Below are 576,716 nucleotides of genomic sequence, written 5' to 3'. Positions count from 1 at the left end.
TATATGAACATTTGTGTAAGGTGCTTTTGTGTTACTTTAAATATGAAAGGTCATGTATAAATAATAGATGGTTTGTTTAATTATGTTAAGCAAAGCTTCAAGTTGCTTTCTAATCGGCTAATGTTTTATTAAAGCTTGGGTGTTCATAAAGTAGTGATTCCGATGCATTATGAATATGATTCTATATCAATTCTCATAGGTGAGGGAATTAAATAGTAGAAAAGAGTTTCTTTTCTTCCACGCTTTAATATCTTTAAACTGTGAACAGATTTATAGCAATCAATCTGCAATGTATCTTTTGGGGAGGGAAGAAAAATAAATGGTTGGATTACCATAGTGTATGTGTGTGTTTTTTTATTTTTATTTATCCACCTAACGGCCAAATCACAGCCCAAGAACCAAACACTTTATGTGACCTTACTAGGAGCAAAACTCCAGCCCAGTCAGCGCGCTTTTTTTTTCTTGTCTTTTTCCAAGAGGAATTGATGAGTGATTTCACTTATTTGGTGGGGAAAAGAGTTCTAGGAATTGAATGACTGGAAATCAGCTTTTAAAGAGAGCCTTTCTTTTTCTATTCCCATCTCTAGTTACTTTTCACATTACGATCATGGCTTCTGTAGCTTGGCTGAACTCTGTGTTGACCAGACTGTACAAATAAGGATTTTCATTTGAAAATATTGAATAGCGATATTTGGCAAAATGTTATTTTCACAAAAATGATTGTGTTCACCTTTCAGTCAGTCAAGATGGCTGAACCTGTTGTACCACAAGCATCTCGGTGGCCCATAACCATGAGTGTGATGTAATTCAAACTATTACATTTATTGTGGTACAGCGAAAAACAACTACAAGTGCTTCTTCCAAAGGGTCAGGTGGAGGAAAAGAGGATGTGAGCTGCCGTGGAGAAATAATTTTAGCAGATTGTATGTTAGACCAGCTTCTGTGTGTATCTAGAAGAAATAAGAACAAACTGAGATAGGTGTGCCCTTTTATGTACATACTGTATCTATATTGTACAATAAACATATGAAAACAAAATTAGTGTGACTTGTTCCTGCATTGCATTGTGGCTTTACACTATCATTATAATCACCACAAATTATTAAAACATTTTACAATCTCCAATTATATTAGTACTGTAGTATTAAAATAACAGTTAAAAATGAATTCATGTGAGTACATTAAATGGCAGGAATGGAAGGATGTCTTTAGGTAAGTCCGGCGTGAGTTGTAGATCATGCTCCATGAGATAATGGTAGTCTCATAAATGAAAATATTTTACTGCTCCCTAAGGAAAATATATGTGATTTGTGGTAACTGCCTTGCTGCTTTAATGACATCATTGGTTTTGGACAGTAAAATAAAAGAAAAGGGAAAAAATCATTTGTTGTCAATTCATTGCTAGATAGTTACATTATTAGATAGATTTTCATATACATTTTTTTAATGTTTGATATGATTTAGATTTTTTTGTTTTGCTCATCACTTTTATGTAACTTACTCTTACCAAGGTTGTCGGTTTATTAAAATCAACACCCTTTGTATAATCAGGTGCATGCATTCCGGAAATGTTATTCATAAATGCAAGCCAACTTTTCCGAAGAAATGTGGCAAGAAAAAATGTAAAAGTTTGAGATCAGTTTTGGTCTTGTTCAAAGTCTAAAGAAAGAAATAATCTTCTGAAGATGTATTGAAATAGGGCCTATTTGTGTGTGCGTTTGGAAAAAGTAAACATGTAAAAAAAAAAATCGATATGTACTACTCAGCAAGAGATCTCGGTGAAATGACCTAGTATCATATTTCACCCACTTCCTGTGGTTAAGGTAATAGCTTAATCCCACAGCCCCCCATGCTGTATCAGCCCTCTGCACACTGACCCGAACTGATTCAACCGTGCTTGGGAGACCTCAGCTGTTGAGCTGCCGTGTTAAATATGTGAAAGAATGTGTTTAAAGTGGTTCTTGCGTTTGGGTTGAGGCAAGGCCGGGCTCTGCACTTAAGATCCTCTCTTCTGGCTGGATGCCAGGTTCTGCCACAGTTAGTGGGTCCCATCTAAGGGCAACTATGCGTATGTATGTACGTCTGTGTGTGTTTGTGTGTGTGTACGAACAACTGTATAGAATGACCTTCGCTTGCGGCTCAATGTGGTGAGGATGGCTCTGACGTGATGTCTCTTGGAAAAAAAGTCGGTGGGCCTTCTGATGTGTTGAATATCACTAATTTCCAAAATAAACATGTATCTATGTTACATTAATGGATTTTTACTGCTTTATGCAACCTCATCACTCAATGTCCTTTCCAACAGAGATGGTAAATTTAAGGTTTCATGTCAGAGAGTAATAAAACTTGAGACTTGAATAAAAAGAAATGAGTGTCTCACAAATGTCTGATGACTTTGAGATGCTCTCATCTTGTTTGGATCTACAAGTGGGAAATAAATCCTCCTTTGCTTTTTTTTGTTGCGCTAAGGGATTCAGGAAGCGTGAGAGGAAGGGGATATTTCAATCCAAAGTGACACATTCCCTTCTGATAAAAACGCTTTACCACAGACAAAGACATTACCACAGACGCTTGTAGAATTAGATTTGACTGGGACTGGTGCCGATGGGAGCTTGGCTGGCTGCCTTGGAAAGCCACACATAAGAGCATTTAATTGCCAGACAGACTAAAATAATTCTTCCATAATCTGAATTTATACAGTCACTTGAGTGGGTGTTGGATATGGCGACAGAATAGCAGAGACGGCGGAGGCGCACAAGGAGACAGATGGATGAAGTGGCTATTGTTCACTTGAAGGGCCTCATCACTGTACTAGAAATTGTAAGAGGCATGAACAATCTCTCCTTCAGATCTGACAGACAACGTCAATGGGACGTCGAAATGTCCCTCAGCCTTGGACAGAGCATGCTTGTCTTTGGTTATCTTGCAAAATGCAGACATCCAAGGGCAAGACTCATTCATTCATTACACCCCCACCGTGATTTCTTTTTTTTTTTTTTTCACGTTTGGGCCTGTGTTTGTGCACCAAGATGGCATCATCTTCGCTGAGTGATGCATACCTCCACTAAGGTCAACACCCCCCTCCGCCAACCGTCCTTGTGTTTTCCCTTGACCCTTCCAAGAAGGTCGGCTTGCCTTGTTGCATCTGTCCCACTCTGGAGACACTCAAGGAGAGAGAGTGCTTTTTAAGAGGAAAGGAGGTGGGGGCAAGGCTGGGCTTCTTCTCCAGTGGCCATCATTCATGCATGCGTGCTTTTGCCCTTGAAGAGCCATGAAGGATTACCCTGTGTGGTCCCAATTTTGCTTGACTACATGTCAATCAATGCTACTATTTTAGCCATTCTTGGGTCTTTTCAGCTATGTAGTTGAATCCATTGGAGGGCCCATGACTTGTAGCTGAAACCAAACCTACCACATCTCGAGAAATACTTTGGTAGTTTGGAGATTTCATTGCAATCTGCACAGATTAAAACACCCCTGTGCTAAGAGGCAACAAAGCAGTCCCAGAAAATAACACAACATCCCCCATGGCTCACAGCAGTTATTTGTATTTTTGTTTCTGTAAACATAGAGCTGATGTGACTTGCCAAACAGTTCGGGTTTTGTCTCAGATGCTAAAAAGACACAAGGTTTGCGGCTTGTCAATATGCATTTTTTGCTAAATTCCAGTCTTGTCAGTTTCAAGTTATTTCAGTGGCCATTGTGAGTTTTTCCTTTCTTAGGGGTACCCGCAATTTTGTTAAACAAAATAAAAGGACTGTTGTAGAAAAAATAGGAGCGAATATACAGAACTACTACATTTAATAGTATACATGGAACTCATAAGTGGCTCCTAGCTGGTGGTGCTGCTTAATCATATTTTTCATGGGAATGATTTGTGCCACTTTACTTTGTTTGGCTTCCCTTGCGTGAGTTAATTTGCATGACATGAGTTTCTCATTTGTCATTGAATAGGGGTTGTTTACCCAATTGGAATTGATTTATCTACCAATTATGAAAAGTTTGCTTTAGAGCTTTTGGAAAGCATGGCCAAATGTAGTCATCTGGAAATAACATAGTAGAAGTCCATCTGCCATCTAGATCCAGTCCACGCACGGCTTTGATTTTTATCTTCCGGATAAGGCGGACGTGCTTTGTGTTTAGAGGCAATTTGATGATTTTTTTTTGGACATAGTAAATGCAATTTCTCCTTGACCATAGGCTATGTTCTCATCCATATCTCCTCTCCCTGGGTCGAAGGCTTCGACCCATGTGAGCAATAAGTCATTTATTTGCTGAAGCAAGCAGGCATGCAGATACCGTCCCCCACATGCAATTTTTGGTACTAATCTGTCCCTTGAGTATCAGTTCTAAACTGAGCTTGTTATGGAACCTGGCCCAGCTGTAGAAAAATCCTGTCCAGAAGCATTAATTGATGGTGTGTGACCACAAAGTGACACTGAAGTTCAGCCTTTCCAATAGAAATCCATTTAGCTCACCATCAGGCAATTACATCCAATGAAAGACCAGCTTGCCAGCTCAATAACAAACTCAATTGCACACTCTCCATTCTCACAACCCCCACAAAATGACATTCGGAATAGTGAACACACTAAATTAAACGTCGGACTTTTATTGTGGCTCGCCATGAAATTGCAAACTGTAAAAAAAAAGAAAAAAAAAAAAGAATTTTCCAGAGTTGTACATCTACATGATGGATGCTGCTGACACATACAATAGCTTTGCTCGTGGAAACTTGAGGCCTCACTTGTGGAGTGACGGGCTGGACGCTGCAGAGGAACCCCCTGCTTGGAAGTGTTTAGGTTAAAGAGAGATGTCCCCTAAATCATTTGTCGAGGCCTGCAAGAACAGAGAAATTGAGCTTTTCTCTTATTTATACTGAAATGGAGCTTCATTTCTATTCTTGGATACTGTACATAAAACAGACTTTTACTACATTGTGTCAGTCTAAAGCAGGGGGCACAAATCTGTGAGACTAATAACCTCTGTTTGCCGAATTAGGAAAGCAGAGACAAGCGACGACGACGTACAAAGCAAGAAGCAACATATAAAAAGTTGTTGGAATTTTTTAATCACAGTAATTTGGATGAGGAATTGCATGTGGCCAATGTACTGTGGCTGAAATGTATTGTACAAACTCGGCGCAAGGCTATCATTAGTGAATGTGTGGGAGGACTGTGACTGCGTAAGACTGACCTCACACTATAATCAAAAGGATCCATAGGTTAATATTCACTCGCTTTGCGCAATAGAGCGGAAAACATTTAATAGTTTTGTCGCAGCCCTAATGTGTCTTGTGCTTGCATTTAACATGGGTCGCCTGATCTTGGGCCGGACAAATAAATATTGGTGTCGGCAGCTCGAAGACGACATATGCGAGAAAGGGGAAGAGAGGTGGGGAGAGTTCAACAGCGAGGGAGGGCAAAGGGAGGGATGAAAGCAAGAGGCCCAGACAGGCCAGAACAAGACAGCAAAGAAAAATATCTAATTGGAATCAAGTGTCCTGACAGAGTGCGTGGGCTGACTGGATTCCACAAAACGTGCTGCTTTTCCACTTGCAAAAAACAAGCACATGAATACAAAAGAAGGATAAAAGAAATCCCCTCGCATTTGAGTACTCTCTCTTTGTCTCTCTTTCTCTCTCACTGAAGAAAAGACAAATGACTGAAGGGTGTGGAAGAGAAAAACAACATTTCCCTTTCAAATTGTTTGCTCCTAACTCTAATGCTGTGTCTGAACACACGCTACAGAATATATTTCAAACATTTGTTCCCATTCCTGGTGAAAAATATTCCCTCTTCACTCAATTGTTTACCAAGTCTCAGTCCAAATGAAAACTGTCAAATGCATGTCAAAACAAAAGTTGGTGCTCGGACCCAAAACACCAATACGCAAAATAACAATTGTATATGTTGTAACATCATATTTTAATTGAACACGAGCTTTACTAATAAACCAACCATACAATACAAGGCCAGTGAGCATCGCCTTTGTGCATGAATTAAATTTAGGACAAAACACGATTAAACATAAGAATTAGAAGAGAACCTGTGACATAGATTGATGAAGAGGAAATGCTTCTTGGCTATAATCTTAAACCACTTATTACATTTCCATTTTCCAATGAGTACCAATGTTTGCTTTGTACGTCTAGAAGTGTGCTCCTGTGACAGGATGGTGGTGGGGTTAAAGGGCATGGCCACCATTTAAGAGGTCAGTCGTGAGGGAGTCGTCTCTGTTTCAATGGTGCTCTGTTCATCTGGACTAATGGAAAAAAAAAAAAAATGGAAAGTGCTCACATGGTTATGCTCCATGGCTACTACATGAAAGTTGGCAGCTGTATTCAACATTTTCTGCAAGCCCTCCCAAATTTTAGAGGATCAACAAGTGAGTGAAGATAATGATTTAGCCAAATGGATGATTTCTTCTCTGTTGACGGCAGCTTGTCCAAGGTCATACCATTTGGCCTAACAATCGATCTCCACATCCCTGTCATCTCACCAGGAGCACAACATTTAGTTTTAAACTTGACTTTGCAAAGAGAACCAAGAATGTAAGCATATTAAGCAAGGTGACTAGAGCAGACCTCTTTTCTTGGAACCATCCACTTTTTGGAACTGAAAAGGGGGATTTTAAAATCATTAGGGATTTCATTACTTCAGTCCACATGCATTCTATGGCCATGCCATATAAAGTATTCTCACACTCCTTTTTACTGCTCTGTTTTCTTGCAGACCTTATTGATGGAGATACAGAAAACTCATACGGCATGGGCATAACGCATGCATCCATTGTATGCTATTTAGGGTCACTGGGAAGGGGAGTTCATCAGACAATTGCTTGTTTTGAAGAATTGGCCATTAGTTAATGTGCACTACTACTAGGACTATGTTGCAACACACATATCAACACACAAGTTGATATTTTAAAGAAACAAGTCAAGGCAGTTGCGGTCCAGGCACATCAACCTTCTTAAAGGCACAACTCTCCATGCAGCATGAATCTGCTCTAGTTGACGCTGACCTCAAATCAGAATGATTAGATAACAATTACCATAGTATAAAAAAATACATTGAACTGATATATTAGTTTTTGCCAACATTAATATAAGAACTCTAATTAACGTACTTAATATTATTACAATTTCTACAATCTTAGTTTTATCGCTTATAATGGCAATCTAAAAAGCTTTTCCTTCACACTATGTTCTCATCTTGCTGTGTGGGCCTCATCACACAATTCCCCAAAACACATCATGGAATGTATAGGAGTGTAACATGGAGAAAAATGTGGGTGGGGTTCTCTATGTATAATGCAGTATTGTGTACATACCCCAGCACCCCCCCCCCCCACCCACCTCCCACCCCAATGATGGTATGGGGCCACCCAGGCAAATGCCAAGCACGTCCAAAAAAAAAAAAAAAAGCCAAGCAGCTTTTTATTGAATTCCATAACATTCAAAAACATTTTCAAAAATTTTAAGATCACAGTAAAATGTGTGACATGCAATACTAACTGTATTCATGGGGTATGCTTCATGACAGTTAGTTATTTTTGATGAAGTGCTTTGCTTCTTTTGTGGTCCATAGAGCACAGACATTGTTAGTCTGGCGTCACATCTGTAACCAGATTACATTCCAAACAAATATGGCTTAGTTTTTTTCTGTCCTCTCTTGGTGCTTATATAGAACAAGGGATTTGCACTCCATCCCACCACCTGTGTTAAAGGGGGTTGGTTAGTTGAGAACCAATTGGAGGGTGTAATGAAAAACTTAGGGCTCACTTTGCAGTGGACACGGTATTTGAGAGTCACAGGCCAAGAGAGAAATTTGACACCGGTCATTGTTCATTGTGCGACCATAATCAAGGAAACACACTTTATCACCATAATGTTAAAGAGTTAAGATATACAATGACAAATACTCTGCAGATAAGATATATTATGCAGGAAGCTATTTGTAGCACAGAGCTATTTGTAGCAATATTAATCCACCTGCAAAACAAAGTGGACTCAAAATCTGATGTGTGCATTCTCTTTGGGCTCAGAGACTGGAGGACATTTTTCATAAGCCCTACTTGTTGTTGTTACATTGTTCAAAATCCATCTATACTTGACATTCAAATCTTGCCAAGGGGCAGAGTGCACCTTCCGTTTTTCCAAAGAATCAGAGTCTTGCATTCTTCCTGACACACCCCTCCAAGCATAAACATTAGGCCAAGCCAAGGTAATAGCCAGGCAGTCTCCGTATCCTTCACAGGTCAGTCATCCTGTTAAGCCAAAGGTCAAAGGAAAGCTTTTGGAAGCCGCTCATAGGCTGTTATTTTAGAAAAGGGTTGACTTTGAAGTGACTGAGGGTTAATGCATTTTCTGAACCAACAAACATTTGAATTGCTCACCTGTGATATTCTATGTATGGATGAATGTATTTATATTTAATTCATCAATAATTCCAAATTTGAATGTGTTCACTATTTTGTACATGAAATCCAGGAGCTAAATTGATTTCATGGTGAGTAGTTAAAGTGTTAAACAGAAAACATATTGACTGATGGTTTATATTTAATTGGGGCATGGTTTCAGACAGCGGAAACAATGCTTGTATTTTTTATAACTTTAAACTATTATGTTCTTGTTTGTCGTCTTGCTTAACTACTACTCATTTGTGATCAACCCAACAGTTAAAAAAAATCATTAATATCAATAATTCTGGATGCATTGCGAAGCAGCTGTATTGGCATGTGTAGGGGTTTGCAATCTTACAATTCATCTTGCCAAATCTTGAGATGATAAAATTCCTTGGGGAAAGACATCAACAGGTGTGGTTTAGATGTGCCAGAAGTAAGAAGTACTCCCTCTAATAAAGATTTGACCAGAAGCAGTTTTAAGGAACAGGATAACCTCTCTTCATGTTTTCACTCTTCAGTAATACACACAATGGAACTTTGTCAAACGGGAATGTACTGTTTCACCTTTTAGGCTTGTACTTTATCTGACGGTCACATTTCCACAACCACATTCCAAGTTGTTTTTTCACTGTGTGACTAAATCATTCCAAGATGTACTTGTAGGACAAATGATATTTTTATGTTATTTGGTCATCTTCATCATTAGCCACTTTCACACCGACTACGTTTCCATGCAGTCAATTCTTGTTTGTGTATACAGACTGGCGCACAACTAACACGAGCAGATGTAAACAATCATGGCTGAGCTTTGAGACCAAGCAGCAAAGCACACTTTTGGAGTGAGGGCGAAACAGACTGCTGAGTGACATGACGATTAGATAGAATTTTATTTATCCTACAGTGGGGAAATTTTCTTGTCACAGCACCTTACAAGAGTGCAGGAATACAAGAAAATAATAATAATGTGTTTTGTTGACAGTACAAAGTAAAAAGTGGAAATGAGGTCCATTTGCGCCTTGATGTCGATATGCGTCGCCGTTTCAGTCTAGAGTAACTTTGTCCGTTGAAGCATGTAAACAGGTTATTCCGATTGTTTGAGAAATACTAATTTTGACCTTAACTCGAATATTGACTGCATGTAAATGTACTCAATGCTATCGATGAAATGTCATAAGGTCTTTATTCGTCATTCATCATGACAGCGACAATTGCTTGTCTTCAGTATTAAACTTCCAAATCTCCTTATACACGCATGGATTCAACTCGCCTCTCTACATCGATATCTAAGACAGGCTGTAGATAAAAATGATTAATGTCTTTCAAAAGGGCTATTCGTTGATTTTTTTTTTTCAATGACGAGTTTATAACAAAAATTTTGTTTTTCCCATACCTTCTTGAAAGTGCTTAGTGAGCTGTGGTAATGGGGCAGTCACATAAAACAAAATCTTTCCTTTCATATTTCAGTTGGAAACTCATCGATGCATACTTCAGTATGATTGGCAGCATAGACACTGCCCCTAACCCAATCTAAATGCTCACTCATTCGGACCGGTCAAAAATTGTTCTTCATTGTGAGGACCAACCGCAGAAGAACAAATATGGTTAAATATGCTTTTCTTAACAATAAGCATAGTATATGGATGTTAAAAGCCACTTTGCCTTCCTTTGAAAAGTCTAATTTGAGAGTATAAAAGAGAGCTATGCTCTCAACGACGGTGATTTAAAACCATAATGGAAATGGAATCACTGAAGCGAGGATGATTATACACCGGTGACTACTAAATAACAGAATGTTGTCAAAGGAAAGGCACGTAAGGACCCCTCATTTTTTGCTTCTTTCAGGCATTCAAGAAGTCAGACTCAGCTTTAACGCAGGTGTTATGGTGATATGTGCCTCAAGCCGAAGTAATCTATTTTCAACACCGTACATGTCATGACATATTTTTAGTACATGGCTGGTTGGGTGCCTTTACAGGAGGGCAGTTCCAGGTGCGTGTATGTCTAGGTGTATTGTAATATATTATCGTAGGGAAGAGAAGGGTATAAAGCAGGATGAAATGAGAGAGGAAAGGTGAGAGCGCAACACGGTTCACTACAGATGTTTATTGTTTAGAAACTCAGGGTCATGATCTCATGCTGTGCTTGACTTTCTATCGGACAGATCCTGTAGGCTATGAATTAATCAAATGAAACACGAGTCTTAATATTCCAAATCCTCTACTATCAGATTACTGCTGTCGAATGAGTTCGATTACTTCAGCAATGGGCAGAGACACATCTGATTAAAGTTGTTGCCAAAAGCACTGTGAAAACCAGACCTGGCAAATTTTAGGGGAAGTAATCTTTCATACGCTGAAGGACATCTGCGAGCGGCCCACCTTACATCTGACAGAGGTAGGCTCCCTTTTCCTAGCTCTCTACTGTTTGTTCTGCTGTCAACCCAGAGGGACATCCTGTTGGCGCACGCTCGCTTTCTTCTTTCCTGGCCTCCTTAATCACTCCTAGCGTGTTGGTTGATGATAGATAATGCGCCAAAAGAGTTCCTTTGTTTCCATAAAATGACCCGCAAAAGCCTTTGATGGGTTGAAGTATTCCCGACTGTCAACCACCGCCTCACACCTCCCATCTCCTGTGTTTGTGTGATCCGAATGTGCATCAATGCAGCATTTAGGAGCAGTTTATCAGCGAGAGGACACAGCAGAGTTGTCTGCGGTCCAATGAGCCACAGAGGCCCCATTACTTTCCCTGCCTGTCAGGAAGGAGTTAACCTCGAGGAGGGGGAGGCCAAACATTAGGCTCAGTGGTAACCGAGTGTCTAATTAATTCTGCAATGTGTCCAGTCCCCAGGACCCCCCTCAACCTCGAGACCCTTTCTCAGACTCTGGAGGAGAGAGAGAGGTCAGCGCGGCGGAGAGAGGGCATCCGGGCCGCCCCCACCGCCCCCTTATGCCACTACATCTGTCCACTGAGGGGATAAAGTCTGTGATGGTGCCTTAGGGCGAATGACCCTTGGCAGCTATGAAGTTATGGGAGACAACAGATTAGTCTCCAATGACGGATGTGAGGAAGGGAAACTGTTTCATGGTCTCATGATTTACACGCACTCCTTCGTAAAGCTATTGACGTTTGGTTGAGATTTTAATAGCTTGACCACAACATAAGTGACTCGGCTGAATCACTTTGGTGACTGTTTTTTGTTAGTTTTATGAATTACTGTCAAAGACTTTCACATTCCGTTCGAAGCGTGTGAATTCATGCCAGTCTTTAACGATTTCTGATTCAGCATAGCCATTTAAGGACCAAATATTTTTTGAGAACCTTCCATTATGACAAATGGATCACATCAATAATTTGGCATGGTTATTTGATTTTTATCTGCCCATGGGAGCGGTATTATAATAATGGATGTTATGAACATTGCACCATTAATCACAGTTTGTGTTATTATTCTCCTTTTTTGTAAGCCAGCTAGATAACAAAAACACTTGGAGACTTGGCCATAGAACCAACAGGAAGTAAAAACACTGCTACATAATCTTTAAATCATCTGGGTAAGACTTTTGTACAAGATTTGGGTGAGAGGAATTTTGCATTGATTTGTTTCCAAGCATACATTTGCAGACCTTGCTTTGTTCATTGGGGCATAGTCATCAACTGAAAGAGGCCTTTGCCCAAAAGACATTTGAAAAGCAGAGAATAGTCCTAAACGTTCACATGAACATCCAAGAAAATTGCATTGAATTTGAATGTGCAGCCCCAGATTTATTGGGTCAACTTCTGAGGTGTGTCACAAAGCAAACAATGTTGTTCTACGACTTGTATGTGACTGACTTGGATATGTTTGGTCCTATTTTAGCTTGTTACGTTTTGCCAGTATTGTCAACTCTGAACCTTATAAGGGAGCGAGCTGAAAGCATTATTTGGCTTGTTAAGCTGCTAACTATTTTCTCAGTCCTATGACTTTGGCAGCAAGGAAGTAAGAAAATGAAATGTGTTTTATTTTTAAACAGGAATTTTGATTTATTGTTTTCCTCAGCGGCGACACAGTGGCGCACTAGTAAGAACACCCACCTCACAGTTCAGAGGTGCAGGGTTTGATTCTGGCTCCGGCCTTCTGTTGTGGAGTTTGAATGTTCTCTACATGCCTGTGTGGGTTTTTGGCGGGTGCTTCCGGTTTTCTTCCGATAATCCAAAAATGAACAACGGTCATCCAATCATATACACGATAGATAGCACGACTTCAGATTGGCTTGCAGATCAAATGCACAGAATAGTAGCACACATCCTCGTCACCGTAGTCACAAGCATAAAATAAATAACTGTCCCAGGCCATGCCGGTAACAAAACGATTGATGAGGGTTCTTGTTATATTAAAGCATCGCTAAATAAATTGAAGGGTCTGTCGATTGCAGCAATTTGCATCAGTCGTTGCACATTAAATGAGCCCTGTATGACTTTCGGTTTATTTAAGTTAATAAACCTGTAGTCCAAGGAACACTGAGCTTATCTCATATTTTACTTGGCATTGGACTGAAATTCCTAAACTTCCATGCTTTTTCTTTTAATTTCCAAATCCTCCTCGGTAGGCCAAGATAGTTTTATCTGAGTTAACTTTGGCCTTGCGGAGGCTGTTTTATTGTTATATAAATAAATATGCAAAGACATTCGCACAGTTATAATTTATCTGAGAAATGTTGCCGTCTGCTATGTCGTTCCATGTTTGTTTCGGATGCATCTATTTTCGTGCATATTTGTCCTTTAGTGAGATCTGTCAGCCCGTAAACAATAGTGTGATTGGTTGCTTTGTGAGCGTGGGGAGTAAACAAATACCACACTTCAGCAAGAGTCTTGCACCAGAAAGGAAGCTGGCATGGACAACCACGGCGTCATGTAGCTATCCACCAGGAATCCCGCTGACCAAAAGCCACCTAACTCCCTCGTCAATGGTGGTGAAAGCCACCGGGCCACATGTGAGCATTCCTGGGGCACCACGGCCTCACCGCGAGCTCGTATTTATCGTGTGTGCAGTTAAAATGCCACAGAGGAGCCCGTTTTCTCGTGTACACTCGCTCGGCATTGTCGCTCTTCTCTACTGCAGCCAGAAGCTGAAATATTGCCTATGTCAGCAGTAAGTTGGACTCCTCTAAAACAAGTCTGCTCCGGAGTCTGGCGCTCACAAAGTCATGCTTATAAGCAGCCAACCATCACTTTGCTTTCAGGGTGACCTACCAAACTGTAATTACTCAGTCTTTTGTATTCTAATTAACCCATAGTTAATGGATTTAATCACCAGCAGCAAAAAAAGAGGAGCTCTAACGACTGTCAGATCAGCTTTGTGTGACACACACACAGGCCATTAGTAGCTGGTGAGAGGTGCAGGGAGTCCTTCCTCTCGGGCTTTGAATGTGGACTGTCTTAGTAGTTTTAGTGCTGTTTGCCTATTATCATCCTCCAAGGTAACATAGGAAAGGGCTTTTATGTCTTCCCTGAACTTTGGACTCAGCTGGATATGTTTAGAACTTTTGTAATGTAACAGAGGTTCAAAAGATTTCACTACCTTCCATTTAGCTCTCCTGCTGACACTGTTGGGCCACTTTAATATGCTTCAGCGCTAAGTCTGGATCTCATCAAGGCCATATGAAGGAAGAGAGAAAGGTGGGTGGGTTGCCATGGGGATTGCTTTACATGGAGACTCACTGGGATAAAGTGTGGATCCATTAGCTGCAGTGGTGCTGAAGCCTGACAGTTGCGACCTGGCTTGTGGGCTGATGCAGAGAGTCATTATACATTGCAAACTTGGGCATCCACTGTGGTCCAAACCTTTATTTAGAGTGCACTTAAGCAGCTTAAATGGGCCAATAATTACTCAGACTTTCTAAACCACGGCGTCATTGCTGTATTGGACAGCGCTGTGGGACACTGTAAAACTTTTACTAAGGGAGGCACGGGGGTGTATCGCTTCTCCTTTAAACCCGTATCTCACTGAGCGGTGAAGGTTTGAGAGGGTTTGTTCAAGGTTGCAGAAGACTGAAACCTTTTGCATCTTTGAACAAACCCTGACGATAAAAACATTCCCTAAGTACTCTAACTCCTGCAAGCCTTTGCCGCTCAGGACGATACGGGGTTCAAGGTCTGGGCCAAAGTGTGACGACATTCAAGCATGCATAAATAAGTAACAGTTAAACCTGCACATCCCTAACAAAGTCCTTCACGTTACAATTGCCCAACAGTACCTTCCTTGAATTTTTAACCGTTACCCCTTCCACTTGAAAATAGATGCCTGTAATTTTTACTCCAAAATGTGGCAAGATAGGCTTGGTACTTTTTTCCAAATCAATGGACGACATTAAAAACACCCGAGTAGAGAGAAGTAAACTAATGAAAACAACAAGGACAGCAGTGACGCGAAGGAGCATGAACCGGGAAGCATTAATGACAATGACTCAACAGATTCGGAGAAGAAAGATATTTCCCATCTACGGCCTGATTTCAGAGAACAGTTTGATGGCACCCAAGAATGATTCATGGTGAATGTGTTGTGTCTTGTGCTAGCCCAAAAACCGCAAACGTCTAACTTTCAAAAATTCAAAATTTTCATTGTGCCAAAATATCCAAGTAGGTACTGCATACAGTATAAGACAGTAAGATTGAACACTGTCTGATTTTTTTTTTCAGTTTTACTTGAGAAAATGTGTCTTTCTACCTGAGTCTTCTTTACACAAGTACTTAAAATTCTTACAAAGTGTAAGCACTTTTGCCAATTCTTCAATCCTTGCATACTGGCAAAAATGACAAAAGGCTGTTTATATACAAACTAGGCCGAATACTGGATGCGTGTGGTTTTCGACTTTGAAACACACATTCTCATGCCCACTTCAAAATGCTGTTGTACAAATCGCTTGCCAAAACAACACTCTCTTAATTATTTTCAACACCAGTGGAAATCTGACGTGATGTTACAGACCCAATGAATAAGGCAGGCCTTTGCTCCATACTGAACAAGGAAACCGGGGTGTTTTCCTTCATTTTGTTTTACAGGCGAGGGTTAAGTCACCAACAAGTAGAGGGAAGGTCAGCGCACGAGCAGCCGTTTCCAATAATGTGAAATAAGTTGGCGAACCATAGTGATGTTCTCTATAGGTATGGGTGAGGGAACTGTTCTTCAGGTGGGACATTAATAGACTATTTCCTGCTCTTGGCAGCCTGAGCGTGTTGAAAATGTGATGTGTGTGTGTGGTTTGGAGGCCTGTATTAATTCGCTGGCAGTGTTGGCATACTGTACTTGGGGGGATGGGAGAGGCAGAACAGCAAGGCGGTGGCAAAAAACACAGGCTGACCTCATCAGAACCGATACAAACAGAGTTCTGCTTGAGGGCCATTACTGTCCAGAGGAGCAGTACCGCCCCGTCAGCCTCTTGAGGTAATGCAAAATGCATGGCACTACGTAGGAGAGGACAGTGCCAGCGAACATGTGACTGAGCTGCGGTTTAACGTGAGTCTTGTGAGACAGAACAGGATAAAGATTAAAGACAATGTTTAGCTATTGCGCATTGAGAGCCGAGCTGTGTGTTTACCCAGGTGTGTGATGTAGCTTGCCAGCTGCTCTGGTACAGTATTAAAAGCAGACGGAAAGCTTAGCTGTATGTACAAATGGGAGCGGGCCTTTAGAAGTGGTTTGGTTTATTTTTTTATTTTGAAGGCAAAACAAGGCAAAGCTCTCCACCCCTTTCACTGCCTTTGTGAGAAAATCCGTTATAAGACAAATCACGTCATGTTTTGTTGTAACTGACAGTGTTTTGTCATCAAAATCAGGAAAAAAAAAAAGTTCTGCATTAGTATGTTGTTTAAACTGGTCTATTTTCCAGTGCTGCTGAAGAGCTGCACTAAAGACAATTTTGTCCCCAAATACATATTGTAATCATTAGAAATGGCTTACATTTATAATGTATTACTAAAATAGACTAGCTTCAAGACAAAAAAAAAAGTCAGGACTGTTGGTGTTGATTTTATATGGCTGCATAATAGAAAACGTGTGTATACATAAAGTACTTTATTTGTTCCATTGCAAACAAAATAAATCTAATCAATTCAGTGAGGTATTTCCAACAAGGCCACTCCTTCTAATTACAGTAGACCATGCAGTCATCATCTATTTTCTCTTTCTTTATTTGCCCGCCATCGGCCTCATCTGGTTGCAATTTGCATTAATTCATAAGTGAACCACATTCGTGTTTTGCGGCCTTGAAACTTTAATCTCTTGCCCCATCACAACAGAAAGGTATGTTCCGGATATGTTTCAGAGTGCTCCCATCCCTGCCCTCTGGATATTAGGAATTAGCCATATTTTCACAAATTTACAGGATGCAGACACATATGCAAGCATTCTGCTTTCTTGCAGTAATTATAAGTCACTAGATGTTAGGATCTCTCAGGCTGAAGTGTGAAATGTGAGACGGTTTAACTAAACACAAAGCTGATACACTTGCAGGAAGCCATGACTTCTTCAGTTGTATGAATGGCAACAGGTGGATAACACAGGTTGCCATCTAATGGAAGCAGTTTTGACACCACAGTGACACTGCTGCTTTGTAAAACTCAGAAAACTGTTTAAAATTGTAATGACCACACTATATACTACTTGTTATATGACAACATCCTGCTAGAAACCTGTAAAAATCTGGTCATGTAGTTTTAAAGAAAATGGAGCCCATGTTTGAGGTTGCCAGGGTTTTGACAGCTGCACACATGGAAGGAAGCCATCTGCACTCCAAAGATCAATGTGAGTTACAAAGAAGGATTGCAAACAACATCTGTGTGATGATATTTTATAGTTGCGGATGTATGTCATATTTTTTTTTTTATGATGTAGATTTGGAATCATGATTCAGCCCTGTTGCACTCACTACAGTATATCAGCACCTGTGTCAAAGACAAATTCTATGACATGCATTTGTTTTGGCAAATATCTCTGTATGGTAAAAGTGGAGGTTTTTGTGCTGTCATGATTAGCAAGATTGTGGAAAAAATAAATTAATTATTGTCATTTTAAGGACTGATAAAAAAAAAAAAAGCATAAATTGTGGAGTCAATGTGGCGCTACATGCTGCAAATGTGACAAATTTGCTTGTGTAGACAGTGTGGTTTTCAGCAAAGCTGATCAGACATGACATTTGAGGGTATTCCTCCCTTGGCGGGGGCTGCGGCTTGATAATGACTGCCATATTACATCAACATGGTGCCATGCCAACTGCTTTAACAGATGACACATGCCGCGATGCAAAGCTTTAATGTGCTTCCCGTCAGAGGTTGTCAAATAGCTCTCTAAATTTATTTGTTGCGTTTGAACCGATGACAGCAAAGATTTATTCAGGAATATTTATTTTGTGATTATTGGATTAACAGCAGTGTATTGTTTATGTGAAGCGTTCATTGATGAACATGAAAAGAATCCTGCAAGAGTGCTGAATGTGAACGCTGTTTCAAATGTTATTTAAAATGAATAGATTTCTTATTCAAATAATAGTGTCTTAAACAGGCCCAATATATCACGAGCGCTCAGCTTGAACTACAAATAATTCCTCATTTGAGATGCTGAAATATCATTGCAATGTTATATTTATTCCTAAAACCAGGAATTTCAAAAGTCGCATTTTGCTTCAAAAGTGTGACTCAACACAAATAGAAGCGTCCATGCCACGAGTATTAAGAATCGCGGTAGTATGGTGATTTAAAATAAGAATTGAGCTGTTTCTGCTGTTCCTCCAAATGTGAGTAATAAGATAATGTTTGATTTTGAAGGTTGCTATTGCACTTCTGAATATGTGATGGCCATTTGCTTCAACATGTCAGGTAATTTAGAGATCAAGAGGAACAGCATTGAGGAACACAGGAGCAAAGTGATCCTTCCCTGTAACAGTAAACACATGTTCATCCCTTAGGCAAAAATGGAAGATTTTGGTTATTCTTGCTGTACATTTGGTCATTGACCACTACAGAGATGATTCAATTGTCTTGACCGCATTTACTGACATGATGGATTCTTTTATTCAGTATTTATTAACTCTTGTAAGGCTCAACATCTTTGATTGCTCAGTAACTCACACTCAAGATAATGAGGGAAGGTCTTGACTCTTTAATCTGTGTTCTCCTTGTGTATGTTTTTTTTATTGGACACAACACGGGATCGTCAGGTGTGTGTGGGCTTGGCTGCTTTTCAGACATTTTGCTTTGAGTCCCAGAGAAGATGGCTTCGCCAGTTAAATGTTGCAATGAGCCAAGGCAAGCTGGTGGTCTCCATTTCCACAAATCAAAGCAGACTGTTGCAAATTGTGATCATCACTTCCTTTCGTCATCCAAGAAAAGCATCTTGGACATTATTCAACCAGACGCCAGGGAAATGTATGTTGGCTCTACCTATCCACATGGAACACATTGCACAAGAAATGGCAGCAGCCTGGTCCGAGTACCACCATCAGAGCCTCGTTACAATTAAAACAGGTTGGAGAGTCACCGATATGGACGGATGTTAAATTAAAACTCGGAATATACACTCAATTGAAGAAAGTTATACACTGTGTTTATTTGATGGAGCTAAAGCACTATTCAGAGAATCCAAGACCACTTTGACATGATAGCTGTTCCCTGTAACTTGCAAGAAAATAAAATGGCAGATCGTTGGCTACCATTGGCGGTATTAGTTAGTTGTTTTAAAGAGAGTCACATCACCAATGACTGGCCTGGCATGCCATCTACAGAATCTTCTTTCAAAGAGACGCTTCCAAACTAACAATTTTGATAACATTGTTCTCTGTATGTTCTCTGTATGTCTTGTAAAGTTTTATAATTGCAGTATCAGTTAAAGAGTGACAGGGCAATACGGTTGCATAGGACAATTTTTTTTTTTTATCCTTGCTGTAACTGGCAGATTACGTGTCGAGTGCTCCTGGGAAGGGGCCATTCTGTGGTTAATTAACAGACAGTGATTTGGTCCCAAGAGGCCTCACCAGTGAGCTCACTTCCCTTCATCTTCACACATGCACGGCGGCTACCCAGCTATGACTCAGCCCATGAAGGGGGGCCGGGAGGTCAAGACGGAGAATGAGAAACAGGAAGTTGTTTTACCCGCATCGCTCATCCCATCATGATTACAGGCAAACTGATTAAAACAAAACATAGCCTGGTAACACACACACATGCATGGTAGAAGCAGGATGTTTGAGTAGGATCCTGAACGGGATCATTTTAGATTTTAATGGCATCTTGATGGAACACAGGTGCCTCCTAAGTCGCAGCCGTGGCAAACGTCTACACATAATGACTCAGTGCCCATGTTTTTGGTTCAATCATTTAACGACTATTATGTCTTTTGGCATTTCCTCATACTAAGGAGCTTCAGTGTGACCTTTTCCAGAACAATATCAAAGACTAGATAGCAGGATGATGAGAGCCCAAGTCTCCGTGGCAACCAAACAAACACAACTTTTAAAGGATTTCTCAGAGACTTCGGATGCAGGTGTTGCGCCAAGATCAAAGTGACAACAGGACCTCTTCGTTTCAGAACTCCAGACTGCCAGCTAATGATGTAGTATCCCTTTGGAATAGTCAAACCTGATGAGGCATCAGTGACTGTAAAAGAAACAACTCGCGAGAACACTGTATGCTGATTATTTGTCGTTTAATTGCTAAGGGCTGAGCACAGACAGGACACTGATGTGGGGTGTTAATCGAATAGCTTGAATTGTTGCCTTGCATTTTCTTCCAAATATACAGTGCATCATGAAACACATGGCTTTGATTATGGCTTATGTGGTACTCATGCATGGGTGCATTCCAGTGCCTATCGCAGTTATGTGCTCCAGGCTGGAGAATTTAGCTTTTTGGAAAGTAAAAGGAATGCACCCACTGAATGCAGAAATAACACATAGTGTCTGACCTTTTTTAAATTCATTTTGGTCTCCAGTGGCTTTGCCACATCAGTTACAGTGTGATGTTTTTAACATGTCATTTGAATGAACTGGAGTCTGAAGGATTGGGTCAGAACATGGACTTGATCCAAAACACAGTAACTTTTGCTGTTCGCTCATCAAATTCGCGGAACATGAGCTTAAATCCAGGCAGAAAAACCACGGAGGATCTAATAAACAAATGGGGGTTTCTCTGTTGTCCATTGCCATGGAAAAGGGGTGTGTCACTGTGGAAATTAATTGTAATGAAATATAATTAGGTTGGTTGATACAAGTGCCCTGTACCTCAGCAGTACAGGACAGGAAAGGGTTTTGGAAAGCCAACAGTTCTCTAAAATGAGAGCTATAAATGTTATGACATCAGTGGTAGTAATAAACTGTACAGTATGATACTTAGTGATATGTACAGAAAATATTAGTTATTGAAACTGATGTTGATATCTGTAATTGAAGTCAATTTAATTTGACTGCTTAATAAATGTGTCTGAAATGTACAGAAGAAAAAACACAAGGGTGGCGGGGGAAATTTGCATGCAACAATATGTTAAATCGAGAGATACATTCACATCGTCCTCTGTGTGCTTCTAAGATTTTGCTCACCTTTTGGACACATCCCAGTAGATTACAGAACAGTTCTATACCAGAGCAAACTACTTGCATACTATTTATCATACTATAAAGTCAATCAAAACACATTTTTATTGCTTGTGTGTCACCACAGCTCCCAAATGAGCCATTTAATACAATTCTTTTTGTTTGAATGTCATCACTATAGATACCTTTAAAATTAGAAACATACACTGTTTAATCAGTGGCATGTACAAACGCATATACAGAAGCACACCTTGTGCGTGGCCATGCACGCACAAGCACACGCACAAGCGCACACACACGCACGCATGCACGCACATTTACTTTCACCTGCGAGTTCTCCACCCATGCTATACTTCAGTCACTGTGCACATAAATCTGGATACACCCTCCTTGGAAGGCCTGCGTGGTACTGATAATGAAGCTGGAAAGATTCCAGAGTCTCTTCCCTTCCCACAATGTGAGACAGTGTACTCAGACAGGCAGCAGTATTGAGCAGGAGGATCACAGACCTAAATACTGTAAACATAAATGTGATCAGTCTCTACTGGATGACACACAACAAGTCATTACAGAACTTTAGGATCAGAGCTCTGGCTTTGTTCTCTTGTCAGTGTGTTTTATGACTAAAATCCTCAAGATGCTTTTAGATGAAGGCGCGTGACGATACCACACCGACCCGTATCATGTCAACATACCGCATTGAACGGTCATCTTAAACATGAGTGGCTTTTCCGCCTGGTTTATCCCCATTGCCGCTTCCTGAAATGGTTTGTGTGGCTGCTGAGTGGATGTTTTTGCATACATCCACTCTGAGAGTTGACACAGGAGGACACAAGAACAAGTTCACTGCAACTTGTATTCCAAGTAGAGGGCAAACCAGAGGTGAAATGAAACCAGAAGCAAAAGGAGCAAATAGGGAACACAAAACTGCAGCTTAGAGTGCAAATATTGAGCAGGGAGGAGGAGAGGAGGCTCTTAGGGATCTTTACTGGACTGAAATTCTTGTTTTGACTTGCACAAAGTGATACAGAAGCCATGAAGGGCAACAAAGGGTGCAAAGATTAAGCACCTCCTCGCTGTGTGGGTTCACCTGAGTACACAGTCATCAATCCTGTTCTGAGTACCAAGGTTTTGGGATGTGCTCAAAATAAAGAGTCCATGTGAAATGTGATTCATTTGCTTGTTTTTTTTCTCTATGGAGGTGAAAGATTTAAAGTCAGTATGTAGGACAGAGTGAAAGTGCACTGTTAACGATTATTTCTCAATACATACAAAATAGGACTCCTATGCGCAAATGAAATTTAATTAAATGTGTATATCTTATATCGTACTGAGCAGTAAGACACTTGGCTATATGGGTTAGTCTAAAAAATCATGTCCGAGGGACACCTCACCAGGGAGGCACCTGGGGGGCATTTGACCCACAGCAAGTGACCATAGATCAAGGTAGGAACACAAATCGAACCGTAAATCAAGAGCTTCTCCTTTCCTCTCAGCTCCTTCACCACGCCGGACCGATACAGAGTTCACATCACAAGTGCAGCAAGGTTATTATCATTGACAACAAACCAAATACCGAAAACTCAAATTTCAGGAAAACATTTTGGTTCACAAAATAAAATCAAAAGTGCTTTTTCATAAAACTAATTAATCTTATATAGAAAAAATATCCTGTCCTGCCAGCCTATCCATCATCTATCCTTCTTTTTATAATATTTTAATAATTTATTTTCACCATACAATGCTTACGATTATTTTTTTAAACAAGTTTAAAATCAAACAAACAAACAAACAAACAAACAAACAAACAAACAAACAAACGCCTACAAACATAATAACTAAGATAACTAAAATGAATAAAAACAAAATAAAAAAAAACTATAATGGACAATCCAAAACAATTATCAGCCTGCTCCAGTGAGGATCAAGAATCTTGATGGAACTCAGGTGATAGAGGTGAGAATGAGAGAGGAATAGCCCAAGGAGACATGGCGCTTGTCTGGCCTGCTTCCCGGCCTCCCGTGTTGGAGCATGAAAAGAAGCAGGTCGTTTACACCTCAGTGAAAAAAGCCACCACAGCAACAGCAGCACCTGGTTGCTATTTAGCCTAATGGACTTAGGGCTTCCTCAACCTGGGCGAGATTTTCGTCACGATTTGTGCTGCGACCTCCATTCTTCAACTACCACTATCCTCTCTGAGGCTTCCTCCCTGGTCTTATCGCTTCCCACCCTTGCCTTTCTTCCTCTTCTCTGTTTATTTTGTTTTGTGGAGAGCTATGTTATGACAAAGACTTCACTCCCCGGATGTATGGAGTCAGTGCTTGTGTCATGCCCTTATGAGGGCCCTCGCAGCTCCATGCCAGCCGCACCCAGGCTGCCCTTCCCAGTCAGGGAGTGCCTGGGAGGAGGGACTGGAGTAGGTTGGATGACTTTCATCCACACCCTGTCCTGTTCTGCCCGGCGTTGATGTAAATGTCACACGCGAGTAATATTACAGCAGTCACACAGCTTTTGATTTCACTGTCAAGTAGAAAATGCTGATGTGCTACTTCCCACCAAGTTGTCTTTCCTGCCTCATTGTGCCGACTTCATTCTTTTATGCTCATCCATCTGTCAAGGAGAACAGGGTTGTAAAACTGTGAACTGAACAGCATGAACTCTGATAGTCAAAAAGAACTGCCTGAAGCTTTGACGGTATTCTTATTATATCTCTTGATCATTGGCAAGCATTCAAGAATGTCTAAGTCACGAGCAACAATATCTATACCAGTGTACCCAATAGGTTTTAGATGACTTAAATTATATAATGCTCATTTGCTGATTAGTCCAGTGATGAGAAATTGTACACCAGGAGGTACAACTTTCTAAAGATGAAGTGTCCTGAAGAACACAACACATTTTTACCTTAGTTAAGACCTTGTTCAGTAAAGAAAGCATCTGTTCTTTTTTTATTTTCTTGGAGTGTACACACTTTGCAATCATGTTGAGTCCATCTTCCTCAGAGTGATGAGATTTATTTGATCTATTTGAAGTTTGATTCGCATATTCTCTCTGGTTTACTCCTACATCCCAAAAACAAGGTGACTTTGAGACTCCCTCATCGGTGTGAATGTGTTATAGCGGTTCAACCATTTTAAACAGCTCAAAAAAGCCATAAGCAAAATGCTACATTTGCTTATGTTTCCATTTGTTATTTTTCACCACACAGTCTGAAATGTTTTATGAGGTGCAACCTAATATTGCCTGAACTCCGAGACCTACCACAAAGATCTCGGGTAAATGGGAGGGAAGGAAGTGCACAGACAGGAGGACGGGCGTGGATGGAAAAGTGCGCAGTAACTTGGCTGCATCACATCCTTAAGTAACAACACATGGCAATGGAGGATTTCCACATTCAGGCTCTACATGGGCCACGAAGCTGCTGAAGGTCCTGGCTGCTGACGCCCAGTGGACACGAGGGTCCGAATGGGAAACTGATAAGGCTCTACCATACCTAATTCCTTTCCATGTTCTCATCCTGGGTAGACATCACAATGGGCATGATTCATGGGGGTAATTCCGCTAGCTACTGACTTGGCTCCTGCTTGCATTTGCAAAGAATGTGACCTCACAATACGCTTCTTTCAGCCCTGTCTGACTTGGAGCTGCCTCTCCTTGAAGCCCTCTTCTGTTTGAGACTGCAGCGTGAGGACAGGAGAATTCAACTGAAATGCAAGGGAGAGATGCAATGGGTGGGAAAACGGCTCCTCATGCCTCCTCCATCCTTTCTTTTCCTAAACGACTTCTCCGACCGTGATGTCGCTCCTTCCAATAAATATATGATGTTTAGGGAGGAGGAGATTTAACGTCAATATTAACCACTGTGGACACCGCAGAGACAAGCCCTGATTGCTCAGAGAGGAGTTGTAGGTGTGATGCCTATTTTGGCTTTCGGTACATGAGCCACATAGACGAGTCTCGACGGGGGAATGATTCAAGTGCGTACATCACAGTATTTTGTAATGCGAGTCTCAAACAAACTGCAATCATAGATGGTCATTATTGAGCTGAATTAGCCTATTTGAAGTCCAGTTAATCCCTGGTTACATTCCATCTGTCACAGACACAAAGACCCTCGTCTTTATCCGCAGTCAGCGCTGAAATATAAATTGGGCTTGTGGGCTAATTTTGGCCAATGTAGGTTCAAAATTGACGGTACATAAAATACAAGTAATCAACATCAGTGCCAACTGTAGGTTAAGCCAACATGAGGTCAACAAGGCCCTACAATAATAACTATCACATTTCATGACGAAAGGTGCCATCTAAAGTACAGATATTACGTGGTCTTTTATTTAACATTCCATTTTAGGAATAACTTGATTTCACGACAGAGGAAAATCACTTTACTTTTTTTTCCACTTACTTTTACTTTTCTATCAAACACAGAACACATGACCATAAACACTCACAATATAAAACAAGTCATGGCACACACACTAAGACACGTATTAATAGGGCGTTGACACGTTAGCAAGCAGAGGTGATTTCTTCCTTAACATTCTGCTTTTGAAGGAGAACAAATGATGATGTCATCACTGGCTCAGTGCTGGTGTCTGAAAGCTTTTCATGTAACGGCCTCAGTTGAATGAAAGGCAGACATTACGCCTGCCGAAGCCCGGAGACTAGACGGTCAACAAAGCTTTTTTTTTTTTTTTTTTAATTGTGGTGGGCCACTGACAAAACAAATAATACAAAAGATCCACAGGAAGTGAATTTCTCTGCCAATCACATATCCCTCCTGTCCCTAGCAGGAAGTGGCAGCAAGTGTAATCCACAAAGTTTGTCATTGCAGGGTTTTATTGGGTTTCTTGTCATCTTTAAATTGGAGCACATTGGAGTTTGTAGCTAATATCCTGACTGGTGTGTGGAAGGAAATATTTCTCAGCTTGCATGTCACAATATTTAAATGAATGATTAGAAAAGTAGTAGTGATTGCTTACTAATTTAAAGTTTCTTTGTGGTCTTTTTTCCCTCTTCAAACCCTTCTTTTATTTGCTTTAATTTAAACTTCCCGTGTGGCCTTTCCATTCAAGTATTGAGTCAGTGTACCCTGCAGGTATTCAAATGTAAATTAGACAGCAGCCTTATCGCAGCCATCCTTACTGCTATATCAACATTCCCAGTCTGTCTGACAGGTCAATTGAACTGTGAAGTCACAGGACGGAAGAGGCCTTGTTTCACTCATGAGAAAGTACAATGATCCTGTGGGCAGGATATAGCTGACAACACAGCTAAATCCATTCAGTATGTCTATTTTAGTACAATGTCTAGACTTGAAAACATTTTACTTGCCACCCCCGAAAAAACCCCAGATAAAAAAAAAAAAAAAGAAAAATCGACTGTCTTCTCCAAAGTTGCACAAGAGTCGACATCAACTGAGACAACTGCGTGAAGACACAATGTGATGATCTAGCATTAAACTGCATTGGATATCATGTGTTTACGCCCTATTTTGTGTTTGTTTATTGATGAATTTGGTAATGTCAGCACATTAAAAACTGTGCAGATTAAGCAGTTGTGTGACCATTTTTCCCTCCAAACTGACCTTTAAGGTCACTCAAACAAGGGTAGTGTTAGCTTAGGACTCGTGCACACTTCTAGGTGACTTGAGCCAGGTCAATATATCGCTGTAACCTTTCTACTTACTTCTACTTGGCCTTCCTCATCTATATATGGCACTCTTGGCACATATGCAAGTTGAGGGCTAGGCAAAGTCACCTAAGCACATATCATTTGCTGCTACATTTATTTTTATTTACATTTATTAACATGCATACTTGAGAGTATCAGTCTAATTTGAACTCTGTGTTAAAATCCCAAACGTTTGTGGACTTTTTGTATTCAAAGCCCCCAAACCCAAATAATAATAACTAGTTTTATAATGAATATGGTCAAACTGATTGATTGACTTAATACTGAAAGTTGTAAAATCACCAACATCAATATCATTCATATTCCTGTGGTTTAAGCCAAAATCACTGATTAGTTAACAGGCTCAGATTACAATCTTTAAAAAAATTCTTGAAAAAAAGCAATATCCTAACCACACTATGGGACGCTGTTGGGTTAGCCAAGATTAAACTTTAAGCACAAGCTTTAGTCAAAAACACAAAATGTTTCATGGTAACGGATACATAGAAATAGAAAACATGCTGCATACTTATGGATTCTCCTCAGACAGTGCGTGACTAAGAAGCAAATGTCCTGACTGATTTACAGCGCTGTCACATGTAAGTGGCACTTCCGCTGTTCCTTTAAAACCATGTTTTACTGTTAAATGGTTTTCCCTTTTAATTCTCTAAAATAAGCAGGCCCTCCCATTGTTGTCCGGAATGAGGACTTGGGAGCGGGGGTGAATGAAGAAAAATAACTCACTGTGTTCTTTGACTGATTTCTTTCCTTCAGTCGAAAGAATAGGTTTCGTTCTAATCTAGAGGAAACATATTGGTGTGAACACCCTAGTTCAGCCCAACGTTAATCACTGAGAGGCCAGTCTTGATTAAAAAAAAGACAAAATGAAGCTCAACTTTGATCCTGTTGGTGGGAACAAGAGCTGGAAGAAGGTGCCCCCCTTTTGAAGGATACATATTATTCCATCCATAGAGTGTTAATTGACCTTAGCCGATTTGGAACATTTGGCGTTTGGGGCACTGGCACTGGTCAAGTTAATAATATCTCAGTATAATTACGAAAGGAAGGTTTATCACTAAGCACTTCATTTAAGTAAATCCCTGACATTATTTACAGTTTCAAACGTTCACCTTGACAACATTCCTAGAACATCCATTACTGGTGAGCGATTTTTAGAAGAGACCTACGGGACCTCATGAGGTTTTTGGTGTGTACCTGGTGTCCACAGTTATCACGTTGGCGACCATTGCACTAAACCCTGAATTTCTACACTGTTTACACAACAAATGCCGAAAAATTAGGTTCAATCGGACAACGCAATAAAATCCAAGAAAAGACCTGCAGCTTCAAGCTACAAGTATATGCAAAATAATTCTGCTCAGTTTTGATTAACTTTATCAACATGACATTATTATAAGGATTTTTTTTTTTTTACTGGCTCATTGTGGCTGTGTGCTGTTGACAAATTGTGAGAGCCATTTTTTATCATTTAACGCACATCATTTATCATTATCATTACCATTTAACAATATCTACCAGGCAAACACACAGACATTATTTAGCTCATTTTATCATTTCTGTTAAGACTATTAGCTATTTACAGATGAGTTGAATGGAAGATAGAGCTTCCATTTTGGAGGGAATTAATGACAGAAAGGGTAATTGAAAAAAAAAAAAAAAGGCTTCACTTTTCTCATCGGAGCAAAAGGGCTGGTGCTGGAGCACCACAGGGGGTCTATTATATTATATTATTATATCTATCTGTGCACGTACCTAAATAAAAAATTATTATTTTGTAAAGCGAGATCAAGGCATCTATCACTTATATTAGATCTCCCAAATGAATATATTGTAACAGTAGTAGAGCTAGTAATAACAATAATATTAATAAATCCCATAGAATATGTTTACTTAACAAGTGCATTCTTGCAAGACTGTGATTTTATCATATATACAGTACATAATACTCAATGTATGCTGGATATAGATCATATGGTGGTTACCATGACGAGGAAATAGTAAATAGTTTGATTAAAATTTTCTCCACAAAATTCAATCTGGCGTAAGTAAGAGGTGACCCAGTTTGTCTCTCTTTGTTCTCCAAGCATACAGATGCGTGTCCATGTGTGTGTGTGTGTGTGTGTGTCCGTGTATGTGTGTGCGTGTGCCGGAGGGTGCCATTGCACTGAGGTCCATCTGGCCCTTGATAATCAGCTTTTAACAACAAATCTATAAACAAAACAAAAACACACATGTGCAAGACTAGTCACGCTGCCACAGTCAAAAGCATCCAGAGCATATTTTTGCAGAGATCCAACACACTTGACAACAAGGTGCCATGCTGAGATGACAACGGCTAACTTTGGATCATGCTGTTGTATTTCAAGAGCAGTGTGTCAGTGTGTTTGAATGCATGTGCATGTGGCCTGCATCTGGACTCTGTTAATTCTGTTTAATCCTTTCTCTGTCGGCCAGCCAGCTTTGTGTTCATGCCCATGCAGTGTGTCACTCATCTCCTAACAGAATGCACGCAAACTCATAATGTCTTGGTAACGTGGAATAATCATAAATGCTGCTCGTGTTAAGGTAAGATGACTTCTTTTTAAATGCTAGTCTCAGTACAAGCTCCAGATTTAGTAGTGTCAATGCAGGGAAAACAACACATAATGAAAGGACACAATAAGGCAGTGAAAGTTGTGAAACTGCAGCTATGTGTCTCCAATGGGCTGTTTAGAAAAACAGAATTTTTTGGAGATTTCCATCACCCGTTTGACATGCGTGAACTGAAGATGATTTCCACCACCATCCCAATAATTTCAGAGTGATTATGTGATAAGAGATTTTTTGGCTTCAGCGAGAGTTGCTCAAACTTAAAAATGGAGCCGAGGCACTAGGTTTTTGTTTTGCTGTTTTGGTGAAGTCTTGCATTGCCATGCTTGCTTACGCAATAAAGCTGCACGAAAGGATTTAGGTTACAGTCAGGCTCCCAGCGAACCTTTACGATCTATTACACACAGGCGGATACTTTTGCCAGGTTGTCTGTGCCAGCTGGCGAAAATAATGGAGCTAAAGATTGCTTGAGTGAGGATTTCTAAATTTCTCCTGTTCACTCTTGCTGAACACATACATGTTTTCTCATTATAAACCCTCCTTGTGGTCTTGTCTTTTGAAAATGCTCGATGGAATCAGGGCACATGAGCTGTGTGCAATATGTCTGCAAACAGCTCAGGCAGAGAGAATGTGCAGCGGTTAGATTTTGGGTGGAGACGGCAACATTTACTGTAGAACTACTGACAAATATGGGTGGACTCCACCCTCAGTGTGTGATCAACTCTGTCATCAGTCTTTATCACGCAGACACGCAGAGATTGATACCAAGGGTTCAAGTTCTTCTCAATTGCACTGGTGTTTTCGCCCCAAGTACTTTGTGTGGAAACATGACGTGGAAGTCGGCAAGCCTCCACGATCTGCGTCTCAAGCAGCATCCAGTTACACAAGTGGACTCTCCTTGACAGTTGTTTGTGCATGTCTTGTATTGCAAAACTGGATTATGAAATTGATGTCTCCTTCAGCCACCATGTAGTTAATTTGCCAAACCTTTCTCCTGAGCGCACTTCTGTTTGAGCTCCCTGTGGATGACTCATATTTCAGGGCCAATGTTTTTAATGGGTCAGGAAAGTCAAAGGAACTACAAAAGGCTCATAACCAAAGACTGAGAGATTGATTTCTTCTGCAATTGAAAGCAATAATGGCGTCAATTCATAATGTCTCATTTGTTTTTTCTTATTGCAGAGTAAACATGATCTGCCAGCATAGATTGAAACTCCTAACGAGGAATTCCAGGCTTTTATCAGATTACTGCACCAGTATGGCTGTTAACGCATGATATGGTTTTATCTAAGTAGACGTTATCTAGGTCGGAGGCTCTTTGAAAAAGTGTCACTTTCACTCCGGCAGAAGGCAAACCGTGCACCAAGAGGGGAGGTGGGTCACTGGCACTGAGCGGCGCTAATAGACGGGAAGAGAGGAAAGACAATGGTTCAAAGCATCGTCATTAGTATTTGATCCATTGTCCTCGCTGTCCTTTAGAGACCACCGCTAACAAGGCATCATCTTACCCAAATTGACTGGGTTTTGTGGAGCTAAGATCTCCTAGGAGATTAAATTCAGGTAGCCAAAGGGGATGAGATTAGGGAGGGGTGACTACTCCAAGCACTATGTTTTGTGGGGTGCAGAATTTGAAAAGAGTAGTGTTGATAATATTTGAGTAAGATTTGTAAAGGCTGCATTTACACGTATCCCAGCACCACCTCTCTTTGGCCGCGTTCCCGCAATCTCAGCATCTGTTCATAATGCTAATTGTTAAATTGAAAATCTCCAAGTTAGTATATATTTTTTTCCCTTCCCAAATAGACCTATGCAATAATAAGCAAACATAGAGTGATGCATGATTTTGTTTGTTGACTTTAGCTTACTTCTGCATTCTCAAGCATGAGCATTTACCGTTCGTTTGCCTACACAAAGTGAATGGACAGTATGAAAAAATGTCATGGAGGTCTCTTACCTGTCGAGATGCTTTTCACTTTACCCTCAGGATCCAGACAAAAATGAACAAGGGAAGTAGAATCTTTTTGTTGTATCATATTCAATATTGCGAGTCAGTCCACAGACGCTGGAATATTCGTAAACTTGATTTGTTGTTTACGATCAACAACAGACTTCTCTTCAGACACCTAAAGGAAGTGGAACAGCAACAACCTTAACATACAGTTTGTGCAGTTAAATCAGTATCAATCTTTCCAGGCAGTTAAACGTTTCAATTGTTAGCTTTGATTTTCCATCACAGAGAATTTACCCGTGGAGTTTTTAAAACGACCTTTTGAAAATTGGAGGGTTTGCGCCCATCTTTCGGTGGTGCAAATATTGATTTGCCCCAGGTACTGGCAAACAACGGTGTAATGTGCTATTGTCAGAATTTTAGGCATGCATGTATACTAGTGTTCTGGTTAAAATAATAGACTATTGGCAAAAAGCGTGCAATTCTTGTTTTATTAGGTAATGGAAATAAGATGGGTGATGTGTTAAAAAGAAACTGCCTGTACTTTTATGAGACCTTTTTCATAAATTATAACTACATCCCATTTTTATTTTTGAGGAGATTTATGCTCCCTTGTAATTACCATTTGTCTCCACTCTGTCAGAGAATTGATGGAATATGTTGAGAAAAATGCAAGTAAAAGCCAAGCAGGAACAAATCTCAGAGTGAAACCACAATGGATGAGACATTGAGGATGCTAATTAAAAAACAACATGATTTACAGTAACAAAAATATGCACTGATTCAACGCCAAAGGCTATGTTTCTTGGAAAATGTACCACTTGGTCAACACTCTTCCTTTTAGTTCTATTTGCAATAAGGGGAAATCCAGAGAAAAAAGAAGACAGTGCTACATGGTTGAATCAGTAAACCTCCACGTTGTGTTCACTAAATTCTTTTGAGTCAATGTTTTAGCCACTCTTCCTGATAACCATTAATCTGTGATGTTAAAAATCAAGCTCAAGATTCTCATCAACCTCATACAGCCTGTTGAATTCTGACCAGAACAGGGTTTGGGTTGCTTCGTGAATGGATGGGCCAAGAGATGTTATCTGGCCTTAGGGAGGATGTTTGGGGAGTGGGAGTGGAAGGGCTGTGAGGCTTCAGTGTGTTAATACAGCTAACAGCCAGGAAGGCAGAGTGTTGACTCTGCAGATTTAAACCCGCTACTGATGGCTACGGGGCTAAATACTGACCCCACGGACTAATAAAGAAAATCACCTCAGGCACGAGCCGTGGGGGTCAGAGGTAACAGCGTGGCTGGGAAAAACACAGGCCACGGATTTCCATCACTACACTGCCTAATTGGAATGACAGTCAAAGACCGATGAGGGTAACAGTGTTTATTTGCTTCTTTGTTACGCGGTGAGCAAGCACAAAGATATGCCTAGTCCGGCCAGGGGTGACATGGCTCCTGTATGCTGTCTGGCTCCGGGATCTCTGCACTAGTACAATAAGGACTTCCTGTCTGCCCTCAGATTCCGATACGTTCCATTCAAGCCAGGGATGAGGCAAGGGGGGTTGTGACGTGATTGTGTTAATAAGGGTTTGTGTGTACAAATCCTACTCACGCTAACAACATGGCTGTGTTCGCTTATTTTGCCATCAGTCCAAGTTGGAACCAGCTGGCCTACAGCGATCTGAATGAGCGACATTGGGAACAGTACCCCACTAGATTCAGCAATCTAAGCCATTTTCGTTTCCTTCCAAAAAATTTGATATTTTTTATTAGAGTAAGAGAGGGCTTTTATATCGTACCTAATATGCCATTCAAGCAGCATATGTTTAATAGGCATATAGTATTTTATTTATTGATTTTATTCTGCCTAGCAACAAGTGGCTGGGCAAACATGTTTTGTGACCAGGGAAAAGAATCAGAGCAACTCTGTTTAACGACATTGCTTTGTAAAGATTTTATTTGACTTGTGAAATTTTATAATGAATCACAAATGTTGTCTGTTCATTTATGACATTGCCTTGGCTTTGAAAGAGAATAAGGAACGATGAGATAAATTGCTGGAAAGATCAAGAAATGACTTTTGCATAGCCTCTGCAACAAATTCTGCTTCAAATATTGATCACTGCATTTTCTTAGTGTGTATACATACGTATATGTCTATGCACACACTTCATATGTATGTGTAGTGTATATAAGTATACAAAGCACAGCAAACAAAGCAACTTTTTTGAGCAGCAAGACTGCTTTCATAGGCGAGGGCTCTGTATGTGGAGGAAAAGAGCACTCATATTCCATCACAGATGACAAATAACATCATTTGTATGCGGTGTCACTCAACAAGCATGCCGCTTAAATGACTATACCACAAATTATATAAATTAGAACCCCAAAATGACACCAAAATGATTCATTTGTCCCCAAGCTTATTGGTCCAACACTAACACAAGCTTTTTCTGACTGGATTGCGAATTAGCCGTGCCAGATGTAATAGCTCTGCTCCCAAAGAAAATCCCATGCTCAAAACAAAAATAACATTGTGTTTTAGGATATTGTAAAATGTTTAAGTGTTATACATTTTAGGTGCCATAAAATTTGGTCAGTGCCTGCCAATAATTACAATTACAGAATATGATTTATGCCTTCCTAGTGCTGCCATATACAACCCTCCAACGTGTAGACATGAATTCATTCAGATACATAAGGATTTGCTGCAGTGGTTTTCAAACTTTTTAGACCAAATGCTCCCTAAAAAAATAAATAGGTACCACAATCATGACCTATATTAATATACAGTAGCATTGCCATTAAAAACATGGCACCGTCCGCCACTGATATTTCATGTTGAGAATAGAATGTTTTAAAAAAATGTGACTTTGAAATAGTTTTGAAAAAGAGAAAATAATCGGGTTGAACATGGCCAACAATGTAAGATAATTTAACTTTGGTAAAAAACATTGCTCTTGTGCTGTGTTAACACTTCAATGAAAACTCATGAGGCTACGGTAAATTTGTCTCAAAGAAAAGACGCCTCTGAACAGTGCTGATCTTGTTGAGGCCCGTGACCACTGTTGCCATCTGCTCACTGTTTCCTCTCCTCAAGATGATAATTGAAGTTGAAATCACTTTTCTTTCTTGCTTGAAGAGCGAGAGGGTCTTGTCACTGAAGTCTCCAGCATAATAGTTAAGTCCCGTGTTTGTATTCTTTATAGAGCTATTTGCGCTGCTTGAAACATCTGCACCCTAGATCAATATGGACCATCTAATCACCTGACACACTTGATTAAAATCTCCCGAACGGCATCAAAGGGCATGGTGCCTGAAATGGGGGATTGTAGATGAGCCGCCAGTGGTGGGCTTTGCGGGGCCTTGCATACAATAGAGGATGCTGAAAATCCTTCCTCATCTTTGGTGAAAATAGGTCACTGTTGGCAGCTGAGGCTAATGTGTCCCAGGTCTGGCCTGTTGTCAAGCGTGCTGCTCATCGAATTTAACACCCTTTGTGCCAGCGTCTCGGCACTAATCTGCCTTTTCACTGAGTGTTAAAATTAATTTGCAGTGATTTCTTTGAAAGCACGCGCATCTCTTCAGAGACCTCAAACGGACAAGATGCCACTTGGAAGCCTTTGTCCTTGATCTTGCCCATTCTAAACTTTCGTGACAGGAGCTTTGAGATGCCTGTCTGATGAGGCACTGCAGTGACCACCCCTGTCTGCCTGTGAAAAACATGCCATGACAAAACACCAACCTCGCCCCAACAAACAATACCACGCACTAAATTCCGAATTCTCCCGAGTTAGAGTCCGGCTAACGTTGCTTGGTGATGTGCAGTGTCGATAATCAGAGTTGGCTCAGAATTGACAGATAAAACATAATTTGATTTAACATTATCTTCTCACAACTAGTCTCAACAGAGCATATCCGGAAAGGGGAACATGAGCAAAGTGAGATAACTGTATCAAAGTGTTTGGCAGAGACACAAAATGGTGTTCCCATGGGAAAAGCGGAGGGAGACAAGTGTTTAGTGGCTCTCATAATACTATTGAGAGAAAAGTGAGCCGTGGAGCGCCCTGAGGGAAGTCGCATCTCACAAGGCAGGTTTCTGGCTGCCCATTGCGGATGTGTATAGTCCGAGCAAGTTCCTCCCCTCTTTGGATCACGCTCCTTGTCTTTTCATTCTTTCGGCCCCTTTTATCTTTCTTTATTTAATCTGTCCGTCTGTGTATATCTTGCTCACCCACTCAAACATAAACCATTTGCACTGTTTTGCCTCTGGCCATGAAACAAGAGCCCAGAAACGATGACATTTGTGATGGCTGATTGGTGACCGAGCCCTATAAAGGAGATAAACTTAGAAAAGTAATGGTGAGAGGCTACAAAATAAGAGATGGAAAACAGAGGGGGGGGGGAAGGTGAAAGATTAGAGAAAAGTAGTCGTCTGTGGGTGTGGTGTAAGAGTTCCTCTCATCCAATTAAACATCAGTCACTTAGATCCAAGCGAGACAATCAGCCAATCTAAAACAAGTGATTTTGTTGAGCTTTGTAATCACACTGACCGTGAGAACAGCTCTCATTCTCACAGACAGAAAAGCCCCTAAATGATTTGGCATTGGTTGTCCTGTCAGTAAATAACATTTGGCATCTGCTTATGTGTGTTCAGCTTACAGTAAGACGTGTTCTTTATTTTGTGTCGAATAAATACAACTGGGTAATTTAGCAGTTTGAGAAACTTCTTCTTAACCATCTTCCCCTAACCCCCGCTCCTGTGCCCCCTTCTCACACTTCAACCCCCCAAACCACGTCTGCCTCGCTCCCGCTAATCATTGGTGGTCTCCGGACTGCCAACAGTAATTGATTAGGGAGCGGCGTACTGGTGGGGGAATAAAGGGGAAAGTTCAAACCAAAAGTTCTCAAGGTCACTGCCCTCTTCTTCCCTCCACCAAACTCATTTTCTCATGCTATTAAATGTCAGCCACAAGGGAAGCGGCACATATCTGGCACACTCGGGAGGTTTGACTTCCACATATGTTTCAATAGTGGAAAACCGGAAGGTAGGCTCAAAGACAAGCAGGTGGTATGAATGGAAGTCAAAGTTCGGACTGTCTAAAAGAAGATCATGTTGGCTGTAGAAGTGTCCGCACTTTCCGGATTTTGATGGCGAACGATGGTTGACTATGACGGGAAGTGTCAAACATGTTTGTCATTGGCGCAACATGGTGAGAGGTGAAGGCGATCTCCATGGTAAGAGCCAACAGCCAGAGTGTTGATGTTGGCCTAATGATTTGTGTGTGTGTGTTTCCAGATCCACTCCAAGAAGACTCAGCCACTCTGGGATGTATGTGCTTAGCAATAACCATGACAAATCCAAGCAGAATCCAAGTAGAGAATCAAACAAATCCCGCTGAGGCTGAGTTAAACACAAATGATTGGAATTGTTTGAAATTTACATCGTCACTGTAGGAGTAGACACTAATGACTTTCTGCGTCTGTCTTACTCATGTCTCCGAGAAGTGGCCCCGGGCAATAGCAGCTGTGTTGCATTCATCTTTGTCTGCTGTGTCTGTCTCACACCTTTTGTCATTAGGATCTCAGATTTCATAAATGTGTCAGGTTGGTGGCTGATTGTCAGCTGATTTCAAACATTAGCAATAAAATGAGATTAGGGGACATCCATCTTACATACATCTCTAGTTTCCTTACCGCTTGGATTTATTAAAATAACGGTAAACAGATTATGACAAAACTTGATATATTTTCAAATAGTGGATCAAGATATCATGAAAGCTGTCTTTAAAGGACTGTGAATGAAAAGCACTTGTGTGGTTTAACTTTATCCAGACTTGTGAATACCAGAGGAGTTGGTTCTAAGAAGTGGTGAGCTCTGCTTTATGTTTATGTCCTGTCAGTGCAGTAAGGCTACTCTCTACTGCCCCCATTTGTTGAGCATGTGGTATTTATTGGGAATATCTCAAGGGAAGCTTCAATTAAGATTCCTTCATAGACGGTACAATTTATTTCTTACTGCCTCATATTTTGTTAAATCACTTTCATCTGTTTCCTGGTTGCAACATTACTCACAGCGCCAGTTGTTCTTTGAGTGCTGTGAAGATCTTACGCTTCTTTGCTTTGTTGTGGTATATTCTAATGTGAGGTAAACTGAACCCACATAGTTTCCCATAAGCCTCAGAGATGTTATGGGAGGAAAGCCACCCAGTCTCTGGACTAATGCTGGTATCGGCCTAAAAGTACAGACATGTGCTGCAATTAAAATAAACACAATTTACCCATCTCATACGTTAGAAAATGAGTCAATAGATATGTTATTATATTTTGGTACGCATAATATTTATAAAGATTTGTGATTTATGTTATTTTCAACCAATACTGAAAACAGTCATTTTAAAATGTTACCCTGTTTTAAATAATCAGTTCATAAGCAAGCCCCATAATGATCCAGATTATTGGTGTTGGAGGAGCAACCCATCTAAAACATGCAGGATAGTGACCCTCATAGACTGGATTTGAACCCCCCTCCCTGCAATATGCGGTTCCCAAATGGCTTTGGCCAAAAGGTGGACTACTTTCTGAACTGGTTGCCAGTCAGTCACAGTGCGAGGCACTACTGAAAGGAAGTATATTTAAACAGTTAATGTAATCAAACAGTTTTCCAAAGTAGGGCCAGGATTACATATTCAGTATACAAACTCTCAAATGATTTAAAATGCATGAATGGATGGATGTTTGGGATAACATTTTGGAGTGTACAAATCTGAATATTACAGGGTTCATTTTACAGTTACTTTTGGACAAACAAGCAATGGCATGTTTAAATGCATACAAGTAAATGGCAGGTAAAGAAGAGGAAGAGTCTTATGCTGTATTCCAATCCTTTGACTGTTACCATATGGGCGTGAGAAAAAAAAAAGAGCAAAACATAGATATCATCTCTTCACAGAAGCCTCCAATGAGGGTGGTGTGGTAAAATGGATTTGTGCTGTTGCTGGATGGCTTATCACACAGCAGACAACAGGACTGGGCGTGTGGAATCTGGAGCCATAGTGGTTACACAGCCAAGCATCTGCTGGCCCATGTTCTCACCTGTTTCGAAACGCACTGCTAAGCTGCCAATGATAACCCACAAAGAAAATGAGCGGTTCCTCTCACAAATCCGCACGAGATAACATTTTGTTCAAAAGGAACCAACCCTAAATGCAAATAGATTTGTAGAGGTTCCAAATTTACAGTGATTCAACAGCAGCTATTAGTTTGTAAAAATCGATTTAGTTTGTACATTTTGAAGATGATTCTTTTTTCTTTTCTTTTTGCATTGCACAGTTCTTTGAAATGGATACTGTCCTCATGGTGATGATGGTTAACATATCAAAGGACATTGATTAGACCCTCCATTCATTTCAAGTGCTCACCTGGCCAGCAGTGTATGAAATGTTTCTGTCCTTCCCTTGGCAACCCATGTTGCAAATGAGTGTTTGTGTTGCAGATGCATCATCTTCACAAACAGAATTTTATCCTGATATACAGGGCAGTGAATTTTCTCAGTGGTCTGTTAAACTGACAAGCAACCAGTGTAGCGTTCGTTAGCCAATGTCATGGAAAGCCCGGTTACGAATTCCAAGAAACGGCAGACTCGTTGGTTCCCTAAGAGAACTCGCTATCTTTCTCGTAGTTTTTTCTGTTTTTCATGCTTGCGAGGTGAAGAGGGGGATCAGTCGCAAGAACAGGTCGAGATAAATGGAGACCCTCTACCTGTGGATCAAAGGGAATCATGTGATAAGGAGACCATCCACATTACAGTGGAGGACCTGGGGATAGTTAATAGCAGTTTTGATGCGCTTGACGAAGAGCCTGGGACCCCCAAAAACAATGTGGGTCACTCATCTAGCTCCGTATCAGCATGCCCGAGGGCTCTAAAGAAGAAACGACTGCAGCACCTGTCTTCGCTGCCTCTTCAGCCTCAAGCAAGACAGGCTAGCATTCCTAACAGCTGGGAAGAAAATGAAGATGAAGATGAGGAGCACTTTCTCTTTGGAAGTGGCAACGACAGCACCCCCGCTTCTGGAAGCCTCTCGGTGCGCTGTGAGATCAATTTAATTCCTCCCACTCCATCTGATGTTATTGATGATGATCAGTTCTTCCATATGAATTCAGAAGCGAGTATGGTATACACCCCAGAAAGCGATGGTTGCTTTGCTGCTCGAGACTATGAGGAGAATGTCAAAACAGAAGAGAGAACGTTGGGATTGACAATGACTGAAAGTGAGATGATTGTTGCTGATTCTGAGGACAAACACCATCAGTTGGCACAACAGAGGGAGACGATAAAAAACGACGATGGGGATGAACAAAAAACAATCAGGTTGTCTCGTGTTTATCAGGTGGATCCCCTCCCTGTGCTTCCTCTGAAACGTGAGTTTAACTCTGTAAACAACTCTGACTTAAAGAGTAGAGAACATATTATTCAAGTTTAATGTATGTCTTTCAATGAGATGACACTGTGGCAGCATTTTTAGCCAAAACACATAACATGAACCTAAACAATGGTAGGTACACAGAACCTGCATCAAAGCTATAGTAGAAGGTTCCTCAATAACCTGCCATTGCATTTTACTCGTCTGAAAATGTGATTCATAGCTCCACCTGCACATTAGGATTGTCTTGGTTCTTTGAACAAGCAGTTTTAAAAGTGTAGCTAGCCAGTTTGATTTGACACTCCTTGATTTATGTCCAGCACTGTCATTCTTTTCAGTCATGCAGAACTGCAAATCATAGTGTAATATAGTTAATTACACCTTCAGCACCGAGGTTAGGGTTGTTGCTATGCAAGATTACACTTCTCCTGTAAAATTTGGCACTGTGGTAAGATAAAGGAAGAATCTAGTAGACAGTAGTATTTTGTTAACATGGTTGTTTGGGGGAATTTCTGGGTGAATAAAATGCATAAAATGAGTTTTACTGCCAGGATGTGCATCTATTGTATTCAATTTGGGGTTGTTCAATCAGACAGGAAGTCAGTATTCAAACCTTTGGACCAAATAAGTAATCTGCACATATGCTTGCTAAAAGAAATGAGAAATATGACAAGAGCAGCAGACTTAGCTTTTTTGTTCAGTCTACCAGGTTACAAGCAAAGCAGATGTCATGCAGCAGATGGCGGAAGGCTGAGGTTACAACCATTAGAGACTTGACTTGAAGATTGTCTCCAAAGAACACAACCAATGATAATATTACTAATAGTAGCAGCCTTGTTTCATTTGAAACAAGCTAAAATGTCTGTCATTTTTTTTTTGGTTTCAGGAAACTTCAACACCGGAATAAAACTTTTGCCTTTCACTGAGCTCAACTTGGGTGAGTTTTTCTTCAGACACATGTACTAAGTAAGTATTTGTATTCAAATTTAAAAGGTCTGTTTCCATTTGGAACAAGAGAGGCGAGGTAAACGGCACCAGATGATGGTCGACATCATCCAGCTGTTGAGCTATGTTCCCCATTCAGATGAAATTGCAGTCATTATGAGACATCGCTACAGTGCCTCCAACACCTCCTCTGGGAGTTGCAGAAGTTCCCCTTTGTTTGAATCCCATTTTAGCTATTGTGCGCATAGTCCTAGCGCTTGGCTCGACCAATGGTTCCCAGGTTTTGAGTTCCTGTGACTCAGCATGCTCTCCTCCCTTAGTTGTCACTCAATAAGCACTTTCCTTTCTCTCATATCAGCTGAGGGCAATAAGACTGAAAGAGAAGCATCACATATATCCACTAATTGAGATTCTCCGGAATCAGGATCTAAATAATTACGCTGCACCCACTGCTGGGAAATATAAAACATAAATCGCACATCATTCACACTACCTTGCAAATATATATAAAACATATATATATATTTAATTATGGTTTAAAAAATTAAGGCATAAGAGATAAAATAGTGTGACGGTAGCTCAGTGAAAAACACTACACCGATTTGGGAACCCCAAATGTTTATCGAATGTTTCCAACAATCAATAATTCATGCATTTCCACAAACACAAATGAATAAAAATAGACTTAGACAGGCTTCCAAATTCTGAATTCAGAATCAGAATTAGAACTGTGCACATTTTAGGGTGTGCTGGATATTGAGGACCTTCCTTTCAATGTTCTAATAATTTATGCATTGTCATCACCATGTGCTTGTTTAGCAAGATTACCGTATTTTCCGGATTATAAAGCACACCTACAAACCTAAAATTTTCTCCAAAGACGACAGTGCACCTTATAGTCCGGTGTGCCTTATACGTATATGGACCAAATTCCTAAATTTAAACTGGCCCGAAGCATTGTGTCATGAAATCAATCATAAGTGGCCCACTGAAGACTATGAATCATGAATCAAAAAGACTATGGATCACACACACTATCAATATTTCAACATAGGTTATATTTCCAACAGTATTTTCTCACTGAATGATTTATTTCACACACTTCAGGTACATACGTATATGAGGGAGTTATCTTGTACAATTTGGTTCTGGTCCATCAACTCGTTCAACCAAAGTACTGAGTGTCTTTGGTTGGCTGATATATCGCACAAGTGATTGCTCAATGAGCCCGTGTGTATTGGCAAGCTAAGACACAATGCTAAGCAGTTTCAGGAGTGAGAGTTCACTCAAGCTTTGACATGTCCTGACAGAGCCGGCTCAGGCTGGGAACACCGTCCATCTCTCCTTTGCCACTTATTTCACCCTATAAGGCAACAAAGAGCTCTGTCACTGAGCCTGCCCAAAAAGTTCTGTCCTCTTGTTTTCGTTGGACTCAGACAAGATAGAGACTGTGTGAAGTCTGTGCACCACTGTGGTAGGGCTGTGGGTGTGTAGATACCCTCCATTAGCTCTTTCTCCAGCTTGAGATCATTCGGCAATCCGTAGTGCAACAAAGTCATAGTGCAAGACGGAAAAGGGAATTTCGCAGAATTTTCATTCAGTCTGCTCTGAGATGACCCAAAACAGATGAGAAGGCATATTGTTCTCTTAGCTGTAGAATTGACATTTTGACCCTCCTTATAGACTGACAAGCCAGCCAGGTGATTAAGAGAGTGCCAGCTAAGCCCGCTTCCGCCCGTCTCTCCTGCACCCAGAGCAGATTCCTTCGCTGACACACATAAACCCATTAACTGTCTTATCTGATGCTAACTGCATCTGCATTCCTACCTAGTACGTCAAACTAACCTTTCAAAATCTGAAATGGAAAACATGTGCTCCATAAATTTGGCTGGATTATTTGTCACATCAACAATTCCAAAGGCTATTGTTCACGGAGTTGTAAATGTTGGACTTTATTTAGCCAGGCAAAAAAGTCATATCCGTCTAAATGTTTCGCTTTTTTTTTTTTATTATAATAATTTGCTCTGCTGCAACAATTTCCACAAAGGTATGCTTGCTAAAGTTTATTGTGAACGAAGTATCCCAACCCCATCCAATGCTTCATCTATGTATTGTGACACTATAAATGAAAATTATTCATCTTTTGGAATGTGTTTATCAAAAAGCCACAAAAGCCCTCCAAAGATTTATTTGCCTGAAAAATGGAGTTCAAGCTTCAAACTGTATACCCTCATAGGACATTAGATATTTTGTTTGGGTTTAATGTCATCCTGATGGTTGTTTAGATAGCAGACAAATATGGAACTTGCTCACTGACCATGTGATATTTGGAAAACGAACAAATATTAATTTCTCTGGGAAGGAATTTGAGATGTCAAAAACAAACGTCATCAGCTAAATGTTATTGTCTGACTTGCGGCCAAGCAATCCCGTCACTCCCTGTCTATCAGTGGCAATGAATTTTCTACAAACATCCACAGTGGCCTATAAAAAGAATGAAAAAAGACACAAATCCCAAAGAATGACGTACAAGCTGTTTTCCCATGCAGTTATTAACTGATATTGCATTAACCGGTATGTATTTATTAGTGACAATGTTGTAATTCCACATAGATGACTTGAGCAACAGTGATGAGAGCTGCTCAGACATGCTGAAGATTGCTACTGGCCTGCCTCCTCTCAGGGCTCCCACAATGGATGCATTTACTCACCAAAGGGTAGGAAGGCCAAGCGGTACATCTCTTTGCCCATAATGTCACATGTTATCTGTACTGACCCATACATGTGCCGCTAATGTATTTAAAGGTATCCACAGAGTCTGTACACATTCCTCTGAAACCTTTTCATTATCTGACTGAGGCTCTTATTGTGCATTGGTGTCCTAATGTTAAATATATTACTGGCCATAAATAAGGGTTGCATGACCTCAGATTTTTTAAAACTCTACCACTAATATGATGCAAGTTGAGTGGACGTTGACTAGTCGCAAATGACATCTGAAATTTTGGTACAGTATTATAATCGGTGCCTTATAAGAAACATAATACGATTCAAATCAATTAGGGTTCCCGACTAATTTTATTGCACTCACTCATTTGCTGCAAGTGGCTCTGTCTCCTCTAGCCAAAAGCACATGCTAGTGACTAGTCAATGTGACATCCTCAATGTCATTGTGGGATAGTAAAGTTGTCAACAACTTGACTAATCTGTACAACTTTAAGTGTTTAATTGACCACACTGGATTTTTGGTCTTTTCTATGAATGTTGTAGAGGCCAATCATTCGATCCTGCAGTGAAGGGGACACACAAACTGGGAGTGCCACTTTACACACATCAACACAGACCTCGGACCAGCAGCAGCAAGGGAATAAGTCACCACGGCAACGCCGTAAAACAGTTGGTGGGTCTTTCATGGTTTAATTAAGAACAAATGAAGTCATATGCCACCATAGTTAACTTTGAAACTATTTGTTCCTTCAGCATCTTGTGTTCCCAAATGTAAGGCCCAAAATGGAAACCTCCAGGAGAAGGTATTGTGTACCATCAAAGCAAACCCTTCAGGGTGGCATCAGCACACGACCCAGATCAAGTGCAATTACAGATAATGCTCTGTTTATATTTCCAAGCTCTCAAGACCTGTCAAAGGAATGGCTCTGAAACCTGGAGGAATGGCTGGATGGATGGATGGATGGATGGATGGATGGATGGATGGATGGATGGATGGATGGACAGGCGGGCGGCCAGACTGACTTATGATGGCGTGTTCTATCACAATGATTATTTAAATAATAAATAGCGCGCTCTGTTTCAGAGTCAGGTTGTGTCTGTAAAAACTACATTTATCCTAGATAAAGGTGTAAACAACAAACCACAATGTTGTTTATCTGAGTCATTTCACAAACATCTGGAATGTCCCGAAAAGAACCACTAGTCTACTAAATAACAGATGTCAAACTAGTATACAATGGCAAACAAGAGCGGTTTATAACACAAAACAATGTGAGAGTCGTAAATAAAGCTGCAAAACAATAAGTGACATCAGTAACAACCTCCAAAGGGCAGGAGTGTTTCTGTCACCATTGACAGCAGAAGATGGCATGAACAAAATCTAAACCAGAAGATGCAATTGGAAGACAAGTTGGATTCCCCCCCAAAAAAACTACAGACAAGCATTAAAATAATAATTAATTGTATGGATTGATGAAACAAAGACGAACATTTACCAGTGATGGGAAGCAAACACTTTCCTCAAGAAAGAATCTGCTCATGATCTAAAACATCAACAAACTAATGTGTGAAACTTGGTGGAACTAATTTAATGGCTTGGGCTGGCATTGCTTCTTCTAAGACTGGATCATAAATCTTCAGATTTAACACATGATGCCAGGAGCAAAACAAACATTTTGTCTGTCAAACAAGTGAGGGCGGTAGATCAATCATGCAACAGGACTTTAACCCAAAACACTGGGCCAAAACAGAAAAGAACTTTGACAGGAAAAAGAAAGGCATATATCCTATTAGTTAAAACAATTTTCAGGGGCTGCAGTTAGAGCCTGGAAAGGCATTGCAAAAGAATGTTTACTTGCAATGGATCAAATACAATAGTACGGAAGAGGATTAGGGCCAGTGAAGAAAAAAAAAAAGGGGGCGACAGGATTCTGACTTTTTTTTCCTCAGAGTTCTGACTTTGAAGTGAGGATTCCCACGTTAAAGTGAGAATCATGAGAATAAAGTGAGAATTCCCACTTTAAAGTGCGAATCATGAGAATAAAGTCAGAATTCCCACTTTAAAGACAGAATTATGAGAATAAAGTCAGAATTCTGACTGTAATGTCAGAAAGTGGGAATTCTCATTTTAAAGTCAGAATTCTGAGGAAAAAAAGTCAGGATCCTGTCACCCACCTTTTTTCTTCACTGGGCCTAATCCTCTTTCGTACAATGGTGCCCTGAGATATGACTTGCAAGCTTTTTTTTTTGCTTTGACTTATGAGTGCAAACTTGAGATACGAGCACTGTATGGTGGTGAGAACTCAATGCAGCTTGCCTTTGGCAGATGGTCAAAAAGAAGGCTTTTTAATGCCCCTCCCAATTGAAGTTTACTGACACCAAACATAAAACTAATAATTGTGTGTCTTAGCCTTTCGTGCATAACTGTAACACAAATGCAAACACATAGGAAATGCATATACGAATTGTTATGCGACTGATATCTTAACACAAATGATACAGCAACAAGTTTCAACGTTCACTCTAACAGGATTCAGAGTCGTATATTCTTTATCCTCTGCAAGGAGCGGATAAGAGTGGAAACATCTCAAGCAACCTATTCATTTTCATCTCTTCTAAGTGTCAGTTCCAATACTTATGATAAACTAAAAATAACAAAACAAATACTGTTATCTTCTAAGTCTTGCATCAGATCCAGATGCACATACCTGGAAATAAAGCCTGAACTGTTGATCTCGAATTTTATCACTCATCTTTTGTTGTGAAACCAAACTATTTTCAGTTAAGAGCAAAAGTTCCTGATACTTTTAGAGTGTAATGCTGATACATTTTTTTGTATTCATCAGACTACTACAGTTAAGCTCATGAAATCACAAAGTAAAAGGCCATTTAGTGGAATGACAAATATGCAGTCAATATAATTGTGTTGGACAGGGTTGGAAAGCACATTAGTCATGAGTCGCAGGTATGAACGCTCTCCTCTTCGCCCTCCAGACTATGAACAGGCAGGAGGCCAAAGCTCTGAGGGAGCGAAACACAAATGAGACGTGCCAGTGGTTCACTAGCATTGGATTGCAAAAATTTCTCCCTTTCATCCAAGGTAAGATGCATGCCTTGGCGGTCTGCCGCCCCTCCCTGCCCTGTGGCTGCAAAACAAAGCCAGACATTTTAATGTTGAACTCTACAATTTGTGTTTAATTTAACTATTCTAAATGACACCAAACATGTGTATAAAATAAGTGTTGAGATTAGCATATAATCAAAATATGACAAGCGTTTTTTGTTTTTTTTCAACGAAAAGCTCTGGTGTGGTAGATTTAGGACCAAATCTGATAGCCAAGACCTTGATAATCCATTAGATTTGTTCACGTTCATTTTCCTTCCAATTTGAACTGTGAGATCACAGTTTATAAAGTTAAGTTTGTTTCTATTGTACTAGGTTAAAATTAAAATCACCAATCAAGATAAATGGTTTGCATTTTAAACGTGAAGCACTGAATTAAATGATTAAAATGCAATGTAATGATTAGAAAAGAAAAAAGAAAATACCTGATTCTTGAAAAGAATCATTACTGCCCTTCTTAACTTTATGCTAACAAAACATCATAGATGGGCTAACATATATTGGTGTCACAGTTTTACATAACCCTTTAAGCAACAACACAACTGGTGTAGCAGCACATGTAGAGACAAAAACACTCAGGCGTATTTTCTTTAACCGTTGCAAAAAACAGCAACTATGACAGCAGGTTTCTACGCTTAGTGGTGACCGTCTAACATGTAGTAGTTCAGAAAATGAATGGATGGATGTATGGTATTGCCCACAGGGGGCCAAGAAAGGAGCCGTTTAGTTGAATGAATTAATCACAATGCACAAACCGGTTAAGTTTCCACATTAGACTGAATTATATTATCACAAAATGTTTTTTTTTTATACGGTGCAATATACTAACACAGTGTTATTTTGCTCATAAAAACACGGATTATGATGACAATTCATTATACGGAAATGTATTTAAAAATACTTTGGATTCCAGGCATTTAATCTGAAGCCTATTGTATTTCTTGCAGAGGCAAATTTATGTGGAGCAGACATAGCATCAATAGATGTCGACATGCTGGGGACCCTTCACATCAACACACTACAAGACAAGGAGCAACTTCTTTCTGCCATTTATAATGAGTTGCACCCACCCAGTACTTTTGGTACGCTTCCAATGCACATCGTTTAATGTTTCAACAGCTTTGAACTGTATTTAAGTTTTACTTCCTGGTAGGATCTTTGAGCAATCATGTAGAAACCTTCATGCCGATGATCAAATCCAAGTCCTCACCACAAGTGAACAGTTTAAGCATGAAGCGACAATCCCTTAAAATCAGGTAGAGTCTGCCCTCATTAACCCCAATTCATATTTGCATTGTCAACCTATTTCTATATATATATATATATTATTTTTTTTTTCCCCCAATCCCAGACAGAGCAACCAAAACTACATAGCACAGAGGAATTCAGGAACACAGTTGATCGAGGTCACTATTAATGGTGAGTAATGAATGGGGTTGGAGAAGTTCAGACAAGACATCCGGTATGAAAAATACTAATGTGAAGGGAGCTCCTGCAAATTTGAATAAGGAAGAAGAAAAAAAAAAATCTCTCAGCAGAACAGATATTGCAAGAAAAAAAAAAAAAAAATCAACCCTACATTGACTTTTAATGTTGTTCATTAACAACAAACAGAGTTGTTGTTAATGAGCAAATTATGCTCATCAGTAAGTATGTACTAATACTTCTGACAGTGTACATTAAATACTTTTGTAGCAGACATACAGAATTGTAATTTGGTGAGAGAAGACACTAAAAATGGCATTGTATTCATTGGGGTTGTGTGATTTGGGAGGACAATACTGTTTAGTTAAACTATGCAGCAATTATAGGGGGGAGTTTAGTGGTTAGCACGTTCACACCCCACATTGAGGTTTAGGGTTCAAATCTGGTTTCTGGGCTTCTTGTGTGGAGTGTGCATGCCCTTCCCTGTGCTTATGTGAGAGTTTTCAGAGTACACTGGCTTTCTTACACATTCGGAAAATATGTGTCAAGTTATTGGAATCATCCATAGATGTTAATGTGGTTTGGTGTATACTTGCCCTGCAATTGGCTGATGACCAATTCAGGGTGTAACTTCACCCATCTCTGTGCCAAAGACAAATGTATTGTGTGAAAATAAACTTGTGTGTTAAAGCATCAGAGCAAATAATTCACCTCAGAACGCCCAAAGAATCAACAGTGGGCAAAATTATGGACTCCTGTCTCCGAATGCTGGGAATGACAGATGACAGAAGCCATTTCTCACTGAGAAAGCAGAGAGGTAGGGAAAAAAAAAAAAAGCTCAGAACACATTGGAGTTTCATCACGACAGCATGAAGACATCATGTGCACATCTGCTTTTATTTCCAGATTCCACGGCTGAGCTCTCCCCGGATCAGCAGATTGGGAGTCTGCTGACATCCCTGTCTGACAGGCAGCTGGAGTTGCATTTGGGTAAAAGGGTATGGTTTGTTACTTGGTTGTTGTTTTTTTTAATTAACGTCAATTGTATGATGAGGGGAAAAAAAATCATGAATGCCTTTGCACTGTAGGAGAGGGCCACTCACAACAGCCCAGAAGCCAACAACTCTCCTGGAATACAAAAGGAGGAGAGAATCAAGAAGCTGAACTTGCAGGTGGAATCACTACAAAATGTCATCCTCCAGGTTAGGACTGCTTTCTAAATTGCATCTGTAGTCCTTAAAATATACTGCGCAAACTCTTCGAACTCTCTTGGCCTAAAGGTGCAGGAGCTCCACCTCGGCCTGGTAGCATTTTGCTCGGAGCTGAAGAACTCAGACGGAGATGGGAATTTAGAAACGCTTGGCTCAGCTGAGCTAGAGCAGAAACTGGAGCTGCTCCAAAGAAGACTGGGCGACAAGAAGCAAAGTCTTCAGACCCTCCGAGATCACATCAACAATCCTGCTGCTCACAGGAAGAAGTAAAATGTTTTCTATGATAATAATCTCATTACTTAAAATGACCAATTCATTTCAAGAGCAGTGTCAAAGAGTTCTACGTGTGAAGTTAGTCATTACTGTTGACTCCACAAACAATAATTGGGATATTGTTAAATTAATTGCACTCTGACAGTGGTATTCAAAATAGGGCTTTATTATTTTTATAAGTCCACAATTTAGCCATGTGTTGTACGTATGTGTGCATTTTTTGACTGTAAATGGATTTTACGGTTTGTCTGTCCAGACAGCTGGATGTTCGTCTTTTGGAGAAAATGAAACTCAATTGCCAGGTTTTTAAGGAGGAAATCTCCATGGTACATCTCAACCGACAGTTGGCACATCTCCAGAATGTTCTGCAGGAAAGTTATATTAAGGTACATGACTTACACTTTGAAAAAAGTCTGGCTATGTAGTCTGGACTGGCATAATGTTGACATTGAAACAAGTTTAGTAGACAGCTTGAGAAACTGTTAGTTGGTATGTGGGAAAACTGTTTTGTGTGGGAATAATGATGTTTTGATTGCTAAAAATGTACTGAGATTGATATCCAAAATCAACTCACAGTACATTTTTACCACCACCAAGAGAGAGGAGCATTCATATTTATTGTTGTGATCGAGCTTTAGTTAGATAGCGTGATTACGTGCCCAGTTCTAAAACAAATGTTGGAATGTAGTTTTACATTCTTGCCTTTTTAAGTCTGTGATATTTAATTCTATGGCCCAAAAAAATGTTTCCAACATAAGTTGTACCTAAACATTTTTGTTACAGTTCCTTAAATGGAGCCATTCAAAATGTTTAGAATTAATAATGGCTTGCCTGCTCATAGCTTCTTACATCATTCTGCTTGTACCAAGAATTAACGGGCTAACTATCAAACAACAGGACAAACATACATAAGCGCCTCATTTTTCAATGAGTTGACATCCATTTGAGTGTACCATTGTGGTGTCTTTTATTGTCCTTTAAGTAACAATAGACCAGGGTATAAATGACTTCCTGGTCTCAAGGTCAGTGACCCTTTTCTGGCCATCATCTTTGATCATATGACATCTGTTCTCCTCGGGGACAACACAATACCACATTAACTTCACTCCGCCGTGGGTTAAAGCTGGGAAGGGTGTCCCGTTTTGGGTCTGGGCACACACTAGCCAGGGAGTTCTGGATGGTCATGCATTTGGTCTGAAAATATGTTGTTTTAGCGTTGACACCCGAGAGCCTGTGACCATACCAACAATGGAATGTGCGCGACAAAAGGCGAGCGCAGTAGAGAAATGGGCCAGGATGTGTAAAACTATCTCCATCTATCCCCGGAGGAGCCCACTTCTTTTTTTTTAATGTGGGCCTTTTATCCCACTGGAGAAGGCCTAACGAGGTGCCATGAAAGGACACACGCGGCTTCGGCTTTGAATGGTGCCCCGTGTCACGTTGCTGCCCCAGGGCCACGCATTTTTAGGTGCCGAGCTTGTGGGAAAAGCAGCAGCGTTAATGTTTATCATATGACCTAATCAGAGTTAACACACAGGTCAGGACTGAGGAGCAGCCTGGGAACTGATGGAGCCACTGCTCTAATAAGGAGCAGACCGCCTTGTATTTGGTCTCGTAGGCTGCCCCGTATTGCAGACAATGAGGAAATATTTCATCATTGGCTGTCTAATCTCCAAGGATCTCTTCCAACTGGCGAGCGTCAATAAAGCAGCCGAGAGGGAAGGGAAAGAGAAACAGAGGGAAGAGTGCGAAGGGCGGAGGGGAAGCACAACAAATAGCGGAAATGATTTTAAATAAGCGTCTTAGCTTGGACAAAAACTTCTGACGGACTTTTGAAGAGGGGGAAATTGAAAGAATAACGCATTTGCTTGTCTCTGCTTACTCATGGACTTGTTGTTTGAAAAGAACCTGTGTGTACTTGCATGTGCATATCCTGTGGTTTGTATTTACACAATGACGGGCAAATTATAATACAGTGGAACTTCTCAAGTTGCAAACATATACTGGTGCCTCAAAAGTCAAACAATATCTTCAACACATTTTTTGACACGTCAACTCATTGGGCAGCTAAGATTGATGCACATTTGTTTGCCCAGAAATGTAATACATAGAAAAGTTAAATGAATGAATGAATGAATGAATGAATGAATGAATAAATGAATAAATAAAATTACATCCCAGAATCGGTTTTACCAATACGTGAATAGACTGCACTAACATAAAAGTGTCAATTGACCAGTGACTTGCATCGCAATGACCTTAAGAAAGAAATGTAACTCACACAATACATACTCACAAGGCAACCACAAATCTCAAACGGGGTTCTTGGGTGCTTGCTGATACAGGACAATAATTCAATACTAAATAAAAGTGTAACTTGGCGCTGCTCTGCCAACACTTGTTCTCTATCCGTTTGTTGTCTATGAATCTTGATTATTTTTTATCCTATAAAGCACATTAGCAAACCAATCTTTATACTTCAGTTCATGAAGACGTTATGATGGTGACACTTTAAAGCTCTTCACATGACATTTCCTATTACATTGTTTTGTAATTACATTTATTTTCTAATAATATTTGATGCTCATGGTTTTGTATTGTTTTACAGTGTATATGGTCCCTGTCTCTTATCTAGCCAGTATGAGTCTGTTACCTGGTGAGCACTTAACATCTGTCTTTATTGTTGTCTGCCCTGTTAAGAGATTTGTCACACTGGATCAAACTAAAACCTTTTTAATGGCAGAGGAAACATATTGCGCTTGTCCCCCCCCCCCAACTAGTTGTATAGTTTTTAAAAGTTTATTGAGCTAACCAAGTTGTGGTAATTTTTAAAAGGTCTATTTAACCAACGATTTCTCTTTTGTGATTTTCCTTTAGTAATATTTCACTCTCTTAGTTAAGTCTTTGTGGCCTGTGGCTGCCCTTACTGGGTTTAGGTTTGATAAAATCATCCGGATGAATATGAAAAAAAACAAAAAACATCTTTGGGTGTCTGTCCAACAGTGAGGGTAACAATGATGGGCATTAGCCAATACTTTCCAAGAAGCTTCAGATGCATTTCTGTGGCTATATCCTGTCTGGCTCTCTTGTCTGAGGCGAACGAAGCTTTTGTTTTGACCCCTGACCTCGGTGAAGCGACATCAATTGCTGTAAAACATTCACACGCCTAACAGAGAAAGGGCGGGGGGTAGGACGCTGAGAAGCTGGATAAGGGAGCTGAGGAATTCAGCGGTCAGGCTCACAAGTTATTTCTGATCCCCACAAGCTAGTTGTGGCGTGATGTCCTCAAACGCTAATCATCACGTCTTGGTGGTCTGCTCGCTTTGACGCACACTCAACTCTTATCTTCCGGACGACTCACCACAGCGGTATCTGTTATAGTCTGCCGCTTCAAAAAATAAGAGTTGCGTATATAGGGAAATTACATATATGTGAGATATAAATCACATCTTTTAACGATGTTTACATGTGATGATGTGATTTAAAGTATTGCAGTGTTTTTGCGTATGCCCTTATGTTTTGTAGGCGTGACCATATGGGTCCCATTGTCAGGCTAAAATGACACTTATACTTTGTTTACTGAAAAAAAAAGAAAAGAAAAGGCTGCAATGATTTATTTATATTACCTTACCGCAATATCAAGGGAAGTTGAATAGAAAAAAAAAAGTAAATAATGCAATTTACCTATGGAAAGTTTTTTTCCACAATCACACTACATTTATTGGGTAATCTGCAACCTTAGATAATAGTATACGTATTAATAATTTCAGTTCAGTGGTAGAAAATGACTACCGGTTTAAACTAAGGATGTAGCTGATCAACAGTGACCATCCTGAGGAGATATCTAACGAGAATTTTTTTTTTTTTAATCAAAATATGACTGAGTAGTGTTTTATTATCATTCTTATTATTATATTGCAGTTGTTTGTAACTGCAGCGCAGTGGACGAGTTGTTATTTTTGTGTGCGTATTCTATTGCATCTGATATTGTAGCCAAAGAGTGTGTACGTATCTGTCATTCATTGCATTTAAGCAAGTACATCTTCACTGTAAAGTGACAATATTTTCTGCATTCAGGAGAAAGCCCAGAGAAAGAATATGACCATTGGTAACCTGAGCCAGTTGGTGTCACCGGAGTCTCCCGCCATGCTGCTGGTTTTCCAGGAGCATTGCAGAGCGGACGGCTGCTATGGCTTTACATGCCGCTACACAGAAGAGAGTGGCTTAGTGGTGGTTGAGGTGGACAACTCGCAACTATGTGTGGATGACAGGTATCTCTCTTGGCATAAAACACCAGAACACTCCAAAACAGTCAGAGCATAAATAATTCTATGATATATCAATGTAAATCCCTCTTGTGGTGTTCATTTTTTTTTTATAGTAAATTTCAACAAGGGTTTCAATTAACAACTTAAAGCACATTCGGTCAGGGAGGGGAGAAGAACACGCATCACGCGCTTGCTTCAAGCAACCTGGTGTATTCAGTTTTGCATTCACAGTAAAGGAATTTGCAAACTCACACCGTGCCATTCGGGACATGAATTGTTTTTCTCAAAATGGAATATTTTTGTTAGTGCGAAGCCTAACATTAAACTCATGATTAAATTGGGATTAATTGCTCAGTGTCTAGACATCTGAACAGACAAGATAGCACACCACAGATCTTTCCTAAAAGTCATTTCTTGTCACGCCTCTCTTCAGCATATACACAAAACACTTATAGGATGAATTTGTGGAGAGAATCATTTACCAACGCGCTTAAACCCAACCGTACCTAACTCTTCTCTGCAGACTTGTGGAGGTGGATGGATCACCAGTAGTCAACTCAACAGAAGAAGAACTGAATGACCTTCTTTTGCAGCTCACCAGCGCTCAGATTATTGTGCTTCGCAAGCCCCCCGCGACCCTCACCTCACATCAGCCCCCTCTTATCCTGCAGCACATGGTTAACCATAATCCCCTGCAAGCAGAGAGAGATGTGATTGCCATGGAAACCCAATCACTACGCAGGCTAATGGCCATCTGATGACAATAGGAGTTTATGTTTGATATTATTTTATCTCCATCAGCATCTTCCTATCATGATGGCAAGGTTTTCATGAAGCGTCACAGCATTTGTCCTGCCAAAGTTTCATTTTATGACTTGTGATTATGTCTTGTACCTCCGTTTATTTTCGCTACCTTCACTTTATTTTGTGATTAATGATCTTTTGAAGTCAACCCGGCATTCGTTTCTACTTGTTTATAGCCACCAGACTCTTGTGGTTCTTCTGAGCTTTTATTTTCTTCTTCTTCTTTTCTCTTATTTATGTACACTGTTAACCAGTGCCCCTCGTGTTCAGTGTTCACACCACAAAACTGAGATTCCTTGTGTTACAGACTACAATGAAATGTGTAGCAAGACTTAGAAAAACATGCAGTTAGATCTTAAGTTATTACGTTTAAGTGTTACAATTGAGTAAACCTTTGCCGTGTTCAATAAAAGTTTGTGTTTTGAACAATAGTGGGTTAAAATAAAATACTTTTTTGAGTTCTTGCTATCAGTCGCTTCATTCCGATAGTAACACTAACATGCATTCACTATTAGATATGCTCTCTTGTTTCAAAAATTTACGACACCCAAGAGAGCTGTTAAGTAAGAATGAAAGAATACAAATCCTTAGTTTAGTAGATTGGTGAGGAGCATGATGTCCAGAGTATATTCCTAAGGGGAAAACAATGAATCCTTGACTCTACTCCTGGAAGTATCAGAAAACAAGTTACATGCATTCCTGAATGCCGAGCATCCTAAATTCTCTTTGAAGAACACACACATCTTCCTTTGGAAGTTGGCTTTTTTTGTACGTTGTAATGCAAACCATCGGGCTGTGGGAATAAACCCTTGGCTGCAGAAATGCCTCATTTCAGTTTTGTTCTCCCTCGTTAAGAGCCAATAGATCGTGCAAGCTTGACTGTGCAAACAGTACCAGCCACTAACCAAGGCTTCTGGGGGTCCAAAGAGCCCGAGGACAAGAAAGCAGTTTTTCTCATTAAATGATGAGAAAGGTCACAGGTCACTCACCAGTGGAATATAATTTGGCAATAAAAAGAAATGGAGCTCGATATAATGCGGATGGGAGATACTGAGAAAGAGGGAGAAATACAAGCGACTTTGGAGCAAACATGGGAAAATAAAGTTGACCAGGCCACAACATGTAAACTGACAAAGCTAGACCATCATGTCATACCTCAGGAAGTGTTAGCTCAGTTTAGTGAGAAGTCATCCAAAACCACAATATGCAATGCCAGGATGTAAGAAAAAGAGTGACAGTGATCATCATGCTTATGGTCAAAATGAGATGCAACAGGAATGCTCTTTCTGGCCTTGCAGTTCACAGAGATGGGTGAAGTTCAGCAAAATAGAGCAGCAAAGGAGACTATGTGTCATAGCTGTCTTTATGGAAACGGCATTAACACTGGGGGAAAATGAGACACGATCCTATAAACACTGCTGCTGGCAAAAGACAAAAGCCATGGTGACCAACACAAACCAGAAAACACAGTCAGGATGTAACACTTCTGCTACCATCCACTCCCCGCTGGCAGGCAAAACGGCCCAATAGGAAAGTGCAAGGCAGCAGGATGAGCCGTAAAACCTTGTACAGTACATATTAGTCAAAAACATCTGAAGCACATTTAAATGAACACCAGCTTTGTCTTATTCCACTGCCAAGGCACCTCTGGTTGACCCAGGCTGTACCTAACACGTAGTGGCACTGCACAACCTGTAACTACATCTGGTTCGTCTTAACGGCCTCAGCAGCAACATCCAACGCACACCGATAAGCTCGGAGGTGAGTCCGCTCTGGCAGCATTTCTCTCCTCACCCTATCAACCGCAGCTCCTCACTCCTGAGACCCCCCCCCCCCCCCCCCCCCCTGCCTTCCTTCACTTCTTGCACCACCTCAACTCTCATCCCGCCCCTCGACATTTCAGGGTGCTTCAGATTCGTTTGAAGTGGAAGAGGCGGCATTACTTTTGGTTTCCTGCTCAAATCCAACACAAGCCAACAAAATGCAGGTCTGATGTGAAGCAAGGGAATTCCTGTCCACTAAACACATAGTCTTAAATTAGAATGGATGGCTGGTTGAAGCAGACACTAGTGTTACTTCTCCAAAGATTTAGTCATCCCGAGCCTGTCAGTGAAAACATAAAAGTCTATCTACATGAGAGTGTGAATGATCCACAGTGTAGCTTTTTATCCCCATCAGCAATTGGGCTGGAGTCCACCTCAACTGCAACCATAAGTAGATAGAGGATGGGCTATTTTGATGACTCACAGATATAGGATACATTAGAAACGGTTAAAATTGTAGATGGGGAAAAGCAATACTGTCTCCTTTATATGACAAAGTCTAACTTAAATGGATTCTCTCACTATTCATCAAACCAATGAGGCTGTAATATAACCATATTAAAACAAAAAATTCATTTCAGTAATGGTTTTGTCCTGGAGGATGACGGGGGGACTGGGAGGGTCACTGTCAAATCCCGGGGGCTTTGGATTTCATTTTGCTGAGGTGGAAGTGGGGCTTCTGCCCTTTCCTCTGGTAAATCTCACTCTAAGTAGCTGCACTAGGCACTTAAGGAAGTCCCAGGAGATATTTATGCATTCACCCACTGTGACATACTGTGATATTTGACCTCTGCCCCTCCTGGATTATTCCCGCATATGTTGCAAATCCAAATAACCTGAGGATACACTGCCATCTACTGGCAGTATACACAGGCTGTCTGTCCAAAGGGGAAGGTGGGGGGACAGACAGACAGACAGACAGACAGGCACGCACGCACTTCTAACTATCGTAACGTCTTTTGGGCTTCATAATGAAGCCAAATACAAACAGGCTGCAAACTATCACCAACTTCACATACGTTGGCCTATTTGATTAGTCCCAGCAGTCAAATTAAGATGAACTAATTATGAAGCTAGTAATTGCATTGAAAAACTCAGCAAAGATCCCGGACTGGTATAAGCGAAAACTCAAACTATTATAAATTTCATTGTGGGACAGATGATCAAGCAGCAAGAGATCCTGGCATTATAGTTTGGTTCAGTGCATGAGAAGATGTGACAATTTTGACTAACAGCATGGACTACTCACAATAACACCCTGGCATATCCTGGCCGATATAGTCATGCTGTGCAAACTCCTTCTTGCACGTGTGATTGTGTTCCCTTATTTTCCAAGATCAATAGTTATCAAACAGACCAATTTTAAAGACATGGGTGAAATCAAAATGGGAACTGCAGAGAATCCTTCCACAAGGGTGTTAAAGTGTGGTGGAGAAGGCTGAAAACATAGGTTTGAAGGGGAAAATTTAGAGTTTGGAATAGAAATACATTTGACTTTTTACAATATAGTTTCAATATCATAACTACTGTTTATTAGGCAAGACCGTCTTTTAAAATATATACCAGAATCTTTCAAATGTACTAAATCACTTTGCATATTCTCATGACATGGCATTACAAGATAACTTAATATGCAAAAAAACTGACTGAATGAATGATGAGTTTACTGTGAGATTAAAAAGGTTTTAATCAACTTAAATGAATGAACATTATAGGGACTTGATCAAGCATAGAACCGCTTTACAGCAGCAGAGCTGCATTGTAACACTCAGTAACAATACTCAGTTTAAAGGCTAATGAAAAAGACATTTGGTTGAACTATATAGTGTGCTGTGCATGAGATAAATTTGTCGGCAACATTACTTCCACTTTCTTTCTGACAGGCAACAACAGAGACGTCCGCACAAGGTGTTATTCAATCTCCAGCAGTGGAGAACATAATGACCCGTGCCCGTGTCTATTTAATAGGTTTAATTAAAGCAAGATGAGAAATTGCCATAGCCAATACAAGAAGTACAAGAGAAGATAAAAATAGATGTGGTTTGGGTAATGAGTAAGGATTAGGGTAAGGGGCAGAAAGTATACATACTACAAATCCATCACAAGAAGTGAAGATCGAGATAATGAAAGATTATTGAACATTTTAGAAAGCATGATGTTCCTTGATGCGTTACAAACATTACCTTGATTTTTTTTCAAATGACTATTATAATAATAATAATTATTATTATAATAATTTAAAGCGAGCTCAAAGCATCTCAAGACATTTTTACTTGCAGCCTCTCATTCTCTCATTAGTTTTCTGCCATCATATGCCTAATTACACGCTAGGTGGCAGTAAAGGACTCTGAATGCTTACTTTCAGTGGCAGTTAAAAGCCCCTGAATCTCTAAGTTTTATTTTTTATACTCCCCTCTGTCCATTTGCTGCTTCATGGGAAACGATGACCCTTGGCCTTAAGTTGGGACCTGAGCAATTGATAATGAGTTTCTCTTAAAGGTGAAAATGTTTGCAATTGAAGAGACATTCTAAATACAAATCATTCCATTAATTTTCCTGATATGAAGCTTGGCCAGGAGTGTCACTAGGTTTTATGAATATTAACTCCCACAAGATCATATTTACAGATGTGCTTATTGTTCCTTTTTATTAGTATTACCAAACTAATTGTTTATATTGACCAGAATTGTTACACGACTGCACTGGGACTGCAATGTGGAACAGCTTAGATACAAAAGCTTGGGTATGATCCACACCTATGAACTACACACCAATCAAAGTGGCTTTATAAAAAATGGCTGGAGGCACTGTGACAAGGAAGAGATGGAAGAAGCAGACAGAGGGGACCGATGAGAGGAAATGGTGCACATGATAAGTGCTGAATGGTTGACCAGTGGGACAGACCCTGTCAGAGTGGCTGTTAAAGGGCTACAACGTTATGAGAGAGATGACTGCAGAGTACAAGAAGCCCAGACAGTGGTGGGGTAGGAGGGGGGACGTTACCTAGTGTCAAAATATTTATACCCATTTGACAACCAATGGATTTTCTCTCTTGCGTTTCAGCACTTTTTTTCCATAACTGCTGCGTATTCTGATGAGGATAATGGATAGATATTACGTTGAAGGGTTTAGATATGAGAAATAGGGTTAGCGGCATGTTTTATTCAGCTCGTATGTTTAATTTCATGTCATGTTTCACGTTCACTGACTCGTTAGTGTTTCTTTATTTTTTATTTTTTGCAGAGACCCAGAAATGTCTCGGTCTGATGCTGCTGGATCGTTTTCTGCTCGTCTTCAAGCTTTTCATCTGTAGAGTCTTGTGGAGAAACAATGATGACCCAGTTCTGAGTTTGCCTCTGTCTTACAGCCAGTTCTCTTCTGTCCTAATCACGGGTGTCCCTCAGCTCCGAGAGCTGCCGCATGCACTACCAAGACAAGACACGAGTGAGAGAGGCGTGGGAGCTCAGGGGGGGTTGGTAGAGATAAAAAGAGACAGAGAGGCGTGAGCAAAGTCGGCATGGGGAAGAGAAGAAAACGAAAGCTAATCTCAGCAGGAGAAAAAAAGAGGCGGGATGACAAAATATTAGGATGGATGGGTGGATGAAACGGAGGGAGAAAGAGGGAAGGTTGACGCATCGCATCTTCTCCGATTCATCCCCTAAGGAGAGCACATCTAAAGGCAGGATTGAGTCCGTGACAGGCGGTTGAAGAGGGGAAACGGAGGCTTGACGTTTCATGCATCTTCATGCGCGCAGATGTCCCTTGAGATAAAGGAAACCAGGTCATTCATCAGGTGTACCGATACAATTGCAATGAAGGAGACATACTGGCCTTATGTAATACACGTGACCCGCAGCATTCTTGAATCTCGTGCTTTGCTTTCATTTATTAGATTTAATGTTATTTAAAAGGACATTTAAAGAGTTGGCATAAGATTATAGGAGATTATTGTCAGCATCGAATGTGGGAGAACAGCGTGTGAGTTTGGGATAATCTGCTGGAAACGTTGACTACACATTAGTAATCCAGGATGACTGCAAGGAGATTTGATATTATAAAAAGGCCCAGCCTATGTACAAGAAAGCTAAACTTGATTTGATCTCAAATTAATGTAATTTAAAATTTGGTCAGGTTTCGCACATCATGTATCCCCTCTCAAAAATAGAAAACGATTTTGATTAAAAAAAAGACAAAAAAAATCTAAATATTTGAACAAATAGTGAATTAAATATAAGAACTAAAATTAGACATGGATTCCAACTTGCCCCGAAAAAGTATTTTGCTACAGCGGCTCCATGTTGATGTCACTCAGGTCAACTGCCAGTGATGCAAATGGACAGGAGTAAACGCTGGAGAAATTGTGCATCTAGCATGAAAACATCTCCAACTTGCAGGCACCCCTGTGACTGGGTTAGTGCCAGCTGGGGACTGTAGGGATGGATTTGACCTTGCCTTTTCATACCCATATCTGGCAAACCACCCATGCACAAGAGACATATTGCAAGATACGCTGATTTAATGGTCTTAAAAGATTTAACCAAGTGAGGATGCCGTTTCTTCTATCAACGCATCATTCCCAATAAGGGTGCTTAAAGATACTATGACCGTTGCATGAATGTGTCCAGTACAGCACGTCTGGGGGAGGGGAAGTGTGACTAAAACTGAGTTAACGGTCAAGGGTGTCAAAGCTGGCATGACACAGACTTGGCAACATACATGCAATAAGCCAGCACATGGGGAGGGGGGTCTTCCTTGCCAGGAAGGATGGGCTTGTCAGAGCTGAGGGAGCACATATCAATGACTTCTAAGCTCTCGGAATTATGCTAAGACATGTCTCCTTGAGGGAGCATGGTGTGGAGTTGAAAGTCATTCAAGGACGGAGATTTAACAGTGCCGCTTGAAGCCCCGCTTCTCTTTCTCTTTGGGTGTCTGAATAAATTGATATGAACAACAAATTGTCACTTCGTATTGCAAGTCTTTATGGATGAAGACACATAAGTACCTAAAATAAACACTGCATCTGTGCCACATTGAGATAAATTACACCATCAGCTCATGTTTCTTTCCCTCCTTTGCACAAGGTGACCTTGACTGCATTGTAATTTACAGCTTTATGACATGTTGCCTGCACAGCTGCATCAAGCACGCTCATGTCGTGACCTATTGCTGGAGAGATTTTGTACAATTTACAGATATCTTCCATCTGATTTGCTTACTCTATATGTAAACGGCATCTGAAACACCTCTGACATGATGTCATTTTGGTACAGTATCTCCCTGTTAGCCACAGCGCAACTCTGGAAAAAAACAAACAAACAAAAAACCAGATGCTGTCCACACTGATGACACCTGCTTTCTCATGTGGTCCAAATCACATGCGACATGCGCTATGGCTCCATGCTCCGCCAACCAGCCACTGATGATGTGAAATATTGATTTGCATGTCCACCCACATCAACACGCCTTGGCTTTGCTGTCAAGTTCATTTAGAAGAGGCCTTTTTTTATTGGGCCTTTGATGCCAAGCTTGCAGTAAGAAAGAGGCTACAAGACGTCCCCCGCAGGGTTGAGAGGACAATGCAAACGCAAGTCCAAAAAGGGGGGGTAACGCTGTTCTCATAAAATTCTCACCAGTTTTATAATTAGCAATACACAGGGAACATTGGTGCAAGTATATGCAAACAAACTGCATACGGGCCATAAACTGTAGTCAGTCATGTATTAGTAATATGTTGTCGGTGCCTCATATGAGATTGTACACTGTATTTCTCAATTAGCTATTTCAGCATGGATACACTCTTCTGCTTCACAAAAGCAGCCAGCAGCCTTGCCTCTACACACACACACGCACAAGAGGAAAGCTCAGCACAGTTATGTACACCCAGAGAGTAAGAGATGCTGCTTTATGAGTTGCATTGGACACAAGATGGCCTTTGCAGAAAACATGAAGTAAAAGGTTACTCTCATTCCATTGTGAGAGTTAGTCCATCTACGAACAAATTCTCAGGCTGAAAACTGATACCACGTGTGACCACGAGAGATAACAAGGTGACCTTTTCATATAAATGACCAAAATGATGAATTATGTAAATGACTTGATTCAAAACCGCTTTCACCCTCTCAGAGGTGGCTTTCGGCGTATGTTTTCTTCTCAGTAATTCTCCCCGCATGTTTGTTTTCCATTTTTTTTTTGCCTCTCGGTAAATCATGAAGGCAGGCTCAGTCAGACAACAACAGTCCATCATGCAGCAAGAGACACCTGTGGCCTTTATTCTCACTTCCATGGGCCCTGACATTGTGCGAATGGTAGAGGGGAGAAGTAATCCAGGGAGACAAGTCAGAGTGGCAGAGGAAATGAGCAAAAGCTTAGAAAAAGGGAGTGCGGCAGAATGGAAGAGGAAGGTCACATCATTATTAGCTATGACTCAGTAGAGTGTAGACCTGTGCCAAGGGTGAACTGTTACCAAAATGAAAAAAATAAAATAAAATCATGGAGCATATACTTATGTGTTTGTCTGTTCGTCCATGTATTAACAGCCAGAGGATGATTTAGGATGACAATACTGGCCAGGGCCATTTTTCGTTCTGGGCCAAGAGGAAATTATTCCATTGCATCTATCAATGGTTAAAAAGCACAAAAAGTAAAATAGAAAATACATGTGGAAACATTGTGGAGCGTGATATTTTTTATCTGCTTTATGACCTTTGTGAAGATAAATCGTTCCCAATAATATATGAATAAAAATCCTGTACAAGCTAATGAGGAATCAAATAAACTTCAATCTATGTTATATGATATTCTTATGCTGGTTTCAGCAGTTAAACTACGAAAGAGAAATATATAAACACATACACATCTGTTAAGGGCACAATATTCTTGGTGAGGGTACTGTAATAAGGACACAGTGCACCATAACATTATAGCATGCAAGGGGAGTCACTTTTTGTACTGCCCTGAGTGCAAATAGAGGTGAGTCACTGTATGCCAGCAAAATACTATAAAAGAGGCCAATTCCAACATAGCCACGAGGGGACAATGTTGTGTGAGACAGGTTGAAGGGAGGAGATGAGGTGAGGCTAAGTGAGACAGGACTGGGATAGGGATCCTGCTATTAGCTCTTCCTGTGTCCCACTTCTGAAGATTTGCATCATCCTTTATTTATTTATTTGCATGAAAAATATAGGTCAGACCATACATTTTTAATAGTTTTGCAGCTTTAATTCCAATGTCTGCGAGCAACCCCTGCGAGAAAATCTGCCTTTGACGCCGAGAATAAAATGAGAGGAAGACAACACACAATGAGCATCAGAGTGCGATGGTGCCCTGGTGAATAAGGCTGCGGCGTGATTAAATACATTATCTTTTCAAACTGTGCTATGCTATCTGAGGTGAAAAGAGGACAGAAAAAAAAATAAAGATGAATATCAGATCAGTAATAGTTGGTCTTGTAGAAAGGTTAAGCCCCTCCAAACAGTCCTTTGACTTCAAGTCATGATGCAAAGGTCCTCTTTCATATTGGAGGTTCATGGAAATACATTTCTCCCAAGACACAAGTGAAATCATACTTTGTATTGGAAATCTTGAAAAAAAAAACATTGCTGTCAATTTGACAAAAATACTGTAGATTGGCTACTGTCATCGCTATCACAAATATAGTGTCAGACTACGTATTGTAGGATTTAAGGAATACAACAAAATGGGATTCAAATTTTTTTACCGAGAAGAAAATCGGAAATGAAAATATGCACATTTTATGTAAAGATTCGTGTTACTTGTAAAAAATACAATGCAGTCAGCCTCTCGACAACTAATACGAGTCATTGGCCAAAAGCGCTTTAAATCCAAGCATGATGCACATTATGCACCTGGACCAAAACATGTCTGACAGGTACAATTTTGCATCATAAACGCATCTTCTCTTATTCATGGTTGGGCTGATATGTCAAGCTCTATTTCTAGGAGGCATGATGAGGCTCCAGGCTGTAACTGGCCTTTTCAACTTTATTAACATGAAAGAGAAAGAAAATGGCACTTCAGTACCACGGATGCACTGGGAGCTTTATTTTATTTCATTATATTTCTTAAACCACATGACACTGGTCTGGAGCAAAGATAAATGAATCCAATTTATCTGGTTCGGCACAAAACTAATGGGATTATTTTATTTGTATACTGGATGAGCTAATGGCACCACTGTGGCATATGAGATCATCCTCATTTCAAATACTCCATGCTAAAATACAAGGCAACCTGTGGAGATGCACCCTTCTTTCACCATGGCAGTATGAGCTATTCTATGACATTGCCCAGTTGTGTCATTCAAATGTAAATCTAATGTGCGAGAGTAGCTCTCAGTACGCATCAATATACAATACAGATATTGCCATCTTTTTTATATAAACCAGCACAATAAAATATATTCAGAATAAGAGGTACAAATAGGTGCCAATATTAAAGATATGTAAGAAAAGCTTGCTTGCCTCAAATAAAAGTATGAGAATGTTAAAATTCTTAAAATATACACAGACAGTATACACTGCATATTGATGAGGTCAAAAGTCAATTTAGTCTTAGTTAAAATAAATAATCGTATAATTCTAACATGACAGCAGTACTCTAGTAATTATGAGATCAAATTAAATGGCTGTGAAACTTTGATAAGAGGCTAACTCAAAACACTCAAACATCAGAAATAAAATGTGACACTTTCTTGTTCTGGGTTGACTTGTATTAAGACCAGATGTTTCTATATGAAGAATAATTCAATTTGGTATTAAAAATGGCCCTGTGGGTAAAGTATAAGAATGAACGACTGTAATAGAATGCTCATAATATTCATTTATAGCTACGATATAACGACGGGCATTCCGCTGGCTATCAAACACCAGCGGCATGAAAATCACTTGAGTGCTTACCAATGTGTGACAATAGCAGCACAAATAACTCATCTTGTCCTCAGATGAATAATTTTACGGGGATTTTAAGACACATTTTGTATTTGTGGAAATCTAACAGACCGTAGCCTGTGCCACATTGAAGGAACATTCTTTCACAACCATTGCTACAATTAAAATCCACCTTTTCAAACGTACTTCCCATTCTCAAGATATAACCAGAATGCATCTTTTTTTATCCACACAATTTGTGCCAAGAAGAAACTATGCTAGGAGAGCGAAATCGGATTTTGCCAGCTGGGCTCACATTTCACAGAAAAGCCATATAACAGATGTATTGTTATATAGTAAATTATTTGAGGTAGCTTGGGAGGGTGAAGAGAACACGCTCAAGATGTTCCACTTCCGCGAGCCACTGATTTGATGATGTACCCTCGTGTGCACAGGAACACAGTGTAATGCTTCAAGCGTCTTTCACTTTGGTGGGATAATAATACTGCTGTACCCTTGCAATGACAATGCTCAATCACAATCAATGTACATTTAGTGAAGCATATTTCCCCTAAAATCAGTCTGGAAGGATAATAATTTATTATTATAATTAATATAGCCAGTACTTCCCTCTGACTGACTTCCATATTTCATTTGCTGATTGTGCATGTGTGGGAGCATGCACAGTCAGCGTGTGACACTGTGTGGGCAAGTTTTCAAGCAGAGCGGACAAGCTCTACATTGGACCTGGGCGGCACGTCGGATGTGGTCATGCCCCCGTAATGCTGATTGCAGCCCACGAGCCCCTCGCAATGATAAATTCGTCTCACAGCACTCAGGGCTGGAATGCAGCTGCAAAGGAACACTCCCGGTTGACTGTACAAGAAACCTTGGTCAAATTGTGAATGCAGATGGTTGCTTTAAGATGTTTTGTGTGTATGAACAAAATATTTTGGGGAGTTACAAATGAATTGCAAAACATTTTACCATTCATCTATTTTTGTTAGTGCTTGTGCTCAGAGGTGAGGTACACCCTGAACTGGATGTTTCTCTATAATTTAGGAAATTACATGATGCTGTCTTTTCTTTGAGCATAAAACAATATTTTAGATCAATCACATATGCTTCATCTTCAGCCCAAAACTAAGAGAAAATGACAGGCTTAATAGAATTTGTGTTTAGTCACGTTGGGCTCCTCATTCAAAGGAAGTGAAGGTTAAATGTTTGAGTTGTGGGATTTGGTGGGATTACATTGATTGACAGCTGTCTTTCAGAGTGTGTGTGTTTTTTTTTTTCTTCTCCAAAACCTATTTCTGCATTAGGCTCATATACGGTACATATCACAAAAATATAAACATGACTTGTAATTTTGTTCCCATTTCATTTATGTTTGCATTGTGAGATGTAAATCTTATCAGCAAAATGAATATGTAAACACATTTGTCTGACTGAAATTGTACCAAATTGGAATTTTCTTAGGAGAGCAAACACACAGGGTAAGAATACTATTTTATTAAAAGACTATTTTTCAGTGTGTATAAGAGAGTCATGCACTCGTGACGCAAGGTAAACATGTGATACTTAATTTGCTCGATCATCCGTGCAAATGCCCCAAGTTGGAAGCTGACCCCAGTGTAAGGAACAGTTCTACGCCTACCTGCACTCAGCCATAAATAAAACAACTTCCACCGACAAGCTCATTTCTCCATCAGGGATTTTTATGCAAGAGTGGGCCCTGACGGTGCATTATAGAACACATCAGAACTCGCCTGGCAACACCGCCCCCCACACACACACACTCCTTGATTACATCATTGTCAGCTGACCGGACAGAGGTGCAAGACAGTTTGTCAACAGCAAATTTTAAGCAGATATGACTCAATGTCAATAAATGTAGTTTTGACAGTGCTTCGAAAACGGTCTATTTTTTTTTTCAGATGTTTGCGACATTCATTTTTCTCTTTAAATTTTGACCTTCACAATGGGGATTCTTCCATGCATTGTAAATCATAGCTATGAAGTTACAGAAAACATTCCATTTACATATATTATATATATATATATATATATATATATATATATATATATATATATATATATATATATATATATATATATATATATATAAGAAAAATAGTAAAGATTTGATGACCAGTGTTATTTGTGTAATTGACGGAGTGCTATAAGTCTGCAGGTAAAACCATTCAACTAGTCATTACGTCTCACTAGGTCATATAGAAATCCATTCTTCCTTGTTTGTATTGTTACACCAGCGATACACCAATCAGAGAAATGTTGTAGTGGCACAGAAACCAAAACGACTTCTCAACGGTTTCAGACCAGAGAAAGCAAACTTCAATTTACACCTTTAAGAGTCATAAGGAAAAGCGATACAAGAACATTTAGGACAGACCAGAACTAAAACTCAAAAACGTTTCTCATTCCCCCCGTTTCTTTAGCACTTATCCTGTCGAGTGTCACGAGGAACTGGAGACTATCCCAGCACATTACAATCACATCACCCAAACAGAAATACAGACCGACAAGGACAGACAACCAATCTCACGTCTCATTATTGTTATTTATGACGATAAATTGTAAAAGAATGACAAGCCTTTCATAGCAGCCAACACGTTACTGTGATTAGTGCCATTTTGTTTGGGTTAGATACAGTAATAGATTCAGAAAAGGTCACCCCCACCCCCATGGGACTGAGGCAATCAGGAAACATTAACCGTGAGAAGGTTAAGCCATCGGCTTTCATTGCAGCACAAGGTAATTAGTGAAAATGAATAAAAAGAGGTGTTGGTGACACATACTGGATTCAAATTGCTGTGAACATTTTTATGTTAACGCAGTGTCAGAGATTAGCCTGACGGCTGGAAAAGGATGGGGATGTGTGGCAGGGGTGGGGTGTTCTGGGGTACAAATGGATTAAGAATCGTCTTTGAACGGCTTCTCCCATGTGCTCCACAAAACCATATCTCACTTTTTAGCTTTTCCACAGCTTTCTGCCGGGACTGTTTACGCTCAGTTCAAAAAAAGGCAATCTCCCTCCTGACCTTCTGTTGCCCCGCGGTTTGTTGATTAACACGCACGCATGTACACACGCACATACACACACATACGCACACACACACAAAAAATTGAATTTCATGTTCCAATATAACACAGTGTGGTCAGCTGACAGCCTCCAAATTACAACAAGCCTCAGCATCAGGCCAATGTACTGAAGTGCCCTAACAGTAGTATGAAATAAATCCAGTCACGTAATCTTAAAAATCATTTGTTGTACGACAAATACTGTTTTTGAAGCCTTTTAATATGTGCTTAAATTGCATTGTTCTCTGCCAAACCCGCTCTGTGCCTCTGTTATGATGTCATTTATAACCGCTGGACAGCTGAGCCCATCATTGCCCATTGTTTTCTCCCGCTGCCACTTTTCCCTTGCTTTATTGGGATGATAAAATGTGTGCGTGTATGTTGATCTCCATCAGTTATTGTCTAGTCAGGATTTTCCTTTCTTTATGTCCAGTCAGGATTTTCCTTTCTTTATCTAATACCTCACAGTTGTGGAAGGAAGGTTCAAATCTATTCTTCCAGAGGATACAACTAGGATGGCAATAAGTGGTTGGCAAATGCAGGAAGTAAAGAATTGGTCATTCCACTTTATGACCAAGCCTCCTTGTATACAGCTGCATCTGCATTCCCATTCCCATATGAGCCGTATGGTCAGCTTTTTACAGCATCCATAGGAAAGTTGGCCAAAGACTCAAGAGCCTTATCAACACCTTACTCTCCATATTTTAGTGGGTCCAAGCAGCAGGTGTTCTAGTGTTGCTTAAACAGAAAGCAATGTGTGCAAAAGACAGCAGACATTTTTTAGCACACAAATTGACAATTTCTGTTTTTAGCTTGGCACTTAACATGCCTTAACGACTATTCAACTAATACCATGCATGTCACTGTATACAAACCCCGTGGACATTTAGAGGGACAATCAATAATATGAATAGTGTGTTCTAATTATTTCTTTTAATAGGAAGTAAGACAGACAGAGCACTCGGGAGTAGTACAGAGACAATGATTAATTGTAATGATTGGTGAAAAAAAAATGACTGCAGAGAGAATGAGATTGGTACAGACCAATTTAGTAACTTCAATAAGGACGTGGACAACAGTTACAAGATCTTCACTATGCTGCCATTACTTACCATGTCCACAAATAAAGGACACGAGTGCGGTATCCTGAAAAGTGCCCTTGTAGCACCCATTTTTATGCATTTAACCTAAAGTTTGTGGATCCCTAGAGGCTAAGTTTTTCTGAATAAGCAAGTGCAATTTCAACCATACATATTGTGACTATAGACCCACTGGTTTCGGGGGTAAAGAAATTAAATTATCATTGGTTAGAAGTTAAAAATCCTGATGGCGTTATCTATTTTAGTCTTATCTCAGGAGTAGGGAAATTCATACTTGGAACATCATCAGAAATGAGTGATACTTCAGTATCCTCCACAAGGATACTTTTAGCTACTGGGCGACTCTACCACTTGAGTACTGTGGCTCCTTGATGATGAAATTTGTGAACAAGGAGAAAACATCTAGAACTGTTCTAAAGGAACTTTAAGTCATGAGATTCGGGAAAATTGTCAGCGTAGATCCCTTTCTCCTGTCAGTCACCTATAATTATCATCTTTTTCTTCAATACAGATTCAATTTGTATTCCAAATGCAGTGGCAGCTGATGAATGTTTCTCCAGAGGGAAACAAAGACAGTTTTGAGTGTCAATTCAGAAGCACATAAAATCAAAATAAGTTTTTCTACAGACATAATGTAAACAAAATTTTTTCGAGGCACAAACACATTGAAAAAGGGGACCGGCAAGACTAATTTTGACACAATGAGTCGAGTGTTCTTAGGTTTGGTCAGTTCTTCGGGCTTCGTTCTCCACTTAACAGTCAAGAAGATATTTAGTGCCACTTGGTGGTAAAGTTCAGTCAGTTTTGTCATTGTGATTATTTTAGATATGTTTCAGTATGTATTCAAAACTCCACATACGGACAAGTTCACTGTTTAGGCAACACCTTCTGGCAGCTCGATACCACAGAAGGTACCATCATTTATTTTTTCAAAGTATTTCCACATTAACGACAGCAGAAGTGTGTGTTTCCTCACGCGCGTGTGCATCAGTGTGTGTAACTTTCTTCCAGGCCTGCATCGCAGTTCTTTTTTGTCTCATCCTTTCTCTGCCAAAACTCCCAGCAGGTGCCTCTATGCAGAAGAGCTCTTCCACAACTTGAGTTCTTATCTGAGCTCAAATTTATGACGGGCTGGCAGCCAACTCCACCACATATGAGATTGTTTTTTTTCAATCTACTTACTTATTGGCTGGAAAATCCTAAAAATTAAATTAATTAAATAATCAAAAATAAAGGGTATTACTAAGAACAACTTTGTTTGACTTTGTGAACGAGCCAAAAATTGGCATGTAGCCTCAAATGTTTTTTGTTTTTTTTGACAGAAGAGCACAAACCTGTCCTATTTTAAAAAAAGTGTGCTCACACAAGGTCCCCCATATGGTGGTTAAAGCAACATAATAAAATGTTGATCGAACAAATTTTACAATTTACATTCTAGTAATTATTTGAGCACAATTTGTGAAATTCTCAAAATAGTGCATTTGTTTATTTTCACACAACAACTCATCACGAGGACTGCATAACCGTGGAATGACACCATCACACTACTGTTGGGGGAAAATAAATACTACGGAACAATGACATTGTGTGAGACAAAAGTTGATAGTGTGCCTGTCGCTGTGCCATCATTATTCAACTTGCAACAATGCGCTTTCGGATGATGAGATAAAATGCAATCAAAAAAGCAGGAAGTCGTTTAGTATGACAGTGCTATACACAACCATTTGATTTATCATCAAACTGTTAGTTAAACAGTGTGTGGTATACAGCTTTTAAATCAAGAGGTATTCGCCTTGTCAAAGAAGAGGCTTCAGAATTAATTGCGTATTACTGCACCATAGTCAGTTGTTCTGTGTCCTAAATGTCTGTCCTGCTGAAGCGAGTAGATGTGGTTTCCAAGGTAACATCTCTAGTGGCCGGGCTTTTGAGAGCACCGTGCCCTGTAATGTTGGTCCCATGTTACCATAGCAAATGTCTCTGTTTTACATCGCACACTCTATAAGGGGGCTTTGTGGGCTAATGCTCCTCAGTGCACAAAACACTGAGACAGTTAATTGGGGATTATGAAAAAATCAATACTGGAGTTCAAAGAAGTGGATAAAAAAAATAATACACCTTTCCCACCGTGTCTTGGGGTTTGGGATTTTTGCTTTTGTTTTTGCAAATAACATGGCAACACAGCTCGGCAGTATCAACAACAGGGTTACTGCTTCTCAAAACTTTAAAGCAAGGTAAATATCGAATACTTTAATATTTCAATTGATGTGCAGTATAAATATTGCAATATCAGCATTTGATTCTTTGGTACCATCTCACACAAACATTTAAAACATTTTAACACTGCTCCTTTAAATAGAATCCCCACTGTGTAAAGTGCCAACTGCGCAAGAGGAGCAAAAGTGCATGCATTATACATTGGGCAAAAGTGCATTGCATTTATGGCTCAGTCCATTGCTCTGCAGAGAGGACTTCACAAGAACAATTCTTCTCAGTCTCGAATATATTGTGATTTTTTTGTTTATTCTGTCCCCCTACCCCAAAAGAAAATGTTGATTTAAGCAAGAATTCAATCATGAAAGCGGTAAAAGGCAAAGCTGTTGTTGTAAAATTAATCATGATTGCTATTTTAGTCATTTTTATTGGTGGTGCCAGTATTTTTTATAATTTCATAAAAAAATGTCCATATTATTCATAGTTTGTTTTCTACCACTTGTCCAAATTAGGGACGCAGGTGAGGTGCAGCCTTTCCCATCTGACTGACAAGAGAGAGGTGCGGAGCAACATTGACTGGCTGCCAGTCAACTTGCAGACACAAGTTAGACAGACCCAAAAAAATCTTCTTCAATATGAGCGATTGAGACTCACCCGCAAGTGAAAAATGAAAAGTATGTGCATGTGTCATGAATACAGAAAACTATTTTGAAGGGAATAGCAATGTAAGAAAAAGCATCAATTAACTAAAACTACATTATCATTGCCTTTTCAAACGACAGCCTGGATGTGACAGCTTCAGATAAGGCAAAAGAAAGTAGATTTGTATGAGAATAGATCATTCCCGTGGCAGATAACTGTCTCTTTAATTGAGACTTTGACAATTACATATTCAAGTATGGGCTGCATGAGCCAATCAAGAAAACTGTGCATTGCCATTGGCCGCATTATGAGGAGTTGTGTGTAATGCGAGGGTAGGGTGGTGTGTGTGTGGGGGGTGTAGAGGGGGCTGGAGCGCAGTCTCCTCCGTGCTCTCCCATTTAATCTCTCTAGTCAGCAGAATGTGCGGCGGGGCAGAGCAGCGCAGCGCAGCATCCACCAACAGCATCCAGGATGGCGACTGGGCTCATGGAGGAATCAAGCGAAGCAAGTGTTGAGGAGAACGTATAAGCGTTCCAAAGAGGGGAGAGTGAGCTGTAAAGAAAAACACAGCTTGGGAGATGAGCGGGACCGAGGCGTCGTTGCTGTCTGTCTGAGAACCACTGCAGCAGCATTAAATCTGAGGCTGTCAGACCAACCCTCAGCAGAGCGACAAGAGGGGGAAGAAGCTATTTCAAGAGCGAGTCTCATCACGCTGAACCAGAAATGGAATTCACAAGAGCAAATTTAAGTTCACCCCGAAGAAAAGTGGATGAAAAGTGTGGACTCTCCTCTTTGAAGAAATAAACAGACAAGCAAGTTTTGAAGTCTCCTAGTGGATTAGTGAGTGCTGCACTGCGTCCGAGGCGTGCAACCTTTGCTGTCATCTTCCCAGGTCCTCCCTCGCAGCTGTCTCCTCCTGGTGAATGTCCTTTCTGCGCTCTGTTCCACTGCTCAGCAGTTCACCACACTCATGGTCGATGCCAAGGGAAGGAACATGAAATGTCTGACTTTCTTCTTAATGCTGCCTGAGTCAGTGAAAAGCAAGTCAAGCAAAAGCTCCAAGAAGGGGAATGCCAGTGGCAGCCCCAAATTGCCCCCAGTCTGCTATGAGATTATCACTTTGAGGAACAAGAAGAAGAAGAAGATGGCAGCAGACATGTTTCCCACCAAAAAGCCGGCACCTGCCACCACTGTGCAACAGTACCAGCAGCAGAACCTCAACAATAATAACACCATACATAATTGTAACTGGCAAGGACTCTATTCTACCATCAGAGAAAGGTAGGCAACCTTACAAATCTTGATGGCTACTCAACAAGGAACACAGGATAAAAAATGAACGTCTATGTGTAGAAGCGCACCCAGCCCTCAATCGGCCGGGGAATATTCTCGTTGACACCACCTCTATGCGTGTCGACTTTGCCGCTCCAACAAAGGCTGGACAGGCATGAGGTGGACTTTATATGCACAACAGGGCCAGATTGTTCTTTTCTAAAGGCAAAATATTTACTTTGGCCGGAGAGCAAAAAAAATCGCAGCTGTCCAGTGCAAAACCGTGCTTTGTTGTCGTCTCTCTAGAACATTTTGTTTACCTACCACAGTGCTCCTCTGCTCAATAATACATGAACAGTTTCATTGTTGGGTCTTTTGGTAGACAGCTTTCACTTGTTCTGTCATTTATGGAGCGCTACACTTTATGCAATCTTAAACTTAAGAGTAAATGTTTGGGCAACTATACAGCTTGGTGGACTATACTGATTGATTGATTGAATATTTATTGATCCTCGGGGGTGGGGAAATTCAGGCCCCAGCAGTATTCATACCACCGGGCGGGTATATAAAAGACACACAGATGACAACTCACTAGGCTCCCATAAGGCTGCCACACAACGGCGCCAAAACGAAAGCCAGTAAGTGCGGAAGTTAAAAACCCTTGGAAACGAAGCAACAAGACAAAGGTAAAAAAAAAAAAGTAACAGCGGCCAACGAGCCCCCCTCAATACCCAAAACACACAAAATAGCCTCCACGGGGTCCATAAACAGGTGTAAGGGCAGTCAAGTTCAACGGTGTGGTTCAATGGAAAGCAGGTAACACAAATAATCTGGTGCTTTAAAAATGTTCACAATATTTAAACTGCCTAATTTGTATAACAAATAAGCCATACAAATACCTTTTGAAGTTATTTTCGTTCTTTTTGTGCTTGCAGAAACTCTGTAATGTACAACAATGAACTAATGGCAGATGTCCACTTTGTGGTGGGCCAGCCTGGAAGGACCAAGCGGTTGCCGGGACACAGGGTAAGGATTTTACCATCCAGTTAATTAAGTAGAAAACAACATCAGAACTTTATAAACTGTTTTAAAGACTTCATGGAACTCGAATCCTTTGTGCTCCTCTCTCACTTCGGCACCACATGTGCCTGTTCGAGACAGTCCTCAATTATTTATGTAAATGAGTCTGGATGTAAAAAGGGTGAGGGGTTTACTTCCTCCTTGCTCCACACAAGATCTTTGTGTCTTGATTTTTTGTTTTGGAAGGAGGGGGGGTGGCAATTACATTTTTCAACTGTCTTAGAACACTGCACAGCCACGAACAAGAGCGCAATGCATTCATGTGCATAATCAGAACTAATTCTGAATCTGCGGACAATGTATACGCAACAAAGAGCAATCGTTATTATAATCAAGTCTTTTTTCCTCCTCTATGCTTATTGAGAATGTTTTTCTTTTTACATCCGACATCTTTGTCTGATTTGCCCCTCTTTGTGCTCCAAGAAGTTACCATAAATGATTAATTAGACATTATGTCTGGACAAAGGGAATTGCTTAAAAGCATATCTATTTTATATGGATATATTTGAATATTCACTCCAAATCCAGATTATTTTGGTGCTGTCAAAAGCGCTCTGCTGACTACCCTCTATTTTCACCGTAGATTGAGTTCTGAGGATTTTGGGGTCTTCATACGAGACCTCGATGTATAATCTACAGATAACTTTGTGAGTGCTCTTTGAGAAGACAGTTATGGAAGGACATGTTGGATGACTTGACTGCACTTAAAGGCTGAAACATTATGCCAGTTGGGTTTAATGACGTTCAATGCAGCATTTTTTATTGTCTCCATTTGGCACTTATAGCCAAAAGCCAAGAGGTGCGACTAAGCACATCTTAAACTGGTCCACAATTGACCTCACTTTATGGAAAATAATCTTTAATATATGTGTATTCTTTTGTTGAAACAACGATTGGGTTCACTGTACCATTGCCCACTCATAATAAGAGTGGTCTGTGTCACATGTCCCAACCTACTCTCACTTAAACTGCAAAACCCCCTTTCCCCCCCACGCACAAGTTGAAAAATACAGTACATGAGTACGTAGCGCCATGAATGGATTTGCTCTCATTTCTAAAATTAGTGTTAGCATCGTGTTGCACCCGGTGCAGTCAAGCTGCGATTAGTCATTAATTTCAGGAAATTGAATTTTCACTATTCAATGGTGTGATTAGAAATTCATTTTATTCGATCAGATGCAATCTTATTTGTTAGAAACATGCCTCTTCATCCTGAGTGTAAATACCGCTCTATCTGGCTGAGCGTTGTTCATTATAAGAGAAACTGAGCAAACACAGCCTCCATTAATTACATCTGGGGAATGGTTCAATAGCTGTGCCTTAAATACACTGTTGCACATTCACACACTATTCAAATCAAATTACAACTAATCAACTTTTTCAGGTTAAAGCGTCGCTTGTTTGAATCAAACATGAGAACCAATTAATAGATGCCTTTTTTTCGCCCCATTTTTTTAACAGTATGTCTTGGCGGTGGGCAGCTCAGTGTTTCATGCCATGTTTTATGGTGAACTGGCTGAGCATGATGACGAGATTCATATTCCGGATGTGGAACCAGCTGCATTTCTGGCAATGTTGAAGTAAGGATATTCTTTTCTGTTTGGCTCAAACACTATTCTCATTGACCTTTTATGATATTGCCTTTATATTCATGGAAGGAGATACGAAACATTTCCTTCAGTCAACATCACTACTGGATTGGCTTTTCATATGGTTCATTTGTCACACTATCAAGGCTTTAGTGACAAAGCAAAACTGTTTTGCGTGCAGTGGGAACAGCACTGAATCTTACTGTGGTGGTTCAAATACTTTATTACTTAAATGATGTAGCTCAAAAGACATGTACCTTGACTAAGAGACCAGTTTACGAGCTTTTTGATGGATGTGCTGCTGCCAGGCATAAAAGGCAGTCAAGGCACCGCCGTTATGCTTCAGTCCTTGTTTTCCAAGTTGCTTGTTTTCCAGTATAAAATAAGTTCATCATAGCAAACTAGTGTACCCGCTTGTGTCAACAGGTACATCTACTGTGACGAGATTGACCTCAGTGCTGACACAGTCTTAGCCACTCTCTACGCTGCCAAAAAGTACATTGTCCCTCACCTGGCACGTGCCTGCGTGAACTTCCTGGAGACCAGCCTGAGCGCCAAGAACGCCTGTGTACTGCTCTCTCAGAGCTGCCTGTTCGAAGAGCCCGAGCTGACTCAACGCTGCTGGGAAGTGATCGACGCCCAGGCCGAGCTGGCTCTACGCTCCGAGGGTTTCTGCGACATCGACTGCGGGACCCTTAAGAGCATCCTTAAGCGAGAGACACTCAACGCTAAAGAGATTGTTGTCTTTGAGGCGGCGCTCAGCTGGGCTGAAGCTGAATGTCAGAGACAGGAGCTCACTTTGTCCACTGACAACAAGCGGAAGGTTTTGGGCAAAGCCATGTACCTGATACGCATCCCCACTATGGCTCTGGATGACTTTGCCAATGGAGCGGCCCAGTCGGGCGTGTTGACACTTAATGAGACGAACGACATCTTTCTTTGGTACACAGCTGCCAAGAAGCCCGAACTTCAATTTGTCAGCCAGCCGAGAAAGGGTCTGGCGCCCCAGCGCTGCCACCGCTTCCAGTCCTGTGCCTACCGAAGCAATCAGTGGCGTTATCGGGGCCGCTGCGACAGCATCCAGTTTGCTGTGGACAAACGGGTTTTCATCGCCGGTTTCGGACTTTACGGCTCCAGCTGTGGGTCAACAGAGTATAGCGCCAAGATCGAGCTCAAACGCCAGGGAGTGTTGATGGGACAAAACCTGAGCAAATACTTCTCGGATGGCTCCAGCAACACTTTCCCTGTGTGGTTTGAGTACCCGGTGCAGATCGAGCCTGATACCTTCTACACGGCCAGCGTGGTTCTTGATGGGAATGAACTGAGCTACTTTGGACAGGAAGGCATGACAGAGGTGCAGTGTGGAAAGGTGACATTTCAATTCCAGTGCTCATCAGACAGCACTAATGGCACAGGGGTGCAAGGAGGTCAGATTCCCGAGCTTATCTTCTATGCCTAACGTTTGCACTTGAGAAAATGTAAAAAAAAAAAAAAAAAAAAAAGATCACTCTGTGTAACGTGGCCTGGTATTTATTTTTTTTCCACTATTCTTGTGTACTGTTTGACTTCTGAAAAGAATCTTGAGCGTATTATGTGTGATTTAGGTGAATGGGTTCCTTGATGAGAACCCAATGTATTCAGATAATGATGTGTAGAAATATATAGACGAAAATACAAAGAAATCTATCTTTGCGCTTAATGTGCATGTACATATGAACATATGTAAATCGTTAAACGTATATGAGGGCATACTTATGACTGTCCTCGGAAAACCCTTTTATGATGAATCGATACTCTTCTTATTTCTACTATGTTTGCATAGAATGCACATATATATATAGCAGCAATACATCACATTCTTCTGTATTCTCTAATGAATATCTCATGCGATTAGTGGTCTGGATTGTCAGCATTATAACAAAGGGGAATATAAAGACTTACACTTATAGTCAAAGCACTGTGTTTAACACTCATCCGACATTTGTATTTGAGTGGTTGTGCTGCTTTTTGGTACTTTGGATCTACTAATGCTGAGAGTTCTTAGATTAGAGAGCACTTTGAGACACTATTTTCCCTCTGTAGCATGTTGCTCTGAACTTACAATCACCCTTTTCACGAAAACTTCATCGGTGTTGTTATGCGCACAGTAAACATCCATAAATGATCATTAAAAAGTGATGTTATCCCCTTTCATGCCTTGAGGGTTCTCTTTTTTTTTTTTCCTTCTCTGATTGCATTGCAGTTTAATGTGGACTGCTAATTGTTGTTGCACCTTAGGTTTGTTTTCACAGGGACAAGATCAATGGTGGACATGTGTGCGTGCGCGTGTGCGTGTGTGTGTGTGTGTGTGTGTGTGTGTGTGTGTGGTGAAGCAGACTAGAACTGCTTTTGTTGAAAAGATGCACACTTCAAGTGTGTGCACGGTGTGTTGCAAACTTGCACTGATGTTTTGTAATCAAAAGGTGTGTTTTTCAGTTGTTATTCATGATGTGAAATTTGTTTTGCTTGAAATTGAAGAAAATCCACAGTTTGGTCTGAGACGACAAAGGATGTTCAAGTCCTGTGTTTACATTCTGGGTGACTACTGAATGTGGATGATTGTTGAAGCAAATAAAGAACAACAAAAGGTACTCTTTACTTGTGATTGCCTTTCATAAACTAGAGATGATATTTTAATGAAACTTTATTCTTCCACAAGGCAAGTAAACAGAATGAAGTCTAATAGCGGTAAGTGTGAACGGAGGGTTCACATACTATATGAAGCAATTACATTTTATGAGGGATGGACAACATTAGACATATGCTCAGTTTCACTCTTGGAACAATGATTCAAGATTAATATTCTTAAACAAACATGATCGTGTTCTTTATCCATCTACAAGCTTTACAGTTAGCCAGCCAGCATATTAAATCATATGACCGACAGGAAGTAAGAATTGAACCAAGCCGCATTTCTTTTCTTGCACAGCAATAACATGGGGCTGTGTGCCTAAATGAAATCATAACAGTATAAACATGTCTTCATCTCTATCCAAACCTGTATTTTCTTTCATTGCACGCAATTTGAAAGTGAATCTTTCAGGAAGGAGCCTGGTGAAAAAAATGGTCGTAAAGCAGATAGTTGACTGTCAATAAAATCGGTTAGTACCTCTGACAGACCGAGGGATCATGAAGCCCATGATGAATTGAACTAAATTCAGTAAAGGAGCGAGACGTAGTTTCCAGTGTGGTTTCTCGTAATTGTGTAGCTAACATTGTGAATAAGGCCAATAATTGCACTGTGGAAAGCCTATGGAGACCGAGGCAAGCCCATTATTTGATTTAAGTGATGTAACTCCACTTCACCTTAACCCAAAAATAGCTGATTAATTGCAACAACTCAATTAATTCCCAAATATTACAATTGCACAATTGATGTCACTCTTTGTTTAAGCATCCATCATACACTAACTATGTGATTAGCCGTTCTTGGTCGAGAATAATCTTTTTTTAATGAGAGGTGACGATTATTACGGGGATCACTCAGTTGTGGTAGAAGGAAATGTAATTAAATCCCACAGGGATAAGAATAAAACACATGGTTAGGCATCTAAAAATAATTAGTTTGTCATTAAAGGCAAACCCAGAGTCACCACGTGTGTACTAATGAGGAAGACTATGCAGATTTTGCAGTGTTTTTCTACAAATATTTACATAACAAGGTAAAACTATCTCAAGGTTACGATAATAACCAATTTACAAACTGTTGCATCCTGTTTAAATTCGCCAATCACTTTACAGTCCAATATTTTTATTATTCATAAATTAAGAATTTGGTATTTATAGAACACAGTGCCACACTTTTAATAGAAAATTGAGACACCAGAAGGATATGAACAACAGAGTGAAAGTAGTTTGGTCTTTTTATTTTATGTCCATAATCAAAAACAAATTGCACTTGCTTCATGGCATGCTTTTCTTTTGCTTGTTGCAATTGTAAACATGAGACACAGAGTTGGAGTAGAATGGAAGGTGCACACTAATGGCACAGAGAAAAACTAATGTTGCAAATGAAAGGTGACAAAAGGTCACAAAGTTCAGCAAGGTGTTGCAGGGAGACCAAAATAGGGCTTCCTATTGCTCATTTGTTGTCAAACTGCAGCGCTAAAGAGATTGAAAATACGAGAGGTATTACTTGCAGTAATCTCCTATCTTGGAGCTGCTGCCAACCACATGGGATCGTGATGCGGTGCACAAGCAGCAGCCCTGTGATTGTGTGACTTGTTTATCTATTTATTTATTCATTTCTACCACCCTGCGCTAAAATGTTTCAACTGCCGAGCCATTCAGAGACCAGCTTTTATGTAAGATTAGCCTGTTCACAGTGATGTTGCTGAGCTTTGCACGCAACAATAGGGCTGTGATTTCTTGAGGCAAACGCTTTGTGTATGTTGAAGAACTCTTGCTGGGAAAAAAAGGGGAAATGCACTTTCCTGAAATTGAATAAAAAAAGTTGCACAGCTTATTCAAACCGGATGCAAATATATCCACCACACTGTAGCGGGCACCCAGAGGGTAGATTAATAAAAGTATCTTGCAGTGGTGCAGAGGTAAATACTCGTTTTCCATTCTAGCATGCCTTTCCAATGAGGTGTGACCTCTGCAGATATACAGTCGTTATACAGAACTCCATCCATCCATTTTTTACACCATTTGTCTTCATTCACGAGTGAGCTGGAGCCTATCCCAATTGAGAGGCGAGAGAGATTCAACACTATTTGCTTCTCAGCCAATAGCAGGGCACTTATGGACAAACAAGCCTACAAGTTCACATTTACACCTATGGGTATTTTTAGTCTTATGCCAACCTAACATGTATGTTTTCAGAATGAGAGAGGAAGCTGGAATAGGAAGGTTATATGAGAACCCTGACACACTAACCGCTTCAAATTCAGGGGAGAAAAAATGATGTCATTCTGAAGAAATTAATTTGTTGCTGTATTACAGTCCTTTCTTTAATTGTACAACTATGGTTATGTTTAGCTTTTGCCCACAAATAGCGCAATGAGGTTTGATCTTGAAAACTTGAATTATGACAGCTTCCTACAGCGAGAAGTGCTCAGGGCTGAACATGAGTTTTTGTGTGTACTCCAGAGCTGCTCCTCATGTTGTCTAAGGAAGCTTCATGGCTTTGATAGTATACACTAAAGCGAGAGGGCCCTTTTCTCCCCAGGGTCTGATATAATGAGTGAGGAGCTTACTAAACATGATCTGCAGCTCTCACAAATAGGCTACTTGAAACAGCTGGAGTCCGAGAAATAACAAGCAACGGTAATGTATTTGTAGGAATGCTATCTGACTCAATTTGGACCGTGTAATGTGTTTAAATATGATACAGGGGTAGAGACCAGAGTGGCATAAGATGCTGTCGGTGCTGATTGCGGACGTAAACATTGGAACAACCGTTTTCCAGTCTGTAGCATGCAGTGGCAGATTTCAAATGATTGCCTTCAAGGTTTGAGGCTGGGAACAAATGTGAATAGAATTGTACTGCACGGTCTACTAGAACCACCTCCCATGGTCGGGATTTATCTTGTGGAAAATCTTATCACTTGGTAGCATAGAGTCTGGGAACCAAAAGAAACATCTGAATTAAGGTATTTGTAAGAGTCAGCAGAAATTCTCATAACTACATGAATACATTGTGTTTCTTAACACCCATTAAAAAAGTACAAGTGAATTTGCTGAATGTTCACTTTTCTGCAGTGGCCATTGTGGCTATAAATTCCTATGAAAGACAACTGACCTCTAACTTTCCTAATTCCAAAAGCAGAGCATCTTCCTCAATTCCACGTATAGCCTGCTTATCACTGGAAGTCTGTCACCAAAATCAAACTACCGGCGGCATTCAAAAAGGCAAATCCAAGTAACGGTAGAAGCTGGCATCATTAAATCTTTGAAGAAGAGACTCGGCATTCAGTCAAGTAGGGATTGGGCGTAATGCACCTTTGCTTTCATAACAGCTTCACATTTCCATATTCCGTTGTGTGCATAAACATCGTCACAGCTGCGGCATCTTGGCCTATTTGTCAAGCCGATAATGAATCTGATGTTTACAAAGCAAAGACTCTCTTCTCATCCCACTATTAAGTCGGTAATTACGGCAGCTGCCTCTATTCTCACTCAATGACAAAGACTTTCAAAGATATAAACTCTTTAAAATCTGTTTATTTCTTTAGGTTAACAGAGTTGAAGGGAAACGGTAAAACACATTTCCGTTTCGATTACCACTCAAACATTCAATAGTTCGGAACTCTGGAGTTTAAAAATAAGCTTGCTCATCTTCATTAAAGAGTTTTGAAGTAGCTGCTGTCAGCGTTCATCCAAACTGACAAAAACTCTCTTGGCTCTCACCCTTTTCTGAGTCAATCCCCAACCCATTTTGCCACTAGTGCCCTCAATAATGGCCTCAGTTTAATCTCCAGCGTGCCTTACCTTTGCCGTCTTTTCATTTCCCTTTGAGATAGTAAAGCTCTCACTATGAGCTGCTGGAAACAATCACAGGACATGGAATGAATAAGAATGCTGTATTTTGAGGAGATTTGCCATGTGTGACTATTTTGTATTCTCCTGCAGCACATCCAGCTGTGACTAAACATATTATCATGTTTTTGTGCAAAAGAAAGCCATAGGACATCTCTTATAAATGCACGTTTACATACCCTATGTTGGACAAAGATAACGCAATTACATGTAAACGAAAGAGAGTGCACCAGCCTCTTACTGTATATTTCTACCAAATAGCCCTGCACTCATTTGCACTAAATTATACTGTATGTGTTCATCAGGCAGAAAATTGTCCACAAAGATGGGCATTAGGCATTCACTCAGCATGGCGTAAAGAAATGCATGCATGTTTATTTTTCATGGTTGAAAAGAAGGCTTTCTTCTGGAAGTCCAATAACTTCGAAATATCAACAGAAGCTTGCTATTGTCGTATCAAATTACTTTTTCATGGTAGTGATGGATGCAAAAGCCTACAAAAAGATTCAATATTACATTCGGGGCCCATTTTTATATTTGTGAAGGAACTATATTACAACTAAGATTCAAACAGGGGTGCAGATATGGTGCACATCGGCATTAAAAATAATAAAACTGCACTAGATTTAAGGGTGTCACTGCTCATTAAAAAACATTTTGCAGGAATTAAACGTGCGAGTACGCTATACACAGGCTACAGTATATACAGGAGATGATATAAATTGAAACTGGGTCAAGGTGGCTCTGTAAATGTAACCCCCCCAACTTGCAAATGTTCCAAAAATGTAATTACAACAGATAAACTACTGCATTATTCTATTTCCTCAAAGAAAGGTCTAAAGTTCTACTGTTCCAAGATAAATTATTCTGTGTATGGATTTATCTATGTATTTGTCTTATCATAATAAAACAATTTGCAGTGGTGCAGCAACTCGGTGACACAAGTGAAGAATGAAACACAAACAACTGTTTCGTCAAACGTGGCAAGGACAGTAATGATACTTTGGGCAACAAATCATGTGAAAAATTCACATCAACACTAGCTTGACTAAAAAGGTCCAATTTCTGTTCTCGTTTGTATTTACTCCCCCGCAGATTTCTCAATTTAGATAACCCTTGGAGCATCTCTCTACCAATGTCAAAGATCTATCAATGGCAAAAAAGAGGCACGTGAAATATCAAAAGGCCAAGCATCATACTCAACAAGATTGGAGTGCAGGTGGGTGGGGGTAGCTTACACCATTCTGAAATGCTGCACCTCCAGCGATCTTTCCGAAGAGGAGGGGCAGTTGGAATCCCATCTCTCTGTGATGAAATTCTTTTCATCGTTCCTCATTTGCATAACAAAGGTGCATAAATCGTATTATATATGGCAATGTGACACTGTAAACCTCTATAAGAAGAGTGTCGAACCAACACTCTCCTCTTTTTTTCCAGGAATCATTGCGGGTTTGTGTGCACACTGACTTGAAATGTTTCCCCGTCACAACCTTGCACCTTTCATTTCATGTCGTTAGAATGTTCATGTCATTTAAAAAGGCATTCAGCCATGCAACTGCAAGATATTATGAATGCAAATGACCTGCTATTCCCTGATGTCATACACCCTATTTAAATGCATCGTTTTAAACAGCAATACTATCGAAGTCTCGTGAACCACTGACTTCGTTCTCATGGACCCACTCAGAGTTCAGCGAAGCACAGAGACGAAGGTGTCGGTCCGTGATATTTCATCACAGGTCTATTAGGCTGACAAAAAAGGATGAGATGTGACGAAGGGCCATCACCCCTAAGGAGACTTGCCAGGTTGTGTGGTCTGTGGCAAAGTAGCTAACAACGTAGACATGCAGAGGTGATTATACAAAATTCTGTCGAGGGAGAATTTGTGGATAACCCAATCTATGCTGCCCTAGGCAATGAACAAATCAGCAAATGTCAGTCATGCCCAGTAAACGGCAGACTTGTGCAGCTCCGCAAGGATTTTGAGACAGGTTTACACAATAATCAATCAATCCAAATGTTTTATCATCACCATTAAAAAAATATGTCTGAAGAGCTCTTATGCCACTTCTGTTGAAATTTCAATTGTAAAAACATACTTAGTTTGAAAATAGATCGATTGTATGTGATTAAAGTGAGTTAAACTAATATAAATGTCATTCTCAAATCAAAATGGGTACATTTTAATCATGCGCAACCAAAAATCAAGTAATTTTTTCAATATCCATGTACATATCTACAGAATGTAGATAAATTATATCAAGTGATTTATCCATGTGTGGAAGTGTTACAGCCATAAACCAACTGCAGCATACCTGTAAAGTTAAAGACAAGGCTAATGCTGAGATGCACACTACATAAAGGACCTTCTGCTGACTCAGTAATTGCAAAGTTCTGAGCATTTTCAGGAATGAACATCAGCACAAAACTCCTTCATGGCATAGGTTTCAATGGCACAATGCCAAACGATGGCTAAAGTAGGAGTAATGCAAGCCGGCAATGAGCTCTGCAATAGTGCAAACGTGTTCTGTGAAGTGACAAATGTTTCTCTAGGTGTGCAAATCTGATGGCATGGTATAATAAATACCAGGAGAGAGATATAGCGCAGGGTATATATCGTCCTGATTGCTGGGGGTTTGCAAGGTGAAGTGAGGCAGGATCTTAAAATATTTATCTTAATGAGACAAAATTGCAATTGATAATAAACATACATATGTCCTGTTCCAGCATGATTGCCCCTTGGTGCACAGAGCAAATCCACAAAAGCACGGCTGAGTTTGGTGTGGATGAATTGGTCAGGCTGGACGCCAACCCATTCAAAACAACTAGGAAGGAGTTTGATTGTGACCCTCCGGATGAGTCGATAAAGATTCCTATAGACATTCCCATAAATCTCGTACCCCTACAGAGTTTGCTGGGAGAGATATTGAAATCCATCTATTTGGAATGAACGCCAGCTCCTGTCGGTAAAATATGGGAGCCCATATAGCGTAGAGGCTGAACTGTGCATGGATTAAGTGTGTTTACCCTTGAAAATGATAAGTGAAGCAATGGAGGTCTTATGTGCGCAGAACAAATAGAAGATAGAGTCTATGACAAACAAACAGGAGTGGGGGGAGGCAGAGCATATGTGGAGCCTTTGCGTGAGCTCTTGAAGAAAAGATATTTTAATTGCTGCCATAATTGATCTGTCAAAGGATGCCCTGCACTACTTGAGTAACCGATCGCATTAACGTCTAATACTGCAGTTGTTTATTGTACCCAGTTAGATGAAGCCAAAGACTAATAAGGTTACGACAGATGAGGGCCGCTCTGGGCACGCTCATCTTCAGATAAAGCAGCATCGGTTCAAACTTTCAGTGCTGTGGTGTGAGTGGTCACTGGAGTCATGTTTATCTTGATGGGATGCAGGCTGATTTTTATTGAAAAAACAGTAGAGGCTGGAATGAATCTGGACACAAGCAGATGGATTACAGAAATTACACTTTAGCAGTATCATGCAAGTCCTTCCAAAATTCAGAACAGCACTTGAGGACCTGAAGAAGATTTGCAGGATTAGAGGTTGTAAGCCAGGCCAGCTCGATATATAGATTGGCTCCACACTGAGAGCTGCATTCAATTTCCCAACAATTAGATGCACCCGAAGGTTAATATGGTAGTCGGTTAATCTGTGGTGCTTGTGTTATCCACCCCGATGATTCCCAAACAGAGTGCTGCGCACACTACTGTGCCGTGAGAAATTACCCAGTTTCACTTCAAATTCATTAGAATCATCAATAGAAGTGTAGAGATAGGCAGAACAATTAATTGCCCTTTTTTACATGCAAGGTGTGCAACCAACTGTAGACATTCAGTCAAAAAGAATGTCATGGGTTCCCGTAAGTACATATATCGACTTTTTGTTCCATTAAACGGGTCCAGGTTTCACACAGAGTAAGTCCATTTGCAGGGGCATCACTAGGGGTTGCCAGGGGTGACCATAGCCACCCCTGAATATTTATTGGCCACCTTACAACTAGTGCCCAAATAGATTGTATCAGGGTCATCTAGTAAATTACGGTCTTAAAAATGGTGGCTTGAAAATAACACAATTTGGGTTAAAAAAATAAAATGCACAAATTTATTATCATTTATTTGTACAAAACAAGCCAAATAATTTCAAAATAACCCAAAGTTGAATCAAATTGGACCGACCTCCAGGGTCAGTCCAATTTTTTTACCCACCGGTTTTCAGCATGTAGAATTTTATGATTTATTTGCGGGTTACACAATTTAACAATGTGGAACTCAAATTTTTAACTGCACTATTGGTCTGTGCACATGAGATCATTAGTAACCATAACGGACTAAACAAAAGTATATCGGGAGCCATTTTTCTGATAGTTTTCAACCAGCCAATTTCCGACAACAGTAATCGCAGGAGCATGCTGAGTATTAGAAATGTCGGGAAAAGCATTTTTTTTTTTTAGCAGTGGGTGGAAGTGAGGGTGTCTTTTGTACACTGGTGCCATATCTTTGAATGACAGACTCAAATCTTGGCAGGGCATCGATTCAGATATAATGAAGGTCATTGTGTATTTAATATTGCAAAGACAGTAAAGTATCAGCGAAATAGGCTTCCGCTCACCATGTGGAAAGTACTCTGGATCTTCTCTAGGCAACATTATAAAAAGAAAGTCCCCACTCTGACCTTGTTACGACACTAACTTTCCCCCATGACCGCAGTATGTTTTTAATAAGGGTGCTTTTCATGCCTAGTGGCAGTTTGCTTCCAATCCAATCCTCCTAGCTGATTTCATATTCTGAGGATGCTGTAGGTCTCCTGGCCATTTGAGAAAGAAATTTCTCTCCTGGGATGTGGGAAGATGTCTCTGGTGTGGCACACACTGAGCTTTGAGAAGCAGGGATGACAGGAACATTACATGGTTCAAATGAAACCTCACATTAGGCTATTTATATTCGTAAGGAGCCATTATGGGACCCTACTATTGTGTCTCAATGCAAAGCAGTGGGAATTAAAAAAAAAAAGTTATGAATCAGAAGTGCGAAAGGTGACGTCAACACAAAGTGCTAAAGTGCTCGCAGACTGTATTTATTCATTCTAATGTGTGTATATATAGTGACAGTGAATGAAGGAGCTGATACTGACCAACAAGGAAGGAGATTAGCTAACCAGAGTTTTTTTTTTTTTTGCTGCTGTCTGCTGTTTGCAAGGAAACTGAAAAAGGAAGACAATGACTCGGATGCCCTTCGTTCGTAGCTTTCATGAGAGATAATGTCTTACAGGGAGGGACAAAGTTGCTCGAACGTTTCCATCAAGGAACCCTTCAACATGAAAGTGGGTATTTTGGGCTGTCAGAAGTGGAGTGACAGTTCTTTTCAGACAAAATGAAAGTGTTTCTCACAGAAACAAGCAGTCACTTTCATTGCAAACTTCACAAGCAAAGAAGTACTGAGCTCATGTGTTATAAAGTCTGCCAATTAGTGAAAACCCCAAGTTTGTCAGTTCCAAGCTTATCTAAATCCTTCATTACTGAGGACATTCTTAACTCTCCACAGAGTCAATATTTTGAAACGTTTGCAAACCACAAAGGTGACACTACAACAATCAAGTACGCTTACTAAAACGCTCGTTACACAAAAGTGTGTCCTCCGCAAGAGTGACACTAATCTCCACTTCAATCAATTTGAAAAGGTTACACTGTAGTACTGTAAATCACATTCTGTGCTCGGTTTGCCTTGTTTTCACCTTCACTAAGCACTGTCGTCACCTCTACTATAGCTGATGCTGCACAACTGAGAGAAGATATTGGTCACTGTGTGCGTGTCACAATCATCGCTGATTGGTTTCTTGCATCATAGATACAAACCGAGTTGTTGCTAAAGGGCCGATACCCAAGTGGATATTTCAATAATATTGATTGGTATTTTGTCATTTATGTTGGCTTCAGATATAAATAATAGAAAGTCACGGAGTCCATAGAAGGTGCTACATCTTCTAGGAATCTTTTCTTAGTATCACCCCATCAAATACATTTTTTGGAAAAGCACTGATGTGCCTAAGGGTTACTTTGCAACAGAGGTGTGGCAATATATAATCCTGTCTGCAGTGATGCAGTAACTGTAACATCTAATCCTATCAACAATTATAATGCTGATAACCTGGACTTTCCATTTCTACTGTCTTCAGAACAACCGTTAATTTAAAGTGTTAATTTAAGACCATGCTGTTCTTCCATTTCCATTTTCTTATCCCCCCTGGTGGTGGTGGGAAAAGCGGTTGGGGGTAGTGCCTCTATAATTGGCGAAAGCTTCTGAAACATGCAGATGAAGCAGGGTGGGAAGGAAGAAATGAAAGCGTGATATGGGCCACATTTCTAATTATCATTCCCTTTTTTTCCAACTCATGCAGTCATACTGTACAGCAGAGATGCCCTCTTCGCCTCCTGGCCTCCACATAATTAGTGCTCAGTGTAGAGGGCTGAGGGTGGATTGACGCTTGCATAAGGCTTGAGTGAGGGGGCTTGGTGGCAGGGGGCTTACAAGCAAGCTGGGGCTTTGATGACAGGGTTAAGAGCACTGTCAGCATACTCACTCCTACATATGTTGCAATGAAATAAATTGTCAGATGACAGCCAAGCCCACCACTCTGCATGTGAAACATGGAAAATGACAAAGGCTGAAATAAAGAAAACAAGGCAAAATTTGGCAATAGTACAGTCATCATTTATATTAAAAGCTCATTTTAAGGAAGTGATGCTCATTTCTTGCTGAGTGGTGGGAGAAGGATGAACAAAAGGCAAGGAAGAGATCCTGCTCTAAGGAAAGGTAAGTGGATAGAACTTTGCCATTCTAGGGATCCAATTAAAGAAATGTACCAACCATTCTACATTTTTAAGATAATATAATTATGCACCATTCATTTACACATACTGGAATTTATAATGCATATTTCTGGACATACCGGAGGTTAGTTCTTAATATGATGAGGTGCCATCCTACACGATAAAGTAAAGGTACCACAATAATCTGATTTAGTTTCTTAAATCAATGCTTTCATCTTTTTCATTTTTAAAAGCAATCTAAGAACTTTATATGCACTGCACATATCCCCAACCCCTAACGGCTTAAAGTGAACAAAATATATCTCATTTATGTCACAATAAAGCTTTTGGGCAGTCTGCAGCATGTCAACAAAGTTTGGGTCCTGTGTGCACAGTATCAACACCAAACCATTAAATCCTCGACAAGGACTGGTTCAATTTAACCAGGGGGGGGGGGGGATCCAAAATCCTATTCTCTCTAAGATGAGTTGAAAAACAAGTCGCTTTGTAAAAAATTCTCAGGCAAGGAAAGTCACCTACCGCAGCAAAGGGAGGCTCAGCACTGCCTCTTTGCAGGGTGTCGGGCTGCTCTTATCGGCCCACCAAGGGGCCGTAGAGGGGTAATAGGATTGTGGCTCACACAGAAAGTGGCATGCTCACTAAGCTGTGGAAGGCTCGGGCACATGTGCGTTTGTCCAGCACCATGAAAGCATAGAAAAGCAAGCGGGTGGATGCTGAGTTCTGCTCACTCAATAAATAACCGTTAAATGGAAAACTTTGGAGGGTCAGTGGGACACTGTTCCACTAGTGTACGTCTGAAGACCTGCATATAACCTGTAATCCTGCAGCCAAGAAAATGAATAGCCAGCAGTTACACAGAAAATCATTTTCTGTAAAATGAAGGTTGGGAGAGAGGTAGCAAAGAGGATGCTAGTTTAGTGTCTTTCCTTGGCTGGCTAAGTCTTGGCAGCAGAGCACAGTATCCATTTTGCGTTTGGAAAGATGAAAGCAGCACTGGGCTGAATCAGAATGGGAGGGGGAGGTGCATGCACCTTGAGCTCTGCTGACTTAGGCACTGATGAATAATTATAGTCGGATTCTGTAAGGATGATGTGTTTTCATGAGAAGATAAATATAATACATTTAAAAGGTCAACATTTTAGTGATTATTGTCAGGTATTTACATTTGTCAAGTGAGTAAACTGACTGGTAAAGATGTGTTTTATTGCTCAATGATATGTCCACACTGTCTAATTTCAGGTTCAGGTTTCTATACCAGATGTAACTACATGTCTCGGGGTCACTGAGAGAAGATGGGAAAATCAATAAGCAACACATGTAGAACAAGGAAAACAACAGCTGTTGATGAAAGCTGCATTGAAAGATCCTCTCAAGAGACTTTAACCCTACAGAGAATGTATTTTACCTTACACTCAATGTATATGTGCAAATAGGAGTTTTTAAAGGACAGTTTTGATCAATGCGTAGTAGTTTTTCTTTCTGAAGAAAAGTAAGATGGTGAACCTTTGGGTTAGATTTGGGCTTATTAAGAGAGAGACATGGTGTACCTTTTCAAGATGAGTTAAGAGTCTCCATCATGTGCAATAAGCAAAAGTACATGGAGCACAAGTATACACAAACAATGCTGGATGCTTGTTTGTCGTGACTTTGTAGGCGATAAGGATGAGAAATAGAAGCGATGATAGCAAATTATTAGCAATTTAGTATGCATCCAAACACTGACAGAGGTCTAGTACGTTTGTAATTATACAGAAGTGCCCACTCATCTGCATACTGCAGAGCCTGTCTTATTGAGTTTGATGGATGCTTCTGTTTATCGGTCACACTCCTATCTCCCATCAGAACAGTTTCATTAATTTCACACATGCTGGATGATGACAGCCACGAGCTGATTCTGGAGAAGCTTAATTTCATGTGTGGATATTTCAATTCCCAACAACATTTGGTCATTCAGAGAAAATAGAACAAAGTTTATCATGTTGTGATGAAGAGTTCAACAGCACAGATGACCAGATGGACGCTATAATTGAGAACCATTCTGACAAGAGTATTGTGTTTGAATGAACACATTTTCTTCTGACTATACATACGTTATGTTACAGTGAAAGCGATGGCCCTAATAATCAATCAATTGATACCAAGAGCAAGAACATCTATTTTTCCACACCCAAGCTGTACATGGTGCTGTAATCAATCTCCAAATGCACCTAGCCATTAATGGTGACGTAAAATGGTAATGCCAATGTCATCCACGACATGTCACAAAGGACACCGCTTTTGTTTATGCTGCATTTTTTATGTTCCAATTTATATCCTGACAGACCTGATGAGATAACGTGACGAGCGCTACGAGATTGTTGTCAGCGTGAGATGGGGTCTTTCTTCCGGCTGTCGCTTGGCGGCTATCAGGGATTGTGATCTACAGAGAGCACCCTCCTTTCTCTGAGGGGCTCAATAGTGCGGACATTGACACAGGACATGGTTTTGTTTCGTGAGACACACCGGCACGTTGCACATATTGTTCCTGTTAAACAAATGTTTCTAAACTAATATGGCTTCCATATTGTAGACACAAAGAAGAGACACTCTGAGTAGTAGTAGAATAATCTCAATGTTTGTGTCGTAGATTTAAGCGGTTGTTGCTATTTATAGTACGGCATATAGAGTACATCCTAAAATAAAAGGGAATTCTTTTTTAGCTCAGAATATGTTAGTTGCACTTAGTTGTATGAATACATAAAGGCATCCAAAAGCGAAACACTATGACTATATTTGAAGATGTTCCATTGATGAAAGAGTAGCCCTTCAATCTTAATCCGACAACAGACACATTTCTTATCTATTTTATGCCTGTGAATAATGCCTGAAAGATATTCAGATCAGTCAGGTCGCAGCAGACTCCAAGAGTCTGTCAACGATGCAATTTTTGTTCTTTGTACTAATGTTTCTCACTCTCTTTACTCTGTCTTATATTCTCCTCTCATCATCAACTTCCTTGTTTTCTGTGTTGTCTCTCACTGCCTTTTCTTTCATGTGCATGAAGTCGACATACAGCACTTAGTCACAGGGTGAGCTTACGCTTCAAGTCATGCAATCCTGTTAGAAACTGGCACAACTTTGCCCATTTGATGCCAGTCAAAATATTACAGTCTGTTTGCGGATTTAATGAGCACTGGCCACATTGCATCCCATAATGAGCCTTGTTTATACATCTTAACGGTGAGGGAAATATTGGAGTGATTCCACCCAAATCTGTTCACTGTGTTTTACATCTTTCATGTGTGTGCTTGTGCTTTTATTTGAAGCACGGGAACAAGACATAGATGTCACAGTGACAAAGAAAGTTATTGGTTTTCCTAATATGAGCCAACAGCCTGATCAGGATTCAGCAGGTGTCTCATGTATTCGAGGCTGACGTCTGTTCAGGACCATCAATCAGAGCTAAATGGCAGATGGTCGGCTCCGCGGCCAGGCAGGAAGTGCTCTAACACAATCGCTGCAGCAACACAGCGAGCAGCCTACCTGCTGATAATCCATTTATGCACAGACAAAGCTACTTTAATCTGCACCCCCTCCCCCCTGCAAACAACAAGGCCAGCATCCAAGCTGAAGAATCACTGGTCCACTGCATACATCACACAGTGTGACAGGCCGCATTAGAGTAAATACTTAACCACATTTACATATGGCAGAAGGCTTATTTTAATGAATTAACATACAGTACTTGATTAAAATCACATGATTGCCTCCTTGCCGGTCATATGGTGACATTTTATGCAGTGGATGAATTACTCGATTATTCAATCAAAAAGTGAACAAAGATTGTAATTGTGTCTGTTTATTCAGAACCTGACACGGCCTTGGGAATGTCTATGCTGATGTTGGTATTATTGCAAAAATAATGATAGACTGTACATGAAGGCAAATTAGAATCTGCATGGTACTCTCAATGATGAAAATAGTGTCAAAATTCACACTTTGTCACCAAAGCCAACCAAAACAGTGCAACTATTTCTCTATAATTTGTCAAATATTTTTTTAGCGCAAAGTCTAAAGTTGACATTGGAACTGAGGATTTTAATGAGAAACGCTGGACGATGTGCCAAACTAAGAGGTGAATCAGGCCAAGACCTTGAGTTCCCACAGGGTGTCATTAGAAAAGATTGAGTTTGACTGAGCTCTGTTGCCAAGATGTTTCCGCTGATTAGGCTTCATCAAACAATAGAGACTTAGTAGAAGAGCAGTCTGTTCCAATGAAACTCTGCCCGGATTTGCTCCTGCTCATCAACACATCTGTTCAAGAGTTTGAATGACTCATCCTCTTTTCTCAAAGCATGGACATTGGCACTCTAGCGAGAGGAGGTGTCACAGCCCAACACCAAGGAATATACAATTAGTCTTGACTAGTGGAGCTGTTCCACCAACCCGAGGCAGCAGCGAGGGGGGGGGGGGGGCAGCCATGAAAGAGGCCAGGTGCAATATCACATCCTTCCTGTCAGAGCGCTTAAAAGGAGAGCAGAGGAAGAGCGTTTAGCTCCAAGGGACGCATGTGGAATGCTGACCACAGGTTAAAGAATCGACTATTCAGTGTGCGTCTCTTCCATGTGCCCTATCGTGTCTGGGAGGTATCTGCCAAGTCAAAATGTTGCCAACATCTTCTGAGGTGCTTGGAATACTGACAAGGAAAGTCAGGTCTAGAGGAGGAGCGCTGACCTTGATCACTGGTGAGAAGAGACCGGAAGTAGCATTTCATGGAAAAGATTCGTGGTTTTAAAAAAAAAAAAAAGATATTTTACTATATGATTTGGTTTATTTAAAACACCAGTATATAAACCACAGACACACTCAATAATCAGAAAATTTGGAAGTCTCTGTTTTTTTGTGGTTTTTTTAGACAGCCACACATGCTAATCTTTGTAGAAGCACAAAGAGTCCAATTATTGCTCATTAGGCTCTTTTAAAGACCTAAAACAAAGTTGATCTTTACTTGAGAAGTCTCTGGAGATTAGGCAACACATCTCTAATGATCTACATGAACCATAAAACCTGGTGCTGTCATTTGCTTTTGTCTAACCAAACATCACATGACGTCCTTGCTTGGTCCTTTCGGTTCCTGCTGAGAATTCCTGCTGTTTGTCCATCATTGATTAAGCGGCCAGTTAACAGCTTGCACTAACGTCTCAAATCTCTGCTGAGACAAGTGCCACGTTCAATAACCGCCGTCTACTCTCACAGACAGAGTGCCCTCTCTTGTTCATAAAGGCTGAGGATTTTCTTTTTGTTCTTCATTGATATTTCCCTTACAAAGTCAATATGAGCCATTTACTCATTCAACACAACACAAGGCTGGAGTCTAAAAAGAAGCAAAGTGCAGTGCTTCTGAGTGCTTTTGCACTTTATTTGCCGTTACCATTAAATGTATACTTGACGAGAATGAAAAGTCACCAGAAGTCATTTCATTACAAAGTTCCTGCACACAATCACAGTGATGGGGATGCCATTCAATAATGGGAAATGGTCTTTCACTTTAAGCTACCTTTAAGGTTCTCAATGTGTTTTAACAATGTCTCCTCCTTCACCTACTAATGAAGCAGCATGAGGTTAACCTTCAAGTTTGGAGATGACAACTCTACCACCTGAGCCATGCTTGACTAGACAGATAATAGAAGACAAAAAAGATAGGAGAGATAATACCAGATGGATGGACGAGACAAGCCACGCACAAAGCTTTCCTTGTCAAGTAACCCAACAGAAATGTGAAAGACAAGAAGGCAGAATGCCATGAGAGTTTATGAATTAACCTTAACTTTAATTAAAACTTAATACGTTAATGTTTTCTTTGTATTATTCAAAATCTGAAAAGGCACTGAATAATTTTTTGCTATTTTGTCCATTAATTTTTTCCAACGTCAACATTTTATGCAAATTAACACTCGATGATAACAATTGTGCAGAGCAATTAAAAAGGTACTCTGTTCTTTCTATTACAGTGACCTTTATGCAAATATTGGAATTACCATTCATGCAGATACAGAATTAATGCATATATATTCATATGGATGTTGACACTCCACTAACCGCAAATAGCAGTGCACATTTTTATGTAATTATTTTCTATTCATAGAAATGAGTGACAAGACCAAAGGTTTGGTATGGGAAGGGCTGTCCTTAGTGCACTTCCACTTACAGTTTAATAAAAGTGGACTCTTCTTAATAAGGAGGTGATGAACTGTAATCTACATTTAGTCTGGCAAGCAAACTCACTAATGGCCATATTGACTTGAGAGTTAAAAGAAAATCAAAGTCATTGTAAGTTGCTGAGGAAAAACCTTTGAGCGTACTAAAATGTCTGAGAGCTCAGGATGCAGTTTGTGTGTACAGCCCAATTATTCAGCCTTAGTGACCAAGAACAAATTGAGAGCGCTCCACACTCTGGAGTTGATAGATTTACTATTGCTGCGCACCCTTTTTCGTGTTTGATAATTATTGAGATCTTACGCGAATATGTGTTGACTCGGAAGCAAACCTGCACAGAAAATCAATCTGCACCCAAATATATCTATTTAATAGTTCCATTGTGAATGTCATGTCATTGAGTACTAGATTTAATGAGCAGGAGAGTAAAAGAGACCATTTTTCCAGCACCGCCTCATGTGAATGTTCTTGAGGGCACTCCAATGGATAAATGGTTGCCCAAATGTAGTCTGACTTGGAAACGGGCTGCTCCCCGACTCCCCTGCTAAAAGCACAAAGTGAGATTAATCACTGTTGCCAAGGGAGATGATATCCTTTGTTTCTTTAAATATGTGGCCTTTGTACAAGGAATAGCAGAGGAATAGGCATAGTTCTGTCCTACTAATGATAGGAGCGCACAGAAAGTGTAAATAGAAATGGCTAGGAAACCACTTAAAAGTACAGTTGGAGGGTATAAGCAAAGGTTCAAAGTATACTGTGACATCTCGTAGCCAGGGAGCAAGGCAGTGAAACTGCCTCCCCTTGAGGTTTTAAACAGAACTCATGAGATTTTTGAATATTTCATTAGAGCCATACCAAGGCAGACAGTGGTGCTGGCCACAGTAAGGCCGCTAGAATTCATAAAGATGATTTTGAGTTCCAACAGATAGTCACCATATTTTCATTTCATTATATCCTACCACACAAGGCTGATTTGTCACTACAGTGAAATTCAGTAAAGAGACCATCCATCCATTTTCAGCACACTGTTCAGAGTCACAGGCGCTGCTGGAGTATATCAAGCAAAAGGCAGACGACATCCTGAACTGGTCGCCAGCCAGTTGCACGGCACATATAGAGAGGGCCAAGTAGTCACACAGTAGTTTCCAAAAAATATACTATACATGGTGCTTCAACACATGCTTCATTTTTTTTTGTGGCATTGACAAAAACAAACATTTTAAAACTCACGCCTCGTGTAGCGCCTAACTTTCTTTCCTCGGTGCGCACATTGAAACTTTTGTATAACATTAAACTTACATTACTGAAATGTACCAGGACACAGCAGTAAATTTTTGGTCCGCCAATAATTTAACAGGGCAGCGTTCAATACCAACTGTGCTGCTGCAAGCTCCTTAGAGACAGCAAATCACAAAGACTTATAATAGAGGAGACAAATCAAGTGTGCTAGATCCCTCCAACCTCCAGCCCTACTTTCCCAAGGTTATTTTCAGAGATAGCTTATGGTTTGGTACAGTATGTGGGTTGGGTTTTAAGTAAGCCCTGTCACTAAAGATGTGGTGTAATCCTTTGCAAAAGAAGCACAGGATCTTGAGTGACCACTGAGAAAGAGGGGAATTGCTAATTGAAGCCCCTGGGAGGCCTTGATGGGTGCTGTTTTTGTCCCAACAGAAGAAAGTCAGCCCACTATAGCCCAGGCAACATCATACATTATATAGAAAAGCAACAGACCAGCACAAAAGATTTAAATCCCGATTTACTTAGATACCAAATAGCAGGCACTAAATTCTGTCTTCACTGTTTCGAGATTGCTCGTGCTGCTGTTTGGTGAGCGTGATCTAAGATTGCAACCTTTTGAGATCCTATATAGCAGGCGTTAAATTGCGTGTTGGACTCGCTGACAGATAGTGAGTGCTGTTGACAACAGATAACGGTAAAAATGGTGGCAACTGGTGTTTTTTACCATGAACAATTAGGGAGAAGTTTAATGTGATGGAATTGAAGTGTAAGTGAGAAATCTATTGCTACAATAAATCGTCTCAAGCACGTGCCAATTCTACATAAAACTCAAATCTCTCAGTATAATCCTTAAACAACGTCAGAATTGCCGACTGACTGTAAGGGAGGAAAAAGGTCCAAGTTTGGCCTGATTACTACCCGAGGTCTCAATCATATTATTATGCAATACCTGGAAAATCAATCTGGGAGAGGTCAGCACCATTTGTTACAGTGTGCTGAAAAGACCCAACACACAAATGCAGTGTTGCAAGGAGTTTTGTCACAGATGACTGGCTCCAAGTCAGCCCTCAGAAGCTCCAAAATTGTAACGCTGAATACATGATATGTCATGACAATTTTTATTGGCAATTCAAAAATGTTTACATAAGCAAAAAACTTTTTGCCACCACTTCTCATTTCGTTTGTGCTACGATGGCACTGTTGTGTATGCTGGTTTGTACCTGCCCTTGAGATGAGCTATTTAAAGATGCAAACTCAGTCAAGGCAATTTGTCATTGGTTTTATAAATCAAATTATATGGGATAAATTCATTTGTTTGCATATAATCCTCCCACGATGCACAAAATGAACTCTCCACCAATTCAACTCCATATCTGTAAAAAGTTGCTAACTGAAGCATATTGCAAAGTCAAAGCCCATCGTGTGCTCATTAAATAGTAACATTATCTAAAAATGCCCATCCTGTCATTGTCTAGGAGAGCTTGCTATGATCAAATTCATACAGCATAACCTCAATTTAATACAATAAATATGAAGTTCAATTGAAAACCTCAATTTTTCAGATTATATAGCTGAATGAGACTCGGATATATTTTATGCATTCTTTGATGAGCAATGCAAATGTTGAATATAAAGAAAAAAAAACTGTAAATAGAGACGATTGCTTCTAGATTAGAACAGCTATCATAAGGAAATTCCTTTACATAAGCTTGTCCTGCCAGAGGCAGAGATCAGGGAAGATCCAGATGGCCAATCTTTTCCTTTTTCTCTACTTTGAATTCATCTCCAATGTTATTTCAGGCTTCTGAGACAATTATTGTCAAAGAAAAGAAAAGTGAGTCAGTTTGTTATGGTCAGTCTACACAATTCATTTGTATTCCTTATTTTTTTATTAGTGTACGTGACACACGAAGCAATACGTTGACATTCTTCCACCAACAACATATGCATAGTGCATGTTTACGAGCCCCTGCAGCCAAAGTACAAACTGGCCTCCTCACGTGTACAGTTGTCACTAAACAGGATTAAGGAATCCTCATCCAGGCAGCTAATTGTCGGCTGCTTACATCGCCGTCGGCGTACCTCTCCTCCCCTGCTCCACACATCTGCAATCTTCATTACAGCCAGGAGCTTGGTGCTACACCGTGTTCGTCAAACTCTCCTCTCAAGCTGTTCACTTTGCAAACTGCAGAGACCTGATTCACATTACTCTGACTGTGAACGTATTCATGTTAAACATAACGGACGTTTTTTTTTTTTTTTCTGGGAAACTATTTGGGAAATGATTCATTTTCTGTTTTAGTAGATTAGTTTGATTGAATTCCAAGCAGGAAAGTTTAACTACATTAGAGTAGAGAAATACAACAAGGTGGAAGAACTGATAATGAACTGCAATGGAAAGCACAGGGGATGTTGAGGGAAGAGCATCCCTCACAGGAGGCTCACTAATGTGGCAGATGGAGAAACGTGTGAAAGAGGAGAAACAGAAAAGACATTGGCCTCAAGGATCCATTTGAAAACATTTGGATAGAAATGCGACAAAGACAGGACAAGAAGGCAATTAATGACAGCTAACAAAAGAACAAATTAAGACTTTAATATGGTGGTTTGATGAGACTTTTGAATGGTTTCATAGATAAAATTATGGGCACAGTAACCTTTCCATGAATTCATAATTTCAGGACAGAATACCTTAACATCCAATTGGATGTGGCAAACAGTTAATAACGGAATACTCAATTAAAGAGTGTGTGTGTGTGGGGGGGGGGCAGGGTATATCAATATGAATAAAAGAACTGGGTTGGAAAATTTCTATTTTACAAATTGCAATTTTATCTCAAGCTATGAGTGTGACCAAAACAATCGTATCTATGACAATACTGATTTACTACCCCAACATACTGAACAAAACTATAAAAGGGGCACTTTTGTTTCTGCTCCAATTTTTATGAGCTGAACTTAAATACTCTAAGACCCTTTCTGAGTAACACCAAAGGCCTATTTCTCACATATGCTCTCATTGAAATAATCCATCCACCATCAACATCCTGATTCGACAGCATGATCATTGCACAGGTGCGCTTGAGGCTGCTCACAAAATTGTGGCTGTAAAAGCACAAATGTGCTGTTTTACCACAAAGCTCATTGCCGGAGATGATGTAACAAGTTTTCAAAGCGCTTGTATATGCTCGCCTGTAGATTGAATGTCCATTTTAAGCTATCTCTAATACAAGTCTTAACTGACTACTTAGTACCTTGTAAAGAGTACATTTAGTTTTATTTGTAAATGCATTGGTCAATTGAAATTATCTTCAGTCATACAATATTATGGATCCGCCTCCATAAACTACTTTTTTGTGGCAACACACACATTCACAGTCAGTAAACATAGGCTATGTTTTATCACAATGGCAACAGTTTCCACAAAGCACTCACTTTTCGCCTGTCCTATCTCTCTAGATGTCTTTCCAATTAAATCATAATTATATGCAGCATACCCCTGGGAAATTATTTGACTCATGGCAGCGAAACGTCACCATAACAGATGACCTGCAAGGTGTGAGGTGACAGCAAAAAACCTTGCCAAGGACCACCTGCCTCAATCGTACATGGCTGTGTGTGTGTGTGTGTGTGTGTGTGTGTTTGCACGACATAAAACTAGTTGGTTTCATTGTTGCTCTGAGACTTGCTGTGTTTATATAGGCTTGCTGCTTGTCTGTTTTATTTTGTTCAGTGCTACCTTTAGAACATATCAACTCTACTGCCAACAATTTACAATTGAAGAACCACTGCAGGTGGCAATTGCTACATTGTTCCTAGGGACAAAGACCCATCAGCCTATGTAATGAAAACATTAACCTTCTATTAATGTTATATATTTCGGAATCATTTACAGTTATGCTCACAGCTCATTGCATTAGCTGTGGGGCATTGAGAAAGCTTTCACCAGGGTGCAAATTTTATTTTAAAGAACAGTAGAATCCTAATGTATTCTACTTAAACCACATTTTAAGGAAATTATTTTATAACATATTGTGTACCATAGTGGTACTTGAACTTATTTTCATGCAGCCAACACGTGATTAATTTTCATTTGATGTGGTCGGTTAGTTGTTTTGCGCGTTAGGTTAGGGTTAGTTCGTTTTTTATGACTAGTTGGTTGGGGTGTCGCTCAGTTTGTTTGATTAGTTGGCTGGTGTGGTTAATGAGTTGATTGGTTTAGTTGGTGGGTGCATCAAGTGGCATTGTTGATGTGTTGGTTGTTTGGTGGTGTTGTCTAGATGGCATAGCCATAGAGGCACAACTGTATTCAGGTCAACATCATCAAATACCTTAAGGATGAACTGGAATAGCGACAGTGACCCAGATCCTCTTGTCCAACATCAGTAACCTTTGACCCCACAAATGCTGAAATAAACACAAATCTCAATGACTTGAAAGTCATATTATAGCTGCAAAGGGATGAAAACTCTATAATTTCACTAACGCTTAAAGAAAAGTCCAGGTGTCTCAATATTTTGTCAATATTTCATATTTAGCTCTCTGTTATAAAGACGTACATTCTTATACAACACCGACCCCATCAACTCAATGTAACAATTTGGAGCACAGAACACACCAGTAGTTCTGTACTACTTCTATTGATTGGTAAGGAAAATTTGACCTCAGAACCTGAGCACAGCTATTACTCACCTTGATCACACCCCTCTTCCTTTTGCAGCTTTCCAATCACAGCTGGCTCCGAGCACCCAATTCCAAGTGAGCACACTTGGAGGTCATGGTACTGTGAAACGCTGGCTTGTGACAAATAGCTTCTGGAGGGTTGGCCTGCTGAGACAAGATGAGAAGATCTGTATGATGAAGAGACGACAGCACTGGCATTGCTGAAGCTGACAATAGAATACTGCAGTGAACGGAAAATACCAAAAAGGAAACTTTTAAGCACTGCTCAAGCTATTTTGCTTACATTCGTTTTTAATTTTATTTGGAGCATTTGGGCACTTTTGCCCATAAAACAATAGTGTGGATTGTGTTGAATCTTTTTTTTTTTTTTTTTTTTTTTAAAAGCTTTCGGATCTCTTTGATCATGAATGCAATGTATGCACACTGGAGAATTCTCTTGGGTGATTAGCATCTTTGTGCATGTCTTACCTTCAGTTCACCTCAAAACTTCCTGAGAACCATCTTGTACAGACTGAGTGGGAGAGAGCTGAGCACCCCAACAATGTTTAAAACATGAGGGGGATTTGTTGCCTATGTTTCGCTCTCAGCCATAATTAAATTCCTAATTAGGCAGCCCTCTGGAAAGAAAAAAAAACATGGAGAGAATTCAATTCCGCGCTCGAACCGGTTTGTCCAGTACTGAAGGTGAAGAGTCAGGGGGAGAAAATTTTATAGAGGAAAGTAGGAAAGCCCGGAGGCAATAGATGAGCACACTGTTTTCACTTTAATTTGCTGTTTAATGCTGCTCTTGCAAATACAGCTGTACCTCCTACAACCTGGTAAAACTCTCAAGAGGAAATTTGTATATTTATTGCCTCCATCCAAAATAGACTTGCTATGTTGTTGAGATGTACTCTGCTACCACGATTTACATGAGTATTAACTCGGGCTTTTGCCTGTAATTTGAGGAGGCGGGGTTTGCCAAGCCCTGAAAGAAAAAAAATTCTGAGAAAGAGCTGGACTTTAATTTATCACATCTAGCTTGTCTTTCAGAGTCTGTGATCCAGATCATCTCTCCTCAACCTCCAAGGTTAACCATTGCGTGAAGAGGCAGTTCTGCCCAAAGGCTGCCAAATTTACTTTAACTCATCGAAGTGGGAGATGGAGAATCCATTTTTTAATACGTCTACTCGAGGCTTTAGTCATGCCTGTCCTCTCCCTGTGCATGTTTGTCATGGCCGCTCCAGATTGCGGCAGTGTGAGGATCCAACTGGTGCTGCGGTCCTTTGATGTGTCATATGAGCAGTGCATAAGAGGCACACCTCAGTGCAATATTGGGGAAATGATGCAATGCCGATAGGTGAGGGTGGGTGAAGAGCTGCCAGAGGCTGATTGAATGTACATGGCCCTTCCTGCGCATGGCTCTTGCCTCCAGCTCCTTCATTTCCACCTTGAAATTGCAGATCTGCTGTGTGTGGGGTGGACAGCCGAGGCGTGTGCGTGTTGTTTATGCACAACTTTGACAACATGGTTAAAAAAAAAAAAAAGTTAGCGATATTGTGAGTGCGTTTTCTCTTTTTTCATTGTAAGTTGTTTTGTCCCATTATTTGGCCTTCGCCCTATTCGAAGCTCTCCAAAGAAGTTTGAATTTTACGCACGTTTGCTGTCTTGTCACTTTGCTTATTTACCACGGTATCATATTATCAAGACGAGATGTTTTTGACGTGTACATAAGCAGATTAACCTGATTTTAAAAGATTGAGGTCAGGACTCTCTGGTTCTTCCACAACAAGAAGATATGCTGTGCATGGGCACAGAAAATGGTCCAAAATTTCTTGGTAGGAAGGATTAAGCTTTAGGATTCAGTGGCAACTAAGCCCAACTCCTGATTTATCCATTGACCTACTCGCACTGTAGATGTGTCTCAAAACTTTAGAACATTTTGTGTATTTGTTCTCAAAACGGCTTGACTCCAGAGTTTATTTATAGTGAAGTGATTTTGAGACCGTGGGTCAAGTCCTCGGTGATCCAGAATACATGGAGGCAAGTTGACAAATTTACTCATGTTCTGACCTTCGTGGGGCATTGCGGCGCTCTGCTGAAGTGGAAGTAAGCGGCGAGCATCCTGGGAGAGCGGAGGCCTCATGGCCAGTGGACCAGAGCTGAGGGTACGGAGGATGATTGTGCAGTCAGATCAGCTCTGCGGAGGCGAGGGTTTAGAGGCTTTAACGTGTACGCGGCACGTGTAATCCCCAAGCCTCGGGGTAGGACTCGGTGCCAGTCGGATCCTCAGTATTGCTGACATTCTGTTGAGGAACAATAAAAAGATCTGTTATCTATCGTTGTCATTTAAATCTTCATATGCTGGGACACACAAACCTTCTGAACAAAGCCCAGAAGACTCGGTTCGCTGGGGTTTGTTTAGCTCCATTACAAAGTATCCCCATGGTGGGGGCACACTTGTGTGCTTACATTAAAAGACTTGTCTTTGTTTCATCAAGCTAAATCATCAGGTTGAATGGCTCAGTTTAGAAATCACATGATAATCATGAAACACGACAACCCAATCAGCAAATCAATGTATTAAACTGACTATTGGAAAGCAGGCATGGGATAAGAAAAGGCTTGTTGAAAGCTCTTTCCCGATGTGAAGTTTTTTTGCTCTCACTTATCTCTGCTTTTGCTTCTCTCTCAGACCTACATCCCACAGGGGAGGAAATTGGCACATCAGCACTTCTGGAGTGGACTGAAAAACACCATTTGCAGAGTACCCCTGTCGTTTTGTCAAAAGGGCAGAATCGTATTGAAAAAAAAATACCTGTTCTTATTATTAGCAGGATAATCATATGGAATTTAAGACAATCGTTAGCGGTACATGCAAATGAATGCAATATAAGTGCAAATGGAGATGCTCCAAAAATATACACTTTGAACTTAACAAATTTAGGACGGCATTTATCCTTAAGGACAAAGCCGATGTCATCATTGTGCCTAACAAGAAATTGAGAGGCTCTGATGCCTAATGCAACTGAGTGCGGTTTGAAATCCAATGAATTGGACTTTAATGAATCATTATACGCTGATGATAATTTCCTCTCATCGGCGCCTTTAACCATGCAAATCCCCATTAGATACCTTTGAATAGCTTCCCCTCGCTGACATTATGTCCACTTCGTAACATGCTGTGAGCATTTGAGCAACAGATGATCTAAGTAATCGTGCACGCAATGGGATTCATGCATGAGCAAAAAGCATCTTTTCGTGACAACTTATGTTCATTATTATTCTAAGTACAGTATTACAAGGTCCCCAAGGTCTGCAACACTAATTTGTGGCACTGATGAAAAATTGTGGCACCCTTTGGCATTTAAGTTCGCAATCCCTGATCGAGAGTGTATTTGTAAAAACTATAGAATAATGACAGACATAAATACTTTTTCATTAATCATTACATCCAAGAAGTAGATCTGCATTTCAAAATGTATACCTGACTTGTATTAGGGGAAATAACAGGCATATCCAATTGATGATCTCAGTTACCATTTTGCGCTGAAAGTAATTAAAATGTACACATAATTCTTGCTTTAATGTGCATTATGTGAAAACTCAAATTAAATTAGACTAATACGTTAAAAGAAAAGTGTGATCTTCTGCTCTAGTGAATATTCTCTCATGCAGTGTGATTGGTGCACACTCATTCAGCTGTTAAACCTAAACTCCAATTACATTTGTACAGTATTTTATCTCACATTATCTAAACACAAAGTGTATTCCTCTTTGGCATCTTCATTGTAATAGAGAAGGGAAATGCAAACCATGGTTAAAGGCAGTAAAGGTTCTCATCAAGTGAAACTAAATTTAACAATAGAAGAGGCTTCAGCTTCAGTGACTAAACTTGCCAGCCGCAAGACAAGCTTATTTTTTCCTTCACCTGTCTGCTACGTTCCTGAGAGTGCTTGCAGACTGTGCTGCTGGGCCGACATGCTGAAGGATGGCCTTGATATCTCTTTCTATTAGACACTTGACTTTAACATGGGGAGCAGCTCCACACAGGGCAAATTGAAGGGTCCCGTGGCATTTTAATGCCTTTATTTCCTTCGGGCGGAAGGGGGTTAATTATATCTAGGCCACTGTTTTTTGATGAGATCTACAACCAATACAAGTGAGAAAATAAGTCCTACAAACAAAAAGACAAAAATGTTTTCTGTGTGTGCGTGCACAATCCTTTGCATGCAGACATACCCAGACTGAACACTCAATTCAAAAACATTATTTTGAGATGCCTCCAGAGCAACTAATCTACTGGATAGATGTCACAAAACTGGGTCATTGAAAGACTTAAATGTAGTCTTTTTTTGGGAGAGTGCTTTAAATTCCAACTAATTCTTTTAATCTTCAGCATCTTACATTGGCATTCACATTTGTGTTGGAGGATGATACTGAATTGTAGTGAGGCTGTCCTACATTAGCCTCCACAGTTTGATGCCACATTCCCGCATTGACCACATTTATTCCCAGTTGTCAATAGTTCAGCAAAAATGCTTCTAAAACAAAAAGGGGCACCCTAGCCATAATTTGTCATTTGTAAATGGTCATTTTGCAATAAAGCATCCAAAATGCCTAATAGAGCGAGATAAAAAGTATACATAAGCATAGAATGAAATATTGTATTTGAATGTCACGTAAAGGTTACACTACTGTATATTCATGCAATGAATATAGAAGGGAGATGGAAGACTATCCTCCATCTTGTAGCGCTTATTATGTTAAAGTTCACCTGAAGCCTACATCCCTGGGTGGAATACACTCTGGATTGATCACCAGGTACACTGATTAATAAGATTCCACCTCTGATAATTTGGTATATTTCTATTGGAAGCTAATCTAACCTTCATGCTGATACTCTAATCAGACCTTACGGTGAAACGTGCTTTGGATCATCCAACTGGGGGAAATCAGGCGTGAATGTTAGACTTACTATAAATTTTTGTTTGTCTTGTGTTGAGATTGAACTGCCATAACAGTTATAGTGTTAGAATAAGGATATGTAAATATACTGGAGTTTTACAGTAAAAAATAAACCATTTTTTAATCTTTGATCATTCTTTTAAGTTTCATTATAGTGCATCTTAAGTTGTGACTGTATCTACATTTGCCAGACACTCCAGTCCCTGGAGTGTTATATTATCAGGCCACTACACTAATGTATTCTCACTGACACTGTAGATCAGTTTAAATGATGCCTTTTCATCTTATGGGGTGAATGGAATGATGCATGTTAACATGCTTTAATTGAGACGTTCAGCCCCTCCCAAGTGTCTCTCAATGACATTTCTGGGGCTCAGATGAAAAACACTACTTGCATATCAAACACTGCTAAAAATCATTCTCATAGGGGCGTCATTTTGTAATTATTCTCCTCTGTTGTTACTCTTGGTTTTTGTCATTAGAATTGGAATTAGATGATTAAAAAAGATACATATATATATGTTTACTATGCTAAGGGTGATTATAAACAGGTCACCGCTAAAATAATCTAGCTGCACATGGAAGGAAATGTTCTACAGCTCGTTGCCATAAAGGGCAAATGACACGGTAAACCTTTATAAAAAAAAAAAAAAAAAAAAAAGGCAAAAACTCAATCTTTCGAAATAAGAATGCCAGATGGAAACATCCCATCCCCAACCCTCGCCTTCATAAATAATTGAAGATTTAATCTGTGATATTTTCAAAGGTCAAACACACAACAAAGCAAGAGAAATACCACAACTTTTCTTATAAGCACGTTTGGTAATGATTCCATATTGTGCTCCTCCACTTTTAACTCAATGCTCAATAAGTAGGTGGAGATAAAAAGAGGTGACGAGGTCGCCAAACAACATGAATGATTCATACTTTTGTCTGGTTGTGGGCTGGAGGAGAACCGAGCAATTGTACTCGGTGACACCCCGGCGAGGAGAGTCCCCACTTAGCCCCGTCACAGGCTCAGAGCAAGAAGCCACACTCACTTTTCTGCATAAATGTCTACTTCATGCATTACATGAATGCGGTCCTGATGGATTTCCTCTGCTGATGTATTATCAATGAGATCAGCTCTCTGCATCACTGCCCCAGCACAGGCTCCATTTTCCTCCTCAGTGCCTCTCACTACCTAAAACCAATGGAATTTTAAAGGCACACCTCAAGTTGGTGTGGCTAAGCCTTTTAGACAGTACGTTATTTACATTTTTACATATGGGTTGATGCGTTATTGTTAAACTTGAAATCAAGAAATTTGGATTGGACTTTCTGACTTTACCTTTATGTGGGCACATTTGTGGGATGGGCAGAATAATCATGAGTTAAATAACTGATCAGTCAGATTGAGTCTGTCTGGTTGAATAAAATGTATTGTTGATTAATTATTGTTGAAAGAACATTCTAGTTCAGGTGCTTTCTGCCCAAAGTCCAGATCTGCTCCATCTTACCCATACCTTTCATGAAGCCAATTGATGTATATGGATGGGTAAAATAAAACATTTTCTGTAATATTCTTGTGCTGATTTACAAGCAAGTGAAAAGTTTTAACAAAATTTATATTCACTCATCATCCTGTCAGCCCAGTTGATGGTGCTGACTCGTCTAAACTTGTGTGCTTGTTCCCTTTTTCAGATGTTAACGTTTTGATGTATGAACTACGCATGGTGCCACTAAGTAAAATCCAGCACATTGCTGGTGCCGCAGTTTCCCGGCACTTCACGTCTACTGAAGGCAGCTCGAAGCTCTCTCCATCTGTGTCACCCTCGCGCTTCATCGTGACACACTTATTGCCTTTGTGCTGCCTCCTCATCAAGCCGGAGATGCGGAATGCTGGCAGACAGATATGAGAGCCTGATTGTTTTTACCTTACAAACAGAAGACTAAAAGACTTTGATGTGATGTTGTTTGTGACTTCACTTTCAAGCTGATACTGAGAAACTGATGTTTCCTTGCGCGGATTCAATGACTGTCTATGTCTGCCGTTTTTTTATTTATTTTTTTTTACTCCTGACAAGTTCACGTTGTAGTCGAACTTTCAGCGGTAATTAGCTGGCATACGTATATTATCGATCCCTCATACCCTGAACAAGTGAGCAGTATACCTGCAAAAATGGTGAATCTTTGTGGAGGATTATTTATAGCTCACGAAGGAAACCAATTTATAGTCAAGACAGTCGCTATCACCGTCATGATTAAGGTTTATTTTAGTTCATATTTAACTGTTCTCAGTGGATCAGAGAAGAATTTAATCATCACTGGTCTTTTCGTGTTCTCCCTGTTTTGAGCTACCACTTGAAGTGTGTTGGTTTTGGTAAAGCTGCAAAATCAGCTGCCTGCTTTAACATTAAATATTCATGAACAGCGGTGTACAGGGACTAATACAGAAAGGTCATTTAAGAATGGTCAGTCTGGCCACTCACAAACATACGGTGGATAGTGATAAAAAAATTGTAAGACCCTTGGACCTACATGTGGTTCTTTCTCAGTCATATTGAAAATTCCAGCAATGTGTATTGCCAACTCCTCTGAGACGCAATAAGTGTATACTTTGCATATTTCTGAACATTAGATCATTGAAGGGTTGGCCGTTGCACTTCACATTTTTTGCACAAGCGATAAGAAATGGTTTAAGCGGGAGGAAACCAAAGTGGAATTTCATGCCAAACCAACCAGAAATTTTCCATGATGCAGACTTATCTTCATTTATATAACTGCGCTAAATGATAAATGCACAGAAAAAAATAATGCATAAATTAACAATTACCTGAAAAATATATTACAACGCATTCATCCTTTGGGTTAAGAATGTGGATATTTTATTTCAAGCCATTGTCTTAAGTGCACTGTGGCATTGCCAGCGTGTAAAGAGAGACAGTTTAAATCGCTATATTTACTTTGTATTGAGCATTAACATAATCATTTCATCTTTTCCAGTTAAGGGTCTTTAAGTCATACAGGCATAAAGGCCATGTGAGAGTAATCGCACGGGGTATGATTCAATGGAATGGGAGTGGCTGCATGCAGGGCCGGCAAAACAAATCACATTACATCTCAATTAACACCGAGGAGGCCTCTGGAGTCCAGCCTGAAGTCTCAGCAATAAACCTCTCAGTCTTGCACACTACTACCTCGCAAGTATAGCTGCTACCTTTCTATCTATATACTGTACGATGAGTAAGAGACCACTCTCACAATAAAGGAATCTATTTCAGTGGGCAGAGAGAAGATCTGGCTGTGCATCAAGTGCTAGATGAAGTAGAATATTTGGAGAGCATCTGGGGTTGCATAAGATACAACCAATACAATCAGTTTGATTGAAAGACAAACATGTATGGACTGAACAGGTCAATATTAACATGTTACATTGCAATAGTATCAATAAAACAGAGGGTCCGTTTAAATGCACATTGAGTTCTTTTTTAAACGTTCGGTAGAACTAAACACAACCATGAAATTAGATATGACTTATTTCAATGAAATATCAATTTAGCTGGAGTGAAAACAGTCAAGAACTTGCAATCATCAAATGTCAAGCAATACAAGACCCCAATTGCCGGTTAGCTTGCGATTTTAATTAACAACTTGGAAATTGGAAAAGTAAGAACATACAAATGCTGGCATGACATTCTGTCATTTTTAATGAACAAGCTAACCCCAGCTCAGAGATCTTTGAACCAAAGGATTTCATACATCCTTGACATTGATAACCTCTCACTTGGGCGCTTCTTAGCAAAATATTAAGGAACCCTTACAAGGTCTCACAAATTCCCCTTCCAAACTCCTGCAGCACCCACATTGAGCCCTCATTGCACATTCCCATGCCACTGCGCCCTGGCTGCGAATCACTGATTAAACAATCTCAACAAACATTTGTCAAGCTATTGAGTATGCTCTGAGTGTTTGTTCAGTGGCTGCAGCTTTTAATTGCTTGTTTTGAAGTATTAGATGGTAACTGAAATAGAAGCAAGATGTTATTGTGCTTGGGTTTTTTTTTTGTGTGTGTTACTGTTTATGTTCACATGCATGATGATATTGTATGTCAGCAACCAAATTTGAATTGCTTTAACTGTCTCCCACTTACATTTGTTAAACAATTAGAATATCATTACACAATGAATTAAATAGACATTGACATACAAACAATTATGTCTGAGAGTGAATAAACACATTGTGAAAGTAGCCCAGCGGTTACTGATGTCACCACACATCCACCACTCAGCTGGTTACACTGCCCTCCCTGTTGCCCCTGCCTCAAAACATAATTAGCTTGATTGGAAACTGTAATTCGTCATAGGTGTGAATGCGAATGACGGAAAGGCAATGTGTCATCTCTGACTGGGTGTCAGTCTATTCAGAGAAGGGTCACATCAGCTTTTGTCTAGTGTCAGTTCTAAGTCACAATTTGGTGAAGAAGAAAAAAAAAATCAATAGACATGTCAAAAAATAAAAGGCTGGGTGAAAATACTTAGTTTTTGGGTATTCTGTCTGATCTTTTTATAATCGTTAAAATAATAGCATCAGTAACCTTTCTAGACGATTGTAACAGATAAAAGTCAACAGGTAAACCTGTAACACAAAAATAGATAGATTTGAAAAATCTGGTTCATTATTAGTCATTTTATTTTTATTCTCAGTACAATTATGAAATAAAAATATTGGAATACAGTCACTGTATGAAAGCACTCCACAGAACAGAAGACACAACCATGAGAAGGGAATTTAAATACTTTATTAATAAATTAATTAGTTATGTTACTGATTACTTGTTTTTCTGTATGATTATGATCAACATTATCGAATAAATTAATTTGTTAATAAATTATCCAATTAATGAAATTACCTAAATCTGAGCTTTGGTTTTCTTTGAGGGTGAGAATTTAAAAGAAAAGTTGAACCATTGAAGTCACACAGAGCAGCAATTGCTTTTCACAATACTGTACTTCTACAATGCTGAATTTTAAAACAAAATATAAAATCAATTTATGAGATACTATTTGCAAGTATCATGTAGTATACCAAGCGAAGGGTGAAAACAACACACAGGAAAATATTTGGTGTTAAAATGTCAACTTGAATAAGGCTGACTACTTGAGTGTCTCGTCATTCTCAAGGCTACATGCTTCATCTTGCATTTGTCTCGAAGCACATTAAATAAAGCTGATGATGAGTGACAGGGACTTTTACATATCGCCCCAATTAGCGACTCACCCTCGTGTCCATCCCCCTCAACATTTGCAACTGTAGGAGCATTTACACATGCCCATCAGTCACTCACCTTTTCATAACCCAATAATGAGCATGTCTCCCTCCACAAGCAACCCCAGCCTCCAGACTCACTTCGCCTGTTCCCACCATTGTCACAGCCGGCCAACATCATGAACATATCTTGTTTCTGTTCAAACCAGACTTGCATGATTAATTTACCATCACAGCAATCATGACTATTTGAAGCATTGATCTGCGGGAATGGTTGCAAATCAACAAATCAATTTGAGGATTGTTTCCATTGGTTTAATGCTCAAAACGCCGTTTTCTGCATTTCTTTACAATATTGGTGATCAGCACCCTTTGTGCAGCCTTGGTTGATAGCATGAGCAGCTCCACTGCAGGACTCCAATTCCTTAAGTCAGCACAAAATGGTACATTAAACATTGAAACGCTTGTAGCACTCCAGCTTGAAAAATAACACCCAGTAGCGTGATTTTTTTCCCCCCATTGTAGCTGTGAACACACCGACAGAGTCATAACGTTATCGATCAACGAGGGCTGAATGTGATGATCTTTCAATGGTTTGTCTGGGAATTGAATGTATTCAGGAAAACGTCAAAGTACTTGTTAACCCTATTTCTGTTTTCATCAAAAGAACAGCCCGGACGATTGAGAAATACTGCACTAAATGTGTTATATTGATCCTCACTCAGCTCCTCGGGTGAACATGAAACATTAGCTTCCAGTTCCTCTTTCTGTGAATTTCCTCTATCGACTCCAGAACACTTTCAAAGTTGGTGAGTGAAGTATGCTGGAGGCGTTGAAGCGGAATCTGCAAAGAATTTTATTTCATGCCTCGTGTTCAATGAAATATACAGCAGACTATCTGTGCTTTGCAGGGAAACACAGAACTTTGTTGATCGGTCATTACTGTAGCCTCACAGAGCTCGTTTGGCAGATAAGGTACTTTCTAGAGTACTAATAATTACTCAGTAGTCCCTAAACTTGCACTTTTAACTACCAACTACATTTTCTGTCAGTCTCTGGAAAATAAAAGGCACATTTGCCAGGCTGACGCCATTCCACAAACCAAGATAAAACCTGCAGCACAGTGACAAGGACTCAAAACCTTTGCGTGCCAAAATAAAACTTATTAAAATTCGACTCCTGCAGAAGTAGGAAGAATAACAAATATTGAATGTGACTTGCGACTACAGTAGGCGTGATATTACCCTTTAAGAATGAGCTAAGCATCGCCAATAACCAGACCCTGAGAGATAGTCTTATAATAACTGTGCTCCAAAAGAAAAAAAACAACAGTCCCTCCAGCTGTCTGTCTACGTTGATTTTTTTTTCTTTCAATTTCAGTCGCTGCACTAATGCAAATTTGATGGCATGGCAAACAAGCTCAAAGCACGATCAGTTACGCTTTTTTGTACGGGCTGACATGTTTCTTTTGCGTGTGAATGGCAGAGTAAAATGACTTTGGCTATACATTGTCAATGATTTATATTTTATGCAGATTGTGCCAAACGTCTCTTCTTTTGGTGTGACAAACTAAATTGCAGTGTAGCAAATGATTCTATACAGCGTGAGATCCTATTTTCATTTCAAATTATATTTTTGACTCAATAGTTCAAACTGAAGCGAGTGACAAATTACTCTCAGCATGCACACAAACTTCACATGAATGTAAATCGTATCTTAATATGAAATAATGTATGAAATATTTTTCACACACACACCAAGGTGCAACACAGTTGTCACTAACGCCTTTCTTCACATACAGCATCCCTTTTGTTGACAGCTCAGGCCTTATAAACACACCGCTTTGCAGGATGTGCCACTGTGATTCCCATCAGCCTTGTATCCACCAGACAATATTTTTTTTCCCTACACGATCCCGAACACGGCAGCCCGCCATCCATCCTCCTCGACACACTTGCCTGGTATGACAGTAACTCGAGATTGGCCCGGTGAAGGGCGGAGAGGCCATCCATTAAAATCAACCCGTGTTGGTCCATACATCAACCGCCCCGCAGGACTTCACGTCCAGGAGGTGGTGTCTCACACAAGAATGTCCAGCCACTGCCTGTATGACTGACTTAGGACATGCTGGAGTGGAGATATAATATTGGGTCTCAGTGGAGCTCCTCGGGATTCTGGATACGAGTAGATAGGAAACGGTAATTACAGCTAGGGGGGGTGCCTCACTGGGAGTCTCGAGCCTTGCAGAGAGTCGGTGTCGTAAGGCCAATTGATTTGTCAGGAGAACAAGTGGTTGGTTCGCTGGAAACATTGGAAAAGGCACTTTTGAGCACATTTGACTTCACAGAAGGGACATTTTTGTCTCCTTGGTGACATAATTCTCCCAAGAGGGAACTGAGCCTTTCCACTCACTTACCCACTCATTATTGAAAGTTCATTCGAGAAAATCACCTTGACCAACAGGGGTGATAAAAATCCTCAATTTATATAATTCATGCTTTTTAAAAGAAAATTAGAAGAAAAGTGACAGAATGATTCTGGTAAGACGTGCATATGAGAAAAGCAAAAGTAGAGCGAGGCGCATCCAACATCATGCCCCCTCCAGCTTCTGCGAGTCATTTTAATAAGAGCTGCAGAACTTAATTAAGGTCAACACAAACAGTAAAGCACATCCTCCATCTTCAATTGCTCTGCTTTTATTTTATTTTATTTTTTATTCTCCACCAGCTTCCCGCTTGTGGCTCGCAACAACTCTGTGTCATTCTCCCACAATGCCAGCCAGACCCTCCCTCTTGCTCCATAACCTTTCAAGCCGTCATCTCAGTAGTTGCTCCCACTCCCTCTATAAATATCTGTCGCAGAATCTGTCTTTTTCCCCTGCTTCCTTCCGACACGAACACTGTTCCGGATGTGAGCACTCAAAATTGGGACTACCGCAGTCACACAGGACATCATAGCCATCCAAATGCCTGTTTACAAATGGAGCAGCCGTAAGGCTTGCAAACATGTTTCAGTCTGTTCCTTCTCACTGAATACACACAAACACAATAAGATGTTTACACCCTGTTTAGCCAAGTAAAAAGTTCTGTGACCAAAAAAAAAAAAAAAGAGTCCGTCAAGGCTTCAACGTTTTCTCATTTCATCAATTCTCAGGGTGGTCTTAACAGACTTTGCATTACGCCAAAATCATTTTAAGGTGTCCCTCCTTGCAGCTTACAACAGAAGCAGCAGAGCACAACAAATGAAATCCCATTGCTGCCACTTTACCATCCAAATAAAAGCAGCCTTGTCTTACTTGCTTGTCGGTGTTTTTAGGATTATGCGATCAGCATGTCTGCAAAGGGGATTTCATGTAAATGTGAGATATGCACAAATACAAAAATTGAATCTTCTTTTGATGTTATTTCCCTTAATGCTGTATGATGAGAGTATTAAAATGAGGTCAGCCGGGCCTGACGAAGAAATTACATGATTTAATGGCACCCCAGGGGAAGTTTAAATATAGCTCTGCATTACGACTGGTCTCCAACAGCACAGCTTGACACCTATAAACATAAGAATCCAGCATAAGTCAGGCTGTGAATATTGTGTGCAAATACCACAAGCTTCAGCTTGTGCACGCAAAGGCTTAGTCAAATGCATGGAAGATTTGCCAAGAGGCAGGACTGCTGTTCCAGATACTGCCGCTGGGTGGCCAAATTCCCCATGCACACTCATACTTACAAAAGGTGATGAAATGTATAATATACTGCATTATTTATCTGGAACGGATATTACTACTAATGGTCACAAGAACATTAAACAAGAATTATACAGCAGCCAATTTTACATGACATTACCATTAAAGTGGTATTTGACTGTGACACCCCACTGAGCACTGTGGGTGGACTTCACCATTCATTTGTATTCAGGGCAATCTCTTTCGTGGTGACTTTTAATTAATTTCCCCATCTCATCTTAAAAAAGGGCATGCACATTTACTAGTCTTATGGTAACTACAGGAGGCAGGCAAACTGGTTCTTTGGGAAATAATACAATCAATCCTGTGTGAAAATTAAAACATCAATCAATAACAACCAGGATAGATTTCATGCTGGGGAAATTAAGTCCAATCTTCTACTGCACTGAGAAAATCAAGTGAGATGTTTTTTTAAATGGTACTTTCCATGCTGGGTATCGTTTTTGTTTTTTTTCTTCTTCTTGAAAGCCATTAGTTTACAGATGAATATACAGTCTGACTTGTGGTTAGGGGGTTGAGCACAACACAGTAACTAACTTACTAGAAACATATTAAGTTATAAATGTATTCATTTTATTGTATCTAATGCATGAGGGGAGATTCAGTTTCTCTTTTTAAATATATAAGCTAACGTAACGCACCAAGCAGAAATGGGTGCACGGAATAGGGGAGGAAAAAAATAAAATAAAATCGAAGTTAGAGTAAGAAAAAATTTTATCAGACGAGGAAACTGTCCATAAGCAATCTTTGTGGTTCTGTGCCTTGCTCGAGGAAACCTCGGCAATGTTCAGGAAGAGAACTGGCAGGTTTCCAACAATAAGACTTCATTTCAGTATTTTTGGTCCGTTAAAAGTCTTGACTATGGGCGGAATACTTTTCCTTTACTTAGATATGTTTTCACTGACACGGTCAAAGATATATTGCATATATTTATGCTTTCTTTTGTGGTGTGTTTTTACATTGGTGCGGAGATACAGTACATAGTATTACTACCATATGATACAAAGTATTAATTGAAGGTGAGGTGGGGTGGGGGGATGAAAGGAGATTTCTTGTTGTGCCTGTGACACTTTATGATTCCATTTTGTTCATAAAGAAATACATGACTTCACCTCTTTATAGTTGTCAAGATCCTTGCTTATTAACATTTCCTATCCATTCTTTTACTATCTGGATAACAAAGTCGGTGCCACAGCTTCACACGGTGCAAGTGGCAGAGAAATAAAGAATAAATTTCTTGCAATCCGGTAGAAGCACAAGCAAAACGTCTACATTCAAGACAGCAAGTGGAGGTAGGAGAATGGGAAGAATTAGATCCCTTAAATGTAGTGTGCCAAGACTGCGGTGGCCTCTTCTCATTTCATTTATTCTCTCTCTAACAGCTGGAATCCACCCAGCAGAAACGTTTCACAGCGCTGTATCTTCTTATTCTGTTTTTTCTCTTTAATCGCAAATTCCCCTGAACTACCAGCGGTCCTATACAGTCTTCATTCATGTGTCAAGCTGCGCCCCACCTCCCACGAGCTCCCTCCCTAACAAGGGAGCTAGTGCCCTGATCCGAATGACAGCAGATTTTATGCGTCATGCCACAGAGCATCCCTAACATCGGCCAGCGCAGTCTCAGAAGCAATTTGATTGGAATGAAGAAAACATTTCCAAGGAGACACAAAGTGGCAAATGTTGATTTGTGAAAGATAGTCTTGTAGCCCCAATAATAAACAATCCCCATTTCAAATATAGTAGACAGCAAAATTTCCCTTGCTGAAGGTTGTAGCTTAATGTAGTCAAGTGTGCACAGTACAAAGAAAGTGATAATACACGACATTGTAGCTCTTATGTTTAAGAGCGCTTACATTCGCCAAACATCTCTTTGAGTTCGATTAACCAAGCTGGACGTACTGTACATATACATAAAAATGTGTCAAGTAAAGAATTCAATTATAAATGACTGTGCATATCACACACGACTAAAACACAGACTTATTCCTCACAATCACTTTTTGTATGCTTCCAAATGGACCATTTGAAAGAAGCAGCTGCCCCAAAAGCCATGTTGCCAGTCCAGCCCTGGAAACAAGGTAAAGAGCCAACTTTTATTTTGACCTGACAGTAAAAAAAGTGCTTGTGAATTGTGTGTATCTGTGCATGCATTGGTGTCATTTTGATCATTCATTAACAAATGAGGTGTGCCATTGACTACAAATTATTAGATTACTGTTTATGTGCCTGACAAATCAATATCATTGAACTTGAATGAACGAACCACGGTAAAACTTTAAACATATGTTCTATGCGGTGCCACGAGTCTAAAAAGGGTATTTTGATTAATAATGCGTTTGTGCAGTATGAATTAGACAGAAAAATCCACTCGTTTTGATCCATCTCAGGGGAGCTGCCATTTAGCCCTGTTGCTCTGAATTGACTGAAATTGATTGAAATGTCGATTTCAGTTGACAGCAAGTATTCTCAAAAAGTCACTATATAAGGCAGGGGGGTCAAACTAACTTTTTTTTTAGGGCCGCATTGTAGTTATAGCTTCTTTCGGGGGGCCATTATGACTGTCAACCCAAATAAATGTATGAGCGCCTCATATTATATACAGTAAAATATACAAAACAAACTGACAAATAACTTGTTTTTCAAATCAGACGAGTAAAAACTGGTCAAATATTAAAAAAAAAGATATTAAAAGTGAAGACAATTTGCAATTTCTAGTAATGACACGAATTTGATGCACAATTTGTCTTCACGGGTCACATAAAATGATGTGGCGGGCCGTATCTGGCCCCGGGGCCTTGAGTTTGACACCTGTTATATAAGGCAAACGGCAGCAATTGCCTGGAAATCATAAATTATTAATTTTATTATTAATAAAGTCAGAAAAAGTAAAGTCTATCATGGTTGCTCTTTCCGAATGGAGTGAGTATGTACATTTTCATACTGTGCATGTGCAGACTTGATTAGTATGTACATTTTCATACTGTGCATGTGCAGACTTGATTCAGCAAGACAAAACAATTTGGTTGCATAGAAAAAGCAGCACGCAGTCCCTGCGTAACAAGATTACAAATTGTAACAACCGCATGCTTTTTCCTGACAGCAATAACAAACTAATGGGAGGCTGACCGTGACACGGCACAAAGAGGAAGTCAAGTTACCTAGATACCTGCACAAAGTTGACAGCCGGCACACTCGAGCGCGATGGTGCAGGGGGGAGTATGGTGCGACCGGCCCCTTATGGAGAGGTTGACCCACTCGGACCAAAACGGATTGAAACGCAAAGAGGTTTCACACACGACACAGGTATGAACTCTGCACGTAAATCTATTTTTTTAATCTGTGTTAAAAGTTTAGACGCTTAAGAACGCACGGTTAATTTTAGATAATTTTCACCTAACTTCTTCATGCAACTTCTTAAGAAAAAAAAAAAAAGAACAACTTGCGCGATCGTGTTAGGTATTTGCTCTGAAGTAAATTAGATTGTCCTAAAGTAAAAAAAAAACGCCCTTGTTACTTTGCCTGCAAACCAAAGCATGTTTTCTTTACCTCTGAGGTGTGGAAATGAGGAAGCACCTCTGCAACAAGGTTGCACCGATTGGCCGGATTCTCTTTGGGTTTTTATTTGGGGGGGGGGGGGGGGGGCGGTTCTGTCATTTTTACACGATTTATTTTTTGCAAGTTGGGTAGTGAGAAAATCAGTGACCAAATCCATTTTTATGAACCACACCCTAAAGTGTGTGATGTACTGTACAGTTACAATTATGATTCTGAATGCATCAATTAATCAGCACTTCATGAATGTTGAGCTTCCATATTCACTTGTCATCTAACAAAATATATATATTTTTATTGCACAATTTTTTTGGGATTATGCTTAAAATAATTGCTAAAAGTCGCAGCAACCAAAATGGGTCAGTTTAAAGGTGTCATGTGAGTGTCATTATCTAATGCTGTTCTTACACCTAATGATTTTCACAGTCTCAGCCTAAAAAGTGAGGAGGGAATCACTTCGGCCAAATTAATATACTACTTTCTAGAGATCCTGCCAATCATGAGCCCTAAATATTTTCATCCCATTTCTCCCCAAACAAATTCCCCTTGAAAGATGTCTAGATTTACATAGTCATTTTTGCAGAGTGTATAAAATGTAAATTCACGTAATGGATTATGATAATGGTATTGATGTTTTCTTGTCATTGCATTTAGCACTTCTTAGTCTGTGCTCACAATCACGTTTCACAAATTCCATTACTGCCCCTTGTTTAACTTATGTGGGCTTCTTGTTGTATAAAAAGGCCCGCTGCTGATTGCTTCCACCAGGCACCATGAACTAGAATCCTCTGAAAATGCGCCCATGCTCATGGTAATCCCGTTATACCTGCACTCACCCGGCGAAAAAAAAAAGAACAGTGTTCTATGGTATTTACCTCTCGTTTCTAGATCACAATATGCACATACTCATCTATGGTGTCTTGTATAGAATAATGCTCAGGATCCAGAAGTCACCTATGGCCAACACAAACAGGAAGTCTTTGAAAAGGCGCCTATGCACGTCGCTGTCATGACATACCTGGGCTTTGGCATCGTCACCCTCTTTGGCTACTTCAGAGACTTCCTCAGAGCTGTGGGCTTAGAGAAGCGCAATCTTGCACAGGAACGAGAGGAACAGAAGGTAACTTGCCGTCATTTCATCATATTGCCTGCATTCAACACATGATGTGGACCACACAGTTGATGCTACTACAGCCTGTGCGTGCCTTGAGTCTCAACACATTGTGTGTTGCCCCAATTAGCTTAAATGTTTACTCTTTAACGCTTTCTCCTTCGTGTATGTACAGTACATCTTGACACGAATGTTGCTAGGGGTGAGACGTACAGCACACCACTGGAAAAATCTGTTGGGAGACCTAATTAAATCTCAGAGGAGCAGAGATATCACTGCTTCTTTGCTTTAACATGTTAGACAAGACATTAAAATGCCATCCACACTGAGACTTGACATGAGAATTGAAGCTTAAAATTCCATATAAGTTATCTCGATGTGAACATACATCGACTGGTGTATGAAAGTGAAGGAGTAGAAACACACTTCCTAAAGCATGAACTTGGGCAAGACAGAGAAGTGAAAATACTCAGGACAACATTTTGAACATAACTGAAATCCAGTGTAGGTCTGGCAAAAAAAAAAGTTGGCAAAAGCTCAAAGTATGACACAATTTTCCAATAACTGAAATATATAACCTATAATATGAATATGACGCTCTCTACTTGCAGGATTTTGTACCACTTTATCAAGACTTTGAAAACTTCTATACTCGAAACCTGTATATGAGAGTACGAGACAATTGGAACCGGCCGCTATGCAGCCTGCCAGGACCCGTCTTTGACCTGATGGAGAGAGTTTCTGACGACTACAACTGGACATTTCGGTACTGACAGCTTTTGACAAACTTGCCCAATCTTTCAGCCTTAATTTCAGTAAAAGCCATTTGAAGGTTTTCCCACAGACCTCAGCAAGGACATAGAGCAATAAAAAAAGAAGTGAATGTGATTTACCAACTACAAAGGCACTTTACACTATGCACTAAAGATGCACATCTTAAGCGAAAGATATTTTGGACAAATTTATGGTTCCACCTTTGTGGGAAGCGAGCGTATATATTTTTGTGAGTGCAGTTGCAGTTTCTGTCACAATACTTGAGGTTTCCCAGAGCAAAAATGGTATGCCCTTCCTCAATTTTACTAACTTGGTGATACTTTTTGTGAATGAAACACAGCATTGTAATTATGTTCCTATCTGCTTCAGTTCGCAACTAGTTTATTTCATTACATATTGTACTTTTATTTATGAATGCATTATTATATGATTTGTTGTGAACGTGTTGTATGAATAGTTCCATACGGTACCTCACACTTGAGATGGTTCTGCTCATTCTAACGGCTCAAGAAAATTTTAAAATGAGCAGTAGCATGAGGAGAGGATATGATATTATCAGTCACAGAATTAGGGGTAATCGTGGATTAACAGGTTTCAATGAGAAGTTCAAAGGCTGATTCTGAAATGGGGCAGGGAGCCTTAATTAAAATATGAATATGTAAAGAAATTATCATTTTTGTTGGACTAAACTATTATGATTATAAATAAAGTTGAATACAAAGGTAGATTGTCCAATTAACCTGAATTAACTTTGTGTCCTTGAACTCGTGACTCACGTTGACATTTATTCACATTTGTGTTTGAAGTTAAAGTCTCAATCTCCAGTTTTAATACTAAATTGAGTTGGAAATTGTGTTCCTTCTTTAATGAACATTTGTTATTGCGCATCTCATGAATAAATCAGATCAGAAGTAATGAGTTTATATTGTAAACTTCTTTGTAATTGGACATTTATGTGCTTTTAATGCAGTGTAATGGAAGGGTTGTACGTGTTGGGGAAAAAACAAAAATACTAATGGATCCCCTAATGCTTAATTGCTTGCAGATTAACCGGCCGGACAATATACAACGTCATCAACATGGGCTCCTACAACTACCTCGGCTTTGCAGAGAACAATCCCGATTACCTTGAAACGGTGGCAGAGAAAGCACGCCAGTACGGGCTCGGCGTTTGTAGCACACGGCAGGAAATAGGTATGCATGTGGCCAGCGTCACTTTGGGGGGTGAGATGAATGAAAAATTATGAAAGTGAGCGCACCTCTTGTCTTCTTGAGCTAGTTTGAGCAAGGCCATTAATCCAGATGGCGGTGTCTCACATAGTTTCAGAAGACATCAGTGTGCATCTGCTTTACATCACTGACAGAGCACGAATATGCCCAGTCGCAAACGAGATATGAAACTCCATTTCCCTCATCACATATGCCATCATTTATTATCTTTCTGGTGATTTATACTGTCTGCAAGTTTAATTATCTTTCAGTAGCTGCAATGTTGTATGAATTATTCACCCTTTGTTAAATTATGTACCGCTCGGGCACAAGCTGAGATCATTATAAGTTCGTCCAATACGATGGGGAAATTACATCTTATAATGTTATGAAACACGATGGACATGAGGCGGGATGCAAAAAGAGCACATGTGAGAAGTGTTGGATCAAAGGGAGGCATATTGGGCTTCAGATGAATTCTGAAGAGCATGGGATTTTCTGAAAATCTTGTTTCTGATGACGTGACAGTGGCTTTGAGTTCTGGGTTATAGTCTTTTTGGATTTGAGTGTTACTGTGATGAAATCGGTGCCTGAATGACCATCATTTCAGCCTGCAGCTGAAATGTAAACATGGAACTAACTCGCCAAACAGGTTGCATTTCTGAAAAGTTTGAGAAAACTTCAATGTCACTCACCTTCTGTTAGCCGTTTACTTTATGATGGTGAAATGAAATCGCTGGATGTTCTATGAATAACAAAACATTTGCCTAAGAGTCTAATTGGCCTTTTTAACTTACTGTGACAATATAAGCAAAAAATACCAATGATGCTCGTTGAAAATTGTTCCTGTTTTGCCATGATTTTTTTTTCCCGTGTGAAATATGCCTTGGCTCAATAGAAGGTCGAGACAATCAAATGCTACTAGGCGAACGATAACAACAACAACAAGGAATCATAGTGGTTATGATTTATGATCTGTTTTAAAATCCTCAAATATGTTTTCCATAACTTTCAATTATTTATGCTCTCAAGACTGAAAGTGAAAGAAATAACAAATATTTCTTACATGAGACCTTAGTAAGCATCCATTTCTAAATACTGTCGTGTATCAGTAGGATGACAGTTTCTAGGCATGTCATATCTTTCAACGGAATCTCGCCAACATTTTTGGGAATCCTGTCATAACTTAAAGTATGTGGTAGATAGTCACAAGGTAAGGGCAAGGTATGTCTCAAACGATTGTTCCTGCGTCTTATTTTTGTTTTAAATTGTGACTATTGTTGTCCCAAAATGTGCTGGACAGGATCACAAAATCAAACTAGTCATCATCAAGTAAGGAAAATACAGAATGATACTAAAGTGACAAGGTCCCTCCTAACTTGATGAAAAGATAAGAAAACCGGTCAGGGAAGCTGCCAAGAGGCTCCTAGCGACACCTGAGACTACAGGAATTTCTGGCAAACACTGGCTGTTAAGTAACAACCATCTTTTGACTTCCTTATATGCTTTTTAATTTGAAGCTACACGACAGGAAGCATATAAAGATGAATACATAACAAACAAGGTTTACGACTAGCATTGCAAAACACTGGCTCCTGGTGATCCCCCCCACCCTCTCTTCCCTAAGTAACAGGGGTCATCACATGACCCATTTTGAAGACCTGAGCAACATCAAGTTAGCTGTGACAGCAGAAGGTGTGTCAGAGAAGGCTCGGAAAGTGCGTTAGGGGGTTGCATCTAAGGAAATAACTTCATAGTTAGGACCCCAAGTGTAGTCCTGGAATTTTCAGACATACAGTCCGTATTTTGCAACTTAGCAAGCCTAATGTTTGAAAAAGACAAACATGTTAAACATTTATGGAGTTGATGAATAACTCATGGTTTGACTTATCCCACAATCATCACTTAGGTATTGATAGATGAAAGGCTGACTATAAAGAAGTCTGTCAGTATAGCCAAAGAGCACATTTTATCAATGTGACCAAAACATGCTACTATAATAACGGCAGTTCTTTTATGGCCTACTGTGAATCAGGATTTTAGACGCAAATCATTAACTATTCTTTGGGACTCCTCATCCGCCCGTGACAACCTCATTCACATGCTTGAATGAAAGAAGGAAGTAAACAACCAGCAAAGACTGATATTTTTCTTCACTTCACTGTTCTGGATGTGACCTGTTGTAACCGCATAAAATAGTCTCTATTTACTACACAAACACATCTAATGAGATCTAATTCGGCGGCTTCAGCCACTCTGCTTTTACCGAGATATTAAGGCTCAGTTTTGATCATGAAGAGCATTATCAAGATTGTGAAGACAACGTGCGGCATTGATGAAAAATGGTGCACTCGGGCTTTCAGCCCTGTTGATGAAACTCATAAATCAATGTGACTGGGCACAATGCTCTATGGATTTGAACGTAATGAAAATCACCGTAAGGACACAGCTGCGTTGTCATGTTAGGTTTTTTAAGTCCATACTTTATATTGGCTTTAAAAATGTGCTGCTACACCATTTTGTAATATTGCTTATGTGAAGAAAAGTTTTTGCAACGCTCGTAAAGTGCAGTTTAAGTTCAGCTTTAATTAAACCAACTCTTATCCATCTTTTTTTTTTTTTTTTTTTTTTTTTTTTTAATAAAATTGATGTTTGCAAAAGGTCCATCCTTATGAGATCTTTTCCCACTTGCTTATCAGAATCGCTCTCCAGGTTATCAATTGCTAAGGCTGAACAGGATGAGCAGTATAGAAAATAAAAAGATGAGTTGATTGCAGTAAGAATGATGTTATGTTTGATTAATCCGTACAATTTCTGTCCTTTAGGTACCCTGGATATTCACATAGAACTTGAAAATCAAGTGGCCCGTTTCCTTGGAGTGGAGTCCTCCATGGTGTTTGGGATGGGCTTTGCCACAAACTCCATGAACATTCCTGCACTTGTTGGCAAGGTATAAATGCCACACGATAAAAGAAAATCCAAGAGAGATACTGAATACTGCAACAAATAAAGCGATTTGTGTTCTTAGCCGGTGCGCTCTTGCATATGGCCTAAATTAATAAATAACAGCCAACTTAACTCAGCTCGGAACAAATCCCGACTCACCCCATTAATTAAAATTGTCATAATTAAACAGAACAGTCGCCGGCAGGTTGAGGCTCGGGGTATACATAGTTGTCTTGAGATACACTGACAAGGAGGGGCACGTTTTTGTTAAGAGCACCTCTCAAGGGTATTATTAGCCATGCAACTTGCCTGTCGGCGCACCAGTCAAGCTCATACACAGACAGTCACGGGTTACCAGGGGCAACGCGCGCCACGGATATCTGATTGGACTGGACAGGACGAAGGGGACTGTTGAACTGATGAAAGTGTGGCAGCATTTATGCAGCTCAAGAGGTTGCAACCCCCTACTGTAACCCTGCGGGGGCAGGGAGGGTCAACCACGTTGCCAACTCTGACCTACGATGTGATGCCAAGACAGGGCAGGCCTTGCGTTAGAGTGACAGCAGCTGTTGGTCCAGGGACCGGGCCAGTTGGATCTGAGGCCCAAGGGAGGGTTTCTGTCAGTGAGATGGTGTCAGTACACCCTCAATAGGAATGCAATTTGAATATACAGTATGATGTCAAATGCTTATTAGTGTGTCAGTGTTGTGTATGAGAAAATAACAGAGAAGGCTTCACGGTATGTTCTGTCAATTTGCACACTATCACAGATTGTCCGTCGTGTCTTTACTGAATGATAAACATGCCTTTTCTCAAGGTGCCGTTTTCTACGGTTCATTTAACAGAACCTGTTTTATCAACGGGGTGCCAAATGTATAATTCAGTTTGATTTGGAAAAAAAATTGATAACCCCTGAGTTCATAGAAAGAGCTGACTGCGCAATTTGGATTTTGTGATTTACTCTTCTTCGTCATAAATAATTGAGTTTCAAACTGTTCTTTTTCCAAGGGCTGTTTGATCCTGAGTGATGAGCTCAACCACACTTCTCTCATCTTAGGGGCTCGATTGTCAGGAGCAACCATCAAGGTGTTCAAACACAATAGTGAGTAACAGCTCCCATGGTTGTTTGAGAAAATGCATGCGTGAATGATTGCCATGAACATAGTTTGATTGGATTCCATTTTCAAGCATTACGTTTAACAACAAAACCTTTTGTAACAAAGTCAATTCATTTTGATTATGCAAGGTTTGTAATAGCATGTCATTTATCAGTGCTCTCAACTGCAGGAAAGACTTGAATGATAAATTGATAGTAAAAAAAAGTGCTTAAAAAATGAGTTTCCTTGATCCGAGAAAGGTGCCTGTACGTATACAATATCTACTCTATTTATTAACATCTATCAATTCCAAACTATAAGTATTTGCCTCAGGAAAGACCTACTTAACATTCCATGTTTGGATCAGCAATTTACAGCCACGTGTTTACCCATCAGCAGAAAAGCTGAATGCCTATTTAAATGAAAACGTCAATCTTGCTGCAATTCACCCTGCTATTAGATTGTCAAAGCACGTGGAGTTTTTTTTTTTTCTTTTCTTTTCTTTTTTTTCAATAAAGATGTATTAAACATGAAAGATACATCATTCGCCGTGCTCAGATAAGGAACACCGGCCGCGCTTTCAGTAGGCAGGACAAACGAGACGGTCCACTAGTACTAAATGGATACTGACAGGTACAAGCCAAGTCAGTTATAGGTATTTCCAAGCAGCTCTCACAAGGCAAAAAGAGCCCGGAGGCACCTGAACAAATGACCTCTCGCTGCCTTTGAACCTCCTGGACTCAACTGTTGGAGCACTAAAGCAAGGCCCATATTTACAAAGAGGGCTAACAACAGCCCACTGTGCCACACCCGAGATTAATCATTCACATTCAGCAATAATACTTGGGTTGTATTGTAAGCACAAGCGCCCTATACAAAAAGTTGACAAACTAGTCTGTGCAGTGTCATCATATGTCTAAAGTTCAGTAGCATTTCAGCACAGCGAGTCCAAGAGAAACGATGGGACAATGAATGCACATGCCTGGAAGAATGAATGTCTGTTCAGTGTGACACATGAGGCTGTGGTTTATCTCAAATCAATACTAATTTACTTTTTTTTTTTCTTTTCCATGACAAGTCGAACTGATACCCAAGTGTGGTGACATTGATCAAATTAATAGTATTAATCTTTTCTTCCAGGAAGCAAAAATATCTGAAAAGCATCCATTTCCTCGAAAGTAGTGCTGCTAATGGTCTGTGATGGATTGTTAGGTGTGATGAGCCGGCATTAAAGTCAATACAGTTGTTAAATACTGCCATCTGCTGGGTTTTTAAAATAAGTAACATTCCAAGGGTCACCATCATGATAGGATGGGTTTGATTTTTACAATATCAAACCCATATAGATATTTTCTTATGTAATGTATTATTCAATCCATGTAATGTTCAAGTTCTAAAAATTGATTACTCATGTATAATCTGATGAGGGTATGAACAATGTTGGTCAGAATCAGTTAACTTTCTGTATTGTAAAATCTGTTCTGTGCGTTTTATGTGGAAGACATGGTCCATTTAGAGAAGCAGTTAAGAGACTCAATCTGCTCAGGGCAACCTCGAACCCACAGGCCCTGGAGGAAAATCCTGATTATGGTGGAAGGCATCTATAGGTCAGTTCCTATTACGCCATGCAGCTTCACACTGTACAATTGTCTCTCAGACAGCAATTGGTATAGCTTACTAAGTAAAGGGTTCCAGGTGGTCTTAACTGTGTGTCAATTTCAGTAGCGAGTTGAAAAGAACAGTGTGTCTCAGGCACTCCATCTGCTCATTAGCTCCAAATCAAGGCTAAATAGAGCTGCAAAGGTTGATTAGGCCAAACTCTGAGCTCCTTTGATTCATGGCTCTTTTTTCCTTTGCCTTTTGCATGAGCTGCTTAACCCCTTTGAATTGTAATACTTACTGCCCGCACGCACATAAACAGGTTTTGTAATTTATTCAGGTGTCGGTTTCGTGCGTGTTCACTTGATGTTGCAGCATTGGATGTTACAAAAGTAGGTATAAACTATCATTGCATTAAACCTTTTTTCGCCATTATCCCCCCATCCTTTGACATTAGCATGGAGGGCTCAGTGGTACGACTGCCTGAACTGATTGCACTGAAGAAGAAATATAAGGCATGTCTGTACCTGGATGAAGCCCACAGCATCGGTGCAGTGGGGCCAGGAGGAAGGGGCGTGACGGAACTGTTTGGGGTGAACCCAGCAGATGTGGACGTGATGATGGGCACCTTCACCAAGAGCTTTGGGGCTGCTGGAGGCTATATTGCAGGAAAAAAGGTGAGTGTACATTTTCTGCACATTCATTCACGTTTATGGTTTCTTTGCAAGTTGCAGGAAGAAAACAGACACGTTCAATATTAACAATATCAAAAAATAGACTGCCATACATGAATAACTCTAGTTCTCAACATCCTTTTCAATAGTCATGTTTATGGCGGTCGTTGAAAAGAAATGACATTGGCTATAAGCAGCTTGAATAAGTTAAGTCTTCAAGGTGGCTGTGACTCACTTTTTCTTGAGATTGTTCGTTACATACTGTAACATCATACATACAAGTCTTACAAGCCCCACTTAAGGAACAAAATTCTAAAGGTTCGACTTGAATTGGAATTAGTTGTTTGAGGGATGTTTGTCTGCTTCCTGACTAGTTTCAAGCAAGAAACTGTCTCAGCTGTACAACCAAAATATACAGCAGAGTGTAATATTAAGGTTTATAATTCATGTAATCAATTTGGAAAAGAAACATGGGTGATAATATTTGTAATAAAACGTGGAAAATAATGTATATTATTACAATGATAATGGATAGCTCTATGACACAACAACCATCATACTAGTAGAAAACTTTAAATTTACCTTGAGACCTACCTTCAATCTATCATCATGGAGGTGTGGAAATGGGAATGGTCACTTTAGATTAATCCATTTGTAGAATATAGCCAAGATTGAGCCATATTATTTTGCACTAGAGGCCAAACTAAAAGAACATCTAACAACCATAATGGGAGCCCTGAGAAGGTGATTAAATAAAAAATCTGAAAACTGTCGAGTACTCAAACAGACACAGGGGAACTGAAAGCACATGCACAAAAATGACTGAATAAGATTCAGGTGAGTTCAAGGAAGGAGCTGATAGGGCCAGCACATGAAGGAAATGACAATACGGACAAAATCAGCAGACGACAAAATAAAAGTTTGATCTTTGTTGAAATTCCCTATCAGGAGGCAGAATTTCGATATTGACATTCACAATTTGTATTAAATATTGATTTCTGAGTTTGTGATTTCTAAATATTGAGTTCTTTTGACAGTCTGTTTTTGATTAACTATACACAACTTGGCACAACTCACTCAAGGCTCACATACGTTCAACAAATGTTGCTCAGGTTTTTGTAATTTCGATTTACTCCATTAAGAAGTACACTTAAGTACATAACCACACAGGTTTTGTGGCACTTGATTAGAATGCCGGAGAGGAAGTCAACATGTTGTTTGAATTAGGCATTGGAAACGGAACCCTTCCTGTCCTTTCCTTATGTTGGCTCAGCCATAATAAGAAGGTACAGCTGGCAGATGGCCAGCCCCTTCTTGTGGCGGCCTCGGAACCGTGCTCCAGATTTAACAACGCACTTTTAACAGGCATGATCATGTTTGAAGTACCAACACTGTGCTTGGCTTGGCAGCTGGCTGCAGTAAAGTCCAGGATGAATCAAGTTAGATAGAACTTCTCGATATGTAGGTATTTGTTTGTTGGTGAGTTTCTGGGTTGACCAAAAAAAAACATCATATGGCTTCCGGGAAAGAGGCGTATTGTAGCATTTGATGAGGGTAGAAAATGTGGAAATGCCAATGGCTAGGCTGCTTTTAAGTTATTTTGTTTTTGCACCGCTCCTCTTTTTGTGGATGCACACTGCAACATTAGTAATTGTGTTTGTGTCTGCGGCTGAAGGAGACTCTCTTAAGCTGTCACTCCACACCCCAGACGTGGGATGGATGTTCTCTCTCTGACATGTTGGCCTTATTGGTGATCTTGGTCACACCAAAATCCTGTGGTAAAAATCCCAGTCTTAAAACAAAAACAGATGTAACGTCGGTCAGGGATTTGTATCCTGCGTTTGAGCATTTCCCCTCAAATCCCTTCCCCTCACATGTGCGCAAAGAAGCCGCAGCCGCCGCCCAGCGAGGACAGATGGCGAGAGTAGGAGCGGTGGCCAGGCATCATCACCAGAAATGTGTCATCACCCGGCACCCGTTGGCCGCTGCACATTCCACCATAGCTTTTAGTCTGCTCCAACCTGGGAGCGCTTTCCACTCTCTGAGGACACACCATCGGATAGATTTGCAGCAATCCTGCTTCTCACATCTTTCAAACCAGCGGCACAAGTCATTTCCCGCTGACTTGTGAGAATAATGAGTATGATGGGGCCCATTCCATTTCGGTGTTCCGCTCTGGCTCTCGGAGAGTATAGAGTGGAAGGTGTTCCAGAGCTCACTGATGTAGGTCATTAGGGTGACAGAGAGCCACTCTGCAGATTGATTTTCAGGTGTAGAGTGAACTTGGGCTTCCTCTAGTGGATTTTGCTCAGAAGTGCATTTCTTCTATTATCTTAGCCAGACAAATGTAGGGTATAGTGCATATTTTAAATATAGTGAGCCCCATATTGTGTAATATTCGTTGTTAGTAACTTACTAAGTTGTTCTTGTGATGCATATTTTAAATATAGTGAACCCCATATCTTCTAATATTCGTTGTTAGTAACTTACCAAGTTGTTTTTGTGATGATCTATTCGTGGCACACATCTTGTGGCAAGGAACTGAAATGAGATGATGAGATTCATTTTGACAAAAGTAGTGCTTTGCCACCATCATGAATTTAAACAACAGTGTATAGATGTATTTTAGGCCATTTTTTGGCATCTTGATACTAAGGAACTTAAAAGTGAGTTGAGTAGCTTCCATTAGATAAAAGTGTTTTGTCTCCATCTTGTGGCACCTATAAGCAAAAATAAACCTTTTATAAGTGGATTATAACTGCTGTCAAGGAACTTGTTAAAGTGAGTTAAGGAACTTATTTTAGACTAAAGTAGTGCTTTGCAGCCATGTTGAGGCACCTATAGATTTTAGGTGGGTGTTAATTACTTGTAGAATTTTACGATCTGCGTCAAGTTTCAGACCCTAGACTGCACATTATTTCTTTCAGTGATGGACATGTCGCCGGACTTTTATTGCAGGAGCTGGTTGACTACCTTCGTAGCCGGTCCCACAGTGCCATGTACACCTCAGGCATGTCTCCTCCTATCGCTGAGCAGGTCATACGGGCCATAAAGTGCATCACCGGACAAGATGGCAGCACAGAGGGTAAGTACCGACCCACTACTCGATCGCTTGGATTTGACAAATACTATCCGCCCATCTCTATGTAAATCTTTACACCTGCACATAATTTTTATGGAAACAAAAGCAATCTAAATCCGGAGGATTGTACCAATGTTAGCATTAGGAGTAAGTCCAGACCCGCAGGGGAAGACAAACAGCTGCTCGATCCGAAAATATGGGAGCAATTACAGGGGTCTGCAGTGGTAGAAAGGAGGGAAGGGTGGAGGGCGTGCAGTACCCCAGCACACGTGACCCTCACATAGAGGAAATCATTTTCATATGTGTTTTAAGGAACCGTAGACCTCTGAATAGTTTCTGCTTTAATGGCATCAGACAAGAGGGCAGGGAAGTAGTCATTAGTTGCAGTACCACCAAAAAAACAGAGCCCCTTCCACACTGTGTTGTCAAGACCAGTAGAAGAACTAGCCTAGCACAGTCCAATTTGCACCCCTGAATATCAACGCCAAGTGAAAAGGTCACCAGTATCCTTCAGGTCATTGAAAGTGTATCTAAAGTTCTGCAGCGCTTTAATCAATATGATGAAATGGACTCTGGAATATGCAATCATGTTGAAGATGTCTGGCTGTCAACCAAACAGGCCTTGCATCTAACGTAGCCAAAAGAAATAATCGCAGAAACTTGTCTTCAAGCAAACACTCGTTCACAAACAATGACGCCACTAATAAAGTCTTCATTTGTCTTTGCACGTACACCAGATTAGTTTCATCGTTCTTTTCTCTCTCCCTCTGTTGCCCTCCTTTTTTTCTCTTGAACGTAGAATTTCACACTTGAAAGCAAACTGGTCGCAAGAGCTCAAACACTGAGAAACTCAGACAAAGAGAATGTCCATGCAGTCTGACCCCGCTCCTGACAATAACTGTGTCTGGCATCGGGTGTTTGACCCCCTTGCCCTCCATTTTCCACCCTTCTTTCTCCCTTGCGCAAAAGAGGAACAATCTACAAAATGCGGCCTGTGCTTCTGGGCTGATGCCGGCATGTTTTGTGTTTTCCCCCATTTAAGATAAGGAAAGTTCCAAATGCTTTCTTCCATCCCTTCCAATCGCTCCCAGGTAATCAGAGGTAAACAAAACCATGCTCAAAGACACAGCTGGGCCAGCCACGTCGCAAGCTAGCTTGTTACGGAACACGGGTGGTGGAAGGGAGGGAGCGGCACCGCGGGCATGTTTGATTTGCCCGTGATACCTGAACTACACTTTGGCATCAAACGTGTGCGTTTGTGCATTTTGTATAAAATGCGTCGCAATCTGCAAGGACTCAATCTGGCAACGTGCGTGCAGGCACAGCATGCCCGTCCGTGGCCAAAACTGAACCATCTGCTGCTGCAGCTGAGTTGTAATCAGCAACTTCATAGGAGGAGGCTGCACGGGCCCAGATGGAGGTGCAGGCCTCACATCGTAAGATAGGAACTCATTAGTTACTTCTGACAGATGACTATTTCCGTGCTAGTGGAAGGCATGAGGAACACGTATTCAAACTGAAATAACCAAAGTTCAGACCTTCGCCAAGGCTGAATAATCCTAAACGTGAACCATCAGACTCCTTCCATACACTCATTTTCTGTAATGCACATTCTAAGTAGGGTGAGCTGATTCTTCCATGGTTCATACGCAGGTATCAGACGCATCCGGCAATTGGCTCAGAACACCAGATACTTCCGAGCCAAGGTGAAGAAATTGGGCTTCATCATCTACGGCAACGATGACTCCCCTGTGGTTCCCGTCCTGCTCTACATGCCAGGCAAAGTGGTGTAAGGATGCTCCAGTTGTATACGTAGGCCTCCGGTCTGTCCGCGCTACGCTTCTTGTCAGATGAACTGTGCGCGGTCCCATTTTGAAGCATTAAACGCAGTGTTGTTTGTTGTCACAAGTAATTTTCAGCCACATCAGCTCGTTTCATGTTGAAACGATTTGAACGGCTGCCACGGCCCACATTTAAAAGTTTCCATGAATCACTCGAGTGGACTGTTTGAGTTGACTCGTATCTGTGAGTACTGAAGAGAAAACATCAGGTAGCTATTATGCAGAGCCCACTCAGGTATAATATGTCTTCCAGTGCACGTTGAAATGCGTGAACATTACAATCCTTGAGATGGAGTTACTGCGTTGACACACGACAAGACAGGACGGGTTTCTTTTGAGAGACCAAGACCCAAATTAAAATGTAACTCGGAAGGCACTTGATAGCACGCAGCAGATTCGAAACCGAGTCAAAATTGTGAATTTTCCTTGACTGGCACGTAATCAATTGATCTTTTTATTTCTCTATCACTAACCAGAGCTTTTGCTCGAGAAATGCTTGCGAGGAAAATTGCCGTGGTCGTGGTTGGCTTCCCCGCTACGCCGCTAACCGAAGCCCGCGCTCGCTTCTGTATGTCTGCAGCACATACCAGAGACATGCTGGATGAGGTACGTACGTCGGAACAGTCTCGTTTAATCACAAGTCACAGCTATGAAGCCTTTGCTTTGTCCCTCAGGTGCTGCACCACATGGACGAGGTGGGAGACGCTCTGGGTTTGAAGTTCTCACGACGGAAATAATCCTCCTGTTCTGACCTCCTAATTGAAGATGACTTTGAGCCGGATGACTAAGGGGACTCTTGACCTCTTCACTTCACTGTGTCAAAACCTCACAAATCCACACAGACCACAGAAGCTTAGTCAGCACACTGAGTATCATTTGATCAATAGAAGGTGATTGTGTACACGGAAATTTGTAAATAAGGTCGTAATTTAATAATGTTTAGTATAGATTGATGACAGTGTCACAAATGTATTAAATGCTGACTTATCTAATATGGTCTCTCATCCTGTAAGGGAAAGTGAAAATACGAGCCAGAGATAAGTGGCAAAGGTATTTGGCCATCAGAATTAATGTGACTACAAGACGTGAACATGTATCATATTGAGGTACCTCACTTGGGACATGGCTAACATGCGAGGAGTGCAGACAGCTGTGTAGACTTAATACGAGTATGTGTTGCGTGAGACGTGAAAAAGGGTCCAGACTTGGAGGGTACCACCCACGTTCAGCTGCAAGACAGCCAAATATTGCCAAGCTGCTTCATTTTGTAAGTGTAAAATGTGTTTTGTTTTTTTATTCTTTGTAACAACTTTTAATATCAGCCAATCTGTGTAAAACATTGTCAGCTCAAGTTTAAGAAGGGTATTTTTTTTTTTATGTTCTAGATCAAGGTATGGATTGAAAATGTCATTCTATTTTGTATTAAACCACATTTTCCTTCCAAAGTAGTGTCATTGAGTTTTTGGGTTATTTTTACACGTAAATTACAATCAAACTACAAAGATAAGATTATACAGGTCTGAAAATGATCCTTTATATGACGTACCTACATAAACTCTCATTCAGCGTAAATGATAGCCTCTGTGTTGGCAATAGATAATTTGGCATTGTTTTTAATCCTTCCAAACCCTGAGGAGGATGCAGAGTGTTGGGGCTTGTTTTGTTGGAAAATGTCTCATATTTTTCACAGCTTTATTGTTGATGTGTTAAAGAGCAGCTTGTTTCCTTTGACGCACACAAACTACAACAGTTGCGAAGGTAAGCACGCGGGGTATGCAGCACCTGAGCCAACAGAAACCTAAACCGGCAATTAACGCAATGAGCTCCAAATTCTCCTGCAATGGGGTAATCAGTTGATTAACGCAGGAAGGATTGTGGATGGATGATAAATGTGTTTTTCACAATGTGTCAGATGGGCTCCAGTCGACACTTGTTTGCCCTCGGGTGTATCGCTGTCTTGGTGTTCTTTGACTCTGTGTAAACAATGTTGTGATCACATTTTTATAAATGGGAAGATTTCTTGTACGATAAGTATGATATGCATCTCCTTTCCAACAATGTTTTCTAACTATTATTGAGCCAGGGCACATATTTTACATTTGAAAAATAATACAGCACGAGCCAAACAACAAAAAAAAGTGCATTCACTTGAATAATGGGTACACACATTTAGTGGAAGACCATATAACTGCCTGGCCTGACATAGAAGACACATTATCAATAAATCTGAAATTTGTGACCAAATAAGTGAAATTTGATCATTTTCCATGCACAGCACTCATGTTAAACTCTCATTGCACAATGATTGCCCGCATGACACACTGGTTGAATATTACTCCGTTACATAAAAACGTAGTCCACAGAAGAAATATAGTTCAGATGAAATACGTACAGTATGTTCTTGTTGACAGAATGTGAAAGACAACCATGAACATATCTTTCATTAAAGAAAATACCGTACAGTAAAATGCATATCGCTGGAGTAAGGCCAAATCCTCATCACTTTTCAGGAGACCTCAAAAACGCTGTTTGTTCAGCCTTTAGCATCGCATCATCAAACAGAACAAGACATTTGAACAATTAAGCATAGCTTAAAAGGAAATAAACGGACTACTCAGCAGATACAATTAACTGACAACACTTCTCACATCTATGACGAGAAACAGTTAAATGATAATATACTAAGTACTAAATGTATACCCTTTACAAGATAATGAAACTATACTGTCTGCAACTTCACAAGACGTAATAAAACCAGATGCATTTTATCCATAATATAAAATGGTAAAATGTGCTTTACAGGATGAAGCAACATATCCTTTACCAGATGACATTGTACAGTATGAGTATCCATGTGAAAAACATGGAAGAAAACAGACATGGGATGAAAAGAAAGCCTACTTCCCCCAAAGGATCAAAATGTTCTATAGTGGATCACTTTGTTGTGTCAGTGAATATTCACATCTGGCTCCTATACAGGCCAGAAACAATACAAAACAGTCCCTTCACCACTGTGACGTTATGCCAATGTACTGTTTCATATAGATCAACAGGACATGGGGAAGGGGGGGGGGGGGGGGGGCTCATTAGTTCTCCTCATAACCGGCCTTGCTTTTTTTTTAAATGTGAACAGCGAAGGTGAGGGAGTAAAGACTGCAGGGACACTTAACAGATTTCTTCTGCAAAAAAAAAAAAGAAGAAAAAAAATGACTCCGCCGATCATCGCACACGTAGGGGTGTTCAAACAATAGTCCCTATTGTGATGATTCAGAAAGACAAACTCTGACATGCACAGACATAGCAGCTACATTTTTGCACATAGCACAGTGGGGGGAATGTGGATTTGTTTTGTAAGCTCCAGTTTAAATCTAACCATCTTTTGGCCATATATAGTCATAAAAGAAATCAAATCACATTCAATCACTTCTGCAGAGAACACACTATCTGATGGATGTTTCCATTGTAAAAATGTTAGTGCGACCAAAATGTAAACAATTTTAATCTCAAAACTCACCTCATAAGGCACACTGGCAAAACCTGATAAGATCCAGCACAAAAGCTCCATGAAAAATTTTGCTTTTGCATGTTACATTATCATAATGCTCCAATTTGATTTGGGCAGTCACAGAGGTATGGAGGTACTGTCCCGCCCCACCACAATTGATTGGGGTGTTCCCTACCTCTTGCTTAAAGTCACTTGGGGTAGGGTCCCACTCACCCATGATCCTAATGAGCATTATAAGTTACATAGAAAATTGATCTTCAAATCTCTGCAAACAGTTTTGCTGTTTATTTCATTCCAAGATGAAAAAAAACACTTCTTAGCATTCAAAAACACCTCTTTACAACCAGATTGGAGTTGGAATGAGATTATCATCAATAACATTCTGAAATATAGCCTTTCATCTTTAATTGGGAAAATTGGGAAAATAAGTATCTAAGCCAAACTGCTGCTAAGATGCAGGTGTAAAAGCTGAGGGGAAAAAGTCAAGGCTTAGAGTTGGAACCCTACGGTGAGTGGGGACCTCTGAGGCCTCTTACATCAAAGCTTAACGTCTACTCCTCAATCATATCTTGTTCAATTTGCATGCGTGTGTCGGTGTATGAAAGCCAAATCTTTGAAAAACAACTTTGACCCCACTGCATATTCAACACACAACAGCTTCTACTTGTAATTCCAATAATGTGTGTTGACTCAAAGGTGAGGTGTGTGCAGCCAGACTGGCCTGCAGTCACTTGTAAATGGCCTCAGCTTCAACCCAAGTGGCAAATGGTCTTGAGTGGCATTCAAAACATCTGTGCAGCCAGACGTCGTCTGGTGGCGAGGTCCAAGAGAGCAGCCTGCACCAGCCCTTGTTTGAACTGCACATCCAAATAGACTGCACTTATTGGAATGGCATGTAGCCGCTATTCTAAGGGGGATCCTCTGCCATGCTTTGATGTCCACCACTGTGTCCAAAGCAGCCAAAGTGTTCCTCTATGCGCTCTGTTTTTCATTTGGAGGGAGATCTTTCAATTGTGGCAAGTGATTTTTGAAGTGAAGCAGACAAAGGAGAGATTTACATGGCTTAGACAGCTCCGCTGCATCTGGCCCAAATAAGACAGCAACTCAAGTTTGCTGCAGGTTTGCGGGCAAAATCAAGAGTTTATTGTTGCCTGCTAAATAGTGAGCCCACCTTTAGCTTAATCGTTTGGGCAATACCTTTACTTGAGAATGACAGCATTTCATACTGACTGTTTGAAGAATATTAAAATTTTGAGCCAGCACTTTTTATAATTAGTTTAAATTTCATTTATATAAGGCATTCTGTGGAAGGCACAGATGTCAAACTCAAGGCCCGGGGGCCAGATATGGCCTCCTACATCGTTTTATGTGGCCCATGAAGACAAATTGTGCATCAAATTCGTGTGTCATTACTAGAATTGCAAATTGTCTTCACTTTTAATATCATTTTTTAATATTTGACCAGTTTTTACTTGTCTCATTTGAAAACGAGTTATTTATCCGTTTGTTTTGTAGATTTTACTTTATATAATATGAGGTGCTCATACATTTATTTGAGTTGACAGTCATAATGGCCCTCCGAAAGAAGCTATGACTACAATGCGGGCTGCGAAAAAAATGAGTTTGACACCCCTGGTGTAAAGTATTGAAACATCTCTTCCTGTGCCCACCCTGAATGCAAATGATCTGACTTCAAAGATCCCCAATTCTATGAGATCTGTCAACCCTCCAAGTGTCACGTGTGCCTGAGCAGAGGCACGGTGCAACAATATAACACAGGGGCCAGCCTTTGTAGGCGACAAAAGAAAAACTCTGTGAAAGGCTAATCACATTACTCACCATTTGTCTTCCTGAAGTGAAGTGTCACGGCATCCTCGGTGACACAAGGCTGGGAAGCCTTGTGCTGTGTGAGCGCTCAGACTTCCTGTGAGGCACCTCCGGGTGCCTTCCTCTGCACAATCATCCGACGCCCCGGACCACCAAGGTCTCACCAGGTTGCTTTACGGCAGACATCATTATGTCAAGATGGTGTCAAGAATTCATTTGCAACGGGACAACCATGCAAAAAACGAAATACATCTGAAAACATTATAAGGAAAAACCCAAGCCTAATAATGTCACTGCCAATACTTGTATCATGATTATTATTAATCATTTCCATATTATCAGTACTATTGCATATCCACCCATCCGTCCATTTTCTGTCACCTTTGGGCCCTCATTATGTTCAGAGCCTATTCCGGCTGACTGGACGGCGGATGGGGTCAACCCCGAACGGGTAGCCAGCCAGTCGTGAGGCACATAAACAAACAAGCATTCACGCTCTCATTCACACCTACGGGCAATTTAGTCTTTAGTGGACCAAAATGCAGGTTTGTGGAATGTGGGAGGAAACCGCAAGTAAACGGAGAAGATGCAAACTCTATACAGAGGGGCTGGTGCCTAGACTTGATCCCAGAACTTCCGAACTGTGAGGCAGATTCATTAACCACTCATTAGCCATGCTGACACTATTGTATATTTATATTGTATATATTAGAATTACTGTTATTGGTGGATGAATGGCAGGAGTGATTAATGGTTCGACCTGATGTTTCTTCTGAAAAACAAAATCATTAGGCACATCTCATGAGCTTGTATTACATTGCTTCTCCTGGGAAAAGGCTGAGTTTTGATTAACATTTTTCTCAATTTGCCTGTTTTTAAACTTAGAAAAAATTCATTATGGCAGTGAACACAGAAAAATGTATGATCATCTTGTATTTATCGCACATACAGTACACAAAGCTTTTGTTTAAACCTCAGACCTTTTGTTCAACAATTTTTGAATATTTATCAAAGGAGGGATTGTGAACAAAAACGTTTGCAATCATATTTGTGTTGTTAAAGGTGACGACAATGTGAAAGTCAACGTACATGGTTAAAGACACTTTGAAAGAAACAAAGTCAACGTACCTGATGTGCATTTGCAGGCCACATATATTGATGTGGTGGGCCGGATTTGGCCCCCAGGCCTCGCTTTTGACATGGACACTATTTGCTCTATATCGTGATTGTAGTTTGCAGTAGTGCAGAATTGTATTTTATTTTAAGTGTAATTTATTTTCCAACCATGAATCTTGCAATAAAGCGCACGGAAGTACACAAATATGGCACATTTGGTTTTTACATGACTACAAATCAGAGCACTAGTAATTAAATATCCAATAAAAAGTGCACATTGTCAGGCGGCACATGACTACCCTGCAATTACTATGCAGAAAGGAGCTGAAGCAACTACAAAAGAACAAGAAGACAAAAAGGGAAAAGAGGCACAAGAAGAAAAAAAAGTAAGTATAGGTGATTTCTAAATTCTGCTTCTGCAAAGTTCTGAGTTGAGTTTGGCCATGAAGGGGCTGAAAGAGTTAACAGGCGGAGGGCGCCCATTGGGAGGCGGTGGAGGAGGGTGGGGGGGGTGCATAGTATAAAAGTCACTCAAGAGCTCTTGAGACTTGAGTCAAACGTGCCATGGTAGTTTTCTTTGAGCCCCTTCATTCTGCCGGACACCTTGAGGCGAGAGACCCCCTTTCTCCTCGTCCCCCCCACCCTCCTCTTCCTCACCCCGACACCATTATGGAGGATTTTTTGAAGAGAGCGGAACACCCGAGCAAGGACTCAAGAGGTCGAATGCATCTTTAGGAAACTTGTTTGGTTCCGATCCAAACGGCTCTCGTTGCATGGGCAAGCCGTCACATCGCGCACGATGCAGACAAGTGTGGAAACATTTCTTAAGTCGCCTTGAGGACGAACAAGTGAGAATTAAGGAATTGATGCTGCAGCAGCCAGGCGATACGAACTGGATCCGAATCTGCAGATCCACACGTGTTTCACTCCAAGTGTAAACATAATTACTTTATTGAAGGAGAAGCCCGGCAGATCTGCATTAGTACTTTCTCTCCGAAGTAGATTTTGGAAGTTTGGGAGACTGCGACGATCCGTTTCCCATCACTTTTTGCATTTCTGATTCCCGAAGTGGCTCCGAAGTGGTGTTGCGGCTCCTCTTCCCCGGCGGATCCGGAGATCGGAGCCTCTGCACCGGGCGGAGGCGGAGCCGCGGCGACCTCCGAGGCTCCAAAGGGCGGCCGCGTCAAGAGGATGGTGCGGCTGGCTGCAGAGCTCTTGCTGCTCCTGGGACTTCTCCTCCTCACCTTGCACATCACCGTGCTCCGGAGCAGCCCGTTGCCGCCGGCAAACGTCAGCCTCAGCCTGGATCAGAACGAGGTGAGTGGGGGTCGTCGCAGATGGGACTGATCAAATATGAGAGTCTGTTGACACATGCACGGAAGCGAGGCTGTCCCGAGGGTGTCCCCCGGGGATGTCAGTCAGTCAGTCAGTGAGCACGCAGGGTCAGGGATCACCCCCTCCAACGCCAATGCAGACACACCCCCTGTTGTTGTATTGGGGGGTTAAATGCTTGCCACGGGCACTTCTCTGTCATCATGCACACATCACTGGCAACTTCTTGGGTGATGAGCTGCACCTCCTGAGTTTGGGATGGTGGCGCTGATGTTTTGTCCAAGGGCACCGCGAAAGAAGTCAGGAACTGTGTGTGTGGGGTGTGTGCATTGTTTTCTTATTAGGAGTTGAATACAGTTTCTCAATGACATGCACACCCCACACTCCATTAGGCGCCCCAACGGCACTGATTTTCTAATGGTTCATACAACTTTTTAATATACATTAATTTCCATGCATCCACCAGGTAGAATATATTGTTGTTTTAACAATCCTGTTTATTTGCTTTTTGTAACATTTTTGTAAATGGAAATACAAAAATAATGCCTATACTTGCCATGCATTGTAGAAACAAGGCAGGAGTGACCTGCTATATTATTATTATTATTATTATTATTATTATTAAAGTATGAAATGCTTGAGGAAAAAAATACAGGCAGATTTGGAAGCAGAGGAAATTAATATTTTCCAAAGTTTACTTGCACTTCTGATGGAAAAAAAAATCCTAAAAAGTTTGTTAATCAGTGTACTTAGACACACAGGGTAGGTTTTTGTTTGTTTTGCAGTTTAGAGCATAACGACATGACCACACCACATTTCACAAGAGGAACAATTGTCAACATATCACCTCCTAGGAGATGCTCTAATAGTTCAACTGCCTATTTTAACAGCAGTAAGCACACACACTACAAAAGAACCCCCAGTCCTGACCCAGAGGTTAAGACAGGTTTGGGATCAACAGGCTTTTTAGCGAGTGTTTTGCATCCTCCAGCTGCTTGTTGATATATATTTAGCCTCCAACCAAACAAATATTTTCTTCATGTCCCAGTGATGAATGGGTAACCTATAACCAACAGTGTGGTAACTGCTCCCACCATCACTCATAAAGGCGTGATTAGGAGTGAATGAATTAAAAAAGCGTTTCCTCTAACTTGTAGATGGTATTGGAACTTTACTTTACCGTACCATCACAGCAAGGCTATGTTCAGCTGGATGTGAAGACATGCAAAGCTGAGGAAATATTTCAAGAATGTGTGGAATATTTGACACACGGCCAACTGTTTGATTGGGCAGGCAGGGCAAGGACCTGAAGGGAGTACCCCCCACCTTGCAAAAAACTTTATAAATATAGAACACAATCTACTCAAATGCTTCTGAAATTGAATTTTCCCTAATTGTTCACACTAACATCCTCATTTTTAGCTGTGGGATATATGCTGTAGCTATATTTTAGGCCCCAGTACACCCCCCACTGTGTAGATATGCTCTAGTGGTCCACCACAGAGGGCAATGATGTAATCTTTAAATGAAGCTTGTCACAACCCAGGAGGTGCATTGTCATTCCAAGGTGTCAGATTTAAAATGCCATTCATAGACGCACGAATGACAGAATGTGGTTCCGTGCAACTGTAGCGATGCACTTTAAAATGAAGACCCACCTAGGGTAGAATTATTTCTCAGTTACTTCATTGGGTTACTCTCAAGGACAAGCCGAGTTATACTAAAGGGACAGGTTAAGAGAAAATAGCCCTGCTGTACGAGCAATGAAGTGAATTTTAACTAAACCTCAACAGACTAGGAGCTGTTGTCTCTCACAAGTCTTGGTCAAATCTCACGCTCTTGTGAGTCTAAACAAAGAACAGGTAACATGGCGGCGCCAGAGCAGCATGTCTTCAAGACGAATCGTTTGGTGACTTTTTGCAAGAACAGTGACAATATGGAGAGAGGGCTCAGGTGATTTGTTAAATATACTGTGTTGCTATAAAGTTCATCGATGCGGTAGCACAGGCTCATGCATACACAACTCCGGCAGTGCATCATGATGTGAATCTATTAGAATGAAACGCAAACTATTGTATCAGGAGTTTGTGTTGACTTTTTTGATTATTCATACACATGTACTTTGTAAACAAAGAATGACTCGTGTGACAGGCTGTTTTATTTTCCGCCGACGTGAGTGCAGTGTTGAGAAGCATCTGGCACAATGTGCAACTGCCTTCATTTCCTGCCAGCCTTTTGGGGGGAGGGAGGTGGATGGACCCCTGACTTGTTCCCAATTGAAAATGGAGTCATGCCCCTTTAAGCAGCCGTCACAAAAGTGAAAAAACGGGAAGCGGGAAAAGAACAGGAGCGAGAGTAAAGGGTTGTGCAGGGAGGGTGGCTTGTGTGTGCTTGTGTTCATTCAAGGCTTTTGAGAGGAGGGGGTGACACCATGGGGGGCCCAGATGAACTGAGGGACTGTGTGTCACTTTTGATCTCCAAATTAAAGTGCATAATTCATTGAGGACGATTGCACGGGAGTGATGGCAAGTGGAGCGCAGCCTGACTTTTTTTTTTAAATTTTTTTTACTGCTTTTAATATGCTTCTGACTCTGGACTATATTAAAAGTCAAATGAGAAAACAGCATGTTTTCCCCTCTCAATTTCCAGTGAGGCTCATATGGAAAAGAGAGGTGCTTATTTTGACACTATCAGGAAGTGATGGAGTTACTCAACTCAGACGTAATTCCTTTCTCATGACTAATTCTCTCATATTTTCCAACTATGGGTTTTTTGGCTGCTTATTTGCTGAAGTACTCAATGTGTATGTAATTTGAGCACAAAACAATCTGGTTGGACCTTCACACTGCATGCTGATATAGATCCCATTTGTGCTTGTAAATGAAAGTGTTTTGCAACATATATGTATAATGCAATAGAAACTAATAAACATTTCCATATTCACGAGCCTCTTTATTGTTTGAAATATTGAAGTATATACAAGATGTAAAACTTTAATACTACTACAAATAAAATAAATAAAAGTGTCAGAAGGTATTGCAGCCACACATATTCAATTCAATGGACATGGAATTATCCAAGCCAAGATTTACTGTTTTTATTGCTTAGTGTATACATAGATGCTTATGCTTCCAGTCCGACGGGTGAGTCTTTAGTTTATACCGTAGATGTGTAAGTTATTCAGGTTTTTACAAATTGCCTTAACAAGTTTGCCCAAATACCCTAGTTTACTGTTGGCAAAATAGTTGAGGAGCCATGCATAAATCAAATAGTATTAGGGTATTAAAGCTAAACAGTGAAACAACAAGATGGTTGCAATTGTGGAATATTTTAAAGTTTGATATGAGATCATCTAAATTGGAGTTGGGATTAGATCATCTGTATGCCACGTGTAGCACAGAATGTTCGTTTGGATCAGATTACACAGTTCATGAAGGCTTTACCCTACAAACACTCTTTACTCTTGAAATGTTCTATACTAAACAAACATAAAAATGAATGAAATATTTGTTAGAATTTTTATCCATTACTGACTATTTAAAATAAGATACTATGGTTTTGATGGACTTGTTTCCTTTGTCGCCTTTGCATTCACATTAAAGTTACATGTACATTTATAAATCGTCCATGTTGTGCAGCGGTACCTATCCACGCCCAGAGTGTATCTCGCTTGGACACAAACAGCTCCACTGGAGGCTATTGTAGAGACCACAATGTGGCTGAGCTGACACTTTGTCTGTGACTGGCCACCGCAACCGTACAGCACTGTCGCCATGTTCCATTGCCTCAAACCCAGCCACACAAACAGTGGTGTGGAAGAAATGGAGCGTGAACAAAGATAACACAACAAAGGATCAGCGGTGATTTCTTGGCAATATTTCATTCTTCCTTATCTATGACTGCTGACTTTGTCAGACTGTGTGAGTAATTGCCGTCCTTATGCGTTGATTTCAGTCGCATATATACACTCCCAGACACGACAGAAGAACCAAAATGAATGCTCCTTTGGCTCCAAGAAACCCAAAGTAATGATTTTGCGATGTTTGCTTTGGGTTGTCCGCGCAGACACTGCAATGGAAAACCATCAGTTGCACACAAGTTGGTCTTTCAGCCAGCATCGAAGCGTGCTATATATGTAAGCACTGCATATTACTGTGTTAAAATATCAACATTCGCTGTCTGTTAAAACTGGATACGCATTCGGTCCAAAAGACACTGAAAGCAGTTGTTAGACAGATGATTTAGGCAGATTATGTTTTGGCTAAAGCAGGAGACAGTTTCTGGCTCCACTGTTTGGAGCTCACACAGTTGAGAGAGATTTATGGCAGAGGTAATGTCCACATGAATGTCTTGTCAACATGGGAGATCATCCTAATATTGTTGAATGTGCACACGCCAAGTCACATACTCTGAAGTTGTTATTCTCATTCACACCTGACATTTAAAGGATTGTAAAACTGTCATGTATCAGGGTTTCACAAACCAACAATAAAATACTTTCCTTCCTCCCTTTTGGCAGAACATCATCCACGCAAAAAGCAGCTCGTTGGGCCAACTGACTCCCGAAGGCTCCTGGCGGACCGGTGCAGAGCGTCGTCGCTTTACCCATCGGTCCTCTGCCCTGCCGTGGTCGCAGGACGCTGGCAGTAATAACCACAAAGATGGCCCTGAAGCCTTCATCCTGGATCTGCAGAATTTCCCTGACCTCTCCAAAGCTGATATCAATGGGCAGAATCCCAACATACAGGTGACCATGTGTGACTGTGCACCTGCCCCGCTGCTTTCATGTTTTCACTGACTCGTAAGACATGGCTACTCAAGCAGTCAGGACAGGAAGAGCGAGCAGGAAGATGGAGAATAGTTTGGTGCACATCGCTAACCCCCCCTCTCTTTCATGCCCTCATCAGCCTCCTCCGCTATCCCATTTCCTGGGATGTAGCGAAGCTTAGGGTAGACTTTGAGGTCTCACGTCCATCATAATGACGACTGAAAGGCAGACATTTGCCAGCAATGCCCCACTGCTCAGCCTGATGCAGGAATACAGCTGGCGGCTTATGTAAATTTGTGGTGAGCCTTCATCCATAAGTTCCTCTGCACGCAGATGGCCGGCTAACCGCCGCTATGTTTAAATGATTCTCCTGTTTTAATCTAGCAAGGGGGTCCCTTCATTTCTGCGAGTATCGGCGCTAAATCCCAGGACGAACAAAGTGTATTAACATCTCAAGATGTGGGAAGAGAGAGGAGCCACCAATTGAGCAAGGGCGTGAGGCTGTGGGAGAAGAAGGGGAGGAGGCGGGGGTCTTTGATCCCGGGATTCATCTGGCTTTCATGGTCTGGAGGAGGCTGAGGAGCCCTTTGAACTTTGTGTTTAGGTGGAGAGAGCCAGTGAGGTGGGAGGGTGGCTGAGGGGCAGGGGTGCTGGTCCCGGCTCATCTGGGAGGCACATGTGTTTGTACAGAAAGGGGGGAGGGAGGGTTGGGGGTAGAGGACATGGCTATCAGGAGGTGTCACCTCTTTGCACCCAGTTGACCCGTTTGGTCGAAGAGAAGATATAATAAGATTGGCACCATGGGAAATTACACATGCTACAATCTCATAGGACAATCAGGGAGTGGTAGCGACAAGCCTTAATTAATGTTCATCCACCAATGTTCTTGAAACAGCATCTGTCGGACGCCAAGGCCAAATTTCTTACAGACTGAGCCTCTGTCACCCCCAATAAAACAAGTAGCCTGCGTGACTCTGAAACTGCCTTTCTTCTTTTTATGGAAGGTGACGATTGAGGTTGTGGATGGATTGGAGGCACATGAGCCAGAAAAAGGCCACCGCAAAGAGAATAAACCCAACTGGGCTTCTCCGAACTGGAGAAACTGGTGGCCTCGCACTTCCTCTGGCACTCATCAAGAGCAGGAGCAGGATCGCTCCTTCGGAAGCGACGGTGAGGACAGCAACTTCCTGAGGCCGCCGGTGGACTGGGACCGGAGAGGAGGCACAGGAGACAGAGGCAAAACGCAAACGGAATATGGTAAGCACAGCAGCGGCTCCGACTGAATATTTACAGTAGAAGTCATGGTCTAGCGTGTCCACATTTGTACACGGTTTGATGTAAGATCTATAATTTACAGATTTGCTGATTCAGGCTGTCACTATAACAAGTGCTGCTATCCCCAGACAGGCTTTTGGCAGCTCTTGCCCGAAACCTTTTAACACTATTTTATGAGACAGATTCCTCAATGGTGTCGAACTCGCTAGGTGACACAATTTAAATGCTTCTTAACATCAAAGTTGAGCAGCAGGAATGATTGCCAAAAGCACAGTTGGGCCGTCTCACCACTCTCACAGTACTCCAAGTGTAACCCCGCACATAAATCAGATGTGGAAGAATTTACACTCACTGTCGTACAGTGTGCGTGCAGTCCGAGTCGTAGCATGCCCAAACCAATGCGGTGGAACAGGAATGTGGCTGCTGTGGAAAATGTCACTTTATCCACTCTCACTTTTACTTAAGCGGTTAGCCGTGCGACTTTATAGTGTTTTCCTGTCAAACCCATGTCCATGTCTAATGTTTCGAGCTTATCACTGTGGTCGACTCTCATTTATCCTTTTCTTAGTGCTACACCAACAGGCATAGGGAACTGTCCGATCGTCTTTACTGTCTGGGATTTAAAGTCAGGAATCAGAATTAGGACGTCAGTAAAGATCGATTTCTGTGAATTGTGTCACACAACTAGGAGATTAATCAGGCACTGCTCCAGGATTTCTTTCTTTCCTGTTGCTAAAGGAGGGCTTGACTGATAAATCGGTGGAGCAGAGAAAGTAATTCAGACTTTAGAATATCAAATAAAATACTAGAGGGCCTTAACTGGGGCTATACAGATTTTGACGGCGTGTAGCAACACCTAGCCTCGGTGTATCGTCATCCATAAAGACGGTCTTGTCCTGTCAATCTTGTGTTTTGGTGTCTTGCTTGAGGGCCAATCAACAGCACTCTGGAACGAAATAGCATCCTTCTAGCAACATGTCGCTGGTTCTGAATTTGGGAGTTATTACATTCGTTTTAAAATGCAGTCTTGGGTCTCACTTGCTGTTTGGTTCGAATATATTCCATAGAATGGGAAAGGGAGCATTAGGTGTCTATCTGTTGATAATGAGTGACAGATGGCAAGGGGTGGGGGATGTAGTCTATAAGAGGGTTTGGACCTTGGCCAGAAATACTTCCATCCCAACATGCCCACATTAATTCTACTCATTGATGGAGCGCTGCTTTCCAGACAGGCTTGTCAGTGAGATCTGTGTTTGCATGCGGTTGTGCAGATGGGCTCAGGCAGTCGACGAGCCGAGTTTAACTATTTCCATGTATGCCCATTAGCGCCATGTGCGCAACTATAATTGGACTAAAAGAGGATTTCTTGCCAATTCACTTTCAATTTTCAATCGGATGAATTACGGATAGAGCAACTAAATGGTGTCCAGGGTTTGCCAGTACTAATATTTATAATATAATATTTGGAAGCGCAGAATTAAATGTCTTAAATCATTGGTGGAATTTGCTAAATGTATGGCCGTTCCTGTTACTTAGCGAACACACACACACACACACACACACACACACACACACACATACACACTGTTCAATGCCTTTGCATTATTTAAGAATTATCCATTGGATGGTATAAACCATGTGTCATCATCTTTTCTCTAATTCAGACTACATGGATGGAGAGGGGGACTGGAGTAACTGGTCATTGTGCAGTGTCACCTGTGGAAATGGAAACCAGAAAAGAACCAGGTCTTGTGGTTACGCCTGTACGGCTACGGAGTCCAGAACTTGTGATATGCCAAACTGCCCCGGTAAATACCTGATGTTGGCATCCTAGGACTGACTTATTAACATAACTTTAATATAACTTAGACTGAGTGGTGTTTGCTATAACTTAGATTGATGGCCATTGTTTTCCAAAGTAAAAGCAGATGTTTGCAAACGTCTTATTTTGATGAAACACAAAATATAAACCAGTCTGCTTTCATGAAGGACTAGAGAAATCAAAGAATTATTACTTTTGAGAGCACGGAATCAGAAGATTTGGACAAGCCGCAATTTAAAAATGGCTTTAAATGATTCCTGGATTATTAAAATGCGAGGCAATTCATTTAATAATTGGTCAGTTTTTGATGAATCATAATTCATCATAATTCATTTTGACAGCTCTACTTTGTTGGCCTCAAATTACAATTAATCTCTCAAAAGCGAGTACAGTACATTTTGAAATAAATTATTATTATTTAGCTCTTGTATTGACTATCTTTACATTGCACCTAATGCTGGAGTCAATAGAAAATCCATTCCACTCTTCTCTCAGGAATTGAGGATGCCTTCAAGACAGCAGCAACTGAAGTGAGCCTGCTTGCCGGAACAGATGATTTCAATGCGACAGAGCTCTTTGGTGTTGGTATGTTTCTCTTTACTTTTTTTTAGTACCCTACGCCATCATTCATTGAAATGTTCCCAGTCTGTCAAAAACACTTCATCAATCCACGGTTGCGGTCCTACACTGTAACATTATCTCTACTTATTGTTTTTATCTTCCAATGCTGGAATAAGATTTAGCATTTCAAAGTGTCTCCATATCTTGTAGACACAGACAGCTGTGAGCGATGGATGAATTGCAAGAGTGACTTCTTGAAGAAATACATGACTAAGGTGGCCAACGACCTTCCCAGCTGCCCTTGTTCGTACCCGACCGAGGTGGCGTACAGCACTGCCAATGTGCACGACGCTCCGTCACACAGAAATTTCCGCTGGAAAGATGCCAGCGGGCCAAAAGAGAAACTGGACATCTATAAGCCCACGGCCCGCTACTGCATCCGCTCCATGCTGACACTGGAGTCCACCACACTGGCCGCACAGCACTGTTGCTACGACGACAGCATGAAGCTCATCACACGAGGCAAAGGTGCCGGAACACCCAATCTTATCAGTACAGAGTTTTCGGCTGACCTGCACTACAAAGTGGACATTCTGCCCTGGATCATATGCAAAGGAGACTGGAGTCGCTATAACCAGGCCAGACCACCAAACAATGGGCAAAAATGTCATGACAACCCTCAGGAAGAGGATTACTACAAGCAGTTTGAAGAAGCAAGGGAATTCTAGCCTTGAATTTAGATAGAACTCCATTTTGGATTGTCTCACACATTGAGGCTCCTAGGAAAAGACTTACTGGTCCTCTGATGTAAGAAGCCCTACAATGCGTGAGAAAAGTTTATTTAAAACGTCGAATGATGTACCATGTTAAGATCTTTTTAAAATATACCTCTATAATAGTTGGGATACTTTCAATGTCCATTCCATTCTTCAGTAAAGGGAGTCTCTATTCTTAAAGGGAAAAATAATAGCTTAGATATGTAAACTGTTTGAAGGTTTGTCTAAAGATTGTGTATGTGTGCTATTTGTGATTGTACAAGGGAATCTTTCAGGACTGCATTGACTGAGTGCTCGGATGTGGTAAAAGACTTTTACCATTTTGTCACTGGTAATATCCAGGTTCTCATCTCATGTAAGCTTGTGAATATGTTTATGTAAGCATGCACATTGCAGCTATAATTTGTGACTGTGCCCCCTGTCTTTCCGAGGAAGACCTTCATTGTAAAAAGGATGCATTGTCTCTGTAAAGTATTTATTTTAGAAGTGGATTTCTGAATTGAGTCATCTATGACTACCACCAGTTCACAAATGGCTGAATGCTAATTTGAGACTCCTCTCGCTCTAATCTTGCCCAAGGTTCTGTCTTGAGTGTTGAAATAAACCACAATAGGGAGTCAAGAAAGTGTGTGAATGCGATATTATGATAAAATAATTGCCAGATTATAAATCTATAAATAAAACTATAAAATGTTGATGCTTGTCTTTTGTGTTTTTTAGTCACTGCTCCTGCAGTAACTGGTCTTAAAGTATTCATACCCCTTTTGCACATTATGCCTCCTTACAGAATAGATTCACGGACAACCACGAACCAGTGTAAAGTGACAGTGTGTTCTTTAACATTTATTTTATCAACACCCGATAATAAATTACATGCAAGGAATTTGGTGAGTTCTGAAGGGAGCTGATCGCACTGGATTTTATTTAGGGGTATTAGTACAGAAGGGCGGCGGCTCGGTGGAGCACTGGTTAGCACGTCCGCCTCACAGTTAGGAGGGTGCCGGTTCGATTCCACCTCCGACCCTGTGTGGAGTTTGCATGTTCTCCTCGTGTACGCATGGGCTTTCTCCGGGCACTCCGGTTTCCTCCCAAATCCTCAAAACATGCTTAGTAGGCCAATTGAGCACTCCAAATTGCCCCTAGGTGTGAGTGCGGATGGTTGTTCGTCTCTGTGTGCCCTCCGATTGGCTGGCAACCGGTTCAGGGTGTCCCCCGCCTACTGCCCGATGACCGCTGGGATAGGCTGCAGCACGCCCGCGACCCCCGTGGGGACAAGCGGTATAGAAAATGGATGGATTGATGGATGGAGTACAGAGGGCTGAATACAAATGCATAGCACACTTTTCACATTTATATTTGCTTAGAATTTTGAAAACCATGGATCAATTTTGTTCCACTTCACAATTATGTGCTACTGGGTATTGTGCTATCATATTATATCCCAATGAAATACATACAATTACAAAAAAAAAAAAAAAAACACACACACACACACATCAAGGGTCATGAATAATTTTTTAAGGCCAGACCAACTGAATTTCTGATTCCTTCTGCTCCCAGAAATTAACACAAGCTTTCATTTTGCAGCGAAAGGGCTCTATCGTCTCCACTTTGCCAAAAGGATCAAAACATTGCAAAGGGCTTTCATCTGTTTGATCCACTGCAACACACGAGTCCCTCCTTTTGATAGGATTTCTTTCAAGGCTTGACAACTGAAAGACTCTCTTGAATTATATTTGTCTTTGGAGTTTCGTCACATTCCAGTATAATTTTTGCAGCACGCATGCACACACAGTGCAGCCTGTCTATAATAGGGACCTCTGACCATCTGCAGCCATTGTCACACAGAGGAAGCCATTCATAGCATGCTCATTCCTCCACTTCACTGTACGCCACAGTTGGTCAAGTACACGGCTCGTGGTTTAGTACCGTGTCGTGCACTTGTACTGCTCCAAAACTCCTCAATGTGCACCACTTGACCACAGATATCTATCAGCAATGCATCTTTTCTAATTATAATTGAGATGTCATTTTCACGAGCTTCAAACTTTTTGGATTATCATCGAACTCAAAGCCTGAAAAGTATTCTTTTTATGTGTCCTGTCCTCCTCAGTTACCGGACCGTTTGAAGCTAAGATTACAGTACACTGCCTGGATTGTTATCTATAGCAGGCCATCTGCTGCACAGACCATTAAGCGCTAACATGTTTGTCTTTATTTAGAAATATACTCACTGGCCACAATATTAGGTGCAACTGTACAATCCAATACAAAAGATACTTTTTTAGAATAATGCACTTTGATTTACATTGTGAGAGTGCCAAATAAGTTAAAATTTGTAATAGTTGTTAAATTGTAAGTTAACTTCACTTATGCTGAGGTGTATTTTAATAGTTTCGGTTACCCCAAATCGATACACAAGAGCGTGCAAATATTAAACGACTCTTTCAAACATTTTTAGTAGCCGTTCTACATACACCACTCCAAAGTACGACCACAATAATAAACACTGTTAAATAAAACCCTCACTCACACTGGCATCAATTTGTGCATTGGATCTCAAATGTTATTTGGTGAAATAAAAAAAAGATTCCACTACAGAACCATTGGACTCACTTTAACATATTGTGTTAAACTGGTTATGTTACGAAACACTTTTATGATGATTTGTTTTATTGGACAGCCCCTTTGGGCCCCTGTAAATCCTCTCCAGACGGACACCACTCATATCAAAGAACGGCTATAACTCTGACATAACTTCAAAACCCCGCCAGTTCACCCCAAATGACATGGGGAAAAAAAATAACAATCATTTAAATGAACCATCGAACAACGAAAAGGGCATGGTTCACAACTACACATCAGTAGGCTATGTTAAAAACCAGAGAGGAAACTTGCTGCTCTGGGTTGTGGGGTCATTGAAGGCTCATTTCTGTGATACTATTTTGAGGATACTTCTCTCGACATTTCAAAGGATTCAAAGCACCATATTAGTGGTATAGTGTTAAGCATCTGAAAGGGCTCATTAAAAATACCAAGAAATGATTGTTAGTATTTTGCCCTCTATTTCTGTTGAGACTCAAAAGATGTCCAGCATTCTGTTTTTTCCCCTTTATTTTACGCAAGGGAAAACAAAATCAAAGCCAACATTTTCTACAGTTCATTTTGCAATTAGAAACTAGCTTTCAAGTGTCCCAGTGCTTTCTTTGTGCCTGGTTGAGTTCAACATTGGGGTTCTTGTAAACTAGGGTATGACTCAGAAAGCAACTAATTATGGAGCTGTGTCATTTTTATCCTCTCACACTCCCTTTGCTCTTTTGTGGATGCATCTGGACCACAAAAACTCCACCATAAATGAAAAGGTCTGTCTTCCAATCTGGGATATCTGATCAGGAACTTCCTGTATCCATTCTGACTGAGCAGCACAACATGGGTGGGGCCAGTTGCTTGGATAGAAGGTGAGAACAGCTGAATAAACAGGTCAGGCCATGGTGGTGTGAAAGAGCACAGTGACATGATCTGTCTTTCTCTTGATTGGCTCCGTCGCGCCATTTTCATAAGTACATTTTCGACTCAAATTTGTTGTTTTGGCCGTTCATTTAGATGACGGCAGCGTTTTTGGAGCCTTAAGGCACACCCACACTGCATTACTGAGACTTTCCCGAATTTGTGGCTTATTCAAAGTCATTTTGTTTATGTCTGTTGTATAAGGTAGTGGGTTCTCATTAATAACTGGCAGAAGGAATCATCATTGCATCGCGTTGTCTGTGCTTTTAATGCAAGGTCACCAAACCACTTCTGCATCCGGTGTTGTCGCATTAAGATAGAACTTTTGTCCCATGTCATTTATGGGCTACATCATCGGAAATTGCGTTGCGTTAAAAGGTTTGTGAAAGACCAACGATAGGCTGGACATCCATGTAACAGGACATTCAGTAATTTTGTCAGGTCTGGAGGAACAAGTGGATTGTTTTCACATCGTCAAAACATTTTTGTTTTTACGAGTCTGGCAAGACAGACCAATAGTGGTACACCATTGAGTCTGGCTTGCCAGGCTATGTTTTTACCCGGATGTTGGATGATATTGCAACATGCCTCTAAAATCTAGATATACATTCTCCACAATTAGGATATCAAGAAAAAATGGAAACATTTTTGGCACTCATCTCAGGAAGTGAAACCAACACGTTATATAGTGTAAACAGCGTACATTTCGCAGAGCAAAACATTTCAAGTCTTGCGACCTTGTAATTTACTAGTTGTACTGAAACGAACTGAAACATTTTGGTAGAGCGCTGTGTACAACTAGTATGGAGCAACAAATTCATCAATTGATCCATATATCAGGCGCTCAGGTGCATTATAAGGTGCACTGTGGGGTTAAGAGTAAATTTTAAGTTTTTAAGTGCGCCTTATAGTGCGGCAAAGACGGCAATTACTTTTAGATATACTGTACTTGAATCCGAATGCATTCCTTCTTAAGCAAAAAAAATCTAAAATCCAACATACTTTTAAATAATTTAAACCTTTTAGCCTACCATACAGACCTTTTTCAAGTCAATGTCACACCGTTTTTTTTTTTTTCCTCCTGTCATAGCAGATCCCTTTGCTGAGGTAATAACTTGACACTGGTTTTGTTAAGACCTGCCTTCTTCCTGAGGATCAATTTTGCCAGCCCGTACGACATGAATGTTGCCCATGTGTGTTGATGTGAGACAGTGACAAGGACGTTGGCATCCCTGAGGTGAGAGATTTTGGGCAGGGGTGAAGCAGCGTGAGCACGTAAGGCGAATGGGAGTGATTCATTGTGACAGTGGGGCTTGGCATGTGAGGACAGCAGCCTGGCCCGCTGCCTTTGATCTTTATTTGCTCCACCGTCTGTTTTGCATTTGAGAGCCTTGCCGAGCAGCAGGCATTGGATACACCTTGAATGGCTCAGGACTTTGTCCACTTTTTAAAGATCCAAGATCCCTTTTCAAAGCAAAAGGGGATTGAGGGCAGTGAAAGTTCATGCTTGAAGGGCAAGGTTTCCAAGATGAATTTGCTTGAGGGTCTCTCGGCAACGCAGATTAGCACTGATGAAAAGTGGGCGCTCTGTAATAGCCCATAATCAAGCTAATGGTGACTGGTGTAAGTGTGGGTGAGGGGCAAGGTAACAACCGTCTCTTAGATGGACTTGCAGGATCAAACCAGGGTCAGAAGGCTGGAGAGGAAAGACAAACACATTTCTGACACTTCTTCTGACCTGTCAGCTACATTTTGCATGTCAGTGATCTCACAGGAGTGAGAGTTCTTACACTTTCGAACCAAAGTGCCAGTGGATGAGGTAAATGTTATCATTCTCCTAATAGTAGAATGCAGAAAGTGAAATAAAAAAAATATATTTACAGCCAAAATCTCATCCAATTACACATTATAATAATTAACATTTTATTGAAAGCATGGATGCATCAATGCCGATACCAACACAGGTATCAGTACCATTATCGTATGTCGACAATACAGTATGGATACTGCAACACTTATTAAAATTCTTCAAAACTACAACACCAAGATGACCTAAAACTTTCAGTTGTGTGCTTGTGGAAATACTCAAAGGACATGGATGATGACACTTTTAGGCAATTGCAGATTATGCTCTAAAAACAACCTGGGTCGCAATTTAGTGTGCTGCCTACAAGAGCAAAGCTTTTTTTGAACATGGACGTGTCTTGATTTTGTAAATTAGGTTTTCATATTGTGTTTGTGTTTTGTATTTTACCTTATAATCCCATTTTTTTAAATTGAATGGCATTTATTCATTTTTGTTGTTGTCATGCAGTGCTGCGGGAAATGTACATTTACCTCCTTATGGTGCCCCCTAATGTGCAGACTGAGGCACCACGTAGCTGAAATGCCTTGTGTCACGAGATTTATTTTAAGAACATACAGTTGGATGTTAAAATGTCAGTAATGACAACTTCTTAGTCTTAAAAGTGTTGTATTTGAATGAAACGTACAACACATTCAAGAAAATATTGTAATTTTTGTTTTTGAACAATAATTAATAAGTCAAATTTTTATCAAATGTGAGACAATGATTTTCCCAAGTGGTACTTGGTATCGGTGACTACTCAAATGTTAAGCACTTTTAGTCATTCTGAAATCACTGGCACATTCAAAGCTGGCAACTAGACTGACGTATTGCCTGTAAAGCTGTTATCGAGTACTGGTTGAAAATTCCTTGAAAACCGTAAAAAACAGGGCAAAAATATATGTTTGGAACTTTGACCCCATCAAACTCATGGATCTTCAATCTGATATCCTTTGAAGTTTTAAATGTTTTGGCTTCGACACTTCACGATAAATCCTTAAAATTTGTAGGCTGGAAATTAGGACCAGGTAGAGAAGCAGCAGCCATTTCACACTTTTCCTCAGTAACTTAGAAAGTGTGTGGCGGATATCATTCAAATTGAGTAATAAGCAGTAATGAGTAATCTCCATGAAACAAAACAAACTAGAAGAATGTGTGAAAGAGTAGTTCCTCAACATATTTGTGCCATGAGGTTCAGCATACTGGCGACCATCTGTCGAGTTTGCTTTCCCAACCAGCATGCAATTTATTCCTAGACTATACATTTTTGACAGGAATAAAACACTGTCTCATATGGTAAAAAAAAAAAAAGCTCTCCAAATAGTAGCATGGCAGAATTGAAACACAAATTGTCTGAAGTTTCCCAAGACGGACACAGTTAACATGGTAACATAAAAGTTTATTTACTTCTGAATCACTGTGGAACGCTGCACACATATTAGAATTTTCTGTATTTTATAGTTGTACACTACATTTTCATGTGACAAGCCTTAGTCATATTGTCTTATGACTTGGAACATTTATTCATAGAGAAAAGTATCTTAACAGAAAGATCAATTTATACTTTTTCAAGTAAAACTTTCTAGCACCATTTGAATGCGCATTGAAATGCATAAATTGTAGTATATATATGAACCCTCTCCTTCATAAAAACAAAATACATGTCCTTTAATGTAGCATCTATATAGATATGTGTTATTCATGGTTTGCTAACAGTTGTTCTTGTTTGTAGCTCTAACTGAGTAGCTACCTGAGTGCTACATTATTCGCATAGCTCTGGTAGTGCATATATGTAGCTTTGACCTCTTGGTGAAGCGCATGCAGTTCTATGCATTCAATTTTTCATAAACTATATTGTAGTTATAAAGGCTGAAAGTGTCTCATTAACGACGATACATGTGATTTTTATTGTACAACATGGGCTTAATGATGTACGCGTGTGAGAAAACAGATGCTAAATATGTTTATCGGAGTCATAAGATCACAATTTTTCCTGTCAGATATAAAGACGCCATTTACAACAAGTTATTTTACGTGGGAGGAATTCTCCAATGTGCATATTTCATCTATTGTGCTTGATGTCTATCTTAGAATTTGAATTGAAATCCCTCAAAAATAGTTTCATTGATGAAGTAATACAAAATAACATCCACCCTGTTGACCTTATAATCGTAGCTTATCTACCATAAAAAGGAATAAATCAATACGTGGCACATCAAGGCAATAGTGCATCAAGTATAACCCCAAGTGCATATGGAAGTCCTGCAAGTGCACAGACCATACTCAAGCTTTTCATTTCCAGAATCATCCATCATAATACCTTGCGAGTATAATATTGCTTGAGAAGTCAACAAGGAAGGCGAATGGGACTCAATCTACCGTGTTCATCAGGCGACAAACACCTCCTTCGATGGCCAGCGATTGACCAGGAACTGTGCCAGGTGGTAATCTGGATATGTGTGTCTGGAAGGAGTGCAGAAGATGACAACATTAGATGGACACACGACTTGACATCAAATACAAAAATGCTACTAACAATCAAACATGGTAGTGATGGCACTGCAAAGAAGGAAGTTAAAATTTTGGTAAAGGCAACCAAGGTCCGTCCACCTGTCTGTCCATCCATTTATTATATTGCTCATTCGGTCAAGAAGGGACAGCAAGTCAAATTCATGAAGTGATGGGGAAATATGCTAGTCATCATAGTGACTGCAGCTGGATGACAGCTGGTCCACTGTAAAAGTACATCTTCACATCAGAGAATGATATGAAAAGCTAAAGTGGCAAAGCTGGAGAATTAATTACTTGCAGGTCAGTTTGTTGATCAAATGAGACCACTGTGAACATTTAGAGCATCACACTGTCAAAGTGACAGAATGCACAGTGTTTGATGTCTTGCGGTCTATAGACAGCTGCTGCACATCGGTCCAGACTCCAATCAACTTTGGTTTGATAAACACACTTTGACGTTGGCTGATGTTTTTGATGTTTCATCTCCATTTGTCTGTTTTGACTATTAAGTGACATGGACGAGGAGGCGAGGGGTGTTTGGGGGGGGGGGGGGGGTGGGTGTTAGTGTGTAATAAAATATTTGAAACAATGAGAGAATCAACAGGCCACTGAATTGGCCTGACATCACATCTCCAGTTGCAGGACCATCCATCTCTATAACATTCTTTGAGTCAAGTCCTAGACTATGGCCCCTGACATCCTGGGGGCAACTGTCATACACTGGAACATCACCCAGACAAGGCTACATACACACATGGCAACACTCTCGGGGGGTTATTATGCCTCCAATACAACCTTCTGTATTCATCTTATTCCCTTCATCTTTTGTGGATGGGTTTTGAGAACAGCCATTTTAAATCTGTTTCAAGTGAAGGTTCAAAGCTGAGTCATAATCAACTTAAGGTGCTTTCATGTCAGACGAGCCTTTTGAAGTCGTCGCAACTCCGAATAAATTGAATAGAAATCGAAACATATACTATTTAAAACCGATTTACTGGGTAGGAGCCATGCGTGATAAACATTAACAACACGCCAACATGTAAGCCGTCAATGGCCTTTTGAGACTTTCACTTTGGTGGCAACCTGACAATGACCATAATGAGCGGGCAGGCAAAAAAATCCAGACAAGTGAGCAAGCACACCACAACCCTGACAGTATGTTGCTCATCCCAAAATTCTGCTTGTGGTTCAGGGAGGATGGGTGCCTATTTATAGTCAGTAAATAACCATACTGTAGCCATGGCATGTGTAAACAACTAATGCGATGGATGCGCATGTCCATTACAAATCTATTTGGTCACGCTATGCTGTACTGACTACTATAACCCACTGTGGAGTAAAACACACATTGAAATGTTGCGTCATGGCCAATGGAATGCATGCTTATTCCATGATAATGACCTTTGGTGGGCTTGAAGAAAAGTCCAATTACAAGATCGCTATGCATAAGTAAACGGGAAAACGAGGATTTACAAACCAGCAGTGTGCTTGGTGTCAAGTTGACACCCAGTGAAGCGGCCATATGACAAGACAAAAGCCGGGTCAAAACATCACATCAAAGACATAGTTGATCGATCTGAATTTGCGAGTAACAAACAACTTATGAGTGCGAGGCAAGACAAGCCACATACTGACTCCAGAGAGAACGCCAAGTCACTTTTAGCACACTGCCTATGTCACTGTTTTGTTGTGGCTTTCACATTCTTTAAGTCATGTGCTATTTATTACCAAGACTAAATGGATAACAAAAACAAAATGTTCAAGAATGAAAGACACTTGTCACGTTAAAAAAAAAAGAAAAAAAATCAAAGGGACTTGCAATGCATGCAATAGGATTATCTCTGGCCTTAGTTTGCACAGCAAAAGCTTTATAGTGGTAATGATGTCCAGGAAGAGGCAACAGCGCCTAGGTAGGGGGGCAACATATTTTACATTTCTCTTTCATCTGCACAGTCATGATAAGTCATGTGAGGAAACAAGTTTCAGCAGTGTCGGAGCCTGTCGATGTCGCTCATGAATAAGGCTCTTACGTCTCCCATTTTCGTTGTCTACCTGTTGTACAATGATAATGTAGACATTCTATTCTATTCTATTCTATTCTATCTAGTCCGGAGTAATCATGCAAACATTTTAGGCTAATGTGACAATATTGAAAGGATCTCACGCTGCATACCATTTATACTTCACTTTGGCACACCAAAAAATGAAATTCTAAGGTCATTTTGTCTAATTTGAATGCAAAGCGTGCCAGGGCACAAGATATTTTGGGGATGAGCATTGATATGGATGTGTCGTATAATAAATGGAATCTTTCGTTCCACAATTTAGAAACTCAAAAGTGCCATCTTGCATAAAAGAAATACAACGACTTGATATAATCGACAAGATTGAAGTGATGTGACATGGATGAGTGCGTCACAATGTGATTGTGTGTCAACCCCACTGACTAGCAAAACAACTGAAACCCAGTAATAAATCACTTCAGCTGCATATTTGGGACAGATTGGTCAAAAGTGGTCTAGTCACGCATTAAAAAAGTATAGCGACCGCACTTATATATGCAACAAAAGCTTTTAATCGATGCCTTTTTTCTGCGACCTAAACAGACTGGAGAGAAAACAGATGCCCTTCACTTGGGCATTCATTTGGTGGAGAATGTGTTGGCAGCGTTTTGAGGCCCAACAGAGAAGCAAAGGCTCGAGTTTTGTTTTGCACCCACAATGTTGGCTTCGAGTACTGGACAGCCAGCTGCTTTGGCACGCAGAAGGTAAAAGGAACAGATGCACCATGTAAGGTTTGTTGCCTCACCCCTTCAACACGCCGCTTGATCCGTCTCTAAAGTAACACTGCAACGTTTGCTGTGGAAGCAACGCATGAGCTTGCTTAAGTCATTGCTGTAAATAGACACAGTGAACTATAGCAAACCTTGCATTCTTACATTCTGCAAATAACCAGAGAAATTAAGTTCTAATTTCTTCTACTAAATACACAACATGATATTTTTTCCATGGGGAGGCAGTGTACCAAGACAGATATACCACAAGACATGAGTAAAGTCAGGAGGGGTGGAACAGTGCTCTCAGCAGGACATAGCACCAATGCTTTGAAATCTGAGCCAACCTTGAAAAACAGTGGCCTCTCCTCATTCAGAGAGAGAGATTCATGGGCCAAACAAATCAATGTGATCAGTCCTCAAAGCCATGAAGCCACTGTATTAAAACGCTCTTGTTCAAGAACTACATTCAACCTTTGACTGTCTTTCTTAAAAATGTGACCGAAACACTGATGTCATTTTAATTAAAAGAAACAATGAGGACAACAATGAAGGAACCGAGATGACTTAATCAAACAAACATGCGGCAGAGGAGTAGAAATGGTTCAAGTTGGCCTTGACTGCATGTGCGTGCGCTGACCAGACACTGACAAAGTGTCACACATGCCTATCATTCATTGGGAGAGATGTCGCCCAAAATCCAAACAAGAAACTTTACCTTCATCTTCCTTCACATGCTTGCAGCGCAACAGGCTGCTCCCTTTTGTAGGCAAATATTTCCAGACATTAATCTTCAGTCCCAACCACCTGCTGCCATTGGAAGCCCTGTATATGCTTTTGGCAAGCCCAGAGTCCATTTCTGACGAGATCCATCCAAATTATGGATTTTAGCAGCAAGCTGACGGCATTATACGTCAAATCATTGAACCAATTCAAAAGAAAGAACCATGATCTGTCTTTCTTCTGCTGCTCTGTTTCATTTTTGCGACTCGGTCTCGCATGCTTCTTTGTGCTACGATAAAGTAACTTGGACAGCACATCTGGAAACTGGGATCGATCAGCTGCCAAATTTCTGCGAGGACTCACTGATGCTTGATGTTAAATTTGTATTTTGTTTCTATGGTTACTCTGCATGCTTTCATATCTTCCATGGCTAATTGCAACACCGTTTTATACTGCCCCATGTCCCAGAATTACAATGAGTTTACACACATACATAAATTACTTGTTGATAGAGATTACTGGGTGAGCTGCAGGAAATTATCCTATTTACTTGACTGGTCTGAAAATAACTTTATTTCCTCGAAATGATCTATCTTTGTTCGTTTATTAATCACATTGCTGGCATCAAGTGGAATCCACCTACCTGCAAAATCATCACTTTTCAGAAAATCCATTAACAGGAGTTTGTTTAACCATTAACTTTACATTGTCAAAGACAGCATGTTTTCAACACTTTAGATTGGTCAATAATTTGTCAAATCGACACATACACACGTGATGCCTGACCAATAGTATACATTTGTTGAAAAGACAAAATGGACATTTATCAAAATGTGACATGGGAGGCTCCTACTTATTAGCTGCAGCGACACAACAATTCAATGCTCTTCCAGGCACAAGAATTGACCTGTGTATGAACTTTTTGTGATTGTTTTTTTTGTGCTGCAGTTCCCATGGCCCAGTACAGATTGGGAAACACTGCTCTAGTCCAGATCAATTGAATGACAAACTAATGTCAATGGCAAAGTTTGAATGAAGAGGAACTAGAGTCAACACATTTGATTGAAACCGAATAGATGAAATTAGCTTGTGGCAGTGCAATAGAGCTCACCTTTGCTTTGCTATCTTGGGCGGACATGTAGCCTACACACATGCTTTCTGTGGTATGGCTCCAAAGAAACTCCACTGTGCAAAAATAGAGAAACAAATGAAAAAAAAATTATACAATATAGCATTTTTACCATAAAGAACAGGGGTGCCGAAATAATTATATTATAATTATAAATATAGGTAGAGAAATCAGATCTACCACCGCAATCAGCCACAAACTCAGGCATATTCAGAAGGCCTGCTTGTCTGAAGATTAGCATTTAATTCCATAGTGGGAGGTCTTCATGAGATCTGAGATGAAGGGTGTGAAACCAGAGACTGATTGTGCAAGTTGAAACGGACCACCCGCCAGGAAAGCCAGGGTGAAGAACCCCCCTCGTACTCACACAGACACACGGGCCTCCGCGACCACACCCCACTAACCCAACCCAACCCACCTCTCCCTTCAATCTAATTGTCCGAGGATAGATTTTGAAAGATTTGCAGCCACATTTTTTTGTGTGACCCTAGCTGAGGCACTGAATCCAAGTGTGACCAGCAATGAAATACCCCAAGTCTCACCTAGACTACCCTTAACATTTGTCGACGGCTGAGGTTCCACACATTTGCAGCACCGCAAGACGATTACGCCACCCAAAACTCGATCTTCGCTGGCCAGAAAGGGTGAGCCTTAATGTGAAAAGAGTGATATATTTTAGTGGCAGAGTTTTCTTATCATGTGACATTAAATAAATAACAGACCAAGTAAACCTACAATAATAATGATAATGAAATAAAATTAATGAATGCAAATGTTTTGTTATGATAAATTCATTTGCAGAACATATAAGAAAATGTCAAACACTTGCCTACAGGTTAAATACAAATTTACCCATAATTGAAGTATATTTATTGGACAACTTGAAAGGCTTACGCCTCTTCAAAGCATTTCAGCAAAGTACACTACGGTATACGTACTGTCTTCACGTTTAACAATGTTTAGCCATCAATTGCCATAAATAGTTGGATGTGTACGTTATTTGATCATGTCTTTGGGAGGTATGCCATGAAAACCCTTTCTACTTTAAACTGTAAGAGGCCTTTACATTATAGAAAACATTACTGAAGTGAGAGCAGGATTTATGGCACATTGTTTTTGGAGCAAATGCATTTACTTCAATTGGTTTCATACAAGTGTATCAGACTTAAGTGGTACAGACTCATGGTCACCGGCTGAAGCCAAATGTTTTATAATGGAACACTTCTGAGAATAAAGCAAATCTTCCAAAACATTCAATGGAAACATCTTCAAAATGATGTTTGACCATCAAACATGATATGTGGGACTTTTGGGGGACAAGATCAAACATTTAAAAGAAAACAAAGTGAATCACAAGACTTTTCTTTTGATTCTGGTCTTCCTGATGGGGGCTACCCAACATCTGTTTGTTACATCTGCCTGTTAATTCTGTTTGGAAATCATTGTTTTATCACAAACTCACTCGTCTGACTGCATATACAGTCGAGTTGGTGGGAAATGTTAATTAAAACTACAAATGTGAAACTCACTGATGAACTTGTTTTGCATAGCTTCCAGCAATGCCTGATGGGCGTCTTCCGACTGCATGGCAGTGGAGCATTCCCGTGCCAGCATGGTGCGAATCAGATGCTCTCCACAGCCTGCGGGAGATACCAAGGCCCAAGTGAGTATATTCAAACAACTTACCTTGCATTACTTCAGCAAGGAGTCTTTTGTTAACTGCATTCTAACTGGCAGCCTATGGAAACACTTACACATTTGGTCTCAGGACGATTCGTAGATCTCTTTAAATAGAAATTAATGGTACGTTGTATGTTTATGTGGCAAAAAATAATGTAGGGTAAACAAAACGGAAAAAATATTCTTATTGTTATTCTTATTATGGCACCATTGGTTGACAGTAGGGGGTCAAAATGAAACAGATGTTGGTGAGCATGAGCGACCGCCTGCCAAATGTAACACTAACAACTTTATCTATAAAGTCTAACACATTGTATATTTCCCTATTCTTAAATTCCAAGAAAACAAATCTGTGGGATACATGAGTGTGAACATGTTATTCTTGCCAAAGCACCGAATTGTTTTAAAGCTGTTCGCTCTTGTTGAATGCAGCTATGGTATCGTGTCCAAGGAATGAAACAGAAACAAGAGTGCAAATACTTTAAGCAAAGGATCTATAAAAGGCACGGGGCCACTGGCGTATGTGTTTGGAATTAAAATCTAAAGCTTTTAAGACAAAATATATCAGGTGTTTTTTGTGTGGTTTATCTGGGATAACATTGAATTTGAACATGAATACAATTGTCTCTAGGTTAACTCAAACATGACCATTTTTAATCCTGGCAACAAATCAGATCGTATGACCATAAAAAATGAGTGGGGTTGCTGGACCAAGTAAGAAGCCAAACCGTATCACTTTCATATGGAAAGGTAGTTGCACTTTACCTCATTGACTGGGTTGACATTCCCTTTTACACAGCACCATCTAGTGGATGCATATTACAACCCTAGTCAACCCCAGTTTGATGCAGTAGCTCCTATTCTATGCACCTTTTAATGCGCTGCACCCTATGTATGAAATAATTTTTAAAGTAAAACAATTCAATGAAGGGGCGCCTTATAATCCAGTGCACCTTATAGTGCAGAAAATACGGTAAATGCAGTTCTGCAACTGTGGAGAACAGATTCCTGAAGCAGTGCAAAGTGTATTCTTTTCTAATGAGAGCAGAATGTCAGATTGGCCAGGCACTTGGTCTTTTATACTGCGCGTCCTATTAAGCGCTCAAAGAGTAATCAGGGCAACACGAACACAGTTAAACTAGATCTCTCGCACCATCAGAATAAAATGCAGGCGAATTCATGAGGAGACTGTGACAGCCGGCAGCAGCAGCAAGAGTAAACAGTGACAAGCTGTTCTTTTAAGGTCCACAACAAAGTACTTGCGACACATTACAAATCAAAATACAATAGGGGGAAGGCGATGAGGGACCAAGTGAACGACGAAGGGTGAGGATCAAACGCCTCCTATGTCAGCATGAAAACTATTGTTTTTCTAGTTCTTTTGATGGAGCTGGCTTTCATGCAGGGAAATTAAAAACAGGTGATGTACTGGAACACACATTCTACTCTCCATCCCCTTAACATCCCCATAAAGATGTTTAGCCAACATCAGAGACTGGGCAACATTACAGGGAAAGAGAGGATGTAGTAGAAACACAGTAGTGCATCATAGTGAATCTACATTTCATCAGCTTTGGTAGTACATGAACAGAAACAAAATATTGCACTCTCTCATTTCATCTAAATTCAGTGTCGGTTAGAAAGTTTACATATAAAACGAGGGGTCTGGTGTGGGTGATTTTAGACATTTCTATATGGATGAATAAATACATTATTCATCCATTACTTACTTCAGTTGTCCGAAACCTTGGCATTCACAGCACAGTGGTGAATGAAATGGCAAGGGCCAAAGTGACAACGAGTACATATCGATAAGAATACGTTTAGGGAGACAGAAATAGAGAATCTATAATTGTACAAAAAATCTCAAAAAGAAATCTGCATTGTGCTACAATGCAGTGGCTATACAGCATTTTTATCTGTAGCAGGTGACCCTTGTTGAATGTCACAGTAAATTCAAAGTGTCTTGCAAGGCACCTGGCCCACAGATGACTAACAACGTGCCGCAAAACGATGACTCAATCATCAGAGGAAGTGACTGATGAAAATGACTCTCTAAGAATGGTCAGAGGTCATCGGAAAGAATTATCAAACCTTTTAAAGTTTGACTCATCGGGGGCTAAATAACAGGCTCAAAAATAATATCTGGTTCTGATTCATATTGACACAAAAAAAAATGTAGGTCTTGTGGTGAACGTTAAATGTGATAGCTGAGGAGGTGCAGACAAGTGTTATACCTGAGGTACTCACTGCTGTAGAGTAAGAGTTCATGTTGCATGCATTTTCAGCCCAACAGCCACATCCATAATGAGCAGCCTGAGAAAAAAAAGAACTGTTGATATCTCACACTTTTCTGCAAGTCAATGTTTCACACCTGCAAAATCTTCAGAAAAACAAAGGGTATAAAATAAAAATAGTTGCGTGTCATTTAGGTTGAAAGCATGAAAAGGGATCTGTGATACAATATACTTGAACAAAATCAAACATTGCCAGCATTTTTGAAGACATTTCAATATAAATAGATCAACTGAGAAGCAGATTTGAACATTAAAAAGAAATTGCAATAAAACCTACACAAAATTGAATATGCTACTGACATTTTGATGTAGCTTTTATTTTTCTATTCAGTAAAGTGTAATTAATTTCACTTGCCTGGGACATGTAGTTTCTCAGTATGCATATTTGAAAGGATGTCAATTATTTGGGAACACCATGTACTATTTTGCTCTTTTGATATCAATTGGCTCCGACATATCTGAGTTTATTGTCACTGATGGGGGGGGGGTTCTCATTGCAACAACAATAACAATCGTAAAAAGCATACATATAAACACCTGCAACCTCTCTTACCTGGCCAACCCTGCCTGGATGTTTCATGGCCAGACCTCCACTGGAAACCGCTGCAGCTACATTGCCTTGCATGTCAACCACAATGGCCCCGACGGTATCAAGGCACTCTGAACCATTTTCCTACACCACAAAAAAAAAAAAAGATTAATGGAGGCGAAGGGTTTGAAAATTGCAAAGTGCATCAATATGAAAGTTGATCCACCTTTAACAGATGGTAAGGTCACATGGAGCCTGTTCTTGTGAAACTTAACAGGAAGTACAATTAGTCCATGCAGATACTTAGACTAGTATGTATAAAGGAAGAATTTGGAGAGGCTGCTATTTTGCAAAATGCACAAGTACTGTGTCAGATAGATTACATAATGAATTTGGCAAGGATTGTATGAATCACTTTTTCATGCTCTTCAAATTTCATTTCTTATGACTTGAGTCCATGAGGATGCAAATCAAGCCATTAGAACAGCATGTGATGCACTTCTAAACCCAACCAGAAACTGAAATTGTCTTTTTCTTTTTTTTAAACTGACAGATGGGCCATTCGAAGCAGAGGTTAACAAGCGAGCACAGCTTGTCTTTTCATGGCATAATAGTAAACTCAGAATATTCTGCACCTCGCCAGTATTTCCGCGGACTGCTTTGATTTCCGCAGAGAGCTTTGAAATCTGCGGTTAATTCCACAATCGTAACTCATGCGTTAACATGACAAATCTAAATCAATCATTTCATTATAGATTACTCAAAGACAGCTAAGTCAACAACTAAACTGTTCCTCTCTATCGACCAGATGTCAGTAATATAATATCGATGGTCGCTCTAACAGAACTCAACGGAGAACCATGCATGTTAGAAAGAGGTACTATTAGGCAACATCTGGCAATAGAAGTTCACAATTGGTATTGAGTATTTCAAACAATTAATATTAAACTTAAGACACTCACTCTCCCGCGCTCTTCTGCGAGTGGGTAGCACCACTTGCGGGTTGGAAGCAAAATTTCTCTTCAACTCACCATATCAGTCTCCAGTTCTGGTGCTCAGTGCAATAAAATGCACTAATCACTGTCTACTCTAGAATCATTTTTCTGGAGAGGTCTATGTACAGTCTGCTAAATCCATTTCCTTTGTGAGGCAACGTGAGATCTTATATTGGAGAACACACCTCACTTATTGCATCAATAAATTTCTTCCCTTCCTCAAAGTTGACATTAAACGTGGTGGTGGTGGTTTGTCAGTATGTATGATTGATTTTTTGGAGGGGGATGTGCGAGCCACCTTAAAACATTATTTGTCATATTCTTTACTGGGATGTCATGAGTATTGCAGCAACTGTACGTTATGTGAAGGGGCCATTTTGCTCACTTATATCGACAAAATAAATAAAGTAACAAAACTCACATTTCTACTTGATTGTCGCCTTTTCTTTGTTTGATTATGTCCTGGGTCCATTTTCTCAGCCAGCTCCATCTTTCTTTTGTTCCGCTTGTATGCAGATAAACTGAATTCTATATATGATGTAAAAAAAAAAATACAATAATTGGATTTATCTCCAACTACACATCCATATTTACCTGTATGGAATTTATGCTAACTTTCAGCTCTTACAAGGATATCGCTTCGGAAGCAGTGGATAAATACTCACTAGTGGCCATTTTCTCTGCGGGGCAGGCTGGGACACCATGGCTAACAGCCCAGTCGTGTGCTCCTCGTCCCACTAAAAAGCTGGTGAAGAAATTGTTGATACTGATCAAGTACAAATAAAATGTAGTCAGAAAACTGAAAAAGTAACTGAAAATGATGATAATTACCAGGGGGGTATTCTGCCGGCTGAAAGCTTGCCTTTCTGCGCTTCATTCAACAGTCGATTCGCAACTAAGACGGGGTTCTTAATGCCTGAAAGGAAGTTACGGTACGAGTCTGTGTTATAGAAGGACAATCAAGTCAATGATTTTATAAAAATGTATCTCTCTCCCCATATGACAACAATGAATATAACCCATATACCCAAAATGAGTAATAGAGAGTGTAGAAACGTACCACTAATAGCACCCACAGCTCCGTAATGCAGTGACTTTCCATCCATGATACTGGCGTCACACTCTATTTGCCCTGACAAATTTATGTTGGAGCCCATACCTGCATTAGTAAAAGGAGAGTCCTGGGAGCACACAGAGCAAATTATATTTGGCCAGGATGCATTGACAATGGCTTAGCAAAGTAATCTCAAGGATCAGCGGCCACTTTGGCTTGCTCTTAGTTTATGACGTTCTTCACAGAATAAAAAAAGAGCACAAAATATGAGGATTTTTCCTCTGGTTTCCTTGAAGTATTGTTTTTTTCAATACATTTCTCCTTCATTTATTAATATGCATATTATGCCATGGTTGGAGTGAATACCTTTTTGAGTCTTCTGTAACCAACTTGAAATGAAGCACTTATGGAAAAGCAATTAGGTAAGTGTACCTTCTTGGAGCTGCTGAGAGCATTGAGATTTCCCCCACCCCCAATCCTTCCCTTGAGGAAAATGATCCCTTACATCATGCAAGAGGCAATACGCACAAGCATGGCAAATTAATTAACACATAGGCTATTCTAAAAAAAAAAAAACACATGCCACCTTGAATTTAGCAGTTATATGGATGGTATTTTCATTTATGGAGTGTTCATTTAGTATTAAATTGTTAGTCAATTGAAATAATCAGATCTAAATTATAAAAAAAAGCAACCTCAAGCTCAACCAATGCTGCAGCCACGGCTTCAACTGCAAGTGCTCCTGCTTTGAGCTGGTCCACAGCCTGAAAAATGATAGGACAGTTAAAACCACAGAATAATAAATATGTTAAAAACAGAGCGGTACAATCCTACAATTTTTTATCACCACCAATTGGTAGACTGCTGATTGTGCTAAAGTGTGTCATTAAACATCATGCATGTATTTTTCAATGAGAAATTAAGGGACAAGGTCAACAAAAGTGGAACGTGATGATGGAGATAGGTGTTTAAGTACAATTTTCTGTGCAGGAAATTGTGGTATTTATGTACAATTTTCTGTGCAGGAAATTGTGATAAGTAAGGATTCAAGCATTTTGTCAGAAAAAAACCCAACACTTACTTGTTGGCAAGCTCTTTTGCATACATGCTTGTACTCCTTGGCCTTGGATTCCGAATGGTAACCTGCACCTGAAAAGACATGGCAGCAATGATATAACCATTAATGAAAAAAACATTTACCTATTAACAGAACGACTGAAGAGCTTTAAAGATTCAACTCAATTTTGTCTCCCTTGAAAGAGCAGCATAAACCACCCAATCTAATATTTCAATTACTTTTGCCAAAACGTGAATGGAGTTCATGCAACTTACCTGCATGCACTAAAACAAATCCACCGACACTTGGTTTGTAGTTAGTTGTTTCCTGTTTGTTGGGCCATGGATTATCTTTGTAAAAGATGCATTGTTGCTCTTCAGCAGAGTTTTGTAGACTTTCCATAACCCCTGCACAACTTGACACGCCTATCGTGGCCCATCATCGTGTGAGGGAAACATTTTTGAAGGTATACCTACCTGTCAAGGCAAAAAGGAATACAAATAAGCCCAACTCCAATAAAATGTGGTCAATAAACCTACTGATACATCGATAATAAAATAGACTGTTCTAATAAATTATTATTGCATGTAATATTTTTTTCATCCGATTCTTGCATTATTTATATAACTAAACTGTGCAGGTTCTCTAGTTTTAAAACTACCAATGCAATTTTGCATCAGCGACGTGGCTCACTTTCAAAGTCAAGTGCATGACGCTTGATCATTTGGTCATAAGAATAATTCCCAATCGGATTTACGATGGCGCATCACAGCCAAAATAACTTACTATGGAAGCTTATCGCGATGGCGAGCTAACAACATACAGAACACAAATCAACGTCAACTTACAACTTATGCTCGTCCTCCAAGAGCAGAACACCAGTTAGCAATGTCATATAACATGCATACGTATAATCGCAACAGAACTACTCAACCCTGCAACTCGTGCATACTTCCCTGTCATTTGTCACATTAGTCGGTTAGCCAAAACGTCATAAAGTACTTCCGGGTCTTGCTATGCGTTGCTAAGGAAGTGATTATCACAACACCGTCCACGCGCTGGGTCACTTGACTCAAATAAGCGCTCCAATATAGCAATAACTGAATATTTTGATCGACTGAAACAGCATGACAACGATAGCGACACTATTTTTTATGGAGTATATAACTGTACTTGCACACCTTTTTTTTTTTTTTTTTGCACCGCATTGACAATAAATACGTTTGGAATCAATCATTGTCCACGGTGGGTAGATCATTTTATCATGTCTCTCAATATGAATAAAACAAACCCAATATGCTAAACCAAGATAAGTTTGTGAACCACTACTTTGGTATACGTACTAGTTGTATGTAATGTGACAGATGAGCGACACGAACGTATACTCACTGCAACAGTGCCATCTAGCGGTTTTGTTTCAACTGTGCACGGAGAATAGTGCAGCATCCGCTCAAAATGTGCACATTTCACGACAAATCATTTGGGCAGGAAATTCTAGTCGTGGTAGGTCTAACAACGACTCATCGTTTGCATTTAACATTTATGTCGTAGTCATTGTTTTAGATAAATTGTGATTACTAAATGGTAAAATTCCACTTGTCAGTGCCAGTTTAATTTGACCATGGGCATGTGGGACCTATCAAAGATCTATTAATTACTTTATAGTGAGTTACCAATGGAAAACCTTTGTGAGCATTGCCAAGTGGATTTCCGTTTGACAATCATGTGCACTGCAGTAAACATATTGTTAACATTGTGTGATTCATCATATTTTATTTAAACACAGATAAAAAATAATAAATAATTTGCAGCAATTGTTACATTCTTCGCCAGTAATATAGTTGGACTGACTTGAAATAGGCTTTGCAGGACTTCCCAAGCCCACTAGAAATGACGTATCAAACGTCTGGAGCACTTGATTGACTCACCAATTCAACCAACCACAAGCTCACTTTTCCGTTCTTGTCAACCATTCAGATGGTCTTGAATGGTACACACTATTTCACGCCGCAATCACGATAGGTTGAGCCGAATGAGCACCGTCGATATTTGACAGCTTCACAGGTGAGAGAAGCGGCTAAAGGCTGTCACACTTTGCATTTCTATTTTACCTCCCCCGGTGCATCGTTCACAGTGAGCCTGGGTTTGCCACAGTCAAAAATCAACCTCTCGAAGACCAATTACTCCGGCAGCATGAGCAAAAAGAAAAAGGATTGGAAGACTGAAAAAGGTAAGGATTGTGGAATTTTCTGCTCTTCATGGCTGACAGACAGCGTAGATTTTATTATGATCAAAAATGCACCAGCACTCTTATTGTTTCCCCTTGTGGCTCCAAACTACTTTCTATTTGCACGAATCACACTAAGTGCACGCATGTCATGCTGTGAGGATGCGCATGCTTGGCTGCTGCTATTGCGTGTGAATGCATTGAAAACAACACTGTCTACTCTCCCCAGGGCTACTTCGTATTTAGCTTGCATCCAGGGGACCGCTTTTGTTGTCATTCACCTGTCGGAGTAACGTCCGCTGCAAGAAACCGACGCGACGTGTGATGATCACTCACATGCACATGTGCTAAGGTTGCTTGAGACAAACATTACAGCGACTGCGAGACCACAAATGTTTTATAATTTACAAGATTGTGCATCATTGGTGCCTCGTGCTAAGAGTGAAAATATAAAATATTGATATATAATGCAGTTTCTTTGAACTTTCATGTTTGTCAAGTGCAGGTGAACCTGCAACTGGTTATCAAATCAGTGCTGCTTCAATCTACGGGTGCACCATTGTGCCAATGGATGCAACAAATTATACAAAGTTTCCTACCACCTACATCCATCAATTTTTACCATGAATTGTAGGTTTGTTCACAGTAGCATGGTGGGCCAGTTATTTTCATTAATGCTTAACAGTTCTGACGTTGGGAATTTGAATCTGGGCTCCTTGTGTGGAATTTGCATGCTCTGGTGAGTCTTGCGTCCTTTCACATTGTTCCAGCAGATTAATTGAAGATTTGATATCGCCCTAAATATGAGCGTGAATTGTCATTTACACGAGCAACAAGTCTCACCGTTAACGTTAATGAGGACACATGTGGATGGATAATGTACATGTGCTGCTCAAGGAATTTACTGAAGAGGACCTGACCAGGTGATGTCTTGTCTTTTGGTTGCATTTGGAAATATTTGATGATCATGACTTCACTGTTAAATATTTATATTGAATGTGGCTATTTTTAGGTGTATGTTTTATAACCCCTCCTTTCTGTCAAGGTAATTATAATTCTAGGGATCTCTACCTGGAGCAGGCAGCAGCGTAATAATCAAGACATTTCACATTTCATATTCTGAGCTCATCCATTACCTGTTCTACTTATAGGCTACTGGTGTATACTGAGATAAAGACCTTTAAAGCGTCAAAGAAGTTTCAGAAGTTCATTATAAATTTAATATGATGATAAAGAAACATCTGTTGAAAGGCTAAAGACATGATTTTATGCTTTGATCGTTTTAGACATACAGTCATACCAAAATAAACAAGTACAGTTCAGCCTCGGTTTTCGTACGCAATCCGTTCCAGAAGGCTGTTCGAGAAGTGAATCGTTCGAATTCCGAAACATATTTTGCCATTACAAATAATGAAAACAAAATCCGTTACATGCAAAAAGAAAAAAACGTCATTTTAACATTTGCGCATTTTGTCTGATCGCGCAACCGTAGCGCGTCGCCGACCGCGCTGGTCGCGTTATTGTGACAGAGTAGCCGCTGAAATTTAGAAAATATTTTTAAAGTCATGATGTACTTTATAAAATTTAAGTGGACCTCAGTGCGCAGGAAGTTTAATTTTGTCCGATCGCGCAACTGCAGCGCACCGCCGAACGCGCAACCGTAGTGAGTCACCGACTGCGCAACTGCACCGGGCTGGTCGCAACCGTAGTGAGTCACCGACTGCGCAACTGCACCGGGCTGGTCGCATTATTGTGACAGAGCCGTCGCTGAAATTTAGAAAATATTTTTCAAGTCCTGACGTACTTTACAAAATTTGAGTGGACCTCAGTGCGCAGGGAGCTTAATCTTGTCCGATCGCTCAACTGCAGCGCGCCGCCGAACGCGCAACCGTAGCACGCCGCCGACCGCGCAACTGCACGGCACTGGTCGCATTATTTTGACAGAGCGGCCGCTGAAATTTAGAAAATAATTTGAAAGTCCTGATGTACTTTGTAAAATTTAAGTGGAGCTCAGTGCACAGGAAGTTTAATTTTGTCCGATCGCGCAACTGCGAGATATATAGATATATATCTTGTCCTGTATATATTCTTAAACAAATTTCATCAATCACTGAAAAAAAAACAAAAAACGGGCAGCATGGTCACTTGGTGGTTAGAATGTTTGTCTCTCAGTTCTGGGTTCATAGGCCCATAAACTTTCCATACAGGTTTTGCATGTTCTGCCTATCTGTGTGGATTTTATTTAACTAGTCTGGTTTTTCCAAGATTCCAAAAACATCTTAGGTTACTAATTAAAAACTCTCAATTGTTTGTAGGTGTGATTGGGATTTCATATGGTTGTTTGTTTTACGTCCCCTGACCAATCCAGGGTGTACCTTACCTTTCGCCTAAAGTCATCTACTACTATAGGCTCCAGGTTACAGGTAAACTAAAGAAGACAAGCAGTGTTTAAAATGGAAGGATGATAAGCAGGGATATCACAAGATAGTATGTAGTCTTTAGAAGTTCCGCAGTGTTAGTCTGATTGTAATACTGTTTCTTTTCAACAGAGAGACTTCTCCGCATGGACCGTGATGAGAGACGTAAGGAGGGCTATCGTTGTCAAGATTATATAAGTCTGGACAAGATTCCAAGCTGGAGAGAAGAAAACTACTGTAAGAGAAAATACTAATGCTGCTCAAATTCCATCAACACACTTTGCATTAGAGTACTTGTCAATAAACAGGCGGTGAGGAGGACAATTAGACCAAACATACTATTACTTTTATGATTAATGACCACAGCGATGTGGATCACCCTTTATATACAGTCGGAGAACATTCAATTGTAGCTAAGTTAGTGTTCTAAAAAAAGGGGTTGAAAAAAAAAATCTACAAACAATTTAAACACATTTTACTCTGATTTTTTAAGTATAACACGCACCCAAATATTACAACGGCTTCAAAATGCCCGCTATGGAAAGTGGTAGCACATAGACACCCCCGAACTTGTCGAGTTCCTTCACTGCTTATTATCAATTGTGGTCAAATTGCACATTGTCCCGTGTGACAGTTTTTTCAAAGTCAATGTGACCAACAATACTTCATAGTAAATGCTACACAAAACTGTACACTTGATTTCATATTTAAAAACACACTGTATTGCATAATTGAAATTTGTGCATGCACCAGAAGTCATCCTAATATATCGTGGTGAGATGATTATGTCTATTTCCATGTAGCTGATAGAAAAGAAGATGGAAAACTTTTGACAGGCGGAGGCGGCCTGAATGACAAAGTATCTCTCTATCAAGGTGACATTACTATCCTGGAGGTGGATGCAATTGTCAATGCTGGTAAGTACTCTGACCTTTGACCCCGGTTGTTAGTGAGCTTCCATGCCTTAAGATGCATTATTTATCAACATGCTGCAGCTACCCTAAAAGTGTTGGACGCTAACATGTGACAAAGTGCAACTTTTGTCTAAGTTAAGAATTCTCAACTCATTTTTACATACCAATTCGCCTCGAGATAGTGGCGAAGAAGTAATATTATATTGACCTAAACACAACAGCGAGTAGGCGAGGTGCTTGACGAGGTATGTGGTAGTTTACTGCACTACTCAAAATTTGTTTGGATTTCAGGATAACCTAAAGTGCACAATAACTTTTAGAGGCAAATTAACTTTGACCTTGTTTAAGTATTCCAATGCACATGTCCAACTTTTCACAGTTTCGGTACTTTTTTCAATTCGTTCTTGTCTAGCAAATTCAATGGGAGAAATTCACAATAGGTGTTTGACTCATTAATTGATTATATTCCAAATTAAGAATAGGTCGGATACATTTTTCACAAATTTCATCTTGAAACGTTTATCACAAGGGCAATTGACTGTAAGTTTTTGTTTGTAGTGAATATAATTTAGCATACCTTTTCTTAGTACACCATACACCTTTAGCGTATGCCTTTGGCAGGATTTCTTCCTGTGAGAGAATGACCTTAGCAGTCAGAAGTTTGATAATGGCAAATAAGAAAAAAAAAAAAGCCCATTTCGAATTTGTTTTCAACTTAGAACTGGACTTGATGTTATGCAATGTTCTAAAGTTTGTCTGCTCACAACCTACATGATGTGTCCTGTGCTTTTTTCTATTTCTGTTTATTTTTTTTATATAAACACGTTGCTATGTAACAGCATTCAATATCTCCTGCATACAGCCTTATTTGAGATCCACTGAGTCATAGTATGATTTTAAAAGAGAATTGACAATAATTTGGTGTTTTATGTTTGTTTTAATTTAAAAGTGTTAAGGAAAAGGGTAACAAACTATCCACACACTTTCTGAACTGCTTATTCTGACAATTTGTTTACTAAAACAGACTCAAATTGATCATTTATTTATTTTTAGGAAACATTTCATGAAAGTGTTCTTTTAGTTTATCATCTACATGACTGATTGCACTGATTTCATATAGAGGCACACAACTGAGTCATTTTGAACAGAAAAATACATTCTTCCGCCTTGAACTTCAAGTAACTGTTGAAGATCCATGACATATTTATACTTAATTTTGTTGGCCATAATCATTCCTAAAACCTAATTTGACTCATCAATCGATCAGGTTTTTGTGTAATCAAAATTAAATAAAAACAGAATGAAACTAAATAATTTTAAAACTCCTTCCACTAGTAATTCCACCTGTAACATGTACAACTCCATCAAGGGAAAAAAATAATCAATGAGAGCAAATGTAAAAATATAGAGATGATTGCAGAGGTGTGCACACCCTCTTATAACTGGAGATTTGACCGTCTTTAGAAACAAGCACTAACATTCAAACTGCTGTCAAAAGGCAGTTGTCATGCCTGACCCCGTTTTAAGTGCCTCTGATCAACCCTGTATGAATTTCGTATGTTCTAGTAGAAGGCATTTTGTTATATTGAGTCTGAAGGTTTTGTGGTAGTCTTGGTATTTTTGGAACTGTTCATAATTACCTCCCACTTGATGAAGGCCCACGGTTTTTGGCTGAAAGAAAACAATGCTTCACTGTAGAAAAGATGCTCTTTTGTTCAGTAACATTGTGGTTTGTGTCAAACTTACCCTTGAAGATAAGGCTAAAAACATTCAACCCTGGTTATATTGTACCACAAACACCTTTTCACACTATTTGATTTTCTTGGTGTTCACCTCTGGACAAACTGCAGGGACGCAGCACGTTTTCCCATGTTTGGAAATTGGAGGAAGTAGCCCGCTGGTTTGGATTTGAAGTGCACCGTGGTAATATGGGTTTGGATTTATGTGATGGTGAGCTCCATCACACTGTTGTTCCGTATTTTTGCCACTTAAAGGGCCTTCAAGGTGTTCTCTGGTAAATGTAGAACTTGTTTTGTAACCTGACTGACTGATACCTTTGAACGATGAGATTTCATGACTTGTGCTGTCAGATGTGACGACAAAAATGTTTGGAAAACCTGACGAGAACGCGTGGATTTTTAATGACACTTTGAATGTTGACAGGCGTGATCTGATTTAATTTAGGTTTGAATGTAATTGGCAAATTCTGAACATATCCCCAATTTCAACAGTGTGCACGTTTGTGCAATGGAATTATCTCCTTATTTTAACTTCCCTTTTAAAATGCAGTGCATTTTTTTGCCTTTTTTTTTTTATTTCAGTTGAATACAGAACAGGTTACGCAACAGGTGCAATCAATGGGAAAATTCCTGTTTTTGCCATAAAAAACCTTTTTTATTATTTTTTTTAATTTTATTTATTTTTTTAATAAATGATGGTGTCCACACTTGTCTTTTCAACCCACTTCTTGCGTGATCACCTGACCTATGTAAATGTAGAAGCCTATTACATTAACCTTACATAGAGGCATTTTTTGAATAATATGATTATACCAAATCAAATTCCTTTAAGTGAAGATGTTGATGAATATTTAATTAGCTAATTTTGAAAAACACTCTTTTTGCTGGTTTGAGGTCCCTGTTGTAATAGTTTCTTAACCTCCTTATTCACTGTTTGCCAATGAGCCGCACACACACGCAGCCATTACGTTAAGTCGTGTTGATGTTGAATGAAATGAGTGGTGTATAATGTATGCTGAATTAATAGATGGAAATAGCAGACTGCTCTGTTGGCTGACTCTAATAAATGTAATCTTTTATGTAAATAGCTACCCTGAGGACTTGGTGGCATGGCATTCTGAATCATGGTCGTCTGTGTTGTGTACACAAAGATATGTATTTGTATGCTCAATAGGCCCTTGACAAATGCTTACATTTCCTTAACTTGGAGTAGATGCATGTGATTTGCTGCTGCTGGTTTTGTGGTGGAAATACTGACATTCCAAAAAAATAAATTATTGTTCAGCCAGATGGACTTTGCTTTGTGGAAAGTATACTGACCGTCATTTTTTTACCCTGATTCACGAATTAATTTAAATGCATTAATTAAACTATGCTATTTTTTGTTTTGTTTTCAGCAGGAAAAGTCAGTTTCTCTGAAACTCTTGACAAATATTCTGTAGTCATTTATATGTATTAAAGTTCTTAGTCAAAACAGCAGTGTAAAATGAATTACAAAGGTTAATCATTTTATGAGCCCTTGTGCTCCCACTTTTCTAGTGGTTGCCTACAGCTTTTAGAGGGTGTCAGTTTGCTTTATGTCCACTGTTAAAGTTTAATTATTGGAGCCATTGGGTTTTTAATGCTCCCTTAATTCTGTTGGGTTGACGGCTCTTCCGTAGCCACCTACATGGTGAAAGTCTTTGGACAATATTAGGCTGCAGTGTCTGTGGTCACACTATAGACTGATTCCACTGTCTAGAAATATGTTTTTCCTCCCCTTCTGTATTCTATAATTCTGGTGCATTACCGGAGGTGGAAAGAAGATGTCCTTATTGTACAGAAAGTCAACACAATTAAGGGACAGGGATTTTATTTTGCCTGCCTATTCAAGATGTAATTTGGACCAATACGTACAAGTGACACCTGAGTGTACGTCATAGGATCAGCCAAACTATACTCCCAAAAAGTATATATATATATATATATATATATATATATATATATATATTTTTTTTTTTTTTTTTTTTTTTTCAAGTCTAAATAAAATATTGGTTTTGTGTGATTAACTGGGAATTAGTAGTTGGTGTACAAGTGTTTTAATGTGGCTGTCACTGCAATTTCATGAAAGAAAATTCAAACTGTGTGAGTCATACATGAGGCTCCAAGTTGAGGCACCCCCCCCCCCCCCCCCGCACACACACAGATACACATTTTTGTCACACAATAATAGAAGGTCATGCCTCTGCCTTCACAAAACTTACTGCTCTGCTGAACAGTGAAATGACCCTGGTGGAGTGCTGCATCGGGTCCTGTTCTAGGTCCAGTTAATCGTGTCAGTGCTGAGAGATCACAACGCAGATACACTGTCCAATCAGGGCTTCCTCCTCTATCTACTTGGAAATGTGATCATGAGTAACACACCAGCTGCTGTTTTCTCCCCTTAAGAATTTAGCCAATAACGACCGGACCACGTTAAAAGATCATGCAGATTTTTTAATTTAAATTGCACAAGTTATGCTGAGGTAAAGTGTCTGACGTATCCAAACAAAACTGCCTCAGATCAATTTCAGATGTATGATAAGAGAATACAAATTCCACAGTAAAATAATGAAATGCCCTAACTTTGTGCCCCCCCCCCGCTCCCCGCCTTAATTCTTTTGCATACTCTGTAAAGTCTGCCATCTGCTATGTTTTGTAATCTTTGCAACTAGTATCTTGTTCTTCATTGCAATCTAAGCCGTTCACATCAGTCTTTATCTTCGGGAGGGATTCAGACACTCTTTGTTTGCCGTTGTGATGCGCACAGGAAAGAATACACTTTAATAGGCAACTGCTTCTTTTATAGATGCTCAATCAATGCTGTAGTAAAGATAATCACGATTGATGCAGTTTAGCAGAGACAAATTATATTATAGGGTAGGTTCGGGAGGAAAATGTCACATTTGTTAAAATTCATTATGGACTATCTTGACAGAAACTATTGAGAAAATGATTGGAGGAATTCATGACACGGAGGGAATCTTATGTACTGTCTATCACCAGATTTAATTTCCAGAGGTATTGTGACAGTACCCGTCTCTGCACCAGTCACAATGGTTGGCGATTGGCCTTGCAGTTTTTAGGCCGAACCCGGTGGGCAGAAAGTTCAAAGCCATTCAACACAATTTTTATTATGATACATGCATTATGCATGCACTGTTAGAAGGGGCTTGGTGGATGTGACCATCTGTGACCTGTACATCCCTCTAATTGTGCAGTAGCTGACTTGAAATGGTGTTCGCTCAGTTGCCTGAAGGGGTCACTGTGGTCCCAGCTTTCACTGACATAACACATAACCTGGTTTATCAAAGGATGGCTGAGATGGTTCTTAGGCACAGCTGTATCAATTCTCCTTTTCTTCTTTCTCTCGTTGTTCCTTTTAGAAGTGTTTTAGGCGGTAAATAGAAAATTGAAGATCTTTTAAAATGTCAGCTCCTGTTTGTTTAGCAGACTAAGAAATAGCCAATACTGAGATGGTGCATATTTTATTAAACCAACCTGAGAAGTAGTTCCAATTTTAGCTCCATACATCATTTTATACTAAATCTCTGAATAAAAAGTGACACCCTGGTAGCAACCCCATCATGCCGACATACCATTGCATAGATCTGTAGTTATGCAGATAAAATATTGCATTCTTGTCTGAGATGAGTATGGGGGCATGTTAGGTGAACTTATTGAAGCAAGAGTGAGGAAAAAGGTCTGATGTTTCTTATCGGACTGCCATCTCATTGTCTGGATATAATGTGTCGGAAATTATGTATAGTAGTGGGTTTATTTTTTTGGGGGGGATACCTCATTCGTTCTTGTGACTGAATCTGTCAAAAAAAGTATATTAAGTGCATTTTAAGGTGGTTGTAAATTGTAAAAAAGCTAATTGGCAAGTTTCTTCATGCATCAGAGTGTAATGATTATCTAATTGTCATTAAATAAAATAAATGCATCAGATTGCATCACTGTGTGGTTTCGAAATTAGAAGAATACATCCATGAATAGATTTGAGTAAAAGACATGCGCTGATTAATCAAAATTATTATATGATGCATCACTTAATGAGATATAAAAATAGGCCAGTGATAAAAAAAAAAATGTCATTTAAAAATTTCCAGTATTTTGTTTCTTTGTCCCTGTTACAGTGATGCAATATGTCCGTGCTGAGGTGACCTTTTAATTGAACATTCTCCATCTATTAATGAAACCCACCCCCTGCAAATGCAACGAAAGCCAATAATCACCAATAGCTCTCCGGGTCATATTGGCTGCACAGTTGTTGTCCTCATGGATGCTAAGCAGTGACTGGGCATCCTGATGAAATGGATTTTCCTCTGTTGACACAAGTGATTGTGTGGTTACTGTAGGGCTTAGGGAATGTGGAGTCATTATAGATAAAGTGCTTCCTTCTGTGGAATGAGAAACACGTCAATGTTTTCTCGGCTATGATGAACAGTGCCATGTCTGAGAAAGGTCCAGAAGATATGACTCTATTAGGTTTGATTGACTTAATTCTGAGTGATCTTCCTGCTAAGTCAGTATTTTTTAGTGACTAATGGCTACTAAAGAGCACTATCATTTACTCTTATGGAAAAATGATCTCAGTAACTGCATTGAGATGTTTTCTTTAAGCAGGTAATGCATGATTTGATTGCAAGTGGTGTTTACGTATTACTGGCATGACTGTGGCTTGCATGCTAAAAATTTATAGATACTGGGCATGATTGACAGCAGGAATAGGCATGTCACACTCTAAGTTGTGTCCTGATAATGAAAAAATATACTTATAAACATCCATTATCCAATATTGAATTTGCTTACAACTCTGGTAATTTTTTTTACTATTCAAACCCTTCGTTGTCGAAGGCTGGATCTTCTATACATTCATTGACGAATAAATTACAAAAAAAATATGAATATACTATGATATACATTGATTCAATAAAAAAAAATCACATTTAAAATTATATTTTTGTGTTAGGAAGTGTGTGGTCCTATGTGGGCCCCCCCTCAATAGCACTATAAATAAAAATTGTGGCCACCTCCATCATTTAAGTTACCCATCCTTGATTTACATTCTATAAAATTCCCCAGACAGCCAACCCAATTTTAGTTTGACAAGATGTCATTTGCATAACACATGACAGCCAGGAATTTTCAATAAGTCTAAAAGCATTTCAAAAATGCACTGGTTAATGCAAAAGGGTTCAAAGGTTTGCTTCAAGAGTAGCTATAGACAAGTTGATGATTTGTTGTCATGTACACACAGACAACAGTGATACTTGACTTGGAGATTGTGCTACCTCCAACAACCTACATTTTGTTTAACCTCACTCAACTGTGGCACCATAATGGGATGATGGCTTCTGCCATTAGCATGATTAAACTGACAAATAAGTGACTTAAGAGAAACCCACTCAACTCAGAGGTTGCAATTTGGTTGGCCTTTGATGCCTCAGCTGGCTATGGAAACAATTTAATCTCTCTCTAATAGAATCTCGGTCCCCGTCCATGAGCAAACAAAGTAGATTAAGGTTTCCAATAAGTCGAAGACTACACAGCCTTTGTGATGGATCAGAATTCCCAATGCGGTCAGTGAGGTTTAAATAAGCTGGAGAAAAAAAATAAAATAAAATCTCTCGGAACCATGAGAAGATGGATGGCGTAAAAGATGGCCTGAATAAAGTAACAAACTCAATTTACATTACTTAACTGCCCTTATGAACGTGTCAGAGTAATCTCAATGCAGCATACGTTTTAAGTTTTTTAAGTGTTCATACTTTGATTAAGAGTAATAAAATAAAAAATCTGATTTTACTCTGTACCTGAGTAAAATCAAGTAATCATTTGCAGGTCTACGTGTTGCTTTTACTTGAGTCGTATTATTCTAAAGTAACTTTATTCTTTGAGTGAAAAATTCAGCTTCTCTCCCCATCTCGGTTTAGCGGTGCAATCACTGTACTTTAAGCTGTATCTAGGTCACCGCTTTATGTTCTGGCTGATTGTGAAGCTAATTATATCTCAAGTGGCTAAAGTCTGTTGTTGTAAATAGTTAGTAGCTACCATTTTTTTATATGAGCCCTGGAGATACCATCCATCATTGTCTTACTGCCTGAAGCAGATGTCTGTCAGAATCTAATTTGGGGAACTTGACCAAGGACTGTTGTGATTGCAATCTTTTTTTTTTTTTTTTTTGTCATAGGCCAAATACAATGCAATGTCTGTTATATTTATAGGCATCCTCTGAAAGCTTCCAGGTGAGGAAGAGAAGATGAAGAGCTAGAGATTGGAGGAAGTTACGACAGGCAGGGGAGTCGGATGAGTGTGTTGTGTATCACCGAATGTAATTTCCCATGTTCCCCAGATAATCAGGCAGTAGTACATGTCTACCCTCAAGCCGCTGCAGTTACCCGGTGGCTGGGCAGTTTTGTTGATTTAAAAATACACTAGACTGCAGTGGATATCTAATCTTAGTTGCTTTTCTATTTTATAGACTGTGATACCCATAAAAATCTTCTCCAAAGAGCATTAGAGGTTCTTGATTCGTTCTCATCAGAAACAAACTGCTTCAGTCAACAATGTATTCAATCGCATGGCATCGTCAAAAATATCTATCACTAATCATCAATGCTTAATTTTCTTTTTTATTCTTTCATTATCTCCAGAAAACTGTTTTTCTATTATTATTTATTTTGTCAGAACTTCCCACAAAACCTGAACAATAAAATGTGAAAAACACCATTCAATGTCGAGCATCCGGACAGTAATGAAATGCTTTGTCATTGCTTTGTGTACAACGGAATAGACAGAAGGAAAATCAATTTACTGCAAGAGAAAATTTCACCAATTTCTTTCCCTCATTCACGACTGCAAAGTAGTGTGCTCCCCTGCCGAGACAGCAGCAAGAGGCCAGTCAGTGGAAAATGAACACCTGATAACGGAACTCCCTGGATATTTTGCTAAATGAGCAAACTGGCAGTTTATGGCTACCTCTCAGCGTAACCTGCATGTTTTATAGATGAGAAGAATCTCACTGAGAGAGAGAGAGTGAAAGCACCTCTCAGGATGACACACTAATAGCCTCTAAGTAAAATTAGACACATGTTTATGGGTGTTTATCATTGCACATTTCCCAACTTTCTTTCATGGCCCCAAAAGGATGCACATCAAAGTGGGAGAGAAACCTTAAAGCTTTTACTGTATATAATTAGCCAACACGTCAAAAAGCATGTGGAATGCTCTGGTGCTTCAATCGGACCAAAAAAAAAAAAAAAAGCCTTTTGGTTGTACCAACATTGTTACTAATATGAACACCGCTACACATTTATTTATAGAATAGTTGCTATTCCTAATGAGCTGAACAATTAAGCATTTCTCAAGATATGGCTTGCAGTAAAGTAATTTTCTTTTATAGCAATTCCATTTGCAATTCACACTCTAAAAGCAGTTTGGGTTAAAAAAACAACAAAACAAACAAGTCAAAATAAATACATATTAAATCAATAAATAACCCCAAAAGTAGTCAAATGAACAACAAAGTTTCTTGGATTCTTTTTTGACCTAATTTAGGTTATTTTTGAACACATTCTTGTTTACATACAAATTTCATAATATTATGCTGCTAGATTAGTATGACTATTTACCACCTATGGTCAATGCATGACATTTCTGTTTGTTGCACAGACAGGTGTAACAGGACAAGAAGTCATGTCACTTTGTTTTGAAGCAGGTCTCAGTTGGAGAAAGAAGAGACCACGTTATCCCCCCTGATCACCTTCTTTAAGGCCTCAGGCAATTAAGCAAATATGCAGTCCAACCGACCACATCATAGTAACTCTATAGCCCATTTGACATCATCCTTCAATTTCTCAACACCTCTATAGCAGTTAGCTTGTCAGGATTTTGACCCAGCGGTGCAGGTCACCACTCCAAGACAAAGAGGGAGGAGATTCTTATCAGCACAGTTTTACCCCCTTCAACCACCTGCACTACTAGTCCCACAAATGGTGAGCGATGACTTCTCTGAAACTCAATATCAGTGATATCATCAAGGTGCTTCTTCACTGCTCTCAGGCACGAGAGGGGTGTTGAGAAAAGAGGCGTTCGACACTTGGCTAACGGAGAGTGCCTCCGGGGAGTGTTGATCCGTTTGGTGCTATTAAGGGTGGTGTAATATAAGCAAGCAAGAAAGACAGGCCGGCAAAGACAGTGAAGGCATAATTGCAAAAGAGACTAATGCCACGTAATTTGGTTTGCACCAGTAACTCAGCAGCAGGGAACTATTGAAAGATGCTCTCCTGATATGTCCATTGTGTCTTTAAAACCTTTTTGTGTAATCCTTAACTTGTTCACATTTTTAAACATAAATTGTTGTAGGTTAATGCATGTCAGTTTATCCGAAAAGAAATGCCGGCGTTCTTCTCATTAAATGCAACTATTTGCACAGATTCATTTCCAAATATTTTACAGTGAAATCTCTCAATTCCCTGTGACATTTGAGGCATTTTGACATGTGCCACCACAATATATTATGATGGTAGTAATAGCAGTGGCTTTTTATGTACTGCAGCATGTGCATGGGTAAGGTGGCTAACAAGAATGGGGAACCAAAATGAGTTGTGCAAAGGAAAACAAAACCATTTGTACACAAGGGTACTATAAAGGCAAGTTTGCGTAAAGGGTGACAGTAAAAAGGAGCATTCTGATTATTTTTATCTGGTTGTTTCATTGCTCACAATTGTAATAGTTTGAAAACATACCTCTGGCACTGGCAGTATGATGTGAATAGGTCCTTTGTAACAGAGCATGTAAAAAATGAAGTGGGACTTGTAACTTTCACAGATGAGCATTTATATTTTCGACAATACATCAATAAATTATTCATACTGAAACGACTGTGGTTTGGGGATAACAGGCGAGTTGTTTACTTAGCCTGTGTTGACTTCTAATCAATCAATTTTCTGCCAAACATGTTGCACTAAATACATATTCTGATTGTTCCATAAATATCAAGATTTGCTCAAAGTTCTTGACTAGAAAGTTTCAGCGGGGTTCCTGCCACTGGTGAGGATGATCTTTTAACCCCCTTTTCAGAACATCTACGTGGGTTTTGAGACATATGGCGTACGTGAAGCCAAGCCTGGTGTTCGACATGCCTGATTCGTTTCCTGCTTGAGTGCTCTTGTTTGGTTTTTTTTCTTGTCGTCAAATACACCTAGACAGAGGGAGACAGTCAGAGGCTAAGCTCTCCAAAACAGATGGTTGAAATCAGTTTAACTCCCCGAGTTAAATAACCCTCTTTATTTTCCAAGGTACCCTAATTGGTATTGTGTTTACGAAAAGCTTGTGACTTTAAGGTCAAACTGAGATTGCTTGGGTGTTTGTAAATGCATTGCTCATTTAGGTTAAGCCTAGGAATTTGTTGCCACACACCCATTCCCCTTTATGACCACACACGGTGACTGAGAAGCTAATTCCAAGCTAAACAAAGCTTGGGATAGCCTGTAGCTGGATTTAAATGTGGTTATAAATAAAAAAAAAAGACCAAATCATGAAATTTGAGGCGAACATTTCAGCTCTGTGCATGCTCCAAAGAGTCGATTATGGATACCCTTTTATAAGAGGAAGTTACAGTGGGTGTAGATACTTTTGCGCTGCCTGGCTTTAAAGAAAAGAAGCGGGAGGATTTCAAAGAAGCTCTTCTACAATGAGCGCTTCAGTGCCTCTCACTGCATCTCCTTGTCACTCACACAGCCATGCAAGTGCGTAGACAGCTGGTCTTCGGCTGGCCTCTGAAAGCAGTTACGGTAATGCTTCACACAAGGATGAAAAGGAAAAACGAGCCCTAGAATGATGTTGTCTTAAATTCTACAGAGTTTCAAACGTTTGGGGTTGCTTATTATACTTAGCCCTGTGAATAGCATGGTGTCCAGGGTTTGGCGACTATGGTTGATGAGCTGTTGAGTGGTTGTTTGCTACTAGTTTTGCTGTGACACAAAAAAAAATCAATAAAACATGTAGATTATTGGAGTTTTGAGGAACAAAGTAGCAATACTATAATAGTGCCTATATTTAATTCCATATTTACGCATGCATAAAAAAAAAAAATCAAACCGTTTAGCATCTGGTTAATTAATTAGGTAAACCCTGCTAAAACCATTGAGCGGTAGGGTTAGGCAAACAATAGTGGGAAACCAGGTGTATCCTTTCATTTTGTGACAAAATGGTCAAGATGGTGTGTTCGAGTTGTTTGCTGTGACAAAGTGGCTGCAATTTTATTCAATCGGTCATGTTATCAAAGCATTTGAGCTTTAAGTGTATATGCATGCTTTAGTCACAATGAGTGACAATGTTTCCTGGAAGTGGGAATACAAACACTTAAACAGGTGATCAAAGCAATCTCAGGAGAAACGTGTGGAAGATGTAGGTGGATCATCTGTCATGGAATATACGGTACATCAGGTCCAATGCGGTCCCGATGAATTTCAAACTGGTAGCACTCGACTGAGAAAAGTAAATGGTTGTCAGGAAAGCTCCCTGCCTGGTGAATTAAATAAATCTTTCATGAATCTTAAACAGCTTGCTGTTTTTTTTTTTTTCTGCCTGCAGTTTTAAAAGACCAAAAGGTTTAGAGGGAAAAAAAAAGACTACAGGCTGACAGAAGGAATCTGAATATATTTGCATTCATTTTGTAACATTAATTTGTCTTCTCACTTAGAAGCACTTCTTTGTTTCCTCTCTTCAATTTTGCCCCATTGAAGGGGAAAATGAAAGACAATTCTACATATATTTTTACTGTACTCTCGTCTTGTACATGTTTTTAAAACAGTGATTGCCTTTTTAATCACTCACAATCTATTTTTTTCACTCGTACTATTAACATGACTTTTTTTTTTTTTTTTGTAACGTTTCCCACATCCTTTAAGAAAATTCTGATGGTGGCGCCCTGCAGTACAGAGGCTTCTTGAGCTCCCAGGATTAAGCCCCTTTATAATGACTTCAAAGTTGATTCTAGTGGCATGCTAATAATGCGTTCATTTATTTAACTTGCATATTCATCTGGTTGTCATGGAAATTCAGCATATTGCTTATTTCTCCTTGCAATGGAAAGTCCGTTTGATTTATCATTTCATTAAGTTTCATGCAGAGTAAAAATTGGGCGAAATGGGAACTCAATAGAGTTATCTTAGTGAGAATCTGACATTTCATTTCTGGCACTCTCCTTTCAAAAATCTCTCGTGTTTTTTAAAAGTAGACAATCCTAAATAGACCCCATAGACCTTTGTTCATGCAAAGGGCATTGGAGGAGGGTAAATGCATTTACAATTTGCGGAAGACTCTTCTTTTTTTCTTTCTCTGGCCATATACTGTTTATGTACAAAACAATCCTCTTTATTTCAATGTATGTTGTTGAACTTTCAACACTTTACATGTCTAATAAAAGTGAGCTAACGTGCTTTTCTGCCAGCCAACATTGAAGGTCCCGTCTGCTTTACTTCAAGTAAGCCTGCTTGTGAAGACGATCCGTCCATACAGCTTTGGTTTCAGCGCTTCGCTTGCTGACAAATGTAAATCAGCAGTAATAGATAAGGAGCCATAAAAGCACCTGCACATGTAATGTTAATGCTCTCCTTCACATAAGCTTGCATCTGAAAGGCTGAGTCTAAAGGCCATGAATAAATCACATGCTTTTCAGCAAAAAGATCCTTTGCTTTTTATATTTGCTGGGCTTTTTATTGCAGAGTTGTTTTGGTTGATGCAAACTCCTTCCTCCACGTTAAGCCGTAAAGTGAAGCCGCACTGTGTGGGTTGAGCTGGAACAGGTTACTCTTACCATCTGACATGAAAATGTTCCAAATCTGCCCTCAAGTTTTCCATAAGGGATGCTGCCAAACACCATCATATGAAAAACGCCCTTTGTTCAGTATATTGTAAGCATTTTGTTCAATATGTAGTCTTATTTAATGTCTCCAAACCAATGGCTTGGTATGATCTGAGATTCACATCTGCTGTATTTCTTGCCAGTGGTTCTAAAGACCGTTTGGCTCGTCTTTACCCATCGGGCCGATGTAGCTCCCGTTCCCTCCAGACGACATATTAACTCAGCCTTTCTGTTGGACTCAACTCAATTTCTTCCTCCACTGCTTCTAAACTGCATCATCAGAATAGGGTGCAGTAAAGCTCTCAATGTCCCCCATTGGGCACATTTGAATGGGTGCCACCGTACAAACCTCCACTCTATTCGAAACTCATTTTGGCGCGTGTGTTCCTGCTCTTTGCGTTACACTCAGCTCACACTTTTTTCAACGCTCTGCTTTTTTATTTACCACACTTATCTTATGGGAAGCATGTGTGTGCATGTGTGTATATAGTATGCACTTGCATGTATTGTGATTTTTATCTGAATCTATCCAATAATTAGATGACAATGCCTACTGTAACAGGAAGGAGACTGGCAAGCAACAGCAAAACAGGATGTCAAGCAACTCAGAAAAATGCTTTTGCAGGTGCCACTTTAGAGCCACAATGTTTCATTGGCATGATGCCTGGGAAAACCCTAATTAACATGCTTTGTTTGCCTCAAAATGGCTCAAGTTGACTGCACCTTGATGAAATGACATCATCGGACATGTCATCACGGGTTGTGGCCAAACCCAAAGAATGAATTGCTTTCTGCAAGCATAGATCAGGTTTTGTAAAAGAACTTGGGATAGATGTGGAGCATTGAAACACAAAGAGGTCACGTGACACCAGTTTAAACATGAAGAGTGAGCAGTAGTGTAAACATTACACACATACTGATCATTGCAATTTTAGTATGGCATCTCATTGCAAAGAACACTGAGAAGATGGAGGGGGGGGGGGGGGGGGGTAATGGTTGCTCCGCATAAAGATTGCCTAGTCTACAAAAATAAAATCCCAAGGCCCTCAAACTGAACTGCAGCACTGTCGCCAAGACCAAGCAGCAATTTAACAGGACAGTTTCACTTAAAAGAATTTGATGAATGCTGCTCAACGAAATCCACTGTATAACTGCAACCTTGCTCCATGATATCTATTAGTCTTACCCATGATTTGGCGGGTTACTCGACCTGCAAAACTTTTATTCAATGGCATCTGGGTGCAGGCAGGAAAAAATGGCAATAAGCCCAAAAGAGATTAAACTTAAATAGTTGATTTGATTGTTTCTCTTTTGCGGGTGAGCTTTTACAATAGGTCTGACCAGTCTGAATTAGCCTTAGCAGGAGGGAGAGAAGGGGCACTGAGAGGGGCCACAGCTAATCCCAGGATATTGAGTAGGATTCCGAGGATGAGGCTGCGCTCCTTTGCTTTCCCGAGTGTGACTGTGGGGATGGGGCACCCCCATGTGCAGGCAAGGAGGATGAAGGAGAGGGGTGGATTTGGTCTGCTTTTTTTCTCCCTGCTCAGTCCCTATTGTAATAAGACTTTTCACAGTTTAGGGACATGCTATCTGGGATTCTCTGCCCACTCAAGTGAGTCTTTTTTGGGGGTAGGTGGGTGAACAACCAGCCAGTGTTGGCCTCTGAGGATTAGGCCCGTTGGGATAATCAGGATCAGTTCACTGTGTCCTGGAAGGGGGTCTTAAAGTCTGTGTCCAGCAGAGAAGAAGCGGGGGCGTCGCTGCTTTAAGCTGAAGCGGACTTGTCCACACACCCCCATCGCCCTGAACACACCTGCCTTTGCCCCTTCTCCATGCATAACGCAGATGACACAGTGCAAGATCACATGTAAAATTAAATCTGGTTATTTTGAAACTCTTGTCGAACCAATTACGCTCTGTGCTAATGAATTAATTAGAATTCATGAAAATAAATTATCTAATTCAGCGGTGATTAAATTAAGTTTAGTCCCCTGAATAGTCAAAGAGTGTAAGGGATACCAGTTTTGGACTGTAGTCACATCTGCTTTTCCCATTATCCATACCCATTTCTATATTTTGCAACAAAACTTACCTAAACAAAAGCCCAGGAAATGGGTGGAACTGAAAGGCCGTGTACAATACAGAGACTTTGACGCAAACGGATACCCAGGTGGAGCAGCCGTTCTTCCTTAATTTAACTTGGACATTTTTTGTTCACACTGCAACCTTAATTCAGCTTCCTGTAAGTGTTTGCCATTCACGTCTTCATCCGTGAACTGGCAAGCTGTCCTTAAACATATTTACAGTAAGATTCTCCACAAAGGCTGCCTGCTTTTTGCTGTTACTATGACACCATCCGAACAACTGCAAGTATGTGTTTAGCTGGTGAGCAACTTCAGCATGTGCACCGAAAGAAATGGTCGCAGCACAAAGGGCAACAAATAGGGGCTTTCATATCTTAGCTCGCCCTCTTCTTTTGGATTGTGGAGGGGTTGAATGGAAAGCAGTGTGTGTGTGTGTGTGTGTGTGTGTGTGTCTGTGTGTGTCTGTGTGTGTGTGTGCATTAGCCAAGTAACATACCAAAAGCAGTGTTGGAGAAATATATTGGTGTGAATATTCTTCACAATGCATATGCGTTTTTGTGAACATTTGAAACCGTCTGCTGCATGTTGTTTAAATCTGTCGTAATCTCATTTTTATTGCAGATAAAGTCTATGTTGCTTTTAGTCACCCACACCCTGTAAATCCAGCTGCCACATGACTAAATCTCTTTTCAGATTCTTCCAAAAAATACTTCTTGCTTCATACGCAGTCCTTATACAGATTGTTAGACATAGCAAGAAAAGAAAAAAAACATTGTTTTATGCCATAACCGTAATTTGATTTGTAAAGCGCTGTTATGGCAAAAGTTGTTATGAAGGCACCACATAAAGATTTATTGTATTTTCCTCTCAAAATACAGCAAATACTGCCTTCCATAATTCTACTAAGAAACGAATCACATATTCATATTGTAGTACTTCAATACTGAGTACTGAATACACAGAAAACATGAAGTCACGGTATTGTGACACTATATTAATTGTATATTTTCAAGTATTCACACAATGTTTCTAAGCATAAGAATAACGTATGATGCACATCGCCCAGTCCAAATAATATTTGCTTATAATTTAGCATTGACTCAAATGTTATTCACAGTTGCACTCCTACCGGTGTGTTTGCCTGCAGCTTCATTAATCGTATTCTGGAGCTCATTGGAATGCCCAGATAACAAAACAATGCAGGGAATCCCACATTTTTCAGATGCTACAATTGATCACCAATTCAAGTGGTAACTGCTGAAAATTGAATTTATATCCCCGGTATTGTTCATGCACCACAGTGCCGATGAGATGGCCTTCCAGATTAACGATAATGTGGGGGGCTAAAATGGTTTTGGAGACGGTCCGTGTATTTGATTATCTCCAGACGGCTGACGAGACTAAGAGCAGCCAGTCAGACTCTTATGTGAAAGTACTTAATGAAAATCCTGCTTGAAAGGTAATTGGGAAATGTTTGTCCGGGTGCATGCTTCTCAGCTTACTGTATGGAGCCTTTAAGCATCTTTTCACTCTAGCCTACGCATTAACACGCACACTGCAACACATTAGGCTTTTGCATAGCTTTTAAATACATGTTATTGTAATGATAATCCCAAATGACGGTGATGCGGTAGAAATGTTCAAGTAATTTCCTCTTGACCACAGCACCTTTTCCAAAAAAAAATATGAAAACAAGTCTAAATATTTTTCTTTAACGTGTATTGGCAGCATTCCTCTGTGGTGAACAGTGGTCAACTCATGGCTCAGCACCTTAGGGTTCTTTACTATGATAAACAGAATTCTTCAATCAAACTCTCTTCTAAAATAAATTGGGTTGCGGCATCAAACTGAATCTTATAGGATCATGTGTCATGTATTTAAAAATGCTGTCGACGAGGCTGGGATGAACATAGACCAAAGAAATTGCATACCAACATTTCATGAAAGAAAACATTGTGCCCCGCCACCCACCCTCCACGGCCAAAGTAAAATAGATGGTGGTCGGGCATCCTTCGTTTTAGTTTGTTTCATTAATTGCAAATCAATTTACTCATTGAACATGAAGAGCTTTCATTAAGGGATTTTTTAAACTAAGTTATGTATTAATGTTTATAATAAAATCCAGTTAGTTGACACATCCACTGAACTTTTGCTTCTCTAGACTGTTGTGTTCATTGAGTCTCATTTGAAACCCTAATCCAAACAATGCAAAGGCACTTGGGGCTTTCTGCATTACAACTGCAATTGATGCAAAATACCACAGGCAGAGTAATTATATTGAGTTTGGCATGCCCAGAAGGTTCCCAAACAGCAATTGACCTGCTATGTAAAACACTATATAAATAACTTATGAAGTCACATTAAAGCTAAATCCACTGGTGCGCGTATAATTTCAAAACCTAAACGCTGAAAACTGTGATTTGGAAAGTTTGCACGCCGTGTTTGCCAAAAAGTCTGTTAAATTACTACGGTAATGGATAATAATTGTATTAAATGGGTTTCCAAACTGAAACTACTAAGCGCGTTTTAGATCTCTCGCTCGCCCTCTCTATCTTGCTGTCTCTCAAGGCCTAATAGCATTGTTGCAACTCAAAATAGACTCAATAATTTATGTGAGCCACTGCAAGCGGACTCCAAATACAGAACAATTGTTGCTTGTTCTACACAAATTGGATGACCTTCTTGGAACTAGGTTTCTTGAAAGAACGAGACTGGCCCGAGCACTTTCACTACACTCCATTTCCAAAACAAAGTCACATGGTTGCGTGCCACGGGCTCTGTGCTATCCTTGTCTTATATATATATAACACCCCCCTCCTTCCCCCGCACCTCTTGTTGGTGTTCCTATGGTCAGGCTATTTCTCTCTCCTCTTCTGCTTCAATCTGGCTCAAACACATTAACTTTATTTTGTATTTTTACCCTCCTCGAATGTTGTGCACTTTCTGAATTTGTTCATTGTCAAGTGTCGATTAATATGCCATCAGCTAATAAAGTCAGTGAATAACCCATGTTAATTAATATCAGAGGTTTATGATGTGTGGCCCCGTCTCTACATAGCTTGAAGCATTTGATAATCACTTGGCTGTGCCATGTCGTTTCGGAGGCCGAGCGCAATGGCGGTCGTCAACCAAAATAAGGTCCAAGTCTGAAATTGAATGGACTGGTGAAGTGCGGGACCACTCAGATATTTTTACCACCAGCTTTGTTGTTTTATCCAATATCCACATGATTGATAGTGTCTTGAATTTCTATAATCAATGTATAATATATTCAGTATAATCTAAAATCTCATGTCTCATATGTCAGTACAATTCCATCAATGGGACTTGATCACATTCACCTTCACGGTATTTGAGCTGCACTTGGGTAAGCATGAATAGGCAAACCCGCAATTAATGTTACTGCCAGCGTGTGTAATCACCCACCATGGCCCAGTTACGCCATGAAACAATGGTTAACACAAAGGTTTCAATTAATCATCTTCTTAGAAAATGTGCATTTGTCAAGGATTCCTTGATGGAGCAAATCTACATATGACCAACTTTACATTAAAAGAATGCATGCTTTGAATGTGTGAAGCAAAATGACAAATCTCTTAATGCAAGGAAACCAATTATGATAATATATCTTCTTCACTGTGTCAAATCCGCATTAAAGCTGATCATATTAACTATGACCAGAAATTGAAAAGCCCACCAATCCAAACCATTTTCTCTTTAATCTCTCTCTAAAATGCTAAAAAAAAAAAAATGTTTGGCCGTATTGTACACATTCCCAAAAAATTGTGGACGCCTTTCCTTTCTGGCCCTGTGTGGACTCGATTAGTAATGACAGACAGGGGCTTTGTGTGGTTTGGGAGTTAGTGACTGAGTGACCTCAGAAGGAGCACCTGTCCAAGAATGGACCTGCTGCTCGCTGCGTTGCGCCGGCGGGTGCGTTTGGCATTAACCTCACTGTTGTGTTTGTCGATCCTCACTAGCCCCTCCCCCCAGCCGTAAGACATGCATATCCTGCCAGATCCTATCTGTCATCTGGGGATTAATTAAAATGCTACACAGCAAAGGTACGGCATCCCTTTGGGACTGTGGTATATACATGAATGACATGCTCATGTGTAAGAGCCCCCGACAGAGAGCCATGTCTGACATAGCACGCTGTCGTTGTCACCTCAGGGGACATGCAACAAATGCATACATTCACAAATGGAGTGACAGCTCTCGCATCGTCGTTCTTTTTGTGCTGTAGTGTACAATAATTCATATGCCATATATATATATTAGTAGACATTTTGAGGAGGGTATTTTGCCCCCCATTCATGGCCATATGGCCCATAGTGCTGATTTACATTTGCATAGTGCTTCTTGCTGTGACAAAGCTGTCATCAAAGTTTCAAATTATCTCTCTTTGTTGAATGAAATCAATGCCTGTCTGAAAAGGCATGCATTCATTTGAAAGGACTTTAATAAATTGAGAGACAGGGTTACTCATTTAGCTCAGACCCTCCGATGCCCTGGCAGAGACAATAGCCGTGAGCAAGGGATGCTAAATGAATTCTCTTGTCCTGTGTGCTGTCCCTGGATATCAACATAATTTGATTAGTGACCTGGTAACATGAATGTGTAGGACCTCTCTTCATTCAAGTCCAATGGGGCTCCAGGGGTGAGAGTCCATGTTACAGAGCTCAGCCCCCTTCTATTGCAACCCTGCCCTTGTGTCATGTATACACCCAACCGGACGACTGTGTGATTAATGACTGAGCTTGTGGTGTCATTGACAACTTCTGGTGACTTTACACAAAAGGCACCCACCGTGTCACATGAACACTATTCTGGGAACATGTGGCTGTGTGATATTACCCTACAACCTGTATGGGAATGTGTAAGGCATAGGGTACATTTCTAGAATATATACTATAACGATATGTCGTAGCTCAGCTTTATTATTGTTCAGTATTTCATTGAAATCAATTTATTGTAAAGCTTTTTAGGTGGGCTCTGCATTAAATGCAACCAAAGCCCTCTAATAGTGGAATAATTTGGTCAATGTGTCTTTCCTGGCATCTCTAATGCAATAATAGAACATTATGTTCATGTTTATCTCTCTGTCAGTTAGATCTCATGCCAGTGTCTTCCATGAAAATGGAAAGTTTCTGCTTCTGGTTGAAATACATTTTTATCCAAATTGTGAAGCTTTGTGTCAGCGTTATCAGGGCTTTCATTTGTATCCGGTCTGTTCTGGTTGTCTAAGAGCAGCCAGAAATCTGATTGCCCTGAGAATGAAACTGCTTGGATAATGAATGTTCACAGGCATATCCAATTGCTTTCTTCAGCTGTACTTTCCTTATCAATCTGTCATCTAAGATTTGTGTCAAATTTAAATGATCAATCCCCTTGCTACCTTTTTCAACTTTTGTTTTTACACTTCATAAAAGAGATCACCTTTTGCTCATAATCAAAGTTAATGCATGACTTAAAGTGAGAAAAATCAGGGGAATTTTTCATATAAAAACATCCAAACGGCATAATAAACAAAGAAAATTCAAAGCAAAATGTAACCAGGAACAATAAACAGTAGTTACTATCTAACATTTTTTGACAATCCTTAGTCCAGGCTAAATGAATTTTTAGCCTCTGTTTTAGTTTTGATCATCAGGTGCATTCAAGACAAAACCGGACTTCTAAGATAAAAAAAAGAAAAACAACTACAACAAAAAGTCTCTTAACTTGTTATGTCCAACACCTAATTCCAATAAATACAGCCAAACTGACTTTAATTGCTTTGACCTGAGCCCAAAACTGTGATTGAGTTATAATAAATCACTGAGGTTGGTCCCAGAGAGAGAGAACATATCAGCTAGTCTAGAAATTTGTGAATGCTGAACAGCAAATATATTACATGTTCACAGTATATTGTTAGCAGGGAAAAAAAGGGGATTACTAAGGATCCTAAGAAAAAAGTGGATAGCTGGATGCAGGGACATTGCCAGATGTTAGTTTAAGCCGAGTGTTGTGTGCCATAGTATTTACAGACACACATCATTTTTACTTTTAAACTGCACAAGCTTAGGATTACGGTGGTTTAGATCATTTAACTCTTCAATGGGTCTAGCGCATCACTGGGTTGAAATGCATTCATTACACTCTTATTCAAAAGTTTAAGTATTCATTCTTCACCTCATTCCCCTTTCCTTCCTCTTTGGGTTCATGGCTTTGAGAAGTTGCCTTTCTCTGAAGACCCCATCCCATTTAGCTCCTCTCAATGGGAAAGGAAATGACTTGTGGGAGCAGATTCTTCTCACACAGCGAGCGTAATCGTGTGGCTGCGTCTCACAGGCACATCAGTGACTCTAGGTTTTAATTAATCCTACATGCCACTGCCATCGCCTCTAACCTTTTGTAATTGTTACAACCAATTTATTTATTCTTCTAAATTGACTTTTCAGACAGTGTTTTTTTTTTTTGTGCTATCTGTGTTTAGTTGTAGTTCTAAGGGACACAGTGACGCAAACTCCCGTGGGAAAAATAAAATGCACATTCCAACTCTGCCTCCATTTTAATTTATTGTGAATTGGCTATAGCAGACGTTCTATAAGCCAACGTGCGTGCGATGAGGCTGTTAACAGCTGGAAGTAATGAGCTATGGATGGAGCCACCTTGGTATGCGGATCCTGCATCAGCATTTAAACATGCTGAGAGGAAGAGATTGAAGAGTTGCCTTGGCCTCCCACTGCTGAAATGTAGATCTACCATGAAGTTGAACCCCTCAAACCTTTTGCAATGCAACAAATGTTCCACTCAATCAGAAATGGAGGCAGAATGAGACGCAGGGTCGATTAAGATGTGAGGGGGGGGGGGGGGGGTGCTGATCTCATAAAGGGCATCGGGAGATGTATGGCCTTTTACAGGATCATTTAAACCACTTAATGGGGGACAGGAATTAATGGCTTCCATTGAGTAGAGTCAATTATATGGATATTTTCATAAAATATTGTGTATACTTCATAGTGTAATAGAATACCCATCGAGTTCCTTGCCTTTCTTTTTGACAGTTAGCTTTAAATGAGAGGAGCGGCTGTTGTATTTCACAGTACGTTTGTCCTCCTTTATACAGTGTGTGGTCTTTTCTTCTTTGAGGGAGGCACAGTCTTCATTTTGACAGCTCTTGTTAATTAGTATTAATATCAAATAATTTACAGTTGCAATGAATGTATGTGCAGGCCTTGTGCTCTCAGGCATAAAATTGGATTCATTATGATGACGGAGGTTCTGCTTAGGTTTTTTTGGCCCTGTGGTTTCAGGTCACTGGGTAAAGTGATGGAGAGTCGTCTGACTTTAGGGAAGGGGCGGGGCAAGCTGGTCAGCGCCAGAGAAGAGAGGACAAGTCCTCAACACAGTAGCACATCACTCACTGGCATCTCTCTCAATGGCCACTCTGTTCTTTTACAGCTAGGTCTGGTGACTAGGCGTGACAAAGTCCAATTTCGATCTTGAGAGGAGGTAAAATGGTGGGAAGAGACATTATTTGTCTTAATTATGTCAAGAAATTGCATCTAGGAACAACAAATCGGCACTTTTTTTAAACAAACTATTTAAGTCACTCACTGATGCAAACAGTTCTGTTTGAGTTTTCATCTAAACTACCTACAATCTTCTCCTTATTCATCATTTTGTCAACTTAGCATGATCAGAGACTAGTTATTTTCATGTTGACCTTGTGGAAAAAAAATAGATGCACGCACCAAAGCATTGCAACAAGTTTTATTTCGAACACAAACAAATCTAAATAGGCTACCCTAGGCACTTGTTTCCCAAGTTAGAAATTGAAACAAAATATCCACAATGAATTTTTATGTTTGAAAGACGCAATGAAATGTGCTCAAAATGCACGAGACTATGTAATCAAAAGGTATGACGTGTTGCCCCAATTTCCTGTGACTTCACCCCAAACCACCTACATCTGCTGCATACTGGGGAGTTAATTTATACCCACAGTCATGAAAACAAATGGATCGTTTTTAGACACACGCACATGCACACACACACACACACACACACACACACACACACACACACACACACACACACACACACACACACACACACACACACACACACACAGATCTCTCAACTGTGTAATATTGCTGTTCTCTGGGCTTTCTTCTGCCATATTTTGTGTCTGACCTGATGTTTTGCTTTGCTGTCTTGTCTCTCTTTACGCTTTGTCCCTTTGTTATTTGTTGTTGTAGCACACATCAGATGGAAGAAGCTGAAAAATTATTGATACTCAGAAACAGCAATACGGTTTGAAATTTTATTGTAGTAAACCAAATCTGTCATTTTCAGTCAGCAGTTATATGATCACTTTTGTTGTTTACAAGATGCCTCCCCATCATCAAATGTCAGTTTACAGCAAAACTTTGATTATAACATGATTAAAAAAAAAAAAAACGTGACCAGTGTGTTGTACAGTACATTTACGTGTAATGTGCCACAGAGTTCCAAACTCGACAGTTTTGTCACATTTTTTTTACAGCACCATAACTCTACTGCATATAGTAGAATTTGTATTTTCCTGTCAGATCTTGACTGGTTGCCTTTATTTTTGTTGTTTTGGTCCTTTAACTGATTCACACTAGCCCTAACAGGCACACTTGTTATTAGTATACTAGCGGAGACTAACCGGTGCTCTTGGTCATGAAGGGGTCATGCAGTGATGCTTTGATACCAGCATCTATAGGAATGCAAATGTGACCGTCTGCCTGACCAGCTCCTTCCAAAATGAATAGTAGCAGCCAGGAGCAAACACTGCAGCTGCACCATTAGCTCTGATCATTCGGTTCATAAAAGCCAAACTGTTGTCTGGACACAAGGAGAAAAATGCACGTCACATTTTGTTTTGTCTCCAGCCTTGTCTGACCCCTCAGATGAGAGCATGAGAGTGATTAAGGAATTGTTTAAAGTGACTGATCAGATTAAGTCACCAATGATAAGTGAGGTCACGCAGGGTCGTCATCAGTCCGGTTCATCAATTTTGCTCCATATGTGTTCATGCAAGTGACGCAAAGCTGCTCTTTTGAAAGGGTTGCTTTCTGTGAAAGTCACAACAATGGAATTGTTCCTTTCACCGTTTGGCTTATTTGTTGTTTATCACAAAGTGGCAGGAATTTGTCCTAGTGGTTTGCTCGTTTTCAGAGCATTGAGGTAGCTGGCATACTTCAGTCAAGCCTATGTGAACTGTTTACTTTAACAAAGAGGCCATTAATAACAAATGGAAGACTGTTGTTCAAGCTAATGGGATAGTTGGTCTAAAGATGCTCTTCGAATGCTCTTTATTAGAAGATAGACTATTAAGTATGAGAGACCTGTTTGTTTTTTCAGTATTAGTTGAGACAAAATCATGTTTTAATATTCTTTTTTTTTGCAATATAGTTTAGGCCTACCTCTAAATTGCAGCAAAATTATTTCAGAGGTGTGTATCACATTGGTATCTCTTCACGCTACTCTGTCCCAAAGAAGTAGCTCTCTCCCTCAAAGAAGTTGGTGACCGCCGCTTTAGAGTGTGCACTGCATTAAGAGCAAATTTAAGTGTTTGTGTGCATGCATGAGTGAACACACACTTACTTAATACTGAAATATAAATATCAATGCTCAAAAAGTTACAGCATTGCAAATTGTAAGTGGTAAACAAATCAAAACATCATTCATGTGTCTATGCAACTTGATCTTTTAACATATCTGTTGTCTAAATACCCTTTTATTTTTACTGTTGCTACTATGTGTGCTAACTCAACCAAAATTGAGGTGAAGGTAATTATATGATGATTTGATTTCTAAAAGGTTTTCCCTGAATTTAAAATAAATATAAATTCAAAATATCAAGGTGAAGTGTAAATAATAAATACATTCATATTGTTTGTTCATATTTTTTTATTTTGTAATATGACCAATACTTTTCATATTCAAGTGTGTATGAAAAAAGTCACTGGTTCCTTAAAAAGCTAAATACAATAAGCATTGGATCAAGGCACATACAAGACTGGCCAAAGGGCATACAATGCACTTTGGTTTTTTTAAACATGAAGAACAGGTAATTTCAAATTGTGGCAACAAAAACGTGTTCACTTTGAAAATACAAAATAGTCGTTTTGTTCAGGAGCTGCTGACACTTTGAACATTTTAACAATCGTGTATTTTTGGCCTTTCGACTTGAATGGCGTATGGTACATGGTACTAAAGAATGCCGCCATTGTCATTTGGCCATTGTTGGCTTGTACAAATAAAGATCGTGTGGGGTCCTGTGTCAGCTTTTCCAGTCTTCTTGTTATGAGGAGCCAAGAGTTCCTTCAATGTTGATGTGCTTTATCTGCCCTGTGCTTTGGCCTACAATCCTATCAGAAAAAAAAGAAATAGACAAGAGTCCTGCTATGGTGGTTCTGCTGTTTTTTTAAACTTGGAAAAGGTACACACCTACGCAAGTAGAGAAATAAAGCATGGCACATCCATCTGAAATGATTTGTATCATAAAAACTAGAGCAATATTTTTTTGTCAGTAGTAAATGAGACAGCTCACTGCTGTTTTTTTTTGTAAGAGGGCACCGTGTCTGATTTGTTAATTTTATTGATCAACTGTACCTTGGTTTATGACAAGTTCTGCCTTTGTTTTTTCAGACAGCCACAAAGTGAAAACAACAACCTGTGCTTGTACAACAATGTTTTCTAAAGTCTGATTGTTCAACACAGCAATGAGAACCCACTTTCACAGTTGACAAGTCATCATATCTCAAAACACAGAATTTCTTTGTAGTTGGTCGATCAGTTTAAGCCAAGGAAGTACAGTACAAATTACTACAAATCGCTAAAATATAATTGCAGTACTACGCCCACTAATTCAGTGAGGGCCTGCAGGTGGAACGTTCTCAGTTTTCATAAATGTCCTTAAATATAAATTATATGCCAAATGTACATAACATTGCTCCCTTAGTCCTATCGATCCAGTGTTTTGTAAAAGTTTCGCCACTGTGTTTACAGCACATACGCATCATGAATGTCCATGTGCAATATCATGAATGGGAATAGTCTGAATCTGGTATTCCACTGTCTCTGTAGCTCCTGTTGTTAATACTGTTCTCGTTGTGTGGGCTCTTGTACAAACTCAGGCCATTAGGTGGAAAAATTGTGTGTATCACAAACTCCTCCTTGGACACAGGAAGCTGATTTATAGGTATCATTTGAAAAGAAGTCTCTCTTATTTCCAGAATTGAGTTGTCCTTCTTTGTGCCAGCTTCGGCATAGTCATCCTTTCTCCGACGGCCTTTATTGTAGGTGCAGTTCCTTGAGAAAAGTGATCCATTTCTGTGGACGTACCAGCAGACCAATGCCAACAGGATTATTGCCAAAAGTGCAACAGCCCCTCCAATGATAGCAGCCAAAGGCAGACTGGAATTTTTGTAAGGCTCTTTCTCTTGCTCTCTGTTCAAAGTTGTGGTTGGTTTGTAGGATTTATGAGAGCCAGTCTCCGTCTCTATGCAAACGGGGGTTTCGTCTGACAGGTAGATATTGCTGGTCTCCATGGGAACCATACATATCCTGTAGGAAGACTCTGGCTCCAGCGCAGTGAGCAGGTACTCCGTCCTCTCGCCTTGTACAATTGTTTCTGTGATGGAACCAAACGCAGGGCTGTGTCCCAGCTTCAGCCAGCTGAGTCGAAGGGCAGTCATGGGTTGCGACACCCTCCAGGATATGTGAACTGTATCTGCGCTACTTGACTTCACGCTGATTGTGATGATCTTTCTGCCTGATGAAATGGTGGTGCCGTGGTAATTCTTGCCCATATTTGGTCCCTTTACTCCAGGCCTTTTAGTCACAAATGAGGGCCACTGTGGCAGCGCGGGGCGCCGAGTGTTGGAGACTGTGCTTGTCTCGTATGTGGGACTAAATTCTGAATCTGTGCAGTCAAACATGTCTGTAGTTAAGTCTTTTAGGGCCATGCCTTTTACCTTATCAGGCCCCTGGCACATGAATCCACGTACGTTTACTTTTGTCGGCAATGACCGGAGCCAGTCGCGCACCCATTTCATCCTGCAAGTGCATTGCCAGGGGTTGTTGCGTAGCAAAAGCTGTGTGAGATTGTCCAGATCTTCAAATACCCCTTGTGGGAGACTGCTCAGGTTGTTGCCAGATAGGTCCAAGCGGTAAAGTTGCCTAAGGAAGGCGAAAGCCCCTGGTGGGACCCTATTAATGTGATTATCTTGTAACTGCAGCTTCTCCAAACTTGTGCCTGGCAGGTTAGCTGGCGGTGACGTCAGGGAGTTCCTCACTAGTGAAAGCTCAGTCAGGTTAATCAAATTGATGAAAGCCATCTCTCCGATTCCACGGTTATTGAGCAGATTTCCATCCAATATTAGTCGCTTCAGGTTGATCAGATCTTGCAGCGACTGTTCAGATATTGATGAAATTCGGTTGTCTTCAAAGCGCAACTCCTCAATGCTCATGGGTAGGCCCGAGGGGATGGTACTTAAGTGATTCCTGGAGAGGAAAAGCAACCTAAGGTGACTGCAGTCCCTAAAGGCGCCCTCTTCGATGCTGACCGCAGACACAGAGTTGTCGTCCAGGTGAAGTTCCTCAATATAAGGAATCTGGGCTAAAGTTGCATGCGTGATCATTCGAATGTTGTTCTCCTGAAGATGAAGCTCTTTCAGCCCAAGAGGAAGATTAGTGGGGAACTCATCTAGATTGTTGCAATATAGGTAGATCTTCTCCACATTCGAGAGCCTGCTGAGCTCTGCAGGAATTCCTGAGCTCTTTATGCGATTGTTTTGCAGGAATAGCACAGTTGCATCCAGGGGTAAACCAGTAGGAATGGAAGTCAGGCCACGGTCATTACAGTAGATGAAGGTTCCATCACAGCGGCAAGCAGAGGGACAAGAGGCAGAGGTAACCAGTGGGTTAGCAAGGCCCAGCAGCAGTCCAACCCTGATGAGGGACAGGATAAAGGCCTTGCACTGACGTACCATCTTGAAACGGAGTTGCCCGGCAGTCTAATCACTCAAGAGCCCCTGGGGAGAAGACACAAGAGTACATTTAATGCACAAGCCCTTTAAGATATGTCGGTCCAAATTCCTGTTCTCAGATTTGCTTGGTCTTTGAATCCTGCCCGAAGCATTTTATAAATTAAGTATAGGATCAGATTACATCATTCTTGCGTGAGAAGTGATACGGTTGTACCGAGACTTTGGTATTGAGCCTCGTTTATGTTTGGACACTATACACAAATAGGATTATTCGTAACTTCAATTACTAAGCTTTTGATATACTGAATCGCTTTACCATAGATCTGCTTTAATTGTGTGCAAAGAAGACATGTTTAATAGTGATTGTCTCACAGACTTCTAGATTTTAAAGCTGCCTTTCTTTGCTACATCCCAAAATGGAAAACAGTCATGCTTTGTTGCGTTACTATCCAAGTGCTGACATTCTCTTTTATGTATCTAGTCGTATTAGACATTGCACAGCAAATTAAGGCATTTTTTTCCTTTGTTCCTACACGTAATATCAACTGTGGTGCTACATTGTAGTGTGAAGCAAACCATTGTGTCGTTGAGCTTTTTTAATTTTTTATTTTTTATATCATACTATTTGATAAAACCTACTCTGTAACACAGACGCACACTTTCACCCTATGTGGTTTTGAATTCTTGTCGAGTCAGTGAAGTGGAAAGCTGCAAAGGCATACAAACGTTTCTATACCTGATTTATGAGAGGTGGTAAATCCTTTCTGATCACTGAAAAATCCAATCAAGGTTTTCTTCTTTTGATATCCTTTCTGAAAAGAAGAGTTTGTCGTAGGGCTTTTTGCCGATATCCCGGCTGGTCAGTGTTTGCAGAGTTGATCTTTGTTTGGACGATGACCTCCTCTGTTGTCAGAGGCTCATGCCTTCACTGCCTTTACCATGGCAGATAAGCCTGTTGAATAAGCATCCCCTCTCAGTAACAAAGCCTGCTCTTTCTCAGATAATATTAAAAATCCTAATGGGTGCTGAATTTGTCAAGATCGGTAGCCATAACCGTAGATTAGATTTTGTTTTTTTGCAGTTGCAGCAATCCTGCTGGCTTTAGTATCTGGTCCTTTCTGCAATCAGGCCCGGCATGCATGATGAGTTGACACAAAGCTGGTCTGAGCCATGCCAATCCCCCGTGCCACAGGCTCAATCAAGGCCTGTCCACTTGTGTACTCCAGCTCGTACAGGTAACCGGAATCCTCTTGTCTCTTGTCAAGCTTGTATATACATTAATCCTGGACTCCGGTTCCGGATGTGGCTGAAAATTTCTCCCTCCTAAGGAGAGTGGTGCCTCTAGTTTTAGGCCAAGCCTCCCTCATGAAACTGGCATTTGATTTATGCTGGCCACTTTTCACACCTCAAATGTTGCCCTGAAAATAAAAACACAAGAGACAAACATACTTAGTAACGTGTGATTTCTTAAAATGAAGCAATATGACTGTTTTAACAATAGTTTAAGGAATCAATGAAATATTCCGGACATAAATTCAACTACCTTTTGTCTACAAGTTTAGGTGATTCAAATCATTGCGTGAATGATTCTCAACATTTATTACTCAAATGACCTTTGATTATGACTCTTGACTTTTCACTATTTAAAATTAATTTCAGGACAAATAATCAGAAGATGCCGAACTTGGTTTTCGGATTCAGATGAAAGGGCGATCCAGTCAGTGCTCACATTGTTAGGAAGCCCATTTGAATTTCATTTGTAGAAAGGAAAGGCTGCTACATACATTCCTGTCACCCCCCCTACTTCTCTGTGACCCCAACTCCTCTTTAAAAGCCTTGAATACTCTTGTTTGTAAAAATAGAATTTCCTTTGCCGAGCAAAATTTTGTTTTTCCCATTTGAACGCATTAGCTGTCATTATAAGCGACCAACTGGCAGCTACCTTGTGCTGTAAAACACAAAGATAAATCAGGAAGCAGAGCCCCAGCCATTTTACAGTTGGGATGGTTGGGGATTTGTGAAGCTTGCAAACCCAATTGCGATTGATAGAATGCTGTCTAATACAAATTAATTTTGCTTTGAACATAGGTTCTTTTAAGGAGCAAAATTACTGCATGTAATTTCTTTCCACTTATAAATCAAGGTGGAGGAAACAAACTTGTAAAACCGAGGTGTAGAAAGATGGATGATAGTGGTTTGATCGGTTTGACTTTAAATGCAACACTATCGAGACATTTCAATTGGTGGGTTTCACCACGTATTGAAAAGTATACATTTCAGTCCGTAATATAACTCGGCAATACCTAGCAATACTTGAATCTGTCATGAATGCCGGCTGGCTGTTATTTCCCCATTTGATTTTTCTGCACTCTGGATTTCAGAAAAAAAAAAGCCCTGCCTCCATTATTTGCTATGAGACTTGGATGCTGTAGTTCAGCAAGAGCTTTCCGCACAAAACTACTACATCATGCAATTTGACAAACATCCATTAAAATTGCACATATTAATTTTCCCTGCAGGTTGTGTTAATACATATTTAATTGTTTTGAGGGCTACCCATCAAACATCTGTTGCAACAAACATCTTTACGCATCATTTTAATATGGACCAGTGGCTAGACAGGAGCTTTCAGCAAGCAGGCTGAGTGGCTTCTGCTTCATTAAGTCAGAACTGGTTATATTGAGCATTCATCGAAATGTGTTTTCAGTAGAAAGCATGTGATGTACTGTAACATGGATCACACAAAGCTGGATGTTGATACCCAATGCCAGTTTAACATACACAAATAGGGTAAATTTGTCGACAATAACAGCATGTCAGACTTTGTGCCCTCTGACAGACTCAAGGGAGCCATTTGAAAATAAAAAAGGAGAAGAGATCATAGAAGTGGAAAAGGCAAGCTAAATTATTTATATGATATTAATTTAATTTTGCTCCACAGTACCTATCTATTGGGGAATAAGTGTTTGTATATTTTGTTGTTAATTTTGAACCAATACAATATTGCATGGCGGATTTTACACCATCAACTGTTGTAGTTACTTTAGATTTTTGTCTGTAATCTGATTTATAGATACGGTAAATATTGTAGTCACTATAGAACATAGCTTCTGTATCCTGTGTCCTCAATTTCTGAGAACCAGAGGTGGGATTTAAATGATATTCTCTGAGAAAAAATATTTTAACGACAACAGTGACAACACCAATACAAAAAGGCTACAGCTTCCTGCAGAGATGGGCTGAACAGATGACACTTTTGGTGGCCCAGTAAGCGTGGAGAGGCCCGGGACTGTCGGGGGTTTCTCTTTTGTTCCATGCTGAAAGGAGAGCTCTGTAGCAGCTGCAATGATTTTTCCCCACATGGGGGTGGTAGGCACCACAAGATGTGTGTGCAAGTATATATGTGTGCTTGTGCGTGTCTGCCTGTGTGACAAGCTAAGCTGCAAAGAGGAGCACATCTTAGCCTACAGGCCAAGCGCCCACTTACAATATAGGGATTTGTCAACTACTCTCCTGGCCCTGCTACTTTCCTCAATCAAATTGCTTTGAGAGGTTATCTTGCTGCTTTCTTAGTCTTTGAATGCTCAGCTGTGTTTGTCACTGGTCTCAGAATAGATGGCAAATAGAATTTAGTGTTGAATGGATTCAATTTCATCTTTTTCCAAAGGTAGAGCTTTAGTGTTGCTTTTTGCAGATACATTCATGCATTATGTTAAGCAGACTGAGATTTTGGTCATGACCTGGATAGTGGTTAATCTAAAATGAAAGCAATTGGCTGGGAACTATAGCCCGAGGCAGTCATCAGTGAAGACAACTCATCTGCCCCCTGTCTTTATTGAACCCAATTTATTTTTATCAAATACACTGAACCGTGGCTTAATTGGATAATAACTAAAATTGAACTTGTGCACATTTCACAGTCATTCAAAAGCAATTTTCTGGTTGGTCATTTAGAACGTAGTCTCAAATACTACTATATCTGTTATTCGTTTAAACTAGAATGACCTTATTGTCTCATGAAGATAAAAGCTGAGTGAAATTGGATTAACAGCTGTCTCCGCAATGGTGTTTCCAGTAAGACGCACATACAAGAATGGAATGGACACTGAATTGCAGTGATGCGGCATTTAGGAGGAAATCTACTGTCAGATGAGAGCAATATTTTACAATAAATATCGATGGAAGTCCCCACCCCAAGCATCAAATATACATAAATGCGGTTGAGCATTTATAATATAAGTGTTTAAGACAATTTATTGCGACCTCCATACGTGTTGGTCAAAGTTTAGTGGGATGTCAGGACGTGTACGGAGCCGTCCCGACAGAGACGCATTTAGCGGAGTTTCTCCAGCTGGCTCTGGGTGCGCATCGCTGCGGGATGTGCGCTGCAATTTAACATGCTCCCGTCTTGACGAACCGTGGCGTCGGCTGGGTTCAGACCACACTGCCCCCCCCCCCCCTCTCCCCAATCCTATCAAGTTTGTGTATTCACTGATCAAAAGCTCAAACGGCCAGCGCAAAGATAACGCGTCTCCACCACAGTATTGGCATTGGCTGTCGTTAGAGACGCAAATGTTTATTATGCGGATTTTTGTCGCTGTATCCACGTCGTAGTGCAATAACATTGGTTTTTCACCCTGGAGTAAATAAAACCGTAAAATCCATCTTAAATTGAGTTTGACAATTCAGTGCTCATATAGACGAGCTTGATTTGGTTGATGAGAGATAAGTGCGCTCAGTATTTATTTATTTATTTATTTATTTATTTATTTATTGATTTATTATTAATTTCTTTACCCCGTCTCTTCCAGCGCCAAATCCTGCAGCCTGCTGTTAACTCCGTACCTCGTGTTTTCTATTAGATCGGGGTCGTAAATCCAAATAAATATAGACTGTAGATTATGTTTGTTTCAAAATGCAGACCCCTACCCTCCTCCTCAAAAAAAAAAGTAGTAATGCACTCCACCTGGACAGTACCAGTCAGAAACACTTACCTCAAAAGACAACCCCCAAAAGTTACAGGTATCCTCTGGGAAAGGGGGTTCAAAGCAGATTTGGGGTAAAAGTAATCCAATACGAGTTGTGCAAATTTAATACAGATCCCAAAACGGTTTCTCCCACTCACGGAACCAGAACTGGATTTAATTTGCGTGCAGCACCACTACAGTATTTACTGGTGCTCCCGTCACACAAAAACACACGCTGCAAGTTGGACATGCGCGCACGGATTGGTCCCAATAACAAATGTGGACTTATGTTTGCCTGTAGCCCTGCTCCAATAGAGCGGTGACGTCATTTGGAGGCGGGACCTTTCTCTCAGTCTGTGCGCGTCTCTCTCTCTCTCTCTCTCTCTCTCTCTCTCTCTCTCTCTCTCTCTCTCTCTCTCTCTCTCTCTCTCTCTCTCTCTCTCTCTCTCTCTCTCTCTCTCTCTCTCTCTCTCTCTCTCTCTCTCTCTCTCTCTCTCTTCTCTCTCTTTCTTTCTCTCTCTCTCTCTTTCTCTCTCTTTCTCTTTCTTTCTCTCTCTTTCTTTCTCTCTCTTTCTCTCTCTTTCTCTTTCTTTCTCTCTTTCTCTTTCTTTCTCTCTTTCTCTCTCTCTCTTTCTCTCTCTCTCTTTCTCTCTCTCTCTTTCTCTCTCTCTCTTTCTCTCTCTCTCTCTCTCTCTCTCTCTCTCTCTCTCTCTCTCTCTCTCTCTCTCTCTCTCTGCTATGGCTCCCCTGCAAAATACATCTTCGTCTTGCAGTACTCAGAGGCTCCACTAGGGAGAGTGGAGGAAAGGGAGAAAAATAACTAGGCAGATGTGAAGTGGAACTGGTAGGGACTGTTTAAGGAATCATCTTCTTCTTGAGCTAAAAAAGAAGAGGGAGAAGATAAAATACAGCAGAATTACACGTTGATGACCTTATATTGGTTTAATCAACTCTAGTAGAAACAGATGAAGTGTATTCTGTTATTCTGTGCAAAGCTATTAAAGGTGAATGCTCTCATATGCAAGACATTTATTGTTGAAGTTAGTTTGAGGTCTATGACACACCTGAACTCTACTGCCTCTTAGCCCTTATTTTTGACCCTGTTGGCTCCATTAAATGAAGCCAAACATGCCCCCCGTGGCTCAAAGCAGCAGTGAGTCACCCTTTGAGTAATAGGGTTGCCGACACTTTCAGCGTCATCTCCAGTTGCCCCCCCCCCTTTCAGGCTTCCCGACCGCACCGACACCATAGCCCTCAATAGGGCCGCTCTTTTTGCACCTTTTGATTGAAATCAGTAATCACATGTTTGCCACTGTATGTGTAATTGAAGAAACCACTTACTTAAATGTCCTTCACTACTACCAAAACTACTTTTAGTGATTACACCTTTCATCAACCTGTGGTTAAACTACATTTGCCAGAAGTCTTTGCCAACTTGAGTTTCATGTTTTGTTAATGGGTTAAGCGTGCATTTTAGTTCTCAACACATTTATGGACAGCTTTTACAGTGCACTTTCAAGTTTGTCCAGCACATGATTAAAATGCTATTTGTTATGGTTGCCGCTGCCTTAATGAAACGCAATACAAAAAAAAAAGTCAGTCAAGGCTAAGGCAAGATGTAAGATCTCAACATCCTACCTGATGTATATAACTTGTGACGTTAAACGTTTCATTTTGATGCTATTTTGCACTCTTTCTCTTTATAAAAGCCTAGGCACTCAAGTTTAATTTCCAATATGGTAAAAATGATTGTGTGTCTAAAGATAAAAAAAACACATGTGAAGACACCAACCACATGCATTTGTAAATGTTGTGCATCTATCTACTTGGCTGTGCCCTCTTTAAAGAGTTCAGATTCTGAGAAAACATCCGTTCAAGATCATGTTCGAGCATTTCATAGACTGGTTTGCCTGTAAACAAAGATTCTGCTGAGATCAACGAATGCAACGTGTTACTCTTACTGGTGTCGAGGGACAAATCTCCATTTGTAGATGTGCTAACAAATTCATTGTTAATATCACATGTCCAAGTTTAATGCCATTTTGATTTTGTTGTTGGAGTGAAGATTTGCAAACTGTGTGGCCGACATTTGGGAAATTTAGCTGAAAACCAAGTCATGAAAGTTGTAACAGATCACTCTAAAGGCAGTTGGGACAGCTCTACTGCTTGAGACACTTTGATCAAACATTCTGGGTTGTTATTTTTGACAACTGTTTTGAGAGTGAAACTTACATTTAATTAGCTACAGTATTTATAACTTACCTTTGTGAAAATATTTTAATTACTTTACTGCTGCTAATGTCACGAGTTACGGCTTTGCATCTATTAACATGGCCTGTGATTTTTTCCCACACTTAAGTCTGCAGTGAAAATGTGTTGCTTGGATGTTTTTGTGGATGGCCCTAAGACTGGTTGTTGCTAACACTACAGCACTCTGCTGTATTCCTGTGTAATCCAGTCTCATCGTAATTCAAAAGGATGTGCAGGTTTGCTTTAAACGGCACTGGTGAAATCAATTCCTTTAGTGTCATATCCATTATCGAATTGTTTATTGTTCTGTGGAGTCGCCATTTCTCGGTTTCATTAGCTTAATGATCTTAATTATGTTATCCTTTTGGACCAGGTGCTTGGTACAACAACGGGGAGAAAAAAAAATACAGGTGAGAAAAGGTCAATCTGTGACATCCTGACTTGGTCCTTGTCTTTTCTCTAAGGGGTGAGGCAGGGGAAAAACCTGTGACTGACCTCAGCTCAGCTTCCTCTCTAAAATCGACTGCAGACACATCTGTCAGCAACTGTTGATTGACCTGCACTCAGACATACAAAGAGCCCCATTGGAGGACGTGGGTGTTGGATTTCAGTTATCTTCAGACTAGGGAAAATCTATTGCCCTGTTTATCTTTTTGTTCAAGGGGATTGGTGCCCTTTTTTACCAAAGGTGCAATTTTATTCTGTCTGTCCAATTTCTCCAAGCTTGGATATCAGATGCCGTTTGAAATAAGGTTCTAAATAAAGCTTAACCTCACTACAATGTCCCTGGACTTTGGTGGCTACAAAGCAGCTGTTGAATTTCTGTTTTTGTTCCAGTATTATAATAGCAGATTATACATTGTCTAAATCATGGCAGACATCCTATGGTTTGCTCAAGCTGCGATCAGTAGGAAGACATGCCCTACTTTCTGGATAGTGTAGACCGTATATACGCAGTATAATGTAGTATATATTTATTTACTCTATTGATTGTGCACCCTTTATTTTCCATTCACATTTGCGTTTACATTTTATACAGGCAATTTCGGTCAGCCATTTGATCTCCTCAATATCACAAGAGTAAAGATTCACTCAAATGAATCTGAGGTATACCTCAATGGCAACATAGTGTTTAGAAAACACAGGGCCTTATTCCATTCTGATATCCTACCCATGTTATGTACGATGTTAGCCTTTTCTAATGCAGATTACAGATGTTGAGGGACAAGTTGACCCCTGAATCTCTGGGGAGTGGATGCAGCCATGAAAAAGGGAAAAAACAACAACAACAGACTGAAGGGGCCAACATCCTGCTGCCTCGGCAAGCCAAGGGGCCTTGGTCAGCAGTCATTTAGGTTGTGTTTGTGGAAGAATGACAAGCCATGCAAATAGCACAGTTGGCTGTTTTTACCCTTGTCTTTTGTTTTCTTTGGTTGTTCTTTGTGGTTGCAGTTGTGTTGTCTGCAGAGGAAGAGGCACACAGGGATGAGCTAATTCTTCAAAAAAGGTAGAGGGGGGGGTAGGAGCTTACTCGTCAGCCTTCGGACCTCCCATAGGTTAATGACCCTAAACACAATGCTCAGTGATCAGATTAGATAAAGCACTTTTCCCCAATGCACTCATCAGCACAATAAAGGAGATAAAAGAAATAATTATCATACAATGTTTTCATATCCTAAACGTAGACTACTAACGTAGCTAATTGAAGCTCCTTTTTGTAACCAGTTCACTCCTCTGACACTTATTCTGTAATTACCCAACTTTAGTTTCACTACTTCAATTAGTTAAGGAAAGGTATTTATTTATGTGGTTAACACTATTTGTTCAAAACCCCCGGCAGACATAACCACTTCACATTCCTCAGCCCAGGTGAATATATAGTGATAGTGTCTCCTTTAGTTTTAAAGATCTCGAGAGCGCCGTGAAAAGGTCATTTAGGGTTTATAGCTGTATGAGCAGGAAGCTACAACTAATGTTATCTCGCACAACAAACCAAGTCTTTGCTACTCTTGATAAGCCTAAAATAGATTATACAAAAACCCAAGGCCCTGTTGATTGGAGCAAATACAGGAAGTAAACATGTTAGACAACGGTATTTTGAGTTAACAGAAGTGGGAGAGGGAAAGAGGTCTCGTCACACAGAGGTGCGGAGATTGTGATCAAAGTCTTGACTTATCTGTGCCAAACAGTAACTCTGAATTTTTCCTCAGTCATCTGGATGACATCGCTTCCCCTTTTGACTCATTTTTTTTTTTTTTTTTTAACACAATAAACAACAAAGATAATAATACTGGAACATTTGTAGACGCGTTGGACCAAGCTTGGAATAGCACAAGTCTTTTGACGTCTCACAACCACACTAATCTACATTTTTATTTGGATCTTGTTCTTTATCTTATTTGTCTTTGTATTAGGTTGGCATTTTGTCACAGAGTTGCTAAGTAGTGTCTTCATTTCAAGGTGCAGAACCTGAGAAACTCGAATTGTATTTATCATTGTCTTTAGGTGTTTTTAGGCACCTTGAACCGTTACAACACCTCAGTGTTTTTACCTCAATGTCTGGAAACAGTGCTTTGGCACTGACTTCAGCTGCATATCGAATATCTGACTATTCTGCAGCCATTAGCCCTCTTCAAAGGGAGTCCCAAGGAATGGTGAAGGATTGAAAGGGCAAGTTGAGATGAGGTGCACTTATGACTATATCCTATATTGCCTGCTCACTTTTTGACACAAGGGTGTAAGGTGCTTGTGGCAGATTTGAAGCGAATGACATGTGAAGTGTAGGACGTTTGATGTAAAACCAGAGGGAACTGAAGTAAAACCCTCTTTATCCCAACCTGGGCTGTTTTTTTGCGTAGGTTAACACTGCAATAATGAACTTTCCGTATCCGTGTGTGTGTAGAGGGACTGTAAGAGCTGTGACATTTCACACTCAAGGAAGAACTCTTAAAACCACCTATCAAATACAACCACTAAGTGACATAGGCAGTTACGCATCATATCTGTAAAAGAAGAGCTCAGTGTATGTACAGTAATAGCCTTGAACTCCACAACAAATGGCAGAAATGTGGATTTATGATATTTGTAGTAATAGGAAATGCATTGACCAGCGACAATATTGACTGCTTGCGCAATCTAATGACGTCCAATACAGGGGCTGTATCAAACTGTCTTTGCCAAGATAATAGGCTTTCTGTTTGGACTCTCTTTGTCAATGACACATTTTACTGCAAAATTACTAAAGCAGTAGATTTTCTATGGTCTTCAAACAGTATCGGCAAATAGATAAATTCGGCGCATGCAATCTGATTTATACAACGTGAGACAAATTGCATTGGCTGACTTTGCATTTGAAAGGAAATTGCCTGATTAAGAGCCTGATTCAAAATCTGAGCCAAAGGCATTGACCGACGTAGGAATGAGCTAGCATTAGCCACCTAAAGCTGGGCTATCAATTAATTTAGCAATTATGTCACTTAATTTCTCCCCCCAAGTTCTCTCTAGACTCTTGCTGGTTGACTAAGTCACTGAGAAGTAGTTTTAGCCACACTTTCAAAAAATAAGGAACACCAAAATGTGCTCGCATGTTTCTACTCCAAAGTTTGAGAGTTGAGTCAACATTCTGCCAAATACACTGGAGTTCTATGTGCACTGCACCAGCAGCCACCCCCAACTCTCTCAGGATAGAGGAAGCCCAGAAGAGGCTCCATTTAACCCCTCAGGATTAGTGCTCATGCCTGCTTTAGCACTGGTAAAAGGGAAAGCGTCTCAGCACATTGAGTCAATAGGGATTCAGGCTTGACTGGCTTCCCACATAAAAAATGAACAAAGAGAAAACAGTGAAGCTTCACTTCAGTTTTGAACAGTAATAGATGTTTGTCCAGCCCACTTTTCTGTTTGACCTTCTGATCCCTTCACAGTACATTACCAGACCAAATATACTTGCACAGTAATAATGTCAGTGATGTATTCAAAGACAACTTTGATATCAATAAATTATGTAAAGACAACCCCTGGATGCTACTATAAACATTGTTACTTTATCAGTTGGCTAATTTAATCAGGGCAGATTTAGAAGTGAGTATAAGCAATGCTGACTGAAAAAACTAGTATGTACTGTATACTATGCTGTATTCTGGTTATTAGATGATTTAAAGATAAATACAAAGTATTTTCTCAAGGGATTAGGACAAATTGTAAAGTAGCTCCTGCAAGTGCAAGCAGTGCTTATCAGTGAGGATGTGTTTTGAACTCGGAATGCAGAAAAAAAAATAAAAATGTCCTGAAGAATATATTGATATTAACAAAATTGATGAATTCCCCCAGACATATTTAACAATGTTGTATTATTTTATCCACTGTATCATCTTGTTTACCACAGTCCCAAATTAGCATTTTCACTTTTGCCTTTGAGCAGCATGACGACTCCTTAGTCCGGTGCGATTTCGGAGGGCGTGGCCTCTGTCAGGGTTGCCTGACAGGCGAGGTTCTGTCTGTTGACTTTACTCCTCCGTTTACATTCCCTTGTGTTTGTCTAGGCTTTCATCACGGCACCGTTCAAACAAGCGCCAGCAACTGATAAAACACATGCTCCCACTAAATCTCTCACTCACACACATGCGCATACGCTATATGAGTTATATGTGGACAGACTTTGATTTTTTTTTTTTGGGGGGGGGGGGCTATGAAGCAGGTGCTATTCCTAAAATGTGATTGTCGCGAGATCGTATGTGTAGCAAATCATGCTAGAGTCTGTTGGTTGGTTGAAATAACAGTTGTATATTACATTGAATTCTCCACGTGCTAAAATGCAGAAGTCTTCCTCCATGGAAAGTTCACCGGCATGAAACACATGACTGGCCGTGTCTTGAATTCTCAATGAGGAAAAACAGCTGTGTTTTCACATTCAACTGTTTACATTTTTTTGTGTGAGCTGAGACTCTTGAGCCACCCAACAGGAGTTAATCTGCCAGTCAAGAAGGTAGAATATCCTCACCTTGTGTGGATTGCTGTCTGTCTGGTGTTGGCCGTCGCAGTTCGCCAAATTCCTCACCTGCTGTGGGGCCTGGGGGAATGGAGTAGGAGGAGCAGAACATTACGGGGGTGTCGGGACAGAGGAGGTGGGGGCTGAAAGTGATGTCACATCTGCAGTAGTGGCTGAGCATAATCTCCTCATTGGGATTGCAACAAGGAGACGTGAAGGTTTTTGCGAACCAGGTGCTATCCACACCTGCGTGTTTGTTCCACCTTGCTTCATTAGGGTTCAGCATCCTACTAATGAATATTGTCGCTCTTGTCCCTTCATAGTTAATGTGTGCGAGTGCTGTGTGTGGTTAGGGCGCCAAGGCTCAATTGGGAATTATGTCGCGTTCCCCTGGAGAACGCACGTCTCCCTACTCTCGCTTTAATCACAAGTGCATACTGTACTCTCGTTCAAGTGAGCTGTACGTACTCAGGCTGCGTCCCATTTATTTTTTAGATACCTTAAATTGGTTCCGTCAATATGGATGTGTTCCTGCAAGTACTCATTTTAGTAGGGCTAATTTTCTATGTGACACAAGATTTTTACAGCTACAGCCTAATATAAATTGAGTTACTATAAAATCTTCAGTTTCTTCCAAGATATTCTTTTTATCAAATGAAAATAACATGCAACACGTACCAATTTCTCTCCAGGCGACATGTCACATAGTGGTTTCTGCAGATCAGTTGTGCTGCTGCATTGATTGAGTCATGAGATGGTCCAAAGATTAAATTGTGCCCGAATCAGGCAATGCTGATAGACATAGCTTTATTTAAGTTACTTTTGTAACTCGATATTTCCAGTGCTGATGTTTTGTGAAATCCCAATCTGTTTTATATGTATTTAAAGCTACCAACATGTAACCTACAGGTTCAAAATGTTACTTTGACTAAATTGTTCAGTTGGAGTAAGATCCATTTTTGGTTTCATACAGATTTGTAATGGAATGTACATATGATAATATCAATAGTACATCTAATCAAGATTAAAGACCAAAACGGCAAAGCCCTTCATCTGAATAAAAAAAAAAACAACAACAATGTGTTATGGAAATTGAATGTTTTGACTGACTGGCTTGTGTCTGCTTCTCACATCTTAGTTTACCCGAGATGTTCTCTCTGTCTGTCTTTGTCAGCGTCAGATTTGTGACTGACATTGGTGATAACAATGTCAGCTATCAGTCTGTGCTCATGAAGTCCTTTAATCAGTGGAACGGCATTTTCTCACTGATGCTTCTGGTTTACAATCTGGATCATGTCAAAGAAGTATTCGTTGTCGACTGGCGCAACCCATGACACTGCCCTCCACTATATCACATGGCCAGCTGACCCTGCCCCTCAATGCTTAACAAACCCCCGGTCTTTGTTCATTCAACCATGTTTCCATGGTGACAAGGCTTAGTCACCACAAAACAGCATGGGCATACAGCTTCAGATGGCCCAGTTTAAAGAGCAGAAGACCACTGCAGAATTTCCGGACATGATTTTAATGCACTGAAGACAAAAGACTTCAAAGTCTTATCGCACCATCTGAAAATACAGAGCACTCTTTCGGATTGTGGGTTTGATTGCTGTGCCAAGATGCTCATATGCTTTGTAGCCAGAGAGAAAAAGCAAAATAGTGCGCCAATTTGTGTTTATGGTTCATGCAGTGAGCAATTTCCAATCTGTTAGCTTGTGTTTTCCAAGCGAGGCTTTCTTTGGTCATTTCACTGGTGCCCTGTGGAATGACACATGTTGCACTTATGAATTTCAATCCCCACAGGTACAACCATTTACCTATTACCACTGGGTTGTTTCAGTCGTAACGGAACACTCAGAAGTCTAGATTTCTCCTGCGGGGTGCTCGCAGTCCCAAATGAGGTGTTAGCGAAGACAAGCAAGTTCTGTCTGGGGAACATGCTGTCACTGCAAAGCCCTGACTATGCACCAAAGAAAACAAGAACACAGGCAGCTGCTGCATGCTTACTTCACTCTGTTCTACTTTGGGAGTAGGCATCGGTGGATGTATATTTACCCCCCCACACACACACACACACTTAGTATGTACATTTTGTGTGGTCCTTTCCAAACAAGACTAATATGACAGAATTCATATAGCACATAAGGCAATTGTGAGGTGAACCACTTGTTGATACAACATGGAGCTATGTGCACACATAAGCAAAATTGTTGGTTAATGAGGGACCAGTCTACACACATCCGCCACCCAACCCTAAGCTTCCTCCATGTTTGGCTGCAGTTCTTGTTCTTGTTTGAAGAAACCTGCACAATTGTGGAACTGCTGCTTTATTTGATTATTTTGAAATGCCATGCTTTATTTTGAAAATGTTACCTGGAAGACGCATGTTATAATTAGAAGTTGTGTGTTACAACATCCTGGTTATCTTCACACTGAAACGAACACTTTTCCGTTGCAGCATTCCCATGTGGTTTGGTATCATTTTATAGTCAGTGCTTTTATAGAAAACCTTTTTTGAAGTCTTTTTTTATTTTCATTTTCTCTGACTGTGCAGAATTTGCTGAAGAAAGACTGCCATTGGTTGAGAGCAGGCCAAAGTGTTCTACGGTGTTGGTATTGGTGGTTAATATCAAATCAATGGGGAACATACATTTTGTTGAATGTGTCCCTACGGTCAAATTGTTTTCAATCTTTTCTAGCGGCACCATCTTTTTCGTCCAGGTCTGCTTAATGAGTTCATTTTTTGAAATTATTCTGTTGAACCACAACTGAGCCACTCTTACTTCACATAAAACTAATAATGAAGACATTTCGTCTGGAATTCTTAATTTGTTTCCAGTTGCGAAACTCTGTGGTATAAAAATGGATTGGTAGATAAATAAATCCGCGTGGTCTGCACTCTATCCAAACATCATACATTCTGAATTTTGCCATTAACAGTAATGCATTATTCATTTATAATGCCTGCAAGGTTAACACAATCTTGCAAGTTAATAGTGGGGAAAACAAATGTAAGCTCACAAAAACAGAACTATTTGATGTAAGTAAAGTAACAGTAAAAAGTAACAACTTGCCAAAATAAAACTCGTTTTGAACAATGTTCTTTGTAAACCCCAACTATTCTGACAGGAAGTTTATCTCTGCAATTTTGTTCTTTAAATTGTTCTTCGGATTTAATTCCACCACATTTCCCAGAAAAATTGCAGCACAAACAATCAGTCCACCCCATTTCTCAAACTTTTAGTGGGATTTGTCCAGGTGTGTTTTTGGTTTTGCGGCGGCCATGGTGAGATTGGCTGTGGGAGTATAATGACTAATTTAGCTAAAGTGTCTCGGAAAATAAACAGAAACGCTAGAATAATTCAGGTATCACGCTTCCCAGCTGCCTGCAACTCTAATCTTGTCGGGTAATTTTCCTCAAACCCATTGATTCCATACACGTGATTGAATTTCAATGCATCACTGATGAGGGAGGGGGTTGGTTAACCTACCTGAGCACTCAAATAGATTGGAAAGCAGATGTTCATTCAGCACAAATTTCAAGTGAAATCTTTATGTCTTGTATATATATATATATCCTGTGTATTATCTATTACCAAAGGGCAAGTCATTTTGGGGCCTATCAAAATTGACTTATCTTTGGTAAAGTCAAGTCAGATTAGTGTTGATGCTTTTTAAACTCTGCAGTACCTAATGTCCGGCCAGTTAGCATAAGGGGAGTGGTACTGCTCAATGTAAAAATACAAAAACATGCCATAGCATACAGCCACGGAAAGTGAAGTAAAATGTAAACCAAAAAATCTAATTTTGTCTGTACAAAAGTACAAAACTTGTGAAATGTGAATGCATCCTTAGTTTAGTTTGAACTTTCTCACACCTTGATTTTTCCTCCCACCCAATAATTCCTTTTCTTTCTGACATTCTGACTTTAATAATGACCTATCAAGTTATGATTAAAGTTAATTACAAACATAGAAGATAAAAGAAAAATCCATCCGTTGTTGTAGAAGTGAATTTCTGTCGGTTGGCAGCTCTGATGCTGATGCTCTGCTTTAAGACGTGTCTTCTCTGTTTATTGTGTTTGCATGCACCTGTCTCCCCCAAATACCTTCAGTATCAGATGACATATTTGCATCGTGTTGCAAAATAAATCAAATAAAACAAAAATACTCATCTCATCGTGGACATTTTAATGTAGCACAGTTCTATTAGCTATGCCAATTATTACACTTGAACTGTGTCACATTATATAATGTGTCTGGTACTGTGCTTCACATCGTTACAATTTTTTTTTTCCATTCCACCAGCCTTACGTCACACAACAATTAGTACTGGAAAGTATAAATCAAGTGAGAATCATTGAGTTCGGCATCACAATGCATCTAAGAATATGGTTCCCGCCCCTAAATAAAGCTTATAAAACTAAGAATCTTTATCACACCATTCTTAAGTAATTCACCAAAGAATATACTATAATTTCACTCATTAATTATTTGATTCTTTCATGGTATATAACATTCACAAACCATAATCTCAATTTGTAAAAAAAACTGGTGTCTATGATATTTGACGAAATTGTCCTGCAAAGTGTATTGGAAAAAAAATCACATCAATCAATGATGCTATTCATGCACTATGAATGGCAATTATTTATTTTATCTACACTTTCACTACGCTTGTTGCACTGAAGTTTTTCAAACCCCTTTCATAGGGCTCGTTTGGTGCTACTTAATCACCTTTCTCATTGTATTGGCGTGACACCAGGCAGCTTTGCTGCACATGCACAGCAGCTCCAGATGCGTTGGACCTTATTAAATCTGTGTAAAATGTGAAGCCCCCCGAAATTGGAGTCCAGGGGAGAATCTCTGGGGGTGCTCTATAAGTATTGCCCTACATTGTCTCCAGGTCAGAGGGCATCAAAGAGATTTGCATGCGCTTCCACGCAAGAAGAAGTATTTAAGTCCAGCGTTTAATTTAAAGTGGCACAGAGGCAGTTGGAATTTAGCACAATATCTTTCCATTCCCCCCACGTAATGGCCTCAGCCACCTTAATTTATTTCTCCCCACACTTCATCTCACTGCACGTGTTTTTCATTTGTGTGGATCAGGAGCATTCTGTGCTTTCATCTGGAGACCTCCCACACCAATCATAACATTTTTCTGAAAGATGGGCAACTCTAGGCTCCATCTCTACATCTGCGATGGATGGCAATCAGTAAATTGACCTCTTAAGTGCAATGGAAATGCATTAGCAATGGGTTGTGATCACAACCAGAGCACTCTGGATCACAGTCACTAAGCCTATTGTCTCTCAGGACAAAGAAGGGTTTGAGCTGCCATGGGGGACTATTAAAACTTTCTTCGCAACTACCCACAAAGTTAAATTGTCTTCATCCATGGTCTAATCCTCATTCTTCCAGTTTGGCTGTCACTCACCCAGCCATCAGTTCTTATTTCCTGTGGTCGCACATGCTTGTATGGCATCATTAGCCGGGGCTCAGCCCTTTCCCGTATTTAGCCACATATGCATTCCCTGTCACTCTTTTTCGGAAGGGTGAACATTTTCAACACCCTGACAAGTCTTTGGGTGTTGGAGTTTAAAATCTAATACTGACCTCCTATTGATTTTCTAATCCTCTTGAACGAGAACTACTAGAACCATGGTGCTATGTCATAACTACTTATGGTGCTTCATACACTATATAGAAAGAAAAAAAAACTACTTATTTGAAAGTATATTATTTGAATATTAATTTAAAACATTCATTATATTAGGAAGCACTATTTTAGCTTTTGAGACTGAAAACTCTAACTAAGAACTTCTATTTGAAAGTTGTTGCACTCTCGTTACTTGAGTTGCCGTTGGATTTCTGGCTACCTGCTTCCTTGTACATCAAGCAAAACCCTGTTAGCATGTTGAGGAAGAAACTTTGACACTGAAATGTTAAAATATTGAAAGTTCAATCTTGATTTCTTTGTAACACATGTTCTCAGGTTTGTTGGATTCTGTTCATCTAATGAGACCTTACTTATCCTCAATTTAGTGATCTGTACTCTCAATCTAGTCATTTGTATCCTCAAATGAATTATAAAATAAATAAATGCAAGACTGACTTGCGAATAGCTCACAAACCAAAATAAAGTATTTGTAAAGTTTTCTGAAGAAGAAATGCTGAACTTCGAATTGTGTTTTAAAATGTCTTTTAAAAGTTACAAACAAAAATAATTATTGTGCAATACAACTGCTACTTGAAGTTTGCAATTATTCACCGTTGAGACCTGAAGCCTGCATATAACCAAAACAGATGCAGCTCTTTAAAGAGGCCTCTAACGTTTCCTGCAGGTAGTGCCCTCCTGTGAGGCCGACATTTACCGTTGTTCTGAGGCTACCATATTTCAGCTTTTAATTAGAATGCGAGCGATCCCAGATTACTGAAGTCAAGCAAGAGATACTCTGGCCCAACTGTGGGAAACCCTTTTCACTTTTGCCCTGGGCACCTGGCCTCCTGTTTAACAACCCACACATGTGGAGTGTGTTGGCCCGCAAAGACATGCCAACAAATGAGTATAGAGAGAAAAAAAAAAAGTTTATCCCATGGGCTTTTCCATTAGTTGTTTAGTATGCATGGACTTGTATAATCAATACAATGATCATATTTTTTGTATAGACTGGTAATCCGAATAAATTATAGTAGTGGTTTCTTGTGTTTGTGTGTGTGTGTGTGTGTGTGTGTGTGTGTGTGTGTGTGTGTGTGTGTGTGTGTGTGTGTGTGTGTGTGTGTGTGTGTGTGTGTGTGTGTGTGTGTGTGTGTGTGTGTGTGTGTATATATATATATATATACACACCTTGCAGCTGGAGAGATGCTGTCGATCTGTCCTTGAACAATACACGGACCTGGATCATGCGTGTATGCGTGTGGTCTGATTCATGGTAGTGTGCAAAAAAAAAAAAATCACAGCAGAATATAAAATGTAATTTTCCATTAGAGGTTTAAAATTAGTTCACTAGGTTTAAAAACAAAAACCACTTTTCGAGTACTGAAAAAGCATGTAATCACCCTCTGCATTCTTGATGAAAGAAAACATGTTAGCAGTCTCTCATATTCATTAATTCACCATTTCTGCTTGACTTTCACTGAAAATATCCACGACAAGTTATTTTCTTTCATGTAACCATATCAAAGACCAAATCTAAGCCAAACATGCTTGTCTTTCTGAACAGCAGTCATAGGGGACCATGCCGAGCATCGATTACATTTTATTTAATTGTGTTAAGCGCATTGTAATTTGGCACAGACATACGGTCTCTATTGTGTTGCTGTGTGAAACTTGGCATTCTTGCAATTTGTTGGACCAGCTTTAACATGATCCTGGTTCGTCTTGTCATCACATCTTATTTAAGATGAATGCAAAGATTAAACCATGTGCGGTGTGAACAGAACGTGTTTCCTTTTGGTCTTTCTTGTAAATGGGAGCCAGCTGTAGTAAACATGCTGCTTGTTTGCTGTGTCAGTTAAAAACTTTATTTCATCAGACTAAGACAGATGCTCTGGAAGTTATTGAAAGCAAACTATCCACTATTATTTTTCTTTCCTGAATACATCTGCCAAACACAATTGCAAATAAAACTTAATTGTATTTAAAGAGACACACAACATTAATGCACCTAACGATGCCGCTCTCCACTTTTGCCAAGAGATTTTTGTTTGGCATTCTACTCCCGTAATCTGAATTTTCACCTAAAACCATTCTGTCACCAATCATGAAGTAGTTGATCTCAGAGTGTGTAAGGGTTTGGTACCAGTTTTGCCAGACAGTGCTGCTGCAAAGGGTTCTGACGCTGTTTTCTTTATGGCCAGAGGAAAAAAAGAGGAGAGATAATCCAATTAAACGCTTTGCAGAGTAGAAGTTGCACTCCAGTTTTCTTAATGGCGAGCTTGAACTGGAACTTTACTGATGGTTTCCCATAATTAGAACTTCCATTAATGATTACAAAGTCCCCCTTCCTTCAAGGGGTGCCCTAATCCACACAGTGTCATTCTGCCAATGCTCAAAGAAGGCAGCCTGATACGTGAATTTAGCAATGTTATGGTTATTATGCCGTAAAAAATGCCTTCATCTTGGCAGCTTCAAAAAACCTTGATGGGATTATTGGAAGCTCAGCCAGATTCTTTCAAAGTTGATTAATATTTTGTGGATATTATTGGTAAAAAGACTTAATGTGTTTTTTGAAATCCATGCATAGCAATTTCCTTTTTTTCCTCCTCTATTCAGATTATTATTATTATTATTATTTTTATTATTCAGATGTTAAAAAGCTGGCAACAGACGTCTGGTAACACCTTGGCTAATGTATTCCACTTTGATGCGAGTCTGTCTTCCTGTATGGCTGCCAATTTCATTTCAGCCATTTATCCATCCTGTCTTTCTAACTGAACCATTTATACCGCATGCTTTTAGCCACCTGTAGCATCACTCAAGCTTTCCAAAGTGTTCATGCTGAAGTCACTGTTAGAAAGTACATTATTTACGATAGTTCAGATCGTCTTGAACTGCAGATCTATCTCTGTCCATGATAGAGGTCACAATAATCTATAACTCTCTTTTTTCTCATTTACAAAAACACATATTGTTTTTGTGATGTTGAACAGTTATATTGAATTTGACAAACACATGATTCGCTAACCTTTTTTCTCAAGCAATTTGTCATGTTTGCCCTTTTGGTTTAGAAGAAAGCAACCGTTTAAAAAAAAAAAAAAAAAAAAAAGGCTAAGCAAGACGTGCTCTGCAAACAGTAAAAACAAATACTTATTCCATTGTTACTTTAGGGCTTCAGTATGTTGTCACTGTGATAGTACTTTGAACAGTAGCGCTTTTGACACCTGGCTTTTACAGTTGGTTTAGAAGAAAGCAACCGTTGAAAATAAAATAAAATAAAGGCTAAGCAAGACGTGCTCTGCAAACAGTAAAAACAAATATTCCATTGTTACTTTAGAGCTCCAGTATGTTGTCATTGTGGTAGTACTTTGAACTGTACCACTTTTGACACCTGGCTTTTACAGCTTGGGAACATAGCTGTAGATTTTAAACCTGAAAAAAACATCCATAGTATTACATATTATTAGCCCAGAGGGGGGATAACTGCACCTTGTAACTTGAAGGATAAAAATGGACCCCTCCTGAACATCTGACTGTGTTTGCGGGTCTGAATGTAGAATCTGTTCTCACACTCACAGCAGAGACTAGCACAGGAAAGACCGGATTAATTCTGGGGGGGAAAGATACATCACTGTAGTGTGGCACCCGATGCATTTCAAATGACGTGTCCTTGGGATACAAGGGTGACTCCTAGGTCCTTGTCCGCTGGCAAGGTGTACTAGTGTGACTATGGCTATTATTGAAAGGGTCTGCCAATGAAAGATCTTGCCTACCCTCTGACATTGACATATTGTGGGAGTTGTTTTCCTGAGCTCAACCGGTTGAAGGGCTTCACTTCATTAAGGCTTTCACTTCAGTGCCTCATGTTCCTTTTTGTGGCACTCTCCGGAATGTGGATTTATTTGGAAGGCTTTTTGGCTGTCGCACTACAATTAAATATATCCCGTAACACTTGACTTTTACAGTTTAAATGCACATTTTCTTTTATTATCTGTTTTAGAAATGGGTGTCATAACATTTATTGCAATTTATATTGGAATTCATTATAACCATCTAATTATATTTTGGGGCATTCTATTTGTCAATAAACAATTGAGTTAAGTGCTGCTAATAATAATAATAATAAAAATTATAATACTACTAATAATGAATAATTACATATATAATTCACTTAAGATTTCAGAGAAGTTTCAAAGCGCTACAGTGGATTAGAAACAGATAACAATACAAATGTAAGAGTTTAAGATACAGTGTACCTTTGCAACAATCATAATAAAAAAAAAAGAGATTTAAAGGGAACAGTTTTCGAATATAACTGTTACATTTTTTTCTTAAGTCATTAAACATTTCTGGTAAATGTTAAATTTATAAACCATGATATTAAGATCGTTAGAATTCCATGTTAATGTTGTATTTTCAGATTTCAAAGGTTCTCATCGCTCGTACACAGTCCATAGACAACTCCATTGTTTGCTGAAAACAAATTAAAACACTCTGTCTGATAACATTTCCTTTTCAATACTTTATTGTCACCATTAACACCTGAGTGTTTCCGCCCCAGCAGTTGACACTTGAATTATTCAACTTTGTCACATATTAGTCTCCAGGGTAAGTGTAAAACCATATACGTTGGCTCCTCAGAAGTGAGAAACTCCTCACAGTATCTCTAGTTTGATGGTGTGATCCTTGTGTTTGCTTGGTGTTTTGGAGCAACCGAAGTGAAGCAAGTCACTAATTCTCACACAGGAACACCAAAGCTAACAACCTCGTGTAAAACCCTTCAGTCTGGCCTACCAAGCCCCGGGAACACTTTGCAGATCTTGCCCGCATTCACTTCCTGTCCACCTATGTCAGTGTGAACTTTAGAATAAGTGCTACTTGACAAAGACACATTGGAGTCACTTAATATGCCTTCCTGGGAAAGCCCTTGTCACCCTGACTTCAACCTTTCCACCTCTTCTCAAAAAGATTTTTATAAATATGCTGCGAATTCAGAAGTCAGGCAAGTGAAGTCATATTCGGATGACAGTCCATGCTCATCTTTTTTGTCAGTCAAGATCATTAAGATAGACCGGCATTGGAATAGCTACAGCGGCTGCATTTTGGGTTTAAAAAAAAAAAGCCTTGGAGGCTTGTCAATTAACATTTGCAATTATTCTCCACTGTAAAGTTCAGCGTGAGGGTGGCAAAATCATACACAGAATCAACCACTGTGAATGCATTTTCTAGTTAAGTTCCCCCAAGGTGACTGTTTCACCTCCGCAGCTTGCAACGTCTGTCATTTATTTTGTATGATGAATTGTTTTATTCTCTTGTCTTGTCTGCATGTGGGAGGATATTTTTTTATGAAGTGTCTTCTCAAATAAAATGTGTAGTCCTACTTCCTCTTTTCAGTCACATTTTTTTTCATCAGTGGCTCTATCGATACCAATACTTGAAATGGATATTTTCTTCAGTATGTTAATATATTAATATTCCTTCCTCTTTAAGGATTCTGAAGCTGGCTTTTTTACATTTTTTGTTGCTAATGAGAACTCACTGGAATCTGAAATGCACATCAAAACTGTTAATTTTTCGCAGACTATTTTTAATGCAGAAAAATAGCTATTTGTACGTTTATTGTACAAGTACGTATGCATCTGTTTGTGAGCATCTTCCTTGGATGTTAGAATTGTCCTCACCAGAGATGTCATTGTTTATGATCATTGAGTTATTGTGAGTCCTATTTCACCCCCCCCCCCTCCCCCCACCAACTTTATGATTACAAGGCGGAGAAGCGATAGCTAACACCTACTATTGGCAGCTAAAAGCCTGTTTTGTGGAGCTGAACTGTCTGCTGTAATTTTTCACCTGGGAAATGTGGCTTGTGAGACAGTCTGTAAAATAGAGCACAGAAAATAGAAAACATCATACCAGAAGCATTTTTGATGATTGTTCTAAACCTACAACTGCTGAATATATTTAGTTGGAGTAATATGTAGTGGGTATAAAACATATACACTCCTCTGCTCAATGTGTTTTGTAATATAAAAAATAAGACCAAGATGAATCATTGCAAAACTTTTTCCACCATGATTGTGACATGAGCACTGCTAAACTGAGAAAATTTCTGTGAGAATAAGGAAAAATAGATGACCTATGTAATGCATTTGCACAAATGTGCAACCCTCTTATAACCAGGGTTAGGGTTGTGGTCAGAATTAACACAATCTGGCATTTGAACGGAGTTTTGTAGACTTTTTTCCTGTACATTAAAATTATTCTGGGCCTGCTATACAGGCTAATTGAATTTCTGAACGATGCTCTAAGAATCTCGTCTTGTGCTTCAGTAGACTCAACTTACTATCTTCCTTTAGACTTGCACATCTAATTGAAGAACGGCTCTGATTGCATACATTTTGGGTTCTCTATGGGACAATCTGTAGCAATTGTACCCATTTCTGGTAATGGGTATATTTGGTTTAACCTTAATTAGAATTAAGCACCCCTCTAAAAAGAAGCTTTATTTAATGTAGCTTTCATTGCAATTTTCTGTCCAGGGAGTCTGTGACTTAAATTGGATCCGTCTGGAGCCGAAATGCACTTCACACGTAACCTCTATCCTGACACCGCTGTATACAAATTGATGCCAGGAAGACTGAAATGTCTGCTGAAATGCTATTTAACTGTGTTTTACTAAGCTAATGAAATTGTAATTTTCAGCACAGAAAGGACATATTTTCCTTTTGGCTTTTGCACATGAGCTGTACTGTCCTGACTATATACCAGCTGGCCTGCCTCGGGACAGGCATAGCCTCTTTTTCAAATAGCCGTTCCAGGCACATGATGTTCAGTGGCTGTTGTGTATATTGAATTGCAACGAAGCATTATGGCACGTGGTACAACACATTTGAGTGGGAAGTTATTAACTAAATAACTTCAGTTGTGGATTGTGAAAGCTCTGCGGAACCATGTGGATCTTTTCCAGTTCAACAGGCCTGGTAAAGCTGAATGACAAACATGCTTAAATGTTGATAAACCAGCAAGGCCCAGTGAAATATATCCATTTCTGGTTAAAGTAATAATGTCTCGCGTTAAGAATAAGTTTATCACATGCTAAGCGAAGCAAAACAATTTCCTATAGCTTTTAACTCTGCAGTGACAAAATGTACAGTAATCCCGTGATCTAATATGTTTATTATGTTTTATTGTAGTGGTTTGTTTCTACATGAATATATTGAACATTGTAATCCCCTTTATCGGATTATTTTGAAATAGTGGCAAAATGCTGCATTTAAATTCAAGAATTTGTCAACATATTTTGAGACATTATTCTAAAATTAGTACACTTTGTGTTTTTAATTTAAATACAGTGTTTAGGCATTAAAAAAATTCCCATTGTGAATTTACCAAAGATTGTCTTACTCTTGGGTAGCGTCTAAAATAATGGATACTGCTGAAGTAGCCACCTGCATTTTCACTTTCTTTCCACCTTCTAAAGTATTGGGGGGTTGGGTGGGTTGCAGGTAGATGTATATTTATGAGGGGGATGTGTATTTCTGGGAGAAATAGTGTTGTTAAAGGTGACCTTGTTAGATAAAAGGAGGGTTTGGAAGCCAAATGATGAAAGAGAATGGGATCATCACGGGCTCACTAATGTGGATTTGAAGGTCAGGTAATTATAACAATAGACGTGGGCTGTTTTTTGGCATCTGGTATTGTTGGTTTGTTATGAAGGTGACAAGCATGCAGAGGAAGGGGATTAATCACCGTGACACCACACTCTTGTCACTTTGATACATTCAGACATCATCATAGTCCTGCTGTATGCTTGTTGCTGCAAAACAACATCAGTAAAGCAAGTGACAAAAGAACTCTGTGGTACTAGCAGCATTTGTTTTCAGACGCAGCCCACACGTTGCTGATATTAGTGTTGAGGCATCCAAATAAGAAGGGAAAAACATTTTGAAAGAGTTTTCACAGCTTTGGAGCTAATTGTGATGTTTACATGTCATTGTTCTTTGCACACACATAACAGAGTTTATTTATGTAGCCCTTAATGATCTCAAGAGTTTGAGAGGGCTTCACAGGCCCAGAGTTCACAATAACCCTTGTTAAAACCCTCTGGCAAATGCTCCTTTTGAATCACAAAATATGATAATAGTTAAAGGCAATAGATTTTTAAGACTGTGCCTAACTTTTCTAACCTGTCAATTTCGATAATGAGAGAAAAAAAAACTTTGGTGACTACAAATTTAGTTTCCAGCACATTTTTGCTGTTAAACAAACAAAATAAACGTGTGCAACTACAGAGCCCGGCACAGTTTGCTGCTATAAAATATTCATGCAGTCATGCTCCTTCTAAATTGTCAACTACATCACTGTGACACTTTTGTACACGGCATTGCAATTTAGCATTGTACATGACTTGAGGTTCATATTATTGAGATCATGTCCTGATATTGTTTTGCACACCATGCACACTTTATGCCACCTTTGCATTATTTTCACAGCTGCAAATGTTTCTTGAGCCAGAATTGTTTGTCTCTGTCAGAACGTGTGCTGCTACTCCCAAGTTTGTCTGACTCTGTTGGGCTTCTCTGGGACTACTTGAAGCTGTAAAGAACAAAAACCTCTATAATCAGGCAAGGCAGCATGTGTGGTGTAGCATACATTTTTAATGCGCCACAAATAGCAAATACCACTGCTGCCTCTATTACTTCATTCCACACTTTGTGGATTTTCAAGTTTTATTTCTATTTGAAATGTTAATGAAGAAATAACCCATCATAGAGGGTTTGAATAGAGGCATTAGATGGACTGCTCTCGAAATCAAATCCTTGCTTGAACATTTCCAGTGGTGCTGCTTTGTGCTTCAGTGCATGCACATTAATGTGGGTATTGTGGATGCGATTGCGTGTGTGCATAGGCCTCTAGTAGTGGTGCTTGTTAGGAAGGTTGTTGAAGTGGAAAAAGTTTGTGTCTGTGTATTTTGCACGAAAATAAAATTTGACAAAAGTACTTCACTTGACTGACTCTCTAAACAATGATGTCTTAGAGTGACATTTTGGATGTCAAAACACACTGAGAAGAACATTTAATGACTGTCTCAATTGTTGGTCAAGTCTACAAGTGATTAAGTATTTTGGTCTCAGTGTCCATACATCTGTTTACAGTTGATTGTGTGAGTGTGATAAATGTCAAAACAAATTCAAGGCTGCATTTGCTGAGTAGACTTGTGTGTCTTGGATAGTAGACTGCTTGTTTATATTATTGTGTGAATCTGTTATCTTTACTTTGCCAGTGTGTTATAGTGCAAATTTGCCCTTGAACGCATTGTTGGTGTGTTGAGTGAGCCAGGTTGGGCGAGTAGGGAAGTTGCTCCAGCACAACAATGTACTTCCTGGCCAGAAAATGTTAGATACTCGGTGCATCATAAGCACATTGACATAGTGGAGAATCCACAGGGTGTCCTGCCGCAACTCCCACCTCCACTTGTGCACAAACCAACCAAAGAGCACATCATCAATTGGTAGACATTCTGGTTGATTCTTTCTCACAACAAAAAGAACAGCAATTTGGTCCTGGAACATATCTGACATGCCTCATAGTTGGTCAAATAGCCATCTGCTTTGAAATTAAAAAAAGCAAACTGAAGAATGCCTTTTTTACATTCTGTATCTGTATCATCTCTTTGAAGTGCACTTTTATCCACCAATGTGATGCAGAAACTAGTGAGAGGCTGAGAAAAATGACAGCATGTGAGGCTGCATTCGATTGAGTATAGTTTCAGGGCTCAGCTAAGGTGGCCAAGGAAGTAGATCCATTTACTATCTTGAGGTTTTGTGGTTATGCATCACTACGTTCCATTTAGCTGCATGATCAAGAGATGTGCCAATGATGGCAAACAAGCACCCCTGAACCAAACCTCAGCAGTGCAATGCATTGCATGGATGCTTTACAATTAAACACACACTGAGGCTGGAGGGTGGTGGTGGAGGGGAAGAATCTTGATGTGGTGCCACGATTCATAAGCTGAGGCTGTCATACCTTCTGGCTCTGTAATCAATATTTTCCTCGCTATGGAAATGTGCAGCAGTTTAACCCTCTTCGTTTCCATTGGCTGCGGGCTGTGTGGGGATGTTCTGGGGATTTGGAGTTCAAAAAGCGCACTAGAAATGGTGTTCCCACAGTGACAGTGAAGGCATGTGTTGGATGAGTTAGCCCAATGTTGTGGAGAAGGACTTCCTAATGACCTGTCATCTTCACGCAGCCCAGGGAGCCCATCCATTGAGATTTATGACCTGCGTCGTGGTTACCCCTGGAACAATTCACCTCTTGATACACGTCATAGCCTACACTTCTCTACTGTGCTTTCCTTAATTGCCTCATTTTGAACCTTCCACGCTGACTCAAACTGAGAGATACTATATTTTTTTCTGAAACATTTCAGGTTCAAAACTTTCCGTAACTTTGTCGAATGTCAATTGCTCTCATAGTTGTTCTAGAGGGGGATAAAGGGTCTATTCTGTCCTTGAATGATTGAGTTATCGTGGACTGAAATTGAAAAACACAACTTCAACAAATCATTTGATAGTGGTTTGTACTGAGGCCAATAGCTCTGTCATAGTGCCTTTTGTTATATTGATGGCCGGATGGTCCGGGACATTCCTATCCATGTTTGTTTTCTTAACACATAGTACATATATGCTTTAAAATATATATATTTTTTTTTTCACCACTCTTGACTTGTTTCGATATTGTTTTTTTTATTTTATACTGTATGTGCCCCGTGAGTACGGAAGAGGATTAGATCCAGTGAAAAAGAAAAAAAAAAAAGGAGAGTGGGTTGTGACAGGATTCTGACTTTATTTCTCTGAATTCTGACTATAAAGTGAACATTCCCACTTGAGAATTCTGACTTTAAAATCAGAATTCTTAATTTATTCTCAGAATTCCGACTTTAAAGTGGGAATTCTGACTTTATTCACAAAATGCTGAAAACTCTTGTCATTAATGCCCGCTATACTAACAGTAACTATTAGAACACTGTATATTCTTAGTTGAACAAATTTAATTTACTTTAATTGTGCAGACTCTTGGGCACATCTTATTAGATCATTTTTTATAACCATTTGCCTTAACAATCAAATCTCCGCCCGATTTGCACACACAAACCTTTGCATTCCTCTCGTCCAGCTGCCTGTTAAACTTGTCTTGTGGTCTTGTTGGCATTTTAGCATTTTCTTTACAAGTGTGGCTCTGGCTGCAGATGTTGTTACCATATACAGTACAGTGTGCTGACAGATAAACAGCCGGAATGTGTTTCATGACATTTTGACGATTAAAAACAAGATGATGGGGTAGACGGGAAATGAAAATGCATGCAGTGGCACTTTTACCTCCCCACCTTTCATATATATTCTACTAATAGCAGATGAGATGCTTGCCAAATGCTCTCTACGCTGCAAGATCAAGTCACGTGTATAGAAAAAAAAAAACATCCTTATAATGTATTCTCACAACTATGGCTGAGCCCCTCTCCGACACACACTTTCAGGATTTGTCAGACTGATTAGAAAACACATCTTCATTCTCTGATTAGGTGTGGAGTAAATGAAGCAGCCCCCCTCTGGTATGCATTTCCATAATGTCAAGTAATTAAACCCCAGTGTTTTAATAGATCAGGAATAAGAAGACTCCCCAGGTGACAAGACAATGATAGACTTTCAGAAAACTACCTTAATATCGGCTTTCTTTTAAATGAAAACTGAAACGTTGGCTTTCATTGAGTTTATATGTAGAGTTGTAACGTACAACAATAAAAATCACATGCCATCAAAATAGATTGTTCTCCAGTTTTATGCATAACTTGGGTAAAAACTAATTAGTTTGATGCAGTTTGTCATTTGCATGCTATAGCCTTTGAAAGCACACAGGCCTGCAAAATGAGCAGTTTTTAATGTGGCACTATTGTGATAGTAAATTGTAATTCATGACTCCAATGCCTGCCCACTTTGTGGTGGCTACTTGCCCACTGAATGTGCTGGAAAATCACGATGACCAACAGAGCCAATAGCTTGAATAAGGGTACCTTTTTTAATTGCCAACCAAAATCATCTTACAAATTTGACAGATGTTTTAAAAAATACATTGTGAAATGAGACCTCAAACTTAAGTATGTTATTAAGCATTTATCACTTAGACCTCCATTTCTGCTCTTCACAGTTGAAGTAGCTTCTAAATAAAATTGAGTTTTTTTTTTTTTACATAAACAATAATATGCATTTCTATTCTTTGAATGGCCAGTTGACAGTCCAAACTTAAAAAAAGGTTCATGTTAACATCTCCCTCCCCACACACACACTAAAAGAAAAGAAAAAAAAGCAGCATTGTAAACATGACAGGGGACTGTCAATGTATCATTGTTGGAGTTTTTTGTCTGTTATGTTATGCACCTACTGTATGTGCACACACCAAAAAAATAACAAAAGGCCTTTGATGAGCAAATTCTGCAGCGGGAAAGCTTTCCTTTGTCCCTGTTCCCACCCACACGTGCTGCTCAGTGACAACAACGCATAGCCATGATATTGTCACAGAAAGTTGTGGAAGCTCCACAAGTCCCCCCCATCACTGTCCTTTAAAAAAAAAAAAAAAAAAAAAATACATAAAGTCTGTGCAGGTTGTCCTGAAATCATATGTTCATTATCTGTTGCCTTTTAGTTTTCTTATGATTCATAACTGTTCAATGGCTTACTTTTAATGATTTAGCTGGAACACATGATCATTAGAGGAATATTTTGCAGTATGATTGTGACCAAGCCCATTGTCTGAACTTCACTTCAAACACAAACTTCCTACTTTCTGTAACACCCAAATTAACTCGTGTATTCTTAAGACCCTCTGCTTTTAATCTCTCTCCTTTTCATGTGGAACGGATCTTTCTGACAGAGCACAACCTAAATAGGGTAATTGTTATATGATATGCTCGCCGCTTCAATAACTCTGCCGTGCTCTGCCAACAAACTTTATGTACTGAAACATTTTACAAGCAGCACAAGCAATGCATTTGGTTTTTCCCAATGTTTTCCTTTTCCTGGAACCTGTCCATTTCCTCAACATGTTTCCATAACAACCCACAAATTCCTGTTGTCTGTGGTTTGCTGAGATGAACGCAACGTTTTTGCACCACAGGGCACTTTTAATTGCTTCAACTGGACGAAGGTTTTAAGGTAGCCTTGCCCTAAAGGATACATTTGCTAATTAGTATATTTAATGTGATACAACACAATTTGATTTTCTTTCATGAATGGTAAACATTATTTTGTGGATGAAAAATGCCAATTTTCCTGTGGCCCTTGTATAGTACAACTTTTATAACACAGATTAAAAATAATTCCATAAAAATAGCCTGAGCGTTATTATTTTTTTGGGGGACCTGTTCACATATGTGTTATAAGTTGAGCAATCATGATAGCCGTTTTGTGCAAGCTTTCTGACATTTGATTTCTCTTTTTTTCAGCAAATTCAAGTCTACTTGGAGGAGGGGGTGGTAAGTGAAAGTCTTTATATTCTACCTATTGGTTGCTGCTCTGTTACGAGATATATTAATTCCTGAACCAAGCCCTCAATATATTTCTATGGAACCACAGCAGATTTAAGTGTAGATGATGTTCATCAAGTGTCCATGATAAATGTGACTGAATGTAATGCTGAAAACATGAGCGTGAAGTGCAGCGCAACCTTGCACTGAGCCACACTGGAGAGATGGTCATTACTTTACTGGGCTGCCCAAGCACATTATCATCAAAGCAGTGAAAGAAATCTCAAGCAGCCAACTGTGGTGTTAGAATAATAGGGAAAGAGTTGGAATGCTAAAGCCCAAACCTCACTGTTCTTTTCTCAAATTTGACTTTGTCAGTGACATGATTGAAATAATCACCCCCCTCCCCACATAGTGTGATGAAAGCTTCTAGTTAGCTGTTGAATAAAAATTTTTTTTTGGTCTTCATAAGAAAGTTTGCATGGTACAGAAGATTGTTGCTCCAGTTGTAGCTATGTATTTTATTTCTACATTTGTTTGGAAATATATTTATATTTGTTCATCTAGCTTTCCAAAAGTCTTTAATATATACTGTTTTCATGGTCCATCTTTCTATAACAAAGTGACTCCACAATAAAGACACAGTTATTATCTCTGTAAAAATGTTTGTGTGTGCTTGAGATATCCGCAGTAAGAATGCATCATTAAGGTGGAATGGGCATTTACCCGTCGATCTGCATGTCTGTTTGGGTGCACGTCACGCTGATGAAATCTCATTGGCATGTAATCACACTGTCTGGTGTGGCTGTCATGATGTCTCATGGTTAAGACTGCAAATTTTTACACGTGTAAATGCTTAGCAGATTACCTTCTTTCTCTGCATGTGAGGGAAAGACGTTTTGTGATTGATATCAGAGGTCATGACGCAGCTCCATAAACCTGCCAAGTTCTCCAAATGTAATATGAACTCTTAGCCTGTTTTTTTTCAGTATACATTTGTTGCACACCAAAAACAAGCCATATATTGTATGCTATCAATCACTAAAGTTCAGTCTCCGAACATGCAGACTTGTTTGATCCAGTTTCCCGACTGTTGAAAATACAATATTTGCACCATTTCAACACAAGCCAAACAGAAATATTTTGTTATACAGCCATTTACACAATACATTTATTTTTAAACGGTCTTTATTTTGGGACAAAAGCTGAACGATTCAACAGTTAACAGTATAACCGACTTGAAAAAGAAATTATTTCAGTCAACGTCAGTTTACACCAATAATATTTTTTTTAATTCAGTGACCAGTTCATATTAGTCACTATTGGAAGTGACTTGTAAAATGTTTTAAGCTCAATGTATAATAACGTTTCACTTGGCTTCCAAGGAATTTCACGCTTGAATTCGGGCTAGCCCATGACCTAGAATCAGCCCCAGCCCAGGATTGGGAACCCCTGTTTTACATTTCATTGGTGTTCACTGAAAGTTACATCCAGTCACTGAAAATGTTGTCCTCTGTATGCACAACTATTAAGAAACACAGACAATATCATTTTAGTTGGGCTTTTTGACAACAACAGTGACAGCCATATTTATTAGTTCTAATTACTTTGAGTGCCTCTTATTATTATAAAACACATTTGTCCAATCATTTGAAGCTTTTGTGCTTAAAACAATTCAAGGTTAAAAAAAAAAAATAATCTGTGATAATGTTTTCATTTCTGTATGCCTTTTTTTTCTTAGAAAGGAAACAGAATTAGTGGTTCATATCAAGGACAGTTTTTCAACATTAAAAAGAGTGATGACAATCATTAACCAAACAACCTACCATGCCTGGCCTCATGGAAAGCCCAGAAGACTTTTTTTTGCTCTTGTGTCTTTATCACTCTGAGGTGGCTGCTGAAGTTGCAAACCTTTCTCACCCTGGCCCTCCCCATAGCTTTATCTGTGGTTTGGCGTGTGAATACCTTCTCCCCTGGTGGTGGAAAGGATCGATGTGAAGAGGGGACGTGCTCTCATACCTTCTTTATCTCCCAGCTGTCTTCTCAGGACTCTGCAGAGGGGTAGTTTCACAACAAGATGATTCATCATGTTTGGGCTCATGCACCAGAGCCTTATTCTGTTCCCATAGATTAGGAGACTGGCCTGCTAATACCACTACCACCTAACCAAAATTGACAAAACCAACTCAAACTTTACTTCATTTGTTGAATTATTTGATGACTGTTCACTCACTTTTTTTTTCTGTCAGGATAGACTTCACGCATATCTGCTTAACTGGATTGATCAGCAGATATTTTTGATTTTTTGCAGATTCTGTGATCAGATCTAACTCATAATTTGCAGATTGATCAATAGTATTATTAATACTGTCCACAAAACAAGCAGTGTTCTGAATGTTAATCAACACTTTTAGTTGGCATATGGCACCATGATCTAAATGGCATGTAGTAAAACAAAAACTATTTCCTTGTCCTGAAAAACATTGTTCGCACTCTGAGCGATAAATTATAGAGACAAAAAATAACAACATATACAATGAACACTGTTATGCTCCGGTGCTCTGTTTAATCCTATAAAATCACTAATGGGAATTCTCACTGGGCCTTATGTTTTCACTTTCATGTACACAATGGGGTTAGCCAAAATAGCACAGTTATCTGCATTAGACATAGTGGTCTCGCTGGGATTCTGAACATACATGGAAGGAAATAACAATGATCTCTGATAATAGCACACTAAATGAGGCCTTGGTGAATACAGAGTAATTATAAATGGTCCTGAAATGTTCTTGTAATGTGTGTCACAATGTGGCTGGATGCTGGCACCATCCCAAAAAGAATGTAAACATCCTACTGTCTGTCTCACCACCACTCTAATTTATCAAAGGCAACACAACTGCATATTCACAGCCTTCTAATGATACCACAAAGCACGGTGTAGCCACCGAGCAGGAGCTTTCCCACCTTTTGATGTGAAATTTGCATTCTAACCACAATTGTTGCCCATTGAGCAATAGGACTTGACTAGACCACCCAAACAACGTGTTTTTGTAACATAGGGCCCACTTTCTTGACTCCAGCTTAGCAGCGGGGCACATCCATGCTTGTTTACTAAGTCCTAATTCTGGATAATTTAGTCATTGGGCTTCAGTGCTCACAAATTTAACCAGCTTCTGCCATTGCTTGCGTAACACAGACTCCAGTGCTGCATGCCCACAGGTCTCTTCATTGGCGTGAGTCTGTAAACACGTTAGTGGATTAATTATGGTTGATGTGCCGCCGATTGCATCTGGCTACGGTGGTTGTCCTGCAGTCTTTTTCTTGAGGTACAATTGCAACAACAGTAGTTCGGTGTTCAGTCATGTATGAATGGATGTGACATATTTGAACAGCCTCCATTTGCAGAAAAGTTGCAGCTGTACATAGGAATTCCTCAAATGGCCACTTTCAGATCCATTTTTCTAAAGTTTAGCTTTTTTATTTACACACATTCAACTGTCAAAAAAGTAAACTCAAGTGTCAAAATCGCCTCTATTTTCATGTGGACGGGAAAGAATGACCATACTCGAGAGAATGTGTTTATACAGGATGAGGAGAACAGAAATAGAGATGAAAGAATAAAATACCCTTTTGGTTTCTGAACTCATGGTAAAATTTCCCCACTGATGGAAGATTTGCAGTTTCAGCAAATCTAAATAGTAGCTTCAGGACTCTATTATCCTACAACTGTGTGTGCCTTAGTGCTTATAAAGAAAATATTTCCAGTTTTGGACATGTTTGGATAATCCTTTATACAAGATCTGTGTTTTCTTTGTTGTCTGTATCTCCATTTGTTATGCAAAGACTTTTGTTTTCTTTTCACATCACCTCCAGGTGAACTGTTATCCACTTTCTGGTGCTGCCAGAGGCCTGTTTATTGTGGAGATTTGCAGCGACCAGGGCATGGTCTTCTTTGTTGGGGGTGGGTGGGGGGTGATCGGCGATGGCGTTGTGTGACTACTTGGCCTGGTTGACCTGCTGCCCTAGCTGCAGCCACATCAGCTTTCTGGGAGCTCAGGACCTCCCCTAACAATTAATCACTCAAATATGACATTCTCATCGCTCATCGATTGCACACGATGCTTGACTGATGGTCCTCAGTTTGCAGATGGTAGTAACAGCCATTAGCATAACTTATGACAAAGATAGTGTGTTTTCTCCAGGGAGTAGCCTAAATAATACAACATGATAAATGAAATGCAAAGATTCCTCCGTCAGCGAAATGCCCTCGGGGCATACTTATCTCTTCATATTTAGTGAGCACTTAGTTACACCCTGATAGAGATGCACCTTTTATCTGTGCTGAAATACTATAAGTGCTGCGCTTTGGTTGCCGTGTAGTCATGTCCTGGTGTTCAGGAAATATTAAGCAAATGCAACTCATTCCAAATTGTTTGAATTAGCATTGCTTGGTCAACACATCCGGCTCACGATTATATTAAACAATGGTTCGTTAACGTGTGTAGGGTTGCATGTTTGGATTTATGTTAGCAAGTCGTCACAGTGAGAATAGTATGTGTACTATATTATAACAATAATATGTAAAGAGTACTTCTGTTGCAGCTACCATAAGATGTAGGTAACAAGGTCATGATCTGGACTGTATTTTGAGGTATCAAAATAGTGACAGAAATGACTTTTGGTGTCTCCAACACTGCCTCCTCTTCCAATATGTAGTGATGGATGAACAAATTGATGTGGAATGATTGAACCATTTATTTTAGTCAAAAATGTGGGTTCCATATTTAGAATGGTCAGACGATAATAGAAAGGTAAGAAGAAAGTCAAAGAACACCAGATTAAAAACAGACAGGAACAAAAGGGAAAGGTTAGAGCATGCAATTATGTGTGCCAGTGACAAAAAATGGGAGGTTGTGCAAAGCTAAGATTCAGAGACTCTTCACCTGGATTTATGAGAAGGTGTGTATCTGCAAACGACAGAAGGACACATCTGCCACGTGTCTTGGTATCTCTCTAGTAGCCTATGAATCATTCATCTCTGTCCCCATGTATAAATCAAACTGCTGGCCAGCGCCTGCGGCAGTCATGTCTTAAGCTGGTTGATGGCAGCGCTTGATCTCTGGCATTGTATTGCAAGTGAAGGGAAGGAACGAACTTGAATGGCACATATATCAGCATTTGAAACCATGTGGTGCCTTCTTGGCTGCCGTTGTGACCAGATTTGTGCCACTTGGCCCACACAAGACAAGCATTTTTGGAATAGATGATTCTCCACTTGGGAACATAGTGATCATTTTATACAATGTGTAGAAGCCAATGCACCTCTCAAATATGATGTCACCGTTGCTATTAAGAATATAATTTAAAGAGACCATTACAAGGCCTTTATGGCAACAGTTGCTGAGTGTCTAGTCGGAAAATATGAATCAATTTTCTCCCAACAAATTCTGTAGATTTACATAAGTCCTTTTCAGGTTCCAGGTATCTAATGAAGTCTATTGATCTGATACGTCTCAATACGCAAGTCTCGGAGGGTGGAAAAAAACCCACCCACTGAAGGTCAATCAACATTTTTTCCATTTAGTGTCTTGCCTTATATTCAATAGTTTGCTATCTTGAAAGGAATTAAACTGCAACGTAACTGCAGTTAGGGCTAAACGTTAAAAAATGCACTTTTAGTTCAGTAGTTAGAAATATTTTATATACTTTCATACTTACAATAATGTGACCAGCGCGGAGCAGATGCGCGGTCGGCGACGCGCTGCAGTTGCGCAATCGGACAAAAATGCACAAATGAAATAATGACTGTTTTTTTTTTGCTTGGAACGGATTAATTTTTCCATCCATTATTTGTAATAGGGAAACATGATTCATGATTCGAATGATTCACTTCTCGAACAGCCTTCTGGAACGGATTGTGTTCGAGAACTGAGGCTCCACTGTATATGATTTTTGGAATTGAATTGCGCCTGCTAAAATACTCTATTTTGATTATAGTGCCCCCAGAATGTGTTTGCCTGACCAATCACATCTGCACCTGCTTTTGCATGCACAAACTAGTGTATCAGGTTTTAAGTCAACTGTTTTGAAGTTATCTCACTATTTTAGAAGAATAACATGTTAGGAAAGAACCCACATTCTCCTTAGGAGTGTTGATGTGCACGGAATTCATCAAGCGAAAGATTCCTTGCTAAAAAAGCAATTTTAATTATGAAGCTGTATGGAAGCTCAGACTCACAGTGCAACTGCAAGGACGGTCACAAGAACAAAGCAGACCATTATCAGACTTTTCTGAAACATTTAGTTGATAACAAATGTGTGATATTACACTCTAGTTCCCACTGTCCCATAGGGTCTCTACTATAAATGTATTGCAGCTGCTTGTTTTCTTTTGTGTTTGACCTCTGCAGCCTCTCTCTTCTTCTGTTTCCATCTCCGAAAGGAAACAAGGGTGGCCTTTGACTTCAATCAGGGGACTTGGGAGATTGATATTGTGCAATCCTACACCGTATCTCTGTATATTTGAATCAGTTATTTATTCTCATGACGGCATTGCAAAAGACTACAATTGAACTATCCACCTTATTCTGTCACTGCGCATTGTGCACAGAGTGTCCAGTCTATATTGCCACAGGGCTGGTGAGCTAGGCAAGAAAATATCAATTTAGTTCTTATCCACATTGGATTGCACACAACCGACCCCAGACCCCTTGGTGCATCACAATTTCTGGGTCAGTTGTTGCGATTTTAGACAACTCAAAGCATTACCAGCCCCAATGTCAGAGCACATTTGTGTCCTGTGTCAGATCCATTGTGATCCCTTTTGTAGGCTGATTTTGCAATCTCTTTGACCATTTTGTTTTGCACGCATGTGTCTGTGTGTGTTATGTATAATTGTCTCTTTGACTGTGTGTCTTCAAATGGTTGTGTGTGTGTGTGAGTGCAAACTTGATTGTCCGTACATTTGCTTGCAAGAGGCCTGTCAGCGTCAGTCTGAATCCGCAAGTGTGTTAACTGGGCTTCAGCTCTACGAGTCTTATTCCACAATATCTGGATGCTGAGTTGCCTTGTCAGTTGACTCAGTGGTCAGTTTGGGTCCCACTGCCCCTAGCAATGCCGGATGGAGTGATGAGATCTGACAGATGGGGACAGTTCTTAGCAAGGCTCTCTACCGTACATCATAGTCTTACCAAGCAGTGCGAGGCAAACATGAGGATACATCATATGAGGAGTCGAGAACTTGGCCACATGGTCACTCACTCATTCAGAAATGGTTGACGTCATAGTTTGAAATATGCATTATTTTATACCTGTGTATAGGAGCCATGCTGTGTTGTGAGATGACTTCAAGCCAGGATTGTGGGTCCATTCTTTCTTTGCTAGCATACCATGCTGCGAAATCAAATCTGACCAGTTATCATTGCTTAGGAGAATGTTAAAGATTTGGTTTTCATGTAAAATTAGACCCCTTCACATTTAGCTATTTCCGTGGCTGAAGGGCTGAATGCCCTATTTCCTAGTTTGGGCTTGATTAAAGAAGTGAGTTAACAGTGAAAAACAAAGATTTAGGAATAATTTGCAGGGCAGGTACCAGAAAGTTTTGTATTCCACCCCAGAAGAGTTACTGGCATAAATAGTTTATTACTTGAAAGGTTGCTAGCAATTTCTGGTGGTGGCAATGGTGGGGGCTAATAATCTTGATCCCAGACAACAGCCATTCACATTGTTATGTTCTACCAAAGATAGAACTGCATGTAGACAGACCCAGGGCATGATCATGGGTGGGAACCACAAGTTACAGAAAGGCAGCTGCTGCTCTGAATTATGCATTTGTATTTTTTTTTTTTTATCATCAGCACCTCACATTGCACATTTAAAAAAAAACAAAAACATATTTAGGGTGTGAAGGAATTGGCGGAAAATGTTTTCCAGCATGCTTTGCCTTTTACAGAGTTATTACTGCATGCCTCTTTAATGCCTCTTTTAATGTGTTGTTTATGAAAGTACGCATCTTAACAGCTGCTTTTTAGGCTTTGTACATTCGGATAATTACATGTGCGGTAACATCAGCCGGAGCGTCTGAGGCAGTGACAACTGCTTTCAAGACATAGAACAGTGTTACTTAGAGCTCAGATTTTATATTGGTAATCAAAAATTTATAACGGCAACACTTTGGATCATATTTTAGTCCCGAGTGAGAAACATCCAACCATATGTCTATTTTCTATTTTGCTTGTTTTCTTCTTTGTGTTGCTTGTCTATCCCAGCAGACTTTGGTGAGAGGCTAAACCATGATTGGAGGGCTTATATTGACAGAAAACAGCAAATTAACAAATATGTTAACCAGCATTGCTTCAAGAAACATTGTCATATTATAAAAGGTGAGGTTGACCAGAATTCTGTAAGAGGTTGTGGACAAATTCAAAATTTCCACTAAACATGAAATATGTTGCCTGTCACTTAGGCACTACATCTACTATACTGGTTTCCATTCGTGGAAATTAAATTGGTCTGACAGGCATGTATGGTACTCATCAAATTAGCACATTATAGGCCTGAGGTTTGGCACAGAGTGACGGGCTATACTGTACATCCCAAAGGCATAAAGTGTAGACACAATAACTGTCATGGTTGGTTGCTCCCTGTGCCCCAATATTTCAGTCTACCATAGTGAATGGTTTATTAATTATGTGAGCTCCAAACTTTGTGGGAAAGAAATATAAATGCAGTAGTCTCGGACAGGCTTTTTGGTTGCTTAGTCATTGTCCTTATTTGACACCTCTTGCTGAAATTGACCTAATGTGGTGGCTTTTTGTCAACATGCAACTCATTGTCGAGCCTCTGAGTCCCTCATGGGGCAATCGACTGTAGGACTGCCTGACAGGCCGCTTGCCTGCAAGTTTCAGCCGAGAGAGAGGACTTCATGCTCCAGAGGAAAGCTGTCATCTTTTTGCCAGACCACGGGGAATAGCATTTTCTCCCTTCCCTCTTTCTTACCCTCACCCTGTATTTATCTTTCACTGTATCTGTTGGTTCCCTTGGTGAAGATCTTCACTTTCCCAGTGTCTGCTTTTCTCAGCCTGGCTATGCAGCATAAACAGGCAGGCATTAAGCTGATGAAACACCAAGCATCCCTTAGGACACGGACGTATCACTGTGTGAACCCCCTTTCTGCTTTCTGAAAAGACCGAGCAACAATCCTGGCACACCGGCTTAGGCTAACACCGAGCCAGCAAGTTAGACTGAGGTAAAATACGCTCCCTGTGTCCTTCCTGTGGGGGAGATGAGCATTTATACCTTTGGGATGATACCCACCACTCCACCTTATCCCCTCTTCCTAGGCACTTCATTATCACCTGCACAGTGCTCCTGCAGTGTGTGCTCTGTAGACAGTTCTCTAAGGAGAGTCACAGGAACCCACGTAAAGAAGCACTGTAGACTGGAGGTGAATGTCAGTAAAAAATGAATGTGGAGAAAGGCGGTGTGGGAAATGGCAGAGGGATGAAGACAAAAAGAGCAGAGAACAGATGTCTGCCACAGTGGGTGGTGTGAAAGCTAAACTGTTTGTGTTATGGCTTCTTACTTTTGACTGCAAATTAATGGGTTTTTTCCACAAGCACGAGTTGCAGGTCATCAATATACACACAAAGTTATCAAATATCTTTGTGGGCTGACAGCAACTATGTATTAACACATTTTGTCGTGAGTGATAATAATACTGATTTTAGATTTCCTTATGTTGCACTTTTGGATTAGAATTTGGAATTATATGATACGGGTATGTCTAGATCTGGTTGTTGATGAGGAAAAAAAAAACACGCCTTCGAAAAACAAAGCCGTACTGTATGTCCCATGCCTATGTTAAAACTTAAGCTTAGAAACCTCACAGACCTGTCTTTGGTCACAGTTGTAGAACTGTATCTCAGCATTTTTCCTCCATAAAATGAATAAGTGTCGTATACTATTTAAGTTGAACATGTGTCAAACTCACGGCCCACGGGTCACATCTGGCCCGTGAAACCATTTGATTAACAGTGTGGAACTTGCCTGCACAGCTAGTGTGTAATGACAGTAAACATATGGTGTCTTTGCTATTCTCAGAGACATTTACTTTATATTTAGCACAAATACACATGAGGTACCATAATGTTGAAAGAGACCAGCATGTCATTTTTGCAGGGTTCCAGATTCGAAGTAACGTGTGATTTGAGTTGTGGCTGAATTGAGTGATTGAATTTGATACTTCTAATGAGAATATTGTTCAAGATAATCATCAGGATCCTAAATATTCCTTTTACCCCAGGAATCATCACTTCTCTGTTCAACCATTATTATTGCATCATTAAAGAGAAGCCACTTATCCACACTTTAGATCGGTCCAATTTTTTGCACATAACCCCCAATTGTGACAGGTTTCAACTTAGTGATTGTGTGTTGAAAAGCAGAACTTTGTATGTGTAGTTTGCATATGTCTAAAAATATTTATCCTAGTGATGAAATGTTATTTGAGCCCACTGAAAGTTGGCATTCTTCTGTCAAGCTCACCTTAGCATATACTGCACAGTACATAGTTAGCAGTTAATGAGCATTCTCGGGGGTTGGGGGGAGATTTGTGGTATCATTTTGTTAGTATTGACTGTTATCTCGCCTTTTTGAAGCAGCTTTCTAAGCCTTGATAGACACAGCTTGCCAATCAGTTTGTTAGGGTCTTTCTGCTATGTGCAGAGAAAATGACCCAGTTCATCAAACTGTGAGAGAGACGGAGCATATCTCATGTGGCCCTGGTACGAGGCTTGATGAAACCGCAATCAGCTCAGCACCATTGGGAGCTATTGTGTTTACCGTTGGTGGGTGGATGGAGCTCCTGCAATCTGAGTAAGATTCACGCTTTGAAGCTAACTGGGCAAAGACGACCACACACCACATTCACCTGGAATTGCAAAAAAGACACCAACCGTCCCTTTGGCCTCCAGTACGGATGGAGTGATCAACAACATACTGACTTTCTCCCACTCAATTGAGTATGGGAGGGGTGTAAATGAAGTGGCACACAGCTCTAGTTTTGAGTCCCATTGTTAGCTGTGTATGTGTGTGTTTGACCTAAAGGTCACAGCGCGGATGATATAAGTGGATACCGAGGAAAACACTTGACCTTTTTGCAATTTTGTCCGATAACCATTTGTTCACCTTCAAAGTTGTTTACTTCCCTTGCCAATACTCCATGGAATACTTTTTTTTCCACAGTAGCTCTCTCTTAGAGGATGTGTTCTGTTTGACAAAAGCACACACACAAAAAAATCTTAAATTCATGTAAAGCCTTTACCTGAAAGCTCTTAAAAAATGCCCTGCCCTTTGGATAGGTAGAAAAAAAAATCTCCCCATCCATGCTAATAACATGGGTTGGACCAAATAAGATGTGATAGCCAACTACTTTTTAAATGATCTTTTCGGCATGTAAGGCTGTTTTCACTGAGCGTGTGAAATATTGCTTACTTTCTGGATCTCTCTTTAATGAAGTCCTGATGTGAGTTACTGTATATTAAGTTGTTACTTTGTCTCCTCTGAGAGACTCTTGAGTGAGGATGTCTGCTTTCATATGAATCAAGCAATTTTCTGAAGCTTGTCTTTTTTGTCTTTGTTTTTGTATATTTAAACTCCTCATGCTGTAATATGTGTCCTTGTGGGCACAGCTGTTAAATGTTTTATTTACTGAGCCTAGATTATATATGAATGGGGCAATTTGAAGGGTGTCTTTCTGTGCTTGTGTGTATGACCAAAATGTGTGCTTGGACATTTGGCACCTATCCGCCAACACCTAAATTGGCTCTGGATGTAGTTCATAAGCATAAACAGTCAATGACAAATCGGGTTTAAGAAAGAATGAAAGAAAGAGTGACTCATTTTTGAGGTTATTTTACAATTGGACTTGAAAACACGGCTTGTTAATTTCCCCTTGTGCCTACTTAGGTGAATTGCTCTTGATGTGGACATTGCCTTTGATCACTCACAAAGCATGTCGCAGTGAGGTCTGCATAGGCACCAAACAGATGGCCATTAAATCATGCATTTTATTTTACTGGAGCCTTTTACAGCCCTGCAAGATCTGTGTGCATTTATTGCTGCCATTTAGGATGGCTACTGCACATACGAGAAACACGCAGAAGCCTTTTTTTGCCAAGACCCTAATTAAAAAAATACTTACTCGTTCCTCTGCCTCATTCATCACATTATTGTATTTTATTTTATGTTCTACAGGATAAAGGAAAAAGTGTACAGCACTGTATGAAATGGAGTGTAACATATTTCAAGAAAATCTCATTCCAATGCCACTGAGTCTTATCAAGCCTTTATTGATAAACAATAATGGTATATTTTGCTTCTTTAGTCAACTATGCTTAAAATCTTTTCAATCTTATTGTCAATGAGCATTATGGGGACAGAAATACCTCATTATTTTTCCATGATTGAGCAGACTAGGAAATCGACCCTAATGATGCATTTCATCTAGCTGGCTTTTAAAATGCTTACTCCAACTTTTGCCAAATACCTTTATTGGGCCAGAACCGGATGATTACATGTCAATGTATTTATTGTTTTTATTTATTTGCCAGAACAGAAAGAGGTGAAAAACTTTGATTATCCAATTATAGTAAACCATCACCTAAAGGTTCTTTAGCTATGACAGGCTATTAATATTCCAGCTTCTGCCATGATGCTGTATACCTTGCTTATCAAGACCAAAGCATATACTCATTTTTCCATCTAGTCCATTTTTTATTTATTTACATCGTTGAGAGCATCTGGTGTTGAAAACGGCTGGATGAAAGGATGTCATTGCCCCTGACTTGGTGCCTTTTTAAATGTCATTTATTTTTTGAAAATGTGTAACTAGTCATTTGTAGCTAGCTCATAGCCATCTGTTTATATTCTGCTTCTTGCATAATGTGCGCTGTAGTTTAAATATGCATTCATTTGCATCATGATTATTTTGTTACTTTGCAAATAGAGAAGTCTCAGGCAAAATCACTCACAAACGCTTACATCAAAGCACGTGTTATCTCTTTGTAGCTGTTGTTGAACCATGTGTTTTTGCTCCTCTGTGGGATATCATTTATTATTATTGTCTTTCACTAGATGTGGGACAAAAGCTGCACATTATATTGACGTGAAGGATGAAGTTCCGGACATGGCAATTTGTTGTCTGTTGTTCTGGGTGGCTGGTGACAATAAGCAGTTTGGGCCCCAGTGTGGAAGCGGTTTGGCTTCTTGCCCTCAGGGGTCGGTGGAGGATCTCAAACATCACTTGTGATGAGTGCTAATCTGGCTTCCTTGGCAAACGCCAACCTTTTTTTTTCAACCTTCAGCAGGGTAACAACTCCATTAATTGAGGCAGAATTTTGGTCAGTCAAAAATGACACAAAAAGCCACAGAAAAAACACGTGTGCAAAAAATAGGCATTAAATATACAAGATAAATGGCAGGTATAGTTGTCTTTGATTTATCAATGACACAATGGATCATTGAATTGATGCTACATTCAAATCTGGTTAGCAACTTTAACTTCATATTCCCCCTTTAATATTTTTTATAGTCTCTAGCTGTATAGTTTTGACCATTTTATTGGTGGTTACATGAGTTGATTCACATCATGACACAGAGGTTTGGCAACCGAACTTTAATTGAATGTGTCTCTTTGTCCTTTTTATTGTAACTATTTTCGCCAGGCTTTGTCCTAAATAATAGTCACAAAAAGGTCTCCACCTAAAAAAGTAAATAATCTTAGTATCATAATATAATTGTCATGCAGCTCATAGCAAAGTTGATTAAAGAATTTAAATGGTCTAGTTCACCCTTAACACAGGCAAGACCTACCTGTGTGATAATACCATTACTTCGCAGTAATTCTTACAGGCGGCAGTTCAAATTGATCCCCTCTCAGCCATCCGGAAGTTTTACTGCTGCTATGTGTGTGCTCAAAGCCCAGTTTAATAAAGCTAGCCAGTCACGAGCCATTAAAGCAGAAGCGAACAATAAATACACACAGCAGCCCCCCCCACCACCACCACAGCCCCCACTCTCTTTTCAAACGTTGCCGTATATACACCCGCATGACGAACGGGCTCTATGAGCCTAGCTTAAGAATTTTATATATAGTGCCACCCTTTAGGAGTCCTTGATCATCTCCCTTGAGAAACCAAATAACAATACTATTAAATCTTTTATTAATTGACAAGCATGGTTTCCTGCATCACAATGTTTAGAGGAATGCGTTGTGATAAAGCTTCCATAAAGGCAGCCTGATCTTAAGAGGCCTGGCCAATGGAGATATAGTTTATCTTCAGCCGGTTGGGATATGGAATCTAATCACGAGTGCCGGCTGAGAAAGTGCAGCAGCAGATGAGCCACTAAAGCGCACCATCATACTTAAATTCAACAAATAGCAAGGGATCTCTCGCTGCGGGATTGAGACTGTCGATAAGAGCGCCTCTGACAAGAACTCTGTCATTTTGTTCAGTGAGAGCAAATCGAAATTTGAAAGCCCAGAAAAAGCATGAAACGAATGAGGCAAAATAAAAAGGTAATAGAAAGAAAATGTGGAAAAATACCCAGCATAGAAACACTCACACTTCACGCAATAGCTAAAATACATCACGTATCTTTGCTTTTTTGTTTTTTTGTTATTTGTTTTGGTGCGCATTGAAATAAACAGATACCCAAATTAATGCCTCACGTATTTGTCCAACCATTTTTAGTACCATTTGAATCAACTTGTTTTGGTCCATTGAAATAAACAGATACCCAAAATAATGCCTCAACTATTTATTCTATCATTTATTGTACTATTTGAATCAATGCGCTCATCACCTGCCACATTTGATATTTCAGCGGAATTACCATTATATCTATAGTTGATTGCTGTTATAATCGTTATATCTCACTCACATGTATCCACTAATGGGTCCATGACTTCAGATTTTTTTAATTCCCAAGTCAAAACAAATGTGATATAGTGGACGTCAACTGGTCCCTTGATGACATCATTGATATATTTTTACTGCAGTATTAATATAATCATAAAACAGAAAAGGCAATGTTTTCCCAGTATTCTATATTTACCATCAAAAAGTAGCTCATGCACAGAATCTGCATGGTGGGAATTTTCAGTGTTTGCAGATAACTGCAGATCTCTTCATGTATGGCAGAATCATTTCCTGCTCTCCTTCTGCTTTAAACGTATGTGCCAAAAATTTGTTCTAAATGCTCCTGGAGTTAGCCTTTTTCTCCCCCCCTCAACAATATACTCCCTATACTGGTACTCCCACTCATTTAAGTGCCACGACTAGGATTCGCCGCTTCAAAGGTTCAATCACATTCTTGTTTTCTTCCAGAGGATCGAGGATTCACTCATGCTCAAGAATGAAACAATAAGCTTTTCTTTGTATTTTCAGACTTCATTTTGCACAATTTCAATAATTCTGTCGCTAAAGACCTGGCAGAAGGTTTATGTTTAAGTTCTTTCCTGCATAATACCATATGTAAGTAAGTAATATTTTTGTAGTAGTTACGAGCAAGGGTTTGAAGTGAACCACTTTCATAACATGCAATCAAACATGAATGGCTAACGACAGCGGTTCTCAACTTTGTACTTGTTAAAAAGTTGGAACGTAGACTGCAGCGATGTTATATAATAAGCTCAGTAGTCATTCTATGAAAGGACAATCGTTTTGACAGGACTTTCAGGAGGATCAGGAAGATCATGGCGAGACAACATTTGGGAGAGATATTCAATGACAGAATAGCTTCTTTGTAGTTGTGTTGAGCAAGCACCATTATTAACAAGGTGAGAAGTCCCACAGTACTAATTGTTCTGCCATGATAAACTTGTTAGAATGTTGTCACAGGAGGCTAAGCTGCACATAAGCAGTCAAATCAGCCATGTTCTTATCATATTACAGCATATAACATGTACACAGCAAGAGGGTGTTAGGGGGCACAAATGTGGCCGTGCTCAGGTCACGAGACGGAGCCGATGTCCAGGTCTGATCCGTGTGTATCTCTTCACCCTTGCTTACATTCCTCCACTTCACCACTCTTGCACATAACCTCCAGGCTTGTCATGAACTAATGACCTGGGAATTTTGGTGCTATGCCATCCGTTTGCCAACAGGGAGATTGTTTTTCAGTCCTTGAAATTTTAGCCTGTAAGATTAATGTTGCAGCTGGCCAGAGATTTCAGCTCAGGGCATGGAGGGCCAGAAGGGGCTGAGGTCAGTGTCTTCTTCCAGGCTCCCTGAGGTGTGTTTAGGAAAAGATAGAATCTTGTGGATCACTTTTTTATGCTGAGGGTGAGAAGAAATTTAGGCTGAATTTTTCTGCTTTAATTACTTACAGTGTCTGTCATTTAAAGTACTTTGGAGACAAAATGGGCAGTTTTGGAATGTTTTTTTCTTTTACTTAAAACAAAAAGTCCGGCACTGCTCTGGCAAAATGTTTCTAGGATTTAACACACAAAAAAATGACTGCGGATAGTCTAAAAAACATTATTATTATTTAACACACTAAGATATGTAAGAGTGCATTATATTTGTTTTTCTAAAATATACTGTAGCTGCAAAAAGCAGGTAACCCACATTTCAGTTTTTGATCAGAGTTTAACTTTTTTTTAAATTGTCATACATGGGATTCGTCAAAAATGTTGGCCACAGTCCAAATTATAGGACATGAATTTCATAATTGGAATTACCTTACCCTAGGACACTTTGTAGGATGTTCTACTAATTTAATAAGAGCGTTATTTCGCGCCAAATTGCCAAACAGTTGTTTCCCATTGCGTGTCCCACGTGTTCCCCCTACACCTCTCATTAACTAATCCAAAAGATTTTGAAAAATCTGTTTATGCTTAAATGGCCCCTTCAGTCCCATCCCCCTCATGCACACTTACCCACTTGCACAATTGTTTCTTCTTTTACAAATCCCTACTGAAGCAGGGTGATTTCACACTTTAAGCTTAGTAATGGCATTATGCAAAATGCCATTACCGTGGAAAGGACACTCCAATGTGTGGAACCGGGTCAAGTGCTTTTTTAAAAGGTGGAACCTCTAGGCTTGTACAATGCAACACAAACAGCCTTGCCTTTTCTTAGTCCCCACTTTAACAGCCATTAAAGATGGGTGACATTTCAGCTAAATTGATGTTGAGCAAAGGTTTCTTGTAACTATTGGTCATTGTCGGTGTCACATTGAAAGCGTCCATACAATATATTTTGTTCCATCTCTCTTCCAACACTTGTGTAAGGTTGTTGTTTAATCGTGCAGGAAATGGTATGATTATAGTGGCTCTTTGTTGCTAAGGTGCTGATTGCTCCGCAATAGGGTCATAATAGAGCACTCTTCACAAGCAGATGTTCCCAATTTATTACACTATTGTCTGAGGAAGCACGATTACAAAGTCATCAGCGATGCATTCCATAACAACATCGCTACGATAAAATCATCTCTAATGTGACTTAAATCTGACATGTTTACTATCTGGATGAAGCATTCAGCTCCTGAATGAGTCCTCATGAGCTGCATCCATAACCCAATAAGTTTTAAGTAACAATGCAGGTATAAAGATAATGTGCAGAACTGGAATGGATGGTAGCATATGAGACCTTTTTGCTGAATGACACTTTTCTGAGAGTGTTTATTAGCTTTGGGTCACCTTGTGGGTGGCAGGGTGGATGGAAAGCAATCAATGGCTAAGCCAATAAGAGAGCTACAAGCTCAGGTAACGAGGGTAATCCTTGATGGTGAAAGCAGGGAATCTATAAAATGAATAATTCCTCTTACCTTGGTGGTGGAGCAGGCTGTATTTTACAAAAATGTGAATGGTGTGTTGAAATAGACATATTGAACCTATACCAAAAACTATTTGAATAGTATCAGCAGAAAAGCTGTCAACTGTCAGATATTTTAGCTGTTATACAATATACGTATAGTGCGAATATTAATTGAGCAGCAGCCGCTAAGCAGTGTTTTCCAGCAACATGTTAAGTAGCTCATCAGTTCATCAGTTTAAGCAACAGGCTTCCTTGGTAAATAATTAACATCACCTTTTCTCTTTGGCGATGCAGGATGCATATTGATACAAGCAATTTGTCTCCTCGTCTGAGCACTTAAGCTCCCCCTGTTAGAGGAGCATGTGTGGCATCCTCAAAACATAATGGTCACAGCAACAGCTTGCTACAAGAACCTGTTTCCCTCCTTATGCCACATGTTTGTACACCATCTGCAAAAAGAGTATATCGAAGCCATCATTTATTAGCAGCTGACAATTGCGGTTTTTCCATTTGAAAATTGACCAGAATGTTTAAAATGTGAATACCGATATGATTTAGTTATTAGTTGGTCTTTACCCAGCAGTGATGAGGAAACAAAGAGGGGTCTCTAGTTGGCTGCAGGCTGCAAAGTACAAGCTGTAGAAGGTCGTTTTTCTGTCACACATTTTAGCTGCAACTAGGAACAACAAACCTGTACAACAACGACGTTCTATTTTAACATTGTTTTTATGACAAAATGTCTCCCAGTTTTTTTTGCCTGCATCTCCCCATTGAATAGTTTAACCACCACTGATTGACAAATGAAAATAATCTTTTTTTATAATCTTCTTGACATAGCCCTTTAGTTTTTCCCCTTGCCACGACTGTGTGATTCCTCGCATCACTTGTCATCATCTTTGCTTGTACAGGTTTTTAAGCAGTTGGACCTTTCACAGTGGCCTTGTCTGCAATGAAACCAATCGACTTGTCATGCCTGATACTTGCACAGTTCAAATGCAATTGATAAATGCGAGCCAGATGCTGGTATCCTTTAACATATGATCTCAAATGATGTTAAATGACCTTGTGGGCCGATGTGTCCAGGGGTTAAGCAGGGGTTGTCCTGATCAACCTCTGACACCTAGGTCATTCCTAAGATTGTGCTCCAGGCACGGCTTCAATGATAAGGGTCATCGAAAGGGTCATTCTCTCTCCTCTTTGGTTGTATCCAATTAACACATCAGTCGCTGAATCAGTCCCTGATGTTCATTGGAACGTGAATTGTCCTCATTTATTGGCAAGTAGCTCAAACAAGTGTCCTCTGAGCACTAGACAATAATAGCTTTTCTTTTCCTCACCTATGACAGTTGTGATGTAAAGGCCATTAAAGAAGACTTGAAAAAGGCGTGTTTCTAACAGAGTAGTACACTTCTTTAAAAGGGTTTCTGTGTTTATTACTCACAAAAGTCAGACATGACGTGTTTTGCTGTATTTAAATGTCAGAGAAATCTTATTGTACCTTTCACATTTTAAAATAGCAGTGGCGCAAGCTATAATTTTCAATAATTAACAGACGGCATGAAAAGCCACTTAAAATTAGTGAGCTGTTCTAGTTTTATTTAACAATTACTTCAACTTGAAAGTAGCAAAGAATTACAGTCATAATAATGTTCCTTGGCCAAACAGACAAAAAAAACAACAATACATAATTTATCGACATATAGAACATAACACATACTAAGTACAGAGAAGTTGTCAAGCAATGTAAGGATCCCATTAGTCCGGGAAAAATGAACATTGACAGCTGTGCAAATGATGCAAAAAGTTCTCTCAGAAATTAAAGTGACCAGTAGTGCACTAATTCCGATACAGTGAAATTTTTTGCAAAGTTCAACATTTTAAAATGTCTAGTAATGTGGAATAGTGATCAACAACACTTATGCAGGCCGTGCGTCTTCAGCAGTCACATGTAGTGTATTCTCTGCTGAGCCTTTTTCAGGATGTAGTTGATATTGGTCTCCCGGTTCAGGTCCTGAAACATGGCAGTTGGATATTGTGAGGCTGCAGCTGTAGCAAATGATGTTTCCAGTCAACAATCATTACTATAGTTTTGAGATTGTTCAAGGTTGTTTGCCCGCTCCGGAGCACCAGCAGATTCACTTCCTCCCCAGACTGACCTGCTGTGTCCTCTCTGTCAGGAAGCTGTAGCTCCACTGGCTGATGGCCAGAGAAGAGACTGCTTTGGTGGAATTTGGAAGAAAGGAATTCAGGGATGATTATGTTGAAAACAGAGCTAAAGTCCACAAACAAGATCCTGGCGTAATGTCTGTGTGACACCCAGTCAGTTCAAAGAACCACATGTGCATGTCAACAAAATCCACCTCACTGCGTCAATTCATTCTCATTAGTTTTACTCTCGCTCTGAGTTTCAGCGCAAAGCTTGTGACATCTTGCAATCTTTTTTATAGTCTGGAGATTATAAATGCCAAAAGTGTTGACCAGGCAGTTTAAATACAACTAAAACGCTATTGCCAGAAAATACAAGATTTTCATACTATACACAAGTCTGCTGATACCACATATGAAGGAGCATAAGTGACACATTTATTGGATTTTAAATCAGTCGAGCTTGCCAATAGCAAAAGTTATTTTTTGCCCAGAGCAGTTCATTAATGCAATTTTTCCTCAGGAGAATGATGACTAACAGTTTTGTGTTCTAGTACAAAATTCATTTTTGAAACATACTATTCTACATTATATTGATTTAATGAGATTGATTATCATAGATTAAGCAATGCTGTCTTTATTAACACACTGCTACAAAACATTTGGCTAGTGTTTTATGAGACTATATATAGTGGAAAGAACCTACTTACAAAAGATGCCTGGTGTATCTCATTGCTCATTGAGACTGCTTTTGCCTCAAACTTGTGCAGCTTATTAAAATGCACAATTAGCATGTAATTTAGTCACCCATGCACCCAAGCTTTTAAATGAAACTTCACAAAAGCTGTTCCCGTTCAGAACTGGGACAACGCACCCACCCTTTTGAAAATCTAATTAAACTAAACTAGTTTTTATCTGTTCTAAATGACTTTAGAGAACACATTCATTATGCCTGCCCTCCAGTCGTGTCACAAATATATTCCAATATTGCATTTATTTGATAAATAGGTTACATAATGTTGTTGCTCTTCTGTTTTGCTAGACCTGCTGTTGCTGTTTGCTTTAATGTTAGGTGTGCCATGGCCAACATCAAACCCATCTGTGCTGTATTTAATAACTTATCTACCAATCCAATAACCCATTTTTCTGTAACCACCACATAAGATGAAAGCATCACCAAGTGATCAATGCCACCTTCTTCCTACATTTTTCCACTGCCACTCTGCAACTATAGCAACGGGGCCAGGATGAATCTAGTATTTAGAGAAAGAATTACCTTTTTAGATTTGATCATCGGCTTTGCTCTATTGCTCAATTTCCTCTCTGCCAAGGTTTGGCAGTTATGATCTGAGAGATATCTGAATGAGAAATGAATTGCTCGCCTCATACCCGTTTTTAGTCATTACCATTTAAACTGCAAACAGGAGGCCTGGTTTATCGTTTTTCCTCTAAGATGGAACAGTACATGTACCAGATTTCACATTTAGAACATAAGTCAAATAGTTTAGTTATGACTTAAAAGGTTTTGACTTAAAATTTAATTGAAACGTTGCTTTTCTGTTTTTCATTTCCGTTTGTGTGGATGTTTATGAACATTTTCTTTTTTTGACGGAGAATAATTCATTAATCTTGATCAATTCAGGTACAGGTGGTAGGCATCTATGTACAAATTAATGATGCATACTAATAATGTTCTCTCTTGGCAAACAACTACCCTCAACTAAAGGCCATTCCAGTTATTTTTATTTTATGTCTGAACTTGACACAATGAATAGCGTATTGATTTTCTCAAAATTGCTTTTCAACAGTAGCTGCGTGTCTCAGAGTGAGTGTAAACAGTAATATGTACACATTTGCTAACTTTGAAATGATATAAGATAAAATCTTGCTGGTCTGGTCTGCTCATCTAGTAACTCTGTATGTAGACTGTATGTAGAGAAGACTGCATGTAGAGAAGCAAATCTTTTGTTAAAACCAGGAAATATTGTTCCATAATTAGACATTATATATAAAATCACATAAGTTGCTTGCACCTCTTTTGTTAAAACCAGGAAATATTGTTCCATAATTAGTCATTATATATAAAATCACATAAGTTGCTTGCACCTCTTTTCCGTGGTTAATAGATAGCCGTGAATTTGATGTCCTTGGTCGAGAACAGGCCAGATCGGGACAAAAACAAGGAGTATCGTGAATAAGTCGCACCCCTAGCCAAACTATGAAAAAAACTGTGACTTATAGTCCGTAAAATACGGTACTCACAAACAAGGCATGTCTTAAACATCGGCTGCTCATACTACCTCACCGGCCACACACAGATGATTGATTTGCATCGTCAATTATATAGACACAGAGTGGACCTGGCTAGATTTCCAGGCTGTCGCTGTCCTAAAGACAGCATACTCCCTGGCTGCTTTCCCAGTGTGTTGCACTCATTTCATTAATTTTGAAGAGCCAGTTCATATGGCCTTCAGACAAACCGCTTCAAAGCAAGAGAATCAGTGATGGTGCATCAACTAGTAAATAGCCTTTTTACCTGTATTCTGTTTAACTTTTGGTTTAAACAACAATCAGCTTGCTGACCTTATATGACTTGTTTGAGAGCTAACTTTGAATGGTGTGTTTTTGCGCAAGATTAGTTCTTAAGGTATGACTGTTAGACATTTAAAAAGTGGTGGTTAAGTCTCTAGTCTACAGTTGAAACAGTCTATCATATCTATGCCCACATTTTTAACAGTTAATTTTAACATGCAAAATAGTCTGTTTTTAATGTTTTTTTTAATCTGTTACGGGTCCGTTTTATGTGACATGAAGAAAGTCCAAAATTTATATATGCTCACATGCTCAAGGGGCCATGTCGAAACCCATTGGGACTAAGAATAAATGTAGGTTGCTATTCTTTTAACGTCCATCACTGCTGCGGCACTTCCCCTGTGACATACACAATGTTGACCTAAGAAATTTAAAGTAAAAATGTATAGAAAATGTTCTCATAGGTGACAGTTCACTACATTGTAAGTCTACATATCATCTCGGAAGGTCAGGGGCTTCGAACTGAGTCCCCATAGCTGATATTCAGCTCCACCTGCAATGTGTTCTGATGAGATTTTAGTATGAAATAATATTAATGGTGAAATGAACGTCACTTTTACACTGCCTTTGCCTGGGTGTTCTTCTCCTTAAATTACACTGACACACAAAGGTGGGTAAGAAGTCATTGTGTCTTTATTCTGATTTAACTGGCTTGGGATGGCTAGAGAGGAATATGAATTGAAAAACTTGACACTTTTGTCTCCTGCCGTATTGTTTTGAAAGTATTTTTGCTATTTGCTAGTATTTTTACTTAATAGGAAATAGTGGTGATGACGTGGTCACACAGCTTTCTGTTGTAAGCTGCGATAGAAATGCTGTAAGGGTGACATGATGTGGATCTTGTGTTCTGCCTCAGAGGCTTGGGTTTGAATTCAGGCTCAGTCCTCAATGTGAATGTGCCCTGCAATGGGCTGACAAAAAAAATCCAGGATGCACCCCTTATTTCTCCTAAAATCAGCTGTGGTAGGCCCCCAGTAAACCTGCAACCCTTATAATTTATAAAAAACAGTTATCTACTTTGACTTCATTTTAGAGTGTCTCTAAAAACACAAGATGTAATTGTATGTAATTGTTACAAATTGTATCTTTTTTTGTTTTGTTTTTTTGTTTTGTTTTGTTTTCCCACACATTTAAGTGTAATGCACATTAAGTCACATTTGCATCCCGATGCTACCTGACGTTTCACACCATTGATGCTAATATTGCATTCAGTTTTGGGGGGTAAAATACTTTTACAGCAAGCCGGTTGCTGCATGGATACCTGGCAGCTACAATATTACAGAGATAGGCGTCTAGAATAAAATGGAGTTATGCTTCATTATTAGACTTTCCATTGTCACTCACAGATGTGAGATATGTAGAAGTCTCATCTCCGACCCTTATAGTGTGATACTACGTCAGTCAAAGGAAACAAGGAAAATACCTCAAGAATATTATCATAACGTCTCATATAAATGCCCCAACCAACTTATCACATTTAGTCAGTTTAGTTGTAAATAAAAAACAGACAGAATATTTTAGTTCAAGTCAAACAAACTTTTGTACTCTTAAAAATTAAGGTACATTTGAAATAGCCGGTAAGTATATTAAAGCTGGTCTTCCCTGGAGAAAAATTGTCTCCGTAATTAAAAGGACCAGCAGGAAATGCCTGGAATCATCTCAGTATAATTATAAAAGCCCCATTTTTATTAATCTGTGGTTCTGCAGCAAGGATTCTCACATAGTGGAACCAAACTATAGCCTTGAGTAGAGCACCTAGACCACACCAGCATCCACAAGAAGAAGCAGTGGGTGAAAAACAGAGGATGTGGGGGTTGGCTTGGGTGGGTGAGCCAGGATCTCTGCTTCATGTTGCTGCTAAGGAACATGGTGTCACAACACAGCACACCATGGACATGCTTTCAAGTCAAGTCTTTGAATTATAAGCCAAGCTCTGCTGCTATGCATTGTCAGACCCAGAAGAGAAAACGGCTTTAGTGTACTGCATTTGTGCTTGTTTCCATGAGCTGTGGCCGTGGGGCTGGCATGCTGATTATCCTGAGGGGCATTGGAATATGGGTGGGGATAACAATTAAACAGTAGGTTTATTTATTTTACATTGTTCTTAAATTTCCTGTAAAAGGAAAATCAAAATGTCATACAGATTTAACACACTACAGAGAACAGTGTTGTTATTGCATCCCTACCATAGTTGAATGAATAAAACTATCGCCAAGAATATGAATTGTTTGAGGCTTTATCATCTGTCAACACTCTGGGTCATGTGCTGGAACCACCTCCTACTGGTCTCCACAACAATTATCTTCAATATTTTGAAACCAACCTCTCAATTCACATTTCCCAACCTTTTTTGCGCTACGGATCGGTTACATGTCAGACAATATTTTCACGGACCGGCCTTTCTATAAATATATAAATAAATAATACATTTATAATAAAAAAAACACATGAAAATAAAACTCACCATTAAGTGTCTGCTCATATCGTAGCTTTGCGGGCTCGACTAGGGAAACATGTTACATGACCGGGATGAGCATCTTGACCTGAACTAATTGATTGTCGCAAATTTTTATTTTATTTTTTCTGTGTGGCCCGGTACCAAATGACCCACGGACCTGTACCAGTCCGCGGCCCGGTGCTTAGGGACCTCTGTGTTAAAGTACTTAAGTGTTGGTAAGAGTACTAATTTGTTTTTTTACTCGACGATTAATAGAACAGAGCATCAGTGCTTTGTTGTGTGCCTATGTGAAGGTGAGCTCAACTCCTTGGTCTCAGTCTCTGAGCCTTTGATTTGTGTGTCACAGCTGGTCCTGAGGACAGCGTTTCTATGGGCAGCTGTGGCCGCTTTATCTCCCATGCGCTGACACAGGCTCATTTAATAGATAGCATACTTGGGGATTTGCCTCCAAAGTTGTCAAGACGCAGTCAGATAAATCACTAGACAGGATTCCAGGCTTGCTATCCTCGGCTCTGGCACTTATGGCTTTGTCTACCGACCATGAGACACATGTAAAATGTATTGTCCCATTGAAGTCTCCTTTTTCTTTGGTTCAGCTTAAGCACTCACTCAGCCACGTCTCGTAAAAGCACACATTCAACATGCTGATACTACAGTATGTAATGTAATCTGAAAGTGTTTCTTCTTTACATTTTCTGATGTTTTGATACAATGTGGATTTTTCTGTTTTTGTTTTTCTGTCTTCCTGAGACAACAGATGAATGCCATTTGAAATAATCTCAGTGGGGTAAATACATCAGAACATCTTACTTTCATTGTGTTTGTTGTTTATTTCATACTGAGAATGGATTGTTGTCTTGAGAACCAGGACCATCTCCTTGACAGAAAGGATTTGACTTTGATTGTATTGATCTTGACGCTTAATAGTTTAATCCCAAAGGTTTTAAATTGTCTCCATCTAAATAAACAAGACTAAAGATGCGTAATGGTGAGAAAACTGTTTCAATAGTGTTTGGGTAAATTAATATATGCCAAGAAAATTTAAGTCGTCTATTACAAAATTTTATTTTGTGTATGTTGTCTCAAGACTGGAAGAATTTGGTCATTGGCCTCACACTTTTATTGCAGTATTAAAACATTTGACGACAGGTGACATATTAATTTATGAATTCAGAATAGACACCCATCTGACCCATTGCACAGTACAAAACAAATTGTTTTTGTTTTGTCATTGCCGTTCTGAGAAGTAAAAGGATATTAAGGGAAACTTGCAGTAGAGACATTTATAGAACAAATGTTGATTCTAAACCCATGAGTTTAACACAAATTTTCCGCTGCAGCCTTTTTTGAGAAATTGCTGCCACTGGGGCGATAGTTCACTGTAACTCCTCATAAATGTTGACCGCCAGAGGCCTTTCAAACTTGCACAGTTTACCATGAACCCAAATTAATATTACCACTTCCACTCAGTCATCAGTTGAGGCAGTTATACAATGTCTAAAGTGTTAAAATATTGGATATTATGTGTTAATATGTAGATTTGATGTATTGGTACAAACACTTGGGCTTGTCCAGAATGATGGTAAATAAAATAAGGCAACTACTGTAAATCAGGCAAATCATACCAATAATGTCACAAAACCTGCTACATTCTAAAGCAGTTAGATTTTTATGCTATGCCTTGTTTTTTTGTAAAATAAGAGCCAAAGAGCCCAAGGTTTTTTCTTTTTAAATGAATTAATTCACTCTTAAAATAATTTAATGTTTTATCTATTTTTAAATGTGAACCGAGTCTCCTGTCGAAGTTTGTCAAATCATAAAACCGGTGACTCGAGTCGATTCAAGTCCTTGTCAAAATGACGAGGGGACTCTAGTCATCTCTGGTATATACGTATTATACAAGACTGTGGGCCCGTTAATGAAAAATTGCCTTGCAAATGCTAGCCCAAGGAACCATGCATAATAGCAACAGCTGTTCATGCATTTTAATCAAAAGCAGTGGTCTTTCATGGAACTGCTTCATTTCTCTTCATTTCTGCAATTACGAACTGCCCACCAAGCTTTTGGCCCCGAGTTCCAAGCATGTGAGAAATCAACCATGCTTGCTTTCTTTTCTCAACTGCCTTCAAGCTTGCTGTTAAGTTTGCTCAATAATTACATACATTTGTCTCATCCTGTCTGCTGTAGCTTCCTAGTGCAAAGTTTTACTATGCTTAGAACAAAGTGTTCTTGTCCAACTTTCACCTACATCCACGCTAAAACCATCTTTTAAAATCAAGTAGCAAACTCGCTTGGGTCACTCAAAAATGATCTTTGTCCAGGGAAGTAATTCATGATTAATTTAGCCTGGATCCACGCTCGGGGTTATGTTTTCCAGCCATGTTTTTTCAGCATTTGTGTGTCCCTTATTAGCCCAGATTGCCAGACAGTGTATTTTCTTCACGAGGTGACATTTAATTATGGGTGCATGAAATTGTGTTCTATTAATTGAAAATAGTCAGCCGTGGTCACTCAGCCTTATGTTTTGTAATGGGCAAATATGAGACTGAAGAGAGCTTACTGTGATTTAATGAAAGCCTTCTCCCACCAGGATTTAGACACATTTAGATCACAAATTCAGTACTACAGAGTTATTTTTTTAAATCTCTTTTTAAACGCAATTACAAACATTTTGGTTGGGCAAAATGTCACGTTTAATGTTGCTAAATACTAGTTCAAATAAAAAACTGATGCTTGAAAATTTGATTGCTTAGATTGTGGAGGAGTGATTTCCTACGACTTTAAACTCCCTCAAGATGGAGCAGCCATTTGGCCACTCTTGCATAAAGTATCTGAAAAGGACACTTGAATAAATCTACTCTATATATACTGAATACTCAGTATTTCTTAACAGAAAGTAACTTCTGTCATAGCGACAGTTTTCTGAAATATAGAATAATACAACAAAAAAGACAGCTCTAGAAATACTGCACAAAATCATCAAAGTCTCAAACCTGTTAAAACAATAATATTTTTTTTCAAAATGTGGAAACAAACTCACTGATTGGATTTGGAAAAAAAACTGTCCATCCTATTGAAACACTGTTTGTCAGTTGCAAAAGTAGTGAAGCAGGGGTGCCGAAGGTAATCTAACCTAGAAGACTTGGTGATAATAGCTACATTGGCAGTGTGTTTGTTGGTAATAAGAGATAGGATGAGAAGTTAAGGGAAAAAATGAGTGTGATATTGAAGAAAGGTGAGAAAACCGTAACAGAGGAGGTATGTGTTTATCTGTGACTATTAGAGCACCTTGCACCCTGAAATGGACACAAAATGTAGAGTAATAGAAGACAGACATGGATTTCCATCAGGCAGCTGTGATCATAGTCTGAGATAAGGTGAAAATTGGTTGTATTCTGAGAATCTGTCACGTTTTGAGCCTTAATGCTGTTAACAATGGTTTTAATCACCACTTTTATGATCATGCTTAGTGATCATTTCATCCTTGATGCAGTGCTGCTCAGTTAAATGCAGAAAAAACAGTAAATACAGCCATTTGACTTGTATTCCTTTTCTACCGCATATCTTGCCAAGGTTCACGGCCGGGTGAGCTGGAAGCCATCTGAGCTCACTTGTCACCAGTCAGTCACAGAGTACATATACTAGATACACCATGTGAAACCATACAAACACATGTATTTGGTAAATCTCAGACACAACTTAGGTATAGGTTTGAATGTGATCAGATGTTTGACCTGTATTCAAGGTAAAGGAATTATGAGCAGTTCTAGCTACCATTCAAAGAATAAACCCATTAGGCTTTTCCTTGAAAGCAAAAAAAAACAAACAAAAAAAACACAACAAACAAAAAAGTAAATGTTTTTGTGAATGACATGGTGAAAGAAGTCTGAAAGTCATTAAATCCCCCCAGACCACCCACCCTGTGTGTGTGTGTGTGTGTGTGTGTGTGTGTGTGTGTGTGTGTGTGTGTGTGTGTGTGTGTGTGTGTGTGTGTGTGTGTGTGTGTGTGTGTGTGTGTGTGTGTGAATTACATTTTCTTTCTAAATGTGTGTCTGTAATACAGTCTTTATGGGCTTTGTCTAGGATTTTTAAAATGCTGCAATCAACTGTATCTTTTAATACCATACACGTGAATTTAAAATGTTATTAAATATTATATAGTTCCATTTGATAGCAGGATAGCCTTCGTGCAGCAGAGTCAAATACAGTGCAGTAAAACTTGCAGCAAAGCAACATGTTTCTTTTTTTTCTTTCTTTTTTTTTTTTAGAAGTTGTGCTGACAGTCTGATTGTCTGTGACGGAACGGCTCCGTTGGCTCTTTCAAACAACAAGACAGAGCAGTTACAAAAAAAAAGAAAAAAAAACATTTTAAAAGTGAGGACTTTGACGATTGTCACAAAAAGTGCAGCACCGTTGGGGTTCGGCACCAAGTTGTCCACAGCTGTCAGACGCCGCGCTTCCAAAAACAGTGTCACTTGAGCTAAAGTACCAAACTGATCTTTGTTTTACGATTCTAGGAACAGCATGAACAGTCTAGTGTTCTTGTCAACTGTCAGGGCCTGTTGCCATCATCCACATTTTACCATTGTTCCAGAAGTTTTTAGAAACTCGCACAATTTGTTGATTAAATATTAATGCACTTAGAGAATAAATGTTTTGGAACTGCCTAGAAAGCCATCAAGATGCCATATTCATGATTCAGTTGATTCAATCGGTATCACATATAATCTATTTTGAATCATTGTTGTAAGAGGAGAAAGATTTTGTTTTGCTAAAGCTGTCTGCTTTATTTTCATCCCTAACAGTTTTGGGCAAATAATATGTCATGTAAACCTTAGCTATTCATTGCCTATTTACAAAGTAACATCTGTGACTATCCATCTGGTTTACCATTTTTCAAATCCCAGGTATTATGGGTTGAGCAGAGATTACTGTCCCATTGCACAGAATGTGGTTACAGCAAGGGGCGAGCTCTAGCTCTGTTTGTACCTGAAATTGGTGCGATTAGGATTCACGATCCAGTATCACAAGGGAGTGACCACATTGGCTTGAACATAATCGACTTGACATTTATCTCTGATTGGCACTTGGTTACAACTAATCCATGTCATTTTCTCCGTCAGTAAAATTAGCTGAGAATAAAATGGTGTTGTAAATCACAGAGGTGGAATTGAGCCAGAGGTTTGATCGGTGTTCAGCACTGAAAAGTTCTGAGAAGTGATGGGACATAAGCTGTTGCTATGGTTACTACAAAAAATCAGTGAAGAAAAATATAGACTACCTTGCGGGTGCTTCTCCCGTTACATTGTGTTATCTTAGCCCCCGATTTTGCAACAATACTCAGACACCATTAGCTAGTATTTTAAAGTTGGTAGTTATCACTGAATTGATTATTTTGTCAGGCATGATCTGTGGCTCATGAAAGCAACTCAAATGCCTTACCCGCCCAGAATTCATAAACTGCATGCAGTTAGTCACTGTGTAATTAGAAGCTGTGCATTTGTCCACTTTGTCCTCTCACTTTATCACAATTAGCTTTGCATTGTTATTGGTGGACTTCTTTCATCTTTGCTGAGTGGAAAAATATTGAAAATGCATCCCTTTATTTGTCTGTGGCCTGTTTTTCTTTCTTAATCCCTTTTTCTTGGGGGGGTGGGCAGTATTTACTCTTGTGAAAGTGCATTACTAAAATATTTTGTTCTCCTAACCTGCAGCGACGAGACCTTTCTGTGGGTCGGCAGGTGACGGCAACAAAGACAATGCAGCCGAGTTGATTGTCTTTATATGAATGCTACTCGATTCCCCTTACTTTGATTACTTGCTGATAGTCAGGCTCTGCTTGGTAGAATCTAGCTCAAACATACCCGATGCCATCCCCCACCCACCCCATGCTGCCTCCTCTGGCTCCAGTCCTGATCCTAACCCTCAGAGGCGCGGAAAATAATTAGGAGAGAAAAACTGCAGCTGACACTATTTCTGAAAGCAGGGTATTATAATGAGAGCAGAGCAGGTATTCATTGTGTCTGATGGAGCGATTGAAAGCCACTTGGTTTTCAGGATGCCTGGGAGAAGCCTTGCGGAGCTTTGCTGGTCCCTTAATGCACATGGGAGCTGAGCTTTGGGAGGTTGAGCCAGAGGTGCCTCAGACAATGGCAGGAGCCAAGGTTATAGCTGAGTAACCCATTCAAAGTGCTCTAAAGTGACGCAGCCTTCTCCCTTTTTGTCTCTGCCAATGTGGCTGTCTCTCTCTCTCGCTCTTTCGCTCTCTTAGTCTCTGTTGTTGAACTCATTATTAAATGTGAGGGATGCCGACAAGCTACTGATCAAAGTTGAGCTTCATTAAACCGTGTGGACTGAGTAATTGCTTTGGAAAGTGTTCTCTTATCAAGTCAGGATAAGCAGTTTATATATATATATATATATATATATATATATATATATATATATATATATATATATATATATATATAAAGACAATTGTTATTCTGCACGATAAAAGTATTCAGCCTTTTTATTTTGCATTCATTTATGTAATTTACTCACGTGATTTTTGGTCACATAACTTGCGCAGCGTGGAGCATGGGCCAATGAGTCCGTAACATCACTTTCCAGATTTCAAAGTTCAGATCATTTAAACGAAATAGACACCCTAATGTTACTTCACACAAATTTTTGTTTATATTTTAGAGGCCACACTTGAGAGAAATAAGATGAAATAAGTTGGTACCATCCTCTTTTCCAAAATGAAATATCGTTCTTTCATAATGAGATTCTGCGGCTGCACTTTTAATGTGTCAGGCATACACAATTTATGAATCTGCTGTGATAGCGATGAAATTCATCTTAAATTAGGGTTTAAATTGACATCCAAACTGCCACATCTTTTGGTTAATTAAAAAAAATCATGTCAATGCCCAACCACATCACGTAATGTGATTTTTATTTTTTCAATCAAAAGCTGTCTTTCTCTTTGTGCTCCCCATCCAGCCCCCATATCTTATTTGCATCACTCAGACCTGTACCCATATGGTACACAATGCATCTGTTGAACTCCACTCATTCCTGTAAACAGGCAAATTAAATCCATTCTCCAGCTATGTCAATCATTTCACTATCTTTCATTATATTTATGGACACTGAGGACACATTCCCAGACTCATTAGAAGTACGCAATGCATCAGGGAAGTAGGAAGGGAGGAGAGCTCTGAGATGGAAATTGAAGCTTTCACTTGGAATCATTTTCTCCAGCCACTGAGATGAAGCGCACCTCCTCATGTTGTTGCTTGCTGGGCTCCCAAGGTACTCGTAGGCTAGAGATCAGAATTGCTTGCTAGTCATGAGAAATGTCTTGGGAGCAGAGACTCCTACGTGAATGCCACAAACTGGAAATATGTATTATTTCCAGTTTATTATTTATTTTTTTATTATTTCCCAGTTTTTTTTTATTTATTTTATTATTTCCTTTCCCCAACCCAACTTGCTTTTCTTAAATAGAAAAAAAGATAACCTCAGCAGGATTGTATATTTGCAAATGTCAAATGCATTTGTGTTGAATTAATGTTATTTATTCTAAACAAAGCTAAATATTATTTTGTATGGGAGATCTTTATGCATTGTGACAGCCTCTTTTTTAGTGTTATTCTTAATATAGATATATATTTCATTGTTATGCAAATAACTAGTAACTGTGGAAAATGTTTGGTGGACAAACTACATTCCAATCTTGTAGCCGACGCTACAGCTGCTCTGTGCTGTGTTAAGTAGCTCCCACTGTCACCAGAGCAATCCTTCTCCATATCCACATCCCTGTCAGATGTGTGTTACTTTTTCGAGAAGCCATCAGGCCCTGTCTCTGTCAACCGGCTTTCCCTCACTCCATTAAAGATGATTGATAGACCCAGAAAACCTTTTGCCCAGCTGTTGACTCATCCTTGAGAAACTGAAAAGAACTCAGATAGAGGACCTCCCATCACCAAATATATTTTGTCTTCATAATGTTCACTTGTACACGTCTATCCCAATTCCAAGGTGGTTTGGGGTCTCATTGGTGATTGCAATGTGTTAGTTGTTTCAGTTTTCTTTTTTTTTTTTTAAACTCTAACCTTTGATAGATAAGGGCAGTCCTCTACTTGGGTCAAATGAAAACAAACAGAGAAAAGACACTTTTGTTTGTCCATCTGTCATTGTTCTTCCTCTTGGCTTTGTTATCCTCTAATGGCTTGTAAGGATTTCTGCAGGACAACTTGAGACGTATTTTATGATGTTTCAGTGTGATTGATAACATGCTCTTGGAGGGATGTCAGGCTTTCAGAGTAGGATAATGTGGATTTCTATCTCTCTGCCTTCTTCTGTAAGATGCGCCATCAATCAGCAACAATCGCGGCCTTAACCCGGTAAAATTAAAACCTTGCATGGGGGGGGGCTTCGTTTTCCGCGGAATCAGGACACACATCAGAAGGGAGCGCGACAGAATCAGAACGCTGATCCACATCGCACCAGGCTCACTGCGACAGAGAAGAGGATAGATATAAGATTCCCAGCATGGGGCAGAAAATATAGTTAATGATCTGATTGTAGATGGCTGTTGACAGGGGAGAGGGATTACAGGAAGAACAGTCTCATTTTCACTGTGTACAGAGATGTTATTAGATCCTAGCCCAGCTAATTTAATTCCTAGGCCTGTCAATATTTACCAGCAACAAGGGCACTGCACTCTGGCAGACTCGAGTCTTTGAGAATGCCGTGTTATGGACATAATTTGACATCGAGATGAAAAGATCAAAATTCCCCTAGTGTCTGTGAAGCTCTGGTCTTGTCATAGGTATGTTTTGATGCATGTCTCAAGTCTGTGTCTGTTGTCTGTGTTTTTCAGTGGATGGCTGCATACACAGAGCGGCAGGTTCCTGTCTCTTTGATGAGTGTCAAACACTAAATGGCTGTGGAACCGGCAAAGCCAAGATCACCTGCGGCTATGATCTCCCTGCAAGATGTGAGTACCAGTAATTAATGCATTCATTTTGCTCAGTGTGTGCTTGTGTGCGCTTTTGCTTTCAAGACCTGCTGCTGCTTTATTCTATTTTCACGCACAGATGCAATGTAATGTAGCAGAATTGTAAACTCACAGGTCACATCTGCACAATGAAATGAGAAAAAAAAACATATACAACATTACATATATACAAATATATACAAGGCTCTGAGAATAAACACCAAGTAACTCGAAAGTCCGAGAATACACTCATTTGGTCATAGTCACGTAGGGAAGTTTTCAAAATACCACATTATTATATGATACATTCAGTGTCATATTGGAATGAAAGTTGACTTTTTATGTGTAGGAAGAGTGAGTCTGTGTGACATTTTCGTAATTTGATTTACTATACCCCCATTAGTTTTGGATTGTTTTATTATTACTATATTTTTTTTAAATTGCATGTTATTCTCAAAATTAACTTATGTAACCATCATAATAAAAAACCCTCACCACATTGTTCACTGCAGACCACACCCATATTGTTAAATAAATATTTTTTTGACAGTGCAAAAAAAAATGTACAATCAACATTTTGATATTGTTCTCATACTGCAGAGCTCATTAGGGAGTTAAAAGTGAACCTAATGAAGTGTCTAATGCTTTAGTTTTGTGATATGAGCTCGAGATCCCTTCACCGGCAAGGTTGATCATGTTGACGTTGCAAAAACGAATGCAACCACTCGAACACATCATGTTGCTATTTGTGTGGGTGTATGTGTGTGTGTGTGTGTGGGGGGGGGTGTATTAGCTTGAGTAAAGAGGACTTTGGGAGAAGACTTTAGGAGATGAAAAACAATACCAATCATACGGCTGTACTCACACCTGCACATGAATAACACAGTGGGGAGTAAAAAATGAGAACAAACTTTTAATTAGAATGCATTACTTTTCAAAAGTCATCCATTTACATCAGGGTTGTTTTGCCCCAAAATAATTATGATTGGTACTTGTATGGCTGAATGAGAGCATCATCTGTATACAGACAGGCCTTTTGTTGCTTCATTTGATTAATTGTTTTTTTAGTCATCATTTATTCATTTATCGAACCACACAACTTTCACTGTTGTAATTTACCAATGATGAGAAACTTAGTTGGGATCATTAGTTTTCTAGCTCTACCTGAGATTTATTATGTTGTGTACTCTTGAGTTTTTTGCAACTTTCGAATACGAGTTTATTTTCTAATTGTTGAGGACGTGTGTCTTTTAAAAGGGGAAACGGGACTAAGTGATGCCACACTCCTGGTCCTAATCTAACCCTGAAAGATTTCCATGAGACAGCCGAGGACATGGCGGCCCAGATAAAATTAAGATATGTTGTAAAGAATAACAAACAAATGAAGCAGATAAACTGAGTTTGTCATTTTGGGACAGTCAGACTAAAAACAGGGTGCACCCATGACAGTTTAACAAGCTGCAGGGAGCAATCACACTGTCACTGGGTACTCTTATTGTTATTATCTCTGGGTAAAACACGTCCTCTGTGCTGATAAGTTATTATGGATTTGAGCAGTTGTTCACTTGGAACACTCAGTCCAATTATCAACCTAATTGGAGTTCATTCTAAGACGTCTATCTTACCGGGAGTTGTTGAAATGTTTGTATCTCCACTAATCGGAGTCATCATCCCATAATCTTTCTTGCTTCTCTTCTTTGAAATCAGCTTTGAGTATGGCATTTTTCCGCTCGCAAGTCACGTTGTTTTGATGAATTTTCTATGCGGTCATATTTATCTCGCCTATGCACGCACACATATTAATAAACTACAAACCACACAGCAGATTTTTTTTTCATGTAGAAGAGGACAATGGCCTCTGTGAATGTCACAGTTTTCATTTTTGTTGCTTAACTCAAAATCCATGGAAATTAAATATTTGTACAACCAAAACAATCACTAACAAACACCTGCCATCCATTTTCCAGAGTTGCCGGGCCATTTTAATTTGAAAGAATACCATTTGAAAAGGTAAACAGTTTTAGGTTCGAAAAAATTGAATCCTCTTTTCACCACACAAGCATTTTCAAACTGGAACTCTGATTCTCAGTTTTGCAGTCTCACTGTAACAATACAGGGTACATCTCCAAGGGTTGTATCCTTCTTTGGTGAACCCCACTGTAGTAGTTAGTCCATTGTCAGTCCTCAATGCCATTATTGCAGAATAAATTGTCCAACCCGTGCTGTTTAATCAAATGTGGCTAGGCTTTATATTGTGCTTCCACTTGAGTGAAAACATCAGATGAAAATCACTTCATCAAGATTCCAGCCACTTCACTTGATGCTGATTTATTTATTTTTTTAATGAGAAATTGAGTGTGCATATGACTGTCTGTGATGAGTGTAACCACTTAGTGCCCACAGGGAGAAGAGCGCTGAAACCACAGTTGTCCTTAGTCAGAGATGTGTGATGGTCTGAGGAAATGAAAAACGGCCGTCGTCATCACCCCATCTCAAACTTCCTCTCCAGACAAGAAAATTGGTCCCCCTTACATCCCACTAAGCAGTTTAGGCTGTGAATCCCACTGGCAAATGAGCCTTCCCTTTAGGAGGGCCGGGTACATGTGGGACTTATTATTCTGGGGCTGGCCAGGGATTATTAATCAATGACAGTAATTACGCACCTACCATAGCGGAAAGACACCCAAAAAGCTATCAAATTGACAAGAAAATTGCCCATTTACCCTAATTTTAGACAAGTTACTCATCTGTCCATAGATAGGATTAAATAAAAATGCAATGTCAAGTATTGCCTACCACCATTCATATGTATAGTTCTACTCATGAAAAATGGTTTGCTATTCTGTACTATTTAAAAACCTTAATTAACTACAAAATGTGTTTGTCCATTTTATCATTAGAACTATTTGAAAGAATTAAAGATCCATCTATTTTCATCATAAATCACACCACACGTTGGTTTCAGATCAATGTATGACTTAATAATAACTATAGATATTATGTAATTATTATTATGATGGTCGTGTCATTTGAAAAGAGCCCTTATAGATGTCAGTTACATAATAGTCAGCGTCATTGTGCTTGTTGCTTTGATGGTGATGAAACAATCCTCAGAATTGTTTTGTTAATTGTGCTCGTCCACTCCAAAGATGTTTAGTAAAGACCTTGAGAGCTCATCTTCACTTGGACCTATTCAAAAGCTTTCTCTTGTATGCTTTAAAATTGAATACCCCAAAGGAACTTTGAAGAAGATACTGTATTTGTTGTTGTTACACTCCCATCCCATGTAAAATATTTTACCCGGTTCTGTTCAACCCCCAAAGGAGTTTTAGACTGACACTTCAAAATGCTTGTGCTGTTTATTGTTTTGCTTCTCCTTTTCTCTCATCCCATTGAGCTCTGTGTATATGCTTTAAATAATGGATTCTCTTTGGATACAAGGCGGGAAGATTCTATTCTGTTGTTGTGGTTCTCTTTATTCTACTCTTTGCTAATTAATAGTCCTTAAGATTGTCTCTTCAGTCGTGCGCGCATTTTGAGAAGTTATCTTGTACATTTTAATCATCCTACAGTGTTCTCAGTGGGTATTCACCAGACCTGAATGTTGGCAGCATGTCACCGAAAAACAAATGCTTTCTTTCCTTCAACTCCTCGGTTTTAAAGTTCGGATTTTCAGTTTTCGTTGTGTGTTGTTCCCCCCCGCCACTCACTTGTATAGTGTGGCTGTACAACCTTGTACCCACACTATAGTGAAGCCTTTGATTAGTCATCGGGCGCTATGCGATGCACTCGCTCGCGCTCGTCCATCTCTGTCCCCACTGTGACCCGCCACGTCTTCACATTCCTCCAGCACTTTTCAGACTTCTGCACAACTACAAGCAACATTCCACTCTGCAATTTATTCATATTTTATATGCTGTCGCACAAGCTTACTTGTGTCATGCATTCATTGATGTAATAAGCATTCTATGCTTCGATTTCATCCCAGTAGGACTCATCAATAGTTTTATTTAGCTACAATATGTGCACATGACTTTCTTGTAATTAGTAACCTCATGGGACTAACAGACAACTATAAAGAGGAGGTCAACTATGTTCTATGTGCAGTCCCACTAGTCTGGACAGCTTTCCTGTTTTCTGGGGTCATGATTGGTTGTAACTCGAGACCTGTGCTTCTGTGATATCATTTTTGGTTGACAGCAAGTGTCCTGCCCCCCTTAGATGGAGAAAAATAGGTGGATTTTGCTGCGTAATTCATCTTACACAAGCACGATATTCATCTGTAAATCGTGTTTGGACTGCATAGAAGATATCATAGAGAACAGTACGATGGATGGATGGATGGATGGATGGATGGATGGATGGATGGATGGATGGATGGATGGATGGATGGATGGATGGATGGATGGATGGATGGATGGATGGATGGATGGATGGATGGATGGATGGATGGATGGATTTACATGTTGTGCCCTTTAAAATCACTGGCGAAGAGTACATATATCAGTTTCCAATTACTGCAGTTTATATACTCAATGAGTCAACGCTTTCAAGCACAATATGCCCCATCCCTTGTATTAATCTGCATAATAAGAAATTGAGTGAGCATCGGGTCCCTAAGTAAGCAACTTAGTTGAAAGGGTGGTGGTTATTACGGAAAACTTTTCTTCCTACTCTGAATAATCTGTACTTGTGTGATCCATTGCAACATTTAGGAATGCAGACAAAACTCCTTTGGGAGCAGCACCTTGGCTCAGTTCGTAGCTTCTTTATCTCATGTTCCCTTTCAGCACAAAGTGGAGCTCTGGTGTTTACTGTAAGTGCACCTGTGCTAATAATCATCCACCGCTGATAAGTTTTGCTCCCTGATAGTGTGAGTAATGTTTCCCAGGCCTTATTTACTCCGGAAAAGCAGGCTGTCTGAGCCATCCTTCCACTCGGCAAACATAGACAGCCAAGGTAAACTTTTCCACCAGTAATGAAAGCATAGTCTGCTTCATCATACACGTACACAACAATAAAGGCTGCTTTGTTTAAAATGTTACTATTTTTATTTAATTCTGAGCTTAATGTTCAAGTGTATACCAGTCTAATTTCCATTATGGACACTTTTACATCAAAATGTTGTAATTTTGCCAAACATACTTATTTTCTCTTGCTTCATTGCCATAAAAAGACGAGTAGACCTAAAGGTCTTTTTTGATGCGAAGATCTCAAGTAGTTCTGAAAGGAAAAAAATGGGTAATGATCTTAAAGCAATATTTACTGTGCACTATTAACCACAAATGAAATGATCACTACAATGGAGTTAACCGTTTCACAACACATTGCAGTTCACTTTAGCATCATGGCAGGCTCTTTTGTTTAAATCAACCACGGTGGCCATGAGAGAAAAACCACACACAGAGCAAAAGGCAACTTACTGCTCAGTTTCAACACTCGCCTCATAAATGTCCCTTCATGTGCATGCCATCTAACCTCCAGCTCTGACTGATAGTCTCGTGCTTTTCTCGAATTTATCTCTCACTGATCAAGTATTAAGAAATGCATGTCGGTAGGTGCAAATAGAAGTTGAAGTGTGATCATAATATCACGTATCACATTTTTAAATTTATTTAAAGAGAATATAAATGAAGACATAAAATCTCCTACCTCCTGAAATAATAGTAAGATCGTTTCATAAACGTATAATATTGTGATTTCCTCATTATTATTCTTGGATTGAAATGTAAACTTACTACTGACACAAGGAAGCATGAAAAGGAAGATTGCATATCAAGGAAAGGCCAGATGTTTTTAAGCATTATTTATGAGGGGGAAAATGTTTTTTTTTGTTGTTTTTTTTGTCAGCCAGACTAATCCACTCTCCCTCTGGCTCCTCATCGGTTGAAATGCATGGGTCCCCTCTCAAGGAACAGCGCAAACTCAATTTCACTATTCACATGTAGAGGCAAGCGTTGTTGCTCTCTTTTTCAGATATTTGTTTCTTTTGTTGGTTGGCCTGTCAGTTCTTCAGGCCTCTTGAGGACTGGAGTAATTTGGTAATTTTACCTAAATGGTGATACTGTAATTGTGTAGCGTCAGCTGCCGAGCTGTCAGTGAGACAGCCAACGGTCATTCATCACCAGCAAACGAGATGGGTGGGGGGTCATTTTGACTGATCGGGTAAACATTAGCAGAAAGAAAGTAGTGAAGCGGTCTTACCCTGAAAAAAAAAATGATGGAAATAGTAGTTGAGTGGTCTTTGGAGTAATGGGGTGCAGGGGCAGCAACAGTCTGTGTGGCAGCCTAGCTATTAGGCTGAAATTAGGCGGAAAGGTGCTGGTGTTGCGGAGAGGTGGGTTGTTGGGCGTCAGTAAAGGTGCCTGAGCCTCACACTGACAGTGATGCATCAGAATGGTAGTGTGCTGGTGGCAGATGAAAAGTGTCTACTAAAAGGTCAGGTTTGAAGTGGAAAGTGGCAGTAGCGTTAATGCAATCCTGTCTTCCCATCAAACTATTCCAACTGTGTAGTTATAATTTTTTTTTAGTTTAGTTTTGTTTTCAGTTTGTTTGCTGTCTTGACTCTGGCTAATCCTCTTTTTTTTCTTTTTTCTTTTTATTTTTCTCCCTTCGTTTTTTTTGTACGTATATTTTGATTCAGGTTATAAATGCATACGACATATAAACATGAGTGAAGTTACTGGCAAAACATTATTTATGCATGCTGATCCTTAACGTTGAAACACATTTCTCCTACTCTAGCACATTAAGTGATACCTTCGAGAAAAACCTTTCTTTGTTGTCAATTTTTGTCATCTTTGACAGAGTTGCCTTTGACAGAGTTTCATTTTAAATATATGCTGTACAGAAAGTTAAACTGAAACTGGGCCAATTGTCACTGTTTTAGAAAGAGCTTCATTTGGTGGACAAACAGCACAATGACAACCTTCTGCACGACTCCCACACTGTTTTGAGAGAGTGTTTAATCAATGATACTGATTATGATTATTTTGAACAGGACTAATCATGGTTCATAAGATCGCTCAGGACTCCATGTTACATTGTACATACTTGTTTACACTACTACAAAAAAATGGAGCCTATAAACAAGTAGCGACATTTATGTATTACATACATGCTGACCATTGCTGCCAGGTTAGTCACTATGCTTTTGTTAGCGAGCAATCTCACGTCAAACAATTTAGGGGTAGCGATTAGAGGCCATTTTGTCAAAGTATTCCAATGACCGAAGTCTTTGTCATCCTGAGACTGTCTCCCACCTGCAGTCAGAACAGGAGCTGTTCGCCTCTCTGAGTGCAGGCTTCAAATAAATTGCATTGCTGTCTAGCCATAATATGAAGAACCAAGCTGTTTAGAAAGCAAGAATTGATTGAACAAGATGTTAAATAAAAATATATGTGGAAAAAAACACTCGCACATGATAAGCAAACACAAGTAAATCAAAGTTGACTTTAATGAATTTCGTTTAAAATCTGTCACCATGTTTTTGAATGTCCTACAATGTCCTCTAGAAGTTCTTCCCCTGTAAGGACAGACTATATAATTTACTAGAGGCACTTAACATGAATACCCACAAGGCCTCAGGCTTCTTGATAATGTAACCGAGACCCAGGGAGAACACTACCACTTAATTCTCAGGGACGGCAGTGCACAGTTTATGGCTCACTTGACAGTGTCGTTGTCACAAGAAAGAAAAGTTTGAATCTTGTGGCTTTGTTTACCCCTCATCCAAGGCTTGGGATAAAAAAACTAATTAACAACGCTGAATAACAGTCTCCTGTAGTGCCATTTTCACAGCTAATTATGCAAGAATACCGCCCGCCTAAACCGTTGCCTTGTCTTTGATTTTCTCTTCCAAATTATTATGCTTCTTCTGTTCATTAGGCTTTTAGGATTGTAAATGTGTGTGTGTGTATGTGTGTGTGTGTGCTTGTGTATGTGTGCGTGTGTGTGTGCGTGTATATTATATATATATATATATATATATATATATATATATATATATATATATATTTTACAGATGCATATTTACATATTTACATCCATACTTTTTTTTTGTCCTATGTTTGTATCACACTTTGCAATTGCAGGTTTTTAATGTTGTGGGTTTAGGCTCCTGCTGTGGTCCGTAAAAATAACATTAACCTTCCCATTAAACAGCATATGGTTTGCCATAAACTCTAATGGAGAAGGGTAGCAATGCAAAAGAGCCTGTGTGTGTTTTTAGGGACACCACCTCGGTGCAAAAAGACTATTTAAAGGAAAAACGTGTTTGTTTTTTATCATATCATGGGGTTGACAAGGTTTTCAGCGGTGTCCTTCTTTATTTAGAAGCTTTTATACTACTTGATATAAATACATAGACATGATTTATTACAGTCATTTCTGGAGGATTAGCCACACCTGAATACATGATGCACCAGCTAAAATTAATTTGTTTTGTTTATATACAAGACACACCATACTATAAGCCGTAGGTGTTTTAAATGAAATGTTTTAATTACTATTATCTGTATTACCAAAACAAATCCTCTTACAATATCATAAAAATCATGAAAAATCCGTAGATAAACCGCACTGGATGATAACTTGTATAAAAAGTAGTGGCTTATAGTCCGGAAATTATGGTAGTCTGTGCGCCTTCAAGGTTGTTTAATTTCAGTCTAGATTTAGTGGCCCGAGCTGCAGTTGAAACTTTTGTTACAAAAACACCATTATTCCAAACACCTCAGAATAGTTCCAGCATACCATCATGTTTTCAGTAGTTTTCAACATTCATAAATTAATATGAAATTGTCACCCTTTGTGCCATTTGAATATATCCACACACTAATTGATGTAATTGCATTGCATACGTATCTTTGTTAAGCTTTATCTATTCAATGCAGTTGATACGGTCACTGATGGTTTCCTCATGTCTACAAGTGTTGGCAGCACCGAATGGAGTCATGTCCTCCTAATTTTTATGACACATGCAAGCCTGAGGGGTTTTCATACTGTCATGTTGCTTCTTTTTCTTCAGGTTGCTTGAAAGGTAATGCCAGTGGAGAAATGCTTTCGTGGCTTACAGTTTTTATGGTGATATTCTTGAGTCATTGCACTGGCCAGAACCCGGGTAGTGTAATGGATCTGCTGGGAGCCGTCACTATGGATTTATGAAAGTGCAATGCTGGAGGGGAAAGATCAGTCACCTGGCACTATTTTTTCGTAGCCCTGTAGATAACAATTCTCAGATATGTAATCTGTGATGCGAACAATATATGACACATGGAACACTTTTGATTTCTCATACAATTCCAATAAGAAGTGCTGAAAAGAACTGAATTTGCAGATTTCTTTTAAGTGAGAAACAACAAATGGAAGTGCAATGTCGTGTGAACAATTACCTTCCTCGAACAGTTGTCCTATACCTCCAAATATAACCACATACCCTTCAACATTACCACATAATTCGACAAGTCATACAGCACTTAGCTGTGCACTGCAGGGAATTGAGACGTGTCGGTAAAGGTCCCCTCCATGTGTTGGGCGGTTGGATTGGCAGGGCAAGCGGGGGAGCGTCCGGATCAAGTTTCTTCCTCCTGCTGTCTAATTATTGACCCATCTGGTATTGTCTTTTCAATTGTTTCAATTATGATGGCACTAGTGTTGCACTGCACCATGGCGTCAAGGCATGCATAATTCATGTGAAACACCCTGGACTCCACTCAGAGCTGCGAGTTTGAGCTGAATGTCAATACCACCTCATGCCCCCAGTGGAGCCCGGGGTTGTCTGTATTGACAGCAAGGTAGATAAGGAGGGCCAAAGCAAGTGCTGCCGAAGACAGTAGATTGTGATGCTATCACCAAGTGTAAAGGTGAGCACAATGTCCTCCTGTGTCCGTGTGTGTGTCATCAACAGCTAAGCTGATTTCACACCTCGTTTTTGTCATTGTCTGATAGACAACATTGTCAATGTTCTCCTCAATCTTACAGCCAATTTCTATGAGTGGTTTAAACTGAAAACAATAGTTTTTGTGTCATTTTAATCAGAAAATATGTGGAAAAAAACCTTCAAATAGACATTTGTGAAAATAAATTTGATAGGGATACAAGTATGTCACTAACAAAATATTACTGCGTCTCAACTTCATCTAATAACTTGCAATATAGGCCTCAAATTAGGAGCCCATGTATATTCTAACACAATTATCAACAGAAATCATTTCAACTCGAGACATTACTCACTAGTGGCCTGACATGCATATTCCTATTATTTTTTGCAGTACCATTTTGGGATATTTGATACCATTGATATCAATCTATAAAGCTTCACAATCGCACAAAAGAAAAAGTTTGTCATCTTCACTACATTATTATAATCCAAACAAATACAAGCAGCCACAACCTGACTTCCCCATGAGATGAATGACTTCACTGACCAAACCACTGCTTTAATCATAAGACTGTACACGCACAGAGAAAAGGTGAAGGTCAGTCAAGAGGGAATGCTTCAAGTGTGACTGCTCACTTATAAGATGTGTGAAGATGAAACAAAGAAGAGGTCATATTTCTGACCCAAAGGAGTAATGGGGACACAGTGCATGGCAGTGCTGAAATGTCTCTGCTGGATACCACCAGCAGACCTAACCTAACCTACACTCAGGAAAAATTAAAAAATAGTATTTTTAGGTCAATTTACCTAACATGTTTCATTGAGTCTGCATAAGTATGAACAGTTTCTGCGTTGAGAGAAAAATCTCCTATTTCCACTGCTATCTTTTTTAAACTTTTATCATAGTGGTTGTGATGGGACTCATTGATTCCAGCTTGTGACTCATAATGTATTCTTTATAGTGACCTCTCATTACAAGTCACCCACGGTTTCTTATATGTGCTTTCACACTGGTATACTGGTCTTCAGCTGTAGAATTGTGCGAAATAAGCTGTCAACGTGTAACAAGACTGGAAAGAGATTTCACTCTGCTAAACGGGTCTCTGAAGACCTCAACCTGTGCAAGCTAAATGATGCCTCTGCCTGTAGGGGAAATTTCCACACAGGGAATATTTAACCTCCTGCACCTCATTCAAGGACATTTGTTTCAATGGCAGAAAGGAAAGACACATCATCCATACAATTGATCATTCAAGTTGACAGGTAATATAGAGGAACTGCTACAAAACCCTTTCTGCAAAATTTGACAATCATGAAAAAAAAAAATTCCTAGCGGATGTTCTGAATGAGTTCATTCTGTAATGAAGATATTTTTTGATGATGCTCTTGTATGTTATTAGAATCCCAATGACCGCTATACTCATTTTTTTGTGTGTGTTGTGTGCATCAATAATAATGTTGGATGGTGTTCTCTACAGAACAGTTCTTTTATTTGTTGTTAATTTAATCCGTAATGAATATTGATTTGTGGAAAAATATGTTGTTTTACCTCTACGCATTATTGTTATAAAGACAACACTCAATAAACACTTTACACCTCGTCTCCACAGCAGTTGAGTAACTGCAAACAAGGAGATAATGAAAAAAAAAAAAAAAAAAAAAAAACACTTCAAAAATGAATTTAGTCTCATTCACTTCAAGTAGTCTTTGATGTGGATTTTTGAGAGTGGGCAAAAACAACGAGATGTTTGCGTTTATGTCAAAACCTGTTCTGAAAGGTTTGCTTTTTTTATTTTTTTATTTTGCATGCAATAATTTACATAATTTCCAGAAATTGATTATATATAACACTGGGTAATTTATTACATCCCAAACAATCAACGGGGAAAAAGTGTATTGTCTTGAAACCTTTGTTCTCAGTCTTTTGAACATTTTTGGTTGATGTAAGGCAAAAAGTGACTCTTAGCACAGCATCACAGGGACATCTGCACACCCCACCATTTTGTGCAACCTCCACCTCCCAATCTGCAGCCCTCAATTCGGGTGCTGTCATGCTCTCAGGGGGGAGTCGAATCCGCTTCTTCCCTGGCACAGTGCTTCCCAAACCAGTAGAGTCTCACAGCAGTGGGGGGTAGAGGGATTGAGGGTTGTGGTTAGTTGTTGGGTTAAAAAAAGTCAGTGGGGTGTGATGGGAAGGGGGGGGGGGGATGATAGGTGAGCAGCTGCTTTCTTTTGGATCACTTCATTAATATCCTTGGGCAGAAATTTGAGGGGCTTCTGCAGAGTAATTAACCCCGTCTGACCCTGTGTCTTATGAAGGTTGCTCCCTTTCAAATCTTGCAAGGCAAACCGATGCGTCCCCACCCTCTCACCCCCTTCCCCTCCACCAAATATTAACATCACTGTCGTTTTTTTTTCTCGTTATTTCTGTACAGCGTCGAAGCTGAAAGGTCAACCACTTATTGTGCACTAATTTATGACTCGTTAAAAGCTAAAACTTTTTTACACTTTGTTCTTCATGAATAAACATGTAATCACTTTATCGTGTCAGCTCGTGCCACTGTGTTCATGTCTGTCAGTGTTTGTTTTTGTTTGCGTAATGAGCGGTGTCTTTGACTCTTAAGCCAGCAGGGACAGTGTAATACAATGGAAGCAGTGTGCATGATTGCTAGTGGGAGCAAGGAGCTGTCCCTCATTAGTATCATCTGTTTCGCAGATGGCAAGGGTCATGGTAAGATGGGGAGACTTGATGAAAAGAATCTCATCCCGCAAGGTGACACTTATTCAGCCGCGCAATACTCACTATGGCTCCCGGAGCCCCGTTCCCAGCCCTCATGTGATACCGTGGCTTTTGGGGGGATTCAACGTCAGAACAAGAGCTTCATGTTCTTTATCCTGACTTCAGCCACTTACTTGTTCTGTAACCTGATGACTCTGACAGAGATATACAAAGTAGAGAAAAGTTAACTCAAAAACATGACGTTTACCTGGGAAGCTGGAATGGAATCTGGCCAAAGAAATATAGTTATTTGCCAACTGTGAATTCAAGATTCTTTTTTCCGTCTTTTGTCAGTTTTTTTTTTTTTTTTTTTTTGTGGTAGCTCATTAGAGTGCCATTTTTGTCCAATATACCAGCCAAGCAGCCTTGCCCTGACTCCATGCCGAATGAAGGTGGAAGCTGTGGCAAGTGGTGGCCTTGTGAGGCAGCAGTAACATCTACAAAAGGAAAAACGATAATGAGCAGTTTTTATAACCTTAAATTCAAGTGGTCATTATCAATCCTGGCCTTCTATTCCCTTGGATTCTGTCACCTCTCTCATTCTGGTGAGCCTAAAGAACCTCAAATTGTCTGCAAGGAATGGCTAATGGTACTCCAAGCTAAGGTTCTGTCTCTATCCATTGCTGTTCCAACATTTCAAATTCCCTTCTTTATTATGTACATTTTGTTCTCAACTCAAAAATGGCTTAGCAATTTAAAAGTCCCTAGACTTCAATTTGACATACATTCCATAAGTAATATCCCTTTATTTATCTGAAATTTTCCCACCACTTTTCCTAATGTTACTGCCCAGTGACAATTGTCTTGTTTTTTTTCCCCGCTTCATAAATTGATAGCATGAAAACATTTGACAAAAGTTTTATCACCAGCAATGCAACACGATTTATTCTTATGACAAGTACATTGTTTTTCTCAGCTTGCGACATTGGGAAGCAAGTTAAAATGTCATCAGAGCATCATAGTGATGATGTTCATTAAATGTATCATCATTCATAGTCTTATTTAGTTTGGTATCTGGTTTTTGACCTAAAAGCATAGTTGAATAAAATAAATTTGAATGCAAGTATGATATTTACTTCCCATCTACTCACAGTATGTTAATTAAGGTTGCTGAGATGTAGTTCATAAAACAAAGTAAGGTTCAGTTTGAGTTTCAAACAATTATGTCAATGGAAATTGACTAAGAATATACTTCTATAGTGTGATTACACAATAAGTCATAAGCCAGAACTGTCTGAAGAGGCTTTAAAAGGTTGTCATTAGAAGGAGCGGGCTTTTGCGGTTGTACTTGCCTGATATTGGTATATTGTTGAACATCTGCAGCATGAAGTGTCAAATCTCTGTCATTGGATATTCTTTTTCAGTTCTAGCTTCCCTCTTACCCACAGAAATCAATTAATCATCATATTTATGGATGTGCCATCATGTGGTTTTGGAACAAATATGGTGAGGAAGTACATTCACAGTATATTTCAAGATGGATATCACATGATATTTAATGCAAGAAGATTTTGAGGCTTTTGTTCTTACAATGCATATTTGTTCAGACTTCAATCTGATTATATCACAATATATATTTGTGAAGGATCTACTTTTTATTTTGGCTTTACATTTATACACAGAATTATTTTTTTTGTATCTGAAGCCATTCAGAAATATTCTCAAATGCATCAAATTTTGTCAGCCTCATTTAGTTTAATTATTGATAATAGTTTATTCATTATTTAATGTGAGTCCACAAATTGAACATCAACAAAGAGACTTAATAATCATGCTATCAAAAACAGATCTCTAGACTTTTAAAGTAGTTTAAAGAAATAATTGCTAAAAATGTACAATATTAGGTAGGTCAGAGTGAAACGTCTTTGTTTTTGATCAGCAATCCCAGGTGGATAGCTTCTCGTGATTTTTGGACGCCATTGGAATGAATGCATGGTGCTGGTTAAACAGGCAGATTACCCGCAGAGGTATTACTATGTTGATGTCTGTGGCGTAAGAAGCCATCAGCCTGCGGCGGCAATAGCGAGGTCTACCTATTATTCAGGGACAAGGTGGAAATGGAGAGGGATAAGACACAATGTGCTCAGGGCCAAGCCTCTCACTTCTCTGACCTGCTGCTCAAATGGCTTTTCCACACCCTCATAAAAGCCATTGCGTTGCATTTTAAAGAATAATAGAATCGCTGCCTCTTCCCCGAGAAACTATTTTAGCTTTCTAATTCCTTGTCACTGGGGCATTTCTTTGAAGGTGACTTCGCTCGCTTGCTCGCTTTTTTTTTTTTTTTTTTGACAACGTGGAAATGCCTTTAAGAATAATTCAAATGTGTTCTTGCTTCTTTTGATGTTAAGTCATGAGACTAATGTTGAGGAACGCATGAGCCTTTCATAGGTTGGACGACAAATAGAATTGCGTGTTTTAGTTATGCTTTAAATGACATTTCTCTCGAACTTTAGTTCACTTTATTCTGCATGCGCTTGATAACGCTTGCCGGTTTTCATCTAAACATAATCTGTGACACATAAAACACACTATGGGAATTTCTTTTGATAGATACACAAAAGAAAATGTAAATGCTCTACTTGTTCTTTTTCTATGCACCCAACATTCCTATTCGTCTCTCAAATCTATGAAAGGCTGTGGTGGTGACCACTTTCCCATTTCTTTAGGTAATACATCTGACAGGTGTGGCACTTAAAATGCGGACGTAATGTCTGCCAGAAATCCTTGCCTTTGTTCAAGAGTCACGAGTGCAAATATCAACACCTCTTTTGTATTCTAAACAGCACTTTGACTGTTTATAACTAAAACACACAGCAATCCCATTCTCCCTTTAATGCCAGGGGACTCTGCAATTGCTCGTATTAATCAGAGCAGTGATAATGAGCAGTGAATAATAACAGTGGGTGGAGGCGCACTGAATGTAGTAAGTTGGGCGGGAGGTTCCCCTAGAGAGGTGTTTATTTGAGATTGTAGGATGTTGTGAAACAGTTGTGTTGTTGTCTCTTGAGACCAAGTGTGTATTTTCATGCCACTGACCATATCTCTCTCTAGGCAGTTACCACCTGCCACCCTATCCTCCAGTTTTATATCAATTCAAATGTAGTTTATTTATTTTTTGTCTTGTGCTTCAAATGCAGTTTATTAATATGTTTACTATTTTCTTACGATAAACCATCCATGCCTGCCAGGTACCTTTAATTACTAACATTGGAGTGTATCGTTAAGTTTAAAAGCAACCCATATGAGTAAAGGTGAATTGAAGGTGATCGGTTGAGGAAATATTTTTCTAAAAAAAATATATGCTTCATTGCAGGATAACTGCAGTCCCACAAATCAGAATATTTTAATCATTTCTGAGCACAAGTAGGTCAGAAAATGGATGGATGGATGGGAATGAAAGTATAGGAACTATTGTTACTCTGGCGACACAAAATAAGAATGACCCCAGTTTATATATTTTCTCTCACAAGCTAAAAAGATCTCTCACAATATTGTATGAATTTTTTTTTTTTCTAATGGCCTTTTCAAACACTGTTTTTCAATGGTGTTCTCTTGATATCTTGGCAGCCAGTCAAATTTTGATTACACGTACCAAATTTAGTTACAAGCTATCTTCATTTTGCCCCGCTCACAGAAAAGACACAGCCTCTGTGGTGTTTTTTTTAAGCTGATTGATGAGGTTTTGATTGGACTTGCAAACAAGACACTTTCATTACTGTCTCTCGACATGCATCCATTTCGAGGTAGTAAAGTTTGCCGATTGCCATGCAATTTGTGTGCCAGTTAGTGCTTGTATAATTGTGGATAAACTCGTAAGACACCTTGGTGATGACATCCATTTAATGACATTTGTCATTTTATGTTCTTTAATCTCAGCATTGGGATCTGGAGGTTTAGATCACTTAAATTAGATTCAGATGACTAGATGAGTAGCTTGTTTTGTTGCTTACAAACACAAAACCGAGTCTCTTCCTCCCACATCCTAAAGACAACTTAAAGCCCCACATAGATTGCATAAAGCAGGTGGATGACTGTAAAATGAAAGTTGTTTTATACATTCAGTATTTACTGCAAAATTGGAGCAAGTCATTAAACCTGAATGGTTTTGTGAAACAACTGTCGTTGACGACCTCTGCCAGTTGGTAGTCGGTTAAGAAAAAAAAAAGATCACTTGTCAAGTGAGTTGATGTGTGAGAAATCTAGATGGATATAGGGGCAATCCGTAAAAAGGAGACAATGATGTGATTGAAATTGATCATTGTTCTTAATCAGTTTGAATGCCAAAGCCCCTTGAAATCCTTGCTCAGTTTGTGTAAAGCGTTCATTATGCCTCTTGCACTGATCAATTATGTTGTCAAGTCAAGTTTTATGACATGCACTCAACTCCTAATCACCACATTGAAAAACCGTTTGCATCTGCCGGCTCATTTGTTTAGAGGCTCGTTGCAAGTCAGCAATAACACACATGCATTGTGGGAAAGTGTATTGATGATTCCCCATGTTATTAATAGCAGTATTGCCAGATTTATTTGCAAAATTGGACTCGTTATTTCCTCGCACTGAGGAAGTGTGACAGGCCATTTTACTCCTGGCAGCATCCTCGTTCATGTCCCATTATTAAGTGGTTTGAGTTGGGTCACCTTGGTACAAAAAGGGAAAGCGTTGCCTGCAGCAGGTGTGATTAGGACAAAAAAAAAAAAATGTTTACCAGCAAATAATGTTTTCACGACAGAAACAATCGACATATCATGGTTGCAGCTCAATCAAGCTGGCCAGCTCATTTATTTTCAGGCTCGCCCTCAGGTTCTGTTTTGATTTGTTAAAAAAGAAACGGACAGAAAAAAGAAAGAAAATACTCAGTTTATTTAAGAGGACAAACATTGTATTGATTCTATTTGTATGACTTTGTGTTGGTGTTTGCCAATAATTCAATAATACATCCAATAATTAAGCCTCGTGATTTGTTTTGGGGCGGCACAGTGACGCACTGGTTAGCAAGTCTGCCTCACAAATCAGAGAGTCAGGGTTTGATTCCACCTCCGGCCCTCCCTATGTGGAGTTTGCATGTTCTCCCTGTGCCTGTGTGGGGTTTCCCCGAGAATTCCGGTTTCCTCCCATATCCTGAAAACATGTTTGGTAGGCCCATTGAGCACTCCAAATTAATTGCCCGTAGGTGTGAGTGTGTGTGGTGGTTGTTTGTCTCTTGTCTGCCCTGCAATTGACTGGCAACCAGTTCAGGGTGTCCCCCGCCTACTGCTCGATGACTGCTGGGATAGGCTCCGGCACGCCCGTGACCCCCGTGGGGACAAGGGGTACATGGATAGGTTTTGGATTGTGTTGCCTGTCAACATAGAAAGATCTACTAGGACGCTCACCTGAATAACTTATATGCTTGCTGCTGGACTTAAGCGAGTTAAATGTATATTTTTATTGTAAAAAAAATATCCAAATAAATAGCTTTCTAAATGCGTATATTTTAACATTATAATACGGGAGTAGTATTTAATTATGTCAGTCCTACAATAATGGTGAAAAGGCCTAAATACAATTCATTTTTATGCTCTGAAGAAAATACATCTATTGCTTGGAGGTAGATTATAACACAGAACATTTTGAGTGGGCACCGTTTTATGAAGGTTGTATTGTGCTGTAGTGACATAGTGTGCTCCCATGCCCTTTGCAAAGACATGTTGTATTATTTTCAGATGTTGCTTACAAATTCACGAACTTGCACTAATAGTAAAACTACAAAACACGGGTCTTTCCAGGGAGCCATGTTTTGCTGCCCAAAAAATGTGTGAACACAAACTCTGATCAGGTACTATGTCACGGTAGGCGACAAGTGTGTGCGTCTAACAGTCAAACACAACATTATGCCTTATAAAACAGGTAAGCCTCAACTGCCGTTAGGTACATCAAACACTTGGCTTAGCTTTAGAACAGTTGTCGGTGTGTGGGCATTTTTCTCGAGGCGATGGTGTCCTTCCACTCGCCTGTGCATTTTCGGGTTGCCAATGGAGCCTTTTATTTTATGGAGCATTATGTGCCTATGAAATGAAAACCTATTTCTCAGTATGGAGAATGGATTCTTACATATTGCAGTGGAGGTGCCAAATGTCGGGCCAAGTTTGTAAGCGGCCATCAAATTCATATATAAAGTACTAGTGATGTGACTATAATATGCAAATGATCAACACTGCTTGTCTTATTTTTATTTTGTCTTTCTCTCACTGTTAATACATAACCTAAATCAATTATCCCTTACATAAAAGTATGTTTAAAGTCTGACACGAAGCAGACACTGCTGGTGGGCTCTCATATCTCAGGCAGAGTTATAATGCATAAAGCAATATTTTAACTCAAATGGTGCATCAACACATGTAGAGATACAATATTGGAACACAGGCATGTTTTTTATCCTCAACCATGTAAATGCAAATTGAATTTCCTTGTGTATGAAATGCACTATAAAGCTGACTTGCCTTGGGTTTCGAGCGTGTTCGGAGAACAAATTAAACTCATCTCTCAGTCTGTCTATGATTCAGATTTTATACGTCTGAGCACTGTGCAAGAGTGCCGTCTAGTCTTGTGAGGAAAAATGAACAGTGTGGGATTACTTTGATATTCCCATCTAATCTCATTCTCTTTTTCTTGTGCATGTGTAACTACATAAATTATTTACAATGGATTTGGAGGGTAGAATTTTGTGACATGTTTTTGGTTGTTTATAAGATTTATTTTAGTCGTAGTGTGCCGTGTACAAGCTTCCTCTGCGCTTGCAATAACACACAAGTGTTGCACCCCCGTGGTCCCCCCCCCCCCCTTTTCCCTGCCTTTTCTCTGCACTTACAAATGAAAATGCACTTCTGCTGCCATCATTCCACAATGACAGAGCAAAAGGTAATCCCTGTTCATGAATTCTAGATCTCCTTATGCCACGTGCATAACAAAGAATCATTCTTCATTGTCCCTCCCTTTCTCTCTTTTACTCTTCGGATGAGTTGTATGGCTGCAGGATTCCATATCTGCCGCTTGTCAATGTGGAGTGATTCTTTTGTGAATTTATTCTCTGCAGAGGTTCCTCAATGTATTACTGTGTATATACCGGGAGCTATAGCACTTTCTGATCGACTTACACAATATGTGACATTGTATAACAGCTTATGATGACATTAACCATTTTTAAAATATTTCACATGCACTGTAATGTGGCATTTTTCACTTACTGTTCTTCCCCACATCACTGTTTGGGCTCATGGCTTACATATAGCAAATTTCTAACACAAACATAATGAGTAACGATACCAGATTGATGCTGATAACCAGCCTTCTTTAAATGTATCGGTATTTGTTGAGGTTGCCGGTACAGCCATCGATACTGCAGGCAAACAAAATCTAACATCAAACAAATCCCTATCAGCAAAACTCTACTGATGTTGGCTAAATACATCATTTGCATCGGTCATTTGTTTGATTTTAATACCGCCCAGCCGAACATGAACAGAAACACGTTCAATTCAAATTTACTTGGGGAATTTGAATTATTGGGTATTTTCTCTGTCAGTCAGTTAATGCTTATTCAAAGCATCCATTCTGTTGTTGTTGTTGTTGTTTTTATGGAAACACATTGCACCCCCAAAAAACAAGTTGAAAAAAACGCAAATGTTTAACAGGTTTTGTCCTGCAAGACACCTGACAAAGAAAATAATTATCCTATATAATTTGGATGCTTTGACGACAGCTTACTTTTCAATATCACTGATGCATTAAACGGCAAAGCTGAGTGTATAAGTACTGTATGTTGGGCTGTTCTTGGCCCTGCAGTTATTTGTAATTCCCAAAGCCACGTTAATCCCCCTCAGAGATATGCAGCTCCCAGAATAACTTTCACTGGACAGGAAATGCCTTTGATATGGTAGCATGGAAATTAACTTACATGTTCTTATTTATATTTCTCACAGTGTAGAAATGGTCATGAGCATTCTGTGTTCCCGTATCTGTTATTGAAGTAAAATGCAGGTACGAAGTATAGTATAAATGTGATGTCTTATTCCTGATAACATAGTGAGACATTATGTTTTTATTATTTGACTTCATGTCCCCCACCTCTATAGTATAGGTGGTACTTTTTGTTATGTCCCACTAAGAAGTGTTTATCTCTTTTCCATGTATTGGTTAGTATCTACAAATGTTTAATGAAAGTATCAATACCCTTTATATCTTCTGAAATCAAAACCTCATATCTCATTTAAATTTTTATGCTGATTTTTCCAATGTGTTTCAGATTTGTTATAGGGAAAATTTTGATGATACCATTCATTCATTCATCATCCAAACTGCTTATCCGCTCGAGGGTTGTGGGCTTGATAATACCAAATCATCTAAATTATAAACCTCTGGCCATGTCACTTAAAACCCTTTTTTTTTTTTCCTCCTGGTCAGCACATTGTTCTTTGCCCATAGTGGAGGAAGCCATTCTGCTGGCTGTCAACACATGGAAAGATTCAGTGCTGCTCTCATCTAGATGATGGATCTAGAGTAGTCAAAGAGTTGCTGACTCCTCACTGACCAGCTCTCCCTCACCACCCCATGTCGGCCCCTAAGCCCAACAGTAAGGCCCACTGTGATGGATAGGGCGTCCGTCGCTCAGCCCCAAAACACTAGCCCCCGCTACTCACCCCGCAGGGCCTTTGTCAGGAAGGCTGCCGGTGGCAACTCACAGCTTGACTCGGCTGTGAAAGACAAGCAGGTAAACACAGCGGCAATATTGTTCTCAACTTACCCGCTGTCATCCTTCTGGGGTCATTTACAGTTTACCGACAGGTTCAGGCCGAGGACTGTGGATTTCTTGTTGATGGATTACGTGGTACTTGTCTTTTTCCAGCCATATCTTTCATTAACCAAAAGATAAGGCTCTTTAAAGGGTTTCTGTTCCTTTTATGCTGTGGTCTGATTAATGCCAAGATAAGATATATGCACTTCAGAGTGCATCAGGGTTGTCTGGCCATGTATTGCACTTAATTGTGTTTCAAAGGATTGTGTTTTTAGAACGATGTGTTCTCCAACTGTAACAATTCAAGTAACCATTTTTTTCAGTTGGATTTCTCAATAGAATTGTACACAATGCATGGCAGAACAAATATTACACTAATTTCATCCTTTCACCATTTCATCATTGTTTTAATTGGACACTCCTTTTTGATACCACAAACTTGTGATAGTTCAAAAAATGTTGCCATTATGCAGAGTAGGCCATTTGAGACCATTTATCCACTTTTCAACATAAGCATATATCTTGTATATTTCTTATAAAAAGTTATTGCTTTGGAGCAAAGAAGAAAATATGACTTAATAATTGGTTCCGGTTGTCCGTGATCTGACAGACTACCACATAAAAACAGAATTAATGTTACTTTTGTTTGAATAAAGTCCCCTTTTCTTGCCATACATTTTATGTAAATTACTTGAGTTCTTGCACAGTTCTGCCACTGTTTTTGGTTGCTCATGCACTAAAGGCAACTCCCTTTGTGGTAGCAGAGCGGAGCTTTAAAACTCTTAAAAACAATTCCAGAATTATTTATCAAGATGACTTTTAAAACATTTGTTTTTCTAGGTGAGGATGATTTATTAAACAAAAATAATTAAAGACAACTGAGGCACATACTTGATAGACTCATGTCGTAATTCAATACGAGCAAGCAGTTCTGGGATCAGATAATAAAAGTTTGAAAATGTCTATGAAGTGTATAATGAGGTGACACCTGATATTCTGTTGGGCCTGTGTTGCATCAGGCTCAAAGGCCTCCATCTGTCAGGGGGGGACACCAGTGGCTAATCTCCCGCTGTATGCAAAGAACTGATCCCCCTTACCTCCAACCTGAATTATTCATTATTCACACAGACTTAGCCTACATTGTTTTGTCAAAAGAGAATACCTCGTTCTGCAAATAGGAACTTATTAAAGTGTGAGATAGCTGCTTTTCTCATCACTTTCTCACTGCACTACGTGTACTTGATAATTTGTGCCTTCTCCATCCCTGCCTTTGTGCTGCTTCGATGGCTAAGTGGGGAAATGGGCTGTGGAAAATGATCATCAATGCAACTGGCCCAGTGACAAGAATGGCGCATTTCCTTTCGTGCTCTAAAGAAAAGGAACATCCTTTCATGCCTTGTGCATTGGTACCCTTTACTCATTACATCCCTGTAATTGTTTGGATTTGAAAAGATTTTACTCTCCAATTCTCATCACTCCATATATCTAGCCATGCTTTTATTCATTTTGCAGACATTCCAATAAATATTCACACCATTAATAGGTCCATTAATCATTGGAAGAAACACAAAAGCTTTGATTACTCTGCAGTATAAACATGCATTCTGTTGGTGAACTGAATTCTTCTTTTCGACTCGCTATGAAACATGGTGCATGAATACAAATCATTTGTATCGTTAGCATGTGGGACCTGGTCATTGGACAGTGGTGTTGAGGGCATTACCACAGTTGACTCGTTATTCTGCTGCGGATGCTGCTGCCATTTGTTGGTAGAAACAAAAGATGCAATTTAAAATGTTAATTGAGCATTTGTTGTTTTATGGAGATGGGGAAATGCGGCACATGGCACACAGTGACTCATAAATCTCTGGATGTCACCCATGTCGGCTGGATAGATCTTTGCTCTTGTGGTTGTCTCCAGTTCCGTAGAGCACTGTTTAGGCAGATTAATGAATGCAGAGGGCCTTCACCATGGTAAACAAGCGCTTGATTAATTGACCATACGCTTCCATTATTTTAGCAGTGGAAAACAAAATGTTTCACAGTAGAATGTTTTTGGTTAGGTACTAGTGGTTATAGCATGCCATGTTTGGGGTTAAAATCAGAGCTGTGACCTTCCTCTAAGGACTTTGTTTGTGTTCCCTGTGCTTGAGTGAATTTTGTCTGGGCTCTGGTGGCTCTTTCCTCCTTCTGTTGTGGCTTGCTCTGACTTTGGAGAATATTAAAGGACTATAATTTTCTATAACTCTCTCTCTAGATATAAATTTAAAATAACTATTTTAATATTTTCCTTCTAAATGACATCACATGCCCTCATTCCTCCTAAATTTAAAATATAGTCACCATTCATCGTCATGTGCAGAGATAAAATGCACCCAATGTCCCGTCATCTGATTTAAATAATTTTATGTAGTTTTTAGGATTGATATTTTCTGACTGCATATGTTCCAAGCCTTGCTGCAGTTAACAAAACTTTTTAAAAAGCTCAAAGATCTCTCTATGACTCTCACCGCACACTGCGCACTAAATCATTAAGTATGCCACTGAATTGTCAATGCATGAGGATGTCCTCAACACCAGCACATTTGCGGGAGACTAAAAATGTTCAACATTAAAAATGCGTGCATCTGTCTACGTCTCAAATGACTTCACTTCTGTGAGCTTTCAGGGCAATTCTGTCACCGTCCAGTATATTCTCATGAGATTTTAGACGCAAATCAGTGAAAGAGACCCATGACTATTATAGACTAATTTCTAGGATTTAATACACTTAAATTTAATGTTTGTGCATTATTATGAATTGCTATATGTACTTTCCCATAATTTGGAAGTGAGGCCATACTAGTTTCATTAATTTTATTACCCCAAGGGTGTCATTAATTTTTGTCGCAAATTGTACTTACAGCTTCCCTGAGATGGCCATCATGATCATGAAACCTTTTTTTTTTTTTTTTTTTTATCACCGCAACATGTAAACCCACAAAATATCAATTGATTATGTTTTGGGAATGAGAAGACAAACAGTAGTTTGCCAAATATTGTTCAAGTTACTGTTAAAACGAGGTTGAAACGTGATTTGCTTTACTGGTCACATAAAATGATATGTTGTGCCAGAACTAAAGAACTTGGGCCTAGAGTTTAGCACTCGTCACCAAAAATATTTATTTTATTCATAATACTCATCTCATTAGAAAAACAAACTTTCAGATTTAACTTCTTGCTCGCTCAGCCATGGCAGGTGATCAATAGTTGATCTCTCCGCACCAGTTAGGGTACTGTAAATGTATTATGAATGATTCTGTACTTTTAAAATTACTTTCAAGTTGGAGCCATGCAGAGGTTCTTTACGGGCAGTGATGGCAATGGTTTTAGGCAATTGTATCTCAAGGGTGTTTCTCTTCTTTCATGTGAGCGATAACGTTAATTTTTTTTTTTCAACAAAAGTACCGTGAGTAGATATTTCAATGGAACAAAAAGACTGTTATTCAATAAAAGCGAAATAAAAATCAGACGAGTGTTCAAGACTCTTATTAATCTCGCTGTATCATTTTGGCACAGATGAGATATATTATGAACACGCTGCTCTTGCGACACATTATTACATGCTTTATTTGAAATATCACATTGTTACTGAACTTTTTTTTTAATATATCACTATGTCAGTCAGTCATTTTGAAGGAAGGTGTAAGCTCTCCATGTCAAGTTGTTCTACACTTCTAGGTCCACATGCCTTCCATTTTCACAAATTACTTGCCATGGGTGTCAAACTCATTTTTGTTGCGGGTCACATTCTACTTTCCCTCAGAGGGTAAGTATAACTGTGAAAACCTTATGAATGTATTAGTGGCCTTATATTATTCCAGATATGCAATTTGCTCATGCAGTTGGTTGGTTATATGTATTAGTGAACAATTTGAAGTCAGGGATTTTTTTTGGGGGGGGGAGGTGGTTGTAATATTTGTAAAATAAGGAGGAAAATGACAGTTCGGCAAACTTTTACATAAGCAACATTGCAAATTACACATTATTATTACTACATATTATTATTTACATTGACTCTTTTGTTTTTGCTTGATGTTTGATTATTGTTACATGTGCTTTTCACACTGTCATTCTCTGTGGCAAAACCATATATTTTGACTCAACCATCTATGAATGTATATCATGTTTCCAGTGTACCTTGTAATAAAATCTTAAATCTCCACGGGCTTGTAGATAGCCTAGTTAGACAATAGACATGGGACCCATCTCTCTTGGATCTACCTTGCTATGTCTCTATTATTGAGAAGACATCTTTGTTCACATTGTACTAAACATATTGTGAAACGGTGATTATTCTGTGAAATTGTGGGAACTCTGTGGGGCTGACTGATCTTCTGAGGATACCACAAGCTCGACAAAGCCATCAGAACAAGGACATCTTGAATCTCTTTGGTTGTCCTGTGGGGATTACACTTAAGGCTAGTGCAAGCATAAAGGCGGTCACCTCAGAGGATCCCTCTTTTCATGTCTGCAAGCAAAATGAGAGTAGAACATTTAAAGGAAAGGGTGAAAAAAATATAGGAATCCTGCATTTTCTTTGTATTGTAAGTATTGCATAACATGATTGTATTAGTTGTATAGATCTGAGGCTTGTATTCCTATCTGCTTGAACCACACATTCATTGACTGTGGGAGACCATGTGAAATGTTAATAAGGCCACCTCATGTTAGCATTTTTGCCGGGACAACTCACAGTCGAGTCAAATTCAGTTCTTCATTTTGTGTTGTGTAATTGCTCCTGGTGGACAAACCAGAGACAGTTTGACTTAAATGGTAGCCATACAAGGTTTAATACGACCTTGTTAACTCTTATGTCGCTTTTCAGCTCTTAGCAGTGAAGAGGGGATAATCGGTCATGTCTGGTTTGGAAACACACATTGATTTTTTTGCTGTGTATTATTCAGCGTGTTTGTGCCTCAGGCCACTCTGTTCTCCCTTTCTTATCAGGTTCAGTGGTTAGTATTAGAATCATTATTTCATTCTGTTTTAAGACTATTGATTATACAGAAATTGAATCAGCTTGTGTGATGATTTTATTATTTTTATTTTTTGCCTTGAGCAAAAATCGTGTGTCGCTATAAGTAAATTGAGATGTGATGAGCACTGTTTTGTTTCTGCAGGACTAGAGTTCAATATGATGACGGGAAATATTCTTGTTGAGGTTCATGGAAATTATGTTCATAATATTCATTAGTTTTTTTTTTGTTTTTTTTAAGTCAGCTGAAAAACAACTGAGTTTGAGTTTTCTTCTTCTTTTTTTTTTTTTTTTTTTTTTTTTTTTTTAAACCAAATCATCATTTATTTATTGGCAGAAGAGACCCATAGCAGAACAGCCAAATATCGGAAGCATCTGCTACAGTTGCTTGAATCTTCATGGAACATACTGACAACCATACCGTGTCTGCCTGTGTCTAACAGATGCCAATATTTCTTGCAGCCTCGTTGGTCAAAGCTGGTAACATTAATTGAATTGCTGTCACACTGCTGTGCAAGTGTTGAACCTCATTTCTGTCAAGCAGCTTTAGACTGGGGTGTGACAGATGACAGAAAGAAAGTGGATCAACTGAAAGACGTAAAAAGTGTCCCAATTAGGCTCTTCTGAAACATGACATGGCATATGTATTGAGTAGGTGATAATAATGCCACCAAATAATTTTTGGACAATTTTAAATCATACACCTTCCTGCGTCCATCGCATTTGTGTTACTTCTCAGTCATGCCTCTTGAACAGGTGCCTTCGAGTAAGCCGCCCCTCTTGTGTGCCCCAACACAATTTGTGGGAGGGAGGGAGTAATGGCTGCTAAGAGCCTCACAAACATATGCACTGCAATTATCCTCAATTACGGGTGATCAACATTTGCATAATCTTTATCCCAGCTTCTCCTCAAGAACTCATCAGACGTTGTTTTTCAGTTGGAAATCCACATGAATAATGTATTCAGTAAAATATATCTATTCTGTGAGTCTCTGTGGCTATTCAGCCTCCTCCTACATCTATCATTTATGATGGAGCGAGCTAGGAAAGCTCCCTGATTGAACTAATGAATGCAAATGCACTCGGAGTTGAGCACGGGTCAGTAGCCGCTCTCCTTGCTCCTGTTACCTGTTTTTCCTCACTATCAATTCACTTCAAGCCTATAAACAAATGTGGCATATCATTTACTGTGGGTGTGAAACGATTAATTTTCATAAAGAAGCGAAGAAATGGCCATCACTTTACCACTTGAGGCACCTGGTTTGGTTTTGACAGTGACAATAAGCGGACATGGCAGCCCAATTACGTTTTCGCCATTCTTCCTTTTTTTTTTTTTTTTTCTTTCGATTTTGTGAATCCTCTTTGAGCAACCTTTCTTCACAAATACATGTATACTTACGTTTGCAATACCGCTTGTGCCGTTCCTATTTTAATTAGCGCTGCATCATATCATGTGACCCCACAGCTTTAGCGCACACACTGCAGGTAAAATGTTAGAAATTAAAGTAAAAAAAAAAACCAGGATGACTCATGAGTGGTAACCGTGTGTCTTTGACAAAAAAAATGTTTTGAACATTTGCACCATTTTTATGCAGTGATTAGATGCCCACCTGAACAAGTGCTGATATTTATGGCTCGCCTTGTGTGGCAGTGATTGTGAACAAACTGCAATCACATTAACATTTATTATCTGTTACATTCACATATAACAGATAGGTCTGTATTGTATTTGCCTTTTGTCCCAGGTAATTGAACTGATGATGTACATCGAGCACAGTATGCATATGTTACCAGCGGAAAAATATTTGGCAATCTTGTCTATACATACTACAGCGTATCAATAGTCTCTTTCAGATTTTATTTCATTACAAAGGCAGTTGATAGCTTAATGAAATTTGCTTCATTGAATTTGTGTTCGTGTCATTTTCACTGTGATGTCATAAAAGCTCAGTCTAGAAGAGAAGGAATGTCTGGGTCCGATCTTCGAAAGCCCCTATCAAGTCTGTTTTAGATGCATCCCTCGTGCAACATACCTGATTGTAATGATCAGATAAGGACTCCAGAGGATTGCACTTGGGCACCCCTAGTATAGAGAAACATCATGCACTATCCTGGATTTTGATCAAATAATTTCCGGTTGATAAAAGCTTTGTCCAGCACTGTTGTCCAATGTACAGCGCCTCATCTGTTTGTTCATTACTGGAGAGGATATGTGTATGATGGGCAACAGGTATTGTTCCTTCACTCACCACAGAGCTTAAATATAAGATATTCATATATTCCAGCCAGTCCTGAAGCCGCCCCTCCTATATACAAAGACTGAGTGACATTATCTAGCAGTGCATTTTTTTCCCTCCTCTTCCAAGCTTCCATAGCTTTGACAGCACAAGTCTTGCCGTTGCACACGTGCGCACACACATATGCACACGCACACACATTGATGTAAGGCTCTACCAAGTTGTCAACAGCTGCCAACATGGCCCAGTTTTTTTTTCTCCTCAGTGGGCAGACATCAGATTCTGTTCTGACAGGTCCGCTTTTGTTATTAATATTTCCACAGAATTTTAATTATTCTCTGCTTCATCCGTCATGTTTGTCCATTGTTAGCATGGCTGTGGCCACGTGCAGTTGTGTAGTCTCACAATGTGACTCCCGGATATTGAATTTTTCATTCTACCACACGTGTCCCCCCTCTAAGTGTTTTCCTCAGGGTATTAGCATGTTGTATTCGCCTGGCTAACAGGATGATGCATAGTGTAGCACAGACATAACCCAGACTACATGCTCTTTGACACGCTCTCCTTCTGTGCTCGTGTCGCCCTTGCTGGGATGCATGACGCCACTGCTATCATTGCAGTGAACAATAATTGTTTAGCACAAAATCTTTGTTCTGCATTCATGAAACCATATTGTTTAATATCTATATTTACATCAGTGACATACTGTAATCTTATTAAAATAATAAAGACCATATGTGATGCCGAATTTTATTGTTTGGCTTTGCCTTTGGTCTGCTGCAGTTGAAGGTTGATTGAGCAAAAAAGGTTATGTTGAAGATGGTTTGTGCACACATTACCAGGAATGGTCAACTGCAGTTAATGTTCCATCCAGCGAGAAATCAAGGAACATTTGAATCTGTCGAAGCTACCAACATGTTGCATCAAGTTAAATGTGAAATGCATAAACCAGTTTTGTGCTTGTTTTGTCTACACAAGAACCATTGACAGTTCATGTTAAGTGTATGTGGAGTATTATTACATCAGTTTGACTCTGTGACATTGTTCTATTTCTATCGGGAGAAAAACATGTTTTCTAAATTTAAAAGTTGGATGTTTCATTATCATGTTGAATACCAGACCGATTATATGGTACTCAAATCATCTTATGTAAAACAAACAATAATATTCAGTCTTCGATATTTCCATTGTGATTCTTTCTGTCTTTTATTGTAGCATTATATAATCCGTGCACAATTTGGGGATTTGTTTGTTTTCATGTCTTGTAATGAGATCTTAGCTAATGAATGACAGAGATACTACATAATTGAATGAAGGCTTACTGTAAGCAGAAGATCAGCATCTCCAACAAAACATCCCGCTGTAAAACCTAATTTGGTTCGTGCAAGGGAAAATTGATTACTTTTCACTGAAGCACACGTGTTTTTTCAGAGCTCTTTCTTTAAAGCGTTCAAACAAATTTTATCTTTAATGCTGTACTTGTTGCATGCACAATAGAAATTACCATATTCAGTTCTTTGCATAGGTTAGAAATGTGATAATCCTCCATGACAGTTTAATGTGATTGTTTTTAGGGACTACATATCCTCGCTGCTCTGGAAGGTAGATGTAATGGACGCGCATAAGGCTTCTTTGGTATCTGCTCTGTCATGTCAGAGGACATTGGCTACCTGTTTGGAGTGAACCTTTTTAAACTTTTAAACTTTATCCTCTCACAAACCCCAGTGAAATGTTTCTCCCACGAGCACATATTTTATATCTCCAGCCCAATTACAAATTACTATACACACACTTTTTTTTTTTTTTTTTTTCAACATGTGGCTTTTGAAATTCTAATGGAGATTGGCTCGTGAATGAGATTAGCTTCATTTAACTTGACATGACATTTGAATTGGATCTCAATCCATAAAATGTTTCATACGCCCTTCAACCAGGTCGTGATTGATATGGATTTCACATACAGACAAGATTTGAGCTCAAGCATTATTGAGGACAATTTTGGCAATGTCTGCCTCCGAGCTGTAAGAGGAGTGTTCTTTGTACGTGTGCCATAGCATGAGGAGAAAGTATGAAACCATTTTTCCCTCCTTAGACAACTCAAGCAGAAACATTAAAGATGTATTAACTACTCTCACATGGCAACCTTGACCTTATCATTATTTCAAACTGGTACCCTAATGGCTTCATACCGACTCACAGTACCAGCCATGCTCATGTGATGAGATCTGTGCAAGCTTTTACTGGCACTGTATGTTCTTCTGTAGTAATTATTACATGCACTGTATTACATAAACTAAAATAAATGCATCATATTGCATCATTATTTTCATAGTCCACATGTTCTTTTTTCCTCATGTAATTGCTGCAGCATTAAAATAATCTTTGATCTACTTTAATTTTCAACGTGAACATTTTCTTTAGCTCAGTGAATAGGTGGAATAAAATGCATTCTACAGTGAATATTTGTGAACATATCCACTGAATTCCATATCCAATGGTACAATCTTGACTACAGGTTCCACTGTGCTTTGTTCAGCCCTCAATTGAAAGCAGAGCATTTGTATTGACTACCCCACTTTTTCTTTTGTAGAAACATGGGATGAGATCAACTTAAATATTTAGCTTTTTTAGATATTTATAGTGAGTTAGCCTTTTCCCGGTTCCTGTCTATTCAAAGCTTAGTCCTCAACATCTCACTCAGAAACCACTTAGACACAATAAGGTGAAGTGAACATGAAAATACTTTTGTGATGAAGCACCCCATCACTTGTTCACCATCATTCTAGTACTTTTTCATTGCACCCATTGGAAGAGCAGGAGAATACACAATGCATTATTAAGATGACCAATCACTCTCAAATCCCTCTGTTTGACCCAGCAAAGGAGCAAGAGGTCTAAAAATATCACTCAACAATGTGTTTTTCTGTGTGTCATTACAATGAGACCTGCAGGTATGTACATTTGTCTCTGAAGCTGTTTGTCACAGTGATGCTGGCAACAGGATAAATAGCTTGTATGCCACAAGATTTGCACTGTTGCTTTCCTCAGGATGTGTCCTAGATTTATGACTCTGGTGCAGTCAATGTGTGTGATGGACCGGAAGATAATTATTCATGAAGGAATTGTCAAAATTACTGATGCTGAAAGATAGAATAGTTTGTGCCAAGTCCGTTTTGTCATATGATCTTCACCGTCATTCATTCTCATAGCTTTCTACTCATACTCAAATGTTTACTTTCCAGGCTTTGAACATGCTAGAACACAAAAAACTTTGTTTTGTATTCCCTGGTTGTACTCTATTTTGTATTTGTGGATGGGCATATTTAAATAAGACTTGACACTATGGTGAAAAGTTGTAAAGAGATCAATTTTGAGAAATGCAGTGTCTAATGTTCCTAATTTACAATTGATTGCAATTGAAATATACTCACATTCATTAGAATGCAAATACTTGTGTGTCAAGGAAATAAATGAGATACCCATCCGACAAATAATTACCTTAATCTGGAAATGTACCCAGGCTACAAATCACTTCACTGTCCCTTTATATAAATTCCCTTAAAAAAAATGCTGTTAAAAACTGCTTGATTTTCCCTGAGACCATCCAAAATGTATGTTGTCTTTAACAAGACATACTATGTAGCCTATCACTTTGTTTTGAGGATGCAACCATGGACAATGGCGAGGCTTTCAAAAGGCAGATATCTCCTTGCCCCCCTTAGGGCCCATCTGGCCAAGGCTGTCAAAGACATGTTGGAGCAACGTACCCCCTGGCTCGTCTCCTGCTGCTTCAGTCCCATTCTCAGTACTTCCACAGAGCCCAAGCCGCTGAATCCTACTTGAATGTTTGGGAAAAAGAGGTATAGGATGTAAAGGAAATGAGCTGCAGTCAGAGACAGAGAATGAAGAGAAGTAAACAACATCATTATGATTCCCTCAGCTCTGACCTTGTGAGCAGGTCCAAAGTGTTTGTGCAGATGGTGGCTGTTGTAGTGTGTAGCGAAGGTAATTATGGTGCACGCTGATTTAGTGGAGCATTCTCCCACCTAGTGCGCAGCCTTGATGAAGGCGCAAGTAACGAGATGACTACATTCATGGATGCTGTAGTTTTCAATCACGCTAATTACTCGAACAGCATGACAGTTAAAATTAAAATTTTGCTGTGCACTGTCATCGCAAAAACATGATTTCCACCCCAACTTTCCTGGCTGCTCCAGTTTACAGCTTTTTTCATTTTTTATGGCTGGTATTTATCTGAAACACAAGTCTGGTCCTACATACACAAAGACTCAAACAAATAGCTAGGGGTTTGTCTGCAAAGGGTTCAGTCACAGAGAGACTCTCCGCACAGATACAGAAGTGAGGCTAAAAAAAGTGAGTCTAAAAAAAATAACACAATAATTACAAAGAGTTTGACAGAAGAGGCTGTTGTAGAGCAAATGCCTTTAAGCAAAGGAAGCTTTGGTGTCAAATTATTTTTCGAACTCTTTAGAAACTACAAATTCATTATTAGGAAATATGAAATCCATCCATCAATAGAAAATATATTAATCATATTCCACTTGGTAGTTGTAATTTGCAGTGATGCAGACTACACTGCACCATCCATCTTATCAGTACCCCCCCCCCCCCCCTCACCACCACCACGCACACGCACACACTTGGTAGACATATTTCTGTTGTGCCGCTGTTCCCAACACACTAAAGCAAGCTAACAAATACGTCAAGTCCTTATCAAGCCCTTATTCGTGGAATCGTAATGGTGTTGAGAAAAACAAAATGTGTGAGGATTGCAGCTTAAGTGACCAGTTGCTCTCACCTCCTTCCACTCGCAAGTTGAGATAAACTTATTTAATTGTGTTTTTTTATTATTGCTTTCATTTCATTGTGTGGTAAAAAATAAAATGTGGATTTTTAAATAAAACAAAGAACATACCACAGGAAAAATACAATTACAAAAAACAGTTTCACGATATACATATTTTTATCAGGATGTAAGAATTCCTGTATTGGGGCAACTTTATTGTAGTTTACATATACCGCTCTGTGACCTGCCATAATATTTTCGAACCGATAGCTTTTCCTCTGCCGTGGGCTCCAGTAATGCACCAGGAGTTAAAGCAGATGCAACTGATCCTGCCCCATCACCTGGGACGAGCTAAGAAGCCCATGTCTATGGGTCACAATTATCATTCCAACGTGCCCCAAGCCCCTTGGCATGGGTGAGTCACTTGAATGTGACTTTTTAATTAACACAGACATGTCATTGCACTGCTTAACATTTGGGGTGCCTCCGTGGCTCCCCTTGGCCACCAGGCAGATGGTCAGTTATTAGTCGTAATTAAAAGTCCATCACTGATCATGGTTTGTAATTGTATTTAAATTGAAATGTATTAATGATTTAAATCCACAGATGCATGGTGTGAATGTGAAAAGAGATAAGGGAGGCACCAGACGGATGCAAAGTGTCACAGCCAACCATTAATTGCCACAAATTCTTATGCCTTGTGCAGATCCACCTCTGTTTCAGTCTGCCATGCTCATTAGCCCAAGCTAGTTTCATCAGTCCTCATTTGTTTATTTGTTCAGCTGATTTGGAATTTACCTCGTGAACACACAGAAAAATAAACCAACATCGTTTGTAGCCAAACAGCTCACAGTGACATTTTCTGGATCTAATGAAGACAAAATGGTTGTCTTTGTTGTGGAGGAGTTCTTGAGGGAGCTGCAAGACCTCACAGAGAATAAAGTAGGTCAGCCAACTGACACAGGGTGCCTGTGGACATGTTCTTGATGCCGCCGGTGCTGCTTTGCACTCAGCGGCGTTGTGCGCAACGGAAGCAACCAAAGTTAGAATTGTTAACAGCTTGCCATTAGAGGAAACTGCCTGAAGGTATTTATTTGATCATCTGTGTGAATCTTGTCCATCACTTTTCATAGAACGGCAAAGTACGCTAATTCTGAGACTCAGTGAACTTGTATCGAAATCCACTACACGTATTCACTGCTGTTTCTTAGCATACCATGATGACATTGTAAAGGCATATGGGATTGTCATTACCACCAGTAGAATACACATTAATTGCTAATATTAAATCCATTGAATTCTATACAGTGGAGCCTCGGTTTTCGAACACGATCCGTTCCAGAAGGCTCTTCGAGAAGTGAATTCCGAATGTTTTCCCATTACAAATAATGGGGAACAAAACAATCCGTTCCAAGAAAAAAACAAAACCTTTTTTAAGCATTTTTTCATTTGCGCATCAACATCATTCCTTTACAGGGCCAATGTTCTTTTAATACGCAGTCAGGGTTTTTGCCATCATGACACAGTGGATTAATCTCTGTCAAAGAAAATACTCCAGCGTTGGTTGAAGTGGCACAGATGGTCACATTTCAGAGAGACAATTTTGACATTTCTGAAAAGCCAACAAATCAATCAACATAACCACATTTCCCATTTGGGTATTTTTATGCAACACATTCACTATCTTTGCTAGGTAGTGTTCTGACAAATTAGTTGTACTCTAATAAGTGTCAAATCTCTGTCATTCATGGATTGTAGAGCAGTTCAAGACTAAATATTACACGAATCTGGTCACTGCTAGTGAAAAGGATTGTTAGCCAGGCTCATTGCAAGGAGAGACAGAATGACAGCCATATTTAATGACACAACATCTATCTTACTGCTCAGGCTCTTGTTTATTGATTTGTTGTGTGAGCCATTATAAATGAATCTGCGAAATCTTCACTTTATTCCTGACCGTGTGCTATGACTGACAGTCGTTTAGAATAACAATAGAATCCTAAGGGCCGCACAAGCCACTTGAGGGTTGTGCAAACCAAGATGGAGTCTTTAGATTTTATGATGTAATTTGCAAATAATCCTCTGTATCAATGTTTATTCCATGTTTTTTTCCCCTATTTACAGTCTTAGAGTCAAAATTGAAACCTGGATTATTCTATATTTCGAATTCACTTTTTTTTTCTTTTTAAAATAAAGCTCTTGCTTTGCATTTAATTTCATTCTTCAATGGTGCAGGGATGTTTAACAATTTCTAAACAAAAGACACTCACTCTAGGAATTAACTTGTAATTTAATAACCAATCAGATCACTAGGCTATGCATCTTTTATCTATTTTTAATTCATAATGTTGAAACTATTAGTCATACTGATGGTGGAATTTTATTTTCAATCCAAAGAATTTTGTTAATATTAGCCTTGACAAAGCTATGCTAGGCAGAGCTGTTAGAAAATTATATTTTTGGGAGGAAAATGTGTTTTTCCTATTTCTATAGGAACTAGAGTTGTGCTTGCTGCAGTATGTTAATATGCTTGTATTGACCGTGAAGGGCAAAGTGTAAAATCAAATGAAATATCTTAAGATCAAATGTTTGTTGGAAATAAGTAAGAAATAGTCACTACATTTGGTATGTATTCTTAGAATAAATCGGGTATTTTTTTTTCCCCAAATACATCTGCTTCGGCCTCAAAAAATTCATATCAGTCGGGGCCCAAAAAACAGTAATGATGAACAAGTGTGTTGACAAACATTTGGAGCTTGTGTGCCTTACTGTGTATTTGAATGTCTGGAATAAAACAGATTGAGTGGGCAGATGCTTTGTGTTTGTTGTTGGCCTTCTGATGTGTTCATATGGTAGCATTCTTGGAATTTGAATAGCCATGATTTTCAGAGAGCTTTCAGACTCAGTTCTCAAAATTGCACTTTTGCAGAAGATTTTATTGATCGGTTGAGAGGCCTCATTTCCTGAGGATTTTGATTGCCTTTTCTTTATGAAATGTGAAAATGGTATTGATACACCTATGTCTTGAATTTACTCTCTTCGATCCTACGCGACTTTCTGTCTAAAGCGGTTTGGTCATGGACCCCAATTTTTATTGTCATATAAAATTTTATCATATTAAATGGATGATATAAGGACTTGTACGAAGCTAAATGACTAGCGCGTAAACCTTAGCGCCCGTGATTGGATGAATTTCTGTGACCAATTTAAAAGTGTTAGATAATAAGTCAGGTTGTTTGATCTTTATTACAGTATTACATATAGTTACGATCGTTTTTGATTCGGAAAGGGGTAATTTCGCGGAAGCACCTTATCCACACAGTCGTTCACATGCCTTTCTAAAAGCACAATACTTTCTATACAACGCGCTTTCGGGGTTAACCCGATTCCCGAATACTGGACCCTAAAGTCCTCGTAAGATCGAAATTTAGGTGTAGCTTGATAATAGATGTGGAAATGAAATTTCTTATAATGATTTGATACATTTATGGTTTAGTACTACAGCCTTATACTCTGAGGGTTATACTCTATTGATTCCTATTGACAACTTCCTTATGCCACCTTTTTGTGGACCATGTGACCTTTAGATAACTCAGACACACACACGAAGAAAAAGGGCATGTCACAACAAATTAGATATATATTCTTTGCACATGTGCAGAACAAAGAATAGAGTATGGCAGCAATGTGAATCAGGTTGACAAAGGTCTCGTGTCTATTTTTAGGGGGAAATGACTTACTGCAAAGAAATGTGACCCTCCCAAGGATTACCAAAGGAGGGAGATCAATTCCAAAAATTTGATGACAACTTGGTTGGGTGATAATGATTAATGTAGCATTGCAATGACAGCAGGATGTGTGCGATCTGAAAGCTCTCATTATAGTCGTGTCAAGGGCTGTTGCACTTCCCAACAAGTAAATAATATTTAATGTGGTGTAGCACCATCTTTCACCTTGACCTTAAATTCCATTTGCAAGCAAGGAACTATGTAAGTGGGTATTCAAAATGCACCCAGCAGGAATCACTATAGGGCACAGAACAGTGCGCACAATTTCATCCCTAGACAGTAGGTAGTAATAGTCATGTCAAATGTATACAGTCATCAAATATAACTAGAAAAGCAACATCTGGAATCTTTTACAGTTTATACAGATGGGAATTTTAAAATAGTCAAAATAAACACAAGAAAACAGTTGATTTCCAAGAATTTATTTTCTTAGTTTTTTTTTTTATTTATTTTTTTATTCCCAAATGACTGTAGCGGGTGCAGAACTTCCTGCACTTATTTTTGTTTTGCTCGTTTTAATGATTGCAAAGATTTTTTTTTTTTTTGTAGAAAAGCTTAGCCCATCTGCTGAGGAAACTGGGACAAAGTTTACCGTAGAGAGCAAAGGATGACTCTCCTGGCCTTTAAAAATGGAACTGAGGAGAAACAACAAAATGCTCTTTTAACAAAAAGGAAGGGGAAAAAGTCAAGTCATTAATTCAAGTTTGCCTTTCACATAATGAATACTTGCACTGAACACCACATTGTGACTTCATGAATATCTCCAGTCAGTCAAGTACTAATAGTATTGTGGCTCAAGGAGTGCAGTCCACAAATTGAATTTTAAGCCCCCAACTTATTCGTCCTGCTCCTGCTTTAAAATTGCTTACCCGGTCTAATCCAAAAGCATTTAGGCCCTCCAAGCGCAAGCATTCAGAGCTTCATCATTCTCCTGCCTCTTATCTTGAAGTGGGATCAATAAATCAATGGATTCTGGCCCTGACTAGATTTTGGTGTCCACCTGCCACCTATTTTTCCCTTTGTCAATGGACACGCACATCTGCCTGCCACGTTGTGTGATGCGGGGTGAATGTCCATTAAGTTGTTTTTCAATGAATCAATTCTAGACTATGCTGATTCAATCAATTCTGCCCCGATGTCAGGTGATCTCTCTTAAGGCAGGACATGCTGTAAGACACAATGTTAGAAGTTCATTTGTTGCCTGTGAAATACAAATTATTATGTAGGTACGTATGCACAAATGCTGCCTGGTTGCTAATTGCATCTTATTTAACAACTTTAATAGTCTTCATATTTATTTTAAATTTTAGAGTTTGGATACAGTGCATCATTAAGCCTTTCTTTCAAAACACCTGACAAACTAATTTACTGTCGGAATTTAGAAGAGAAATTTGTTGAACGCTCGAATAATTCTTGGCAACGTAAAACAGGGCCTTAGGAATTGAGACTTATGTTAAATGTTGCTCAAGGTGAAACCGGTGAACTGTTACAGAACCACATTCAAGGTTAGTGGTGATAGAAACTTTATACAAACCTTCAGTTTATTGCAGCGTGCCTCAACGGATCACTTTCAAGATGCGCTTTTCATATGTTAAACATTTTCAACAATATGTCTCAGCCTTCTGGGAGAGCAGCTGCCAAGATTCTGTCTGCCAGTTCTGTGTGTGATTTTCTCAAGCATGCATTCAAGTGGTTTGATGTTTTGTAGGTTTTTTTGTACTTTCTAAATGACACTAGTCAGTTGTTGTTTAAAACATTCAATTTCTCTGTTGTAAAACCAACTCTTGGGTACAGGCAATATATTACAAACATTGTTTTAGCAATATGCACTCACATTATTCACCACTGCAAACTATTTCAATACTTGTATTTGTAGGATTGGTTAAAAAAAACATTTTGATACAACCAATGTGTTAATTGAATATCATTAGATGTCTTGAAGAAAACCTTATGCTGTGTTTTAAGGTGTAGGTTTATCTTTAAAATGAAAGAATGGAACTCACACTGGTACTCCTTTGTGATGTCTTCATTTTTCCTCCAGACAACTCAAGCACATTTTTTGAATATTTAGTTTCATATTGCCATTCAGATGCTACACATCCACAAAAGAAGGCTTTTTTTTTTAAATTGTCACGCTTGAAACACATTCCGAAATCCTTTTATAATCTGGCTTGTTTTCATTTTCCCCTCCCTCGCTCGCTCAGTATTACAGCAGCATGCGGTGACATTGTATTGCTGAATGTGAGAGTGGAATTATTCAGACAACCTTATCCATAATTCTATTAGAGCAGACAGTGCCTGCGTGTAATGTGTAGAAAATGCACAAGAAGGTTTTTTGAAGGTGAGGCACATCTTTTGGTCCAAATAAAACAGTGGATTGGGTCTTAACCGGGCACGTGTGGGATTAGAAAAGATCTGAAACAGAGAAGCAGATAGTGGACCAGTGAGTTGATGATCATCCTTCTATCGCTCACAGGCCTCCTCTCGTATCAATCATGTCACAGTGGGGACAGCCTTTGTTACACCTCCCATCGAGTCACCAACTGTACATTATCCTTCATGTGGTTTTGCATCACTTTGCAGGACATTGCTGCATTTGTGTGACTCCATCCATCCACATGTCGAGTGTAATTATTTGTGACGTTACGCTGAAAGGCAGACAAAAGGCACCAAATTTGCAAAATGGCAAAAAGAAGACCGCAGCAGGTGAAAGTTAAAGTTTCACTCTGCATATTGTTTTCGCTTGTATCCTGTTGAACAATGCAGATGAGGGATAGCCTATTCGTCTCTGCTGTGGTCGTGTTTTCTATTCATGCACTAATTTGTAGAGCCCACTTACCTCTGGCTCGGTTTAGCAGGAAGGGGAAATGATCGACCCCCCTTGGCTTCCCCAGTGGGGCATTGCTGACCGCAGCACTCAGCAAAAAGACGCATTACAAAGACATCATTACAAACAGCATATGTGTGACTGATAGTGAGCAACTGCTTTTGCGCCAAAGGAACTTCAAGTTGGACACAGAGTGTATCTCTGGAACCCACTCTGGTCACGAGGGAAACTAAAAAGGCCTTAAGTGAAAAGCATGAATGCAGCATGATTGAGTGGTTTGTGAATGTACCGATTTAGCTTCAATGAAAAATCAGGAATTTTCCATTGATATTTTAAAACCACAACTCTACACTGGGATGTATGTTAATGGGCAGTTTTGATCAGCACTGTCTAGAATGTGTACAATAGGCAGGTTCTTTTTGTTATGGCTCACATATTGAATACAAATGAGATAGAGCGGTTGTACCACATGGCAGCACTGTTTGTACGTACATTTTACAGTCCTCTTGAAGAAAATAAAAACCCTCTCTCTTTTCAACATATCTGGTTTCAATACCAAATAATTTCAACACTGCTTTCTGCAAAGTCCCATATTCCTCCAAATACATATTTCATTAACAGTCCAGAGCTTTTTATGTTATAACTCAAATCAATACAATAAAAACTAAAAACAGCTTGCCCACCCTGCCTTTGTCAATCATGTGCTATTAAAAAAAATATATATATTTTTTTTTTATTGTAGTACAGCGTCCTGGCCTCAAACAATGCGTTTTTTCTCCGGCATCACTCAGCATATTGGAAATGTCAAATTCATCTTTGTGACCCCTGTCATGAGCAGAGGGGTGCTGGCTTCAAGTCATTTGTTTTGTTTTGTTTTGTTTTATTGACCATTGAATCCCATAAGGAAAATTACAGACTGGGAAAGTGGTGGAAAAAAATACAAGGTGGATTCTCAATATATTGCCGGAGGCTTGTCCAGTAACAATGTCAACATGTTCTGACTTTGTGAAGTTTGAGTTTCTGCCCTGCAATGATGTTTTTACTCATCATCCGCTCTGCTGAACATTTTTTGAGTAAAAAATATTTGCTCTACATGTCAATACTACCACACCCAATTTTTAAATGAGATGTTTTGAATAATTAAGCAATATTTTCAACCTATATCTCCCTCTAAAAAATGCATTTGTATTTTCCTGCATTTTTCCTTGAACATCATTCCTGATGATACTTGCCATTACGTAACTAACCTACTCTCTTGCACATCTGCCAAAATAAAAATCAAGTTATTTTGATGCACCATTTATGCAGGCAGAGAGATTGTACTTGAAAAGTATCAAGCTGAGTTCAGTGTAGATGATGAGCAGAGCAGTTTCTAAAAAACATTGCTAAGGAAAATGGGGTACATGGTAGTAATATTTAATCATAGTTAATCATGCACTTTTCAAATAATATCACTGCTGTTCTGTTTCCCTGATCACCATAATTTACTCTGTGAAATTCAACACCTTTCGAGCAAACAAGTTAGATTCTTAACAATTCACATGATATCTTCTCCACAGGAGCATGCTAAAAGGTAAATGCACTTAAGTGTCCCCTGTGCCGAGTGCTTCATTGGGCGTAGGGGTACAATTTGGTTCAAGCAAACAATTTACTCAGGTGGTGAAATCTGTGTACACAATTGGAGATCGGACTAATTCCATTTGCAATTGGTCTGACCAATTTGTAGCAAAATACATGAGCAGAAAATGGGATTGAGTCTATGTTGGGCAATAATCCTAGCAAGAGGGAGGGTGAGAGGACTCAAACTGTGCAATTACCAGAATAAAAGAACAACGCACGACTTGGCCTTTTCACATAAGAGCACAGTTGTTTCTTACTTCACAATGTCAGTTCAACAAATAGCCACAAAGACTTCCCTCTGAGTGAATGATTGTCGCTCTGCAGTCCCCCCACAGCTTTTACCACGACTTTCATATTCTGTACCTGTTGACGGAGTTCCGCCTCATTTAGTTCAGATCACAACTTTTTGATATACAAGCTTCTGTTGCCTCTTCTGCTCACCAGACCGATGCAGGTACTCAACTATAGTGTTGCTTGTCTATTCTGTCTGCCCCTTTTCTGTTCCCGCAGGCAAAACACAGACTTTGCCTGAGACTTCATTTTGTCACAAAGGAGTGCAGTGTGGACATCAGGGCCCACAGGGGCAAGAGAACCAATGATGAGGGAGGGGCATTGAAAGCCAAAAGGCCTAATTCTTTTAAGACACATTATGGTGGCACAGGGAAACCACTGCTCGTTTACAGATGCATTGATGCTCTATTCAGGTTAACATGCCAATTCCTGGGTAATGTGACAATTCCCAAAGATTTTTATAAACATTCATACATGTGTAAAACCAAAATGCTACTCTCCGTAACATTAAACAGTGGAATTTAGATGCTTCTCCTAATTTCTGGCAATTTCTACTCAAAACTTAAATGAACCCAATCATATATTAGTTCTGTCCACATGGTTGATTTATTATAGTTGAATGCTATTTTTCCCTTCACATCCTCTTTTGAGCTGTTAACAAGCTGGAATAGAATGCGGAGAGAATCACTGTCACTTGTAGTCCTATACTGGCAGTGTGACAGCGTCTTAGTGTCAAGATTTTGTGTTCCTTGGCTTTTAACCATCTCAGCTGACAATACCGTCTTTCCTTGACAGCCTAAATTAAATTATTCTGTTACCATGTGACAACAATGCCTTTATTCGTTCGCTGCCTGGACCGTCACTCTTCACACATCTTGACACATCACTTTGATTTTTTTCTATTTCATGGATATGTCACTCTGTATTTTTACAATACGTATTTATTTGTTTATTTGTGTGTGTGTGTCCTGTGTATAAAGTTTGTATGTAGTTTGTTATTGATGAGTCTTTCTGCGGACATGTCATGTCACTCTGAGATGGCTCTTCCATTTTAGAATTTATTTAAAAAAAAATCTTCATAAATAAACACTTATTTGAAGAATAGGAGATTGTAATACTCACAAAGGGTATATGATTTGCCCTGGCTGCTTTGCATGGGTTTTGACTCAAGCCCACTGCTGGTTATGTGTAATGGCGTAAGAAAATTTATAGTATTCAGCTCCTTTTCATCTTGACTTGGTGTAGTGCTAATACGGATCCTTTCTCTACCTGTGTATTATCGACAGAAATAGCATTTTGAAAATAGTCCAAAAGGATTTCCACATGGTGTCAATAGTGCACCCGTGACGCATAAAAGCTTCCCTGTGGATCTCTGTGTAATTGTCTTGCAGTTCTAATTGCTGATGCTGTCCCGTGGCTGTTCTTCAATAGCCATTCACACCTCTCCTCGTATCCCCACAGGTGGAGTGTGAAATCCATTTGTTTCTAAGCAGGTACTAAAGTACTCTCCGCCTTTGACAGGCTATTTTGTCTTCTGCTGGAGACCATTTTAATTGAGCTAAACAGGTATAACTCATTGGCCCGATAATTTGGTTCATAGGAAGTCATTGGAGAATCTTTAACCTCAACCCAAAGTGGGTATTTTTGCATTCTTCTTCCATCTCCATTCATTGTTTGCACATGGTAATAAGCAGACAATTAGTGGGCCCTCACCTGAAGGTCATGAATCATGGTAGTATCATGTCAACCTGGTTTAACCTGAGTAATACAAAATTAACCCCATAACACATTAGCAGTCCTTCTGTTTTGCACCCAAGCTTTTAAAGAGCTTTGTCGCTAGACTTGTTCTTTACCCAATAGGAATTTAGAGACATTTAAAGTGGTCTCCTTTTATGGCATGGTTAATGAATGATCTTTTAAAGCAGCGCACGTAGCGTCCTTGTAAATGAGCCTACCATCTGAAACTACTGATAACCTGCAAGTCGACCTTGACTGCTGGTAAACAGATGGTCTGTTTGTGAATCTTTGTAATGACCGTAACCATTGAGAAGTTCTGAAGGCTTGTAGTTTTCCCTTTCCTTTGAACCTTTCTGCAATGATTTAACATTGAGCAGCTCAAACTTTGCCTCCTGACTGAGGAGTAGCAAGAGCTTAATGAGAATGAGGATTTCAAAAAATGCTAAATCACCTCAGTTAGGGGACCACCTGTCCCTGGTGTGCCTTGGTAATTATCTGGCATCACTTCCTCCTTGTTTCTTCCCACTGAGAAGACATTAGCATAGTGGAGAGACGTCACTTAATATGTGAGATGAAGCACTCGGCTGATTGCATGCCTGTTTTGACCTCAGTGTTCAACACATAGCGTCAGCTCTGCGGATCATAATGAACCCATAGGATCTTTTCTCACTCTGCACAAATAAACAAAGGGCTCAATTGTTAAACTGTATACATTTGCATGAATGACTTCATTATGTCTCTGGACAGTGCCGTGTTTTCACAGTCAACCCTGTATTAAGTAGTTGTGGCCATTTGATTGAACTTCCAGCCGTGTTTCTAAGGTTCAATGCCCAGTGGGCGAGATAACTGAATGCCACTAAACTGTTACACACAATGTGGAGAGTTCTGCAACAAATTTTGATGAGTGGTCAATTGTTGACCTCGGGGTTTTTCGTGATCTTTATTATTATTGAAAGTGGCCATAGAAATTGTCTCCTTCATTGACTCGACATACGTTTTTTTTTGTGGTTCATTTAACAACAATACAGTACAATATATGTGGTGCCCTCAAACATTGTCCCATTAAGAACACGTTTTTCCGTTCCAGCGAGTTGCTGTGTGCAAGGATCAATAGTTGATCAGAGTTGCTGCCTGGTTCACTATTTTACTATATTTACAAAGACTTGCAGAATATTCACTTAATTAATTCACACCATAATTGACAGTGGTCAGTGTAGACAGTACATATTGTCAACATGTCATCCCCCCAATTGTAGGCATCTTAAAATGATTTGCTCATGTTATTTATCATTCATTAATATTTTTGATCGTGTCACTATTTTATTTGTGTCTTCTCTGATCATCCTATGACTGAATACAAAACCAAAATTCCATGTGTTTTCTTGGACATTTTTAGTCTGCCCATGCCTTAGTTTAGTCAGATTTGCCCAGGGGACTTGAACCCATTACCCTTTATTGATTTAGGCAATAGCTATGTGGAAACCTGCTTTTCCTAGCTCTCATTTGAATATGGCTTTTGAACCTTAACCACCAAAGAGTCAATTATTTTTTGGATCTTTATGAAGCTGTGGATGCAGGTTATTTACTAAAAAGGTTTCTGACCAAACATCATCTTTCTTGTTAGACTTTGTAGTCTTCAGTTCAGGAAGTGAGCAACTTTGAAAATGAGTAGACAATCCAAGTCAAAAGTAGATAATTTACATTGACGCTTGCTTTCTACTTGCAAGATAAGTTCATACATGAATGCAAGAAAGAAAATTGTGACATAACAGAAGTATTTTCTCACCCCCTAAAAAAGTTTCAGACAAGCCCTTTATAAAGGTACAAAGTTCTAATTTGATTCTCTAATTCTTAAGCCTCCTCATATTGTTCATGTTTAGTTGTGTGACTATACAGTGAATTATGCATTTGAAACCATTTGTAAGAATGAATACTACTGCTACTGCTTCTTTATGTCACAATAAACTTGATTAAAATAGGTCTATTCATTTTCCATGCTACTTAGAACCCTCCTGTGGTGTCATCACAAATAAATAGGAAAGGAAAATCGCACAAATGGATTTAATGTTTCAGTACTCATTAACTTCAAATTGTGATTATGCCAACAGTTTCATTGGTGATGCATACACCTTACTTGAGTGCAGTTGCATGGGGTTCAGTTTCCACTCACTCAGTGTGAAAAGGAGTAGGACATTTCAAGTCAGTCTTGTGTGCCCTGCGACTGACTGGTCATCAGTTGGTGATAGTTGGATTTTTGGCACAACCTCCCCCAAGATGTAGTTTCAATTTCAGATACTAAAACTTGGGGGTCATTCAACTTTGGAAGTTCCACTGTAGTCCTTTGCTGAATAATTTATTTTGTATTGGAAGAGAGACAGACCTGTACAATAGTGAAGGGTGAATAGTCCGATACCACACGTGTTTTTGTTTAGCATTCCCTTATTACTTTAATCAAAATCCACATGGGAAACCTTTACATCTCTGGAAGGTCAGTATCGGGCGGCAGTCAGAGTCTGCCTATTAGAGGTATGTTTCATCAGACATTTCCTGCAAGGCACATACAAGATGCACTTTTGATGTGGTTTTCTTCTGAGAAAAATACAAGACTGGTGAGAGTAATGACACGCCTTCAGTCCGCTGCAGATGCTGATTGAAGAATCTATTTTGACTTCAGGAGTTTTGTCAGTAGGACTCTAAGTCCCAGAGGAGGTCACTGTGATCTTTCCGTCACCCATTGAAGCTTGCAAAGGGGCCCCTCCACATGTCCTGGTAGAGGGTTGTGAATTCCCAAGGGGAGGCAGCTTCCCAGCCTTCCCAACTTGTCAGCCTGCTGCAGCACCTTCATTAACATAGTGACAGGATTAGAGTGCTTCATAAAGCCAATGCTAGCAAACTGCACAACTGCACAGCCTCAATGTACCGTCACAGTTGTTGTTGTGAAGATGACAATGCGGTCACACAAAAAAAAACATTGTGCTTTGATGTTAATAAGAGACACTTTACCCTGCATGTAAATGTAAGTCTTCACTTTTCAAAATCGTTTTAATTAATAAAGATGTTTTCTTTTACATTTTTCTTTTTTTTTTTTTTTTTTTTGCTGCTCAAAAAGGAACTCATTTTGCCAACTGTAGCATCCAACTCGGTCACAGGTCATTGAGTCTGTATCTGTCAAATAGGCTTTGATATGATTTTTTTGTTTTATGCAAACAAAGCAAATAAATTACCACTGTGTGTACAATCCACAACAAGGATGCAATGACAATCAGGCAATGCTCTGTATTTGTATTGCTTCATATATTGCAGCTGCTACTGTCAACTTGCCAGAAATACCGTCATGCATTTCTAACCTCCAGGGCTTAGCTGTATTTACAAAAAGCCACATGCAAGTACTGATTAGCATTTTGTCTGGTTCTAGCAGGTGTGCAATTTTCTACTGTGTACCAACAAAGAACGTAAAAACTCTCCACCCACAAAATATCCGGGGTGACATTGCTTGAATTATGGGGATCAAAAAGAATGTAAATGTAGAGAAGAGGCAGCAAAATGTCTCTCTGTGTTCACTTTTTTTGAAACTTTCACTACTACTGTGCTCATGCTGTTTAAAAGTGGATGACATTACCATTAATTGGCACGTTATATAAATGAAATAAGATGCAATCATCACTTTACATTTTCTCAAGTTCTAATAATGGTGAATGCCACTTGGCTTCCAAAAAGAAACTGTCCAAAATGGATTTTGACCAGGTAGTGCAGGTTTCACATCGTGCAGGTTTCACGTAGTGCATGTCAGGGGTTGGGCACAGAGTACCTATACATAATTTAGCTTGTCCTGGAATAAAGGGTCATAGTTCCTACTTATACTGGAACAGACTTATAGTGTTTGGGCTGTGAGTTGCTTGCAAAATGTTGTTTTATTTAGATTTGTCGAATAGTTTTAACCAAACTACCTTCATGACTTCAGGGGAATAGTTTCCATACCCCCATTACTTAAAACATTTAGGTTTATGTAAGAATACATTACTGGTTTTCTGCAAGTTCCAACAAAAGGTTAAAGGAAATGTATCAATTGTTAAGATCCACATTGCATACATAAGTAGTGTGCTGCTCCATTACAATTTTTACGGTGGCCCTTTTTATTCGCTTTACCCACATGCACAGTGGACAGCATAGGAATCATTAAACACAAGATGCAATGGAGGAACTGCATCAATTGTCTTTCATTATACAAAGCTAATGCAATCTAATACTAATTAAATTTGCAAAGGTTATAAACTTAAAATGTCTTGCCAAAATTTAACAATAGAAGAACACATTTGCAATTAACATGACCTTTGTTTTTTTTTGTGACTATTACAAAAAAGTTTGTGAAGTTTGCCAGTTAATGCAATTTACAAGAATTTACTTTGGAGATTAAGTGGTGTGTTTACAAAGGTAAAAGTAAACAAACAGAGGAGGTAGTTAGGATGAAATAAGACAAGAAAACTGCTCAGAGATTTTTTTCAAGAGGCTGACATTGAAGAAGGTCCAGAATTTTTTTTCCAGTGCTGGCTGTCCAGTACATTTGACAACCATTCTCTAATTTAAAAGTCTGGGCTATGGTCTAGTAATTCTAGATATAAGCTTTATGTTAGAAAATAAAACATCCAAGACCAGCTATTTTGCCAAAACACAAAGTTACCGTTATTTTGTTTTATATACAAAACACTGCTCCTCATCAAAACAACACCATCCTACTTTTGTTACCTGTTTACTGCTGTTGTTAAATCATTGATGATAATTATGAAAAATCATTAACATGAGCTGTGTCTTCACATAGATGAACTTTGGCATTTCAGGGATTTTGAGCACATTTCTGGGGTTCAGAAGTGTATGTATCAAACTGGTAGTCCTTTGCAATCATCAGTGCCCAAGCAGTAGCTCTCAGTATCAAAAATGTTGTTGCCTCACATCGTGCTGTTGTGCAGATTAGCTTCTGCAGTAGCAACGGGATGCGGTGGTTCCTCATTTTATTCATCCCTGTGCTATTGCATCACACATGAGAATGGATGATGGAAAAGAAAGAAGAGACAAAGATTAGTTTAGTGGCACTAATTAAGAAGCAGGCAGAGAGGAGCTGCATACTATCTCGTGCAAGTTGTCATGCGGCCCTCCAGCATCTCCGCTGCTGTTAATTACCTCTGGCGATCCACTATCTCTCCCCGGAAGAAGCTAGCATCTCTAGAGCTGCTCCCTGCATGGTCATCAAAAAATAGATTCTACCCAACCAAACTAAAGCACGTGTCAGCTCTGGAAATATATTAAACCATGACGATTATTACCATTTCCTCCTTGTTCCCGCATCCCCACAGAAGTATCACTAAGAGCAACAGAGTGCATTTGCAACAGTACAAACCTTAGACAAGAGCTTCTTAAAGCACAAGTTGTTTTCACTTCACGTCTGTTTTAGTACAAACTGCCATCAAGCGAATGCAAATTAACAGCAGCTGTTAATGGTTTCCATACTGCGTTACTAAGGCGCAACTTTAAAATAGATTGTCTGTTAATTGTCGGTTGATGTATTTGCATCTGTTTCGAAGGCTCATCTGTTTTACCAAGCAATAGAGCATCTGACTTAAAATTAATTAGTATAAAACTTAGTCTCCAAACTTTAGACATTCTTTCTAAAAGTGGAAATTGTGTTGGAATTAAAATAAGATACTTGCTCTCAACCTAATTTGCTTGAAATCATTTCGCATGTATTGTATGGCCGGAGGGCACTACCTTTATCAAAAGGAACACTCGGAAAACATGTTTAGCTTTCCCTTGGCTGAGAAACCACACTCTCTGGAACATCATGTCTCTGAGTTATTTTGTGGTATTGGATCATGTTGTTCTAATCTGTTCCGAAGTGTAGCCGCACCATCGCAGAGAGACTAAACATGCCCTTAGCCAAGAGTGCTAGGGGCGAACTCATGTCTTACCAAACCTCTCACTGTGGTTTTCCCACTTAAACACACTATTGCACTATCTCTTACATATTTTTCCAGTTTGCATGTGTTGCCATGCAGCAGTGATCTTTTTAAATGTAGACTTTCTTAAGTGTGGAAATTGGAATTTTGTCAACTTACAAAGCTGATTTTAGTGATTGATTGGATTTCTGTACCATACAGATCATCATTGTAGTAGGTCTAGTATTGAAACTACTATTGAAATATATACTCAGGTTTTTTTATTTAACTTAAATCACAAGTTACTTAAATCTTCTAAGTGGAGTATCTTGGTGAAAAGGAGTATCTTTTAGATGACAGGAAATCACTGGAATGAAAAGGTGAATTTTCTTGATTATTTATCCATCTGTTTTTAATTTAAGCCTTATCACAGTAGACATTGATCACAGTGTCTGAGCAGGCCAGACTCCATTCAGTAGATGCTACTCAATCAGATAGGCTCATTTCAGGATTTGTTTTTCCTCCCTCAAGCATCTGGTGCCAATTTTCAGTGGACTTTCAACCAAACCGTGGATGATCCTCCATTACGCCTATTAGTGCTAAAATGTAGCGCACAACACATACCAAAGTGTTCTCCTCTTGGGGTTGTTTAGATATTCCACTGTTCAACAAAATTCTGTAGCTCATAATTCTTCAAAGTCATTACTTTATAAACAACAACAAAAGATACATCAACAAATTCTCCAATGTGGTATTTTTTGTTGTTGCTTGTCTTCTGTACAACAAATGTTTGATGTCTTTTCTTTTATGTTGTCAGTGATTTGGCCCATTGGACTCATTTGTTTCTGTTTTACGTCTTTGATTCAACATGGAAAGTTGTCTGAGATATGGTTCATAGGGCCTGTCTTTTTCATTGACGTTAACTTTGCTATTGCTTCACTGTTGCTTCTTAGAGTCTGCATTGCCTGTTCTGCGCTCAAGGCTATGTTGCAGGGATGATACAGTCCATGCAAAACAGACTTTTTTTTTTTTAAGTTAATGAAATTACAACAGGAGAAAGGCTTTTAAGAACCTGAAAAACTTATAGGCACTTTCTCGTCTGCTCCAGTGGAATGTTGTAATTAGACTGTCATAAGGGAGATTGCTCTGAGCTTGCTACTTTTTTTTTTTTTTTTTTTTTTTTTTTTATACATGCATATGACTCCAGTGATGTTTCTCATGATTAAATTTTTTTTCCCCGTTTACTTGACGCTGACTATGAGGATGTGACATTGGTTTAGGGTAGTGCAGCAAAGTGAAAAATATGCTGTTTGCTCAAGGTTGCTCCTGAGAATCCACAACAAATTGCTTTATCACATAGTGCATAACCTTCCATTCAGGTTTATGTACCAAATGTTATAGTGCATATGTTCAAGATGAAGTAGTCTAGCATTAAAAAAAAAAAAGTCTGGAAGGCAAGCATTGTTAGATTGCTAAAAGTTTCTGCCAACTCGGTGCAATCCTTCTTTTGTTCCAGCATCCTTTCTATTTTGGTTCAAAGCTGTTGTCAACAAACATTCTAATCTCAGCCCAATGTCAAGAATCCCTCCACATCTCCTAGTAACAGCCATAGGCTTACTGTGTTTTCAGGAAAATGTAACATATAAACTCTACCACAAGTGCATCATTAAATCAATCTATTGTGTATAGTCCCCACTTCAACACAGAGAAAACAGTGGTTTGTAAAACACAGTCGGCCTATTTACCGGAGTTTTAAATTATTCAAAAAGGTTGGTATTCAATGTTATTCAATAATTAATTAACAACTTCCCCCAAAACACACGTCTTTGTAATCTAACTCCCCCAAATCGTATAGTAATTACACCACCTTTTTTTCCTATACAAAATCCACCACTGATTTTATTGTAACAGAATGTATTATTGTACTAATGTCATTTTATTTCTGACCTATTCTTCTATTAGGACAATTTTAAAAACTCACAGTTTGTAAATATTCTGGAAATAGCCCTTCATCTGTGTTCAAACTCTGGCAATAATTCAAAGCCTCAAATTCCAGCTACTTTCCCACGTTTAATTGCTGCTGAGAGTACTTCCAGAAAAGTCCTGTGTAGTGATGTTGCGTCTGTCCAAGCACGTTTGCCTAAACCTTCCATAATCTGCACTACGGTTCAGAGGAGTGGGCCAAAACCAACAGATGGGTAGAGGAAAAGAAATGCTGTGGCAGTGTTTGTCGCAAACACCACACTGAGCGGGTGTCCCTCCACAGATCACTTGGCTCGACATCCGCTGGGCCTGCGCCAAAGAAGTAGTGCTAAAATCGTAACGAGACAGCTCGCAATGGCTAAATTGAGGTTGACGTCTGACTTCAGACAGGGCATTGTTAACTTTGGTCCTGACCCTTCAACCTCTAAGCAACCTAAATTCTTCATTCAATTTTATTTTTAAAAAGCTAAAACTAAAAATACCCTTATACGTGTAGAGTACAGCATTAATTTCAACCAGCCTTTAGTTGAGTCCCAATAAAACTTGCGCTTATATGTGTTTGCAATCATATGCGCACTTAAATGCAAATTCACAAACATGCTGCAGATTAGAACCCAGAGCATTAATTTACTCATGGGAAGGGTTGAGTCTTCTTTAGTCATTCTTGCTCTATCCACCAGCCGAGGTCTGCAGCCCACTGTTGAGCCCCAGGCATGCTGCCTTGTTCGTGTATGTGTAGTATGTGGGTGGAAGGAGTGCAAGGCAAGTGCTAATGCTTAATATGAGCTGGCTCTCTCCCCCCTCCTGTAAACAGGATATAATATCAGTCCTTCATTAATGATGCAGGGCCCAGGCTCTCAAAGCTTTCGACCCTTAATCAGTGCATATGATTGTATTGTAGTGTCACAAGAGAGTTGTGTGGATCTGTTGACAAAAATAAATATAAAAACAATACAATGTGACTCACACTGACAGGGCTCATAAAACGATGTTAAATCAATGAAAAGTCAGAACCTAAGTTGGTAGCGTGGTTTGTTTGTGATCACAGGATTTGCTGGAAATCAATAAAAACATGACAAAGAACTGATGGCGTCATAGTGTTGCGTCTCCATTATCATCCCTCTTAATTTTCAAGCTGCATTTCCACTCTTTTTTCTTAGCCCAAATAATCACATCCGTTTGTCATCAACTCCCTGGGAGCTGCCTTGTCACTAATTAGAGATACTTTCTGGGATGTTGGAAATCTTCTAAGGGACGGCATTCTTTCCCCCCTTGTGGGACTCATCTGTTTCCTGCTGTTATTCTTGTACTGCACGCACACTTCTTGCATTGCACGCACACTGGCTGACGGGTGACTTTGATGTGTTTGGTCTGACCGAAATAGCACTCAGCTGTCTTTGCTGCATACTGTTTGGTATGTTATCTACCTGTGCATACCTTCTACTAGTTAGCATTTGATAATCAAATACTTAAGAGACATTTATGGGAACATTTGAAGAATAAAATGTACAGTGCATTGATCCATCATAAAATCCAGGGTTGTGCAAGGGGCCGCTTTCTGAAAGGTGTTCAAGGCTGACCATGACACTGAACTCGGTTTTATTGTGTGTGCTTGTGGCGTCTTCTCCCTTCTGCCAATCAAACTGAAGGAAACCTGCTTCTCCATAGGAGTTGGTGGTTTAACTGCATGGGTCTCTAATAATAGGCTTATACAAGTGGGTACAGTAACAGATAGTGATCTCCCCTGTCCACCTCACAAAGAGAATATAGCGCTAGAATATACATTGACCATGAGGTGCGCTGTTATTGAAATAGAGGTGGAATAAACAGGCAGTGAGCACTTAAAGCCGAATTTGGAGTGCTTGGGAACAGAGCTTTGTGCACTTATAAGCCAATCACAATTTGGATAAAACAAGTGGCTAAGCAACTGTGAATATTCAAAGAGAATGATTTGAAGTAGGAGTGAAGGACTCTTTAGTTTCCCTCCCACATCACTGAGAAATTGGTCTTAACAATGCCATTTCTTTCAGCGCTGAGATCCCTCACAGCTTTAAAAGACTTTGCTTTTTGCTTAGTATTTCATGTCTTCTGGAACTCAATCACCACTTACAGCTTTTGAGTGGAAAAATATGATGTATGAAGTAGGAAAACAGCATGTCATGTACTTTGTAAATATTATAGTCCTGTTTAGCCAGCCACCTTTTTTCAGCCTTTACCTATACGGTGTTTACAAACTACCATATTTTCATTCATTTGTCTTCCGTACCGCTTATCCTCACGAGGAACGCAGACATGCTGGAGCCTATCTCAGCAGTCATTGGACGGTGGGCTGGTTACACCCGGAACTGGTCGCCAGCCAATTGCGGGGCACATATAAATGATCACAATCATAATTTGGAGAGGTATCTTTATCAATGGTTAACGATATAAGTGAGTTTTTGTCTATTTTCTTTTCTCAGTGTGCTGTTCCACACTAAATGTATCGTATTTCTTATTCTAAGGAAAGATAAACTTTGATTAGGGCACTTTGTGACCTTGAACTATCTTAATAGATTTGTCCATATCTGACTGGATGAGATTGGTGGTTTTCTCCTCTCTGTCACAGCAAGTCTCTATGCGAGAAACACTTCATCCAGGGGACATTTGCATTAGTAAATAGCACAAAACTGACAGGCTCGTCTATAAATGAGCGAGTATGCTGTCCAAACTACTGGTGGAGAAATGGGACATCTTGGGGGCATATGTACTGTATATGTTGGCTGACAGTGATAAATGCTGCCTCAAAAATACAGTATAAGTGATTTCAACCACATTTATTTATTTATTTATTTGTTCATACACTGTCTAAAATTGGGCCGTTTTTGACTGGTCTGATTAGGCAGCTACTGTCTAGGGAAAAGCAAGAGATGACCAACAATGAGGGATAAACCCTTTATAGACTAGGCAATGAATTTCAGTGAATATAATTTTTGAAAATAGTTCAGAAAAATTATTAACAGTGGCAGTGTCTCGAGGTTAGGCTTTTCTGGAAGACGAAGAAAAGATTAAGCCTGAAAAAGCGTGTCAAAAGCTATATTGTGAAGACCTCAATTTAGGACAGACGACAAATTTGTGATGCACTGCCTAGAAAAAAAACGGTGCGAGGAAAACACATACAGGTTGCCTGTTTAAAAATTCAACGCATGAAGTAGCATTTGTGCATGTAACTGCACTAAAGGATTTAACTGGAGACATATTTTGTGTACTCTTGTTGTCATGTTACATTTAAGCAACATTACCAACATGGCAACACATCTGTTCAGGTGTTTCCCTCGCTCCTTTTGCTTGTTGGACTGTATGCAAGCAGAAGAGCAAACATTCTCGAACCCTTTGCGCAAAAACCATAAAAGGCGCCTCATTACTTCATAAAAAGTGTTTTATAGCTGCTGATGTTTTAACGGTGTTTACGGGGTTTGTATTAACAGAAGCTTCATGTCAGAAGCACATGATCACTGTTGCTGGGTCATTGCAGTCTGGCACTTAACTTTCTTCAAGGAGCTTTTATGCCTTGATAAACCATAGCAATTAGTCACATATTGCACAGTTTGAGATATTTTGCAGCATAAAGCAGAGCAGTGTGGAAGTTGCTCTATGATAAAGTGGGTGTGAAGATAAGATATCTTCTAAAATGCAATCTCATTTGTCCTCTATAAAGCCATATTATTTGCTTGTTAAAATGGCAAGTAAGAAGCTTTACTCTTGCTTTGAAATGCCATTCTGTGTAAAGAGTGATGTATTTTTGAGGTTGTAAATGTTTCTTCTCAATTTTGTTCTCCTGATGTCTGGTGTCAGAGAGGTACAGCAGAATGTCTGTGACTGTTGAATGTGTAATATTTTAGTGCACTATACTGCATACAAATAAATAGAAATTGGTGCTGTGCTTTTTGATTTTTAATTATTTGATATTGAAAACAATTTAAAAAAAGAGGTGAGTTATCACTGTTAATAATTAAGTTCCTGAAGAAATAATGAAAAAACAACATTGAAACACATCTTTCCACCACAGTGACTATAATTAAGTTTTTACTGGGAGTTTGTAGAGCTCTGCACTGATGAGAAATTGATAATACTGGGCAGTGGCAGCGTAACAAGTAACATTGTTACTGGTTTAACTCCATTTTCAATAAAATGGATGTGACGTCACTGTTTTCAACATCAAATAACCTGCCAGCAAATGAAGGTGCTTTTGTGATCACATCACGGCTTAGTCTCAGCAGAAGCTACTATATTTCCCCAGACAGTTCTAAACTTCAATGCATCGCTTCCATTTGACATTTATTTACCTGTTTGGCTGATGCTCAGCCTAGACCGTGCCTAAAAAGATAAGATTGCTTTTTTTTTTGTTTGCTAATGTAGTCCAGTGCGAAGGAATGGGAAAATAAATAGGCTGAGGAGAGAACACAGTATTCCCATGGCGATGGATGGATGGATGGATGGATGGATGGATGGATGGATGGATGGATGGATGGATGGATGGATGGATGGATGGATGGATGGATGGATGGATGGATGGATGGATGGATGGATGGATGGATGGATGGATGGATGATCACAATACCTTTTAGAGTACATTTCTCTGTTATCTCCTTAATTGCCGTTTTATAGTTCAAGTCATGGCCAAGTTTACATCTAGTTGAAAGGGATCGTAAAAGGTTTGCCAACAGCTGCTTTTACAGGGTCTGTGCAGTGCACATCTACAGTGGCTAATTCATCCTTGACCAGAGACTTTTTGTAGAGGGCCTAGACACTCTTTTCTGGCCATATTTGTCCAAATCAGAAGTGGTTATCAATGCTACTGTATGCTTGCCTGCTCAGACACGCAACCATGGAGACAGCCCATAACAACTCCAGACAGCCAACCATGGACTCAACCCATAACTCCGGTGCTTTGTGTCATTCCAATCTCTTCACGCATCCACTGCTTAACTCTAACTAACCAAGGCCGTCTCGGACTGCTTGAGAAAGCCAAAATAGCAAGCCCTGTGGGGACTGTCTTACTCAGATATAAGCCCTCCAAAAAGGAATCATATTTCCCCAGTGAGGTATTTAAATGTTTGCTTTGAAATACGCTTTTAGGATTAGTGATGATTCATGATTCCTTAAATCTTTGCACAGGTAAAGGAGTTTAAATCAATTGATATGTTTTAATAGATTAGCAAATAACCTAATACTGACTGACATAAGCAATGGCCATCCAGACTAATACTGGTATTAAGTCGGTGAACAGCATTGTGTGCTGAAGAACCCCAAACTATCTAAACAAGAAAGTTTGACATTAATTTGAAATTGTGTCTAAATGTAGCTGCAGCTCTGAAAATCGGAACATCTTACACATTAATAATGTCACATCACAGAGTTAGCGCTTCAGTTTGCAATGTCACTGCAGACACCTGACATTGAGATAAAGATTTTACCCTTGGCTTTTTGCAATGCTTTACTTGGCAAAACCTAGGTTGGCATTATGGTGGTCAAGTGGGTAATACATCTACCTTACACTGAGGTCACTCAAGATTTGCTGATGCTTGTTTGAAATGGGTCATTTGTAAAATGTTTTGGGCCTTAAAATTATAACATTTCACTTGTCCTTTAATGTCAGTTGAGGTCATACTTTTGACTGTCGGATTGTTCTATTCGTAAGACTAAGTTGATACACTGTATTATATTATATTGGGATGTCGTGTTGTATCCCGAAGTAAGCAGCTCTCAATGCAAGAGCTCTCATTGTGAAGAAAACCTCATCCACCTGTCTAGAGAAAAGACATGCTGTTTTTTTGTGATGAATCTTTAGCACATGTCCTTGACAAATTATCTCATTAACGATTGATTTAGATTGAACATGTATGAAAAACCCATTCATCTATTCATGGAATCTCATTTGTCCTGTTTCATGGAGTGATGCTTTTGACAAGAAGTATGAAGCAAAATGGGAAAAGTCAATTGTCCGAGAAAATGGGCTTTCTTATTAATGTCTTTGTTGTCTATGTCTTTAGAGGGGGGGAAAAAAACTTGATTTGGATTTTTTCGGATATATTTAAGTGTTCTTGTTCTTAGATAAAAGGATTCACAAGATGATATAAAATACAATATTTACAATTTGTTTATATTATCAATTGATTTTTTTTATATGCTGAAGTTGTGACTTCCTACTCGGGTTGATTTTTAAGGTTTTTATGACACTTTCCCATTCTTGCTTAAAGGGATTCATTTTTTGTTGCATTTAATGTACGCCCGCGACCCCCGTGAGGACAAGCGGTAAATGGATGTGTGGATGTCATGAGCATGAAATAAGAAACATTGGATGTCTATTTCTGTTGTGGTATAAAATAAGTGTTTCATTCTTTAATGTTTTCTTGACCAGTGGAAACATCAGCAACACAAGCATTGGGTGAAGAAGTGACAGAGGCAAAACATAAAGCAGGTGTTGAGGGAACAACATACCAGCTCATTAAACATATATAGTTGAGAGACTAGGGTTGAAGGAAGGGTCAAATAAAATAGGTCTTGCTTGGGCTAAATGGAATCTGGTTGTGTAGAAACCTGCTGTCTTTGTGTGTCATCACTAATGCATTTTGTTAAAATATGTTTCTACAGTTCATACAAAGTGAGCAGTATGCTGGCTGGTCCACCATTTATAATTTCCTCAACTTGCATGCATCACCATTAACTCTTGAATATAATGTAGTATAGTGTCATATGTATAATAAGTATGTAAATCGAAATGAACATACCAGTTGGTGAGAAGTTTCATGTTCTCATTATGCAATGTGGGACATTAACAGTCAAAATTTCAGAAACGATTCAACATATGTTACTGAAAAAATTGTAACTCCAACACCAGTTTATGCAATTATTAGTTTTAGTGACATTAAAAACACACAAATGTCCACCATTTAATGGCCTCCCAGCCAGAATATTGTGGTTATTAGGAGCCTAATTAAGTGGGAATCAGAGGCGCATCATTTTCCAAAATACTTCATGCATGTTGGCTGTGTACATTCAAAACTAAGTACATGTGTATTTGTTTCACTTGTGGACTGCCATTTTAGGGTTCCTTATATCCTTTGTTAAGTGTGATATGTAGATGCATGAACTGAAGAATGTGGGTTACGATCAATTTTGACATCTACTTTGCTACATGTCCAACCTTGTTCAAATGTGCATTATTCACTCATAGTGCAGTTTTTGCACTTTACTGAGGTGTTCTTATTTTTACAAATGTCAATTATATTTTAGGATACTTGTCGGTTTAAGTAAATTCAATTCCATTCAGTTGTTGCAAAAGAATGATCGTCCAAGTCTTGTTGCACAGAGCACGTTGTTTATAACAGTCATATGCATTTGTGAAAGTGTTAACTCACCTCACACTCATTGACTTGTTGGCGTTGCTCTGCATTTCAGCCTCCCAAATCAAACATGAGTCATGTCCAATTCAATGGCACTTTAGTATCATTTACCCAATGTGAAGAAATTTAAATGAAATTATGGAATCTTCCAGAGTTAAACAGATATCATCAATCATTTCAGTGCAGGGAGCTGGAGCCTGCACAAGTTGAATTGGGGTAAAAGGCAGGCTACAGACTACATCCAGAACTGGTTTGCCAGTCAATCACAAGGCTGTATTTATAGAGGTAGCTAATCATATTTGCACATTACATAGTGAGAACTGAACCCACGCTGTTTGCACCAATGCCGGGTGACTTGGGTGCGACACCATCAATAATTTCATAATAATTAAATTATTTAAAGTCAGTGACTTGAGGTGGATATTCTTCTTCTCTCCCCTCACTGAAGCTGCTCGATCTTTTGGAATGTGTTTCCAAAAGCCAGAAAAATCGGCCGAAGTTAATCTTTTGAAAGAAGCTCAACTGAGCTCCTGTGAGATAACACTGTGGCCTTGTGAGATTTGCCCATGTTTCATGTTACTTTCTGGGCGATGACAGCCTCCAGCTACCAAGCTTTTATGACTTTAATAACATCATTTTGTGTGATTATCTTTAAGGAAAATGGAAGCATTTCGCCACCGTTTGTACGAAGAGAGAAAGTTGCACCTCCCAATGATTGCCACTTGGTAATATAAGGAGCAAACACAAAGAGCAAAAATTGGTGTCGGCAAGGTATCCTTCCTGAAATGACATTCTTACATGGTTAGGTAAAGACATGATCAGCGTTCACATTACAGGCTCATTTACAAGAATAATGGAGCTCAATAAAAACAATCTGGCACTAAAATAAACTACAATTAAACAACCTTATATTTTCTCATTAGAAGAGGAGTTCCCTGCTGAGCTCAAAAGAAGGCCAGTGCTTCAGTCTTTAACCATGTGCTGCTCTAACACTATTAAAACGCACGCATGATGGGACTTGCTGTGTTAACATCCTATGAAGATTGCACATTCCCATCATTTGAGGGCTTCTTAGTGTTCAGACCACGCTCAACAAACACATGCCCAAAGCCTTTAATGTCTCGTTATGTTATACAAACACATTGTATACTGTTGTCTTTCTGCAAAGTATCATTTACTCCACAAATCCTTCGACAAAGCCCTAGCATCAAGTGTGGACTGTGTGCAAACAAGTCACACAGCTTTGGGTTTGCGGCTGCAGCACCAGGAGAGGCCTGTGTGCTTTGGAGCTATAATTTAATTGAGGGATTAGTATTAGCGTTCAGAGTATAATATTCTTCTTATAGAACCGGCCGGTTAACCTTGCTGATGTGTAGCCACAGAGTTGAGGGGGTTAGTTGAGGCCCTCCTCATTGTTGTTTGGGGTTTGACACCCTTATTGATTCCAACAGATGGCAGAACCAGGGAGGGATTTTTTTTTCTTTTTTTTTTTTCTGCTGACTCGATGCCCAGATGAACAGCAGTGGAGTGGCTGCCGTGGCCTCATTAAATATTCACTCATGGGTGGCAGAGCAAATGTTGAACACCCATAGAAAAACAATAAAATAGCAACTGCATTTATTTGAAGTGTAACTCTACAGGTATAACAGCCGTAGACTTGGAAAGATATTTACCTTACTCCTATGCACTTAAGATATTCAACAATCTGCATCAATGGTGTCCTCAGCCCACTAAACTCAATAACCCAAGTTGGGTTGTAATTAATTATTCATTTAAAAAGTAGTGACTCATTTTTCGTTTCAAAGCATAGCTTGCATTGACTAAAGATTTCTAATCTTTTCATCCAATTTCCAGCAGTTATCACTGACAATTGGGTTAATAATTAACTCTTATCAATTGGAAATTGGGCTGGAATGAGCTGTGGAGAACTTTGAAAGAATTTTAATACTTTAGAGTTTTGGCTGTGAATCTGTCCTGCATGGAAAACAGTCACTATGAACCTGGACACAGGATTTCTTTATGTTAGCAATTAACTGGAGGATAGATAAGATTGTTGGGCAGGTCAGGGAAATAATTATGGGTCTTAGGCAATGTCAGGCATCATATTAGGTCACATCAAGACCTGCTTCTTCTGTCCAGAATTAAACATGAAAACATGTAAATGAGGCTTCATCTCTATGCAGGAATGCATTTCCTGTAGTGCCGCAGTAACAAGCTCATTGGGATGCGTTTCCACCACTATGTTACAGCTGCTCTTTTATTCGTGCAAAACCCCTCACCTTTAGAATGGACCGAGACATGCTCTTGGCGAAATGACAAAAATTATTGCGTAATATAGCAAAAAATCAAAGGAATTACTCAGAATTTTAGGGCGATTACAGTTTGACGAAGCATCAGTCTCATAATTTCTCCTGTTGAATTAAACAAGATGATGAGAGTGGCAGCACATTTGTATATAGCGGAGCTCAACGTGCTCAACGGCATTAGAACCCAATTTATTACCTGCTTAATTCTTGCTGGGTCCGTGCATGTTAAGTATGCACTCAACGTGAGATAAAGCACATTAGCTGAGGTCATCCATCACTAGGTATTCTTACTGTAATTTTTATATATATATATATATATATATATATATATACACACACACACACACACACACACACACACACACACACACACACACACACACGGCGCAATGCCACTCATCTGGTTGACTGACAGATTTGGGTCTTAAGTGATACGGTGAAGAAGTCCACAGCAGACACCCATTTCCTGGTTTTAAGCGAACGAGACAAAACCAGCCATCACCAATACCGTTTATACAATACACATTCCTTTTTTACAGAGCCTTTGGCAAATGCTGTTTTTAACAGATCTCAGCTTTAGATATGGACAAATACTCTTGTAGAACAACTATTTGCAATTCACTTCTCCTTTGATCACTTTTGCTGGCCAATTATAGAGCTCTGGAAACACTATTTTATTAATTCCCTTGGTCTTTCCCTCAGTTTCAGTTTTTGTCTGTCTCATTTAGTTTCCTTTCCCACTCTTTCTTTGTCTCTATCCGCCCTGCAGCAAGAGGCTGGCGTGGTGTTGACCAGCCCTCATGTCCTTTAGTGTCCGATAACAGAGCCTTCTCATCAGCTGCTTGCCTCAGCCGAGCAAGGTCTGGCTAATGGATATGGCTGGCAGGCATACATCCCTTCATCCCACTGCAGCCACTCTGCTCTTTTCCACACCTCTCAATTATTTAGTCTCCACCTCTATGCAAATGGTTTCCTTTTGAGAAGAAAACCTGCCGGTTTCATCTGGTTGTTATGCGTACTGATGCGAGGCACTCCAGAGATGTGCTGGCTGTAATATAATGGTATAGCTGGTAAGATGGCTGCATGGTGATCCCTCATCTCCTCCTTTGGCAAGACTTCATCAGACCAGAACCATTAGAGTCTGATCTATCGGCGCGCAGCTCACACTTTTTAGCAGTTCCCTAGCAACCGCTGCAAGCGCTGGTCTGCTTCACTATAATGCTTAGTTGCTAAGCTACAGAGACTGACAAAACTACACATGGGTGATCTCCCCATGGGGTTGAGGTAAAAAAGAAAAAAAATTGTCATATCATAAAGGAACAAGTTCAGTGAGTGGGAGCACAAAAGGATAGATTTCACAACACACTGTTCTTAAGCCATCTGTGAAGTGTCACTGTGAATATTTCTCACTGTGTGCTTGATATGCGAAAGAGTATCCTTTTGTGTTTCCATTTTATGGTTATTAGAAGACCTGCATGTGTTTGATCATAGCTGTGTATAATGGGTCATTTTCTGGCAACTTGGGGTAAACCGAGGGCACGGAGCATAGGAGGGAAATATTGTATTTTTGGAATAAAGTATTTAAGGCACATAAAGCAAGACAGTTTTGTTTGCAACATGAAGGTGTGCTGCTCATTTAGATCTTCCCTTCCATGCTGGCCACCTGTTAAAGGAATTATTTTTCTTGTTGTTGGTGCATGTCACATCAGGCAAACTGCTTCGTTCCTGTGTGTATCACCGAGTAATGGAAATGCCACTAAATTATCAATAACCCCCCTGTTTAGTGAATGCAATTTAGATTTAGAATACACTCAGGGTTTCTGTCTATTGGAAAGATTTTGTTAAAAGTCAAGGCATCTTGTGGAGACCAATGGGCATCGGAGACTGAAACTTTCTCCTAAACTCATCTGGGAGTCATTGTGCCCTTCCAGTTTTCACTCTCAGCAAAGTCATACCCAACCTTAGCAGATGCTTTAAGAAAACACCAGCAAGCGCATTTACCCCCATTTCACACTCTCATATTTCATTTCATGTCCACTGAGGTTACGTTGCCATTTTTTACCCCACTGCAGATATTGCAAGGTGAAAATGGTAGACGATCTGTTTATTTATGGGAACTGGAGCCAGGACCATGTATTTACCATAGCCACAGATCTGTGTGTTTTCAAGATATCTCTAAGGTAATTTGTTGAATCTCTACACTGGTTTACGCTAACAAGGCAGGGGGAGTCTCTCCCCCAGATGGCGGCATGCCTCTGCCTCCTGAGACGGCTGCACACCAGGCTTTGGCAGGACCTGTTCTGCCAAAAATTATGAAGCACACTGTCACAAGCATTTTGCTGTATTGGCACAAAATGTTGGTCCATGTCTCAACATGGGAGAAAGCCTCTATCTCCACCGTTTTCTTATCCAGACTCATCGCTGCACATCTGGTAACACGAACACCCTTTCTACTAATACGCTTACAATTTTGATTGCCAGTGCACAAGAAGTTGTCAGTGATCGAGTCTTTGGGGAACATTGCTTTGTAAACAAGCAATAAGAATCAACTTTTTTTAGCGCTATATTTCCTAAACTGTTATAGCTCACCCTAATTATTATGCTGTCCAACTGGTCGGACATTTCATATTATACACAATGTTGAGTAACAGTTGCAAATTTGTAGCTATGCACATTGGTATTGATAAATTACATCATATTGTGCAACAGCCCGTAAAATGCATGATCCAAATTTGATATTTTTATTGCCAGTGTCTTGAAAGGAATATGATAAGTGTAGGATGATATTGTTTTATTTTTAAGTTTTTTTGTCTTTTTGAACAACCTATTCTGAATTAACGCTTCATGCTTCTCCCAAAAGAAAACGTTCTGCTTCAAATGACGGCCAATTCATTTTTTCCCCAACATTGTGAACTCTACATTGTGAAACCCTTTCTGGAGTAGTCATGAGAAAAGGAGAGCAGCAATTTTTTTAGCCTGCCTTCATACGTACACCCGCCATCAGATAAGAACAGCGGATAACATGGAGCCGTTACGTCTCTCAGCAGACTTGCATTAATGCTGCTTAGTGGCACTGTGCACTTAGGGCAAGCATTTGATGACACAGGTAGCCGGGTGATGTTTCTGTATCATCAACAAACACGGGACCCCTGTAAAGTAAGTTTACACACAAACGCACACACTGAGCAGCATGATGGACGGGAAGCTGTCCCTCCTCTCTCCCCCCAGCCACTATAATTCATGTCAGTGAACTATTTTGAACAAAAGCCTCTTGTTCTTTGATATATTTTGCTAATCACTGCCATCGCATACACATTGATCTTACCTCACACAAACGCAGATTTAATTAGATAATTTGGAGTACTATGTTTGATGGATGTGACACAAGTGAGACTTTGCCATCGATCTTTGTATACAAGAAGACAACATCTCACAGTTGGTTTAGCTGGTCCTGGTGTTTTTTTGTTTGTCCCCTCCACTAGGGATCAAGTGCAATTACAGTGGGATTTGTGATGAATGGCAGGATTAAGGCAAACTGTTTTACCTTCAAAGTACACAAGGTGAAATGAAACCGTCATTTTCAACCAAGTAAAGAGAATTAATTTATCTGAGCCCCTGTGAGTACATATAGTATTTGCTTCACTTCTTAATTGTTCTCTTTTTGTTTGGAGACAACCCATAAAAAAAACAATAATAAATATAATGTTAATTTTCAAGTTGAAAGGGGGTTTTTGTTGGGCCAAATATTAAAACACAGAACCAGATCTACTTTTATAACTTACATGTAATGGTAAGAATTTATTTACAGTCATTTGGATTTGTTTCATAGCATGTGTCTTGACTGACAGTTTTCATTTGTTTATTTTTTTCAAATCAGATGTCAGCTTCTACATATCGCCATGTAAATGTACATTTTCCAAATACCTCCAGAACCCCGAGTACAGAACTGCAACCATATTTTGGAATTGGATGATGGATGAATTCCCTGCAGAGTAGAAAGTTTTATGAAGGCAGCGGTTTGACTTAAGAACAAATTTATATTCCCATTATCTCAAATTGGAATTACACAACATACTGTTTAACCTCAGATCATTCACTGCACTAAAAATGTCACTTTCACTCCCCTTAACTACTTTAGTGTCTTTAAAAAAAGCCGAGCAATACTCAAATGAACCTCTTCAATAGTCTACAAAGGAATTCATCATACACCATCAATATTTGTCCGATAAAGCTGCTTCAAAGTAAAACTGCACCCAGATATGAAATGAAATGATGGCGAGCAAGTGAAAAACATTGCACACATCAGTGCTACCATTCAGACAGTGCTTAAAATAGCTCTTCACACCTGAGTGGCACAACAGAAAGATTCCAGAGGAGGATGAACCACAATCCAATGCTACTGTCAGTCCTGCCTGTAAAATTTCAGAGTAAATGATTGACGTGTTTCATTCTCCAAAGCCTCACGGTTGACAATTACATAACTCAGTAAGGTGTGGTGAAGATGGCCCAAATAGGATTATACTGTCCATAAAACAATTTATTAATTGCATATGTTCATTTTTTTCCCAGGTATGCTCTGCCAAGTTTTTTTTCTTTTACCGTCATTCAAGATTATACGTATTTGTCTTCCATAATTCCATCACTTCAAATTTGCTTTGAGCTTGTGGTGCTGTGCCAAAATCCATCAGTACCACCAGTGTTCTTGGCTTTGTTCCATATTTTTTCCACCAAATTCAACTCTTTTCTCCCGAGACTCTTTCCTCCAGCTCTTGGTTGTATTGCTTGATATTTGTGTGTTCTACCATTTAAAGGTAGCACAAGGCAGGAAACCCACTTCAAGCTAGGACCATGCTTAGACTTTTAGTTCAGTCTCCACCTGGTCTTGTCTACTCCATGTGAGATTATTCAGCTTGGCACTATCAGAGTTGACATCCAAATTTTTCGTTTCCACTTTGGAGTATGGAGAATGTCCTCACTCTTTCTGTTATTTTGTTATTATTTGATGCTGTAGTGCTTCTCAACAGACAAAAGTACCGTGCAACATTGTTCAGGATCACATATCTTTGTTTAATTCACTCACTTGTTACTGTTGCACATCCAAATGATATGATGCCACACTATTTATACAGCTGAAGCACCTCAAGCCATGCAGCCCACATGCCACATGAGCTTGCTGAGAGGATTCGTCCAGGCTCAGTGAGAATGTTTTTACACCTTGATGTTTTATCCCTAGATAGTAGGGTGTCGAAATGTCAGTTGTGAGTGTACTATGTGAAATGTGTGTACCATACCAAACATTTCAAACATTTATTTTTTGTTGGACATGGTTCCGCTGAGTGTTTTAAACAAGGTATTTTGAGAATGATTTATTCCGGACCCTGATTCAAAATTGCTTTGTAGGTTTGTAAATAATTTATTTAAATGATACTACGAGTAGTGCACCTGCTTCCTAAAGTAGTATGTGAAAAAAATCACAAAATTAATGTGGCCTGTATGTGATTTCCCCAGTGCAGTACGTTTATGTACAGTTCAGTTGAATGTAATTTTAAACTGCAATACATTTCTCAATCCTAAACCTTTTATTCTTCCTCTGAACATGTTGGCCTACTACACGACTGTATTTGTATGCCAGTCCTTGTGATAGCACTTGCAGAGACAAGTATTATTTTGAGGTGGTACTTGGTATAAAAAGTTTCAGAACCCCTGCTCTAGATAATCCTTCTTTGTGCAAATGCCGTGTGGAGTACAACTGCAGTCCTGAGATGACACTAGGTGGATGGGGCCTTGTTCCAGCTTCTTTAGTGGAGCTAGCTGAAATACACAGAGACAAGAGGCTGCCCTGGTCACTCTCACAGATGGAGCTGTAATGGGGCCATGCACCGTCTCTGCTGACGGAGGTCTCTGGGAAAAATAGGACCTCTATAGTCCTGCTGTCATTTTGGGGAGATCATACTCTCTTTCAGAGAGCCTCCAGGTGTTGCAGAAAGAAAAAAAAAAAAGAGTTCTTTGTCAATGCTGTCTCTATATAGGCCTGGCATGGTGGCCTGGTTTACCATTTTAGCAGTGTAAGCTGTGCATGATTTCCCTTATTGCATTGTGCTTAAAAGGTTTTGTTATTTGCAGAATAACTGAATTTTATCAGTGGAAATCAAGCTGTCATGAGGATTAAAGTGTAACAGTATGGATACTTGTAAACCATCACTTAATGAAAATGATATGTTTCCCAGTGACCAAAGGGTCAACAACGTTGGTCTTTTCTGGAGAAAATTAGAATCCAATAATAGTATTATTTTTTTTCCCAGAATGACTATGGTTAACAGACTACGCAGTTTGTAGTTGTTTTGTCAAGTCATTGGAAAAAATGTGTGACTGCTTAGATTTTCAATGTGGTCAAAGTGCTAATCTCACTTGCACTTGAAACCTTTTTAAAATTCTTCACCTGTTTAAATGTGCATCACAGCATTGTGTATGAATAAAGCAGCTATTGCCATTTTTTTAAGAAAAGAAGGGAATATAAATGAATGAGCAACTATTTCTGCTTGGCATGTGGCAGATGATTTGGGGTCTCCAAAAATCTAGCCTTTCTGACTGGAGCGGCAGAGTGTTAAAGGATCACTCTGCACTCTCGGTCACCATGACAACACCATTCCATGTCCGAGTGGGTGTCCACACTTCATTTGGTAATCCTTATTGAATAATATTCAAACCGCTGTCTACACGGCAAGAGGGTCTAGGCTAGTAATCATACCAAATGCTGCATGAAGTATCACTACTAGAAATGTGCTGCTTCTTTTTGTGTTTTGTAGAGCTGGAAGTCAAGTGGCAGTTGTATGTGTGCACTGTGTAAAGTTTATACTAGCAATTTATAACTCAAGCATTGTTTTCTCGTTCTAAGAACAATATCTGGTAAGAAATAAATGTAATTCTAGAACTGTACAGCAAGATTTACAACCATCAGACCAAACGCAGTGGAAACAAATCCTATAATTTTACCTGTATGGCTTTCAAAGCTTGACTACTACTTTCAGTTATTTTTTTATAGCGCCAATAAATTCAGATCATCAAATTGATCTGATGATGGCACATTAATGACTTTTTTTTATACATTGGACAGCATGACTATTGATTGATTACAGCTATCACCATATTTGTAAATAAGATGACTTATATATGTGTATGCAGGTTTTTTGCAGTCTGACTCAATATTAGGAAACCTATCTGAATATTTAAAAATATGACGCATTTGCTTGTAAAGAAATTACAAAGTAAAACAGTGTTGGCTTCATTCAAGCTACTTTGGGTTGGATTTCTTCACCATGTGCTGCAATAACAAAGTAGTTAATAAAATGACACTTCCTTTTGTTTGGTTTATGTTTAGGGACAACACCATAAGACCATGCATCTTCCAGCACGATAAAATCCATAATTTTATGCTGCCGCTTCTTGTTCTTGAAGGACACATGGATTTTCTTTACAATTTAAAACGGTGCCCAGATGTTTTAGGGGCCAGTCCTGTTTTATACAAGTGAGCTACTGCATATCCTGCCCTATACATTGCTAATTGCCTTCCTAGCTCTTATGAACGACTGCGACAATTGAATCTTGTGATCAGAAAGCCATTGGGTCTGCCCTCTGTCTCTTGTTATGTCATGAGCTACGAATAATTTACCTTACTGGAAATCTATCTATCTGAAAATAACTGCTGTAGACAACACATTTAGATTGAATCTGGTGATTGGGTGCTCCTTGTTATTGCAGCCCAAAAATTGTTGGCAAGAAGGAACTTTCATTTGCTGTCACACTACAATAGATTTAAAAAAATAATAATAATGTGGGATTAAGCAAAGCAGCAGCCTCAAAGTCATAATAGTCAAGTGAAAATGAAAGATTGATTGGACGGTGAAGTGACAATCCTACTCTAAAATAGCTCAGCACTTTTGTTCTAAATGAAGGCTGGATATTTATTTATTTGCTTTTTTTTTTTCTTGCTAAGAAAGTGGTGTCTTTGAAGTGTTCATGTCCCCTCGGTAGTAAACTGAGTAATATTTTAGTGGGAATGTCTAAAATGATCACACACACCACAGTTGCTGTGTTTAGGGGTCATTTTATGTACAATGCATTGCCAACAATCCAGACTTAGCAGAGATCGCTAGCCGCTAGGGACAGCTCAGTTCGATTAGTTTCTCTTTTTGCTGCTCAGCCAGAAATAGGGGAGCAAAATTTGCTTTTGTCCCCATTTGGCATCTAAGCATTATTTGAAGGGGAAAACTTCCCATACAAGGACATTTAAGGATTAATGAAATGTTAACACAGATATGGATATTACCACAATGAATGATTTATTCTAGATTGTTTTCTGATACTGTATGTTTTTTCTTCTCTTTTTTTTTTTTTTTTTATCTGGTGTGCATTTTTGAAAAGACTATCTTTCTGATGCAGCGCATGATAAAACAATGTCACCAAATAATCGGTGTGCTGTTACTTTTTTTCTGACATTATGTTGAGCCAGCAGGGTAAAAAAATAGTTTCAATGCATTTATTCACACTGCTGTGTTTAAGTAGCTCTTGGCTTCGCAGTGATAATGGTGCATGTGGTATGTCAGTATGTGCCTCTCGGCAAAGAGGATGTACCAGTAGACTGAAATATATTGTGCTGCATTCAATGGATAACAATAAAACCAGAGGAAGGATTGTAGCAAGAGTGATCCTCAATACACACACTAGATAATCAGCTCAAAATTATGTTGCTTAGACTTTTACGAGCACTACGCTGAAAACATGTTATTTTCCCCATATGTACACATGTATGTATTCCATAAATCTGTATTTTTATTCTGCCGTAATAATGAACACTTCTGCCATGCCAAATGACTGACAGTTCACTAATGATTGATTTTTGAGGGATGCAAAAACAACGACCAAGGTGTTTTGGAGCTATAAAGAAACGTCTGTCCCTTCTTGTTACGCTGCGGTTTGTTTACCAAGGAAAATGTATCTTTCACCTTCCACACTCATCTATAAAAATATTTATCAAATATGGATTTGTTGAGGATACAAGTGGATTCATTGGTACAGATGAGATAGGGCTATCCAGCACATCTTGAAAGAAATTTATACTCAAGTACAGACAATACTATACAAAAAGTACAGCATGACCGATTGGTGTTTAATGGATGGTATCAAACACAGTGAAAATTAATGTATTACATTTACTGCAAGTAATTGACTAGGGTTTTTTTTTCCCTTGTTTTTCCTCAATCTAGGGATTTAGGAATACATTCATTATAGATTTCAATACCGGGTTGCTGTTCTGGGCATTTGCTCGGTGGTTTGGCAGCCCGCTGAGACATTTTATAGTCACTTAGTATTACACTGCATGCTGCTTCAGAACTACTGCCAACCATGTAACCTTGCTAGAGGTGTCTGCTGTTTAAAATAATCTTTGTGTTTTGTCCCTTTCCAACAGTTGTGATCCACACCGTGGGCCCAGTGGCCAGAGGTCATGTGGGCCCCACCGAGACCAATGACCTCACCTCCTGCTACCAGAACTCCCTCAGGCTGATGAAGGAGTTTGGCTTGAGCACTGTGGTGAGTAGGGATGAACTGTACTATAGAAATATTGTCTTAAAACCAGCCTTTCAGTGAATAAGAATGTAATATGATATAATATAATAATTATTGTAATTGTTATGATTTATTATTATTTATTTTTATTATTATTTATTCATTACCTGAACCACTTGTGCTCAAGAGGGCCGCAGGATTAAAGAAAAAAGAAATCGATAATACAAGGATTGCAGGATTGCAGGATTAAAGAAAAGCAATAGATAATACAACAAAACTACAACCAACAATGTAACATTTTCAGCACCTCCTGGTTAGTCTGTTTTGTCTGTGTTTTGAAACTGCTAGTGCTTTGTTAATTATAACATAGGTAAGGCCCTGCAATTCTCATAATTTGCTGCACAGATCGGAAGGTCTGACGCTACCTTGAAAACCCCAAATCAATCTCTGTCCCACATCATACCTAACACACAGAAATCAGACATGGTAGAATGGCAACACAATCCACAACTATCTGTGTCAATTTTTTTACAGATTTTATTTCTAGATAGTCCCCTACTCATTGGGGTAAACAAATCAATGTATTTCTCAAAATAGCTTCAAATCTAATTTTTTGTGTCAGCCTACGGCCCCCACAACCTCATAAGAATCCAATCAATGGAAGTACTTGCCAGCGTAGACGGGAGACACTGATTAGTGCCAGTTTCATTAAAGATGATTGTGACAAATTCCTGCACTGATGATGAATCATTGTGGTCATGATAGGCACTCCAGGTAGCAATTAAATGGATGTTGAGAGAGAAAGAGTTATACGCACTTTTGAAGTTCTATCAACCGCTGATATTTAAATGTATCTGCACTTTGGAAGAAGTTATGCTAAATATTTTGTGTCTGATTCCAAATTCATTAGTATTTATTGTGTATGTCTATTGACACACACATAAAACAGCAGATATCACAGTTTATATGTCTTGTGTATGTAAGAACAACCTGCATGTCTACATCGTTGACCATGTGTCAGACATAGAATTTAATCACACACACGCAGATGTCAAACAGGTCGCAAGTATTTTTTTCTTGGGCAATTCGTGTCTCAGGTGAAATTACTTTAAAAATCCAGCCTTATCTGCCAGTAAGGTAAAAAAAGATTACATGATTGGTCTATTTATTTGACCTGTATGTATGAATATCTACGCGTCAAAATAATGCACTTCAAATCTGCAACAATGATTGAAATGTTAGCTTGTCAGCCCCCTTTCAGCCCCCCCCCCTCATCTAAAAAAAAACTTGTTGAATTTCTTCATTTATTTTTACAATATTATATATATTTGTAAGAAGCAGAGGCTATGTTTTTACTCACAGCCACCCGGATCCTGTTTAATATATTTATACAGCTGTTATGCATTGAGAATGCCTTGAGTGAAAACAGTGGTGCTCTGTGATTGACTGGCCTTGTACGATGAGCCTAGTCATTACATTGTCATAACCGCAGCCCTTTCCATCAAGCTGCAAGGGCACCACTGCACCAGCATAAATTTTGCCACAAAGAAAAGTGTTTGTGTTTATGCAAACGTGGTGTTTTGCTGATTTGGATTTCCTTGATATGCAAGAGGCACTTTAAGGGATTCTCCGTTGATATGCAATTTTGGTTAACCAAAAGCACAACTTTCATTTTACGTGTCAATGACACACGGAGAGAAAGTTAATTTCAATGAAAGTAAACAGTTTGTGAAGCAACCAAGCTCAGGATGACTGTTCCCCCCTTACAAAGTGGAGAATTGATTGGCGCAATGGCAAGGAGGGAATCAGCTTCATTTTGGAAACCTCCACAACTCAGCTGCCTAATGGGGATTCCAGGGCATTACAAAGGAATACGAGTCAAAACAAGGCCTAATGCAAAATAAACTCCAGCATGAAAGATTAAAACTCAGCAAAGATAGTGTGTAATCCCCTTTTCTTAAAGCCCAAAGCCATCCTTTAGGCCATGAAACAAGTACCCGTACTGCAGTAGCAATCTTAACATCCAAATCTTCACCTGACTGGAGCGTGTCAAGACAGAGAAGTAAATGCCAGTGCATTGTACAGATGAAAATGGATTTCCCTTACCTCAGGGCAGCTAAATGTATAACTGAACAACTGCTAAGATCCCCCAAAGACAGAAATTAGTTTGAAGAGTTGTTCCTGTATCCAAAGTAATGTTCCGCTTATAGCTCTACTGGGGAAAAAAACACAGGGAACTATCAACAATTGCCGTCTCAGAGGTGTCCCTTCTTTTGTTGGATTTTTACCGGGAGTCCCCGTGTAATGGGTCGTGTAGCTCCTTATTCCCATTATAGTTGGGTTGAGGGCTTCACAAGAAATACAAATCAGATGTTTGCTGATTTCAAAGTGTCACAACATTTAACACATTCAAGGTAGATTTACAGAGTTTGTATGTTTCTATTGGTGTTTTTGATTTGATATGATTGTGATACAATTCCCAACCTACGGTAGGAGTGATTGGTGAGAAATGCCAACACTCTCAAGTCAATATGAACTGGCATTGAACTACAAGAATGCAGCTGAAAGCTGTCTGGAATAGTGCTGTCTTTAACACATTCAGTCAGTCTCAGTTCCTGAATGAATACTAAGGGTACAGTATGGTGGCTGCTGGCTTGCATTTGGCTTTAGCACATGCTGGAAAATGATAGTGTCCTTGTATATTTATGTCCACATATACACAAACACAGAAACGGTCTCATCCCTGAAACGTTGTGTCCGTTTGTGTGAGTGAACTAGCGAGTGCGGGTTAGACATGGTTAATATGTATTTCGTCTTTGCTTTAAAGAGAACTGTTATGCTTCAGTTCAGTGCATCTTTCCATTGCTTTGGCTGAAAGAGCAGCAGGCTGGCACAGCTCCCTGGACTCTGACTGACCACATCCCACAGCCTGGATGTCAGTGTTGCAGACTCTTCTCTGCAATTCTGCATGGTTGAGTTAGGAGGGGGCTGTGCAGCCTGTAAGTAGGGTTGAAGTGTGGCATGTTGTCAAACAGCCCCCTCATCTGCTCATTGCTTGTCACTCTACATTATTTGCTACAAAGAATCAATGCTAAAGGGGAAAAAAAGTGAAAATACAGTGTTACATATAGATAATAAGATATTGTACTTTTTTATAAAAGTGATGACGGGACTGAGGAATCTTTCTGACTCTAATTTGCCATGATGTATTTAAAAAAATGTGGTATGTGGAAACAGCTGAGGTTTCTCAGAAAACTTGCTTGTCAGAGGTGATAAACAAAATTCAGTCCCTTAAGTAAATTGTTACGTTTGGATGATTGCTGTCGGTGTGGACTATAGAAAGAGAGCTAAGTATGTGACTGGGGTCATCCAATGGGCACTCCTTTTCATTGGTGTTTCCTACGTTGAAGCCCACAATGTCTGGAAATAGCCCAACAATATACCCAAAGTTCCAGCTACCTCCTCACCTACACTCCACTCCCCTTTGCCATACCCACTGTTTCACCCTTGGACTTTGCATCACAAGGCTGTTCTCCCTGAGCCAGGTGTATGCCTGGCTGCATGCCATCTGTCGAAGTGTTTGTCATTGTGTCGGAGCCAGTGCCAGTTGCTGCTTTTTTTAGAAGCACTTTACAAGGTCTTCATAGTCTGTTGAAGAGGGTGGCACCTCACAACCATTTTCAGTCATTTTCAGATGCTCTAACAAATTCCGTGCATTCTATATTAAATGGAAAGATGAGCATTTGCCAGCCATTCTGGGATGCATCAATTGCCTAGTGCATTTGTTTTTTCCCTCTCATAGCCCACGTTCCATTGAGTTGTCAGCTCCACTAACCTGAGATTTGTAGCCGCGATTTCCATCCATTCATTTTAAATGTCTGCATTCTGTGTTGAATCTCAGTTAGTTGCAGGATGCTTGCGGTGATGTTTTGTTCTCTTGATCTTCATCTCCCAATTGTCATGCCAGCAGAGCTTTTTCTTGTCTATACTGTCCTTGTGTATCAATCTCCTGTCTAGCCGTTGAAATGATTTTGGCATGCCGCTCTCCCTCACCCTTCTTGTGACCTCTTGAACAACAAGCCTGCTTTACTGTACCGATGTTGCTTCATGTCACCTTCAGCATGAAGACTAGTTCTCCCATATTAGACTCGGCCAAACACATTTCAGAAGTTGAGAACTTATTTGGTGGTCTTCAGAGCTTATTTTCAAGTCTACTTCCCTCCTCTATCCACTCGAAGTTTGCTATATGAATGACTGTCTCCTCTGATTCAGAACAGATTATGATCAGCCTTGCTTTGGTCCTTGGAATTCTTCGACGAGCACAATTTGTAATTCCTTTTTGCTCTCCCTGTATGGTTTTATTGAAAATAGATGACAAGAACCCCAAGCTGATTTTCCAACGTTCTCCACTTTATCAAGGATCTTGTATATTGTCGAAGGATACAGGAGTCTTGGAAAACTGAAAGCACCACAACTTGAGTATCTCTAGCAAAAAAGTCTTATTGATGTGATTCATGTAGTGTGTCTGAGCTATGCATTACACCACCAGCTGAAAGAAAAAAAAAAACTAGTAAATTGTCACGCTTGATGATACTAGACATGCATTTCTTCAGTTCATATTCTCAAAGTACTGCAACATACATTGTACGTGCGTACGTGCGTGTGGGTCATCGCCTTTGTAGGTAACGTCCACAAATGCACACTTTGTGACAAGTCAGGCCTTTGGGGAGGGGAGGTCCTCTCTGAAGAGCTGGGTCTTGCAGTACATGGAAGTGAGGACACAGTTAATGCAGGTCCCCTGTCTTGTTTAGTTATGGAAGGCTGCTCATAATTTCCCCTGGAAGCAAATGTAGCATCTGTCGGGCAGAAACTTACTGACTGACTGACTGACTGACTGACTGACTGACTGTGTGGACGGGGACGTCACCATCTGGAAGCCATTCAGCCTTTGACTTTGTTTCGTTTTAAAGACTATATCAACTCACCTCTTAGAATGTGACCTTTATAATAAAAAATAGACTGCTATTCATTTAAGTAAGCTTTGCATTTAGTCATTAGGGAGTCTTCTGCTAAGGTCCGTCTAACAAGGATTCTCATCCCAAAACAACGTTGCATAAAGATGCAGCAAGATTTATTGTTGAGCAATGATCTTGTGGGCTAACTGACTCTCTTTTTGTCTCTAATTTGATGCTGCCAAGCTACAATTTTATGTTATGTGAAAGTATCTGTCATTAAGCTGTAGAGTGCAATGAGCAAGCAGCTGTCAGCGTGGACAGTGACAGGGTCACACCTACATTAAGAGCCCTTCTTTCTGACTCACAGGCAGTCCTGGAAGTGTTTTGTAGTCATAACGTATTGGTGTTGAAGAGATCCAACAGGGAAGCCACAAATTGCCCGTTGAGAAAAATCCTAAAAGCCAAGTGGATTGGAGATGAATGGTGTAGAATGATAGGATTAGCTGCTCCTCTCTGTGGGCTCGTTCCAAGGCTGCGAAGAACATTAGTGCCCATTCATTTTACCCAGAATGCATTCCCACAAACACATTTCTACAGTGATACATGCACGTGCACACCCTGCTTGACAATGACAGCTACTATGCGATAATCTTCTTAAGAAGACAGGAACAGCATAGAAATGAAGCTTCAGAGGCTCAGGGGACTTTTTCGTTAGGGACATGTTGACGGTTAAGTTAAACGGCACAATGTTTTTTTAAACTTGGTGGAGGAGTGGCATATTTTCAGATGTAAAAGGAAATTAGAATAGAGATGTATTTTCTCTTTCAACCATTTAAGTTTGACCATTGTTTTGATTATAACATTTGACTAAGTGCCAGGAGTTAAACACCTGTTAACACTAATCGTTTTTTTTCTTTGGATTCACAAAAATGCCATTCTTTGGCATTTACAGCATCTATAAGTCTCTTTTTTTTATTTTATTTTTACTACTATATTTGTTATTGTGAAACCCAATAATGACTTAATGTCAATTTGTCAAGCATAAATTCAGTTATCCACTTATGGTGCTCCTAATAAATGTAGTAAATATTTTAGGTTAAATCAAAACGTGTAGTCCTTCAATTTTTAGTGTTTTGTGTAGTTTGATATTATTGACAGTATGTCTGAAAACACCATATCAAACAGAACTATACGTTTCCTGTGAAGACTCAAGTGATAATTTTTTTGGGATTCAATAACTGAACATTTCCATCAAAAAATGTCCTTCTGCTTTCAACTTCTTTCTTATACAAGGACTTTCTGTCCAGAAGTGAACTATTAATGTAGAGGAGAGCCAGCTTTGAATTCTGATCACAGCAAAGTAGCCAATTTAAGTCATAATTAGGATAGAACACGTTTTTTAGTCATTAGTTTGTAAAAAGCAGATAATTTATGTGCAACCCTCCTCTCGTATTGCATTTTCAGTTTAGTCCATTATCTCCCTCATCATTAACGTCTATAATTGTAAGCATTGAAATGAATTCATTAACCAGTGTCCCATGGAATGGCATAAGTGACAACAAATCAAACTTAATTATCTACTTTGTGATATAATACATTGTGGTTTACACCAAATGTCTGTATTTAAAGTGAGTCAAGTTGGGATAAAAATAAAAGTCATTTTGACCACAGTGTCCATCTTCAACTATCCATAGCTGAACGAAAGGTCTTGCTCTAATTAGTGGGGAATTAACTGGATGTCAACTCCATATCACGATTGAGTTGTTGTCTTGCTGAGTGGTTATTAACCAGTCCACTTTGAAGCCAATCAGCCAACCATTGCTTGTGACCCACTTCCACATACAGTACCTGCATGCATCAGCTGAAGGTTAATTAGACTGAAGCTTTCAAAAGGTCACTGCGCCATTTAAATTAGTCCTTGCTATTTGTCTGATCTGAATCACGAGCAACACTGGGCCAATTAGATTAAATTACACTGATAGTAGTTGTGGTGGCCTGCCAGTCTATGTTAATGATCATGGGAGCGCCAATTACACCAACGCACTTATTCAGAAAGACAAAACCATCCGAGCAGCAGCAGGAGATTCAGATTCAGAACCTGATTGGTGGAACCAGCGCCACAAAACATCATCCCTTGATGTTCCTTTTTCTCCAGTGTGGACTGCAGAATTTTTTTAAGACAGTATCTGGTGAAATATCGGGATATGTAAAATGTGACATTTTCACACACCTCAGGAGGGGCAATCACAGTTGATAGGGATCGAAACGGTAATCTCTTGAGTCTCTGTGTAGAGTGGACTTATAGTATGTGACCATACAATGCCTTGATTACCTACAAGTATGGAAGCCAAGAGCAATCACCTGTAGGATGAGCTCTGCGGCGAACAAAGGCAACTCCACCAGGATGCTCAGCAAGGGAAAAATGGCAGCATTCCTGTTTTAGACTAATGGGCTGTGACAATAATAAAGCTGCTTCAAATAATATAAGTAGCAAAGCACAGTCAAGCAGAGGAAGCTTCAAGCATGGGAATCAAACTGCTTTCACTAAATCGTTTTTTCCTCGGCTGCCGACTGTGTAGAGCTAGCTCCTGGAGACAGTGCTCTGAATTTCTATAAGGCACATACATCCCTTGGTGAACCCATCTGAGAATTCAAACGACAGCTCGCACCCAACTGTGGGACTATCAGAGGAAGTTGTTGATTAAACAGATGTCATTCCTACTATACGCCATGAGACAAGAATGCCACAACAATCAGACATTAATTAAACATACCTGAAGAATGCGGGGCCACAGAGCAAAACAAAAGACATTTCTATCTTTGTCCTCGCATCACAGCAGGAAGAAGAAAGTTGCTTTTTTTGTTTCCACACTTTGACTTCTTTGAATGATTATAGCAGTATGAGAAGGAGTTCGTTTTACATTATTATTGTTAATTACAATGTAAAATCCTTGTGACCCAAAGTGCCTTATCTTCACGTCTACCATGTTGTGTTCTAATCTTAGTGTAGTGTTCAGTTAGTGTGAGTTCAAAATTTCTAATTTAGTAATGCGGTGCAAATTCTGTACACTATAAAAAACTATTTTAGAATGTGTTAAATAAACTTTTGAACATGGTTTAAAATTGGCCTGATCATCTTTAGGCGGTGAAAGAATTGTAAAATAAAGCATAAATGTACATCACATCACATCTTTTAAACCAGAACTACACATTGGTAGTTCAATTCAAGCCGTTTGAGATAAATGATTGCAAGATAATAAGTTAAACATATTGGCTTCAATGACTCCCAGCCAGTTTTTCACTTAAATGAGTATTACAAACTTCAATGACATCATAACACTTTTCTCGCAGCTTTGAGACTTTTATGAGGCTCGATGATGAATCCAACCTCACACTTGCCAGGGCCAAGTCCATGAAAATGGAATTTCTTGGTGCATCACAGGGATTCCTTTCAACAAGCTTGTACCCAATTATCTTTAAATCATCGTGTCCACCTTAGCGGATGTGTTTAGTCGTGGTGAAAGGTCTTTTCAACATTCTTTGAAACACTGGGGATATTTCTTCTAGCTTGGGCCATCTACATGGAATGTTTTCATTAGACACAATCAAAGGGAATCTTGTATTGAGATAAATGACAACAGAATAATTTTGGACATGCCTGTTTGTTAAAAGCTTCTAGCTGCCCTGAATAAAAAGCAAAAACAGGTTTGGCATCACAGGACATATTTCACCTTTCAAGACAGTTTTATGTGATGCAAGTGTGACAATTTCAAATTTGCATGCTTGCCCACCACCTTCATAGTTGTTACAGATGTACTTTTGTATACTTTTATTTGGAATATTATCAAAACAAGTCTCCCTACAGGCTCCACTGATGGTTTTAATCAGACACGTACATGCTGTTTATGTATTTCTTCAATTACAGCGCTATTACCTTTGCATACACCTTTGCAGCTTTAGTGCTGTTATTATCTCCCAAGGTCACCGCTAACGAGGGCTGACACGCTGTGCCTGGCTGGTGCTGATTGACTCCCATTTTTAAACTGGCTCAATACAGACCTACTCAGCAATTCAGGGCCGCGTCGGTTAGGCTATATGGAGCTATTTTAGTAGTATGCGTTACAATTACTTCAATGGGTTTCTGCAGACTGAATAGGTTTAGACAACATAAGTTTAAGATGATTTTTGTATTATTTTTGAAGCTCGGCAACTAGTTAAACTGTCCCTGAAACTTTACCAAAATGAATTAGAATATCAGACCTCTACAGAAGTGTGACTTTGACTTTAACTGCCACAAAAAAATAATAATCCAGCTGTGATCCAACGCTTAAATCACTGGGCAGGGAGATAATCAGGGCTAATATGAAGTATTAACTCATGCTTCATAATCTTTGCGCTCTTCTTTTTTGGGCAATCTTCTTGATAAATCTTGTTGTGGCTACCTCTTGGCTCAGTGGAATACATTTGTGGCCGGAATCAAACTGAAACTACAAAATCAATACTTTGTATAAGGGTGGTTTTGGGCACTCCAGTGGGAAATCCTTGAATTTATTCTTGCGTTGTATGCTACTATTTTATGATGGCTTAACCTTTGATTTTATCGTGGCGAAGTTGAAACATCGGTCTACCTCAGTATTATTGTCAGTATTAAATTAACATAAAGTTGGTTGGTCGTAGTGTTGATTTCATTTTTAGCATTGTCAGTGTTACCCTTTTTGAGTGACGTTTTATAATCAGTATAGTGTGCTGTTAAATGTAAGCCTTTTGTATCGCATAGATGTGCTTTAAAACTGAAATATTTAGTCATCACGCTAAAAGAAGGGAAATGCTTCAAATAAGCAAGAGATGTATTTTTTTGCAGTGTAGGACGCCAGATATCCTAATCTCACCTTTCTTAATATCTAATGTCACATAGAGACACTCCTGATAATAGCATCAGGCATGAAATAGATTCTAGGCCTTTCTCATTTTGTGTCTAAGGCTTTTCTCAGGAGAACAACCAAGTGTGAGATGAAGAGTGTAAGACGATGCAGTGGGAGTGTATCATATTACATTAATGTTACAAAGATTAAAAAAAAGTGTACCAGACATACATATACATCATTTCCACTTAATGGCCTACAATTGTGTAGTGTCCTTTGTGAGGATTAAATATTTTTTGGTTTGTACTGCCAACCTGCAGTTGTATGCATTCATGCACTTATGCACTCAGTCACGAGTGACCTCTCCAGAGGACAGTCAATTTGAATATGGAACAAGCAGTTCATTAGATAATTATCTTGACACAAGGTTGTCTTTTTTTATCTGGACTCGGCACACCTAATTCCCCCAGCAATTAAAAAAAAAACAAGCACTCTGTTGTATTTTCCAATCACTTATATCTTGAAGAGCTATTATGAAAGTGAAGAGACGTGACTTGAGAAGTGTACACATCAGATCATTTTGCCTTAATCAAGGCCATTAAGAGTCGAATGTTGGGCATTATTGGCCCTCTACCCGCTGTGCACTGCAAGGGACAAGGCAAAGAGGAATGTGTGTTGATCTTGCATAGATCAGGTGTAATGACCTCCACGGCGCTCTCTTACTGAGCTTTAATTATGATCCACATTAATACTAATTATGATTCTCTCTGTTTTTGAGCCCATGCTTCATTAATTATAATGATGAGTTGTAGCAAAAAAAAAAAAGAAAAAGTAATGCAATGTTGATGTACATTTTCCCGGGTACCGATTTGTTTGGTGCTGTCGAAACAGTCACCGTCATTGCTCCAAAGTAATGTTCTGCTCCAAAAACATGTGATGTATTTGGTGCAGAGAAAATGGTTGTTCCAGTTTTAGTAACTAATTAATGCTTTATCAATATTAATGGTGAACTCCACATTTAGAAAACGGTAATTAGCTGCATTATCCTCTGGCCATTTGTGGAAAAAGTGTTCTGAATAGTTAAAATCAAGCTCTGGCAACAACTGTAGTTTCTGACCAAGTTGTGAAATTTGCAGTTGTGATGAGGAAGTCATTGCAGGGCCTAAACAGTGGTGATGGAAAAAAAAGGCTTCAGATTTACTTCATGAACCAGTTGTATATTTTTGGCTTATCTGGATGGCAGCCTCTGTTCAAAATTGGTCTAAAATTTTAAACCAACAGTGTCATCCAGAGGAGTCAAAAAATATAACTGGTTCATGAAGCAAATTTGAAGCTTCGTTTTCCCATCACTACCAAACAGCAGATGAGAAGCCTACTCAGCATGCACTACTTTTCATTCTGTTTGAAAAATGGAAAGTGGTGGGTGGATGGTGTCATAATTCACGGGAGCCACCTGGTGATTCCCTCAGCGGCATTGCTGTTTCCTCTCAGCCAGCTGCTCCCTGTACTCCCAATCAATCGACAGTCACTGCAATTCACCGTGACCTTGAGCGGTATGTCCCTTTCTCTTTGGTCGGAGTGTTTGTGGGCATTGGTTCCATTTTTATTCCTCCTTATTTAGAGACACACCTGCGTTCAGACCAAGATCATTATGCAGAGCACCTTGGGGAATCTACAGCATTTAAGGAACATTTCATACTAGTGAATTTTCTCTTTAACTGTGACTTCTCTTACCTCAAATGTCCTTTCCTACTAGTTGTACTCTCTTATTCACCACTAATCTATATTAGCTGTATTTTAAGATGGCAGTATAAATTACTTGCCCTTTGCATGGTACTTGTAGCAGACCTCCCATTATTTGTTTTAGCGTAATTGTACTTTCATTCAAGCTATAGTTACCTAATTTAACATTTTTAGCTTGTTTATTGATCTTGGCCTCAAACTAAGCCTTTTCTTCTTTTCAAGTGTGGGTTTGCTTTTCATTTAAATTCTGAACGGGGTTTTCGACTCAAAGGGTAATTCAACACAAAAATGTTCTTCACAATAGGTTGTATGCACCCTCACTTGTATAAACAAGCGATTAATATTGTATGTGTGGAATATTTTCAAGAGCAAAATCCACCGATTTTGCCAAATGCTTTTGACTGAAAATGATAATGACCAATTATGATTCTCCCCGTGCCTGTGTGGGTTTCCTCCAGATACTCTGGGTTCCTCCCACATTCCATAGACATGCATGGTAGGACAATTAACCACTCCAAATTATCCGTAGGTGTGAGTGTGAGTGGTAGTTTGATTATGCGTGTGCTGCGATCGGGTAGTGACCAGTTGAAGGTGTACCCCGTCTCCCGCCCAGACTCCTGGGATATTCTCCGGCAAGCACATGACCCTCATTCAAGATAAACTGTTCAGAAAATGGATGGATAAATCACACACATGCACATTGACACACACACACACACTAATACTTAACTATATTTGTGATTACATGAGTTTCAAAATGTAACATATGGATGTGAGTATCTAGGCAGCATAATTGTGAAATGAGACCTTTTTGGCATTGTCAATCAAAATTGTACATCACTCTATTGTAAAGATATCCAATCCTGCATTTGTAGAAGTACATCTTAAAGGCATGTTTTTGCATTTTCTGCATGCTGTAGAAGGTAGTCCAGCTTGTGCTGACGTCACAGGTGTAGTCGGTTATTTGGTGGAAGCTTGGTGAAAGAAATCTTTGTGGATTTAAAAGTGTAGACCTTGATCAGCCAATCCTTCAGATTGCTTTTGCACTCATCTCCACCTGCATTCCTGGGTTTCAAAACACTGCTTTAGCAGGCTAATACTTTATAGCTGTGTTCCTCACTGAAGTGTAAATGCGACAGAGCTATTTGAAGATGTGGACAAGCCGTGGGTAGCACTCTCACTGACACTTTCACATCTGTAATTCCTCTCTATCTCTGTGCTAGGAATAAAAGAACTTGTGCAATGTGACAAGACAGGTGCATGCATTATGCTTTCACTCTCTAAACGGTTCTTGAGAAGAGACCATGAGGCTCAGTCTGCTCCTGCTGTGTTCAGTGTGATTATACATCTTCTGTGGAGTAAGGGTCTCGTAATGTATCCTATCCACAGTTCAGTCCACCATAATTACCCTCACACTGTGTTTACATCCAACATCCTAATTCTCATACCCAATCAATTAGAGACAGAGTGTACACTACCACTTTTTAAAATAACAGTTTTGGATGTAGCTCAAAACTCCAATTGTGTGTGGATTGAGCAGTTCAAAAAATAGATGGATATATATTTACAATATTGAACAATGATAATTTACCTAATATATCTACAAAAAGTCACTAGAATTGTTACATTACTGGGGGTTCCTGGGTTTGAGAGTTTGGTGTTAGGATGTTTGTGCTAGGATAATCAGACCAAAGTCACAAACGGATTGATGATTTGTTGCTAGAATAGTTACGAAAGCGCTCTTAATGACATTCAACAGCTGTTGAATTTTGGATTGCTGTTAAATGGGGCACTAATAAAGGCATTGTCAGTGTCTCTAATCGTTACTTAAGTAGTCAACATGTTCTCCTGAGGATTAATTAGGGATAATTTAACAAAAAAAAAAAAAAAAAGAAAACCTCTGGCCAGCATGAGTGATAATAATAATTGTGGAAATTATCTTACTGTGCACTCACATTGGGGACATATTGTGCTATATCTTTTTGCAATTATACAATTTTTGATTAATTTCACTTTAGTTAATGACTTAATGATGAGCTAAATTTAAGCTTTGTGAGCCACACAAAAATAGAATAAAATTTGTGCTATTTACAAACTTACTTTTCCAACTAAGAGCTCACAATTTAAGTGAATATTCATGTCTGTATGTGCAAAGATGAGCTCCAACAGGAATGTCCCCCTTAAATCTTCAGTTTTTGTCCCATCAGTTAACAATGAAATAGACAGTGCATAAAGTTTATTATTTCATCAGTGCTACAGTTTACTGAGAAAGCTTTTCATTCTAGTTTCAGAAAAACATATTTTAAACATCATCAAAACATAATTAATTCCCACTCTCACCTTAGCAGATCTTGTTTCATTAGAGACAAAGACACGGTGCACCTTGTTGCTGCGTAGGATTGAATATCATTAACTTTCTGCGAGTGCGAGAAACATGGTTAGGTACAGCAGCCTTTGCCCATGAGGAAATAAAATACAATAAGGAATTGAGGCGACAGCATGACTAATAGCGTGCTGTTTGAACCACACGCCCATCTCAGCAAAATGCCTGCTCGCTCAAAGTGAGCCATTATACAATTATCAATGAGCCTGCTTCGCCTTTGAGCCCATCCAGCAGTTGAGGACTTAACACCCTGAAAAAGAAATTGAAAAAGCAGTCTGCAGGCTGTCTTCCGTTAGGCCCAGAATGAGGATGAACCCAGCACAAAGGAGCCTGTCTCTCCTCGTGTCCCTCCTGTCCCTAATCCCAGCACTCCTGAGTGCGCCATTATCCGAGCTCAGATCTTAGCAGGAGAATGCCCCCCAAGTCTGCAGAGCGAGAGAACTGACCTCCTCCGAGCAACTATGTCCTTGGACCAAAGTAATTTTCAAGGCCTAGAAACATTGGTGGGAAAACTCCCTAATTTGACCTTTAGCTTTCACACTTAAAGGACATTCCCTGAGGCATTTTAAGTCATTTGAATGAAGTCATAAGGCACAATATCGTATGTGTCTCCAAGCCTACTGTTTTAAAAGCCAACATTTTTTGCATCATAAGATGTGCATCAGACCAATACATTGTGTTAATTCATTTGGTTTGACCTCTGTACCGCCTACTGATAGTTAGTGTTGGTTGCTCTTACCTCTGGCTCAGATGCATTGCTCAACACTATATTGTTGGGAGCTTAAAATGCTCACATCACTGGAGCCAAGTCTGCCCACGGTATACACGGATAAGCAGCTCTGCTTTACATGCAGGTTCCTCACTCATGTGTTTTGTATGCATATGATTTAAAACTGATTTAAATACTGTTTATTGAGTGGGTTTAAAATCAAATTTACACAATATAAAGTGTAGTATATAGAAGATTGCCTTTATGTGCATTAAAAGCTGATAGGACTACACAAAAGTAAAAAGAAACCACTTAAAAAGTAAAAAGAAACCACTTAGCTATTTCTAGTAAGCTTTTTTTTTTTTTTTAATTCGTTTGTATGCAGATTTTTTTTCAACCCACCTCCTATTGTTGCATCACTGGGATCCACTCAGACCTTGCATTAATGGGGCTGTGCAAATGGGATGAACTACCGTAGTCTTTGAGGAACAAAGCGCAGAGAAGGAAATCACAGACCACGTTAAGCCTCCGTTAACAAAGAGAGTTCATTAAGTCCATTAAATTCCCTGTTGACCAAAACATCCCGACTTGAAGCCACTGAGTAATTATTCCTGAAGTGAAAGACCACTGACGAATTTAGGAAATAAACTCTCACTGTACAATTTACTGAATGTTTTCAAACTTCATCTTATTTTTGCTTTTTTCAAAAAAGTCCACGGTTCTTTTGTTAATTGAAAAAACAGTCACAATTGTGGGAAATGGCTTACAACTAACTGGCAATGCAATCCTTTCAAGGGTTCTCTATAAAAAATACTGCAACCTAATTTGCGGTTTATGATGTCACTTCTTAATAAATCTGGCTGTACAGTAATCCCTCGTTTTTCGCTGGGGTTATCTTCCGAAAAGAACCCGTGAAAAAAATCTGCGCCGTGAAAGATGAACAGTGAAATAACGAGGGATTACTGTACAATGCCTCAAATAACAATATTGGCTATTATACAGTACATTGCACGTCTGTATTTGGAATTTAACAAACATCAGGGATTTTCCATATTCATGGGTAACATTTATTTTCCCTTTATGTGCTTATGAATTTGTTCATGTATTGTCTTTCATCACTATTGTGATATTGTCACTGCACTGTTGGAAGTCTGCATAGTCAAAACAATGTTCATTTCTTGGTCATTAATATCTAGTCTCCTAGAAAAACTGCTGGGTTAACACTGAAGAATGTGAAGGCTGAATTCTGATTTGGGTTAGTTAGTTTCAGAAAACATTTTCAACGTGTGAAATGATCTCAGGCCTTCTCTGTCTTTTACACACACTGCCCTCCTTTTCTATAGGACTCCACAGTAACAGTTCATACGGAGAATTGATCAATGCAAAATTCAGTGAGGCAGCGAAATATCCGCAATATGAAATTATACAGGTCTAAACAATTTAAAAGTATGTGATCCAGTGAGACTGCTAAAAGTCTTGCCGCAATATGACGAGGAATGACTCTCGCTCTAGCAAACAACTGACATGCATTCTTCTTGTTAAGGGAGAACGCTGCAGTCCAATCTCAAGATATGGTTATCTGACCTCTATTCAATATTCATACAGGGCACATAACCCCCCAATAAATAAAGTTTCCAAAAAGATTAGGTTTGTCTCCTGAGTGCAGGACTTTGCCCAACAGGAATGCTGATAGTCATGATCTATTCACAATCAAACTACTACTACTCGGTTGCTAGACATTGTTTTGGTTTAGATTGGTCCGCTCAAGGTTGAACCTCCAGCTTGCAATATTATTAGCAGTAGTCGTAATTGCATAAAGTGGAAATTAAGCTCTACATCAGCCCTCTGGGGAGGTGTGGCAAAAGATAAACAGGCCTGGCAGGAGAGAAACAGTTTGTGGAAATGCAGGTACGCGAGTGTTGGTTCATGCTGGAGCTTGGCTCCGCAGGAACAACAAGCACTGCCGAGAATGTGCGACTGGAAAAAAATGTCACTGGTCAGTGAGTAGAGGGTATTTCACCTTTCGTCAATTTCAAGGAAGAAATCATAGGGGCCACGTAGGATATTGCACTCGATGCAAAAATGCACAGACACACACACACACACACAACCATCCTGATACACCAGACTTTGTACTGTGGTCATGAAGCGTCCTAGATGCCAGATGGCCAATTGTTCATTATGTCACTCTAGACGGGGTTACGACACTTCAAGACACCTCATAATCGGCCATGACGGTGAATGTTTGTCTGCGAGGCATCTGTCTGATCAATATGGAACTGCATTTGTGTAGTCTGACCTCGGCATAATTGTAGCCACTTATCTATCCATTTTCTGTACCGCTTTATCCCCACGGGTGTCGCGGGCGTGCTGGAAACTATCCCAGCAGTCATCGGGCAGTAGGCGGGGAACACCCTGAACCGGTTGCCAGCTGATCGCAGGGCACACAGAGACTCACACCTAGGGGCAATTTGGAGTGCTCAATTGGCCTACTAAGCATGTTTTGAGGATTTGGGAGGAAACCGGAGTGCCCGGAGAAAACCCACGCGGGCACGGGGAGAACATGCAAAGTCCACATTGGGAGGGTCGAAGGTGGAATTGAGCCGGCATCCTCCTAACTGTGAGGCGGACGGGCTAACCAGTGCTCCACCCAGCCGCCCTGTAACCATTTAATTAAAGGTAAATTAAAACCTGCACATCAAGTCGGTGTTTTTGTTTTAAATCATTTTAATTAGCCTTTTTAGAGTCACTTCAGTGATTCAAAGAAAGGCATTTTCCCTTGAAAATTAATTATTTGTCAAGCATTTTTGGCATCATTGCAGTAATAATTAGTATGCAATGTTCAGTAGAAATGCATATCTTTCACCTAATGGAGTGCGCTGCATCTAGTTTCAACATGTGTACAGTTCTGTCTCCAAATTTCAAAGTTGGGTTACAACTTTGAAGCCATCCCCCTTTTGAAATGGCAATTTTGAAATGTTAAAGGAAGCCTTGAAAGCAAAAATGATTAATTAGTAGCCACACAACGAAAGTGTGTCACAGGCGGGCTTTCACATTGCGAGACCAGAGACCTTTTTTTATCTGTGATTAAACAGGTTGTTGAAGTTGATTTATGGATGAAAATGAAAGCAATTTCTCATGAAAATGCTTCTTAATGATTTTACGATTCATTTTCATCAACCGCCAGAGAATTATCTACTACTGTTGAACAAATAATGAGCCTGCATTTGAGGATTAATGAAAATAACATATCCACATCTCCATATGCTGCTAATCTGCCCTCAGATATTTTGAATCATGATATGACCGATGTCATCCATCCATCCATTTTCTGTAACGCTTTGTCCCCATGGGGCTCGCGGGCGTGCTGGAGCCTATCCCAGCTGTCATCGGGCAGTAGGCACGGGGAGAACATACAAACTCCACACAGGGAGGGTCGGATGACCATGTCTTATTATCGTAAATTTGTAAGCACTATGGTTTAGCCCAGGTTTGTTGTTTTTGCTCCATTATTCAGATCTCTTCTGTATGGATGACATTGCTACCAAACAATGGGTTTTCTCACTGGGTGAGCAAATTTAGCAATATCGTGTCAATTGAATTGGGTGCATTGCTGTATAAACCCCCCAAAAAGCTTGCTCATATTTTTATGACAGATTACCACAGTGTCATCAAACCAAGAAGTAAATACCCACAGATGAGCATAGATTATTACGCTTGAGGTACATAAAGAAACGATAATCAAAAAAAAAACCTCAGTTTTGCATGCATTGGTGAAACAATGATTGTATACCCAGGGGCTGAGTAAGTTGTGTCTTTAATATGTATGAAAAACTGTCTGCACCTGTGTTTGGATCTCTGCACAACTGCATTATTTCAATTTTGGGGGGTTTTCCTAGCAAACCACAATGTGAATGTTATTTTCTCATACAAATGAACCATAAACATGAAAACAAAAATGTCCTCAGATCTGTGTTGCTCTATAGGAAAGCCGATATGGATATTTGATAATTCGCGTATGTTCTTCCTCCCCCCCATAGTGGCTTTGCTGTCTATATTTTATCTTCGGTCTTTCAGAGAGAGGCATTTTTACTTTGAGATCCCCTATGAAATACCACTTTGATGGATGCAGAGTAAATCCTCACAGTCCCTGCTTTGATCCTTTTTTATGCCCACCTGGAACTTCGGCTTCCGAAATGCAAATTGCTTCAAATGCTACATGCCATGGACTCGTACAGCATTCTGCATTTACATGAAGCACTCATTGGAATAGTCACAGTGGCCTGGAGGCATATTGAGTTCTATTTCTCAGATGTGAATGTTGAGGTTCTAATCAAGCATTTGGTTTGGATTGGATGCTGATTCTTGATTACATAAATTAACATGCTTTTTCTTCTTCTTTCTTTGCTTCGGTTCTGCAAGTATTTTATCCATAGGTCTTTTTTTTTTCAATCCTGCCCTCTTCTTGTGACAAATACAATAAATATGTCACTCCACTATTGTAATCATGTCAATATGAAAACCGGGGAAATTGTAAAGTTCAAAGCTTTAAAAAAGCTCCCGTTAACCTCTATATATTGCCCAATAAAATTTTTACAATTTACAGCAATGACATTTTGAAGAATTGGCTTCCAATCAAATTCTTAAAAGGACACATTACATCATTACGTGTGCAATTTTGCATTTTATATTGATTTATTTTTTATTTTTTATGAAATGCATTAACTGTCGTGTGACATTAGTTGATATCAAATTTGTCATCACAAGGGCACACTGTTGCTTTGATTTATAATCATACCTTCCATCTGCAAACAAGCTAGAAGGATTTAAGCCACTGGTGGAGCAACCTGCTTCTAGTTCCATTTGTTCTCCCAGCCGAGCCAAGACGAGGCATTCCCGTAGCTGAAGTCGCTATGTCCATGAAAGGCTTTCTGCTCTTAACCTGCCTTCTCATCGCTATTTTGCACCATCTTGTTCCCATTCATTCATTCATTCATTCATTCATTCATTCATTCATTCATTCATGCATTCATTCATGTGAAGGTGTTCACAACAGCTGGACTGCTGCACTTTGCCTGAGGTTGAATCATGTTACTGTTTTGTCCTGCTGCTAAACAAATGACTGGAAGGGTGCCATAGTGATAGTGGAACTAGAGATACTTTGTTGTATGATAAAAATCTGTGTAATGCTGGTCATACAGTGAAGTCAATAAATCAGTTAATAACCCTAACCCATGATACGTACTATCATATTAAGGAAAATATGGGTGAGTGATTATGCATATAAATATATGCAACTGTCCCAAGACCTTTAAGATGTATCGTTTCACCTCTCAGAAAGTAATCTTTTAGTGAAAGAAATTCATTTACGTGACAGCTGTCATCCGCCTAGTCTCAAAAGGGTAAAATAATGGTAAAACATTTTAACAAAATAAAATATTGGGAACACACCGGAAGTCATGTTTACACTAATCACAGTACCTGCCTTTTGTCATTGTTCATGCACTGTGAGCTAAATAGGTGCGCAGAAATGCTGAGAGGAAAGGTGTTCCACTTTAAAATGATGTGATAGATTCGGGAGGAGCCTCGGAAACAGAATAATTTCCCAAGTGACCAATTTCTGAGCACTCCCTAAGCAAAGAGAATCATCAACAAGGCAACATGTCAGGCGCGGCTTCATGCCAACACGGGCCGACATGCTGACTCACTTCTAATGAGCAGCCATAGATAGAAATAATAACCCAAAGCAAGAATCATAGGTCATGACTGTCTATATACTGCTGCCTGTTCTAATTAACTCTGGACCTTCACACAGTGTAAGCATATCTACAGGTGAGTTTAACAACTGTACCATGCATCATTTCATAAAAATGCAGAAAAGTTGGTTATGCTTTACTTATCTTATTCTACTGAATTGCATGAATCTTGGAATCATCTGGTATGTTCTGATGCAGGGCGGGGCGTTAGTTTTGACATTCCTTGGATCATATGGCGTAGAAATGTGATATTATTGTTCTTCACATTACATACTGAATTTATTTGCTAGGAACTAATAATACAATTTAACTATGCTTTATGTTTTTATGCATACATATATGTCATTGCCTTCGCTTTTCATCTTACGAAACGGTTATTAGCAAACAGGCCACATTGACACAACTGGCCAAGAATTTGTTTAGGCTTCAGGCAAATGCAGTCATGATTGCAAATACGTGAATTGTATAGTTGGATTATCCTAAAGTACTTAAATTTCACTACTTTAAGTAAATAAAATGTCATTTCAAACGCTAACATTAAATATGCACCCTATTTTCAGTTTTTCTTCTTTTTGTTTTTTAAATCTTATATTTCTATTATTCAGATAAACAGTGTACCTAAATTGCAAAATATTTGCACAAATGCCACAGACTGATCTTGGCACCACATTAAAACAATGGTCATGCTTCATCATCTGTTATTTGTGTCAGAGTCAGACGGTCACCTGGAAAGGTCAAAGCTACTTTAAAAGATTTAAATCTCCCTACAGAAGAAAAATGAACGTTGACAGGTGGAACCTGATAACTAATAAATATGGATACAAACTGAAGCACATCCCTTTGGGCTTAAAAGAACATCAAATTGACCTATTGGCTTTCAAATTGGGGAAAATATAAGAAAATTAAAAAATAAATCAGTTACTGCAAGTAACCTTTAATGTTTGATTGTTTTACTTATATAATGAAATGTGGCTGGAAATCTGTTATTATTTGTCATAGTAAATGTCATATTTTGGTTAATTCATGTACAACTCTGAAGAGTACTTTATGTTCCATTGTGAATACTTTGTGCACTAATTTTATCATTTGTTTTATGTTTGTTTTATATTAAGAACCCTTTCTTCATGTTGCAAGTGTACTGCTTTTAAATGTTTCTATTTTTTGACTTTAAAAATTTATATTTTGTACAATTAAACTAAATTGCTCAGATCTTGAGAAATTAATTAGAATTAATTTTGTCTAGAAGACACCAATGACAATTTTTTTTTTAACGCTCTCTGTACGGAAACAAAAAACTGTTCATCTTTATATATACCGAAGTACACCCTTAACCAAAACTTATGAACTGATTTTCATAGCTTTTCAACCTTGATAGACAATCCCCTGCCTGCTCTTTGCAAAAGATGTATTCACACATATTTCGAGTGTTACTGTTTTGAAATTGGCATCATTTAAAATCCAAAACCAAACCATAACTGTTTTTGCTCAATATTGGAATAATATATTTATTGTGGTAGTGTATTACTGCTTGTAATATTCATTCATTAGTTAGATGGTAGTGACATTTCTATTCTGTGTGTTATTTATTAACGTTTTGGTGTTTCATTATGAAGAATGCAGGAACCAAAACACAACTTCAGCTGCTTTTGAGAACAAATGGAACCTTTGAAAAAGAAAAAAAGACATCTTTCCTGTTTATTAATATATTTAAAAAGATAAATGTGAAATAAGGACGCTCAGAGCAAGGCTTATGTATCATAATATATTTGCCGACACAAGTAAAGAATAATGGAACTATTTTAAGCTATAAAGCCATGCTTGAATAATTTGTCTGCTGCAAAGTGCTACCAAGCAAGAACTATTACAGTGTGGTCACTATTTAGAGAAGGGAAACACATATGTAAATGGAGCCATCCCTGTTTTGCTTGCGAGGAAACATTTGTATGTAAAAACACGGTCACGTTTTTCTTTGGGATTTTGGAATCCCACAGTAGATTGTCAGTGTACAAAAGAAGTCAGTGTGGCTTTGCTGAATTTGTCTCATTCAATGAATATGCTTTGACATATGTTTCTTCTGACTTGTTTCACAGGCCTTCCCGTGTATCTCCACAGGAATCTACGGTAAGATTGTCATTATTTATTTATTATTTTGTGGATTTTAGGTTAGATTTTCTTTTACGAGAGGTTCAACAAGTTAATGTGCACACATTATGAAACTTGAATGTGTGTTTAATATTTATTTTTATGACTAAATGTGTCGTTATTTTGCAAAGTTCCTTCATAATGCTAATTCTCATGACTCAATATGATTCATTTCATATGACCAGTACGCCATTTTTAAAAAAATACTTGCTTTTCTCAAGGTTTCAATAAAACCAGTGTGACTGCTACTACCTTTTAAAAAGGATCTGGGGTTTGTAATTGTTATCACAGTCATTCTACAATACTTTATTAGTAGAACATAATGTACCTGTGGTGTAAGTACTGTTCCCTCAAGGTATAATTTCAAACATTTACAGCAGCAGTCATGCCTCAGTGAGCAACAGTTCAAAAACAAGAACACATTAGCAAAATAAAAAAAACGATGGAGACTGTTGTGTGATATTTGAGATATTGTACCTCAGAAAAGTGAGTATCCCTATTACATTTGTAGAAATATTGTATTGCATCGTTTTGAGACAAAACTGCAGAAATGACAGTTGGTGTATTGTTATAATGGTGTAAAAAAAAGTGTCAACTCGTAGTGACTCAACACACAACCAGCAAGGTCTAAACCGCTGGCAACAAAAGTGAACACACCCCAAAGTGAAACAGTCCAAATGGGGTCGGATTTGCTGTTTTCCCTCCCCGGTGTTATGTGACTCATTAGTGTCGGGTGTAAATGTGGAGTAAATGTGTTAAATTTGATGTTGCTGTTCTCACACTCTCTAATACTGGACTCTGGAAGTTTAATATAGCAGCTCATGGAAAAGAACTCCCATAGGAGAATTATTGCTGTGGTCCTGTGGTCTAATGAGACCACTTATTTGGTTCAGATGGCGTTGTGCGTGTCTTGCGTAGAGTAAAGCATGATTGTAGGAAGTGTCATGTTCTGGAGCTGCATGTGTGTACGATACTGAGACCGAATTCCAACATTATTAGAGCCCCAAACACACATGCAACACAACCACTTCCTTGCAAAAGAAGCTCAAGTAAAAAAATGATGGATTGGCCAAGCATGTCTCCAGATCAAGCCCTTATTGATTATCCATGAGGCCTCCCAAAAGGAAGGTGGACGAGTAGTAGTCTGAATCTGTAATGCACTTGTGCAATTGATCTGATTTTTGGCAGGTGAAAAAGTACTTTTGAGAACTAGGATGAGTCCATGATATCTTAGTTGCTCTGCTCCTGCAACTTTGGTCGCAGATGACTTGTGGAGTTGATTTTCAGCTTTGTTGTATAGCTGGGCATATGAGCACTGATCCATGTTAGGATACCTTTCACAATGCCACAATGTTAAAGGAACACAAAAACCTCCTCAGTTTTTTCTTTCTCAGTGTTAACATTTTGGTCTTGGCTTTTATTTTGTTTTTTTTATATCTTAATCAATTAAAAATGAGTACCCACGTACTTAAAGCTATTGGCTATACCCGTTTATGTCGGTGCCTGTTAAAGTAACGGCATCAGCTTCTTGCGCTACACAGAATGACCTGAGCTGAGTTTTAAACTGGGAACCTTTTGACTGTATTGCACACATCATAACTGCTCCATCACGCCGTTGTCAAATTTTGTTTAGAAATTAATACGAACAAAAGACCATGATCACTTGCAGGCTTTTTGCTGTTAAACAGATGTTTTAATGCAACAGAGACATTCATGCAAGCAGGACTGGGTTTGATCATTCTTGTTACTGTATGCTGCTGGTAAGGGCATAGCTTTTTGCAGTTCACTGTGTTAATTGTGGTGTCGAGCGCTGCACTGCCAGTGGGGGCCTGTCATAGCACTCTGCCAGACGCCCTTACTTCAAAGTACACGGCAATGCCGAGCCAAGCGTGCTGCTGAAGGGGAGGTATTAAAGCCTGTTCAATAAATAAACAGCTTAGCACTTCCCATAACTGCGTCTCCACAGAACAATGCAGCTGATTAAGGATGAAGATCCAAATGCAGCAGAGGGCAAATAGAGGATGGATTTTTGTAAAAGGAACTACAGTATTGTATCTTAAGTGTAGTATTCTTTTGTTCATGCATTTTCTCTCTGATCCCTGAACTGCCAGGATTGTAGTCTATTTGGCAAGCTTGTGGCAGTTTTAGCAGACTTTAAGGCAGTGGCCCCTAACCACTGGAGCACGTAGGGACTGAGCAAAACATATTCTGTCGATTGTCAGAGAGTGAAAGACTTTTAGAATCAGGTGCATCTGCCTATGCCACTGTCAAAGCGCTTGTCTCAGTTATGTGATATGGTGGAAAAACCCGGCTCACAAAATAGAGTAAACAAAAATATTTGGGAAAGGGGAAAAAGCCATATGATGACAGAAGAGAGTCAAACCTCCAGGGAAGATAAACATGAACAGCTTTAGCTATAGAACTTCTGGACCTGTCTCTCTTTGAAAGCTATGTGTATCCCTTGCCCTATTAAAATGTATAACAATACCCCTACGGTTGTATGTTGGTTAAGCATAAATGCCATCATAGTTGAGCTTCAATCGGAAATCATATCCACTACTCTTAACACTATGTGACAGAAAACAATCAGGAACAGGTTTCCCAAGGTCTTTTGTGTTAGGAAGACAGATTTGTCAGAAAAGCTGATGCTAATTGACACTGTCTCTCACGCCTCTACATTCCAGATGACTCAATCACCATTGACAGATTATGGCAGAGCAGGAAGGTTGAATGTAGCAGTGGGGCACAGGGGGTACCTTCCACACATAGGAAGAAAAATGAGGCCTCACACTGCGCTGACAGTCTAATCCCTCAATCAGGCCCATTAACCACAACAGAATTTCAGCACGGACAGTGGGTTGGAAGTGCCACCCGTAAACAAACCGGTACCCACTGTGGGCCACAGGGTCACCTAGCATGATAGAGGTTATTAAGTGTTACTCCTTTTTGTACATCAATCACAGCCATGTGGCCTGACTTTAAATGGATTATTCCTCCAAAGTGGAGGCGCTTAATGTCTCACAAGATAAGTGCCAAAAGTCAGATGTTTATACTTAGAGAGGTCATTTACCTTATTTGTGCTTTTCCTGTCCTGTATTGTTTTAGTGGCATGGCACACCACATTTGTAAACCACTTGAAGCAGTGTGCTGACCTCACTGCAGCTTATGCTACTGCTCATCAGATACAGTATATAGATTACTATTTACTGTTCACTTATGAGCATCGTTGATGGAGATGTACCACTGACTGATGCCCCTGTGAGATTTGCAGGTGTAATCCACCCAAACTGAACTGGATTGTCCATGCTGCCATTCTCCACATCTGTCCAGATCAAAAGTGTTTAGCGCTAAGGGTTCTTTTCTCCAACCCAGCATCACTACAGCAGTCTTCATTCCTTTAGGATTAAGGAAGCTTGGAAACATTTATGACACCTTATCTTTCAACACTGTTATCTTGGTTGTTGTCGCCGGCGATGGCCAGGCAGGTTCACTCCTTCTGTCAGAACTTTACGACAGTGTGCTTAACCAGGGTGGTAAATGCACAGATGTATCTAAAGCCACTTTCCAGCAAGTTGTACATTTTATTTTAGATCGGTATATGTTGGCTTTTCCACCACAGGGTGTGTAGGGAGGCTGACACGATGTGACAAGTATCAGAAGATTACAGTGGGTCATATAAACTGTAACTGGTACTCAAACAAAAGAGTGCATAGCCGTTCTAATGGAAATGCCCCCGAAAAAAGAGGTAGTGTACCAATTGCAACATAAAAGTACTCTAGGGCGCCGATGAAAAGGGTTTTAAGTGCATATGTAGTGTGTCCTTTATGGAAATGGTAGGAGTCGGATGCTTTTGCTTATGTGCCAAAAACACCTTCCTCACCTCACATCAAAGGATGAAGGGCATTCTCAAGCATCAAAAAGGAAACGTTATGGAAAATTGACTTTTTAATTGCTTTTATGCTCGTTGAGTCTCTGCTGGCCCCCCATCACGTCTGAAATAATCAAGTAAATCCTCTTTGAGCTGACTATTGTTTAATATGTGTAGGTACGTGGGCTCTTCGGAATTTACGGGTATAGTGTACCTCTTCAAGCCATGGCCAGATTTCAACGTCTGAAACACTTAACGACAAATCTAAGAGGCTAATTTGTACAGTACATCTTGTTCACTCTGAATGTTTTTTAAAAGGATTTGTTAATTTTAGCATGTAGGACAAAGCAGGGCATCACCTCAGTGGAACATTTCCAAGAAAGGTAAACATGGCTCGTGCCATAAAATCTGATCTCTTTCTACCTGTTTTTTTTTTTTCCTGTTCGTCTTCCTCACATATACCTTAACATGCTTCCATCGCTTTTTGTCTCTTTCTCCTTTTGTGGCCTGCAAAGTCGGTCATGGTCAGAGCCTTCTACTATGTGCCAGTGGTAGCGCTGAAAGTAGCTCAAGGCTATTTGACATCCACATATTGGTGTTTGGAGTTCTGCGGCACTTCTCTGTCCTCCACCTCCGGTCACCTCACCCGTCCTGAGGGCCCTAACAGTCAGACAAAACGTCCCTTTCCTTTTCCACTTGACATCGTGCCGACTTAAGCTATGAAGCCTTCATCCATGCTGATCTTGATATTTTATTAATGTTGTATTATAATGGAATGGCCCTGTGAAATTTACACCCAAGCATGGGACTGAGTGGCTCCCCTCGGAAAGTGAAAAAATTATCAACATGAGTTTCAATTAATGTGAACCACCCAATACTTTGATCTTCAGTTTCATTCTGAAGAAAATATAATCTATCAGGCCTCATTATGTGACTTCATAAAAATCTAGATAGCTTGCTCAGACACATTTTTGAAATACGTAGTCTGCAAATAAAAAAAGTTACTTGTTTAATTCTAACACTCATTTAAGCTGCTTCTCTTTAATGTTCTCTCCATTGTTGTTTTTCTAGTTTTTTTTTTTTAATACTTTGCTTCTGATGATTTTTCAAACTTTACTGCAAGATTAGGTGATTCCTAGTAGAAAATTAATGGCATGTTAAGACCTGGGCCTGGGTGATAACACACTCTTCTTCAGACTTGAACTGTTTATATGTTTTTGTTTGTTTTGTGTAGAATTCCACAAGAGCATACCAGTGAGACACACACATAGATATTTGTTTCTCCTCCTCAACAGTATATTTTAAAAGCAGGTTGCAGCATAACCCCTTTGCAGAATCGCAAAGGTGGTATACTTACTGTAGTGTATCAAACCTGTAGCTATATAGTATGCATATGATGCATGAGAATATTTCATTGGACAGTCTTACATTTTTCTTAATAAACCTGCTCTCACTTTATTAGGTGGTGGTTCAGCACCTTATCATTTCTGTTCACAAAAGACAAAACACCTCAGCTCTAGACATTTTCTGTGAAAGTTAAGTCAACACCTACATGAAGTGTAGGAATTTTTTAATTGATTTGTTTTCTCCTTTGTTCTAGTTTGTCAAGTTTGTATTCTATTATGTTCTTTTCACATTATGAAGAGCACAAAATGTAAACGGCAAATTATATAGTTTAAGATTAATTATCACTGACAATTTTAACCTCCAGATTACGCCATTGTGTTTTCATAACCCATTTTAATCTATTTTAAAATAATAAATAATGAATAAATGACGGCCTCAAAATGTTCAGTATTAACACACGACCTTAAATACCCATACTTTAGAACTAAAAAGATGTGGATTTTTAAATGGGCACACTCAGTAATCTTTCTAATTAATTTGATTGTGTTTTTAATGGTTGTACTATGTTCATTTTGTTTTCGCTTGTCAATTATTTTACTGGTTCTTTTATCACAAACAAGATATTTAGGTTGCATTACCTGACATGTTTCGGCTTGTACTTCCGCCTTCATCAGAGAATTTTTAATTGTTGCCAACTGGTGTGAAAGTGCTTCATGAAAAGTTAAAGCTGTGCTAAATTTACACATTAGATATACACATTTGTACTGTTATGAAAATACCATACAAGTAAATTTTGCATCAGTATCTCTTTAAAAAGATGCATGTCCTAACCCCCCCTCCCCTCTCCACCGCACACACACACGCACGCGCGAGCACACACACACACACACACACACACACACACACACACACACACACACACACACACACACACACCACATCTCTTTGCTGTGCTTTGTGATGAAGTAGAGGAGCCTTCAGCAGAAATAACATTGTACCACCTGAGTCCTCATCAGCGCCACTAGACGACACATATCCCATCAGTGCGCCTCACGAAGACAAATCTCCCTGAGCCGGCCATATTCCCAACATAGGACAGAACCGATCCAAGCAGTGCAGAGAGGGTCCTAGAGGGCCCACCATCACTGCACCTGACGCCAGCTCTCCACCTCCTGACTGATTAGCTTTCACTATAATCTCCACACTCCACAAAGAGCCAAAGGAGAAGCAGTTATATAAATCTTTTATAGTGATAGGAAATGAGTTTGTTGTGTTTGCACAACATTACAATGCTATGCTTGCACTACTGCCAACATCCCAATTTTACCAAAATATAGTGTGCCTTGTGCAATGATGTCCTAGCTGACCAAGCAAGTGGACTGTTTCCTTGTCTGTTAGTCACAGAACACATAAACAAAGAACAATTCATACTCACATTCACACCACTAGACAAGAAATATAACTCATCAATAACCATTGAAGCATGTTTCAAGGTCGTTCGATGAAATCAGGGTATCCTCAAAGCCCATGCAGGTGTATGGGAGCAACATGCAAACTCTCCCCAAAGATGTTCCAAATGAGATAGAAACCTAAAATAACCTGTCAGTAAGGAAGTTGTGCTTATCACCAACCCTAAAGGCTGCCTGTCTATTTGATTATATGTTGTACCAAATTAGATGTAATTCCTATAACTTGTCAAATTGTAATTACTCCAACTGTGCTTGTCATAGAAATTTTCTGGAAGTGATCAGTCCCTTTGCAGTCGTACTAATGTATCAAATTGTATCATGCAGGTGTATGTGAAATGTGTGAGCTTTTTTTATTGAAAGGACCCGGTACTTCATTTATTATATTATGCCTGATGTGTGCAGGATAATTAACTAACCAATAAAAAGCCTTGAAGAAACTCATGCACTGAATTGATTCAATGTACCCAGTAATGTTTGCCCATTGCTGGTGACCAGATGTTCTATTATGATTGCGATACATTCAGCATGTCTCATCCTAATTCACAATATTTTTCATAAGTCATCACACAGTGAGCACAAACGTGGACCTTACCACTCATTTATTCACTTTTCTTTCCTGTACTTACTTTTATGACACCCTTTCCCTAGACAGCTGCTTCTCCTTTTTTTCACAGATTGTTTTGTCTTCCATCTGTTCACCAATACTGCATGACAAGTGTGGGTTTAAATGTTGGTAGAGAATTGTAAGTTCACGTGCAAAATATGAAATGGTGATCATTCTGCAAAGTTAAGTACATGCTGGGTAACCTACAAACTGACTTGGCATGCTGGATTTGGTTCTTAGCGCAGAGTTCCTGCAGCCAAGTTGCTAAGGACTGAACGTTCAGTGAACTAGCTGCAAACACGCAGCCTAATGCAGCCTCCGAGCTGACATGTTGTCACTGCTGGCTGGTATGCTACTCATATCCTGCTTGTAGATGAGCTCAGCAACATATTTTGCTCCTCTTGGTGTAACTCAACTTTTCCCTGCGAGGCAGAGAGGGAAATAAAGAGAGGAAAACAAAAAGGAAGATAAACATCACTAGCCAGACAGTGGAGAGTTGTGTGAATTGTAGTTTCATTTTTGCTGTCGAGCGTCTAAACTTTACACAACAGTTATTGACTTTGACCTCTCGTACTCTTGAGTGTGAGATGAGATCATTCAGGCAATGTTAGGACTGATTGCTTTCGCTTATCCGTTTTTCTTCACATGCACCTTAAAATGTCCTTGCAACACTTGTAAACCTTTTTCATAGGTCATACAATGTTATATCAATGGCTGTGACCTAGGAAGAAAAAACTGATCTGAGAAAGTGACCCGTACAATAACCAACCGGCTACAAATGTCGCATGGCCCTTGTACCGGTTGATTTGGGTTGAAATTGAGGTCTCGACCCATGTCATTACGGCAAGATAGTGCCCTCGGCAATCTCTGCTGCTTTATTCAGGGCTTATTATATAGAAGAGTGCCAATGCTGGTTAGTTGACCTTAACTCATTTTACACCGGATATAGTTAGTTTTTCTAAACAGTATGGTTCTGAATTATTCAAAGTACATACATTAAGAAATAATTAGCGCATGATGTGTGATTTATTTGACATGAGATGAATTGTGATGGCAGATCTTGGGTCTTTTGAAAGGAAGCCAGCTAACCCATGCAAGAAAAGTGCTGGCAAATGAGATGTTACTGTGAGATCTTTTTCACTCCTGTAAGATATTTTTGAAATGCCATGAGCAATAATTATGGGAACGTATTGTCTATTCAGCGATGCACATTTTGAAGCATCTGAATAATATAAGACCATTCACAAAAGCAGTCAAGCTGTTTTGACCTGTGACAAAACTCTGCATCATCTTTGTTTTTCCTTGAATCTGAATATAATGTTACCCAGGCTGGGAAGATCTGGTTTCTATCCGCTCGGGGCGAGTCAATTCAAACAAAACATGGATTTTATGTGGTTGCTGGCTCCCTCAGAATTAGGGGACTGATAGATTTATTTTGTTTTCCACCCACTTTCAGTTCTGTTACTTGAAACTTCATTTCGTGCTAACAATGCTCCCACAAAATATCCATGGTCAAAACAGCACTATTTGAAATCTCTTTTAACTAAAGTGGTCTCCATCATTTTTATGTTTTGCAGTGAATGCAGCCTGTTAAAGTAACACACTGTAGCACTCATGTTTGGGGATCTGAAAGGTTACGATTTTAGTAGATTGTGTCGTATTGTGAAATTTCTCGAAAGGAGAAACAATTGCTGTCATATAGTTATTTTGATGTTGCACTAAGCTAATCACAAGTTGACACGCAGCTTTGAAAAATGGACAACAATTTATACAGTCACAATCAAATGCTTTAGTCATAACGGCGTGTGACCTTGAGGGTAGAACAGTGGAAAACAGAATAGTCACTAGCACTTGTCAATGCAATGGAGTAGAATGGTAAAATTGGAAGGAAAAAAAAAGCACATTGTGTAGTCTAGTAGATTTTATTGACCCTTATAGTGCATGTTATAAATATCTTGTTTATTCTGCTATTAACATTGTTTCCTTCCTTCCATAGGGTTTCCCAATGAGCCTGCAAGTGACATTGCCCTGAACACAGTTAAGAGTTGGATCGAAGAGAATCCTAATACAGTAAGACATATTTTTGTATCCTCCACCACTTTGTTTTTCGGCTCCTTACAAATGAGCATGATTAGACCACCTCAGTGACACAAAACACTAATTTCCACGCATCCTTGTATTTGATGACATCTCTTCTATCTGTGTCGCTTGATCAACCAGCAACTTTGAGATCTGGATTCCTCATCAAATTAAAAGCCAGTGTGAGACTAATCAGACCTTAAATGGTCTGTTGACTCTTTAATTGGTCTTGGCTGAGGGAGTATGAGCAAACTCACTAGTATAAACACATCCGAGGAAATCTATGATGAGTTTTTGTGTTACATGAATTACTGAGGTCTGAAATGGCCTGGATATGAATAAGCCTTTCATGCTTCTTAAGTAAATTGTATACAGTGATTTATTTGTTGGTAAACACTATCTCAAGCTTGTGAAATTGAATCAATCAAGTAGCTAAATGATATTTTTTTATTTTGGGAAATGTCATCAGCACCTTTAAATATTTTATCTTGTATCCATACAATACAACAAAACACATCATTGAAGCAAGGAGCAAGTTCATCTCACACTTCTGAGTTTGGCTGTTCATATTTCATATTTGCACATTCTCTCCAGGTTAGAATTTGTTTCCTCAGGGTACTCAATCAGCATAAGTAGCATAGAAAAATGAAGAATTCATAGGATATGGTTTAGGTTATTTTTCTAGTCAAATTCTTTAGCTTTGTTTTTTTTTCCCCCCCTAAATTGTTAACTGGTTGTCAGAGGGGCATTAAATATGTCACCAAACATTTACCCGTGAGTAATTTACCTCATCAGAGGTCATATTTGAGTACTGTAACATCCTTCTATCTGTCACTGCCGGTGTCCATTTTATACTCATAGCTCGATGCGCTCCATCATCTCTTATCTGTTGTTACAAATGCTGTGAAGAAGCACTCAAATATTACCCATTGCTGGATTAGTCTGCAACTGAGGTGTGGCAAGATCTTCTGATGATTGCTCTAAGGTTCTTCTGGGAAACACATTCACTTGCTGTTATAAGTTTTTCACAAAGCATAGTGGTGAGTGTAAAGCGCAGGCTTTAAGCTGACTGTGGACTTTAAGTCGACCATACTATAGGTGTGAATGTGAGATTTATATGTACCCAGCAGTTTAATAAGGACCAGCCCAAACTATACCCTACCTCATACCCAAAATCAGTTTGGATAAGGCCCAGCTCTGTCTGGCACTTCCATAAGCATTTACATGTTAATAAACAATTTGTACATTGTGACTCTCAACAATGTTTACATTTTGGTTCACAACAAATATACAGCTGTATGTTGCTATTCAGAAAGGTGGATGCATCATTGCAGATTGTCTCCATTTAGTTATAGAAAATGTTTCTGTTATCATGCACATTAACAAATTAAGCACTGAGATGTAATCCAGTTAAATCCAAACTAAAACACGGTGCAGTCACTTCCATTACTCATTGGTATGATGTATGCAGAAGCAGGGTGCAATAGGCCAGTAGAAAGAAAAAGTATAATTCATAAATGGACCAGTAGAACTTAACCTGCTTGTTCATCAGCAGTTCAGTGAGCTCTATGCTGAAGGGCTAATATCATCATTGTCCTCAGAAACAATTCATTTCATGCCGACAATAAGGCTTCTACTTGGGGGGTGAAATGCTGTGCTATTGTGGCTTAAAATCTGCACAATAGCCTGGCAGAGGATCTGACACACTTGGGTGGCACAGTCCGTTGAATTCTCTAGTCTGCACACTGCGCTTGTGCATCTCGTTTGTATTTTGTGAGCTATTTGTATAATATTAGCACGACAGCATGCAAACACAATGTATTTGAAGTCCAAGGATGTGGTTACATAAAGACTTTGTTGTCCTGCAGTGTCGCTGCTTCGACAGGACTGGAATTGAAAAAGTCGAGAAGACTTTGTGATTGATTAGCCTTGGGTTTATCTACTCTGCCAGCATTCTAACACAGATGCACTCACCAAAGTGCAGCAATGTCACAAACAGGCTTTCATTGTGAAAGAATAAATAGCATCTGTGTCGCAAGACCCTTTAATCTAGAGAGACCTGAGTGCAGTAGTGATTCTTCAGATCACAATAGTTGAAAGAATGAAGGTGCTCAGTCTCTGCTATGGTACAAAGACTAGAATTTGTGGGTAGGTTGGGGTTACGGTTCTCAAGTAATGCAATGATTGACAACCCAAGACTCATCTGGCCTTAGATATGTCTTGTTTTCCTATCTAATTGCCATTAATTTGCCGATGGAAAATGTGATCTGACACATTATTTTGCAATCTACGCTCTGGTGTCCAAATTTTTTAATGAAACACCTCAACATGCCCACAGCTGCCATCATTGACTAAAACCTTGATGAAGACTTAATAAGCTCTGCTACCCTATTCCACTTATCGCAAAATTGTAAACACTTAAGTTGAACAATTTTCTCTCCAAATAAGGACTCTGTTGTTGGTAAATGCACCCACAAGATGTACTCAGCTTTCCCGTGTGTATCCAAATGATCAGTTTACTATATTTGAACCATTTGTCTCTTCAAACACCAGATATGTAGTGAATCCAATTTTAAACCTATGCTGGGGCTTTAAAAATGATTTGTGACATATGCCAAGTGAATAAATACATTATTGTTTGTGAAAGAATATTAGTTTAGGATGTTGTCTGTGTTTCGACAAGATGGAGCCAGCTATATCGAATTGAGGTTTTTATTGTGAGTTGAGGCAGATGGATGTTTTCTTATATTAGACTATATTGTGAGCTTTGCCTTCAAAAAATAAAAAAAAAATAGTTTATAGTGCTTCAGCTTCACCTTAGCGATGCTTAAATGGCAAACCATGTGCTCCAAACACCTGTTGGTAAAATGATTGAAAAGTTGCCTCAAACATTAATATCCCATTTGTATGCTTTTAAACATGCCTCTTTACATGTTCAGCGGCCACAACTGCAGCTGCACATAAAGTACAGTATACAAATGATTGCAACCTAATAATTATTGCTGTACAAAAACATATTTTAATTCTATTAATTGTGTTTTTAAATGGAAAAAAAATGGAAAAACCACTGTGCGGTAAGTGGAGAAGAAACACTTTTCAATCCTGAAAACTACAACCACAGTTTTTGGTTTTATTTTATTCTTTTAATGCTTTTTTAATACAGATCTTTGATTCCATTAAATTATGCATGTTGAACTGCACCCACTTGAGTCAGTCTAAGAAATTCAAAGCATTAAGTAGAGGATCAAAAATGGCAAGAACTCATCTTTGTGTCTGGAACTGTTACATAAAATTGATAGAAAACGCTTGCATCTCTGCATTACTGTGGTCTGCTTCTCCATATCGGATTCCATAAAAACAGCAATAGTGTAAATTAAGTATTCCCTTAGGGTTGAATGACAATCCACATGCTCCTAGTTTGAACCAAACTAAGAATTAATTTGTCACTTCTTCTCATGAGGTTTTGATAGCAACCAATTTTGTATGAAATAAAGTAAAAAAGTACATTCAAAGCGGCCACTATGTATTAAAAATGTTCCTTCTTCAGGTTGTCTGAAGATCAACAACGTTAGTGTGATTATAAAATGTTCTTTACAGCCAGCAGGTAAAACCTGGTCTGGCCATTCATGATGAGTTCAGTTCAAGGTGAACATTTACTGTGTGCTCTTAAGCACTGCACACAAAAAGTGTAAAATATGTGAGTGTCGCTCATACTTAATTCATAAAAAAAAAAAAGATTGCTCATAACCCTGCCAAGCCACACAACTAAAAACAGTTGTACTTGGTATGTGTTCTGAAAATATGTTACAGTATGAATTTGAGAATACATTAAATTTGAGAATACATTAAATGTACTTTTTTTTAAGGAAAAAGCTATTCAAATGTTCAAATTCTATTCATTTACTATTATTTATCATGGATCTGATTCAAGAATTACATTTGGCTCTTCATATGATATAATTTGATTTCCACTGAATGAGCCAAAAATAACATAACTTTGTTGTATTCTACTGTATTTGCCATTTTAGTCAACAATGATGTTTAAAAAAAAATAGAATGGAAACAAGCAGAGAAATCCCCAACATTCAAATTGGATTAGTTTCAATGTTAGGTGTGCACATAGACCCATGGTTCGGATCTATATTTCCTCCTGATGCCGCTGCCGTCTCTCGTATCTAGAGAAGTGTGTGCCAAAGGGTGTCATCAGTGGGTGCCACATTTCCCCACGCTTGCCTCAAGGATGCTGTTGCGTCCCACTGATGGTTTGTTCAACTGGCATGATATTCAAAGGCAGCGCGGCTCTTTTGAAGTGAGCGTCTACACCTTTTGAATTCTCTGCTGCGACTGGGAGCGTGAGGCACATGTGGTCTGATCAGCAACTGCGAGCGGGGTTGAACATTTGGTTCTGCATGCACACAACCGGATATGATACAGAGTTTGAAATAAACACCTCTCTGGTAATAGAGGTTATGTATAATCGGACTTTTTTTTTTTTCTTCCTAATTTTGTCAGCCAATTAATTTTCCCCTACACCCAAAGTATGTTATGCACAAGTGTGATATATTCACAACTGGCCGAGGGCTACAGCGTGTAAGTTTTATGGCTTTTATGATCTGAGGGTTTTATGATCTGCCTCATTCTGAATAACATGATGTGTGCTTTCTGATTCCCCTGACCTCCACTGTGTGCACTTCAAAATGAAACTAGCATTAGTTTTTGGATAGATTGAAGGCGATATGGATTCAATTACTGAATGGGGGGCTGTTGAAAGTTATTTCTTGAATTTAACTTTGTTGCACTTCATGCTATCTGTAGATTAAAAGTGTCTGTGTTTAAATGTGTGTTCTGTAGAAGATAAAGAAAAAGACAGTTTATCACAAACAGAAAATGTGACAGTATTTTCAGCATTCATCTGGAAGATATTTGATTGCGTCCTTGAGTGAAAGTTATTTTTGTGGGGATTAAAGCTTTTATCTCTCCATCATGTCCAAAGACATGTTGCTTTTGTAATAACAGAATGACTGTGTAGTCCTATGAAACAAGAATTGTAACAGGGAATCATCCTGCAGCCTGTGCTTTTATAGTCTTCTATTTCGTCTATTGTTATTTGCCAGGTGGCAAGATAAAGCCAGAACTTCCCGTGTTATTTTGCACCGTTCTTCGTGATAAACGGACTCCGCGGAGAAGCCTTTTCAAAGGATTGCAGTATGTGAAATTGCCGTAAATTCATCACGGAGAGGCTTACCTTTCACCAATTGTTGTTGAGTGAAATCGAAGGGCCTCACTTTAAAAGATATTTAGTTCTCTGTTAGTGTTTTGTTTGCTGACCATCACCCTGAACCAAGCAACTTATTTATATTGGAAAATACAAAAACCTGCAGCGCTATATTAAACAACATTCCTGTACAGACTTACTTTGTTTTTAGTGAGCCAGCATGCCCATTACTTTATCATTTCCACAACAGTGGAACATCTAACGTGGGGCACATTCCATTGTGAGATCCAACGTAATCCTCACCCCTTCAATGTATCATCACCTTCTCTGCAGAGGCTGACCCATGATGTTGGTTTGATGCGTGTGTGACATGCTGAAGGCATGCAAGATTTTTGTCGAACTATAGAGGCATGGTTTCCTCAATGTATGTCAAATTCTGAATTGGATCACTGAACACACCCTTCAGCTTTGGGGGCTCCACTTTATTCAGTTGATGCTGAAGAAGAGCACTGTAAAAAGCAATTAAGATAAGTTTGAAGTTCATTGCACACACAAGATGAGCTGAGGTATTGTCTCGCATGACAGCAGTTGGAAAGGTATGAATCCTGAAATCATCCTTAAATTCAGAATTGTACTATTTTGGGGACATTTGACTCTAAATCTTTAATATCTTTTGCAAATGCTTGTCACTTGCTATCTGAATCTATAAAGTATCATTCTTCTTCTTCTTCTTCTTCTTCTTCTTCTTCTTCTTATTATTATTATTATTATTATTATTTATTATTATTATTACTACTACACACAACAGTTTTGGATTATCCGGGGAATACCCGGGGATTTTATATATTTACATGTCAAAATATTTTATACAGTGCATATTGTTAGTGAAAGTACTCAAATTTTCTTAGAGAATTTGTGTTCCATTTTCAAACCTTTAATTATATTTTCGATGGATTCAGTTTTTACTCAGAAATTACAAAATAACTAAAGTTCTTTGTCATAACAACAACTTGGAATTGCTGTGGACATTATCGAAGATTGCATCGCCATTCAAAATGAAGCAAACAATTGTTATGTATTGTGCTCTGTATGATTTTCACATATGAATCATTGCGAGACTCGCTGTTTGATTTGGGAAATGTAAAATTCCTTTGATATATAGTTTCTGTGGTCTCCCTATTTTTGCTGCTACTGTACACAGCAGAGTCTGCCGATACAAAACTTATCCACTACACCCTCATACCCAGATATGATGGGCTCTAAGTGCAGCTCCACCTCCACACTTACTGTGCTGGAAAAAGCTATCTTAATGACATGCTAATTGATTTAGTGTAGCGTAGATAACAGTGGGCTGGCACACCGTGATAAAGCGAGAGCGGGTCGACCCATTGGTTCAGAAGAGGACAGGAGACTCATCAAACTCCAACCAGCTCCTCCACCCTCTTTGAACACAATTTTACACTACTGCACCCCATGTTGATGCATGGAGACCTTGAATGTGGAGGAGTGTGTTGGCATGTGTGTTTATAACTGTACTCCTTTGAAAATACAGTAAAGAGAGGAGGATATTTTAAGGCACCACTGTCCTTTCTTAATATTTAACGGTTGCCCTTCACAAACACTCATTTGTGCTTGTTGTGCTTATGTGCAGAATGTGCAAGTGTGTCTCTGATTAACACTCACAACTGCAAACATAGAATAGAATGCCCTTAATTGTCATTTTATAATGTAATTGTACAACAAAATTTCACATTTGACTATTATATGAACACCAATAAATAAATGAATCTAATGCTACACACCAAACTTTGCCCAATGGAAACAAAGCTTTTATTTACTATGGATAGCAAATTTGTATTTTGTTTGTTTCAACTCAAAATGTTTTTAAAAAAATCGACATCGTATTTCTACGAACCAACCGATGCTACTTCAATAATAAAACAATAACAATGAATGAAATAACAATTTCAGAAACGTACACAGAAGGTGGCTTACCACTTAATCTCTCACCATTAATTACGTCGGTCTAGCTACAGCCTGCAGAAACAGATAGTAAATGAAAACCCTTATGACCACTCTAACATCCTGTCACTCACTTTACCTGATACTAAGCTATAATGTCTGAGACGTTCTCGTGACCTTGGTTTGTAAATGGTGCAATTTTAATTCACTCCTGTTTTCTCTCTCCAGCTTCTTGAGCTGCAGTTCAAATGCGGATTTTGTATTAAAGGTTCAATGGCATCATCTTGCAGGTTGCTCACCCAATATCACATTTTATTATCAAGCATCACAGAGTGAATTATTCAAGATATGTCAACATTTTCATGTGACCCATATGTCTGGCATGTAGTATGTTGGCCTATTGAGTTTGTGTTTTCACTTTGTATTCCCCACTTTTTGGTCACCATGATAGGCACCCATAAACCTGGAGGAAGCAGAGTACATCTGGGAAAAGATTGTTTGTCAATGCACACCCTTTATTTTGTTTTGTTCTTTTTTACATACAGTGAAAAATGGTGAAGGAGCCAATATATTGTGGAGCTTTTGCTGTTTTGTGTAGTGGATAGCTTGCAATTAGAGAATTGCCAAGGGATGTTACAGTGAGATATGATACCCTCTAAGTTTAGGTAATATATTATAGGTTCTTCAGAACAAAATAGACCATCAAAAGTGTTTGAGAATGACTCAATTTAATATTTTAAAGTGCCTATCTGAGTTCTGACCTCAATTTACAAATATTCCAGAGTGCTAATAATGATGACCAGGACTCTAGATGCAAACCATCAATTGTGTGCACCCCCATTTCACAGACAACTTGGCTCACCATGTTGTGGCTCATTACTCTGTCCACTATTTTGCTCTATGGAGAACACACAAGAGAAAGGTACCAATGTTGGAGGCTTTCGCCTTCCCTCTGGGGGAGGAGACAAGACCACCATGGTGATTACCTACGCTGTTGTTTTGTGATTGCACAGTCTCTGGCATGTTATTAGGGGGAATGGGTCATACCTCACACCATCTCAAAGGGGAATCAAATCAGCCTCAAAGCCTTGCTTCAGGCATTGGTGCATTTGAAAGTCAATGTTTTATTTCAAAGCATACATTATATGATCAAAGCACGTTTTTGCAAAGGTTTTCCCCCATTTGGAGTGGTTGATAAAAGGCTTTATGTTTGTGCAGTCGCATATGTTAGGTCAACTGTCAACAGTTTTTTTACTCGTTTGTAAGCCGAATGTTTTTTTGTGATGATAAAGTTTGTGTTTGTGGATAAACTTTGGTATCATTGTCAATTGAAGTTGTGTTGGATTTAGTTGTCTCGGACCAGCTTGACCCTGACCCTATGGGACTACTGGTTTAGAAATCTAAACACATTAGAGGTTGACCATCGTCCTTGGGTTTGACTTTATACTATGTTTGATTGCTATTAGTAAAATAATTTTACCGGTATTATGCTTTTAGGTAAATTACCCCTTGATATAACATGTGCAAAAGTTTAGTTTAATCCCTGTATATTGTAACAGTAACTATAGTGAAGGTGAGGATCCTGAAGCCGTGGGCAGGTTTGACAAAGCTTGGAGACAAACAACTGTGCTTATGCCAAATTAGTATGCAAATACTAAATAATTAGGCAAAGAGGCTTACTTTTGTGATGTTTGGAACGGCTGCGTACGTTAACTACATGACCCTGGCTTGAACTTTCATCCGAGCTGTCTCCTCATTGCATGGTGCAAACATTCTTGTATTTTTTTCTGCTCTCTGCTGTATCCCCAGGCTGCCTGGGCTAATCAAAGGAGGGCAGCATTAATTGGTTGGCCCTGGCAAGGCAGCAGGTGGCCTCGGGCAGGTGACAACCTGCCTCCTTTACCTTTTTCCCTTTCACCTTCTGCCAAAGAACCACTGGCGTAGTATATGGTGCAGGCCTCTCTTTGCATAGTAATCTCAGTAAAATGCTCCTTAAAGAAATATGTTTCTTCTCATCTGAAACAGTCATGCAATTCCATTTGAAAAAAATTGCAAGAAATTGATTTTGGGCTGCCCTTTTCCCCCAAACTTATTCCAGACAATAGTGACACTCCTGTTACTAGAAGTGCCAGTCTCCATACGCCAACATAAACATCTTGGAAAGGCAGCGTTTTGCCTGACTGGTGCCTGATACATTCATCAAGCTGGTGCCAAGCCAATATCACACTGTCACAAGAGAGTATGTGCCATTCTATCACCATGAAGGGCTGACAAAACAAGTCCCATTCCATTATACTCTCTAAGGCCAATGTCTTATATTGCCTCTCTGCTCCTCAGTCATGTTTATTTCTATTTCTTGCTCAAGTGGACCCAGGTTCACGAACACCGCCACCTCTACCTCCCTTTGGGCTTCCTTTGTTATCCGAGTTGCATTTGAGGCTTACTTTTCTGGTAATGGATGGAAGAGTGGCGATATACCTAGAGATACTGAAATCTTGCATTTTAGTGTGTTTCGGTTTAAAATCCAACACTGAGCTAATTCACCGGCTTTCTGTGCAAATGACTGTGCTGTGTTTAAATTGATGTTTCTGCTTAACTTGTTAAAGAAAAGAGTTGATGCTCCCAAGCTTTTTCTTTTCTCACTCTAGAGTCCCGATTTGTCATTCAAGGGAAACCGTTAAAAAGCTCTGGTCCTGCAGAGAGGTCCCCAGTACGCTTGTGTTCTCTTTGCCTGAAGCACTGAATTACTATTTATGTGCACAAGTTTGACAGCACACCAGACTTTGCCCCGATTCAACCAGCATAGCTAAAGCAGTGTTGCTTTTGTTCATTTGGTCTGTGTTTTCCCAACTTCCTCATGGCAGCTAGTGTGTACTGCAAAGGCTGTAGGACCGAAGTTTCAAGTAACAAGATGCAATTCAATTGTATTCCTTACACAAACCGACATGGTCAAGTTTAATCAAAACAAATTGATTACTTTTTTCAGTCACTCAATCAAATTTTGGGTTTGAAATAAAGTTGGACCCGAATAACAGGATAAATGCCAAGATTAACCTGATTAATGCCATTTAAATTCAAATGTGAAAGCTACAAAACCTTTGATAGATTTCTAATGAGTGAATTTAATAACTGCAATATTTTAAATTCATATCTGGCTGCTCTGGAATATTGTCGTCATTTTGTAAAAAAAAACACAGAAACAAGTAGACCAAATCCCCTTAGTTGTAATAAAGTGAATAAATAGCTAATTAGTTTGTTGATGTGAAAATTGGCAAGTCTTTGAATAAAATAACCATTTTGGGAAAGTGTGCATACTTTTGAGGTTCTACAGAGACTCTCTTACGTTTGAGCATTATGGGACTCTTTTCAATTATATAATAAGTGTAAATATATTACCTCTCAAGTGTCCTGGATGAGGGATTTGGGGGGTTCTGCTTGCAAGAAAATATATTATGATTCATTTAAGTAGAGTCCGCTCCAAAAGTATTTGAACGGGATGGTCAGTTTCCATTGCTTTTGTTGTGTACTGAACACATTTGGGTTTTACATCAAGAGATGAGTATAAGAAAAGTTCTAAAGTTGAGTGTTTATTTTATGATGTTCGCATCTAGATGTGTAAATAACATTAAATGTTTGGTGGCATCATCCTTACTTGCAATCACTATCAAGCATCTGACCAATAGATGTCACCTGACTGTGGCTTTTCCAGGGCTTCCGTGCAGCCTTTTTTTTGGTTCCTGCTTGTTTGCATGAATGTTCTATGGGTTAATGGAGACCTTCCACCATCCGATCTATTTTTTGGGAGGGTGATTGATTGACATACAAAATGAACTTCATTGGGAAGAATTAATTCTGCTACGACTATTATGGGTTCCATCATCAATAAAGACTAGTGAGTCTGTTCCAGAAGCTAAAATGCAGGTCCAAAGCCTTGACATTTCCTCCACCAAGCTTCACAGATGAGCTTGTGTGTTTTGGATCAACAGAACATCCATTATTTCGTCATACTTTAGACACATGCAGAAGAACACCACATTCCTCATATTCTGTTATACAGTTGCATCAATACCAATTCTGCAGTGACTCATTTGGACGTTTTGTGAAATTAAATGGCATTTTGCTATGTGCACTGACTCACTTAGTTGCTCCTTCCACTATAAATGATGATTTTATAGAGAAAAGTTAAAAGAAATATATGAATCATCATCTGGCTGACTCTCACAGTCTTGGTTGATGCAGTCGTGTGTATGGTGAAACAGTGTTTTAGTGGGAATGAGCTTCAGGTTTTTTAGTACACCATCTGTCATCATACTCCAAATGCTGTTCTCTTTATCTCTGACACATCCTCTTTGAGTGACTTCTGAAGTGTTTCTAGCTCGTCTTTTATATAACTCAGTTTACTTTCAAGCTTTTTTTTTAAAGAAACATACAGCACAGAACAATTGTCCACTTTGCGTCAGCTGTCATAGCGAAGGAATGACGTAAACATTGGATGACATTGTGAAGCTTTAGCACAGGCATTTTTTCATCCTCATCCGACAGAAAGATTGAGAGATTTCTGAAAGGGCTTTGAGATGTTTTTTTTTTTTTGTCCTCGCTTCGTTTTTTACATTTTTCCTCTCCCAACACAATTTGATAGGAACTCATTCATCCTCTCTGCGTCAAAAAGCAGCCAACGCTTTGCACCATAACCAGATTCACTCTGTCACATCATCAGAGGGCCTTCAGACTTGCTCTTGTCTAAACGCTCCATTGACAGAGTATTCAGCCATTCAGTGGCAGCTTATCCTCTGGTTTCATCAGGAAGGCCATTTCCTAATGGAACCTACAAAGAGGATCTTTCAAGATTATAATAAGTACACTTTGTGACTGCTTGTAAGCATGGCTATATAGGCCTATTGTTCCCCTTGTTTATGCACAATACAGATGTGGGAGCTTTGAAGCAATTGATTGTTCTCAGTTTGATAGAAACAGATTGTGAATTGCTTCGAGATTGTAAATTTGTCTAAACACATTGCACTACTCTATATTTAAACAGTGGTCTGTGCAGTGTATCAAGGACTTGAACAAATAATCACCACAACTCAGTTAACTCTCTTTTTCTTCTTCTTCCAGATAAAAAATAGTGAGGCCACTAGTGATGATAATCACGTCTAGAAAGTCTGATCTGGTTTCCACACGCCACGACTCACACCCCATGCAGAGCAGACATGACAGCTACAAACCTTAAATTTGCAATACTATATACTGCATAGCTATCTATAGGCAAAACCTATTAAACATCTAAATTCGGAATGTTTGGTTTTAATGCATTGACGTTTTATTGTGTAATTAAATGTTTTATAGGGATGACTATAACTAACACATTTTGAAAAGAAATCCTTGTGAAAACTACAATACTCCTAATGGACACATACAATTGAATCGCTAAACTACACAGTATGGGGAAATTTAGTAATTAAGCATAAAGCAGGATTATTGTTTGCGTGCCATGTTCCACAGGAGACTTAATTGCATTTTAAACCGTTCCTGAATGTCTGTGATATGCTTTTCATCAAAATGCACCAAGGATTGAGAATTACTGGACACTTTCCACCCTCTTTTTCTCGCCCTGCTGAAATGCCTTCTTTTTGGAGACCCTTCCTGTTTCATGTAAATGTGCAACTGCTTGGGATGCCCCCAGCTGTGCTGACGTAAAGTGTAGCTAAAGCGTTACCATGACAAAATGAGTTCGAGCTAAATTTATCCCTGATTCTAAGGGGGAAACTGTGTGAACTACAAAATCCATGTGATTTCAGATAAAGAGTTTTATTTGAACGAGACACAAATTTACACTTATCAGTTATTTATTCATGAGTTTAGTGCTATGATCAACAGTCATTAAGTTATTGGAATACTTTGCCATATGTGGCTGTCACAAAAGGTCTCTGGTTTGTCAAGCTCAGTCCTGACAGTTAAATTGCCCCTCACAATCCATCCTGGGATTGTAATTCCAAGAGGGGTTTTGTGGAGAAAATTGAAAAGAAAATTAAAATAAATTCAATTAAGTGATTTGCTGAATTGGAGGGAAATAGCAGTGATGTGGAAAAGGCTTTTAATCTTGGTGAACCACCTCTTCTACAAAGCTCATATCGTCTGCTTATCGCACTAATCACTCCACCCAATGACTGCAGTCCTGGCGATTTTTAATGAAGCCATCATGGCCTGATTCAATCTACCAGAACTGGTTGATAGAATGCACTTGTAAAGTAGGCTTGAAACAATCAGGGTGATGTTATGGCCCAAATACTCCTTGCAGGATTGTTGTTGTTTTTTTTCAGGGACAAAGGTTAATTTTGTTTGACATTTGAGTCATGTGATGTTGAGTGATAGTTTAGTTGTTACATATTAATCCCAAAGTATTGTTGAGCTCTTGAAATATTTCATAAAAATGTATTTAGATTTGTGTCATTTGATTTGTCTTTATTATTCTATCCATCTAGTGGTCACAAGTTACCATAGCAGCGCATTTTGTACATGTAGATGTAGATGTAGCTAAAGTATACATACTGTAAATATGATTTTAGGACTTTTATTATTTTAACAACTTTTTATAAGAAGATACAAAACTGTAAATATGTTTTCAGAAGTCTTTTATTAGAACAACTTTTATAACAAAGCACAACGCTGCATATATGTTTTTAGAACTCTTATTATAACAACTTTTTTTTTGGCTGGAAAAAATCCGCGATGCAATAAAGCCGCGATCAACAAACCGCAAAGTAGCGAGGGATCACTGTATATTCATATAATAATCACTTAATCCCACCATTTCACTAGGACGACTTCTAAAAATGTTGTTTCAAAAGTCTCGGATTTATACAAACATTGACTTGTACAGTCAAACAAGGTTCCCCAATACCCTTTAGAAAAGGTCATTAAATTGCTAAAAATGTGCGTATTATTCCAGCACGGGGTGCATTTTGATGTTCATTTGCTGCCACGTATTGAAAGTGATATACTTTTCAAATTGGGGTAAGCAGTGGGGGTGTGACCTTTGCCATTATTCATGCTTGCCAATCGATTCGCCACAATGCCATCCAATCAGGTGACTTGACCATTATTCATAATTAAAGCAATCTAGATGCAAATCAGACAAAGTCAGGGGGCATGTTGTGCTAAATGCATGTCTGACCCTCGGGTTCGTCATTTTTAATGTTTATGAATGCATACCGGTAAAACATGCCCATGCCAACCCACACAAATTGACTCGTTACCCTTTTGGCAAGAGAGCAAACAATCATAGTGCTGATTGAAATGACACGTAAATTGCAAATGGTAATGTGCTTACTTTTTAATGTTGCATTTTCTGTCCTTTTTACATATTAAGTGGTGTTAATTTTTATTATATATATATTTTTTATCATCCAGAGCCTAATTATGGCAGACATTAGTATTAGTATATTAGTTGTTGGAATCTACTAATGACGTAACTAGAATGATAAATATGCAGTGCTTAACACATTTATGAGACCAAATCTCATAAGACTGAAGAAACTTTAAGTTCTCCCTCAAAATTAAATTTCACTTCAGTTTCTGTGAGCTGTCAGTTGTACCAATTTGAACAGGAAGGGGGAATTTCAAATACACCCAAATTTGAAATGCTTCACCCGTCTTTCTCTGACACATCAGAAATTAATCAAGCATAACATTCAATCACTGCTTATTTTCTGTTTGCTCTGAAATGAAAGGAAATAATCATTTGACACAAACAATTCTTTCTAACATATTTTTCAGTTTTAATGAACATTTATCCCCAAAAATGTGAATTGTTACAAGTAATACTAAGTTGTTTTACAGATCCTGATGTAAATATTTGGAATCAAATCTCATGTCTTATTTTTATCTTAATGTCCTTTATGTTTTCAGTCTGCACCACTCATTTTTTGGATCTCATTCCATTGCTGTAGCAAAACCTACATACTGCTCATGAGAGAAGGTCTGATATGAAGAGTTGTTTTAAAGCTGACAGTGTGTGTTATTTTCCATTAGGCATCCACACAACGTTCTGTGTTAAATGGTGGGAAAAATGGTGTAGTTGTCAGAGCAAAACAATCACTCATACTTGGCACTGTGGGCATGATTTTTACCACGTCGTGTTGCATTCTACCCAGTACCTAATATCCAGCTCTCTACTTGCATTATAAGACCACATGCATAAATATTCAGCAAGGAAAATTATTTTATTAATTCAACAGAAAAAGATTGGAATATATTACCTCAATTATACAGTGGCAGGACTGAATGCATTTGTCTTTGGTAAGCATCTTGGAGCTCAAAATTCATCATTAGAATTACTCTAAACATCTTTACTGGTTTAACCTTTTGGATAATTAAAATGACTCCTAAATTAATTGCCATTAGATTGTGACCGATTCTTCCGCCGCGTCAGAGATTTAATTAATCAATTAAGTTATGACATTGTGCCCCATCATTCCTACAACCGCACAACATTTCTCTAAATGGGGACGTGCTCGTTTTCACATAAATTATCTTGTATGGAAGTACAAGAACATAAACGCAAGCAAATATGACATTTCTTATGAATTCATTAGACAAAACAGTTTGAACTTGATTATTTTTTTTTAAATTGTATCCACCCTTCATTGACTTTTTTCCCCATCTTGCAAAACTAGTGTGAACAATTGTTATGAGGTCTCTAACCTAAGATGAATTGCGATGAGGGCATGAATTAATAAGACAAAGGTTAATGTTATTGTAATTATCAGTGTGAAGTCTTACGAGAGATGATTTTCTCATCACGAAACGCCTGTGTGATCACATCTCATGCATTAGACTAATAATTAGATTTTAACACTTCCTCTTATACTTTATTAAATGCTGCCTCACCCATCTTGTCATTGGTATGCCCGTCTCTGGGGTCAAAAGATGTCAGCCGACAGTCAAATGGGAACCATGTAATGACAAGCGCATCAAAATGGGTGCATCAAATGGCAGCCATGAAGCAGTGTTTACTTAATAGCCCCAGTTACTTGTTGAACCACACACTATTATCATGCACCGATTGTTTCAGCAGGTTGAGGTGTAAAAATATGTCTTGAGCAAGTTACAGCACTCAAGCGTCCGTCCCTCATGGCTCATTGAAGACAGAAATACAACTGGAGCTACTTCACAACACAATATATCATTTTGTTACGAGTCCCCCGCAAGTAGTGCACAGGGACGCGGTATCATCACATTCAGAAGTCCAATGGCATATTGTTACCTGCTACTTGAGAAATGTGGAAACCTGGAGCCGGCAGAAAAACAGAACTCTTTTCTTACACTGTTCTTCACGATGTTGTTTTGTGCCCTTTTGGCTAATTTACACATATCTACTGCAGGATCATTACCAGTTTTATACATCAGCCCTCCAGGTAGTATGCTGTAGTATGACTCGTCTGGCTTGTCAATGCATTATATACTTATTTGCCCAAATTGTGATAAACCAAGAAATACAGATAGATAAATGTGTACATTTATAATCTACGCTTTTGGTATTTTATTGGTGCATCAGCTGGTACCCATTAGTACTCTAAGTCAGAGGTGTTTGCTTTGAGGTTAATGCGTAAACTGATAACCCTGCATTGGTGGTCCACCACAGAAAAACCAATTTCCCACACTCTTTTAATTTGCTTCACACTGGGATTTGTCACTGATCAAGATGATGCTGTGTGAGACCACCAGAGTCTTGTTAGGTGGAGCGGTGTAAGACCTGACATTTGCATTATTCAGTGCGTACTGCATAAGTGTGCGTTAGCTCCTGTCACTCTCCAAAGACTCATGGTCTTTTCCCACAGTGTGTCACGGTTTCCCTCTGCAGAATATTCAGCTCTGGTTGACAATTAGCCATGAAATAGCAATTCCCCTTTCTCTTGCATCAAAATGACAGATATGAGCAGAAAAGTGCATGATGTCTACTATACTCAGCACTGCTTTCATGTCTGTTTACCCTCATCATGAGAGGTGACTTTTACCTTCTCGTGCAATCTTAAATTTAGCGTCATCGTTAATATTAACAGTGAAGCCTCTGTCAAAGGCCAGTACTTTTATCCTCGTGATAAATATATTTAAAAAAAAAAAAACATTCCAATTGAAGCGCATTAACGTGATCGTAGCTTCAAAAGATTTTGGAGTTTGAGCTATTTGTTTACCTGTTGAATTATTTCAATTCAGTTCAATTTACACTGCTGAATAATTTTGTAGCAAACCATGCACAAAAGCAGACCACACACATGCAGACATTCAAAGAGAGATATCAAAGTAAAGGTCTCTGCACCCCGAGGTTTTTCCGTGCCTAGTTCAAGGCACCTCAATAGTCGTCAGGATGCAGACCAGCATCCTACTGGTGTAATTAAATCCAGAAGGCAGCAATGGGCCCAGGGCTGATCACACCAGTCGAGCTAGTGACAGAAGGTACAACTTGTACCTTCCTGTGTCTCCAGTCATTCACACCATCTTGTTCGCATGCCTTGTCAAAGCGGAAACGTATGCCGAATCGCAACCCTGCAAATTTGGTAGGAAACACTCAGCCAGCTAAGCAATCAAGTGCATGTGTGGGCGTCCATGCATATGTGTGCGTCCATGTGTACGTATGGCTCGGTGTGTGTGTGTGTCTGTGTGTGACAGCCCTTTCTCCATCAAAATGCTCGCCCACGGCTTGACGAAATGAAACCTGTAGCCAGTGTTTGATGTTGAATCACAACAGATAGTCATAATTATAGCAACTAGAAATCAATTAGCCAAAGGGAGAGAGGGGTTTCTTGCTACCTGCTCCACTAATTGCACTGTTATGAGACAAGAAATCAAACAACATATTCATTACCTTTCGTGGGAGAAAATCTTTATACAATAACCACCAGGCAAAATAGGTTAACCCGAACAAGTCTCTGATCGGTTGCAGATCTTTTTTTCCATCTTGCAATTTTCAGAAGAATTTGTCTTATCATAAAATAAAAAATAGTTTTCCCCAAAAATGCCATTCTATATATATGTATTTCTTTCGATGGGGAAAAAATACAACTTGTTTAATAGTCATTCAATTTGTATATATCTGATCTAGATTGCCCATTTATCCATACTTAAAGTTGGATGTCAAAAATCCAATGAACCAACCCTGTGTTATCTTTGCAGAAACTTCTCTCTCTTTAAATGCTTAAGCCTTGGCAGAGTTCAGCCCTCTCTGAGATTTCTTGAGCAAATGAACTTTATCTAGCTGTAATGAATACACGGTCATGCGTTGCCTTTTCAGGAGGCCAACCCCTCTCAGGCAGATGAAGGGCAGTGCTTTAAAGTGCCTTCTAATTGGGCCACTAATCGACTGTCACACTAGAAAAGCACACAGCGTAAGTTGGATGAAAGGGTGCGGGCAACAGGTGAGATGGAGATAAAGAGAGGAATGCCACAGTGACTTTAGGACCTGCAAGGCGACTCTTATCTTGTCCTCTGCTCTTACTCAGCTTGTCCTTTGAGTACAGAATAATGTCACTTGACTCTTGTTAGTTTACACAATGACAGGAATAGACCTGATGGACATTTTGGGATGTCTTGCGATGACTTGTCTTGACTTGACATGTCCTATTTTTCAGAAAACTCTGAATAGATTGAAATGCTGGAGTTTGTATTGATGAAGCATCACACAACACAACTCTGACATTAGATGTTTTATTATTTTTTATTTTTTTGTCATTCCGACTGAAATTATTCCAATTGGAGAAGATCAACTGTTTTTACGTGTCATGGGCTATTTTTCTTGTTACTCGTGCCACTACAGTACAGCAAAAAGCAACTTTATCAAAAACATTTAGGACTTCACACAGAGTGGTCAAACTAAGTAAAGTGACAAGTAGTCCAGTAGATATGATACAATGACAGTTATGCAGATGAAAAGTAAAGCAGTTATTATGATACAATGTTTTTTATTTGACACCACAGCTTTGACTGAAAAGTAACCAAATTTTCATTCCCATTTTATATACCAAATTGAAAATATATAACAGGTAGAGAATATCAAGAGGGACATATTGTAAAAAAATCATTTCCACCCTTAATCACAGTAAATCAGTATTCTCCATAATTCATATTTTGATTTTACTAGCAAAATCTCCCTTTCACTCAAAGCAATTTGACCAATGTGATTCATTTTGCGTCAATGTTGTTTTCCCGTCGGCATCTGTGGGTGCCCTGGCACAGTCTGAGTGTAATGTCACTTCAACTGCCTTGGGAGCTGAAACACTCCATCAGCCAGACTATTCCTCCTTGAGCTGGAGAGTCTCTTCCATCAGCTTTCAGCATTAGTGCTGATAGCTGTATTAGAGCTGCGAGAACTGCTTAATCACTGCAGTATCAGAGTGACAGATGACATATTTTACTGCCACCGCCACAAGCCCTGAAGAAAGTCGCATCTACGCAGGTTACATTGGCTTTGGCAACCAGGCTACCATACCTTTCCGTTTCTATCAGGGCCCATGCAGTGGCTGTTGAAATGGGCTTGTTAAAAAGTGTCCGAATGCTGTGTTTGACTGATAGTAAAGGAAAGCGGCAATCAAACTGCTTCTGCTTGTCACTTGCTTTCACAAACATTTCACAGGATTGGTGACAATGCCAGGCAGTTGACAGTTTTGTAACGTTTTGTTCAAAACAACTTTTGTGGGCTTGTCAACCATCGGCCACCCCTACAATGTCAATGAATCAAACCCCTGCACGTTGTAGTCAATGTATTGAAACAGTGATGGTGTAAAATGATGCCAATACAGTGCAAAGTAAATAAAAATGTATGTAACTGTCTAGAAAAGGCAATGTTCAGTATAGGCTGGAAAAAATTAAACATGGCTATTGCTGTTATGTAATTTATGACCCATGCTCTAGTTCTTAAACCTTCTGAAGCCGCAAAACATTTTCTAGTAAATAGTGAGTAGAGGTTAAACGGATTGTTCTGTTTTTTATATTTGCCTTCATTTCAGACCTAATAGGTAATCGTAAAATAGGTTGTCTCAACAGATGATGCAACCATGGTTCTATAAATATGCATTTTTCTATATTCTGCTGGGGATAGTTAAAATTCTCTTTGGCCCGTTTCCTTGTCAGTGGTTATGCATGAGTTGACGCTGGCTTGGCAACAGCTGTGTAGACAGGCTTTCACCCCAGTGATCAAATAGGACCGGCGACTTCGTCCTGCTGCGGTGCCCCGGGCAGGATAACTGTGATGACAACCCCTTCACTGGCAGTCCAGCTGGGGACCAGTCTGCCGACCTCCTTCCCTGCTTGAACACATCGTGAAGGCTGGTTCCAGTCTATCCCTCGGGAGCGACACTCGGGGTCACTCGGTCACATCATAAAGAGGGCACTCTGTCGGCCGTGGTCTCATGTATAAGATGGCATCTCAGTATTTCGCCATTGTCAGGAATTTGGTAGGTATTTGTGTGATTACTAAGGCAGTATATGACCAGAATCATTTTGGACAGGTGAGACTTTTAACATCTGTGTGATTGATAAGGCTGTGTAGTCACTCTTTCTGGTGTTATTCTGGTATTTGTCTTTCTTAGTACTAACTCTGTTGGACTTCGACTCACAGTGCTCTGTCTGGGTATTCACAGTATAGCAAGCGTTAAAGATAAAGGGCAAGCAGAGTTCAAATGGAACTTATCAGAGGATATGCATTCATATCCCCATGAAGGTCAGTGAGAAAGTGTGCAGATGGACTTTCGCAACTCAGCATTTTTCCAGTGTGGTCTCCTTTGCATTAACACATAGAAGTGATTCACACGAATTCATCTACATATTGTTGCCTTTATAGCACAGGAGTCAAACTCGAGGCCTGGGGGCCAGATCCTGCATGCCATATCGTTTTATGGTGATCGCACGAGAGCCTTGCTTAAATGGCTTTGTTCCTTTCCTTCTAGCAAAAAAAAATCTCTACCCAAAAAAAAACTTTTATCAATTTGCTTTTTTCAACAATTAATCCACTTTTACTTTCATTGCATAGGAGTCTACAAAACAGGTGTCTAAGTCGAGGCTCAGGGGCCCCACGATGTGGCCCAGAAAAGCAAATTATGTGCATCAAATTCCATGATCCTTGCTAAAATACTTTTCAAAATGTTTATCATCACTCTTTTTACAGTAACTCAAACATTAATCACTACTTTTTTTTTTTTTTTGTTTACTTCTGATTCAAAATTATTCATCTATTTTTTGTTGAGCAATATGTAATAGGATGATGAAAGGGTTGGACATCGTTTTGGTTTCACCATCATAACGACCTTCGAATTAGGATACGTGGTGTCATAGTTGAGTCCGGGTGTGGAGGGACAGGGCGCCGTGGCCGCATGGTGCTGAAGTGAGGTAGAGAAATGGAGTGTGACTGTGCGGCTATGACGAGAAGTCTAACTGTCACCTGAGGTCCCTCAGGCCCAGCTGCTTCGCGGCTCGAGTTTAGACGAGAGAAACAGTCATTAACCTTGTCACGTTGATTCTGCCCTGTTGGCTTGTTTTTTGCCTGACCCGAATTGTGCAATGAAGCCATCAAATGGCCATAATTACATTCGTTTCTGTTTCTTTCTTTTTTTTTGTGCAATTTCCTCATTCTGTTTCTCAGCGGGTTCGTTTGTTGCATCGTCAATCGCCCAAGATGTGATGTTTTCTTACAACTGTGACATTTGTTTTCTTTCTGTGGATACTCGCCTGCCTTTTGATTTTCTGACACCTAAGATTGTTAGAAAACGCGGAAATAATCCAAAGTTGTTTGATAATGAATGACTTCGCTGCCATTCGGCATTTGATCTTTCCGCTTTTGCCATATTTTCACTTGCGAAGCATCACTTTGCACTTCCTCTCCGCTGGCTGATACGTGCCAAATTCCTTCCTCTTCTCTTTTTATGTCTCCATGCTGTTTATTCATCATATAAACCATCTGCTGAAGTTGTGCGTTTGTATGCTACGTGCTGTCCTCTCTGCACACCGCTTCACATGGCGGTGTTCTTCCAATTATCTGATGCACGCAGGATGCCCAGCGGGCTCCAACGCCCACTGCACACGCATGAATTCTGCGTGTTCACGCCAGGTAGCCTCTCAGCGTGTCGCCGGGTAATGGAAACCGAGAGAGAAGCTTCTTCTCGGCTCTCATCATTCATTTGGTGAGCTTATTAGCGCTCCGTAACCAGCAATAATCTGCAGCCCTGTGTATTTCATGCCCCATTTCAGAATTAGTGCATTTTTTTTTATGCCTGAGACATTTTTCACCGGCAGCGATGTTTGTACTGTGTAATAAGTGCTGGCCCTGTGATTTTGTGCAGCGTGCCATGTCAAACAATGAGGTGAGTTGAGCAGCTTGTAGACTTGTAGGCACACTTGTTCTGTGTCACATAACTGTGTAACGTTTGGGTGACTGCAGTGGCATTCAATAGTAGGAAATGCAAAATTTTATTGATTAGTCGTTAATTTTCTTTCAATGTAATCAATTTGCTTAAAGTTAATTCATTCAAACATTAATCTGATCTTCACTCACTGAATTAGCCTCTAAGTTATACGATCACAATTGAAAGATGGACTCAGTGGGATGCCTATTTTGCATCAGAATTATTTTCCTCCAAAACAGGGGCCTTTTTTTACATTTTAAAATAAAGGTTTTAACAGCTGTAAATTTAAGAGATTTACGAGTACATTGAATCCGGCGGCGCCTGATCATGATTAGGACCGTCATGCATGACTGGATGACATACATGACATTAAATGAATGTGTGGCACCCTAGCATAGCCACCTGACATTGGTGAAAGAAAAAAAATCTCCACAAAGGATTTAAAATGCATGAGCATCATCTCCTTCCTGTCTTGAGAGGGGAATTCATATGACCATCCTTTCTTGTAGTATTTTTTTTATGCTGTCTAAAATCAGTAACCTCATTTAATTTTTTATCAATGTGTCATTATAATTGATTTTGATAATTCAAGTCGTGAGTGTTCTGTGCATTTTTTTCTTGATCTTTTATTCAGAAATAATTGGGGGAATTTTTAACTTAGAGATAAGCTCCATTGTCTCCTGGTGTGCAGTATGGCCTCAATGAAGAACACGTGGTTAGCGTTAATACTTTAAATCTATCCAACAAACTGAAACATGTGAGCCTTCCTCCAGGCAAAGGGGGGAATATTATAAAAAGCCTGAAATTGAGAAATATGATATGTGGGGCTCTGCAAGAAACAACTAAGTCAATTTACTGTGAGGTGTGTTTTTTTTTTTTGTTTGTTTCAAGCTTTTATTGGATTTAATATGTTTACATGATGGGCAACATAAGTAGCCTCTTCATAATGTCATGCAAAATGTGACAAGCGTCATGTGGTTTTGCTAGAGCATATATGACTTTAACCTTGGCTGAGTATACAAGATCATTTGACAGCTGAGCTTGCACGGGAGGCTTTCCGGTGCAGAGTGATTATTTTGGCTTTTTTAAGGGTGTTATCAGCATGCCGTCTTTCTGGCACGTCATTACATTCTCATTTTCCACCACATTTCCTGTCCTTAGGAGTCAATTAGTGATATGATACTTGGCTTCTTTCAAAATCATCTGAAAATTGTGTTGAAAAAGGTTAATGTAATTTCAAAGCATTCACTGGAAGGAATTGAAGGGATTTAAATGTGCTTCCCCCATTAAAGTTAATCTCAACACTTACTATCACGGCCTCAAATCAAATGGAAGTCACGGTCTCTAAAGTCAGTGAAACAGCAGTAATTGGAGATATATATGCTTTTTTTCTTTTTAAATGCATGCATCGCTAAGCATTTATGAGGCAAACTCAAGTAAAGCATATAGGCATATTTAATAGTCTTTAACAGTTTCCTGTTCCAGACTTTCTACTCATTTTTTCATGCTGATACGCTATCTTGCTTTGCTAAAATATGTGGGATTGTTTTGTATTACATTGCAATTATTTTATTCAACTCCTAATGTAAAGCATTTGGCTGGTTTTATGTTTTTGAAGAGGAACATTTTTCATTGTATTTTATTTTTATTACTGTAGCACTTAAAGTAATTTTCCCTCAAGGAACAATAAAATGTATGTTACCTTGGTGTATCCTATGTTAACTTATTTTAACCCTCAATTTCGGCCTTTCCCAGAGTTTTCCTGAAAAGTTTGGTTAATTCATGTTAAACGTAAAGTGGAGTGATATTTACACAGAAACGCACGGTGTACCTCCCACGACTCTCATCTGACAAGAATGAATCAAACTTCACAAGCTGTCATTTACACACATTCACTTAATGTTGTCCCTCCTCGGAGATGTTTCAAAGAATTACTCTTTTATTCTTGGCCTACAAAAGGACTAACTAAAATATATCAGCTGCATAGACAGGGCTGGATTCATCCTTTAATGTGCGGTGTCCCCGGTTTATGTCTACATGTAACAAATGGTATACAGCAGATCTATTTCATGTCACTCGTGTTGTCATCACGTATGACTGATTAATGGTCATGCCTAATGGTCACATGGAAACAATCTGCCATCCACTGCTCGTAGGAGCATATGTGTTCTTATCAGGTGTGAGAGCATCCCAAGAGTGGAAATAAAGTGAGTTGCATCATGATGTTATATATCTGCATGAACTGATGACCGTCAACTGACTGAAAACATGCCAAAAGTTTCATTTTAAATCAGCAAATCTTACCTTATAGTGCTTGTTGAATTTGAGTCAAGGGTTATACGAGTTTGAAGTAGGCAACAAAACCTAAATGGATGAAGGATGGTCAAGTTAAGTGCATCTTCGTTTTTTTTTTTTTTCTTTCAGAAAGCTACTGCAAAACATTTCAATAGATGAGCATCAAGCTTTCTCAGACATGCTCAATATCCAGAAAAAAATTGTATAGGAAAGCTGCTATAATTTAACATAATTTAAATTTTTTTTTTATTTCTCAGATGTATTCCAGAATCTTCCCATTACCTATTATCCTAAAACCTTGATTAAGATTGGATTGTAAAAACAACCCCTACATACACAGTGAAACAATTTCATAACTTTAATGAAGAATGAAGAGGGCGCACATATGACGTTTGCTATTACCTTCCAGACAATTGTAAAACGTGTGTGTGTGTGTGTGTGTGTGTGTGTATAGTAGTTGTCGTTGTATGCAGCGCACTGCCATTATATGTGAAGGACACATGAGCAAGGCAGTAAAACTTGCTATTAACTCAAGCAGCTAACGCGAGTTGTCAGTGTCCCTTTCCCTCAAGAGTTTCATTGCTTTGAATGAAAGGGTGCTTTCATCATATAACTTGTGGTGTGTTATCTTTTTTACATCCTTCTCTTAAATCTTGTTGAAGTTGGACCTTCTCTTGAAGTCTCTGAAAAATCCAAAGAATAAGCAAAACATGGATCCAAAGATGCAAACAGTACTGTGTTGTTGTTTTTTTGAGTCAAAATCCTTATTGCACGACCTTTTTAGATATTTAAATTTAAATGATCCATTATAATCTTTGTAGCATAAAAATACTAGAACATCCTTACTCAATCCAAATGTGTATTTTCCATATTTGAATGGCAAATTTGAGGGTTTGACGTAACTATATATTGTATCTTGAGTGATATATAATAATAATAATAATAATAATAAATTATATTTATAACGCACTTTATATTCGGAGGAATCTCAGAGCTACATGGCAAGTAAAAAACAAGAATAAAGAATAAAATATATATATATATATATATATATATATATGCAACAAATAGTGCCATGTTCTGATATTTATGAATAAATGCGACATATACACTAAATATCTCATCTGTTCCATAAAATATGCCTACTTTTTTGTCATGAATGGTTATGCTGTCTTTTTTTTCTTTCGCCAAATATGAAAGAGATTTTTTTTGTTTTAAGTTTGGTTTTTTACTCTCCAAAATTGTTGTTGTGTAAATGTGTGTCTAAAACCGTGTTTTATTGCAATTGTCGACTTGTCTGTCCATCACACAGATGGCACTTAAACCATAATCCTCCTTCTGGATTTGTTCATGCTGTAATTTTTGGCGAGGTTTTTGCATACACTTTGGTGTCCTTGCTCACAAACTTTTGAATCCTCTTTTCCCTCACAAAACCTCTGAAAGTTCAGCGTGTCTCTTGTCACTTGGCCTGGAGAAAATTTCTGCTGTCTGCAACTTGGGACACTTAAATCAAACCTCCCAATCTACATTGTCATCTTGGGAAATACATTACAGATGTGTGCGTGTGTTTCATTTTATCCCCTGGGACGCAGTTCATAAAGGTTGAATGCCTCTTAAGTGTAACACATATGAGACCATTTATTATTTCTACAAAACACTCTCACTCACATATGGTCTCGCCTTGTGGCTATGGGACAGCTTTACACTTAATCTGAACGTCTCATACAAAGCAGCTAATTGGACATAGCCTGACTACTCTTAAGACAGAGAGGAAAAAAACGATCATGGACATTTAGCCAATGCTTAATTGACATGAGAAAAAAACACATATTCATAAATGTGCAACATAGCATTCAAAGCCCTCTTGGGTAGTATGTCAATTTTAATTGGCATATGCCTGATTTGAAATGCAGGATATGTACAGTATTCATTTTCTCTCTGTAACCACAGTTGGTGCACCGGGCCAATTATAGCAAAGGAATGTTTTTGAAAAGGTAAAAAATAAAACAGCTTTATAGATGTTGGCTATTTTTAATATTTCTGCATTTTGAGTAAATGTCAGCAATGTTTACTCTCACACCTAAGACTACATTGTCATCTTTTAGTGTTTCTGAACCTTCATTCCCATTTTTATGTAATACCAAATAAACATTCTTTTTTTTTTTTTTTGCCCTAAGCTAGAAGTAAAAGGCTGCAAGATCACTAATATCTGATGGCTGTCTGCCCTGCTGGTTGTGTGTGCCATAGAGAATCTTAATTACAAAAATAAAGTGAAAAAGAGCTATGTTGTTATCCACCAAAACTTATTAAAGTTCAATGAAATGAAATAAGTACAGAAGCAGAAATGAAAAGGCTGTCAAGCTTAGCTTCTTATCAGGAAAAGCAGAAGATATAACTTTCAGGTCTGCATAGCCCTGTGCTTCTGTGATCATCTGTTGGCTTCCTCTTCAATACATCTTACTGATGAAAGAGTGACCTTCTCTCTTCCTGGACTGCAAAACTGTCTATTGACCCTGCTGACATTCTTTTGCGTCAGGCAGGAAGTGAACACCTACCATTAAAATTCCTGCCATTTGACTCAAATTTAACTCTGTACTAAAAAAAAAAAGTAACCTCTGTCAGACGGGCATATTTCCACCCAAGCAAGGCCAGTCGTGTGCAGACAGCTCATGAATTAAGATTGTGTGTCCTGTGTGGATGCAGTCAACATTTCCTTCTACTCATTCAAGATACTGTATATGAACCACAGCCAAGACATAAAATGACTGAGGGGAGGCAAAAACAAAATAAACAATCTCAAATTGAAGAGGATGTTGTTGTGACCCTCGTCTTATCACACCATTTGCGACTGTTGCTCTGTTTTGTTACACTGGTTAAAAATAAATTGGATAAATTACACTTTACACCTGTAGTGGGAAAGCAGTGTAGAAAACAAATAATCTTGGTTCTTGTTGGCACTTCATTTAGTACTAAAGTAAAACATAAGCGTCATGGATAGAAAATAATAGTAAGTGGGGCTAAGATACTTTACAGGCACTTGACCATGTTTGTTCAAAGCTGTACCAGGAAATTGAATAGAAGTCTGACACTTGGAAAGAGTGCACGGGGAACAGGAGATAACCTCTTTATAGATAACAAGCCATTGTTACCAATTTTCTTAGTCTTTCCTGAAGTGACTGTTGGTCTACAAACCTCTCAGTGCTTCATACTTCAATTTTTTGGAAAGTTTTATTCACATCAACCTTCTCTGGTTTGAGTATCTCAATGATCTGCATACATATGCTTAACTTTTATCTTAAAACTTCACCTATTGACTTCATTTTATACATCTAATCAAACTGCATTTCAATTAATGATACAATCCTACAAAAGATGTCAAGCACTGTAACAAACATATTGAATCTGAAAAGGATCAACATAAATCTGATCTCAGGTCAATGTTAAAAAAAAAGATAAATCAAAGTAAAAACAGATCTTTTGCCAACCGACACTGTACAAAACCTCGACGTATTGGAATCAGTGCCAAGTGGAGTTCAACAGCCAGTCAGTAGCTCAGTCTGTGTTTCAGCCCCGCACAGACGTATCGCAGACTGATTAAACTTTCAATAGCTCCTGAGCACCATTTTCACCTCTCAAAGCAGCCGAGAGCAGGGCTTCCTTTTCAGAGATCCCCTGAACCAATTCTGCCTAAAAAGCTTTTCAAAGTGCAGAGTTGAGCAGCACTTGAGTTTGAGGAAGGGTTCTTTTCCTCACATGGTAGCTCGTACAGAGCGGTGTAGAGAGCTGTGATGAATACACTTCCTTTCAAACAATAGCTTTGTAGGTCACAAGGAGAGTTGCGCTCACTGGAGCCACAGCCTGTGCAGCCTACAGACACATCAACAAGCAACCTTTAAAGCAAGATTTGAAAAGGTCAAAATACAGGCATGTAGAATAGTGATATAGGATTGTGTTAATGGAGGTCACAAGGTCAACGTGGGCTCCATGTAATAATATATAGTCAAAAACAGGACTTTCATCGATATGCATGGAACTTCTCCAGCGTTTTTCCTCATTGTGGCTGAGTTGACCCACTTTGGTGTACCTCTCAGTGATAGTGCATCCACCTGGACCTGGTTAGAAGTGTGCTTAAGACAGCCTTACTGGAAACTGGTGTGTCCCCGTGCACCCTTGTAATGTTCCCCCTCCATGACCTCCTTCATGCTTCTCCTGACACCTCACAGCATGTTCAAGGGGGCCATTTGCAATGTCGAACTGAATCACATTTGCTATGTTTGGACATTGAGGTGCATTGTTATGTCAGATCTTGATGGAATCGGGAGGAATTCCTTAACAATGAGCTTATTAGGTCCGCGACTCCTTGATAGATTGGTGCTTCTCCCCCCCCCAAGCCTCCAACTTCCAATACAGCATGCTTTGTGACTTCTCTTCCAGTGATATAATGAGTCCCTTGACACACCTTTAATGGCATGTATTTATTGGGGACATTAATTAGATCCTATAACGGGTACATTCTTTTGAAAATAGTTTGTGTTCTTGTTTAAAGTATTAACAACAAGCGGGAAATGCTATGCTAATCTCTTGGTATTAGTCACTTGGTGAGCCTCCTCATTTATCATAGCCGTTCTGCTGTGTGTTTTCTTCTACTTATCCTTGTTTGTCTTTTTATAAGTTCACATATAAGGTGATGTTGTATTAACGTTATTAATTACAGCCATGCTTGTCAGGTTAATTAAGTATCATCTATCTCTTGAGTCACCTCTAAGGTACAAATGGTTCACAATGTTTGGTTTTGTTGAACTCACTTTTCTGGGACACTGGGACCTCTAATTTGTTTAGATTTCAAAACATTTTTTCCCATAGGAAATAACTGCAATTGAATTAAGATGAGCATCAGACTTGCTTTATTTCATCCTCTATGAATTGTACATGCATTTTTTCCATTATATTTTCACACACTGCTTTGTGCGTCTCACTTGTCACGTCAATGTAAAAAATAAATGTAATGCTCTAATGTCGATGCAATTAAAATGAAACGTATATGGTGGAATTTTGAACATGCTTCATGTGACTTAAATTTAGGAATTTGGTCCATATATAAGGCGCATAAGGCGCACTGTCGGCTTTTGAGAAAGTTTTAGGTTTTTAGGTGCGCCTTATAGTCTGGAAAATACGGTACTTTTTCCCCCATGCTTTGAACCCTGCGGTTTTAAATGTGACACGGTTTATTTATTAATTTTTACCAACGAGCTTCATGCCACCGATAGATTTACCAATGATCTCATCCCATCCTCCCAATGAAACCGTCCGCCCTCATACTGAATATTCATATCAGTCATTCGCGTGCGTAGTTGATAGAGAGGCATGAATGACTAATTTTTATTAATGTTGGGCTGCCGCTTGATAAGCAGGACAACACGTTTGTTGGTAAATTTGCAACAAAGGCTGATGACTTTTCCGTTTTTCCTATTGTGTGGGGAAAAGATTTGTACTGGTGCTTAAGGTAGTTAAACATTTTAAAATATCCATCTGTGTTACCTCATTCTTTGCAAATATCCCATCTTATAAAGTGGCTAATAAAAGCTGAAGCAAAGCAGCCAATATAGTGTGTATTCAGATTTGTTGTTATGGCTAAATTTGGCTGTTAGGGCCTTTAATAAGGTTCATTTTGTCGGACGGAAATTACCGTAATTTCATCAAGTGCAACTTTCAGATGTCAATATATTCCTTACTTTCTTTCAAGTTCATATCTCCGATTGCATAATCTATTTCTCCCACACATATCCCATTAAAGGCAGCAAGTCATTTTATTTTAGTTTTCCATGTTTGGATTTGATCTTCCAACAAGTGAAGCAGCTCTATCTTTCATCCACTCCCCATGCTAATTAGACACAGTTAAGATATTTTATACCTACTCTAGGGACTCTTTTGGATGCGCTTTTCGTTATGGGTTGGTTTCTGAAAAGCACAGTGCTGTTCTATTTTAGCTGTTCACACACGCGCACATCAGGCCGACTCGATGGAGAGTCTCATGCAATTGTCCTTACAGGGATCATGTCTTGTTTTAAGTGGCTAGAGCTGTGTGTTAAGGGTGAGCCCTGAGGTGCACCTCATTGAATTCCATAAAAGCGTAGAAACAAATGTATGCTAAAAAGATGCACACTCTAAAAAAAGTATACAAAAATATGTATATAAAAATAGTTAGAATAAAACTCAATATCCAAAGAAAGAATGGTCAGTTTTGATGACATTGTCATAAAGGTGTTAATGACCTTCATAACGGATGCTACAGTATCATTGATTTTTTTTCTTTTTTTTCCTCAGTTAATGATCAGCTTTTTCCTTTATGGAGGCTTGATCCATGGGTCAAGGAGGAATACATTGGATTTGTTTGATTTTTTATTTTTTTTTATTTCACTCAATCATTCATTCATCTTCCAAACCATCTTTTTTTTTTTTTTTAAATGTTTCTGCTGTAATGCGGACATTATGATGCCAACATCTTCCCCTCATTTGTTTTCCACGCATATTAAATTATATCTCCTTGACAAGAGGACACTGAACTAAGGTCATGTCGTTCAATGAGCTGTGCTTGTTCCCTTCCTCAAATAAATCAATAGCTTTGTAATTCCTCTTTCATAAGCTGTGACAAATTCATCTTGGCAGGACTCTAACTCACTCCGCATCTAATAAAATGGAAATTAGAAACTAATTATAGATCTCCATCCTGCCACCGCCCAGCCATTTATGACACACTTGCGTATATTGGAGGAAAGACTACAAGTCAAAATGGACTCTTTTATTGTACCAATGAACATAAGCTAAATTGTTGGTTGGTACCTCTAGCGTCCCCGACTGAATGATGGTCAGTTTATTTAACTGATAGCTTCAATTTCTTGGCCCTAGCACACACTGTAAGAGCTAGGGCAAAAGTAAAAACAAATATTAAGCTTCTGTATGGAACAAAAATAAGAGGCTCCAGTATAGAGCAAAGTATAATAAGTTGTATGATAGAAGATAAAACGATAAAAGTCTAATTGACTGACTGATGTAGGCATTTCTTAAGTGATGCAGCAAGGAACTCCACTGCACACGCCCATTTCATTGTTTTATAGCCTGTGAGACAGAACCACAGGTCGGCCACTGCCAAGTCATAAAAACACAGTATAGGACATACCTGTGTTTTACTATGATACTAAACCATATTCCCATGAGATTGTGAATTGGTTATGTATTGTTGTTTACGCACAATGCATGTGTGTAAATGTATATACTGTATTTTTGTCTTGGAGTCGGGCGATTGTGTCTCTCGCTTGAATCCAGAAATGTATTTTTCATCTGTCTGAAAGCTTCTATGCATTTGATGGGATACAATTTTTGACGTCACTACATCATGCAACAGTGATTCATATTTTGAATCACTTCAAAACCAGTCTGTCAGTCCTGAAATATTTGGGCAGAACCCCGTACACTGTGAGTTTGCACTATACATTGGAGGCTTGCACAGTTCGTTTGATCCCGCCCGAAGTGACCGACGCCTGTTGTAATGAAAAAGCAACAAAGCTAGGGCCAGGCCGTGTCAAACAAAGCCAGTGCGGTGTGGTGGCAGGTCGTTCCATAACCTGTAATGGAAAAGTCGCTTATATCAATGGCTACACTAACAAGTCCTTTAAGTAGCCATTGTGGGGTTTTCATTCTTACTGTTAGAAGTGTGAACAATTTAGCATGTGTTCAACTGCATAGAAGGGTGCTTTTGTCTTTAACGTTCTAGCAAAATAACAAGCCCTCTGTGTAAACCATTGAAAGAGAATCCACTGGACCCTAAAAACATAATCGGAAGAATCCAAACTGAAACAAAGGGCAAAAAAGTGCCTTTAGTCATTTGTTGTAATACAAAACTTTCTGACCAGTATTTGAATTTCTGATTCACTTTAAATGGCAACCAGATGTCAGATGTGTGTAACCACTGTGTCAGCCTTTGAGTCTACTGTTACACAGCTGTTTTCCATCCAGAGAAGTAAAATCTGAGAGATGACTGCAGAACTCTTTGGTATTATTTATTGGGCACACTCTGTAATCACTCGTGTTTATTTTTATCTCAGTTACAGAGTGTCTTTTTTGTTTGTTTGGGTATTTGGTACTGATTGGATATGTAACTAATGGAAATTCTCATAAGATATCCTCACATCAGAACACACTGTTCTGTTGGTTTTCTGAATTAACCCCACAGAAATTCTACAATGTCTAATCTGACTAGAGGTTTGCTTGACAGATTTGTCCCCATTGGATAGTCATTCCTGTTTCATGTAATATGTCAACCAACACCTCTAGTTTAAAACAATTTTTACACCACGCACAACTACTACTAGTAGTAGTTCTCTTGCTGAGCTTTCTTTCCCCCTCCCTTTTTATAATTTCCTGTTATTACATTTCTGTGTAACTCTGCCAAAATGTGGAAAACGTTAATGTGTTTTGTTATGGTCACCGGTTGTTAGACATATTATGCATGGTTTCTTGAGCGTACTACATTGATTCAGATGTTAAAAATTAGTAGACTTGTTGGTTCTTATAACCTGTTCGTGGGACCAGTTCAAGATGACTTCAAATGCATACTATAGATTTGAGACTTGGCTGCAACATCAGTTGCTTTGTATTATCATTCAAAATCAACACATATGAAAACTGCAACTATAAAGGGTTGTAAAATCTGAGTTGGAAAGAAATTCCTGCGAGTCGATTTTTGTTTTCCTTGCTTTTAACTTCAACCCGGAATATAAAATAATGTACAAGTGAAAAACCTTTTTAATTAAAGCTTGTACAGGTAATTATAGTTTCAAACCTATTTAATCAATTGAGCTGTCACTCTAAGTGTCTGACAATGTCTGTCATGAAATAGTTCCTGCTCTTGTGCTTCTTGTTGGTTTCTTCTGTTTCTCTTTCCTCTATTTGCCCTTGCTCGAAAACAGTCAATCACATTGTCATTCTGTCAAATAGATTTTGGCTGATTCTGTGTGTGAGTTGGTTCACTCTCCATGCTGCAATCAACAATCTTGTCTGCCCGTTGCCTGATTCCTGTTTATTATTGAAGGCAGTGTAATGTTGCCATCTTGTTGAGTAGCTTCTGTGGTTGTCTGGGCTTGATTTTTTGTTAGTAAAATTAAGAAAAATACAAGCAGAGTGGCCTGATTCCTATTTATTATTGAAGCCAGTGCAATGTTTGCCATCTTGTTGAGTAGCTCCTGTGGTTGTCTGGGCTTGATTTCGTGTTACTAAAATTAAGAAAAATACAGGCAGAGCTTTCTCTTCTGCCTGACTGTTGTCCTTATTTGAACTTTTCTCTTTTTGCCAAAGTTCTGAATCAGGTGTCTCTAATACGCCAGCTGGATGACATTTTGTTCAGCTTGAAATAACCTTGCTGTCTTTCTGAAACGCCTGCAGATTTTCAAATAGATTCACAAATGTTTTTACAATTGTGAGAGAGTCTCCTCAAACCTAGATGCAAAGATTTCACCCTGTGTCTCACTTTAAAGAATGTTGGTGGCCTTCTCTGCCCTGGCATTAACTTCTTTATCAACTGACAATGGAGGTCTTTCATAGTCCTCGTTACACCCTTGCTATCTTCATTATTTTTCAAATGTCACACATTTTGTCAGCATAATGTTGCATAATTTGTATTTTATGTTTAGCTTGATGGGAAACTGCACTGGGATGTGGAATTAAACTGCCTTTTTTGATTAATTGTTCACTATTTGCCAAACTGCTGATTTTTGTGAAGTGAGTTGAATTGTTCACTAGGCAGCGCTCATATCTCAAGCTTTAGCTTGCAAATCAAAGCCAAAAAATAAATTAGATGAATGATAAGTCGTATCTCAAAAGCCACACATTAGGTCACTTGTATACTAAACCACTGTAATATTATTTCTTGATTTTATTTCAACAATACCAAAATAGCAATTAATTATCCTTGAAGAACCCGGCAGTCTATTGTGACACTATAAAAGGATTTCATACTTTTTTTTTAGCATTGTTAACGAAACAAGTATACATTCAGAAGAGAGGTGGGCAGGCATTCAGTCATGCTTGTGAATGACATAACTATTTTTTCAAAACTGACTTCATATCACCGATGAAAGATTGGAAGGATTGAATGTTGTATAGTTAAGTTACAAAGTTCATTGTTTCATTTACTCAGGTTTTCTGTGAATCTTAAATCAATTTATTTTCTCATCCTAGAGCAGATAACATGTTGTTTATCATCATTGTTGATTATTTGCTCATAAAAATAAATAAATTTAGGGTATTCACCCTAGTAGTCAAGAAAATCTGAGTTTCAAAAGATGGAAAAAATATTTATATATTAACAGCAGCAGTGGAAGTCGGAAAGGTCAACAGTCATCAATTTGAAGATGCAACAATCCTTTACAACTTCATTTCCCTCTCCCCAGGTACACTCCATAGTTAGCTCTGAGGTTTGAACTTTTTTATTGCTCTTCTCAGACTGACATTTAGATGATTTGTGTATGTGAATGCACAATCAAACGTTGTACAAAATTTGACTTGTTTTGACTCATTTCCACGTTGCATTCAAGCGAAAAATAATGTCTCCCTCAAGGGTCAGAATGGGTCCATACTGGATTAGGGAAAGAGACTCGTGCAACATTTCCACAAGGAGCCCATTTACTTGACTTGCTGGCTGACCACACGTGATGTGATCCGGATTTTCTTGTGATACTCGTTTAATGAGGACATTTAATTCTAATATTAATATAGATCAGGCTATTTATCATATTTTACAAACCGTTTGGTGCACTGTATTATTAAGTGCATTATCAATGTAGAATTTGATTTTAGAAAAAAAATCTTATTGAAGAGTTTTTGTATATTTGATCGATTTAGCCTGAGAACAGATAGTAATAGGAAGGAAGTTCCATTAAAGCAAAGCAGACATCCATCCACATTATTAAGCGCCCTATCAATTAACAATTTGATTAAAAAAAAAAAAATCTGACTTAAGACACACCATGTTAAAAGGTGCATTATTTTTATAAAGCATTGTATGTTAAATAGTTTGTGTTTGATAGATTTTGCCCTACAACTGAATGTAATAGGAAAGAATTTGCATTAAAAACAACAAACTGAAAAGCTGACACACACTGTCCACACAATGACATTACAATGTCAATGTTATTATATGACATAACTGTCGGCTATTGATACATTTGATACTACTTTGATACTGTCTCAAAAATTTGATGTTGTATCTCCTGTAAATTCCAATTTTTCATGCATACCATTCAATCAGATTTGCATGGCACACAAGTAGGTATTCATAAAACATGTCTGGATTTCTGGTGAAATGAGTTCCACTGACTGTGTTTTCCCAGAGAAACAGTGTATGAAGTGAAGTACTTTCTAATGAGTTTCCTCACATGACCTTTTAACATGAACAGAAAAAAAAAACACCACTTGTTATTTAAAAAGAAAAGGCATTGCTATAATTTCAAGGTATTGTGGAGAGGAAGCACGACCTATGCACTCATCTGGATTTTCATGTTCAAGTATGTACAGGCAGGCTTATGACTTAAGCATGCATAAGATGAAGACTATGGATGATTGTAGCACAGGAAGGTTTCCAGAAGAAATGGCGAGATTTATGTTGGATGACTATGGATGATGGACATTTATGTTGCATTGACTGCTGAATTCTAATCTTGTGAATCTCCTTGGAAATCAGACTAATGCTCAAGCAGTTTAGCTAGTTTTGCTCATGGGACTTGTGATTGGATTCCCATTTGTCTGGAAGCTTTTTAAAGTAGCCAAAAGAGACCGATCCAGCACATACCATACATTTCCCAAGATAGTGACTTAAAGCCACTGGAGCCTAGAGAGGGCAAACATGCTGCAGGAAGGAGAAGGTGAACGTGGCAAATCATCACACAAAAACACACATTGACTCTTCTCTATCCTGCCTATTCTGAAGGGAAATATCAAAATGATTTATGCGTGAATAATAAACATTTCTACTGTCGTATTTTGCTTCAAGCACATCCGTGGATCTCATTTGTGTTTCCCACTAGCTTCTATGAGTTTGCCATTGAAACTTGTTTCTATCTGCTTTTACTTAGGAAAACAATGACCACCAAGCCTTATTGTGTGCTATTACTTTGCTGTTGTTTTTAATAACTAAATAGAACCATAACATTAAGTGCACTTGCATGAGCAAAACGTTTGTATTCTTGTGGTCATTCATAAATGCAGTGGTGTACTACTGCATGGTTTCACACTGAGCTGGTTCTAATATTTTACTCCTCATAATAAGGTAATGTCAGTACAAACCAAGCTTCATTATGTTTTTGATGGTAGAATTTTGATACGGCAGATTTTTCTAATGGAGTGCCCACTAAGTGAATAGTAGGTGAGTTTATTTAACCGCAGGCAAAGAATAGCTTACGGAAATGTAATTCTTTTCAACTTATTACTATCCGTCTTTGCCGCATACAGACACTCACAGCAGCCAACCTCATCAGCAGAGATTGTTATAGGCCAGTGTCCAGAGGTCACATCATTACCAATGCCGTCATGGATCATAGATACAGCCCTCGCATTAGTCATTCCTTCATCATTTCCCCTCTGACCTTGTCCGCAGCTGCATTTCCTCTCATCTTTCTCATTTGAAAAGACTAAATCCATCTCCTCCACACTCGCAGTATTCCCCACAATCTCAAACACGAGCATTCTATCATGATAATTATTGGACGATCTGTATTAATTGACAAATCCATTAGAACATTGGTCAAACACGTACAGTAATACGGTGAATCGTTCAAGGACCCCTGCAGGTCTTGTTGGATGGTGGGGAATCATTTTTACTTTCTCATTCGAAATGACTTTCTGAACATTCAGTTTTTGCCCAGTGATAATAATATCTGCAGTCCTTGTAGGAGGTTATTGACACGTTCCTTCATCGTGGGAGGAGCAGTGCTTGCCAATTAAATTATTCCTGTGTTGACATTGAGTCAACTCTTACTAATGTATCTAAAATCCATAAAGCCTGGCCTCCTCTTTCAGAAACATGATGTATGTTTGATCAAATTCTTCAAATTTTATAATATAGAATAGAACAATATGCTAAATTAAACATGTACCTTCTGGCTAAATTTGTTTTGGTATTTCTGAACTTTGAAGGGACTTGGCAGAAGCTGTACAGCTCTCAGTTTGAACAAATCATGTGAGCAATAAAATGCTTGAAGCCTCATACGTGCTGCACTCCAGCTGAGCTCAAATGTGTGGAAAAAGTAACAGATTTGTTGAATTAACATACAAATTGCTGATATATATTATCGGATGTGTTTTTCCGAATCTGGCGAGACAGCATTTTACTGTCAAAATGTTTGATATTCTGTTCTACATGCAGCTTTAGGAGCCGCTTTGTGATGTTTTACACTGATGAAATGAGCAGGCAGCTTAGCAGAATGTTATCACTTCTATTTAGTCACACTGTGCTGAGCACTCATGCATAATTTTGTACGTAAGCATTTACAAAACTCTCACCATCTTTTAGGCAATATTTAAGTGACTTCACTGGCCGTCTTACTGCCCTCTCTGTGATTTATTCAGTATCTAACATTGATCGGCTTTGGGAGTTCGACTTCTTCAGTCCAGCACTTTCTTCTACAGCTTTGGTAGTAACCATCGTTTGTCGGAGTCCAATGTCAGGCGTCTGCTTTGATGTAGAGATGGAGGCGTTTTGTTCAAAGGGACAACCTTTTCTGAGGCCTTCTTTGAAATGATAATGCTGCAGCTTGCTGCAGGTGGAGCCTCTGCCAGGGGTCAATCAAGGTCAAACTGGGAAGCTTCTCACAGTTTTCCCCGAGTGGCCGAAGCCACCTAATCTTAACACGGGGGTCACATTGACCTCTATCAGAACATCCATGTCATGAAAGAGTCACTGGCTGGATTTTCAAACTGACCCAATTCTTATTTTCCCCCTCCTCCAGATATGAGCCTTAACGGCCTAAAAGAGAGAGAAAAAAACCCTCAAGATTGAAATCAAGCCTCTTCCAAATGTTAAATCTGATATTGATCATGTACTATATCTGCCGATTTAATCGCACCATAAACCGACAAATCGGCTCTGTCCTGGCAGTACGTTCTTGCCGTCATCAAAATACGTCAATCTGTACACACAGGTGTCTTGCAAACATTAAAATGACATCTGCTGTAAAGACAAGCTAAAGAAAAAGCACTGAGCATTGAATATGATTTCATTTTTCCTCTGCTTGTCCTTTAAGTCATTTTGTTTTTTGACTGTGCTTTTAAATGTTAGTATGTTATTACATGCTGCTGCCTTTTGTGCAGCCGGCATAGGCCAGCGTCTAAACATCCAGCTCTCGAGTAACATCCCAAGCCCATGTAAATGGGAAGGTTGTGTCAGGAAGGGCATACGGTGGGAAAAAAACTGTCCAAAACAAATTATGTGAGTAATTATGTTTTTGTGTATGCTTTTAAATGTTAGTATACCATTATACGCTGCTGCCTTTTGTGCAGATGGCATAGATTATAATTGGGGCCAGCGTCTAAACATCTAGCTCTGGAGTACCATCCCAAGCCCATGTAATTGGGAAGGTTGTGTCAGAAAGGGCATACGGTGGAAAAAAAAAACCTGCAAAACAAATTATGTGAGTTACATGCTGTGGCAACCCCTGATGGGAGATGCTGAAGGTCGACTACTGCTTACTTCTGTGTTGCCACTGCTGTTTAAGTGCATTTTGGATGTCTTAGCATATGTGTGTTGTCATTGATCCTCTGGCATGGTTCGGTTGAGGTGAGAAAACAATCTGACCTAGGTCCAAATCTTTATCAGGTGTGAGCCAAGAACATCCATCACTAGTGCAACAAAGTAACAATAAAACATGGTAACAAATAGTAGATAACCACCCCCTATTCCTACATAAAGACACACTCATGCACATGGACATATTAACTCCTATTAGGCAAGGTATTGAGGATTCAAGTGGGAGAAATTTTGAGTTGGAGCTATCCACAAACCACAGCAACAGAGAGAGACCACCTTGACCTGGGTAGAACATGGACTTATTGAACATTTTGTTGCCCGTCCCCATTGTAAGACTAATGCTAATTTGTTGTCACTGTTCTGATTAGAATATGTCATGCAAGGATTTTTTTTCACTCACGTTTCTCTAGCTACACGCTCTGTGAACCAGGAGACGCAGGTGTGTGTAATTACATCAGCAAAAAGGCTTGGACGCGGTTCGCCTGCCTCAAAGTGAAGCTCCGAACCAAACCTACATTGTAGACAACAAAGGAGGCAAAGTCCTACTGATGATACCTTTGATGCTGTCGTCTTTTATGAGGCGATATTTCTGGCTGCGGAATAATTTGCTAGCATATTTTAGTCTCTAGAACAATGACACACAGCGCTTGTCACATAAGGAAAGCAACCTGTGATATTGAACCTTACAAGAAATAATTTACCCTGGTTATCACATTAGATGCACTTGCGTAATCTAATAAACTCTAATACATCAGGTGTATCAAACATTCTATCTACTGCTGCTCTTGTGTCAATACAGCCAACACTAAATACTACTAAAATAATTTAATACTTCCATTATACCGAATTTTCCGGACTATAAATCGCCCCGGAGTATAAATCGCACCAGCCATAGAATGCTTAATAAAGGATGAAGAAACATATATAAATCGCACCGGAGTATAAGTCGCATTATATTTGGTAAAAATCCAACACCGAGAATAGGCAACAACAGGCGGAACGATATGGGATGCTAAGGTTACATAAACACAAACGTGGAGCTGAGAACGTGCCTGGCGTAACATATTGAGAATTATTCAAATAAGTAACATAAATAAGTTTATCGAACCATTTGTGTCACTTCAAATCCTTAAATTCATACCAATGAAATACAGACCTTACTGTAAGGATATTTTCATCAAGCTGACCATCCATGCCTGAAACAGTCATGGGATCCTATCATGTTGCGCTCACCCTTTGGCAAAGACGCTCCAATCAGGGATGAATAATGACAAGGCATGGTAGCATGCAGAGAACCCAGCTTTCTAATTAGTCTTCCATTAACTTTTTCAACCTTACTGGGTGTGAGCAGTGGCACATTTAGCTAAATGCGCGTACACTGTACATGTGCATTTATCGTCTTGAAAATGTTGAATCAAAAATGCATCAGTTAGTTGTATATCATGATACATTCGCTTGAATTAGTGCTTCTTTTGGATATCAGTAGGCTTACATGCCAATCAAGAGCTTTATAGAACATTTGAGGCAGCATAAAAGTTTAGCTGTGGGGTAATATTGGGATCTCGTGCTATAGCTTGCTTTACTTTGGCATTCTTAAGCGCAATCCATTCTGCGATGCTGGTTGACCTCAGATTGGATTGGATTGTTTTGTTTTCAATTTACAAACTTGGCTATGCAAGTCATCTATTTCAAAGTCAAACCAATCCCAGCGTCAAACTTGTATTACCTTTAAAGCCACAGCCTTTGTCGTCAAGTGTGAAGTTAAGTAAAACATGTTAATAATAAAACGAACAAACAAACAAAAACGGGTGTTTTGTTCTTTGGAGTCAGTCATGCTACAACAATTTTGCCCAACTTCAGAACTAACTAACTTTGGGGGCATTTTAACATTCAAGGCTACATTCCAGGGAGATGTCATGCATTTGTTGGACAACTTTAAATAATCAATTGCAAAACTCACTGTAATTCCCCCGAAAATAAAAACGGTTGCATTTAATGTGTTCTGTGATAGAATAACATTTCCAATGTTGCACTCCCTTAGATTCCCTCACGATTAAATCTAATTCTGGCAATCGTTTTATTTGTAATGTGACACTTTGTTCCCTCTTGTGTATTTTGTCATCCTCTACCTTGTTTTGCCATCTGTGCCAATGAGCCCAGCCCGATTGAAATGAGCTAAATGAACAGGTTAAGTTACACGCGGTGAGCATAGGCTCAAAAGCTTCTTTCTTTGTGTTTCACTCTAAGGCTTGCCTTTACTGTTGGTTTCACAGCGTGCAATCACTTTCAGGATTAAGCTCTCAAAGAGACTAATAAAATTTAAATCTGCTATCCTATAAAAAAAAAAGCACACAGTACATTGCCACACACATTACTTTCACGTTATCTGTGTGCACAACTCCAAATTATTTTTTTCCGTAATTATTTGACAGTTGTGAATAAGACATTTTACAAATACTCATGCTCTGAATAGCTAGCAAAAATAAATTGTCTTCCTCCTGAAGTAACCCCTAACATTTACTACAAAGCCCCTGTGGTAGAACTATTTATAGATTTGTGGCGGTATGAAAACCAGAAGGGGGTCTCTTTGATTGTGAAAGTTGTGTTTGGTCCAGACTGGGACAAAGGCGAGTGAGATCCATTTCTCCCTCCATAGCCGTGCTACCTAATAACAATATTGAGATCCATGTTTGAACATTGCATCTTGCTGCTCATTGTGTGGAAACAGTTCTTAGGTCATAAGAATTCACAAGATTTTGAGCGAATTATACAGCTTCATTTAAAAAGACCATACACAGTTAGTAATTCTTTAGTAAAAACATTATCATGAACATGATCCTCACCTCAAAAATCACTTATTTTATGGAGGTTAAAAGTTATTATACCTTATATTATACAGGATTGAAAACAAGTGGATTTTTTTTTTTTTTACATAACATAAAGAAAAATTTCAACTTCCTCTGCATGGTATGAGACGGAAAACTCAAGGGAAATTATGCGCACCAATGTGACAGGCTTTAATTGCAACGGTGCTGTCTCCAGCTGCTGTCAACCCGTCCCCTTCCTTCCACTTCGATGTCAACGACCAGTAAAATGGCAGCATTTGCAATTAGCAAATCCCGTTTCATCAAATCAGGATTAGATTGCAAATTCAATAGATTGTTCAGCCCTAGTATCATGCTTCAACTAGTGCTGGCACATAGAATATATTCTCGCTTTATTTTTTGTGATATTTTCTGTGTAATTCCTCTTTGAATTAACTAGTCTCTTAGCCCTTTGTTCTATTTTTCCTTACATCATTTGAGATCAGTTTCTTCCTTCAGGTTATATTGTTAGACAGTTGGCAGTCAGCATTTTATTGCGCTGACTTAATAGCTGTATTATGTCTGTGTCCTTAGATTTTTCTTTTTTTAACCATTCACAACACTGTAGAAGGGTAAAGTTAAAGAAAATGATGTAACTTTATTTTACTGTTCGAGCTGATTTCTTTTTTTTTTTAAAGATACCAATATCAATGTAATTATGGCTTTATTACTCCCTCATGTGAACTAAAACATGTGTTTGCCATTTTAATTTTGTAAATTGCATACTTGGTGAAAGCATTCAAAATTGCTTGTTCCTTATGTGTTGTTGAAGGATATTGCTCTGCTGTAACGTGAACCCTTTTGGTAATAGCAATTCTGGTTATGTGCTCCACTATTTGCTAAAAGCGCTCTCAAATGGCTAATTCAGGTGGTCTCAATAGGGATGCTACCTAATCAGACTCCTGAACGAAGCTGATTGTGTCTTGCTAATGCGCAAAGTTTTAATATCCAAAATGTTCCGCTTGGTTACTCTATTATTGAACGTGCTGAGTTTACTTTGGACTTAATTGTTTTTCTTCATCTTCTCTCTGTGCAGATCACACGCGTCATTTTCTGCGTCTTCCTAGAAACTGACTTTACCATCTACAAGAAGAAAATGTCCATTATTTTTGAAGGTATGGCTTTGTTCAGAATTGTTCATTTTGCATAAGGCTGTACACTGTTTTTTGCACTTTATAATAGACTCCACATTTTCAGTGGGAGACGGGTCTGAACTGCTGGCAAGCCACTATAGCACTCGCCCTCAATTACTACAAAGCCATGCTGTAGTAACACATGCAAAGTGTGTCTTGCTGAAATAAGATTTTTATTTTATTTTTTGTTTCACACATTGTCACAACCTCCATGAAATTTGATTTTTTGTTTAAATAATTTAGGGTTCCAAATGTATGTGGCAAGAAGCAAATTTTGTAATTCATGCCCGCCTCGGATAATCCTTGCTTAGTGCTCTTCAATTCTTAATGTGAGATAAACATCTGGTACATTCTACTCCCGTTCTATTTTACGGCTCTCCTTCACGCCCTCCATCCTTGGTAGCAGCATTATTTCTTGGCGAGGGCAGAAGGCGTAACAAGTTCTGATGGAGGCTCCATTGAGGATTGGGTTGAATAGCTCGGGAGCCATTCAGCTGAGGCTGTCTGGCTTTACCAGCCTTGCATTACCTCCCATTTACCTTACTTTTCACCCCCCACCTCCCCAACGGAATAGCGGCTCTCAGGCCTACGTCTCGCTTCTCCCAGATGGAGAGTGTTTCGTTCCCTGTGTGCGCCCATCATCTGTCCTGCTCGCCTTCCTGAAAGATTACATTCTCGGTAGAGACCTTAATTATATCGCCTGCCCTCGTGTACCCAGTCTCCGTCTCATCATATTAGTGCTCTGAGATGAGAATCTGGAGCTGTTGTTCTCCAGTTATCACTCCAGCCACTTACAAGAGCTGTCACTGGATAACTGCCCTACATCTCGCTATAAGCGGCAATGGAGAAGAAACATAAGAGCTATCTCTGCTTGTCACAGAGAGAATGTTTACGATTCTGTGGCGATATTGTTGTGTTAAATGTCGTCGCTGTCCGGAATAATCCTCGCATTTCCAAAGTCAATACTTTTGAAGATTTAAAAAAAAAAAAAAAACACACACAAATGTTTTACTTCAGTTAAAAGACATTGCATTGCTCAAGTTGGTATTATACATTTGCTGTCGTATGTTGTGCACTAACGCAGTATCATAAAAAGAAATTATTATTAGGCTGTCCCAAATTAATATGGCACGGACACTGCTTCTGCCAGCTGTTCACCACCCCCACCGGACATACTAAAATCTTCCATATTTCACTAAAACTAATGTTTGTGGTTCCATCATCTTCCCAAACTGTTTTTTTCCAGAGTTCTGATATTGCTTTAAATAGTATACTAAACTGACTAAGAAGTTGTAATAGGTGTAGATATATCAGCTCACTCCGATTTCCCTTCATAGCCACGGTAGTCTTCCGTAACTTTGATCTGCGCCCTTGTGTGATGGAGATGATGTGACATCTCTAAATCTCTAAGTCTTTCACAGTATTTACAAAGTCAATGACAGCCGAAGCAACTCAATAAAGAAATATGGCAAAAATAATTATAACACAATTTCTGCTGTGAATATGAACCATGGTTCTAAGGCCTGTCTGGAAGCTGATAGCTTTGACATAAACAAAGAAATGCTGATTGGAAGGAGTGCAACATTTTCAAAGACATTTAGCCTGCGAAGAATGACAGCAGGTGTGTATCAGAACATTTCATTATCCTCACGGTAGGAGACAGGCAATCAGATGTCTTTTGCCGCACCATTCAGTGCATCACACGGATATCTGAGACAATGTTGGGTCCCCTGACATTGTTGAGCGTTTGATGTGTCACATCATATCATATTATCTTTTGCTCTACTCCTCACTTGCTCTCACTTAGACCTCGTCTTCAAGCCACTTGTTCTTCCCTTTCCTCTGCTTTATCATTTACAAGACCCTCCCCAAGTGTTGTCATGCATTTCTTGATGACCATGAAGTATAACAAATCCCTGAACCGAAGCACTCTCATAATAAAATGTAAGTCAGCTAATCCCCTATGTATCTTTTGTATTTATTAGATTTTTTTTTAATAACAATAATAATCTAAGAGTATTGGATTGTCAACATTTCTGATTCACACTATAAGCATTCGGGAAAAGAACACTGAGAAAAAGAAAGTTAAGCATTTGAGATGAACAGAAACTTCAAATAAGAACTGCGGTTTCATTTAGATTATTCCAGTTTTAAAGATAATGAACATTTTGTCATTTCAAATAAAGTTTGCCCATCAATCAGGACAGGCCTATATGAAAATATGAATAGGGAAATCAATAAATTGAGAATAACATATTGGGTCGTTTTTGATTGACACCATGCTTGCCTTGCCACAAATAATTTGCAAGCTGTGAGGCAGCTGTGGTTTTATACGGTGAAACCACATTGAAATTGATTCTGGTTACACTTCTCGACTAATGTGATCAGGGTGGCTGCCCACAAGCTGGTTTCTATCATTTCATCCCCTCGGTGAGCCTCAGCGCTGACAGTATGAAACCAGCCCTCAGATCCACAGCGGCCATTGTGTTCTCGCCAACTGTTTCACTGACTTTGACAATTGTTTACATGGCTGTTAATACTCTGTATACTCCCAATTCCATGCCCCCACAACCACCTGTCTGTGACAGAATCGTCTGCCCTCCACCTCCAACTGCTCGGGAAATGGCAAAGCTGCACTGTGCACACACTCAGTCACACACGCATAATATGTTGACAGAGGATATGAGGGGCAGCGGCAGCCCTGTGAGGGGTGAAAATGAAGTCTGTGTTGGTTTCACAAGGCTTTCCCTCAGAGCTGGGAAATAAGATGCCCAGAGTGTGTTAGTGATGTGATCACCAGAAAGCGCGCTGGATCACACCTCCTCAGTCAGTTTTGGCAAATCTAAGGATGCACTTCAAGCACATCTGTCAACATGTTTAAGCATACATTCCAGATAAGTAGAAGTGAGAGTACGTGGCTAGGAATGGGACAGAAGTCTCTGCAGGGAAAGTGCAGCTCACCGTCATGGTTAAATGTAAAAACCACAAGCGGAGAATATGAGGGAAAACTATTTGAATTTTATTCAAATTTCTGATGTGGATTCATTTAGGTTTCACAGTTGAATACAAAGACAAGGGAGTGAAAACCGTACAGGGATACCCGTTTCGTGTCCCGTACTTTTATGGAGATGTCTATTGAGGATAATTTTGAAAGAGAAAGAATGAGAGGCAGAAAAAATTGTAAAATGGAGAAATAAAGCGAGGTACTACATGAGCGAATGGATATCGGAAGGAACTGTCATTTAGCAAGAATTTGTGGAATAAAGGAAGGGAGGAAAGGAAGAAAGAGAAATATTTCAATATTTTCTTGATGAGATTGAAAAATAGGAGAATGTGTCAGTCAGTGAGTAACTGAGCGAGTGACTGCAGAAATATTGTGAGGGAAGGGAACAAAGAAGAAGAGTGTTGATGAGTGGTAATAATGTGATAGCATGTGACAGTGGCTGAGACTCTCCATGTTTCCCAAAGCAGGCTTAGATGAATGCACTGAAGCCTTTTATTCCGTGCTATACAATAGAAAAAAAGGCTGTCACTGACTCCACTGGGAGCTCTGATGCGCTCAGAGCAGATGACAAAAGCCTTTCATCACATTGGATGCTTGCTCACTAAGGTGCAATCGTGACACAGACATGTTCTTGTAGCCAGTTTGCCCTTAAACATATGAATAGCATGTGTATATTTCTCAAGGCAGCACACAGCATATGGTGTCATGCTTTAAAGATTGGCGCTGCATGCTGATCTGAGCCCAGACTATGTGTGTGTGTTTGTATAATAGGAGCCGAGCTCAATTGCTCTCTGTCTGCCTCGGAAGGAACATTCATAGCCGTCCTCTCATCTCCCTCTTTGCAGCTAAACTCGTCAGAGTAGAAACACCTCTGGTTCACTCCGTCAGGCGCCGAGAAAATCAAAGATTTTTAAGACCCGGTTGTCCAACTCGGCTTACATTTCCTTGTACTGGGAGGAAACGGATGGTTTTGTGTAATATATGCTGAGCTAACTTCTATAGATTAATTGAAAAGGGATGTCTCTCTTGCACACAAGCACACACACACACAAAGTGAGTCATTTTGATGTAGTAACTCACAAGATCCAAGGACGTGTGGTATTGCAGTTCAGAGAGCCTGTTATGAAATGTCAGATCTGGAAGAAGGATTTGAGATTTATCAACAACAACAAAAAAGACCGTTATTATAACTACCATTCTCACAGAATTGTATCGTCGACATTATTAGTGAACACAGCAATGGAATATCTCTCACTCCATCACGTTTCAATGAAATGTTAACCGGATGAGCAGAACACTGTAAATAAAATAATTTTAATTCGAATCAAGAAACATATTTTGTCGATGTGTTGTATCAGCTACAAGCTTTGACAGGCTGTCTTTTCCCACCTTTTCCCAGACAATGAGATGGAGGTTGCAGACGAGCATGTGAAGGGAGGTGAGTGACAGAATATTTTATGGTTGCCTTTTCACCTTAACACCTCCCTTTCCTGCACACACAACCTGAGTGAGTGGCAGAGCTTCGCCTCGTGACAGTGATTTGCACGTTTTTTTGATGTATTCAGCAGAAGAAATTGAATGTTTATTCATCCGCTGACAAGTTGAATCACGATGTTGACGCGCTGCTGTTAAAAATACTTCATGCCAGCTAAGGGTACACTGCTTTACAAGAGCTTATGTCCGCTGCTAATTCCCAGCGTCAGTCTCTTCATCCGGCTCGCTGGCACCATGCCTTCAGACCACCTAAAGTGAGCGCCAAAGCAACATCTCTCCCAGCAGCGTGCGCTAGGCTGGAGAACAAACACAACCACCAACGCGTCAGTCTTTTATCGCTGCTCCATCTTGGCAAGTGGCCTGTAGCGCCCAGATACTGCTTATCATGTTTTAACTATTGACATTTGTCCATGTGCCGTCGTTCTGAATAAAGACAGGCACCGATACAAAGCACCGTTGACAATTTACATAAAGAAGTGAGAAGTTCAACTCTGTGTTTTTGTCACCTTGGGAATTTTCTGTGAGCGTGAGTGAGATAGGTTTTGTTCTGTTTGTTGGTAAGCTTGCTGTTTTGGTGTGCTTGTTTATTTTCTCTTTTCAAACTCTGAACTGCAATCTGAACCAGAGTTACCCGGCAACATACGAGACAGATGAATACAAATACGGTCTGTTAGAGGAATTTAGTTTCTCTTTTTGACATCTGATGTCCCCTGCCGTAGAATTTTAAAAAATGCATTAAAAGTAGAGCTCAATTCTCTTTCATATATCATATACTAGGATTTGTGTTTGGTGTGTTTTAATTTGAACTACGCTTCGATTTAACTGGCTTTTTCAAAAGTTAACATTTATTGATAACACTGATCAACAAATATAGATGTTTTTATTTGTGTGTGTGCTGATTCTGGATCAGCTCTCTTTTTTTTGTCTAGGTTTTTGTTCTAACAATGTAATATCGCAATAAGTTTTGTAAGCTATATGAATGAATGCTTAGATTCAGCAACAAGTTAATTTAATTTTTCTGAAATATCTTAGCTATAAATAACAATGCAAAAAAACTTGATGTGCTTGAAGAAAAATAGACATATTTTAAATCAGCATCAAACATTTAAAGATTCATAAACCAATTTCTGATCAAAATTTGGTTTTGGCCAGTCTAATGGGGACTAACAAATAGTGTGTGTGTATGGGGGGGGGGGGAATTTGTTTGAGGGGAACTTGTCCTGATCTGTTATTTACAGTTAGTTTTGAACCAGATGTTACACTACATTACCTTCCAGCATGAGGCTATTTCAATAAAACTTCTCATGTCATATTGCCAGCACTGTCCTGGTCTACTCGGGCCTTTTTTGAAGTGCTGCCTTTTTATTTTGCGTCATCAGCCAGAGTTTGACTCACTGCTATATGGAACCTATTCAAAGGTCCGAATGGCTCACATTCTCTGGCAGATTTCTTTTTTTCCCCCTCAATTGTACTCTGGGGTCGCTCTCAAAGCCTTGCATTGCCCCATCGGAGTCAGATTTTGTCAGGGACTTATAAAACAACAGCATGTAAAAGCATTTCACTCTCCCCATGCACTGTCTTGGGGTCAGCCTATTCAGAATAGCCAAGTTAGAATAAAAAGTCTGAGTCCATCATGCATTGTCCGTTATTGAGCAGTCGGATGATTTGACAATCTGTTACCCTTGTGTCACTAAATCATTATTTTCTTGCAGATAACACATCACCGTCTACAAAATCAACAGCCAAGGATGACAGTGACAATAACAGAGGTTTGTGTGAAGCATCCGTACTATTGTTTCCACCTGCAATATTTACAAACAGCAATGGTCTTCTTTTTTTACAACATACTAAGAGCTGTTTAATATTTAAACGTTCTTATTTAATTACACAAAAAGTGGAAATATTAGTCACCTGTATTATGACCATTTTAAATACAGCACTACTGTGCAGTTATGGCTGATAATTTACCCAGTTTATTTTGGATGTGAGTTCTGTTAATGATGACTCATCATTGGCACATTTATATGTATTTGGCGGGAAATAAAAAAGTGTCTTGGCAATTGCTTCATTGCTGACCAATCACCAGTCATAGTCAGCACAGTATTCTCAAATCCCTCTTTGGGAAAATGAATACAGCAGCATGAAGATTGGTCCTTTTCAAACAAATGTTTTCTGGGAGGCAAACTTGTTCAAGAAGCCATTATCTGGCTATTCTGCAGTTTCAGCCCCTTTGGATGTGTAATATTGAAACAATTATAGGCTTCTCCGATACGATGGACCAAAGATAATTAGATTCTTACACTGGAGGGTGTTAGTAGGCAATTAAAATGGTACACCATCCATTTGTCTTCGAGCCTAAAGGTTGCAGGGAATTTTTAAAGATAGCAGTCATGGTTGTTTTCCCCGGAGGGATGGCTCATCGCGCTGATTGCGGAAGGCTGGACTAGATAGCGCAGTCACTTCAAGGGCGTCAATAATTCTGTGTTTCTTAAACAAAGTGCAGTTTTGCTACCTTCCTGTCTGCCTGTATTTCAGTCTCCCTGCTCAGCATACATTCCTATATAATCTTGCGAAAGCAATTCAAAATGATTCACAAATTCAATCAGTAGCATTAGAAGGCATAAGTAGTTTGTAATAATCTTTATAAATCCTAATTTATCAGGCCCTCCAGTTTAATAGTAACTAATCCATTCACAAAAGGCCCCGCCCGGCACATCTTTCGAGCATGGGAACACTCAGTCCTTGAGACAACCTCTCTCACAGGAAGAGAATAAAATTATTTTGTAGTGGCTCCAATGTAAAGGTTAGGTGTGGATTGAGCATATAGATGGGGGATTGATCATAGAAAACACTCAGATAGCACAAAGTGTAGGAAATGTACTTTTGGTAGAAAAAATAAATGGCACATGTCAGCTATGTGATATTCATACTTCAAGATGCTTGAGCATCTCATACAACACCAAATGCTTCCGCACAAAACCCAATGCACTTTATCAGCTGCCATTCATACGCGGAGCACTTGTTCGATTAAATTATACTTTGTTGCAGTGCTGCTGGAATGTGTCTGTCAATATGCCTCTGTGTGATGCATCACACTCCTCGGGGAACTCCATGCTCTCCACACCACGGGTCAGCCATGAGAGGCTTTTAGCTGTTGTACAGATGAAAGGAAAACATTAAGGCTGCTTCCAAGTGTGCGTTCTTGAAAAAAAAATACTGGTTAGAGAAGTGACACATAAGAGTCAAGAAAACAAGCACTATTATTATATACCACAGAAGGTACAATGAGTGGGAGGCAAAAAAGCGCAAATAAACCCAAGCATCGGCTTTTAAACGGATGCCCACCCTGTTCTCACAAGTTTTTGGAAACACGTATGTGCAGCGTCATCACACTTGACTAACTTTGCAGCAGCAAACAAAGCCAAAGTGCTTTTGGCCATATGTTCAGTTTTTCCTTGAAACAGGTACAATGCCATTAAACTGTTCATAATGATGATGGTGTTGAGTCAAAACTGACTCTTTGATCAATTTATACTAAAAGCGTCATTGGATGACCCTCAACCTTGCTCATCTTAACGCACGTTTATGTGCAATTTACAACTTAAGTTTTTCCTCACATTTAAACCTTGTCTTCTTTATTTGCATGTATGTGCATCAGAAAAATGATTTTTTTTTCAAGTATGTAAAATTGTGAGAAATATGCATTTCAATTGACAAATGTATTTGTTTTTCTTGACTACAATAGCCAAAACACAATAACAATCACCATAGATTTGTACTGAGGGTTTTTTTTTTTTTTTTTTAAATAGAGACGACACCCGAGTTGGCAAGCAGCCCCGTAGTGTTTACTATTTGGCATCAGGGTGGTATTAGTGAGATTAGTAGGTGTCACAGGGCACAATAAAACGTGAACCTTGAGCCAGTAATCAATGTCTTGCTGGATGTGTTTATCTGGGTTGCTACGGGTTCTGGTAACGAGAAGAGGAAAGAAAAATAGCGGTGACTGCGGACTGTGCATGGAGATAAATAACATTGAGTGGGCCTACGCTCAGCCACTTCACAGGCATCGCCGACAAACACTGCAAAAATGATTTGATTGTGAGCTTTTGGTCATCACAATGGCCTTCTTGCACGTGCCTCATCATTTTTTTTCCCCTTTCCTTCAGTTGGCTTTTATAGGTAGGGTTGATGAGAGGGCAGTGGAAAGAGTGTGTTCGATTTTCATTTATTGCCGAGTATGAGCTCCATCTGTAGATATCCACTCAAGTCAAGCAGGACACAGAGGGAAGGATGCATATCAACTTTTGAATCATTTATTTCCATGTAATACTTAACCCTGTTGTTGTCATGAATAAATCATCCATATGTCTGAAAGGCATGTTTTTTTTTAACAAAACACGACATGGCTGCTCTCTTAAAACAATAGGAACATTTCAATATCTAAAAAATATATAGACTCATTAAGGCTGAGTGCTCTAGTGCGGGTTTGAGTTGAGAGCTGCTTTGTATGTAGGTGCTGACCAGTAGTGAAATATCTTGGACCTGCAGTCACAATGAAAAGTAGGGTTAGGTACTCTTAGTGTTGGAAAGAACGCTTGTGACAATGCTGCCACCTTCTGTTTGTAACGCACGAGTGAGTTGGATGTTGAGGAGGGGGGTGTCATTGTGGATACACTTCTTTCTAATGGTCCTAATCTTGGAGCCATTATAAATCACAGCTGCCCTACATATGATGTTTTGTCACCCCGTGTTCGCGGGGCATTCTTCATTGCAGATTGAGCACAGTTGTTCTCAATAAGATCAATATAAATGATGAAATTCTGTGGGGGAAATTGCATTTAGCCTCTTTCCACGTCTGATATGTTGGCTGAGATCACTATTTTATGATTATGACAGTCATTCAAGCATTTTCAACGCAGAGTGTGACCTCAGCCTTCATCCTAACTTGTTTTTCTCTAAGGTATTCCATTTGGCCCTTTCGGTGAGGCTCCATCTCCAAATGTCAGTCATGATTAATAGAAAGGATTGTCATTGACTGCGTGTCACCAGTATTCGGCATGATGGACAGAGGCAGCCACTCCAGATAAACATGCAGTGATGCTGGAACTGGACTTTTATTCCATTTAATAGAGGCTGACGTTTGTATTGTTCAGAGTGCATGGCAAAATTGTGCAGATATGGAAAATGGTTTGTCTGTCTAGCTTTTGGGGGGGGAAGCAATTATAGAAGCTGCACAATAATCATTGTGTGTAACATGTTCTCTTATTGGTGTCATGGCTTCATTTACTGATGTCATTAGTTGACATGCAGTGTGTGTGTGTGTGTGTGTGTGTGTGTGTGTGTGTGTGTGTGTGTGTGTGTGTGTGTGTGTGTGTGTGTGTGTGTGTGTGTGTGTGTGTGTGTGTGTGTGTGTGTGTGTGTGTGTGTGTGTGTGTGTGTGTGTGTGTGTGTGTGTGTGTATGTATGTATGTTTTAAAGGCACATGTCAATTCCAACCTTAGTTCCTTAAGTAGACCAAAAATGAAGGTTTTCTCAATCATTAGATGAACAATTTTTATTTTAATAATTAATTAGGGAAGCGTACAGAGGCAACTGCTTTTAAAATGATGTGCTGTACATCCGTTTTTATCACGTGACTAGTATAAGAAAATAATGTAGCTGCATCACTCAGTACCACTTTAACTCCCCGTGACCCCGAACAGGAAAGGTTATATAGCAGATGGACAGATGGATGAAATAATAATGCATTTACAGTACACTTGAATGGTGTTGGTGTAAATGTGCATTATAAATAGAAACACATAAGTCATTTAACTTCACTGCAAAAATCAAGTGAATGCTTTTTTTTTGTTTATTTGATTTAGGCTTCTTCGTGTCGTGCCACGTCGGTAAAATAAATGTGACCCCTAACAGACGAATTGCAAATGACGGTTGGGCACAATGTGAAACAAATTTGAATTCTGTCTCAATCGGTGTTGTGACAAGAATTGAACCCCCCCCCCCCAAGTGTTAAATATTTCCTGCCATTCAGTGGCCTAGACGACTCAAAAGTACTAACTGCACTTTCCCTCAGACTTATCCCAAAGTATATTTTACTACTGGAGGATATAGTTGGATTACAAATTTGACCTATACGTATAATGTGTCTCCTCTGGTCACGCTAAATATAGAAATAGAGCTGGAGAAGCGTTCAGAAGATCCTTTTGTTGTGCAGCATACATATATACAAGGACGGCTCTGTTTGTGTTCCACCCTCCTTGACGTTTGAAGTGAATGATAATGCAATGTTTTGTTTTGTGTTGGGTTTTTTTTCCCAAAACTTTAACTTTGAGACCTTTTTTTTTTTTTTTTTTTTAAAAAACACTGTTGTTTCATTGCTTCGATGAGTTAAAAATGGTCCTGTGTATACAGCCTCCAGACTAAAGCAGCACAGGCTAAAACCGGAGGTTCATGATTTATTTCGAGGTTCAACATTCAATATGAATCATTTATCATGACAAAATGTTGCCATCTTTTGCATGTTTTGTTTTCATATGTGCCTGCCGAGCTGGTATTCAAGTGATGAATATTTTCTCCCCTTTCTAGGAAAAGAAGAAGAAGAAGAAGAAGCAGGTGATGAAGACAAGGCTGACGACGGTAATGTCACTTTCCGGCTCATTAACATGCTCACAGCCCCTTTGCTCTGCCATTGTTCCTTGGTGTCATTTGTCATCAAAAATTGAATGTACTATTCGCTCCACTTCAGTATTTCCAACCCACATGCCAACAATGCAACAAAAAGGAAAGTTCTCTTATCACAGACGCTCGGAAGAAAGAAATCCCTCAATTATGTATGGCTTTGGAAGTGACATTATTTTCCCCTTTCTTTTTCTCACTTAATTTATGCATGCCTTTGTTTTTCTATTGCTCACACACTGCAGTACAAAGACAAAGCGACATGAAGCGATGAAATGAAAAAGCTGTTTTAGGTGATACCAAAAGGCGAGTCATTTTGACTCTCGGCGTAAATATTTTCTACTTTTTGAACTCTTTTGTTTATAGATGCGGAAGGAATTGAAGACGTGGTGATGGAGAGTCAGAACCTAGGTATGGTAAACTTGCAAACAAAGTCTATTTTATGGGCTTATGTTAATGTTTGAGATTATATTGTGCAAGCTGATCAGACATTTTGGTAGTGGAGAAGTTAATCACACACAAATAAACCTGTTCCAGCGGCTCCTAAAACATACTCGCGTGAATTTATTTGGTCTGCTTGTTGTTTGTTATAAAAGGACCACGGTGAACAGAAAGCAGGAAATATTTCTTGTCTGAAACTTTTCTACCTTCCTCTGTCATTAAGATTCAAGATTTGCTTTGCTGTCAGGGAGCAGCACCTTGAATCTCTTCTTATTTTATGTAAATCCTATTCCATTGACAGAATTTTGACAGATGGAGCAGATAGAGCGTCTCTAAACATGAATTTTGTAGATTTTCGATAAATGTGTTGTGCTAAATGCTTCCCTGGTTTGCTATCCAAGGCATTAGTTCTGTAATTAACCTTCTCGTGAGACATAAACAGAAAGGTAGGATCAACCACAAGAAAAATACATAAAACAACAGCAACAGAATAATGCTTCTCATGGCTACATGGGGGGTAAACAAATAAAAAAAAGCCTCTAGGGCATTAAGATCATCTTTTTGTTAGCTATTTATGAATAAACAATGCTCTTGTGAAATATTTCCAAATACACACGGGAAACTTAACACTACATCATTGTTTGAAGACGCAACTCGTGTGAAATCTTTAGTCAGATCCAAATTAATCCTTCAAAACCTTTCATGTTTTTTTTGTTGCTGGTCAAGATGAAGATTTGGGCCTTGAGGAGCTGAATCAAGAGGAGGATGAAAATAACAGTCAAGGCCAATGTGACGATATGGGAAGTGAACACAATGAACATCAGGACACTGTCATTGAAAACAAGGATCAAGATAAAGACAAAGGTACAGAACAAGGCGTGCTTACCATATAGTCAATTCACACATTCAGACCTATGAACAATTTGAAGTCGTATTGTAACCTAACGTGCATGTTTTTGAAATGTGGTTGGACGCTTGAGTAACTGGGATAAAATCACAATTTACAATATTTGATTTCTGGGGACTTTCACTTGCAATGCGACTTGAGACAAAATAATTCAGATGTCTTATTACAGCCTAACAGGTATGACAACATGTCCCAAAAGACGTTTCAGGTAGTAATGAAAGACCTGTAAGGACCATTGTTTGCTTTTTTTTTTTCCAGCAGATGATGAGCTAACTGCTGCAAAGACAGGCGAAAAAGAAACTGGCAGATCCACTGTGGAGATGAAAGGTAAAAAAAATATCCCAGCTAGCTTGCAAATGTATTTGATATTTAGATTGAAGTCCAGTTCATTCCTTCTATCAGTGGCATTCTTGATCAGTGTTTGCAGACATTGTCGCAACTTCAGTCAAAGCTTCTTCAATTTGGTGCTAAAGTATTGCGGTGTGAAAGCAGCCTAATTGTATTTAGTCCAGGTATCTTCAAATTAAGCTTAGTCTAAATTGAGTGTGAATGCTGTGAGCAGCAATATTGCATTAAGACAACGAAAGCAGTCGCTCTACCATTTTCTTTCTCACTATTTCGCCTTCTCTCTGAGTGACGTTCAATTAATTTAGGGTGAGAGCGAACCTTCCAAATAGATGTGTCTGAGAGCCTTCTCCATCCATTTTGAAAAGCCATCGGAATACGTCCCGTAAACACTACAAGCCTTTCCATCAGTGGAAAGCTACACTCCACCAGGTTGATTGTGTCGCGCCGGTGCCTGCCACTGTCAGTCACTGTCGAGGGTTACTATGGGATGGCTGTGGGAGAGCAGTAAACAGTGGTGTCATTCATGATTGCAGGCAGATTACATTTTGTGCAAAGGAGCAGGGTCTCCGGGATATGGTAAGTGCAAAGTGTCACTGATCTTGAGTCTCATGCATAGCTGGGCTTAGCCAAGCATATCTGTTGAGCAAATAGTTCCATAGCAAATGCATTTGATTAAATTAATTCTGCATTCAGGCTCGTGGCTATAGAGTGTAGATCTTAGTCATTAGTTGGAGTAATAAAATGGTTCATAATGATGTGAAGAATGAGGAGCAATGAATCAAGCAGCGGGAGAACTTTCCAGATTTTACATCCGTTCCAGCATGCTGGTTGGCTTGTGATTTGTTAATGGCCATCCATTTCCTGGACTGCTTATCCTGATCAAGAATTGGAACTCAGCCCAGCTGACTTTGGGCAAAATGCCGTCTATACCCTCAACTGGCTGCCAGTCAATTGCAACGTAGTGTCGATGAAGGGTAACCTTTCACACTCACATTCACAAAGTCGCTGAGCAGGAATTGAATCCAAGCTGGGCTAGAAAACGGAGAATGCACGAGAGAAGCGGCAGCCCATTTACCGTAACAGACAATCAGCTCCGATAGATTAGGTTCCACTGTATAATATATTCAAAAATAATTCAATGAGTTCACTTTACAGGGACTTAAACAATCTTCTTATCTGTCATCATGCTAATGTAACAGAAGGCATAAGGCTTGCTGATGGAAACCTGCTCCTTTGTATCACGTTTCATTCCAGGGTTTTATGTCCTCTTACTACTTCTATCTCCTGTGGTTGTATAAAAGAAAAAAATAAATATACAAGAAGTCTATACTGAAGCCTCTCATGACATCTCGAATAATGATCATGATGACACGTGACCATGCTATGTTGCATTTCACCCTTCTGACAGTACCTTAATGGCTTAGTAAAATGAACCCTTCTGTAAAATGGGTCCTAAATCCCCTCACTTTATACACATCATCTTATTTGAAAAGCTTTTGCCCAACTGTGGCACCCTAATATTTTGTGCATGTCTCCCAGTGTTATTAAAGGTTGTCGCTGCGTCTTAAGTTGGAGTTGTTTTAGTGTCATTGAAGAAACTGCAACTTTAGCAGGCACTAAAGCTGTGTAAGCGTTAAAGAGTGTATGTGATCCTTATTTAAACATGTCATAGCAATATGCCTCTATTAGCGTGTATGAGGCATTGATCACACTTTGCAAGGAGTGTTATAGACATTTCAAATACCTCCTATTGCATTTACACATCCACAACACCATGCTGTTCTCACACACCATACGATTGCACATGTGGAAGTGTGTATCATAGCTGAGAAGTTCAGTCCCAGCTCGCCTACACTTAATACCAAAGGGGTGAAAAAAGCTTCCTGTTCATTTTCACCCTTGCCACTCTGAAACTTTTATCGTCTCTAATCTGCTTGTTTGCCTATTTTAGATGCAGATGTAGGACACAGGTTTCCTCCTGATGTCTTTTGAGTTTCTTTTATTATCATTTAACATTTGACTTTTACACCTTAAGTCATTATTTAGAAAATAATGAAAATATATACGTATAGTACTGAACAGAAAAACCCTCATTTTATGTAAGCAATATAACGGACCAAACTGTATGTCATGTGGGGATTTTTTTAGCGTGATAGAATATTCATGTGGAGAAGAGATGTATGTAAGGTGGCGGGCAGAGGAGAGATTTTATATTTTAAATTGAAGTTGCATGCTCCATTATTTGAATTATATGTACATATTCAATATCACCTTCCATATGCAGGTAATGAGATTCTTAGCTCGATATTTGTGGTTAGAAAGGCCCACCAAATTGAATCAGAATCCAATCATCCTTTATTTATGAATATTCATAACGTACTTTAAAAGGGAATTGGAGGCTGCATTCTTATTGCCTATCTCTTCAGCCTTGTTCTGCTGAATTGTGAGTGGGCACCTGCTTCAATAAGCTCATGGAGCACCCATAAATTAAAGCAAGACGCTCTTTGCCTTGAGCAAGGAATAAATAAATGCGAGTTGAGAACAGAAATTGTTTTTCCTTCATGCATTGTGATTCTCAGCTCGAAGTCAATAGCGATTGTCTTTGTTTCCAAGGTAAGATTTAATGGCAGCACAGATTCAATCCTCGTGTGTATACAAGCGGCATCATCAGTCTCCTGAATCAAATTTTTGGCAATCCGTGTTTGAATGATAATCATTGAAAAGTCCTAAATAAGTTTTGTTGTTTACAAGCTGAGATTTTGGTCGCCTGCCTGATAGTGTTCCCTAATGTAATGTTGAACAGTTAACTTCTTTTGCTTTGTTTTGTTTTATTTGGTTAATCCTCCTAACAAATATGCATCACACAGGCACCATAGCTGTGAAGTCTGAATACTAAAAGTAGGAATATTTTACCCTCTCCTGCTTTTGTTAATGAAAGACTTTCACTTTGTTGTGCAATTTCTTTAGTCCAGAATGCCTGGTGGTTTTTTTTCCCCTGATTTCTTGTTGTACTTCTTAAGTGGTGCTAGAACAGTGGAGTATGTTGGTACCAACAATCTGCGAGGTGCAGAAAATAGCAAGTAGCATATTGGTTATGATACGCAAAAGCGACATTGATTGCCTTTGCTGTGAGTCAATGACTCGACTCCAGTTGGTAGGTTTTTATACATTTATATCGCTTTCTTTTTGCCAGGCTGAAAAAGTCAAAGTTGCTGTGTTTCTCATCTGCTCTCGCGTGACTTGCCGATCTTGTGATATTGTAACTTCAACTTTTACGAGATGAATTTTGAGTACGGTAACTCACCTAACACACATACTGAAACGGCACATTCAATGTAAAAATGTCCATTTCATATGTCCAAACATCTGTCTGAGACAGAAACCATTACCGAGAGAGACCTTAAAGCTGGCTATGGTCATTCTAAAGGAAGGGCCTCTTCAAGGATGTGACTGGGTGCAAAGGAAATAAATGAGTAGGAAATAATCTGTAAAGTCAGACATGAGGGGTCCGTCAGAGGAGATAGTAAGGGAGCGGAAGGAGACAAAGACACACCCAGCAGGATATCACAACAGAAAGGCACAAATGGTTACATCAGCCTCTTTGGTCCCGCTGTCGTCACCCCCCTCAGCTTCTGAATCCCTTGATAGTTTTGTTTTGTTTTGTTTTGTTTTGTTTTGTTTTTCTCTCACTCCCGCGCACTTATTATGTTGTTAAATTTGCAGCGCAGCAGTCTTCATTATCTATACACAGTAAACAAATCACACTGTTGGTTTCTGCGATGTCTTGATAGCATGACGCATGTCTGTCTTATGAATTGGACAGCAACAGATTCATTTAGCACTGAAGCTCTCCTACCACATCTCGTAATGATGTTAGTGAGCACAAAACACACTCAACATGATGTAGTTATTTCTCTTCCTTGTAAAATCCTCTCACACAATAAAAGAGTGCATCAAAAAATGGAGGCACCATAAATCAACCACTAACCATTATGAGATTCGCTTGTATTCTTTAGCGTGCTACTGTTATGTGAGGGGTGTTATTGATTAATTCTGTTTATATTTAACTGATTCTGTGGTAACATTTACAGCAACAAGCTGACACAAAAGGCTCTCTGGAAATCCAGCAGGCTTGTTATTGTTGTTAAGGTACACTCAAGTATGGCAGCCCATTGAGTGTGTCTGACTGCTTTTATGTGGTCTTCCTGTTTTGTATAGAGTCCATATTGTGTTTGGATTTGATTTGTTTAAAATAGAAAAGAGCACAAGTGGGTGTTTCAATGACATTCGTTCATGAATGCACTTTTACAGGATGAGATGATTTTTGCCCCCCCCCCCCCCCCCCAAAAAAAAATAAAGAAACATGATTAAAGTTGTCTTTGAGTCCCTTTAAAGCAGAATAAAATGAAAGCAAAAATACAGATGCTAAAAAATGTAACTTCTCGTGTTCTTTGTCATGGGCCTTTTTCTCAGAAAAATAAACAATCATGTATTTCTCCACTTAATTAGAAGCATGGTGGAGGAATACAACTGCTAATTTGTACTATGGCTTTCAAAGTCATACTCTTTAACAAACTCTTTGACTAACATACAAAAAAAATCCCTCTTTGGTGCTTGAGTTATTCAAAACTGTAAAATCCTGGAAGAGAAGCCCTGCTGGGGCATCTTGAGCATGGAGACAAGCCATAGTTCTTATCTTTCTTGTGAGTTTATGCAGCTTGAATTCCATTTGGCTCGCCTCCTCATTCTAAACTTTCTCCGACGCATATTGTGTTCACTTGTTATGCTAATTTACCCAAGCTGGGTTTGAATCTGTGTCTATTTTGTGCTTTTGAAAATCTAAAAATCCTATCACACTTTGTTGAAGCCATGCCTAGCTCTGGTTATTTATGTCGAGAGAAAGAAAATAGACCCACAGAGTGCACAAATTGTAAGGAATGTTTGGTCAGCTCTCTAGCCTAGTAAGCTGCCAAAAAAAAAAAAAAAGACAGGGGTCACGTTGGCTCCAGCCTTTTTTTATTCTCCTTTTGAAGCTTCTCTTCTAATCAGCCCTCTTATCTCTATTCATCTGTTTGCTTCACAAAAAAATGCCAAATGAATCAACTCTGAGCAGAGTGAGAATTTATCAGCCAGCGTGAGATGCGGCAGATGTGTGCTTGAAACGTCTGGATCCCGTCTTTGTCATTCTCCAGCATGCACGTCGACACACGCACACACATCCACCCTAAAAGCCAACACGAGCCCGAGACAGCATCTGAGTGATGTCTGTATGGGCTGCCTGTCTCCTGGAGGCTGCAGGAAAGAGTTGATGGAGCCGCTGCTTCAGATAGGAAAGGAACTAAACCCCAAGTGAGATGATGACTGACAACCGTTGTCTTTGGGAATAAAAGATCACAGTCAACATGATAAATTTGTCATTCCTTGGATTAAAAATGGCGTAACATTTTTAAACACTCGCACTCTTCATGTCTCCGTTTGCATGGAAAGCACAGCATATGAGAAATGATGTGATTCACAATAGTGTAATGGGCTGTGACTAAGAATGCAGAAATAAAACTGTAGGTGTGACAGTCTTACTTATGGATATGCGTCGGGGCGGGACGAGAAATGCAGCGAGAAGTGCGTTGCCGGCTTGGGTCTGCCATGTTAGCGCATTTGTTGTGATAAGACTCTTTAAGTGTGTCAGTGTGGGCATGTGTACGTGTTGGAAGAAATATTTTTAAAAGGTGCATTTATATGTACTATTTTTGTTGTTATCTCATATATGAATATGTATTTTGATGGCAGGGTTATCGTGGTTTGAATTTATGCTATGCACATTAGAAATTCTGGGTTCAGATCTCAGCTCACGGAATAAAACGACAGTATGAAATGTTCTCATTCCTAAACATGTTTTGTCGTGTAATGAGACACGTCACATTGCTGAGACAGGTCGATGCCATTGAATTTACCTGGTGTGAAACGGTATTTAATTCAATATACCTGAATATCAAAGAGCCAGTCTTCCCAGTGAGAATTGCTCTGAGCGTTAACTGTCTCCACCAGCTTGCCACCTTCTCGTGTGCATCCTGCTGCCATCTGTTCCCCAGGTAAACAGTGCACAACACACACGTCGTGTGGAAGAAATTGTAATTCATCAGAGCCATTTCTCATAATCCAGTTGATATGCTTGAACATACCCATTGTGGACAACATATTACCTAAAGAGAATTGAAAGGTTTTCAAAGCAGTGGCCTCTCAGAATTTCGTAATGTGCTTAAACAATCCAAAAATCAGCCGAAAAGTAGCTTGAACTTATTTTTAAGTGTATTTTCTTTGTATTTTCTTTTCTTTCAGTTTGTCACGTCGGATGTCACTTTCAAAAGTGTTCTGTTCTTCTTTCTGTCTGCTTTTGTCTGATTCCCCTCACTCCCCCCCCAAAAAAAAAGATATTCTCTTGGGAGCGCAGAGAGACGCGTCATGTTGGTACCGAAATCTTGACGGACAGGAGAAATATGAATTGGCTTGCTGTAAAAGTCATTGTCATGCCTCTCGCACATCAATTGAATCGTAAGAAATGAAGTGTTCTCTTGCTGTCTATAATACACCACTTGCTGACAGCTGCCACAGTAACAAGATCGTTGTTATTGTTATTCATTGCCTGTGCTTTTAATATCATAACAGTTTAGTGCATGTTTCTCTTGAGGTCTTGCCAATTAAGCTGCCCTGGAACTGACCTTTGTGGTGATAGGCAGGACTCTAGCAGCACTCCCACTTTTTACGACTCTCGAGACAAGCGCTTTGATTACACTGACTGCTTCATTGCATGATTTCCTGTGGAAAGCCAGGAGTTGCCCAGAGGAGGCATCACTCTCTAACTGCAAATGAAGGCTTGCGCTGCAACCTCTTGTCACACATACAAACATTCCCTGTTTCCATTAATGTCGTAGTGCAAGATTTGCCTTACCTCCGTGTCAAATTAAGCATTTTTTCGACCTACACTGGATTGATATAGTAAGGTACGATCGGGATTGAAGCCGGCTTTGTGCGGCAAGTGTGGATTAAGTGTAAAGATTATGTAAAGTTATTCAGCAAGTGATGAGAGAGGAGCAGGCCACCACTGACAAGCAAGTATGTAGGTCACACAGGGGGGAGGCTTGTTTTGCATTCCCCATGGTGTCTATTTTTGTGTCATCTCCTCCACCTCTCTTAGTTCTTCGCTTAATCAGGTATTCACTCACGGCCTCTCATCTCTACCTTACTCGACTAAATTCATGACAAACCGCTATGGCTAGCTCCCATTGTTTAGACTGCACTGTCTTGAGAGATCAACACACCCAGTAGAGATGCTTTATCAAACGTTCATCGGTGATTTTTTTTTTTCTCTTTGGCAGCATATGTTGTCAACTTTTGTCTTTTCTTCTGCCATCCAATCATCTGCACTTTCTCTGTACTCAACCCAAAGCAGATGGTGGGTGTCCTGTGTCGTTGTTTCATTCATTCCAATGACTCATCTTGTCAAGCAAGTCCCAAGCCCTTGTAATGAGTATGGGCCTCTTCGGTCTGTTTCGCGGACCCTAACCCAATTTGGAGCTGCAGCGTCACTTCTGCAAGGTTACCCAAACCCACCAGGGAGCACAAAGTTACTTGGTGTTCACAACGCTCGGCCTTTCTTATGGGGAAGAAAGGCTGAATATCAATGAAACCTCTTGTCTTCTAAGGAGGATAGCCAAGAGCGGGGCAGTCACAGGGTTTACAAAGCAAGCTTGTTTTTATCTCCTGAGCCTTTAGGTCACAGCTCAGTGCTCCTTAATTGGCTCAGATTGTTAGACATTGTTCCATCTTAAAGTAAAGAAAACTCCAGCTATGAAACGTTTACCCCCCCTTAGACACAAGCTGTTTTCCAACCTCTTGTTTGGAGAGCAGAGGCTCATACAGCTAAGCTATTTGCACGAGCTTTCACAACAAATGTAACATTAACATATGAAAATGGGATTCTTTCCACATTTACCAGCTCATTAATTCTTTTGATTTAGAACTTGGTGAGCCCCACCAGTTCTTGTTTTGTTTAAGATGGGGAGATGTTTTTTAATTATCTTTGCAGTTGGGCATATCAGGTCTTTAACTATTCACCCATGCAAAGTTTAATGAGGGATATTTTTCCGTGCTTCTTTAATATACATGGCATTGGACAGACCTGGACCAAGCTACTCATAGGCCACCCACTTTGTATTTGGAATTTAATTCCTTTTTCAGCCATTGTGGGGAATGAAAAATACTCTGATGCTGACCTTGGTATTTTCCTTTCTTATTCTCTCAAAATGAAGTGCTGTTGGGCCAGAAATGTCCTTCCGTCTGTTTCATAAACTCTGCAAAACTTTAAGCTCTTCACCAGAAAATCAGCTCAAGAAAATGCAGCAATGTAAATGATTCTGAGCATACTTGATTTTCAAGTGTGATGTGGTTTGTTTCTTTCTTTTTTTGTTTCTTTCTTTCTTTGTTTCTTTGTGTTTCTGACGCTTAGAGTTTAAGAAAAAGCTGCGGTAATCAAAGTCCTTCACTGAGGTAGTGATGTCATGTCTATTAGACTGTCAATAGCTGGTCACAATTTGAGCTAGCTGAGAACAAAACTCCCTTTTTGACATAAAATGAATAGCGGTTACTCTAAACCACAGGTGTCAAACTCAAGGCCCGGGGGCCAGTCACGGCCCGCCACATCATTTTATGTGGCCCGCGAAGACATTGTGCATCAAATTCGTGTCATTACTAGAATTGCGATGTGTCTCCACTTTTAATAATACCTTTTTTTTTTAATATTTGACCAGTTTTTACTCGTCTGATATATCAAAGGCCACTTTGGGCATGTCTTGCAATTGCTAATTGGACATGAACCTCTGGTGCAGTGTGCACATCCATTCCAAACATGGAGCCAGTGTATTTGAAATGGTCTACTTGGTTGACTCCAATTTGTTCCCTAAAAATCCGTGCATAACATAGTGTAATAATCTTCTACACCACTTTAGAAGTATGAAACATAAAATTGATGGTAAATTTGTTCACCAGTCTTTCTGATGGTGTCGATTACAGTCTTTGTGGCTTGCTCTCCGCCCTTTTTTATCAATTTTGCAAGGATCTCGCTCGGCTGCTTTTCCATCCTTTAGTTTTCTTAACATCTACTTTGATTTCACACTGCATAGCTTCTGATTCAAGTGTCTCAAGAAGTTGTTCCTCGGGAGGTTGCCGTGTAGTGTCTGAGCCAAAAAAGCCACTCGTCACATTCTGTCTATCGATCCTTTGATCTTGTCAGCTTCAAAAAGCATCCAGTCTCTATCATCGTTGATGTCGGTGCTCGGTTTAAGTGATATTTTTCCACTAATCTGCCCAATGAGCTGGTAAATGCGTTTGGTGTTTCCAGACCTGAATGGCTAAACTCAACCCAGCCAATTCTATGCATTTTGCTTGCTGTTATTCTGTCAGTTGGGCTTGTTGGTTTTATTTTGTATATCATATTTTGGCACTCGGGATCTTAAAATCCACGATTTCGCTGTGGCTCTCACAACCCAACAGTGTTCTTCCTTAATTGAGGTAACTGCTTCTGCTAATACAGACACAGTCTTCAAATCCAGTTGACATGGCAGGATCTTGCAAGTGCACCCATTTTAATTTGAGCTGCTTGATATGAGGCCTTGTCTTATTGAAACTACAATCATACAATTTCATCCTCACTAGTTGACCATCTAATTGTCCACACTGCGTAGTACCCAACGATCATCCCCATTGTCTCCATAACCTTCTAAACATAAAACACAATAGAATTAAAAGTTGAATAATCCACTGGGGAACAAAAATGCGACAGATCCAGATGGTCGGAACCTTCATCAATCTGTTGGGCTCATCTTCACGATACGTACACCAACTGCGGATACTTCAATACTACAAAATTATATCAGCGGTTGGGTAACCCATTAAGTGAGCGCAGCTCTGCACTACTGCTGATTCTAAATGAAAATAAAATATTTTTCAATGAAATGATCCCAGTAATATTTTATAGCAACGTTGTGTTGAGGAATATTAAAAATATTGTAAACTATATAATACTTTCCATTTTAATTACAGTGATGTTTGAGCAAGGACAGTGGTGCAGTGTAATCACGCTTCCTCTTGTCATCACATCTTGTCCAAGAAATAAATAGAAGGTGGGCCGGATGTAATTTTCTGCTTGTCTGCATATGAGGATGACTTGAACCCATGAGTTGTCTTTTTTCTTCGCTTTTATATTATGTATGTGAATACTGAATAGCACGCACTTGAGCTACTGATTGATTTTCTATTGTGGTTGTTTTCAATGAGCATCCAATTGTTCCTACTCAAGTCATTCATCTTTGTGGAGTTTGTGCTCATGATGTCTGTCAGCAAAGCCCCGGATTAATTCAAATTCTTTCACCATGCATACTGGTAATTTACATTCCAAAAAGGGAAAAGCGAGACACTTTCAAGTACCCCTTAGGGTCTGTGGTCTTAGTGTTTGGAACCGCTAGTGTAAGCGGTCTCGCTTCTTGCTGAGCGGGTCAATTTAGTCTACTGTTTTTCTACACCTTACCTTATCAACCCTCAGTGGAGTGGGCCTTTCCTTCAATAGAACCTTGACAGAAGAGTGTTTTTCTTTCCCCACTACCTTGCTTGTGTTTACCACAATGCACACACAACCTTCCCTAAATGATGGCCTTGCTACTGTCAGCATGCATGGGAGTAAAAATATAATGTAAATCAGACGAATGTGGCCTCCAAGACCATGTTTGTTGGACTGCAATAGAATTATGACATTTTTGCTTTTTTGGCACTATAGAGGGAGATTCTATTACAGCAATATTGTGTCTGGGAAGGAGCATCTGGAATGAGGCCAGGAATGAGCTCCTGCTGCTGCACACAATGCTATGATGCTATGCTAGTCTGGTTAATAAGGCAGACTTGACAGAAGCTCTCTTCCCACACATGTCACAATATCCTCATTTAAGCATCAGCGTGAACACCACCAACTGAATTGTAAAGTGTCAATGTGTAGGGTTAATTGAGGAGCAATGAATGCATCCCAATAATTTATGACTATTGACTCTGTTTGGTCTATTCTCATTTATAGTGCATGTAAACATGTGAAGATACCTTTTGACAGGGAGCTTTGAGGTTTAATAGAAGCAAATCTTCTAGAATATTAAATATATCAATATGCATTGTAAAGATATAAAAATAAAAATGATAAGCTGCGTATTAACACTCTTCAAAGTACGTATTGATTTTACATTAGGTTTGTTTTCCTGGCTGTTTTGCAGTAGTATAGAACTGTGCGGCATTATATTTGTTTCTCAAACCGTATTAATTGAACAAGCAGGTTATAAGGAAATTTAACACCAAATGGGGTCCATTTTCTGCATATAGAAGTATGTCTTTAAAAGTAGAGCACTAAGAGACGCTTTCATGCACATTTATTGTATTTTTTTTTTGTATTTTTTTTTTCCTCATCTAACCTCTAAGCATTGATGCCTCCTTTCCAAAACCTCAGCACTTAACTTGGTTTGTAGATGCTTATATCCCCCTCAGGGCAGTTTGATGCCTCGAGAGGAATCACACACACGCCCAGACACAAAGTCTGAAACTGTTGTTGCTTCATCCTTCCTACCCTGAGACTAACAAGGATTAGAAACTTCACTTCTGTTGCATCAGATAAAAATCCATTCTGTTTTGGGGGGGAAAACTATTTTTGAGTCAGCATATGATAGCTAGAATCAAAAAGGTGACGCTATCCAGCGAGCAGAAGGCTGAATGTCAGTAATGGCACAAGCAAACAATACAGCAGTTGACGACTGAAAGCAAACTAACGCCTCAACAAAGGATGTGGTAACTTTATAATAAAAAAAAAAAAAAAAAAGCCCAACTAATATTGTTTACATTGAACTCTATGCATCTTATGGCACTGTCATCCGAGATCATTTCCACAGGTTGCAGCCTAGCTATCAGCATCACTCCTTGCATTTCTTTTGGTGATGACCTTCACTGCAAGCTGCAGAATGCTTTCAATTCTAGCTGTTCTTTCATAGGCGAGCGGTTGTATTTCACGCCGCTGCTGGGCCGCCGGCCGCCGGGGGAGAGTGGGTATTTTTATGGTGTGCTTTGTTTGCCTGATTGTTGTTGCAAAAGGGGGAAGCGGCAAGGTTTGCTCGGGGAGTGAGGAAGAAGGAAGGAGTTGTGTGACTACTGAGATAACAGGCCGTATAGAGGATGTGGAGGGAGGTTTGGTGCAGGGAGGATTCTTGTGCTGCCTTACAGGGATGGCAGTTTGTAATTAATTTTGCACGCATCTCTCTCCCTTCTCGTCTATGTTTTTTTCAGCTTTTTTTAAGTGCAACTCTAGAAAAGTACTGAATTTCCAAGCACAAGAGGCCATTAAGTAGGAATGTTAAACGTAATATCCTAGCGTTATGCAACTACTTAGAGGTTTATGAATTATATCTTAAGACATGTGCTTCACATTGCAGATGCCTCCGAGACCACACCCGGCACCAGCACTGAAGGTGAGCATATCACTTGTTTCTCCATTCTGCTCCCTGTTTTTAAAGTGATATATTGCAGAAACCCACCACCGTTCACTGCCGGCATTCTTTGTTACATTGTTGTTGTTTTTTTTTGCTTCCCTGCTACTTAAAGAATAACAATTCATATTTGCATCAAGGCTTCAGGAAGTGTAGATAGACTGTGACCAGAAAAATCAAAATAATATTTGGAGCTTGTACTTGAAAGTTCTTCTTATCTTATTAATTTATAGCTTATAATTTAGACTTACTTTCAATAGTGGCAGAAGTGTTCTGAAAATTAGGAACAATTTCAAATAACTGTCATTATTGACACAAAACGTTTAAGCTTCTGTTGTAAAGCAGGAAAAAAGCCACAGAAAGCCTACTAGAACATGAGAACTTTAGGGTTTTATTTATTTGGGGCAATTTTAGACTTTCAATGGTGGCAGGTGTGTATTGACGCTCATTAAAGATACGCTTGAATGTGATTTGTTAATTCTGATGACAGGCACAGCCCCAGTTTTGAGTGAATGTGCACATTTATGTAAACATTTTCTCTCGACTTGAGTTGTTTTTTTATATGTCACCAAAATGGCTGATCAGCAGTGGGTGTACTCTATTTATCTTATGTATTCTTCCTCAGCATGTGGGCCATCCATCCAAAATTTGGGATTATAGTGTTTTTTGCCAGTACATTTTACATAATGATTGCAAAGACAAAACATATTCATTTTGCTTCTGTTTTCTTCTATTTTCACTCCCACTTCAATTCAGAGGGGATAAAAGATCATGTTGAGAGTTCAGGGGACCACGAATCCATAGTGACTATCAGCATGAAGTCCAAAGGTAAGAAAAACACGGAGGATGTATTCCCATTCATTCAAAACACTGCCAACAGATGCATACGAGGCCACAGCTGCCAAATTAAAATTCCCTCCGACCGGAGGTTGTCTCAGAATTACTTAGCCAAATCTGCCGAGCCACTCCACAAAGCCGAGCGCGACACAGCTTCACCCTCTTCGGATTCATGCTGTCTCTCCCGCAGAGCTCTTGCACTCCTCCCCATCTGTCTCCATCTTAGCAGGCAAAGACATCAGGTAGACAGTCTTTACGTGCGCCTTCAGGGCCAAATGCATTTGTAAATGCACCCCCACCCCCCCCTCCAACCCCATTTCAGGTCTTCAGCCATGACCCTGGTATTTTGGTATAAATGTGTCAGCACGTCTGTGGAGATTGAGTGTGATAAATTGCTTGCAAACTCTACGATCAGACGTTCAATAAATCAAGTGTGCAATACATATTATTCCAAGGTGCGGACAAGACAGACTGTAGGGGCGATAATCATGCAAATAAATCATATTTGATAAGAATACCGCGCTGTTATTCTCAGGTCCCCACTGAGATTTGGGCATAATAACGCAGCATGTAATTGGAATGACGCAGTTCCACAGAATACAAAGAATTTGGATGTCTGCATGTGTTCTGAATTTGGCTTTTTTCCTATGTTAAGTTGAATAATGTGTATCTAATTTGATTATTATCAATTTCCGGGAGGACGTTGTACACAGCCTTATACAACGGAATTTTGGAGCCACAAATGAAGCCTTGCCGCAATCCTAATTCGCAAAATAACTTTATTGTGTGTGCAGACGCTGCTGAGAAGAAAGACTGACCGCCTGAGGAAAGGACAATCAACCTCATCTGACAGCCAGCAATCTGACTGAAGGCCATTCATAAGAGAATCAGACAAGCCCAATGGCGATTTGGGCGCTCCCACCGATTCAAGACATCCCGTTGTTCACATATCCAACTTAGTTTTGCCCATTTCTTATTTGTTAGTACGACCACGAGCCCGAAAGTTATGTGCATCCAAAACCTTTCGGCTACTTGAACATATCAAGCAGAAAACATGAGCCATAACTCACCATGTCATAACCTTTCCATTGTGCCAGCTGAATGAAAAAAGATGAAGTGAGTTTCTTTCTTAGAGCCACGCCCACTAGGAGAGCACTGTATCAACAAGTCGGATTCACATATTAGTGAGGTTTTGTTCATACAAAGAAAAATATTGTCAGTTCAATTTACCGTGATCAAGGCCAAGGTTACTCTTTGGCTCTGCTGTATTCAAACTCCTCTCTGAAACCTTTTTCTTTACTTCTTAACTCCCACACGGTTTAAAAGTTATGATTGTCTTCTATCTAGCAAATGGACTCGCCGGTTCTCTTTCCCCACCTTTGACCCAACCCCCACTTCTTCATCATTCTCTGTGCATGCCAGCAAATTACTTTGACAAAATGAGTCATCTCTTCTTGTCTCCTTTTCAGATTGTGTAATATTTGTGGAAGAATTTGCCTTATCTCATCAAACATGCAATCGCTATCACACAAAGAGTTGGGCTAAGTATTAATTCTGAGTTTTGATTTCAGACTTCATTTTGTCATTGAAGTCACTAAAAGGCTACTCACTACCTGTTGATTGTTCATTAGTTACTTTCAAATGATTTTTAGTTCAATGGTCTTTATGGCTCACTTTTCAGTGGTGCCACATTGATGATCGAATGGGTTCGAGAGTTCTAAGGAATGTTGCCTTCATACTTTGGTGTTTGTTTTGCTAAAATCTAACTGAAAGAATGAATAAAGATTGAAATGGGAGCCCCGTCTCGGTTTTGAATGCCGCACATCTTATCTTGCCTGATGACAGGGATCTCATGTTTTATTGAATTCAGATTGCATTGGGTACAGTTAACATTACCTCAGCTCATACATTATACGCGAGCCGCCGTAACGGCGCAATCAGCCGGGCGTCTCTGGGCAGACAAGAATAATTAGTGCGTCCTGTGATCTGCTGCACGCTACCTCTCAGTCGTTCCCCTCTGAATCAAATGAGACGAGATGCGTGACAGACATCCTCACCTCAGAAACCCGCTGAGAAACTCAAGCAAGTCTTGATGTGAGTGCCTCCGGTGGTTGCGTTTAATATCGACAAGGTTGTCGCGTTATCCAACAAAGGATAAAAGAGATTCCCTTTATTTGCGTGTGTGCTTTCTTCATGCCACTTTGGTACCCGTATTGCTGCCGGGTCAAGGTAGTGAAGCCTCCAGTTTTAAGGGGGCCATTCAGACTGTGTAAATGTTGCTCACTCACCATTAAGGTCATTTATTATGTTAAGTTTGCTTTACCAGCTTGAATTATAAGGCTGTTACTTTTGAAGGGAAAAAAAAAAAAAGCCCTTTTGTCCGTTATTGTATATATATTTTTGTTAGATTTCTTTCAGCATTTCTCAAACAGTACCAAATCAATATTTTATCTTTTGAGCAGAAAAAAAAAAAAAGCATACATACAACCCATTTAATTGTATTTTTTGTTGTTGACGCACAAGATCCAAGCGGTAGCGCAAAACCATATACCAGTAACTTTATTGCAAATCACCCAGCTTCTAACGGTGATCAAAACATACGAAACACACATATACCCAATGTTCCACCATTTTTATGTTTTTGTTTCAAACAACTAACTAATGACAAAACAGGTTAGCAAAGACTAATTACTGCTGGGCATGGTGGAACGTCAGTGCCAATGGCCAAATCTCATTTCTTAATTTGCAACCAAATTGGCAGTGTGTTAACAATGATCAATTTCATGCATTGTTAAATACTTCCCAAAATAAATCAGACTTAACAAAATGTATAATTTAACTAAAATACTTAAAGAATGATAAAACCAACAAAATATATATATATATATATATATATATATATATATATATATATATATATATATATATATATATATATATATATAGAATCTTCTCTATTCAACTGGTACGTGTCCATTTTTATGTCGGTGTCGAGGAGCTAAAAGACTTTTTCACAAGTGTAAACGAAATTAAGACATTTTATAAATGTCCATTATTTTGTTGTTTTATAAAGCTGTAACATTTTTGTTAGAGGCACTGTTGGGCAATATTTTAAGTCGCCACATCCTATCCTATATCTTTTTCCGAATTACAAAACTCGTAAATGAGTTAGTTAATCAGTACTTGAGTAGGTTTTTTGAGTACTTATTTACTCTAGCTAATAATTTGGAAGACAACTTTGCTTCTTATTGTCATTGCACAGTTTATAATTAATCAAATGTTTTTATGTAAAGTGTTTTTATGAGATCATATAAAAACCCAAAACGGGTCTCCAACAGCTTCCTGGTAAAAATCTGACAAGTTTTCTCAGCCCTTTGGCAGCTTCCATATTTATGTTCCGGCAACTTGCAGAAGGGCCAAACGGATGTCAGGACAGATTGTCCCTGGAAGAAAGAGAGTTTAAATGTTAATGACTTCATTTAAATGTTGCATGTCAGAGCCGAGGGTTTCGTGAATCGGAGCTATAGATCAGTGTCAAGGGAAACAGCTCCCTGGTCCTGCTGCTATGCACAGGCACTTTGGCATAACAGCCACTTCAGTGCTACAATAACAAAGCGCCTATTCCACAAAAATAGCCCGCGGCCCTCCATTCTACTCGCTCCAATGTTAGAATTGCCATGAAAAAATTGCTCATCCTTCACTGCAGAATAACATGATCAGCAACAAATCCTACGCAGAGCTGCACGTTCAACCTGTTTCGTGTTTGTGACGAGCTTGAATAAGCTTTGATTGACATGTGTACCTTTCATGTTTGTCACTTTCTATCTGGCAGGCCTCATCAAGGTGCCGTGGGATAATGTGCATCATTTATTCCATTTTCCACATGAAAGCTCTTTGGGACCCATCTTACATAAACATGCATTAGCAGCCCCCCACCACCACCACCACCAATGCCACGCCATGGCGAGCCTGCGAAACGCTTGATGTTAACACGGCACAAACAAATTGGGGAGAAATAATTTCAGCTCGAAAGCCTTAAATCCCAGCACAAGATAAGCGTTTTCATCTGAAGTACAGTGTTTGTCCTTCATGAAAATTCATCACCAGCCCACATGAGGCAAAGGCAACACTATAGGTGAACTAAGCTGAGATAAACACTCTAATTGGGATGAAATTTGACGCCACTCATTATGGATGCTTGCCTTCAAAGGTGTGGAGATGCTCTGAAAAATGTTGAAAGGAGCTGCAGTGTTGCTTTGAATGAGAGAGAGAAAGAGAGAGAGAGAGAGAGAGAGAGAGAGAGAGAGAGAGAGAGAGAGAGAGAGAGAGAGAGAGAGAGAGAATGTGTCGATTTGAGTCACACAGCACAGGAAGCAGATCACATATTGTTTGACTAAAAAAAAAAAAAATGGCCATTTGTCTACCGACGGCCCCAGATGACAAGACACGAGAAAGAATTATATCAATTAATCCTGTCCTTGGCCCTTTTTGTTTTGTTGCTCTAATTATCAACACGATAATAATGTGCTGACTCGGTTGAACGGCAAAGTTTTACTACCATTGTTGCAAGAGTGCAGATAAGACCAGCCATTCAGAAGCGCATTGCTTTATTTTCTTGTCTATAAAAATCATAATAACCTTCAATACCAATCAGCAATGTAGGCACTGGGAATCACTCTAGGAGATTATTCCGATGATTTCCCATCTGCTTTCATAGAAAATCGTTTAGTGACTATGCACAAGAGTGGCATCCACACCTGAATCCACTTCCCTCCTGTTGTCAGTAACAACAACAAAGCTTGGATCAGAGAGCCTTAAGGAAAATAAGAAAACTCATCTGAGGATGAAACTAATGTGTGCACAGGAAAATTATGACGCTGTTCAAGGGGTTGAACTGAGTAAAAAGGATGAAAAGCAGCCATGATTACAACATTCCCGAGATACCACTCTTGAGGATTTATATTTGGTCCCTAAAGATGTTTCTTCTATTCTCAGTCTTAAATTTTCCCAAGCCCTTTTTTAGATTTAAGTTTTCAGTGCTATGACAAATATACTCTAAGTAAAAAAAATAATCAAACAAAAATAAAAACAAAGAGCAGGCAGAAGAATGAAGTAAACGTGGCATGTGGCCATGGGCTTTGTGCTGCTGTGGTCATTTTAGAGCGCCTCATTGTTGCAGCATGAAAAGCCCTATTATGAGTCAGCAACCCGAATCTTTAAGCAGAAATGCTTTTATGTCTCAAACATGCGTAGGCTTAAGTAGCATCCATTTTCCAGCTTATAAAGTGCTATATAGTGGTGATTGTTCATATTATAAACTAAACCTAGTTTGGGTTTGTAAATATGATTTTTTTAAAGGGCCACTTAATTTTAACTTGGGCCGCCAGTTGCCCATTCTTGGTCTAGGGACAGGGATAATAAATAAATAGTGACTCAAAAGTCACGCTGGGGGATAAGCAGAGGTTTTCCTGGAATCCTGCAGATTTTCACGACTGCCACTTAAATGGCAAAGCACTTACACACAGTCACTTACAGGATAGAAACTAGAAGAGCAGTTGGGTTGTAGGAAAAGTCAGTTTATAAAAATGTTTCAAAGTCCCCAGTTTGTCAGTAGCCAGCCTCCGACAAAACACATACAACTGCCATTCGTAAAGTTTTATACTGTCAAGGTAAAGCAACAGCGCAAACTATTTTCACAGCTTTATTAGACCATGTCACCTCACAGACTGTTTTAATTGGATCACAATTTGCAGTTCTGTTACACTAATATGCCCGTCTGACAGGTTCGCTCTCGCTCGCATTTGTTATGGTGTTGAAAGACATGCCGACAACATGAGATACCTCTTAGGAACCCATTCATTGAGTGTCTATAAATTAACAGTGTCATTTTCATATCTTTTTTTTTTTTATGTATTTGAAAATCTTCTAAGATCACCATCACCTTATCGTTTGGTGTTCATATTATGGAAGATTAAATGTAAATGTGAAAGAACTTTGAGACTGGCATATAGATTTGAGTCCTTAAAAATGCCTCAACAAAGACATCTCACTGGTGACATCGACTTCATCAGTGCTATTGTTGAACAGCACGAACTGGCATCACAGAGTCGGGCTAAATTGCAGTGTATCATCCTGTTCGGTCTTCAATCCCGGCTGTGGTTCAGTCAATGCAGAAAACATTGCTTGAACAATGGAACAAAACAACCGGAGTGCCTCAAGCACATCAGCGATTACTGCAGTGAAGATGCATTCGTGAGCTGACAACATCATGCTGAGACGCTAACAAATGTAATTGTTAGCCTCTAAAAATTAGTTATTAGCCACGTCTGGTTGTTCTAGTGCACATGGTGTGTTCTGACACAATTATTGACGCTTTTTTTGACTTACAAACTATGACCGTAAGCCTGATGCATTTTAGTAGTATATTGGATATTATAGAAATTCTAGAGACTGTATATTCAACAAAATATATTCATAAAATCCTTAAACATTATGCAGTAAATGTGAAAATGTACAAGGTTCGTTTTAATTTTCTCATGCAAACCAACAGTACTAATTAAAAAAAAAAAAAAAAGAGTCTTGCGGGCTGCAGCTACTGTATTCAAATGAGTGCTGGCGCAAGTGTCTGTATGTGTTATAAAGCCAACCACTCAATATGAATTCTTGGCAGCCATCACTGAGCAACATTGCCAAGAACAATGCCACCAACTTAGTAAAAATTCTGCTGATATTCAACACTGATTCCTGTGTGACACATTTGTCACCTTTTTAGTTTGTTTGTTGACCGTGCCAGGAAGTTTTACATCAAAGTGATTATTTTCCACACACACACACAAAAAAAAAAAAAAAAACTGAGATCCCATGACAAGAAAACAGATAAGCTTGATTGCGTTTCAGCATTTTGGCTGTTAACACTGACTGACGGCACCGAGCATCTGCAGTACTCCAGTGTGACTGAGAATTGTAGCCATAGCAACAGGCTGGATGGTAAATGAGGGCATTCACAATCAGTTGAACGGGTTTTAAATTATTGCTCTTTTTTTTTTTACCTCAAGCCACTGTCAACTCTGCTGCTTCTCATCAGTTCTTTTAAAAATATGAAAATCTAACAATGCTTAATTAGTAGAGGAGAAATTGGTTGGAATCCAAAAGCTCAATCAACCCATTTTGTCTTGCACTGTGACATATTCTTACCTACAGGCTACCATACTCACTCCAAAGGGACTCATTATGTTCATCCATCACCTTTTCCTTAACAATGAGGAACAATTATCAAGCTTTATTACATGTGTCGCATTGTATGTGGCATGGACCATAAATATTGTACGGTACCTTAAGTGTATGTGTTATTCATGCACACGAGTGTTCTGTTCCTTCCCACCAGGAGTCATTATTTTCTGCAGCCAACTCCTACTGGTTATGTTAATGTGTGAAATTTTCGTAAACGAACAAGCATCGAGATACCCGGGAAAATCTCTCCAACACAGCATGTAATTTACATGTGCCATTGAACGAGCAATCATTCATAGACGATGAGCGGATAGATTCTGATGGGCATACGAGTCATTACTGCTGGGCTGATGCAAACTGAAGGACGTGTAAGGTCTCTTGTTGATTGTGGAGTCCTAATGCTTTCTGCTATTGATGAGCATGTCATCCTCATTGAGCTGAATAGGTTGCATTTCAACGTTTACTTCAAATGAACTTTCACAGGTGCTGTCTTGGTGTTGATTCTTTTCTCTTTGCACATCAGCGTTAGTCAGAGTAGAAAAATGGGATTAATTTAGCGTTGGCGTCAGGTTGCCTGATTCATGCAGCAAGGTGGTTAGGATTCGAAGATGATTCAACTCACTTTTTAAGGTCACAAATACTGGCTCTCAGTGTGTCTGGTCAATGTGTGTTGTGAGAAACTCCTTTCAGAGACCGATTCAAAATCTAACCACCATGTTCCAGACTTGTATCAGATTGACCGGCTGCCAGTATCACCGCCGCTTGGCAATGAACTTCACGCTCTGTCTTTTTATTCATCTCTTTCTCTGCAGAGCCCCGCACCCACCTGAGAGAGACAAGATGAATCTGAGATCGGCGAGGAATCAATTATGGCCTTTGCCTCTGCTCAAAACGAGTCAGGTTAGAGAACCTCTACTAAAGGAGGAATAAAAGTGATCCTCAACAGTATTTGATATCCAGTCTTCGGCTTCTGTGGCTTTTTATCACGTTGAATACGAGTTCCAACAATGAATAGTGGAATTATTGGGACTACATTGTCGCGAGATGTTTGACGGTGCTCGGAGCAAACAAACAATGAACAATACTTCTCCAGTTAGAAGAATGCTCTGGCTTGACAAATGTCCTCGAATTTAAAATGCAATTATCTTGAAGATGATTAAAAGTCACAGCAAACTACACTTCCTGAGAAGTAGCATCATTGCGATGTTGAAGATGAATAACTGCTATCGACCGTTGTGTAATTTATAAAAATGCTATCTTTTCATTTTTGCGCTTTCAACGAAAACCCTAAACCTGAAGGGATGTAATCAACAGATAGATGCTGCGCTAAATTAAAACTTCAAATTTATCGGATTTTTTTTTAGTTTAGATAAAAAAAAAACAGCTGAAATTTATATTGCATTGTAGAGTGACGCTCACAAAGCATCAATATTTTAATTATTGTTTTACCTATATACCCACTTGGGCACATATACCAGCACTTCGACGACGTGACCATCTTCAGTATGCTGACTATTTCTACAGTGTAGCAATATATAGGTTCTTCTGTGGTGTCCCATGAAGAGATATAATAATTATGGAGGCACTTTTGAGAGATACTGTCCAGTTGTCTTGGTTTACATATATTCTAACCATGGTTTGTGAGATAAAAACATACATCTATACTTAGCACAGCATCTTAAATGCAAATTACAATGTGCAGTTGTATTGGGCGAGCCGAACAAAATCTTAAATCGTTTAAGTAATCCCGCATTCCTTCAACCACTCCGTCCATGTAGCTTGACCGATTTAAATAGTAGAGACCATCCACAGAAAATGAACCCAATTACAGATTGTTTATTTTGCCAAGCTCCTTAGTCCAAAACAGCATCGGAGACCGCAACACAGTGCAGCATCTGTCTCGGTATGTGCACAGACATAGGGTCGGGTATGTCCCAAACCACTATTCCCAAAAAGTATGCCCATCAGCTTGGCGTGATGATAGTCATGAGAAGCCTCCAATTGTCACGTGCTGGAGCGTGACACTACTGGAGAGGAAGAGGATGGGAGAACGGAGGGGGGACGCCCAGTTGGCGGCTGCTTCTAATTGGGCTAAGCAGGTTTTCATGGCTCTAAAAAGAGAGAGAAGGCCACAAGCAAAGTAGCAGGACAGATCAGGCTGCAGAGAGGGTAAGGGAGGGTGGGGGTGGACTGGAAGGCCGGCAGGCGGCCTAGAGGCTGGTCACACTCCAGCAGCTCTTTGGAACAACGAGAGGCAGAGAGAAGCAGCTGTCACCTCCTGACAGGAGCACACACTGCCTCCAGCTTCATGGAAAGGACAAACAGGCACACAACTTAAAAAAACATTAAAGAAATCCACTTACACAAGAACTAGTTTAATCAAGGCCCATGCAGAAGGAGGGCCGGGTGGGCAATGTAAATATACACAACGTAAAGGGGACAATAGGAGCTGATTGAAAGTGCCAGCGGGTATACGTTCAATGCATTCTTCTGTCTGGATGTTTATTGTGCAGCGTTGGAAATAATTAGAAGTGATTAAAACTGAGGTGAATTGACTGGAGGGGGGTTGTGAATTCCAGCACCGCCAATGCTCCACAATGGCTTTGTACGTTGGGGGTGTCAGTGGTTGAATCAAGGTTGAATCGATTTACTTCACACTCTCAGAAGGATTAATTAATGATCTGTTGTCTCTATTGTATAATGACTTCTGTTGTCGTTTTCTTTCATAAAGCTTCATCCTCACATTTCTTTCCTTGAATGACCTTTCCCCCCCCCCCCAAGATTTAATGGCGTATGAGCTGACATGAACAATAAGGATTATAGTACTGAAACTGAAGATATGTTTACATGTAACATATATTATTGGTGCTTCATTCACATTTGTTTTTATTTATCCATTGCCTTTAGAGCCAACCAGATGTCTGGAGGGCACGCCACAATCCTATTATGAAACAAGGGATCACAGAATTGGAAAAAAGTAAGGTTATAACCAAGCAGCTCACTGCTGCCCCCTGCCGTCCAAATATCAGTATGCAGATTTACCCTTCAAGCTTTTAATGTCACAAGAGCAAAAAAAAAAAATGTGCTGTTTTCTTGTAGCCTGGGGTCTTAATTTCGGGTCTAAATGCATCAACACACATCAGTATCATTATGCATTGTCACAAGGCTCTTGGACTTGATAGCCTGTTATTCTTTGTAGCTCATGCTAAGACACAAACAAATGTTTTGAAGAATTACAATCATCCCCAATTTGAAGTAAAAAAGAAAATGCCTGATTCCAATTCTATAAATATGACATTATGTTGCATATATGACGTTACAGGCAGGTCCACTGCCATTGCCATGCTCGTGTAGGCCGGTTGTGGAGCGATGAGAGTGACCACGGGAGGCACCCAAGGGGGCTGATAGAGCCTGTAAGCGAAGCCGTGAGAAAAATCGGATCGCCTTGAATTTGCATAAACAGCCTTCAAATAGCTATGCAGAGGGTATAAGTGTGAGCCATCCAAGCCTAAAAACCTCCCAGCCGTGGACTAGTATTGGGTTCATCCAGGTCATTTAACACTTAAAGACAGTCTCCAGGGAGCCTCCTCATGTTGGACAAATTGTTTTGCCTTAACAGCGGCTCGGTACTACACGGGAGTGTGTGCCTAGTTCTGAGAAGTAATTTGCCGCCTGTAGTGAGGGAAACTTTGCACTGTGCCCCCTTTCCTTCAGGAGCATGGGCTCTATTAAAATACTAAATGAAAGCAGAAGCAACATCAGCAGCAATTAGGGGGATATACGCCCTCTCTGGGTTGAGGTCCCAAGGATAGGCTAAAGATATGGGAAGTAATGAGGAAGTTCTCTTCTTCCTTATATTTGAGGCAGTTGTGGCATCTCATAATAATCAGATGAAATATGGAACACGGGCTGTGTCAACCTATGGAAATGTGAAACCCTTTCAAAAGTTCATTGAGTTGTCTGAGTTATGAAAGAAATGCGCAAGGTTAGAGAGGGAGTGCATGGTATACAGAAAATAGCTGTACGGAGCATCCCGGTGGGATTCTTGAATATTTTGGACTCCCTAACATCACACGTGGGAGCAACTTCCTTGAGTCGAAAGCAGTGATTACAATTCCAAGCAGAAACAAACTACAGCATGTAGCTGTATTTGTTGCTGACAGATTCTGTATTTCCGATACAATTTACAGCACGGCGATGTCTCCTGTTAACACTTAACTTCTAAACTTTGATTAATAGCACCAATAGGATGCTGTAAGGCCCGACACAGGAGGGGTAGGAGAAGGCGCTTGCAATGCCCGCATCAGCAGTCTGATGCTGTCACGGCTCTCTACAACTTCCCATAAAAGTAAAATGCAGCAGGTTTGGGGGGAAACAGCCTTGTCCTGTTTGTATAGGGATCGTCGTAAATAATATGACCGCCGGCCTCTTGAGGAGAACTGTGGAGAGCACTCATCACCACTGTACACTTCATTTGCTGGAGCCTCTCACACTGTGCCAGATCAGCATGATTTACTGGTAAGACATATAACTTTTTCTATGTGACATCTATGCTCATTCTTATTTTACAATGCAAAATAGCAATGACATTTTGCAATGTTCATGGGCATTTAGTTAATTATTCTTAAAGTCATCTACAAAGATATCTTATGGATGATTTAGCCTTTTAGTTGAAGTGATATTGTGAGGCAACGTTTGAATTAAAATACTGACATTTTAAGGTTTGGCTATTTGACTCTTGGAAAAAATGAGTTGATTATAGGTGATACAGCTCTATGTCGGAACTAAAATTAACTCCTGTGATAATATTCATTCACGCTTAATTCTGAGCTGATTGTTTGCATGTGATCTTACTGAGATTGATTTTTTTTAAATAAGCCTCTATGAAACATCTGTTTTGAAGTCAAGTCTTTCAACCAGCCAATCATTGCTGTTGCTATTATGATGCATTGTCTATTTTCTATGATAAATCAGACAAGGCATCATTTTTAAAGCGGTCAATAACACAAGTACAAAAGTCTAACATTCAAAAGCAGTGCAGCGTTTGTTGTAGCAAATAATTTCGTCTGTTTTGTGATTTGTTTATGTCTGGATGATTGCAATGTTTTTGCTTTTTAACTTCATGTTTTCTTTGACAGAAACAGAGGACCAAAACTGACAATTATTTTGAGGGCATTTATTCTCAAATCTCTTGGATCCTTATTAAAATCCAGATTCAATCACTACTCGACAACATCTGACGTGTCCCAAATCTTAACACTCATACAGAGCAGCCAATTATTTACACAACCTGCTGTGCATCAGTTTCATCTTTTCTCTCAAAGTCACTTGTGATAGCTTGAATGTTTTTCCTGTTTCAAAACTCTGAAAAACACAAATGTCAATAGAACTAGAGGGGCACACACAGGAGAGCAGTACCAAGGTAGAAGAATTGTTGTCTGCATAATTACCACTCAAGGTTCCAAGCCAAGAAAGCTTGAAAGCAAAAATGCTTATTCACATTTTATATGTATACAATTAAAATTAAGTTCAAGGAGAAAAATGAATAAAGATCTCCTGCTGAGCGTCAAGGGGGGTTATAAAATAAGCCAAGAATATGGAAAGCAAATTATCAATACAATTAGAGTGAATGGCAACAAGTGGGGTGTGTGTGTGTGGGGGGGTCTTCTACACATTTTTATCTGTGATACACCACTTTATACTTAGCAGACAAAAATATTGATTGTGTCTACAGACACTCGCTAAAAGGCAGCTTGTTATAAGAGCAACTTTAAAACTGAGTTTTCCAAATCTGTCACATCCATGGTGATAAATGCAAAATGGTGCTCTCTGCAGTTTGTGCAGGAAAAGATGACGTCCAATAAAAAAAATGACACCATTAGACAAGTTCATCTTTTTATTGGACAGAAATATATTCCCAAATGAGGCCAGCTCAAGGATAAAAGTGACATCTAAATCACAAGAGCATCTCCTTTGAGATTAATGTTTCCTTTTAGGCTTGGAAAGAATCAGTCGCTGTCAAATTGAATGATTCAAGTTGGGCATTTCACTAAAATTAGTCAAAAGAGGCACAAGTTCCATACTCATTTTAAGGCAAATTTATGTGACCTTAGCTTTATGATCAGTAGAGGCAATATTTTTTTTGCTGTGGACACAGCCAAATTATCATAGCCCTGTGTCTGAATACATTGGTTTCTTGATCCTCAAACTAGCCACAATAGGAAAGAAACGGCTCACCGACATACTGATGCAGCACTGGAATTAACTAGACGTTCCTTATCTTTCTCCAGCATACTTTTACGTGGTTAAAATAGCAATGTATTGGTTTGTTTGGTGTGATGTTGCACACCACTAATGTGTTAGATCTCCTTAATGTCCAATACAGCTGAAATTCTGATTGCTTCAAAAGTGCCACAAACAAATGTCATCCTAACAATATTTGTCCCCATCAGTAATGCATTTAGCCCTGTACAGCAAGTCCATAAATATAGATGAATCAGTCCTATTTCTTTTACAGATACAATGCATGCCATTACAAAGAGAATTATATTATTGGATCTGATGACAAAGCCCATAGTGGAGCTGCCACACACGATTGGCCATTTACAGCAATATATGGTTGGCACAGCACCTCATGAGTGTGACATGAGGCTTGACTTCACATGAAGCAAAATACGAGAAAATAATCTCTTAAAACAAAACGCATTATCAGCCAAAGAGCTTAGTTTATATAAACAGCTTTAAACTAGGCAGACACGTTACAATTCAGAAGTTATTGGCGTTAATACAGCGCTACATAATTCAATAGCATGAGGACATCAAACAAAAAGCCACATGCATAAAACACAACAGGGGAGCTGCATAAGAGAGCAACCAGTATAGTCAGTGCGCCATATTATGCAGCCCACTCATGGAGATTCACTGCAGCAATAAGAGTGTCAGCGGCACAGTGATTTAAACATCCTCAGCGAGGATAAGCCAGCACATCTTGTCAGAACATGGACCACACTGGTAGGGGTCGTACAAACGAGTCCACTTGTTGCCTTCACTACTCCACAATGACATTTCCAACATGACGTCCAAGAGTTACAAATGACATTTCTGGCTTGAAGTAGCAGCTGTAACAGCATGAATGGAAATATGTAAAAAAAAAAGTTCAAATGTATTAATTGGCTTTTGTTTTCTTTGCTTTTTGCATTTGTAAGCCAATACCCTATAGCATTAATGGGAGGAAATGCAATGTTGACATTTAGCCTATATTTGATCTATTCCTTTGAATGTAAAAAAAAAAAAAAAAGTATGCTAAATCAATTGACCACCATTTTAAAACATATGCAGAACCACATTCTGAATAAGCAAAAGGCTTTGGGAAAGTCTAAAACACCTCTGCTGAAAAAGTAAATCATTAAATCACTTTGGCCACTGCAGGCAGGCAGAAAGATTAAGATTGGCTCAAAAAGATTTCAACAACTAAGCAGTGAGAGAACGGTCTGGGTCATGTTCACATGCTTCCAATGTAGACTGTAAACAAATTATCCTGTTATGGGGTGTCAATGATGGCATGTCTTGGGACCAGAGAGCCCATCGCGAAGTCATAAGGTGTGATTAGATAATCGGTACCCACCAGTGGCTAGGCGCTGGATCAACTATCCATCTTAGAACAAACATTTCCTTTTCACCAATGGAAGCCCAGCAAGCGACCAGGGCCACCTCGTGGTCGAACCAGTCGATGAACTCCACTCGAATTTCGGTTAAGTAATGTTTTTAGTACCCTTTTTTATTTGTTAGTCTTGTTCTGGCTGGCTCTAAATGGCCAGAAAACAGGTTGATAGGTTTAACATAAAACATTAAAATAGTGTAAATGCCATACGCGAACAATGAAAAGGTCAAAGCATTCACAGATTTTCAGTTGTGATTTAAGAGTTCCCGCAATAGATTGCTACAATTTCCTTTTTTTTTTTTTAAACAGATTATAAGATTGGTGAAGTTGTTTTTGTGCGTACAAGGGTGTTTGGATTTGTTGCTCTCTCTGTCTGCATCCTGGAATAATTTGGCAAAGCTGTGAGTGAGAGCAAGCGATTTGGAACATGAATGGGTCGATGATTTGGCATTTTGATGTGCTACCTACTTTAAAATACAAAATTGTGGGTGAGGGGTTTTGCTGCATGATTGAGTTTCAGACCATTTGTGCCAACAGTCTAACATTTTAGACATTTTTAGGAAACAAGTAGATTTGCAGTACGTAGAAATTCAGTTTTCCACTAAGTTCCTTAAGCATTCAAGAACTGTTTTTACTGTTTGTTTTCTTTAAGATTTTATTCGTAAATAAATGGATTATTAAAATTAAACCTTTAAAGATCAGGTTTGAAGTTAAATTTTGAGTGTGACAAAGATGATTTGATCAAATTTCAAATGGATAAAGTTGGCGAAAGCAGTCAAATGAAATGCAAATAAATGTCACATAAGCATGGGGAAAACATTTATTGGTAAAGTCAAACGTTAAAAATTTGTTCACATAAATACTCAATATCCATAACTTGACAAGTACATAATGACAACATTAACATGTATTTGAGATTATTAAAATATTTAAAATTAGGAAATCTATCAAACTAACTGAACGGAAACACTCAAGTATTTCACCTCATAATCTGATAAAACAAGTGGTAGGTAAAACTGGTCGGAAAACAAAATGTAGGCTTTAAAATTTTACAAGTCAGGTGGTATAAAATGTCAATTTCATGAAAAGAATAAACCAGACACCAAAAGTGGGTTGTAATGTTAGCAGTTCCTTGCACTTGTTCCTAATTCTCCACGTGTCTTCAAGCTGATCAGATCATTACTGTCTGCCAGTTGTTGATCAGACACTTGACAAATAATTAATCAGGCATGCCGCCTCGGTGGAGCAAGGGAAAGTTAATTTCCACACCTCTGCATGTGGAGATGAATTCGAAGCAAGTGCGGACAGGGTGGCTACTTTGGTCACACTTTCAGGGTGACCTCGAGCGCTCATATTTGCAAAGATTAGATCCACACTGACATCTCCATTCTTCTCTTCATGTAACACCACGCAGCGTACATCAGCGCGCTGACGAAGAGTCAAGTTGTGGAATTGACGATGGCAGGGCCTAATGGTGACTGAGCATGGGGTTGGATAAAAGACAACATCTTCCTGCACCAGACCAATGTGAGTTTCAGTAAGTAAAAGCTGGCACACACTTTCAACGCAGCTACTGGATCTTAAGACGACCTTTACGCTTGTGTACAATAAAAGCTGCACATCCCCGATGATAACGGACGTTCCCTCTTCCATGTTACAATAAAGAAAATAAATCAGATCTGCAAGACTCTTCTGAAACTGGCAGCAAACCCTCAAACCGGCATCCAACAGAAGGTCAGGTACGACACAAGCCTGTGAGTCCAATGATAATCTGTTCCCGACTGTCCTCCAGTCATCATTAAACAACAGATGCTCAGTGACCCGGCTGTCTCCAGGGCACAGGACTTCGAGTATGGCCCAGCACAGCTCTTGGGTAAGAGTCTTGCTGTGAGTGTAAAGACCCAGGATGCTTTCCTGTGTAGCTCCCATCAAACGCAAGCCATGGCCCGAAAAGCTTATGTGTACCTCCTTCAAATTTGAGTAAGGGAGTTGGTGGAACAAGAGGAGCTGCTCAGATTGTGCAATCAATGTCAAAAATTCCGTTTCCAAGAGGACGAGGAGAGCGGGACAGGGTTCAGGTTGACTAATTGTAGCTACATTTAACCAAAAGAGAGCTAAAATCTTTTCAGAAGCCAACGCTGTGCTGGATAGGACTGACTGTAAAGATGTTTTTAAGTGTTGAAATGAGAGATTTTGTAGGTTCACAAGGGCAGCGGGAAAATCGATCAGAGGTTGACAAAAACTTTTCATCTTATTTCTTTCCAGAATGACAGCCACATCTGGTGTCTGATCCTTGTTTGTGGGTGTATGGGTAATTGTGTCATTCATTGGGAACATCTCAGCATGTGTTTCTTTCTCCTGTACTAAATCAACATGAACTATTTCTTCCTCATGAAGGCCATCTGGGTTCCAATCCGCTTTAATGATTTTCTGTGTAGACGACATGAGTGGTGTGGTACGTTGATCATTGTAGTCCAGCATCTTAGCCTCTTTGGCCCAAAGGTGTTCCATTATTTCCATCTGGACCTGTTTTATCAGTGGTAGGTCTTTGACCATTGAATAAATACCACTATTCTTGAAACATGAAAAGACACGATTACTTTTTACTAGGGAGAGGACTTGGTTATCAATTACAGCCATGACCTTGCTTCCATTGACTATAGTCATTAGATGATTGAACCAGTGGCTCACAAAATGCTTATATCTTTCCTCTTCAAATTGCTGCAATAGCGTAGATGGGCTCCAAAGGAATTGCCCTGCATCTTTAACAATCCAACTCACTCTATTGACCAAGGTACTCAATCTTGAGCTTTGGCCTCCATCCCCTACACAGACTTTAGCCTGTGTTAAAGACTTGTCCAAATAGCCCCAATCATTTGTGTCTCCAAAGATCAACTGTTCCTCCAAGATCGATTCCTCAGCTGGACAGCAGAATTCTGGATTCGTAGAGGCATTTTCCTCGAGTTGAAGGGTGTTGGTTTGTTGGGGGACAGACACGGAGCTCATTTCCCTTGTATGCTGAAGGTGGGACACGTTACCTAATGAGCTCCCACTAGAGCCAGGTCTCCCCTTGCAGCAGTGAGCCACAACACCTTGGATCTCGTTAGCATTCCCCTCTGGCTTCATGACACATCCATCACCTAGGCCCAGGACACTTGTCTGCTGGAGGCTGGCATCCCCTGACCACATTTGCGCTCTTGTATAACTTGATACTTCAGTAGCGTTCTCAGCTTGCCTCCAAGGGTGCTCAGACATCAGCTCTGGCTGTGATTTATGACACAGAACTATCTCCTGCTCCAGGTCACCCCTGGTGCTTACCCCATTCTGTTGTGTGCCTCCATCCAAATTGAAACTAGAGTGAGGTACGGGACCTTTTCCAGGTATTGCCTAGTTTATATTGCAGGTGGGGGTAGGGGGGGAGAGAAAACATGTTTCTTTTATGCCAACTACAATCATTTACTCCTCAATACTGCAGACAATTGGCTGACAAAATGCATTTTATCTCAATGTAGTACATAACTTTTGTAGAGGTAGAAAAACAAATGGCTTACTTACGGTCATTGTGAAATTATCTGGTGCCGCCAAGGTAGAAGAGCGAGTCACGAGTTTGGAGTCCACAGTCTTTGATGTAAGATCAAACTCACTAAAATACACAATGTAACAATATTTCACAATGCATGCTTCCATTTTTTTATTTTATTTTTTACAAATCACAGTTGGTTAAAAGCAGAACATTCGGTTGCAACACTCTGGACTCTACTTTCCAAAAAGCAGCCATTTAGTTTCAAAGGCTGGATAAAATTACAGCCACCCTACTAGCTATGAAATTAAAAAGACTGTGCACATGTTGATATGAGATTTACACATCATATGCAGCACTCGCTTTGATGGTTGAACTCCGTGTGCTTCAGTATCTTGTCATTGATGTCGGCATGAATGTGAATTTGCTTCAGCCGATCATATTTAATTTAAGCAAAGATCACTTATGCTAAATTACAGGGGGTCTAAACCTAATATGTCAAAACATTTTCAATGTGCATGCACTGGAACCCCAACTTACAAAACTCCCTCTTTAAGAACAATTAGAGTTACACACAAGATCTTTGTAAAAAAAAAAAAAAAAAAAAAAAAATCTCAATTTTCTTTTAGTCTTTACGTAGACTAGTAGATGGATCTGTATCGTATTTCTTGGCATTGTGCATAAAGGTTTTCTGTAAACTGAAAAATAGTTGTATCCTTCTGGATGGAGGAGGAAATTTGTTGCATACTCAATATAGACGTTCCCTTAATTTGATTTATTTTCAATTAATTAATTTATATTTGATTTAATTTTTATTCCACAAAGTTTTTACAAGCGCTAACACCTACAAAATATTGGTTGGGGGCTACAAGAGAGATGCAACGGCCAAAAAAGCCCAAGCCTAAATATGGTTACTAAGACAATAATTGTCGAATGTTCTAAAGGTTTTGCCTCAAATAGTAGAGTATGCACTGTCTAGGTCTGATGACAGATCTGAAATGCAATTCATTTTTACAGCGTACAACCTGCAGCCTTGGAGAAGATAAAAGCACAAGACTGAGTTCCGGCTTATAATCATAGTAGCTCTTTCTGACCTCATGTTTTGAAATAGCCATATTGCAAGCTAAAAGCTCAGGGCCAAGCAATCATTTATTTCCTCAAATTGCTAGTCAGGACAAAGTACTAAAATAAGCAAAAATACATTTCAGATAAGTGAGTAAAAATGTTTACAGAGAGAAACTATTCGACTCAACTTTCAAAGTTTCAATACCACTTGTCCGATTCAGGATCTTGGGGTCAACATAATCTTCACATTCATTTAAAAACTGATGAGAGAAAACACTGGTGGGTTTGAAATTTCAATATGCATTTCACCAATGAAGAAATTCACTCTATTTGCTACTTTAACCAAAAGCTTAATGGTGTCTATTTTTTTTCCCCTATATCAAAGATCTGTGTATTCAATTAATGTGGGGCTTTTAGGCAGTGAAATAATGTTTAAGCAAGCCACACAGTATGCACAGATCATTATACTAATTATCAAATGTAATTGGGCAATCCCTTCTGGCTCCTCAAATAAAAATACTCTATGCTTTTTACTTTTTTTTTTCTGCCGTCACACTTTGTGCTCCCAAAAGCAAAAATGTCTTGCCTTGTCACAATGCCCTTGCTCTGCCCCTGATCATCATTGTAACAAAAGATGTTCTCTACATCGGCCCTGAAGTTGTTTGTGCCTGTGCATATGTTGGGTGGAGTGCATGTAGTGACTCAGTGATTTTTATTTTTTCTTCATAAGGATATGGTGGTTCGCTAGTAACCGAAGTACGGAAGCCAACCTGCGACAGCCTTTGAGCTGTCTAGACCAGCTATGATTTATATAAAATATTTCAGACTGGCATGTCTATTTGCATGATCCCACTTTCTCACACAAACCCTGCCATGAGTTATGGCTTTGATTTTGCGATGTCAAATTCTGTGCATCAAGATAGAGTGTCAAGAACCAGTAAGGAGATAAGAGATGTTTGTATGCATCTGCCTCACGTCTTACCTTGGAGGGCCAAGTGTGATCTTGCTCAGATTGTTCACTTTTGATTTTGGCGACAAGGTGATCAATGACAGCGCACTCTGCAGAGAATAAAATGAAACTGAAATGAACAATTCAATAAGAAAATGTTTTATTTGTACCATTTGCTTAATAAAAATAGATGAGGAGTTTTATTTTGTACATCTAAAATTTATCAGTTAAAAATTTGATATATTGCAATGACCTTTGAGTTGAATAGGTACCTTTAAAGCGCAAGCTTTTTGTGTATTTGTCAACCAGCCTAGTTTTTCCTCACATAAAAGGTGTTCAGCTTCTTTGAAAGATTAAATACAAACGAGACATTTGTTTAATTTCTACGTGTATTTGAAGGAATTTCTTAGCCAATGGTGGGGGAGGGTGATGTCTGTATTGTATTAGGAGAAAGCAATTAAGTGAAAGCAATTAAGCTAAAGCACAAAGTTATTGAAAGATGTTTGGCAAGAAGTCATTAGACAGGCAGCATTGTATGTCACCTGCTGTTTCACTTTGAGATAGGCCGCTTCAGTGGGGTGGTTAAAGCGTAATATGGTCCTTCTCCCAAGGTGTATGATGGCACCTGGAGGGAAAGTGAGGAAACAGAGCGACAAATCATTGAGATACCTGCAAGTATTTGCAAAGTATTTGGAGTTAGCTACAAAGATAGACAAGGATTTGAGGCTCTCCACAACATTTGCCACCAAGTGTAATTATAAACAACAGACGTAGCCAATAGAAACCTCCCTGTCCAAGTATCTTCACTAAAAACCTGCTGACATAAATTGGGAGTTACAATGAGCATAAGGGAATGACTTGCTACCAAAAAAGCTATTTCTAACGTGAATGGCAGTGGCCTAAACCAGGGGATAATCTACGGGAGAAAACGGTCAAGGAAGGCTTGGTAATCCTTCAAAAAGTGATAGAATGGAAGTGATATTAGTGTTCATACGTCAGGCTCTGCTGTGCAATCTCTGGCTCCAACGAATTGTAATCTTGCAACAACAAATGACTTAGAGAAGTGACAAAAGGCCTGCAAGGGCACCCTCTGATAGATTTCCGCTACTGTTGGATGGAAAATTGCAAACATTTATTCCAGAAAATGCCTTCAGATACAGCTGTTTATGAAGGTGATATGGGAAATGGTTATAAAAGAAGGCTAGCAGAAGGCTGTGATGCACTGTTGAGTTGTTATCTCAAAAAGCCAAGCCCTGATGAAGAGGAGGCAGTAAGCCGGAAGGCTCCGAGCAGTGTCTGTTTGGACAAGAGAGGTTAAGAGTCTTAACACTGTTTGACTTTGTTCTTTGAAAGAGTAATGCTTCGCTCCCACTTCAAACCCGCCGGCCCTATCAACTCCATCTACCAATTAACAAAAATGGCCAGAGACTTTGTCAGCCTCAATGATTTCTAAGAGATCTGTTTTATGAAAAGATATATTTACAATGCACCCATGCCAAAAAAATGATGAGCCGAGAACAACATGGATTTCATGAGATGAAACAGCTTAATAACCAAACGTGCAAAACAACTCATTGCTTTCATTTCCTTTCGGAGAGAATATGAGGTAAGTTTACCCTGAGTCAGCTGGCATGGATGAGTTACTACGGTGCCATTGACTGAGCACATTGCACCCTCCTGAGGGATGAGAGTCACAGTCCCAGCGTGGTTTTCAAACACACAATGTTCACCGTCGAGCCTGGAATTACCATCTTCTGAGAAACCAAAAGGCAGTTTAGTCGGTATATCAACAGATGATGCAACAATGGTCTATATCATTTAGTAACCCTGACTCACCAATATTCAAACCATAGGATCCTTTGTTAGTGTTTATCATGGTTCTGCCTTCCTACGGTAGTGATTAATCAGAAGACAATATGTAAGGTATGTTTTGTTCGACTGCAAACAATAATCGGCTTTTGCTGGTGATTAATAAACAGAAAATACCAAATGAATGCAAATTAGGTTATGATCAATTTACTTTTAAATAATACAGAACGATGCCAGTGCTGAGCAAGTCTTCATCAATGCCTATGAGATGGGGGAAGTGGCAGTCCAAAACCACAGCGTTCTCTTCCTTTTTCAGAGCCACCGCCTCCTATGGGACACATGAGAAGGACAGAGACGGTCTCAATTGCCCGTAGCTGAAATGGCATACAATAATGAAAAAAAAAATAAAGCTGACAGACATTTAATGACAACCAGCAGAAAACTAAATTCTTTATGACTGCTCTTCCTTGCCTGAAGGCCAAGCAGAATAGGCGAGTTTTGCCCATGTGTTGCTATGAAGCAGTCGAGTGGCTGACGGGAAGAGAGACGTAATAAATCATTTAGATTACCATGGTGAGAGTCAAACTGTACGTTGTGTTCGCCGAGCGAAAAAGACGCAGAGCCAGCAGCTGCACACACGTACATTGTCTAACATGCACCATTGCCACCAGTGATATACAGAACCATCAAGGTTATGGCGCTTTTAACGTACCCATGCTTGTACGTCAGAATAACAAACTTATTCCACATGAGCGACAATTTGTTTGGATGGAAGGTAAAAAAAACAACATACGTCGACTTACACTTGAGTCGTAAAGTTTCGAGGACAAAATTCTCAGAAAAAAAACTGCCTCAAAGTCACACTAACAAAATGTAAGCATCCAAAAGATGAAGTTCACAAACGTCTTTTTTTTTTGTTCCTCCACAGGTGATAAAGAAGTTGCTTGCTGCCATCTTGCCAGTTAATAGCAAATACGAAAACTTGTAAAGTTTACTGGACAGCGGTTGATGATTGAGAAAATCTTGATGAATGAAGCTGGTCAGTGGTGTTCTGCTCAATAGGTGAGTCATTTTTTTTATTTTAGCAATTCATTTTCAAATGATAAGAATGATAATTAACTTGCAGTTTAAGGGTGCATCTCAAATTATTAGAGTATTTAAAAAAAAATCATCTCAAAAGCTTTTTAAAAAAATAATTACATAGGAAATTATTTCTATGAAAGAAATGGCGTTCTGAAAAAATGTGTTCATTCAATACGTGGTGGGAGCGAGCGCCTTTTGGCATTAATTACTGCTTCAATAAGATGTAGCATGACGAATACCAGCCTGAGACTCTTAAGGTGTTATGGAAGCCCAGGTTGCTATGATAGCAGCCTCCCCCTCGTTTGCTTCCGTGCAGCTACCATCTCTCAGCTTCCTCTTGGCATTAAGCATTTGGGATTCTTAGTTTATGGCCAAGCGCAAGTGCTCCTCAAAGGGGTTATGATCCTTTTAAGACTGTGGACCCGTGCCTCAGATTGTTATGGTTCATCACAACTACCTCCCCCAAGAGGCACAGTGGAAAATCTTGCAGAACTGTATATCCACCACTCCAACCTTCGCCTACTCACTTTGGCATGGATTGGATGGTGACAAGAAATGTCCACAACCACTGCCTCACTCAGTGACAGTTAAGAGATTGAAGAAATCCTCCCCACCAACTCCCTAATGAAGCGGGAGAGGTATCGACCAGGGCCTGCGACTTAATTAAAAGGGATTCTTCACAGACTTCATTAGAAGTTGGAAGAGGCCTGGCAGATTAATGCACTGTCACATTCTTCTGACATCAGGGACAGATGAAATGCTTTTAGAGTCTCCTCACATTCACATATGTGGCAGCAGTGAAGGCTGATCTCCATTTCAGCTGGTCACTCAGTCAGTGTGCCATGTTGACCAAAGACAAAACTAAAATCGACATTCCACTTGACAGATGGTGAACAGACCGTAATTAATGTTGAGATTGGCTAAAGTATCATTTAATTTTCCATGAAATACTATCATCAGCAACATTTCTTTTTTCGTATGAATTCCAAATCAGCCAACTTATCACTCTTAATACCGATCAATCCTCTCACGTGGAGCAATGTGCCATCTGAGCAGATACATATTTGCAATTAATTTGATTGCTGAGGAAAATACATACATTCGTAAAGCATTACATATTATTGTGGATTCTCCTGAAAAAACAACAACAATTTGATTGCTCATAAAATTATAATTAGTTTTTTATGCACCACCTAGGGCAAAACCACAATTTGCCATTTGGTATTTTCCTCGTATTATAGCACTAATTGCGCCCCATTTGAACACAAAAATGCAAAAATAAGTACTTGTGTTTTGCATTCAGGTAATTTGCCCAGGATGTGCCAAATTTCAAACGACATTTGGGATGGGATAGAAAACAGAGGGTGCAAAGCTGATGGTGGTGGGGGTATGAGATTCAACTTTTTAGAAGAACGCAATAGAAATACTCAAATACGCGAGTGTCAGGATTATTAATGTTCTTTCGAAGAAACTGATTTGGATCTACTTAATTAGTTTTTCCTTCCCACTTGTATAGTGAAGGGGTCGCCTATGTGGTGCCCACCTGCTCATTTTGATTTTCTCATATTGTCAGCTTGTTGAAGTGAATATTTAGAAAGATGAATACTGTCATAGATTTATAAAAATGAATAGTGTCGCATAGTGACACAGTTTCTAATTATTGTGAGAAAGTATTGTGATTTTTATCACTAGTAAATTTGTTATTTCGGACGCGTGTATCAAACGGGTTTCCCTTTGAATCAATGTAGTAACTCTCAGTTTCAAAAGGTTCGATGACCTCTGCTGTAAAGCACTACTTGGGCATATTGAAGCAGAGTGTTTCTTAAAAATCAAAAACTCATTCCACAAATGGGACAAAGCTTGAGAAGTGGTGTGTAAAAAATACAGATATTCCACTCAAAGTAGTAAGCCTAACTCTGTTGTCTGCAAAAGTATTCCATGACGGCCTCACACTTATTTTTTGCCCAGAAAAAAAAATTATGCAAATGCACTGAGAGACAGATGTCAAATCCAAAAAGTTGTTAAAATGCTTCTAGTTTTGGAATCACTAGAGCGCCTGCTGTTCTCCACTACAGTGGCCTTTTGCCCAGATGCCATAACGTGTCCACAGGAATAAAAACGTCTATAATACCTATTGGCTTTAGTCAAATGGACAATGTTTACCCCAAAATAGATTAAGACAAAGCAGCCTCATTAATACCGCATGCTCACTTGTGTAAGATTAAATTGCCATATGTCAATAATCAAGATTTCATAATTAGGAGCTATGACAGCTGCTAATGAGTTCCAGTAGCATTGTTTTGAATAAAGATCTATTGAAGCTGCAAATGTCATCTGCCAACTAACTTGCGGCATAGAATATTAATACCTCAATATAAATCCCTGAATAGCCACTTTAAGGTATGAAATATCAACATGCTTAATAACATGCAGAAATACTCGAGTATATCATCCAGCATGCATTGTTTGGCTATAATTCAACCACTACACTACTTCTCATGACAGGCACGATCTCGGTTCATGCATAATGGAACAGGCGACTTGGCTAACTATGATGAGGGGTCCAAAACAATGACATTTGGTGTGATTTGGGATTGTCTGGAAAACATTCAGAGTAATTGCTCAGCAGTCACTGTTCAAACTGTAGTGGATTTTTCCTCTCTTTTCAAGAACCTTAGGATTTTGCAAGCTCTCATTCTCTGAAGCAATATTGTTGCAAGAGAGTGAATGACAGTTTGGTTTCTCTACGCCAGACTCCCAAACGCTGTCACACTTTCACCTGAGGTGTATTTCAACAACTCAGCGTTTGAGGTGCCATTTAAATCTTAATAGATGCAAAGTTATATTTCATGCCAGGTTGACTTTCTTGTTCTCTTCCCCCTACCGACTATCCACTGCTAACATTTCTGGATATTTATAGGAGCTGCAGGGACACCAACTGGTGGAATGATTTCATTGCAAGCACAAGTGTCAAAACTGCTTCGAGGCCGGAATGTAAAAATTCTCAATATAATTGTTTAATTTAAAATAAATGCAGGAGAAATTGATGACAAAAGTGACACTTGCCATACCTGCAAAATACCTCGAGTCTCCTCCCATTTGCAAGTCCACTCTTTGGTTAGAGTATAAACCTGCAGAAATGGAAAGGATTGCAAGGGACGTCAAATACAGTAAGCTCCCTCAAGCTATTCATTTGGCAGTAGAAGAGTAACCTTGTCTTCATTTTCATGCAGCTCCTCTTCTATCCTCAGAGAAGAAGACAGCTTTCTACGACACACCTGTAGCAGTACACAGAGAAATACATGCTCATGTTAATGAACTCTGCAAAAAATTAAAACATCTTTGAATATTGTATGACGGAAACAATACAGGACCGGTTTGGATTCCAGTAGCCTTTTCAGCCTGGTAACCTCTGCCTGGAGATCCTTGATCAACTTCACACTGCTGTCTTCATTCACTGTAGGGTTGTTCAGGATGTTTCGAGCACGGTTGGCATAACGCAATGTGCTCAAGGTCTCGGCATAGTTCACACTAGCTGGGGAAATGGCTGCAACATCATGGAGAAAGGCCCAAATAAGAAATACAGTATAAAGCATTGTCCTGCTTTAAGATGAGATTCAAATGTACAATGCATACTTGCAATCATTGTAGTCTTGGAGTTTCCACCAAGACTGTCTTTAAGCAGCCATGTAAGAACAGAGTCTCTGTAAGGGATGAAGGTCATCTTTTTGGTTGTCGGTTGTCCTACGCTGAGCTCAGCTGGAAGGTCAAACAAAAACACACGTGCATTTCAAAAGTGACAATTTGAATCAATTAGTAATCTATGGAACTGTAATTTGTCACATACTAAAATAATGACTGCCTTTTTTTTTTTTCTTCTCTATCTGAAACATCTCAGAATGCTGGCCACCTCTTGTAAACCCGAATACATCCTTCGTCAAACTGATGACTCAATTCAACATCTGAATTATATCTAAATTATCAATATTATAATTGGTATTTGGTTCAGCTTTGGGGGGGGGATACTTACGCCAAGGTGACAACTTTATACACTTGAACTTTCCATACTTGTGGTGAAATTAAGTACTAAAAGCTATCCAGCCATAAAATTCACTTTCACTCTAGATTTTTTTTTTTTTTTATTAGAGTGTGAATAATTTGGTGCAGCAACTGTTTTTCTATCAATGGGCCTATTGACATAATAGTAAACATGGTGTGCCAGTCTGCTCGTCCTGCTTTGAGCGCCATTTACCCAGAGCAGAGATGACAGTTCCCAGGGTGACTAGTGATTTGTTGATGTTGGCGCCCTCCTTCAGTCTGATCTCTGAAGTCTGCGTGATGTCTGCCCTTTCACTGCCAGCCAGGTCCACCAGGTGGATCTTACTCAGCATCTCGCGTGGCAACTCGGCATCAAACCATGTCTGTGGCAAAGTTCGCAGAGGAATACAAATTACATAGCGGCATGACAGACCTAGTTGCAACGTTGGAATGAAAAACATGAGCCAATTGAGAAATCAGGCTCATTCGAGCTCCTGAGACATTCAGTAGCATTTATAAACCTTCCCAAAAAATGTCATGCGACTTCAACACGGTCCACTCATGTATACCACACCTTCCTTACCTGAGAAAAGCTGATAGAGAAGATGGCATGCGACCGACTGCTTGAGTCATTCATCCGTGTGCTGGCAGTGATACGGTTGGCGTTCCCAGCAGCTATCAGCTCTTCCATGTCGCTGTAGCTACGTACCAAATGCTTGGTCAGATCTAAGGACAGAACAAGTTTTTAGTCTCCGTTTTTCTTTTAGGAAATATTTATGTCAAGTGTGTGTGTCTCTTACTCTCAACATATGGTCCATGCCTTGGGTGTTCTCTCACTCTTAAGCCTCCACTCTCTGTGACTACAGTCCTCTTTTTGAGAAGGTCATACACACGTTCATTGTAGATTTCCATAAAGCTGGTGCCCAAAAGGATTTCAGTGTTAGGTTTTTTTTGTAAATGACGGCTCATCATCAAAAGCCCCCATAAATTATCACGAGTATACGTATACAATCGAAACTGAAGTTCACCCTGATTAAGCCTGCCTGATCTGAGTCGTGACAATATACACTGAGCAAAAAAAAAAAAAAAAAAATGTAACATTGGATTATCTATAGTATACTCAACTTGCTTTAAAGCCTAGATAAATATTGGCTTATAAGAGAGTTAAAGTTTTTTTTGTTCAAATGAGATTTGAAACTCCTCATTTTGAAATATATATAAAAATTCTGGGAAAGATAAATCAAAAACTGTCCAGAAGCTGTCACAATAAATGATGATCACAAGACTAAAGGCAGTTTTTCAGGAGGACAGTTTTGGTAATATGGCATTTAAGTTTTGGGTCAACACAATGAAGATTGAGTCTAAGATATTACAGGCCAAAGAGCAAGCGAGCATTAATGCAACCATTTTCTTGCTCTGTGTTGGGTGCACAAAAAAATTGAATTGTATGTAGTGTGCAAGCGCTTATGTTGCTCATAAGAAGCCAGTTACACAATGGCACCATTTTTCTTATACATGGATGTGACGAAAGGGAAGCAAATAGACAGGACAAACAATACCAAAATATATTTTTTCAATCAGTATAAAGTTATCTAAAAAAAAAAAATAAGAACACAGTTGAATACAATCAAAGCAGGAGTTACCAATGCACCGCAAGCACCAAAATGTGGATTCCTCAATTCAGCAGACCACAAAAGAAAATGCTTGTTTTGCAAGTTCTTTCTTTGTCAGCAAAATGGGGGCATGAAGTAGGGCAAGGTGCACTCTAAGGGTAAGCAGCAGGTAGTACGGCTTAAAGTGGAGCAATCTTTTTCTTTTAACAAACCTAAGACAAACCTTCAGAATACTGTGCTTAACTTGATTAGTGCAGTGTAGAATAAATAGAGGCCATTTAGTAATGCAACTGAGAAGTCTTTTTGTTTTTTTTAGGGGGAGGAGCTTATATATTTGCAGGTTTGAGACTAATATTTGGAGGTTAGGAACAGGGATGCATATTAAATAAAAAAAATCCAGATTATAGGTGTAATATCCTGAAGAGGAGTGTAACATCACATACCTGACCTCTGTACGAAATGACACTGCATTGCTTGTGCTCCTCTCTGAGATTTTGGAGATCAAGCCGTCGCAGATCCGTGGTATTAAGCCTTTTTCTTCCTGGAAAATTAAACACTTGAAAATTCAGAAATGATGTATTGTTTTAATGCGACTGTCTGTTATCAAAACAACAAGCAGAGACAGTGGAACAACTGGCACAAAAAGTTAGTGAAGCATTAACGCAATCTCTTGATTCCTTGTTTTAATTATACTCCAGTAGATAGCGAGCATTAAAAGAAGTCAGATGTAATTATCAAGTATGTTGAATGGAACAGTGATGGTGTCCTGGTAGACATTCATTTACCCCTTGGTAGAGTGAAATTTACATTTGAGTGCAAGGTGGGAAATGGAAAAGCTACGCGCTGCTGCACTCATCATGTTTTCTGATTAGTGCAGGAAAACGTGGAGACAAATGAAGAGAAAAGGAACAATGCCTGATGAGGTCACATTCTAATTGTAAGATGTGTCAACATTACGTTCACGCTGGGTAAGCACAACTAAAATGGTTTGCGTTCTAAGCTCCTCAGTGCTGATTGTATTGGGGCAATAGTAGTGTCTTAGGTGACTGACTAATATGTGAACCGTTGTTTGAAAACTCCCATTATAGTTTCATCAATATCTGTCTTTTTTTTATTTATTTTTTTTATGGCATGGTTAAAAGAAAGTGTGCGAGCCCTTTAAATTGCCAGAATTTCTGCATAAATTAGTGCAAAAATGTGATCTAACTTTCATCTCAACAAATGCCACTCAAACATAAGTTTCCACTTTACATCAGGCTCCTTCCACTGATTAGCTCATGGAGAAGTCATTACCGGTGTGAATGTTTGCATGATGCGGCCAATAAAATCTGAATTGTTTGATTGGTATTACATTAAGCAGACTATATATTGCTGTGACTTAATGTGCACTTTTATGACCAATGTATGCAGAAATATCTGGTAATTCCAAATGGCTCACAGACATTTTGGAACTGCATCTCAGACCCCACTCATTTCTTTGACTGTCAACTTTCCTCTGGTGCAAGGCTCTTCGGTTTACACACCACCTAACACTTCACTCTCTAAATTTCTGAGGCTCAGGTCACAAGTTTTGCCTATCTGAGGTCCTCCACTGAATATTTAAATTTTCCTCAATTACTTCTTCTACTATAGTAAGAGTCAAAACAGAACCTTATCTATGGAATCATTTCATACAACTCTTGCAGATGCAGGTGTATTATTATTATTATTTTGGTAAGATAGTGACTGGAACATTTTATATGGATTTAAATGGATGCAACAGTGCTGGAAAATGTAGAAACCTTACTGCATGACCCATCATGGTGTAGGATTTGCCTGATCCAGTTTGGCCATAGGCAAACACACAGGCATTGAAACCTTCAAATGCAGCTTTTAAGACATCTTGCCCCAGATCATTGAATATCTACAAAAAAAAAAATAGACCAAGAATGTTTAAAACTCTTTAACGTACTATAAAAACAAAGCAAAATCTGCAAATACACAACAGATTAGATACCTTCTCCTGAGATGCAAAGGAGGAACTTTGGTTAATTGAGTCATATGAGAAGTCGTAAGTAAATATCTTCGTGTTCTTTTCATCTCCTCGAACTGATGATGGCTAAAGAATTTCAAGAGGGTCAATCACATTGCATGAAGTTGGCTCACGGTGCATTACCGTTAAAGACGGTTTACCTTATACAAATATATATTGTTTCCTTCCGAACGAGTCACCACCTTGGATGATAATCGTTGTTCTCTGTGGAGAAGTAAACAACAGTGTTTTGTGACTAAATAAACAATCATCAAGTCATGCATTTTTTTTTAATTGTATTTTTTAGTACCTTTTGTTTAGTGGACGGACTCGGACTGCGACGCGTACTGAGGCCATCACGAAGAAAACGACTGCAGCATTTGCACATGACGAGCATGCTGAGCGTCAATTAATACTCAGTCAATTAATTCACCTGTGGTACCTGCCTTGACCCATGCCCTTGAGTGATTTGCACCTTTTCTCCAGTAGAGGTCACTGTTTACAAGCGCAGACGGTCCATAACGCAGTTTGGATATCTTTAAATTACTAATTACTTTTACAGGTAGTTCCTGTTCCTGATCCTTAGTTTCTCAAAAGGTAACCTACTGTAAATGACATTTTGCACATGTAAGCATTTGTAGTTCTGTTTTAAATTTTGACATGATACACATGTTTCCAAAGATGTTTTCAGTATTCCGACGTTTCCGTGAGCGTGTGAATGCATCGTAGGCCATAATTCCCCATAATGCCTTTGGGTAGTGGAAGTCACTCACTCGGCGGCAACTTTTAAATGTGCCTTTACCCAAAGCCAATAAAACTAAAAGCCAAACAGAAAACAATCGCAGGCGTCGAAGGCAACGGAATAATGAAGCAGCCAATTTCGTCTTCAAAAAAACTAGCAGAAGCTGAAATGATGATCGCACCAAGGGTACTGAATGCTCCCGACGATTCAAATACAAGACAAATTGTCGGCGCGGCTGATGGCAAACCAGAAGTGGATGAAAACGAATTGAAATGTTCTAAAGACGAAAACCAGGATCAAGTTAACAGCGCCCAACAGAACGACAACATCACTGTGTCTTCAAGCAACTCGCTTGGTAAGTCCAGATCTGATTTGCATAATTATTCGAATCATTCATTTGTAATCTTCAAATAAGCGAAATGTTCAGTTTTTAATTTAGTGTTACTACTGAGAAGAAACATAGAACTGTACTGTCACAGACATTTGCTGATCAAAACCTCCTAGAACTTTCCTAATGTTATGAGCTACAGAGCAAGATCGGTAAATTGGTCAATTATAACGTCTACAAAAATACTACTGTTGGATATGTATTATATTTCTAAGATGAGAATGTTTATATCTTCCGAACAAAAAAGTTTCATTCCCCATGCCACAAGCTCAGATTGACATACTTAGTTAATTGCTTCTTCATTTTCTGCTTGCATTGCCAGAAAACACAAAAGTAGGAGTCTGCAGCGTGTCAACCGGGAAACATCAACTTAACACAGCCGAGAGTGATGCAGAGATGGCGAGAAGAGCAAAGGAGGAAGGAATTGTCAATGTTGTTTTCCCGGGAACTGTGACTCAAGAAGGCTGCTGCCGTTTTGTCTGCGAAATCCTCAAGTGCATTTTGTATCAGAGACAACAGCTGCCCATGACCTATGACCAACTCGTGTACTCCCAGAAGAAATGGCAAGACTCAAAAGTGGTAAATGCATCCTCATCGTACATGTCCAGTATATTTTTATTCTGATTGAGTCTAAATACACTTTTTCTGGTTGTTTGTTTGCTTCTGTAGAATAAAGATGTTTGTGGAAGGAAAGTGAATATGGCAGATGTAAATGGACGTAAATGTCAGAAGACGCTTCAAGACCTGGAGGAGGTGCTGCATCAGCTGGAGGTGATGTTCTCCGTTAGCAAGGTACCCCGGGTTCTGCTGCTCATGGGTGGCTCGCTCATCCTCCCCAAAGAGATCTACGAGATCAACCTGGAGGCGCTGGTATTGGAAAGTGGCGAACGATGCCTACGCATGTCGTCATGTTTACGACAACTCTTCCGCACACTTTTTGTAGCTGACATTTTGTCTGATAGTAAACCAGGTCGTTTAATGCCCACCACGGTCTTGGCACTGGCCCACAGAGACTGTGGGGTTGGTTGGTTCCACCCTAAGCTCCAGTTTAAAGTGCCAACTTCTGTCAACAAACAAATGATTGCTCTTTGTACTGATCTGTGCAGTTTTAGCAACAAAAGCACAGACGTAGTGGACTGGAAGGAATACGTGTGGTTTCAAGCACCTACGACCATCAAAGGCTTTCGCGATTGAGTGCAATAGTTTTAATTTTTACTTGTATATTTTTAATGAAACATTGCGATATTAATTGTTATTAAAATTAATTTGATTTACTCAAGCGATACGTTTGATTTTGGTTTTTGTTCTTAATTTTTCCCGGTAAAATACGATACTTTGCGCGATGGAAATGTTTGGGCCCGATGGTAGTTAGTTTAACCAAACCAATCCGATTACAAAATCGAGCAACATGTAAATTACATTTAAATTACTTGTTTTTACACTCGTGTATGGTTTATGATCAAACTAAGCATTTTTCCTCAATATTTAACAATATTATAACAATTAAATACTTAAGTTGCAACCATTTTAAGGAAGAACTTAAATCTTGTAAAACTTGCATTGATATATCAAGTCAAATGTTTGTTTTTACAATGTACTATTTATCTACGTTTTATGAATATGTGAGAATTAAGTTGCAAGCTTTTTGTAACATTTTAACGAAGAACTTGTGAAGTTATAATCCCCAGGAAATCTTGTAGTGATAAATCTAATCAAATGTTTGTTTTTACAATATACTATTTATCAACTTTTTATGAATGTGAGAATTAAGGATGATTATAGACTCAAGAGATATTTTGTGCATCGTATGGGGTATTCATGTGTGTGTTCAAAACTCCACCCTTCTAACAAACTGGATTAGATCATCAGCCAACAGATGAGGCTCCTCAAAGGCAGCAAAGTGACCACCTCGCGGCATCATTGTGTATGACACAATGTTTTGAAACCTATTTTGGGCCCACGATTTAGGGCAGTGCATCAGCTCTCCGGGGAAGGCGGCCAATCCAGTCGGCACAAATATTCTTGTCCTACAACAAAAGATTATTGTTGTCACTGGACTCCAAAAGCACAGGGCCTCAAATAGAGATATTAATCGACATACTTTGAGTCAATCCTCTTTTCAATATTCTCCTTAAGGTTCTCTTTGTAGAAACGCATGGAGGAGACGATGGAGCCTGTGGTCCAGTAGATCATGACATTAGTCAAGAGGTCATCTAGGCTAAATTTCCTGTGCAAAGCAACAACAGTTATGAGCAACCCCAAAAATAATGCTGATAGATGGAGAAAAAAAAATGAATACTCTCAGACCTTTCCAGCCCACCATCCTCTAGGTGTATGTTCTCCATGTCAGTCCAGCTGGAGAACTTCTCCAGAATATAAGCAGCCAATCCTACCGGGGAGTCATTCATCGCACAACCTGTTGAACCAGTGCAGCCATTCCTCTGTGACATTTTTTTGAAGACTGAAATACTTTGGAATGCCAAAAGGTAAATGTCTCAAAAGTTGCAAAATGATGTTCCTACCTACCTGAAGTGTCTGGTTTGGTAGCCTGAATGTGTAAGTAACCTGATTCCCTCAAGATGGTCCACACTTGCTTTTTAAAAAATGGGAACAAGCGGCGGACATCTTCCCGACTCAGGGTCACCAAGCGGGGCAGATAAGGGCCAATCAAGAGGGACAGCATCACTTTAAACCCTTTTCTTGACATAAAACTGTTTAAGTGGAGACCTTTCACACACCTGTATGGGATTTTAAAAAAAGTTTGTTTGGATCAGCTTTTGGTGTGACAAATAAATTTGAACAAGATTTTTACCCAAAAATCAAGTCGTATTGAAATTTACACGGTCATTTTGCATATAAGCTCAATTTGTGTGCAGAGTAAAAACATTCTGAAGCATTTAATCACTGATTGTGGCTGAATGTCATTCAGATGACTGTCAATAAGCTGACACAGCATGTGCTGATCCCTGTTAAGGAATTTGCAGCAATTGCACAATTATTGCACACACACTAAGGCTCTGTATTGTTATCTTGGGAGTAACTAAGTGTGAGGAGACAATTTCAGTATGGTGAGCAGATTGCTGAATCTTACTGAGGCTTCATCTGTGCCATATTGGTGGTGATCAAAGAGCCCCAGTCTCCTCCCTGCAGGTAGAACTGCAAGAACCCTAAACGCTCCATCAATTTCAGGAAAATTCTGGCAGCAGAAAGAGTGTTGAAACCTACAAAGAAGGGCAGGAACTATGAAGGTAAAATACCCAATACATGCCCTGAATCAAATTTCTACCACAGAGAAATATACCTTGTTTATGAGGGGCCTCCGAGAAACCATATCCAGGTATAGACGGGCATATGACCTCGAAGGCGAGATCATTGTGGCTCTCAGTGAGAAGTGGCAAGATCTTGTAGAATTCAAAGAAGGAGCCTGGCCAGCCATGAATAAGCATAAGTGGGACCACTTTTTGATTCTTTTGGGGAGTTGGCCGAACATGGATAAAATGCACATCTAATCCTGTTGAAAAGGACAAAAGTTTGGAGTTGCATTGGAGTTCAAATGTTAGATCTTTAGTTCTATTTTAATAAGGATATTTTGCAAAAGAATATATATCCTACAAAATTATTGGGAAGAAATACTTATGAAAACAATTTCAGCTACAGTTGCAGAGACCTTTTGTTGGGAATTTCAACATTACCACATGTAATATTAATTTTACAACTTTTCGTTATAATTTTCGGGGGTGTCTATTTTGGCTCTTTTAATCCATCCTTTGAGGTACTGGCAGATGAAATGAATACCTTCAATTTTTGTTTTGAAGTGTGGATACTTGTTCAGCATTGCCACTTGTTTTTTCCAGTCAAACTCGTGTCTCCAATAAGAAACCACTTGCTTGAGATACGTGGAATTGAATCCATACTCAAATGTGCTATCTTCCAGAGGGTCACTGTAGCGGGTATTGTCAAGGCGTTCTTGAAGGACCTGAGGAATTGGCATTTGGTCCATCATTGTACATATCTCCACAATAAAGGCCAAGTTTTGATATATTTCTCAAAAAGGGATATTTTCAATTCCATGAAATTGACCATCCAATTCACCTTGATTTCATCATCTGAGGTTTGCACCTCAAAAGAGTAGATCTTGTCATCTTCTGATTGTGGTTTCTCGCCTGCTCCCCACCACCCATCACCTTGGGGAATAGTTTGAACTTTGTGACATCTTCTGTGCTCAACGTACAGCAACGCAACGCCTGCTGCTACCGCTGTGCCGATCACGATCTGCTTGTGGAAAATATCCAAGTTCAGGAAGCAGTCTCTGCACCATTGAACATATATTAGTTTATTCCTCATTGAATCAAATGAAACATGGATGCTGATTGGATATACTTACTTCAAAAAATGTACTCTTTGCATTATGTTCCTCAGGTAAACCTTCACGTATAGTTATTTCACAAATGAGCACTAAACAAAGGAGAAAATCACTTAGATGTTGTCAAATAAGAGCAAATATTGTTATTGAGTACCGTTTAGCTAAATACAAAGCGTTGAAAATGTACAGAATATGAAAGTTGGACGGGGTTATTCCGGGACAAACCCGTCGCCAGCGAAAAGGAGGAGATTGAGCAACTTCAACAAACGATTTTGATTGGCCCAAAAAGGACCCAATCACATCGCGCGACTTGAACGTGACGTATTGTTTTGTTTATATAACGTAGCAAAGTAACGGTGTGATGGTCTTGACTAAACAAACTGAGCAATGATTTCGAGGGTAGCCTTCATTTTTCTCGGCGTCGTTTGCGCCGTAGGTTTCGGCGCGTTAATCGGAGGATTCAGCAATGCAGATCCCAACGAGGAAGGCGCGAGGAATGCCCTCAACTTCGCCATTGCTCAACATAATGCGGCCTCGAACGACATGTTCCTCAGAGTCAACAAAGAAGTGATCGAGGCTAAAAAACAGGTTAGTCACGACGTTATTGCAGCAAATTGGTCCTTATCGGTTCATATGTATTTTTTCTTTTATAACGCAAACTATTTGGTGTGTGTGTTTAAGATTGTCTCAGGCGTCAAGTACGTCTTCACTGTTAAAATGGTGAGGACTAACTGCAGGAAGGACGCTCCTGATGAGTGTCCCATGCCAGCCGACGCTCAGGTACGATTAGTAGTCATTGATTTTTGATTTCAGCACATTGGTCAGGGTTGCCCAAATGTTGTACTTTAACGCGTTCTGGTTGCAAGTAAGTGACCTTGTTAATGAAAATATAAGTGACAGCATACATGCATGTATTAGTGATTTTATTTTGATGGTCTTGATTTCAAGGAAGTGGTATTTTTTTGTTGTGAATCTGTAAAGTAGTGGACAAACATACTGATTACTGGATCAGGTTCACAGGGAAAGGTCTGTCAGAGTAAAAATTAAGTCAACCAAATCATTTACCACAATGAAAACGTCTGTAAGTGTGGGTGCCCCCCCCCCCCCCCCCCACACACACACACACACACACATTTAAAAAAAATCTGTTGTGCGTCATGTCAATCACACAGATGATACATTGTCTTTCATTTTTCCATTTGTTGCAGTTTGCCAGCATCTTGCCACATACAGTAATCGTTTAATAAGTATTCTGAACTTTTTCCTCAGCCTTACCAGTGCACTTTCACCGTGTGGAGCCGCCCATGGCTGCAAGACATCCGGCTGCTCGGGGAAAAAAATTGCTAGAAAATTAAACACATGGGAAACAGCATTGTAAGCATATTACTAACATACAGACATATTAATAACTCCAATGTTTTCTATCGACAGAAAATTGTCAATTGTACACAAAGCATGCAAATAACTACTAACAGAGTGGTTCTGATTGTGGTTGGATGAGAAGAATTACAAAATAAATTGTTTATTCCCTGATGCTTTGGGTTTAGTCTATTTGCAGCGTCTATTTGTAGCCTTGACGGTTTTTCATGAAGCGACCTGAATAGTGTTGTCACCCATATTGCTGAGGAATGGGTTAGGACCTGTCATTGACACAAAACACCTCTCAACAATCAAATGAAAAAACAACTTTTGTGCCAAACATTGACATATTCCTGCATTGCTGCACAAACAAATTGCTGACACGCTGTTAATAACCTCAAACTGTCATATGTTAATCTCGTAGCAAACCGAGGACTTCCTGTTGAAAAATACACTCCACTTTAAAACGTAGGTTATGTGTTTATTTGTCAGAAAACACATGCACATTTTTCACTGTCATTGGTGTTGCATTCATTTTCAGTGGAGGGAGTTTCCTCAGTACTAACTTAAGGTCCATCAATCCGTTACTGATGGACGGCCGTTTACCTGGAAACACGGGCATTGACACATTTTCTCAAAAGCAAAAAGGGAAGCCCACTTGACATGAGCAAGCACAATGCCGGTCAGTAAAGCCAACGTAAGTAAGCGACCTATATGCACCTGCAATCATGGTCAACAGAGCTGAGCTACATTGGACTCATGCATTTTGGCATGCAAGGATTCACCTATGATCAGAATTTTGTGTGGAGGAACACAGCCATTTGCTCCTCCCCCCAAGTTCCCCACTCTTGTTCTGGTAAAAAATTAAATAAAAAAGGTTTTTGGCGCAATTTAAATTTTGTCTAAAGAATGTTGAAACAGGTACAAATCTTTTTTTTCCCCTAAATAAAAAACAACTTGTGGGCTGGATTTACTACCATAGAATTGCCACACGAGGGAGCTATTTTGAAAACGGTATTGCATTGCTTCAGGCCTCCTGTTGGACATTTCCTGCCTCCTTCGTAAGCAAAGACTTTCATAAGAGGGTGAGTTGAAGATAATAAAAACTATTTTTCCTGCAACGTTGCACGACAGAGTGGCGCCGATAAAACAATAGACAACCCAGACGTCACATCATTAATTTATTAAGGACTGTTATTTGACAGATTCTTTCTTTTCGTTTTATCCATTGATTATAATGCGTTAACGTTATGCAATCAATCTGTTACAGCAAAACGACTAGAATAAACTAAACCGATCGTATTTACTCCTTTCTGCAGATACTTCTTCAGCATTAGTAGTCAAGTTTATTTGGTAAGACAGTACAGTGTGGAAGTTAGAGTTTATCCAAAGAAAATCCTGCATCTATAGATCAGCATCTTGTGAGAACTCCAGTGGTATAACATAACACCCCATGTGACACTATAATATTTTAAAAGCTGCCAATTATCACTGGCAATAATGTGTGTGTGGTCAACTCAAGTACACTACTAAGCATATTTGGTTCTTAGTTACTTGTGGGGTTCCTCAAATTTGAAATACCTCGAGATGTGTAGTGTGCTCAGATTTTGATTTTTTTGCAGGATTTGGGGGGGGTTTATTTTTAGCTATTTTGTTTAACCTTCTCGTATCAATATGCTTAAAAGTGCATGTTTGTGATTTCCAAAGGGTAATAACCAGCATAGTCATCCGGATCAATAAAAAAAAAAAAAAGAACACATTACCACATGTCGCTTGCCACGTCTCTCTTGGAAAGTAAAAAATTGAAAGATCATATTTTATTTGTTAGATCTATACAACTTCTAAATGGCACAGTATGAAGATGAGTCGCAATGATGTATTGTTAATGATTAATAACATTTTGACTTTTGAACTCCTTTAAGGAGGAAAGCACAGTGAAGCTTGCTGGAAAAAAAACACATTGGAGTCAAGCAAGCAAATATGAAGGTTCTCCAAAAAGATGAGCAAATGGTTGCTGAGACTGTTCTCCTGAAACAGTTACCCAGGAGTTATCAGGTAGACCAGAAACGTTTTTAACCTTCTCATGAAATCTTAAATCTTGAGTTGAAGTAACTCAAATATATATTTTTTTAATTTTTTGTTGCTGAGCCTTTACTGTCTTTGTAGGTCTATGGACACTTAAATGCTTGCAACAGAAATCCAACTTGCATACAGTTCATTGTTGATACTTGGCCCGATTTTAAGGTCATTCTTTGTCGTCCTGACCCGAAAGTAAGTTTGTAAACTGATTTAGAAATTTGGTAGTTTTCTTTGCCTACTCCTTAACATTTTGTTTTTGTTTCACAGAACAAACAAGCCTCCGACTGGGGAAAAAGGTTAATGTTCTACACCTCGGATGAGAAGGTGTTGAGGAAAATGTTATTAGAAGAGGATTTAATCGACTGGAGCACTTCTACTATTATTGGAGGTAATTTAATCGAATTTGCATATGTTGCTGACACACCACATTTCTATTTTTAAAAGTGGTATTGAGTCCACGAGTCCGCTAAAAGTAAAAAAAATAATTAAAAGTTGCGTGAACTCAAACATTCAAGACAATTTTTTAAAACATATTTTAAGAGGTGTTTACATAACTAATTCTCTTGCATTGTCCTCAAACTGAAAGATATGCGTAAAGACAACTCGATAATTTCTTTTGGCGTAAATAACTTGATTGCTTTGTTGAGCTAATATGTTTAAAAGTTGTTTCAATTGAAATGTAAACTGTTTTAGCCCCCAAAAAATACAAGTTCTAAAGTTGTGTTTTTGTGCAGTGTGCAGTCATTACACACACACACACACACACACACACACACACACACACACACACACACACACACACACACACACACACACAAATATGGTCTTTTGTCATTGGATGAAAATGATTCTGTGCATATTCATTGCAGGCTTTGATAGTTCTCACACCTCCACGATCATAGAGGTTTTCACGCAGAGACGAGTCAACTACAAACATCGGTCTTGTGCACATCTTTTTTATTTACCGGATAGTAGCCATCTGGTCACACCAGCTTTTGACAGGTTGAAACTTTTTCTTGTCATTTAATATTCTTTTTGCAGTATGGGAATAATACCTCTTCATATGAATCTGGTCTAAAACAAAATAACATAACAAAAGGCTCTAAACTGCACTAAACGGACACTTTTTGAATGCTTTTCTTTCTTTCTTTTTTTTCCCACAGTGATATTAAATCAAGGATTTCATCCCTGGATCTTTCTCATGCTCATCTGGTGAATCAAACCTGGAAGTTTGGCGGGGGTGAAATAGGCTACAAGAAAATTGTAAGACAAATCAGCAACTTCCCTTCTTATTGCATCACCGATGACCAGGGTCAGCCTGTATCGTGGCTGCTTTTGCACGAATACCTGGCAATGGGCATGTTGTATACTGCGCCTGAGCACAGACAAAAAGGCTACGCCTCTGTCCTGCTCTACACTATGGCCCAGAGACTCCTCTCTGAGGGCCACCCAGTGTTCTGCTATGTAGAGGAAAACAACACAGTCCCATTTAAGCTACTTAAAAGCCTGGGTTTTATCGAGGATCCCTCTTACAGAGAGATATGGGCTGAGTTTGACACGTGATTATAACAAGCAACTTTCATATGATCAGATAAACAAAATGTGTGATTTCACTTGCTTGTACACAATGAACCTGTGGCATTTATATGATTTAGTTCTGGTAGGTTGCTTCGTGAGATGGGCTAACAAACCTGCTTGACTATTTGATTTGAAAAGAAAGACATTTCAGAAACAATGACCTTACATGACCTGCTTACCTGACTGCTTAAATTACAAGTTACTGTTTCACCAGAGACAATGTAAAAAAAAAAAAAAATAATCAAAGTACTTCAGCTCTTGATATCAAGAAAATATTATAGCCTATTCCCTGTACATATCCAGGGTTTATAACTGTTCTTGACCAATGTTAAAATACCTTAATGATTTGTATACAAAAACTGTATATAAAATTTTTAACCAGCCTCTTGTGGCTCACTGTATGTGAATGACAATAACAACATGATTTCCGAGACTGATTTGCATTCATTGAAAAAACAGTGATGTTCTTCACAGCTGTTCTGTGTCAAGTATATTTTAAGGTTCCATTTGTATGCGCGGCAATTTTCATGAAGACCATTCCAACATTACTGTTCTTGAAATCTGTTGAGGAATTCTCCTTGTCCTTCCATGGGTTTTCTCCGGATATTCTAACAACCTCTCATGCGCTAACAAAAATAGATCAGCTTTCACTGGATCTGAAACGAAAACAACAAATATGAATATAATTGTAAATCATCTTGTATCAATGACATGTTTACCGAAGCCCTTAACAGTTCGCAGTTTCCAACCATTTCTGTGCCTTTTCACAACTTTTGAACAAGTACTTAGTAATAACTCGTTTGAAGACAAACGTGTTAGAAAAAAAGTAGATGAATGACAACTTTCTTTCACCTATGTTCTCTGAATTTTTCTAAGCGAATCAGCCACTTTTCCCAATACTCCAACATCAGCTCTTGGTTTAGTTGGTGAGCGTGGCCAGGTGAGCCATCCTTGTAAGCTACAACAATAAGGCCGTTCTCCACCTGCAAAAACAAGGAGTTGGTTCAGAGCGGTGGTCTTCATATCACTAAACACGATCATGCATAACAAGAGTACCTGGTATTTGTATCTGCCATCGCTGTTCAAAGCCCCAGCGTAGGCCGCTACCTGGATAGGGTTGTCATACGTATTGCTCAGGAATGGTTTAGGTTTTTCGGAAGTCTTCCAGTCAATAGCACACAGAACACCTCTGGACAATCAAATGAAAAACAGGAAAGAAAAATGCATTTTATTGCTTTTTCATAACACGTATATATACTAGCACAAGTTTGGCTTTTTTTTTTTATTATTATTGAGACATCTTTGCATGACAATTACTGGCCAACATGTCTACGAGTATAGTATGGAGTAAAATGTTGGTTCTGAAAGTAAAGTTTCGAACAAATCAATTAGCATGTATGCATTTATATTGAGAACTATACTTGCCTGTAGCGGGCCACACAGTCCACGATGCCCAAATAATTGAGAGTGTCATGCTGCACACTGCTCTCTATTGCTTTTACAGCGCTGACATCTTCCATAATGTAAGCGATGCTCTTCATGTATCCCATCACTTCAGGTGGATGCGGTTCATGATCTTCGTCTTTTCTTGTTATGCCTGACATGAGAACGTTCTCCAAGGCTGAATGGAAAAGTTTCCCTTGTCTAAACAAATCTGATGAAGATCAATTGTCATAAAATGAAGATTACTTAATAACATGTGGCATGGTGCAAAACCTACTCATTGTGTATTCTTTGAAGCCTTCCTGCCCCAGTTCTGCAATCATCTTCCTCTTCCATCTCTCCAGATAGAAGAGCTGCTCTGGTGAAAGTGTTGCCTGAAGAATTCTGGTCACACTTGGTATGGACGACCGATTTTGCTCCCGGTTGAATACAATCCGAACTGGAGGTTCTGACTCAGGCTCCTCTGTTTCCTCGCGATGTAAAAAGGGATGCATGACTTTAGGTGACCTCGTCTCTTGTTTTGACTGAGTATGAGCTTTGACAACTGGTCCAAACATGTGCTCATCCTCAGCTTGAATAGTGTCGGGCGTTTGAGAACTGACCCTCGAAGACATGACAGACTTTACAAGAAACGAGTAGCGCTCACTGTCCACTGAGTTATACGGACTCGCCCCTCTGCGGGTTTTGGAACGTTGACAGGCGATGAAAAAGCCGAAAGGGAGGGAGGTGTTTTGAAGCATCCCAACAAATATACATCGGGCGAAAGGCAAACGTTTTAAAATCAACATATTGACTTTGCAACAGCTTGTTTGTTGCTTATTTCGCATACATAATTGAAATACAGACCAAATATTTGCGATTAAGTGCAAGAACTTGCCCCGACATCTTCCGTAGCGTTACTACTTTTTCCCTCGTAACAAAGCAACTTTCTTCTTCCTTAGTTATGCGGATAACAAGCAATGTTTTTGCGTTTTACTGCCACCGTCTGGTAACGGAGTCGCATCGCTATAGGCGGCACAACTTGCATAGCTGGGATTTGAAGTCCTGGGTGTTGTCATACAGTGCAATTCACGGAATGGAAACTACATTACCCACAATAATCAGCGAAACGTATTCGTTAAAATACGTCCGTACCCACTGCAGAAAACGACGGTGTCTCGTTACAACTACGACTACTTTTGCGACAGCAAAATAAGAGTAATGTTTATGCCAATGGATGGAAAAAGAAATTAATTAGTATTCGTGTATACAGACATGACTGTGATATAGTTGAATCTGCGGTGAATATTTAGCCAATCCCGCTAGTGCGGAGTCAAATAAATAAGTGACAGCTCGTCAAACCGCTAGCTGCTCACTTCACAGACAGCAGCGCTTCCTTTTCTCATTGCCTCCACACACTTCTGCTCTTCACCCAACTTCGGTCCAGTAATGACAGCCACTTTAGACGAAAGCGACAAGGATAAGGTAAAGCAAAACAAGTTAGCCTCGACATTCTTTTATTAACGTTAAGGCGAAAACATTCGAGGTGCTAAAGTAAGTTCGGCGATCAACTATAAGCGTTTAGCTAGTTTGATCGCTAACTCATTTTGGCTTGATTTAACGTTAGCCTCTGGCTATCAGCTTGCAAATAAAATGAAGGGGTCGTTTTAATCTACTAGTCGACCGTCATTAGAATTTAATAAATAACTTTCGTGGGTATTCATCAAGGCTGCTCGATGCCAAGTCTTCATTCAGTCAGTCGGCTTTCAAAGGCCAATTGATTGATAAAAATATACGTCTGTCTATGTTGTGGCTTTTATTCAATTGCTTTGTGCAACGTGCACGTGCAATTTTCATTTTTGCGAATGTGTGCTTGGTTGTCTTTTTTTTTTAATCAGTAGTGATGTATTATTTGACTCATGGTCATCACTTCATTCAAATGCCAATCTGATTTATCATTGGATTTAAACTAGTCACTGCCATTTATTTTGTTTCAATATTCTGAATTATTGATGATTTTGTTATCTGATGGTTAAGTTTTGTTGAAAGCCACTTCGAAACTTTTTTATTATTATTATTGTACCCTTGCTTACACATCATATTGCAATGCAGACAATAATCGTGATTTCTTTTTACTGACAAAGTCTGTGAACTAAAGACCGTGAAGTATTTCAAGTTGCAGTCTGTTTTTTCTCCTTAGATGCGCTCTGTGTCTGTTGACCTAAATAATGACACATCTCTGCTTATTGACATTCCTGATGCACTCTGTGAAAGAGACAAAGTCAAGTTTACGGTCCACACAAAGGTAAAACCTTATTTCAGGAAACTTTTTTTCTCATACTGAAAGAATTTCCATGACAGACTGACAAATTACTTCATTATTTTCCCAGACGACACTTAATAGTTTCCAGAAGCCAGAAATCTCAGTTCCCCGGCAGCATGAAGATTTCATTTGGTTACATGACACGCTGGTGGAGACGGAAGACTACGCTGGCCTAATAGTAATATAATATATGCCTGTATGCTAATTTTGGGGAAAATTGATTCCTCTATAATGCAATCTTCCTGCTTTTGTTTATCATTTCTAGATCCCACCAGCACCCCCAAAGCCTGACTTTGAAAGCCCAAGAGAGAAGATGCACAAATTGGGAGAAGGTGAAGCCACTATGACCAAGGAAGAGTACACTAAAATGAAGCAAGAGCTGGAAGCGTGAGTGTCAAATGAATGAAATCCACATTAAGCCACCAGTGCTTGGTGCAATAGGTTTGTCTTGTTTATTTTCAGTGAGTACCTGGCTGTGTTCAAGAAAACTGTCCAAGTCCATGAGGTTTTCCTGCAGAGACTCTCTTCTCATCCCATTCTAAGCAAAGACAGAAACTTTCAGATTTTCCTAGAATATGACCAGGATGTGAGTTCTGCATAATGCTGACTTCCTTTCTTTAGTTGTCTGTTGGAAAGAGGGGAAGTATTTTTTTTTTTTGAATGTGACTTCCATCCTGCTGTGATCAGCAAAACAGTATTTGCATTTTGTGTCAGTGGTGTCTATATGTTATAATACCTTCTACATAAATTATTCATGGGTCTTGATTCATATGTTGCGTTATTTTATTCTTATTTTTTATTTTTTTTCCCCTCGTCAGTTCACTCCAATTGTTCAGCGCATTAACAATTTGCATTTTCTTATTTCAGCTCAGTGTCAGAAGAAAGAATGCCAAGGAGATGTTTGGAGGATTCTTTAAGAACATGGTGAAGTCAGCTGATGAAGTTCTTATCTCAGGAATAAAGGTGTTGCTTCCGTGTGATCGTCCTGAATCAATGGAAGCTTTGTAGGCAAAGTCCCTTAACTGCTCTTTTCCCGCCACAGGAAGTCGATGACTTTTTTGAGCAGGAGAAGATGTTCCTTCTCGACTATTACAGCAAGATTAAAGATTCCACTGCCAAAGCAGAAAAAATGACCCGCACGCACAAAAGTAGTTCATATGAACTTAATTGCGCATCACTACATATTTGTTTTGTTTTAGTTTTTTTTTTTTTCTTCATTGTCTATTTTTGTTTTTTTTGGTCTTTTCAGATATCGCGGAAGATTACATTCAGATCTCAACCACTCTGAATGCTCTTTCAGCAGAAGATAGCACAACTAATAGGAAGTGAGTGCAACATTTAATTGTATAATGAATCAACTAAATTTATTTTGACTATATGAATAAGTATAACTAGAATTTGTTTGCTGCCATCATCACGACTAAGGAAGGGAGATTTTGAATTTTATGATGCAAGCACCTGAGTATAGGTTGCATGACAAACCAAAGTATAAAAAAGTGCGACTCATAGTCCAAAATACATTGTAAATGATTTCATGTCTATCTGTATTCTGCTGAGCAAGTAAACTAATCTAAATGTCATGTCTATTTTGTTTATTTCCTTTCAGGCATATGGAGAAGCTCTCAGATCTCTTTGAGAAGCTCAGAGTGAGTATCCGTCAACAGAAACAGTTGTCTGGGAATGCGAGTTCAATTTTAAACATTGTTTAAATAATGGTTGATTTCTTTCTTTTCCCTTTGTTCCCCTGCAGAAAGTGGAGGGAAGAGTAGCATCTGATCAAGAGCTCAAGCTCACCGAGTTGCTAAGATATTACATGCGAGATATCCAGGCAGCAAAGGTGAGTGAGTGCCACCGGTTGTTCTAGAGACTGAGGTGGGTGGAGTGGCTAAACATTACAGTCAAGTTATTTTATTTAAGTAAGGCCACAATTTAATTGTGCAAATGAAAATGGTCTCTTTGTGGAATAATATAAATTATGACAGATTCAGCTCCAATAAATGTTTATGTTCTAAAAACCTTTTTTAACACTTAGATTAACATTGTTGGCTCACAAAAGAGGGATTACATTGAAAAGTAGGAACAGAGTTCTATAATAGATCAATGTGTTAAACATGAATAAAAACAGAATACAATGATAAATGAATACACTACAAAGACAATATTTTTCATATTGAAATTAATCAATTTTGTTTTTAGCAAATAATCATCAATTTACAAATTGATGGCTGAAACAAAAAAGCTTAGCCAGGTGGGAAAAAGAAAGACTGACAAAAGTTGAGGAATGCTAATCAAACAATTGTTGCAATCAAGATTCAATTGGTTCATATTTTCTTTCTCATCCCTGGCACTCTCATATTTCAGGATCTTCTCTACCGACGAGCTCGCGCATTAGCTGACTATGAGAACTCCAACAAGGCCTTGGATAAGGCTCGACTGAAAAGCAAGGACATTCCCCAGGCTGAGGAACATCAGCAGCTGTGTCTACAGAAATTTGACAAGCTTTCTGAGTCTGGAAAGAAAGGTTTGTGCATCCATATGGAATGGATTTAAACAATTGCATTTGCTGAATGCCTCTTTTTGTATGTAAACCACCTTGAACTTCTAAACCAATTATTATTAACTCCAATATTCAGTATGATCCACAGCCAAGAGTAACACATTATTGATATTAGGCATACTATTATGAAATGTGTACACCTCTGCATTCATGATCTTTGAAAAACTGGGTGGATAATGAAATAATACTTCATTAGATTGTGTAGGCAAGTGTAATGTCGTGGCCAGTAAGTGTATATGAATTTTTGCTGCACGTTATATCTCAAAGGGAACATTTGTGTTTCTCCTAGAGCTCACCAGTTTCAAAGGCAGGCGAGTTGTGGCATTTAGAAAGAATCTCATTGAGATGGCCGAACTGGAGATTAAACATGCCAAGGTGAGTAATGCGAGTTTGTGATAGTTGATCTTACCTTTGGCACTCTCAAATTAGCATGAACGAAACAGACAAATACACCAGAGACAAGCCAGCTGGAGAAAACCACTGCCTAACCTTTTGAGAGACAAAGGCAGTAATGCACTTTTGTATCGCGTTAAAAGATTATTTTACAGGAACCATCCCTATTGTAGCTTGCATGCATTGTTTTCAAATTCAGATTTCCTTTCTTTTCCAATGCTATCGCTGCAGAATAAACACCCTCCTCTTGCCCAAAGGGAGGAATGCAGCTTACTTGCAACCCTAATGAGCAGCTAGTAATCTAGTATTAAAGGCAACCATACTATATGTTTTGATTTCAAGAATGACTATAGTTTTGGGTGGTAATTACTCACTCTCAGGATTGTTTTCGCACCCTGTAAAACAAAAAAAAATGTTCTCATTTATTTTCTTCAACTTCCACAGAACAATGTGACACTATTGCAAGGCTGCATTGAGCTGCTCAAGAACTGAGAGGGTGGCAAGTATTCTTGACCTGCTTTCAAGTGACTGGTGGCAGCCAATGAAATCCCGATGTCCCTTCCATCTCACACAGAGCCAAGCCACATTGTTGCTTGCACTCACCTATCTGGTGCCTCTTAACCAACAGCTTTGTTCGCACGGGTTTCTTGTATTTACTCAGTCCACAGCCCATACACCCCCACAATATATGGATGTCTAACCCATAATTATTGACTCCACTGGTAAGGTCTATCTTTTGTTTTGTTTTTCTTGTAACATCTCATTTTCATACTATGCTCACAATAGAAAACCCCCAACTTTTTTTGGTGTACTTTACAGCACGATACTTCTTAATCTCCCCCAGTGAGTTGAGTTTGCCACTCATCACAAGCTCTATACATGAAATTCTGCTTTACAATACTTAAAAAGATTTTCTATTTCCATTGATACTCTCATTCTTGTGTCTTTTGTGTTGGTATCTGGTTTAAAGCATCAGCACCAAAAGCCAAATGTTTATTTTTTTCAAATTACATCACACATCAAGCAACAATTCTTAATGATGCACATACAGTTTGACAATATCGAGATTCAATTATTTGAGTTAGGACAAATTATGTATAAGATCAAACGTAAGGTTTACCATATACTTTTGTGTGTACAAAGCACTCTCTCGCGCTACCTCCACGTCAAGTATTATTCCATCGCCCTGCATTCTTTTCCTTTCCAATTTATTTGGTATGTTACTTTATTCTGCCCTGAATTGCCTAAATTCTGATTTGATGTGTTACAATGGGCTCACATGTATCAGAACAATTACAAATATAATGCACTATGATGACAAAAAAAGTTTCACAATCATCACCAAGCACAGTGGTGTGTTTAAGACAATATAGTTTTCTAAAAGAATGTATTTCTGATTCCAACAGTGTGATTTCCTTTTTACTTTTCTTACTCAACAATAGCGTTTTATAAATTTGTAACAATACTGAATAAATCCTACTTTCCCAAGTTTCGTCCAATGTCAAATTCTGTAAACAGATGAAAAAAGTACATTGATATTAACTACAATTCATTACCGGTCATACCTTAACTAAGCTGCTCTTTGATTTATTTATCAAAATACAATCGTTTACTGTATCACTTTGAACTCTGTTATTCAGCTGTCATCTGGAATACATTCTCATGTTGTAAAATGAAAACTGGGAAATTCTGCTTATTAATTGAGGCCCGTTTACATCCATAGAATCCAACAAACCTGCAGTCAGTGACCTGAAAGTTTTTCATTGGCTGAAACTGCAAATGTTGCCCCAATGGAATTTTGCCAACTCATCAGCACAAACAGATAAGTTTGGCAACGAGATTAGAGCAAACAAATAGATATCTCAGGAGTATGGTCCAAAGACCAGGACTCGTTTTCTCCAATATCCGGATAATTGTGTTGATAGATTTGCAAGTTTAAAGAGAATCCAGTATGGAAAATTAACTTAATTGTTTGTAAAAACATTCAAGGGCCTCTCGAGTGGTTGCTCAAACATGAAGCGTAAAATCATACAACAAAGTCAATCTTTAATGTACTGCCTTATGCCTATTTCTGAAACAGTTTTGAAGTTTGACTAATTGTGACGTAAGATGTTTAATTTACATCATTTCCCTGTGATTTACGGCTAAACTGGACAAAGAGTCATCGTTCTCACGTATTGCTCGGACTACATTAAAACGCCAGTGTATTAAAGCTAAAAAAAAAAATCAGATCCACACTGAGGTTCTGTCCTATGGTTCAACAACCTTTTAAAGTAGTTTAGGAAACCGCAGGTTTGTGTATTTGTGATAATAGGTTGTGCAGACATTTATAGCTGCTGTGAAATTAATTGCAAAAAGAATACCTTTCGTATGTATAGAAAAACTTTGTTGCTTTACATTGAAACAGCCCTTCGTCTTAATACTCCCAAAAACACCTGCTTCTTATCCATTGGCCCTTGAGATAAATGTCTACAAGAGGTTAAATGCAGTAGAGCTCCATAGAAATGGGTACAAAATTGCTGACACAATAGCAATTTTCTTATCTTCTGAACAAGACGGACAGGTGGACTTCAATGGAGATTTAAGTGATAGTTTACCAACCCTCGAGGTGCACAGTATGCAACATTGTCTCTAAAGTACAACCTATGTCTTGTCAATAATAATACATTGCCGTTTAAAATCAATATTTGAACTTTCCAAATGTCGCTGTGCCCTGGCCAGCCCGGTATTTGCCGTCAAACACAACTAACAAAGCCGCCCACTTTTTGAATGATTCTTAAGATAACAAGGCAAATGCTCTCATTGCATAATATTTGTATGCCTAGATTATAACTTCAAATTATGGTCTTGAATTGAATTATAAAATTTCAACACTTTCATGTTCCCATTTGAGCTAAAAAAAAATCTATGAAAAGTTATTCGGTAAGCTTCCCAACCCCGTCTCAATCCGTTAGTGAGCAATTCTACTTTGCTGATGTAATCTTACCGCTGTGCCATATCAAGATACAGATTAGACAGCATAATTATTGCACAAGTGTGCCCGAGGCTATCCACAAGGCTATTTTTTCTCTATAATGCACAGTTTTAAAGTTTTGGAATGGTCAAAAAAGCCCGTCTATCAGGTATGGCCATCTCTTGTCTCACGTAATGCAACACATCCCTCAGGTTGATTCGTGGCCCGTGAATTTGGCGATCCACTCCTACTCAATGTCTATGATAGTTGATGATGAATATGTGCTGATGTGCCATAAATTCAGTTTCTCTGCTTCATAAAGACAGTTTACCAAAGAGGACATTGCATGCTGTGTTTGAGAGTTGATAATTGAAAAAAAAATCTGTGTGAAATGTAAATACATTTATTTCAGTAAGTAACGCTACACAATATTAAAATTAAATTGTAAATTGTGCAAATATATATATATATATATATATATATATATATATATATATATATATATATATATATATATATATATATATATATATTTTTACAAAACCGTCCTTTGACAAAAAAAAGAAAAAAAAACATTGCACCCACGGCAAGTAAAGTAAAAACTACAACTCCCAGCCATGCCATTTCCTGTGAGAATGCATTCCAGCCAATCAGAGTTTCCCAGGATTAACGCTAGCTTTCTGGGGCACGGGGCCAGCACGTCTAGCCAGCTAGAAGTGCCACGACTTCACAGTAGTCCAGCGATTGCCCGGTGTAGTTAGGGAGAAGATAATCTGAGAAAACGCAACTAAGCTAAACAGCTGCAAACACAGAGGAACGGCCGATCGCAATTGTTACGTCTACAACTGAAAGCTCTCGGCAGTCCCTCATTTTTTTTCTTTGAGCCAAGCAGACACGATCTCATCAATAGCGAGGTAAGTAGAGTGGGAATAGGAATTTTCAGATTCATAAAGACAGGAGAGCACTAGCTTGGCAAGCTACCGCCTGCTAAAACCAAATCTGCCTACTTCTGCACATAAACTTCACTGTTAGTTAATTTTGCGTAATTTGCGTTTCGTCTGCACATATTATAACGTTTTGGCTGCAGTTCTCTTGACACGTCATTCTAAAAAGTTCACGTCGCTAGCCAAGTTCATTGATTCCCACTGTTAGCTAAGGTGCTACCGTGAAAATGAGCGATTAAATGCATAATTATATGCACGAGTAATTTCACAATTATGCATTATATTTGCTAGTACGTCCGTTTGACAGATAGTTTTTTAATGCCTCTTTGTATTGTAATATTAGCCGGGGCAGTACACCAGTAAAAAAAAGAAAATCGCCAACATCAACTGGATACACGGAAGTTTGTTCAGAGTTTTAAATAGAATGGAATTGTGCTTTAAAATGCAATAAAGGTATGATTTCATAGGTGTGAGTGTGTGAGTGCGTGCATGCGCACGTACGCGCGCCCCTGTGAAACTCGGCTGCTGTGCAATGTACACGTCTTGACTTTTACTCGACACCCGTAGAGTTTTACCTGCGTGTTGTTTCACTTTTATTTTCCATTCAGCATATTTTTCACTTCATACAGCACATCAACTATCAAAATACTTATTTATGTGAGAGTTTATTTGTGTGTGGGGATGGGGGTCTATTTTTTGCTGTTGTGTAATAGTTAAATACAACTTTGAATATTTTTAATCTGTATACAGTCGAATTTCTTTGAGATTATACTATTGGGGTCTTTATTCAAAGGAGTGCAAATCTGCAAGAAAAGGGAGACAGTCATCAGAAGAGTGCGAGCGCAGATGTCCTGATGTGTGACGTGACATTCTATCTCTGCCAATTTTTAGACCCTGATACGAAAAGAGACTCTTTTCTCTGTGAGCCTACAGTTTAGTATAGTTTTTCTGAAAATCAGACAAATACAAAATGCTCTCGTGTTAAAAAAAAGTCTATATGTGTAATGCATTTAAGATTAAAAGTTTACTGTCACAAATATGTAACTATAAGTATATCAAATATAACAAGTTAAGCACATTTCATGTCCAGTGTTGCAAAAATTAAAGCTCATGAAAAAGACTTGAATTCAAATTAGTTTCTTTGCACACTTATGTGGAGAGTTGGATTTACCTGCTTCATGATTTTTAGCCTGAGGCTAGAGTTTTTGAAAGTGCACAACAGTGACATCTTGAGGCAGTTTCGGGTAAAAAAGGCTATCTGGAAAAACCTCCCAATGAATAGGCACAGGAAACCTTTTATAAACTCCAGTCATTCCGCATGTTCACAACAAATATATTGATTTTATTTGAGTTTTTTCTGTATTGTTTTAAACAATCGCTTATTTTAAATCTAGGGGGATTCAAGTGAAAATGAAGATACAGTGGTACAAAAAGCCAAGCCCAATACAGATCTGATTCAGGAAGTAGTGGAAATAATCAATAAATAAAAAATCCCGGTTTAAACTGTCACTGTTATAAAACTGCATCGCTTATTTTAAGTAACATGTCACCATGCTTGATCCCCGTGTAATACAAAAATGTAACATCCACCAATCCATCCAGTTTCTGTAATGCCTGTACTCAGTCGGGTTGCAGGTGACCTAAAGACCAGCTGGCTTTGTTGTGTAAGGCAATGTACATCTTGGACTGGTTTCCAGACAACCACAGGGCATGTAAAGATAGACATAGTATAGAAGCGCTTTCTTGTGCCACTTGGTATTCTTATGCATACACTTGCAATCCCTTATGTTTGGACCCCAGGATCCCCCTTCATTCATTTTGTTTGCACAAATCCATGTTAAAAGATGCATTTCTCTCTTTTTAGGTGAACTAACATTGAGCAATGGATATCTATGACCCCCAGACCCTTGGTATATTGGTTTTTGGTGGATTCATGGTGATCTCTGCAGTTGGGATCGCTCTTGTGTCTACCTTCTCGATGAAGGAGACCTCTTATGAAGAGGCTCTGGCGAAACAGCGTAGGGAGTTAGGTAAGACACCGTCAGGTAGCACAGAGAAAAAGAAAAAGGACAAAACAGCTGACAAAAAGAACCGTGGAAAGAAAAAGGAAGAAAAGCCCAATGGAATGATCCCAGAAGCTAAAAAAAACATTGAGAAAGGTCAAGCTGGTCAAGTCCCCGAGCCTACTGCTTCACCAATTGTGGCTACTGCTCCTGCCTCTAAATCGGCACAGCCTAAACCAAAAGCTGTCAAACAATGCCCAACTCCTGCTCAATCTTCACCTGTGCCCGAGTCCTCACCCGTACCTTCGCCTAAAGACAAAAAGAAGAAGAAGTCAGCCAAGATTGAGGAAACCTCCACGCAGCCTAAACTTGCACCAGGCAAATCCTCATCAGTTCCTTCAGTCCAGGTCACGGAACCTGCCAAGGCCAAAACTGTAGCCGCCTCTGCTCCAACCAAAGTAGTTCCCTCAACCTCTGCACCTTCCAAGGCTTCCCCTGCTTCACCGTCAACCAAATCTACTAAGTCTGCTCCGTCCTCGGCTAAATCGGGTTCGCCTTCTACCAAATCGGATAACGTTGCCCCCGCCTCTACTAAGTCCACACCAGCCTCACCCAAGTCTGCCCCGGCCAAGGATAAGTCCGCCCCGGCCAAGGATAAGTCCGCCCCGGCCAAGGATAAGTCCGCCCCGGCCAAGGATAAGTCCGCCCCGGCCAAGGATAAGTCCGCCCCGGCCAAAGACAAGTCCGCCCCGGCCAAAGACAAGTCCGCCCCGGCCAAAGACAAGTCCGCCCCGGCCAAAGACAAGCCCGCCCCGGCCAAAGAAAAGCCCGCCCCGGCCAAAGAAAAGCCCGCCCCGGCCAAAGAAAAGTCCGCCCCGGCCAAAGAAAAGTCCGCCCCGGCCACTGATAAGTCCGCCCCGGCCAAAGACAAATCCGCCCCGGCCAAAGACAAATCCGCCCCGGCCAAAGACAAATCCGCCCCGGCCAAAGATAAGTCCGCCCCGGGCAAGGACAAGTCTGCCGAGGACAAGTCCGCCGCAGCCAAGGACAAGTCCACCGCGGCCAAAGAAAAGTCCGCCGCGGCTAAAGAAAAGTCCCTCCCGGCCAAAGAAAAGTCCGCCCCGGCCAAAGAAAAGTCCGCCCCGGCCAAAGAAAAGTCCGCCCCGGCCAAAGATAAGTCCGCCCCGTCCACAGATAAGTCCGCCCCGGTTAAAGACAAGTCCGCTGGGGCAAAAGACAAGTCCGCTGGGGCAAAAGACAAGTCCGCCGGGGCCAAAGACAAGTCCGCCGCGTCCACAGACAAGTCCACCCCGGCCAAAGACAAGTCAGCCACCCCCGCCTCAACCAAATCAGGAAAGTCTACCACGGCTGTGTCCAAGTCTGCTGCTGCTCCAACCAAGTCTTCAGCGGTACCCACCAAGTCTGCCCCACTGCTTGAATCTGTCATTAAAGATGTTCCCGTCATGGCTGTACCTCCAGTTGGGTCTAGTGCACCAAAACTCCAGGAGCCCAAGAAGAAGGCCTCCAAGAAAAAATCTGAGAGTGGTAAGTAGAGGAAGACCACCCGTTCTGTTTCCCATCCTGTTTAAAATATTGTCAGATTTTATATTTGACTATACTTAAACATTCGAAATTAGTTCGACATTTATGCGGGTTGTTGTCTACCTGCCATAACCTAACATTTTTTAAATCATTTTGTGTTAAATTTTAGAGCAAGTTTGTTTGTTTTTATTTTTGTCAATTTCGTTTAGTTGTGTCGAGTATATGAAAAGAAACTCCCAAAAGGTCACCAAATATAGTCAATTAAAAGTCTCCAATGACTTTTTGAAGATTTACAATTTCATAACATCTGTGTTTAGAAAAAAATCAATACATTTGATAGGAAAATGCAAAAAAAAAAAAAAAAAAGCATAAAAGCACTGGTCATTGTGAGTCTGCTTTCTTCTTGTAACTGAGAAATACACTCACTTTCTTCAAATGCAATGCTGTCAGTGCAGCCTACTACTCTTGCTGTGGAAAGTAGTGCCAGCAGTGGCACTTGGGAGAGCAGAGAGCATGACAAGCTTGTTTAAACATGGCTGTCCTCATTTGCCTCAACAAAGACTATCAGTGCCCTGAACAATAGGTTGGGAGGCGGATGTGATTCTCGGGTTCCTTGGGCTTCTCTTTGCCCTGGTGCCACAATGCACTCATTTCACCTTGAGCCTCCTTTCACCAGCCATGTGTGAACAGTTAATAATTTCTGCCACTTGTTTGTTTCCCCTCTACAGTGGAAGTTGGGGATTCCGCTGACACTCCACTGTATCTACCCTACAAGACTTTGGTGTCCACCATCAGCAGCATGGTCTTCAGTGAGAGAGAAGCTCACAGCCTCATCGAGATGTTGTCCGAGAAAGGCGGCATCATCCAGGACACCTGGCACATAGTATGGAATGAGACCTTGTGTACTCGCTGCTTGCACATAGGGATGCGAGCGTTAATGTGCTTGCTGTGCATTTACAGGCCACTCAGAAAGGAGACCCAGTGGCCACGCTAAAGAAACAATTGGAGGAGAAGGAGAAACAGCTGGGGGCTCAGCAAGAAGACTCCTCTGCAGCTAAGAACCGTCTGAGAGAGCTGACTAAGGTTAGAACATCTCATTCTCAAACCAAAATCCAGCTGTCATCCCTGAATCCAGCTGCCAAAATGCAAATCATAAATTTTGCAATATGTTAAGATGGCGTTCACAGATTATTTTGAATGACTTGAATTCCGCTAATGAATTTCCCATGCAAATCTTTCTTAATTGTTGAGGCTGTGCTGTCATTGAATATACAATATATTAGTCTACATGATATTTGAACATTATTAGCTTCAATTCAGTCATCACAAAATATTAACCCAGATGGCAATTATTGTAAAATTGGAAGAATACTGAATGACCCTATGCTCATCTCTTGCAACCCTATGTGCTGATTAGGAGTTGGCTGCTGAGAAGTCCAAGGTGGCTAGTGTTGAGACCAGGCTGAGTTCTCAGCTAAGCAAGAGGGAGCAGGAAATGATTGCTTTGCAAGCTCGTATGCAGGCCAGCTACCAGGACCATGTAGCACAATCCCAGAAGCTCACTGCCAAGGTATTTTAATAGTCAGGATTGTTTTTTGTTGTTGTTTTTTTTCTGCTAAGCAGTTTTGCTTTATCAACCAGTTGCACACAATACGGTTTCTAATTTGACTCATTTAAAACAAAAATGTGGAACTCTGTTAGATTGTCAGCCTGCAAGATCAGATAGAAAAAGGTCCCAATGCCCAGCTGGCCCGTCTCCAGCAGGAGAACTCTATCCTCCGTGATGCTCTCAACCAAGCTACTAGTCAAGCTGAGAGCAAGTAAGTTTACATTCAGCACATTGTCAACACATCTGCTTTTTAAAAGCATGCGTGTTGTCCAAAAATGCTCTTCTCTGACTTTATCCCGTCCTCAGACAAAATGCGGAGCTAGCCAAACTGCGTCAGGAATGTGCAAAGTTAACCAAGGAACTTGGAGAGAAGACTGAAATTCTGCATACTGACGAACATGTGAGGAGAGGGTTGGAGGCCAAGGTCTCTGCCACAGAGAAGCAACTGTCTTTGCTGCAGGTTAGATTGGCCATTTAATTTCTTTTTCCACATCTATTAAGATCAAGTTCACTGATTTTCAACAAACCTGCCTAATTGAGAAGTTAATTTTTTGACATCACAAACTAAATTGGTATGTAGGCACAGAAAAATCTTAAGTGTTTCTCTTCTCCAACTTTGATTGGGGAAAAAAAACCTAATAAAATGCAGCAACCAATGATTTTGGTACATATAGTTTTTGTATCTTGAGTCCTCTGGTCATCTAATTTGTCACTTCTGGCATGCTGTTTCTTTTCTGTTTATGGGTAGTAATTGACTGAGTTTCCTGGAAGTCAGTTGTCTAGTTTATTTAATCATTAACTCAACCTGCTCCAGTTTAAGGTCTAAACCTGACTTAACTTCACACCTTATTTGATTTACTAATAAATGACAATGTAAATATGTGGATCTAATCACCAACCATCTTTTTAGACCATTTTTCTTAAATGTACAAAGTTTTAAGTATTTTTGTGGTTGGACTTCGGAAAGGATCACATACTTTGTTCTTCCTGCAATTTGACCTGTGCAAATTGTTTTTGACACTGTAAGGCCAACCATGCAGAGAGCCAGCAAGGCTTGCAAAGGAAACTAGAGGAGGTCTGTGAGGAGCTGAGAACTACACAAGCTGCAAAAAACACCCTGCAAGACTCTTTGAAGAAGGCCCAGCAGGACACCAGTGCACTCTCAGGTCAAGATGTATTATTATTATTATTATTAGTCTTATTACTATTATTATTATTACTATCATCATTATTATTATGTTATTGTTGTAATTATTATATTATTATTTTAGCGCTACGTGCATCAAAGATTTTAATTGCTGTTTTGAATGGCCTGTACTGACAATGCTGATCCTCTTTATAGAGTTTCAGGTGCGAATGGGAAATCTTGAAGCTCAGGTCAAGGAACGCGCCGCTCAGGTGGACGCTCTCACTACTCAGCTGGAGGGAACACAGGTTGAGAAACAACAGCTTGTGCAACAGTTGGCGTCCATCAACTCTTTGCTTGAGGCCAGTAAGAGTGAAAAGCAACAGGCTTCTGAGCAGGTGACTTTTTGTTTTGTCAACTTTGCTTTTCCGATCATTGACCACCTATCCTATTTAACAGTGTATTTTTATTTATTTTTTTACGCAGCAGATAAATCCTGCAGAACTGCAGCAATTAAAGCTCAGGTAAATGTTTATTTTTTTCATATTTAGTTAGCTTAGGTAAATGTTTCTTTATTTTTTTTATATTTAGAGAGCTCCAGAACTGGTTTGAGAAATGCCAGTTCTGTTGTTTTTGAAGTTACACACAGTAGTTCAATCCGACATAATTTTTTACTACTTTGAAACACTGTCCAAAAATGCCTGAAACGAACTGTACGTGCTTTGTGTAGCCTGCAGGAGAGGGATAACCAGTGTAACACTCTCCAAGAGGAACTGAAGCAATTTCAGATAAAGAAGGTGGCAGCGGTGAGTTTGAAAAACAAGTCAAATCCATTTTGGTTTTCTAGCATAAGTTCACAATCAAAGTTAGGTGTCTTAAAGCTTGGCGAATGGAGGCAAGGAAAAACTACCCTCTAAGGAAGAGACCTCAAACAGAACCCAGGCTCTGTGAAGCCAAGAGTCAGCCTCGATACTGCAGCGCCTCCTAACCCCGGCCAGTAGATAAATATGAAGGGGCAATGGCGCCGCCGCCAGTTGCATCTCCAGAAGTAGGGCACGACAGCCGCAGGGAAGAATGAGAGAAAGACAAAGAAAAAGAAACGCAGGTCAGTAATACTACATGGATAGTGACAAACAAGTTGGGATAAATAGGTAAGAAGGAGAAAGGGAAGCTGAGTGCAGTCTCGGATTATGGAAGCATAAATGATAGACATAATCATGTAGTGGTTTGTATGAAAGGAGGGAGGTTTTTCCATTTACTTAACACAACTACTGTGTTAAATCAAATCTGCACATTGTGAACGGCCTGGCAATTTACGACCTGCAATTCTTACAGGAGAACACCATTTCTGAGCTAGAACAGAGACTCAAGAGGTATGTAGCTGGTCGACTTGGCATTGTTTATTTCGGTCACATTTATACTCTTGATTGTTTTGACTTGATCCTCGTCTCTTTAGTGAGGATGCCGGCGTCATCGCCTCGCTTCAAGATGAACTCAAAAACCTTAAAGAGATGGTAAAGGACACTACAGTGCCAATGCCTCACTTCCCTTCCATGCAGAATAACAAAGGATTTTTGTTGTTGTTGTTTATGTCACGCCTTCTGCCTTACAGCAATCAGATGTCTCTGCAGAACAGATAAAGAGCAGGTAAAAGCAGCTTTGGACAAAAAAAAAAAAGGTCATTCCATTCTTTGGGCGTAAAAGAATTAAGTTTATCTTATGATTGTGTTTAGTCTGACAGAGAAGGAGGCCCTTGTCACATCACTACAAGAGCAGCTGAAGGAGTCAAAGCAAAATGAAGTGAGTATGTTTCGAATTCTCATTGAGAACACGTTGCATTCCTACGTTTTGCTGATGGTGTTGTCCATTTTCAGGCTGCAATGATCCAGCTAAAAGCTTTTGAAAGTGAAACCAAAGAATCTCTCCAAAAACTCTTCCCAGTTGTATCTTTAGAAACACAACAGGTTTGGAAACTGTCCCGAATATGTTTTTAATTCTGATTGTAACGTTCCTTTAAAAGGCAATCTTATGCCTGCTTTTTCTGTGCACTTCAGCCAAATTGGTTGCAGGGTTTTACGATCAAAGCTCAAGACGTTCTTAAACAGCACAACCAACAATCCAACTCAAGTCAGGAATCACCTGTAAGCAACAATATTTTTTTTTTTCTGTTTCATATACTGATTAAACATGATTCCATACGTCACAAGTGAATTTCTTTTAGGAGTTGCTTGAAAAGTTGAAGGAGGCTGAGGAGAACAACACGACCCTGCAAGCAGAGTGTGAACAGTACAGGACAGTTTTAGCTGAAACGGTAAACGAATGATTGTTTTCCATAGAAGTACACAAACACTTGAAAATGCCTGAAAAGTGGAATGAGCGTGTCGCACGAGCGTGTCTTTAAATGGTGCGTTCGGATTTACTGTTGTCTGCAGGAAGGAATGCTGAAACATCTGCAGAAGAGTGTGGAGGAGGAGGAGTCGGTGTGGAGGTCGAAATTGTCGAGCTCCGAGGAGCAATTGAAAGCGGTAAGTAATATTTACCTGGTTTAAAGCCTCGTTCAGACAGCTGCGACACTTAAATCTCTCGGTGCTTTTTCTCTGACATCCAGTATTTCTTTTGTCACCAGGCTTTAGAAGAAGTACAAAAAATGGAGTCAGAGAAGCAAAGTATAAAGCAGGTTTGTTAGTGCCCCTCCCTTCCCCCATAGACCTCCATTTTATGAATCAAAATAATTTATAACTGTTTTATGTTTTGCAGCTGAAAGAGCAGATGATGCTTCTGGAAGCACAGCTGGAGAAGCAGTCAGATAACCATTGCATCGCTGAGGAGATGGAACAGGTAGTTGCAAAAAAAAAAAAAAAAAAGCTTTTTTATTTATTTTTTATTATACATTTTATCCATACGATGTGTTCTGTGTTCAGCTAAGATTGCAGCTGTCTGGCAGTCAGAAGCAGCTGGACTTGGCCCACAAGGAGGTCCAGGCACACAAGGAGGAACTTGCAAAGGTTTGACCCCACCCCCTTCTCAAGCCCACTTTCACCGCTTGAATCCTATTTGTTCATTCATGATGTGTTCACATTTGAAATAATTGACTTCCCTGGTTCCGATAAAAGCAAAATATAGTACATTTTACACCACATGGTTTTCCCTTGCTTTGTTTAGCTTTTATACTGCTGCAACAATTTTGTGACTTAACACCAGACCAAAAAATTTAAAGCACCTTACATAGGAATCTACCAGGGTGCTAGTATCGAATCAAATTTAAAGAAACTCAGTGTGAAGATTTAAAATGCTTCCCTGTGAACAAGCAATTGCAGAAATGTCAACTGATGTGAAAGAGAAGCGGCCGGTCACAGTTGTTATTCAGTGTGAACTTCGTATTGTGTGTGTGATTAGCAACAACTTCCCATTTCAGGTCAGAGAGCAGCTGAGCCAAGTCGCGTTGAGCGGCCAGCCCGAACAGAACGGCCCCACAGTGGCTCATCCGAGTCAGGTCAGGGTGCAGCCGGCACAAGGCACCCTTGGGGCACCAGGCGCTTCTTGCCAGAGCATACAGGACAATAACTCCCGCTAACAATACTTTTGATCCAGGCTCATAATAATTTAAAAAAAAAAAAAAAAAAAGTATATTAAAAGAAAACAACAACTGAAATATACACACACGGAAAGCGGGTATACACCCAGATCCATTTCGTTTGCGGTTTGTCCAGTCTGCTCTGACATTGCTAGCGTTTATGCTAACGTGTTAGTTGACTTTAATGTGCTCTCACAACTAACCACTCGCCTCTTATTTGGGCATGCAAGCTTCCTCTGCACTCATATGTGAAAATGACTGTGTAGCATTGTTGACTAGAGCCTTTTGCCGAAAGACAACTTGCAGGTGGAGTAACTTCTGTATGCGGATGTGTGCTGCTAGTTTGACAAAAAGAGTGGTTGCTGAAACGCATACATGCGCGCACACACACACACACCAATAATAACGGCGTTTGTGTGTCACCAGGTATTGTCTGAGTTCAATCAGACAAGTGAGAAGCTGCAAGGAGAGACGGCTGCGAGACAGAAGTTGTCTGAAGAGTTTCAGCAGGTACAAACCATTCTCAGTTTATGCCTCAGAATAAAAAGCTGCAGAGCTCCTGCTGTTTGAGGGGGTGAAAAAACTGTTTTTGGGAATTATATTTTATTTTTATTATTATTAAATAAGATAGAAAATGACTTACTTATTGAAGACAGCTCATTTTGATAACCTCTGTGTTTTGGCACACCTTGTAGGCCCAGGAAACCATCACAGAGCTTCAAGCTCAACTGGAGCTTCTGAAGGATTCAGCAGAGTCACAGCAAGGTGACTCGGAAGATGTTGATCAGCTCAAGGTATGGTCACGTTCCATTTTCCAACAATATGTCGGCACCTTACTTATTTCACACAAAGTTCACTTTGAAAGCCAAACTTTCTACTTTGTTTTTTAGTTTTGAATTATTTGCCAGTGCCACATCATCTTTTATCTCTTTAAATTCAGCAGAGGGTAGTGATGCTCCATTTTAGATTTGAACTCACCTCAATGTAATCGTATATGACGACCATATACGTGATGTCATCCTTGACGGCGTTCTTTGGTGTTACAAAAGAGCTAAAGAAAAATCAACACAAACTGCTATAGTCTCTTAAGCGGTTGGAACTATAAAGTGTATTTGTCCAGATTTTTTTTTGAGGGGGGATTCCAAATAGTTTGACTTTTTGGGGCATTTGAAATTTTACTGTTGCAGTAAGTTTGCCTTTGCTGTTTCTTCAGGAACGTCTGGAGAAGGAGAAGAAGTTGTCCAAAGACCTGGGGCAGGCAGCCACCAAGCTCCAGCACCTTCTCAAAGCAACACAGGAGCAGCTGAGTAAAGAACGAGAGACGGTGGTTACACTACAGGAGCACCTAGATACCAAGGTGAGCCAACGCAAAGCTTCACACATTTTTTACAGTACATGCAATGACACTACTCTTCTTGGTTTGACTCACTTTTGCGTTCTCTTGTCAAGGGAGAGTATGTGGAATTAAAGGAGGGAACATCCGTCTGAGATGAAGCTCACTGTGTGGACATCAAGCCAAATATGCCTTATGATTACCGTAGTTATGCATTCCAAAATTATTTCTTTTTTGTACTGTAGTGGGGTTTCTTTTTCTTTTTTTTGTTTTTAAATGAAATGCCAGTAATCAAATGTTTGATATAAGCATTTCAAAGGATAGGAGGAAAACATGCTGCAATCTTGACTAAAAACTCGCATTCCATCAACAATTCTGACTATGTCAGATGTGTATCCCCTCTGTCTTTTAATCCAAATATTTCCCCATGGTTCAGTGTTAAAAGGGAAACCGGGTGTACGTTAAACGTACATTAACCTGTGCAATTACTTTGTATGTTTGTTTGTTTTTTTCCTAATGTGCTTGACTGATGGTAACACTTCAATGACAGTACAAGTGCTTCGCGCCTGATTCGCTCCAAAGCAGGCCACCGACTTGTGTTGAATTTGTATGAATGAATAAACTACAGTCTAACTATAATCATTTGGATTATTTTTCTGACTGCTGCAACAACACGACTATTGTAAATATTTTCAAATCAACTAAGGTGGAAACAATATTTGCACACACAAAAATGACTTATTCAACAAATAAAGTAGGAATTTTATTGACAAAACTGTGAAATGCAGGAAATGGGTATCAATGCATATTTCCAATTTTGTGCAGTCACAAGCAATTTAACATAGTAATGTAATCCTTATAAGAATTTTAGGGGATTGTCTAGCCTTGATTACAAATACAGAATAGTTCAATTGGGTAAGAGGGGACAGACTGCGGTGAGCAACAAAATTCTCAAAACTACAATTGAGAAAATCAGTCTGTTGCTTTATGTTTGAAAATAAAATTTGATGTCAATATGCAGGATTTGCAGTAATAATTTATTTGCGTTAGTTACAAAATTCTCAGACTGTATTAGAAATTTCAGATCACTGTCAAAACGATATAAGAGTGAGTAAAATTCAGAATTTTGTGAAAAAAATAGTCACCATTTTCTTAGCAATAAAGGCAAAATAAACTCCTCACCTATATTGTGGATAGCTCAGTTAAGGCAATCGAGCATTTTATTTGAAAATATATTTAGAAACTATTTACTCAGTCCTCCCATGTATTAATCAAGCCCCCATTTATCCCCAAAAACCAAAATTTGTTGAGTTGCTAACTGAGTATTAAACGTGAAGCTCCCAAAATATCTTTATTGAATCAACAGAATTGATGATGGATTATTTTGTAGAACAATCATTCCCATAACTGACAGATTAAGTTACACACCATATCCAAAGAAAAATGCATTCAAAACAGAGCAAATATTCATTTAAGGGAGGAGTTTGCATTAAAAGAAATCTTGTTCATACTTTAATTTGTCATATTTGTGAACTGTCCGTATAAAGCTGGGAGTAATGAATTATTTAATAACATGATCTGAAAAACTAAAACATTCCTTCCCATTTTGTACCTTCTGGTCAGAAACCACCGCACCTGACAAAGAACAACCAATGACACACGGAAGGTTTGACCAACAACGAGTCAATCATGTTGTGACAACCATGAACAATGAAATCAAGAATCAGTGAAATGATAATAATTCAACAAATGGACTCTGTTTGCACATCAATGATGGGAAACTCACTGAAGGTTAAACCTAAACTCTGTCGATCACAATTCACAATAACTGCGAACATGTACTCAGGCTTTAATAGTAAAGTAAGGCTACATGTAAATTTTGCATATGTTTCTTAAACTGCAAACTCCCCGTTTAAGTGATGATTGTTCTTTTCTTCTTCTTTTAAAGAGTATAAGCAGCTCCTCTATAACATGGACAATTCCAGCCACTGGGAAGAAAAACATAACGGCAAAGAAATGTTATTGTCAAGTAGAACTTGATATTTTCACTCCACCTCATACCTGCAAGTAAGTCAACTCGATAACACCAGAACCATTGTCTACGGACTGGAATGCATCTGTTGGGAAGAAAGGTTGCAATTATCTTTTGAAATTTGTTCATGCAGTACAAATCAAAAGTTTGGAAACAACCTTCACGTCAATGTTAGGTAGACAAACTCACTGAAAAGTGACTCCAAGCGGATAAGGCAGCACACAAAGTTGTCAAAGTCTATGGAGTAGTCTGGTTCCCTGTAGCGAGCAACGACAATCTGGTGCAACTGGTTGTTGAGAGAGAAACCTGCAAAAATTTCGACCAAATTTCAAATAAATAAATTTCTAGTGTCTAGTACTAGTCAAAACATCATCTGACATGCACTCACCAGCGTCTTCTACTGCTAACCGCATCTCAGAAGAGCTCATGCAGCCACTTTTATCTGCATCTTTTTCTTTGTAAATGTCCTAATGGGAGAAGCAAACTGCTCATTATCTCCAACCACCAATCCAACTAAATACGTCAAATAGTCACCAGCCACAGCATTAGTCGGCACAATAGAATTAAAGCCGTGATGAAAGAAATTAAATATTCGGTTTTAACCGACGCTACAAGTAGTGTAGTTTGTTGTGTCGAAAATGGACACAAAATTATCACACAGAATTTCGAATTGCTTCGAATGATGATGCAGTGTAGTTCCAGCATTATTCTTTTCAATAAGGTCCAATTTTAATTCATAATGCTGCAGCCAGTGAAAACCCGCCTTTAAGGGTTGTTTACCAAAAACTTTTCAATCTTGGTCCACAAAATCTTAAATTCCACCAGTCCTAGTTTGCCGCTTCCATCTTTCTTTGAAAGGATTGTTAAAGTTAATGCAAAATTCATTTAATGCAGACAATTTCACAACTAGTTGGGCGTTAAATTAACTACATCAACAAAAGCCTCATTACCTGGTGTCTTGCTAGTGACACCAGCAAGCTGTTTTTGCCCTGAACAAAACCATACTGGTCTGCTTATATATATATATATATATATATATCAAGTCTTTGAGCGCTAGTATTATCTTGGAACTGCCTTTATATATATATATATATATATAAAAATATATATATTTTTTCGGGCTATATTTTTATTTTTATTTATTTATTTATTTTTTTTTTTATTTTTTTGCAGGGTGGTTTATACTGTCTTTATCTTACACACAGATGTGGTGCTATGATTTCATATTTTTCTGTATCTGACTTCTAGGAGATGGAATCCAGAACCGCCTTATTGCAGTGTGTTGAAATTAAGGCTCAAAGGATACGTCAAGCAGATTGACCATGTTGCGACACGTGGTCAAACTGAACCCATCGGTTTTGATGTCCCCTCCTGAAAATAGAACAAGGATCAAGTTATTTGTAGATTAGATGGAGGTAACTTCTCATATTGAATTAGCTTGAGAATTTTTTCTCTTACGGTTTTTAACCACTTTGTTGAGGATTCTCTGCAGCTCAAATGCAGAAATCTCCACATCCTAAGAGTCAAATTCAAATGACACATTTAGACTTGAATTTATCCAGTGAGAGCGAAAAATAATTTTTCAATCAAGGACTTGAAGAGGAAACATTCAAGTATTGATGACTTACATGTCCGGCCAGCTGTCCAAACAGTTTCTTGAACCTGTCATCAATATCATCTTCATCGATGTCAATCTAAAAGAGTAAAAATTGAAGAGGAAAAAAAAATCTGGATGATTTGCCACTCCACCTTGCAGCATTCTAACCAAGCAAAAATGATTTTACCTGTTTAACATGGCAATCAACCGGATCGTCAATCTCACTGACAACAGACAAAGATCATTGCTTTACATCTTAATGAAATCACACTGCTCAATATTACACCTTGTAATACATACTGAAAATCCGCCGGTTTCTCGGAGAACACCCGTATATAAAAGTCTCCATTCTTGTTGGGCTCAAATGTGGAGGGAATGATAAGGTACTCCCCAGGGGGAAGGTGGTGACGGCTGGAGACTTCTCGGAGATTGATGAAGGTCTCAGAGCGTGCTGCTGAGCGGTTACGCAAGAAGAAATTTTTCTTCAGGTGCACTTGCCTGGCGCCATAATACTGGAAAAAAGTCACATGAGAATATGTCGACACATTGTGATGGGAAAATGGAACATCAATGCAGTAGATAGCGTGTTCCAGAGAAACACTCCCACCTCTTCAGGCAGCTGGAAAAAAAAAGACAAAAACAAATCCACAATAAGAAAAGAGGGTCGGTGATATGTAGCGTCTGGATTTAATTTGGATTTCCAGTCTCGTTCACCTCATACACGAGGAAGCCAATGGTCTCCATGTCCTCCCCCATTTTTCTCCTGCGACGCTTGTTCTTCTGCATCAATCCTATGATGAATGTGCAGCCTTCTTCTCCATCATAGGGGTCATCATCCACTTTGTCAAGTTTTATGACAAACTGAGGATTTGTCCAGAAGGTTTCTAAGCAAATGAAGAACAACAGCGTTTTGGCAGCAACTAACAAATTAAATTAAAAAAAAAAAAATTCTGACTTTCTGCATCATCAACAAATAAAAACAAATCAGGAAAAATAAGTTATCTCAAATACCAGGATAGTTTCTGCAGCCACCAGCAGAAGCTCCAGTTCTCCAGGTTTCTTCAAACTCTATCTCCGCCCACTTCCTGTACTCTGATGTTAGGGCATCAGGTGTGAGGTTGCAGATCTCTATACGAGAATATTCTCTCCGGAAGTCAGAAAATGACATCCTATTGGAGAGCAGTGAGAGGATGTGCACAAAAAGAATTCATTCTCGTGAAAGAAACAGGATAAACATTCCAAATCCACACTTCTTTTTTTTTTTTACTTTGATTTACTTGGCTCACGACCGTAATCAGCTATAAGGTCTTGCCTCTTTACTATTTTCAGATGTGTGTGTGTGTATATGTGTGTGTGCGACTGTCAGAGTGATCAATTACCAGAACTCCCCATCTTCCTGACGGTTAGTCAGCCTCTGGCGGTCATCATCGCTTACATATCTCCACTCAGAAGAACTACAAAAATAGATTTCATTCAAAGTTTGCAGGAGGGGAATCAGTGCTTTTCAATGAATCAACCCACATATAAGTTCCTACCTGGATACAAACAGGGCATGTATATAAATGAACACTACCGACCACACGCCATTGTGAGAGGTGAAGCCACTGGCGGCCATCTTACGTTGCTATCTGTTATTTAAAAATGACCTTACATTGATTTACTACTCACTTGTCACTCCAGGCTCCATTCCACTCCACCTGACCCCATGGATTTCTGATTCTGATCAGCTCCTCCATGCCTCCTCTGTACTCCACCTAATACAGAAATGAAACCATTTATCTAGTGTGTTTGCTATTTGATCAACTTTAGTTGTCTCTGTTGTCATGAGTATAAGCAATCCTGTGAGGCCGACTTTACCCGCTCAGCTGCTGTCACAGAGTAGGCGTGGCCCTTCACCAGCTTGCGATGTGTGATAGCTTCAGAGTCGGCTGCACTGGTGATCTGGGAGGAACAGAAGTGTCCGTAACTATAGCGACAAATCGTGACCAATTTAAGTATGAAGTTCAAACTTACATCAATGGAGCATCCTAGAAGGGAGCCTCTTTCCAGGGCCTTTCTTAAGATATTAAAGAGGTGAGGATCGGGGTTGGATAGGTCATGCCTCTCAGCAATGCCTCCAGTGAAGTCCTCGAACCCTTCGGTGGTGCTTCCTCCTGAGAGAGCCTCGTAGCATCCATTTAACCTGTAGCAGCAAACGGAAGGAGGTGTAGAAGAATTCAGAAGCAACCCAGACACAGATATGCATCAGATGCTTCAGTCATACTTGGCGTAGGCCTTCTCCAGCAGGGCACTCCAAAATTCTGATCCATCCTCTGAGTGAAGAAACAGCAGTTCTCCATCTCTGGTGGGTAAGCGGTCATCGACCACCACGTCCACCCAGTCACCAAACTGCCAGAACTAAATATGCAAGAGGAAGTGGTGTAGCTGATTGACTATAACGTGCAAATTCAGTTCTAGTTAGTCATGTGCAAATTCAAACCAGATTCTTTCAAATTCTCTTGGGTGGCTAGCTCAGGTTATACCACACTGGGATCGTCACTTAAGGTGGACAAACAGGCTCGCCCACTCTGAACACCATTTTGGGACTGTTCCTTGCTCCACGTCTTTGCTTCACATGATTTTCTGTGTGTGTGTGTGTGTGTGTGTTTATGTGTGTGTTCAGTGTATATATATATATAAATATACCTCAAAATGAAAGATTCCAGCATAGTCCTCATCAAAACTTTGGTCATGCGGTACAACGCGGGACAAAATCTGCTTGTTGAGTGTCAAGGACGCAATAGCCGCCAGGAGCCAGCAGTCACCTGACCACAAATTTGATTGTTTTACTAGAAAGCAAGAGCCATTGAAAATGATGCTTCATGTAGTACATATATACTATGTTATAGTTAAACCACAGTAACTGCCTTGTCTTGTCTTGTCTGTTACCTAAAGTGCTCACCACTGAGCCCTACCTATGTTTGGTCCAGACAGGGTGTAGACAAAAAGATCCTTGACAAACCAGCTCAACATATTTTGTACAAAGACTGCGCGTTTACTATCTTAAGGCAATGACCAGAGGAGTAAAAGCCATCATTTACAAGTATGCAAAGTATTTATTTTTTTTTTTTTAAAAGTGCATGTCTCACCAAGTGCTCCCTGACAAATGTCAGTCCTGGTGGCATCTCTCAGAATGAATTTGGGATTAGAAACAATTTCCTAAGAATAAAAACATTTGTCATTAATGAGTGAAACATGTAAACAGTACAGTAATTATTATTTTTATTTTTTTTTAGTTTAGACACAGAGGAAAATGTACATTTTCTGGGCACACCTACCGCTGCAACATGATTTTAGACAAACAAACACAATACAACAAGGACTAGAAGGAACTAAGCAAACAAGCAAGACATAAAGGAAAACCTGAGCAAGATGCAATGAGTATGCACAGGGGACAGGTTAACAAGCAAAGGTGGAAACGCCCCAAGATATATAACACGCAAAACCACAAAAATCCAAAACAACTTAAATGATATAGAAATGCAACAGTATTGCTCTTTAAACTACAAATTGTCAAGCCCTACAAATTCAGAAAACATGCAACTGAGTATTTGCATCATCACTGCTGTACCCACCGTAGGTCTCAACCACCTGATGCCTCGAACTTTATAGGAACCGGGTCCAAGTTCATTGAAGCCCAAAGATGCTGGAAGTGGCTCAAAGGTTTCATCCTCAAATAGGCATCCTCTTTCCAGGCAGCTTCGCTTCAAAGCCTCATAGTCCTGGTTCAGGTATGGCACTGCTTTATCGTTAGTTCCGATGCTATGCAATTTGTCTCGGTTGTGCTTAAGCTTTTGTACAATGCCAGACATTTTCAGTGTCTTCTCAGTGGCCCGTGCTGTCTGGTACTCTTGACTTAATGTCTGTGATGTGTTGCTACACAACAATGTTGACTCAGGTGAGGCCACGCCTTGTTTCTCATGCCACAGGGCTGTTTAACTACGTGGCATTTGTAAGAACGTCAAAATAAAATACATAAGCAGGAAAGTTCCTGAGTCAGTATTATTAAGTGGTGGTTTATTACTGCCCCCTAATTTAGACATTTAAAACACATTTGCATAGCTTTGTGATATTGGAGTCTTCAATTAAATAGCGGCCACTCTGTTGGGGGTCAAAATGTAGTCCAAAATGTTTATTTAAATCTTCCGTTTTTTCCCCATCTCACAAATACATTGACACTCTCAATCATTTTCAAAATATCATTGTTTCCCTAAAAAACAACACACGTTCCTTGCTCGCTAGTAGATTACCAGGCACGTCCGTTGCAGAAAAAACATGACAAAACAATTCAAGAGAAATTAATTTGTACAACAATATACACATAGTGACAACCAACTCACACATGCAGGCGTACTACCTGATGTATATCCTCCTCAGTTTTAAACATTTCTGATTGAGAAAAAAAACAGATTAAGAATGCTTAAATGATGACCTTGCCATATCACGGAATTTTGAGAACGACTAAGATGAATGTGTATTTGCATGCTTACTGAATAGCATTTCCACTTTAATGAGACAGCCAACAATGCTGCCATAGTCGATTGCATAGTGAACATCATCATTGCAATCGAGCAACAATGGCCTGCAGTATAGCACTGTTGACGTAAAAACCTGTGAACAAACATCACTTGTCATTATTTTTTCAAAGGTACTGAGGTCATTGTCAACGCTTAGGGATTACTTGAGATCCTACAGGGTGTCGCATAAAACCGGCATTAAGTTTCATAGCCTCTCCCATGCTTGCTTTGTTCTTGTGGCGAGTGAATGAAGTTGACACGCTCCACCCCAGTCTGACCGGATTATCCAGTTTGCTGTTAACTGCTCCACAGCACAAATGAGTCAGAACACTGTTGATCCCATCAAATGAAGGGTAAAATAGCATAGATCCACCCACAAACACATTAAAAAGGGGTGTGGTGCCTATTTTTAAGTCAGTCAAAATGAGAAAAAAGTGGTATGGGAATCCGATTAGAGATGGCGACCAGTAAGTAACAGCAAGGTGTGACCTTGGATTTACTACATCAATGGCATGGAAACATTCAGTCCATTCAATAGTACAGATTAGGGATGGGAAGTGATACGATACACATCTCAATACACTGCCAACGATTCGATGCATTCACGATTCATGGAATTGCCAATGATAAGATGCGATACGATTCTCCCATCTTCTGCGATCTACGATTTAATTTCAAAACAATCCGATCCAGTGCGATACGATACGATGCAACTGCATTTTACAGGTCGTATCAATTTTCCGATGCATATCGGCGAATCTTCCCAACCCTAGTACAGATAGTTTATTTGGTTTTATTGCGTATATTCAAATATTACAAATAATACAATGCCTCCTGTTTGTTTTCAGACTAAAGTCCTTGCATAAAACTATTTGCAGATGAAATTGAAGGAGCAGAATAAACAGAGAGAGAAAAAAAGCCATTCGGAAAGAAGTGAAAAGAAACTGTTTATTAGCTCTCACCTCTTTAATGAAAAGTAATTATATGCATATATATATATAGGTAATATACATGCATGTATACATTTCTATTCACAAGCAAAAATATCTATTGTATACTCCTATACACAAGGCATCAGTATACATATCCATGGCTACATACATACATTCGCACGCGCGCGCGCACACGCACACACACACACACACACACACACACACACACACACACACACACACACACACACACACACACACACTCACACGGCAGCAGTTTGCACTGAAAGATTAAATAACATAAAGATCAATTTGATTTTTTTTGTTTATTTTTAATTCAACCTCAAATAAACTCTTGCAGTCTCGGTTTGATAGAAACTTGCTCCAGTGCTGCATCGACTGCACCTCTAGCGTGTGTGCGCATGAACGCACGCTCGTAAATGGGCTACGCTACTGACAGCCGTTCAGATTGTGCTCGGACTATTCACAATCTGAAGAGTAAATGGCCAATCTGTCATTTAAAGAGCGGCTCTCTTCTCAGTTTTTTCAGGTGGGCGAGTCATTGAGCTACTAAGAAGACTATTCCGCTTGGACGTGGGAGAGGAAAACAATATAGCAGAAAAGGAATACGTTGGTTAGCTAGCTAATGTTAGCTTGCCAGTGCAATGGTGAGTGAGCTTTTAGCTTCTGTGTAAGCTAATTTTATTTTGCTAGCTTCTATATTGCTACTTGTCAGTGCAACGCAGACTGACACTAGCGATTGTTACGCCGGTATCAGCTATTTGACGTTTGTGTGCGCTGTTGCGAGATGATTTGTTGACCCCACTTGACATGTTGTGGGCCCTCAAGCGAATCCTTAGCAAGAGTCACTCCCCACTTGAAACAGCAAGACACCATTGCTGAGTTTTGGAGTCTGCCAGTTCGGGACTAGTAGTCTCTAACCTACTAGTGCCGCACTTTACGATGCAGTTACACCTCTAAGGTTTTCTTTATGGGTAACAAATTGAGACAAGTCTGCTTAAATACAATAAGCTTAATGTTGAACTTAACCTGCAGAGCTATTTTCGCCAACTGTCCTACTTTCGTGCGTGTTACAATTTAAAAATACACAAGCTAAGCACATTTATTTATACTGTATATCCGAGTGGTCGGAAATGTTTTGAACAAGTCATGCATTGGCGGAAACAGCCAGTCAACAATCTGTTTATTTTCTGATTTGCATCATATTTGTAAAATACTGTCGTTCATTTTAATAATTCATTCTAAATGTTTTATGTTATTATTGAAATTGATCTGGTTAAATATCATATTTAATTGTTATTAATAATTGTAATTATTATTAACGAATCGATCAATTACTAAGTAAATATAAACTATGCAGGTACTGCATATGGTCATCGCCTTCCTAAGGCATAAAAAAGATGAATCAGATTGTGAGTATATAATATTTATTAATCATTTAGGGGGTAATGCTATGACCCTTGGACGGGAACGATGCTAAAGCTGTTCATCAATCAACTCTCGCTTATTTGACACTTCTCTTTGTAATAAGTATTATATGTATCTGTTTTTTCTTAGCAGGCCTTTGTATGTGTCCCAGATGATGTGTAGAAACCACCATGACTGAAGTTCAGGCCACGGTGGAGTTCTCAGTGGAGCTCCACAAGTTTTACAATGTGGACCTGTTCCAAAGAGGGTGAGTTATACTTGATCGTGTCAAACTTTGGGGTCTCAGCAAGCTAATTCTATTGGTGCAGTCACCATGGGTCAAGGGATATGCCAAAGGTCATGGCACAGACATTGGTTCAGTTCACATTGGGTGTAGTGATAAGTGAATGAAATGTTGGATGAAGTTTAGGTTTTGTGTAGAGGAACAGCTTTAATCCCTTTTAAAATTAAATATCAGCAACTTATTAGGAACAGATCAAATCAATAATTTGTCTTTTCCGGGACCAAATCATACAGACAAGTGCAATACTAACAGTTTGAACATGGAAAATTATTGTGCAATAAAAAGTACACTCTTTTTGTGCTAAACAAGTCATTCTTATTTGCATATTTAAATGAGTCGTAAGTTTTACTTTCTGCCAGAAGCGCAAAATACTGTACCTAGTCATGATGTGCATTGGCCAGAAGCTAAACTGCACTGTTTTTTGGATGGATGAGGCACGTAAATAAAGTGTGAGGCTGTTCCACCTTGTGTCTCTTGCCATTCCTCTATATGTGATTGGCATATTTTATTTATTTGTAGGTAATTTTGAACTGCGGCAAAACAAAACCCTGCCTCGTCTCAGCATTACATGAAACAGTTCAGTCCTAATACATGAGTGACTGCAAAAAGAAAGTGCTTATTATTTATTCAGAAAGGGTTTGTTGTCATTTTACAAATCAAGCCACTGGGAGGTAGTGGTGGTTTATTCATGTATTAGTGTCACTCGGGACTACACAAATATTCTGAAAGTTGTGTCACATTCGTGTTTGTGTTTTTCTTTAATATTTTAATTTTCAGGTTCTACCAGATTCGTGCCAGCCTGAAGATTCCACCTCGGGTGCCGCATAAAATTGAAGCCAGTCTTCTTCACCCAAGCGGTAATTACACTATATTTGTGAGGATGTTGAAAATGTTTTCATGCACCTGGTTTTACGTAGTTAGGATTATAAAGAGGACATTCATGTGCATCACTGGGTCCACAAATTGTCTTCTTTGTCTAGGCTCTGATCTCGCATTTCCCGCTTCAGTCCAAGATGATGTCATCTCCAGCAAAACCTTTCAGATTCTGTACAAGAATGAAGAGGTTGTCGTCAACGATGTGCTCATCTTTAAAGTCATGTTGCTTCTGGATGAGAAGAAGGTTTTTGGTTTTAACTGTACTTTTGTGGGCATATTGTATTGCATGCTTTTAACTGTTCTCTAAAAACATTCTAAAACAGGTGGAGGATTTCCTCTCTGATTTAGATTTCCAGCTCCTGTTAGATTTGTATTTCACTGATGGTGATTACACGTAAGTGTTGCTTGCTTTCTCACATTTTAGTGGTATTCTCAAAGTATTCTTATGTGAGTGTGATAAAGCTAATGAATTGGGGTTTTTTTTTTATTTGTTTCATATCTACAGTCCAGATGAGCCAAGCTCATTACAGAATATCAGCAGCCGCACACTCCGTTTGCACTTTAACCTTCAGCGAGGCATCCACCAGCACATTAACGTCATGTTTGACTACTTCCACCTTTCGGTCATGTCCGTCGCTATTCACGCCTCCCTTGTGGCGCTACATCAACCACTTATCAGGTAAAACCGCTTCATACCTCAGCAAAGTTTTCCAGTCACATTTTGGCAAACCTCGTATTTGCCTTTTATTGCTACACAAAGAACTTCATACTTTACACTTCCAATTCACAGATTTTACAATAACACATGTTGAATTACGTATACTTACAAATAATTTTCTGCCTAGTTTTCCTCGGCCAGTGAAGACAACATGGCTTAATCGCAATGCCCCGGCTCAGAGCAAGGACTCAGTTATCCCGCCTCTAGAGAATGTGGTGTTTGGCAGCAGTTATGTCAAGCAGGTGTCAGCAGATGTAAGTTATCACACTAGTTCAATATTAAATTGAGTTTTGTTATTCACAGTAATATTGGAATCATACTTCATGTAAGACTTGAACAGAAAAACTCATTTTGAAATATTGGGAGTACTGGAATACTAAATTTTCTTACAATTTTATAATAATGTAAAAAAAAAAAAAAAAAAGGCATTTGTCTTCTCTCTTCTTAATCCCTCAGGGCAGGTCATTCCTGGTATCCGACCACTGCGTGCAGCATGCCCTCACCCTCCACCATAACATGTGCTCCAGTCTCTTACTTGCCTACCAGGGCCTGTTTGACTACTTCACCAATGTCACGAAGGACCTGCCATCTTCCCATCGTATGGAATTAGGTAAACAGCATCCTTGTTCATTCATTCATTCAAAGCAAAGTGTACATGCAATGGAATGCATGCTTGTCATTATCATTGATATCTCTGAAGCATTACACGCAAGTTATATTTCATATTCTCATGTCATTTCATCTGAATGAAAATGTTGGACCCATCAAAGAATTTCCAAATTAATTTGCAATGACTACATCTGTTAGTCCCACACACCAAATCCTAATCATTAAAATGCCCAGGAGCAACTCAATATTATGTTAATGACTCACCAAAACTAATATGCACCGGTGGACAAATACTAAACCATCCCAAAAGGACAAATTAATAAAAAGGTTAAACATGACTATATGTGGAATCCTACTAGCCAAGCCCAGCATGCAAGTCCTATATGAGCGAGTACTAAGAAGACCCTATCCTCGAAGTCAAAGACACGTCTACATAGGTATGTCCTGCCCCTTACTATGCATACCTCGAATCAGCCTGCCTTTCTCTCCTTTTTCCCCTCTTCACTCCACTTATCTTGTATCTATACAAAAAAATGGCACACTCCTATTGCGAGCAGATGCAACGAAACTGCTGCCAACTTTTTCCTCCCTGTCTCTGTTGCACACTTTTGAAGTCGTGGTAGTAGCCACCGACTTGAATAACGGTCATTCTTTTCTGATCTTATCGTCTTGTCCTAGAATAATGAATACTTTCTCCACACGAGTACTAACACTGCACTGTTGTTCAGTCTTTCCATGTAGTCATCAGGTAAACTACTCAAGTAAATCACAGGAGCAACACTGTTCTCTTTCTTTTCAGAAAAACATGACTTGGAGGCCCGTCTCACTGAGTTATGTGAACAAGTGAAGGTAGGACCTGTTGAATAATACAGCAATGCAAACATGTTCCTCTCTCTAATAATGTAATGTTCAAAGGAGACTGGCATGCCATCCATCAAAGTTGTTTTAGGACGATAGACTGAAAGTAATGTTTATTTTACAACATGAACTATTTGCTTCACTTTGTAGGTTATCTATGTTTCTATTACCATTTTATAATCTTTATGTTCCTTTTTTTAACATTATGTAATAAGTACAATCCGTTTTTAACACTTTATGGATATCCATTTATTCTTTCATTCATCTTCTGTACCGCTTTATCCTCACGAGCTTGCGGGCATGCAGCAGCTTTTCTCAGCATTATTTGGGCAGTAGGCGGGGGATGCCCTTAACTGGTCACCAATCACAGAGCAAACCTAGATCAAACATTTACACTCATAATCACACCTACACACAATTAATGGTAAATGGGCCTCTTTGGAATGTAGGAGAAAACCAGAGTACCCAGAAAAAAAAAAAGTCAGGCACAGGGGGAACACGCAAAAACCACATAGAAAGGCTGGAGCCAGAATTGAACCCTGCACCTCTGAACTGTGAGGTGGACGTGCTAACCAGTGCACCAACATACTGACTGATATCCAATTCATCAAAAACAAAATACTGTACACTAACTAGGTTTTAGAGCCAGAGTGAACTTAACTTATAGGTAATAACATGCATTTTACTTTTAAAAGAATTATTGGGATTTTTTTCAAGTATCTCAGTGGAAAATGTCTCTGCAAGTGTTTCTACTCTACCGCTTAATACTCACGAGAGCCCTCTGCTGGTGTCTCCTCCTTCAAACTAGCAAAAAGCAGAGTCCCCTGACGAGTTGGCAGAACTGGTTAACATGAATCTTGCCCAGCTCTGCTCTCTGTTGATGGCTCTATGGGGACAGTTTCTCGAGATTGTCTCCCTGCAGGAGCAAGTTGCTGCACTTCTCGCTGTGGAGCACCACACACTAAGAGTGAGTTCAAACATGTACTCGTTCAAACATGTAATCCTGGAATAACAAGCATTTCTGTCTCATCAAGCAAACTTAATCTTGACCATGTTCCTGCTGTTACTTCAGGTGAGGCGATTTGCAGAGGCCTTCTTCTGTCTCGAACATCCAAGACAATCTGCTTTGGCCTATCAGGAGCTATAGTATGTTACCGTCTACTGTGAAAACGTACTTTTGGTAAGATGATAGTGTACTCGCAGGTGTTGAATGAGTTATTTTCTTCTTTCCTCCCTCCCTCTGTCAGTGCCCACAGTCACCAGCAGATGACTAATGCCATCAAAGGTTCCAGCTACTTTCTTGCTCTGCCTCCACTTCCAGTGGAATGTGCAGATTTGGACGGCGACATTAGCTCTCTTCCGATAATATTTGAGGATCGCTACCTCGATAGTATCACTGAAGGTCAGTGGCAAACATTAGTGCTTTAAATGTACTTTTCTTAGGATCACATAATAATTTTAAGTAACACTTGTGTTTTTTTGTTTCTGTCTTTATCATGGTCATCCTGGTTGGATTTTGAAGATCGCGACGGACCCTGGATGGGCATGCACAACACACGGTCTACGTCAGTGCCAAGTAAATCAGATAAATCTAGTTCTAAGGACTGCACTGCAGGGGCCAGTCTTCTACCACCGGATTCTCAATGCTCTTCTGTGACTAAAACCTGGTCTGACAGCTTTGAGCCACCTCCGAAATCCAAAGGAAAATCTGTCAAACTGAAGAAGAATTCAAAGATTGAGAATCCAAAGAAGCTGATTAGACATGGCTCCAAGGACTCAGTGATTTTGGTGGGTTATAAGAATCTCAAAGCTCCTTTTGCTGACCCTAACACCAAGCATAAGGAAGGGGGTGCTCCCCTGAACTCAGCGGAGGACCAAGATGCCTTGCAGGTGGACTCGATTAGTTGTTTAAGGACTAATGATGATTCCGTCTCTGACCCCGGTGCCTCGTTGTCACATTTTGTTAAGACTGTGGTTGAGTCCGTCTCTGATGACAATAGAACTTATACTGCTGCTTGTCATCAGACAGACACCGGAACTGGCGCTATGTGCCAACAACCTCCTAACAAAGATGACCAAGTCGATCGTAGTAACCAAAAGCCGCTGCAGTGGTTTGCTGGACCTAAGCAAATTGATGTTAAACCAAGTCTCAAAAACGAAGGCGGAAAAGTTACAGTTATTACACCGTGTCGGACTGATAGTTCTAATGACAGCAATATTCCAGAGATTACCCAGACAGAATGTTACTCTAACCAGTCTGTGGTGGAGACGACACAACATTGCCAGCATCCCTGTCTGGTCTCAGTACAAGTAAAGAGTGATTGTATCAGGCTGCCCGATGGAGCAGCCCCGAGTGCCTCTTCCCGCCTCTCAGACTCCGGCATTGAGAGTGAGCCCAGCTCTTTTGCAGCTCATCTTGTTTCAGGGTCTCAGGGACTCAGTGTGGTTGACTCAACAATGGCTGGCCCACAGCCAGAGAAGACGACAGTGAGTTCTGCTCTCAGGCCTGCACAGCCAAGTGTAGTGCAAGAGCGCTCGGAGGCAGCAGAGTCTCTTCAGCCAGAAGATAGCCGTGCTGCCAGAGGGGTTCAGTCATCGCTCACTTCTATCAATTCCTTGCCTTCAGACGATGAAGGTGAATATTCAAGTGGAGCTGACGTATTTTGCAGAAGTATTGTGGTACAGGAGCAGAGTGTTGTGTTTTCTGGGGAGCACACAAACAAACCCGCCGTTGATGCGGCCTGTCCCTCAGATTCCGCAAGCGTAGATTCCCAGCTACTAAAATCTTCCTGTGATTTTGAAATAGACCCCAACATTATTGGGAGTCCCGAGGGCAGACTGGAGGAGGAATCTGGTCTCGAGACCTTCAAAGAGTCTCGGAGTGAACCCCAAACTGCATGCCACTCAAGTAACTCCGCCACTAGTAGCACTGACCTGGTAAAACGTGGCATGGTAGAGAATTATTTTGGCTCAACTTCCAGCACAGATGTATCTGAGATAAGCCCTATAGAAACCTCCGCTATCACTCTGGGAATCCAAACAGGTCCTCAAGTTGAGGAGGATGAAGATGAAGGTGAGCACGAAATGATCGAGAATGGCTACTACGAGGAAGGAGACGCCTATACCTTTGTCAATGGGGTTGCCGATGAGGAGCAAACTGGTGCTGGGAGCGCAGCTGCTCAGGAGACGCAAGTTCTGTTCGAACAGCTCGTCATCGGCCACACCTACGAAAAGCAGGATTCTTCAAAAGCTCCTGACTGCTCCACCGTCGCCTCTGGTAGTACTGGGCAGAGGGCACGGAGGCATCATCCTTCTTTCTCCATGTCTTGTAATCTCAAGTGGTATGAATGCGTACCTGCACCGCAGATGAAGGAGTGAGTTGTCATCTTGACATTCACACATTACCGTTAGGCACGCATAAGAACAAAGCATTCATCGATTCAATTGTGATCATGTAGATTCATCAAGGCCAAGGAAGAAATGAAGCAATTGAAGCTTCCGGGCATCTTGTACAGCGAAGTTCCAGAGCTGGCGTCCACAGTACCCTACTTCAGCTTGGAGGAAGAGGAAAGCTGCGACGAGGGCATACATCTTATTGTTTGTGTGCATGGCCTGGACGGTAAGGCTTCACAGCATGCCCCCCCCCCCCCCCCACGCATTATATTCCATACGTGATGAGGTTGTTCCCCAAATTGCTGCAGGCAATAGTGCAGACCTGAGACTAGTGAAGACTTATCTGGAGCTTGGGCTCCCCGGTGCTCGTATAGACTTCCTTATGTCCGAGAGAAACCAGGTGATCTCTCCTGAACATTGTTTCATGATATTTTTTTTTTTTTTAGTGTGCAGTCAGCCTTATCATAACTTTTATTTTTCCACGCAGAATGACACCTTCGCAGACTTTGAGTCAATGACAGACAGGCTGTTGGATGAAATAATTCAGTATATTCAGCTTTACAACCTTACTCTTTCAAAAATAAGGTAATTGTAACGTTTTCAATTTGAATTTTCAATTCGTATTTATTTATTGCACAATACTTGTTTTTATTCATTTCACTAGGCACAGCTTGTATGTTCACTACACTGAATTCTATACATACCTTAACCTCTTACTTTTCTTTACAGTTTTGTGGGTCACTCGCTGGGGAATTTGATAGTTCGCTCTGTACTGACCAGGCCCAGGTTTAAATGTTACCTGAGTAGGTTACACACCTTCCTTTCACTCTCTGGTCCTCATTTGGGCACACTATACAACAGTTCAGCATTGGTCAACACTGGTAGGTGTTGGGTCATGTCAGAGATTCGAATAATGGTGATAGCAAGCGGGATGTTGTTTAACAACTTGTTTTTTTCTAGGCCTTTGGTTCATGCAAAAGTGGAAGAAGTCTGGGTCATTGCTGCAGCTGACTTGCCGTGACCATTCAGATCCTCGACAGACTTTTCTCTATAAGCTCAGCAAGAAATCTGGTTCGTGGTGCCTTTTTTTGCTTATTTTGCTTTTTAGCTACAAGTACCTCCAATGATCTTTTGTCTGCAGGTCTGCAGTTCTTCAAGAATGTGGTTCTGGTGGGTTCACTGCAGGATCGCTACGTCCCCTATCATTCTGCTCGGATAGAGATGTGCAAAACGGCATTAAAAGATAAACAAACCGGTAGGATACCTCAGTATTAAACTGCTGAGACGACCTTGTTCTGTTGCTCATGTTCCGCATTTTTGTAAACATTCATTTCCATGCATTCTGTGTCTGCGAGCTATCTTGGCAGCATTTCTTTCATTAATTATATTAAAGTGGAGAAGAGTCAGCCAGATAAGCAATATGAACAGCTCATTAAAGATTTGAACCTGTTCAGTGTTTATTTTTAATTTTTGTAATAGACTCTGGACAGATGTCAGACCTTTCGCTGTCCTGTTGTTAACCCTTGAGTTATTTGACATGACGGAAATGTTTCCAACATGGCGTTACCAGGTCCCGTGTATGCTGAGATGATTGAAAATCTGCTGCTGCCAGTACTTCAGAACAAAGACTGCAACCTCGTCCGATATGATGTCATCCACGCGCTTCCCAACACAGCCAATTCTCTCATCGGTCGGGCTGCCCACATCGCTGTTCTCGATTCAGAGATCTTCCTGGAGAAGTTCTTCCTCGTTGCCGCTCTCAAGTTCTTTCAGTAGAACTGCATGAGGGAAAAGAGAACGTGGAGCTAATACCTCACTTCATTTGAATTTTACTCCAGTAACCATTGTTGGACTACTTATATATGCTTTTTAATGAACCAAGACATGCATCCTAATTCTTTTTTTCTCTCTCTGTTCACAGTTATAATGGAGTTTGGTTTTATTTTTCTACTGCCAATTATGTGTTTGTGACATTTCTGCCAAGTTTTCATTCTTCTTTTCATTGTTATTTATGTATGTTCCTATCCAACTGTATATTTGATTCATTTTAGCTGTTGAAATGAAACTAGAGCTGCTATATTGTTCAAATGGAAAGTCTGCACATAGTCCCCATTTGAAAACCAGTTTTTAGAGACCTTGCATTCATTTGCACCACAACTACATTTTACAAGCTTTTGTACAGAAAAGTCATTTGTACAGGTTGCTTTTGTATTGACTATTTTCCATCCTTTTTTAAAAGAAATGTTTGGATTTGAAATAGCAATGTTATGCTCAAACTTTGAAGCTTTTCATTTGTTTTTAATTCTTTATGCAGCATTGTGCACATTTGCCAACACGGTGTTGGAGAAAATAAAACTAAAGCATAACATTTTCTCACAGGGAGCTCATTGTTGAACAAAAGCACATTTGGTTTATCTCACCTGTTTATTGAGAACGTATTGCAAGTATTTGGTTGGTGACATTGGGTGATTGTGTCAACTGGAAAGCATTGTTTGGACTAAAACATGTTTTATTGGTAAATGTTTCTATTATTGTACCATTAAAATTGACTATATAAAACTTAATTTCTGATTTAACATCACTGAAAGTATGTTGTTGCTTTTATGTACAGATGTCAAATCCCTCAGTAGATGGCAGTGTTTTTTAACCAAAGCTTTCTGGCAAATTAGTATTTCACAGCACATGTATTGCATAAGCAAAGATTTATGGTGGAAATATGTTGAGTGAAGTTCATCAAAAGATCTAATTATAGTGGTGGACATACTGTGGTCAGGAACCGCTCCACGCCCTTTCCATCCCCAGGGCAACGTTTGATGGCAACATTGAAAATACTTTAAAATGTACTTTCCAAAGAAATACCCCGCTAAGTAAAACCAAAAAATCCAACTGGATAATTCACACTATAAATTTCAAACTGATAATTAGAAATTCATTAGATTAATGTCTAATTGTAGTTCTAAATAGGACCCCCCCCCCCCCCCCCCCCCTCACATCCAAGTCAGGTTGCTCCTAAACATCCCATACATGAGGTAAATGTTTAATATATTAATTCAATAAAATTGTATTTTTATCCATGTATACACTTTAAAAATTGTGACTTTTCCTCCGGTGTGTTTTATGGGGGTTAAAACAAATGCCACAGGTAATTTTCTTCAAATAACATCTGAACTTAAAACAGCAAAACAGTGTAGCGCCCCTTAAATCTGTACAATGGTACAGTCCAAATCTGCCCCTTTTGGCTGTGGTTTAAGTGGTTCTATCTACACACGCTATGGTTAGGGGTGTACAGTTCTGATCGTCTTAGCGTATGTGTGTGTATTTAACTCACATTTAAAAAAATAAGAATGTGTTTTATCTTCCTCCGGAGCAAGCTCTGACGAAAAATATGATACTCATCTCCGACAAGTGACGCCCGGTGAGTTTCTGCTAGTTTACGTCAAGTTAAATAGTTGGCGCACTTGTTGCTCTCTTGCGCTCAATTGGGAGCGTTACTGACCGTTACGGTTAAATCGAAACGGTTTGACGTGTTACATACTGCTACTTCTTTTATCGCTTGTCAAATTATGATTCATATAAAACAATTCCATTCGCTATTAGAAGTCTTTAGGGTCTGCCAGATTGTTTTTGTTGAAACCTTTAGGATTCACATTGCATTTTGAATCACTGCATATTATTTAGCTGTATACTTTTTTGAAAGGTGCACCCCCCCCCCCCCCTTTTTTTTTTTAAACCTCTTTCCCGAGACGTGCGTGTGCGTTTTGGTCAGTTCAGAGTTGACGACCAAAAAAAAAAAAAAAAAAAACCTGGATGGTGCAGTGGGGTTGTTTTTCCCAGCAGTGGGGATTATAACAGTCTTGGAAGGGTATTAAATAAGCCTGCAGATGGCAATTGGCACGTGAAGTCAGTTTTGATCCTGATCATCAACTAGCGGGGATGTCTCAAACTGCAAATTCAGATGTTCAGTCATGCATTCATCATGTATCCAAGCAAAATCTTTATTTTACTTTTCTTGACTGCATTTACATTTATTTTTCAAATTTCCTTATTGTAGATTGATAGACGATCTCCCATTTGGTATTTTCCTATTTTATTAGGGGATCCACATCTTTTGTAAGACCTCCTGCATCCTTTTTCAGTGGATGAAGTGGGTGTTTTCCCACTCGAGGAATGTTTAGAGCTTCCAAACAACCCTTTCAGCTCTTTTCTTTTACAGCATTCAAATTTGCATCTTGTAACAGTAATGCTGTCTAATTTTTGACCAAGCCCAAACTATGAAATATTAAATCCTGTATTATTATCAAATGCCAGTCTATCCTTGGAGGGTGGGAAAACTTAGAATAGATGCCAAAGAAACAAACACAACATGGATCTGAATTGATATTGGTGACGATGAAGATGGAGGCAAAATAATCGCAGGGTTCAGTTCAGATCAGTCAGTATGGAATTCCACTTGCAGTGTTTTGTTTTTTTTGTCCCGACTCCCAATGCAATTTATGCAATTTCCTGAGGTGGAAAGAGCCTTTAGTTTAAAGTAATCTGAGATCTTCGAGAACTAATACTACTCATTATTAAAATACGTGTCCTACCCCCCACCCCGAGATTCTCCTATTAACCATGAGTGCACACTGATTGTGTTTTTTTATTGTTTTCCTCTCTCTGAATAATTTCACAGCATTTCGAATGAAGACCTGTGTGTCGCCTGATCGTGAACTTCAGATTTAATTGTTTGACTTGTTCCGGTGAGCGAGTCAGATTTTCATGTTACTGGAAGTTCAGGTTTTTGGAAGTCTGTTTGTCCTGACACCATGATGTCAGTGAGAATCTGTCTGAACATGTCCATAAGTCAAATTTGACAACACGATGTTCTTACCTCCAGTTTTGAACTGTTGCTGTAATTACCTTTTTTTTTTTTTTTTTTTTTTATCCTTACTTGCAAGAAGTAGTGTCTCCAGTTTCAAAAGAGCTGTTCTCGCTTGTTTTTTATTTCCCCTCTTGACTGTTTATTGTCAAGAGCAGGTTTTAAAGGGATCAGCGTCAGCGTACGGCCGTAATTAAACTGATTAATTCATCCTAAGACTTTAATCAGATGAGCCTTGTACCAGTTGGGGCTTGAGGGGGTTAGAATTGAGGACCTAACTTCAGGTGAGGCTCCATGGCAAACATCCTTGTATTGTGTACTGGAACCTCTGGAAAAAAAAAAAAAATGTACAGCCAATGTGACATTTTAATATTATTAGTAGTCACATTTAGCAGAAAAGTTAAGAAAACCTTATCAAGAATGTCTCAGGGGAAATTAGTAATTTTAGTTTATCTTAACAAGTGTAAAAAGGAGTTAACCACAATGTAATGGACAATCATTAAAACATGATATTTGATAAGAAATGAACAGTACGTATAATTTTGTGGCCAGCAGTGTGTTTTTCTCTTCTCTGGATCTTTCCTTTAACAGGGCTGACTAAGGCCTCTGCTTGTTTCGGGGAAATAAAATCTCAAAGGCAAACCCAGTTAATCCCCAGATGCTCACTGAACTTGACTCAATTAATCAGATACACTGAATTCTCAGTATGCTTAAGTCTTGCATGATGTCATGTTTGTATGACAGAAGTTTGTTGGCTTTTATTTCAAGCAAGCACTTTCTAGAAAATTGCAAATGCTTTTTTATTACTCTTTATTATTTTATTTTGAGGCAACATTGTAACTCCTAGAGCAGATATTACATATCGCAATAGCTTTATTTTGCCTCCATCTGTCATGAGCTCAGCGTGAAGACTATTTTCAGGATGAACATTTTTGTTCAGTGATGCACTTATTAGTCATGTGATTAATTGGATCAATAACTACTTGTGCCATAGCCTTCTGTTGGATACGCTTGAGTGAGTGATGTTGAAGTCTTTTTTTTGATGAGATAATCGTCTTGATGGATCAGATTCTGATTTTCCTCTGGCTCTCTTGACACTAAATCAATAGAATAACAGAGTATCAAAATAACAGAAGACTTTTACTGACATTTCTTGGATTATTATGAAAGGAATGCCACATAATTTGTTTTTCTTTTCTGCCAATCATCTCTCATTTGACATCTTTTTTAAGATCTGAAATGGATGAAGTGTCGTGGATCAGCTAAGAGCTTTAAACACGGATAGAGTTGTGATCGTCACAAGGTGCCAGAATGACCTCCTCTGTAAAGCAGCAGAGAAACATTTGTGTTCTTCTCCCCAACAAAAAACAGCTGGAGATCTCTATTGGGGTGAGTTTGCCTCTTCGTTATCATTTTCTGCCTCTCAAAATGGTTCTTTTGCCCCCCAAAATGGTTGCATCATGGTAAACAAAGTTCTCTGTGGTTCTCTGTGTGCTCCAGCCAAAGGCCACGGGGCAAGATGTTTTCAATGAGGCGGCAGAGCGTCTTGGCATCAAAGAGATGCACTTGTTTGGCCTCACAGTGGTACGAGGTAAGTCCACTCTTCATCGATTCCTGTAACCACGAAAATCCTTCCATCTTGTGTGATATTTCTTAACTTTTGTTTTGCTGTTTTTAATCACTAAATAATTACAAATAAATGCAAATAACGGGTCAATATATGTTAAATGTTTTTCAATATACTTTAACACAAATAAAATTGTATCAGACTAGTCGAATAATCGATTATAAAAAATATTCGATAGTGACAGTCCTACCTCTTGTGGCTTTCAAATTATGCTGGCAGTTTTAAAACTTCTAGTGGCCCCTTTAAGACGAAGCATAGCTTATTATTCTTTTCATTCCTATTTTATTTATTTAGTATGTGGACTTAAGCTACATTATACTGAGCAGTTAAGACATGACCACAGCTACAGTGAAGTTTCTTTGCCGCTCGATTTTCTCACAAATTTCCCGAAAAGCGTCTCCATGAGTGAATGTTGAACTGAGTGACCTCTGAGCCATACTGTCCTGTATTCATTCTTTCTTGCTTGCTCAAATGCATTGAGATATCTTGGAAATCTTGTGTGGCACACCTCTGTAACAAGCAGCCTTTTGTTTTTTTTTAGTAGTGTTAGTTCAGCAATCACTTGGGTCGAGATTCCTGCAATATTAACTTCATTAAGCCTGGAATGCACCCTTGCATTCCTCCCCTTCATGGACGAGAGGGAGGGATTGATGAGCAGGGTGGGAGTCTGGGGGGCGGGGGGGAATGGAGCAGAATAGAGGAGGCGGAGTGGTCGTCTAATGACTCAACTCTAACTCAAGATCTTGAGCCGTGAATGAGTCAGAGTGGTCCCGAAACTCCTATGAATTGATGGATGTTGACAAGAACAAGTTGTGAAACAGCTCACTGAACATTATTCAGCTATGCAACAAAAGAAATAAGGTTGAACCAGAAAAAAAAAATCCCCCGTCTTGAGTCATAGGACCAAGCAGAGACTGATACCACTACCTTCTTTTCAAATTGTGGACTGAATCAGAATTCAAACAACTATCTGCTGCTAAAACGATAGTAATTGGTAGAAGCTAAATAGCTGCCTCCCTCGTTAACTAAAGCATAAGGCCTCCTTTTTGTCTTTCACCCCAATTAAGCACATTGTTGGACATATTTTCTGCCTGGTTGCATTATTGTTTTGTTTGCCATCTAACTGTCCGCTTGTTTCCTGGTTGTCTTTCTTTTGCCCTAGACAACGAGCACATATTTTTAGACATGGAGGAAAGGTTGACCAAGTACTTACCCAAAGAATGGAAGCAAGAGTCCGGAAAGGTGAGGAAGCATATGAAAGTTTACAAACACAGAACATACAACAAAGCATTAACTTTGTAGCTCTAAACTTGTGACTCGTTCCATTTCAATGGCTTACACCTAAAAATGCACAATGATCACCTGCATGTCTTTATTCCCATAGGGTTTTGAGAAAAGAGCCTTTCCTCTTGTGCTGTGCATCAAAGTCCAGTACTATGTTGAAAATGGCAGACTTATTAGGTATGTACTGTCTTTCATGCATTATTATTATTATCGCTGTACACCATCCATCTTTGTCCTCCCTACTGACACCTCGTGCAAGGCTCTCATCATGTTTTCCATTTCTTTGTGTTCTGTACCAGTGAACGCAAGGCACGCCATCTTTACTACTCTGACCTGCGCGAACGGGTGTTGCGCTCCGAATGCCGTCAGCAGGAGGAGGTGTACTTCCAGCTTGCAGGTTACGCCATGCAGGCTGACCTCGGGGACCACCAACTGCCCAAGGAGGGGGAAGAGTGTGTCCCTTACTTCGAACCCAAGGAGTACTTTCCTCCATGGGTATACACACACACACACACACACACACACACACACACACACACACACACACGTGTTTTATTTCAAATTCCATTTTTGGTTTCAATTTGTTGGACTTTTTAATAGTCAAGTCGGCGGAAGACGTACATTCAGATGATTGTCTAAAATTAGAAATGCCAATCAGAATGCTTGCTGAGGAGTTATTGCCTTCATGAAAAGTGGTCAAGCATACCCAATTTTTGCTATCAACACACCATGAGAGTTCTCATAATCCGATCTCTCATACAATGGAACAAAAACAAAAAGCTTGTATTAATATTGAGAATATTATGCTAATTTAATATTATATATAATTCCTTCTTTTCTTCTATTCCTCTAGATAATAGCCAAGCGGGGACTGAACTACCTCCTCTGCCATGGCCCCAAATTGCACCAGGACCTGTGGGGCATGTCGGCACGTGATTCCGTCCTCCTCTTCATCAGAGAGTCATGTCGACTTGAGGACGTCCCAGTCACATTTTACAGACTGCAAAAGGTCACGAGTCAAGGGCGAACCTTTTTTAACTGTTCCTAACCACCTTTGAGTGTTTAAATACCACCTAAGATGGCTGTTTAGCCAAACTCTCAATCTTATCTGTTCAGCTCAAAATCTTGACTGACATCTCATTATTCATATGTCCAGGACAAGAAGGAAGAGAGGGGAACGGCAGTACTCGGCCTGACCCTGAGAGGAATGCAGGTTTATCAGGTACGTGCATGTGCTCGTACAAATGGCTGGGTAGTCCGCCGCTTGTACATGACGCGCAAACCAGAAAGTTTACTCACAGATGCCCTCTTTGGATCCGTGGCCTGTTAAATCCTTCGCAGATGTGTAAGGAATGTGTGGGTTGCCACCAGCAACGGCGCATCAGCAGATACGAGGCGTCTGCCAAATGCGTCACTTGTTTGATGTGTCCATCAGAGACCATCTGGGGGGGATTAGGGTGTTTGGGTCTGAAAGGTCCGACGGACCATGAGATACTACAAAACACTCTTAGCCCTCCCCATGTTTAAGAGGCCGAAACTAAATACACAAGCAATCTTTATCTTTTAAAAAAAAAAAGAGAAGGCTCTGTTTTCCAATTTTGCTTGTTAGTAGGATTATACAAAAATTACCAAACAAATTTCCACACAAACTTTGTTGGATACAGTCTAAGGAATATATTCTCATTTATATATTTATATCTCATTTTTGTTAACATTGAGAGAAGGCATATGTACGTACCTACTCATAAATTAGGATTTCTTAGCCATTTGATGGATGTCTGCCCTAAATTTAGTGGTGCGATAGTTTTCTGAGTATAATAGAATCTTCAACGATTGTTGTGTTGTGTCTCTAGGAGGCGAACAACATCAGACACCTGCTGTATGACTTCCCCTGGTCCAATGTGGGACGACTCACCTTCCTGGTAATCATTTCTATTCTCTTGTTGTGTTTGGGATTGTGTAGTTGGCATGACTCTGGTTTTTTTTCTGCTCAGGGAAAGAAATTTGAGATTCAGCCAGATGGCTTACCGTCAGCCAGGAAGCTCGTTTACTACACTGGGTCGTCATTCCGCTCGCGACACCTTCTCTTGCACCTGAGCCGCAGCCATCGCATTTACCTCAGCCTCCTGCCTGCCCTCAAGCACCTCCGTCAGTTAGAGGAGAGTGAAGGTACAAGAAGCACAATTTTCTGTAGCCACCACTAGCATTGCTTTGTTTATGACCAGATTTGTTTTTGTTTACTGTATTAGAAAAAAAGCGTTACAGGGAGTCCTACATCAGCGACGATGTGGATTTGGACCCACCGGGCAGCGAGAGCAGCCCGGGTTTGTCCCGCATTTCCACCGGCAGCTCAGGCATAGAAGCCGACACTCGCCAACACAGCATATCCACCGAAATGACCTCCATGGAGGAGGAAGCGGAACAGAAGGCAGAGAAATGTTCCTACTCCGCAGCCAGCCAAGTCAGCTCCTCCACGTCTGGCCTCGGCAGCGGCAGGAAAGCTCACACAGAGGATGAGGAGTGGAAAGAACAAGGTAAGAAATTTCATGAAAATGTTGGATTTTTTTTCTTTTTCAAGGATTAAGAATGATGGGACAAAATACCTGAATTTCACAAGCAATGGCTTTGTGGAAATGCTTTTGTAAAAGGGTTGGAATGTGCAATGAAAATCAGAAAATTAAATTGACTTTGGAAGTTGCGCCTGCATACTTTGAGGAAATTGTCTTAATTCCTTTAGCCTTTGTAAAAAGATCCATCTGGAGGTGAAATATGTCATTTGGCTGCCATGCTTAATTTTTGTTTTCCAGAAATTGAGGCGGATGTCAGACAGGAAGTTGTTGCGGATTATCCAGATGAGATGTTCCAGATGGCTAGTCTTCTCGATGAGCTGTCGGTAGAATGTCCACTCCTCTCTGAGACAAAATCGGCAGGTGAGAATATCTATGATGTAAGTGCAATCAGTCATGCAGGTTCTATTTAATTTTTTTATTTATCTGTAATGCGCATTGTATTATTACATGTTTGCTACAGAAAACAAAGTGTGCCTCCCAGAACATCTCCTAATTGGAGATAAAACTGATATCCAGGTATGTTTTTAATTTATTTATTGCTGCCAACTTTTTTTTTTGTTATACCGATTAATTTTCTTTAATGTTTTTGCCGTATTTTCTTTTGCTATTTATTTAGGTAGTGGAAACTAGATCGTATGCTTCCGTTGACCGGCACAGCCAAAGTCTTGACGATGTCAGTTTGTTTGCACCTCAGTCACCACTGGGGACCATACTGCCAGCCGATTCTTCACACAGCTACACTTTCGGCCTCTCGGAGAACTCAGCGGATGCAAAGACACCCGTGGCTCACGACTATTCCCCTTTTTTACATTGCCAAGCCAAACCTTCCTTCTACGGCCACAGGTCTACCAATTGCCTGTCACTGGACCTGTTAGAAGACGAATACTTCCTGGAGTTCATTCTGTGAATTGGTTGTTTACGGAATCTTTTTTTTATTTTTTATTTGGCCCAGGTGAAAACAGTGGACAGCTCATTTCTCATGTATGTTTATTTTAGTCCTATAACTGTGGATGCCACAGTTTTTTTTTTATTCAGAAAAAATCTTTGTGATATATTTATTGATTTTTCTATGTTTTGTACATATTGCTTGCAAATGCATTTTAGGACATTTCAGCTTCTGCATACAAAAAAACAAGCATTTTGTTTTTTGTGCCAGCAATCTCTTGAGAGGTTGACGTTAAGGGCAAAATAAGTTTTATGTTGTGATCTTTTGGTTATTCATCAAATGGAATCTCCATTGCTATTTGTTCACTCAGGCACTATCGGAAAATTTGGAATGTGCTTGTTATATGCTGAAAATATTCAAAAGTCACAGTGCCAACGACAATGCTTGTCTGTAACATTTTACACTCTGTTTTTCTACAGTGTGCTTGGTCATCCTTCTCACTATTCTGCCCTAGCAAATGTAGCGTGTAGTGTGTGAGAAAAAAAAAAAAAACTTCTTGACGGCTTGTAAACCATTCATTCATTCATTCCAAAGTCTCCACACCTCTTCTATTGCTTTCACTTTTACAATAGCAATGTTTGCAAATAGCAATCTATTTCAGTAACAGTGACATTTATAATGAATCTGCAGTATTTTTGTATTATATAACCTTCAAACAAAGAGCCTCTCTGTCAAGTTATTCTTTTTCACAGAGATTTTTTTTTCACTGTTTTGTAAATGCTAATTAAAATGCAAAAGAAGCCAGCATGAGCTCACTGGAAAGGAATGCCAGTGCTCAAACTCTAAACTCTATTCCGATAAGGTACGACCAACATGCGGGTTATTCCCAGGGCAATTGCTGTTTTTTTATAAAAGCAAAAATACATTTTACTTTCTGAAATCTGTGTAAAATAACAATTCTGATGCAGAGTGTATATATAAAGTATGCACAACCCTGGTTCTGCAATAATTTCATTCAAAACATGAGAAATAATTTTAAGCCTTTGGATTTTCCTCTGACCCTTGCTGACATACTGTCTTAACCTGTCATAGTTACCACTCCAGCCTCCTGGACTATTTGGTCATGTGAACGCAATAATAATGGGAAAGGTTTGCCTGGGAGCTTTTCTTTCAGACGGTCTTCCTGGCAAATAACCCCCAGCAGAAATTTCATGGCAAGCTTGTGTTATTGAGTGTCTACAGTGTAGCTTCTACAATGGTAATTGGTTTGCCCAAGTTTTTTTCAAACAAATTACTAAGGCAGATAGATATACTACTCACAAAACCTTGAAAGATATTTAGGCTTTTGAGTGAAATATTAAGATAAAAATAAAATGCACGAACTAAACTTGCCCCTATCCAACACTGAGATAGTCTAACCCTATAATTGTTTTCTGTTAAATTGGTAAATAACAGCAAGTTGTGCAAGAAGTACTAAAACGTAATAGTTGCACATTAAAGGATTAAGGTCAATTAAGTTAGGTTGCTGCATCAATAGGTTCATTCTGAACAATATACCCAACAGCGGAGCTCCATAGGATTTTGTGGGTGGGGGTTGAATTTTTGGTCTACATTACAATCTACACTTGCAAGTTTTGCAACTTTTTTAAATCTAATTCAAAAACTGTTTAATGTAACACCAATATTGCAGTGTAGAGCATGCGTTACAAAAGAAATAATGAAAAGACAGTTTCCTAATCAAATAATGTTTTGCTATGTTTTAGAAAATTATTTTGGCTCTTGGTTCTATTTGTGGAAAAATATCAGTGCGTCTGTTTATTATTGCGCTTTAGCTGGAAATCTGACAACGTCTCGCGAGACTTAGTGGGGGTGACGTTTACGGAAGTTTACAAATAGCAAGAGTGTAAACGTGCAGCGTGAAAAGCCGGTTGGTGAAGTCTACTAGACTCGTCAGTACATTTTGGCTTTGTGGGAGGGTATCTAACATGAATTCTTTTTTGATCAACGCAATTTTGTCGACTTCTCCTCAATACGATCGTGTGTTTGACTCCCTGTGCTGGCCAGTTGACGTGTGGCCGGAGACGGAGCGCGTTGAGGCGCTGACAGCTTTCATAGAAGGACTCGAACACATTGTTCAATCAGAAACCACGTCGACATGCGCAAAAACACAATACCTTCAAGATAAAACAAAGTCCATCATTTGGACGCATTGCTTGCCTCTCCTCTCCAGGATATCAGCCGAAACAGACTGTGTGCGATTTAGGGAGAGTACGGTAGCTGTCTGCAGACTTGCGGCCATTTGTGTCCGGTTATGTGACCCTGTTGAGGCGGGTCGAGTCGCTCTGGTCATCCTGCCTTCGCTTCACCTGTCAGAGGAGAACCGACCCGGCGTGGAGAGACTCAGTGTGGAGGTTGCCAGTGAAGTCCTAGCTGTCATCCTTCCTTGTTTAAGAGGAGATGAGCAGCTAATGTTGAGCATTTTGTCATGGGTCTTGTCAAGCATCAGAACGATTCCAGACGGGTTGCTCTCCCGGGTCACTGTTCGGCTTATGTTAGCCGTGCTGGGAAATTACAATGATGCAATGCATGGCAGCATCCTCAACAAGATTTTGAGTGACCTCTGCACCTGGCACGCATCGGAGCGCACATCTGCCGTAACTGAACGAACGCTGCTATGTTTGACCTCCCTTTCGGACCACCTGCTGGCACCTACTGAGCCAGACCCTCGGTCGTGTCTCCGCTTCTGGTGCGTGGTTCAGGACGGACTTATCCACAGAGAAAGCGTATCCCGTAAGAGGGCACTGTACCTGCTGAAAAGATGTGTGGCATCGTCACAAGATCAGGGAATGGACTGTCCTTCACAACAAGGTAAAATGCTCACAGATATGGAAAGCCATTACATATTCAATACAGTCTTCAAATGGATTCAATTCATAATAGGCCAAAAGTGGCATGAGTCCACTGAGATGTTTTACTAGTGAGGACAGTTTGTAATAGTATATAGTAGACCTTAAATTGGTATAGAAGATTTTGAATATAAATGCTCATGTGCTTTTTAATAGGCATGGAGCAAGAGAAATGTTTACTTATGTATAAGAGTTGTGTGACTATATGAACTACTTCTTTTCATTATTGTTATTGAAGGGACCGGCAAGGAGATCTTGTTCAAATGGACAGCCAAAAGAAGCAAGATGCTCAGAGAGTTCTGGGAGGATTATGTGCTGGTGATGGAGACGTTGGAGGAAAATCAGGTCCAAAATCCATTCTGATGATGATTATTTAATTCAAGGGTCACTACCACTCCAATGGGACTGCTAAGCTAAAGATGTTTCTTCTTCATGCAGGTCCATGTGGTCCGCCCAGTGCTGAATAGAATAGACTCTCTTATCCAAACTACAGCAAATGAAGGTATTGTTACAATTATCGCATGCTTCCAATTAGTAAAACTATGATGCCACATAAATTGTGCATTCACTAATATAATGTCTTGCATTTGTAGGTGAGGACCTCTTCCACCCGTCATGGCTGCTGTGTGTGTACCAGCGAATGTTTCACAGTGAAAATAAAACCTTAATGCGAGCCGGAGTGTGTCACCTACTCGAACTTAAAGTCCTACAACAGCCGGCCTTTGCCTCAGCTTTTTCTCAGGTGAACGTCCATGCAGGTCTCCTCAATTGACCTATATAAACTGCTTCATTAAACAGGTCTAACTTGCTCCCCAGTTTGTCGTTGGGCCTTTTATGGACGTTCTGTCAGAAATGTCGCTCTTCTGCAGGTGAGATTCTAAAACCGTGTATGTTTGAATTACTTTACATTGGTTTATTATGTTTAGATCAAATTATTTGTTGTATATTTTTCCAGGGCTGGTGGCCAGCGTGTTGGAGACTGCCCAGAGCTGGCAGTTAAACTCCAAATCTTCGTGCAGAACCTCTTCAGCAGCCTACCAAAAGATGACAGAGGTACAAACATTTACTGGTAAGCTTTTTCTTTTTTTTAAAAAAAAGTCAGTTTCCAGTTAAAATTGTGTCTGCTTTTCAGGCTGCGTCTTGCTGCAGATGATCCAGCAACTTGGATCCAAGCATTGGTGCGCCGTTCCCCTTCTCTTCATCTCTCAGGCCCTTTCCAAACTTCCTCCAAACCCAATATTGGCTGTCGACGGGCTCACTGCTCTCAGGTCTGTGCCACGTTATGAAGGAAAATAGTACTTTCATGGTTGAAGTGTACGTTAATTGCATGCTTGCTCTGCCACACACAGGGAGGTGCTACGCTGCACCATGATCACACATCAAGTCCTCCTGAGAGGCGCTGCTCAGTGCTTCTTGTTGAAGAGCGCCCTCTGTCTCATAAATGTGGTAAGCAAAGCCTATTTGGAACAATTCTCATGACAGCAAGTCAAGTCAAGTTTATTTGTATAGCCCTAAATCACAAGCAGTCTCAAAGGGCTTCACATAGAGCTCAGCTTGAGTCACATGGATGTTTTTGGAATGTGAGAGGACCCTGCAGTATTTAGAGAAACCCCACTCAAGCATAGTGAAAGCATCATGCAAGATTCCACAAAGTCCCAAGATGAGATTTCTTGATGTTCAGCCGAATGGTTTATTTCACAAGAACTAAATTGCACTGTAGAATTTCTGAGGTGTCATGGATGTAGCCCTGAGTTTATTCACATACTTTCAGAGCACAGTGACCCTCGACGACATATTTACCTTTCTGGGCAATTTCCGGGCAGTTGAGTCTCTGTGTCGGGGCACGGCACTTTGGGATGAGGTAAGTTGTATTGTTTTTGTTTTCAACTTCAGCTGCACATCACAATTTATTTCTCAAACATGTTGCCCCTGCCATTTGTGTCTTTTGGAGGTGTGTGTCTGGCTCTCAAGCAATGAGGGCCATTTTAAGATAATGCCGAGAGATGGAGATGGTACTGCCTCAAGCAAGGAAACCATAAAAGTTAATGTTCAATTCAAAATACACCAGTTTCTAAGTGTTCCACCATGCACCGGTAAGGTTGGAAGAAAACACATCTTTCAAAGTCTTTATTTATTTAAGATTTAATCTTCAATATACTTTGCAGGTCAGACACAAAGGTTGCCTGACCCCAAAGAGGCAGACAAGTTGGCCAGGTCCATTCTGCTGTGCACTGACATTGAGAGGAAACATCCTGGAGCAAAGATTGATGACACCCTCCAGGCATTATTATCTCCTCTGGTGGACACTCTAAACCGGGTCGGCACCAACATCTACATGCCCCTGAAAAAGAGTGACAAGAGTTTGCAACTTGTTCTCCGATTGCTCCAGCTCAGAGAAACACCAAAAGCCCACTGTTTGTATTTTAATAGAGATACATAAAGATATGGCTCTTGAAATATAGATGCAAATAAAAGCTGATGAGTGACTTATATTTCATATCATATTTCTTGTCATTTTCTCCAGTGGATGAAGTGGCAGCTGCTTTGGAGAGGCTCATTTTTCAGAGTGAAGATTCAATCCAGGAGTTTATCATGAGGCGTCTGTGTGGGGAACTGCTGGAAGTAAATAAATCTCTCCACACAACCTACAGTAATTATTATTATTATTATTATACTTATTTGATGGATTGTTTTGTTTTGTGCAGCTCTGCGACATGGAGCGGGCAGAACTTTATTTGTGTGTCTTGAAGCAACTTTCCATGCACACTTCTACAATTCAAAAAGCTTGCTTTCCTAAACTCATCAAGTGTTCTCTCAGCATCTTGCAAGAACCAACCCAACAGGTTGGAAGCAAATTCTTATTGCTCGCGTTTAACTTATTCAGATATTCATTCATTCTTCTTTTGGTAGTCCCCCTCAATGGCGAGCCAGGTGGCCAAAGCGGTTGCTATGGCATCTCTTGCCATGGTATGCCGCCTAATTGAGAAGCAAGCAATCAGCCCAGACACTTTTTCTCTTCTAAAGCAACTGAATGAGCACTTCTACAAGCCAGCGCTGTCTCCTTGGCAAAGTCACCCAGCTCTGGAACGCTTCAATGAGAGGCTCCTGAAACCTCACACAACAGATAGCTTGAGGTCGGTGACTAAGATTCTGAAAATGCCGTTGAGTACACTTGCCTGTTATATTAAAGTGCCACCGCCATTCTTTCTCAGTAATGAAGGTGGGAAAGGCCCTCTCCTGCAGGACTGGGGTCGCACGGCTGCCCACTTCATGCGGGACCAGTGGATTTGCCTGAGTTTCCTCACAAGAACACTTCAAGATTCCGAGCTCCTCAGAAACACAGAGACTGGCGTCGCCGCTCTGAGATGCTGCGTGGACGCTTTAGCTCTGCTACCCAGCGACCTTGTTCTACCTGTGTTTGCCTTCATGGAGATGGTGTTGCCACAAGTGAGTCTCTGCATATTTAAGTGTAGACAGAAAGGTGGTGCCTGGTCTCAAAGCGCGATGCTGTGATCTCAGTTAGTGACTAAAGACGAGGCCCTCTGCGTGGATGCCGTGAGTCGGACTTGGGAGCTGGTGCACGGGCTCAGCAATAACGCCCATGACTTCTGGCCTGCCCTCAAAGGCTTCATCTCAGTGGCTTTCCACCAAACACTGCTCTTGCTCACGGACAGTCAGGCCCCAATCCTAACAGCAACCATGAAACGGGTAATCAGCGTGAATGCATGACTTTGTCGACTGATCCGCTTCGTAGTATTGATGTTTTTTTTCTCTAGATTGCTGCTGAGATCATGGAGCTGTCTGAATCCAAGAATGGTGTTTTTAGTGTCCTGCTGCAACACTGTTGTCACACATGGTTGCCTGCTAGCGAACAAAGCAGGGATCAAGAAGACGGCATATTCTCCAGTGTTTTCAATCATATCAACATCCTAGCTGAGGGCTGCATTTATGGCCCGGTGTTCAGGAGAGATCAGCGGTACTAATGATCGTGTATCAACACTTTTTTTTTTTTCTTTTCCAAGCGCTTCATTTACTGTTTTTCTTCCATAGTCTTGTTCAAGATGTCCAGGCATACGTGGAGGAACTCGGTGCGGCGTGCGCCACCAACACTGTGGTCGCCAGGTGAGCTGCTGCTGCTGCCTTTTGATTTTCCAACGTTGCCTCGAGAGGTGTCTCTCCATATCACAGTTGAAGAAAAAGTGTTTTGTCTTTCAGTGACAACAGAGACGACCAGCTACCTCGCATGTGCACCCTGGCTTTCCTCAGTCGGCTGAATGCTTCTAACAATCTGCATGAAAAATTGATGGAGCAACTTGCTGTCACTCTCTTAGAAAAGGTCATATACGGTTCATCTCGCAAAAATTACAACAATACGTTATTGTTGCCCCAGTTCATCTGAATTTTATTTGCAACCATTTGAAACTCAATTCTCTGTCCTATCTTCTGTCAAACTTTCTTTTCAGGACAAGAATGTGTCAAAATCACTGCGTATCTCCAGTAACTCGCTACACCACCGTGTGAAAAATCGAGTATGGCAAACACTGCTAATGCTTCTACCCAAATTGAAAGAGGTAAATCACTTGACACCTTAATCATTACACTTGCAATCAGACAATGAATAACCTCTCAGCTCTTTTGTGAATCTACACAGGAGTTTGTGGCCTCTATATTGAGCAGTATCTTTGAGGCTGGTTTTTGTAGTAACCAAGCTTCAGTCAAGTACCTCATTGAGTGGACGATGATTCTGATCCTTGTCCGTTATCCACAACAAATAGGCAACTTTTGGGACTGCTTCAATATGGTGAGTTTACACATTTTTTACACTTACCTCTTTATTTGATGAAAAATCCTACGTTTTGCAGTGAATGGTGACAACTAGTGATTTATGTTTTTTAATCCCATTTAACAATGGTAATGTAAATTACAATGTGATGTAAAATAACGTTAATTTGTGTGCAGCATCATGAAGGAACCAAGACTGGCATCTGCACCTTTCTGGCAGTCCTAGTGCATTTTGAAATCATCCTCCCCACCCTTAACCATCCAGTGAGATATTGTTAAAATTTTCCTTTCATCATTTCTCAGTTATTATAATACTTCTTTCCCTTTGTATTTAAGGATATGAATTTGGCAAAAGCCCTGGACATCACCCTTCAGTGGTGTTTTCACCACAACTTTAGTGTGCGTCTCTATGCCCTCCTGGCTTTGAAACGGGTTTGGCACCTGGTAGAGGTCAGAGGCGAGGGGACACTTGATAGTTTGAGGGGGCTGTCCACTGTGGTCAAGGCCTGTCTGCACCAGACGGAGGTCCTAAAGAACACTGGGTGGGAATGCGACACTACAGTAGCTACAAAAGCATCAATATAGCATACTGAAAATTTTATTTTTAGGAATTCCAACAAGAACTGGACCAGGATTCAAGAGCACTTTTTCTTTGGTGCCTTTCATCCAATCAGGGATTACAGCATTGAGGTAAATTTACAGTACATGAAAAATGGTGTGATAGTAATTATGCATGTAAACAAACATACTTAATTGTTTCTCCCCCCCCCCCCCCCCCCCCCCCCCATAGACGATATTCTACACTTTCCCGAGTCTTTCAGGGTTGGCCGATGATGAGTGGATTCCCATCTGGAAGTTGGAGAAGCTCTCTTGCTTATTTCAGACACCTCCTTTAAGGAATCCCACTCCCGACTTGAGCCAGCTCCAGCCCGGAGACTGGATTCAGCAGGATAAAAGTACAGTCAGGGATGCAATTGAATCTAATCTGATGTTTTTTGATGGAAAGGTCAACATTTTGTGTCTCCCAGGTGAGGAGGACAAGGAGGAACGCTGGGCAGAAGTCCAGAAGAAAATAACCCCCTGGTGTTTGGACATCCAGGGCCAGGAGTTGGATCCTCAGCTGGTTCCGCAGCAAAGAGCAGCTCGCCTCGGCAAACAGCATGGCGCCCTACTGGTGGTGGCCTCACTCATTGACAAACCCACGAACCTTGGAGGTCAACACACTGTGTTGCTGAGGCAATACAACTTCATGCAGAGGGATCAGCTGTCAAAGTAACACCACCGAAATGTTTGTTTGTGTTGTTGTAGGTTTGTGCAGGACCTGTGAGATCTTTGGTGCCAGTGCATTGGTGCTGGACAATCTCCGCCACATCACAGATAAACACTTTCAGTCCCTCAGTGTCTCATCAGAACTTTGGCTTCCTCTGCTGGAGGTGACGTGCATCACATTTAGTTCCACATTCTACTTCATCGCACTAACCCTCAATTCATAAACTGCATTTGGTTGCTCATTAGGTAAAGCCGTTGGAGCTGGCAGACTTTCTACAAATGAAGAAAAGTGATGGCTACTGCATTGTTGGTGTGGAGCAGACGTCCAATAGTCAGAGTCTTCAGGACTACCAATTTCCTGAGAAAACTCTGCTACTTCTGGGGTAGGACTCATGACAACTCCATCTAAAGCCCAGTTTTGGATCGGTAGAAGAAGAGTTTTCAATTATCCAAACTGGTTTGAGACGGGACCATTTTATGGAACAAAACGTTGGACGTTTTTTATATCTACAAGGCTTTTGTGTAGCAATACCTGATTATGCCATTTGATTTAAGTTGCTAATGAGCACAACACAATCCAATTTTACTGTTAAAACTGAACTCGCCTTGTCAAACTATGTTTTTCTGACCATTACATCGATCTCCTTTACACTCTCCTCTTGGGTTTTATGTAGATAAATCTATGAGCCAAGCAAGGTAATTTAATTTTCACTCACCCATTCAGCCTTTTTCCTCTTGGTGCTTCTGTCAGAACATGCTGCTCTGTAATTGGCTCTCCCTCAGGATAACAGAGCAGAAAATGTTGACAGCAGCAGGAACCTTCATCTTACTTAATATGTTGTTTCGAGCATGAGGGATCAGAGGGATGCACATTGTCTTCTCAGTCAAGTAATTGCAGCTTCACAGCAGTTGACATAACTTCAATCCTGCAGTTGTGGAAGAAGCAGTACAACGTCTCTTTAGCCATTTTGTTTGATTGCGGCCTTCTTTTAATCGGAACAATCTTTTCACCCAATTGCACTCTGGATAAATAGAGATCATTAAGTTGTCAGTTCCTGCTGTGTTGTGCCCTCTGTAGACTCATTGAAGGCTCCCCTCATTACCCCTTTACATTCACCGGGTGCAACTTATTGTAGGTTCAGTAAACCTGCACAATCCGCTAGTTTCCGCTATACAGTACAATACAATAATACACAGCTTTGTTGCGTAATGTAATCTCACTCAAGTACTTCATTACATAAGAATGCCTGTTTGATTTGGTGGCTGCATCCTCGCATATCCAATCAGTGTCTCTTACCATGATCACTTGACTGATTGTCAGCACTTTTCGAAAATGTATTCACTTGGCAACCCATGGTTCATTTATCAAACGAACGGGCAGTACCGGAAGGCATCATCATATGGAATTGAAAGTGTTGCTATGTTGTTTCTGTCATCATAGCAACGAACGAGAAGGCATCCCCGCCAACTTGCTTCAGCTGTTGGACGTGTGCGTGGAGATCCCTCAGCAAGGTGTCATCCGTTCACTCAACGTGCACGTAAGCGCTGCCCTGCTGATCTGGGAGTACACTCGCCAACGCCTTGTCAGCACCTCCAGTCAAGACAAGTCAACACATGGCTGAAGAACGGTGCCAGACAACATAGCCGGGTCTTAACAAAGAAGGTGTTTTCTTGCTATCCGTCACCACATGAAGCATTTCAATTCGAAATGCAAACACATCATATGGATTCCTTCATCATGTGAATTTGTTCATGGTCTTTTCACATTTCTAGTACCTTAGTCGGTCATGAAATGGAGATCAACACTTATTCCATCCAAGTATTCTACTGAGCACTGTGCAGAAATAATACGACCTACTCCCAGTGGCTGCAGAGGAGGAACAGCAATTCAATATTTTTACTGTTATTCATTGCAGCAATTCCTTTTTGACTCATGGGCACTATGAAAAACAATGGATAAAACATGCCGCATTCAAAAAATATTCATCGATAACTTGATATTTTTATGTTGAATGTTGCCACTGGGTAAACTCAGAAACATTGTGATTCAAAGCTATGATGTTTTCTTTCATGTTTCTTTTACTTTGCGCATTTATCCGCCTTCATTTGAGATTTTGAATCTGGGCTCCAGCCATCCTTTGTGAAGTTGTTATGCTCTCATGTCTTTAGAAATGTTTTTGTAATAAACATTTTTTATATGATAAATTCTGTATATGTATTTTCTGACTGTTTGAATAGGTGTGCCCAAAACGTGTGGGTATAGCTGAAGTGGATGCAACCTGTCTTTCTCTCCCCTTCAATATGAGGAAGAAGGATGGAGGCGGTTCAACTTGTCACCTGACGTAGTTCCAGACCAATTGCGAACCATATCAAGTCGGGTTTACTATTGTGACTGAATAGTTTTGTCATTCCCCGCAGTGCATTCAATCAAGGCTGCAAATGGGTGTCCTGGAAGGCAGCGGGTCAGTTCCAGGCTATTTGCGAGCGGCGGCCGTCAACACAAGCCAAAAGGATGATTCAGGGGACAACGTACCCACACGGATAGAGTCGCTGCTGATGGTGCTCGTGGTAGTGATGTGTCTGGGCTCGGTGACAGGTAACACGCATTTCTGAAAGTATTCTTTTCTTTCAAGTGTAAAAAAAGGTGCAATACGTACAACCAAAATTATAATCGTAAATTTGTCAAACTTTGAACTGCCATGGGGGGAAAAAAATACATATTTGGCCTAGACATTGTGTACTTGGTTAATAAACATAAGAACTTTCTTGCTAAATAGTTGGTGAGGACATCTTTCATCTCAATGTGCTTTTTGCCTAACTCGATTTTTAATTGAGAACTTATTATTATTTTAACCCTTCCAAAGATAACATTTATTCAGGATGGTGAACCCTACTGATGCGGTTATTTTTATTTTTTTATTTTTTTCAACTCACAAGGAAAGAGATCCTTCTCAACACCACTACGATCTGCATCCACAATACCCTTAAACGATACCTCTGCAATAGTATCAGACAGTCGGAGCTACAAATTTATATTTTTAAGGCTGGAATTTCTTTTGTCGAACTAACATATGCAATGGAACTCCTCTTTATGTTGTGCCTGAACTATTTCCAAACGAGAATGTCACATTTTGAGTTGCTAAAGATTACAGAACTAAAGTAACCTAACAAATGGGTCAGAGTCAATCTGAAAATTCTGGTATTGACAATGTCCAACCATTATGATGTTGTTTTCCTTGTATAGGTAACCTTCTTGTCATTATCCTCGTGGTAGCTACCAAGACTCTCCACCAGGTGACATCAGTGTTGATCATGAACTTGGCCATCAGTGACCTCCTGGTGGGCCTCGGTGTCATGCCCTTTGTTGCTTTATCCATCGTGAAGCCTGGATGGGGCGAATGTTTTGTGAGCAAATTCTTCAACTCCAAACCTTCTTCTGATTTCATTCATTCATTTATTTTCTCCTTTTAACAGAACCTGTGTCTATTTGTGGCCTACACTTCCTCTGTCTACTGCACAGTGTCTGTTCTAACACTGGCTGCCATCGCTTTAGACCGCTACCACTCCATCATAGACTGCCTACGTTACAGCTCCCGCTGCACCCTGCGGCGGACGTGCTCGGTGGTCTTGTGGATCTGGCTGCAGGCCATGGCAACCAGTTGCCCCCCACTGCTGGGTTGGAGTTCTATGGCCTATGTAGCTCCCGTGTACAGCTGTGCAATAGACTGGGCTAGCAGTCTCAGCTACACGGCCACCATGACCAGCCTCTCCTACCTCATTCCCGCCATCATTATCCTTGTCTGCTACGTGAACATCGCCAAGGTGGCCCGCAAACACGCCAAGAGGATTCACACCTTGCAGGACTCGGTTCAACGCAGTAGGGTTCCAAACTGCATGTTCCTTCCCTCTTTACACATTCCTTCCACACTGGTCTATCATCTAAGTGGACAGTGTAACTCTAGTGTTGTGTCTGCTCATCCGACTTCCTTCAGGGGAATCTTCTCCGCGTTGTCATCTCCCCTGCAGGACCCCCAGCAGCATCATCAAGGAGTTGGTCGTCTCATTCTGGTCATTTTAGCCTTCTTCCTGTGCTGGACCCCTTACATTGGTGTAGTTCTCATTCAGGCCACCGAAGCAGCAATCTCTGGTGAGACCTCTCTGGTGCCCCCCTCCGCTCTGACCGTTTCCTACTTTCTGGTGCTGCTCAACTCTGATTTCAACCCCCTGCTGTACGCTCTGCTCAGCAAACGTTTCCGGGCAGCTCTGCGTGGGCTGAGGCAGAAGCTGAGAGCTGGAATGGGAAGTGTTGTCAGTTTGGGAGGGGAGGTTGACCCCTGTAGCCTCACAAGCCCCCTACCAGGGTCGACGTCTTGTCCGGACACATCCCGGTATTGCTCTCCAGTTTTCACCATCAGCACTGACTACAAGCATCGGTCCAGTGAAAATGTAGGCAAAATGTGTCTCCATGAAGAGGGCTCCACTTGGCAAGACCCTCGTAGTTGCAGGAAGGTGGAGTTCCTGCAAGTACCCTGTAGGACGCAAGAGGGCGGCAGACTACCATTTTCTGCTTTGACTGAGGCACCAATTGCCACTTTTGTCTATGGACAGATTACAGTGAAAGTAGAGCATGCCCCATCAGAAACCGTACTTATTACATAAAGAAAAATGACAACAAAATTGGAGTCGATTATTTGATAATTAATTAAATATTTGTCTGCAAGACATTTTGGAGCTTTTTTGGGGACGCCCTTTTCTGATCCAGCTGCTCTTAGGTCCAATATTTATGCCCTCTGGATAAAGAGACAACAATTGCCATAGACTGTCCCCTAAATCTTCTACGCAGTCTTTCAAGAAGAATGTGAAAGCTGAGGTCTTCTGCATCTTACTGAAATGCTTTTTCTTAAAACATTTCCAAAAGCTTTACATTGGCAAGAAGAAACCAAACCTGGACAATAGATGGATTGAAAAGTAATCTTTTTATGAAGTATATGTGAATATACTTGAAGACCCTGCCCCCACCACCGAATCAAATAAACCCATTATTAAATAATCACACCTCCCATACTCCTTTCTCAAATGTGATAATCATACAGTATGTTGTATCTCAGTGTATAAAATCGTCATTCCTTACAAAGGTTTACATTTATGTCAATAGCAATAATTCCAGAGGAATACAATATTCTTATTTATTGTCATTGAGAATGACAATGGGAAACAGTGCTCATGTATGCTGTGGTGAAAACATAGAAGGCAGTGAAGTGGTCTTGATAACTTTGTGATGTCCCCATCGGCCTGCCCTGTCTTAACAGCAGCCAGATGAAAAAAAAAAATATGAAAGGTATGTTATGAAAAGTAAAAAAAAAAAAAAAAATGCAGATGAGTACTTGTCTGCAGAAGTCTGTAGTTGCACTGTAAAAAGAAGATTGCACATAGTGATGGTTATACATTCACAATAAGGCAGTTTCCAGCTCTTCAGTCAAGGCTCCGATTCATCTTCACTGGTAACTTGCCTCAAGTATCATAAATACAGTCAAACAAAAAGATATTGTGTCTGCGAGCTACACTCACCAGTCACAGCATGAGGTACACAACATTGAAACAGATCCAATGCAAAAGCTGTCTTCAGTTACACAAAATCCTCAAATTGTCACTTTCCTGCTAATAATAATAACAACATTAATACGTTTAACCACAATGATACGTTTAAACAATTCCATCAAGTACATTGCTGAAGATTTTCTATACGTCTTTGGTAATTTCAACCTTTGCTACAACTCCTGATTGGATCTAATTTTATTGTGCTTTGTGTACTTCATGAAATGTCCAGTGAGTGGAAAATTTGAAAACTTACCAACTGTTTATAAAAATGGGAGGGTAAATGGTAAATAGACTGCGCTTAAATAGCACTTTATCAAGTTGGAATGAGCTTCATATGACTTATCTGTGTATGAATTAAATGAAAAATTGGGGGGGGGGTGGGCTCAGTGGAGTTCCATTCACAGTGAATCTAATTGCTTTTAACCACAGGTTACGATACTTAAACTGACAGTAATCTTTAGCAAGTCAGCTGAACTGAAAGCAGTCTCTCATCATGATAAGCCAAGCTAATCATGCATTGCACATTTGACTTTTCAGAGCTCTTCACTGCCAGAGCGGTGGGTGTCGCCACTTCCACTTTGACAGGAGTTCCCGCTTTGCCCCAAGAGAGAGAGAGCACATGAATGTAGGAAGCCAATCAGAGAGGTCCAAAAAAAAGGCTTTGGATGGAGCGAGGTGCAGTAAAAGCATGTCGAGCTCACACTGAGCCTCGCATGTCCACACGGGCCTGTTCAGGAGCACATGGGGTCGGCAGGTGTGAACTCCAAGCTGTTAACCAGTGCAAAAAAAGGAAGAATGACTGAGGGATGCCACTTGAGGCCTCCTATTATTTTGCCAGCATTCAGCATTTCTTCTTTGGATATTTAAGCATGTGTTTTGTTTTAAGACAGCCAAGTCCACTGACTTTCTTCCCCAATTAAGTTGGCAAGTCTTCTCAGGTGAAGGATATGGTGACCATTGGAAAAATTCATGACAGGTACAGCTTTAACTTTGTCTAATACCTGATTATATTTAGGTAAGGAGGGTACATCTGATTTGCATCCATGCATCAACTGAGTGATGGTATAACCTCTCTTCCTGGTCCAAACGTTTGCAGCCGAGGAGGCTGCGTCAATAGAGGCCCTTAAACATTCCATCCAGCTCCGATCACATGGTCCCAGTCAGTGTGAAAATGTTGCCATGGAGGTCCTGGCTCGGCCCCTCCAGTTGAGTCCCGTGGAGGCCCCCGCCTCGGCGCTGCCTTCGGCCGGCTCGTCACGTTTGCGTAGCTTGGTGCTGAGGCGGATGATGCACTTGTCCCAGTCCTCCGGAAGGAGCAACATGAGAAAACCCAGACAGATAATGGAGACGGCAAAGAGGCGCACCGTGTTGAAATTAATCTCACACGTGAAGAAGTCCACCACTGGTAAGAGGAAAAAAAAACAATCATGAGCAATTTTGGAATTGTGTTGACATCAAAATCTTAAGGACCTTTATGCATTTTAAAGGCCAACGTGTCTTATGTAATTCTCAATGTACCCATTAAATGATGACATCTTTGATTTATACTAAGACACTTACTGGCATTGACAGGAACACTTAGGACGATGCCAAGGGAGATAGAAGTTGGATATGTTATGGCAATGCCGAAGTTGACCAAGATGTTGAAAGCTGTTTGAAGAAGCAGAACGAGAGCAAAAGTGATTATGGTAAAACACGATAATAGATTACAGAGATTTTTTTTTTTTTTACCTAAAAGCAGTGCTGCAACCCCACAGAAGTAGCCCCAGGGGATGTCGCCTGCCGATTCAATGTACTCAACTCGGGTAAAATATAGGACGATGGGCACAATGCTGATAAAAACAAAGTTGGCACCTCCCACAATAGTCAGAAAAAGTGCAGCCTCCCCGAATTTGGCACTGCCGAGGACCATCTTGAAGAGAACCTGGCAGGAAGGAGGGGAGTTAATCATGAATGCACAAATTATGACCTCCTGTGGCGCTGCATACAGGGTGACCTTCATACGCCTGCACTGAGATTGAGTTGCCAACTTTTAGAGATAAATATATAGCTCATTATATTAAGTGTATGTTAAATTTCCTTTACGATATGAGGGGTGATTGATTTTATAACTCTTAGGTTTTCTGCAGAACAGGTTTCTTTTTTTAATGGGGGCTAAAACACTTGGACTGGGGGAAAAAAAATGGCAAAAATGTCCATTCAACATATAAGAAAAATACCCAAGTTTTTTTTTCCATTTTTGTGTGTGCACTAATGCAAAACCTTTTACACACAAAATGAAAGAAAATGTACATCCTATTACTATAAAATAGTTCATGTGTTGTTGTAGTTCAGGTGGTAGCCTTTATTTCGATGCAAAAAAAAATAACTGAAACGCTTCTTATATTAGAAATGAATTGGCCATTCAGTGTATATTGCAATTTGCAAAAGCAAAAGTAATAATGAATGTTTATCAAAGAGGTCAATCTTAATTAAGGCCCAATGTAGCCATAGATAAAAATCCTACCTTGTATAGTGCAGACATGGATGCTGAAGTAACAACCAGAGTGATGCCAATGACCGAGTGACTGTGGAAACCATCAGCGTAGGTCATCATGACGATGCCTGCAATGGCCAATATGGCCGCCACTATCTGCAGACAGAGAACGACAATTAACAACATGGCGTTCACAGCGATGTGACTTTTTGACCGCTACTGCAGATGGCCTCCTCTTTTTTTGTTATCCTCTAATTGATGCATGAGCTTCATTTCAAAGTCAGCAGACAAAGCTCCTGCGGTCTTCTAGGAGTTGATTGTTTCGCATTGATTTCCACTGCGAGCCATCACGACAAAAGCGGGAAGCACATCGTTCTCCCAAAACCTCAAAGTAGTGCACCATTAATCTGAGATCTACTGTATGTTATCAAGAAGGCAGGCAGGCATGCGTCCAGTTTAGTGGATTACGTGTGCATTAAGGAGGTGTCAGGAAGATAAATGATCAGTGTGCTTGTACTGGGCCAAAGCCCTCTTAACATCGCTCTCAGGCGTGGCACCTTTGACAAAATGGTTCACTCAGCACTGCAGGCCGCCTGTCAGTCAAGACGGAGGGTTGGCGGTAAATGCAAGGTCAAAAACCTCATACCTTAATACAAGACTTCATTGTGTGTTTTTTTAGACATGTCAGCACAGCATTCTGGGGGATCAAGGGAAGCATATGAATTTATAGGGTATATTAACTGCATGTTTAACCCTCTACGATGTAGCATTTTTTTTTTTATGCCAGCTGGTTTCACACAATTGTATCTGATAGGAATAAAAAATAAGGTTCTTATTACATCAGCATTTGTGTTGGAGCTATAAATGAAAATAAAATAATGAGGGTATACATTCATTTTCAAATATAATGCAGTAGGTGCTTATTTACAATACTGTACATAAATCAAAATATATTTTCTTTCATTGTAAATATCAATGTGTTAAATTTACCATCCCTCAATATGTCCAAGTGACATTGCAATCCACAGTACAACACAAGTGTGCCAATAGGACAAAGCCATCTGCTGTTGCACATAACATCACAGAGGGATGATGTAGCGTCTCTCTGCTCGTGCACAATCCCTGCTTGTGCACGCTCATGACAAACTAGTCCAGCATCCCCTGCATTGCTGCAGACATCCAAACTCTGCAATGTGTAGACAGAAAGACGTATAGAGAGGCTGTGGATGGGAACAGGAGTAGGATTATATCTGACTTTCCTTCTTATGGAATCCTTTCATCGCACATAATGGGAAGATGGTGAGATGTTTGAGTGGGTGTGTGACGAGAACAGAAAAAAGGAGGAGCGGGATCCATCCTGCGGCGGGTGGATACGTTCCCACAATGTGCTAAATCCTTCCATTGCTCTCTCCGTAACACACAGAGAAATGCGTGGTGACATGGTGCGTTGACTCGGATTATTTTGAATCATTCAAGACACTAAATAATAAAAGTTGGACAGAATTCTGATTAAAATTGTTAAATGTTCATTTCTGCAGTTAGCAGCATATGCTTTGATAATATGATAGTAAATTAAAAAAAAAAGTGAATTCAGAGATTTGTTTATGAATATATATACTCTCCATAGTAATGGCGAACAACTTGCCAAAACTGAGCTAGTCCAATAGTCCATCATCACAGCTTTTGGTCAGGACAGTTGCATTGGCTGCATGAACTGCTCCGTGCATTAACTATCCACTCATCTTCTGTTTCAGTTTGTCAAGATGCGAACTATGAACTCACCCTGACGCCCATGAAGCGGTCTCTTAGCACAATCCATGAGAGCAGGAAGACGAAGGCCTTGTTACAACAAAAGAGCGCTGACACGTCTGTTGTGTTGATCTTCCTGAGGGCCTGCAGGTACAAGTAGTTGGTGAGGATCCACAACAGGCCGAAAGGGGCCACCTTGGTGAAGAACACCTTGGGGGTCAGCCCGTCGTCCCCGAAAAAGCGACAACACTCCCTAAGCACACACAAGACAGTGTCGGAATTAAAGTCAATAAATAGAAGAAAGCATTGATTTGGAAAAAAAAGAAAAAGCCTACAGTATTAGATATTGGTAAGATTTTATATACTGTTACAATTGGCCTATGATAAAAAAAAAAAATAGCTTATTTTAAAAAGCAAAATTTCAGCATTTAGCCTCATTAATTTACAAATAAACTACAAACTGAAAAAAAAAAAGATAATCTTAATAATCTTGAATAATTTGTGTATTTTTAAATATTTTTAAATCAAATAATTGTGTATAATTAAATAGAATAACCTCAGTTATTTCCATTTTATTAGAAAAAAATGAAGCTTATCTTTCCACTACTCAGTGTTATAGTTAGCGTTCAATCTGCCGCAGCCCAGCGGAGGTAGATAATTGGCGAGCTGCGGAAAATGCTGACTATCATTCCTGACTGAGCGGGGAGGCCTTTGAGGTTTCCTGGCTCTGATTGTTGAACAACACATTTGGGTGAAGCTCCTGCAAAGCAGTGGTGGAGTCCAGCCAATAAAACAATCGTGTCCTTGACGAAAGGGCACATGATGTTGTCGAAACTTCTCTTTTGAGTTTATCGAATGTGCGTGAGTCTACTTTATTTGACAGTAGTAGGTAGGAAGGAAGGAGTGAAACATCTTTTCATCGGAGTTGTCAATTACTTTCCTGTGTCTCTTAACAGAAATATCACTGCAATCAATTGCATGTTCTGCCATGTTTTTTTTTTTCCTTCCTCACACATTTTAACAACATGCATGTGAAGGTTAATTGACTGTAAATTCTTCATAGGTGTGAATGTGCAGTTGGCTGGCAACCAGTCCAGGGTGTACTCCGCCTTGGCAACCCAAAGACATTTGAGGAAAAAAATGGATTGATGGGTATGTTTTTGTTTCCCTTTCATTTATAGTTTCAAATTCTTCCATTTATTCTCAATACTGCTTATCCTGTTTACGGACACGGGAAATAGTTGAATAACTAATCTCACACTTGACTCTGTTCTTCACCTCTCTTTCACAATTCTTCTCACTCTGAACACTTAATCCCACGTAGTTGAACTACTGTACCTTTGCAACCTTTTTTTTTCTTGTCACCTTTCCATTCCACTGGCCTTCCTTTGATTCACACACGTACAACTAACCTTCATTTCTTATCTCCTCAGTGCAAAAAGAACAATAAATGTTATCAGTGCAGTGGTCTGTAAAACAAAAAAGAAACGCTACATGAATGTCCAACAACTGCAGAGCAGGAGAGGCACTGAGCAGATGCTTTGTGAGGAAGGGCACTGAGGGTCAAATACTTTAGTTGTGCTGCCTCAGCAAAGGTTCTATCAGCTCCAAAGATTCTAATGACTTGCACTAAGTCCAACATTTAATTACAGACAAGGAGTTCACCAATGAGGCAACAAACTAAATAGAATTTCATTGGAGGACAAGATAAAAATGACAACAGTTACATCATTTTCATGAATTTCAAAATGTAGCTTCTGTTTTTTTTTGTATGTGTTTTGTTCTGTCACCTTAATCTCTGTCTGGCCGTTTGCCTTTCTGGACTCTTGCACAGGTGCCCGACGTAGTAGAGCGGGAAGAAGAGGCAGTTCCAGGTGGTGGCAAACCAAGTGAGGGTGAAGGGGGCATCAAAGTGCTTGAAGGTCAGCTTGGCCAGCTGGGTGGAACCTGCCCACGACGAGCAGACGCACATCACCATGGCGACTCCCCACAAAGCTTTCTGCACCTGCACCGCCGTGATCCGGATGCAGCAGTGCAGCTTCCGCCTGCTGGAGCTCGATTCCGGACACGCCGCGCCCGCCGACGACTGCACATCTGGGCCGCTGTGCGCCACGTGCTCCCTTGGCCGCTCTTCCCCTGAAAGTTTCATTGACAGGTGCTCAAGTTCATACCACATCTGCTTTTTGGAATCTTCTTTCCAAACCATATTTCTTTAGCTGGTCATGTGATTTCCACACAATGGCAATTATGTGTTAATCTAATGCAAACTGTAATACATATAATATTGATACATTTCCATTTCCACTTTCTACTGTCTATATCACACAAAAGATTTGGGGCTGATATTTTGGCAATCAAAGGAGTCAATGAAGGATGTGACTACAGTTCAACATGTCCTGCCCTATACTGTATAAAAATAGCTGCTGTCACACTTTAATTGGCCTTGGAAATCAATCAGACGTCGGAGTTCAAATGGAACTGATCCAAAATGACAGGCTGTAGCCAAACAGAGGGCAGGAGAGGGCAACTTTCATATACTTAGTACGATACCACTGTGATGTGTGTGATTGTTTGTTACTTAGCAACACTTTTTTTTTTAAATCACGATAACCTCCATAACGTTCATTGAAATGTTTAAAGTTCATGCAAAATTTTACTTCATGTCTGTCTTTTAGCATCCAAGTATACTTGGATCACCTTGGAACTTAACACTTAAGTTAAAAGTTCAGTGTCGAGTTCAATTAACTGTCAGGGGGGTATTGTTGTTCTAAAATAACCACCCCTGAGATTTTAAAGGTCATCAGAACCAAGTTGGTTGAGGAGAAATGAAGAGCTCACGATCCAAAGCATACCACATCATGATTAAAACAAGATGGAGAAAGTGTTATAGCTACAAACAGCAGTCCATTTTAATACATTTTAAAGAACGTATACATCAAGCAGGAAGAGGTCAACTGTGAAATCACATCATTTGGAATTTTCCTTTTCTCTGTTAGTGGTACCAAGACCGCATGCACCAATCTCTTCTGCAACAGTTAGATCTTGCTTTGGAAAAACAGAGCCGTAAAAAAGCAACTTTGTAGATAATAAATAATAAAGCACAAACTCTCCTGCAGCTCCTTTGGTGCGAGTTAAAAATGGAGGCTTCCCCTAGTGGGGTTTTGGAAGGTAATGATGTGTCTTGTGCACACTAATCTGCGCTCAACACGGCTGACTGGAATACAAAGCATACATTAAAAAAGCCTCAGTGAGATACTTCTGTGGAAAAATTGAAAAATACAACATGCAATCATTTAAAAATTCATTTAACCGCATAAGTGCTTGTAAACAGTAAGGGGGGGGGGGAACAACACAAAGTTGTTTCATCTGTGCTGTCTAACTTGTGAAGATGTCATCTCGTATGAAAGATACGCAGCGAATAAAAGACATCACTCATCGGACTGCGCGTGACCTTACCGTCACAGATGAATTTCCATGCTAATGCTCCAGGCTTCCCCGGCCTCGCCCCACTGAATGAAGAGCGGCCCTCTGTTTATCCGTGATGGAAAAAAAAAACCCCACATGTGATGCAATGGAATGAAATTCTATTGTACTTTTTTGGGTGGGAGACAATGCTGAACAATAATCCCCTGGACTGCGTTTGGCGGCAATGAAAGCTGATTCCAGGAGAATTAAGTTTCTCTATTCTAAGCTTCGAGAGTGCTTTGTCTCACTCTGAAGGTCACGTCTTGTTTATGTCGGCTGCTTTTCATCCTTCCCGGGCTTCCATAGCTCATCTCATGAACCTGCCCGCTGCAGTTTAATCCTTCCAATCCAGCGGAGACACCCCACCGAGGCACTTGACTTCATCGGCACAAAGCATACGCTCCTCATGCTCATTTTATTATCGTAACTTGGTTTGTAGAATTCAACAGCAGTAATTAATAGCCGAGACGTCAGCGTATACTCACGTGTCAGCCCACTGATGCAATGACTCAATTATTTAAGGAGGACACACTGCTTTTACATTTTTACACTTGGCTTGACAGTGACTAATGTTGCCGTAACAACCTCCAGTAGCAGGAGTGAACCATTAGTGGGTGTGCGTAGACGAGAGCGAGCCAATGACATTAGGAGCTGTTACCTTCATGACAAGACTGTAGACTCTTTTAGCAGCACATTGATGAAGTCAAAGCACTTCACCTTGTCACATTTGTATCAAAGGCTGTGCTCAAGGTCAATTGAAATACTGCAGTGGTGGGAAATGACTCCATTTTGTCCAAAATAGAAGCAAAAGTATGAATATATTACAGTAGATTCTTCAAGGTTTTGTTCAATATGAAATACTTCAATATGATGTCATCATTGAAATCGTGATATCTTTGATGATCATCGTCCTGCATTTAAACAAGTACACTATTCTATTTCGATCCGTCATCTAACACTAGTCACCCCTCTGTCATTTCTCAGCTGATCTACTGATCGACCTGTTAAGGATCAATGTCTCACAGTCACATTGATAGAACCCAGTTCATTTTTAATTATCGTCAACACTAATTGAGCTGCGTGTAAAGGTCACTGAAATGATGTGACTCTTCTTGAAAAGGTCCCAGTTCTCTGATCTTGATGGTTGTACTACTTCATTTGGCAAAATTACTTTTTATTTGGAATTTATTTGGCACAACCTTCTACCTTTTGTCTGTCTATCAGTCGCAATTATTCTCATCTGATCTCATCAGATACAAATGAATAAATAAATAAATAAATAAATAAATAAATAAATACTTTTTTTTTTTTTTTTTCAAGGACATAAACTGAGACTAGAATTTGTGCAGTGCTTGTACAGTCTGACCATCAAACGTGACATCAGCGAGAGTTCCCCGTTTGACCTTTGTAGCATAGCAGACACGTTTGTGTTTATTGTGCCATCAAAAGTGAAACACAAGTTGTTAACAGGCCTCTAGGAAGAAGCAGGAAACACGAGGAGAGTGTTTGGCATTTTTTTTAGACAAGTCCTGAATCCACTTTGACAGCTTCACGGCTTCACACTGTCACCCTGACAACTTGGATGCATGAAGGCTAAGTAACATGCAAAGGTTATGCTGAGAGACAGAGGAACATATATGGCTCTTAAATTGAAATGTAGTATTAACTACGGTTTGTCTGCATCTCATATTATAGCACAAAAAAAATATTTCAGTAAATAACCCGCTAGTCTGATTAGCATGTGCTGTGATGTAGATTTATCTGCATTAATGAGCCTATTTCGTCCCCACCCTCTTTTTTTTTTTTTTTTTTTTCTATTTCTCTTCACGCTCCCCTGCTTCTAATTCCCAGGCGTCTCTCTGGCCCACCCTGCAGTGTCTGCAGTGCAGATCTCTCCTGCCGATAGCTGCAAGTCCAACAACGCTGCCAGCAGAGCCCTTCCACTTAGAAGTCCCACCGACATCTGTCTCCATCTTTATTCTAGCATTGTTCCCTCCCAGGAAAAAAAAAGGGGGATATGACTGCTAGGGCGATAATAGAAGTTTCAGCAGTGTTTTATATCAGCCTATGAGGACTGGTTTCCTACAAGAAGGCACACATCACAGGAAGACTGAGATTTATATATTGGTGGATTCCATGCCCACAACATCTGGATGCATAAAAAAAAAACATGCACAAATGAGAGCCTTGATCGATGCAGACATTTGGCTATGGAATAATACAACTCTGACATTCAGCCTCAAATTAAACCAAACAAAATAACAGTATTGGAGCAATCTAACTGTCCAATACAGTGTTTGTTTATTCTAACAGCCATCGATTCCTCTCTTTGTAAAAAAAAAAAAAAAAAGCTCTTCCCTTCTGTAACTTCTGTAAACATCCATATGATGTTCAAATAAATTGAATAATGTCAGTGAGAAAAGCAGGTGACTCACTCGAAACCAATTTTTCACCAACAAGTCGATATTATGCAACATGAGTTTTGACCTACAGCCCAGGCATCATTTAATGGATAGCTTGTGGTTTAGACAAACGGAGCCCTGTGGGAAAGCTTGATGTGGGGAATTAAGACTGCTCTCCTGAGGGACACGTAATCTCTGTTCAGTTATGAAGCATAAAATGACTTTTCAAGACACTGCAGAGCCTTGAGTGAACTTCTACTGGAATAGGAGCAATGCTTCAATTCCCCAAAGACACAAGCTAAGCTGTGCCTGGTTGTATTTGTCACAGGACAACGTCAGAATCCAGAAAATACAGTGGAATTAAACGTGGCTTCAGGTGACAACGGTTCAGAGTGAACTCGGAACATTCACAGTATTTTTGACAGTATTAACCAGTAGGAATTGAATTGAACCCTAAGTAACAAACCATAGAAGGAACAGGAGTATATTAGACAATACCAATAATACTAATACTGATTATTATTATTAGTAGTAGTAGTACAATAAATATTATTAGTAGTAGTATTTCAGTACTGGGTCACTCCTGGCACACAATTTGGGGTCACTAAGCACAACCTGTACTGTATTCATTTTATGTGCGTTTGTATATATTGGAATGATACCCATTTGCATGAATTGGAATAGAACTATTGTTTCAGTATCAAAACAAAGTTTCTAAAGTCATTGTTGCATAAGAAGCGGAATCTCTTGCTCCCGTGTGATTCTCTCTTCAAATCGGCTGGCAACCGCTCGTGCTAAGTCGTATGCGGCCTCCACTCCCTCACTAGCACAATTTACAGTGATCCGTCAAGCACACATTCAAAGTTCTTTCACTGTTGACCAAATTTGGACAACTCATCTTACTGTCTCTGTCAGCCCCCAGGAATTATACTTGCAATTTTATTTTCATGAAGAACAAGCCTCATAAATAGTTTGTAAAAATGACATACTCAAGTTGTCACTGACTGATAGGATTCAAAACATGGGAGGTTCCGGTCCAACACTAACCAGAATTACCATGCCAAGGTTATGCTAGGCTGGGTAGTGTGAAAAACAAATGCACAACAATCATGAGTGAACACCACTGCTCATATTCTAACAGCTGGTCGATGCATTATTGATTCCATTTTTATTCAGATATATTTTCACATAACTGCAGACGGTGCAAGAACAGGAACCCAGACGAATCAGTGAGCTTCTATACAGGGCATCAAGCCAAAGCAGAACCTGTAAGATCTAGAACAGGGATGGGCAACTTGCAGTCCACAGGCCACAATCTAAATAACCCTCTTAATAATTTTTTTTTTAAAATCTATAATTTTCAGTGAGTTGATTTTTGTGTATTAAAAAAAAAAGAAATATATTATGAGTACATAATTTGTACATTTTTCTTAAAAAAGAACATCATGCACACCCAAACAGTGTCACAAGTTCAGCATCTAACTTACCTCCAATGAACACACAGGCCTAACCTAACAGCAACCATAGATACCCAAAAATCATTGGCTTCATTTTTTATAATTCTTCTTGGAGATGCAAATGAGCTTGAGATTATTTTAGATCCACTCGCTTGAAATGTTCTGTGAAATCAGCCGCCTATTCTACTGTGAGTGCATCTTCAATGCAGCACTCTCGCTAATGTTACAACACTGGGATATTCCCTCTGTGCTCAAGCTGATAAATACACGGCACACATCACACCTTTTTACAACAGTTAAGCCTGTGGTAGGATGCCAGCTAGGTAAGCGAACATAACTGAACCTCGGGGACATGTTAGATGTTACTTGACGCTGTACAACAACAACACGCCACACGAGAGACGTGTTGTTGTCCTTACTAATATAAATGCTCAAACTGTGCTCCTGCAGGTACAAGAAAGCTGACAGGGAGCGAATGAAGTTGATCAGCTGGAAACAATTCTGAGGGGTGCATACCATTTGTTGTTGTCCTGGCTATAGTGGCAGGATTGGGGGCTGCAGACTGAGGAGGGAATCCCTGCTGCAATAACAATCACACATATGGAGCAGCAAGACGCTCATGTGGCTAATAGCAACAATGTGCACAATGCAGTCAGATCCTGCAGTTTTTTTCTGCTTGAGGTGTCAGTGTTGACTTTCTTATTCTAACTGAGTACTACCAAGGTGCCCTTGAGTAAAGTCCTGAACCCAGCAAACACCTTGCTGCATGCTAAGGGCCCATATGTCCAAGTATTTGAATTGGTTTCTGTGTTGATGAAATATATTGAATTATTTCTTATGGTAATTTAGGGCATTATTGTAATTGCTGCAATTGTCAATCAGTAGTGTAATTTGCAGTGGTGTAAATCTCCGTTATGCTTAAAGATGTTTCTTTTAACTTTACTAAAAAAAAAAAAAAGTATTGCATAGTAAGGAATTTAAAAATATATATATTTTTTGTATTAGTATTTGATGTTAATATTTGCAACAGCAATATAATTTAAAAAAATGTGGCCGATCAACTATCTTATTGCAGTCATATTTTAGGTATTTAATTGGAATTGTAAAAGTTTTTGTTTCCAAAAATGAACCCATCAAATGAAGTAGGATACAAGATGATGCACGTCATTCCATGCAAACGTGCAATGCAAACGTGAATTCGCTCCAAATCGTCATGCACCCTTTCCTAGTGCTTACCTTCCACTTTGGTGAGGGTGAGCACCGGACTGTTGCAGGCGGACAGCGGGGCGACCCTGGCCGAGTGTTTCTTCATGATGCTGAGCTCGGGTGGGATGAGCTCCGAAACCGCTTCGACTACATCCCTGAAGCGGATTTAAGCCCCGGACTCGGACCTCTTGACGGGACAACTTCACATTCCAGAAGCCGCTATCCTTGCGCCTTCCATCTATCTAACTTCACCCCCCCACTTGCTGTAACGATCACTCCTTCCTCCTCCGTGTATAGTCCCCAGCACCCTAACCCTCCTCATCCGAGCCCTCCCTCCCTCCCTTCCCTAAATGAGTGCGGTGGCCCCGTGCAGGTCTCTCCTCACGTACACAACTGTACCATTTGCTGCAATTCGCCCACGTCAGTGCCGCCACCCTCCCATTCACCCGTGCAAGCATTTCCCATGGTGACCCCCCCCCCCCCCCCCCCCATCCATCCATCCATCCATCCATCCATCCACCCACCCAACAACAACCTCCTTGGGATGAATGTCTGCAGGTGAAATTTCCATACTCCATTTTTTGGGGGGTAGATTTGTGCAGAGTTCAAACGTTCTGTATTAAAACAAGTGAATCACACATTGGTTGGAAGTCCAACTCAGTAAAATTCACATTGTGGGATCGTCCGTAAAGGTTTCCCCAACACGACCCCCGTTCTTGGACAAGTACAGTTGAATTTTTGAATTGCATACAATTTTGTACTCTTGACATACAGCTTCAGCACGTCAATTTGCCTCACAGTTTTAGATATTAGAATGTGCAGGGACTATTTGAAGTGTGTGTCATGAGCTTTATGAAGACTCTGTGAGTCATGAATGAAAGATGTTGCATGATCTCATCTTCCAATGGCCAAGTACACCGCAAAGTACAATGTGTGCTCATGGGCGGACTTTCCTTTTTTTAATTTCCATTAGAAATGGGTGTTTGCACCGTTGTGGGAGTGAACAGATTTCCAGCCAATCATAGTAGCTCCTTTCATTTCAGTCTACATGGCAGAAGCATAAAAGTAGGTAGGAAATCGCAAAGTATGTGTCACGTCTCGTCCACTATGTGTCTGTTGTCATGGTTTCTGTCTGTGCGCTCGCCCCTCCCCTCCTGTGTGCCCATGATTAGTTTGATTATTCTAACCTGCCTCTTGTTACCTGTCGTGTATATAAGTCCTGTCTGCCCGCCGTTTCATCGTTGTTGTCTAGTTGTCGTAATGTCTTCACGTATTTTGTCTCACGTCCCTGTCGGTCAGTCATCTTATTGGTTTTGGTTAGGAACCGCTTTAAGGAAGTTTGACGAATGAATCGATGAAAAGGTATGTCCCAATACTTTAGCGTCGAAAGTGTTTGTGTGCGTTTCTGAAGTGACTCTGCACTGGTGTGTGAAAGCCGCTGAGTGAGAGCACGCCTGAAGGAAGCTCCACTGAATAATTCACTGTGTAGACTCACCACACTCCAGCACCAATCCCCTAACCCTGTCTAACTAGGACAGGGAGCTCAAAAAAGACTCTCTGTCCAGACCAACGTTGACGTCCCTCACCAGCCATTGTATCCCTCACTTCCACCTCCTTCATGGCTTAGCAGAGGGCACATGCAAACCTGAACTAGCACATTCAAGACGTTTTCGTCTCAGTTGCAATCCTATTGCTTTGTGGTCACAGTGAGACGTCCCATAAGTGTGCACGACATCCATCGGAGAGGAAAAAGGGGACCATCTGTGTTTTGGAGAGACTGCTGTCAGCTTCTTCCATTAGCAAAAGAGTGAGGTGCAAGAAAGGGGATGGAGGAGATTGTTAAAGGATCTCAGACAGTGACTCATAGACTTTTATGTGTGAGCACGGAGGAGGATCAAACTGTTCCGGAATGCCTCATGACAACAAATTCGTTCATACACACACAAAGTGTCTGAATAGAGGTGAGTGTGTAGTCAAAGAAGTGCAAAAATAATTTTTGTTAGGAGCCTTCAATCTTCAATACGTTTTGTATTTGTACCAATCAAACATAATTAAACAAAAACATACTTGTGATTTTCATGAAATCCTGAAAATGTGCATGATTAAAGCAAATGATAGCAAACAAGTGACATTGCGCTCCATAAATAACAAACACACAAAACCTGCCTGGTGAAGGTGACTATCTTGTAACAAATTCAAATAGAATCATGGAAATGGTTTGTGTGTGTGTGTGTGTGTGTGTGTGTGTGTGTGTGTGTGTGTGTGTGTGTGTGTGTGTGTGTGTGTGTGTGTGTGTGTGTGTGTATGCATTGAAAATATGCTATTATGTCGTGTTTGGACAGTCGTGTTTATTCTAGTGGTTGCGCAAACAAAGCACGTTGCTTTGACCTCCAATCTTGTGGTAGCGCTTCATCTAGTTTTCAAATTTGATGGGAAGCCCGCTGTAATAAACTGCAATGTTTTCATTCCCTTGCTTTCTTAGCCCAAGGCTCCAAAACTAAATTTCATATCAATATGATGGAAAACACGTACTTCATCACTTGTGACTTGCAGCCACTCATTTATTCAAACTATTGGGGGTACTTGAATGCCACACATTTATCTGTAATCCCTTTGCCTGACTCTAGTGATTAGATTCACTTTATGAATGTTCACCTTACTGTAATATTTTTATTGAGCAAAATGTGTCGGTTTTAAAGATCATTTCTATTTGTTAGGCACACGCCAACAAAGTGTTTGATGACAAAATTACATTGCCTTGGTATTTTGTGCTTTAAAACATTACAAGACTATGAAAATCCGAGAAGAACGTCATATGCACTTACTATGCAACAAACTGAATAAAATTGTACGCTAATTTTGAAAGAAATTACAAAGCCATTTATGTCACAATATATGCAACTAAGTAGTTTTTTTCTTTGTGTTCACAAAGGTTTTGTCAACAATGCAGATAGAGCAGAGAAGGAGCTTGGACAGCTTATCTATGGCATCGTCTGTTGCTGAAGGTACTGAAGTGTTGCAGAACTTGACGCGTGTACGATTTATCGGCTTTACTGTGTCTACACTGAACCTAAGCTAGTATCTTAAAAGTAACTAAAAACCTCCTTTAAAAGGTTTCCTTTCTACTGAATGCTTACAGATGCGTAGAGTACAAATACTCGCAAATAAAGTATTTGAATAAACGTAACCCATCACAAATTTCAAAATGATGTCAAATTCGGTTTTGCCTTTTTTGTCCAGCATTTGGGCAAATTAACATTCAAATGAATGTAGGCCAACGACTTAATATAGAAGATGGTGTTGACATCTGTAATCCTTCTTTTGGTGAAGCTAAGATGATGTATTTTATACGAAGGTCATCATCAACCTCTTTATCATAACTCGATCGATGCTTGAAGATTTTAATTTGAGCTATTTGAACTCAATGGATTAGACCTAATCAGATTTTGCGATTGAATTGTGACGACAACATTGTGGTCGATTACAAAAAATGAATTTATTCTGATATGACTATGAATATTAATAGTGTAGTCATTAATGTAAAATGGAAAAGTGGAGATTGGTTTCTTCAAAGGAAAAAAAAAATCTGGAATTTTTTTGTCTTTTTCATCTAATCTTCATAATCTAATATGTGCAAAGCAATAACAGCGCAATGTAATCATCGTAGAAAAAGAATTCTTTGCCCTTTGTCTCATCTTGCAGATAATATAACGTGTGTGTGTGTGTGGGGGGGGGGGGCTAATAAAATATTGACTCCTCTAACTGCTTGTTTCAACTTCCATAGAGGTCAAGCAAAATGAACTTTCACACGCATACCCAGAGAGATTTAGCACATTTTTAATTGACACTCAGGGAGCTATGAATAGTTTAAGGTTGTGACCCTTGGAGGTCAGGACCTTTTTTTTTTACACACTTGTAATGGCCTCATGCAATTTTTTTATCGCGCATTTTACTACAACGGCAGCTATAAAAAAACAAAACACTAATATACAGTGGCAGAAGAGTAAAAGTCACAAGTCAGATAAAAAACAAAGAATAAAAATGGGCCTTCAAATGAGTTTTTAAAATGGACAGAGAAGGTGCTTGCCTAACATTTAAATGGAGGTCATTCTAGAGACAAGGAGCGGCGACAGAAAAGGCTCGGACGCTAATGCGCAACGGCATAACATGACAGAATCGGATGTATTCTTGGATTCAGAAAAAGACTCAAGTGACTTTGAACGAGGTTAATTGTCAGGCCTCAAATGGCAAAAATGTACATTTGTATGTGTGAGACACAAAAGGAAATGGGATCACTTGGGAACGCAACAGAATGTACCACACTATTGTCTGCATATTATTATTTATCTGGCATAAAGTATAAAATTACTATTATTTTGTGTGTATCAAATATGGAAGAAAAGTTCATTTTACATCATCCTGCCTTCCAAAGTAATGTGAGACTTACTCGAAAGTGCAGCCGCTTTTAATGAAGTCCACAGGCGTCTATTTAAATGGTGTCAAGCTGTAATACTTGATGACAGCTCTTGCAGTCACACTCCACATGTTAATAAGAGAGTGCAGCAGTTCCATTAATACCAGAGGGAACAGCTTGCAGTCTACATCATCTTCACTCTCAGTTTGGAGTTGCATGATAAACAATTAGTCATGAAAAAAAATGAGGAGAAAAATAGTAGAGTAGACATCAGTGTGACCAATGCACCAATCTAGATCCACTTAGCAGTGCAGCAAATTCCTCGTGCATTTGGTCCCCTAGTGCACTAGTCAAAATGAAGTACCACTTTCCAAAACAATGCTTCTAGCGCCCTCTGCTGTCGAGCTACAGCCCAACTCGTCAAATGATCAAATGCATTTGATTCTGCCCTCCGCCGGCAGAGAGCGCTGTAGTCACACATATTCAATCATTCATGTAGAAATGGATGAAAGTCGGTCAAGAAATGGAGCACAAAGTGGGGCAGAGATGACAGGTATGCATTGTGGACCCCTCAGAACACAATGAACAATTAGCATCAATTTTATCTTCACCCAGATGGATGCAAAGATGTAATAGCCTTTGTCTGGGAACACTGGCTTCCTTCCTCATTTTCAAAACCTGCATGTTAGGTTCGTTTAGGACTCTAAATAATCCCTGAATTAAAGAATAACTGATTTAAATGTTCAAACTGAATAATGTTACAGAATAGTAACCAAATCTGAAGTTAAAATTATCATCTTGTACTAATTGTGACTATAAAATTAGGATTGATGCACTTGAGACTCTGCAACTAGATTAGTTTGAGGCTGACAGATGCATAAAATGCTGCCGTTGACAGTTCTTTCTCACCATGGAACACGAACAGTTTCTTACAAAAAGACTGAAAGGATGAATAGGTTAATTTTCTGCATCATTATGGTATCATTAAGCTTCTGGGCTGTTGGTTTGTATCTTTGAAGTGTTCAGATGGGCCGACAGGGTCGCTTCAGTGGGGTCGCTTCCAACAGCCAAGCTGCTTTCTCTTCATCCCTCGGCCCAACATTCCAACTACGAGAGCAGCAGGTGCGTTGGACTTGCTTCAAAAAAGTGTGCGCGTGTGCGTGCGTCCCCGTGCATGCGTGAGCGAGAGAGAACTAAACATTCTAAATGCATCTTGCATGTCAAGTTGTTCAATCTTTCAGCACTTCTCCCTCAATAAGGAGTTGAATGGCAAAATTCACAACAGCCAAAAAATTCACGGCCATTTCAATATGCTTTCTCCGAATCTTCTCTATCTTTGCTGCAACCTACAACTGATGCTATGTGAGAACATCTGTTTGGTAGGTTGAGGATTGTCACCTGGCTTATTCTGCATCCCTTAGATTCTGTCAACTCACATCCATGTTCACTATGCCTTTAATTTTCGGATATCTGGGCTCAAAGTTGAATACCGTGTGTTGGTAATAATAACAATGACTTAAAGTGTCATGCTTACACCAGCTCAATGTTTTACTTTGGGCTAGTTTATGATTGAATGAAGAACAACACAACATGAGCTAATGGAAGTTATGCAACATCTGCAACTAGCCCCGCTGTGGCACAACTCCCAGAGCAATATAATTCAATATACTAATGCTTGCAACTCCAAATGGGAATTCAAAATATTCAGAGATTACTCCTTCCATTCATTCATCTTTATAATGCTCATCCTCATCAGTCAACTGGAGCTTCTCCCAATGGAGGTGGTGTCCACACACATATTTAGTCATACTTAGTTAATGCCTTACATAGTTGCTGCGTTGAAAAAAAATTTAAAAAAAAATGCACTGGTGTAAAAGAAAAATAATCCATCAAAATATGAAGAACTTGCAACTTTACTTTGTAACATACATTAACGTGCTTTATAATTGAAGTGAGAGAAAACTCTGCTGTTCCCTTTTTGATAGTGTTCTCCTTTCAGTGAGATAATCTGATACGCTTGTGAGCTTCCCCTAATGGCAATGGACGACTGGTCACACTGTCACTGCTAACAATGACATTCCAAATGTTGCCTTCATGTTCCTGCCAGCACATTCATGAAATGATGTTCCTTCAGCTCAACACAATAATGTTTGGAAGAATAAATCCCAATCAGTTTGCACCCAGGAGTGTGTTGCCAAATTGAACAGAGAAAAAGGTCAGTAAACAAACGACAACAATGGAGGGCATCCACCATGTTGTCTTTCTTGGCATGCCTTGTTCATGACAATGAGAAAAAAAGCTCCTCCTATTTACGTTTCTTGCCACCAAATGGTGCCTAGAATTTGAAAAGCCATGGAAGTGAACAAACACAAACATTTCTTTCCCCCTCGTTGCCCCCCAGGCAAGAGTAAACCCTCAAATTAGCCTCCATGGACTGACATCGAGCTTATTTGATGTTCGATACAGCTCATGCAGTAAAAGTTCTCTCTTCCGTGTATGATTTCAAAAGAAATCTAATTAACTGCCAAAATAATTAAGACAAGCATAGCAAAAAAAAATCTCTGAATTCAGATTGTGTATATTTGAAAAGAAATACCAACAGTGTGTTTAAATTACATCATACGTATATAATGGCATCTTTTGATAGACATCCAAATAACTAAAAACAAAGACTAAATTTAGTATATACAGAATGCTGATATGTAGCATTAACTTGCATGCTAGCGCTAAGAAATCTCAAGTGTGTCCAGGCTGGTCTTAAACTACTGAGATTGGTGAGTTGGGTTGCCATGGCGATGACACAAATCTTATTATCCTTTTGATAAGCTTATGCACGATTCAAAATGTTATTTAAAAAAAAAAAAACACCTTCTTTTACATTGGAAAAACATGACAGACCAAAGACATACCAATAAAAGAGCTTTTGTTTTGACTACATTATTGGCTTAGCGAGCTGAACACATACGTTTGTAATTAAATAATAGCCTGTGGACAAACTTTGTGAAATTACATCATTTCCCACAGCACACACTAGTAATCATAATTTGGTTGTATGCATATTTGAAGGTGATCTAAAAGGGAATCAATCATCATATGTACATGCATACATTTAGTATACAATGATCTCTTCAGTGAAGTGAAGCATCCACTTGAGCGTGAACGTCACAACCTTTTCAGATTATTATTTTTTTCAATATTGTTTGTGTCATCCATTTACACCGCAAGGCAAAGTATTAGAGTAAAAACAAATATGAATTAGTCACCATGTATTCACTGTCAGCCGCTGGCAACACGACTGATAAGAGCATACACGCTGGAGGAGGTGCAGTCATTGGTTATACGTAATATATTTACTGTGCTGTGTTTGTATATTGTTGTCTCTTTTCCTTGTTTATGTACACTGAGCTTGTGTTAATTTTACATGGAGTAGAATCCAGCTCGAATACAAGATCCTTACCAAGCAAGTTCTCTTATCAACATGTTCAGAGCCCAAATTGCTGGCACAACCTCATTTACACTTTGCCTACTTTGTTCCCCGGTTGCTGCTCTTTTATGACCACGATGTGCTGTGCGTAACCACAGAAAGATTAATTACGTCTGGGTGGGGATCATACGTCGCCTCTCCTAATTAACGCTCGATGAAAGAGGTGAAAGGGTATCTGCAAGACTAGACTGGCATGAAACAGCATTTCCATCAGTAGAAAAGGGTGTAGTAAAAAAAAAAAAAACAATCAGGGCAGTTGCATTTTCCAATTTTCTTCCTTAAATTAAATTGGGTAACTCAAATACCACAAAACATCAAGATGCAATCTGTCCCAATGAAATGTCGAAAATATCAAAAAGTGTCAAATTCTGTACGGTGGTCCTCCACCCTCTCATGTCTACAGCAAAGATGAGGCATTAAAATAAACAGTCAGATGAATTGCAATGAGTATGGGCAGGTGTATGATTTGCTATGCATCACTATATTATGCAGTTCATGTTATGCAACAGGAAGTGCTTCGAGTATACCAGAGATGGACCAAATGTCCATTTAGGGCATAGTCCAAGCATGTTATTGCCTCAACAGGCAATAAAAAGTGCATTTTTCACAAAAATGAATTGATTCCATTGTGATGGGCATAATAATATAGGTTGGCCGCTTAATTGACCGTCAATAATTCGGCCAATTAGGATTATGTGCACGTACAGTATATTGACGCTTGTGGAACATAAATTGGTTTAAAATCGCAATGTGGTTAATATTAGTCAAATATTTGGATTCTGTCATATTGCTAAATCACTAGAAATGACGGTTTGTTCAGTTAAGTACCTTTCACATGAGTGGGCCGTTATGACAGTAAACACTCAGAAATGTATGATTGCCTCAAACAACAAAACTGAAAATGGAAGCCAGTGCAAAATTGTTTGTTATTGAGTGGTTACAGTCTTAGCAAAACCTTAATTCAGTCATGTATTGTTACACAAATAACCCCAAGTTTATAAAGAAATGACTCCTTTCCCAACACAATTTGCATCCAATATTAAATATGCAAACGTGCCAGCCTGCATGTTCGGTATATTCCGCAGCATAGCACTAAAACATGAAATAGTGTTTTAAATATGTATGCAGAACAACAGAAGCCCACAGAAAAATATTGTATGTTGATTATTATTATTTTTTTTTCTTTTGTTTCTCTCATTGACTAGAGCAAAACAGTGTGAACATGGATGTATGAGCGGGCTGTCATGGCGACTCTGGTCGTGGGGATGATGTGAGTGAGTATTTTTTTTCCACTTAGCACTAAGATTTCTTTTCCACTGGGATGCACACAGTGACAGGTTTGCATCACTGGGGAAATAAAGCATAAAATGGTTGTTAAATGCACTCACTGTACACTATCAGTCTTTCACAGTCTTTACTTAATGATAACAAATGATCGAGACGGCAGATTTTTTTTCTCGTGTTATTCTGCCCACCATAATTTTACTCTTCCTGTCTTAATTGGCCCTTTTTCCTTCTGTTTCAGCTTTATGATTGACAGCATTTCCCAGGATGCCTTTCCGCATGCCTGCGCTGTGGGTACAGATTGTGGATGGCAGCAAAGAAAAAGTGGGAGAAAAGGGAACATCGGCTACCAAATTGATGATTAATTATCAAGCGCGTAGGATAGTAGAATTTTATAATAAAAGTAAAAATGATGTCATTTACAGTGCTGTTAGTATATAGGTGCCACAAAACAGTTCTTCCCTTTTTTTCTTATCTGGTTTGCAGCAATATGTGATGTGTAAACAAACTACTACAGTGATGCCTTAAGATACAAGTGACTCAACTTTTTGAGACATAAACTGCACTAACTTGAAATAAAATCACTGTATGGTAGCACAACAAGCAGCAGATTGGCATACCTAGTAAATAGTCTTCCAAAGCTCTTTTTTGCCACACTAAACTAAAGGTTATTGTCAACCTAAATAAAAAAAAACACCTTGTGTATTTAAAACAAGCATACTGTCTCCACTTCCTGAATGCTAACATATACGAATTATTTTGCAAGACTGTCACGAAAGGTGTAAATGACCATCCAAACTCTCCAAACTGTTCCTGCACTCTCATCGTGACCAAAAGCACAGCTGAAAATAGAAGCCAACATTTCATTTTGTTTCATGCCTCACAAACCTCAACTTTTGTACCCGAGGGAGATGCTATCTTTGTTAAAGTAAATTATATTGGGGAAAAAAATAAGTCATTTCTCAGTGTGCACACCTGGAGAGACACCTTGACGCAATAAGGGAGAAACTATCCATTTTCTACACTGCATATCTTTTTCAGGCATAGGGAAGCTGGAGCATGACGTTTCAAAAATGTATATTGTATTTCCATCGAAAATGAGCCTCAATCTGCAGGTTTTGGGAAAACAATGGCATCGTTTTTTTCCAGTTGTGTGCGTAATGTGGTTACCGTAGCAACAAGTACAGCCTATTCCACCAAGTCGATTTTCATACAAATCTAGTTTATATTCCCCTGCTTCGTATTTCTAATGTAAATGTCCACAAGCATTAGCATACCGACAATTTTGGCTCACACAAAGTTTGGTCGCCGCAGAAAGCAATTTTAGTTTCAATGGTCTAGAGCGGGGGTCCCCAACCACTGGGCTGTGGGCCGGTACCGGTCTGTGGGTCATTTGGTACTGGGCCGCACAGAAAAAAAACAATAATTTCTTTTTTTTATTAGGTCAAGACGCCCGTCCCAGTTACATAACATGTTTCCTCAGTCAAGCCTGCAAAGCTACGGAGCAGATACTTAATAATAATAATACTTAATGAGTTTTATTTTTATGCGTCTGACATGTAACCGGTCCGTGGCACAAAAAGGTTAGGAACCGCTGGTCCAAAGGTCTCCGAGCAATTATCAGCAAGAGACAACAACGTGGCATAAATCATGTGAAATTAAAAATGCCTGCCTCGTATAAGACAGTTCCACGAGTTGGGGGGATAAACATTCGTTTTACTAACAAAATTACCTGAAGCTGAAATTGCATAATTATATTCATTTGTCACTTGATGATTTACAGCAATGTTTTCTCTACTTCGAATGAGCAATGATGTGCCAAGTGGACCTTCTGTAATTGAAGCCCTTTTAATGCCATTTTGGTCTGTTCACATCAAAGCCGACGTCACCTTTACCCCTTGTTTGAGTAAACAAAAACAATTTTTTGGGGAAAAAAAAAAAAAAAAAGAATAACATTTTGTCTATGACCTTTTCTTTGACATCAAACCCAACAGACACAACAAACAGAGCGGAGGTGTTTTGCTACCTGGTGCATCAATGGAAGTTGTTAATCCACTGGCTGCATTTCTGTTTAAATCAACCTCTTGTATTGTCCACGAGAGTAAGATTAGTTGTAGAGTTTCTACTTTAGGCAAAGTGGCATTTTAAAAAATGAGCAGCAGGTTTAGATGACATTTGGAGCTTTTGTGGAGGCAGCAATGTACTTTGATGGTTTAAACTTACATGGCAGTGAGAGAGAGTTTGCTCACGTGTGCAGGGTCATAGTACGTCATTTCGTTTTGCTTTGCCAGTTAGCGCCAGTGAGTTGGCGGTTAATGGAATAAAATACAAGAACCACCCACATTGGCCAAATTACCTTCCAAACTGTCTCCCAATACATTAACAATTTTGTGTGTGTGTTGTAGGATGTAGATCTTAAGATGTTTTTGTCGTTGGACCGAAATGTAAACTTTAAAAAGTCTCTTCCTTACAATTGTTCTAATTAACAGTGATACAGCCTATAGAGATGTTCTTTTTTTAAATGGCTCAGCTTTAATAGCAGTTCCATGGGGAGTGTTTTAATGATGGAACATCCAGCCAGACCTAAAGGGGTTAAGTGCTAAGCCCCCCAAAATGATGCAAATCTCCTGAAGTGATGCAGAGATTAAAAGCAAGAGAGAAGATAAAAGCTACGTTAAAAAACAACTCTTCAAAGAATTTACTGCTCAAAGCAAGGTTTCGATTGTCTGATGCCTCAAGCTTCAGTGAAGCTCGCTCTGCTAGCGGCCCCAACTTTAGCAAGAATGATGCTTTTAAAAACAACTCTTAAAAGATGAGTTGAACGGAAGGATTCGACTTCATTAGTCTAATTGTTCTTGCAACAACAACTGCGAGTCAGTCAACATACATTATCTGAATAAAAACATTAATGAGCTACTTAATTATTTATGAATACAGTCATTTTATATCAAGCTTATCTAAACAAATTGTTCAGGGCAAGGCCTTTTTTTGTCCATAAACACATTTAATTTGAATAAATATTTTTTTTCAATATACAATATACATAGTGAAATGTGTTTAAACACATTATGTAAACTGCATTATCTCCCAAACTACTTAATAGTTCTTGTTTGCAACCACTTGGTGCACATGCAACGTTCCAACACAATTGAACTCACTTTTGTAGCTGGCATTCCAAGGCTGGTAGCCATAATATCCAGTGATACGTAGTATTCGCTCTTCTATGGATGCACTGTTGATGTCCTCCACTGAGCGGGAAGACTTGAGGTCTTCTTTGATGGCCTCGTCCACCACAAGGTACTTGAGCTGTCTGAGCTGAGGGCTGATGTCCGACAGCCTTCTGGGGCTCACTTCGGGCGACTTGCGCATCCCGCTGGCAAGAGAAGAAAGCAAAAGGGTGGAGGTAGAAAACGTTGACAGTGTGAGACAAAGAGAAAAAGAAAAAGGGATCCTGTATATTTGGGCTAGTTCTTGACGAGATCAGATCTGTCTCTGGTAAGTGGAGCTTAGTATGTTGCAGCAAAAAAAAAAGGCCCCCGCATCTCCTCTCATGTACAGTACAGAAATCATCATCCTTCACTAGTCCTGCTTCAGCTCAGCCATCGTGTGAAAGACATTAAGTGCTAGTGACGGGTGTTGCAACTTGCAAGCATTATAATCGACCTACTATGGCTTTCGAGGCTTATAGAAAATCACAAGTGATTTGCAAAGAGGCAGATAAAATATTCGTGACGGCTCCTGGCTATACGAGCATACATAATGGAGGTCAGTCATTTGAGACTGCACACAATAGTTTATGTATGTAATTGGCTTTTAAGAAGAAGTGACATTGGTTTTATTTCCAGTAGGTAGCATTACACTAATGCAATAATAATCTAAAATGGTCAAGATATTGTACCAATTCAACTGAAGAGCATCCTATGTTTCATAAAAGAGTGACTCTCTTTGCTGTTATGCAACATTACAGTATAGAAAAACACCAATGGAGTTGTTTTGCCTTTGTAGGAGAGACGCACCAATCCATTCAACGATAAACACATGCAAAAATCTCACTGATATAGAAATGATAAATAATCCCAATTTAATGTCAAATGAGTTAATTTTTGATATGATGACACATACAGATGAAAAATAGTTACATATACTCTTGATTAAAAAAAAATGAAATGACAAAGCAGATTGTTAGAGTGAATAAATCTGTTATTTCACCACTTGTTATTTTTAACAGCTATATTAAAAATAATTGAGAATGTACATCTCGCATGCAACAGGTCCATTCAATCACAGACAATCAATCGAGCGTCATGCACGAGAAAGATGGTCAACAAATATACTTACAGCGGCATCAAGTTTGTCGGAGGTCCAAGATAGCACATACAGTCCCGATGGGGCCGCCCGACCCGGTCCCACACGGTGCCCTCCCCATCCCCGTACATTTTGGGGCCACTGCACGGGGCTGTCACGGTCAACAGCGGAGAGGGATTAAGAGAAGTAACATGCTGCAGCCGCAGCTTGTTACCCGCAAACATATGATCACTTTTACTTTTCTAACACGCTCGCTGTCAAGCGATGTGACGTGAGCACTACAACAGCGCCATCTACAGACGTCATGGGCACAATAACATTTTGGGAGTCCTCCCTAGGATAAGTGATAGGAAACTTACGATCCTTCTTTTCCATGAAAAAACTGATATTGATCTAATTATATTATGCTTATGTACCCAAAACTATCCATGCATTCACTTAATATTTATTTATTTATTTATTTATTTATTTATTTATTTATTTATTTATTTATTTATTTATTTATTTCATCTATAGTCAAAATAATATAGCAATAATTGTTTGCTGATTTAAGGAAAATTTAGGATATGTTATTGAAAACGTGCAAGAGGAATTTGATGATGTACAAGAGTAATAAACCAAAACATGCACACAGATTTTTATTATTTTTTTCCCCCAACATCTGGGGTCTTGAAACTGTCCCTGAAAATTGAGTTACCAATGTAAACAGATGTATATTCTGATTCATTTTTCATTATCAAACCAAAATATATAATGATGACCGGCAAATATCTCCAAATGAATCTCTAAAGTATAATTCCATTTTAGATTTCCACCTTTGATTGTGAAACAAGTCAGAGAGTCACTCCTATTCATTTTATTGCCCAATTCTGTTTTAATAGTGACAGAGGGAAAACTCGTTGTAGCTGTTAACTTTTACTCTCAGGTGCTCTGAGAATATCATCTTTTTCTCACATTTCATCGTAGAGAACATTAAAAGTTGGACAAATTTTAGACAGGCGCATCAATCACTGTATTTTTTACTGCAGTCTAGTGGCAGTTTTATATGACAGACATATTCAGTACATAAAACACCAGACCAGGAAAAAGTCTGTTCTCAGTTTTACTGCCTGGTCAACTGTAAATCTGCATCGGCAACAAACAAATCATTTTTGATTGACCATCAAACTTCATAAGTAAAATAGACAGACTTTCTTTCTTAATCACGTTCCACATTT

The 576,716-nt window shown here is 39.6% G+C and overlaps 21 protein-coding genes and 1 long non-coding RNA gene across 41 annotated transcripts; 15 read left to right on the top strand and 7 right to left on the bottom strand.

Moving 5' to 3' along the window:
* The first annotated feature begins 29,115 nt into the window (after positions 1-29,115).
* LOC147050299 (uncharacterized) lies at positions 29,116-54,346 on the top strand. Of its 2 annotated transcripts, none has more exons than XM_085922431.1 (16): positions 29,116-29,222; positions 40,502-40,552; positions 43,174-43,277; positions 43,831-43,960; positions 44,041-44,090; positions 46,282-46,387; positions 47,359-47,493; positions 47,565-47,667; positions 47,763-47,830; positions 48,528-48,653; positions 48,743-48,834; positions 48,925-49,038; positions 49,117-49,313; positions 49,577-49,706; positions 53,398-53,591; positions 54,112-54,346. In XM_085922431.1, the coding sequence occupies exons 3-16, from the start codon at positions 43,209-43,211 to the stop codon at positions 54,344-54,346; spliced, it is 1,749 nt and encodes a 582-aa protein (XP_085778557.1). In that variant the 5' UTR covers positions 29,116-29,222; positions 40,502-40,552; positions 43,174-43,208. The 2 variants fall into 2 exon arrangements, with proteins under 2 accessions (XP_085778557.1, XP_085778555.1); XM_085922429.1 differs by lacking the exon at positions 29,116-29,222 and adding an exon at positions 38,797-39,613.
* An 18,779-nt stretch (positions 54,347-73,125) lies between these two features.
* Positions 73,126-77,555, top strand: btbd3b (BTB (POZ) domain containing 3b). Its single transcript, XM_085922268.1, has 4 exons — positions 73,126-73,436; positions 74,363-74,453; positions 75,969-76,087; positions 76,523-77,555. The coding sequence occupies exons 1-4, from the start codon at positions 73,126-73,128 to the stop codon at positions 77,553-77,555; spliced, it is 1,554 nt and encodes a 517-aa protein (XP_085778394.1).
* Positions 77,556-116,666: 39,111 nt separating this feature from the next.
* On the top strand, positions 116,667-134,833 carry sptlc3 (serine palmitoyltransferase, long chain base subunit 3). 4 transcript variants are annotated; one of them, XM_085922241.1, is made up of 15 exons: positions 116,667-116,805; positions 116,896-117,591; positions 118,614-118,816; positions 119,809-119,876; positions 119,994-120,185; positions 120,788-120,942; positions 121,996-122,144; positions 124,985-125,109; positions 126,114-126,207; positions 127,704-127,809; positions 128,259-128,478; positions 131,434-131,560; positions 133,211-133,346; positions 133,875-134,004; positions 134,073-134,833. In XM_085922241.1, exons 3-15 carry the CDS (start codon positions 118,732-118,734, stop codon positions 134,133-134,135), a joined length of 1,650 nt encoding a protein of 549 aa, XP_085778367.1. In that variant the 5' UTR covers positions 116,667-116,805; positions 116,896-117,591; positions 118,614-118,731; the 3' UTR covers positions 134,136-134,833. The 4 variants fall into 4 exon arrangements, 3 of the variants coding, with proteins under 3 accessions (XP_085778367.1, XP_085778368.1, XP_085778369.1); XR_015067417.1 differs by lacking the exon at positions 134,073-134,833 and having other exon boundaries at positions 133,211-133,759; XM_085922242.1 differs by lacking the exon at positions 119,809-119,876.
* Positions 134,834-140,496: 5,663 nt separating this feature from the next.
* Positions 140,497-151,058, top strand: ism1 (isthmin 1). Its single transcript, XM_085922086.1, has 7 exons — positions 140,497-140,694; positions 140,916-141,163; positions 145,698-145,925; positions 146,951-147,203; positions 148,886-149,029; positions 149,539-149,628; positions 149,815-151,058. Coding segments are annotated over exons 1-7 (1,482 nt in total). The 5' UTR covers positions 140,497-140,693; the 3' UTR covers positions 150,333-151,058.
* A 4,829-nt stretch (positions 151,059-155,887) lies between these two features.
* Positions 155,888-171,492, bottom strand: tasp1 (taspase, threonine aspartase, 1). 2 transcript variants are annotated; one of them, XM_085922732.1, is made up of 14 exons: positions 171,330-171,489; positions 170,757-170,957; positions 170,506-170,573; positions 170,120-170,188; positions 169,431-169,551; positions 169,202-169,286; positions 169,036-169,115; positions 168,792-168,898; positions 167,400-167,519; positions 166,787-166,865; positions 164,399-164,509; positions 163,412-163,519; positions 162,852-162,925; positions 155,893-158,196 (listed from the first exon to the last, which is right to left on the bottom strand). In XM_085922732.1, exons 2-14 carry the CDS (start codon positions 170,881-170,883, stop codon positions 158,104-158,106), a joined length of 1,242 nt encoding a protein of 413 aa, XP_085778858.1. In that variant the 5' UTR covers positions 170,884-170,957; positions 171,330-171,489; the 3' UTR covers positions 155,893-158,103. The 2 variants fall into 2 exon arrangements, with proteins under 2 accessions (XP_085778859.1, XP_085778858.1); XM_085922733.1 differs by lacking the exon at positions 163,412-163,519 and having other exon boundaries at positions 155,888-158,196; positions 171,330-171,492.
* A 476-nt stretch (positions 171,493-171,968) lies between these two features.
* On the top strand, positions 171,969-444,698 carry macrod2 (mono-ADP ribosylhydrolase 2). 4 transcript variants are annotated; one of them, XM_085922722.1, is made up of 20 exons: positions 171,969-171,984; positions 172,459-172,545; positions 172,616-172,711; positions 175,258-175,362; positions 175,929-176,042; positions 236,126-236,155; positions 270,036-270,152; positions 340,970-341,091; positions 363,566-363,596; positions 372,902-372,975; positions 416,543-416,621; positions 421,043-421,081; positions 422,850-422,906; positions 427,723-427,773; positions 428,179-428,223; positions 428,980-429,117; positions 429,419-429,487; positions 442,018-442,053; positions 442,828-442,899; positions 443,703-444,698. In XM_085922722.1, the coding sequence occupies exons 3-20, from the start codon at positions 172,675-172,677 to the stop codon at positions 443,723-443,725; spliced, it is 1,239 nt and encodes a 412-aa protein (XP_085778848.1). In that variant the 5' UTR covers positions 171,969-171,984; positions 172,459-172,545; positions 172,616-172,674; the 3' UTR covers positions 443,726-444,698. The 4 variants fall into 4 exon arrangements, with proteins under 4 accessions (XP_085778848.1, XP_085778849.1, XP_085778847.1 ...); XM_085922723.1 differs by lacking the exons at positions 171,969-171,984; positions 172,459-172,545 and having other exon boundaries at positions 172,552-172,711; positions 429,422-429,487; XM_085922721.1 differs by lacking the exons at positions 171,969-171,984; positions 172,459-172,545 and having other exon boundaries at positions 172,552-172,711.
* Positions 201,673-210,101, bottom strand: flrt3 (fibronectin leucine rich transmembrane 3). The gene is made up of 3 exons (XM_085922460.1): positions 209,760-210,101; positions 205,502-206,183; positions 201,673-204,810 (listed from the first exon to the last, which is right to left on the bottom strand). The coding sequence occupies exon 3, from the start codon at positions 204,766-204,768 to the stop codon at positions 202,816-202,818; it is 1,953 nt and encodes a 650-aa protein (XP_085778586.1). The 5' UTR covers positions 204,769-204,810; positions 205,502-206,183; positions 209,760-210,101; the 3' UTR covers positions 201,673-202,815.
* Positions 444,699-458,600: 13,902 nt separating the features above from the next.
* On the bottom strand, positions 458,601-474,339 carry kif16bb (kinesin family member 16Bb). Of its 2 annotated transcripts, none has more exons than XM_085922255.1 (19): positions 474,197-474,339; positions 474,048-474,111; positions 473,872-473,973; positions 473,662-473,778; positions 472,319-472,416; positions 471,063-471,178; positions 470,846-470,988; positions 470,477-470,645; positions 469,861-469,983; positions 469,599-469,771; positions 469,437-469,502; positions 469,296-469,355; positions 465,353-465,469; positions 465,169-465,220; positions 464,949-465,086; positions 463,875-463,957; positions 463,366-463,442; positions 461,354-461,441; positions 458,601-461,185 (listed from the first exon to the last, which is right to left on the bottom strand). In XM_085922255.1, exons 1-19 carry the CDS (start codon positions 474,241-474,243, stop codon positions 458,999-459,001), a joined length of 4,020 nt encoding a protein of 1,339 aa, XP_085778381.1. In that variant the 5' UTR covers positions 474,244-474,339; the 3' UTR covers positions 458,601-458,998. The 2 variants fall into 2 exon arrangements, with proteins under 2 accessions (XP_085778381.1, XP_085778382.1); XM_085922256.1 differs by having other exon boundaries at positions 464,949-465,083.
* A 282-nt stretch (positions 474,340-474,621) lies between these two features.
* mad2l1bp (MAD2L1 binding protein) lies at positions 474,622-477,835 on the top strand. The gene is made up of 3 exons (XM_085922121.1): positions 474,622-474,983; positions 475,339-475,595; positions 475,686-477,835. The coding sequence occupies exons 1-3, from the start codon at positions 474,677-474,679 to the stop codon at positions 476,208-476,210; spliced, it is 1,089 nt and encodes a 362-aa protein (XP_085778247.1). The 5' UTR covers positions 474,622-474,676; the 3' UTR covers positions 476,211-477,835.
* On the bottom strand, positions 475,143-479,610 carry ephx5 (epoxide hydrolase 5). The gene is made up of 10 exons (XM_085922120.1): positions 479,534-479,610; positions 479,401-479,471; positions 479,109-479,325; positions 478,812-478,992; positions 478,318-478,527; positions 478,108-478,237; positions 477,543-477,754; positions 477,324-477,432; positions 477,118-477,243; positions 475,143-477,043 (listed from the first exon to the last, which is right to left on the bottom strand). The coding sequence occupies exons 2-10, from the start codon at positions 479,421-479,423 to the stop codon at positions 476,845-476,847; spliced, it is 1,407 nt and encodes a 468-aa protein (XP_085778246.1). The 5' UTR covers positions 479,424-479,471; positions 479,534-479,610; the 3' UTR covers positions 475,143-476,844.
* A 93-nt stretch (positions 479,611-479,703) lies between these two features.
* On the top strand, positions 479,704-480,912 carry cst3 (cystatin C (amyloid angiopathy and cerebral hemorrhage)). Its single transcript, XM_085922122.1, has 3 exons — positions 479,704-479,967; positions 480,061-480,159; positions 480,649-480,912. Exons 1-3 carry the CDS (start codon positions 479,767-479,769, stop codon positions 480,724-480,726), a joined length of 378 nt encoding a protein of 125 aa, XP_085778248.1. The 5' UTR covers positions 479,704-479,766; the 3' UTR covers positions 480,727-480,912.
* Positions 480,913-481,783: 871 nt separating this feature from the next.
* Positions 481,784-484,821, top strand: LOC147050288 (glycine N-acyltransferase-like protein 3). The gene is made up of 6 exons (XM_085922686.1): positions 481,784-481,823; positions 482,661-482,793; positions 482,905-483,009; positions 483,085-483,205; positions 483,687-483,819; positions 483,981-484,821. Exons 2-6 carry the CDS (start codon positions 482,719-482,721, stop codon positions 484,378-484,380), a joined length of 834 nt encoding a protein of 277 aa, XP_085778812.1. The 5' UTR covers positions 481,784-481,823; positions 482,661-482,718; the 3' UTR covers positions 484,381-484,821.
* Positions 483,743-487,071, bottom strand: mgme1 (mitochondrial genome maintenance exonuclease 1). The gene is made up of 5 exons (XM_085922685.1): positions 486,116-487,071; positions 485,821-486,049; positions 485,452-485,584; positions 485,248-485,378; positions 483,743-485,051 (listed from the first exon to the last, which is right to left on the bottom strand). The coding sequence occupies exons 1-5, from the start codon at positions 486,663-486,665 to the stop codon at positions 485,036-485,038; spliced, it is 1,059 nt and encodes a 352-aa protein (XP_085778811.1). The 5' UTR covers positions 486,666-487,071; the 3' UTR covers positions 483,743-485,035.
* On the top strand, positions 486,965-492,578 carry snx5 (sorting nexin 5). The gene is made up of 13 exons (XM_085922683.1): positions 486,965-487,302; positions 488,018-488,122; positions 488,208-488,318; positions 488,406-488,527; positions 488,603-488,726; positions 489,008-489,103; positions 489,183-489,288; positions 489,390-489,465; positions 489,747-489,786; positions 489,891-489,977; positions 490,502-490,661; positions 490,987-491,072; positions 491,535-492,578. The coding sequence occupies exons 1-13, from the start codon at positions 487,267-487,269 to the stop codon at positions 491,580-491,582; spliced, it is 1,197 nt and encodes a 398-aa protein (XP_085778809.1). The 5' UTR covers positions 486,965-487,266; the 3' UTR covers positions 491,583-492,578.
* Positions 492,579-494,687: 2,109 nt separating this feature from the next.
* Positions 494,688-506,813, top strand: rrbp1a (ribosome binding protein 1a). 3 transcript variants are annotated; one of them, XM_085922679.1, is made up of 27 exons: positions 494,688-494,957; positions 496,852-498,535; positions 499,261-499,415; positions 499,493-499,615; positions 499,950-500,102; positions 500,234-500,352; positions 500,448-500,601; positions 501,169-501,307; positions 501,484-501,665; positions 501,757-501,791; positions 501,998-502,073; positions 502,603-502,640; positions 502,724-502,781; positions 502,880-502,914; positions 503,001-503,067; positions 503,142-503,231; positions 503,322-503,408; positions 503,489-503,578; positions 503,700-503,792; positions 503,894-503,944; positions 504,025-504,105; positions 504,189-504,272; positions 504,683-504,760; positions 505,268-505,351; positions 505,537-505,635; positions 506,055-506,198; positions 506,291-506,813. In XM_085922679.1, exons 2-27 carry the CDS (start codon positions 496,870-496,872, stop codon positions 506,327-506,329), a joined length of 4,020 nt encoding a protein of 1,339 aa, XP_085778805.1. In that variant the 5' UTR covers positions 494,688-494,957; positions 496,852-496,869; the 3' UTR covers positions 506,330-506,813. The 3 variants fall into 3 exon arrangements, with proteins under 3 accessions (XP_085778805.1, XP_085778804.1, XP_085778806.1); XM_085922678.1 differs by having other exon boundaries at positions 494,689-494,957; positions 501,754-501,791; XM_085922680.1 differs by lacking the exon at positions 504,683-504,760 and having other exon boundaries at positions 494,689-494,957; positions 501,754-501,791.
* A 699-nt stretch (positions 506,814-507,512) lies between these two features.
* On the bottom strand, positions 507,513-513,693 carry LOC147050284 (calpain-2 catalytic subunit-like). Of its 2 annotated transcripts, XM_085922682.1 has the most exons (21): positions 513,418-513,693; positions 512,932-513,001; positions 512,489-512,607; positions 512,067-512,200; positions 511,817-511,985; positions 511,661-511,744; positions 511,472-511,557; positions 511,183-511,257; positions 510,815-510,972; positions 510,518-510,687; positions 510,411-510,422; positions 510,104-510,315; positions 509,991-510,027; positions 509,835-509,900; positions 509,665-509,722; positions 509,513-509,577; positions 508,987-509,055; positions 508,595-508,673; positions 508,396-508,512; positions 508,236-508,291; positions 507,513-508,162 (listed from the first exon to the last, which is right to left on the bottom strand). In XM_085922682.1, the coding sequence occupies exons 1-21, from the start codon at positions 513,652-513,654 to the stop codon at positions 508,139-508,141; spliced, it is 2,097 nt and encodes a 698-aa protein (XP_085778808.1). In that variant the 5' UTR covers positions 513,655-513,693; the 3' UTR covers positions 507,513-508,138. The 2 variants fall into 2 exon arrangements, with proteins under 2 accessions (XP_085778808.1, XP_085778807.1); XM_085922681.1 differs by having other exon boundaries at positions 511,661-511,985.
* A 1,867-nt stretch (positions 513,694-515,560) lies between these two features.
* Positions 515,561-526,058, top strand: fam135a (family with sequence similarity 135 member A). Of its 4 annotated transcripts, XM_085922535.1 has the most exons (22): positions 515,561-515,959; positions 516,870-516,987; positions 517,801-517,880; positions 518,004-518,143; positions 518,223-518,293; positions 518,405-518,578; positions 518,745-518,871; positions 519,074-519,227; positions 519,586-519,663; positions 520,026-520,075; positions 520,893-521,051; positions 521,157-521,230; positions 521,332-521,486; positions 521,607-522,719; positions 523,128-523,458; positions 523,543-523,703; positions 523,786-523,877; positions 523,965-524,062; positions 524,207-524,358; positions 524,438-524,548; positions 524,619-524,732; positions 525,048-526,058. In XM_085922535.1, the coding sequence occupies exons 2-22, from the start codon at positions 516,911-516,913 to the stop codon at positions 525,251-525,253; spliced, it is 3,717 nt and encodes a 1,238-aa protein (XP_085778661.1). In that variant the 5' UTR covers positions 515,561-515,959; positions 516,870-516,910; the 3' UTR covers positions 525,254-526,058. The 4 variants fall into 4 exon arrangements, with proteins under 4 accessions (XP_085778661.1, XP_085778659.1, XP_085778658.1 ...); XM_085922533.1 differs by having other exon boundaries at positions 515,562-515,959; positions 516,873-516,987; positions 521,607-523,458; XM_085922532.1 differs by having other exon boundaries at positions 515,562-515,959; positions 521,607-523,458.
* Positions 526,059-526,722: 664 nt separating this feature from the next.
* On the top strand, positions 526,723-535,761 carry LOC147050282 (FERM domain-containing protein 6). Of its 4 annotated transcripts, none has more exons than XM_085922915.1 (14): positions 526,723-526,892; positions 529,568-529,724; positions 529,836-529,926; positions 531,125-531,204; positions 531,347-531,423; positions 531,546-531,741; positions 532,100-532,255; positions 532,403-532,468; positions 533,100-533,168; positions 533,241-533,415; positions 533,496-533,780; positions 534,054-534,176; positions 534,277-534,332; positions 534,511-535,761. In XM_085922915.1, exons 2-14 carry the CDS (start codon positions 529,647-529,649, stop codon positions 534,721-534,723), a joined length of 1,665 nt encoding a protein of 554 aa, XP_085779041.1. In that variant the 5' UTR covers positions 526,723-526,892; positions 529,568-529,646; the 3' UTR covers positions 534,724-535,761. The 4 variants fall into 4 exon arrangements, with proteins under 4 accessions (XP_085779041.1, XP_085779040.1, XP_085779043.1 ...); XM_085922914.1 differs by having other exon boundaries at positions 534,433-535,714; XM_085922917.1 differs by having other exon boundaries at positions 534,054-534,193; positions 534,511-534,658.
* Positions 535,762-536,582: 821 nt separating this feature from the next.
* On the top strand, positions 536,583-545,813 carry tarbp1 (TAR (HIV-1) RNA binding protein 1). The gene is made up of 29 exons (XM_085922687.1): positions 536,583-537,570; positions 537,847-537,953; positions 538,047-538,110; positions 538,202-538,350; positions 538,425-538,477; positions 538,564-538,661; positions 538,741-538,876; positions 538,958-539,054; positions 539,380-539,469; positions 539,560-539,701; positions 539,774-540,022; positions 540,133-540,230; positions 540,314-540,451; positions 540,519-540,742; positions 540,821-541,055; positions 541,128-541,316; positions 541,385-541,584; positions 541,659-541,730; positions 541,824-541,944; positions 542,072-542,179; positions 542,260-542,409; positions 542,568-542,654; positions 542,727-542,932; positions 542,999-543,080; positions 543,181-543,346; positions 543,419-543,604; positions 543,699-543,823; positions 543,906-544,042; positions 545,101-545,813. Exons 1-29 carry the CDS (start codon positions 536,688-536,690, stop codon positions 545,279-545,281), a joined length of 4,773 nt encoding a protein of 1,590 aa, XP_085778813.1. The 5' UTR covers positions 536,583-536,687; the 3' UTR covers positions 545,282-545,813.
* A 156-nt stretch (positions 545,814-545,969) lies between these two features.
* On the top strand, positions 545,970-549,505 carry LOC147050280 (5-hydroxytryptamine receptor 1D). Its single transcript, XM_085922688.1, has 3 exons — positions 545,970-546,255; positions 546,904-547,064; positions 547,134-549,505. Exons 1-3 carry the CDS (start codon positions 546,099-546,101, stop codon positions 548,316-548,318), a joined length of 1,503 nt encoding a protein of 500 aa, XP_085778814.1. The 5' UTR covers positions 545,970-546,098; the 3' UTR covers positions 548,319-549,505.
* A 912-nt stretch (positions 549,506-550,417) lies between these two features.
* Positions 550,418-575,723, bottom strand: slc35f3b (solute carrier family 35 member F3b). The gene is made up of 8 exons (XM_085922244.1): positions 575,533-575,723; positions 574,353-574,567; positions 555,273-555,618; positions 553,516-553,735; positions 551,764-551,889; positions 550,989-551,181; positions 550,818-550,907; positions 550,418-550,659 (listed from the first exon to the last, which is right to left on the bottom strand). Exons 1-8 carry the CDS (start codon positions 575,721-575,723, stop codon positions 550,418-550,420), a joined length of 1,623 nt encoding a protein of 540 aa, XP_085778370.1.
* Positions 563,253-571,981, top strand: LOC147050279 (uncharacterized). 2 transcript variants are annotated; one of them, XR_015067419.1, is made up of 5 exons: positions 563,253-563,374; positions 563,720-563,973; positions 564,945-565,017; positions 571,116-571,180; positions 571,436-571,981. It is a non-coding gene; the product is annotated as an uncharacterized LOC147050279 (long non-coding RNA). The 2 variants fall into 2 exon arrangements; XR_015067418.1 differs by having other exon boundaries at positions 571,116-571,184.
* Positions 575,724-576,716: the final 993 nt, after the last annotated feature.

Source organism: Syngnathus leptorhynchus, chromosome 10 (assembly GCF_054491065.1).
Source record: "Syngnathus leptorhynchus isolate UIUO chromosome 10, UIUO_Slep, whole genome shotgun sequence".
NCBI classification, from domain to species: Eukaryota; Metazoa; Chordata; class Actinopteri; order Syngnathiformes; family Syngnathidae; genus Syngnathus; species Syngnathus leptorhynchus.
The sequence above is the reverse complement of the archived record's forward strand: the minus strand, read 5'-3'. Positions and strand labels throughout refer to the sequence as shown.

Excerpts from the sequence above, each read along its gene's own strand:
- LOC147050299 (XM_085922429.1), top strand. The coding sequence starts at position 38,797 with ATGGAAAGCCCGGTTACGAATTCCAAGAAACGGCAGACTCGTTGGTTC. Across the intron at positions 49,039-49,116 it reads TACAAAATGTCATCCTCCAG|GTGCAGGAGCTCCACCTCGG; the intron begins GTTAGGACTGCT and ends CTTGGCCTAAAG. Across the intron at positions 53,592-54,111 it reads CAACTATGTGTGGATGACAG|ACTTGTGGAGGTGGATGGAT; the intron begins GTATCTCTCTTG and ends TCTTCTCTGCAG.
- btbd3b (XM_085922268.1), top strand. The coding sequence starts at position 73,126 with ATGGTCGATGCCAAGGGAAGGAACATGAAATGTCTGACTTTCTTCTTA. Across the intron at positions 74,454-75,968 it reads AGCGGTTGCCGGGACACAGG|TATGTCTTGGCGGTGGGCAG; the intron begins GTAAGGATTTTA and ends TTTTTTTAACAG. Across the intron at positions 76,088-76,522 it reads GCATTTCTGGCAATGTTGAA|GTACATCTACTGTGACGAGA; the intron begins GTAAGGATATTC and ends TTGTGTCAACAG.
- sptlc3 (XM_085922241.1), top strand. The coding sequence starts at position 118,732 with ATGGTGCGACCGGCCCCTTATGGAGAGGTTGACCCACTCGGACCAAAA. Across the intron at positions 127,810-128,258 it reads ATGGTGGAAGGCATCTATAG|CATGGAGGGCTCAGTGGTAC; the intron begins GTCAGTTCCTAT and ends CTTTGACATTAG. Across the intron at positions 131,561-133,210 it reads ACAAGATGGCAGCACAGAGG|GTATCAGACGCATCCGGCAA; the intron begins GTAAGTACCGAC and ends GTTCATACGCAG.
- ism1 (XM_085922086.1), top strand. Across the intron at positions 141,164-145,697 it reads TCAGCCTGGATCAGAACGAG|AACATCATCCACGCAAAAAG; the intron begins GTGAGTGGGGGT and ends CCCTTTTGGCAG. Across the intron at positions 149,629-149,814 it reads GACAGAGCTCTTTGGTGTTG|ACACAGACAGCTGTGAGCGA; the intron begins GTATGTTTCTCT and ends CATATCTTGTAG.
- tasp1 (XM_085922732.1), bottom strand. The coding sequence starts at position 170,883 with ATGGAAAGTCTACAAAACTCTGCTGAAGAGCAACAATGCATCTTTTAC. Across the intron at positions 170,189-170,505 it reads GCAAAAGAGCTTGCCAACAA|GCTGTGGACCAGCTCAAAGC; the intron begins GTAAGTGTTGGG and ends ATCATTTTTCAG. Across the intron at positions 167,520-168,791 it reads GGCGACAATCAAGTAGAAAT|GAAAATGGTTCAGAGTGCCT; the intron begins GTGAGTTTTGTT and ends TTTGTGGTGTAG.
- macrod2 (XM_085922722.1), top strand. The coding sequence starts at position 172,675 with ATGAGCAAAAAGAAAAAGGATTGGAAGACTGAAAAAG. Across the intron at positions 341,092-363,565 it reads AGTTTGGCTTGAGCACTGTG|GCCTTCCCGTGTATCTCCAC; the intron begins GTGAGTAGGGAT and ends CTTGTTTCACAG. Across the intron at positions 429,488-442,017 it reads ATCCACTGTGGAGATGAAAG|ATGCCTCCGAGACCACACCC; the intron begins GTAAAAAAAATA and ends TTCACATTGCAG.
- flrt3 (XM_085922460.1), bottom strand. The coding sequence starts at position 204,768 with ATGGTACGTCAGTGCAAGGCCTTTATCCTGTCCCTCATCAGGGTTGGA.
- kif16bb (XM_085922255.1), bottom strand. The coding sequence starts at position 474,243 with ATGGCCTCAGTACGCGTCGCAGTCCGAGTCCGTCCACTAAACAAAAG. Across the intron at positions 465,470-469,295 it reads AGACTCGAGGTATTTTGCAG|GAGGCGGTGGCTCTGAAAAA; the intron begins GTATGGCAAGTG and ends TGTGTCCCATAG. Across the intron at positions 461,442-463,365 it reads ATCACACTTGGCCCTCCAAG|TGAGTTTGATCTTACATCAA; the intron begins GTAAGACGTGAG and ends TGTGTATTTTAG.
- mad2l1bp (XM_085922121.1), top strand. The coding sequence starts at position 474,677 with ATGTGCCTTTACCCAAAGCCAATAAAACTAAAAGCCAAACAGAAAACA. Across the intron at positions 474,984-475,338 it reads GTCTTCAAGCAACTCGCTTG|AAAACACAAAAGTAGGAGTC; the intron begins GTAAGTCCAGAT and ends TTGCATTGCCAG. Across the intron at positions 475,596-475,685 it reads AATGGCAAGACTCAAAAGTG|AATAAAGATGTTTGTGGAAG; the intron begins GTAAATGCATCC and ends TTGCTTCTGTAG.
- ephx5 (XM_085922120.1), bottom strand. The coding sequence starts at position 479,423 with ATGCAAAGAGTACATTTTTTGAA. Across the intron at positions 479,326-479,400 it reads CAAAGAGTACATTTTTTGAA|AGACTGCTTCCTGAACTTGG; the intron begins GTAAGTATATCC and ends TCAATGGTGCAG. Across the intron at positions 478,238-478,317 it reads GGAGGCCCCTCATAAACAAG|GTTTCAACACTCTTTCTGCT; the intron begins GTATATTTCTCT and ends CCTTCTTTGTAG.
- cst3 (XM_085922122.1), top strand. The coding sequence starts at position 479,767 with ATGATTTCGAGGGTAGCCTTCATTTTTCTCGGCGTCGTTTGCGCCGTA. Across the intron at positions 479,968-480,060 it reads TGATCGAGGCTAAAAAACAG|ATTGTCTCAGGCGTCAAGTA; the intron begins GTTAGTCACGAC and ends TGTGTGTTTAAG. Across the intron at positions 480,160-480,648 it reads CCATGCCAGCCGACGCTCAG|CCTTACCAGTGCACTTTCAC; the intron begins GTACGATTAGTA and ends CTTTTTCCTCAG.
- LOC147050288 (XM_085922686.1), top strand. The coding sequence starts at position 482,719 with ATGAAGGTTCTCCAAAAAGATGAGCAAATGGTTGCTGAGACTGTTCTC. Across the intron at positions 482,794-482,904 it reads AGTTACCCAGGAGTTATCAG|GTCTATGGACACTTAAATGC; the intron begins GTAGACCAGAAA and ends CTGTCTTTGTAG. Across the intron at positions 483,206-483,686 it reads CACTTCTACTATTATTGGAG|GCTTTGATAGTTCTCACACC; the intron begins GTAATTTAATCG and ends TATTCATTGCAG.
- mgme1 (XM_085922685.1), bottom strand. The coding sequence starts at position 486,665 with ATGCGAAATAAGCAACAAACAAGCTGTTGCAAAGTCAATATGTTGATT. Across the intron at positions 486,050-486,115 it reads CTTCAAAGAATACACAATGA|ATTTGTTTAGACAAGGGAAA; the intron begins GTAGGTTTTGCA and ends GATCTTCATCAG. Across the intron at positions 485,585-485,820 it reads GACTGTGTGGCCCGCTACAG|AGGTGTTCTGTGTGCTATTG; the intron begins GCAAGTATAGTT and ends TTGATTGTCCAG.
- snx5 (XM_085922683.1), top strand. The coding sequence starts at position 487,267 with ATGACAGCCACTTTAGACGAAAGCGACAAGGATAAG. Across the intron at positions 488,528-488,602 it reads ATGAAGCAAGAGCTGGAAGC|TGAGTACCTGGCTGTGTTCA; the intron begins GTGAGTGTCAAA and ends GTTTATTTTCAG. Across the intron at positions 489,289-489,389 it reads AATGACCCGCACGCACAAAA|ATATCGCGGAAGATTACATT; the intron begins GTAGTTCATATG and ends TGGTCTTTTCAG.
- rrbp1a (XM_085922678.1), top strand. The coding sequence starts at position 496,870 with ATGGATATCTATGACCCCCAGACCCTTGGTATATTGGTTTTTGGTGGA. Across the intron at positions 500,103-500,233 it reads CCCAGAAGCTCACTGCCAAG|ATTGTCAGCCTGCAAGATCA; the intron begins GTATTTTAATAG and ends GAACTCTGTTAG. Across the intron at positions 502,782-502,879 it reads TCAAAAACCTTAAAGAGATG|CAATCAGATGTCTCTGCAGA; the intron begins GTAAAGGACACT and ends TCTGCCTTACAG.
- LOC147050284 (XM_085922681.1), bottom strand. The coding sequence starts at position 513,654 with ATGTCTGGCATTGTACAAAAGCTTAAGCACAACCGAGACAAATTGCAT. Across the intron at positions 510,028-510,103 it reads GAGAAACCGGCGGATTTTCA|TGAGATTGACGATCCGGTTG; the intron begins GTATGTATTACA and ends GTCTGTTGTCAG. Across the intron at positions 508,163-508,235 it reads TCGAGTTGACTTACTTGCAG|TGGCTGGAATTGTCCATGTT; the intron begins GTATGAGGTGGA and ends TTTTCTTCCCAG.
- fam135a (XM_085922533.1), top strand. The coding sequence starts at position 516,911 with ATGACTGAAGTTCAGGCCACGGTGGAGTTCTCAGTGGAGCTCCACAAG. Across the intron at positions 517,881-518,003 it reads CAGTCTTCTTCACCCAAGCG|GCTCTGATCTCGCATTTCCC; the intron begins GTAATTACACTA and ends TTCTTTGTCTAG. Across the intron at positions 521,052-521,156 it reads TGGAGCACCACACACTAAGA|GTGAGGCGATTTGCAGAGGC; the intron begins GTGAGTTCAAAC and ends CTGTTACTTCAG.
- LOC147050282 (XM_085922914.1), top strand. The coding sequence starts at position 529,647 with ATGACCTCCTCTGTAAAGCAGCAGAGAAACATTTGTGTTCTTCTCCCC. Across the intron at positions 531,205-531,346 it reads GGAAGCAAGAGTCCGGAAAG|GGTTTTGAGAAAAGAGCCTT; the intron begins GTGAGGAAGCAT and ends TTATTCCCATAG. Across the intron at positions 533,781-534,053 it reads TGAGGAGTGGAAAGAACAAG|AAATTGAGGCGGATGTCAGA; the intron begins GTAAGAAATTTC and ends TTTGTTTTCCAG.
- tarbp1 (XM_085922687.1), top strand. The coding sequence starts at position 536,688 with ATGAATTCTTTTTTGATCAACGCAATTTTGTCGACTTCTCCTCAATAC. Across the intron at positions 541,731-541,823 it reads ACCAACACTGTGGTCGCCAG|TGACAACAGAGACGACCAGC; the intron begins GTGAGCTGCTGC and ends TTTGTCTTTCAG. Across the intron at positions 542,933-542,998 it reads GAGGTCCTAAAGAACACTGG|GAATTCCAACAAGAACTGGA; the intron begins GTGGGAATGCGA and ends TTTTATTTTTAG.
- LOC147050280 (XM_085922688.1), top strand. The coding sequence starts at position 546,099 with ATGGGTGTCCTGGAAGGCAGCGGGTCAGTTCCAGGCTATTTGCGAGCG. Across the intron at positions 546,256-546,903 it reads GTGTCTGGGCTCGGTGACAG|GTAACCTTCTTGTCATTATC; the intron begins GTAACACGCATT and ends TTCCTTGTATAG. Across the intron at positions 547,065-547,133 it reads CTGGATGGGGCGAATGTTTT|AACCTGTGTCTATTTGTGGC; the intron begins GTGAGCAAATTC and ends TCCTTTTAACAG.
- slc35f3b (XM_085922244.1), bottom strand. The coding sequence starts at position 575,723 with ATGTTTGCGGGTAACAAGCTGCGGCTGCAGCATGTTACTTCTCTTAAT. Across the intron at positions 553,736-555,272 it reads ACGGCCAGACAGAGATTAAG|GGAGTGTTGTCGCTTTTTCG; the intron begins GTGACAGAACAA and ends GTGTGTGCTTAG. Across the intron at positions 551,182-551,763 it reads CCATGTCTGCACTATACAAG|GTTCTCTTCAAGATGGTCCT; the intron begins GTAGGATTTTTA and ends CCTTCCTGCCAG.